The sequence below is a fragment of the Cervus elaphus genome, chromosome 9 (genome assembly GCF_910594005.1).
Source record: "Cervus elaphus chromosome 9, mCerEla1.1, whole genome shotgun sequence".
Lineage (NCBI taxonomy): Eukaryota > Metazoa > Chordata > Mammalia > Artiodactyla > Cervidae > Cervus > Cervus elaphus.
Genome location: NC_057823.1, coordinates 108,022,388 through 108,599,103, shown reverse-complemented (window position 1 = coordinate 108,599,103; position 576,716 = coordinate 108,022,388). Strand labels below are relative to the sequence as shown.

Genomic DNA, 576,716 nt, shown 5'->3' with positions numbered 1-576,716 from the left:
ACCCACCAGACGGGAACCTTCTGGAACTCTCTCCTGAGAGAACCGTGTCGAAGATGTGGAACAGTGGATATGAAAGCTATAGCACCTCCTCTTTCGGAGGAGCCAGCAGCTACACACAGTCTCCTGGGGGCTTTGGATCGCCGACAGCTTCACAGGCCGAAAAGAAATCCAGAGCTCGAGCTCAGCACATTGTACCCTGTACCATATCTCAACTGCTTTCTGCTACTCTGGTTGATGAAGTATTCAGAATTGGAAATGTTGAAATTTCACAGGTCACTATTGTGGGGATAATCAGAAATGCAGAGAAGGCTGCAACCAACATTGTTTATAAGATAGATGACATGACAGCTGCACCCATGGATGTTCGCCAGTGGGTTGACACAGATGATGCCAGCAGTGAAAACACTGTGGTCCCTCCAGAAACATATGTGAAAGTGGCTGGTCATCTGAGATCATTCCAGAACAAGAAAAGCCTGGTAGCCTTTAAGATCATGCCCCTGGAGGATATGAATGAGTTCACCACACATATTCTGGAAGTAGTCAATGCACACATGATGCTGAGCAAGCCGAGCAGCCAGCCCTCAGCAGGGAGAGCACCTATCAGCAATCCAGGAATGAGTGAAGCTGGGAACTTCAGTGGGAATAACTTCATACCAGCAAATGGCCTCACTGTGGCCCAGAACCAGGGGCTGAATTTGATCAAGGCTTGCCCAAGACCTGAAGGATTGAACTTTCAGGATCTCAAGAACCAACTCCAACACATGTCCGTAGCCTCAATCAAGCTAGCTGTGGATTTTCTAAGCAACGAAGGACACATCTATTCCACCGTGGATGATGATCATTTTAAATCCACAGACGCAGAATAACTGGATCTAACTGGGTACCTGAGATATTTTCCAGTTGGACCATTTTTTTGCAGCCTCTTGTCACCAGCTGTGCATATAATTGGCGGGTTGACTTCTAGGAAGTAGATTTCATCTGTAAAAGATCTCAACTGACATCCTTTTGAAACTTACTACTACTCTTCTGTGTTTTTGAAGCTCAAAGGGATATGGGCCTCTGAAAAGGATATAAACCAGGGCAGAATTTCTTAAAGAAGTAACAGATTAGTTAGTTACAACATCAAGCTAAATGGAATTGAAAGAGAGATGCTACCAAGAGAGTTGGGCAGTACTGCTTAAATAATGCTCAAGAGTTTCTATTCTTAAATTGTTTCCTCTTGAGAGAAGATGAGCAGCACTGGGCCCACTCACCTCTGCCTTTTTTGGTTCCCCACTTTGGTTATGTGGTGTTACTTTCAGAATTGCACTTTTTTCACCTTGTCATAGTAGCTGCCTAAAGTGTGTTTTTATAAACCTGGGTTCTAGAGTGCTGGCTTCCTGGGGCAGAGGAGAGAAAAAAATGCGTGTTGTACAAAGTAAGTACGTTCATATGTTTAATAAAATAGTTATATTATTGAAAAAAAAAAAAAAAAAGACAACCAGACCTAGCATACTTGATGGATTGTATGGTTCAGCTCCCTATTTCTCCTTTATTGCTTGTGGAAGCACATTTGAAACTTCAACAGGCTTTTCTGTCTTCTTAGAGTGAGAGATCCACTTAGAGGCACCTAAGAATTTGGGGTCACTGACTTTTACACTTTTATTATAGGTTGTAAGATGGGAATAGTGAGGCATTATAGGGGACTGGAAATGCAGAAGTAGGAAGTCAAGAAATACCTAGAGTAACAGGCAAATTTGGCCTTGGAGTACGGAATGAAGCAGGGCAAAGGCTAACAGAGTTTTGCCAAGAGAACGCACTTGTCATAGCAAACACCCTCTTCCAACAACATAAGAGAAGACTCTACACATGGAAATCACCAGATGGTCAACACCGAAATCAGATTGATTATATTCTTTGCAGCCAAAGATGGAGAAGCTCTATACAGTCAGCAAAAACAAGAATGGGAGCTGACTGTGGCTCAGATCATGAACTCCTTAAGGCAAAATTAAGACTTAAGTTGAAGAAAGTAGGGAAAACCACTAGACCATTCAGGTATGACCTAAATCAAATCCCTTATGATTATACAGTGGAAGTGAGAAATAGATTTAAGGGACTAGATCTAATAGACAGAGAACCTGATGAACTATGGACAGAGGTTCATGACATTGTACAGGAGACGGGGATCAAGACCATCCCCATGGAAAAGAAATTCAAAAAAAGCAAAATGGCTGTCTGAGGAGGCCTTACAAATAGCTGTGAAAAGAAGAGCAGTGAAAAGCAAAGGAGAAAAGGAAAGATATTCCCATTTGAATGCAGAGTTCCAAAGAATAGCAAGGAGAGATAAGAAAGCCTTCATCAGCGATCAGTGCAAAGAAACAACAGAATGGGAAAGACCAGAGATCGCTTCAAGAAAATTAGAGAAACCGAGGGAACATTTCATGCAAAATGGGCTCAATAAAGGACAGAAATGGTATGGACTTAATAGAAGCAGAAGATATTAAGAAGAGGTGGCAAGAATACACAGAAGAATTGTACAAAAAAGATCTTCACAACCCAGATAATCACGATGGTGTGATCACTCACCTAGAGCCAGACATCCTGGAATGTGAAGTCAAGTGGGCCTTAGAAAGCATCACTATGAACAAAGCTAGTGGAAGTGATGGAATTCCAGTTGAGTTATTTCACATCCTGAAAGATGATACTATGAAAGTGCTACACTCAATATGCCAGCAAATTTGGAAAACTCAGCAGTGGCCACAGGACTGGAAAAGGTCAGTTTTCATTCCAATCCCAAAGAAAGGCAATGCCAAAGAATGCTCAAGCTACCACACAATTGCACTCATCTCACATGCTAGTAAAGTAATGCTCAAAATTCTCCAAGCCAGGCTTCAGCAATACATGAACTGTGAAATTCCAGATGCTCAAGCTGGTTTTAGAAAAGGCAAATGAACCAGAGATCAAATTGCCAACATCTGCTGGATTATCGAGAAAGCAAGAGAGTCCCAGAAAAACATCTCTTTCTGCTTTATTGACTATGCCAAAGCCTTTGACTGTGTGGATCACAATAAACTGTGGAAAATTCTGAAAGAGATGAGAATACCAGACTACCTGACCTGCCTCTTGAGAAATCTTTATGCAGTTCAGGAAGCAACAGTTGGAACTGGACATGGAACAACAGACTGGTTCCAAATCAGGAAAGGAGTACGTCAAGGCTGTATATTGTCACCCTGCTTATTTAATTTATATGCAGAGTACATCATGAGAAATGCTGGGCTGGATGAAGCACAAGCTGGAATCAAGATTGGCGGGAGAAATATCAATAACCTCAGATATGCAGATGACACCACCCTTATGGCAGAAAGTGAAGAGGAACTAAAAAGCCTCTTGATGAAAGTGAAAGAGGAGAGTGAAAAAGTAGGCTTAAAACTCTACATTCAGAAAACTAAGATAATGGCATCTGGTCCAATCACTTCATGGCAAATAGATGGGCAAACAGTGGCTGATATTATTTTGGGGGGCTCCAAAATCACTGCAGATGGTGATTGCTGCCATGAAATTAAAAGATGCTTACTCCTTGGAAGGAAAGTTATGACCAGCCCAGATAGCATATTAAAAAGCAGAGACATCACTTTGCCAACAAAGGTCTGTCTAGACAAGGCTATGGTTTTTCTCAGTAGTCACGTATGGATGTGAGAGCTGGACTGTAAAGAAAGCTGAGCGCCAAAGAACTTATGCTTTTGAACTGTGGTGTTGGAGAAGACTCTTGAGAGTCCCTTGGACTGCAAGGAGATCCAACCAGTCCATCCTAATGGAGATCAGTCCTGGGTGTTCATTGGAAGGACTGATGCTGAGGCTGAAACTCCAATACTTTGACCACCTCATGGGAAGAGTTGACTCATTGGAAAAGACCCTGATGCTGGGAGGGGTTGGGGGAAGGAGGAAAAGGGGATGACAGAGGATGAGATGGCTGGATGTCCATTGAGTCAGACATGAGTTTGGGTAAACTCCAGGAGTTGGTGACAGACAGGGAGGCCTGGTGTGCTGCGATTCATGGGGTTGCAGAGTCGGACACAACTGAGCGAATGAACTGAACTGAACTATGTGGTCCTCAAGGATTGGTATCAATACCACAGAAAGTTTGACGTTATTCTACTTAAGCCATGTAATGCAACATCTGGAATCTGGGTTCATAGCTCTTTGGGGGGGCCAAACTGCATAGCTATGTAACTCTCACATAGTAGTGATTATAAACTATATTCTTTTGTGTTTTATTTCTTACTGAGCCTTTCTTGCTGATTCCAGTAGTCAGCCTGGCCGGAGCCTGCCGCAGCCCACTTGATTGAGGACACAGGCTGCCAGTCCTTGTTGCTAACTGACTTCTTACAACTCTCCATGGTGCACATGGACGCGGTTGCCTCTGCAAACTGGCCATGGTACATACACTGAGGCATGTATGTAGAATCTAGAAAAAGCTGCTGCTGAACTTATTTTCAGGGCAGGAATAGGATGCAAAATAGAGAACAGACTTTGGACACCGCGGAGGGGGAGGAGAGGGTGGGATGACCAACAGTGTAACTCTGAAACACACACGTTGCCTAAGTGATACAGTCAGGGGTGGGCTGCTGGGTACCCCAGGGGGCCCGACTGGAGGTCAGGGACCGCCGAGGGGGATGGGGCGGGCTGGGGGAGGTTTGGGGCAGAGGATATATATACGCTTATGGCTGATTCACGTTGCTGTGAGGCAGAAACCAACACAACATTGTAAAGCAACTATCCTCCAGTGAAAATAAGTAAATGAAAGGGGTGAGGAAGAGAGGACAGTGATTTTCATTCCTATCCGACAGGGCTGACTAGAGTGGAGTCATTATGCCTGTCAAAATAAAAGCTACACATTTATGAACAAACCAACAGAAGTCCTAGTGCTACTTTAAAATCTCTGAAAGTAATTTTATTTTCAAACTTTGAAATAAATTATAATGTAGATCATTGCAGCCAGATAATATTATCTCTGAGCAAGGTTGAGACAGTATTACTTTGTTGTTGTTAAAAAAAAAACAACCTGTCATTCGTTTTCAGACAAGTTAGCAAATTTCACCTACTTTTATTTCTGATTTTGTATTTGTAATTTCTTTTTAATAAAAGTTCTATAAGCTTCAGATCTCATGACACTTAAAACCCATCCCTAAACATTTAACAGTATTCTATTGCTTTGCCTATTTCCAAATATCTCAGTCTGTTTGTTATTTTAATTTTTACTATTTTGCATTTAATTGTTGATATCCAACAAGGATAAAATTATCATTATTATCAGTAGCTAATACTTTTAACTAAGTGCTAGTCCTTGTTCTACATGCATCACTTCAACTTAATCCTACAATGACCCTATGAAGATACTCTTAAAATCTGTTTTACAAATGAGAAAACAAAGATGACAAGGCTTGGTCTAAAAGTTACACAGTAAGAGGTAGAACTGGGTGTGAACGAAGGCTCTCTGGCTCTAGAGACCAGGCACTTAAACTCCACTGTATGCATATATGGAAGCTTTCAAAGAAATATGGCAGATAAAAAGATAAAATGTTAGAAAGCACAAATAAGCATGTTTTGATAAAATGGAACCAAAACTAAAGTTATTACTCAAAATGGATACCATAAAATATAGTATGTCAGGGGGAAGTATAGTGCTAAATTTAGCTCTTTCTTCGAAATCAAGGAAATGTGATCAGATTTATCACCCACAGGACTTGTGGGAAAACTATAGCTTTCCTTAAACAAATTGAGGTAAATGTGTACATTTAGGGCCCTGAATCCTATTCCACATAACACTGTAAATTGAGACCATATGTCACCGTAAGGCACCTAAAGACACTTAGCTTTAAAACATTGCTGCTTACAAATGTATGTTCTGTAATAATCTAGTTCTGAAATACCAAGTATGCCAAAGAGATTGCATGACATCCATGAGATAATTGTCCATAACTCAGTTACTGCAAAGCTTAGCCAGTAATTTAGTCAAACAGAATACAACTTTCATCTCTTTCCAAATTCTTAAACTTTACTGAAAGGAGTATAAGTCTCTTGACACTAAAGATAAATGCTGACAGTCTCATGAACCCTGCTGACTTTTTTAAATTTATTTTTTATTGAAGGATGATTGCTTTACAGAATTTTGCTGTTTTCTGTCAAACGTCAACGTGAATCAGCCATAGGTATACATATAACTCCTCCCTTTTGAGCCTCCGTCCCATCTCCCCCCATCCCACAGCTGGAGGTTGATACAGAGCCCTTGTTTGAGTTTCCTGAGCCACACAGCAAATTCCCGTTGCAAATAGATATGCAAAATATCTATTTTACATATGGTAGTGTAAGTTTCCATGTCGTTCTTTTCATACATCTCACCCTCTCCTCCCCTATCCCCATTTACAGGGCAACAGTGAAGAAACAGACGTTAAGAATAGACTTGTGCTGATTTTAGAGTAATAGATAGTCACTTTAATCACAAACAGTAGTTCCAGTCATTAATTGGAGTTTCCAGGTGTGTGTAATTTTGCGATTTTGAAGTTGATGTTTTAGCAAATCATCTCTCTTTTCACGCTTCGGGTCATTGAGTTTTCCTGTTTTGTTTCTGCCACATTCTCTGGTCTAGAAGCCAGAGCTTCCTCCATGAAATGCTTTCATGGTTGTTTCATAATCCACTGCTAAGCCCATCCCAGAGTCCTTAACTGAGACAGACAAATCTCTGCTCTGGGCGGGCGTTCTCAACCTCTTTCATAGCCCTGAGTTGTCTGGTGTCATCTCTCACTTCCTGATGGTCTACCAGCATCTCTAGAAAGGTCCCTGGACAGGACTCAGCTCTGGGCATAACTCACACCCTGATCTTTTTGCACCGTGCCGCAGCTCTCTTCCGGGAGCCCTCCAAATTACCTACCGGAGACCGTCCTTTGCCACCACTCTGGTTACCTACTGCTGCATAACTAGTTCCCCCAGATCTAATGGCTTAAAGCAGCAACTGTTTCATTGTAACTTACTTTTTCTTTTCTTGCAGGAGGGCTTTAGGAGTGGCGCTTTGGGTACTTCTTCTGTTCTATGTGGCATTGGTGGAAGTCACTCATTACAACTGGAGGATGGGCAGGGTGTCTAAGCCTTAAATGTTGGGTGCTTTGACTGGGAAGTTGGCTTTCATCCAGAGTGTTTGCCCAGGGCTTCTATAGGCTGGTGGTCTCAGGGTGGACAATTTATTATAGGCAGGGTTTCCAAGGAATGTTCTAGAAGAGATAAAATGGACCAGAAATCGACACTGAGTCATTCCTGCTGTATCCCAGAACAGTCGCAGAGCTTACCTGAATGCAAAGAGAAGGCATATACCTATCTCTATCTCTCCATGGGAGGACTGTAAAAAAAATAAAAAATTGTAATCATCTTTGGCCACCATAGCCATTTGCAAGCTCTGTGAGTACAGGTCAAACTCCTGAACTATTTCTGTTTTGTTGCTGGAGCACTTTTTAGTTTTCTCTTCCAAAAGTCAAGCTCTTGTATGCTGCATCACTCCACTCAGTTCAGTTCAGTTCAGTTGCTCAGTCATGTCCGACTCTGTGACCCCTACGTAGAACATATTTCAAAACTCTCCATGTGACCCCATGGAAGTCCGCATCACAAAGCTCCAGGTGGGAGTGGGGTAGGGGGTCGGGACTCAGCAGGAAGGCAGCTATCTCTAAAGATATCTCCTGGCCCACCTTCCCCTCTCCCCACGCTCAAGCCTGCTGATATCCTCAATCTGGCCGAGGGCTCCTGGAGTTATGCAATGGTTCTGACACATTTCCTTTGTAAGCTTCGCATGTGGGGATTTGTCTCACCCTGCACTTGATCCATGACATACAATGTATTGGCACCTATGTGAATTGGCACCTTGAAACTAGGACAGAAAGAGTTTCATTGTAACTTGAGTAGAGTTCATATTTTGGATGATCGTCAAGGCAAAAATGGACGTGGGCCCAATTTGCTTCAAGTGTTCCAAGGAAAAAGAAACCCTACCATCCCCATGATATGGGGAGAGGAATTTGAATCTCTCCTCTCTTGATTCAGTGGTGGCCTAAAAATAGGGGTGTCACAGGGCATGGCGGCAACGGGGGCTTGATCACACCCTCCAGCTGTGACGTGGACCTGGGGCTGGAAAGGTGACGGTTTTGTGGGGTGTAAGTGCAGAGGTGGGGTGTCTGGGGTGTCTGGGGTGTGGGGCTTCCAGGAAGGAGTCAGGCTTCACTTGGGTCCCGTGGCCAGGTGACTTGAGGAGTCCATCTCCAAGGGAAGATGGTTTACATTTATTTACTAATTGTGACAAATGTACCATACTAATGTTAGATGTGTTGGAGAAGACTCTTGAGAGTCCCTTGGACAGCAAGGAGATCCAACAGGTCCATACTGAAGGAGATAAGTCCTGGGTGTTCATTGGAAGGACTGATGCTGAAGCATCCAATACTTTGGCCACCTCATGCGAAGAGTTGACTCATTGGAAAAGACCCTGATGCTGGGAGGGATTGGGGGCAGGAGGAGCAGGGGACGACAGAGGGTGAGATGGCTGGATGGCATCGCTGACTCGATGGGCATGAGTTTGAGTAAACTCCGGGAGTTTGTGATGGACAGGGAGGCCTGGCGTGCTGCGATTCACAGGGTCGCAAAGAGTCAGACACGACTGAGTGACTGAACTGAACTGAGCTGAATGTTAGATGTTAGTAGGGGAAACTGAGGCAGGCTATATGTGATCTCTCTGTACCATATTCGAAATAGTAATTTTTCTGTAATTCTAAGTGTTCTAAAAAATAATCTATTAAAATGTGATGTGTGTGTGTACCACTTGTAAATAGAAATACTAAACAGTTCATTCAGTTCAGTTCAGTTCAGTTCGAACTCTCACATCCATACATGACCACTGGAAAAACCATAGCCTTTTGACTAGATGGACCTTTGTTGGCCAACTAACGCCTCTACTTTTTTTACATGCTGTCTAGGTTGGCCATAGCTTTTCTTCCAAGGAGCAAGCAAAAGAGATCCAAATCATTAGCCTGCCTGTACTTACTTATGCAAATGTCCCATAACAGTCCTTTCCCCTGTCCCTTCACTTTCTACCCTCACACGGGCCCTGAGTATTTTCCCTGAACTTCTGCCACCTCCTGATTAGTCCTGGTGCCTCAGCTTCTTCTTCCTGACCCTGCACCCAACAGCCACTTCACAATTCAGTTTCTTTCTGGTAGTTCATTTTCTGGTTTAATAATCCCCTGGAGACCTCACCATTGCTCTCTGTGTAAAAGGCATTCTTAAAGGCATTTAATACCTTCCGGGATCTGGCCCCAAAGTTCTGAGTGCTTTTGTATTATTCCTTATATGGCACCACTGACTCAATGGACATGAGTTTGAGTAAACTCCGGGAGTTGGTGATGGACAGGGAAGCCTGGCAGGCTGCAGTCCATGGGGTCGCAGAGAGTCGGACACAACCGAGCAACACTTTCACTTTTCACTTTCATGGCTTAGACAGACCTATGGAGAAACGTATCTTGAGGATTACTACACTGATTTCCCCACCTCTTCACCCCATGCTCTTAACACAAACAAGTCTAGTCCAGTGCTGGGGACGTCATAGGTATTCAGCTTCTGTCTGTTGGTTTATTGAATGCTTGAGAATTATTTGGGAACAGAGCATTTTCTTTTAAAGCCAGAGCTGACTGTGCGGTTAGCCTGCAGGGTCAGCAGCTTCACCCAGAGCTGCAGCAACCTACCCTTGGATTGCATGGATGCTGAATGCTCCCTGGCTTTCCGAGTCAGATCCCAGGCTGCCAGCTTGGCTCTACAACTCAGCGCTCTTATCTGTACAGATTTTTTCACACCGTGTGACCTGGCCTGGCTTTTCCCTTGAGCGCTGTTCCTGATAATGACTTACACACATTTACTCCCAATAGAAGCGTTGGAGAGGAGACCAGTGTGTGACTGATCCCAGATGCTGCCGTCATTTCTGGATGGCCCTGGGTGCAGCCACAGAGACCAGGGCAGCGGGGTGATGGCTTGAGGGTAAGGAAAAGTAAGATACTATTTTTGGTTTGAGTGCTTACCTTTAAAATCATATGAAGGTCGTAGCCTGAATTTCCAAAGTCATTCACCTGCTTTTCCTGCGACAACTTGAAAAGCAGAATGCACCGTCACACACACACACATGGAAATAAATGAATTGAAAATGCTCACTTCTTGATTTAAAATTATAAATACATCCATTGTAGAAGATTCAAATAAAGATTAGAATAGTGTCCAAAATATACTGAACACAATGGAGACTTTGCCCTCTCATGTCCAGCTTCTTTCCTAACTGGTAACTACACTTCTAAGTTTGCTGGTCATCTCTCCAGTCCATTTTACACACACATCTACATCTTCCTTTGTAATTTTATTCTAATATATATTATACATTTTATATGTATACACAGACACACACACATATATATATATATTTAAAATCAGGATTTAATTTGAGCTATAAGTTCAAAAATAAATCAACCACTTAAGCATTTGCTTTCATCAAATAGTAAAAAGTCCAAGACTGCCAGGAAATCTACAGTGCCGTGAGGGACCCAGGCTCTTTCTGTCTTTCTAATTCTATCCTTATTTGTAGCTTTTGCCCACATATTTTTTACCTCAAGACTTCAGGATAGCTGCTACATAGTGTTTTCCCACATTCCATATGGAAGGAGGGAAAAGGGCAGAGAGCGATGACTTTCTTTGGGCGTGTCCCCTCGGAAACCACCGTGTGAGTGGGAACCCCACGGAGCTCATGAACCACAGTTCGCGTCATCTCTTAGCACCTGAGAGGTGGGCCGATCTTACCCCAGTGGAAGCACAAGTCCCATCAGCAGGTAACAGCCAGAATGTAATAGTCAGCTCCTTGTCTCTACTTTTACATTAGTTGATATCAATAGTTTGTTTCCCAATTCTTGTTCTTTCTGATCCAGCTTCTTTCCTTTTTGAGGTAGCAGAATTTATTTTACTCTTTTATTTTGAAATAATTATAGGTTCAAAGGTGTTTCTAATATACCCTTGACCCAGTCCTCCCCAATGGTTCCATCTTTCATAATTACAATAGCAAAACCAGCCATTTGGCATTGGCATGATGTATGTGTACAGAGGTAGCAGATTTTTGTTTTCCTTACTGTCTTCTTCTGAAATGTTTCTTCTAAGAGTCACAGTTTCTTGTTGTGATTAATGCCCAGCTCTGGCTGACCTTGTGTAGCAGCCACAGGAGTTCCAAGCGTGTTCTGTGCCAATCTTTCTTGGGCACAAACTTTCCAAGATAAACATGGCTGCAACATCAGGAATCCTTCCTATGTATACATTGGTGAGACAGTTACACAGGTACAGTGCATATAGAAAATGTGGTTTGCTTAGGAAAATCTCAAAATATTTGGTAACCTTGAATGTATTTTTCCCTTATTTAATTTTTATTTTATATTGGTGTGTAGTTAATTAACAATGCTGTATTAGTTTTGGATGTACAACAAACGAATTCAGTTATACGTATACATGTATCTATTCTTTTCAAATTATTTTCCCATTTAGGTTATTGCAGAATATTGAGCAGAATTCCCTGTGCTATATGGTAGATCATTGTTGGCTATCTATTTTAAATATAGCAATGTGCACATCAGTTCCAAACTCCCAGTCTGTCTCTTCCCCCACTTCCGCTCTGGTCATCATTAAGTTCTTTCTCTCGGTCTGTGAGTCTGTTTCAAATAAGTTCATTTGTACCATCTTTTAAGATTCCGGATATAAGCAATATCATATGATGTTGGCTTTTCTCTGTCTGACTTACTTCACTTAGTATGATAATCTCCATACAGAATATAATAATGTTACCTTATTAACTTTACTGTGTTTACAAAGTATTGTGAAATGCTTTGCAGTTAACAAGGTACCTTTATATCCATTTTCTCATTTTATTTTCGTAATTATGTTGAAAAGGAAATACTGTTTATCCTCCTTAACAAATGTAAAACCAGGGTGGCTTCAGTTCAGTTCAGTTCAGTCGCTCAGTCGTGTCCGACTCTCTGCGACCCATGGACTGCAGCATGCCAGGCCTCCCTGTCCATCACCAACTCCTGGTGTTTACTCATGGAGGCTTAGAGACAGTAAACAAAATGAGTGGAATGGAGGAGAACATGTTTAGTTCTATGATAAGTTTGCCCTATCCCCAAATTTACCAATTTGCCAATTCTACTTTTATCTGAATATAAACAATCTGGTTAAGAATTGGGGTGTGGTTAAGTGTGAGTCACTAGGCAAAGGTGAACACGAAGGTGCCCGTCTGCACACCAAGAAGGGGGCCCTGGCCAGAGTTCTGACTGCAGCCCGGCCGTGCGGACGGCCTGCACGCAGACCTCCAGCCCCTGGACTATGTCCTTGATTAAACTACCCATTCTATGATACTTTGTTATCACAGTCCAACCTAATTAAAACAACCTCTGAGGTTTGGGGATAGTTGCCTCCAAATTACTATAAAGCCCAGTGACAAACTCATGGACTCACCTACTTTCTGATATCTGTGATAGCCACAATTCTAAGTATTCTTATTTCTTGGTTCAGGGGCCACAGAAGAGAAGAGAGACAGGCATCATGAGAGCAGAGGCCCTGACTGATACCGTGACCCTACTTGAAAAGACCTAACCCTGCGTTTTTCAGGTATAGTTGATTCACAGTACTGTGTCGGGCGCTTCTGCGTTACACACACACATGTTTAACACCGCGTGTTTAGTGGGTGACTAGTGATAACGTCCTCTGCAGCCCAGGGAACGCTGCCAGCGCCCTGTGGGGACCTGACGGGGAGGAAGTCCGACACGGCGGAGACGTGTGATGTGAACAGCTGATCATTTCTGCTCTACAGTGGAAACTAACAAATTGGGAAGCAACTATACTCCAATAAAAATTAATTTTAAAACATTTCTGCTGATTAGTTCTGTGTATATATATATTCTACTCCATATTTCCTACTGTGGTTTATTACAGGACATTGAATATAGTTCCCTGTGCTATACAGCAGGGAACTATCCGTTCTGTATATAATAGCTCGCATCTGCTAATTCCAAACTCCCAACCCATCCCCTGCCCGCTTGGCAACCACAGATCTGTTCTATATGTCTGTCAACACATTTTTAATATCCCATTCCATTGGACAAGGAGATATACTCAGGATTTTAGGGAAACAAAAACTGAAGGAAATGACTATGCCACTAAATTTTTGGCCTTATGCCTTGACCTTTTTTTTTTTTTTTAAATGCCCTAATCATTTCACATTTAAGTTCCTTCATTTGTGAAATATAGATAATAACAGTATCTATCCCATGGAATCTTCATGAGGACTGTTATTTACACAGTAAGACATGTAGAACAATACCTAGTACTTAATTTTATGTATTAACTGTTATTAAAAATAATCATTATATCCTCTTTGGATAATGTGACGTATCAACAGTTAAAATATCAAATAAATCAACTCAGAAATTTAGAAAGCAGTAGAAATAAGGATATTGTCAAATATTTAAGAATAAATTCTAGGCATTGTGAGGCTTGAAACTTACACAAGCCTCAGAAAGAGGCGCCCTTCATAAGAAAATAAATACAAGCTTACAAATATAAAATTAGGAATGAAGGATGCTTACATTAGCAGTGCTCAGAAAGTTAAAACATAGATATGTGCCTCAGTAGGTGAGTTGTTCAAAAACAATAGTGGGGCATTCATACAATAGAATACCAAAAAGTCATTTATAATAATGAGATATACACTAACATGGGAAGGGCTGCATACTAAGTGAGAAAAGCAAAATTCATTTTGGCAGATATGCTAGGTGGTCTAGCCAACATTCATTGTTTCAGTTTTCCTTACTAAGGGATCTTGGTATTCCTTAGTTGGGAGGCAATGTGCAATTTTTCTTTAAGGAAAGTTAGACAAATACCACAGATGGGCCAAGCAAAATAACAGGTAGACGTTTGGGTGGAAAACTGATGTAAACACCTTTCTTTCTAAAAAGGGCAAAGAAAGTTGATTCACTTGAGTTGTGCGTGTTTCCACATGTTTTGTCTTTCTGTGATCATGCTGAGGTCAGTGAACAGGACAAGTGGGGTCAAGTAAACTAGACGGACGGGAGGACACCTCACAGCTCATTCCTAAGGATTCAGAAAGGGTGCGTTCATACTAAGGGAAGGACACCTCACAGCTCGTTATCGTGGGTTCAGGAGGGGCAAGTTCATGCTAGCAGAGTTCTGTGTCACAGACTGGAAGTAAGACCTTTCTACTCCTATTGTACGAAAATTTTCTTCCATCTGTGACCTAAGGAATATTTTGTCATCTATTCTTCTTACTCTCTCTTCTCTCCTTATGGAAACTGTAGAAAGAAAGAAAGTGAAGTCACTCAGTCGTGTCTGACTGTTGGCGACCCCATGGATTGGAGCCTACCAGGTTCCTCCATCCAAGGGATTTTCCAGGCAAGAATACTGGAGTGGGTTGCCATTTCCTTCTCCAGTAGATCTTCCCAACCGAGGGATTGAACCTGGGTCTCCCGCATTGTAGGCAGACGCTTAACTGTCTGTGCCACCAGGGAAGTCTGTGGAAACTGTAAGCAAATTTCAAAAAAATTTTTTTTCAAGATGAGTGCTTTAATTTTTCCAGTTAGCATCATTTGTATCAGTAACTACAATATTTTTAGATCTCACATTAACTAGTCAGTAAAGATTTATTTTTTTGAGGGTATGAGTAGGAACGGGAAGACGGGAAATACAGAATGTCAGACTTCACACTTGGATCAAAAAGTCAAATTGTTTTCTTCTTTGCAGCAAAACTATACTACAGAATTGTGTGTTTTAGCTGTAATGCCATGACTCATCATGGATTGGATTGGGAGTTTGTGAAAAAGAAAATCTTGCTACAGTCAGAGTGCTTATGCACTGATAGTTCTTTTCTGTATCATCAGATGCAAACACATTTCCTCTTGTAATGTCACTGAAGCCAGGAAGACATGTGCCCAAGGTTTGTTCTCCCAGCTGGGCAGAGCAGCCTGCTGAGCTTCTGGAAGTGCTTTCACTGGAGGCTGTGCTGTGTGGTCTTCTGAGCATCACAAAAGGAAATACCTCTGCCAAGGTTCCCACACTGACCAGCACACCAGATTCAATGGACACGTTCATCAGTAGTGACGGACCATCACAGTGGACAACAAGTCAGACACTTTCAGTATCCAGTCCTTTGGCAGATGCTGTAGTAGCTGCAAGAACTGGGCATTTTCCGCAAAGAAAATCCCCAAGAGTTTGCTCTCTGTTCCAGATCACAGTGAATATGCATGGTTGCTGCTTTTTCCTGGCGAAGAAGTTACATTAAAATCTGCTTTCTTCTCAGTCTCAACAAAAGCCATAGTTGTTATTATTATTATTTTTTTAATCACCTATGCTTTACAGAATTTCTACAGGTTTTTCTCATTTTGAGTACTAGCCAGCTGGGAGAATGGTCTTCTGCTCTACTTGCTTATCTAACAGGCACAAACAAATAGTTTAACTTCTAAAACCCCTCAGCTAAGCTTTGAATTTCCTCTGGGAAAACTGCACTAAACATAAGGGTTTGATGTTCATTCGATTGCTGAGCAGGAAATTAGCTTTTTTATTTCTGGTCCAGAATTCATATCCAGCATGCAGTCAGCTTCATCTAAAATTAAATATTTAAGTTCTCTGAGACCAATGATTTTTTTTTTTTTATCTATGATATCTGTTAGTCTTCTAGAAGTAACACATAATAATCATAGACTTGTAATGTCTGAGAAAGACAGGGGCCACCATTCATGATTCAGGCACTCTGTTAGGCAACTGACAGACTTCTTTGCTTTTATTACACATAAATAGAGATAGGGATTACTTTTTCACTTTACATACAATGAAACATAGGCCTGGAGAGGTTCAATAACTTATCTTCTAAGTAGCAGAAGCAGGAACCATTTGGGACTTTATGGATAATGCTAATCTGAGAAGTAGAAATGCTGACAGGAATCTTTATAAAATTGGTCTGCATTTTGAAGCATTCAAGAGAGGCTGCCCCAACCTTCCTATGAAGTGAGAAGAGAAACACTGTGCTTCCCTGTTTCTATAGTTAGGACGGCTTTAGTTAAAGTGAAGGGCAGGCAAAGTGAGTCTCAGGGCCTTCTCCATCTCTGCACTTGGTGGCCCCTGCTTAGCACCATCCATGTGGTCACCCGGGACCTGAGTCTGGGCCAGCTTCCCTTAGTCTTTGCTGTTAGTCATGGAGGGAAGGTAATCGCAGAAGAGCATTGTCATGAGGAAGTTTAGTTCATAGAATTTGGAAACAAACAGACTGGGTTCAAAAAACAGGTCCTCCACTTATTAGTTCTGTCACTTTGGATAATGCAAGTACTCATTCCAAAAATTTGGAATATGGAAAGTTTGTCACATGGTTGTATAAGCATTAGAGATGATGTAGATGAGTGATGAGGCCCACAGTAGGTGCCATTAAGATATAGCTGCTACTCACAGTTGATAGCAGAATTTGGGGTAGATAGGAAACCAAGGAAAGAAGAGAAGGGAAAAGCAAGGGAGAAAGGGAAAGGAACACCAAATGGAAGGCAGAGATCCAGAGAACAGCAAAGAGAGGCAAGAAGGTCTTCCTCTAAGAACAGTGAAAAGAAATAGAGGAAAACAACAGAGACCTCTTCAAGAAAAATGGAAATATCAAAGGAACATTTTGTCCAAAGATGGCACAATAAAGGGCAGAAATTGTAAAGACCTAACAGAAGCAAAAGAGATTAAGAAGAGATGGAAAGAATACACAGAAGAACTGGATGAAAAAGATCTTAATGACCTGGATAACTAAGATGGTGTAGTCTCTCCCTCAGAGCCAGACATCCTGGAGTGTGAAGTCAAGTGGGTCTTAGGAAGCGCTGCCCCCAGTAAAGCTAGTGCAGGTGATGGAATTCCAGCAAAGCTATTTAAAATCCTAAAATATGATGCTACTGAAGTGCTGCACTCAATTTTTCAGCAAATTTGGAAAACTCAGCAGTAGCCATAGGACTGGAAAAGGTCAATCCTCAACCCAGTTCCCAAGAAAGGTGGTACTAAAGAATGTTCAAACCACCAGACAATTGCACTCATCTCCCATGCTAGTGAGGTTATGCTCAAAATTCTCCAAGCTAGGTTTCAGCATTATGTGAACCAAGAACTTCCAGATGTTCAAGCTGGGTTTATAAAAGGCAGAGGAACCAGAGATCAAATTGCCAACATTTGTTGGATCATAAAGAAAGCAAGGGAATTCCAGCAAAACACCTACCTCTGTTTAATTGACTATGCTAAAGCCTTTGACTGTGTGGATCACAACAAACTGTGGGAAACTCTTAAAGAGATGGGAATACTAGCCCATCTTACCTATATCCTGAGAAAGCTGTATACAGGTCCCGAAATAACAGTTAGAACTCTGTATGGAACAACTGACTGGTTCAGGATTGAGAAAGAAGTATGACAAGCCTGTTAATTATCATACCGTTTATTTAATTTATAGGCAGACCATATCATGCAAAATGCTGGGCTGGGTGAGTTACAAGCTGGAATCAAGATTGCTGGGAGAAATATTAACAACCTCAGATAGGCGGATGATACCACTGTAATGGCAGAAAGAGAAGAGGAACTAAAGAGCCTCTTGATGAGGGTGAAGGAGGAGAGTGAAAAAGTCGGCTTAAAACTCAATATTTAAAAAAATACAATCATGGGATCCTGTCCCATCAGTTCATGGCAAATAGAAGGGGAAAATGTGGAAGCAGTGACAGATTTCCTCTCCTTGGGCTCTAAAATCACTGCAGGTGGTGACTGCAGCCATGGAGTTAAAAGATGATTGCTTCTTGGCAGGAAAGCTATGACAAACCTAGACAGTGTGTTAAAAATCCAAGAAATCACTGCAGACAAAGGTCCATATAGTCAAAGCTATGGACTTTCCAGTAGTCATGTACAAATATGAGAGCTGGCCCATAAAGAAGGGAGAGTGCTGAAGAACTGATGCTTTCAAACTGTGGTGCTGGAGAAGACTCTTGAGAGTTCCTTGGAAAGCAAGATCAAACCAGTCAATCTTAAAGGACATCAATCCTAAATACTCTCTGGAAGGACTGATGCTGAAGCTGAAGCTCCAATACTTTGGCCACCTGACTTGGAAAGCTGACTCATTGGAAAAGACCCTGATGCTGGGAAAGACTGAAGGCAGAAGGAGAAGGGGATGACAGAGGATGAGATGGTTGGATGGCATCACTGATGCAATGGACATGAACTTGGGCAAACTCCGGGAGCTGGTGAGGGACAGGGAAGCCTGGTGTGCTGCAATCCATGGGGTTTCAAAGAGTTAGACATGACTTGGTGACTGAACAACAACAAAATGAAGCCAATACTTTTCCAACAAAAAAATAAAAGGAAAAAATTTAGGGATTTATTATGTTACTAGAGTCAAAAGCATACCCTTAGATAATTTATAGTCATCCCAGTTTAAAATGAAAAATATGTACATTTGGAACTATATCTCAGCTTGGGCTTACATTGCCTACTGTGTATTGTCACCTTCATTTGCTCTTCTTTGGAGATTTTCTATCATGAAAATGAGACTGGATCAGCCTCCCTTTGGCAGATGTCCCTTTTTTTTTTTTTTTCATTTATTTTTATTAGTTGGAGGCTAATTACTTTATAATATTGTAGTGGTTTTTGTCATACATTGACATGAATCAGCCAGGGATTTACATGTATTCCCCATCCCGATCCCCGCTCCCACCTCCCTCTCCACCCGATTCCTCTGGGTCTTCCCAGTGCACCAGGCCCGAGCACTTGTCTCATGCATCCAGCTCAGGGTCCCTTTTATTGGCACTGAGATTCTACTGAGAATGGGACACTGTCCAATGTCTTTCCTTCTCCCTCAACTTGGAAACAGAGGGAAAAAAAAACTCCCATGAAAATGTCGGGAGACAGTTCCCCATGGATCTCTTGGGTTTCTGCAGAATTCACAGGCAGAACTAACTGCCCTTTCATTCTCATTTGTCTTCTCCCAGACTGTATATAGGGGAAGCCTTGGAAGACAGTGTTGGCGTCTCCACACGGAGCAAAGCATGGGCTTGCTTATTGTCCAGTGTAATAAAGATAACGCTTCCCTCGGGGGCTGAAGTTGACGGGTTTGCTCTGAGGCCATCATTAGATTCAAATTCTCTATACTTGGGATTCCACTGTCTGCTCTGTACCCGTTTGGGCTCTCTGCTCCACACAACGGGACTGAGGAGCAAGAGAACCAATCTGAATGTAAATCTTGTGCTGCTTGCTGTGCTGTGATTAATGAAGCCCGTTGTCTCTAATCCACGATTCTCTTGTCTTCTGCCATCATGAAGCTGACAGACCAACTTGTGAGCTTGAGAGGAGATAAAAATTCACTTTCTTCACAGTTCTTGACACAGAGCTTGTGAAAACTCTGAAATGTACTGTTGCCAGCTCAGAGGACTCAGGAATTTCTTCTGATTACTAAGTACGGGTGGCTTAGGGAAACTCACAGGAGAGGTAACACCTGAACTACATCTTGAAAGATGAGAAGTTGGCCAAGTGGGATGAATACCAGGAAGAAGAAATGAGACACAGGTATGCACATGTTTGTGAGAAGCTGGAATGTTCGAGTTCAGATTCAAGGGAGTGGGCATGGCAGGAAGTAACCTAAAAAGCAGTCTGGGACTACTCTTCAGTAAAGAAAGAAGAAAGCCTGATCTCTGGATTTTCTGCCCTACTAAATAGTCTCATGTGAACAGTCTCACTTTATTAGTACAGGAGTTTTTTTAGGTGTTACTAGCCTATTGGAGAAGGAAATGGCAACCCACTCCAGTGTTCTTGCCTGGAGAATCCCAGCGATGGGGGACCCTGGTGGGCTACCGTCTATGGGGTCACACAGGGTCGGACATGACTGAAACGACTTAGCAGCAGCAGCAGCAGCAGCCTATTTGAAGAAATTCAGTCTCAGAAACTTTAACTTCTCTAAGAATAATCAGTTAATAAATACTAGAATGATGATATAAAACCAATGCTCTTTCTTTCAGCCACTCTGAGGAGCTTTTGATTCTTATTCTGTAGGTAGCATTAGGAACCATCTGTTTTTCGCTGCTGTTGTTTGTTCATTTTCCTTTTTCTTTCAGGTCAGGGTATCCTAATTAAGAACATCATAGTTGGACAATTTAGAAGCAGCATGAGGTTTTTGAATAGGGGTAATCTGGCAAGAGTGAGTAGTTACAAGATAATTTTAAGGATGCACTTGAGCATTTTTTGATGATTCAGCGGATGTTGGCAATTTGATCTCTGGTTCCTCTGCCTTTTCTAAAACCAGCTTGAACATTCTGGAAGAGATGGGAATACCAGACCACCTGACCTGCCTCTTGAGAAACCTATATGCAGGTCAGGAAGCAACAGTTGGAACTGGACATGGAACAACAGACTGATTTCAAATAGGAAAAGGAGTATGTTAAGGCTGTATATTGTCACCCTGCTTATTTAATTTATATGCAGAGTACATCATGAGAAATGCTGGGCTGGAAGAAGCACAAGCTGGAATCAAGATTTCAGGGAGAAATATCAAAAACCTCAGATATGCAGATGATACCACCCTTATGGCAGAAAGTGAAGAGAAAAAAAGCCTCTTGGTGAAAGTGAAAGAGGAGAGTGAAAAAGTTGACTTAAAGCTCAACATTCAGAAAACTAAGATCATGGCATCTGGTCCCATCACCTCATGGGAAATAGGTGGGGAGACAGTGGAAACAGTGTCAGACTTTATTTTTGGGGGCTCCAAAATCACTGCAGATGGTGATTGCAGCCATGAAATTAAAAGCTTACTCCTTGGAAGGAAAGTTGTGACCAACCTAGACAGCATGTTAAAAAACAGAGACATCACTTTGCCAACAAAGGTCCGTCTAGTCAAGGCTATGGTTTTTCCAGTGGTCATGAATGGATGTGAGAGTTGGACTATAAAGAAAGCTGAGCACCGAAGAAGTGATACTTTTGAAGTGTGGTGTTGGAGAAGACTCTTGAGAGTCCCTTGGACTGCAAGGAGATCCAACCAGTCCATGCTAAAGGAGATCAGTCCTGGGTGTTCATTGGAAGGACTGATGCTGAGACTGAAACTCCAATACTTTAACCACCTCATGCGAAGAGCTTACTTATTGGAAAAGACCCTGATGCTGGGAGGGATTGGGGGCAGGAGGAGAAGGGGACGACAGAGGATGAGATGGCTGGATGGCATCACCGACTCGATGAACATGGGTTTGAGTAAACTCCAGGAGTTGGTGATGGACAGGGAGGCCTGGCGTGCTGCGATTCATGGGGTCGCAAAGAGTCAGACACGACTGAGCGACTGAACTGAACTGAACTGAACTGAACATTTTTAAGGGGCCTGGAACTGGGTATGTGGAGAAGAGACTAATTAATGGACTTTGGAAATGTAGTATATAATGAAGATGAAATGATTTTAAAAAGGCACAGAGTTTATAGCTGGAATGACTCTATAATTTCAGTTAACTGAAATAGATGATTCTAGTTAAGGAATCTTGAGGGACAACATTATTAAGTTCATGAAACAAGTGAGATGACAAACAGTACATTTCTTTTTTAATTTTTTAATTAATTTATTTTAATTGGAGGCAAATTGCTTTACAATATTGTGGTGGTTTTTGCCATACACTGACACGAATCAGCCACGGGTGCACCCCCTCCCACCTCCCTCCCCACCCCATCCCTCTGGGTCATCACAGGGCACTACCTTTGCATGCCCTGCTTCATGCACTGAACTTGGACTGGTCATCTATTTCACATATGGTCATATACATGTTTCAGTGCTATTCTCTCAAGTCATCCCACTCTCGCCTTCTCACACAGACTTCAAAAGTTTGTTGTTTATCTCTGTGTCTCTTTTTCTGTCTTGCATATAGGGTCATTGTTACTATCTTTCTAAGTTCCATATATATGTGTTAGTATACTGTATTGGTGTTTATCTTTCTGACTTACTTCACTTTGTATAATGGGCTCCAGTTTCATCCATCTCATTAAAACTGATTCAAATGTATTCCTTTTAATGGCTGAGTAATATTCCGTGGTGTATATGTACCACAGCTTCCTTATCCATTCGTCTGCCGATGGGCATCTAGGTTCCTTCCATGCCCTGGCTATTATAAGCAATGCTGCAATGAACACTGGGGTACACGTGTCTCTTTCAGATCTGGTTTCCTCAGTGTGTATGCCCAGAAGTGGGATTGCTGGGTCATATGGCAGTTCTATTTCCAGTTTTTTAAGAAATCTCCACACTGTTTTCCATAGCGGCTGTGCTAGTTTTCATTCCCACCAACAGTGTAAGAGTGTTCCCTTTTCTCCACACCCTCTCCAGCATTTATTGCTTGTAGACTTTTGAATGGCAGCCATTCTGACTGGCGTGAGATGGTACCTCATTTTGATTTTGATTTGCATTTCTCTAATAATGAGTGATGTTGAGCATCTTTTCATGTGTTTGTTAGCCATCTGTGTGTCTTCTTTGGAGAAATGTCAAACAGTATAAGTTTTGGAATAAGAAACGTTCAGTTTTTCATTGAGTAGGCAAATTATTGTTTTCATTGGTAACTACAGTCTAATAATTAAAATTATAAAATCTTGCAGAGACAGCATTTAACAAAGGTGTTTACCTCCCAGCAAGAAACAAAAACACATGCGAAATGTTACTGAGTTGGTGGCCTGGACCTGTGCTGGGGACCTAACCAGGGCTTGAGACCCCTTGTTCCAGCCTTGGAGGTTCTTCTTCTGCTCACACAGCCAGTAACGAAATGAATGCTGAGACTGAAACAGCACAAGTTTTATTCATTGTTGAAAGAACGCTGAAGCAGAAACTTAGTTTGCAAATTAACTTCTCAATTCAGTTGGGATAGAGGCACCACATGAGTATGAGGGTCACAATAACGGAGAGGGAACTGGAAAGAGTGGGAGGAGCATTCGTGACCTATCTGAGAACAAAAGTGTGGTTTGGACCACACTTTCATGGAGCTGATGCAGCACTGTTCTTCCAGCTTTGTGTGAGCTCCTCCCATCGTCATGGATTTAATTGCCAACCATCATGGCACTGGTGGATGCCTCATTCAGCATGCTGACATTATTATGACAAGTGTATAATGAGGATGCAATCTAATGGATATCAGATCTTCTGCAAATTTGGGCCTAGTTGGTTCTAATTTGTTGTTGTGCAGTTGCTCATTCATGTCTGACTCTTTGTGACCCCATGGATTATAGCATGCCAGGCTTTCCTGTCCTTCACTATCTCCCAGAACTTGTTCAAATTCATCTCCATTGAGTTAATGATGCCATCAAACATCTCATTCTCTGTTTCCCCCTCCTCCGGCCTTCAATCTTTCCTAGCATCAGGGTCTTTTCCAGTGAGTTGGCTCTTCGCATCAGGTGGCCAAAGTATTGGAGTTTCAGCTTCAGTATCAGTCCTTCCAATGAATATTTAGGACTGATTACCTTTAGGATGGACTGGTTGGATCTCTTTGCAGTCCAAGGGACTCTCAAGAGTCTTCTCCAGCATCACAGTTCAAAAGCATCAACTCTTTGACACTCAGTCTTCTTTATGGTCCAACTCTCACATCTGTACATGTCTACTAGAAAAACCATAGCTTTAACCATATGGAGCTTTGTCAGCAAAGCAATGTCTCTGATTTTTAATATGCTGTCTAGGTTCGTCATAGCTTTTCTTCCAAGGAACAAGTGTCTTTTAATTTCATGATTCTAACTAATTCTTGTTTTCCTTTTTGCAGCTTCTTCCAACTTAGAAACTTAGATAAAAGCAACTGGTTTCCATTTGAGGGAGGTGTATGATTGCAAAGCAACAGAGTTGGTAACAAATAGACTTTGTAAGAAGGATTAGAATGCTAATTTATCCACTCCACCTTTTACTGTATTTCATTAAATATAACTAGTAATATTATTACGTGGCTTGTGGCTCAGGTGGTAAAGAATCTACCAGTAATGCAGAGAGACAGGTTTGATCCCTGGGTCGGGAAGATCCCCTGAATGAGGAAATGGCAACCCACTCCAATATTCTTGCCTGGAGAATCCCATATTATTTCAGTTTTTCACTTAAATAATGGTATCTCTCCCCAACTAAACAATTATGATTCAAGACAATGGAGGGATTTTCTTCTTTTTAACACCCTCTCATCATTTCTCTTTGGAGAAGGCAATGGCAATCCACTTCAGTACTCTTGCCTGGAAAATCCCATGGACTGAGGAGCCTGGTAGGCTGTAGTCCATGGGGTCGCTAAGAGTTGGACACGACTGAGCCATTTCACTTTCATTTTTCACTTTCACGCATTGGAGAAGGAAATGGCAACTCACCCCAGTGTTCTTGCCTGGAGAATTGCAGGGACGGGGGAGCCTGGTGGGCTGCGGTCTCTGGGGTCACACAGAGTCGGACACGACTGAAGCAACTTAGCAGCAGCAGCACCAGCAGCATTTCTCTCTGAAACTCGCTCCAAAAGTTGAGTTCTGGAAAACATCTGAAGCAAGGATTGCTTGCGAGGAGGAAAAAGACAAACATTTCTGTAACTTGGGTAATTGACTTGACTTATTTCTTAAATAAAGCTCGAATGATTTATACCACCTGTGGATTTAACTGTATTTCTCCTATAATTAAAAAAAAATGTAGCTTTTCTTGAAAATGAAAATGAAAAGTTTTCTTTACAAAACTTTTTTCTCAAGTCTAAAGATTTTGTATATGCACACAGCAAGTTTTAGATCACTGTTTAATCAGAGCTCTGGTTAACTGACTGATTCACTATCACCACTAATGCCAGGATAACATTTCTCACTTTTTAATAGAGACGACTGGCTGAATGTAAACCAAAGTTTGTTCATTCTGATACATTGTTAATAACCAACTCATTCTCAAGTTTTTTTTTTTTTTTTCCTGTGTGTGTGCAAACCACAAGGAAATACAAGAAAGAGAGAGAGAAAGAGAACTGTTACATGGTGTGTGTGTGTTAGTCACTTCAGTTCAGTTCAGTTCAGTTCAGTTCAGTCGCTCAGTCGTGTCCGACTCTTTGTGACCCCATGGACCGCGGCACGCCAGGCCTCCCTGTCCATCAGCAACTCCCGGTGTTTACTCAAACTCATGTCCATCGAGTCGGTGATGCAATCCAGCCATCTCATCCTCTGTCGTCCCCTTCTCCTCCCGCCCTCAATCTTTCCCAGCATCAGGGTCTTTTCAAAGGAGTCAGCTCTTCACATCAGGTGGCCAAAGTATTGGAGTTTCAGCTTCAACATCAGTCCTTCCAGTGAACACCCAGGACTCCTGTCCTTTAGGATGGGTGCCCTAAGGAGCTCTGGGGAGGCAATGTCTGGTCCCAAGGTCATCTTTTGTGTTTTCCGCCTGGGCCTTGGGCAGCCTGTGTGGGGAAGCAGTCAATAATCCAAATCAACCTGCTTTATGGGCACGGCTCTCAGTCAGTTGTGGAAGGTGGTGAGATCTTCTTGAGGTCCTTGGTCTATAGTGGCCAGCTGCCTATAATTAACAGGTTTTAGTTTACATTTACATTGTTTACATTTAGTTTACATTGTTTTATGCCCTCAACCAGGCAGAAGAGAAAGTGGTCCATCCAGGTTAACTTCAAGCAGCAGATAGACCCAAGGCTAGGCATTTACAACTAGTCTCCTGTTTGCATTTCTTGGGGCAAGAAAAAGATGGAGTTTAGCCTGGACACTTAAAGCTAGACTCCTGTTTGCATTTCCTAAAACAGGAGTTAGATGGGCCCCAGGTTAGATATTTACAGCCAGCCTCCTGTTTGCTCTCCAAAATAGAAGTAACAATGAAAGCAGAGTAAATAGCCAGGTTTTGTCTCCTGTAGAAACCTTAAGATAACAGCTATGCCAGGTGTGAAGAAGGGCTAAACCTCGTTTGAGTAAAGGATCAAGAGGTCATATGTTTCCCGTGCTAGGGGTGAGGGAGACATGTGGGTTGCCAAGGAGTCCAATACAACTGAGTGACTAAACAGCAAGAAAGGCTCCTTGGGGAGGGGAAGAAGGGGTTGCTGCTCAGGCCCTAAGTCGTGCCCGACTCCTTGTGACCCTGTGGGCCGCAGCACACTGGACTTCCCTGTCCTTCTCTGTTTCTCGGAGTTAGCTCAAACTCATGTCCATTGAGTTGGTGATGTCATCCAACCATCTCATCCTCTGTCACCCCCTTCTCCTCCTGCATTCAAACTTTCCCAGCATCAGGGTCTCTTCCCCTGAGTCAGCTCTTTGCATCAGGTGGCCAAAGTACTGGAGCTTCAGCATCAGGCCTTCCAATAAATATTCAGAGTTAATTTCCTTTAGGATTGACTGGTGGGATCTCCTTGCAGTCCAAGGGACCCCCAAGAGTTTTCTCTAGCACCACAGTTTGAAAGCATCAATTCTTTGGCTCTCAGCCTTCTTTATGGTCCAACTCTCATATCTGTACATAACTACTGGAAAAACCATAGCTTTGAGTATATGGATCTTTGTTGGCAAAGTGATGTCTCTGCTTTTTAACACGCTGTCTAGGTTTGTCACAGTTTTTCTTCCAAGGAGCAGGCATCTTTTAATTTTGTGGCTGCAGTCACCATCCACAGTGATGTTGGAGACAGAGAAAATAAAATCTGTCACTGTTTCTATTTTTTCCCCATCTATTTGTCATGAAGTGATGGGACCAGATGCCATGACCTTAGTTGTGTTTTTTTTTTTAATATTGAGTTTTAAGCCAGCTTTTTCACTCTCCTCCTTCACCCTTCTCATGAGGCTCTTTAGTTCTTCCTCACTTTCTGCCATAAGGGTGGTTTCATTTGCATATCTGAGGTTATTGATATTTTTCCTGCAATACTGATTCTAGCTTGTAAGTCATCTAGCCCAGGGTGTTGCATGATGTGCTCTGCATAGAAGTTAAATAAGCAGGGTGACAATATACAGCCTTGACATACTCACTTCCCGATTTTGAACCAGTCCATTGTTCCATGTCTGCTTCTAACGGTTGCTTCTGTCTTGCATACAGGCTTCTCAGGAGACAGGACAGGGCACACCTCATAATATGTGATGCTAATTCATGATCCCATAGGCCTTTGGGCTGGAATCCATCTTGGAAAAAAAAGTTGAGCTCAAATGTCAGGAAGGGTCCTAAGATCAAAGGTCATGTTTAGATGCCTAAATTTGTCTAGCAATGTAAGACAAAAGTCATAAAAATTATAATCATATTTAGCATTCATTTAATCCCATGTAGTTAATTTTTGTTCTCTTTGAGTCCAGTTTTTCCATTAGTTTTGTTGACCTTGTCTGATGATTGAGGATGACAGAGACGGTGATGATTTCAAGATGTTTGTGAGGTTTTTGTTAAGGTTTATGTAATTTGCCCAGTGAAGTGGTTACCTTGATCACTGGAGATTGTAGAAAGTATACCCCAAGTGGAAAACACATTTTCTAGCCATTTCTTTTTCTTTGTGAGGGCATTGATAGTTTCCAGTGAATGGTGTCAGATTCGTGATCTCTGAAAGAGAAGAAGTACCTTCGGGACCAGGGGCCAGGCTTGATCACTCAAGAGCTTTTGTGTGGCAGAATTTTATTAAAGTAAGAAAATGGACAGAGGAAGTTTCTGACATAGGCATCAGAAGGGGGACAGAGAGTGCCCCCCTGCTAGTCATATCAAGGCCTTATATACTTTTACCAGATCCGCTCCCACCACATGCATCTTAAATTAACAAGATTGGAACTAGCAATAGGAAGGTCTCACCAGAAGGCTGTTGTTAAGGAGAAACATGTCCTGAACAAGACACCTTTTGGGGACTTCCCTGGTGGTCCAGTGGCTAAGACTCTGAGAGGGAGCTCAGGTTTGATCCCTGGCCAGGGAATTAGATCCCACATGCTGCAACTAAGACAGAAATGAATAATAAATATTATTTTTAAAAAGATACATTGTTATATTGACTAAGACAAAGCAATGTAGAAAAAAAGCTTGTCCCTTTCTCCTCCTTGAGAGTTCGGGACCCCTTTCTCCTCCTCAGGGACCCCAGACTTCTTATCAACTTGCCTAGGAATTGACTCTCTCGTTATCAGCCCTACAGGCAAGGAAGGCTTTAACTCATCAAATAAATAAATGAAGTTTGCCAGGGAGCTGGGACAAGCCAAGTGGCCATCTTGATTTCCCATGCCCCTGACTATTTGATTTACAGTTCTTGTTTACGCATTTAAATTCTCTGATTTAGGAGTAGACTGTTGCCAGGCTACAAGGACATCAGGATAGCAAAAGTCTGACAATGAGGGGTTAATCTTTTCATAGAAATGGTCGAGAAAAACTGCCTTCTCTTAACAGAGAGAGAAAGAAGTCGAATTCCAGCACTGTATTACCTCATTATTAATAACAAAATTCAATTACCTAATTAAATTCAATCTAGTCTTAATCCTGACAATGTACAGATTTTTTTCTCAAAGTTCCTTTTTCACAAAGCTTCTTTACTTTCTGGATCCTTATTAATTTGTCCTATCTTTTCCCCATGCATAGGGTTTCCCAATAGCTGACAGCTCAATGGTAAAGAATCCTCCAGCAATGAAGGAGACTCAGCAGATGCAGGTTGGACCCCTGGGTCAGGAAGATCCCCTGGAGGAGGCAGCCAGCTGTATGACAAAATTCTCCTTTTTACCTCAACAAAGGAATCTCTAGTCTACATACCTTCTCTTAAGGACAACATATCCTACTTGTTTGAAACACTGAAATGCTTCCCTTATCATTTAGCAGCTTTAATTATGTGTTATAATTTTTTAAACTTTAAAAGACCTTAACAAGACTGAGAAACAAGTAACTGAACTATTATAGTAGCATTTTCTGATTAGCAAATTTAAGAAAAGATACTTGAAATTTGTATTTGTCTTTGACAACTCAAGTGTTAAATTACCTACCCCCCTTTTTCTGAAGAATTGATGCTTTTGAACTGTGGTGTTGGAGAAGATTCTTGAGGGTCCGTTGGACTGCAAGGAGATCCAACCAGTCCATCGTAAAGGAAGTCAGTCCTGAATATTCATTGGAAGGACTGATGCTGAAGCTGAAACTTCAATACTTTGGCCACCTGATGTGAAGAGCTGACTCATTTGAAAAGACCCTGATGCTGGGAAAGATTGAGGGCAGGAGGAGAAGGGGATGACAGAGGATGAGATGGTTGGATGGCATCACCGACTCAGTGGACATGGGTTTGAGTAAACTCCCGGAGCTGGTAATGGACACTGGCGTGCTGCAGTCCATGGGGTCGCAAACAGCCGGACACGACTGAGCAACTGAACTGAACTGAACTGAATTGAACTCCCTTTTCAAAATTTCCATTTTAAAAAGATGGGGTGGTAAGGTTTCTGGATGACTAGGTAGAACATTTGCATCTCAAAACCATAGGAGGAGAAAGGCAACTTCCCTGTAGAAAGGTGTCTTTGTTTCCACAAAGCCAGAAAAATTGTTTGTTTGTTTGTTTGTTTTTTGCAATACTTACAAACCTCTTAGATAAGTAGGAGAGGTTTCAGGAGTGGTAAAAGTGTCTTGCCTGGAGAATCCCATGGACGGGGAGGATCCTGTCAGGCTACAGTCCATGGGGTCGCAAAGAGTCGGACATGACTGAGCGACTTCACTTCTTCACTTCAAAAGTGTTGGTGAGCTTTGATTAGTCAAGGAAAGAAATAGGAGCCAGTGGGAGAAAAAGCTTCCTGAGCCCCAGGGCCTAAATTCTTCAGAGAGGGAGGGAGGGGACCTAGGCACTAAGCCAAGGAAACAGATTACCGTTGTCTTGGGAACAAAAAGAAGAAAAACAAACAGAGCTGAAGAGGTAGGGCGGGAGTGCCCCAAGACAATGGTAAGCAGGGCAAAGCTTGCCTCAGGATATGGTTTTTGAGACATTGAGAAGGGCTGCCTCTTCGAAGAAGTAAAAGAGGCAACCCCTGACCTGCTGCAGGGTTGTCAAGGAGGCTCATGATCCATCGATGGTCCGAGAGGTTAGACGAGCAGGCAGACACGGGGGAAATCCAGGACAGCAGGGAGGTGTGCCGTGCCAGGACGCTTCCTGGGCCATAGGTCTGCAAGCCTGCTGAGTCTGACCGCTGAGGACTGGAGGGTAAACCTGGGGGAGGGTGCATGGAGTCCCCCAGGTTGGGCCCTCAGTGCAGTTCCAGCATCCTGGAACAAGACTGGAAGTAAGAGTGAGTAGTGAAAATTTGATCAAATCTAGGAGAACAAGTTTTGGGTGCAACAGAAATGAATAGGTTTAATTGCTTTCAAAGGGGAGATACAGTGCCCCCTGGGAGAACTTGGTGGGAGCTTTACAGCAATGAAAAGACCCTGATGCTGGCAAAGATTGAAGGTGGGAGGAGGAGGGGATGACAGAGGATGAGACGGTTGGATGGCATCACCCACTCAGTGGACATGAGTTTGGGTGGATTCCAGGAGTTGGTGATGGACAGGGAGGCCTGGCATGCTGGAGTCCATGGGGATGCAAAGAGTCAGACACGATTGAGTGACTGAACTACACAGCAGTGATTCAAGAGTGGGGTTGCTGTTGAGGATCTCCACTGCTTTAATCTGGTCTTAGGTAGTCTCCTAATAAAAGGGCTTCCCAGGTGGCTCAGTAGTAAAGAATTCACCGGCTAATGCAGGAGATGTGGGCTTAATCCCTGGGTCGGGAAGATCCCCTAGAGAAGGAAATGGCTGCCCACTCCAGTGTTCTTGCTTGGGAAATCCCATGGACAGAGGAGCCTGGCCGGCTACAGCCCATGGGGTCGCAGAAGAGTCAAACAGGACTTAGGGACCAAAACAGTCTCCTATTGAGCTTTTCTGTTCCTTTAATCTGGCCTCAGGTGGACTTCTCTGAAATGAAAAACACATCTTCCATCTGTTGGGTTCTGTGAAGATACTGTTTTGTGTACCCTTAGGTGGAACTAGGACCTTGCCCCAAGGCTGCACTATTTCTTGCTGATCCTCCCTTGTCTCTGCATTCCTTCCCTTTTCTGATTAGCAAACTGTTTGAAAAGCTTCTGCACCCAGGAGCCCCACAGGGTCCTGCTCAATTTCAGTGGGAAGAGAGGGCTGGGCTTTGGGAGCCACAGAGGGGAAGTCACCTGAGAGAGTTGCCAGTTACTTGCAGTGTGGCCTTAATTTGGGTGTCAGAGGTCGTCTCAGTGGGTCGTCTCAAGTCCAGAGAAAGTGAAGTCGCTCAGCCGTATCCTACTCTCTGCGACCCCATGGGCTGTAGCCCGCCAGGCTCCTCCGTCCATGGGATTTTCCAGGCAGGGATACTGGAGTGGGTTACCATTTCCTTCTCCAGGGGATTTTCCCGACTCAGGGATTGAACCCGGGTCTCCCGCACTGCAGGCAGACTCTTTACCGTCTGAGCCACCAGGGAAACCCAAGTCCAAAGAGACAGGAATGAAGGAAAATGAGAAAGATCAAGGGAAGAAAAGCCTTGGCTTCAGTGGGCTCCTTCATGGTTGGAAATCGCATTTCCACCTAGTCCCAAGGGCAGAGTCATGGGATATGCACATCCAACTTTAATACCTATAACCTATTAATTCTCCAAAGGACTGAAACCAATTTACATTTCCATCATCAGGATATGAGATTGTTTTTCTGTACATTCTTACTGATACTTGTTATTCAGTGTATTAATTTTTTAAAATTCTGATTAATGTGAATAGAATTTCAATGTGGTTGCTATTTTTATCACTGAGTTTGAATACCAAAAATAAAACTTCATTAGCCATTTGGCTTCTTATTATGAATTATATTTTTATATACTTAGACTATTTTCTTTAGATTGCTTGCTTTTTATTTTATTTTTTCAAAAATTTACTTTGATACTAATTCTTTGAAAGCTACACATTTCCAAATCTTATTTAGACAATGGCTTGATTTTTCATTTTGTTCTTGGTATTGTTTGCCTCATAGAAACTTTAAATTTTCTTGTAGACAGATTTATTGATCTTTTCATGATTTGGAATATTTGAGTCTTATTTTTTAATTGGGATATACTTGACATACAATATTATGTAAGTTTAAGGCACATAACGTGTTGATTTGACACATTTTTATATTTCAATATGATTACCGCTGTAGTGTCAGCTAACACCTCCACTATCTCACACATTATTGTGTGTGTGTTTGTGTGGTGAGAGCATTTAAGATCTAGTCTCTTAGCAACTTTGAAGCATATAATACAGCATTGATAACTATAATAGCAAAGTTGTGCATTAGCACTTCAGAGCTTATCATCTTTTAACTGTAAGTTTGACCAGCGTCTCCCTAATACCCCCATTTTCCAGCCTCTGGTAACCACCATTCAAGTCTCTGTTTCTGTGAGTTCAAACTTTTTAAGTTCTACATGTGAGATTATACAGTATTTGCCTTTCTCTGTCTGACTTCTATCACTTAGCATAATGCCCTAAAAGTCTATTCATGTTGCAAATGGAAGGATTACTTTCTTTCTCGTGGCAGTATAATATTGCATTATACACACACACACACACACACACACACGCACACACACATAGACACATCGCGTTTGTGTTATCTTTTCATCCATTGGTGGACAGCTGTTTCAGTAGCTTGGCTATTGTGAATAACGCTGCTATAAACATGGGGCTGCACGGACCTTTTTGATCTCCTGTCCTTGTTTCCTTTGGGTGTATTCCTAGAAGTGGAACTACTGAATAACATGGTCATTCTATTTTTCATTTTGTGAGTAACCTCCATATTGATTTCCATAGTGGCTGGACCAATTTACAGTCCCCAAATTCAACAGCACATTAAAAGGATCATATACCATGACCGAGTGGGGTTTATTTCTAGGGTGCAAGAATGCTTTAACATACACACATCAGTAAATGCAATATGCTTTCTTAACATAAAGAAAAATGAAAATTGTATAACATTTCAATAGATGCAGAAAAAACATTAGACAATATATGACACTCTTTCATGATAAAAACCATGAACAAATTGGGTATAAAAGGATATTTCCCTGGCAGTGCAGTGGTTAAGACTTCATACTTTCACTGTAGAGGGCAAGGGTTTGATCCCTGGTCAGGGAGAACTAAGATCCCACATGCTGCAGGAGGCATGGCAAATAAATAAATAAAAAGCCAAAGTGCGTATAAAATGAAGGTACCTCAATGTAATAAAAGCCTCGTATGACAAACCCATAGTTAGCATCTACTCAATGGTGAAAAGTTGAAAGCTTTTCCTCTAAGATAGTATCAGCAATTTTATTCAGCAGTGCTGTAAGTCCTCACTGGAGCAATCAGGTAAGACAAGTGGGAAAAAGGGCATCCAGGTAGGAAAGAAAGAAGTAAAATTGTCTTTGTTTGCAGATGGTGTGATCTATAGGAATTTCCTATGTTTCTATAGGAAATCCTAGAGACTCAACCAAAAAAATGTTGAAACTAGTCAATAAATTCAATAAATTTCAAGTTTTATTTTTAAAATTCCTACTGTTAATTCCTAAAAATATCACTTTTTCTTTTCTTTTGTTAGTTTTTAATGTTCTATTCTTTCAAATTAAATGAATCCATTCCTGTGAATCAAGTGGGAATCTGAACCTTTTCCATAAAAATATTTTCGTATTATATCTTGTTGAATTGCAGTGCTATTTCACTTAACAAATTCTTATATAGAGAGGGAGATCTTCCTTTCAGCTATTTGTTTTCATCTTATTTGTCTACTGTGCATTGATACTCGCTGTTTAAATTAATATAAGTTTATATTGTACCTTGGTATTCAATGGGACAGGTTATTTTCTTATACTCTTCTTCCTCAGAATTACCTTAACTATTCACGATGCTTGTTGTTCAGTTGCTTATAGTGTCAGAGGAAACCTTTGAAATATACACATTCATTATTTAAAACTCTTTGTAAATGAGGATTTAATCTGATAAATATTATGTAGTATTCAAAGCAAAAAAACTGTTGTTGCTGTGCTTAGTCCTGTCTGACTCTGCAACCCCGGGGACTGCAGCACGCCAGGCCTCCCTGTCCATCACCAACTCCTGGAGTTTACTCAAACTCATGTCCATTAAGTCAGTGATGCCATCCAACCAACTCATCCTATGTCGTCCCCTTCTCCTCCTGCCTTCAGTCTTTCCCAGCATCAGGGTCTTTTCTAATGAGTCAGCTCTTCTCATCAGGTGGCCAAAGTACTGGAGCTTCAGCTTCAGCATCAGTCCTTCCAACAAATATTCAGGGTTGATTTCCTTTTGGATTAACTGGTTTGATCTCCTTGCAGTCCAAAGAACTCTCAAGAGTCTTCTCCAACACCACAGTTCAAAAGCATCAATTCTTTGATGCTCAGCCTTATTTAGGGTCCAACACTCACATCCATACATGACTACTTGAGAAACCATAGCTTTGACTAGACGGACCTTTGTTGGCAAAGTGATGTCTCTGCTTTTTAATACACTGTCTAGATTTGTCATAGCTTTTCTTCCAATGAGCAAATGTCTTTTAATTTCATGGCTGCAGTCACAGTCTGCAGTGATTTTGGAGCCTAAGAAAATAAAATCTGTCACTGTTTACACTTTTTCCATATTTGCCATAAAGTGATGGGACTGGATGCCATGATCTTAGTGTTCTTAATGTTGAGTTTTAATCCACCTTTTTCACTCTCCTCTTTCACCCTCAATAAAGAGACTCTTTAGTTCCTCTTCACTTTCTGACAAATTAGAGTGGTATCATCTGCGTATCTGAGGCTGTTGATATTTCTCCTGGCAATCTTGATTCCAGCTTGTGATTCGTCCAGCCAGCATTTCACATGATGTACTTTGCATAGAAGTTAAGTAAGCAGTGTGACAATATATAGCCTTGATGTACTCCTTTCCCAATTGTGAACTAGTCTGTTGTTCCATGTCTGGTTCTGGCTCTTGCTTTTTAACCTACATTACAGATTTCTCAGGAGGCAGGTCAAGTGGTCTGGTATTCTCATCTGTTTAAGAATTTTCCACAGTTTGTTGTGATCCACACAGTCAAAGGCTTTATTTAGCATTGTCAATGAAGCAGAAGTACATGTTTTCCTGGAATTCCCTTACTTTTTCTTGATCCAATGGATGTTGGCAATTTGATCTCTGGTTCTTCTGTCCTTTCTAAATCCAGCTTGTACATCTAGAAGATCTCAGGTCACATGCTGTTGAAGCCTGGCTTGAAGGATTTTGAGCATGACCTTGCTAGCCTGTGAGATAAGCACCATTGTAGGAGAGTCTGAACATTCTTTGGCCATGCCTTTCTTTGGGCACTTGTTTGTTAGTTTGTTTCTTCTTTCTCTCTTTGGGAATTCTTTCTTAGTGGTAGTAAAATCTTATATGTTAAGTTCTTCATAAGAAATTTTGCTTTTATTCCCCAAATTATTAGCCAGATAACTGCACTTTTTAATCCTCCACCTTTTCACACTGAAAGTCTACTTTTTGCAAAGATGGCATCCCTGTATACGTTTTCAGTTTCTGCCATTTGGCTGGATGGCATCACCAAACGTGATGAATGTGGGCAAACTCTGGGAGATGGTAAGGGACAGGGAGACCTGGCATACTGCAGTCAAAGAGTCAGACACGGCTGAGAGACTGAACAACAAGACCACTCAACAGTCTTTCTACCTTCCCAGATCTTGACTTCTCAAATAAGGGATCATTGGTTCAGTCCCTCAGAATGTACAACTTATTTCCAGAGGTGTCTGTAGCCTGCTCAAGACCTGTGGAGGTATTGGGTTGGCCAAAAAGTTTGTTATGATTTTTCTGTAACATTTTATGGAAAACTTGAACAAGCTTTTTGGCCCAACTGAATAAAATTTTCATTGTTTATTTTTCTCCCATTTTCACTGTATTAGCAATTCTTCTGCATAGCTTTGATACTGACAATTTCTTAGCATTAAGTTATAATCTTATTTTCTAATTTTTGTTCTATTTTTATTTATTAGTATTTAGTGAGGATTTGAGGGGCTGTTTCATTAATAAATAATTTTTAACTGAATGTCAAGAACGTTTTTTCTAAGAAATTATTTTGCAATTATGGTCTTAATATTGTATATAGGCCTTATATAAGTTGCTATACCTTCTTTTATAATATTAATTAAATTCTAAAATTTGCTTTGTTTTCCATAGGTAGTGAAGTCCTTATTTTGATAGTGAGGTTTTGAGCAGTTAAATGTAACTATGTGGTCATTTCTCATGTATACAAATGTATAATAGTCTTGCCCCCACACAAAATGTTCAGCTTACCTTTTATCATACTTGAAATATTAAGACATTTAGGGATAATATGTTCATCTAGTAAAGAGAAAAAAAATTCCTCTGACTGGAGAGTTGTAATCATTTTCAGAAATTTCTGTCTGCTGAGAATTTCTGTGACCAGAGGTATTTGCTCTTTGCTGACACTATTTAAAGGCCTTTAAAAGATTCAAACTTTTATGAATGCAATTTCATGCCTAGCTTAAGCAAATAATCTATTTTAATGCCTTTTATAGGACTTAAACTTTAGTTCCTTTTTAAAATTTATGATTAAAATCATTAGCCTACAGGCATCTTGACCCTTGGGCAGATGGGAATTCATCTACACTTAGCTAGTCAAGAATGATAGATGAGTCCTTATTACAACTTGCTTCATGGTGTGGACAAACTTTGATAGTGCTTTTATTATCCCTATAGTATCCCTATGTCTGTATAAAGCCTTCTATATTCATACATAGGAGGGCCACCGTGAGATGACATATTGTTTAATAATCTGTGTAGCTACTCTACTTATGATCATTTATAAGAGTTTTTCCAATCCCAGGAAAAATAAATAGTTATTAACAAGCCTAGAGCTGGTTATATGTCCTTATTTCGCTCTCTCTCTCTTATGGATGCATACAACCTAACTCCACCCTCACCTCTACCCATGGGTTTTAATACACAGTCTTGCTTCATTGTCATTTCCCTCTACTAGCCCAAGTCTTGAGATGTTTTTGTACTGTATTGTTTTCCATCCTTCCTGTGAAAACGTTCTTGATTTTACCCACTTGCTCTCTTTTTCAGAATTTCTACTATATCCTGCTCTCCTCTACTTCTGCTTTAGTAGAAGTCCAAGGATTATGCAGCCATGAATAAAATTGCTGGGTTGGGGAAAAAATTCAGGTAGTGGTATCAGATGGTACTAGGTCCTGCTGGCACAGTGGGCCTCATTCTTAGGTATTCAAGGGCTTCTTAACACTCTTCCCCTCGCAACTCCTTGTGCTACATAGTCTCCTTTGCCTGTGTGAAATTCACTTTTTCCTCTCACACAAGCTCGATTCACATTTCTCCTCATGCAAGCGTATCCTCACATGGAAGCCGGCTCCAGCAGGACGTCGTGGTAGATTACAGCGACTGAGGTACTGCCTAGGTGTCAAGAACTCTTGCTGAGTGCTTTAAGTGCATTCTTTCACTGCATGCATGGTAAGTCGCTTCAGTCATGTCTGACTCATTGCAACCCTGTGGACTGGAGCCCACCAGGCTCCTCTGTCCATGGGATTCTCCAGGAACGAATACTGGAATGGGCTGTCATTTCCTCCTCCAAGGGATCTTCCCAACCCAGGGATCAAACACACGTCTCTTTACATCTCCTACATTGGCAGGCAGGTTCTTTACGATGAGTGCCACCGGGGAAGCCCATTCTTTCTTTAGGGGAACACAACGAAATCTGTAACCTAGTTGAATGTTTTATTTTCATTTTACCAGTGAATAAGATATGGCTAAAAGAAGTGAAATAAAATGGAGAGTAAACAATAGATTTTAAAATATCTAATCCATTTCAGTCAGTTTAGGAAGTTTAACACTTAACCACCATACAACTTTGCTTCAATATGAGAAGGAAACGCTAAAGCCAAGGTGGGGAAGAAACATCTCCTCAGTACTCAAGGAAACATACCGCATTCATGTTGTTGATCATTAAGGTGAAGTATCCAGTCTAATGATTTAAAAGAACACGTTTTCTTAGGTCACTACCATGTATTTGAATATGTCTGTTTCGTTGCGCACTGTACTTGATATGACATAAGTCACTAACTCCTGCTGTTAGACGGCAGCAGCAGACGGTCAATGATTCAGACAGCCTGTGCTTGTCGGGAAACGAGGGCGCACACAGCATAAACCATCCCAGATATTGTAATCATGAGTAAAATTTTAATATTTTCCTGATGACTTGATTACTGCTAAACACGTGCCAAATTGGTATCACTGTACACTGAGTAAGATAAAATTGCTGTTTCCAGTTATTTCTTCCTTTTTAGTACTTTTTGACCTTTATATTTTTACTTTTCTTCCTACTCATATTTTTAGTAACACAACATTTTCAGATCTCAAGTCACTTCTTCCGTTTTGTTATTTCTGAGGTTTGTTTTGTTTTGTTCACATATTTATGTGTATGAGTAAGCTGACACTGCCATTTAAGCTAATTTTTTTTGTCCTTTTTGCCTGCTTTACTTTTTAATTAACATTCACAGAAATTCAGAGGAAACTAATGATATTTTGGAAGACATTGTGAAACATGGAAATGTGTAGAATTATGTATCTTCACCTTACATCTTTCTAAAATAGATTTAAGTTGACTTTCAGAAATACATGCAGAAGATGAAGAACAACAGTTGGTCAGAGGAAACTATGGAAGATGCAATCATGAGAGGAAAAAAATAGGAGATGGAGAGTGCAAAATGTAGACCATAAAATATAAAGATCTAATATATATTCAAAATATTCAAATATATATTTGAAACGACCCTGATGCTGGGAAAGATTGAAGGCAGAAGGAGAAGGGGACGACAGAGGCTGAGATGGTTGGATGGCATCACCGACTCAATGGACATGAGTTTGAGTAAACTCCGGGAGTTGGTGATGGACAGGGAGGCCTGGTGTGCTGCAGTCCATGCGGTCGCAAAGAGTCGGACACGACTGAGTGACTGAACTGAACTGACTGAATATATATTCATTGAACTTTAAGGAGTGCAGGAGAAAGGATATGGAGAAGAGGCAATATTTAAGGAAATAATGCCTGATAATTTCTTAGAATTGGTGGAAGATGCCAATATGCAAACACAGAGGCAAAAACATCTAAAGCAAAGCAAATAAAAATAAATCCACATCTTTTCATTATCATAAAATTTTCATTATCAGCCAGAGAAATAAGATGAAGTAGCTTCGGAAAACTTAAGGGTAACATTAAAAGATGATTTATCAACAAGTACAGTGAAAGTCAGAAGCTAATGTAATTTCAGTATAATAACTGAAATTGCCAACAGAAGATCCACCCTATAGGAAATTATAAAATATGGAAAATAAATGCTTCGAGCAGAAGGAAAATAATTTCAGATTATATTAGAAATGAGGAAATAATGAAAATCAAACCCTGTGGTACAGATATAATAAAATATAAATAGTGCTGGTAGTATAAAATTATAGTTGTAGTATAGCATTTTGCTTAAAATGCCATGATACAGAGAGAATTACTGTTAGCATATAAGGGAATGAGTGGGACAAATGAAGTTAAGAATTCTTAGGTCATTGTACTGTCCAGAAGGAAGGTAAAGTAACTGATTAAAACAGACAGTAAAACATTACATGTAAATATGTTTTTGTAGAGGAATCTCTGAAAGAAAGTCAAATGCATAATTTACAATAATAACAATAAATGCAAGAGAAGAAAGTGAAAGAGAGCAAAGAGAAAAGATGGAATATATAGAAAACAAAAATAAAATGATAAATTCATACCCAAATATATCAGGTATTATACTTAGTGTACATGAGTGAAATATTTGAGTTATGAGACAAGCATGTCATTCTGGATTAAAAAACAAAATATATATATACTACTTTCCTGAGATACATACAACTCATAAAAATACAGCTATCCTAAAAGTATGAAAAAAGACTAATCATGACAAAAGAAAACTATATAGCTGTCTTAATAGTTCATAAAGATTTTAAGAGAAAAATCAGTATTAGAGTTAAAAAATCCTTTGTAATACTAAAAGATTCAACTTATAGAGAGAGAAAGCGAAAATGAAAAGAGAAAGTCGCTCAGTCATGTCTGACTCTTTGCAACCCCACTGACTGTAGCCCACCAGGCTTCTCTGTCCCTGGAATTTTCCAGGCAAGAATACTGGAGTGGGTAGCCCTTCCCTTCCCCAGGAGATAAAGCTATATTAAATATATATGCAGTCAGTGACATAACCTCAAAATATGTAAAACCAAGATTGAGAGTTGGACAAGGAGACTCAGAAAGAAATACTGAAATCCACAGTCTTTATGGGAGATTTTGACACAATTCTCTTGGTACATAGGAGGGGAAAAAAGGAAAACAGACAAAAAAAAAAATCAGTAAAGTTAAGGAGTGTTTAAATAGCATGTTTAACACACTTCCTTCAGTGAATACACGTTAGAAAACTCATCCAACAGTTGCACAATACACATTCTGTTAAAACACAAAAGACAAGTGATGCGGGGAAACCTGGTCAACCACTTGTAAAAGAGTGAAACTAGAACACTTTCTAACACCATACACAAAAATAAACTCAAAATGGATTAAAGATCTAAATGTAAGAGCAGAAACTATAAAACTCCTAGAGGAGGACATAGGCAAAACACTCTTGACATAAATCACAGCAGGATCCTCTATGATCCACCTCCCAGAATATTGGAAACAAAAACAAAAATAAACAAATGGGACCTAATGAAACTTCCTAATTAAACAAAGGAAACTATAAGCAAGGTGAAAAGACAGCCCTCAGATTGGGAGAAAATAATAGCAAATGAAGAAACAGACAAAGGATTAATCTCAAAAATATACAAGCAACTCCTGCAGCTCAATTCCAGAAAAATAAATGACCCAATCAAAAAATGGGCCAAAGAACTAAACAGACACTTCTCCAAAGAAGACATACAGATGGCTAACAAACACATGAAAAGATGCTCAACATCACTCATTATCAGAGAAATGCAAATCAAAACCACAATGAGGTACCATCACACGCCAGTCAGAATGGCTGCTATCCAAAAGTCTACAAGCAATAAATGCTGGAGAGGGTGTGGAGAAAAGGAAACCCTCCTACACTGTTGGTGGGAATGCAAACTAGTACAGCCACTATGGAGAACAGTGTGGAGATTTCTTAAAAAACTGGAAATAGAACTGCCATATGACCCAGCAATCCCACTTCTGGGCATACACACTGAGGAAACCAGATCTGAAAGAGACATGTGCACCCCAATGTTCATCACAGCACTGTTTATAATAGCCAGGACATGGAAGCAACCTAGATGCCCATCAGCAGACGAATGGATAAGGAAGCTGTGGTACATATACACCATGGAATATTACTCAGCCATTAAAAAGAATTCATTTGAATCAGTTCTAATGAGATGGGTGAAACTGGAGCCCCTTATACAGAGTGAAGTAAGCCAGAAAGATAAAGACCATTACAGCATACTAACACATATATATGGAATTTAGAAAGATGGTAATGATAACCCTATATGCAAGACAGAAAAAGAGACACAGATGTACAGAACAGACTTTTGGACTCTGTGGGAGAAGGCGAGGGTGTGATGTTTTGAGAGAACAGCATCAAAACATGTATATTATCAAGGGTGAAACAGATCACCAGCCCAGGTGGGATGCATGAGACAAGTGCTTGGGGCTGGTGCACTGGGAAGACCCAGAGGAATCGGGTGGAGAGGGAGGGGGGAGGGGGGATCGGGATGGGGAATACATGTAAATCCATGGCTGATTCATGTCAATGTATGACAAAAACCACTACAATATTGTAAAGTAATTAGCCTCCAACTAAAAAAAAAAAAAAAAAAAAGACTGAAGGAAACCAGAGAGAAACTTGAGAGCTATGAAAAACAAGAGAGCTATTAAATATGCCAGAATACTGGAATGGGTAGCTGCTCCCTTCTCCAGGGGATCTTCCCGTCCCAGGAATTGAACCCAGGTCTCCTGCATTGCAGGCAGATTCTTTACCGTTGGAGCCACCAGGGAAACCCATTAAATATGTGGAGAAATATAAATTATATATTGTTCTTAATCTGTTTAAAAGATAGGACTCTTTAAAATGTTGTATATTAGGGATGGTATATGTAATATATATCACAAATACAGCATATTATGTTAGCTACTAAAGGAATAGGAGAGAGGAAAAAGAAAAAAATTAATATATAGGCAATTATATTCATCCTCACATAAGAAATATTTCTAACTTCTAAAGCCCTCAATAGTGTAATCTTGATTGGTCACAGTTTATTGCCTTGTGAGAGGTGACCCAAGCTTTCATTTCTGAAGGGTTGTTCCATTAGCGTCATTCCCGTAATGGGTGTTTGAATTTTCCCTTAATTTGTATCACAGAATATGGAGGTATTAAGAGTTGATCCAGGCCTTCCCTGGTAGCTCAGTGGTAAAGAATCCGCCTGCCAATGCAGGAGACATGGGTTCAATTCCTGGTCCGGGAGGATCCCTCGGGCTGTGTGGAAACTAAGCCAGCATGCCGCACTTCTGACCCCGCAGCCCCAGAGACTGCCCTCTGCAGCAAGAGGGGACACGGCCACGCGGCGTCCACTCAGCCCAACTAGAGAGCAGCGCCCGCTCTCTGCAACTAGGATGCAGCGCAGTCACAAATAAAATAAAAGCTTTTTTTTTTTTTTTTTAAGAAAAGAGTTGATCCAGTGAGCTTCTGGATTCCAGACACAGTTTCTCCTGCCCTTGTTGTGTAATAGCACCCTATCACTATTTCTGTAGTCAGGATCAATTACCCTCGTGTTTTGCCAAAAGTTTTCACTTTTGTCAAAGGTTCAATTGTTTTGTTAACAAAATTAGCCACTTGCATATACAAATGGGCTTCCCTGGTGGCTCAGCTGGTAAAGAAACTGCCTGCAATGCGGAGACCCCGGTTCAATTCCTAGGTCAGGAAGATCCTCTGGAGAAGGGAAAGGCTACCCACTCCAGTATTCTGGTCTGGAGAATTCAGGACTATACAGTCCATGGGGTTGCAAAGAGTTGGACATGAGCAACTTTCACTTTTTATATGCAAATAAATACCAATATTTGTTAGAGAATTATCTACTGTATTTTCAATATACTAACATTAAAAGAAAACAGAAATAGAAAGAGCAGAGAATACCTCCCCAAATTGGGTTTTGACCTACATCCAGATTCAAACAGGGCTGAGAAGTCCCATGTCAGGGCACATCTGGAGTCCCAGTGGGGGCAACATCCCAGGCAGCACATCAGCTCTGTGGGTAAGACTTCAAAGATTGCAGTTTGGGGTTCCCCCTTTTAATACCAGGACACAAACTCATATCATCACAAATCTGTGACCAAGTTGTTGGTTAGTTGCTCAGTCATGTCTGATTGTTTGCGACCCCATGGACCGCAGCACGCCAGGCCTCCCTGTCCATCACCAACTCCCGGAGTTTACTCAAGCACATGCTCATCGAGTCAGTGATGCCATCCAACCATCTCATCCTCTGTCGTCCCCTTCTCCTCCTGCCCCCAATCCCTCCCAGCATCAGGGTCTTTTCAAATGAGTCAGTTCTTCGCATCAGGTGGCCAAAGTATTGGAGCTTCAGCTTCAGCATCAGTCCTTCCAATGAACACCCAGGACTGATCTCCTTCAGGATGGACTGGTTGGATCTCCTTGCAGTCCAAGGGACTCTCAAGAGTCTTCTCCAACACCACAGTTCAAAAGCATCAATTTTTCAGCACTCAGATTTCTTTATCGTCCAACTCTCACATCCATACATGACCACTGGAAAAACCATAGCTTTGACTAGATGGACCTTTGTTGGCTAAGTAATATCTCTGCTTTTTAATATGTTGTCTAGGTTGGTCATAACTTTCTTCTAAGGAGCAAGCGTCTTTTAATTTCACGGTTGCAGTCACCATCTGCAGTGATTTTGGAGCCCAAAAAAATAGTCTGTCACTGTTTCCACTGTTTCCCCATCTATTTGCCATGAAGTGATGGGACCAGATGCCATGATCTTAGTTTTCTGAATGTTGAGTTTTAAGCCAGATTTTTCACTCTCCCCTTTCACTTTCATCAAGAGGCTCTTTAGTTCTTTTTCACTTTCTGCCATAAGGGTGGTGTTGATTTAGGGAAACGCATCATAATTTCTGTCTGACTTCACTGCTTTTTCACTTCTTTAAAAACGTTTCTGTATCATACCAATTCTCCTTCCACTGTTTGCTTTAGTCTCAGTGCCCATGTCAGAGAAGGGTCCACGTTGTGAAAGAAGCCAAAAGCAGTCTTGAACCCTTCTACCAGATATTCTAGTGTCAATTTTTTTGATCAACCTGTTACTTCTTCCTCCTTGTCTGGTCCTGGTTTGGAAGCCCCAAACCATCAAGTTTTGTCCTGAACCCTTCCTCTCCTCCACTCCCCCCCCCCCACCGCCATATCTATAATGTCTTTCATAATTCCCTTGATAGCTCTGTTGTAAATTGTGTGAAATTATGCACAACATGTGGACACAGTTTTCTCCAGTATAATTTTATTGTTGGGAGTTTGCTGGCTTTCACAGCCTTTTTGGTAACAAATATGACCTCTTCAGTGGTATAATCCTTCTGGACTTTCACAATGTTCTATCAGAGTTCTCTTCCATACATTAACAGTCTTTCCATAGAGGACCATGAGTGCCAAGCCTTAAAGCTCTTTATGACCCCTCGATCTAGAGGCCGGAATTAGAGATATTGTGTTTGGGGGCAAGAAGACCACTTCAGGGTCTTCAGTGTTGAACTCATAGGGTTCTGGATGACCAGTGGCATTGTCCAAAAAAAAAAAAACTTCAAAAGGCAGTCCCCTGACTGGCAAAGTACTTCCTGACTTCAGGGACAAAGCGCTGATGGGACCAATTCAGAAAATGGGTTCCCAATGTCCAGGCCTCCTTATTGTACAACCAAAAAATGGCAGCTGGTGCTTTTCTTTTCTCTTCAAGACTTGGGGATTCACAACCATATAGATCAGGGAAGTCCTGATCAGACACCCAACCGCAGTTGCACAAAACACAGACTTTATCTGTCTGCCCTAAATCCTGGTGCTCTCTCCTTATTAACAAATGTCTTTTGTGACCTTTCTCCCCACTCTCTCCCCCAAATAGGGCATATTCATCTTCCTTAAAAACCTATTCAGGCAGATATCCTTTTTCCTCAATGCCTTTTTTAATGACATCTGGGAACTGTTCTCCTGTTACCTTGACATTTTTTAAGCCAAACTTCTTTCTAAAACTATAAAACCATCCTTTGCTGGTATTAAATTCTCCAGCTTTAGACCCTTCACCTTCCTTTTGCTTTAAGTTGTCTTATGACTTCACCTTTCCTTGAATCATATTTTAGTCTATAAGTATGCCATTCTGTTAGTAATCCTGCACTCACATAAAAGCTACATTTTCAATATAGATTAAAAAAGATATTTCACAGTTGCAGACCTCAATCTACCGTACACATCAAGCAGTTCAACCTTTTCTTGTAATGTCATGACTTTTTCTGCTTCTTAGGGGCACTTCCATCATCACTAGTGTCATTTCATATGGATCCCACAGTGTTATTTAAGGTTTATGGTGTTGCACTAAATACTATGAAAAATATGTGAAAACTGTGAGAAATTACTTTTTAATGCCACACGCAATTTACTGGAGATGAACTTCTCACTTTGTTGATTAGCATCACATGGTGGTTTAAGCAGATACTTATAACACGAGCTCATAGCAATAGCAACAGGAGGTGGCTATGAAATTATTATAGTAGTACAGTATATATTACAGTTAATTTTATGAAGTTATCATTTAATATCACACATTTACATTTGTTTACATGTATCTACTGGGAAAAACTTCATATACAGTGTGTAAATGTTTGTGTGCATAAGTTTTGATAAATTTTAAGTTTTGTAAGAGATTTGTGTATATTTCATGGTAATAAATGATAGACTAGTGTCGACATATAGTTTATGTTTTCATGGCATACATAACTTTTTATTAATTTTTTTATGTTTCTAGGCTATGTGGTTTGTGAGTTTTTTCAAATTATTGGAAATCTCAAAAATTTTACCAATATGTATTATTGAGAAAAATTCATGTGTAAGTGGACCCATTCAGTTCAAACCCATGTCGTTCAAGATGGGTTTCTCTCGCTACATCACACACACACACATATATACATATACTGTATATATACATATACACACACATATATACTGTATATATACATATACACATATACATATAATTGTATATATATGTATACTGTATATACATGTACAGTTGTGTATGTATATGTGTGTGTGTGATGTATAGAGAGAAACAACCACAAACTTTACAGAAGAGGAAATAGAAAAAAAAATTTCTTTTCCTGAATTCTTTCAAAATAAGTTGCAGATCTCATGGGTCTTGATACTTCATGATGCTGACCGAGAATGTTGGTCGTTAAAAGAGACTCCATGCTGGCAGAGTAATTGACGCTGAAATGTTGACCCTAAAGTAGGGCTGCTTTTACACAATGGGAGCAAGGAAGAATATGCACTGTGGCCGCATAATCCACAAAATTATCAGCAGACTTATTCTTCATACCACCCTGTCCAGTTATGGTGGTAAATGGACAAGTTCAGTAGCCACAGCCTGAGAAGGGCATCACAACTGGAAGCTTAGACATCTCAGATGATAAGGGGATAAAGTGAACAGAAAGTTCCAGACTCAAAGAAACAGCATTTGAAACTGAAGTGAGGTAAATCTAACTAATGAAAGTAACGGCTATTTTTCTCAAGTAATAAGCAAATGAAAATAATTGATCCAAGAATGAGTATAAACTAAACTATTTGCATCAACTAAAATGTTTTGCTAAATTTACAAATGGAGGAGCCAGCCTTTTAAAAGAATCAGAGATACACCTCATTAAAAGCTGTCATCAGGAAGAGCACCCATGCGCTGGAGCTTAGCATTGGCCAGATATTGTCTGATCCGAATGTACATGGGTCTAAATCACATTCTAATTTGTATATTCTTAAGCACTTACATAAGGTCAGATTAAATTGTTCTAATTAGACAGTTTTAAAGCAGTGGCTTAATGACTTTGTCCTTAAAACTTTAGTTCCAAATATATCAGGATAAGTCATCAATTCCTTCCTGGAGAAGGAATTCCTTTGCCTGGGAAATACCTTGGACAGAGGAGCCTGGTGGGCTTCAGTCTGTGGGGTTGCAAAGAGTGGGACACAACTGAGCATGCACACACACATCAATTCCTTAATGTTAATAATGGAAAAGATTTGTTAAGTTTTCTTTTACTTTTTTCATGTGGCATTTTACTCTTTGCATCACTGTGAGATTTATGTCTACTTAACCAAACAATTTATGATATATGTTGTCTAGACATGAAATTATTGGAAAGTTTTCCTAACATACAGGGACAAGTTTTAGATTCTCATTTACATTTTTGTATGACAATAATTTATATTCTTTAGCATTATTAAGCTAATTGCAGTGCAGCCAAAAAAGAAAATAAATCAAAGGACTTGTGTACTACAAGTTTAGACTACTAGTAATATATAGCATCAGCATGCTGGCAAGAGGACAGGTTGCTTCTTCTTAAGAGAACTTTACATAGAGTTCTACTACTGTATCGAGTCTGACAATCTGCTACCACCGTAATCTCTTCACAGTCCAATTTCTATCTTATCTGATTTTTGTTGAGACATAATTATTAAAAGCCATGTCCTAAGGAGTATTACAAGAAAACAATCTGGAATCCAAACACCGTCATTGCAACAGTTCTTTGTCTAGACAGTTGGGACATGTCATAACTATGTGGGCTTCCCTGCTGGCTCAGAGGTTCCTGCAATGCGGAAGACCTGGGTTTGATCCCTGGGTTGGGAAGATCCCCTGGAGAAGGGAACAGCTACCCATGCCAGTATTCTTGCCAGGAGAATTTCATGGACTGAGAAACTTGGCAGGTCGCAAAGAGTCAGACACGACTGAGCGACTTTCACATAAATTATTGAGTGAACTGTTTGGCAAATTTATAATTGTTTATGTGAGACAGTTAAATCCAGCACTTAACTGGTTACTCTTTCATGGTCAAAAGTGAAGTCGTTAGAATGCAACCTTAGAATCTTGAATGTAGGTGTAAATTGTGATGTCCCTGGAAATTATCTCATGTGAAGAGTATGGAAGAAGCTCCATCTGATAAGATATGGAATTAAATGCTTGATTCCTTTGTGGTATACTGGTTTACAAGCTACTCAGTTTTTATGCAAAATGAAATTTATTTAAATGATGCAAATTATGTTATACACATAATGACAGAATGTCACAATTCAAAGAAAAATCTTCAAATCAGCTTTTTTTTATCTCCTTTTTAAAAATTTTTTTTCCATTTATTTTTATTAGTTGGAGGCTAATTACTTTACCAAATCAGCTTTTAAAAATAAATATTATCTAAGTACTTCTTATACTTGTAGCTTTAAGCTGTTAATACATGCTGAGCAGGATAAGAAAAAAAATCTTTTGTCTTCGGCACATCCATATTTCAACAAGACAATATCACCTAAAATTTATTTAATTTAAAATGGAGCTCACATCTTCCTAAATGGTACCACTTCTGTCAGGGACAGCCCTGCTCAAATCTCAGCAGTTCCTTCAGTAGTTAGTTAACTAACACATTTCTTTATTTCCTCCTGCAACCTCTTTATCCTTCCCTTTGTAGCCCACACAAAGACTTTAAGGCTTTCATCCTTTTTATAGGATTCTCATTCTTGGACTTCTTATTCCTGGTTTCTTGCTTACTCAGTTAACTAAATGAAATATCTTAAATGTTTTATTTCATCTTTCTAATCCCTTGAGTGGCTCTGACTTGCCTGTAGCATCAGATCCAGAATCTCAGTGTCTACACATCACCTCACTTAGACACCATACCAAACTGTCCCTAGGCATCTCACTGTTCCTTGTCATCAGTTACTCAGATCTTTTACTTATTCTGGTCTCAAGATCTCACATTTCATCTCCGGGTCTCTACAGGGTAAACTATCTCTACAACTACCTACCCATCCTCTAAAGCATAGCTCAAGCTTCATACCTCTTCTCTCTGGCCTTGGCAATCCTTGATTTCACCCTTCTCTGACTATATCATTTAGATTACCTTTCTATGCCTAAAAAACCATGGAAGCAAAATTCAGTTCAGTTTCGTTCTATTTAGTTGTTCAGTCATGTCCGACTCTTTCCAAGCCCATGGACTGCAGCACGCCAGGCCTCAGTATCCATTACTAATTCCTGGAGCTTACTCAAACTCATGTCCATTAAGTCGGTGATGCCATTCAATCATCCTATCCTCTGTCATCCCCTTATCCTCCTGCCCTCAATCATTCCCAGCATCAGGGTAGTTTCAAATGGGTCAGCTCTTCGCATCAGGTGGCCAAAGTATTAGAGTTTCAGCTTCAACATCACTCCTTCCAAAGAAGAACACCAAGGACTGATTTCCTTTAGGATGGACTGGTTGGATCTCCTTGCAATCCAAGGGACTTTCAAGAGTCTTCTCCATCACCACAGATCAAAAGCATCATTACCTCGGCACTCAGCTTTCTTTACAGTCCAAATCTCACATCCATACATGACTACTTGAAAAACCATAGCCTTGACTGGACGGGCCTTTGTTGGCAAAGTAATGTCTCTGCTTTTAAAAATGCTATCTAGATTGGTTATAACTTTCCTTCCAAGAAGCAATCGTCCTTTAATTTCATGGCTGCAGCCACAATCTGCAGTGATTTTGGAGCCCAAAAAAGTAAAGTCAGCCACTGTTTCCACTGTTTGCCCATCTGTGTGCCATGAAGTGATTGGACCAGATGCCATGATCTTAGTTTTCTGAATGTTGAGTTTTAAGCCAACTTTTTCACTCTCCTCTTTCATTTTCATCAAGAGGCTCTTTAGTTCTTCACTTTCTGCCATAAGGGTGGTGTCATCTGCATATCTGAGATTATTGGTATTTCTCCCAGCATCTTGAGTCCAGCTTGTGCTTTATCCAGCCTGGCATTCCACATGATGTACTGTGTATATAAGTTAAATAAGTGGGGCGACAATATACAGCCTTGACGTACTCCTATTCCTATTTGGAACCAGTCTGTTGTTCCATGTCCAGTTCTAACTGTTGCTTCCTGAACTGCATAAAGATTTCTCAAGAGGCAGGTCAGGTAGTCTGGTATTCCCATCTCTTTCAGAATTTTCCACAGTTTATTGTGATCCACACAATCAAAGGCTTTGGCATAGTCAATAAAGCAGAAATAGATGTTTTTCTGGAACTCTCTTGCTTCTCGATGATCCAGCAGATGTTGGCAATTTGATCTCTGGTTCCTCTGTCTTTTCTAAAGCCACCTTGAACATCTGGAAGTTCACGGTTCATGTATTGCTGAAGCCTGGCTTGGAGAATTTTGAGCACTACTTTGTAAGTGTGTGAGATGAGTGCAAATGTGTGGTAGTTTGAGCATTCTTTGGCATTGCCTTTCTTAGGGATAGGAATGAAAACTGACCTTTTCCAGTCCTGTGGCCACTGCTGAGTTTTCCAAATTTGCTGGCATATTGGGTTCAGCACTTTCACAGCATCATCTTTTAGGATTTGAAATAGCTCAGCTGGAATTCCATCACCTCCACTAGCTTTGTTTGTAGTGATGCTTCCTAAGGCCCGCTTGACTTCACATTCCAGGATGTCTGGCTCTAGGTGAGTGATCACACCATCATGATTACCTGGGTTGTGAAGATTTTTTTTTTGTACAGTTCTTCTGTGTATTCTTGCCACCTCTTCTTAATATCTTCTGCTTCTGTTAGGTCCATACCATTTCTGTCCTTTATTGAGGCATCTTTGCATGAAATGTTCCCCTGGTATTTCTTTTTCTTGAAGAGTTCTCTAGTCTTTCCCATTCTATCATTTTCCTCTATTTCTTTGCACTGATCACTGAGGAAGGCTTTCTTATCTCTCCTTGACATTCTTTGGAACTCTGCATTCAAATGGGAATATCTTTCCTTTTCTCCTTTGCTTTTCAGTTCTCTTCTTTTCACAGCTGTTTGTAAGCCTCCTCAGACAGCCATTTTGCTTTTTTGCATTTCTTTTTCTTGGGGATGGTCTTGATCCCTGTCTCCTATACAATGTCATGAACCTCCATCCATAGTTCATCAGGCACTCTGTCTATCAGATATAGTCCCTAAATCTATGTCTCACTTCCACTGTGTAGTCATAAGGGATTTGATTGAGGTCATACCTGAATGGTCTAGTGGCTTTCCCCACTTTCTTCAATTTAAGTCTGAATTTGGCAAGAAGGAGTTTGTGATCTGAGCCACAGTCAGCTCCTGGTCTTGTTTTTGCTGACTGTATAGAGCTTCTCCATCTCTGGCTGCAAAGAATATAATCAATCTGATTTTGGTGTCGACCATCTGGTGATGCCCATGTGTAGAGTTTTCACTTGTGTTGTTGGAAGAGGGTGTTTGCTATGACCAGTGCGTTCTCTTGGCGGAACTCTGTTAGCCTTTCACCTGCTTCATTCTGTACTCCAAGGCCAAATTTGCCTGTTACTCCAGGTGTTTCTTGACTTCTTATTTTTGCATTCTAGCCCCCAATAATGAAAAGGACATCTGTTTTGGGTGTTAGTTCCAGAAGGTCTTCTAGGTCTTCATAGAACCGTTCAACTTCAGCTTATTCAGCATTACTGGTTGGGGCATAGACTTGGATTACCATGATATTGAATGGTTTGCCTTGGAAACAAATAGAGATCATTCTGTCATTTTTGAGATTGCATCCAAGTACTGCATTTCGGACTCTTTTGTTGACTATGATGGCTACTCCATTTCTTCTGAGGGATTCCTGCCCACAGTAGTAGATGTAGTGGTCATCTGAGTTAAATTCACCCATTCCAGTCCATTTTAGTTCGCTGAGTCCTAGAATGTCGAGGTTCACTCTTGCCATCTCCTGTTTGACCACTTCCAATTTGCCTTGATTCATGGACTTAACATTCCAGGTTCCTATGCAATATTGCTCTTTACAGGATCAGACCTTGCTTCTATCACCAGTCACATCCACAACTGGGTATTGTTTTTGCTTTGGCTCCATCCCTTCATTCTTTGTGGAGTTATTTCTCCACTGATCTCCAGTAGCATATTGGGCACCTACCTACCTGGGGAGTTCATCTTTCAGTATCCTATCATTTTGCCTTTTCATACTGTTCATGGGGTTCTCAAGGCAAGAATCCTGAAGTGGGTTGCCATTCCCTTCTCCAGTGGACCACGTTTTGTCTGAACTCTCCACCATGACCCGTCCATCTTGGGTGGCCCTTCATGGCATGGCTCATAGTTTCATTGAGTTAGACAAGGCAGTGGTCCATGTGATCAGATTGGCTAGTTGTCTGTGATTGTGGTTTCAGTCTGTCTGCCTTCTGATGTCCTCTCTCAGCACCTACTGTCTTACTGGGGTTTCTCTTACCTTGGACGTGGGGTATCCCTTCACGGCTGACCCAGCACAGCGCAGCTGCCGCTCCTGACCTTGCACTGGGGGCGGCTCCTCTCCCCGCTTCTCGCTCCGGCACTGCGCAGCCGCTGCTCGCTGATCCAGTGCCGCAAACCAAGCACTTAATACTCATTAAATGAGTAATACCCAGTACCGAAACACAAGTATTTTATAATCTGTAAGTTTTAAAGCATCAGCTTTTCATCATTCCCAGAAATAGATTGGATTTAAATTTATGGCCACTTCTAGAAAGATAACTTTCTAAGCAATCACTGTATTTCTAAGACTACTAATACTCAGAGTGGGATCAGTATAATTCACAGCCTCAACTTATTTATATGAAAAGAGATATTGAGGTTTGAACTTAAATAGTCCAGAAAACCCACCTTATCTTCAAGTTTGCTTTTACACAGTATATTCTTTTCAGAAGTTTTTCTCATTCTCCCCAAATTAAAATGGCAGCCAAATGGCCAAAGAAAATGAGGTATTTTGAATCAATTTAAAAAACTAGTATTTCCCAGCCTGGGATGTGATCAGCGTAACGAAAGGTCAGTGGTTGCCTACATAATACCCATAGTCCACATCTGAATTCATGGGTACTCGTGTCATGATCAACTTTATTTTCAACTCTTCAATATCAGGCCCCCAAAACATATCTAAATCTTTAAGATTCTATTAATATTCTCAACACTTAAAACTGTAAAATTTCATAACATTTAAATTTAAAAATTTAATAACGTCTTCATCACTATAGCGTCATGATAATCAGCTAATATTTACTGTGCACTCCTCACCATTCCAGGCCTTATTTTAACTGCTTCCTTTATTAGCTCATGCAGTCATCACAATAGCCCTAGGACTTAGGTATTTTTATTATATTATCCCCATTTAAAAGATGAGGGTACTGAGGCAGGAAAACGTTAAGAACTTTGCCTAAGGACACACAACTAGTAATGGCAAAGTTGAGGTTCAGAACCAGGCAGTTTAGTCTATGGATTCAGGCAGAATTCACAACAAATATGCTTATTTCTTTAGTAAAAATTATCATTTGTTTTTAATTCTATTATATTAATTATTATTTATCATAGTCTTTGTCTTTTAATAGCAGTTTTGATCTTTGTCTTACTTGAGAAAAGTTAAAGCCAGACACTTTTTTTACATGGTAAATTGGGTTGCTCAAGTTGCTTAAAGATATCATATTTTTGTTGGGGGATAAAGCTGTATTTAATGTCTAAAATTGACTTGATTAAAGCAGAAGGAAAGTAATAATCATTTTTAGAACTTTTAAGTTATAATGGACAAATAAGTGTTAAAATTTCTAAGACTATAGTAATATGAAAAAAAAAAAGTGGCAAATAAAAGGTGGAAGCAGCGATAGATTTTATTTTCTTAGACTCCAAAATCACTGTGGATGGAGAGCGCAGTTATGAAGTGAAGACACTTACTCCTTGAAAGGAAAGCTATGATGAACCGAGACAGTGTATTAAAAAGCAAAGATATCGCTTTGCCAACAAAGGCCTGTATAGTCAAAGCTATGGTTTTTTTCAGTAGTCATGTATGGATGTGAGAGTTGGTCCATAAAAAAGGCTGAGCACCAAAGGCTAAGCACCAAAGAACTGATACTTTCAAATTGTGCTGCTGGAGAAGACGCTTGAGAGTCCCTTGGACTGAAGGGAGATCAAACCAGTCAATCTGTAAGGAAATCAACCCTGATTTTCATTGGAAGGACTGATGCTGAAGGTTTGGCCACTTGATGCGAAGAGCTGACTCACTGGAAAAAACCTGCATGCTGGGAAAGATTGAAAGCAAAAGGAGAAGGGGGCAACAGAGGATGAGATGGTTGGATAGCACCACTGACTCAATGGACATGAATTTGAGGAAATTTTAGGAGGTAGTGGAGGACAGAGGAGCCTGGCATGCTGCAGTCCATGGAGTTGCAGAGAGTCAGACATGACTCAGCAACTGAACAACAGCAATAGTGATGTGGGCTGAATTTCCTAACCTACATCAAAGTTTATCTATTTAAATTACTTCATTCCTGTATTATTCTTATAGATCAATTATGGGTATCTGATAGCACTTTGAAAGGGTTCAAATAACTGGAAGATTAGCTGATAGTTTCAGTAAGCTCAAATAAATCTGATATTCAATAAAAAAAATTCCAAATGACTTCTCTACCATAATCAGGTAAAGGAATGCATTTTATACTGTTTCCTGTTAAGCATTCATACATTCAAATTTGGCTCCATTCTACATTCCTGTAAGGAACTGAATGGAATGTTACCTATTTAATGTGAGTTATTTGGTAGTTTCATTTTCTGATTTGGACTTCTTTGCCCAAATTGCACTGGAATCTAGTAAAAAATTAGAATGTCATAACATTTTGATGTGACCTTCAACTAAAAATACAAAAATCAAGAACATAGAGCTACTCATGCTATTTTTTACTTGTAAAGAAAAGAGCAGAACCTAAAAATGATGAACCAGGTTAGATGTCTTTTATGATCCTACTTGCCTTACTATCATAATATAGTATCATGTGATATTGATTTTTAGAATTTAAGTAGCACTTCAAAGTTTTCCTAATAGACCACTTTAAATAACAAATGATAAAATAAGGAACCCTAAGCAAATGCTTTCCTGAAACAGTTAAGTGTCTATGTCCTTGAAAAGACATTTCTTTGGATTCTAGTTCTTCACGACGCATGGAGCACACACTTTTATTGATCCTCCCCACCAAATCTCACTGCAAGAGGCATGAAAATGCACTGGAGGAAAAAAGCCACAGTAGAATTAACAGGAAGTGTAGACATCAGTAGACCAGAGAGTTTGGAGGCATAAAGCAAATGAAGAAGCCATTCCTTATATGAGCAGAAATGAAAAACTGCATCTGAGAGGGACCACGAAGAATCAGCAGATGTGAAGATTAGGATTGCGTTGCGGGACAATGATAACTATATACTACACTGCAGTGTCCTGCATGTAGTCCACCGGTCCCATTCTTGTCAATACAAAAAGATGGCAGCTGGGACAATAAGTAGAGTGGAAATAGCAGACATACAGTTTGAAAAGAGCCCCAAACTGTCCAGGCTATCAGGTTATTATTTTTATGGCCAATCATGATCTCTTATCTTTTAATTCAGCACTTTCCCCATGATGTTTGTACTCTATTACTAGTGGCAGTAGTTATGATTTTAGTGTGGTTTTGCCTGAAAGATAAATGGCACTGTGGCATCATAATTGAAACCACAAAAACGGATGATACTTCCCAGGAAGAATGTATGACACACAAAAGGAAGGCAGGCTTGAGTGATGCTTCTCAGGAAGACCAATATTTAAAGGGAAGGCAGACAGCATAGAAATGGAGAAGAAATGGCCAAATAAATAGGAAGCAAACACTAGAGACATGAGTGCAATGTCACAGAAGACAAAGGATGGAAATATTTCATTGAAAAATATAAAGTGGTCTAAAGGATCCAATTATGTTAAGAGAAAATGTTCGTTGGATTTAGGAATAAAGAAGTCATGGGTGTTTCGACAAAACAAATTTCAGTAGGGTAGCAGGAGCAGAAGTAGACTGTATGATTGAGGGGCAGGTGGTTTGGAGAATCATTGTTGATAATAATTTTGTCTGAGAAGAAAGGAGAATGATGGGGAAGTCGCTAGAGGAGAGTGCAGAGTCATGGAGAGATTTGGTTTTGTGTTTTGTTTTAAGATGATAGAAACTTAACCAAACCAATAAAGAGGAAAAGGTTGAAGACACAGGAAAGAGACGCAACAGTCGGTAGATGAGGTGTCTGAGTGAGAGGGCTTCAGAATATAGTTGTCAGAGGACGCCTTATATAGAAGAGGGAGACCATTTCCATAAGCAGGAGGAAAAGAAGAATGGGTGGTATGCATGGGAGTAATTGCATAGATCCAGTAGGGAAAGAAGTTTGCATAAGATGACTTTTATTAATTTTGAGAAGTAATGGAGGTATCAAGGAATTTGAGAGCTTGTTTGGAGATTCTAGCAGGGGAGGCAGCTACTCCTTATACCCTTGACTGAAGACCGGTCCTCCTCCTCTATCAGGGATGGTCGTCCTCTTCGATCGAGCGCGCAGCTTCGGGAGGGACACACATGGAGCGGTGAGGGAGGGAAGTGACACCCGCCTAGCCAGCCAGATCAGCCGAATCAACCCTCGCCATCAGTGGGGTGACAGGTGTCGCAACCAGACCGCCCTCACATCCGGTATCAAGGAATTTGACGGAGACCACCGAAAATGGAAGCAACAACTTACTTGGGAAACCGGGAAGGATTCTAAAGTAGCATCAAGAATCGAGCTAGAGCTGGAGAATAAGAATTTACAGAGCCATTAAGCTTCATTGCAAATGCGTAGTTGGTTGTTCACTAAGTCGTGTCCGACTCTGTGACCCCATGGACTGCAGCATGCCGTGCTTTCCTGTCCTTCATTATCTCCCTGGGTTTGTTCAAATTCATGTTCATTGAGTCAGTGGTGCTATCCAACCATCTCATCCCCTGCCGCCTATTTTTCCTTTGGCTTCACTCTTTCCCAGCACCAGAGTCTGAGTAGCTGGCATAAGATCATAATCTTAAAAAAAGTACAAACTGACTACCTACTGACATGTGTAAATGCACGTCAAATTCAGGTAAATTGGAAGGCTTTCAAAAATGTCTCTGTAGCTCCTGATAATCAAATTTCACCCGAGTATCTAAGAAGCATGTTTACTCATGTCAGTAATTCATTCATATAACCATTCTGAAAAACTAAACTGGAAACTTAAGTCTAATCTATGATTACTAGAATTATATGGAAACCTATGAAAAGAACATTTTTCTTGTCTTCATAATATGTTCTGGATTTTCTAAGTGCCCAAATAAGTTCCAGCAACAGAGTTTGCTTTGTGAGGAGGCAAATTGCTGAGACCATGGGCCACACGGATTGGTTCCCCTACTTAAATGTTTTAGATTTTTCAGATTCTTTTCTCATACTAGAACTTAAAACAATTTTTTTTTTACCTAAAACCAACATAAAAGTGGTTTTTGAAATTTGACACAGCATTGAATAACATTGTTAAGATTTAACATGCTTGACCACTCCCTTTTTATACCTCATCCTGCACTTGGCTTCCAAGATAATCACTTCTCCTGAATTTGCACTTTTCCTGACTGCTACCTTGTGTTTCCTCCCTGTTTGACTTCTCTATATTTCTGTCCTCTAAATTCTGAGACTCTACATTTACTCCTAAATGCACTCACCCAACTCAGGTGTAAAAAAGTAATCTTTTGTAGATTATTTCCCAATTTATGTCACTAGCCTAGATTTCTCTTTTGAACTCCAGACTCATCCACTTGACATCCCTATGCATATATATAACAGGCATCACAGATTTATCTCATCCAAAAGCTAGCTCTTGATTCCTCCCTTCTACCACCACAGATTTCAAATGAGGTCTAACCACAGATTTCCACATCTCAGTAAATAGCAACTCCATTCTCCCAAGTGTGTTCGGTCAAAGATGCTTGAGATCTGGGATTCCTCCACCTTTATCTCATCAGTCATCACATCCTGTTAAATGTGATCATTAAAATAGATGAATTGATTTTTAATTCATCCTCCACTGACTTGTCCTCCTCTGATATCACCAAAACTCAAAGCTAGGATGTTCTTTCCAATTTGGCTCTTAGAAATGAAGCTATACTCAAACATTCTTATGCAAGTCTCTGTCGACATATGCTGGTATTTCTGTAGTGTAGGTAGCTAGGAGGGTAGACACATTGTGCTTGGTCATAAGGTATGGGTGTTTTGATTTCTAATAGATAAGGCGTGATTGCCCTTCAGAAAGTTTGTACCAATTTGCATATTCTCCAGGGGAACGTGAGAAGGTACTGTCTAATCTGATTCATTCTCCCCCTAAAAGGTAAGCTAGTCTGAGTCATCTTGGTATTCAACACAGATCTGATATTGACTCCTTCCCAGAGATAGTGCAGTAATGCTACAGCGAGGCATTCAGATAACCTGGAGTTTCATGCTGTCCTTTATCTAACTAACCAGTCATTATAAAGCCAGTATTTTCATTGCTTCACACCTCATATTCTTTCCACTTGTAAGATAAAGAGGTTAGACTAGATGATCTAAAATTTTTCATCCATCTCCACATTCTGAGATATAAATCCTGCATAAGAAGTGTTTTTGGACTGATTTGGGCTTCACCATGTGTTAGCTGACCATTATTTATCTGCATCCATCTGTGACCATCCTTTCCTCTCTTCTTTCAATTTTAATAGAAAAATGCTAATTGAAAGCAAGAAGAAAGACATAATTTTAATAAGTATGGGTCATAAAACATATTTCCTTAGAATAAAGAAAAGCTGAGACTGAGGAAGATAGAGAAAATCTTATCTAAAGTCTTCATGCCACTAATATGGAAACTGTGAGCCAAAGGAGGCATGTGAAGTGTCAGAGATCACACCACTGAGGTTCCAGAGCCCCGGAGAACACAGCAGATTCACTCTATCAATCCACTGCTTATTTCATTATATTTTGTGTAATATGTTTGTAGGCGGCAGAATTTCTAAAGGATTTTGGAAGCTAAGAGTGGCCCATATGGAGTCGATATTCCTTTTGCTTTATCACATTGACTGCTCTTGCTAATTGTTTATTTCCCTCATATTGTTTCTTGCTAGTTCTCTGGTGTACTCTTGGTTAGCTCAGCAGCAGCCTGGATGCCTACAATTTGGCTGCCAGGAGAGGATCTGTAGCAACCTGTTTGAAGAGAGTCTAGTTCCTTCTTCTCTAAAATCAGAAAGGAACATGACTTCCTGACAGGGAATTAACTCAAATGTGGGCTGCAAGATGTAGCATGGTATGCCCTGGGCCCATTTGAAGCTCGACATCTTGGAGGAGAAGAAGCTTCAATACAGGGTTGGGGAGTGCTCAGGATCTAATTTTTCATGTTGCTCTCCACTTCTTTCTCAACTACAGGCACATTTGGTCATGAAAGCTTGGAGGGTCTGTTGAAAACATTTTTCAGCTTAAAAGAAGAGTAATATTAATAGCTGCCATTCACTTTGCACTTACAGGGTAGCAGGCAACTCTAAGCATTTTACATTTATTATTTCTTCTAATCAGCACGAATCTTATCAGTGCACTACTTCTATACCCCCATAGTAGTGGAAAGTTGAAAGAAATCTAGTTGTCTTCATTTTAAGCCTAAATAATTTTATAGTTAAATAATATGTGGTAGACACATTCCATAGGAGAAAAAAATTAACTGGATGCTCACAAAACACCGTACAGAGATCTTAAAAACAAGATATGAGAAAAAACAAAAACAAAAAAGAGAATAGGATTTATAGAGTACCACCTATGTCTTGTTGGACTTTTGTGACCCATGGACTGTAGCTCAACAGGCCCTTCTGTGCATGGAATTCTCCAGGCAAGAATACTGGAGTGGGTAGCCATTCCCTTCTCCAGGGGATCTTCCTGACCCGGGGCTCAAACCCAGTTCTCCTGCATTGCAGGCACATTCTTTACCACCTGAGCCAGCTAGCAAGGTAATGCTCAAAATCTTTCAAGCTAGACTTCAATAGTATTTGAACGAAGAACTTCTAGATGTACAAGCTGGATTTAGAAAAGGCAGAGGAACCAGAGATCAAATTGCCAACATCCATTGGATCATAGAAAAAGCAAAAGAACTCCAGAAAAAACAACTACTCCTGTTTCATTGCCTGCACTAAAACCTTTGACTGTGTGGATCACACAGCAAACTGGAAAATGCTTACAGAGGTGGGAATACCAGACCACCTGACCTGCCTCCTGAGAAACCTGTATGCAGGGCAAGAAGCAACAGTCAGAACTGAACATGGAACAACAGACTGGTTGCAAATCAGGAAAGGAGTACATCAAGGCTGTATACTGTCATGCTGCTTATTTAACTTCTATGCCAAGTACATCATGTGAAATGCTGGGCTGGATAAAAACACAAGTTGGAGTCAAGATTGCTGGGAGAAATATCAACAAACTCAGATATGCAGATGACACCATCCTAATGGCAGAAAGCAAAGAGGAACTAAGGAACCTGTTGATGAAGGTGAAAGAGGAGAGTGAACAATTTGGCTTAAAGCTCAACATTCAGAAAACTAAGATTATGGCATCTGGTCCCATCACTTCATGGAAAATAGATGGAGAAACAATGGGAACAGTGAGACTTTCTTGGGCTCCTAAATCACTGCAGATAGTGACTGCAGGCAGGAAATTAAAAGACAATTGCTCCTTAGAAGAAAAGCTATGACAAACCTAGACAGCATATTGGAAAGCACCAGATGTGAAGAGCCAACTCACTGGAAAAGACCCTGATGCGGGGAAAATTGAGGGCAAGAGGAGAAGGAGGCAACAGAGGATGGGATGGTTGGGTGGCACCATTGACTCAATGGACACGAATTTGAACAAACTCCAGGAGATAGTAAAGGACAGGGAAATCTGGCTTGCTACAGTCCTTGGAGTCACCAAGAGACATGACAGAGTGACAACCACCTATGTAAAATAAAAACTATAATTACAAACACTATATCCAAAGATATATCCATATTGAAAGACAAATATCAACATTTGTCTTTCTACAATTTGTCATCTAATCAAACATTAGAGTGGATGCCTTAAGGGAGAAGTGGCTGGAGTGAGGAGTAGAGTTGAAAACCGCAAAATAATAATAAAGAGAAAAGCCTTATACAGAATGATTTTGATAATTTAAGTGAACTCTCTGCAAGTGCAAAAACGTTTTAAAATGTCTTGGGTCATAGTTAAGATAATACATATGAAGAAGTGTGAAGTGCAGCTATAGCTGTATATAGAAGAACATTTATAGCTTTAAATTTCATGGTAGAAAAGAACTCTTAAAATTAGTAGTATTCAACTCAAGAAGTTAAAAAGTGAAAAACAAAGTAAAACAGAAATTTTTCAAAGGAATAAGAATAATCAGCATAAATTAATGAGAGTAAAAAGATAAGCTAAAGAATGTCAAGCCAGTCATGTGCTTTTTGATTGGGACTAATAAAATTGACAGATTTCCTACTCCATGAACCAAGAAAAGTTTAAAAAGAAAAAGAGCACAAATCATAATGGAAATGAAAATGGAATATAACTACAGATTCAGAAGATTTCTAAAAACAACTGGGGGCAAGATGAAAATATTCTCTAAGAGCCTTTCCTCCATGCCAGGCCCATGGCCCTTTTTCCTTTGCTCTGGGTGGTGTAGGATTGCGATTTTCAGTAAACCATAAGCACAGAAGCTTTGCTGAGGGCTCCAATGTTTATAAAAATTACACTAAAGCAAAGAGCAACATGGAATCTTAGAGGGATATACAAGTTGATCCAACTGTCTATTTGTTTGAATATTTAGTTTAAATATTTAGTGTAAAGAACAAAATATTTCAAATTAACAGGGCTAGGTGATGAGTACACAGGTGTTTTATATTATTTTACTTACTTAAAAGACTTTAAAAAGTGCCTAGGTATAATTTTTTTTTAAAGCAAGCTTTCTCTACTAGGAATTTTTTAAAAACCGATTATGTTTTCAAACTGTTACCTCCCATGTGGGTATGGCCCCTGAAGCTTCCTTTTTCTATATAAAGACAATTAAATTCTCTTAGATCTCACATGCTTTTTGTTCTGAATAGAGCCTGCTTTACTCCTGACAGAGACTTCTCTTTGCTGACCTTGCGTTTGGAGATGAGTGCCTTGAGGAAACAGCATGCAGTACCGCTCTGCTGGGCTACCCAGAGCCCCTTCCCAGGGAAGGACTTCTTGCCCAGCCTCCTTGTAATGTTGCTGAATGACAGTCAGCCTTCAGCACTCTTTGGAAGTTGCCTCTCTGAAGAGAGTTGCCTTGCCCAAGTTCAAGTCCCCTTCTCAGGGCAGACCATTTTCATTGACTTATTGACACATGAGTAAGAGGCTGAACCCTCTTACTACAACCCAGACAAGTCTAATGGGCCATTCCAACATCACCTGATGTTTCAAGGTCATCTGAGGCATTACTGTGACTTCATTCCAACCCCGCTTCTCCCCTCTTCCCTGTTTTGCTTCATTCTTCACAAATGGTGACTCCAAGAGCATTCCTTAATAAGCTTCTTCCATGCTGATTTACATTATGCCATCTACCTCCCATGAAAGCCACTATAACCAGGGGCAGTGTAGCTTGTTGGAAAGGGAACAGATATTAAAATCAGATATGCTTATTTTAATCCTAGCTCAGCTCTGATTTCGCAACTTGGACAGCCAGAGTCTTAATATCTTCATATATAAAAAGAGGATAAGATTGTCCCCATAGAATTTTTTGAGAATGTATTTAAGTTCTTGACAACTATAACAATGTTGATGTTGCTATTATTAAAATCAGATCATATCACAGAGTTTTCCAAGAGCAATAATTCTCTCAATCAACCTCCCTCCCTCCCTTCCTCTTTCCTGCCCTCCCTGTCTTCCTTCTTTAACTGAAATCATATGTAGGACCCTAAAACTTAACCTCTAAAGTACATCTGCAGAGCTCTAGGATTCCTCAGAACTCAATAGTAAAACCATCAATCCTGAAGCTCTCTAAGGTACTAGATCTGATATTTCCAAAAGAAGAAGCTAATTATGACACAGCGGTATGTCACAAGCCAGACATTAGTGGCATTAAGCCTCTGATGTATTTCTCCACAACCACTTCCCTGAGAAAGTAAGCACATACCTTTATCAGAATAATTTGAACCTGTTGAAACTTCTGTATGCATTTCAATATATTCCTTACCTCATCGTTGTTAAAATTCCTTTTAGAGAGGAAGATATGAATCACTTCTTAGATGTGAATCATCACTTTCACTATTTTGGTTAATTAAATGTTTCTTTGGGCTCCACTATGAACAGATGGGCTTACAAGTTAGCTTTACTTCATAACTTAAATTTTTTTTAAAATACTCAAAGATTACAGTTCTTTGTTTTCTGTATTAGATTTAAGGTTTATTTATCGAGTACCTCTCCAACAGGTCTTAGTCGTGGTGATACGCACGTCACAACTAAGACCTGTTGGCAGCATATTAAAAAGCAGAGACATTACTTTGCCAACAAAGGTCCGTCTGGTCAAGGCTATGGTTTTTCCAGTGGTCATGTATGGATGTGAGCGTTGGACTATAAAGAAATCTGAGTGCCGAAGAGTTGATGCTTTTGATCTGTGGTGTTGGAGAAGACTCTTGAGAGTCCCTTGGAGTGCAAGGAGATCCAACCAGTCCATCCTAAAGGAGATCAGTCCTGGGTGTTCATTGAAAGGACTGATGCTGAAGCTGAAACTCCAATACTTTGGCCACCTGATGCGAAGAACTGACTCATTTGAAAAGACCCTGATTCTGGGAAAGATTGAGGGCAGGAGGAGAAGGGGATGACAGAGGATGAGATGGTGGATGGCATCACTGACTCGATGGACATGAGTTGAGTGGACTCTGGGAGTTGGTGATGGACAGGGAGGCCTGGCGTGCTGTGGTCCATGGGGTCGCAAAGAGTCAGTTGTGACTGAGTGACTGAACTGAACTGATTGAGTACCTATCAACTTCTCTACCGGTGATACTTATTTGTCCTCAAAACAATCCTTTTAGGTTTACTACCCCATTTCAGAAATGCAAAAATTATAACTCAGTAAGGTCAAGGAACTTTTGCAAGGTCATAAAGTTAAAGAAGAAAGGTATAAATTCATAGGATTTGAACTCATATATATTGACACCAAGATTTACACCACCTTGACTGTGCCTCTCTCCTTCATAAATTAAATATTTACTACTATCCACATGAGATAAGAAAAAATGATTTAAATTCTAAAACAAAATCTAAAGTCTTAAAATATAAAATCTTAATAACACTGGATTACTATAGCTGAATTATGGTTGTAGATAGTTGTGACTGCTATTTTTTATAATATAAGGACTGTGAAAGTTGCCTAAAATTGAAAAATTGTGTGGTATTATATATATTTTTTTCTATGTATCAGTTCAGTTCAGTTCAGTTCAGTTGCTCAGTCGTGTCTGACTCTTTGTGACCCCATGAATCGCAGCACGCCAGGCCTCCCTGTCCATCACCAACTCACGGAGTTTACTCAAACCCATGTCCATCGAGTCGGTGATGCCATCCACCATCTCATCCTCTGTCATCCCTTTCTCCTCCTGCCCCCAATACCTTCCAGCATCAGGGTCTTTTCAAATGAGTCAACTCTTCTCCTCAGGTGGCCAAAGTATTGGAGTTTCAGCTTCAGTATCAGTCCTTCCAATGAATACCCAGGACTGATCTCCTTTAGGATGGACTGGTTGGATCTTCTTGCTGTCCAAGGGACTCTCAAGAGTCTTCTCCAACACCACAGTTCAAAAGCATCAACTCTTCGGCACTCAGATTTCTTCACAGTCCAACTCTCACGTCCATACATGACCACTGGAAAAAACATAGCCTTGACCAGACGGACCTTTGTTGGCAAAGTAATGTCTCTGCTTTTTAATATGCTGTCTAGGTTGGTCATAACTTTCCTTCCAAGGAGTAAGTGTCTTTTAATTTCATGGCTGCAATCACTATCTGCAGTGATTTTGGAGCCCCCCAAAAAACCAAAGTCTGACACCACTTCCACTGTTTTCTATGTATAGTATTGTATAAATTAGTTTGTAAAGTTTGTGTGTGTGTATGTGTATGTTTCTGTGTGTGCCAGTGAGAACTGCCAAGTAATTCTGACATATTGCTCAACCTCCCAGGTGTGATGATGAACTGCCAGGTATAGTAAGAACGTTTACACCATGTCTTACATTTTACATGATATGACCTTTAAACAGAAAATTCCTAAGAAGTCACCGTTTCTTAATATGTTGGAATAGCTGCTGTTGAACTTAACCCTCCCACCATATATAACTCTAAAACTGGTTGAAGTTTATGTGGTAACTGTTTTTAGACCATGCAGAAGTGTGATCTTTAAGAAAGGTGTAACACAGAAGGTGAGCCCCACATTCCTTCAGCTTTTTGCCTGAAGGTACTTCCCAGACCAGAATTTGAGGAGGTCAGTAGAAGTCAAACTGGAAGATGATGGTGCCACTGAGATGAGGTAGAGAAGGCTGGAGTTGAGTCCAGCTGAAGCAGTGTGGTATCTCCAAAAAGGGAACTCTGAAGAGACAAGCTCCAAAAGTCTTTGTGGATATTTTTCTTTCAGACTTTTTGTCATGAACTGAGCTATGTATGCACTTAAGACCCCATAAAGTATAGCAGAAAGTGGTTGATGATGGGCAGAGAGCTGAATGCGAATACCACTAGTCACACAAAGCTGGTAAAAGTTGGATATTTCAATCAGTCGGAGCAGAGAGACCTCACTGAGTTTATTAAGCATTCCATTAAGACCTATATTGGAGAAGGAAATGGCAACCCACTCCAGTATTCTTGCCTGGGAAATCTCATGAACAGAGGAGCCTGGTGGGCTACAGTCTGTGGGGTCGCAAAGAGTCAGACACAACTGAAGTGACTAAGCGTAAGACCTATATTAGTCTGCTTGGGTTACCATAATAAAACACTACATGTGGGTGGTTTAAACAACACAGATTTGCTTTCTCACAGTTTTGGAGGCTGGAAGTCCAAGCTCAATATACCTGCAGGATTGGTTTCTGGTGAAACCCTCTTTCCAACTTATGGATGGCTGACTTGTGTCTTCACAAAGTCATTCCTCTGTATGCACACAAGCCTTGTCTCATTTCTTATAACCACACTAGTACTATTAGATGACAACCTCACCTTTATGACCTCATTTAATCTTATTTGCATCTTAAAAGTCTCTATCCCCAAACACAGTCACGCTAGAGATTGGGCTTCAACATATACATTTGGGAAGGGCACTATTCAAAACATAACGTGACCCTCAAATAATTGTACTATAAGGCAAAAGACCACATGCCCAAAGCCAATCTTCATGGAAGCAGACTGACCAGCCATTAATTTAACCACTTTTCAGATCTAAACCAATATTGTCTATCGAGGAAATCAATCCAGATTCCCTACCTACCTCACATTATCTGTAATAATATATAAGATTACTATACATGCAAAATATCAGGAAAATGGGTCCCATGACCAAGATTAAAAGCAGTAAATGTAGGTGCAGTTAAGATTACCTTAATGTTGGAATTAGCATACAGAAATTTCAAACAGGTATATTAACCTTTTCAAGAATTTAAAAGATGGTATAGAAAAAATGCATTAAATTGTAGAGTTCTAATACAGAAATTCAAACAATAAAAAGAACTGAATAAAAATTACAGAAATAAAAAATAAATGTAAAATAAATGTCAGGGTATGTTTGACGGGAGGATGCCTACATGCTGTCTCTCATGAGTCCTTTGTCCCTCTTCAAGCGGAACAGCACGCTGCTCCCAGGGACTGAGGTCACTGTGTGAGGCAGGCTTGGGTCTCCTTTTGTAAACATTCTCTTTAGGACAAAACTGCTTAGTCTCGTTCCCCTTTCTTGAGATATGGATTTCCTCCTGACCTTGTGACTAACATTACCCCTTGTTCCCTTGGTAACAGTTGCTGTACGTTTGGTTTTCTGATCTCTATCATTCCCGAAAGAAGTTTCTTGTACCACAGCCTATATATACTCATAGGAATATCATTAAAGCACCTTTGCTCCATCAGAGCTTAGGTCCCCGGGTCTTTTCTCTCTCTCTCTCTCTCTCTCTCTCTCTTTCTCTCTTTTACTTTCTTATCGTCGACTCCGTACCACAAGGTTCCGGTCCATTAAAGGACCCCAACAAATGTCGCCAAGGAACAGGGACCCTGGTATACGTGGCATATCGGGCGGAGTGACTCAGGGACCTATTGAGGTCGGTAAGTACTAAGGCATGGGTTAAACGGCTGGCCAGCCCCATTATTTTTCTACTTTACTTCACCGTTTGTTTAAATTTCAGGGACTTCTGGTTTCACACCAATGAATAGAGGCTTGCCTTCAAACAGTAGTTGAACACAATCCTTAGTTTCCTGATAAATGCAGTTTTGATTTAGAAATTTGGCTCCAGGTCAAAGAAAATGTTAAATGAGCAGCCAAACAAGGAAAAAATATTCCAATTGATCTCTAGCCCCTATGGGCTCTTATTAAAGCTGTAATTCTGCCATTTAAAGGTACATTCTAGCCCTTCCAATATTCAGCAACAGACAAAACACTTATTACATAAATATAAATTAAATGATTAAAGTTTACAAAAGGCCCAATTAAAACAATACAAAATATCTAAAAATTTTCTTACTAGCCCTGCCCCAGCTGCTCCAAATGCTTCTCCTCTGCCAACAGTTGCAACTCCAAAAGTCTCTCCTTTGTTGGAACCTAATGAAAAGTTATGCTAATTTTTAAACTAGATTAGAAGCTGCTATTTCCCGTACTGTAATCAGAGAAGAAACCAAAAAACAGCTAGAGAAATTACCTGCTTATGAGAATACAAATCAGAAATGTCAAAGAGCAATAGCTGCAGTTTGTGAGACTAGGATTATTATTGATTATTTGAAGGCTTGTCACAATCTAGGATCAAAAACTTAAAAGATGCAAATACTAGTTGAAACAATGGCTACTACCTTTTAAAAAGGGAAATGAAAGATGCTTTACATGTGGAGATAAAAATCGTTTAAAAAGGGACTGCCCTAAGAAGGCTAATAAAAAAAACCTCCAAAAATTTGCCCTTGCTGCCATAGAGGAATGCATTGGGCCAAAAACAGTAAATTTAAATTTGATATTGAAGGAAAACCTATTCCAGAAAACTCCAAACAGGGGATCTCCCAGGTCCCCTACAACAAAAACCAGGGGCAAATTCCATCTTTTCCCTCAAACCCTCAACGTCCAGCAGTGCTGCCATTAATATACCAGCCCTAAATGATTTTTTCCTTTACCCTTAAGCAGTCCCTTCTAGAATACCTACTGGACTTTTTGGACCTCTGCCCCCACAAACCTTCAGTCTTTTACTTGGCTGATCTAATTTGGCTTCTAAAAGAATTACTGTTCACCCTGGAATAATTGATTCAAATTGTAAAGGAGAAATTCAAATTATGATGTCAGCTCAGATTCTATGGTAATCCAAAGGGGGAGGCAAAATTGTTCAATTACTTCTTTTGCCTTACATTTCTATTAACTCTTCTAATAATGTACGGACAGGCAGATTTGGCAATACAGATCAAAAACAATCCTTATGGACATCAGCGGTATTTATATATGTCCAACCAAATATAAATATCAAAATTAATGGTAAAAGATTTTCTGGTCTCCTCGGCACTGGATCTAATATTATTATTATTTCCAAACACTTGTGGCCCAAATCCTGACCTTACAAAAAGTCTCTTGCCAAATTGCAGAAATTTCTCAAACCAAAGTACAAGAAATTTATCAAAATATTCAAATCTACCCATATGATAGACCAAAAGGCCAACCTACAACATTAAGACCTTATGTGATAGATGCACCCCTTAATCTAATAGGAAGGGACTTACTTATGCAATGGCAAACTCAGATATACATTCCACATTTTTCCTAGGGGCCACTGCTCATTTAACAAACAAAACAATTATTAAAATAACTGAGAAAAATTATGAGCCTATTTGGACAAAGCAATGGCCCCTTATGAAAGAAAAATTACAAGCTACTAAAGAACTTATAAACACACAATTAAAATTGAAACATATTGAGAAATCTTGCTCTTTTTAGAACTCTCCTATTTTTGTTATAAAAAGGAAACATAACAAATGGTGTCTCTTAACAGAGTTTAGAAGAGTTAATTCTTTTATGAAACCTATGGGTGCATTGCAGCCAGAGATCCCATCACCTATTACTATTCCTCAAAATTGGCACATACCTTTACACCCTTTAGACTGGGAGAGATTCACTTTCTCTCTCCCTTATCCTAATCATTTCGGGACTCATAAAAGATTTCAGTAGACTATGTTACCTCAAGGTATGCTTAAAAGTCCTGCTACTGCTGCTGCTAAGTCACTTCAGTCGTGTCCTACTCCCTGAGACCCCATGGATGTCAGCCCACCAGGCTCCCCCGTCCCTAGGATTCTCCAGACAAGAGTATTAAAATAGGATGCCATTGCCGTCTCCATAACAGTCCTAGTGTTTGTCAAAATTTTGTAGCCAAGGCTTTACTTCCTATGTGACAGCAATTCCCTCATGAATATATCATTAATAATATACTATAGCTACAAAAAGGAGAAATGATATTTTTGACACTGAATGGCTATGATATTCTTTAGACTCCGGAGAAAACTGATTAAAATAAAATCTTTTTTGAAATTGCAAAACCGGTTCTTCTTGCACGTGCAGTTAGGAAAAGGTTAACTTGTTAAAATATTTTTTTGGAGCTCCAGTTCTGCCTGGGAAACAAAAATAGGCCTAAAAAAAAAACCTTAAGTTAACTCTTATCATGTCCTTGGGATACACAGCCCACTCTATCTAGGACTCCAGCCATTAACAATTGGTGGAGCTCAAAATAAATAAATAAAACAAAAAGATATTTAAAATTTCAAACGGAGAACTATGCCTATGTATCTAAAATTATCTATGTCTCAATGTATGTCTTTGTTTTTAGATAGTGTGGAGTTAATGAGCTCTATTTGGATTCAGTGTTACATAAACTGAAGGGTGTTCAATGTTGGGTATAATGTTTATTTAAATGTGAATGCGATTTAAATATAATTATTTGTTAATCTAGTTGGGACATGTCTTGAGTCATCAACATTATATAATACTTTTGTTATGCCTTGGTTTGGGGTGAGCTAAGTTTGTCAACAAAAAGGTAACTCTTTATATATATATACAAATATATAGATGAGATGAAAACTTTTAGATAAGCTCTATTAGAAATAATTGTATTTTTGATAGAATGATCTATTATCTATAATCTGGAGCGGTCTCTTGGGATTAGAGTGACTTAGGTTTCTAGAGTTGTGCTAAACTAAGTAGTGAAAGTTTGTTGAATGGCTGGGTCATTTCCAAATGAAGTAGAATTTTAAAGCGTTAATTACTGAACATTGGCTTACTCTTTCAAGGGGTTTTTCTTGCAGAAGAGCTAAAGAGATTTTGAGCTGTTAATAAATATAAATATATTTGTATAAAAATGGATATATATATAATATGATTTGATAAATATGTTCAATGGTCTATAAAATGCTAACATACAAGACATTTCATGGTTGCTATAGAAAAGTAAAATATATGCTTTTAATAGAAAGATATAAGAAATGGCAAATAAAATGATGAATACAAAAATATTTTTTTTAATTGTTGAAACATTTATTATAGGATAAAATAGTATTTACATAGGCTTTGCTAGGCTAGACTTTCATTATTGCTCTAGCTACAGCAAATGTTCTTTCTCCAAATTAGGCCAAATTAAAAACAAAAGAAAAATTCTGAGAAAACAACATTTAACAGAATTAACTTTGCTCAGCAGATACATTCAGACTACAAATATATTGGAAAATGCAGTTGAAATGCTTGGGTGGATCACAATAAAAACCACAAAGTATGATGTGTTTATTTGAAATAAACATTGCATTTATTGTGCTATCATATTTTGTTTTGGCCTTTTAATTTTTAGGGATGTTTAGTGCTGGAATTTTAGAAGAGCTTATGACAAATGAAAAAAAATTTTACGGCAAATAGATGTAACTCATTGTCCTGAACTTTCTTCCTCTTCCTTCTTACATGTCTCGATCAATACAAATTCTTCTTTTCTTGGGGCAACACCTCTCTAAGGTAAGACTACACAACATGTTATAACCCACCTATCAACTTACTTCACGGTAATGAGAACACCTAATTCTATAAAAACAGACAATGACTCTGCCTATATTTCTAAGCAGTTCAAACAATTTTTACATTCATTCTCTATTAAACAGATTGCAGACATTCCTTATAGTCCACAAACACAAGACATGATTGGACAAACACATTACACACTGTAACGGCAAATAAAAAATTAAATAAGAGAAAATACACAGGAACACTTTTGTCTTCCTTGTCCAGAGCAAACTTTACTAGATTCTGGTGTAAAGTAGTTTTTAAGCCTATAACTATTATTGGTGTGACTTTATTTCTGTTTCCAATCTGTAAGATTCTTAAAGCAGGGCGAAAATGGCATTAAAAAAAAAAAAAAAGACACCATTTCCTGAATGGATTATTTGTTCCTAAGAATATCAGAAATGTGGAATATTCGCCTTCTTTTCAGGTCTGTCTTGAAAGTGTAGTCATCTTCTTTAACAAACTGAACAGTGAGATTCTACAGTTGCTAAGCTGCATTTCTTTCTCAAGGACAAGGTCAAATATATTTGGATGTGAGCAACATTTCATTTGTCAAGTTGTTCTGCATCACCTTTTCAATAATTTCACTTAGGAAAAAAATATTTGAATGGTTACTCCTAATCTTTTGCCCCAAATAACATAAACCACAGCCCAGTCCCAAACAGATTTCTGAATGATTTTTTTCTTTTGGACTAAAATATTTCCTAAGAATGTTTTCATCATTATTGCTTTCCTCTCTTTTTATAACTATTGTTAATATAGCCTTATTTGTTTTAAAGTTTTTAAACCTACCACAAAGAGATGTTTTGACAAAAGCAAAAAACAAAAAAACAAACAAAAAAAGAAGTTTTGAAACATATAGGACACCTCCTTTCCTTTGCCCATTTGATATCAAGACGGGTTAACTAATCAATGGAAATCTAAGAAACTAATCTTACAGGGAAAGGATATGCTTCTATTTCTCCAGATGGATCCAACGAGCTCACATGACTTCCTCTTCAGAAGATTCAACTTAAGGGGGCCCCCAGCATTCAGACTAGAGATGAAACAGCAAAAAACCCAGGAAGAAAGAATTCCATTATAAGCCATGGCGACATTAAAAATTTCCAAAAAATGCCACACTCGACATCATCGATCTTATGATCTCCCTACTTGGGGACAGATAAAAACCCTTACTAATTAAACTGAAAATCTGATTTCTCAACAGGGAATGCCTCGGAATCCTAAAAATATTTTTCTTCACTATGCTTGCTTTGCTTGCTTTTGCTTCCCCTGCTCAGGCTGACTTGATTGATCACACTTGCTGGGCTTATATACCTAACCCCCCTTTTTTATTGTAGGTTGTAAAATGGACAGAAATAAGACCAATCATATCCACTAATGAGTCAACACATTTGTCTCCTCCTTAGAACTTGGAGGGGCCCTCTCATCGTGAAGAAAAGGAAAAACTAATTAATATCTTTCTAGGTTATGAAATCCTTCCTTTGTGTATGGGCACAACAGAATTATGCATAAACGTTAGCCAACAAACTTAGGCCTTCCCCTGCCTCCAAAAGAGGGCTTTCTGATGCTTCTTGGATTACTTACTGCCCTTTCTTTGTCCATGAATCATGTTTATACTACTAAAACTTTAGGGAAAGAATTAGGGAAAGAACAAAGAACAACATGCCAAGCGTTTACTAATAAGAACTTTAAATATATTCCTGTTCATTGGGACAAATGTCAGGCCAAATCAGGAAAATTAATGTTTATAGCTAATCATACAATTGTCAATAGGGGACCCCATAGTATGTGGTTATTGAACTACTCAGATGATATTAACAATACTATGTATGATTATATTACTCAAGTAACATGGAAGGTTACTAATACTACAATGGAACATTACCATGACAGAGGACTTCTTGGCTAGCTTGACGATGGAATGGCCCCCACCTCGTCCTCGAATCATCCTTGATAAACAGAATGGGCCTAAACAATGGGACATCTGAAAACTTGCTGCAAACACCGAAGAACTTGGGACTTGGACCAGACATTTCACAGGGACCAATCATAGCCATAGCAATTATTTCTTTCACTATAATCAATCATATTTTATACAAGCCTATGTTCCACTTCCTTTTGTTGTAGCTATAAGAAATTTACAATTCAATAAGACTTTACATTCTGTAACTTGCATAAATTGTAAATTATATACTTGTCTTAACTCCTCTATTTCCTTAAAAAATGACTCTCTTTTGATTCTTCGATCTCAACATAATCTATGGTTACCAATAAATCTCCAGTGGCCCTGGGAAGAAGGTCCCAAGGCTAGACTTGCTTCCCAGTTATTTACTAAATTGTTCCAGTGATCTAAACGATTCATTGGATGGCTGATTTTTGGCATTATAGGGTTAATAACTATTTGCACCATTGCTGTCATCACTAGCGTTACTTTACAAACCTCAATTCAAACACATAATTTTATCCAAAATTGGACTAAAGATGCTCATACTATGTGGGCCACTCAGGCTCAAATAGATAAGGATATTCAAAAAGAAATACAGGAACTGAGAACAGCCATCAAATAGGTTGGAGATCAATGAACAAATGTCCAAAAACAGATGATGCTAAAATGTGATTGAAATTCTACTCAATTTCCTGTTACTCCTGTTCATTTCTATAATAGTGGCTACAACTGGAAACAAATTAAGTTTCATTTTTAAAACATATATGATAATGCCTTTCTGAATGTACAGTTATTACAAAAAAGAAATATGTAAAACCTTTTCTAATAATCTGCCCTCTTCCACTAGTATGGGAACTTTAGCTATACAGTTGGCTGATCAATTATCTTGGCTAGACCCACATAGATGGTTTCAAAGCCTTACTCATAGCATTGGGTCTAGAACTATAATTTTGGTGATTATCTTAACAATTATTTTTGTTGTCTACTGTTGCCTTCATGCAAAGATTGTCAAAACTGAACAAACTCTGATGGTCAGAACCCTTCTTGCAAATATTATAAATAAATAAGGCGGAATTGTCAGGGAATGTTTGATGGGAGGATTCCTACGTGCTGCCTCTCATGAGTCCTTTGTCCCTCTTCAAGCGGAACAGCACGCTGCTCCCAGGGACTGAGGTCACTGTGTGAGGCAGGCTTGGGTCTCCTTTAGTAAACATTCTCTTTAGGGCAAAACTGCTTAGTCTCGTTCCCCTTTCTTGAGATATGGATTGTGTCCTGACCTTGTGACTAACATTACCCCTTGTTCCCTTGGTAACGGTTGCTGTACGTTTGGTTTTCTGATCTCTATCATTCCCAAAAGAAGTTTCTTGAACCACAGCCTATATACACTCATAGAAAAATCATTAAAGCACCTTTGCTCCATCAGAGCTTAGGTCTCCGGGTCTTTTTCTCTCTCTCTTTCTCTCTTTTACTTTCTTATCATCAACTCCGTACCACAAGGTTCCGGTCCATTAAAGGACCCCAACAAATAAAAAATTCACTGGATGCACTTAAAGAAAGATTATGTGCTACAGAAGTAAAGATCAGTGAACCTATGGTAGGTCAATAGAAATTAACCCAAAGAGAAAAGAGAAAGAAATTAACAGAGCGCTAGTGAATTGTGAGACAATATCAAGCAATTTATAGAGGTGTAATTTTAGTTCCATAAGAAGAAGATACAGAAAATAAGGCCAAAAATACTGTCAAAATAATGGGCCCAAAGTTCTCAAATGTTAGCCTCTTAGTCATGTTCGCTCTTTGCTACCACAGGACTGTAGTCTGCCAGGATTCTCTAGTCCATGGAATTCTCCAGGCAAGAATACTGGAGTGCGTTGCCTACCTTTCTCCAGGGATTTTCCTGATCCAGGGATCGAACTCAGGTCTCCTGCATTGCCAGCAGATTCTGTACTGTCTGAGCTATCAGGGAAGCCCAAAGTTCTCAAATAGGTTGATCAATACCAACTTAAAAATCCAAAGAGCTCAGAAAATCTTAATATGAAAAAATGCATAGAAAATCACACGTGTGGTCATCGTAGACAAACTACTGAAAATCAAAGATAAAGAGAAAAATCTTAAAATAAGCCAGAGAACAAAGAAATATTTTATGTAGAGCAGTCATAGAAGAAATTTTTTAAAATGTTTAAATACCATTTAAAAGTACCATTTAGAGAGGTTTCTATCTCTCTAAACTCTTGCCTTAAAAGGGTCCTTAGACGGAAAACTAGAGCAAACACGAAGCTAGATTGTGTGCTTCTCCTCTCAAGGATCACAGCCCTGTACTATCTGAAAACTTAAAATACTTAGGGATGAATTGAACAATGACAACAAAATCCAACTCCACTAAACTGAAAATTATAAAACATTATAGAGATAAATGAAAGTGGTTCTAAGTAAGTGGAAAGATATATCATGTTCATAGAAAAGAAGTCTCAAATTTATTAAGATGTCAGTTCTTCAAAATTCAGCAATCAACTGAACACAATCCCAATTGAAATCTCATTAATCACGCTTTTTTTTGTAAGTTGGCAAGCTAGTTTTTAAATGTAAAGCATATGCATAAGAACTAGACCAGTCAAATTGATCTTGCAAAGGAATAAGAAATTTTAAGGACTCACAATATCTAAAATCATGAGTTACTGTGAAGTTTCAGTAATCAAGATAGTGTATAGGAAACGAAATCAATGGAATAGAGTTCAGAATCTCAATATACAGAGTTAATTGACTTTTGGCAGAGATGCCAATGCAGTTCAGTGCAGAAAGGATATCTTTTTAGAATTGAATTAGCCAGAAAAGGATATCTGAAAAAACTGGTCAAATTTGTTAAAATTATTTTTAAAATTAATCTTGACCTCTACCTTATACCATATATGAAAATCTATTTTTGTAGCACCATAGGCTTAATGTGAAAACCAAAGTGTAGAAGTTCTAGGAAAAATAAAAAATGTTTTCACAATTTTGGAGTGGTCAAAAAACAGTAAAGATAAAAGATAAATGGATAAAATTGGACTTCTTCAATTGAGAAACTATTCCATATCAAAAGACACTCTTAAGGATATGAAAAATCCCAGCAGAAAGGATTCATAATACATATATTTGATGAAGGTCTTATATCCTAACTATATAAACATTTCTTGCAACTTAAAAATAATCAGCAGCTCTGCTTGAAAATGGGCAGAGGTTTTGAGCAGACACGTCATAAAATATAATATTTGAAAAACCAATAAATACTTTAAAGGGTCCTCAGTAGTCACTGGGGATATGAAAATTAGAACCACGAGATGTCACTGCACATTGACAGGAATGGCTTTAATTTAAAAAAAAAAAAAACGGAAAATTTGACTAAACCAAATGTTGTTAAGGATATGGATCCCTGGAATTTTTGTATTACTGGAACCAAGCAGTTTTTGCTAGGTATCTAATATGTTGTTGTTGTTGTTCAGTCATTAAGTCCTGTCCAGCTCTTTGCAACCCCATGAATTGCAGCACACCAGACTTCCCTGTCCTTCACTGTCTCCCGGAGTTTGCTACAACTCACGTCCATTGAATCAGTGAGGCCATCCAGCCATCTCATCCTCTGTCGCCCCCTTCACTCCCTCTGCTCAATCTTTCACAGTACCAGGCTCTTTTCCAATGAGTCAACTCTTTGCATCAGGTGCTCAAAGTATTGGAACTTCAACTTCACCACCTGTCCTTCCAATGAATATTCACAGTTGATTTCCTTTAGGATGGACTGGTTGGATCTCCTTGCAGTCCAAGGGACTCTCAAGAGTCTTCTCCAACACCACAGTTCAAAAGCATCATTGCTCAGCCTTCTTTATAGTCCAACTCTCATATTCATACATGACTATTGGAAAAACCATAGCTTTGACTATACAGAAACTTGTCAGCAAAGTGATGTCTCACTGTGTAGATTAGTCATAGCTATTCTTCCAAGGAGCAAGTGTCTTTTAGTTTTGTGACTGCAGTCACCATCTGCATTGATTTTGGAGCTCAAGAAAATGAAATCTGACACTATTTCCACTTTTGCCCCATCTATTTGCCATGAAGTGATAGGACTGGATGCCATGATCTTTGTTTTTTGAATGTTGAGTTTTAAGCAAACTTTTTCACTTTCCTCTTTCACCTACATCAAGAGGCTCTTTAGTTCCTCTTCACTTTCTGCCATTAAAGTGCTATCATCTGCGTATCTGAAACTGTTGATATTTCTGCCAGCAGTCTTGACTCCAGCTTGTGCTTCATCCAGTCCAGCATTTCTCATGATGTACTCTGCATATAAGTTAAATAAGCAGGGTGTCAAATACACAGCCTTGATTCACTCCTTTCCCAATTTTGAACCAGTCTTTTGTTCTAAGTTCTAACTGTTGCTTCCTGTCCTGCATAAAGGTTTCTCAGGAAGAGAGTAATGTGGACTGGTATTCCCATCTCATTAAGAATATTTCACTGTTTGTTGTGATCCACACCATCAAAGGCTATAAATAAAATATGTATATTTATATATATTATTTTTATAAAAATATCATAGCAACTTTATTCAGATAGCCCTTGCTTGGAGAATGAATAAGCTAATTGTAGAATACTGGTTGTAATGAAATATTCTTCAGCAATAAAAGGAATTGAACTACTCATACACACAATATGAATGACAAAAATGCTATGCTGAGGGAAATAAGTAGACACAAAAGTGGACAAATTGAGTGGTTCATTTACATAATGCTAGTGGACAAGCCCTCTGGTGGTAGAATAGTACATTGATTGCTATTATAGTGTCGTAAGTTGAGGAACTTGACTAGAAGAGGGCATCACAGAAATGTCCAGAGTGCAGAAAATGTTCCATACCTTGTCTGTGATGTTCAGTCCTTAGGGGAATATATTTGTTAAAACTCACTGAACTGTATGATTATCATCTGTGCATTTCACTCTATATACATATTTCTCAACTGAAATATAATCATAGGGGCCATTGCCCAATTTAAGCATTTGAGAGTATGTATACACAGAAACACTTCTTAATCTTACTGACATCATCAGTCTTGGAGGAATAATGTCATAAGGTAGCTGGCTTCTCCAGTTATTCTTTTCTAGGTACCAGACCATGTATTTCACGGCTTCTACTCAGTTCAGTCAAATCATGAATTATTCTCAATGATTTATATGTTTTCTCTACCTCCAAATTCCTCATGATACATAGCTTGATGGAGATAATGCAACCATTATTATATGGATTATATCGGATCTCAACTTGTACATATGCACATGCTAAGAACATTTTTTCTAGTCAGGACATATAGATTAATCCCATTGTTTTTATTGTATGTGGAGTATGTCACAGCTTAGATATATCAAATGTTATTTAATTCTTTCATTTAGCTTGTTGAACTTGTTAGCATGTTTTATTTTTTGATACTAAAGCTAATTTTGCAATGAACATTATATTTGGTTTTGTGGATTTAACTTTTGTTTCTATAATTTCCACACTTACTATAATTTTTACTTACTTTCCATATTTTTAGCAATACTTTAAACTCCTTGAAGGCTGACACATATCTATAGTAAACTGTTGAATCCCTAATTATTAGCCCAGGACTTGGTGAATAGTTGGGGTGCTAAATAAATGTTTGCTGAAAGAATAATAGATGAGTGATATGTATTCATATACCTATTTGTTTACAAGTCTTTAATAGCCATATGAATAATAGATGAGTGATATGTATTCATATACCTATTTGTTTACAAGTCTTAAATAGCCATTGACTAGCTAGGTAGTCCAGTACATTTAATTTCAACACTCTGAAATGAAAATCCTTTGAGGAAAGACAAGCCAGGTGTATAAAAAAATTATTGCAAGGAAAGCCTCAACTCAATATGACCAATTTATTTGCATAATAAAAAGTAAAAGGATGAAATAACAACCACAGATTAAGCAGAGAAACCTGAGGAAAAGCTACTAAACCTAAATAAAAGCTAAACTTCAACTTCATTGATAGATGGTTTAAGTGAGTTCCAATCACATTAATGTGAGAAAGTATTTATTTCAGCTCAATTCAGTTTTAAAGGGAAGTATTTGGAATCCTTGAATAACAGGGTAGCTTGGGTAAACAAGGACATTTCTTTGTTTTGTGTAGTTCAGCCAGAAATGACAAGGAAAACGGTGACTTCTGAAATGTGACAAAGGGACAAACAGGTGATGTCTTTAACCCAGGTGCCTTCAGTAGGAATCTCTACATACTTGTAAATGTATTTGATTTTGTCTGGGGCTTTGCAATCCTGAGGTGTGTGGTGTGTGTGGGTGTACTTATGTGTGTGCATCCATGCCTGCTTCTACGCCATCAAAGCATTAGCGAAGTAGTGAAGATAATTAACGTTTGTTGAATTAAACGATCATGTGATCACTTACCTACAGCCAGACAACCTGAAGTGTGAAGTCAAATGTGCTTAGGAAGCAAAACTATGACAAAAGTTAGTGGAGATGATGGAATTCCAGCTGAGCTATTTCAAATCCTAAAAGCTGATACTCTTAAAGTGCTGCATTCAATATGCCAGCAAATTTGGAAAATGCAGCATTGGCCACAGGACTGGAAAAGGTCAGTTTTCATTCCAATCCCAAAGAAGGGCAATGTCAAAGAATGCTCAAGCTGCTACACAGTTGCACTCATTTCACACAGTAGCAAGGTCACGCTCAAAATCTTCGAAACTAGGCTTCAATAGTATGAGAACCGAGAACTTCCAGGTGTACAAGCTGGATTTAGAAAAGGCAGAGGAACCAGAGATCAAATTGTCAACATCTGTTGGATCATAGAAGAAGCAAGAGAATTCTAGAAAAGCATTTAGTTCTGCTTCATTGACTATGCTAAACCTTTGACTGAGTGGATCCAAACAAACTGTGTAAAATTCTTCAAGAGATGAAAGTACCAGGCCACCTTACCTGCCTCCTGAGAAACCTGTATGCTGGTCAATAAGCAGCAGTTAGAACTGGGTATGGAAAAACAGACTGGTTCCAAAGTGGGAAAGGAGTACATCAAGGTTGTGTACTGTCACCCTGTTTATTTAAATTCTGTGCAGAATACATCATTGGAAATATTGGGCTGGATGAAACACAAGCTGGAATTAAGATTACCCAGAGAAATAACATCATCAGATATGCAGATATCACCACCCTTATGGCAGAAAGCAAAGAGGACCCTTATGGCAGAAAGCAAAGAGGAACTAAAGAACCTCTTAATGAAAGTGAAAAAGGAGAGTGAAAAAGCTGGCTTAAAACTCAACATTCAAAAAATGAAGATCATGGCATCTGGTCCCATCACTTCATGGCAAATAGATGGAGAAACAATAGAAACAATGAAAGACTTTATTTTCTTGAACGCCAAAATCACTCCAGATAGTGACTGTAGCCATGAAATTAAAAGACGCTCGCTCCATGGAAGAAAAGCTGTGACAAACCTAGACTATATTAAAAAGAAGAGATATTACTTTGCTGACAAAGATCCAAGTAGTCAAAGCTATGGTTTTTCCACTAGTCATGTATGGATGTGAGAGGTGGACCATAAAGAAGACTGAGCACTGAATAATTGATGCTTTTGAACTGTGGTGTCTGAGAAGACTCTTGAGAGTCCCTTGGACTGCAAGGAGATCCAACCAGTCAATCTTAAAGGAAATCAACTCTGAATAATCACTGGAAGGACTGATGCTGAAGCTGAAGCTCCAATACTTTGGACACCTGATAGGAAGAGTTGACTCACTAGAAAGGACCCTGATGCTGGAAAAGATAGAAAGCAGGAGGAGAAGGGGATAACAGAAGTTGCATGGCATTACTGTCTCAGCGGACATGAGTTTGAGCAAGCTCCAGGAGATGGTAAAGGAAAAGTAAACCTGGCAAGCTGCAGTCCACTGTGTCCCAGAGAGCTGGACATGACAGCCCTGAACAACAACAACAAAAGCTGTAACTGGAATTCAGTTCAGTTGCTCAGTCGTGTCCGACTCTTTGCGACCCCATGGACCACGGCACACCAGGCTTCCCTGTCCATCGCCAACTCTGGAGCTTGCTCAAACTCATGTCCATCAAGTTGGTGATGTCATCCAGCCATCTCATACTCTGTCATCCCCTTCTCCTCCCACCTTCAATCTTTCACAGCATCAGGGTCTTTTCAAATGAGTCAGTTCTTTGCATCAGGTGGCCAAAGTATTGGAGTTTCAGCTTCAGCATCAGTCCTTCCAATGAACACTCAGGACTGATTTCCTTTAGGAAGGACTGGTTAGATCTCTTTGCAGTCCAAGGGACTCTCAAGAGTCTTCTCCAACACCACAGCTCAAAAGCATCATTCCTTCAGCACTCAGTTTTCTTTGTATGTGTGTGTCCAACTTTATATGCAAGAGATGTGTCCAATTCTCACATCCATACATGACTACTGGAAAAACTGTAGCTTTGACTAGATGGACTTTGTTGGCAAAATAATGACTCTGGTTTTTAGCATGTTGTCTAGGTTGGTCATAGCTTTTCTTCCAAGGAACAAGCATCTTTTAATTACATGGCTGCAATCACCATCTGCAGTGATTTTGGAGCCCAAACAAATAAAGTCTGTCACTGTTTCCATTGTTTCCTCATCTATTTGCCATGAAATGATGGGACTAGATGCCATCATCTTAGTTTTCTGAATGTTGAATTATAAGCCAGCTTTTTTGTTCTCTTCTTTCACTTTCATCAAGAAGCTCTTTAGTTCTTCTTCCCTTTTTTCCATAAGGGTGGTGTCATCTGCGTATCTGAGGTTATTGATATTTCCCCTGGCAATCTTGATCCCAGCTTCTGTTTCATCCAGCCTGGCATTTCTCATGATGTACTCTGAATATAAGTTAAATAAGCAGGGTGACAATATACAGCCTTGACATACTCCTTTCCCAATTTGGAACCAGTCCATTGTTTCATGTTCAATTCTAACTTGCTTCTTGACCTACATACAGGTTTCTCAGGTGGCAGGTCAGGTGGTCTGGTATTCCCATCTCTTGAAGGATTTTCCACAGTTTGTTGTGATCCACACAGTCAAAGGCTTTGGCATAGTCAATAAAGCAGAAATAGATGTTTTTCTGGAATTCTCTTGCTTTTGTGATGATCCAGCAGATGTTGGCAATCTGGTCTCTGGTTCCTCTGCCTTTTCTATATCCAGCTTGAACATCTGGAAGTTCTTGGTACATGGATGGCTGAAGCCTGGCTTGGAGAATTTTCAGCATTACTTTGCTAATGTGTGAAATGAGTGCAATTGTGTGACAGTTTGAACATTCTTTGGCATTGCCTTTCTTTGGGATTGGAATGAAAACTGACCTTTTCCAGTCTTGTGGCCACTGGAGACGGGAATCTAAAAGTGCTGACATAGAAGCTACTAGGAAGAGAGAGCAGCAGAGACTCTATGTTGATCTCTACTAAGGGAATCTTAGTAGCAGCTGTTGTTGTTCAGTTGAATCTCTGTGACCCCAAGGACTGCAGCACACCAGGCTCCTCTGCCTTCCACTCTCTCTTGGAGTTTGCACAAATTCATGTCCATTGAGCTGGTGATGCAGTGTTCTTGCAGTGAGAACCCTGTGAACAGTGAGAAAGGGCAACAAGGGAATCTTGAACAACTAAGATGAATAATGAAGCTGATGCTGAAGCTGAAACTCCAATACTTTGGCCTCCTGATTGGAAGAACTGACTCATTTGCAAAGACCCTGATGCTGGGAAAGATTGAAGATGGGAGAAGGAGTTGACAGAGGATGAGATGGTTGGATGGCATCACTGACTTGATGGATATGAGTTTGAGCAAGCTCTGGGAGTTGGTGATGGACAGGGAGGCCTGGCGTGCTGCAGTCCACGACTGAGTGACTGAACTGAACTGAAGTGAAAATGAATAAACAGGGACAGCCAGCCTTTGGGTGAAGATTTAAGATTCAGCATCCAAATCTGTTGAATGCCAGTCAAGGATATGTGCTTTTAAATGTTAAATGATTAAGCATTATGAATTAGAATTGCAAGTTTGAATCACAGGCCATACACCAGCATATACCATTGTGTTCAATACAGTTTAAAAGAATAAAGGGTAAAAGGGACTCAATTCTGTGAGCTAAGTCTAGGGAGATGGCTATTGATTTGTTTTCTGTTCCCTCATCTTCCTTAGGAAAAAGAAACGATTGCTTGCACTCTAGTACGTGACCTTGCCCTAGGAGCTTGACTGATGCTCTTACTTCACTGGAGTGTTGCTGATCTTATACTTACTTGGCTTAATATTTTTCTTCTGAATTTTGAGGCCACTTTTTATTTAAAATCTTCTTCTCCTCAGATTTAATGTAGCACAGTCTCTCTTCACACCAACACCAGTATATTAGCTTGCTAGGTTTGCCACATTGAAGTATCACAAACTGGATCGTTGAAACAGTCATTTTTTTTTCTCACAATTCTGGGGTCTAGAAATCTGAGGTCAAGTTGTGAGCGAGGTTAGTTTCTTCTAAGGCATCTCTCCTTGGCTTACTTAATTACCTCTTTCAGGACCCTATATCCAAATACAAGCACATTCTGAGGTATTGAGGACCTGGGCATATGAATTTTGGGGGAAAGCCGTTTAGCCCATAACAACCAGTACTTCAGACCACACCGGCACTGTTACGTGCTGGTTCTTACTACGGCCTGGGCGAGGACTGACTCCCTGTGAGCCATGCTGATGGTCCTCAGGGTGTAAGCACAGAAACGCTGGCCAAGCCCAGCCTCCGACTGGATATTTCTCTTGCTCCTTGCACTGTGGTTTGGGGTGGCAAGCGGCGTGGGGGAGATAATGACAAGTTGGAGTCAGTTAATGAGTATCTCAGCCCATGCTTTTGCTGTATGACACAACTTCCTCGTATATTTGATCTTGTGATTCTTTGGTGCTGAGATGCCTGAGATTGGGGGCTCATTGGCAATAAATCCAGATTTACTTGTCCTCATGACATATTTACCAAATAGACCTCTTACTTGCTCATCTTTCTATATTTTGCCCACCTTAATAGCTCCCTGGATGCATGAAGGAATATATCTGTGACTTGAGTAATTTCACTGATAAGAACAATTCTTTAAAGTTAATTTTTGATAGCTAATTTTTGTCTTCTCTTCTTGTAATCATCAAAAGAGCGATGCAAACCATTCCTTTGTAAACAGATTTCCCTCTTGTCTGAAGCTGTCTTGTTTAGTAAGCCGAACTCTGCCATACTATCCCTAAAGATAATGTTGATTTTTAGTAGAAAAGTGAATGGAATTTTTCTTAGTAACTAAGGAGATAGTTCTGAAAGATCATGTAAGAGCTATAATACAGTGCCTATAAGTGCGTCAGAACATTTTGAAGGGGAGAGATTAACAGTGAATATCAATATAAGGCAAAATTTTGGAGAGGGTGTTTTATTTAAATATATAATATTTTTTATTAAATACCTCAGAAGATTTTTGCAAAGATGTGGGTAAATTGAGAATGGAAGGGGAAGAAACTATAAAAATCTGGTTGCAAGAAAAGAATGAGATATGCATATATTATTTCTCTTGAGTTGATTTTAGTTTTTCAAGTTAAGGTCTGAAGTTTCTCATTTTATATTTTGGGTACAACACCCATTTCAGAGTGTAGTCTCTGGAGCCCACTTCCTAGTTCTAATCCTACATCTGGCACTGTAAAGTAGAACTGATAGTAACCAGTGTCGTTGTTGCAAAAATTAAATGAGTCAATGTATATTAAGTGTTTAGACTATTGGCTGGCCATGTAATAATAAACATTATTATTATTTTAACTCAGAAGAATTAGTTTTTTCTCATCCTATTTGCATAATCTAAATCTAATGGGACAAAAAAAGCATATGATTAGGTTGTTTCCCTTCACTTTGCATTTTCTGTCTTACTATGATAGGGTTAACTTTTGTTCACCTTGTCCTGAAAACTAGTAACTCCTAAAGCAGCCTTCTGCCGATTATAATATATGCCTTACTGCACTGACTGAGACGTACTTATTCTCAGAATTGGGCTGATCCATTCAGACCTGTGTTAATTTTGCTAGAGATTATTTCTGAATTTCTAAGGACTGTTGTGTTGTGTGTGGTGTGCATGCACATACAGGCCTCTGGGAATGTGTATATGCTTGTTTCATGTCTGAATAGGATACAATCATCTGTTTACCACTAATAATTTCTTACCTTAGCTATACAAAAGAGATTTAGAAGAAAATAAAATAATTGGCTCTCCTTGACCTTTGTTTTAAATCATATGCTTAACGATTTTTAATAACTATTTGACATGATTAATTGGTACTACCTGTGGATACTTGAAGCCTCAAAACTTAACATATATCAACAAACATGTAATGCTTTTAGGAAGTGACTTTTCATGTTACTGTTAACATAGTAACACATCATTTCCCACTTAATTTTGGAATGAAAGTGTTCAAGACCTCTGTACAGAAAATTACAAATCATTGCTGAGAAAGTCATTTAAGATGAGTTAAATAAATGGAGAACTCTGTCATGATCATGAATTAGATTATTAATATTAAGATGTCAGTTTTCCCCCAAATAACCTACAAATGCAATCCAGCCCCAGTTTTTTAAAAATCTCAGGAGTTTTTTATTCTTGGTGGAAACTGACAGGCTGATTCTAAATTCAGTATGGAAATGCAAAGGACTTAAAATCCAAAAATATCTGAAAAAACAAGAACAAACCTGAGGATTTACACTAACAGATTTTAAGTCTTAATGTAAATTCATAGCAATTGACATATTGATGAAGAAATAAACATAATACCAAAGGAAATAAAGGGTAAAAAAGAGGATTTATACATATACAGTGACCTGATTTATAACAAAGATGCCACTCCAACTCAGTGGAGGAGTTTTTTCAGCAATTGAATACAATATAGGAAAATAATTTAACCTAATATTTAGTTTATAACACTCATGAAAATTAGTGGTTGGCTTTGTCACCTCAGGCTGCCATAATGAAAAACCACAGACTGGGTGGTTTAAATAACAGAAATTTATTTTCTCACAGTGCTGGCAGCTAGGAAGTCCAGAATCAAGGTTTTAGCATATATGTAAGTCTGGTGAGCATGGGCTCATAACTGCGCTCCTTTTGCTCTAAAGTGAGTTCCTTGACCAGAAACAATGCTATATAAAAATCCTGTTATGGTGGGTGAAGCATTTTGTAGGTTCATGGAAGGTAGTTTGGACAGAAACACTGCATGCAGGGAAGGCAAATCCATATCCAGGTGGGAGTGGTCTGATGTAACTACCCTGCCACCAGAGAGCTGGCTGATCACCTGGAGGAAGGGCGCTGTATCAGCGTCGGCCTCTGCGGCTGCCAGGTTGGGCATTCAGAGGTGCCATAGCATGTCAGCCTTGGAGAATGGGTTGCTGAGCCCGTGCAAAGCCTCCATCCCTGCGACCATGGCCATTTTGTTCATCAGCGCATCGAGAGATGACAGAGGTTGCTGCGGAGAGAGACTGGCTGATGTTCGTAGAATGGGTCATCCTGTCCACTTGGTTATTAGTATATTCCTCTGCAGAGGTCACTCTTTGGTGAGAATTCATGGACAACACAAATTTCTTCACACATTTTGCACATTCAGAGAGGTCTGTACTGTGCTTAGTTGCTCAGTCGTGTCTGACTCTTGTGACACCATGGACGGTAGCCCGCCAGGTTCCTCTGTCCATGGGGATTCCCCTGGCAAGAATACTGGAGTGGGTTACATTCCTCCAGGGGATCTTTCCGACCTGGGGATCAAACCCAGGTCTCCCCCATTTCAGGCAGATTCTTTACCACCTGAGCCATCAGGGAAACCCAAGAATACTGGAGTGGGTAGCCTATCCCTTCTCCAGTGGATCTTCCTGACCCAGGAATCAAACCGGGGTCTCCTGCATTGCAGGAGGATTCTTTACCATCTGAGTTCTCTGGAGAGCCCATATGGAGAAAAGACATACCATGATAACACTAATAAAAAGAAAGCTGGAGTAGCTATATTAATTTCAGAGGAGAGTTCAGAGTAAGGAAAATTGTCAGTGATTAAGAGAGGTGTTACATAAGGATATAGGAGTCAAGTTTCCAATAAAATTTAAAGTTGAAAGGTTGTTGCTGAACCATGAAAGATGCTGGGATTCTTGGCCTCCAGAGAATAATTCAATCTGGGGCCAGAGACGAGGCGTGATCGCTCAGAGCTTTTGTGTGATAAAGTTTTATTAAAGTATAAAAGAGAAAAAGAAAGCTTCTGACATAGACATCAGAAGGGGGCAGGAAGAGTGCCCCCTGCTAGTCTTTAGCCGGATGTTATACAGCTACTAGCAGGCTGCTAATTAAAGAAAGGAAATGTCTCCAAACTCAGAGAATGGCACCAGGCCCCTCACCCACAATATGTGCTGAGATAACATTGGCAACAGGTGAGTCGTCCTGGGCCATAAAACGATTGACGTGAAGCTTGAAGAAAGGCAGATGTCCATGCAAATATATGGCTTCCTTAACATAGATTAGGAGAATAAGGTATGAGTATAACATACTGGCTTGTCAAGTCGGATTTGAGTCTTAGGCGGAACCGACTTGGAGACAGAGTCTAGGGTAAATGCATAGTATATTAACATAGCTTAAGACAAATGTTTCCATAAGAAAAATGCACTGGTTAGCTCAAGGTTAGAGAAAAATTAAGTTCAGGTGGAACCAGGTGTTATTATGGCAGCACAGAATTTTAAGAGAAACCTCTTTTTAAATTTGTGTCGAGAAGAGGAAAAAAGATAACACTAGTTTGTTTCCTCCTGCAGCTTGAGAGAGAGAGATAAAGAATGTCTGCCACTTGCAGCCTATTTCCTCTAGTTAGGTAATTAGACTAGGAAACAGGAGTCCAGCATGGCAGTGGCTTAAAGACAAGGATGGGAAAAGCCCGTGACAAGAGAACAAAGGAAGGTCCGAGGACCGGAGTGGGGACCTCAGGTAGAACAAACAGCACTCCTGGCTAGCCCACTTTACAAAGGCCAGGACCAGGGCAGGTGGGGTGGGGAATATACAAAAAGAGGAGCCAAAGGGCCGCGGGTCTCTCCTTCTCCTGCCCGCAGGCTCATTTTCTCTCTCTCTCTCTTTCTTCTCTTCACGTCTTTTGACGTGAAGGCTTGACCTCATGCCTCAAAGATGTATTTTCCTTTATTTTCTAAAACTGATCTGTCCAAGAACTGTAACACGGCCTGTCCAAGAGCTGTGACGCGCAGAGGGCTTTAACGTCCATCACTTCAAATCTTTGTTGTGACAAGACAGAACCGAGGAGCATACACTTGCCTGACATCTATGGTGCCTGACTTGGGTTTAACCTGGCTGAAACAACCCGGGCGCAGCCCCACAAGGAGGAGGCCAAGCTCAGCAGGAGCCCAACTCGCGGTATCTCCCATGGTAGAAGCGGAACGCAAGGAAAACCCAGTGCAGGGGAAGTGACAAGAAGCCCATCGTGCTGGAGACTGGGACAGTGAAAAACGAACTCAGCAGAAAGCTCACGCAGCTCAGTCTCAGATTCCAGAAGACCTCCGGTTAAGGTAGGAGGTCCTCGCTCCTGTGGCTGGAGGGACATATGCCTAACGAAATCTTAATTCCTTTACAATCTCTCATTTCTTGTTTCCTTGAACCCGTGGTGAACAGGTGAGTGCCAGTGGGCACCACTGAGGGACTCTGGACAGGCTGCTCCTCGATATGTCCCAAAGGCACTCTCTGCTGAGCCCCAGAAGCTGTTGCCCAAGATGGTGGGGGTTCTTCTGTCCTTAATCTTTTTTGTGCCAAGGACCAGGCCAATGAAAACTGTGAGCACAGGTCAGGTATTTAGTAGATTTTCTGGCAGGCTATGAAGGGGGTTCCTTGGCACGTTTTTCCCACTGCTTTTTCCTCCTTTCCTTCACTTCTCTCTCCCAAGGCTTGAGCCCGGTCAAAACCCATGATGCCTGGCTTCAGGACCTAATGAAGCTCAGGTTCTGATGTCTCTGCAAAAATTCAGTGAGAGAAAAAGTGATACGTCAGAGGTGGATTTGTCAAGATTCAGAGAGGAGCACACTCTGCAGGGTGTGGGCCACTGCAGAGGGCAAGGGTTTAGCCATGAATAAGGTCTGGCTAGGTGTTGCTAGCTGAGTGAATTCATATGCTAATGAGTGGGAAGATCATCCCAACCATTGGGGAACCACCCAGTCCTCTGTCTTCTGACAGAGGAGTGCCTTGGAGCTGTCCTGCCAGGTCTGGGTGTGTCATTTAGCTTACAGATTAAGGTTTACTTGAATATGACTTGTCATCTTGGACACAAGTGATTTTAATCAGTTTATGTTATGCCCTTGTGCTATGTCATTCTTTCAAAAGTTGTGCCCTGCCCCCTTCCCTCCTGTTTCATGCTTTTTTCCTGAGCCCTGTCCAGGCCCACAATGTTGCCTCCACAGTCTTCTGGAGGGACAACCAGAAAATAGCTGGCCCTTGGGAGGGAAATACTGTATAATATCCAACCCCTCTAGATATTCAGGCCTTCATCTTCCGTGTTTCCTACAACACGTGCAACACCAGCATCTCCCAGTGAACCCGCTCGGGCGGGCAACAGGCACACAGTGCCTGCTAGAAGTCCCTCTGTCGGCATCCCTTCAAGGGCAAGTGGGCTTCCAGGGATAATGTTTGCCACTTTGGAAGTTAGCCCCGCAGGCCGTTTGAGCCCAAACCCTTACCACCCATCTCCTAAAGTTACAAACATACCCCTGGATCACATCTCCACTCCGCTTTTATGGAACATCTGTTCTGTTGTCTCTTACCAATTTGTTCTTAAGCCACTTGCTAACTCTTACAATCAGGACTCTGTCCGCTTGTGGGTGACATTGCTCCACCCAGCCTATTATTAAAACACTTTAATGCCCTAACAGGGCCAGATAACCCATTCCTTTGTCATTACTTCTGTTATTACCTAAAGTGGGTCTATGAAAATGAAATGTTTATCATTGGAGACACCCTAACCTGCTCTTATGGAGGACTAGGGGAGGAAATCAGTGACTTATAATCCCTTAGAGTAGTAAGAGGATAAGGCTTATGACTGTTTCACCAGGTTTCCAGTCTCAGGGCACAAGTGGATTGCTTTACATCAGGGTATATATTCTCATCTGCGGTGAACAAACGCAATGAGTTAAGGTTATAGCCCCTTAATCCTACCCAGCACAGGTCACTCTGGAGACCTTGGGGATGCCCTATTACAGTCCAGAGGTCCCAGTAGGTCAACCTGCCTTGACCTGCCTCGGGATCTGGTCTTCGAAGTGTTGTCATACCTCAACCTGCTCGGGTTGAGGGGTCCTGCCAGTCGAGGGGCCCCAGGAGGTCGTCAGGCCTCGACCTACCCAGGGACCCAATTCTTGGGAGGCCATCATGCCTCGACTTGCCCAGGGATTTGATCTCCAGGAGGCTGTCATGCCCCAGCCTGCCTGGGGATCTGCACCCTGACCTGGGGAGGCCTGGCTCTCAGGTTGCAACAGTACTGGGCAGGATGAGCTTCAGAAAGACTCACCCCTAAGGAAGTCCACCCATGGAAATAGAAGGAAGCCTATCACTTGTGGGGCTGTGCCCAGTGTCTCCTGAGCCCAATGAGAACCCCATTGCTTTTCTGGAAAGGCTAAAAGAGGAACTCCAAAAGTTTACCAATCTGGACTTAGACTCTTATGAGGGACAGGTGATTTTAAAGGACAAATTCCTGTCCCAATGTGCATCAGATATCAGGATAAAGTTACAACAGCTACAGAAGCAAGACCCTGTTGCCTCTTTAGATGAGATGGTCCAGACAGCCACCAATACCTTTTATAACAGAGAACAGGAGAAGGAGGCCAGGGCCCAGCAGAGGGAGAGAAGAAAAGAGACAAGGCAAGCCCAGATGCTGGCCGCCCTCCAGGGAAGACCTATGGCACACTCCGATTCCTTGAAGGACAAGGCACAAGGCAAATGCCTAATCTGTAGACAGGCGGGGCATTGGGCCAAAGAGTGTCCAAACCGTGACAAGTTTCCTAGAACGGCTTGCCACAAATGCCATCAACTGAGACATTGGGCGGCACTCTGCCCTCAGACCCAAGAGCCTCAAGGTCAAGCACCAAACCTTCCTTCACGATGGTTCAACAGGACTTAAGCGGCCCACTCCAGCCAGCCCGCCTGTCACAAATAACCATCCCAGGGCTGGAGCCAAGGGTACACGTGGATGTGGCAGGTAGGTCCAAGAATTTCTTGGTTGACACGGGGGCTACCTACTCTGTCCTGACCTCTTACTCCAGAGCCTTCTCCTCGCAAACCTGTACCATTTTGGGTGCTATAGGAAAAACAACTACTAAAGGATTCACTGGAGAACTTCCTCGTTGCTGGGATGGACAAATATTTTCCACCAGTTTCTGGTGGTCCCTCAGTCTCCTACTCCCTTATTGGGAAGAGATATACTCACTAAACTGGGGACCACCCTTGCAATGAGAAGCTTTTCAGCCCCTAGAGCCCTACAGCTTCTGGTTACTACTGAAGAACCCATTACACCTTCTCCAATAGAGAGGGACAAAAAACTATGGGAAGACAAAATTAACCCCCAGGTGTGGGACCAGGGAATTCCTGGACGAGCCCACCAAGCTGAACCGGTCATCATTGTCCTCCAAGATCCCACTTGGTTTCCTAACTGGAAACAATATCCCCTCAGAAGAGAGGCTCAGGAGGGACTGCAGTCTTTAATAAATAAATTCCTTGCTTGTGGGCTATTGGTCCCCACCAATTTGCCATGTAACACCTCAATCTTCTCGGTAAAGAAAATCGGCGGAACCTGGTGAATAGTTCAAGATCTCTGGATCATAATTAAAGCTGTAATCCCCCTCCATCCAAGAGTACCCAATCCCTATGTAATCTTGGGAGAAATCCCACCCAGTGCCAAGAGGTTTACAGTCTTGGTTCTCAAAGATGCTTTTTTTTTTTTTTTTTTTTTTTGCATACCACTGGCTAAAGAATTCCAATATCTTTTTGCCTTTGAGTGGGAGGCCCCAGGAGAAAAACACCAACAGATGACTTGGACAGTATTACCTCAAGGGTTTAGAGATAGCCCCCACCTGTTTGGACAGGCCCTTAGCTGGGATCTCCTAGATTTGGACCTGGGACCTAATGGGAAAATATTATAATACATAGATGACCTACTAATCTGGTCTCCAGATGAGAAAGATGCCCAACAACATGCAATTCAGGTTCTAAACTTTTGGGCAGAAAGAGGATATAAAGTCTCCCGTGCTAAGGCACAGATGGTCGAGACAAAGGTCACCTGTTCAGATTACACACGGGTCCAGGAGGCTGTCCTCTGATCAGGTACAAGGAATCCTCCAGTTGCCCTCCCCCACGACTCAAAAACAACTGCGAGCTTTCCTGAGGCTAACTGGGTACTGTAGAGTCTGGATCGCCAACTATGGTCTAATTGCCCAAACCTTATATGAAAGCTTAAAGGGACAGGATGATTCAATTCCACTGATGCGGGGAACACCTCAAAAGTAGGCAGAGGCTACACTAAAACGGGTCTTAACTCAGGCACCTGCCTTGAGGTTGCCAGACCCAGGAAAAGCATTCCAACTTTATGTCCACGAAACAGAGGGAATAGCTTTAGGAGTGTTAGCTCAAAGGTTGGGATCTGAGCCCCAGCCTGTAGCTTACTTATCCAAGAGGCTCATCCCAACCGTCTGAGGCTAGCCTCCCTGCCTTCGAAATCTTGCAGCTATTGCAATCCTGATAGGTGATGCTTTAAAACTCTCTTTTGGGGGCAATCTAACTATTTTTACCAGCCACCAAGTGAAACATCTCCTAAATGGGAGAGGCCATTTATGGATGTCTGATCAAAGAATCCTCAGATAGCAAGTAGTGCTGATGGAAAATCCAGGCCTCATTATATCCCCTTGTGAGGTTCTTAACCCAGCCACCCTCCTGCCTACCCCGGAGGCCTCTCTCCCCTTTCACTCTTGTCTAGAAACCTTGGACCACTGGACAACACCCCGAGAGGGATTGTCAGAAGATCCTCTGACCAACCCTGAAGAAATCTGGTACACTGACGGAAGCAGCTTTGTCTTGGAAGGAAAAAGAAGAGCTGGATGTGCAGTAGTCTCCAATTTCGAGACCATAGAGGCTAAGCCTCTGTCACCAGGTACTTCAGCCCGATTAGCTGAGCTCATAGCCCTGACTCGAGCTTTAGAGCTAGGAAAAGGAAAAAGAATAGCCATTTACACTGACTCCAAGTATGCCTTTCTGGTGCTACATGCACATGCAGCTATTTGGAAAGAAAGGGGCCATCTGACCACCTGAGGGTCCTCAGTCAAATATGGTGATCAAATCCTTAGGCTCTTGGAGGCAGTCCCTCTGCCCACTGAGGTTTCATTCTCCCATTGAAAAGGACACCAAAAAGGGAGCACGGAAGTGGCACGAGGGAAACAGGTAGCTGATCAGGCAGCTAAGAGAGCAGCGTTATAGAACAATGACCTAATAGGGGTGACCACTCTAGTTCCTGCAGAAAATTCTGAAAGAGATGGGAACACCAGGCCACCTGATCTGCCTCGTGAGAAACCTATATGCAGATCAGGAAGCATCAGTTAGAACTGGACATGGAACAGCAGACTGGTTCCAAATAGGAAAAGGAGTACGTCAAGGCTGTATATTGTCACCCTGCTTATTTAACTTACATGTAGAATGCATCATGAGAAACGCTGGGCTGGAAGAAGCACAAGCTAGAATCAAGATTCCCAGGAGCAATATCAATAACCTCAGATATGCAGATGACACCACGCTTATGGCAGAAAGTGAAGAACTAAAGAGCCTCTTGATGAAAGTGAAAGAGGAGAGTGAAAAAGTTGGCTTAAAACTCAACATTCAGAAAAATAATATCATGGCATCCAGTCCTGTCACTTCATGGCAAATAGATGGGGAAACAGTGGCTGACTTTATTCTGGGGGGGCTCCAAATCACTGCAGATGGTGATTGCAGCCATGAAATTAAAAGACGCTTACTCCTTGGAAGGAAAGTTATGACCAACCCAGACAGCATATTAAAAAGCAGTAACATTACTTTACCAACAAAGGTCCGTCTAGTCAAGGCTATGGTTTTTTCCAGTGGTCATGTATGGATGTGAGAGTTGGACTATAAAGAAAGCTGAGCACCGAAGAATTGATGCTTTTGAACTGTGTTGTTGGAGAGGACTCTTGAGAGTCCCTGGACTGCAAGGACGTCCAACCAGTCCATCCTAAAGGAGATCAGTCCTGGGTGTTCATTGGAAGGACTGATGCTGAGGCTGAAACTCCAATACTTTGGCCATCTCATGCGAAGAGCTGACTCATTTGTAAAGTCTCTGATGCTGGGAGGGATTGAGGGCAGGAGGAGAAGGGGACGACAGAGGATGAGATGGTTGGATGGCATCACTGACTCAATGGACATGAGTTTGGGTAAACTCCAGGAGTTGGTGATGGACAGGGAGGCCTGGCATGCTGCAAGGGGTTGCAAAGAGCCAGACACGACTGAGTAAGTGAACTGAACTAAACCGAACCTTAGTTCCACAGACTAATTTGCCAGAAACTCCTTCATATACTGAAGGTGAGACTCTTAAAGCTAAGAGTGAAGGCTTTCAAGAAGATCAGATGGGGTGGTTCTGAAAGGAGGGACTCCTTTTTCTCCCTGGCAACCACCAGTGGAATTTAGTTAACTCCTTACATGCCACCACTCATTTAGGGGAGAAGGCCCTCCAAATATTACTAGAAAGGTCCTTCAGAGGACCAGGCCTCAAGCAACTATAAGGCAAGTGGTCTCCTCTTGTCCCACTTGCCAATTAAACAACCCCCAAGGAGCTCTAAGACCCCAGCTGGCCCAACCCATCCAACAACGTGGGGCCTACCCAGGAGAGGACTGGCAGATGGACTTCATCCAGATGCCAGTTTCTCAAGGGTATAAATACCTATTAGTCATGATAGATACATTCACAGGATGGATTGAAGGCTTTCTCACCCGCACTGAGAAGGCTGAGGAGGTGGTTAAAAAAAAAAAAAAAAAAAACTGCTCCATGAAATCATGCTGAGATTTGGTCTGCACAGGTCATTACAAAGTGACAATGGGACATCATTTACTTCTAAGGTCACCCAAGGGGTCTCTAAAGCATTGGGCATTACTTGTTATCTCCATTGTGCCTGGAGGCCTCAGTCTTCAGGAAAAGTATAAAGAACCAACCAATTCCTAAAATCAGTGGTAAAAAAGATAACCCAGAGACCTCCCTGGGATGGAAAGAGGCTTTACCACTAGCTCTCCTCCACACCTGTATTGCCCCTAAGGAACAGGTTGGTCTTAGTCCTTGTGAGATTCTATATGGGAGACCTTTTGTTTATGTCAATGACCTCTTCCTAGATCCAGAGGTTCAGACCCTCCAATCTTATACTATGGCCATTGGGCAATTCCAACAGGATATATGCTTGTGTGGTGTGAACCAGGACCCAAATGATTCTAAGGAGACCCAGGGACTCAAGTCCCAATTGAAGTCTGGAAAGATGGGTCCCCAAAGGCTCAACTCCAGCCCACATGGAAGGGCCCCTACCCTGTAATACTTTCTACTCCCACAGCGGTCAAGATACCAGGACATGACTCCTGGATTCACTATTCATGAGTCAAGCCATGGAAGAAAACAGAAGAGGACACTCAATACACCTGTGAGCCCCTGGGAGATCTCAGATACCTGTTCAGAACTACAAATGAGTGCCATTCTAATGAACACCCCCAAAATCTAGTTTCTGGGGATAAGATTTCTCAGGACAGCTCTAAAGAGTGAACACAGCTTGGCAGGGGTTGTACTCCAAAACAGACAGGAGATAGATCTTCTGATCCCTGAACAAGGAGGGGCTTGAGCCATCCCCAAGATTGGAATTTGGAGTTGGCTGGAAATAGATGGGGAGACAGTGGAAACAGTGTCAAACTTTATTTTTGGGGGCTCCAAAATCACTGCAGATGGTGATTGCAGCCATGAAATTTAAAAATGCTTACTCCTTGGAAGGAAAGTTATGACCAACCTAGACCACATATTAAAAAGCAGAGACATTACTTTGCCAACAAAGGTCTGTCTGGTCAAGGCTATGGTTTTTCCAGTGGTCATGTATGGATGTGAGAGTTGGACTATAAAGAAAGCTGAGTGCCAAAAAATTGATGCTTTTTAATTGTGGTATTGGAGAAGACTCTTGAGAGTCCCTTGGACAGCAAGGAGATCCAACCAGTCCATCCTAAAGGAGATCAGTCCTGGATGTTCATTGGAAGGACTGATGCTGAAGCTGAAACTCCGATACTTTGGCCAACTCATGCAAAGAGTTGTCTCATTGGAAAAAACCCTGATGCTAGGAGGGACTGGGGGCAGGAGGAGAAGGGGACGACAGAGGATGAGATGGCTGGATGGCATCACCGACTCGATGGGCATGAGTTTGAGTGGACTCCGGGAGTTGGTGATGGATAGGGAGGCCTGGCGTGCCACGATTCATGGGGTTGCAAAGAGTCGGACACGACTGAGCAACTGAACTGAACTGAACTGAATGCCCCTACTAGTCCTTGTTATGCCATATGGATGCTGCTTATAATTGCTCCATGTATCATCACTTGTCTCACCCATTTTGTCTCTGCCCAGGTCAACAAGCTACAACATGCTGTGCCAGTTCAATAAGGATGTATAAAACTACAGCTGACCATGGAAAATATCACTGACCCTTAGATGGAGACTGCTATAAGGACTCTAAGGCCTTAGACTAGCAAGAGGGGGAGGCCCAATACCCCCCGCCATCCCAGCTCAGCAGAAAGTAGCCAGAGAAACCTCAATGCCCCTATTCCCAAAGAATTGGGCCTCCCATTTCTTGAGGGGGGAATGTTAGGTACTTAGAATAGGAAACAGGAGTCCAGAATGGCGAGGGCTAAAAGACAAGGAAGGGAAAACTTGAGGACCTCAGGTGGACAAACAGCACTGGCTAGCCCAGTTTACATAGGGCAGGCCCAGGAGGAGAAAAACCATATAAAAAGAGGAGCCAAAGGGCTGGGGGTCCCTCTCTCGGGAGCTCTCTTCCTGTCTCTCTTTCTCCCTCTCTCTTCTCTTCACGTCTTTTGGGTTGGCATGCCCTCACGCCTCAAGGATGTAGTTTCCTTTATTTTCTAAATAAAATTGATCTGAGAGCTATAACACGGACTGTCCGAGAGCCATGACGCACCGAGGGTTTTAACGTCTGTCACTTCAAATCTTTATTGTGGTGAGACAGAATCGAGGAGATTATGCTCCCCGGACACTCCTTTGGGAAACCCCTGGCCATCCTGCCTGTTACCCTCTCAATGTGTATATGCCTAATAATAGAGCATCAAAATAGGTGAAGAAATAGATGAATCTGTTAGTATGGCTAGAAACTTTTAACTATAAGGGAGGCATCCTTTTATTAATAATTTCCGGTCCCGTAGGCAGAAAATCAGTAAGAACATTGTTGAACTGAGCAGCACCATCAGTCAGCTGGATCTAATTGACATTTATAGAGCACTTCATAGAACAACAGCAGAATATACTTTTTTCTCAAACTCACAGAGAAAGAACATTCACTGAAATAGATCATATTCTGGGTTATAAAACACCTTCACAAATTAAAAGAGTAAAGATCATACAAAAAGAAGCATTTATTGAGAACTTCCTGGAAATCCAGTGGTTAGGTAGGACTCTACATTTTCACTTCTGTAGTCTGGGTTCAAATTCCTGGTCAGGGAAATAAAATCCCATAAGCATTGAGTCATGGTCAAAATAATAATAATGTGATTGGTTCTATAATAAGGTGAATATTGGCACAAAGGAGAGACATTTAACTTCCTGAAGACAGTGATATTTAATATCAAAGTGTAGGTATGAGCTTACTAAGGTAAAACTGAGAAGAGATGACCAACAAAATCTAGACAAAGACATCCACAATAGTTAGGGGACAGATGGTATGTTCAAAAAACTAAGAAGTTCTTTATACAGTTGGAGTGAATAATTGAATGTTGATCAGAGATTAAAATGAAAGTAAGCTAGAAATGAATCATAGAGCGTTTTATAAACTGATAAGAAAATTAAAGTTTTTCCTAAGGACAGTGAGAGGCCATTGAAGTATTCGAGGAAGAAAGACACATGATTATATTAATATTTCTATTCCAGGGAAGACATGCTGGCTGGAATATGAAGGATGGACTAGATAATGTAAGACCATAAGCAGGGAGGACATCAGTTTTTGTGTTTTGGAAAATATTTAATAAGAAATGATGATGGTCTAACCAAGGGAATTGAAAAAGGTTTAAAAGGGGACATATTATGGACAGGAGTCTCTGAATGTATTACTTCTAAGTTAGTGAAGGCAATTTCTTGTTTTCTAGCATGAGCAAGTGACTGAATTTATATGACCCTGGAAGAGGAGAAGTTTTCATAAGATGATAAAGACTTGTTTTTCTTAATTTATTTTTATTGAAATACAGTTGATGTACAATACTGTATAATTTAAAGATACACACTATTATGATTCACAGTTCTTAAAGGTTGTATTTCATGTACAGTTATTATAAAATATTGGCTATATTACTTGTGTTGCACAATATGTCCTTGTAGCTTATTTTACACATAATAATTTGTACCTCTTAATCCCCTATCCCTATATTGCCCCTCGTCTCTTCCTTTTTCCCCACTGGTAACCACTAGTTTTTCTCCATATATGTGACTCTGTTTCTTTTTGTTGCATTCACTAGTTTGTTGTATTATTTTAGATTCCACATATGAATGATATAATATTTGTCTTTCTCTATCTGACTTATTTCACTCAAGATAATGCTCTCCAGGTCCATCCATGCTGTTGCAAATGGCAAAATTTCATTCTTTTTTTATGGCTGAGTAGTATTCTCTTGTGTATATATTCCATAGCTTCTTTATCCATTCATCTATTGATGGACACTTAAATTGCTTCCATATCTTAGCAATTGTAAATAGTGTTTCTGTGAACATTGGGTTACTTGCATCTTTTTGAATTAGTGTTTTGATTTTCTTTGGATCTATACCCAGGAGTAGAACTGCCGAATCATGTAGCAGCTCTATTTTTAGCTTTTTGAGAAGCTTCCATACTGCTTCCCACAGCGGTTGTACCGACTGACATCCCCGTCGACAGGGTGTGAGGGCTCCCTTTGCTCCACAGACTCACTAACATCTGTTGTTTGTGTTGTTTTTGATGGGAGCCATTCAGACAGATATGAGGTGATGTCTCATTGTGCTCTTGATCTGCATTTCACTGATGATTAACAATGGGCCTGTTGCCGATCTGCATGTCTGCTTTGGAAAAATGTCTATTCTGGTCTTCTGCCCATTCTAAAATTGTTTTTGTTCTTGTTGAGTCGTATGATCCATTTATAAATGTTCAATAGTAACTTCTTGTTGGTCAAATCATTTGCCAATATTTTCTCCCATTTAGTAGGTTGTCTTTTTGTTTTGTTGGTGGCTTTCTTTGTGGTGTAAAAGCTCTTACATTTGATTAGGTCCCATTTGTTTACTTTTGCTTTTATTTCCTTTGCTTTAGGATCTGTATCCAAAAAAACATTGCTATGATTTATGGCAAAGAGTATTTATCTGCTCCCTTCTAGGAATTTTATGGTTTCCAGTCTTACATTTAGGTATTTAACCCATTTTAAGTTTGTTTTTGTATATAGTGTCAGAGAATGTTCTAATTTCATTCTTTTACATACAGCTGTTCTAGTTTTCCCAGCGCCACTTATTGAAGAGGCTTTTTTTTTTTTTTTTTTTTTTTAGTATTTATTTACTTATTTTGCTGTGCTGGGTCTTTGTTGCGGCACGCAAGATCTTTAGTTGCAGAATGTTGGATCTAGGTTCCTGGCTAGGGATCAAACCCCAGCACCCTGCACTGGGAATATGGAGTCTTGGCCACTGGCCCACAGGAGAAAGCCCCTGAAGGGTCTGTCTTCTCCGCACTGTGTATCCCTTCGTTGTAGGCTAATTGGCCGTAAGTGTGTGGGCTCCTTTCTGGGTTTTCTATCCTCTTCCGCTGATCTGTGTGTCTGTTTCTGTGCTGCACCATACCGCTTTCATTACTGTAGCTTTGCAGTGTACAGTTCAGTTCAGTCCAGTCGCTCGGTCGTGTCCGACTCTCTGCGACCCCATGGACCGCAGCACGCCAGGCCTCCCTGTCCATCACCAACTCCCAGAGTTTACTCAGACTCACGTCCATTGATTCAATGATGCCATCCAACCATCTCATCCTCTGTTGTCCCCTTCTCCTCCCGCCTTCAATCTTTCCCAGCATCAGGGTCTGAAGTGAAGTCAGTGAACATGATTCCCTTACCACTGTTCTTGTTTCTCAAGACTGTTTTGGTAATTTGGAATCCTTTGGTTCCATATATAAAATTATTTTTTTCTAATTTTGTGAAATATTCCCTTGCTATTTTGATAGGAACTGCATTGACTGTAGATAGCCTTGGGTAGTATGGCCATTTTAGCAATTCTTCCTAAGAACATGGTACATCTTTCCATCAGTTCGTGTCATATTCAGTGTCTTTCATCAGGGTCTTATAGTTTAGGCAAGCTTATTCTTAAGTATTGTATTCCTTTTGATGCAATGGTAAATAAAATTGTTTCCTTAACTTCTATTTCTGGTAGTTTGTTGTTAGTGTACAGAAATGCAGCAGATTTCTGTATATTAATTTTGTGTCCTGAAATTTTACTGAATTCATTGATGAACTCTAGTAATTTCCTGGTAGCACCTTCAGGATTTTCTACATAATATCATCATGTCATCTACAAAAAGTGACCGTCTTACTTCTTCCTTTCTAATTTGAATTCCTTTTGTTTCCTTTTCTTGCCTGCTGTGGTTAGGACTTCCAATACTGTGTTGAATAAAAATGGCAGAAGTGGACTTCCTGGTCTTGCTGCTGATCTTAGAGGAAATGCTTGCAATTTTCATCACTGGGTGTGACGTTAGCTGTGGTTTTTCTTATATGGTTTTCATTTTGTTGACGTATGTTCCTTATGTGCCTACTTTCTAGAGAGCTTTTTTTTTTCAATCATAAATGGATGTTAAATTTTGTCAAAAGCTTTTTCTACAGCTATTATTCAATTTGTTGTTGTGGTGTATCACATTGATTGATTTGTGGATATTGAAAAATGCTTGCATTCCTGAGCAAATCCCACTTGATCAAGGTATATGATCCTTTTAAATGTATTGTTGGAATCAGTTTCCTAGTATTTTGTTGAGGATTTTTGCATCTATGTTTATCAGTGATATTGACCTGTAATTTTCTCTTATGTGATATCCTTGTCTGGTTTTGGTATCATGGTGATGGTGGCCTCATAGAATGAGTTTGGAAGTGTTCCTTCCTCAGCAGTGTTTTGTAATAGTTTCAGAAGAATAGGTGTTAACTCTTACCTAAATGTTTGGTAGAATTCCCTTATGAATCCTTCTGGTCCTGGACTTCAGTGTATTGGGAATTTTTAAATTACTGATTCAATTTTAGTACTGGTAATTCATCTGTTCATATCTCCTACTTCTTGGTTCAGTCTTGGGAGATTTTACCTTTCTCAGAATTTTTCCATTGTCTCTAAGTTGTCCATTTTATTGACATGTAGTTGCTCATAGTAGTCTCTTATGATCCTTTGTATTTCTGTGGTGTCAGCTGTAACTTCTCTTTTTTAATTTATAATGTTATTGATTTGGGTTGTCTCTCTTTTTCTCTTGATGAGTCTAGCTAAAGATTTTTTAATATTGTTTACCCTTCCAAAAAACCAGCTTTTAGTTTCATTGATTATTGCTGTTGTCCTTTTAGTCTCTATTTCATTTATTTCTCCTCTGATCTTTGCTAATTATTTCCATCTACCCCCAGGTCTTGGGGTTAATGCCAGACTACCAGTTGCAGGGCCCAGGGGTCCCAGAGCTGGGGTCAGGCCACTGGTGGTGGTGGGGAGGAAGCAATTGCAGACACAGTTAGGTGTGACGTCTGCGGCGTCACGTTAGGTGTGACGTCTGTGGTGAGCTGAAGCTTCTGTTAGCCCACTGGTGTGGAGGGCAAGGGTCCAACTGGTCTTAGATCAGGGGCTGCCGTGCTGTGGGCAGACTGGATTGTGATTTTCTTACCTCTGATGTCTGCCCTCTGATATGAGGCTGGTCCAGAGGCTGCAGCTAGCTTACTGGGCAGTAGGGCCGAGGCCCAGGGAATTCTGGGGCTGTGCCTGTCCGCTGGTTGGTGCTGCGTCCTGGGTCCTCTGGTGGGCAGAACCCTGTCTCCAGGTGGCTCTGGGCTCAAGAGTTCTGTAGGCAGTCCATTTACTTGCTTGGCCCGAGGCCTCTCAGCACTGGTGCTTTCAGGCTTCTGGGTGGGGCCAGGTCTTGGCTTTAAAGAGCTAGAGGGAGGATTTCACAATGGTACCTGCCGACACCAAGGGCTGTGGTAGAAGGAACTCCCAAGAATGGCTGCTGCCATGTCTATGTCCCCAGGGTGAGTTCCAGTTTACTCCTGTGTCTCCTGGAGAGGCTCCAAGACCAGCTCCAAGATGTCTGACTCAGGCGCCTGTGAAATCACTGCTTTTGCCCTGAGTCTCAGAGCATGTCGGATTTTGTGTGCATTCTTTAGCAGTGACACCTCTATTTCCCCCAGTTCTTAGGACTCCCCAAAGTGAGACCTGCTGGCTTTTGAAGCCAAATGCTCTAGCTGTATCTCTTCCCAATGCAAGACCCCTGGGCTGGGGACCCGGATGTGCAGTTCAAAGCTCTGCTTTAGGAGGAGCTGTGGACTATATCCTCCAGTTTGTGGGTCACCCCACTAGGAGTATGGGACTTCACTATATCATGAGCCCATGCCTCCTACTCATCTTGTTGTGGTTCCTTCATTATACCTTTAATTGCAGAAGATCTTTTCTGATAGGTTCCAATCTTTTTAATCTGTGGTTGTCCTACAAGTAGTTATGATTTTGCTGATTTCATGTACTTGTAGTAAACCCAGAGATATTGAATGGGCCATTGAATTAAACTGCTTACTCATGAATGAAGCTCAGGAAACATAAGTGAAAGGGAGATAAACTAGCTTAAATTCATCAGCTTATATGGTGGGACTGAAGATACAGGAATGTAGGAGATTATTAAATACAAGTGTGTAGAGGAAGAAGAGAAGAGTGCCCAGGATAGAACACTTAGGAACAGACATTTTACAGAATATCAGAATAAGAGAAGACTTCAAGATAGAATTGAATAGAACATGCCAGAATGGTAGCTAGAAACTAGAAGAGATTAGTATCTTCAGAGACAAGAGAAGAGTCTTCAAATTTGTAACAAAATATCAAATGTGAAAAAGGACCATGTTGAAAATCTCTCTAATATCAAGTTAGTTTTTCTGAGCATAGCAAAAGCAGTTTTGGGTGCAATTGTGGGGTTAAAGCCAGATTTTGCTGCATTTTGAAATGAACTATAGGATAAAGGGCTTCCCTGGTGGCTTAGGGGTAAAGAATCTGCCTGCCAATGTAGGAGATGTGTTCTGTCTTTGAGTCGAGAAGATCCCCTGGAGGAGGAAATGGCAACCCACTCCAGTATTCTTGCCTGGGAAATCCCATGGACAGAGGAGCCTGGGACTGCAAAGAGTCAGACACAGCTCAGCAATTAAGCAACAAGAAAAGGAAGAAAGTACACATGAGGACCACTGGAAGTTTGCTTCTCAAGGAGTAAATGGGTGGAGAGAGATAGGCTGGCAGCTGGAATCTAGGGAAGTTTTCTTTTTTATACTTTTAAAATGGACACCGAAATATATTTAAATCCTCTTTGGAAGGTGCCTGTAGAGAGAAACAGTGAATTTTAAGAGTGAGAAGTGATCTCTGAGTAAATGAAGAGCATGCCATTCAAAAATAAGATAAGGGAATTAGTTTCAAGCAAGCTTAAATAATTCTGCCCCATTTTAACTGTTTTAAATGGTGATGAAAATATTTTTCAGGCTACATAACATAAATTGTTTTATATATATATATATATATATATATATATATATATATATATATATATATATATGTATGTATTTTAATTTCTAACATAATTTAAATAGAAGAGTTCACTGGCCTGGACCTGTGGGAGGGGGAACGTCAAAGATTGAGGAAGATAGAGATTTTCAATAGTTACTGTGAAGAATGGGAGGAAAAAAATGAATAGGTAAAAATCAAAGAATTTTTGTTTATGGTAGGGTGTGGGGAAAGTCTGAGTGTATTGCATGAATTTATAGTTTTACCTAACTGTATGGTCATGTGTAATGGACTAAATATCTGTTTTCCACTCAAAATTCATGTGTTGAAGCCTTAATCTATCATGTGACTATATAGCAGCTAGGACCTTAGAAGACGTGATTACGGTTAAATGATATTCTTACAAAAGAGGAAGAGATCTTTCTCTCTCTACCATGTGAGAATGGAATGAGAAGGTGGCTGCCTCCAAGTCAGCAAGAGAGCTTTCATCAGAAGCCAGACCTTGAACTGGGCTTTACTTCTAGCTTCCAGAGCTATGAGAAAATAGACTTCTGCTGCTTGAGCTACCCAGCCTGTAATGCAGTTGACCCTTGAACAACGTGAAGGTTAGGTGTGCTGACCCCTGGGCTCACAGATGCATGGATAGCTTTACAGTCAGCTCTTTGTGTCCTTGGTCCTACACCCCACCGATTGAGTCAACCGAAGATCATGAAGAACTGTAGTGTGTATTCATTGGGGAAAAAAATAGCTATAAATGGACCTGTGCAGTTCAATGCCATATAACCATTACACAAAATTCAATCACTTAGGTGTAGGAATGAGCAGATTCATGGCTTGATCCAGAGCTGTGATATTGCCACATTGGTACAACAGAAAGATACTGTATAGGTATTTGAGATTGTTGGCAAAAATTTACATGCTGTGGAAATATATACGGATTCTTCATCCTCTGAAATGGCATGAAGATTATCTTAAGTTGAAAAGTCTGAACAAATCCCCATCTAAATTTCTTTTGCTGACACTGAAAGTTCCTCCTCAGGAATATAGGTGCCATACATCCCCTCTCTGGGGGATACACCAGCAAGAAAAGAAGCTAATCATTAGCACCAGGATGAGAGGATACATAAGCAAACATTGTCACAAAGTGTCATAACTTCCATTTGTTTCCCTAAAAGGCCATTTGTTTACTGTCCCCTAGTGAGTTCAAAGAATGTTCAAATTAATGCACAGTTGCACTCATTTTGAGCAGGCGACATAATGCTCAAAATCCAAAAGCATTTGAGCTACATTTCAGCAGTACATGGACAGAGAAATTCAAGATGTACAAGATAGATTAGAAAAAGCAGAGGAACCAGAAATCAAATTGCCAACATCCATTGAATCATAGGGAAAAATAAGGGAATTCCAGAAAAACCTCTACTTCTGCTTCATTGACTACGTGAAAGTCTTTGAATGTGTGGATCACAGCAAACTGGGAAATTCTTAAAGACATGGGCATACCACTCCACCTTACCTCTCTCCTGAGAAACCTGTATGGGGTCAAGAAGCAACAGTTAGAGCCAGACATGGAACAATGGACTGGTTCAAAATTAGGAAAGGAGCACATCAAGGCTATATATTGTCACCTTGCTTATTTAACCTATATGCAGAGTACATCATGTGAAATTCTGGGCTGGATGAATCACAACCTGGAATCAAGACTGCTGGGAGAAATATCAACAACCTCAGATATGCAGATGATACCACTCTTAAGGGAAAAAAGTGAAGAGGAACTAAAGAGCCTCTTGATATGGGTGAAAGAGGAGAGTGAAAAAGATGGCTTAAAACTCAACATTAAAGAAACTAAGGTCATGGCATCTGCTCCCATCACTTCATGGCAAATAGATGGAGAAACAGTGGAAACAGTGACAGACTTCATTTACTTGGGCTCCAAAATCACTGCAGATGGTGACTGCAGCCATGAAATTAAGAGATGTTTGCTCCTTGGAAGGAAAGCTATGACAAACCCAGAGAGCATATTAAAAAGCAGAGACATCACTTTGCCAACAGAGGTCCATATAGTCAAAGCTATGGTTTTTCCAGTAGTCATATATGGGTGTGAGTTGGACCATAAAGAAGGCTGAGTGTCAAAGAATTGATGCTTTCAAATTGTGGTGCTGGAGAAGATTCTTAAGAGTCCCTTGGACAGCAAGGAGATCAAAACAGTCAAATTTTCCTAAAGGAAATCAACCCTGAATATCCATTGGAAGGACTGATCCTGGAGCTGAAGTTCTAATACTTTGGCCACCTGATGGGATGAGCCGGCTCATTGGCAAAGACTCTGATGCTGGGAAAGATTGAGGGCAGGAGGAGAGGGGGACTACAGGGGATGAAATGGTTGGATGGCATCACTGACTCAATAGACATGAGTTTGAGCAAACTCTGGGAGATAGTGAAGGATGGGGAAGGCTGGTGTGCTGCAGTCCATGGGGTCACAAAGAGTCAGACTTCACTTAGCAACTGAACAACAATCTCTAGGTGTTCAGAAAGCCGCTGCTTATGTGCTCTTCTGTATGCACATGACTGAACTTTGTGTTTTTTCCTGTTATTCTCTCTTGTTTGTTAATTTGCAGTCACCCAATTGTTCTGACCTAAAACAGTAGAAGAAAAACATTTTCTCCCAATAGAGACGGGAAAGTGTTGAAAGGGGAATGAGGGAAACATGAATAAGGCATTATGGCCTTCTTCCTATTCATGAAAGATCTACTTTTTCCCCACACAGTTCCCCATGAAGAAGAGACTCTTACTGCTCTGACAAGGCTTACATGCTTCTTTTATTGTCACAGCAATTGGTATCAAGCAGCTGTGGGGAGCTAAACACAGACCACTCAGACTGCAAAGTGGAGCTACTTGCAAATGACATTGGGAAGTTAAATAGGCAACCAGAATTTTCAGAAGTTTGTTTTAAAGTAGCGTTGCCTGTAAATCAGTTGATAAACATTATGTTTAAAGGGTTATTGGACAATTGCTTTAGCAGAGGTTGAGAATAATCTGCAACTAGTTTAAAAACAAATGATTCAAGGAAGCAAGTAATTATGCTCATAGGTTAAAGTGCGGTAGGAGATTTCAAAGGAGATTCAGAGTCCAGTAGAAAACTGAACCAGTAAGAGATTGGCCAGAATGCCATGCATTTTTATGGTTTTATCAGGGTATTCTGAAAAATGGTTAATTATATATGATAAATATTTATTTTTCTATTTCCATAAGATCTAAGATAAATAAGTGCTGTCAAGCATGTGAAGTGAATGTAGTATCTCTGACCATTATGCTTTTTTGGGTGTCTCTGAGACAAAACCAAATGAGTAGCTTCTCACAGGATTTTGTCTTACCAGATCTTTTTTCTGCCTGCATGAGCTCCATTCTTTGCAGAACATCCCTGAACAACACAAATCACAAATGTCTTCACTTGCTGGCTGAAAACTTAAATTCCTTAAATCTTCCATATCATTATCAGAGGAAAAGATTAATTAATATGTAAATCCTGTCTGAGGGAACATGTTGACGCAAATGTCTTCATATTAAATTGCAACTTGTCAAAACTCATCACATGTAAATGGCTCATTTTACTATAATTTCCTGTTTGGCCATGAAGAAAATTTTCAGGAGGAGGGCTTTGAGCAACTGAAAAAATGTAGTAGAAGTACTGATGTTATGTTGTGAGAAGCTGGAAACATTAATAAAAGCATACCCAAGTTGCAGTGGTGCATTTCCATCTTTCAATAGCAGGGTGTGATACAGGAGTTAGAAGGGTGCTGGGTGCTTAAAGCAGGAAGAGGAACGCTGCCCCCGTGGAGCAGCAAGGAGAAGTACAGAGCGGGAAGCTCTTGGTGCAGAAGATATACTTTGGAGACTTTCCAGCTTTATACAGAGCTGCACTAGCAAGGGGGATGTGTAAAAGCTGTTCTGAGGGACTTTTCTCCAAAATAATTGCGCAACTCAGTCTAGTGTAAGCATTACCACTGATTAACACTGCCTGTTAAAAACACCAAAATTTTGCAAGCATAGCCGCATCTAACACAGGAAGTTCTTTTCTTAAAGTATCTATTCCTTCAGTTGCATCTTAGCATGGGTTATCACTTTAGCATAAATGCATCTTAGCATGGGTTATCACTTTAGCATAAATGCGTATGAAATCAGTGTGTCCCCGACATACATTCATTGTCCTTTTTCTATTAACTGTAAGCATAATGCAAAGCTCCAGCTGTGTTAATGTCTTTCATGTTTACATGTCTCTTGTCACCTTAAAAACATTCTTATTTAGATGAGTGCTTTATTGATTACTAGAAAAACTACTCACTACAAACAGTGGAAGTCCTTTTGTATTCCAAATAATTATTTACTCATATTTACTGAGGGCTTAAGACACATTTTTGGCTTCCCTTGTGGCTCAGATGATAAAGAATCTGCCTGCAATGCGGGAGACCTGGGTTGGATCTCTGGGTTGGGAAGATCCCCTGGAGAAGCAAAAGGCTACCTATTCCAGTATTCTGGCCTGGAGAATTCCATGGGCTGTATAGTCCATATAGTCCATGGGGTCGCAAAGAGTCGGACACGACTGAGCGACTTTCACTTTCACTATGACACATTTAGCACTGTGGTGTATGTTAGAAGCAGTTAGGAGAAGTATAAGACATCATTCCAAACTGCATGACATATGCTACCTCAGGAGATGATACAAACTTGAAAATGAACAATAATGTAACTCAGCTAATAAAACATTCACAAGTGCTGTATAAATGAGAGAAAATCCCCATCCCCACATAACAGCTTATACTCTGCATACACACACATGAATTCTTGCTCCATTAAAAACAGATATAGTTCCCAGAATGTCAAACTGCATACATGCCCATATGTTTGGATACAGCAGACTTCTTGCCTCAAGTGCCTCCCTCACTGTCATCATCTTAATCATATTTATCCTTCAAACCCAACCACATCACTTATTCCTGAAGGCCTTCTGGGGGTGATAGGATGGTTCAGGCACTTCCAGTTTTTCTCTGCAGATACTGTTGGGCCCATGTTATGTGTCCTTAGGCAGTAGTCTTCATTTCCCTCTGAAATAAGAAAGAAGGAAAAAGAAATGTGTATGTCAGTAAGAATATTTGTGAAGTTTGTGACAAGGTAATGAAGTTAAAAATAAGTAGCTTTGGTTTCCTCTGAGTAGGAGCTAGTCCATTTGTTTAAGGAAAAAGGCATAGTACTTTTTAATGTACAAGGAACTCTCCTGGAAGCTTTATGTCTATTATTACATTTAATTATTATAATAATCCTGTGATTAATACTATTATGCCTATAACTATATTATTAAGAACTTATCATCATCCTGATTTTATAGATGAGGGATTTTAAACACAGTAGGCTTATACACCATGTTCAAGATTAATCTGGGTTGCAGATTGTAAACCTGGGCAACAGACTTCCTCAAAAGTGTACCTGTAAAGCATGATAAAGACTTAGAATTTCTGTTGTGGAATTCTAAGAGGAAAGTGATGAAAGCCTCAGAATATTGAAGAGCCAACTCATTAGAAAAGACCTTGATGCTGGGAAAGATTAAAGGCAAAAGGAGACGGGGATGACAGAGAATGAGATAGTTAGATGGCATCACTGACTCAATGGACATGAATCTGAGCAAACTCCAGGAGACAGAGGAAGACAGAGGATCCTGGCGTGGTGCAGTCCAGGAGGTGGCCGTGAGTCGGACACGACCTGGCGATGGAACAGCAACAACAAATGATGTGGCTGAGGCCAGAAGCAAGCAGTAACAGATCTCCTTAGACTTTCTGAACTTTTTGATGCCCTGTGTATAGCATCAAAGGATGCGCCTGGAGGTGAATAAACAGTTAGGGATTAGTATGTGGGCTGGGAAAAATGAGACTGAAGGAGACGGCATGAGGTGGTTAGGCAAGGGAGTGAGCAAGGCTGAGTAAGCGTGCAAAGAGACTGACTGTAGATAGGAAGTTTAACACGGTGGACGGAACACACTTGTTTATCTCTACTCCCAAGAGCCGCTAAAAGAAATAAAATATGACCTTACAAAGATCAAAAGGAGAAGATACAGCAGAGAAAGAGATGTCAAGACTTTGGGAAGATGAAAAATGAGTGTAGAATTGAGTTAGTAGAACCAGCCAAAGCCAAACTTAAATCCCAAGAAGGAGGTCAGAGTGAACCAGAGGTAAACCCAGTCTCACTACCAGCTTCCCTCATCGAGAAGACGGAGGGGTTGCTGAGGAATTCTGACATAGTTTTGGATGATAGGATTATGAGCATTTTCAAAGTTTCTGTGATGATCAATCATTACTTTCCTTAAAGGATAAAGAAAATTTCCAGAACAAGATTTCAAAGGTGGGATGGTTTTAGACGGTGGCAAAATTCAGGCAGTAATAATGAGAGCAGGCTGTGGAATGGGGACAGGGTGCCTTCAGTTCAGTTCAGTTCAGTCGCTCAGTCGTGTCCGGCTCTTTGCGACCCTGTGAATCTCAGCACGCCAGGCCTCCCTGTCCATCACCAACTCCTGGAGTCCACCCAAACCCATGTACATTGAGTCGGTGATGCCATCCAGCCATCTCATCCTCTGTCGTCCCCTTCTCCTCCCGCCTTCAATCTTTCCCAGCATCAGGGTCATTTCCCATGAGTCAGCTCTTCACATCAAGTGGCCAAAGTATTGGAGCTTCAGCTTCAGCATCAGTCCTTCCAATGAACACTCAGGACTGATCTCCTTTAGGATGGACTGGTTGGATCTCCTTGCTGCCCAAGGGACTCTCAAGAGTCTTCTCTAGCACCACAGTTCAAAAGCATCAATTCTTTGGTGCTCAGCTTTCTTTATAGTCCAACTCTCACATGCATACATGACCACTGGAAAAACCATAGCCTAGACTAGACAGACCCTTGTTGGCAAAGTAATGTCTCTGCATTTTAATCACCATCTGCAGTGATTTGGGAGCCCCCAAAAAATAAAGTCTGCCACTGTTTGCATCGTTTTCCCATCTATTTGCCATGAAGTGATGGGACCAGATGCCATGATCTTAGCTTTGTGAATACTGAGCTTTAAGCCAACTTTTTCACTCTCCTCTTTCACTCTCATCAAGAGGCTCTTTAGTTCTTCTTCCCTTTCTGCCATAAGGGTGGTGTCGTCTGCATATCTGAGATTATTGATATTTCTTCCAGCAATCTTGATTCCAGCTTGTGCTTCATCCAGCCCAGCGTTTCTCATGATGTACTCTGCATATAAGTTAAATAAGCACGGTGACAATATACAGCCTTGACATACTCCTTTTCCTATTGGGAACCAGTCTGTTGTTCCATGTCCAGTTCTAACTGTTGCTTCCTGACCTGCATACAGATTTCTTAAGAGGCAGGTCAGGTGTGCCTTAAACTTGAATAATTCAGGGAATGTAGCACATTATCAACATGTACATTAAAACTGATCAAGACAATGGTAGAACAGAAAGCTTGTGAGAAAATAAGTCTGGGAGATGGAGAGTGGGAAGGCGACTGATAGCTGATGGGGAAAGCACAGACCCGCAAACCATCACTTTTGTTATTTCTGAAGTTATCCCTGTTTTGGATAATGAAACATTTACTATTTAACAAAAGGAGCAAATGCCGTTCCTAAACAATGTAAAGACCTGGGCTGCAAAGCTGTCTCCTTGGTACTTTTTGGCAAGTCCTAAGGAGGTCTCCCCACACAAACTCCAAACCAGCTCCTATGTATTTTTAAGCGTTCACATACGTGAAGAGACTGAAAAGCAGTATCTGGCTTCCCATGTGCACCTGAGGCTTGCTCCAGCACTTGCCTTTCCAAGGAAGGCATTCTAGTATTACAGTTTCATCCCTGTGTTTCATCACATTGGATTATCCTCATCAAGAAACATGAAAGTGGACAGGGACATGAAACAATACATTCCTGAGTATACCAAGTGAACCAACACTTTTATACAAGAAGAAACACTAAAAGGAAACATGTCTTCACTTGACAATGCATCTGTAAACTTGCATAATCTCTGGATAATTCAAGAAGAAACACACACCTCTTAAACCCGAGTTTCAAGGACACCATTAGCTCGCTTCACTCATAACTTACTCAGCTTTTCATGTTCTCACTCTTTCTACAAATACTTTCACAACTTCCACTTTCACCAAAGGGTACCTCCTTACCAGACCTCTCATAGCTTACTCCTCTTTTCACTTAAGGGCTTGTAGCACAAGCCATCTTCTGTATGTATAACCGATGTTTTAGTCTAGTTTAGTTAACAAGAATGCATTGCAATATAGTTTTCAGGGCCATGCTATACACCGAGAGGCTTATCAGAATTTTATTAATGCAGACAACGGTAAACAAGGGGATGGAGAAGCAAAGTGAAATAGAAGTATTTAGAAGTAAAATGAATATCGTCCTGCTTTTATTAGGGAATAACTGACTAATTATTGATTAGTAAGTTGGCTGTTTATGAAACTACTAAATAAGGCGTATGTGTGCTAAGTCACTTTAGTCATGTCCAGTTCTTTGGGACCCCATGGACTGCAGCCTGCCAGGCCTCTCTGTCCACGTGATTCTCCAGGCAACAATGCTGTAGTAGGTTGCCATTTCCTTCTCCAGGGAATCTTCCCGACCCAGGGATTGAAGCCTCGTTTCACATGTCTCCTGCATTAACAAGCGAGTTCTTTACCACTAGCACCACCTGGGAAGCTGAAAACAAGTGACACTAACTCCATGCACTTTAGCAAATACCTGTAGTTTCTTTAATCTGACCTATTTCCTTTCATACATCTATATCTACTTTGACCTCAGAATGTGCCTTTATTTAGGTTATGAAATATATGTGTGTTTAGATGCTTCTAATTGAATTAGTGGTGGACTCCAGCTTTGAAGTGGCTTTCCCCAAGTTAGTGTGATGACTTATGTAATGTTGGTATCCACTTCATCTATTGACCATGAATATGATGAGGACTCAAATCAAACTTTTAGAGTCAGTATTGAAATTTCAATAACATGGGTGATGCTGAATGTCATTTTTCTAAAATGCATTTAATGCCTTGTTAAAAGATGCTATGAGGATGTTTGCAAACTTTACAACTATGTAAAATTACTAAAACTGTTGACTATTTTTTTTAGCAGTTGTTTGTCTTTAAGCTAGGTGGGACAGACCTATAACCTGTGTCTTATGATCAATGAGCATTACAGTATCTATAAAACAGCAGAATATTCCATGGATTTAATCAGATTGTGTGTGCCTTCCCTCTGCTACCTTCTAGCTTTTTAAAAGATATCTTTGTCTCATTTCTCTCAGTGTATAACTTCAAGACATCTCAAGAGCTGCTGTTGCTAAGTCGCTTCAGTAGTGACCGACTCTGCGAGACCCCATAGATGGCAGCCCACCAGGCTCCGCCGTCCCTGGGATTCTCCAAGCAAGAACACTGGAGTGGGTTCCTTCTCCAATGCAGGAAAGTGAAAAGTGAAAGTGAAGTCAGCCGCTCAGTCGTGTCGGACTCTTAACCATCCCGTGGACTGCAGACTACCAGGCTCCTCCGTCCATGGGATTTTCCAGGCAAGAGTACTGGAGTGGGGTTACCATTTCCTTCTCCATCTCAAGAGTTAGAATCTTATTAACAAAATACTTGATAGATAACTCTTATTTTAATGCTGAGACTGTGTTTAAAAAAAAAAAAAAGAATAAAGCAAAACCCTGGAAGAGATAATAAGGAAAACTAAAGCAAATGTGTATACTATGAGAAAGTAGAGAGACAATTCCATTTAAGGAGGTATTAAGGGAATGAGTTAGTGGAAGCAGGAACAACAGGACCGCACTGAGGAGGATCTGGAAATGAATCGTGAAAGTTCAGTTTCTATTGTTGGCTCAAGCAATGAGGCGACGTCAGTCAAGGGGCACTTGGAAAGCAGGATGGTCAGCTTTTCCTGGGAACTGAATTTTTCTCTTTGGTTATCCAGCTAAGTCAGGAATGCACACATAAACTTGTGACAAGTGTTCAAAGTTGTATTACTCAGCTGCTTCCCAACATTAGGAAAAAGTCTTGTTCAATCCAGACAGTTGGGGGACTAGTAACCCCTTGCAGTCTTCAGAGATTATGCCATTATTTTTCTGCCACTGTGATTCACACACATCAGAGGCTCAAAATAGTTCATAAGAGTTTTATACAGACAGATTAGGAAGACCTGTGAGAAACAGAGTAATCATATCTTGGTAGAAGGCAAGAAGGCACTGTCTTCTTGATTATTCATTGAGGTTACTCTTTAGCTAGTTCTAGTTTTAGAATCAAAAATTGGAACAATACTACTTCCTGCCTTTGATCCATTTGTCTATTTATACTATCTATTTCTTTATGCTTTAAGTACCCTGTAGGTTCATCATTTCCCCCTTTTTTACCATGATCTTTCAGCACAGAAAATGGGTCTGCATTCTTTTACATAGGGAGACTGGTATATTTTTGAGCTTTTTACTTGGAAATAATTTAAGGCTCAATAGGAGCTGTAAAAATAGTATAGAGTCTTATGCACCTTTCACCCAGCTTTCCCACATGGTGACATCTTATACAACAGAATTTAGTACAATATCAAAAGAAAGAAATTAATATTGGTACATTCCTGTTAAACCAGATTACAGACTTTATTCCGTTTTTACTGCTTTTTAAAATTTTGATTTTTATGTGCCTGTGGGTATAGTTATGTGCAATTTTATTGCATGTATAACACATGTAACCACCCAGACAATCAAGATATATAGCTGCTCTAGCACTACAAAGAGCTCCTTCATAGTAGCTCTTTGTATTCTCACCTACCTCCACCCACTCCAAGTTCCTGTCTCTGAGCAACCACTAAGGTGTTCTCCATCTCTGTGATGTGGACTAGTATGTTAAGCATTTTTTATGTGTCTATTTACCATCCATATTATCCCTGTGATGAAATATCCATTCATGTATTTTACCTATTTTACAACAGAATTGTTTAGGGTTGTTGTCTTCATTCTACTCTTGAGTTTGGAGAGTTACTTATCTAGTCTAGTATATAAAAATACACTGAATATGGGGTTTGCAAATATTTCCTCCCAGCTGTGCAGTTTATCTTTTCATCCTCCTAAGAAGCTAGAGCAAAAGTTTTTTATTTTGAGTAGGTCCAACTTATGATTATTTTCTTATATGGATCATGCATTTGATTTCATGTTTAAGAAATCTTTGCCCTCAGTCCAAGAGATGTTCTTCTGCTTTTTTTTTAAATCTAAAAGTTTCATAGTTTTGCTTTACATTTAAATCCATAACACGCTTGGGATTGATGTTGATACATAATATGAAGTATAAGTCAAATTTCATATTTTTTGTCTATGATATTCAGTTGTTTCAGTACTATTTACTGGATGACTATCTCTTCACTGAATTGCTTTTGAACCTTCATCAAATAAATTTATTCTTTCATTGAAAACCCTTTTTTATATTTCCAGTTTGACCCTCTGTTTTTAGTTCTATACTTATTTAGAGTTTCTGTGTCTTTGTAAGAAATTTCACATTTGTCATGATTCTTTTTTTTTTTTTTTCTATCTCTGGTAATTCTTTATGTTTAGAAGTCTTCTTCGCCTGATAGTGATAACACCATATCAACTGACTTAATCTTCTGTTTATGTGATATATCTTTTTTATCCTTTTGCTTTTCATGTTTATGTCATTATATTAAAGTATATGGATTGTAGAAAGCATAAACCTGGCTATTAACATTCTTATATACAGTCTGTCAATCTCTGTCTTTTTAGTGGTGCGATTAACCCATTTAAACTTAACATATGTATTGTTGTTTTTGGATTTACCATATTGTTATTTATTTTCTGTTATTTCATCTTCTTTTTGTTCTCTTTTTCCTACTTACAAACCATTTTATTTTTTCTAGTGATATTAGCTATATTTGTTTGTACAATTTTTTAAAATAATTGTTCTATGAATTCCAGTATCCATTACTATCTTATCACAGTCTGCTTAGACTTGATATGATACTAAAAAAAAAAAAAAAACCCTTATCATAGAAAAAAGTGCATTAATCTCCCCCATTATGTATTCTCTTTTCATTTATTTTATCTTTATGTATGTAAATCCCACAATATAATATTATATTTTATTTAAATAATCGCTTGTATTTCAAAAACAGCCACCTGTTGCTCCTGAGGTTAAGTCTGTGGTGAGTGCAGTTGAGAGATTAGAGTGCCTTTCCCCAAGCCTTGATTTGTAGGATGGTACTCTATCGTGGACAAAGAAGCCTGAGAATATTGGGATCTGATTATCCTTTCAACTCATGCAGTGGTGGTTACATACCAGAAGAGACAAGCCAAAATGATGGGCCACTTCCCCCACCAACACCAAGTATTTAGCTTCTAGATGAGTGTGTCACTCAGAGAGAAGCTCACCATTGTGCCCACTCTCCCAGCTCCAGATCCAGGGCTCGGAAATTTTCCTGAATGGAGAAGCATGTCATAAAACAGGTAACTCCTAGTATCTTCCCTGCAAAACTGACTTCATTTACAACAGAGCATGCAGAGGTTTAAGCTAAAAGGAAGAACAGTGAAGGTCATGATGAAAGGCAACGGGAAAGAGATTCAAAACACAGAATAAACTGCAGGTTGGCTAGTTTTCAGGAGACAACCAGGGAATAAGACATCTCCTTATACTACCCTGTTTAACTTTTATCACAATTATATCTTTATGCATAGTATGTTTTCTAACATAGTCTTGTAATTACAATTTTATGATTTGTCTTTTAAATCATGTAGAAAATTTTAAAAAGTGTTGCAAACCAGATGGCTTTTATTTATTTATTTTTTTTAATATTAGTGCATTTTATTTTTATTATTTTTTTTTAATTTTTTTATTTGTTGGAGGCTAATTACTTCACAACATTTCAGTGGGTTTTGTCATACATTGATATGAATCAGCCATAGATTTACACGTATTCCCCATCCCGATCCCCCCTCCCACCTCCCTCTCCACCCGATTCCTCTGGGTCTTCCCAGTGTACCAGGCCCGAGCACTTGTCTCATGCATCCCACCTGGGCTGGTGATCTGTTTCACCATAGATAGTATACATGCTGTTCTTTTGAAACATCCCACCCTCACCTTCTCCCACAGAGTTCAAAAGTCTGTTCTGTATTTCTGTGTCTCTTTTTCTGTTTTGCATATAGGGTTATCGTTACCATCTTTCTAAATTCCATATATATCTGTTAGTATGCTGTAATGTTCTTTATCTTTCTGGCTTACTTCACTCTGTGTAAGGGGCTCCAGTTTCATCCATCTCATTAGGACTGGTTCAAATGAATTCTTTTTGATGGCTGAGTAATATTCCATGGTGTATATGTACCACAGCTTCCTTATCCATTCATCTGCTGATGGGCATCTAGGTTGCTTCCATGTCCTGGCTATTATAAACAGTGCTGCGATGAACATTGGGGTGCACGTGTCTCTTTCAGATCTGGTTTCCTCAGTGTGTATGCCCAGAAGTGGTATTGCTGGGTCATATGGCAGTTCTATTTCCAGTTTTTTAAGGAATCTCCACACTGTTTTCCATAGCGACTGTACTAGTTTGCATTCCCACCAACAGTGTAAGAGGGTTCCCTTTTCTCCACACCCTCTCCAGCATTTATTGCTTGTAGACTTTTGGATAGCAGCCATCCTGACTGGTGTGTAATGGTACCTCATTGTGGTTTTGATTTGCATTTCTCTAATAATGAGTGATGTTGAGCACCTTTTCATGTGTTTGTTAGCCATCTGTATGTCTTCTTTGGAGAAATGTCTGTTTAGTTCTCTGGCCCATTTTTTGATTGGGTCATTTATTTTTCTGGAATTGAGCTGCAGGAGTTGCTTGTATATTTTTGAGATTAATCCTTTGTCTGTTTCTTCATTTGCTATTATTTTCTCCCAATCTGAGGGCTGTCTTTTCACCTTACTTATAGTTTCCTTTGTAGTGCAAAAGCTTTTAAGTTTCATTAGGTCCCATTTGTTTAGTTTTGCTTTTATTTCCAATATTCTGGGAGGTGGGTCATAGAGGATCTTGCTGTGATTTATGTCGGAGAGTGTTTTGCCTATGTTCTCCTCTAGGAGTTTTATAGTTTCTGGTCTGACATTTAGATCTTTAATCCATTTTGAGTTTATTTTTGTGTATGGTGTTAGAAAGTGTTCTAGTTTCATTCTTTTACAAGTGGTTGACCAGTTTTCCCAGCACCACTTGTTAAAGAGGTTGTCTTTTTTCCATTGTATATCCTTGCCTCCTTTGTCAAAGATAAGGTGTCCATAGGCTCGTGGATTTATCTCTGGGCTTTCTATTCTGTTCCATTGGTCTATATTTCTGTCTTTGTGCCAGTACCACACTGTCTTGATGACTGTGGCTTTGTAGTAGAGTCTGAAGTCAGGCAGGTTGATTCCTCCAGTTCCATTCTTCTTTCTCAAGATTACTTTGGCTATTCGAGGTTTTTTGTATTTCCATACAAATTGTGAAATTCTTTGGTCTAGTTCTGTGAAAAATACCGTTGGTAGCTTGATAGGGATTGCATTGAATCTATAGATTGCTTTGGGTAGAATAGCCATTTTGACAATATTGATTCTTCCAATCCATGAACACGGTATGTTTCTCCATCTGTTTGTGTCCTCTTTGATTTCTTTCATCAGTGTTTTATAGTTTTCTATGTATAGGTCCTTTGTTTCTTTAGGTAGATATACTCCTAAGTATTTTATTCTTTTTGTTGCAATGGTGAATGGTATTGTTTCCTTAATTTCTCTTTCTGTTTTTTCATTGTTAGTATATAGGAATGCAAGGGATTTCTGTGTGTTAATTTTATATCCTGCAACTTTACTATATTCATTGATTAGTTCTAGTAATTTTCTGGTAGAGTCTTTAGGGTTTTCTATGTAGAGGATCATGTCATCTGCAAACAGTGAGAGTTTCACTTCTTCTTTTCCTATCTGGATTCCTTTTACTTCTTTTTCTGCTCTGATTGCTGTGGCCAAAACTTCCAACACTATGTTGAACAGTAGTGGTGAGAGTGGGCACCCTTGTCTTGTTCCTGATTTCAGGGGAAATGCTTTCAATTTTTCACCATTGAGGGTGATGCTTGCTGTGGGTTTGTCATATATAGCTTTTATTATGTTGAGGTATGTTCCTATGGCTTTTAATTTTATCTACATCCTTACCTTTACCAATGTTCTTTATTTCCTCATGTGACTTTGAGCTGTTGTCTAGTGTTCTTTCATCAAGACATAAAGCTTCCTTTAGCATTTCTTGTAAAGTCTGGTCTAAAAGCAAAGAACTCTCAACTTAAAACATCTGGGGATGTCTTAATTTCTTTGCCATTTTTGAAGGATAGTTTTGCCAAATATGGAATTCTTGCTTGACAACTTTTTATAAAAACAATTTTAAACATGTCATTTCACTGCCTGTTAGCCTCCATGGTTTCTGATGAGAAGTTGGGCATTAATTTCATTGAAAATTGCTTATACATGATTAGTTACTTCTCTCTGCTTTCAACATGTTCTGTTTGCCTTTCATTTGATTTAAATGTCTTAGTGTTGATCTCTGCATTTATCCTACTTGGAGTTTGTTGAGATTTTTTTTTAATGTGTAGATTCATATGTTTCCTCAAATATGGGATATTTTCAGCCAGTGTTTCTTCCAGTGCTAAGTCACTGCAGTCATGTCCAACTCTTGCCCCATGAACTGCCCACCAGGTTCCTCTGTCCTTGAATACTGGAGAGGGTTGGCATACCCTCCTCTAGGGGATCTTCCTGATCCAGGAATTGAATCCATGTCTCTTATGTCTCCTGCATTAGCAGGCAGGTTCTTTACCACTGAGCCACAAGGGAAGTCTTATTTCTTCATATATATATATATTTCTTCACACACACACACACACACACACACACACATATATATATATATTCCTCCACTTTTATCTCTCTTCATCTAGTACTTCCACAAAGCATATGCTGATTTGCTTAATGGTGTCCTGCAAGTCCCTCAGATCCTGTTCACTTTTCTTCATTCTTTTTCTTTCTGGTCCTAAGACTGGATAATTTTAGTTGTCTTATTTTCAAGTTCACAGAGCCTTTGTACCTGCTCAAACCTATTATTGAATCCCTTGGAAATTTTTAAATTTTATTTTAGTTACTGTATGTTTATCTCGAGTTTTATTTGGTCCCTTTGTAAGATTTCTATCTATTGATATTCTCCTTTTGCTCACATACCACTTTTAAGATTTCTTTTAGTTCTTTGTCTGTGGTTTTCTCCATCACTTTTAGTATATTTAATGCAGTTGATTTAACTCTTTATCTAGTAAGTCGAATGTTGGGTTTCCTCAGGGCCGGATCTATCAACTTATCATTTTCCTCTGAATGGGTCATACTTTATGTTTCTTTGTATGTCTTGTGAGTTTCTTTTTTTCTTTAAAATTAGGCATTTTGAATATTAACATGTGAAAATGTTGGAAATCAAATTCTTTCTCTATCCCAGTGTTCTCTGTTGTTAATTACTGAATGCTGCAGGCATCCAATTGTTTGGTGACATTTCCAAACTACTTTTGCACAGACTGTATTTGGTGTCGTGTTTGGACACTAGAGTTTGCTCATTATTTCAGCTGTCAGTCAGTAACCTGGCAGATTTCTTTGTTGGAACCAGGATGATGATGACAAATACTACTGTCTCATTCTTGGCAGCTCTGAGCTTGGTTACTGCCTCCCCTCTGCCCGAGCCTCTTCTGCGAGCAGAGAACAGAGCCCAGAGCACACAGGTCTGTCAGCGCAGTGAGCCTGTTCTGATCGTGTGTCTGGCTCTGGGTCCTGCTCCTGCCTCAGGAAATGAGCTGGCTCTTCTGAATATTTGCCTTTCCTTCTGCCCAGAATTCTTTCCCAAAATAATCATAAAGCTCACCTTCTTACTTCCTCCTGATCTCTGCTCATTCGTCTCTTCAGAGACAACTTCCTTATTACAGAAATCCCCATCTGGTCAGCCTTCATTACTTCGCCTTGCTTTGCATTTCATGATAGCTCTTATCACTTTTTAACATATAACCATTCTTTATTGCTTTCTTCATCCACTTTAATGTAAACCCTATAACAGCAATACTTTTGCTTTTCACGGCTGTATCACCAGTGTCTAGAATAGTTTCCAACATGTGAGGATCCCTCAATAATTACTTTAAATGAAAAAATTAATAGAAAAAGCATCATTCATTAATGGATAATATTAATTTCTCTCAGCTATCCATATCACTTATTTATTCTTGCTGAGACATGGTAGAAAAAAGAGAACTAAGAATTTTTAAGAAAATGAAATTCTTGAAAAATTGAACTTGTATATTAGAAAATTTGAAAAATAAATAACTTGATGCATATTTTCTGTTTTACATTTTCATGCACTTTTCTTATTTTTAAAATAATTAATTGTTCAAAGTAAAACAAAATTACTTCATGTTTAAATTTTTGTAAGAATTTTTCCTGAAACATAATATATGTGTGCACTTATTTGATCACATTATATGTCATGAAGAGAATTGTTACATTCAAATTTGGTCATAACCACATATCTGTCATATGTAGTGTATTTAGTTTTCTTTAACCCTACCTTAAACCAACTCTCTCTGTGATTTTTAACTTATCCTTGTTCTAAGTACCAATACTTCTGAAATCACAACTTTGATTGTTAGCTGTAGCTTTTAAATATACAACAGGCCAAGTGTGTGACTGTGAAACAGAAGCCTGTCTGTGTCTGCCCAAACCCTGCCGCGTGCCCTCAGCGCAGCGGCGTTCGGCACGAGTGATGGAGAATGGTGATGGGTTACAGCATCAGATGAGCACCAGGGCCTCAGCAACGCTCCCTGAGGCTCAGATTGTTTGTTTACAAAATTAGAGGACAAAACAGGTGCTCTCCAAGTGCTTATCCTTCTCACAGCCTTCCTTCTAGGAGTGATGGCTGGATCTAGAGAAACTTCTCAGGAAAGCGAACCTTGTTTCCTGGTACCCCAACTCACTCATGGGTAAGTAAATGACTCTACAGGACCTTTTCTCAACCCTACATCCTAGACACTGAGAAAACAGGGGCTTTGTTATGGAATTCCAACCATATCACATAAGTATTAAGTACATCTGCATTTACCATATGACACAACAATTCAAAGCAATTAGCTACTCTTCCTATAATATACCTCATTTCTCTGGAAATTTTCTTATACTTTTTTTGAGGGAGTTGAATTATCTGAATGAATAGCTTTCATTTTTCCTTCCATGTAGGGACCAGATTTTAGTAAAGTGTTCTCAACTAGAACTTTCCTGAGGACCACACCCAGAACAAGAAGCCCACAAAGAGCATTTCACATGCATCAGAAAATTTGCTAAATACTGTCTGGACGAGGACGCTGTTTCCAAGGCTTATGCATGTTAGGGGAGACATGATCAAACACAAGCACGTCACAGGCAGTGTGAAGTTTTCATAGAAAAACTAGCATCATGAATCACCACCAAATGTACAGTCAGCAAGTGGTACCTGCAGCTGGTTTCCACTTCACGCCAGGAAATCCCAGACCCACTGTCTCCTTCCACACGGATGGCCTGCTGCCCTGGACGTCTGTCTTTAGCCACCGCGGCAGCTGCAATGGCAGACTGCGAGCTGATTCCCCTCGCTCCAGAAGCACCGGCATCAGACCTGTGGCGAGGAAGGTGGCCTGGAGGCACAGGCCTCCAGTATCCAGTGTTTGCTGCTCCGCCCACCACAGAACGGCCTCTGGGTAGTCCTCCGTGAATGTGGTAGGGTACTGTATAATAATTCATAGGCGGGGGTTTAGGGGGGAAGCTAATTCCTTGGATAAAGCTTCATTTCTCTTCATTTTTTCTCTCAGAACTTTCCACCACTTGCTCTCAGGAGCTTACCGCCACGGTGTTTTATCAAATTAATTCTAAAAGCTGTTTAGTGACAGCTAAACCACACATTCGTACACCCTTCCTATTTTATATGCTATGTAAACTGTTACACTATTATTTGATGTACACACCTTTCTATTTTTGCAAATGTGAACTAATCTTCACAATATTTCTTTGTGGAGAGCAGCTATCATCAACTCCTTTTATAATATAAAGTTTATAAAAGAATACTACAAGGGCCAAGCTAACTGTGGGGAACCTTGGTTTTCATTGGTGTCCTTTTGCCCCATGAGCATAATTACCATTTATTTCTGGAAAAAAAATGATAAAGTGTGAAATGTAAAAATATATTCATAGGGAAAACAGGAGCACACATTTGAAGGAAAACTGTCCTAGGAGTTCTGGTTACCCAATTCTGTGGCTGCGACCTAGGGAAAGATGAGCAAGTGGGATGTGGACCTTTCATCAGTCCCTTAGTTTTCTAATCAGTTAGTTGAGCCATTTTTAGTTATGTTTTAGAAACTTAATTCAAATTGCCTTAATTCAAACATGTTTTAGAAACTTAATTCAGACTTAATTTAATGCAAATGATAAAGAAGTAATTTATTGAACTGCATTAAAGAAACATGAGCAGTTTCAGGTCAGTCAGGGTAGATTCAGGAATCCAGATATCATTTTCAGGAGGCTCTCTCTCTTTATGTCTCTGTCCATCTCTGTCTCCTTTCACACGTATACACTTTTCCCATGTACCCCGAATCCCCGCAGTTGCCAACAGCAACTAAAGGTTACATAATCCTGCATCTTTCACAAGGCCGTCGGAAAAGCAATTTATCTTTTTTCATACATAGATTCTTACATAGATAACATTCCTGGACTTTTGTTGTTTGGCTCAGCATAGAATCTCGGCAACATAGAACATGGTGCGTAACCAACCCACCCCTTGAATGAAGGAGATAGTGGATATTATCCATCTTCACCTCAACCACACACACTGAAACTAGGGAAGGGAAACATCCTCCAAAAACCACCAGAAGAAGAGGGAGACGTGAGCACCTGGCTTGTGTCCACCAGCCCCTGAGGGTCAGTGTGGTGTCCTCAAGAAGCTGCGACTCCAGAGGGGGAATGCCAAACCTCACAGGGTGCTGGGTGGACTGTGGAGAATTACAGAGAGCAGAGCACTGCGGTCTGTAATTCAGGATTTTTACCTTCACACTTTTGAACTTGTCCCTCAAAATGCGCAGCCTCATTCTGAAACTGTCCCGAGCACTCTGGATGGTGCTGTGAGCGCCCCAGAGATGGTGCTGAGCGGGGACCACGTTCCGAGACGGACGGGGGTGGTGGTCCCCCTCGGGGCGGCCGAGGGCAGGACCGCCTGCCAGGGGCCCGGTCAGAGACGGGCCTGCAGGCGGGGGCAGCGGTGGGAGCCCGAGGCGGGCGCTCCTGCCCGGATGATCACCAGGGCTGCTGCTCGGAAGCCACTTTGGGAGCAGAAGGAAGAAACCTTTGTCCCCTTCCTCCCTACCCCCCGTCTAAACTGGGGTTTAGTTTTAAATCCTTTACTCAGGGGGCAAAACCCACCACCACAACAGAGCATTTCTTGGCAGCTAGAAAGTCCGGTTCACAGGTGACCTACAGGCGGCCCGTGGTGTGCTCCTGGGGAATTAATACCTGCTTTTGGATAATAAGATACGAGATACTAGCAACTGATCTCAGAACTGCTGAACATTCTTTTGCAGAGTTGAGTTTCTTAAAGTTCTTCATCTTTTATTTAGCCTTATTATACCATGATGGGGCTTCCCCGGTGGCTCAGTGGTAAAGATTTGCCTGCAATGCAGGAGCCCCAGGAGATGCAGGTTCTATCCCTGGGTCAGGAAGATCCCCTGGAGGGAGGCATGGCAACCCACTCCAGTATTCTTGCCAGGAGAATCCTGCGGACAGAGGATCCTGGCGGGCCGTAGTCACAAAGACTTGGACACGACTGAGGCAACTGAGCATGCATGCCAGCTGGCATTATACCATGATAAGTAAACGCAAAGGCCTGGCAAAGGCTGATACCATGGTTATTTTTAAATACTATGCATTTTATTGATATCTAATTGATATATAGATACAGAGCTCAAAGACTATTTCTATGTATTGCACTCCACAAGAATCAAATTCATTCCATTAATCGCTCACTCAGTTAGTATTTCTGTATCCTCTCTCAGCAAAAGATAAAATAAAAAGAAAAATTTTAACTTATATTTCTGATCTGATTGCCATCTAGTGGAGAAAAGAAGTATGTAAATAAATGTTTAGAAAGCAATTATAGCAGGAATAGTTGCAAAACATTATCTGGAGAAGTCCAAGGGAAAAAGCTGCCTTTGCCAGAAGGATTTGAGTAAAGCTTTACTGAAGATTTTATTTGATCTAAATGAAAAGAAAATGTGAAAGTTACTCAGTCGTGTCCAACTCATTGTGACCTCATGGACCGCAGCACACCAGGCCTCCCTGTCCATGACCAACTCCTGGAGTTTACTCAAATTCTTGTCCATTGAGTTGGTGATGCCATCCAACCATCTCATCCTCTGTCATCCCCTTTTCAGATGAGTCAGCTCTTCTCAACAAGCGGCCAAAGTATTGGAGTTTCAGTTTCAGCACCAGTCCTTGCAATGAATATTCACGACTGATTTCCTTTAGGATGGACTGGTTGGATCTCCTTGCACTCCAAGGGACTCTCGAGTCTTCTCCAACACCACACTTCAAAAGCATGAATTTTTTGGCACTCAGCTTTCTTTATAGTTCAACTCTCACATCCATACATGGCCACTGGAAAAACCATAGCCTTGACTAGATGGACCTCTGTTGGCAAAGTAATGTCTCTGCTTTTTAATATGCTGTCTAGGCTGGTCATAACTTTTCTTCCCAGGAGTAAGCGTCTTTTAATTTCATGACTGCAATCACCATCTGCCATGATTTTGGAGCCCCAAACAATAAAGTCTGTCACTGTTTTCATTATTTCCCCATCTATTTGCCATGAAGTAATGGGACCAGATGCCATGATCTTAGTTTTCTGAATGTTGAGCTTTAAGCCAACTTTTTCACTCCCCTCTTTCACTTTCATCAAGAGGTTCTTTAGTTCTTCTTCACTTTCTGCCATAAGGATGGTGTCATCTGCATATCTGAGGTTACTGATATTTCTCCTGGCAAACTTGATTCCAGCTTGTGCTTCAATCAGCCAGGTACTTCTCATGATGTACTCTGCATATAAGTTAAATAAGCAGGGTGACAATATATATAGCCTTGACGTATGCCTTTCCCAATTTGGAACCAGTCTGTTGTTCCATGTCCGGTTTTAACTGTTGCTTCCTGACCTGCATACAGGTTTCTCAAGAGGCAGATCAGGTGGTCTGGTATTCCCATCTCTTGAAGAATTTTCCAGCTTATTGTGGTCCACACAGTCAAAGGCTTTGGCATAGTCAATAAAGCAGAAGTAGATATCTTTCTGGAACTCTCTTGCTTTTTCCATGATCCAGCGGATGTTGGCAATTTGATCTCTGGCTCCTCTGCCTTTTCTAATTCCAGCTTTAACATCTGGAAGTTCACAGTTCACGTACTGTTGAAGCCTGGTTTGGAGAATTTTGAGCATTACTTTGCTAGCGTGTGAGATGAGTGTAATTGTGTGGTAGTTTGAGCATTATTTGGCATTGCCTTTCTTTGAGATTGGAATGAAAACTGACCTTTTCCAGGCCTGTGGCTACTGCTGAGTTTTCTAAATTTGCTGGCATATTGAGTGCAACACTTTCACAGCATCATCTTTTAGGATTTAAAATAGCTCAACTGGAATTCCATCACCTCCACTAGCTTTGTTTGTAGTGATGCTTCCTAAGGTCCACTTGACTGTATTCCAGGATGTCTGGCTCTAGGTGAGTGATCACATCATCATGATTATCTGGGTCGTGAAGATCTTTTTTGTATAGTTCTTCTGTGTATGGTAATCATGTTTCAAAGTGAAATATGAAATCAAATTTCAAAGCACCAGCTAGGAAATTATGATTGTGTATTTTACAAAGTAAATGAAGAAATAAGGTTACCAGGTCTTAAAAATGTGCAGGTTAAATGACAGATGAACATTTTTGAAAATACATTTAATGGATTAAAAGAATATTTTAAATGCTTGATATGTACTTCATAAATACGTAGTTTTCTCCCAAAGTTTGATACGATCTTTTCCTAGATAATGTGAATTAAAATCAGATTATAACTTAGTTTATGCTTACTTTTGTAGCCTCTGTTCCTTCTCAGTCACCATTATTTTCCTTGCTTTATTCTCCAGAGCTTTGTGGCAAGCAGAGAAGCAAGGTTCCATTGCCTAATTGTTATCATTTAAGAAATTGTTACTAAGTAAATAACGTTTTCACCTCATTTGCTGCAAGTTGTTATGTCATAGGCATTATGCTATGTAATGTACAGATATTAAATTATTAATTCTCTTTAAATGCCTCCCCGGTGGTGCGGTGGTAAGGAATCCGCTTGTGAATGCAGGAGATGCATGAAACGCAAGTTCAATGCCTGAGTCAGGAAGATCCCCTGAGCAGGAAATGGCACCCACTCCAGTGTTCTCGCCTGGGAAATCCCGTGGACAAAGAAGCCCGGTGGCCTGTAGTGAAATGAGTCAGACAGGACGTAGAGAGTAAACAGCAGCAACGACAGAAGTGCTGTGAGTAAGGTAGCATTCACGGCCTATTTTTTAGTAAAGAGACCAGAGTTCATCGACTTTAACGAAGGACCGCATAGCTGGGGGGGGGGGGGGGGGTGGCGTCATCGCCCTAGTGAGGCTCTCTAACTTCGGGTGGTTTAAACACTAGGAGTCAAGGAATCGGAAGCTGCGGAGCAAACGCTCTGAGAGGATTTTGCCTTTCTGTGCTTCTGCTCGCGGCGAGCCCCCAGACTGGCCCTCAGCACGCTCGGGGCCCGCGCGGTCACAGGAGTGCAGTCCCGGCCCCTCGCACCTCCGGGGGCCCGGCCGAGGCTGACGCGGTGACCGGCAGCCTCAGGGCCGGCTTGCTGTGCCGTCTGCGGGGCCGTCCCCAGGACGGCTGAGCCGGACGACTCCGTTCTCAGACCGGCCGAGGCATCCTCTCCAAAGGATCCGAAGGCCTCCTCTCAAAGAACTTCTGGCTGGAGAGGGTCACAGACGTGGACTATTCGTCGTGAATAAACTGAAAACCCCAAAACGAATCAAAACAGAACAGAACATTTGTTTTGACATGACTGTTTTAAATCTTTCTTAACTTAAGAAGAATAAGTGTGTTCTCCCAAATGTTTTTCCCAGTTCATAAGATGCTTCAGTTTCATAATAAGTTTTCATGCTTATTTTCCCCAAACATCTAAAGACATGACTAAAACTAATATCATGCAAAAATATTTTTGGTGAATCACAAATCAACATAGATCCCAGATAACCAAATACTAACCTACCCTTCCATAGATTGAGTGTATTCCTGAATATGGAAGCCAGGGCATCTTGGTTGTTTATAAGCCTTTTCAATAGCTTATTCATTTCTTCTAAATGATCTGTATATATGAGCCCCAAATGATCCTTCTAAAACACTAAAGAAATTGAGAAAACATAAGTTCACCTCATTCCTAAGAACCTTTATTAACATGCAGTAAGATTAAACACCCTATGAACTTGCTTATATGTGGCATCTTTAAAAAGCCCCAAACTCTTGAAAGATCAGATTTGTGGTTACCAGTGAGAAGTGGACTATTTCCTGCTGCATCAGTAAACAGAGGATATCACAGTCATGTGAGTTGGTGAGCCCCGAGGAAACTCAGGATGTGAAAACACAGGATCCCAGCCTCAGATAGGTGACGCACATCTCAAAGGAATGGTTTCAGTGAGCCAGAGTCCTGCGTGTTCCCACACAAAGAAAAGTGCTAAATTCCTTAATGTGGGATATCTGAATTTCTTTAATTAACAATAATCTTTTGATGTTCAGACTACCTGTCCTTTGTCGCAAAACTTCCATGTGATCTGTCTCCTCCCCTCGCCCCCTCAGAGCAGTTCTCTCGGGTTACCCGGGATGCTGCCCCCAGGCTTTAAGTCCTAAAAATTCCCACTGAATAAAACATAACTCTCAGCTTTTAGGTTGTGAATATTTTTTAAGTCTGCACCAGAGATGGGGAGTGGAGGGAGGGAGCACTGCATGAAAGTAAAATGCACAACCTTCTCCTTTACAAGCACCAGAGATGGAATGCAGAACACGGTGACCTGAAAGTTCAGAGAGTAGATGCTGAGAGTTTTTATCACAAGGAAAAAACATTTTCTTCCTTTTTATATCTATAAGAAATGATGGAAGCTAACTAAACATATTCCGGTAATTATTTCACAATATATGTAAGTACAGTCATTGTGTTATACACTTTAAACTTAAAAGTGCTGTATATAAATTATATCTTAAGAGCAGTGGAAAAAAATTAAACACAGTTTTTATCAAGTCTCTGATACATAAAGAGTTGATGGCAGATCTGCCAATTAGGTACTGGGTTATACACAATACGACGGTTTACCTGGTTTAATAAGATACATGATAAAAATAATAATAGCACCAGTGAGGTAACAGCTGGTAGCTCTCATTACACCTCCCACTCTTATGCTGGGTGTTGCAACCTGAAGCTAAACTCTTGAATGTTCCCCCGCTTCCTTATTTAGTTGAGCACCCACCAAGTGTTGGATAGGAATGGTAAACAGTCAGCGGAGTCTGATGGCAAGAGCTCTGGGAGGACAGCTATGAGAAGTGGAGGTCCAGGTCAGGTCTGGCGGACTTGCTCTACGACATTGGGCAGACAGCAGGCCTCACTGTACCTCAGTTCAGTTCAGTTCAGTTGCTCAGTCGTGTCCGACTCTTTGTGACCCCGTGGACTGCAGCATGCCAGGCCTCCCTGTCCATCACCTACTCCCAGAGCTTGCTCAAACTCATGTCCATCCAGTCGGTGATGCCATCCAACCATTTCATCCTCCATCGTCCCCTTCTCCCACCTTCAATCTTTCCTAGCATCAGGGTATTTTCCAATGAGTCATCTCTTCCCATCAGGTGGTGAAAGTATTGGAGTTTCAGCTTCAGCATCAGTCCTCCCAGTGAATATTCAGGACTGATCTCCTTTAGGATGGACTGGTTGGATCTCCTTGCAGTCCAAGAGACTCTCAAGAGTCTTCTCCAACACCACACTTCAAAAGCATCAATTCTTTGGTGTTCAGCTTTCTTTATAGTCCAACTCTCACATCCATACATGACCACTGGAAAAACCACAGCCTTGACTAGATGGACCTACCAGGTTCTAAATCTGGTGGAGGCCAAATCTAAAGGAGGCCTGGTGACCCTGCCATCTCTGCCTCTAACAAGGGTGAGCTTGAAGCTTGGTGCTTAATGTGAAAAGACACTGCAGTTGTAAGATACTAGCTTTTTTCTTTTTTTGATTAGCCATAAATAACTTCATTTTATCCTTCTTTCTTGATCAGGGCAGATTCTCCATCAAGGTAGTGCAAAATCACCAACTAAAGGTATGAGTTACCTATTGCTATGTAACAAACCATCACAAAGCTTAGCAGTTGGACACAACCACCCCCGTTATTATCTCACATAGTTTCTGAGGGTCGGGCACTGGGGGCCGGGTTACCTGGCGGTTCTGGCTCGGGATGTCTCGGGAAGCCACAGGCTGACTCTCAGACAGGGCTGCGTGCATGACAGTGTTTGGCCAGAGTTAAAGGATCTGGTTCTAGATTCTCTCACATGGCTGTTAGTAGGCCCTGGATCCTCAGCAGCTGCTGACCGGATAACACAGTTTCTCAGCATAAGGCCCTTTCCCCTCCATGGCCTTATGGTACGGCAGCTGGCTTCCCCCAGCTGGAGTGGGAGAGACTTATTTCATTAGCGTAAGATCCTCCAAGGCAATTCATGTTGCAAATGGCAAACTTTCATTCTTTTTCTGTGGCTCAGTAGTATTTCACTGTGTATATCTTCTAAAGATTCTTTATCCACTCATCTGTTGATGGCCACTTAGGTTGCTTCTGTATCTTGGCAATTGTCAATAATGCTGCTGTCAACATTGATGTGCATGTATATTTTTGAATTATTGTTTTCATTTTCTTCAGATATATACCCAGGAGTAAAATTTCTGAGTTCTGTTTTCAGATTTTTGAAAAACTGCTCTATGATTTTCTACAGTGGCTGCCTCGATGGGCATTCCCACCAACAGTGTACAAAGTTTTTCCTATGTCCTCCGCAACATTTGTTATTCGTATTCTTTTTGATAACAGCCATTCTGACAGGTGTGAGGTGATATTTCACTGGGGTTTTAATTTTCGTTTCTCTGATGATTAGTCATGTTGAGCATTTTTTCATGTACCTGTTGGCCTCTGTATGTCTTCTTTGAAAAAAAAGTATATTCAATTCTTCTGTCCATTTTCAATTGGGCTATTTGTGTTTTTGATGCTGAGTTATACTAGCTGTATGTATATTTTGGATATTAACACTGTATCGATTAGATCATTAGCAAATATCTTCTCCTATTCAGGGTTGTGCTTCGTTGGTGGTTTCTTTGGCTGTGCAAAAGCTTTTAAAGTGTAATTAGGTCTGAATGTGATTCTGATATATTTCCTTACCAAAAACATCTGATTATTCTTAGTCTGTTCCAACAGCTTAAACCCTGACAATGAAACTAATGTTATCTTTGGGAGAAACATTTTAATAAAAGTATCTATCCACTGGCATAGTATTTTTTTGTCATCTCTCATTAGGGCATATTTATGACCGACTCCATGGACATGAGTTTGGGTAAACTCCGGGAGTTGGTGATGAACAGGGAGGCCTGGCGTGCTGCGATTCATGGGGTCACAAAGAGTCGGACACGACTGAGAGACTGAACTGATGGATTGGCTGATGACGTCATAGATTTGTAACAGAACGTATCTCCGATTAAATACTTTCCTTCTCATTTCTCTGAAAATTGAATAACCCATACAGAACCTTATTTTATTTATACGTTTATATACATTGTTTATTACTTCCAAGCTCTGTTGGACCTTATCTCGTGTTCTAAATATCAGGGCAACCAAGAGGAAATTGAAATTTCTATTTGATACACGTTTGTATGTTCTGTATTTATATGAAACAAAACAAAGTTTTTATTTTAAGAGTTGACAGCAGCTTGGGGAAAGAACTATCTTTGGGAAAAATATCCTCATAAGTCACTTGTACATCAAAGAAGATTACTGTATAGATAGATATAGGGTATAGATATCATTGATATATATAGATATAGGAATATTGGTATGTAATTTATATGACATGTTGAATTCAGGAATTCTCTGTTGTAATTCTCTTTTTTTTAAATTGAAGTGTTGTTGATTTACAATGAGTAAGTTTCTGGTGCACACCAAAGTGATTAATTATAGGTTAATTCAAGATATTGAACATAGTTCCCTGTGCTATGTAGTAGGATCCTGCTGCTTGTTTCATACATAGGAGTTTGTATCTGCTAATCCCGAATGCCTGATTTACCCCTCGCCACCCCTTCTCCATTGGTAACCCTGTTTGTTTTCTATGTCTGTGATTCTGCTTCTATTTTGTAAAGAAGTTCATTTGTATCATATTTTAGATTCCATATGATATCATATGACATTTGTCTTTCTCTGTCTGACTTATTTCACTTAGCAGTATAATCTCTAGTTCTACCCGTGTTGCTGTAAATGGCATTATTTCATTCTCTTCTCTGGCTGAGTAATATTCTATAGTATATATGTACCATAACTTCTTTATCCGTTCATGTGCCGATGGCCATTTAGGTTGCTTTCATATCTTGACTATTGTTAGTAGTGCTGCAATGAAATTGGGTTGTATGTGTTTTTTTGAATTATTGTTTTCTCCAGATATATGCCCAAGAGTGGAATTGAAGGATCATATTGTAGGTAACTCTTTTATTTTTAGCTTTTTAAGTAACCTCCATACTACACTCCACAGTGGCTGTTCCAATTTACATTTGCACTAACAGTGTAAGGGGGCTTCCTGGGTAGCTCAGCGGGTAAAGAACCCGCCTGCAACGCAGTAGACCCTGGTTCAATTCCTGGGTCAGGAAGATGCTCTGGAGAAGAGATAAGCTACCCACTCCAGTATTCTTGGGCTTCCCTGGTGTCTCCATTGGTAAAGAATCTGCCTGCAATGCAGGAGACCTGGGTTTGATCCCTACGTTGGGAAGATCCCCTGGAGGAGGTCATGGCAACCCACTCCAGTATTCTTGCCTGGAGAATCCCATGGACAGGGGAGCCCGTGGGCTACAGTCCAGGGGGTCAAAAAGAGTTGGACACGACTGAGTGACTAAGCCCACAACAGTGTAAGAGGGCTCCCTTCTGTTGGACTCCTTTATAAAACACTTTAGAGATTATTCTTGAGAAAGTGAAAAGATATTTCTTTCTGCAGAAGCTGACTATAGATAAAGTGACAAAGATTGAGTTGCTTATTTCCTTCCCTCTAATCATTAATGACAACCAGTTAATGCCCTTCAATTTCTTACTTTCCAGGGAGATGCTTGAGAAGCAGTGAAAAGATCAAGACTGTTCCCATGTGAGCCTCCCTGGAGGAGGCAGGATAAGACATTGGCTCAGTACCTAGAGGCACCCGCAGCCAGCCTGGAGACACAGAGCAAGTAGAGCTTGAGCTCTTTGTGAAACAGCTGAAGAGGCATATCTCAAATCATCGTAACAGCAAGCAGTTTCTCTTTTTCTACTTCTGCATGCTCATTCTCCTTTCCTTTCACAACTGAGCAGTTATAATGATATATGTGAAAATCGCAGCAGATGGAGAACTTTATCATTCTTTTTTTACAGCTGTATAGAGGTCATAAAGACATGCCATTATTTACTCAAGCACATTCCTTGGTAGAAGCATTTGGTGGCTTTTAATATAATTATCAACAAGCAATCATGAATATATGTATTTTCATTTTGTGACAGAAGCATCTTTGCAGGAAATTACTAGATATGGGATTGCTGAGCTACATAGTAAGCACATATTTAGTTTTTTGTTAGGTATTGCCAAGTTCTTCTCCAAAAGAGTTGCAACAGTTTTGTTTCCACCAGAAATGCATGAGAGTGTCTGTTTCTGCAGTATTTAGCCAAAAGATGTTGTCACCCTTTTTAATATTGCTGTTCCTCATTTTGGGAAATGTATCTTAGTGTGATTTTTCAAAAACCTTTTTTGGAGGTTCTTAGTAGTAAGAGTTTATTTATTTGTTTATTTATTTATTAGAATATAATTGCTTTACAATGTTGTTCGAGTCTCTGTTGAACAGCAATGTGAATCAGCCGTATGTATACATACATATATATGGTAGTTCTGTGTTTCATTTTTTAAGGAACTTCTGTTCTCCACAGTAGCTGTACCAACTTACATTCCCACCAACAGTTTAAGAGGGTTCCCTTTTCTCTACACCCTTTCCAGCATTTATGGTTTATAGATTCTTTTTTAAAATATTTATTTAAGTGTTTAGTTAAAATATTTATTTTATTTATTTGTCTTAGTTGCAGCATGCAGGATCTTTTGTTTTGGCATGTGAACTCTTAGTTGCAGAAAGTAGACTCTAGTTCTATTACCAGGGATTGAACCTGGGCCCCTTGCTTTAGGAGTGCAGAGTCTTAGCCACTGAACCACCAGGGAAATCTGGTGATCCCTGTTTGTAGATTTTTAAAAGATGGCCATTCTGGCTTGTGTGAAGTTAGTTCAGTCTCTCAATTGTGTCCGACTCTTTATGACCCCATGGACTGCAGCACACCAGGCTTCCCTGTCCATCACCATCTCCTGGAGCTTGTTCAAACTCATGTCCATTGAGTCGGTGATGCCATCCAACCATCTCATCCTCTCTCACCCCTTTCTCCTCCTGCCTTCAATCTTTCCCAGCATCAGGGTCTTTTCCAATGAGTCAGTTCTTTGCATCAGGTGGCCAAAGTATTGGAGTTTCAACATCAGTCCTTCCAATGAGTATGCAGGGCTGATTTTCTTTAGGATGGACTGGTTGGATCTCCTTGCAGTCCAAGGGATTCTCAAGAGTCTTCTCCAACACCACATTCCAAAGGATCAACTCTTCAGCGCTCAGCTTTCTTTATAGTCCAACTCTCACATCCATGCATGACTACTGGAAAAACCATAGCTTTGGCTATTTGGAACTTTGTCAGCAAAGTAATGTGTCTTTTTAATATGCTGTTTAGGTTGGTCAAAGCTTTTCTCCAAGGATCAAGCATCTTTTCATTTCATGGCTGCAGTCACCATCTGCAGTGATTTTGGAGCCCAAGAAAATAAAATCTGTCACAGTTTCCATTGTTTCCTCATCTATTTGCCACGAAGTGATGGGGCCAGATGACATGATCTTAGTTTTTTAATGTTGAGTTTTAAGGTAGCTTCTTCACTCTCCTCTTTCAGTTGCATCAGGCTCTTTAGTTCCTGTTCACTTTTTGCCATAAGGGTGGTGTCTGTGAAGTAGTAGTGTGTGTGAAGTAGCATGAGGTAGTACCTTGTTGCACTTTCGATTTGCATTTCTCTGATAATTACTGATGTTGAGCATCTTTTCATGTGCTTCTTGCCCATTTGCATTTCTTCTTTGGAGAAATGTCTGCTTAGGTCTTTTGCTCATTTTTTGATTGGATTGTTTGTTTTTCTGATATTAAGCTTCATGAGCTGTTTGTATATTTTGGAGATTAATCCTTTATCTGTTGCTGCATTTGCCAATATTTTCTCTCATTTTGAGGGTTGTCTTTTCATCTTGTTTATGGTTTCCTTTACTGTGAAAAAGCTTTTAACTTTAATTTGGATCCACTTGTTTATTTTTGTTTTTATTTTCATTATTCTAGGATGTGGGTCAAAGAAGATCTTGCTGTGGTTTATCTCAACGACTGATTTTTCTGCATTTTCTTCCAAGAGTTTGATAGTATCTGGTGTTACATTTAGGTCTTTAATCCATTTTGACTTGATTTTTGTGTGTGGTGTTAGAAGTGTTCTAATTTCATTCTTTTACATTCAGCTGTCCACATGCAGGGCAATGGTGCTGTCCATTTCCTAGGACCACTTACTGAGCAGGCTTTCTTTTCTCCACTGTATATTCTGGCCTCCTTTGTCATAGATTAGGTGACCACAGGGGCATGGGCTTATCTCTGACCCTTCTATTTTATCCCATTCATCTATATTTCTGTTTTTGTGCCAGTTCAGTCTGTCAGTCAGTTCAGTCACTCAATCATGTCCAACTCTTTGTGACCCCATGGACTGCAGCCCACCAGGCCTCCCTGTCCATCACCAACTCCCAGAGTTCACTCAAACTCATGTCCATCGAGTCGTGATTCCATCCAACCATCTCATCTTCTGTCGTCCCCTTCTCCTGCCACCTTCAATCTTTCCCAGCATCAGGGTCTCTTCAAATGACTCAGCTCTTGGCATCAGGTGGCCAAAGTATTGGAGCTTCAGCTTCAGCATCAGTCCTTCCAATGAATATTCAGGACTGATTTCCTTTAGGATGGACTTGTTGGATCTCCCTGTGGTCCAAGGGACTCTCAAGAGTCTTCTCCAATACCACAGTTCAAAAGCATCAATTCTTCAGTGCTCAGCTTTCTTTATAGACCAACTCTCATATCCATACATGACCACTGGAAAAAACACACGTTAGATGGACATTTGTTGGCAAAGTAATGTCTCTGCTTTTTAGTATGCTGTCTATGTTGGTCATAGCTTTTCTTCTAAGGGGCAAGGGTCTTTTAATTTCATGGCTGCAGTTACCATATGCAGTGATCTTGGAGCCCAAAATAATAAAGTCTGTCACTGTTTTCCCATCTATTTGCCATGAAGTTATGGGACTGGATGCCATGATCTTAGTTTTCTCAATGCTGAGTTTTAAGCCAACTTTTCCACTCTCCTCTTTCACTTTCATTAAGAGGCTCTTTAGTTCTTCCTCACTTTCTGTCATAAGGGTGGTGTCATCTGCATATCTGAGGTTATTGATAATTCTCCCAGCAATCTTGATTCCAGCTCATGCTTCATCCAGCCCAGCATTTCTCATGATGTACTCTGCATATAAGTTAAATAAGCAGGGTGACAATGTACAGCCTTGGTGTTCTCCTGCAAAAGTAGGAAGTCAGGAAATACCTGGAGTAGCAGGCAAATTTGGCCTTGGAGTACAGAATGAAGCAGGGCAAAGGCTAACAATGTTTTGCAAGAGAACACACTGGTCATAGCAAACACCCTTTTCCAACAACACAAGAGAAGACTCTACACATGGACATCACCAGATGGTCAATACCAAAATCAGATTGATTATATTCTTTGCATCCAAAGATAGAGAAGCTCTATACAGTCAGCAAAAACAAGGCCAGGAGCTGACTGTAGCTTAGATCATAAATTGCTCATTGCCCAATTCAGACTTAAGAAGAAAGTCTGAATAAGTGGCTGAACTGGAGCCCATTATACAGAGTGAAGTAAGCCAGAAAGATAAAGACGAATACAGTATACTAACACATATATATGGAATTTAGAAAGATGGTAACAATAACCCTATATGCAAAACAGAAAAAGAGACACAGATGTACAGAACAGACTTTTGGACTCTGTGGGAGAAGGCGAGGGTGGGATGTTTCGAGAGAACAGCATCGAAACATGTATATTATCTAGGGTGAAACAGATCACTAGCCCAGGTTGGATGCATGAGACAAGTGCTCAGGGCTGGTGCACTGGGAAGACTCAGAGGAATCGGGTGGAGAGGTAGGTGGGAGGGGGGATCGGGATGGGGAATACATGTAAATCCATGGCTGATTCATGCCGATGTATGGCAAAAAGCACTACAATATTGTAAAGTAACTAGCCTCCAACTAATAAAAATAAATGGAAAAAAATAAAATAAAATAACGTGGCCAAAAAAAAAAAAAAGAGGTGGCAAGAATACACAAAAAAACTGCACAGAAAAGATCTTCATGGCCCAGATAATCATGATGGTGTGATCACTCACCTAGAGCCAGTCTTTGTGCCAATACCATACTATTTTGATTATTGCAGCTTTGTAGTATAGCTTGAAATCAGGGTGCCTGATTCCTTCAGCTTTGTTTTCCTTTCTCAATATTACTTTGGCTATTGAGGATCTTTTCCACACAAATTGTAAATTTATGTTCTAATTTTGTGAAAAAGTCATTGGTACTTTGATAAGAATTGCAATGAATCTATAGATTGCCTTGATAGTATGATCATTTTTACTATGTTGATTCTGAGATGTCTGGGTGTCTCCAGATCTCTTGCCCACTTTTTAATTTGGTTGTGTATTTTCTCATTATTGACTTTCAACAGTTCTCTGTATATTTCAAATATAAGTTCTTGATTTGATACATATTTGTAGACATTTCCTCCCAGTCTCTAGTTTGTCTTTTATCTTTTGAAGGTATATATTTCAGTAAAAAAGCAGAAATCAGCAGCATTATCAAAATTTGCCCTCTTTGGCCATACTATCTACATAGACATAGACATATGTCCCTGTAAACATTCCAGTATTAATTAGGATTAGATATTTTACAGAGACATCATGAATGGAGTCTTTTTGTTGTCTTTGGAAAGAATATAATTTGGCTTGAATCTCATTCAAGAAAATGCTACATCCAAAGTTACCTAACAGAAACTTTTGTACTTACCTTCTATAATATTGTGATTTATAATAAATATGTGTTTGGTCCTTATCACTGTTTCTAGCATGCTGCTGCTGCTGCTGCTAAGTCACTTCAGTCGTGTCCGACTCAGTGTGACCCCATAGATGGCAGCCCACCAGGCTCCCCCATCCTTGGGATTCTCCAGGCAAGAACAATGGAGTGGGTTGCCATTTTCTAGCATAGAGTTCCTAAAACCCCTGGAATTTCCTAAGGGATGAGAGCCTTTAAGTTGTCTTGTGCTGTTAATGAGGTGACTTTTGCAGCCCGCCTAAGAATGGGATCTGGTTCCCATGAGCCCCTGCCATGTAACGGGGGGGATTGGAACTTGCAGTCCTGTCCCCTCACCTCTGGGAAGAGGAGATGAGCTAAGAGTTGAATCAGTTACCAATGGCCAATGATTTAATCAGTCAGGACTCATTTGATATAAAGCCTCCATAAAACTCAAAAGGACAGGATTCAGAGAGTGTCCAGGCTGGTGAACACGGAGGTGCTGGGAGAACAGGGTCCTCAGAGAAAGCACAGATGCTCTGTGCCCCTTCCACACACCTTGCCCTCGGCACCTTCTCCATCTGCCTGCTCCTGAGCTACATCCTTTTATGGTAAACCAGTGATCCAGTAAGTAAACTAGCTCTCTGTGCTCTTTGAGCTGCTCCAGTAAATTAACCCAACCCAAGGAGAAGGTCACGGGCATCCCCAACATGTAGAGGATGGGTGAGAAATACAGGTAACATCCTCGGCTTTCAGACTGACGTCTACAGTGTAGGTGTGTATGGTGGGGAGGGCAGGCTTGTGGGGCTGCAGCCTTAACCTGTGGCATCTGATGCTATTTCCAGGTGAATAGCATCAGAATCGAGTTGAATTCTCCGATGCTCTGCTGGTATGCAAGAGTTATTTGTTTGGTGTGGTGACCCATGGTGGAATTGGGCCCAGGGAACTGAAAAGGTCTTCCTCTTGATTTACAGAAGGTTGGGAATGATGTCAGTGTTGTGGGTTTTTCAGTAGCTATTTTGGCAGATGTTGTAACAGAGAATGGGCCTCCTTTTTTATTCAAGGCTTGGTCCTGCCAAGTTTATCTTTCCCAGGCCACAGATCTTTCTTTTCTGCTTGGCTCAGAAGTACTTCAGCCAGTCCAAAGAAGTATCTGCTCAGTAGCTGCGGCAGATCATAGTCTTTTTAAAGAAATAAAATGTACTTGGGCCCTCTGCTTCCATTGTTGGAGGCAGGAATCTTATGACTAAGTCAGTAATCAAAGAAGTTGCTATTTCAAACACATATTTTCCCTGAGCACTGGTGTCAAAGGGGGTCATGGAAAGTTTTCCTCTCTCAAAAGGTTAGATCAGGCGAATAAGATTTTACAACAGCCAGAAATGGGCTTCGTTTAGCACACATTATACTTCTGTTTAAAAATAGTTTCAATAGATCCCAGGAGAGTCCATCTGGGGGTACAGAGATTCCCCAAGTAGTCTTAAAAGTCTATGTCTGTTCTGAGGCTGTGAGCCATTCATCAAGGCAGACCTGGGGATGCACCTTAGCCCCAGGGCTGGGTTTCAGCGCAGTTGCAGGAATTCTGAACTCACTTTCTGGATTTGAGAATTTGATAATCAAAAGGCCTCTTCTACCCTGTAAAATTGTGATCTTAACAAGCTACGTGCTTGTAGTAAATACAGTTTGTATTTTTGAATAGTTCTATGTACTGAGACGTGCTTGGTGCTGGAGTGGGATGGAGCAGTGAATCTATTTCTCACTTGAGATGTTTGAGAGGTAAAGAGAGTAAGGGGTCTGTAATTAGCCAGAGCTTCTGCCGTCTCAAGTGCTTGACCAATGTGTGACTCTGGTCAAGTTATGAGTATTTTTAAGTTTCAGTTTTCTCCTACTGAAAGTGATATAATAATATATAGTATATTAATATATTATGAATATTTATATTGATATAATTGTTATTATATGAAATTATATTACCATAATAATTATTTAATAATATAGAAAATAAAATGAGGAGGATAACCCTCATGGGGTCTCAGGAAAGACTAGATGAGATAATGCTTGTAAAATTTATAAGTAAGATTTGTAAAGCATTTAATACAGTGTTTGGCATACATCCAACCCTCAGTAAAAATTAGCCATTATTGCAATGGAGATTCCAGTCTTGTCAAAACCGCAATAAACAAAGTCATTAAATAAGAAACCCATGATACCTGCCAGAGGTGGTCATGTCTGTGAGGCTGGGAAGGATTGAAGCAAAGGGGGGAAGGGGCGGCAGAAGATGGCATGGTGACGGCGTCCCTGCCTCAATGGACATGAATCTGAACAAACTCTGGGAGACCGTGGGGGACAGAGGGGCCTGGAGCGCTACAGTCCATGGGTTTGCAAAGAACTAAGCGACTCAACAACATTTCTGTGAGACTTCAGGAAGGGCAGGATCAGCCTGAGAGAGCCTGGCTGAAAGTCCCTTGTGCGGGACGGCGTCTCATCCTCGCCCCGCTCCTGGGTCAGAGCCGCTAACCGGAAAAAACGTGCTCGGAGGACTTGGGCCCTTGAATCACCGGGAATCTGAGCGGCAGGATACACTCTCAGTGGAGCCGAGAGTGAGCAAGCCGGAAAGAAAAGAGCGGAGCGGTGAGGGAGCTGAGGCAAGCGGGGTGAACCGGATCTGTCTGCTCAGGCTGCGGGGCGTGGTGTCGGGGGAGCCACGGAGAGACAGCAAGCCTTTGGGAAGGCAGGAGCGTCTGGATGCGGAGGAGGGACTTGGTTTTATGGGCCTTGGGTGGGTAACGGAAGCAGCGGAGCAGGGAAGCAACAGTAACAGAACCATAGGAAGGGTAACTTCTCGTCGTCGTCTGCTGCTGCTGCTGCTGCTGCTGCTGAGTCGCTTCAGTCGTGTCGACTCTGTGCGACCCCATAGACGGCAGCCCACCAGGCTCCGCCGTCCCTGGGATTCTCCAGGCAAGAACACTGGAGTGGGCTGCCATTTCCTTCTCCAATGCATGAAAGTGGGAGGTGAAAGTGAAGTCGCTCAGTCGTGTCCGACTCTGAGCGACCCCACGTACCGCAGCCCACCAGGCTCCTCCGTCCCTGGGATTCTCCAGGCAAGAGGACTGGAGTGGGGTGCCCTTGCCTTCTCCGCTCGTCCTCTGTAGAATTCTTAAAACGGGAGGCTGTAAGGAAATCCTGCTACACACATGTGAGACAGGGAAGAAAACTCCAGGGGTAGAAAGGAGATTGGAGATGGGAATCCTTGCAGTATTTCAGGTTATTTACAGACACGGTTTCATTTAGTCTTCAGGGAGGTACGTCTCTCCTCGTTTCACACGCAAGGAAACCGAGGCTCAGAGCGTGCATTGATATGCCATGGCACCATAGTTCAAAGCCAGGCTTGGAGCCAGTTTTTCAGGCTCCAAGGCTTATTCTTTTTGATAGGCTTTAATAATTGATTGACTATGAAATATCTAGGAAGAAATGAAAGGTTTCAGATTGATTCCATATGACTGGGAAAATGTTAACATTCTTGAAAACAGAGAGCCAGTTTTGCAAAAATACTGAATTTAGCTTTCAGTTTATTCCATTTGCAGAAACAGTAGGAAATGCAAGTGCCAATACCTATGAAATAGAGATGTGGGTCTGGAATTCAGAGAACAGACGAGGGCCGCATAGAAACACGGGGAAGTCGGTGGAAACAGTGCTGGCGGATTATGTGTCCTAGGCACAAAAAGAGAAAGCCTCGGCTTCCCGGTCCCTGCAGCGGTTAGGACTCCTTGCTGCCACCACAGGGGCCCAGGTTTGATCCCTGGTTGGGGAGCTAAGATCTCCAGGCCAAAAAAGAAGTGATGAAAATAATAAAGCTGTAGAAAAAGGTCAGGAAAATCCTAAGGACAAGATTAGAAATTGGAATCAGTGAAGAAGACAAAAGTTGGAGCAAAAACAGTTAACAATTGAAATAAGGAATGTATAAGTAAAAAGAAGTAGGGTCTACCAAGTGCTGTGGAGACCCAGGAGGTCAGGTGCTTGTTTGCACAGACACAGCAGAGAAGGAGCAAGTCAGCGCCGGGTGAAGGTAATCGGAGAAGCTGAGGAGCCTGGGAGAGGGCGATGCGGGCTGCAGCGCCTGGCTCTGTTTTCCTGTGACCTAAGGAAAATCACCAAACAGCTCCAGGACTCGGCTTGTAAATTTGTGAAATGAGAGCTTTAGTTGAGACGATTTCCAAAGGTCACGGTCAGTGTTGACATTCTAGGCGAAAAGAGAGTAAGTTTCAAAATATATAGACAAGGTTAGGTACACAAGTTTACAACATTCATGAATGCATGCAATGTCTATTATGCCTATGTAATTTATTATGTCTATATATAGTGGGGCTGGGGAGAAAGTATGATCTCTAGCATAAAATTAGAGAATTTAAGACATGTTCACAGATAACTATAATCTAGAAAGTTCATACAGTATAAGAAAGAATTAAGAGGGTGGTTATGAAAGCTCATACAAAAGGAAGAAAGTTATTTTCATCCTGGAGAAGGGAGGGAAATGGTGAGGATGGTAGAAGACCCAGCAAAGAGCTCTCAGCAGCCTTCCAGTGTAGACTCCAGTGCAGATTAAACTGAGAATTACTCAAAAGCAAGGCAAACTTTGGCCTGGTGACCAGCCTAGGACTGAGTGAGGTGTAAATCACATCTGAGCTATGCTACTTACTAACCTAATGGTCTGTTGTTCACTTTCTCAGTCATGTCCAACTCTTTTGACCCGATGGACTGCAGCATGCCAGGCCTTCCTGTCCATCACCAACTCCTGGAGTTTGCTCAAACTCATGTCCATCGAGTCAGTGATGCCATCCAACCATCTCATCCTCTGTCGTCCCCTTCTCCTGCTGTCTTCAATCTTTCCCAGCATCAGGGTCTTTTCAAATGAATCAGCTCCTTGCATTAGGAGGCTAAAGTATTGGAGTTTCAGCTCCAACATCAGTCCTTCCAATGAATACCCAGGATTGATCTCCTTTAGGATGGTCTGGTTGGATCTTTTTGCAGTCCAAGGGACTCTCAGGAGTCTTCTCCAACACCACAGTTCAAAAGCATCAATCCTTCAGCACTCAGCTTTCTTTATAGTCCAACTCTCACAACCATACATGACTACTGGAAAAACCATAGCTTTGACTAGATGGACCTTTGTTGGCAAAGTAATGTCTCTGCTTTTTAATATGCTGTCTAGGTTAGTCATAGATTTTCTTCCAAGGAGCAAGCATCTTTTAATTTCATGGATTCAGTCACTGTCCCCAGTGATTTTGGAGCCCAAGAAAATAAAGTTTGTCACTGTTTCCACTGTTTCCCCATCTATTTGCCATGAAGTGATGGGGCCAGATGCCATGATCTTAGTTTTTTGAATGTTGAGCTTTAAAGCCAACTTTTTCACTCTCCTCTTTCACGTTCATTAAGAGGCTCTTTAGTTCTTTGTTTTCTGCCATAAGGGTGGTATCATCTGCATATCTGAGGTTATTGATATTTCTCCCGGCAATCTTGATTCCAGCTTGTGCTTCATCCAGTCCAGTGTTTTGCATGATGTATTCTGTATATAAGTTAAATAAGCAGAGTGACAATATATAGCCTTGACGTACTCTTTTCCCAATTTGGAACCAGTCTGTTGTTCCATGTCCAGTTCCAACTGTTGCTTCTTGACCTGCATACAGTTTTCTCAGGAGGCAGGTAAGTGAAGTGAAGTGAAGTCACTCGGTCGTGTCCAACTCTGTAGGACCCCATGGACTGTAGCCCACCAGGCTCCTCTGTCCATGGGGTTTTCCAGGCAAGAATACTGGAGTGGGTTGCCATCTCCTTCTCTAGGGGATCTTCCCAGCCCAGGGATTGAACCCAGGTCTCCTACATTGTAGGCAGACACTTTACCATCTGAGCCACCAGGAAAGTCCATAGAAGCAGGTAAGGGGGTCTGGTATTACCATCTCTTTAATAATTTTCCACAGTGTGTTGTGATCCACACAGTCAAAGACTTTGGCATAGTCAATAAAGCAGACGTAGATGTTTTTCTGGAACTCTCTTGCTTTTACTTTGATGCAGTGGATGTTGGCAATTTGATCTCGGGTTCCACTGCCTTTTCTAAATCCAGTTTGTACATCCAGAAGTTCTCAGTTTATGTACTGTTGAAGCCTGGCTCAGAGAATTTTGAATATTACTTTGCTAGTGTGTGAGATGAGTGCAATTGTGCAGTAGTTTGAGCATTCTTTGGCATTTCCCTTCTTAGGGAATGAAAACGGAACTTTTCCAGTCCTGTGGCCACTGCTGACTTTTCCAAATTTGCTGGCATATTGGGTTCAGCACTTTCACAGCATCATCTTTTAAGATTTGAAATAGCTCAACTGGAATTCCATCACCTCCACTAGCTTTGTTTGTAGTGATGTCTCCTAAGGCCCACTTGACTTCACATTCCAGGATGTCTGGCTCTAGATGAGTGATCACACCATCGTAATTTTCTCGGTTGTGAAGATCTTTTTTGTATAGTTCTTCTGTGTATTCTTGCTACCTCTTCTTAATATCTTCTGCTTCTGTTAGGTCCATTCCATTTCTATCCTTTATTGAGCCCATCCTTGCATGAAATGTTCCCTTGGTATCTCCAATTTTCTTGAAGAGATCTCTAGTCTTTCCCATTCTGTTGTTTTCCTCTATTTATCTGCATTGATCTCTCAGGAAGGCTTTCTATCTTTCTTTGCTATTCTTTGGAACTCTGCAGATGGACATATCTTTTTCTCCTTTGCCTTTTGCTTCTCTTCTTTTCTTAGCTATTTGTAAGGCCTCCTCAGACAGCCATTTTGCCTTTTTGCATTTCTTTTTCTTGGGGATGGTCTTGATCCCTGCCTTCTGTACAATGTCACAAACCTCCATCAATATTTCATCAGGCACTCTCTATCAGATCTAATCCCTTGAATCTATTTGTCACTTCCACTGTATAGTCATAAGGGATTTGATTTAGGTCATACCTGAATGGCCTAGTGGTTTTCCCCACTTTCTTCAATTTAAGTCTGAATTTTGCAGTAAGGAAATGATCTTGGGCAAAGCTTAAAACTGCCAGCTTCAGTTCCTTGTTGATAAAGTGCAGATACTATCCGTAACTACTTCACTCTTAAGGTTGCTATAGGGAATATATAGGATAAGACATTTGAGTTAATGGTCAGGCTGTGATACTCAGTGCTCAGTGTTAGTCATTACTCTTTTACTAAAGGGCAGATATTATTAGACCATCTCCTCCTGCCTTACTCTGAGAGGGCCTGTTATGGCAGGCCACTGAACTAGACCATCAGACCCAGGTCTGATTTCTGGCTTTGTATTTAGTTTGTTTCTTAATATGGTGGGCTGGCTCTGTATTGAGGTAACCCTTTAATCCTTCGTCTAGGCTCTTTACAGTTTTGCCTCAGCTTTCACTTCCTGCTTGTACTGAGTTTTTAGATCATCCAGGAATGAAAACTCAGGGTCTTCTCAGTGTTTTTCCGAGCCCATGTCCTTTCCTGGGCACGTAAGTGGCTTTCTAAATTCCCTTGTGTACATAACCACTTTCAAATGCCCAAACTTTGCAAAGAAACCATCTCCCTGACTGTTCCTCCGTGTCTTAGGGGAGTTTCTTACATGTTTCAGTGAATTCTTAGCTCTTGGTAGCTGCTGGTTTTTCTGATTATTTTAGTATTTTCAAGCAATGCCCACCACCTGTATCTATTTTCTCCCTAAACAGCACTATTCAGAAAATTGCCTGAGGACAGCTATAAGGATCAAATATGGGTCTCTGTAATAAACAAAGACAATACATAGGCAATTTTATGTAAGGAATATGATACTTGTTTTGCACACATCACAGACATCAGAATGATTTTTTAAGTAATGGGCAAAAATGTTTAACTTTACACAGATACTTTCCTTGATCTTCCTTTGTACCTACAAAAGTGTAACTTTTCTTTTACCACTGTCTGTAGGTGTAGGACAACCTTCCCTTCTAGGTCTTTGGCTGGTCTCATAACTCGATTGACATGAGACAGATTAACAGGAGAAAAGTTTTCATATGTGCAGGAGCCGCCATGCAATAAGCCTTAAAGGAGGGAACTGGCTTTTAAAATTTTTAGATGAAAAAACAACTTATGAATAATTGACAGGCAGAGGAGTTTGTGGTGGGGGTGGAGAATGGTGAAGAAGTAACAGGTTTATTCACACAGCTCCCTCAGCCCTACATGCCCTCTTCCCATACAGGCGGGGCAACTTTCACACGAGCAATTTGCTTTCAGTGGAACAAAGAAGGGTCTGAGTGTCCTCTTGCACTAGCTGTCTCTCAAGTACCTTTAATTCAAAGTCATATGCCAACATCACATATTTGGGGGGGACATATTCTGAACCTCCTCACCACCAGATTTAGTAGTTTTCTAGCATGAGTAAGAGAAAATTAGTATTTTATTTCAATGTTTTATTTAACCTTTTCATATTACACAATTTGCTGAAAACATTTAAAATACCAGTGAGACAAAAACAATTTTAAAAAAGAAAAAACACACAGACCAAATACCTCTTCTAGCTGAGGTATACTGCATAAGATTCATTGTCAAATCACAAGTTTTTGTTACTCAGTTATACAACTTGGAAGCATTTCAATGATACTCAGTCACTCAAAAGGAAGACATCATATATCCAGTTTATATGAGAGAGAGAGAAAAGGAGAGAAATGTACAACTACCTGAAAGAGAAGAGAAACCAGAAATGCCAAAGTTAAGTATTACTTAAATTCTAGTGCAATGTGAGTTGTTACCAACGGGATTTTATTTCCATATATATTACTGAAAATAACTAATTCAAACCTATCTTTTCAAGAGCTGGCAGATTGTTCATTTTTCCCCCATAAGATCTGGGAAGCAAACTGAGGGCAAACGTCCTGCACAAAGTCAGCTGAAAAACCAAATATCCAAGCAGTGTGTTTTGTTTCCTGGGCAGATGTATGAATACACGGGAAGACTGAAGTACTTGCACCCAGTCAGTTAAGCAAATGCTGTGCGCGGTTTTAACAAGCCCAGTGCTGAAAAGACAGCTGTGGACAGGCAAGCGTAACTTGCAAAAATGAGCAAGACCTCTAGTCTCTCAGTTTTATTTCTGAAAACACTATCAAACCCCACAGTCCACAATTATTTTGAAATTAGTTTGTTTTGACTCATAACATCTAGTGCTGGAGTTTAAAGACTTATATTATTTACACTTAGAGATTATTTTGCAAGAAACCATAAACAGTCCCTCAAAGGAAAGAGATTTATAAACAGATTTGGTAAGCCAGTTCATAAACTCACTTAACACAGTTAAGTAATATTAACCAGATGTTTCCGTTTTTAATTCCATTGCTTTCAGACTATAGGACTTAAGAAACCCAACAATGTAAGGCAAGCGTATCACACTTCAGCTCCATGGCCAAACCTAGCTTATATAAGTGGACCATTGGGACTGTGAAATATTTTAATAGAATATTATTCATGATACTATTAATCAAACTGAATTAAAAATGTTATTCTAAGGTATTATCATATTAAGAACTATAGCCTATGGGTATTTGACTTTGGCACCTAAAGAAACAAAGCAATTTTTAAAAGGGAAAGAGCATGTCTAATGTTTATTTTGCTTATTCCTTTCTAAATTCAGTTAAACATAATTGGCCAACATTTAAGTGCTTCAATTTTAAAGATTTCTTTTTATATTTCAACTAATTTGGAATGGTAATAAAAAATTAGTATTTTACTTGCCGCATTTCAACTTTAAAGTTGTACTCTTTCTCCAAAGAGAAAAGGTAAAACCAACCTACTTGTGTGTGGTTCAGCCTATCAGTCTTATAATGATTCCATAATGAGACAGTACTATGTAACTGAATCTTCATGATAACATCCATAAAATAATCTTGAAATATCTAGTTTTTAACTAGATAAAGGATCCTAGATTTTCACTAGTAGATACTTGATTCCATTCAGATTCTGTTCTATAAATTTTCTAAAACTTGTAATTTTCAGTTTACTCTTTTCTGAAACCATCTTCTTTGATTATAATAAAAATGAAAGGTTTTTAGGAAGTTGGGCATATTATAAACATCTAAAAATTTACTTAGAAATTCAAAGGCAATGAAAACAACGTATATGCTGCAAATCAGACAAATCATTACCTGAAAGTGTGTAACTTATGTTTAATTTTACTTTCCCCCCTTGGTGGAATGGGAAAATGGAAAACCTGTGTGCTTTAGTCATCAAAAAAAAACCACATTCACAAGATAATTGAGAGAGTTGCCACATATATATTGTTTGATACTTTTTGGATATCATCTTTTGGTTTCAACATTATTAATCACAAAAAGTAACCATTTCACTGACATTCAGTTAAGTAAAATACACCTCAGTTTGTATGCATTCTAGGTTGGACAACATCAGTGCAGTCACCATATTCCAGCTTGCTAAATGGATCAATCAAATGCATATTTTACTACACAAAGAGCCTCACCCACCAAATTCAATTTAGGGACAGAATTTTTATTAAACTGATTACCAACATTTTTGTTTATTATTTGTTGAAATTCTTTTCTTCACCCATAAAAAGCAAGGATAAACTTCCTTTGAAGTTTCTATTTTTCATCAGTATTCATCCAAACAAATTTCAATAAAGGGTGATAAACCTGCATTTCCCTTTATGTATATCTAGTTTGGAGAATACAACTATGAACAAAAACAAGAAAAAAATAAAAATTAAAGCCTTTAATGATGACTCTATGAAAGGCATGAGGCACAAATTCCCAGGTAAATTTTAATCGTGTCTTCTCTAAGACAGGTCATTCAGAAATGAAAGGCAAGTGACATTCCCTTTAGTACACAATTTGTAAATGTGGAAATAGGAATCGTTGTCATGATTATTTTCTGTCTCTGTTAATGAGTGGCTCTAAAAACAGTCTAATGATTCATAAAACCAGGTAAGCAACTCAAACTTTATAAATGTATGACAGATTATAAGCTGCTGGCACTGAAGTGGGGGGTTTGATATGGACAAGCACGCCGTTTGCCTTTATCTTTTGGGCACCTTGGCTTTTAATGCTTTGTTCTGATATTCACGCAGAAAGTACGTAACTTCATTTTAGACAGTAAGCTGATCTAAGAGTGGAAAATATGTAGGGATGAAGGAAATTCCAAGTTATATGTATGCATATAAATGGCTTTATAATAATAAATGTACAGCCATTAAAGTTCTACAGGGACAGTACAATTTAAAACTCTCAGCTTCTGCTTACAGACTGCCAAACCTAATCCTTCTTGTCTTTATTACTGACAACATAATTTGCTTAAAGGTAAACTATGCCCTCCTGCTACTATATGCTGTATTAAGAATGACATACCAGTATCAATGCAGAAGGTGAAATAAACGTGTAATAAATATTAAAGTCAGATGAAATAAATTCAGCTCTGTGAAATTTGGTTTTCAGTTTGCTGACAAATATTTGCTTCTTCCCAAGATTCTTTTTAGTTTGGCATTAGTACTATACTAGCTAGAATTTAATTCATACGAGTGTTTTTACTATGTTTTCAAATTTGGAATACTCTGAATCCAAAATATATATCTATGCCTTTTTCAAGAGGTGGAGAGTCAATATAATCATCATGGGCTGTTCCTGCCAGTTTCCGCTCGTATCCATTTTGAACCCGTTTTTCACTTTTGTCCTTCATAATTTCATAACAAAGTATCCAGAGGATGTCTTCCAGACTAAGCAGGGCTCTGAATCTCAAACGCTGTTTTGAAGAAGCGTGGAGTAAATGACTTTGGTAATCTGCAGAACCGCCGCGTGCAGCGCGTACTGGATGACCACGGCACCAAAGCCCTTGTAGAAGCCGAGCAGGCCCTCCTCCTGCCTCACGGTGCGGACGCAGTCTCTCATGCCCTCGTACTGCGTGTTAATCGGGAGCACCTCGTACCCCAGGTCTGTGTTGTCGATGATCGTGCGGGTGCCCTGCACGTGCAGGCGGTGCAGAACCGTCTCCAGCGGGTACAGCGTGACGTCAGAGCAGAGGCTGGCCACGAAGTTGGCGATGAGCTCCGGAAAGTAGGCGTCCAGCATGCTCTGCACCGGGCTGGCGCTCTCGCCGAGGTGGCCGTCGTAAGCCTTTCTCTTCAGGATGAGCAGGACGACCTTCTGGACGACCGAGCTGATGACGTAATGGAGAACCCCGTGCAGCACCGTGGGGAAGACCAAGGACAGGAGCGGAAGCAGGCGCTTGCTGTGAGGCACGCCCAAGCCGATCACTCTTCCAATCCCCTCCCTGACACACTCCAGAATCCCGGTGCCATCTCGGATTATCTCACTCTGCGATGAAAAGGAGGAAACAGTAAAAGTCATCAGCTGTTGCTTCTGTCACAGAGGATTCTTTTCAGGTCCGTTTAAGTCCCTTTTAAATTAATGTACTGACTAAAGGGGAGAAACATCAATGGTTTGCAAATGACAAATGTTATCTAGGCATTAGATCCTTTTTTCAAATAAAATTTCACAAAACAGCAGCGAAACTGGGAGCTATTGCAATTGGGGAAGGGAGACAGGGGAAGAGACGTGGCAGGGGACACACCAGGTGTCCCTACCTCAAGAAGCTCCCTGGGACTCATCCTGAAAAGCAATAACTACTGTACATAAGGAGGCACAGTGCTTGGGTGGAAGGCATGGCCTTACCCCTGGCTCCAGTAGGACTTGCTGGCTCTGTGATCATGGGCACGTGACTTTACTTCTCCTAAGAGAATTACTCTTCTACAAAAGTGGGATTAGGCCGACCTACCTTTATGCACAGAGCTGCTGGGAGCATTAAATGCAAGAAGGCCTGGTGCACAGAAAGCCTCAGGAGATGTTAAGTCACTATCATCTGCAATGTCTCTACTTTTTATAATTATGGGATGTGTATAAGAAGTTGTGATACTGGTTACAGAGGCGCAGACAGGCAGAAAAGCAATTCCCTGGTGGCTCAGTGGTAAAGAACCCACCTGCCAACGCAGGAGACAAGAGGTTCGATCGTTCCATCAGGAAGATTCTCTGGAGAAGGGAATGGCAGCCTACTCCAGTATTCTTGCCTGGAGAATCCCATGGACAGAGGAGCCTGGCGGGCTATAGTCCACGGGGTTGCAGAAGAGTTGGACACTTAGCGACTAAACAACAACAACAACAAAGAGGCCAATTTGGCCGCAACAGTGACTGAAGAGAAGAGGAAAAAGTGAAGTTAAAAAGGTATTCTGGGGCCACAGCATGCCACCGTGCAGACTTTGGTCTTTAGTCAGATGGGAAATGACTAGCTGGTCTGAAGCATAAGATGGATAAGATGGAATTTGTGTTATACTGGCTGTCGTGCAGAGGAGCATGAGAACGGAGGCTGAGAAACCAGTTAAAGATGTGATGGTGGATTGGAACAGCAGGTAGCAAAGGAAATAAAATGCTTCAACTGTGCTTTTTATCATAAAATTACAGCCAACAGGAATTCCTGGTGGACAGGATGTGGGTTATGGGAAAGAGAAGACAAGGATGAGCTTCAGAGCCACCGGCCAGAGGCGCTGGAGGGATAACAGTCCTCTCGCTGAGCTGGGCTGCACTGCCAGGCAGCAACCAGGTGGGTGGGGGGGGAGATCCAGAGTTCAGAAATGTGGAGTCTAGGGTGTGAGCTCCAAGAGCAGTTTACAGTCTAGACTAAAAGGAAAAGGTCGGAGCCGGACACATAAATGTGCAAGTTTGCAGTAAAGCTAAACCATGAGACCAAGACGAGCCCACCTAACCTCGGTCACTTCCCTGCCTCTGTCTCCCTTCCCACTCCAGCCTGTTGTAATGCAGCAGCCAAAGAGATCCCATTCAGGACCTAAGTCAGATCATGTCATCCTCCTGCTCAGACCCACCACCGACTCCCGTCTCCCTCAAAGCAAAGCCAAGCTATCACAGTGTCTTCAGGGTCCTGCGTGCACTCTCCGCCCTTTTCCACCTCAGACCGCATCTCCTCCTGTTCTCCTGTCCTGAGTCAGCTTCAGCTGTACCGGCCTTCTCTTTGCTTCGCAAACACAAGTAGGATGCAAGCCTCTCGCAGGGTCTTTGCACCCGCGTTCCCTCTGCTTAGAACGCTCTGCTCCCAAATACCTGTGTAGTTCTTATGTTCACACCTTTACTCAAAGGACTTTTGCTTCTGAGAGAGAACTTTCTGGATCTTGAAAAAATAGTAATCACTTCTCTCTACCCATTACACCTCTTAATCTCCTTGTCTTATTTTTATCCTCTTTGGTACTTAGCACCATGAAGTATCCTTTTATTTATCTTGTTTACTCCGCTGAGAAGTCTGAAATTCATCTCAGAGATGAGATGGATCCTTACTCAGCAAAGGGATATGAGCGTTGCAGCTTAGGAACACTAACCCTGCATGAGTATGTAGAATGGCCTTTAAGTCCAGGAAATAGAACAAGGCGTCTTAGTAAAAGACAAGTCACTAGGAAGTTTACATGTAAGAGCTTCAGGAAGTGTCCTTTAGGAGATCTATGCATAAATGTGTGATTTTCAAGGCAAAGCCTGTTCTCAAAGAGATCTGAGCTCCCCAGACAGGCAATCCTGCCCCCGCCCCGCCCCCCCCAGACTATGAAGTAGGAAGAAAGCAGCTATGTGACGTGAAGGGCTGGGAAGGGGGGCCTATCGGTGGGCGCCGTCTCAGATACTCCCTGAAGTCAGAACTGACAGGATGACTGACTAGTTACAAAGGATGAAGGAGATAGGAAAATCAAGACTTCTCTACTTTTTAAACTCATAGAGATGGGAGAGTTAAAAGGAGTCACGGGAGTACTGAGCTCTCCCGGCCGTGACTGTGTGATACGGAGCAGAGGGCCGCTGACTGCGCCCTGGACTGCACCCCGGACTGCACCCCGGACTGCGCCGCTGACTGCGCCCCGGACTGCGCCGCTGACTGCACCCTGGACTGCGCTCCGGACTGCGCCCCCGACTGCGCCCCGGAGCACAAGAGAAGACGTGGGAAAGGTGGCATGAAAAGCGGGGAGGGCGCTCAAGAGAGAACCGGGAAATCAGGCGGCAGGAAGGAAGCAGCAGGTGGGAGCCCGAGCAGGAAACACATCGGAGATTCGGGGTTAAAAAAATCAGAATGAACAGCTAGTGAGCTAGGAACTCTACACAAATAATTCATTTAATCTTTGTAATTCAGTTAATAAAATACTGTTCCCATTTTATGGATGAGAAAAATAAGATTTAGAAAGGTTAAGACATCATCTCTAAGTTACAGACCTAATTTAAGCAGAGAAATGACTGTGATACGGGGCTGTCTGAAGCTAACACTCGCTTTCCCCAAGATGTCACCCTGTTTGTTTTTCCTTCATTATCTTCCTGTTGTTGCTTTCCTTATCTTTGAAATGATGTCATCTTATATTGACAACTCTTTAAGCTGCAGCCCCATACAAGGGTTATATCATTTTCACACTGTCAAGTGCAAGGGGATAGGAAATACCTGGGTAGCAAGACATTAACGTCAAACAATAATTCTACAAAATACATAAATAAATCGATGTGGCCAGAAAAGCACCTGAGTGGAAAAAGAGTAATTTGAAGAGGTAACGCTGATCCAGTGAGGCTTTTACAGAGAAAACTCATACACGCCAAAGACAGAAATACTCTAGAGCATCTGCCACTGGAGACAGAAGACAGGGGGCAGACAGCTGGACTGTGTGAAGAGGGTAGAGGCGGCTCGCTCAGTTTTAAGGGTAGGAATGGTACGTGAGAAAGGACCCCAATTCAGTGTACCTGAAGCGCCACCACGTGGTTAGAAACAGTGAAACAATGTAGAATGTGAGCAGGAGATTGCTTTAGCTTCTGTAGTACACAGCATCAAATGCTCCCTAAAAGGAGTATGGAAAAAGAATGCTACCTACTGGTAAACTAGCTATGGGAACTACTCTTCTAATTGTTTCATGTTCAAGCAGTTTATTATCTGATAGGCCATAACCATTTGAGTTATACATAAGCATCTTAAAAAGTTGGGGGGGCACTCTATAGATTTTTTTCTTTTTAGAGCAAGTCATAGGCTGGGTTCTGAGACATCTGAATCGAGAGTACATCTGCCTATCATAAGGGATAACAAGAATTAACACTAGAGGCGTAAATTAAATTTGCAAAGAAAACTGACACACTGGCAATGTACCTAGCATATAATCTCCGATATATGTATGGTATCTGTGAAACATTTTGTTTAGGATATTGTCTTAAATTTTTATTACACTATCAGACATACACAATATACTGAATATTCCAAAAGACATTTTTAATGAAAAAAGTGACAATAAAAAATAGCTCACCTGTACTGTTTCAATTAGACTTGCTGAATAAAAAGGCATTGCCACTATGTAAGTTAGGCTGTAGAAATTAAAACAAACTTATCAGTACACTGAAACAGGAAGCTTACACTAGAGTTTTTAATACCTATTTTAATATATCAACATAATCTATATCAAGCTTGAATAACAACTTCAAGGTTTTCAACTATTAATACTTATAGCCTAAAGATACTTCAGAGACCTATAACGTAAGATGCTTTACTCAACAATTAGAGATGAAAATCTATGTATTAAAATAACACAGAGACAGCCTGCAAGAAAATAACTTATTTTGGACCAGTAAAACGTAGGCTTGTTTATGATTCACTATTGGAACATCTACCTGCACACAGCTAATGTAGCCTATGAATCAGATACTTCAAATTTAGGATGAGGAATCCATTCCATTGCTTGCCTTTTTAGTGACACCTGAACAAGGCTACTGTTCTGCTATTGTCCTATCTATTATCATTATTAATTCCCAGATTTCCCACCCAGCAGAGCTAAGCCAGTCTTCCATGGTGAGTGAAGTCCCCTTTCATTATTAAAAAACAATATTGTACAGCTTTGCAAAGTTGCTTCCTATTGCAACTGCTGAGACATACAACTTTGCAAGCCTGCAAAATATAGTCACTTAAAATGATGTCAAGGTGGGACTTACCTAACCCCATGGGCCAGGTCCTGGCAAGTAGTGGTTTTCAAGGTGAATGGAACATCACTAAGTAATAATGTGCTGGAATGTCCCACAGAGGGAGCCAGCAAGCTGGGGGGTTTCCAATTCACAATCTTCAAGAAAAATTAAAAAGTGAAGAGTAAAATTCTAATCTATAAAAATGGTCAGTGGTGTAATGTCACTAAGTGCCTTTAGGACTACATTTTAATGACACTAAGGTTTTGAGTTTGCTCATCACCATACAAATAAATTTGTATGTCTGCTTACCAATAAAATAATGATAATAATTATAAGAATAATAATTTTCCTGGCAATTCAGGTTTAACAAGTTGACAATCCTTGCTAACTTCCTAAGAACACAAAGAAAAATTAAGTTGTGATTTCAGCCTTCCAAATTAGAAAGATTTGAAAGATAACATACATTTCAGGATTTTATTCCTAAACTTTGTTAATTTTCTTATTAAGTTTTAGTCCCATAAATATTTCTTTTGCTCTTATTTTCTTTAACTTTTATTTAATAAGCTTTTTTAAGTTCTAACACTATGAAAACTGGTTAAATTTCAATACAAATGCTGCTTTTGATACTTACGATTTCAATAGAAGGTGTTCTCCTATTTGTTTAGGATTCCATTTATGTGAAATCTCCCTAAAAAAATAAACAAAAGCCATGCTATTTAAAACATCCTGAATTAACCCAAGTTTCAAAACGTTAATCAATTTTTAATTTTTTTTTTTAATCTGTAGCAGAAATATATTCTAATGGTGAACAATTTTCTTTCTGGGACCTGTCAAACAATTACAGTGGGTTGAAAAGAGAAAAAACATAGGCGGTCTTTCTGTATGCGCTGACAAAGGAGGAAGCGTTATAAGTGATGACAGAAATGGACACGGGGGAGCTCCCTGGTAGTCCAGTGGTTAGGACTCTGTGCTTCCACTACCGAGGGCCTGGGTTCAATCCCTGAAGCCATGCAGCGTGGCCACAAAAAAAATGGCAGACAGGAAAACAATGGATGGGGAAGGGAAAGGCAGACAAGAAAACAGAATAAAGGAAGAAAAGCTTAATTAACTGTAGCGCTGAATGACACATTTGTGTAGCACCTAATTTTCAAAGTGCCTCTACTTATTAAGATGGCATTACTTTTGTGATTTTTATTATATTCTATTATCTTTTTAAGCTCCTGCTGTATGCCAGACATTGTGCAAAGCACTTCGCATAAATTATTTCTAACCCTCACAATGAACCTATAACCCTCATTTCATAGATGAGGAAACAGGCTGAGATGGTTCGTAACTTACCCAAAGCCATGCAACAAGTTAGTGGTGGAACTGGGTCTAAACCCTGGTCCATATGACTTGAAGTCTATACTATCTGCCTGTACTGCCTCTCATCTCACTTGATACAAGAAGGAATCCTGTGAGATAAACAGATATTGCCTTGTATATCTTACTGCCTTGTAACACCTATAGTAAGGTATTGCCTTTTACTTATGAGAAAAAGAAAGGTCAAAAAGATCACAGGGATATGTTCCAAGGAGAGGGACAGAATGCCATGTCTTGGACCAAGGTCTAGGACTGTGTGCATCCTGCGATTTAGGTTACTTTGGGAACCTGAAAAGAGGAGAGAGGCAAGCTAAATGCAGAAGAAAAAGGGAGAAAGTTATATCAAGAGTAAAGTAAAAAATGAGAAAACATGGAGAATAAAGGGGAAATCAAAAAAGGAGGCAGAAGAAGTGAAAAGGCAGACAGAGAGGATGGAAGGGAGGGGAGTGAGGAAGGTGGCGTAACAGAGAAAAGGAAAACGTAAAACCAAGTGGAGACTGGCTGCCACCAGCTTGCCCGGTTACACTGGCGCACACACAATACCCTACAGTCAGAGCAGGAGCCCGAGAAAAACATTTTCTGCTTGAAATGAATAAATATGACATAAGGAGACAAAGGAATACATTTTATATTGAAAAGGCGAAGGAAACCACTAATAATATGAGTGTTCTAAAAACAAACTCAGTACACTTACGGCACGCGTGATGCATGAATATTTCTACATTTTCCTAGAGACTGAAAGGTCCGCAGAGAAACTTTGAGAAAACAAAACAACCATCTCTGATTTATAAGACCTTAGAGAGTGTTCTGGGTCACATTCTGATGAAATTATTACCAGGATACAATACTAGCTCTGAACAATTGTAGAAAAATAGCTGGAATGACATTTAATGATTACGACAAAAATTCTAAAAAAGACTAGGCTACTTATCTTACTGACTTTATGATTATAAAATAAAATATGCTAAAAGGTTTGTAAATCTATTACTCTTGCCTGTGTGCCAAGCTGCTTCAGTCCTGTCCGACTCTTTGCAACACTGTGGACTGTAGCCCACCATGCTCCTGTCCATGGGATTCTCCAGACAAGAATGCTGGAGCGGGTTGCCATGCCTTCCTCCAGGGGATCTTCCGGACTCGGGGGTCGAGCCCACAACTCCTATATCTCTTGCACTGGCAGGTGGATTCTTTACCACTAACGGCACCTGGGAAGCTCTCCATTCTCTTACATGGCCTCGGCACCTGGGAAGCCCTCCATGCTCTCACATGGCCTCGGCACCTGGGAAGCCCTCCATTCTCTCACATGGCCTCGGCACCTGGGAAGCCCTCCATTCTCTTACATGGCCTCGGCACCTAGGAAGCCCTCCATTCTCTTATATGGCCTCAAACAGGGTTACCACAGGTTATTATGATGTTAATTTTGAGCATTTCATTAACATTATGGATACGTGGGTCTGTAACCTGCCTTTCTGTAAGGACTGGGACACGTTTGCCTTTAACACTAATTACTGTTCAGTCACTGAGTCTTGTCTGACTCTCTGTAACCCATGGGCTGCAGCATGCCAGGCTTCCCTGTCCTTCACCATCTCTTGGAGTTTGCTCAGGCTCACTGAATACTAATTACTGCTGCCAATTCTTAAGATCATTAGGATTAAGGTAAAAACAGCAAAAAGAGAAATTTAAAACCAAGTATAAAAAAAAAATGAGACACTCTTCCTGGTATCTATTCTTTTATAAAATGTGTAAAACTTACTGCCACAGCTTTAGAAATTTAAACTAGCACATTTAAATGCTTCATGAAGAGGGTAGTGTAAAAATATACTTCTGATTAAACCTTTTTATAGTCCATCACCAAGTACCAGGATATGTAGCTATTTTTAATTCACTATCTTCACAAGCAAACACTGCCCTTGAAATGAGCAACAAAATTAAAGAGAAGTGACTTGCTTTTTATCAGACTTTTTATTTGATATACACACACTCCCATGCACAATCAATATACAAAAGCAACAGAATTTTGAAATAACACTGTATTTGTGCAGCCTTTACTTTTTAAAAAAAAATAATTTATTTACTTATTTAATGGCTGTGCCGAGTCTTGGCTGCTGTGCTGGTTTTTCTCCAGTTGTGGTGCACAGGCTTCTGATCGCGGCGACTTCTCTCGTGGTAGCGCACAGGCTCTAGAGCAGGTGAGCTCGGCAGCTGCAGTTCTCTGGCTCTAGGGCACGGGCTCGGCAGTTGCGGTTCGCCGGCTCTAGGGCACGGGCTCGGCAGTTGCGGTTCGCCGGCTCTAGGGCACGGGCTCGGCAGTTATGGTTCGCCGGCTCTAGGGCACGTGGGCTCAGCAGTTGTGGTTTGCTGGCTCTAGAGCACTGGCTCGGCAGTTGCGGCTCATGGGCTTTAGAACACCAGCTTGGCAGTTGTGGTTTGCCAGCTCCAAAACATCGGCTCAGCAGTTTTGGCTCCCCAGCTCTAGAACACTGGCCCAGCAGTTGTGGTTTGCTGGCTTTAGAACACCAACTCAGCAGTTGTGGCTCGCTAGCTCTAGAGCACTGACTTGGGAGTTGTGGTTTGCTGGCTCTAGAACACCAGCCCAGCAGTTGCAGCTCGCTGGCTCTAGAACACTGGCCCAGCAGTTGTGGTTCTCCGGCTTTGGAACACCAACTCAGCAGCTGTGGTTGGCCAACTCTAGGGCACGTGGGCTTGGCAGTTGCGGCTCGCCAGCTTTAGAACACTGGCTCGGCAGTCACGGTTTGCCGGCTCTAGAGCACCGGCCCAGCAGTTGCAGCTCGCCAGCTCTAGAACACCGGCTCAGTAGTTGTGGCGCACAGGCTCAGCTGCTCCATGGCATGTGGGATCTTCCCAGGTCAGGAACTGAACCTGCGTCTCTTGCACTGGCAGCAGATTCTTTACCACTGAGCCACCAGGGAAGCCCCCAGCCTTCACTTTCAATTGCTTCTTACTTTCCCATGGTCAAAGAGTTACCCTCTTTAAGAAAAAACATCTAACCCAAGCCCCTCATCTTCCAGCTCCTTCTTTTCTTCTCTCCTCTTCCCAGCTGACTGTCTAAACTTGCTATTTCCATGCCCTAACTTTGTACTCATCACTGAACCCACTCCAAGCTGGCTTTCATCCTATTATTCTACAGCTCCTGCCAAGGTCTCTGTGACCTCCATCCACATCACTAAAATCAAACGGGCATTTTCAAGGTTGTGCCTTATTTGACCTTTCAGCAGCCATCATGCACTTGTGTTCCCTGCTGCTTCTGGAAGCCCTCCCTCCCCCAGACTCTTCTGGTTTTTCTCCTCTCTTCTCGTCTCTACTTTTGACTCCTGTGCAGGGGCATTTTTCTTAACTCAGTGATTTACGCTCGAGTTCTCAGCCCTTCTTTTCTTCCTTTATATGTTATACTCCTTCCCTAGGCAACCTCATCCAACAGGACGCTTCAGGACCTCCCAAATCTGCTGTCTTCGGTTTAGACTTCTCTCTGTGTCAGAATGAACTTGTCCAAAATCAAACTTATGATTTTTCTTTCTTAGACTCTTTCAGTGTTCCCTAAGTGAGAACTGTTAATCAAAGGAAATCTACCGAACTGGAGAAAGATTTCATTGTATTTAAAATGGAATGTGTTCAAGGTCAGTGAACTCAGAGGAGTCATTAGGAGAAACAGACAACAGGAGAAGGAAACAGTAACATGTGCAGCCACACATGTGAGGAGTCAGCCGAACGGATTCTGCGAGAGACTCAACTACACAGGTAGCCTTGGGTGGGGTGCTCCTTATGTTAGTGATCTGAGAAATGCCACAGGAAAGGAACGGCCACTTCAGGGTAGAGCAACACCAAGTCTGACTGACTCTGCCTCAGGGAAGGTTTGGGGAAGGCCTGGGATGGATCTGGGCAGTAGACAAAGAAAGATCACAGATGATGACCCAGGGTTATAGTCATTTTTTTTTTTTTTTAGAAGCAATAAATACTGAGAAACTATAAGCTTGGTGACTTAATAAACATTACAGATTTATTCTTTTTCTCAGATGTGATCATCATCAGTATAAAAAGACTAAATATTGGTGAATCAGTACTGTCTCACCTAGGGATCACCATGCAATTCAAGAACCTCAGTCTCGAAGACCCTAGAGCCCATCCTGAAATGCTAACTTCTGTGAAATGCTTTGGCTTACTACTTCTTACTGCTTTGATACTTTGTCTGCTATGACTTTGTTTTCCCCCAAGAAAAGTCAACCTTGCCCAAGGCAGTCAGGATTTAAAAAAAAAGAAAAAAGGTTTATACTCTAAGAATGGCTTTATTTGACATCTAATTGTTGTTGTTCAGTCGCTAAGTTGTGTCCAACTCTTTTGCAACCCATGGACTGTTGCCCACCAGGCTCCTCTGTCCATGCAATTTCCCAGGTAAGAAGACTGGAGTTGGTTGCCTTTCATTCTCCAGGGATCTTTCTGACCCAGGGATCGAACCCGCATCTCCAGCACTGGCAGGCAGATTCTTTACCACTGAGCCACCAGAGAAGCCTAACATCCAGTTACATAACCCAAAATTCTAGAAGTCACCCTTGACACCTTCTTGTCTATCACTGACCAACTTTAATCCATCACCAAGTTCAATCAATTTTACCTAAATATATCTTAAAGTCATCCATTTACACCCATTTCAAAGATACCATCCTGGTCCTAGTTACTGTATTTCTTTCCTAGGCTGTGATAGCCTACGAACACGTATCCTTATATCTATTTTGGTCCTCCTGTGGTCTTTTCATCTCCACTTACAATGACCCTTTAAAAACATACATCTGATTATGTCACTGACGCCTACTTAAAACTCTCCAGTATTCTTAAAGTGGTCTACAAGTTCAAGCACAGACCGGCTCTTGCTCTCCATCCTGCTCTGAGTTCAAACTCTATGAGCGTTTCCCTCAATTACCAGGGCTGCCCAGGTGGCTCGAGTGGTAAAGAATCTGCCTGCAATGCAGGAGATTTGCATTCAATCCCTGGGTCGGGAAGATCTCCTGGAGAAGGGCATGGCGACCCACTCCAGTATTCTTGCCTGGAGAATCCCATGGCTAGAGGAGCCTGGCAGGAAACAGTCCACGGGGTCACAAAGAGTCGGACAGGACTGAATGACTAACTAACACACATTCCCTCAGTTACATGAATTCTTCGCATTCCCCCCGCCACACTCTGCACAAATTAGTCTGTGTCTCCTGATTGCCATTCGGATCTCAGTTTAAGTGTCACTTTCTTAGCAACATTGTTCCTAACCCTCTAACACTCTCATGGAACCATATTCTTTTCATTTAGAGAACAAATCTCAATTTGTCATTGTTCATTCATTAGGGGGATTATTTTACATAACATATGTCTCTTACACTAGATCCCAAGCGTCATGGTCAAAGGTACTTTTTGATTCTTCTCCTCACTGTATATATAACTTTCTAGTAAGTATCTAGCACATAGTAGGGACTCAGGAAATATGAGCTAAATAAATAAATGAAATAATGAGTGCGACTTACCACCAAAACTTAACCCAAGTAGAATATCTCAAAGATAACCTTTTGTGTCTTATTTAATAAGACTCAAAATGACCAGGAGAAATATATACCCACACAACTGATGTGTCTGCATACCTACAGAATGAGAAAGTTAGATAACAAAATTGTCTTCTCATTCTCATTTTTCTTTTCCCTTCCCTTAACCTGAAGTTAAAGTTACTACTTCATCTCTGTTTTAGAGAAATGCTGTTACATCCCTAAGGTTCCAGAACTAAAAAGTAGTATGAGTGTGTGCATGTGCATGCTAAGTCGCTTGATTCAGTCGTGTCTGACTCCTTGCAAACCACAGACTGTAGCCCAACCCTCTGTCTGTGGGATTCTCTGGGAAAGAATTCTGGAGTGGGTAGCCATTCCCTACTCCAGGGACTTCCCGCCCCACAGACCAAACCCATGGTCCCTGTGGCTCCTGCACTGCAGGCGGATTCTTCACCACTGAGCCACTGGGGAAGCCCAAAAGCAGCACAGCCAGGAGCAACAGTGTTCTGACTGCAAATACAGAATTCTTTATACTTTATAATACAGAAATCACTGAATTTTGTTAAATTTTTATTTACCTCGTGTTTCCTGAATTCCTACTATGTGCTCAAAATCAGGTATACAGTAAGGGGAAGAAACAAAGGGAATCCGTGACCCTAAAGGCTGGGACCTAGTGTGAGGGACATATGTTAAAATAAAATAATCCCACTAATGAATGAATAATGACAAGCTGAATTTTGTGTTTGTAGGACAATGTCAAGGACATTTGATGACAAGTACTACATTTTGTGAACTTCCAGATGTTCAAGCTGGTTTTAGAAAAGGCAGAGGAACCAGAGTCAAACTGCCAACATCCGCTGGATCATGGAAAAAGCAAGAGAGTTCCAGAAAAACATCTATTTCTGCTTTATTGACTATGCCCAAGCCTTTGACTGTGTGGATTACAACAAACTGTGGAAAATTCTGAAAGAGATGGGAATACCAGACCACCTGACCTGCCTCTTGAGAAACCTGTATGCAGGTTGGAAGCAACAGTTAGAACTGGACATGGAACAACAGACTGGCTCCAAATAGGAAAAGGAGTATGTCAAGGCTGTATATTGTCACCCTGCTTATTTAACTTACATGCAGAGTACATCATGAGAAACACTGGGCTGGAAGAAGCACAAGCTGGAATCAAGATTGGCGGGAGAAATATCAATAACCTCAGATATGCAGATGACACCACCCTTATGGCAGAAAGTGAAGAGAAAAAAAGCCTCTTGATGAAAGTGAAAGAGGAGAGACAAAAAGTTGGCTTAAAGCTTAACATTCAGAAAACTAAGATCATGGCATCTGGTCCCATCACTTCATGGGAAACAGATGGGGAGACAGTGGAAACAGTGTCAGACTTTAATTTTTTGGGCTCCAAAATCACTGCAGATGGTGATTGCAGCCATGAAATTAAAAGATGCTTATCCCTTGGAAGGAAAGTTATGACCAACCTAGACAGCATATTAAAAAGCAGAGACATGACTTTGCCAACAAAGGTCTCTCTGATCAAGGCTATGGTTTTTCCAGTGGTCGTGTGTGGATGTGAGAGTTGGACTGTGAAGAAAGCTGAGCACTAAAAAATTGATGCTTTTGAACTGTGGTGTTGGAGAAGACTCTTGAGAGTCCCTTGGACTACAAGGAGATCCGACCAGTCCAACCTAAAGGAGATCAGTCCTGGGTGTTCATTGGAAGGACTGATGCTGAAGCTGAAACTCCAGTACTTTGGCCACCTCATGCGAAGAGTTGACTCATTAGAAAAGACCCTGATGCTGGGAGGGATTGGGGGCAGGAGGAGAAGGGGATGACAGAGAATGAGATGGCTGGATGGCATCACTGACTCGATGGACATGAGTTTGAGTAAACTCCGGGAGTTGGTGATGGACAGGGAGGCCTGGCATGCTGCAATTCATGGGGTCGCAAAGAGTCGGACACGACTGAGCAACTGAACTGACTGACTGACTACATTTTGACATTATGTGTGATATAAAAAGCAATGGGGTAAAATTAAAGGTCAGAAATTCACATTTTTTTAAAGTGTGAGAGGAGCAACTTTTAGCTGATGAAATGTTTTTGTCTGAAACATTTAGCAAAGCTATGTTAAAGGAACTTCAAGGCTATGCAGTCCTTCAAAAGCACTCACAGTGGCAAAAAGCCTGGTATCAGTCTCCTGTCTTTATTTCCTTCCCTGTAAAGACTGAATCTCAAGTCTGAGATGCTGGTGGCTGCACCTTCAACTCCCTCAGTTCCTGTCAATCCAAAAAATTAACCCTGCCAGGGGCCAATTCTGGATTAACAAACCATTTGGCCTTTAACTCCACCCCTGGGGTTTACTGTTGATAAAGAAAATCAGAGTCCTGCTAAACAACACCTAAACAAATTTATGGGATCTCCAATATTATCCCTTAACGTTATTTCCATAGATCCCTTGCAAAGTTCCCCTTCTGTCGCTCAGAGCTGTGACTCCCAAACATCTGTCACTGGTCTTACGCTCTTTTACTTTGACCCCCGTGCTCATCCTTCTTCCACCTCATCCTGTTTCAGAGAGAAGAGAGACCCATAAGCAAACATTCCGCCTCCCTCCAGAAGAATCCACTGTTCTGATTCCCCTCTTGGCTTCCAGGCCACCACTGTCCTCGAGCTTACTGCTACTGCCACATTTGTTCTGTGAGCATCTCTTTCTACACATCCACCCACCCACCCACCCCCATACAGAGCCCAGGATTCTGTCCTTGGTTCACTCTGTCATTTAATCTACACTTTCTCCTTAGGGAACTTCACCCATCCTCAAGCTTCAACTGAACATTCAAAGCCACGCCTCCAGGTTCAAATTTTCCCTGAACTCTGACCCATAGTTCCAGCCTCTTCCAGGCGTGTCCCGTGGATGTCTCAGACTTCATTTATTGAGAGTTGCTTTCCTCATCTTTCCCACTACAGCTTACTCTTCTTTATGATTCTCCAACTCAGTTCCAATCGAGAAATCTGTCACTGCTGCTAAATCACTCTCCTACAACCCCATTCCCAATATTATCAATTATACTTCAGAAATGTCTGTCCAGCTTCTGTTCTGTTCCATAGTTGAGACCCTTCTCAATCTGGCCTATATTACCATAACAGTTTTCCATGTCTCTGTCTGCATCAATCTTTTTTCTAAACATTGCCACTTGAATATATCCTTGACCGAATAACCTGTATATTAAAAAAAAGCAAACAATCCCCCACCTTAGATTTCCAACTCCATAGACAATAAAATCTAAGTCACTTATCAAAGGCAGAACCACGCTTTAGTCTAGTACCTCGGCTTTTCACCTTATCCTACTCCACACATGCTCAATATTTAAGCACAAGACACTTCTCACCACTCAGACCTTCCAATTTCCATAAAATTGTGGACGCTGTCACCTCGAATTGCTCTCCTACTCTGCCAAGTTATTTCCTACTCATAATTCCAGATCTAGCTCAGACTTCAGGTTTTAAAAAGAATTTTTGCCGATAAATCCATGTAAACTGTCCCATGGACTCCAAAAGGGGTTTGTTTAATCATAGCATGAATCATGATGTGGGCTTCCCTTGTAGCTCAGTTGGTAAAGAATGTGCCTGCAATGTAGGAGACCCGGGTTCTATCCTTGGGTCGGGAGGAGCCACTGGAGAAGGAAATGGCAACCCACTCTAGTATCCTTGCCTGGAAAATCCCACAGACAGAGGAGCCTGGCAGGTTACAGTCCATGGGGTCGCAAAGAGTCAGACACGACTGAGTGACTGAACTGAACTGAATACATAGCAGTAGGAGCTGAAAGACATATCTCAATAGATACTAGACCAGGAAGGGTTTTCTCCATCGCATACCAATTCCGTAAGCCATAATTATTTATTCTGTTTCTTCTCTTAGCTACTTTAAGCAAGTTTTCAAATTCAAGGTATTTTTAGCAACTATCATTTTTTCATATTTTTAATATGAAGCTAATAATGAAAAATGCCAAAAAAGGTACCTTGGTAAAGGTGTGAATTCACTGATTATTCCCTCTGCTCCAAGTGTGATTCCCTGCACGATAAATGTACTTCCCATTCCTTTCCAAAGGGCCCTTGGTCCCTAAAATGACCAAAATTTATTATTATTTCTGTTAATGCCTAAAAAGGAAATACAAAAGTTCTTAATAAAACTTGACATTAAATGTTTTCTGCTATTTCCCAGTAAGACATTACTCTAAGAACATTTTAGTAAAGAATGACAAGTAAATTACCTCCTTTCTTTAGTATTTGTTGTGTGAGCTACATTTAGGCCAAGATAAACACTCCAAATTAATTATCTCTAATATGGATTAAATACCTTTAATATTTAATTAATTTTGGCAAAAGTGTGACGTTACTGATTATTCAGTGATATCAAAAGGTATCATTACCCAGTTAAGTTACTTTTAGTATAAGAGTTATAATATCTTCAGTAACTAAATTAAAAGATTATTTCTCACCTGGGTTTTGTTGAAGCTGTACATAATATTGATGACTGTAAATGGGGTGAGATGATAGTGCCGAGCATGGTAGTTAACCTGTAAAAAAGATATTTTATGATTATTTTCTGTTATTGTTTTGTCAAGAAATAAGAGCATGAAAGATACACAGTGGAGTCATAGCATAAATAAAAGTTCAATTGTAAAGTCAGCATGAATTATACAGAAGCAAAATTACTTTAGAAAATGCTTTAAATAACTTAAAAGCAAAGAACATGCGCTTATACACACACAACCCTGAAAAACCAATGTATAATATATCCAGGCTTCCCTTATAGCTCAGTTGGTAAAGAATCTGCCTGCAATAAAATATATAATAAAGAAGGCTTTGTTGTTTGATATTTATGTTTCCTTAAACATCAGCATGAAATTCACTGTGGCAAAATGCTCATGCCATTTAACACATAGGAACCATAAAGAACTCTGGGAATAGATTTCTGTCTTCCACGGCAAGCAGTAACAAGCTATAAACAATTGGTAAATTATGAAATCAGTATGGGGGATCAGAACTAATACTTAATAAGTGACATAATAAAAAAGTATCAGAATGCATTATACACTCTGAAAGTATTACTTTATAAAACATTTTTAAACATCACTCATATATGTATACACTGGATCACAATGCAATATTGTCACAATGTAAAAAATGTGTCTAAAATTCGCTATTCTAGGGCATATACACTGTTCATGCTACTTAAATACTGAATTCTCTCTATATGCTTACATTTTGGTGCTAAGCATAAAAAAATTATTATTTTGAAAAACTGGTTTATCTTTTCTAACTCAATTTTCAAAGAGGATGTTATACTATAGGTGCTTTTGCCAGTGTGGCCCATTAGCCCTCAAAAGCCTTATTATCCTTTCAGGGGATAGACATGTTCAAAATTATTTTCTTGATACTAAGGCATCATTTTCCTTTGTTATTGTGTTGACATTTTCAATAATAGTGCCAAAGCAATAGTGGGTAAAATTGCTAACTCTGGCATAACTGAAGGCAGTGGCAGCAAACTGTATTTTTGTACTTATTGTATTCTTCATCTGACTCACGTGTGAAGATGCAAAAGCCACTTTCCCTAAAAGATGCCCTTGGTGAAGCAGTAAGATATACTAATTTTATAGAATCTTGACTCCTGAGTACACATCATCTTTCTAATTTAATATTTTGTGTATTGCATAATGAATATACTGTTATAAGAAAAAGAACTTGTCTGATGGAGCTGTGAGTCTGAAAATAGTCACTTTTTTCCATGGAATACCATTTTTTTTCTGGAAAAACTAACAAGACTATAGTTACTTGGGACAAACATATTTTTAAAACTAAACAAAGTGGCTCACTGATTAGAAAACAAGACTATTAGCTGCCAAAGATAAATTTGAGCCTATGAGCAAAAATTAGAAATCTGGAAACCCTATATCCACTACCATGAACATACCAAAACTCAAACACTTTTCTGGTGAGATTTATAGTGATTGTAATGGTGGTGGTTTTTTAATACAGTAAAAGCAAATGTCATAACATTTAGAAGATCTATATAATCAGTAAATCAATATTTTTCAATTAATCAATGCATGATGTAATAGAATCACACATGGGTAAAAAGAAACCCATTCAACATGAAGGACAGATCAACAGGTTTTAATGTAAAAGAGTACAAAAACATTTAACCTGTGTGGTTTAAGGTTTCACAATGCAAATAACTTTATCTGCCAATTATCTAAAAAAATATAAAACTCCCATTTTTAAGTACATATGTATATAAGGCTAGGCTTTCTTGTTTCTTTCAAAAACATGTGCTGCAACAGACTGACTGCAGAAACAGATGTGACAATCTGGCTGCCTTCTATTATGCCAGACATTAAAGATATTTTCAAAAAAGTTCTATAAAAATGTTATTTATGCTAATACCTCATCAATTTATTGTTATTTTAATGAATTAAACATATATATATGTATATAAATTTTCCCAGTTTGGGATTCTGAAATGGCAAATATTGGTAGATACAATCCATATAAACAATCATTCTTTAGGGATCTCAATAAATTTTAAGACTTAGCTTTCAAAGAGCAAAAAGTTTGAGAACTGATATATTATACATTTTGGTATACATCACGTGGAATAATGGTTACATGGTCTCAGCCATTTATCTGAGGCCTATATGTCAAATCAGGGTTAGGATCACTGTTTAGAAAACTACATAAAGTACATTTACCTGACACTGGCGGCGCAGAACGATGCAGGGATGGGCCAGTACGTTTTCTGTAAAAAGACTATAAAAGGACAATTCATATTTACAACACATGTAAAACTGAATTTATTCTTAAGGAATCATGTATTACTTAAGTGATACATTATTCTTAAAAGTAAAAAAAATAGAGTTTTCAATGTTTCAGTTTGTTTATAAATCATTGTACCAATAATAAGATTCAATATGAAAAAAAACTAAAATCAGATTTGCAAACTGGTAAGCAAAGAAACAACATATAATATGTACAGTATAAAGATGAAATTATCGATACACTTGTAGGCCTGATATGGAAAACTTACTTCCTAGACAATTTAAATGCCCCTTCCCCTTTCTTTCAGACGATATGCTGTGAACAAAGTTCTTATCAAAAGAGCCCTCCACCCTGTAAATTTTGGCGTGGATGTACTTTGCACTTAAGTTACAGGGATTTTAATGAACATATTAGGGGAGACCTAGATGCTATGCTCTTTTTTCCTAACAACAACACTAGTTGAATCAGATATCACAAAATAAACACTAAAGGCGTCTCAAAAACTATATTTACACAATATTTTACAGTATATGGAAATGCTGATTCTACAGATGCTATGCGGCTAAATATCTTGTCATAATTCTGATGTTTAGGAAAAAGGTTCAATGCAAAATTACTTGTTTTGGGGAGGGAGATAAGATTACATTTTATTTTTTGGACAGACACATGAAAAGTTCTTACAATGTTCCTTTAAATTATTTTGTGTTTATAAAATTGAACGAATTTTCACTATCCTTATGGGGGAAAATTATAGGTTTTAAATAATTTTTCTGCACAGAACTTTTTAATATTTAACTACTGCTCCAAAAATCAATCTAAAGGAAGTAATACTAATTATTTAACATTATAAAGAAAAAACTTTAAATAAAACTTGAATTAAAAATCTTTAGACAAAACATTACCTTGCAAGTCCAATACCAAATCCAGCAAATCTATTCAACTGCTCTAAAATAGAAAGAATACGATTACTTATAACCATTATTTAGGTTTACCATAAAAAAGAACAAAAAATATCTTTTTACTAACATGATATTCATTTAAACTCCATGTCCCCAAATCGAATTTTGACAGGGGCCAGGAAGGTCATTTGAACGAGTGAAGAGCTCCATTGGAGCTTGTGGCAAGTTGCAAGGGGTAGACGCCTAACTACTTTTCAACTCCAAATCATTGTTGCCACATGGAACTCTTGAGTCCAGGGTTTCAAAGCTGTGATTTTCCTAAACAGATATTCTCATTTTTATATAGTATCTTCCAGTTTTAAAATATTGGCAACTATTTTTAAAAGGATTAGTTAATTTCATGTAGGCCAAATCAAACATGTTTTGCAGGTAAATGCTAAGGGCTACTAGTTTTCAACTTCCGACTAATCTTTTTTTTTCTAGTGAAGACTCTGACTGATAACTTTCATCAACCACACCTCCCGTGTTGTAATCAGTCATTCACTGTGACTGGTGGAAAGTATTTGTGTTAAACCAACAGTTGCAAGCAAAACATCTCATGAACTTAATTAAGTTGAAAGAGCACTTAGGGTAGCTAAAATGGGAAAAAGAGGCTCTCTTCTCTCTCTTCCCAAGTTTTAAAGACTCTGATGTGTTGTTATTTAGTTGCTCAGTTGTGTCCAACTCTTTTGTGACCCCAGTGACTGTAGCCCACCAGGCTCCTCTGTCCATGGGATTTCCCAGGCAATATTGGAGTGGGTTTCCATTTTTCTCCAGAATAGTTTGATAGTAGCTGCTTAATTCCTGGAGAAGGATATGGCAACCTACTCCAGTACTCTCGCCTGAAAAGTCCCAGGAACAGAGGCCACCTGACACCCTACAGTCCATGGGTTGCTAAGATTCGGACATGACTGAATGACTGAACACGCAGCCTAACCAGGTCTCTGTGATATACTACTGTGTACGTACGTGCTGCTGCTCATGGCACAACTATAGTCTGATCAGGAGGGTTTACAGCTGGAAAATTCCTACCCATGTGTCAAAAGAGAAAACAAATTTTTTTTTCTAACTGAAAAACTTAAAATCATAAAGATGAAATATCAAACCCCGAGAGACATTAAATTTCAGCTATAATATTCACAAGGGATTTTTCTCCCATTCTCTTCTTGCTCCCCTCTTCTCCAATCCCTCCCTCTCATCTCTGCTCTTTTGAATGAAGTAATGCCCTCACTATTCCCTGAGAGCCAAAACATGACCATGTAAACAATCTCTGGGGAAACCACCATTGCCTTGAAAAATATACAAGAGCAAAGGCTTCTTTTGCCCAATTAAGATACTTTCCTCCTTTCATCTTTTCCCTTTGTGTTTGTATAGGTCCTTCAATAAACTAACAAAAAATACCACTGACATTCTCTGGAAGGGGTCAGGAAGGTTTACTAGTATTAACGAAGTCTCCCAGGCGTCTATCCTCTTTGCAGAGTTTTTCACCAGCCTCTTAACTGCTGCAAAACACCCCCCACAAAACCCTGGATATTAAAGATCTCATTTTAACCATCAATGCATAAATTATGAAAAGGTAAAACGTCAGCTCTACTGCCTGAGAAGGTAACTGTGAGGCAATCACATATGCATTCTGAATAATTTATAACTTTCCAGTACTCCTTCTGGGACCTATGGGAAAAAAAACAGCGCTAGAGTGAAAATCTAACTGTATATATAACACTGAGTAAGTCACCGATCCTCCATCTATCCTCACTGGATGATAGTACAGTCTGTTCCTCCCCGTAACCCAAACCAAATAAATGTTACTGTACTTCCTAGTCAAAGAAATGAGACTAAAATTTATGTCTAGAATGTACATAATATTTAAGGGTATGATCTATTATTCTAACACTTTTAGGAGAACGGGAACATGCAGCAGCCATTATCTCCATTTTATGAATCCCGACGATGTTGAAAATATCTAGATCACATAGAGTTGCAATTAAAACATCTTTGTCTTCTGACAAGGAGGCCTGGCGTGCTGCAGTCTATGGGGTTGCAGACTCCGACACGACTGAGCAACTGAACTGAACCGATCTTCTGACACTGCAAAGAATAATTATGTCTTGATTCCAAATTCTTATCTTGAAAACGTCTTAAGTGTTTTTCATTCTTTAGTGGAATTTTTAAGTAAAAAAAAGAAAGGAGGAGGTGGGAAAATACAGAAGTAGTTTGGGATCTAGAACACGAACACAACTCCTATGATTACATGGAAAAAAGAAAGGTTGACTTTTAGCCTACTGTGTGGTCCACACTGTATCAGGCATTACTGACACCTCATTTTGTTTGTAGGTCTTTTTTTTTTTTTTTCCCACAAAACCCTTAATTATTCTTCTATACACTTTAAAGATGAGGACAGCAAGAGAGCACAGAGGTTAAGAGAGTCTCAGCTTTCAATAGTGGTAGAGAAAGCTCTGAGCCGAAGGCTGCCTATGGTCTCGGAGAAAGTTATTTGTACAACGCAAAGCCACCACTGATCAATGGAATCAAGGTGATACAGCGGCCGGTCAATCAGCTATTTCTCACGTAAGTCCCGATAAACAGCAAGCCAATCTCCTTTGTGGATTCTGGGCATGGGAGGTAGCATGCCGAAAACCTTCCGTGATCGCTGCCACGCAAGGCTAAGGCAAGCCTCTCCAGAAAACCCTGGGGCAGGGAGAGGGCGGAGGCCCGCTCCGGGGGCAGAGGGCGAAAGGAGCGCCGAGAGGCGGCGCGGCGGGTCCGGTGGGCGCGACCCCGCGCGGGGCCCCGGCCGCCGACTACTACCCCCGCCCCTCCTACTCCCGGGGTCCCTCCCCGCCGCTCCGTGCGGACCACCCCCCCGAACCCCACCCTTGTCCGCCCCTCCAGCCCCCCGAGATCCCCAGGCTCTCACAGTCGCCTCCCACCCCGCCCCTCAGGCGCCCGCCCCCCAGGCCCTCACCGCCTTCCCTCAGGCGCTCGCCCCCTTCATGCCCCCCAGGCCCTCACCGCCGCTGCGCCCCGCGCCGCCGGGGCAGGGCCCCTCCGCCGGGCCCTCGGGCGGCGTGCACGGGGCGGGCGCGCCGCGGGGCGGGCTCTCCTCGGCCCAGTGCAGGTTGCGGCTCCCCGGGATGTCTGGGGGAGAGGTCACCCAGCGGCTCAGGTCCGACGCGGAGCTGAAGGACCTCGCCGGAAAGGCGCCGCCAAAGCCCGGCTCGTCTCGGGCCCCAGCCCGGTAGCCCAAGCCGTCGAACCCGTCCGGGCGCCGCGGATGCATCGCGCACGGGGGCAGGATGAGGCCAGCCCGCCCCGGAGCCCGCCGCCACCCGGGCCACACAGCCTCTCCTCAGCGGCCGCGGCGCCCCGGCAGCCTGACACCCGGAAGTCACGCCGGCAGCCCGGACGTGCAGGGAGCACGTGACCCTACCACTTCCTGCAGCCGCTAGAGGCGCGGTTGCTAAGGAAACGCGGCAGCACACAGAGCGGCGGCCCGCGGGGAGGATGCCGGGAGATGGGAGGATGCCAGGAAATGGGAGGTGCTAGGGGTTTGGAGAGAGACCTGTGACCCGGCAAGAGGAGCCTGCAGCGAGACGACGCGCGGTGGGCGTCTCAGCCGGAAGTGCCTCGCCCCTCACAGGGGCCCGAGATCTATTTTGCCCTGGCTAATGCCCCGCCAGCCACGAAGGAGCTCTTGGAAGTTCCAGTTGCCGGTGCCCACAAGGTCACACCTGGCTTTCCCTCCCCTACTTGGCATTCTGAGTGAAATCTACTCAGATGCCTGGTTCGGCCCAGTGAACCCGGAAGTGTGTGGACGGCTGGAGCAAGCCTTAGAATAGAAGGTCGCGGGAGAAAGCCCTCCTAGTTCCTGCCCTCCTGGCTCCACCCCAAGAATACAAACTGTTCTCCAGGATTTAGGAATTAAGCATCTTCCTTTGCTAAGACCACAAAACGACTACGAATAGTTTTCTGTAGTTTTCTTTTTTTCTCCTTGTGCATCTGAATCAGTCAGGGGCGTATTTCAATCCCGAGCAATACTGTTCAAAATGGAGACCTACTTGAACAATTAAGAGGACTTCGAAAGAGTCATCTACTACCTGTTTTTATTAGCTCCATGGGCTCTTTTGGCAGCATGTGTCTCCCTAGATCTCAACGAGCCCAGCATGGGTTCTTCCTCGGTCCTTCTTCCCCCTGGCCGCCCAGGATTCTGAGGGCTTTCAGAGGAGAACTCTGACGCGCTATTCTCAGGCTTCCACAAGCGAACCTTTTTTTCAAAGTGATCATCCGCTTCGTCTTGAGTGGACTGACATTCTTTAGTTGTAATGTGGCTGGGAAAATGTATTCCTTAGTAAGTGTATTCAGTATTACACCAACACTAGTACCTAATTACTGGAAATCTACTATCCAGTTAGTTACTGGACGTAATAAAAATATATCTGTGTTGCTTAAGAATGGTGGCTCAAGATTGGGATTGGCTCAGGTCCAAAACTTATTTATTAAAAGGAGGAAAAAAAGGCCTCTCTGTGTGTGCATATATATATACACTTCTAAAATAAAAGCAAGGGCATCTCACAATTTCACATCTATGTCACCGGAGAAAGGATGCCTTATTAAAAGGAGGGTAAATGGGTAGCCACTTGAGAGGAAGAAACAACAGCCTCACCTCACGACCTACTATTAAATGAATTCCAGCTGTAATATATTGCTTTTTTTTTAGTTTTTGAAGGTTGAATATTGGAAGAAAATACTTGGTGAATATTTTTCAGATAGTGAAGTGGAAAACTTTGTGAAGGTGACAGCAAAGTCAAAAGCAGTGTAGAGAAAGAGTAATCAATTTGACCATACAACATTTAAATTTCTACATGAGGTAAAAAAGTAAAAACACAATAATCAAAATTTAAAGACAAACCACAAACTGGGGAAATGACACTTTAACATGGTTTGGACAGTGGGTTACTTTATTGTAAAAACGAACTCTTTATCAGTAAGGGAAAAGCAGTAGAAATACAAGCAAAGGACATGAAGAGGCAATCTATTTTTAAAGAAATACAAATGGGTAATACTTAGATGAACAAGTATCTGTGTAACAGGAGAAAGGCAAATTTGAGTTATAACCATTTTTCCTCTATAAAAATAACAATGCTTAAAAGAGCAATCCACAATATTGTACAAAGTGAGAAAAAAAAAAGTAGCTCTTATTCATTTCTGGAGTGGTATAAAATATAACAACTTTATGTGTATGTGTGATTGTGCGTGTATGTGCACACGCTCAGTTGTCCAGTCGTGTCGAACTCTTGTGACCCCATGGACTGTACTCACCAGGCTCCTCTGTCCATAGAATTTTCCAGGCAAGAAAACAACTTATGTATTTCTTTAATTTATTTGGCTGTTCTAAGTCTTACTTGCAGGGTGTAGGATCTTTGATCTTTGTTGAGGCATGCAGGATTTTTAGTTGGGGTATGTAGGAGCTAGTTTCCTGACCTGAGGTCAAACCTGGGCCCCTTGCATCAGGAGCTTGGAGTCTTAGCCCTTGGACCACCAGGGAAGTCCTAAAATATAACAACTTTTCCATAGAGGGCAGTTTGGCAGTATGTATCAAAAAAACATAAAAAGTCATAGCTTTTGACTCCTAAATCTTAGGAAATAAACATAGGGTGTAAATATTTACTTACGGACATATTCATGATATAATTGCTCACAATAGAAAAAATTGTTAGGATTTCAAATAGCAAGTAATTATCACTAATAATTAAAATGGTGCATCCCCATGGTTCTTTAATCAAAATATATTTATTGAGCACCTAACTGTACCAGGTACTATTCTAAGCAATGTGGATAGAGTAATGAATAAACAAGATGAAGTCCCTACATTGTTGAACTGACATTCTTATTGGGAAGCAAATAACAGATAAATTTATCATGTGAAATAATGAAACAAACATTTACATTGTCAGGTAATGACATGTGCATTATAATTTAAAACTTAAATGATAGAGGCAGAATTTTTAGATTGGCTGGTCAAGGAAGCCAATAATCTTTGAAATAATCTTTAAACATACATAAATGAAGTGAAAGAATAAGCCATGTGTGACTATCTTGGAAAAAATTTTTCAAAGCAGAGCTAAGTATAAGGTCTGATGACAAACGAGGTAGCCAGTGAGCAAGGATTCACTGAGAGCTGAAAGGATCGCAGGGGCCAAGTTGGACAGGGCCTTGTTGGTGATAGACAAGAATTTAGGTTTTTTAAGAGTAGGGGGGGCGGTGACCTTAATGATGTTCTAGAAGAAAGAAACCTGGCTTCCTTTTGGGGCAAAGGTGAAAGTCTCTTCTACTTGGTAGGAAGTTGTAAGCTGCTGAGGTAAGCTAGAGTGATAGTGGTGAAGGAGCTGAGAAGGGCTTGAGGCATCGTATTGAATAATTATATCAGAGGTAGATAGTAAATGACAAGTGAATGTGTTCATATTAGATTAAAACTATTGTGCATGATATGATTTCACTTTTGTAAAAATAACAACAAAGAGACACACACAATAAAAGGATATATGTTATATCTGGGTGTAGGTTTTATTTTTTTACTCTCCACTTTCTAATTGTTCTAAGGTAGCATTTTATGGTTTTTGTTTTTGCTAAGAAGAAAAATTATTTTAGAAAAAAATAAATACACTAGATTTAGTTATGGGACACGGCAGTAAAGTTTTTTTTAGATTATTAAATCCGTTCATAGCAGTTTACAGTCTCTAGAGCACTACCGGGCTTCCCAGGTGACTCAGTGGTAAAGAACCCACCTGCCAATGCAGAAGATGCAGGAGACTCGGGTTCTATCCCTGGGTTGGGAAGATCCCCTGAGGAGGAAATGGAAACCCACTCCCAATATTTTAGCCTGGAGCCGTGGACAGAGGAGCCTGGTGGGTGGGCTGCAGTCCGTAGGGTCAAAAGAGTCAGACGTGACTGGTGATTCAGGATTCATGCAAAGCACTAATAAAGCCCTTCCATCATATATTTCTTCAAAACCTTTCTAAAATAACAATGTTGAAAAGGTACATATTGCAAGGCTTCAAACTAGTTTAAGAAAGACGTCACTCAGAAATTAATGTACTTAATTCTCTGTAGCATTTAAAAAGAATGGCCAACATATCTTTTATGAGAATATCAGTGTAATATTTGTATTGGTTCTATGTTTTGTTAAAACAAATTACCCCCAAACGAAGCAGCTTAAAACATTTATTGTCTTGTAGTTTCTGTAGTTTGGGAGTCTGAAAGTGGCTTAGATTAGTGGTTATGGCTCAGGGTCTCTCGTGAAGTTGAAGTCAAGACTTCAACTTGGGGTCCAGTCATTTTAGACTTGACTGGGCTTGATCAGAACAGGAGGATCCATTTCTAAGGTATCTTGCTCGGCTAATTGTGGAATTCTTGCTGGTTTGATATCAGAAGGGCTCCGAATACCTTGCCACATGCATCTCTCCATAGAACTTCTTGAGTGTCTTCATAACAAGACCTCCTAACTCCTCCTCAGAGCAAGTGATCCGAGACAACGGAGACGAAGCCACAGTCTTTTATGACCTTATCCCACCTCATCACTCCTGCCATGTTCTGTTATCCAGAAGTGAATCCCTAAATCCAATGCAAGGGGAAGGGGTTTGGCTTCCTCTTTAGAATGGAGGGTTATCAAACAATTCATGTTCATATTTTGAAGTCACTACATTTAAACCATCATATAACAATTAATGGATAGAAGATACTGTAAGCACTAAACATTAATAATTAGGAACATTTCACACAAACATTAATAGAATCGTATAGATTAAAATTTTTACCTTGTTCCTTAGTAAATAGATGTGAAGGATTTGTTTTTTGGAAAAGAATCATGATAGAAATATTTATAACCATGAAATAGTTTAATAAATATTTTGAGTCCACTTATCATTCCCCTGGAGCTTCTCTGGTGGCTCAGAGAGTAAGGGATCTCCTGGCAGTGCGGGAGACCTGGGTTTGGTCGCTAGGTCAGGAAGATCCCCTGGAAAAAGGAATGGCTACTCAGTCCTGTATTCTTGCCTGGAGAATTCCATGGATAGAGGACACTGGTGGGCTAGAGTTCATGGGGTCACAAAGAGTCGGACACGACTGAGCAACTAATTTTTTTTTTTTATTATTATTCACTTAGATGTGAGTCAAAATGCAAGTGAAGCTTAGCAGACTATTTTGACAGCTTTCAAGAGCTGGCAAAATATTCTGCTAAACAGAAGTATACAACAAGCAGGTCATTCATTTCTATTAATATTTTCACTCAGGAATTCTGACACTCAATAAATTTGGCTCACAGGATGAAATGAAAATCATCTACATTTCTATTCAGGAATTCACCCAACACTATTTATTAAGCATGTACTATGTTTGAGTCACTGAATTAGGTACTGTGATGCAGCTACCATTTTTGAGGATGGAATTTGAAGATGTTTAGAATATTTTATTTCTAATGTATTATGTGGACTAATGAATAATTCTCACAGTAAGTTTTAATATGCACTAAGCCAAGCCCGCCAGTGCTTGCTTCCTTTTTGTAATCTTTTTGGCTCACTTGCCATTTAATTTTCCAAATGAACTTTAAAATCACTTCATTTTTCACTCTCTCCTAAAAAAAACACACACACACATTCACACATTTTGAGCTTTGAAGTGTACTTGCATAAAATTTATTTGATAACCCTAAGAGGTTTTTTTATTTCATGAAATATTTCTTTCTTTACACCATTAAGTGTTCTCTTCCAAAAACATGTTTTTATTTGTTGAGATCCATTATTTCATGTATAGTTGAGGATCTAACTGGATTCCCCAAGCTCACAAGAGTGGAACATCTTTATTTTACTTTCCTTTTTGAGTGATTTCTTCTTCTTCTTTTTTTTTTTTTACTGTTTATTTATTTATTTACTTTACAATATTGTATTGTTTTTGCCATACATTGACTTGAATCCACCACGGGTGTACATGTGTTCCCCATCCTGAACCCCCCTCCCACCTCCCTCCCCATCCCATCCCTCTGGGTCATCCCAGTGCACCAGCCCTGGGCACCCTGTCTCATGCATCGAACCTGGACTGGTGATCTGCTTCACATATGATAATTTACATGTTTCAATGCCATTCTCCCAAATCATCCTGCCCTTGCCCTCGCCCACAGAGTCCAAAAGACTCTTCAATACATCTGTGTCTCTTTTGCTATCTCGCATACAGGGTTATTGATACCATCTTTCTAAATTCCATATATATGCGTTAGTATACTGTATTGGTGTTTTTCTTTCTGGATTACTTCACTCTGTATAATAGGCTCCAGTTTCATCCACCTCATTAGAACTGATTCAAATGTATTCTTTTTAATGGCTGAATAATATTCCATGGTGTATATGTACCACAGCTTTCCTATCCATTCATCTGCTGATGGACATCTACGTTGCTTCCATGTCCCAGCTATTATAAACAGTGCTGCAATGAACATTGGGGTACACGTGTCTCTTTCAGTTCTGGTTTCCTCGGTGTTTCTAGGAGTGGGATTGCTGGGTCATATGGCAGTTCTATTTCCAGTTTTTAAGGAATCTCCACACTGTTCTCCATAGCGGCTGTACTAGTTTGCATTCCCACCAACAGTGTAAAAGTGTTCCCTTTTCTCCACACCCTCTGCAGCATTTATTGCTTGTAGACTTTTGGATAGCAGCCATTCTGACTGGCGTGAAATGGTACCTCATTGTGGTTTTGATTTGCATTTCTCTGATAATGACTAATGTTGATCATCTTTTCATGTGTTTGTTAGCCATCTGTATGTCTTCTTTGGAGAAATGTCTGTTTAGTTCTTTGGCCCACTTTTTGATTGGGGTTTTATTTTTCTGGAATTGAGCTTCAGGAGTTGCTTGTATATTTTTGAGATTAATCCTTTGTCTGTTTCTTCATTTGCTATTATTTTCTCCCATTCTGAAGGCTGTCTTTTCACCTTGCTTATAGTTTCCTTTGTTGTGCAGAAGCTTTTAATTTTAATTAGGTCCCATTTGTTTATCTAAACATAAGACCAGAAACTATTAAAATCCTAGAGGAAAACATAGCAAAACACTCTCCGACATAAACCACAGCAGGATCCTCTATGACCTGCCACCCAGAATATTGGAAATAAAAGTGCTTTCCTTTTTGAAAACTGAGAAATGGCCCTACTACTTTCTCACACTTCTTTATTTTAACTTGAATTATAAAAACTATAAACATATCATCTAGTTTAAAATGTTTTTGGCCATTTCATTTTGTGGCCAAGGAAAAATTAAGTTATTTAGGCACACCTTGTTTTAGGGCTCAATATCAATTCTTTCTGGGCTGCACTTGTGGCTTGGCTGGTAAAGAATCTGTCTGCAATGCGTGAGACCTGGGTTTGACCCCTATGGCTGGGAAGATGCCCTTGAGAAAAGAATGGCTACCCGCTCCAGTATTCTGGCCTGGAGAATTTCACGGACTGTATAATCCATGGGTTTGCAAAGAGTCGGACACAACTGACAGACTTTCACGCACTCACTCACTCATCAATTTTTTCCATCTTCTACCTTTTTAGTTCTTAATTTTGATTAATGTCTAAGTGAGCTATCCTTTGGTTAATTTTGAATGGTTTAATCTTAAAGAGTAAAAGTAGGGAGATTGTGAATACTTTCCTATACAGTCATGTTCATTAGTTATCTTTCCTGTAGAATTTTGTGGATAGTGGCTTTTTTTGTAAATGATTTGTAGAATCAACTGACTTTTATATTAAAGAATGTTTTAACTAACCTGCTTTTTATTTCTTTGAAAGTAACCCATTTAACGCTTTGTATTTTTTATACTTTTAACATTTTTCCTGGATCTCTTGAAATAAAATTTTAAAAAACTCACCAAACTATTTTTAAGTGCAACAGTCTTTACATATTCATCTTATTTGAAATATGGTAGGCACTCTTGATTTGCTATTTCAAGTTTTTTTGTTTTCTTTTGTTTTGAATAAGTTTCCCCCATACTAATTTTTTAATATTTTTATATTTTCTCTCTTTTGGAAACATGTACTATGTACTATGTGAGTTAGCACTCTAGGGTCTGCTAAGAAATACCCTTTACAGTCTCTCTCAATTTCACTTTTGTTCTTATCCTCAACTAACTGCTTTATTAGGAGGATGTGTTTCCGAGAAGCCTGGGATCAGAACTGCTTTTTAAGTTATTATTTTCAAACGCTTTATTTTTGCAGTCTGTATTATTACCATTTTTGAGTATTTCTAGGTTCACAGCAAAATTAAGAGGAGGGTAGAGTGATTTCTTATATACACTCACCATTTCCACTAATGGATAGTCACCCCCACCATGAATGCCTTAATCAGACTGGTAATTTGTTACAAGTGATGAACCTATATTGACACATCATAATCACAATCACCCAAAGTTGATAGTTTATATTAGAGTTCACTCTTGAGGCATTCTATGGATTTGGACCAATAATTTTTGTTTCAAATATCAAAATGTAGTTTAAAATATTAAAAGACTTATTTGGTGCTTATTATGAACAGAAACAATTCAGGACGGATGCATTTCATCAGGATTAGTTAAATTTTCTTTTGAAGTTCTTAATTTTTTAAGGTGATTTATTGCACCAGGACAATCCCTGTTCCTTAGCTTTAAATTGAATCAGAATTGCTCTTAGTAAAAGCTTTGCAAACTTTACTAGAATATTTGAAAGTGTTCACCTGTTACTAGACACAGAGATTTTTGTAAACATATATTTCTTTTTTGGGGAGATACTCACCACTCCAGTATTCTTGCCTGGAAAATCCCATGGAAGGAGGAACCTGGTAGGCTACAGTCCATGGGGTTGCAAAGAGTCAGACACGACTGAGCGACTTCAATATCACTTTCACTACCTTTAAAACTGAGCATTTGTATGTGTTTAAATTTGCCCCCTTATAGTTGGCATGTATGGAACCACCTGCCTTTCTTTAAAATCCATGATCCTAATCGAGAGGGATCCTTATATGCAGAGTACATCATGCAAAATGCTGGGCTGGATGAAGCACACACTGGAATCAAGATTGCCAGGAGAAATATCAATAACCTCTGATATGCAGATGACACCACGCTTATGGCAGAAAGTGAAGAAGAACTAAAGAGCCTTTTGATGAAAGTGAAAGAGGAGCGTGAAAAAGTTGGTTTAAAACTCAAAAACCACTACAATATTGTAAAGTAATTAGCCTCCAACTAATAAAAATAAATGGAAACAAACAAACAAACAAAAACAAAAAACTCAGCATTCAGAAAACTAAGATCATGGCATCCGGTCCCATCACTTCATGGCAAAGAGATGGGGAAAGAGTGGTAGATTTTATTATTTTGGACTCCAAAATGACTGCAGATGGTGACTGCAGCCATGAAATTAAAAGACGCTTACTCCTTGGAAGAAAAATTATGACCAACCTAGGCAGCATATTAAAAAGCAGAGACATTACTTTGCCAACAAAGGTACCTCTCATGAAAGCTATGGTTTTTCCAGTAGTCATGTATGGAAGTGAGAGATGGCCTATAAAGAAAGCTGAGCATCGAAGAATTGATGCTTTTGAACTGTGGTGTTGGAGAAGACTCTTGAGAGTCCCTTGGACTGCAAGGAGATCCAACCAGTCCATCCTAAAGGAGAACAGTCTTGGGTGTTCATTGGAAGGACTGATGCTGAAGCTGAAACTCCAATACTTTGGTCACCTGATGCAAAGAACTGACTCATTGGAAAAAACCCTGATGCTGGGAAAGATTGAAGGCAGCAGGAGAAGGGGACAATAGAGGATGAGATGGTTGGATGGCATCATCAACTCAATGGACATGAATTTGAATAAGCTCCGAGAGATGGTGATGGACAGGGAAGCCTGGTGTGCTACAGTCCATGGGGTCCCAAAGAGTCAGACACAACTTAGTGACGTAACTGAACTGACTTGAGAAGGACTTGGGTGAATTTCAAGTTCCATGTAAAACTCAGGAGCAGCATTTGACCAGAAGACACAGCCACATCTGCATAGTGTGCACACTGATTTTATTTATTTTTGCCACAGAGGAGAGGCGAGGCTTTGGAGGAGGCATTAAAGCATTGGCAAGGCATTTCTTGCTGCAGTTGCTGGCTAGATATCCAACTTACATGCACAGTATTTAAAATAATTCATTACCACTGTTTTGTGATTTGCTTTACAGTTAATAAAGGGCTCACACATGCTTGCAGCTATTCACTAGGAAATGAACGCTTGCAATGGTGACGGTGGGTTGCAGAAGGCAGAACTGCACTGGCGGGCCCTGATTGGCTAGGCATGGTCAGCTGACTCTAAAGAGGCCAGCCTTCCCTTCAGTAATGCTGAAGAACCTGAAGTTGAATGGTTCTATGAAGACCTACAAGACTTTCCAGAACTAACACCAAAAAAGATGTCATCTTCATTATAGGGGACTGGAATGCAAAAGTAGGAAGTCCAGAAACACCTGGAGTGACAGGCAAATTTGACTTTGCAGCACAGAATGAAGCAGGGCAAAGGCTAATAGAGTTTTGCCAAGAGAACGCACTGGTCATAGCAAACCCCCTCTTCCAACACCACAAGAGAAGACTCTACATGTGGACATCACCAGATGGTCAATACTGAAATCAGATTGATTATATTCTTTGCAGCCAAAGATGGAGAAGCTCTATACAGTCAGCCAAAACAAGACCAGGAGTTGACAGTGGATCAAATCAAACTCCTTCTTGCCAATTCAGACTTAAATTGAAGAAAGTAGGGAAAACCACTAGACCATTCAGGTATGACCTAAATCAAATCCCTTGATTATACAGTGGAAGTGATAAACAGATTCAAGGGATTAGATCTGAGAGAGTCCCTGATGAACTATTGATGGATGTTCATGATATTGTACAGGAGACAGGGACCAAGACCATCCCCAAGAAAAAGAAATGCAAAAAAGCAAAATGCCTCTCTGAGGTGGCCTTACAAATAGTTGTGAAAAGAAGAGTAGTGAAAAGCAAAGGAGAAAAGGAAATATATTCCCATTTGAATGCAGAGTTCCAAAGAATAGCAAGGAGAGATAAGAAAGCCTTCCTCAGTGATCAGTGCAAAGAAATAGAGGAAAAGAGTAGAATGGGAAAGACTAGAGATCTCTTCAAGAAAATTAGAGATTCCAAGGGAATATTTCATGCAAAGATGGGTACAATAAAGGACAGAAATGGTATGGACCTAACAGAAGCAGAAGATATTAAGAAGAGGTGGCAAGAATACACAGAAGAACTGTACAAAAAAGATCTTCATGACCCAGATAATCACGATGGTATGATCACTCACCTAGAGCCAGACATGCAGAAATGTGAAGTCAAGTGGGCCCCAGGAAGCATGACTACGAACAAAGTTAGTGGAGGTGATGAAATTCCAGTTGAGCTATTTCAAATCCTGAAAGATGATGCTGTGAAAGTGCTGCACTCAATATTCCAGCAAATTTGGAAAAGTCAGCAGTGGCCACAGGAATGGTAAAGGTCAGTTTTCTTTTTTTCTTCCATTTATTTTTATTAGTTGGAGGCTAATTACCTTACAGTATTGTAGTGGTTTTTGCCATACATTGACATGAATCAGTCATGGATTTACATGTGTTCCCCATCCCGATCCCCCCTCCCCCCTCCCTCTCCACCCCATCCCTCTGGGTCTTCCCAGTGCACCAGCCCCAAGCACTTGTCTCATGCATCCAACCTGGGCTGGTGATCTGTTTCACCCTTGATAATATACATGTTTCGATGCTGTTCTCTCAAAAGATCCCACCCTCGCCTTCTCCCACAGAGTCCCAAAGTCTGTTCTGTACATCTGTGTCTCTTTTTCTGTTTTGCATATAGGGTTATCGTTACCATCTTTCTAAATTCCATATATAAAGGTTAGTTTTCATTCCAATCACAAAGAAAGGCAATGCCAAAGAATGCTCAAGCTACTGCACAATTGCACTCATCTCACATGCTAGTAAAGTAATGCTCAAAAATTCTCCAAGCCAGGCTTCAACAGTATGTGAACTGTGAACTTCCAGATGTTCAAGCTGGATATAGAAAAGGCAGAGGAACCAGATATCAAATTGCCAACATCTGTAAGATCATGGAAAAAGCAAGAGAGTTCCAGGAAAACATCTACTTCTGCTTCATTGACTATGCCAAAGCCTTTAACTGTGTGGATCACAACAAACTGTGGACAATTCTGAAAGAGATGGGAATACCAGACCACCTTACCTGCCTCTTGAGAAACCTGTGTGCAGGTCAGGAAGCAACAGTTAGAACTGGACATGGACCAACAGACTGGTTCCAGATTGGGAAAGGAGTACGTCAAGGCTGTATATTGTCACTGTGCTTATTTAAGTCATATGCAGAGTACATCATGCAAAATGCTGGGCTGGATGAAGCACAAGCTGGAATGAAGATTGCTGGGAGGAATATCAATAACCTCAGATATGCTGATGACCACACTTATAGCAGAAACCGAAGGAGAACTAAAGAGCCTCTTGATGAAAGTGAAAGAGGAGAGTGAAAAAGTTGGCTTAAAACTCAACATTCAGAAAACTAAGATCATGGCATCCAGTCCCATTACTTCATGGCAAATAGATGGGGAAACAGTGGAAACAGGGACAGACTTTAATTTTTGGGCTTCAAAATCACTGCAGATGGTGACTGCAGCCATGAAATTAAAAGACGCTTGCTCCTTGGAAGAAAAGTTATGACCAACCTAGACAGCATATTAAAAAGCAGAGATATTACTTTGCCAACAAAAGTCCATCTAGTCAAAGCTATGGCTTTTCCAGTGGTCATGTACGGATGTGAGAGTTGGACTATAAAGAAAGCTGAGCACCGAAGAATTGATGCTTTTGAACTGTGGTGTTGGAGAAGACTCTTGAGAGTCCCTTGGGCTGCAAGAAAATCCAACCAATTCATTCTAGAGGAGATCAGTCCTGGGTGTTCATTGGAAGGACTGATGTTGAAGCTGAAATTCTAATACTTTGGCCACCTGATGCGAAGAACTGACTCATTTGAAAAGACCCTGATGCTGGGAAAGATTGAAGGTTGGAGGAGAAGGGGAAGCCAGAGGATGAGATGGTTGGATGGCATCACAGAGGCAATGGGCATGAGTTTGAGTAAACTCCGGGAGTTGGTGATGGACAGGGAGCCCTGACGTGGTGCAGTCCCTGGGGTCGCAGAGATTCTGACAAGAGGGAGCGTCTGAATTGAGCCGAACTTCCTTGCCGGGTTCTGATTGGCTAGCCTTGGTCAGCTGACCCTAAAGCGGCTGGCCTTCCCCGGCGGGCCCTGATTGGCTAGCCGTGTTCAGCTAACCCTAGAGAAGCTGGCTTTCCCTCTCTGAGCACCTCCCACCGCGTCCTTAGCAACCTGCTGGTCCGGAGCGCGCGAGCCCTGGGTGAGTTGCTTCTGGTCACTCGGGAGCTGAGGTTACAGTCACGTCCCCACCCCGGGCCCGCCCGGAGGTCCACAGATGGGGGCACCGAGCCTTCCGCCTCGGGTTCCTTGGCCCTGGCTGTCTGGAGGCGCTCGCTGCCGCGCTCCCCGCCCAGGCTCACCATAAGGCCCCCGGGCACCCAGGGGATCCCTGCAGCAGGGAGTGCGGAGGGGCCGGGGATGGGGACGTGGCTTTATGCTGAGCAGCTTTCCCGTTGCTGTCAATCAATCGGGGAATTCTTTTAGTTTACTCTGCACTCGGACTTCCTTGTCCTGCGGGAATCCTTAGCTCTGAATCCTGCCTCCCGCGCTGGGCAGTTTCCAAGTCCTTACAGACTTGGCGAGATGCGCCCCCCGCCCCTCTCGCAGACTCTTTGAGATTTCTAAAAATTTCAAAAGTTTGGCAAGTAAGGGGGCCAGGAGAGAATCCTTGAGAATGTGAAATGCAAGGATTTTTTAAAAAGCAATTAATCTTGAGAAAAGGGCACAAGTTATCTCTTAGGAAAAATTTCTAGGAAGAGGTAAGGTGATGGTTGGAGAAGAAGATGGCAACCCACTCCAGTATTCTTGCCTAGAGAACCCCATGGACAGAGGAGCCTGGTGGGCTAGAGTCCATGGGGTTGCAAAGAGTTGGACAGGACTGAGCGACTAACACACAAGGTGATAGGATCTCCCCTTTCCCCCACTTTTTAATCTTATCTCCACAATGTATCTGAATGGATTCTATCTTTAGGTTATCTTTGGTCAATTAACCACTGTTTCTTTCTTAAGGTTAAAGTCTAAATCTTGTATTTTCTAGTGCACATTACCAAGCCAAAGGCTTAGTATAATTTTGTATACTTCTTGGAAATTGTTTTTTAAAATATACCTTTCCAAGTTTGTTTCAACTGGAGCTTAAAAAGTACACTAGGGATTAATGTTAAAAATTTAAATTCTGAGTCTATGCTAGATAGGTATGAAACATATCTAATTCATACTTAAGTCTGACTATTCTCTAGATCCTGCTACTGAAAGCTCAACCTCTCTTGTACATGGGTGAGGAATCAAATCTGAGACAAGAGTTTTGAGTGAAGTAGAAAGGCTAGTTTTATTACTTTGCCAGGCAAAGGGTGAGCACAGCCGGCTCTTGCCTTGAAAAACTGTTTTTCAACCCAGGAGGATTTGATGAAGGGTTTTATAATGATGGTTCAAAGATGGGGTCTCTAACAAGATTAGGGTTTGAGTAGGGCTTTGTTGTTCAGTCACTAAGTCATGCCCAACTCTTTGTGACCCCATGGACTGCACCATGCCATGCTTCCCTGTCCTCACTATCTCCTGGAGTTTGTTCAGACTCATGTCCATTGAGTTGGTGATGCCATCCAACCATCTCATCCTGTGCCACCCTCTTCTCTTTTTGTCTTCAATCTTTCCCAGCATCAGGGTCTTTTCCAGTGAGTCAGCTCTTCACATCAGGTGGCAAAGGTTTGACGCTTCAACAGGGCTTGCAGGCCCTTGGTCTCATCTTAGGAGGTCAGGTCTCCTAATCTTGATGAACCTCTGTGGTCCCTTTAATGGTGCTTCAGGTGGTTTCTTGGCTGGTCCTCCCTTGATTAGCAACTGTTGAATCTCACCTTTGAAACTCAGGGAAGGTCCTGAAGGCTGGAGTCTTGCCTACAAGAAATGGGGGCCAAAAGGGCTTTGGTGCCTGGGGTCTCAAGGCCCTGCTCATCTTTAGTCCAGTGTCAATGACTATAACTGGCACACAGCAAAAATCCAATACAATAATTCAGGGACAGTTATATCCATTTTTGCCATTCTTCCACCAACCATTCATCATGTGAGTAGTTTGCATCAAAGCCAAATGGCTTTCTATATTGGGTATCATCCTAAATAAAGAGGGAAACTGAGGCAAGCTGGAATTACCAGCAATTGAGTTTATTTGGGAATAGCAGAGGAATTGTAATTCGGAAAATGCCAACCATAGCAAGCTACAGGTGAGTCTACTGAGGGTTAGGCATGGGCTGTATTTTTTGTGGAAAGAGTCCAAAGAGGGGGAAGTCCAGCCAGAGTTCGATCAGTACATTCATGGATTGAAAATGGGGGAAAGATTCTTTGTGGATACTCATTGCTCAGGAGACAAGTTCTGATTTTTTGTTAGCTGGGCATTGATGGGAAAACAGTCTCTTAGTTCTTAAGTTTTATTTTCCTGAAGGTACATGTGTGAGATTCTCTGGTTCCATTTTTAGAACGAAATCCTTTCAGTGATTAAATGAGATTTAAGATATTTAACCAAGTCAGAACAAGACTGTCATTTAAATGTCAGCTCATTGCAGGTTTCCTGAATAAATGACTGAAGAGAAGTGAATGAGAATAGTTCATGTTCAGACCTTAATGGTACCTTTCACTTCATTTTCCTCATCGCCCAAGGCTTTCTAAATTATATGTGAATACTTTAACCACTTCAGTTTTCAGTGTTTTGAATATTACTATTTCATGTTAACTACGGATTATATTTATTTGTTATTTCTGGGAAAATGTCAAGTACTTTATTTACTGGTACAAAGATAAAAAGACATGAAGTAGTTATGAATCATAGTTGAGGGACTTATGTGTGCGGGAAATATTCCTGTACTTGAATTGATTGTATACCCTCCAAACCTCTGTTCTGATTGGATATTCAGTCTTAGTTTCTGTTAAGCCTGTCTCTACCCTGGGGTTATACAAAAGTCCTGGGTGCTTATGTATCGGCAAAGCACTGGAGGGCACCACGGAACATCTGGCCAAATGTTGCATCCAGAGCGTCTCCTCTGTTTTGTCGTCTCTTCTGGACCACAGTGAGGCCAGCAGAAGATTTTCCTACCCCTTCTGTGCTATGGGGTCCGGTCCATCCACACTTAGTGCCCAGACATTGCTTCTGTGCTGCTTCTGTGTTCCTGGGGGTGCTGCTACAATAAAGGAGTTTGCTCCAAATCACCTGTAACCTCCATTCCAGTCTCAGGAAACATCTCTCTGTTACCAGCCCTCTTGGATCAGGTAGACTCCAATTAGGGTCTTTCCTTCAGTTCAGTTCATTCGCTCAGTTGTGTCCGACTCTCTGCGACCCCATGAACCGCAGCATGCCAGGCCTCCCTGTCCATCACCAACTCCTGGAGTTTACCCAAACTCATGTCCATTGAGTCGGTGATGCCATCCAACCATCTCATCCTCTGTCATCCCCTTCTTCTCCTGCCCTCAATCTTTCTCAGCATCAAGGTCTTTTCCAATGAGTCAGCTCTTCGCATCACGTGGCCAGAGCATTGAAGCTTCAGCTTTCAAGGGTCTTCCCTTGCCTGGTGTCACTCGGGCCTATTGAAGGAGCCCATGTTTGGCAAAGCAGAGCAGAAAATTTGTTCATAGATCAAGGAATGGGGATGGGAGAGATCATGCCCTAAAGACGTCTTCTCTCCCACGGAGGAAGCTGGAAGCTTTCTGAGAGGTGAGAGATGTGTGTGTCGAGTGCTAAGCCGCTTCAGCTCTGTCTGACTCTGAGACCCCGTGAAGCGCAGTCCGCCAGGCTCCTCTGTCCGTGGGATTCTCCAGGCAGGAACACTGGAGTGGGTGGCCATGCCCTCCTCCAGGGGATCTTCCTGACCCAGGGATCGAACCCACGCCTCTTACATCTCCCAAATTGGCAGGCAGGTTCTCTACCACTAACAAACCTGCCTGGGAAGAGGTGGGTAGTCATCATAATTCAGGGAAAGGGGCGGTGAGTTTAAGAAACAGCCGGAGCGTGCGCCGGCCCTTGAGCTCCTTCAAAGCTGTGGTAACAGAGCCCAGCATCGCAGGGGCCCCTCTGGGCAGAGATCTGAACACAGTCATGAGGCAGAGGCCACGCGCCCACCCTTTGGCACTCATCTGGGCGGGCTCTGCCCTCATGGTCCCGCTGGAAAACCTTTGGGTCAGTGTATTGTTGCTGCCTTGGGCTTTTCTGGCCCAGGCTAGCCCTGTGGTTTATGCAGCCGTCTCCTTTAGTTTCTGTTAAGGAAGCATGTCGGTGAGCATTGATGAACCCACTGTGATATAGAAAAAGAAAGAAGTGTAGCCTCTGTGTCCATGTAGGTCTCTTCTCTGTGACGTTGCCACAGTCCCCACGATCTCTAGGAGCCTTCTTCCTCCTACAGGGCACCCCGTGCAAGCTCTTCAGGAAACTAATTTTGCGTGTGTGTGTGTATTTTTAAGTAAGGAAAAAGTCAGTGCCTTCAGGCAGTTTCACCTTTCTGCCTTGGAGAAATTCGGATAAGAAAGAAAGGGAAAAACATTACTTATTTCCTCAGAATAGAGAAGTACCAACTAGATGGGAGAGGGGTTCTTAAAAAATACATGGCTGATTCATGTTAATGTATGGCAAAAACCACTACAATATTGTAAAGTAATTAGTCTCCAACTAATAAAAATAAATGGGAAAAAAAAATACATAGAGGTTTCACATTTACGAGGCATGAAGGATGACCCGACCACCCATAATTCTCTGTTACATGTTAAACGTCTTTAATCTCTTAACTAGTCTCAAAGGGACATGATTTTACATGTGTTCCCTTTGCCCTCATGCTAAAACCAGACACGATGCTATGGGACCCTCCTGGGTACAAAGCCCATCTGTGTCCCCCATTCCTTGTTTGCAGGAGAAAGGCTTCTAGCGTCCTTGACCTTCTCTGCCTTCTGAGGCACAGACCGAGGGAAGTGCTCATTAGGGGAGTGCGGGCTTTTCCAGCATGAAGGCTTGTTCCCCGTGCCTGAGCCTGTGATCAGCCTTTCTCTGCTCCAAAATCAAGCTTCTCAGTTTGGCCTCACTGTGTGCAGGGCACACACACTTGGGTTTGACAGCAGTGGGGGTGGAAGAAGCGAAACACAATCAGGAAATTTATGTTTGGAATAGTTACTCTGGCAGTCACGTAAAAGGTGAGCCCAGAGGAAGAGAGATCCGAAGGAGACCGGAAGGTAAGCAGTCGCTGTGTTCATTTAAGACAAAGACAGTGGCGTCCTGATTTAGGGGAAGAGGAGGAGGGGTGCAAAGGAGCCTGGATCAGCGGAGCTCCCCTGAAGAAAGGGGTAGAGGGTGACTGTTGGCGCCTCCCAGTGACCTGATGCGTGAACTCCCCTGGTGTCTCAGCCTGTGAAGAATCCGCCTGCAGTGCGGGTATCTGGGCTCGATCCCTGGGTCGGGAAGATCCCCTGGAGAAGGGAAAGGCTGCCCACCCCAGTATCCTTGCCAGGGAAATCCCCTGGGCAGAGGAGCCTGAGCGGCTACAATCCATGGGGTCACAGAGTCGGACGCGGCTGGGTGACTGACACGTGCGTGAACTGGAGAACAAGCTGAAGCGACGTAGGCCTGACGGTCGCCATGACTTGGTTTCTCAGGGCTGTGAGGCTGACAGACGGACCCTAAACTGTGTAACTTTAGACTTAATTTTTTTTTTTTTTTTTTAACATTGAGGAGCAATACCTCTATCTTGTCTGAGGTGTTGTCATTTTTCTCCTGTTAAACGTCACTAAACCTAACTCTAATGTATTCTCTTTCCATCGGTCATTGAGGTAAAAGTTGCAGATAGTGAAATGCATTAATGCTCATCGTGCAAGTCAGCGAGTTGCACTGGGTACCCGTTGCTGCCACCATCACCGGCACTCAGGGGCGGACATTTTTACCGAGTTTCGGTCCTGGAGTCGGTTGTTCGCAGCTGGGTGAGTCTTCCGTGGGCTGTCGCCTGTGATTTCACCTACCTGTCAGCTGAGGCCTCGGTCTTCTGAGGCCTTGACCAGCACGGACGGCTCGCTGCCTTGCCTGCGGTTCCTGCGTGCGGTCAGCGGCGGGCCCGCGGGGCGCTCCGGGAGAGCTGTCGGCCGGGGGGCTCGGGCGTGCTCTCCACGGGCTGCTGGGCTCTGAGCGCGCAGCCAGGGGACCGAGGAGGACGCTGCAAGGACCGCTTTGTGGTCGGGTATCCCAGAGTATTATTCTGCTCTACTGTGTCAGTCAAGTCCCTGACTTCAGAGGCGCGGGGAGAGTGGATTCCATTCCATCTCTTTTGGGACAGTGACCAGCCCCGTTACACGCAGGACAGTGTTCAGAATGGGAGGTGGTGTACCGTTATGAAAACTGCATTCTGCTTTGATACGAACGTACACCCATGTTACGCCCAGTGTTTTACATGTCTGTTCAGTCCCTAGTCTAGCCCCATTCTCACGCGCTCTTGGATCAAAACCGTGAAATAGTTGTGCCTGTTGTTGAACTTTGTTTATGGCATCATGCACTATGTACACTTCTGTATTTGGCTTCTTTCACTCAACGTAATCTATTTCTGTTGCCTGTTGCAATAGTTTTTTTTTTTTTTTTTTTTTTTTTTTTTATTCCTGGGGAGGAATCCTATCACATAAACAGATCACAAGCTGATCCATTCTCCTACTGATGCACGTTTGAATTGTTTCCAGTTTGAGGCTATTGTGAATAATAATCCTGTAAACATCCTTGTACATATCTTTTTGAAACATTTCTTTTGGAGTGAACTTTCTGTGTCAAGGGACAGGTGTATGATTACCTTTCTAAGATGGAAATAGATTTCCAAGGTGTTTACAGCTTATTTTCACTCCTGTGGCAATGTATTGAGAGTTCCATAGTTCTACACATCACAAAACCTAATATTGTCAATTTTTAAAAAATGTTAGCCATTTATTTGAACAGAAAATATAATTGTGGGTCTAATTTGAACATTCTTGAAGATGAATGATTTTGAGCATACTTGTTGATTTTTTTTCCCTCTCAGATTTTGTTTTGTATATCATTAATTTTTGTTCTGAATTCTGTTCCACTTTGGGGGAGTATATCTTCTTATTTTTCTTATATCTTATGTGAGCTAATTTTTTAGCTTTTCTTTGTTTGAGGTAAGTGCTACCTTTGTTGCATTTCACAAGTTTTTATATGTGATATTTTTATTATCATTTAGTTTTAAGTGTTCTTGAAATTCCATTATTTTTGTTCCACAGGTGACTTAGAATTGCAGCCTCCACAACATAGAGTTTTAATTAATTTTTTTGTTTACTTTTAATTTGATTGTGTTTTGATGTTAGGATTATCTACTCATATAAATTACCTATTCTTGGTAATTTTGACTTGCTTTAGGCTAGAGTTTTTAGAAAATTGTACTTGTGCTTGGGAAAGATAATATTCTCTGATTAAATGCAGAATCCTCTGTGTCCATCATATATTGTTTACATCTTCTGTACCTTTGCTGGTTTTCTTTTTGTTTCCTATTGGACTTGTAAACAGTTAAAGCATAGCTTACACAATGTTTTGCTTATTTATTTTCTCAGAGCCACGCTGGCTAACTACTTCTTTGTCTACCCATATACAACTAATTCCTAGTAATTCATTTCCCCCTGTAGATTAGCTCACGGTGTTTTCCCTTATTTCTTAGATTTCAAGTTTCGTTCTTAGTCCTACAAAGTTGCTTTAAAAGACAGAATCCAAAGTCTATGTTAAGTAGTCATCTTTTATGAAACTGAAACCCATATCAGTAATTTTTCTATATTGTTTATTGATACATCTTTTAAAATTGAATGTAATCTATATTTTGTATGTGTATTCTTGAGATTTTTATGTAGTTCTTTTTCAAATATACTGTCCTCTTTCCCCATGTCATGCCTCTTTTTTCCTTTTCTTATATTTTTGTTGGCTGTGTATCAGTCACTCAGTTGTGCCAGACTCTTTTGCGACCCCATGTACTGTAGCCCACCAGACTCCCCTCTCCATGGGATTCTCCAGGCAAGAATACTGGAGCGGGTTGCCACTTCCTTCTCCATTTGTTGGTTAGGACTACCTATAAAATTTTGAAGAGTGACAATATTATGGATATCCTAGTATGGTTCTTGGCTTTTTAGATAAAGATTCTAAATTTTTCTTGTTACTTATCATGTTTCTCTCAGATTTTCCTAGGCACCTTTAATTAAATTGAGTAGAACTATTAACTTGTAGAGTTTTAATTTTATAACTATGAGTGAAAACTGTGTTTAATTGAACTATTCTTTGCCATATATAAAAATATTTTCTAAAAAAAAAAAAATTTTCTTTTTTTGCCTTAAATCCATCAATGTTATGGCTTATAACAATAGATTTATACTATTACATTATCTTTGCTCTTTTGAGGTTGACCTTTCTCAATTATAAAGAACCTTTCTTTTTATTGGTGTTGTTGGATTTGGTTTCCTTGTAGTTTCATCTAGGATTCTTACAGATGAGATTTCCCTATGAATTTATTTTCCCATACAGACCCAGATCTTCTACCTTGGATAATCTTAAAATGTATTTATATAGGGATCTGATAAGACTGTTGAAATTTAAAAAATTTTAAAAGGCGTAAAGCAGTAACTTTATAAAAACACCTTATAAAGGTTTTCTGGAGAGAAAGAATAAGCATAAGGATAAAAGAAAATGATAAACTAAATGATTGTATTAGCCTTTTTAAAATAGTTTTTGTTCAAGTGTTAGGGTTATTCTTTTGGTATTGAAATAGTTAGATATTATGTCTATTTTGGTTTATTAACATTTAAAGAAATAGATATATACTGTATCTATGTAAATATAGTTGCTTTGTAATTTTTAATTAACTTTTGTGAAAAAATGATTAAATCTATGTGATTGTCAATCAGTACTTATAAAAATTTTATTGTAGGAAATTCCTTGGTGGTCCAGTGGTTAGCACGTGGCACTTTTACTGCCTCAGGCCACGGTTCAATCCCTGGTAGGGGAACTAAGATCCTGCAAAACACTTGCTATGACCAAAATATATATATACATGTGTGTATATGTGTGTGTGTGTGTGTGTGTGTGTGTGTGTGTGTGTGTATGACAGGCTTTCCTGGTGGCTCAGATGCTAAAGAATCCACCTGCAATGTGGGAGACCTGGGTTTGATCCCTCAGTTGGGAAGATCCCCTGGAGAAGGGCATGGCAACCCACTCCAATATTCTGGCCTGGAGAATCCCATGGACAGAGAAGCCTGGTGGGCTATAGTCTGTTAGGTCGAAAAGAGTTGGACATAACTGAGTGACTAAGCACAGCACAGCACATATATGATTATAAAATCTTTAATCACGCAGAGGAATTGAGAGCATAGTAGATGAATCTTCACTTCCTTATAACCCCAGATTTAATTAATGATTATCAATTCTATCCATGCCATGTGGTGTATTAATTATATAAATTTTTATGTCTAAGGTGTTTATTGTATTTATGTGATTGGTTAGAGTATTACACAAAGAGCAAACACTAATGAGTTGTACTCTTCACTTGACAATGAGTCACTAACAGAAGATACTTTATATATGAGGAAACTGAGGCATCTGCAAGTTAAGCAATTTGCACGGTAACAGATGCAGTCTGTGGCACTGGAGACAGAATTTAAAGTAAGTTGATTCCTGCACTTACACATCTATCCACTACCCCTGACAAGCATCTGAGGAGGGGACGTCACAGAGGCAGGGAGACAAGGCAAGGGAGAAATGTGATGAATGAGAAAGACTTATTTCCAGAAGGAATGGTGGAATCAGTAACTACAGAGCAGGGATCAGGGAGACCAGTATGGAGAAACTGACAGTGGAATTGTCCACCTGGAGATCATTGTCAGCCTTGGAAAGATTGTCTCAGGGTGGCAATAACAGAAACTAGATTGCAGATGTGTTTTGTGAACTAAAATAAATTTAAGGGTAGATATCATTTAATATAAAAATCATGTCTGAAGTAGAAAGTAAAAACAAGCTATTTACTTGCCCACTTCAGATAAATATGCAAGATAAATTTTCAGAGTCTATTTAAATTATTGAAAATCATCTCTGGAATGTGGTAGAGAAGACGGGCCTTGTTGCAGACCATACTATGTAGTGGGTGCTGGATACATACACCAAGAGATTGTATCAAGAGCAGAGGCAGGAGTAGGTTTTTGAAATAGTTGATGTCAGTAATGATTGTTTTTTAACCGTTCATTTCAGAATTGATAGACTTTATTTTAAAAGATCAATTTCAAAGTCTTTTGATCTAGCCTTTAAGCTCAGTTTTATTCACCTAAGATTTTGTTTCCATTTTAGTCCACAAATTCAGTCAGTACTCTGCATTTTGGGGTACCATAGAGAATAAAAGGATATTTAAATCTTAAAGATCTATTTACCTTATTTTTTTTTTAAAGTTCATTTTTACACTTATATCAGAGTTTTCTGATTCAGGAAAAATGATGGCTATTCCTTGAGAATGATCTAAATGTGGAATGATCCAATTTAACAGTCCGTTTGAATCTCTACATTTAATTGTTGCGATTTCCCAGCAGAGTCAACCAAGTGAGTTTTTGTATTTGATAGCAGAACACTGGAAAGTATGTGTCCTCGTTTTCACTTTCTCTTCCTCTCTTAAGGTGGTCTGGGTGTTGCTGCGGAGAAGGCAATGGCACCCCACTCCAGTACTCTAGCCCGGAAAATCCCATGGACGGAGGAGCCTGGTGGGCTGCAGTCCATGGGGTCGCGAAGAGTCGGACATGACTGAGCGACTTCACTTTCACTTTTCACTTTCATGCGTTGGAGAAGGAAATGGCAGCCCACTCCAGTGTTCCTGCCTGGAGAATCCCAGGGACGGGGTCGCACAGAGTCGGACACTACTGAAGCGACTTAGCAGCAGCAGCAGGGTGTTGCTGACTCTAGTCCTTGGACGCTCTAATTGGTAGAAATAGGTAAGAGGCCGGACGGGGAACTCAGGTAGCAGGAGGAAACCGAAGTAGAATCGGGCGCCCTTGCTCACCCCCGCGGAGGGCGGGCTGGTCCCCTCCGAGCGGTGACCGAGAAGGCAGACAAGTGTAGCAGGCTGCAGGGCGGCTTGGGGCCCGCTCACCCCTGAGGCTGTCCTGGGGGCAGGGCTCAGGCGCGGTATGCTTTTCCCGCGGCCCCTCAGATGATGGTTGATTTGTGGCCTTTTTGTATCTAACGGTTCGTAATTTGCCCCAGCTGTGTGTCACGCAGTTATTTTTAGCCCGTTATAGTTTCTTTGTATTCTGCTGCGAAGGGCATGTTTGTCCAGGTGCAAGCTCTCCAGGAAGGGTATCCAGGTTACTGAAGACCGTGAGAGAAGCCACTGTTTCTTTCTTTCTATACAGTTCAGAGTCACCAGCACTGCATGTAGCTGTCTTGGGGAGGCATAAAAGGCACAGCTCTCCCATGGGAGTTTTAATAAATGGTTCAAAAATCCTTTTTATCAAAGAGCATATTAGATGTTGACTGTTTTGGCTTGACTAATGGTTAATATGTGTGACTCTGGTTGTAGAAATACAGTGGAAAAAGTCTTGTTGCACATATAATAATAATAATAATAGCAACAATTCCTTGTTGATGACTTCAGGTTTTAGGAGGTACTGAGAATTTGAGGAATATTCTTAGGAAAATTTGGTGAAAGTTGATGACATTTTTATATTCTTTTTTTTTTTTTTAAGTTTTTTGTGGGGTCCAGAAGGGAAGTCATTTTAAATCTTATTTTCTTTGTTTATTTACCTGCCTGAGGGTGTAATTCCACCATCTCTATGGCAGACATTTCTGAAGACATTCCTCTTTTCTTTTTGGAGCTTTGAGGTTATTTGGTTACTGTTTCTTTTTTTGGCCAAAAGCAAGAGTAACAATAAAATAGAGAGTCTTATCTCTCTCGTATATCACAGTCCTATTCAAATAGTGGCTCATAAACTAGTGTTGGTTAAGGACTTTCACTGCCAAGGTATGCTCTTCTAAGAGTAAGTATGTCTTTTACAGCAATTTGGTGTTTTCTACCCATCCAGTCTGGGGAGGTCTCATCAACAGGGTGTTATGGAACTTGTGTGCTGAGTAGATGGCGCGGATACCCACCACTTTTACCCACAGATGTGAGGACTCTTTGGACAATAGGTTCAGCCATCAAGGGAGACTTTCTAAAATAATTCTAAAAGTCTCTAAATTTTGCAGTTTCAAAAATTATGACTAATACTAGTTGGTCCTGTGAAATGTATCAGGAAACAGCTAAAAGCTCTAGGTCAATATGCCATTGGAAGGACTGATGCTGAAGCTCCAAAACTTTGGCCACCTGATGCCAAGAGCCGACTCATTGGAAAGACCCTGATGCTGGGAAAGACTGAAGGCAAAAGGAGAAAAGGGCAGCAGAGGATGAGACAGTTAGCTAGTATCATCACTGACTCAGTGGACATCAGTTGGAGCAAACTCGGGGACAGTAGAGGACAGGGGAGCCTGGTGAGCTGAGCGCATGGGGTCGCAGAGTCAGACACGCCTTGGTGACTAGAGAGCAGTATGCCCAACACAAGCAGATTAAGGTCCATTTGTCTTCAGTTCACTTTCTCTTAAATTATTGTTTTTTCTTTAAGTGCCTTTTAAGGTGGAAATATTCAATGAGATGTTAACTGTTTAAAAAAAATTCCTGAATATATCAATCCTACTTGGAAGTAACTTACATTTTTATATTAAAGTTAGGCCAATTCTGAATGCCATCCCTGTAATAGCTCAGGATAGTTGCTGACTTAAAAATACATCTGCTCTATGTTCTAATGGACATGAATTAATTAGAAGCAGTAATAGACAATGATATTTTCTGTTTATGATGCACTCAATATGCCAGCAAATTTGGAAAACCCAGAAGTGGCCACAGGACTGGTAAAGGTCAGTTTTCATTCGAATCCCAAATAAAGGCAATGCCAAAGAATGCTCAAACTACTGCACAATTGCACTCATCTCACACGCTAGTAAAGTGATGCTCAAAATTCTCCAAGCCAGGCTTCAACAATATGTGAACTGTGAACTGCCAGATGTTCAAGCTGGATTTAGAAAAGGCAGAGGAACCAGAGATCAAATTGCCAACATCCACTGGATCAGAGAAAAAGCAAGAGAGTTCCAGAAAAACATCTATTTCTGCTTTATTGACTATGCCAAAGCCTTTGACTGTGTGGATCACAATAACCTGTGGAAAATTCTGAAAGAGATTGGAATACCAGACCACCTGACCTGCCTCTTGAGAAACCTATATGCAGGTCAGGAAGCAACAGTTAGAATTGGACATGGAACAACAGACTGGTTCCAAATTGGGAAAGGAGTACGTCAAGGCTATATATTGTCACCCTGCTTATTTAACTTATATGCAGAGTACATCATGAGAAACACTGGGCTGGAGGAAGCACAAGCTGGAATCAAGATTGCTGGGAGAAATATCAATAACCTCAGATATGCAGATGACACCACCCTTATGGAAGAAAGTGAAGAACTAAAGAGCCTCTTGATGAAAGTGAAAGAGGAGAGTGCAAAAGTTGGCTTAAAGCTCAACATTCAGAAAACTAAGATCATGGCATCTGGTCCCATCGCTTTGTGGCAAATAGATGGGGAAACAGTGGCAACAGTGTCAGACTTTATTTTTGGGGGCTCCAAAATCACTGCAGATGGTGACTGCAGCCATGAAATTAAAAGATGCTTACTCCTGGGAAGGAAAGTTGTGACCAACCTAGACAGCATATTAAAAAGCAGAGACATTACTTTGCCAGCAAGGGCCCAGCTAGCCAAGGCTATGGTTTTTCCAGTAGTCATGTACGGATGTGAGAATTGGACTATAAAGAAAGCTGAGCATCGAAGAATTGATGCTTTTGAACTGTGGTGTTGGAGAAGACTCTTGAGAGTCCCTTGGACTGCAAGGAGATCCAACCAATCTATCCTAAAGGAGATCAGTCCTGGGTGTTCATTGGAAGGACTGGTGTTGAAGCTGAAACTCCAATACTTTGGCCACCTGATGCGAAGAGCTGACTCATCTGAAAAGACCCTGATGCTGGGAGGGATTGGGGGCAGGAGAAGGGGACAACAGAGGATGAGATGGTAGGATGGCATCACCAACTCAATGGACATGGGTTTGGGTAGACTCCAGGAGTTGGTGATGGACAGGGAGGCCTGGCTTGCTGCAGTCCATGGGGTCGGAAAGAGTCGGACATGGCTGAGTGACTGAACTGAACTGATGCCTATTTATTGCTATGTATTTCCCCATTACCCCTCCATTACCCTTTCTCCACTTTGCCCTGAGCCTTCCAGCATCTACTTTGGTTTAGCAGATGGAAGCACGGGTAGATGCTTGGAGTGCAGTGCTGGGGGCTCCCTCTTGGCAGGCTCAGGTCAGATGCATCTCTCCATCAAAGGCCAAAGATGTTCCTTGAGCACTGTCCTCTTACAGCTATTCATCCTGGGTCCTTCTGCCCATCAGTCCTGAGAGTAGTAATGGTTCCCTCTCTTCTTGCCAGCCCCTGAGAATGGCACATCTTGGACTTTTCTAAACTTTATTTTTTACTTGAATAACTCTGCTCACACATTTGGAAATATCTCTTTATTTAGTTACCCCCATTTAAGGGTGCTGTCCACTTCGTTCTAGAACCTTGACTAATGACCCAGTTTAAAAAATTAGCTATCTTAAAAAATGAAATGCAAAATAATTCAATATAAGTCTATCCATTTCATTACTTCATTATGTGTCTGACTATGCCAGTAAACACAAAATAGTATGACCTAGTTTTGGTCATAGACTAATAAAATGTGCTCAGAAATATTTCACAAGGGTAATAAATGTAGATGTGAGAGTCAGCAGAGAAAGCATAATCTAAATGGCAGAAAAACAGACATAAAAAGAACTTTACAAGTGATTTAAAAAAAAAAAAAACAGAAAGCATAGTAATCTAATGATTATCACAAGCACTTAGATAAAGCTTATTGTATGCCAGGCTCTTTTCTAACCAATCTAAGTATTTTGAGTTGTTTATTTCTTCCAGAAACTCTATAAGGAGGTACTATTCCCATTGTACAAGTGAGAAGACAGATATAATTCAGTAAATCAGTCTGGTTGTATTCTCTTTACTATGCTGCACTGCTCTTTAAATGGTTTTGCCGATTAAACTGCTAAAGTATAACAAAGACTGAGCATTATATGAAAGGGTCAGTTTATAATGGTGACACAATATAAATAACATGGACTTCAAAGCTGAGTTTGACTCCTAGGTCTGAATTTTAAATTTAAGTTCTTCCTTAATATAGTTTTACTCTTAAGCCTGATTTTTCTCCTTGCCACTCTTTTCCCATTAAATCATGAATTTGCATGAAATGTATTACTGGGTTCTGTGAGTGCATTTGTATTCTAATATAAAATTTAATATTTCTCTTTAGGTTTATGATCTGTCAACATGCCTAACAAATCACCTGTGATTGGTAAATCTGGAGTAGTATCTCCCTCTTATGAAAAATCAAAGTAAGTTTAAAAGAAAGTTTCATATTATTAAAGTAGTAGACCCATATATATTGTAGGATTTAGAAAGTTACAGAAAACTGTGAACAGTAAAATATAATTACTCATAATTCACTGTTGTTGTTTAGTCCTTAAGTTGTGTCCAACTGTTTTGTGACCCCTTGGACTGTAGCCCACCAGACTCCTCTGTCCATTGTATTTCCCAGGCAAGAATACTGGAGTGGGTTGACATTACCTTCTGCAGGGTATATTCCTGACCTAGTAATCAAACCTGCATCAGCAGACAGATTCTTTACCACTGAGCCACCAGGGAATCCCTCATAGTTAAGTAACAAAGAATATAAATGCCAAGGTTTACTATTCTATAAATTAATAACTTTGTAATGATTTTCTGTAAGATCATATATTTCAAAAATTTTGAATTCTATATTTCTTAAACTAAGCCTTGTTCTATAATCATAGTCTTTTAAGTTGCGGTACCATGAAATGCATAAGAGAAAGTATTCAATAACTACTGAATGATGAAGCATCTTAGTTATTTCTAAGCCCTTTGCTGTTTCAAAGTAAGCCACAGAAGAATATTTTCCACAAATCAAAGTACTTCTTTGGGATAGATTTCTGAAGTGAAGTAAGTTGCTAGACCAAAGTTTGTTAATTTAAAAATGATTTGGGATTCTGAGAAATTTAAGAGCTTCCTTAGTTATGCCGGGTCCTCGTTGCCGAGCTCAGGCTTTCTCCGGTTGCGGCGGGCGGGCCCCTCCTCACTGCAGTGAGTGTGGTTGTGGTGGGGGGGCACTCCTCACTGCAGTGAGTGTGGTTGTGGTGGGCGGCCCCTCTTCACTGCAGTGAGTGTGGTTGTGGTGGGCGGCCCCTCTTCACTGCAGTGAGTGTGGTTGTGGTGGGCGGGCCCCTCCTCACTGCAGTGAGTGTGGTTGTGGTGGGCGGCCCCTCTTCACTGCAGTGAGTGTGGTTGTGGTGGGCGGGCCCCTCTTCACTGTAGTGAGTGTGATTGCCGTGGGCGGGGCCTTTTCACTGCAGTGAGTGTGGTTGTGGTGGGCGGGCCCCTCTTCACTGCAGTGAGTGAGGTTGTGGTGGGCGGGCCCCTCTTCAGTGCAGTGAGTGTGGTTGCCGTGGGCGGGGCCTCTTCACTGCAGTGAGTGTGGTTGTGGCCGGCGGGCCCCTCTTCACTGCAGTGAGTGTGGTTGTGGTGGGCGGGGCCTCTTCACTGCAGTGAGTGTGGTTGTGGTGGGCGGGCCCCTCTTCACTGCAGTGAGTGTGGTTGTGGTGGGCAGGCCCCTCCTCACTGCAGTGAGTGTGGTTGTGGTGGGCGGGCCCCTCTTCACTGCAGTGAGTGTGGTTGTGGTGGGCGGGCCCCTCTTCACTGCAGTGAGTGTGGTTGCCGTGGGCGGGCCCCTCTTCACTGCAGTGAGTGTGGTTGTGGTGGGCGGGTCCTCCTCACTGCAGTGAGTGTGGTTGTGGTGGGCGGGGCCTCGTCACCTCAGTGAGTGTGGTTGCTGTGGGCAGGCCCCTCTTCACTGCAGTGAGTGTGGTTGTGGTGGGCGGCCCCTCTTCACTGCAGTGAGTGTGGTTGCCGTGGGCGGGCCCCTCTTCACTGCAGTGAGTGTGGTTGTGGTGGGCGGCCCCTCTTCACTGCAGTGAGTGTGGTTGCCGTGGGCGGGCCCCTCCTCACTGCAGTGAGTGTGGTTGTGGTGGGCGGGCCCCTCTTCACTGCAGTGAGTGTGGTTGTGGTGGGCGGCCCCTCTTCACTGCAGTGAGTGTGGTTGTGGTGGGCGGGGCCTCCTCACTGCAGTGAGTGTGGTTGTGGTGGGCGGGCCCCTCTTCAGTGCAGTGAGTGCGGTTGTGGTGGGCAGGCCCCTCCTCACTGCAGTGAGTGTGGTTGTGGTGGGCGGGCCCCTCTTCACTGCAGTGAGTGTGGTTGTGGTGGGCGGGCCCCTCTTCAGTGCAGTGAGTGCGGTTGTGGTGGGCAGGCCCCTCCTCACTGCAGTGAGTGTGGTTGTGGTGGGCGGGCCCCTCTTCACTGCAGTGAGTGTGGTTGTGGTGGGCGGGCCCCTCTTCACTGCAGTGAGTGTGGTTGTGGTGGGCGGGCCCCTCTTCAGTGCAGTGAGTGCGGTTGTGGTGGGCAGGCCCCTCCTCACTGCAGTGAGTGTGGTTGTGGTGGGCGGCCCCTCCTCACTGCAGTGAGTGTGGTTGCCGTGGGCGGGCCCCTCCTCACTGCAGTGAGTGTGGTTGTGGTGGGCGGCCCCTCTTCACTGCAGTGAGTGTGGTTGTGGTGGGCGGGGCCTCCTCACTGCAGTGAGTGTGGTTGTGGTGGGCGAGGCCTCGTCACCTCAGTGAGTGTGGTTGTGGTGGGCGGGCCCCTCTTCACTGCAGTGAGTGTGGTTGTGGTGGGCGGGGCCTCTTCACTGCAGTGAGTGTGGTTGTGGTGGGCGGGCCCCTCTTCACTGCAATGAGTGTGGTTGCCGTGGGCGGCCCCTCTTCACTGCAGTGAGTGTGGTTGTGGTGGGCGGGGCCTCTTCACTGCAGTGAGTGTGGTTGTGGTGGGCGGGCCCCTCTTCACTGCAGTGAGTGTGGTTGTGGTGGGCGGGGCCTCCTCACTGCAGTGAGTGTGGTTGCCGTGGGCGGGCCCCTCTTCACTGCAGTGAGTGTGGTTGTGGTGGGCGGCCCCTCTTCACTGCAGTGAGTGTGGTTGCCGTGGGCGGGCCCCTCTTCACTGCAGTGAGTGTGGTTGCCGTGGGCGGCCCCTCTTCACTGCAGTGAGTGTGGTTGTGGTGGGCGGGGCCTCTTCACTGCAGTGAGTGTGGTTGTGGTGGGCGGCCCCTCCTCACTGCAGTGAGTGTGGTTGTGGTGGGCGGGCCCCTCCTCACTGCAGTGAGTGTGGTTGTGGTGGGCGGCCCCTCTTCACTGCAGTGAGTGTGGTTGTGGTGGGCGGGCCCCTCCTCACTGCAGTGAGTGTGGTTGTGGTGGGCGGGGCCTCCTCTCTGCAGTGAGTGTGGTTGCCGTGGGCGGGCCACTCTTCACTGCAGTGAGTGTGGTTGTGGTGGGCGGGCCCCTCCTCACTGCAGTGAGTGTGGTTGTGGTGGGCGGGCCCCTCCTCACTGCAGTGAGTGTGGTTGCCGTGGGCGGGGCCTCTTCAATGCAGTGAGTGTGGTTGCGGTGGGCGGGCCCCTCTTCACTGCAGTGAGTGTGGTTGCCATGAGCGGGCCCCTCTTCACTGCAGTGAGTGTGGTTGTGGTGGGCGGGCCCCTCCTCAGTGCAGTGAGTGTGGTTATGGTGGGCGGGCCCCTCTTCACTGCAGTGAGTGTGGTTGTGGTGGGCGGGCCCCTCTTCACTGCAGTGAGTGTGGTTGTGGTGGGCGGGGCCTCTTCACTGCAGTGAGTCTGGTTGCCGTGGGCGGGCCCCTCCTCACTGCAGTGAGTGTGGTTGTGGTGGGCGGGGCCTCGTCACCTCAGTGAGTGTGGTTGCCGTGGGCAGGCCCCTCTTCACTGCAGTGAGTGTGGTTGTGGTGGGCGGCCCCTCTTCACTGCAGTGAGTGTGGTTGCCGTGGGCGGGCCCCTCTTCACTGCAGTGAGTGTGGTTGTGGTGGGCGGCCCCTCCTCACTGCAGTGAGTGTGGTTGTGGTGGGCGGGCCCCTCCTCACTGCAGTGAGTGTGGTTGTGGTGGGCGGCCCCTCTTCACTGCAGTGAGTGTGGTTGTGGTGGGCGGGCCCCTCCTCACTGCAGTGAGTGTGGTTGTGGTGGGCGGGGCCTCCTCTCTGCAGTGAGTGTGGTTGCCGTGGGCGGGCCACTCTTCACTGCAGTGAGTGTGGTTGTGGTGGGCGGGCCCCTCCTCACTGCAGTGAGTGTGGTTGTGGTGGGCGGGCCCCTCCTCACTGCAGTGAGTGTGGTTGCCGTGGGCGGGGCCTCTTCAATGCAGTGAGTGTGGTTGCGGTGGGCGGGCCCCTCCTCAGTGCAGTGAGTGTGGTTGCCATGAGCGGGCCCCTCTTCACTGCAGTGAGTGTGGTTGTGGTGGGCGGGCCCCTCCTCAGTGCAGTGAGTGTGGTTATGGTGGGCGGGCCCCTCTTCACTGCAGTGAGTGTGGTTGTGGTGGGCGGGCCCCTCTTCACTGCAGTGAGTGTGGTTGTGGTGGGCGGGGCCTCTTCACTGCAGTGAGTCTGGTTGCCGTGGGCGGGCCCCTCCTCACTGCAGTGAGTGTGGTTGTGGTGGGCGGGGCCTCTTCACTGCAGTGAGTGTGGTTGTGGTGGGCGGGGCCTCTTCACTGCAGTGAGTGTGGTTGTGGTGGGCGGGGCCTCTTCACTGCAGTGAGTGTGGTTGTGGTGGGCGGGGCCTCTTCACTGCCGTTAGTGTGGTTGCCGTGGGCGGGGCTTCTTCACTGCAGTGAGTGTGGTTGTGGTGGGCAGGCCCCTCTTCACTGCAGTGAGTGTGGTTGTGGTGGGCGGGCCCCTCCTCAGTGCAGTGAGTGTGGTTGTGGTGGGCGGGCCCCTCTTCACTGTAGTGAGTGTGGTTGTGGTGGGCGGGCCCCTCCTCACTGCAGTGAGTGTGGTTGTGGTGGGCGGGCCCCTCTTCACTGCAGTGAGTGTGGTTGTGGTGGGCGGGCCCCTCTTCACTGCAGTGAGTGTGGTTGTGGTGGGCGGGCCCCTCCTCACTGCAGTGAGTGTGGTTGTGATGGGCGGGGCCTCTTCACTGCAGTGAGTATGGTTGTGGTGGGCGGGCCCCTCCTCACTGCAGTGAGTGTGGTTGTGGTGGGCGGGCCCCTCCTCACTGCAGTGAGTGTGGTTGTGGTGGGCGGGCCCCTCTTCACTGCAGTGAGTGTGGTTGTGGTGGGCGGCCCCTCTTCACTGCAGTGAGTGTGGTTGCCGTGGGCGGGGCCTCTTCAATGCAGTGAGTGTGGTTGTGGTGGGCGGGGCCTCTTCACTGCAGTGAGTGTGGTTGTGGTGGGCGGGCCCCTCTTCACTGCAGTGAGTGTGGTTGTGGTGGGCGGGCCCCTCTTCACTGCAGTGAGTGTGGTTGTGGTGGGCGGGCCCCTCTTCAGTGCAGTGAGTGTGGTTGCCGTGGGCGGGGCCTCTTCACTGCAGTGAGTGTGGTTGTGGTGGGCGGCCCCTCTTCACTGCAGTGAGTGTGGTTGTGGTGGGCGGGCCCCTCCTCACTGCAGTGAGTGAGGTTGTGGTGGGCGGGGCCTCTTCACTGCAGTGAGTGTGGTTGTGGTGGGCGGGCCCTCCTCACTGCAGTGAGTGTGGTTGTGGTGGGCGGGGCCTCTTCACTGCAGTGAGTGTGGTTGCGGCGGGCGGGCCCCTCCTCACTGCAGTGAGTGTGGTTGTGGTGGGCGGGCCCCTCCTCACTGCAGTGAGTGTGGTTGTGGTGGGCGGCCCCTCCTCACTGCAGTGAGTGTGGTTGCCGTGGGCGGGCCCCTCTTCACTGCAGTGAGTGTGGTTGTGGTGGGCGGGCCCCTCTTCACTGCAGTGAGTGTGGTTGTGGTGGGCGGGCACTCCTCACTGCAGTGAGTGTGGTTGTGGTGGGCGGGCCCCTCTTCACTGCAGTGAGTGTGGTTGTGGTGGGCGGGCCCCTCCTCACTGCAGTGAGTGTGGTTGTGGTGGGCGGGACCCTCTTCACTGCAGTGAGTGTGGTTGTGGTGGGCGGGCCCCTCTTCACTGCAGTGAGTGTGGTTGCCGTGGGCGGGCCCCTCTTCACTGCAGTGAGTGTGGTTGCGGTGGGCGGGGCCTCCTCACTGCAGTGAGTGTGGTTGCCGTGGGCGGGCCCCTCCTCACTGCAGTGAGTGTGGTTGCCATGGGCAGGCCCCTCTTCACTGCAGTGAGTGTGGTTGCCGTGGGCGGGCCCCTCCTCACTGTAGTGAGTGTGGTTGTGGTGGGCGGGCCCCTCTTCACTGCAGTGAGTGTGGTTGTGGTGGGCGGGCCCCTCCTCACTGCAGTGAGTGTGGTTGTGGTGGGCGGGCCCCTCTTCACTGCAGTGAGTGTGGTTGTGGTGGGCGGGCCCCTCTTCAGTGCAGTGAGTGTGGTTGTGGTGGGCGGGCCCCTCCTCACTGCAGTGAGTGTGGTTGTGGCGGGCGGGCCCCTCCTCACTGCAGTGAGTGTGGTTGTGGTGGGCGGGACCCTCTTCACTGCAGTGAGTGTGGTTGTGGTGGGCGGGCCCCTCTTCAGTGCAGTGAGTGTGGTTGTGGTGGGCGGGCCCCTCCTCACTGCAGTGAGTGTGGTTGTGGTGGGCGGGCCCCTCCTCACTGCAGTGAGTGTGGTTGTGGTGGGCGGGACCCTCTTCACTGCAGTGAGTGTGGTTGTGGTGGGCGGGCCCCTCTTCAGTGCAGTGAGTGTGGTTGTGGTGGGCGGGCCCCTCCTCACTGCAGTGAGTGTGGTTGTGGCGGGCGGGCCCCTCTTCACTGCAGTGAGTGTGGTTGTGGTGGGCAGGCCCCTCCTCACTGCAGTGAGTGTGGTTGTGGTGGGCGGGCCCCTCTTCAGTGCAGTGAGTGTGGTTGTGGTGGGCGGGGCCTCTTCACTGCAGTGAGTGTGGTTGCCGTGGGCGGGGCCTCTTCACTGCAGTGAGTGTGGTTGTGGTGGGCGGGCCCCTCTTCACTGCAGTGAGTGAGGTTGTGGTGGGCGGGCCCCTCTTCACTGCAGTGAGTGTGGTTGTGTTGGGCGGGCCCCTCTTCACTGCATTGAGTGTGGTTGTGGTGGGCGGGCCCCTCTTCACTGCAGTGAGTGTGGTTGCGGTGGGCGGGCCCCTCCTCACTGCAGTGAGTGTGGTTGTGGTGGGCGGGCACCTCTTCACTGCAGTGAGTGTGGTTGTCGTGGGCGGGCCCCTCCTCACTGCAGTGAGTGTGGTTGTGATGGGCGGGCCCCTCCTCACTGCAGTGAGTGTGGTTGTGGTGGGCAGGCCCCTCTTCACTGCAGTGAGTGTGGTTGTCGTGGGCGGGCCCCTCCTCACTGCAGTGAGTGTGGTTGTGGTGGGCAGGCCCCTCTTCACTGCAGTGAGTGTGGTTGCCGTGGGCGGGCCCCTCTTCACTGCAGTGAGTGTGGTTGTGGTGGGCCGGCCCCTCTTCACTGCAGTGAGTGTGGTTGCCGTGGGCGGGCCCCTCTTCACTGCAGTGAGTGTGGTTGTGGTGGGCAGGCCCCTCCCACTGCAGTGAGTGCGGTTGTGGTGGGCAGGCCCCTCTTCACTGCAGTGAGTGTGGTTGCGGTGGGCGGGCCCCTCTTTACTGCAGTGAGTGTGGTTGTGGTGGGCGGCCCCTCTTCACTGCAGTGAGTGTGGTTGCCGTGGGCGGGGCCTCTTCACTGCAGTGAGTGTGGTTGTGGTGGGCGGGCCCTCCTCACTGCAGTGAGTGTGGTTGTGGTGGGCGGGCCCCTCTTCACTGCAGTGAGTGTGGTTGCCGTGGGCGGGGCCTCTTCACTGCAGTGAGTGTGGTTGTGGTGGGCGGGCCCCTCTTCACTGCAGTGAGTGTGGTTGCCGTGGGCGGGGCCTCCTCACTGCAGTGAGTGTGGTTGTGGCGGGCGGGCCCCTCTTCACTGCAGTGAGTGTGGTTGTGGTGGGCGGGCCCCTCTTCACTGTAGTGAGTGTGATTGCCGTGGGCGGGGCCTCTTCACTGCAGTGAGTGTGGTTGTGGTGGGCGGGCCCCTCTTCACTGCAGTGAGTGAGGTTGTGGTGGGCGGGCCCCTCTTCACTGCAGTGAGTGTGGTTGTGGTGGGCAGGCCCCTCTTCACTGCAGTGAGTGTGGTTGCTGTGGGCGGGCCCCTCTTCACTGCAGTGAGTGTGGTTGTGGTGGGCGGGTGTTCCTCACTGCAGTGAGTGTGGTTGTGGTGGGCGGGGCCTCGTCACCTCAGTGAGTGTGGTTGCCGTGGGCGGGCCCCTCTTCACTGCAGTGAGTGTGGTTGTGGTGGGCGGCCCCTCTTCACTGCAGTGAGTGTGGTTGCCGTGGGCGGGCCCCTCTTCACTGCAGTGAGTGTGGTTGTGGTGGGCGGCCCCTCTTCACTGCAGTGAGTGTGGTTGCCGTGGGCGGGCCCCTCCTCACTGCAGTGAGTGTGGTTGTGGTGGGCGGGCCCCTCTTCACTGCAGTGAGTGTGGTTGTGGTGGGCGGCCCCTCTTCACTGCAGTGAGTGTGGTTGTGGTGGGCGGGGCCTCCTCACTGCAGTGAGTGTGGTTGTGGTGGGCGGGCCCCTCTTCAGTGCAGTGAGTGCGGTTGTGGTGGGCAGGCCCCCTCCTCACTGCAGTGAGTGTGGTTGTGGTGGGCGGGCCCCTCTTCACTGCAGTGAGTGTGGTTGTGGTGGGCGGGCCCCTCTTCAGTGCAGTGAGTGCGGTTGTGGTGGGCAGGCCCCTCCTCACTGCAGTGAGTGTGGTTGTGGTGGGCGGGCCCCTCTTCACTGCAGTGAGTGTGGTTGTGGTGGGCGGGCCCCTCTTCACTGCAGTGAGTGTGGTTGTGGTGGGCGGGCCCCTCTTCAGTGCAGTGAGTGCGGTTGTGGTGGGCAGGCCCCTCCTCACTGCAGTGAGTGTGGTTGTGGTGGGCGGCCCCTCCTCACTGCAGTGAGTGTGGTTGTGGTGGGCGGGCCCCTCCTCACTGCAGTGAGTGTGGTTGTGGTGGGCGGCCCCTCTTCACTGCAGTGAGTGTGGTTGTGGTGGGCGGGCCCCTCTTCACTGCAGTGAGTGTGGTTGCCGTGGGCGGGCCCCTCTTCACTGCAGTGAGTGTGGTTGCGGTGGGCGGGCCCCTCTTCACTGCAGTGAGTGTGGTTGTGGCGGGCGGGCCCCTCTTCACTGCAGTGAGTGTGGTTGTGGTGGGCAGGCCCCTCCTCACTGCAGTGAGTGTGGTTGTGGTGGGCGGGCCCCTCTTCACTGCAGTGAGTGTGGTTGTGGTGGGCGGGCCCCTCTTCACTGCAGTGAGTGTGGTTGCGGTGGGCGGGCCCCTCTTCACTGCAGTGAGTGTGGTTGTGGTGGGCGGGGGCCTCCTCACTGCAGTGAGTGTGGTTGTGGTGGGCGAGGCCTCGTCACCTCAGTGAGTGTGGTTGTGGTGGGCGGGGCCCCTCTTCACTGCAGTGAGTGTGGTTGTGGTGGGCGGGGCCTCTTCACTGCAGTGAGTGTGGTTGTGGTGGGCGGGCCCCTCTTCACTGCAGTGAGTGTGGTTGCCGTGGGCGGCCCCTCTTCACTGCAGTGAGTGTGGTTGTGGTGGGCGGGGCCTCTTCACTGCAGTGAGTGTGGTTGTGGTGGGCGGGCCCCTCTTCACTGCAGTGAGTGTGGTTGTGGTGGGCGGGGCCTCCTCACTGCAGTGAGTGTGGTTGCCGTGGGCGGGCCCCTCTTCACTGCAGTGAGTGTGGTTGTGGTGGGCGGCCCCTCTTCACTGCAGTGAGTGTGGTTGCCGTGGGCGGGCCCCTCTTCACTGCAGTGAGTGTGGTTGCCGTGGGCGGCCCCTCTTCACTGCAGTGAGTGTGGTTGTGGTGGGCGGGGCCTCTTCACTGCAGTGAGTGCGGTTGTGGTGGGCGGCCCCTCCTCACTGCAGTGAGTGTGGTTGTGGTGGGCGGGCCCCTCCTCACTGCAGTGAGTGTGGTTGTGGTGGGCGGCCCCTCTTCACTGCAGTGAGTGTGGTTGTGGTGGGCGGGCCCCTCCTCACTGCAGTGAGTGTGGTTGTGGTGGGCGGGGCCTCCTCTCTGCAGTGAGTGTGGTTGCCGTGGGCGGGCCACTCTTCACTGCAGTGAGTGTGGTTGTGGTGGGCGGGCCCCTCCTCACTGCAGTGAGTGTGGTTGTGGTGGGCGGGCCCCTCCTCACTGCAGTGAGTGTGGTTGCCGTGGGCGGGGCCTCTTCAATGCAGTGAGTGTGGTTGCGGTGGGCGGGCCCCTCTTCACTGCAGTGAGTGTGGTTGCCATGAGCGGGCCCCTCTTCACTGCAGTGAGTGTGGTTGTGGTGGGCGGGCCCCTCCTCAGTGCAGTGAGTGTGGTTGTGGTGGGCGGGCCCCTCTTCACTGCAGTGAGTGTGGTTGTGGTGGGCGGGGCCTCTTCACTGCAGTGAGTCTGGTTGCCGTGGGCGGGCCCCTCCTCACTGCAGTGAGTGTGGTTGTTTTGGGCGGGGCCTCTTCACTGCAGTGAGTGTGGTTGTGGTGGGCGGGGCCTCTTCACTGCAGTGAGTGTGGTTGTGGTGGGCGGGGCCTCTTCACTGCAGTGAGTGTGGTTGTGGTGGGCGGGGCCTCTTCACTGCCGTTAGTGTCGTTGCCGTGGGCGGGGCTTCTTCACTGCAGTGAGTGTGGTTGTGGTGGGCGGGCCCCTCTTCACTGCAGTGAGTGTGGTTGTGGTGGGCGGGCCCCTCCTCAGTGCAGTGAGTGTGGTTGTGGTGGGCGGGCCCCTCTTCACTGTAGTGAGTGTGGTTGTGGTGGGCGGGCCCATCCTCACTGCAGTGAGTGTGGTTGTGGTGGGCGGGCCCCTCTTCACTGCAGTGAGTGTGGTTGTGGTGGGCGGGCCCCTCCTCACTGCAGTGAGTGTGGTTGTGATGGGCGGGGCCTCTTCACTGCAGTGAGTATGGTTGTGGTGGGCGGGCCCCTCCTCACTGCAGTGAGTGTGGTTGTGGTGGGCGGGCCCCTCCTCACTGCAGTGAGTGTGGTTGTGGTGGGCGGGCCCCTCTTCACTGCAGTGAGTGTGGTTGTGGTGGGCGGCCCCTCTTCACTGCAGTGAGTGTGGTTGCCGTGGGCGGGGCCTCTTCAATGCAGTGAGTGTGGTTGTGGTGGGCGGGGCCTCTTCACTGCAGTGAGTGTGGTTGTGGTGGGCGGGCCCCTCTTCACTGCAGTGAGTGTGGTTGTGGTGGGCGGGCCCCTCTTCACTGCAGTGAGTGTGGTTGTGGTGGGCGGGCCCCTCTTCAGTGCAGTGAGTGTGGTTGCCGTGGGCGGGGCCTCTTCACTGCAGTGAGTGTGGTTGTGGTGGGCGGCCCCTCTTCACTGCAGTGAGTGTGGTTGTGGTGGGCGGGCCCCTCCTCACTGCAGTGAGTGAGGTTGTGGTGGGCGGGGCCTCTTCACTGCAGTGAGTGTGGTTGTGGTGGGCGGGCCCTCCTCACTGCAGTGAGTGTGGTTGTGGTGGGCGGGGCCTCTTCACTGCAGTGAGTGTGGTTGCGGCGGGCGGGCCCCTCCTCACTGCAGTGAGTGTGGTTGTGGTGGGCGGGCCCCTCTTCACTGCAGTGAGTGTGGTTGTGGTGGGCGGCCCCTCCTCACTGCAGTGAGTGTGGTTGTGGTGGGCGGGGCCTCTTCACTGCAGTGAGTGTGGTTGTGGTGGGCGGGCCCCTCTTCACTGCAGTGAGTGTGGTTGTGGTGGGCGGCCCCTCTTCACTGCAGTGAGTGTGGTTGCGGTGGGCGGGCCCCTCTTCACTGCAGTGAGTGTGGTTGTGGTGGGCGGGGCCTCTTCACTGCAGTGAGTGTGGTTGCCGTGGGCGGGCCCCTCTTCACTGCAGTGAGTGTGGTTGTGGTGGGCGGGCCCCTCTTCACTGCAGTGAGTGTGGTTGTGGTGGGCGGGCACTCCTCACTGCAGTGAGTGTGGTTGTGGTGGGCGGGCCCCTCTTCACTGCAGTGAGTGTGGTTGTGGTGGGCGGGCCCCTCCTCACTGCAGTGAGTGTGGTTGTGGTGGGCGGGACCCTCTTTACTGCAGTGAGTGTGGTTGTGGTGGGCGGGCCCCTCTTCACTGCAGTGAGTGTGGTTGCCGTGGGCGGGCCCCTCTTCACTGCAGTGAGTGTGGTTGTGGTGGGCGGGGCCTCCTCACTGCAGTGAGTGTGGTTGCCGTGGGCGGGCCCCTCCTCACTGCAGTGAGTGTGGTTGCCATGGGCGGGCCCCTCTTCACTGCAGTGAGTGTGGTTGCCGTGGGCGGACCCCTCCTCACTGTAGTGAGTGTGGTTGTGGTGGGCGGGCCCCTCTTCACTGCAGTGAGTGTGGTTGTGGTGGGCGGGCCCCTCCTCACTGCAGTGAGTGTGGTTGTGGTGGGCGGGACCCTCTTCACTGCAGTGCGTGTGGTTGTGGTGGGCGGCCCCTCTTCACTGCAGTGAGTGTGGTTGTGGTGGGCGGGCCCCTCTTCAGTGCAGTGAGTGTGGTTGTGGTGGGCGGGCCCCTCCTCACTGCAGTGAGTGTGGTTGTGGCGGGCGGGCCCCTCCTCACTGCAGTGAGTGTGGTTGTGGTGGGCGGGACCCTCTTCACTGCAGTGAGTGTGGTTGTGGTGGGCGGGCCCCTCTTCAGTGCAGTGAGTGTGGTTGTGGTGGGCGGGCCCCTCCTCACTGCAGTGAGTGTGGTTGTGGTGGGCGGGCCCCTCCTCACTGCAGTGAGTGTGGTTGTGGCGGGCGGGCCCCTCTTCACTGCAGTGAGTGTGGTTGTGGTGGGCGGGGCCTCTTCACTGCAGTGAGTGTGGTTGTGGTGGGCGGGCCCCTCTTCACTGCAGTGAGTGTGGTTGTGGTGGGCGGGGCCTCTTCACTGCAGTGAGTGTGGTTGCCGTGGGCGGGGCCTCTTCACTGCAGTGAGTGTGGTTGTGGTGGGCGGGCCCCTCTTCACTGCAGTGAGTGAGGTTGTGGTGGGCGGCCCCTCTTCACTGCAGTGAGTGTGGTTGTGTTGGGCGGGCCCCTCTTCACTGCATTGAGTGTGGTTGTGGTGGGCGGGCCCCTCTTCACTGCAGTGAGTGTGGTTGCGGTGGGCGGGCCCCTCCTCACTGCAGTGAGTGTGGTTGTGGTGGGCGGGCACCTCTTCACTGCAGTGAGTGTGGTTGTCGTGGGCGGGCCCCTCCTCACTGCAGTGAGTGTGGTTGTGATGGGCGGGCCCCTCCTCACTGCAGTGAGTGTGGTTGTGGTGGGCAGGCCCCTCTTCACTGCAGTGAGTGTGGTTGTCGTGGGCGGGCCCCTCCTCACTGCAGTGAGTGTGGTTGTGGTGGGCAGGCCCCTCTTCACTGCAGTGAGTGTGGTTGCCGTGGGCGGGCCCCTCTTCACTGCAGTGAGTGTGGTTGTGGTGGGCCGGCCCCTCTTCACTGCAGTGAGTGTGGTTGCCGTGGGCGGGCCCCTCTTCACTGCAGTGAGTGTGGTTGTGGTGGGCAGGCCCCTCCTCACTGCAGTGAGTGCGGTTGTGGTGGGCAGGCCCCTCTTCACTGCAGTGAGTGTGGTTGCGGTGGGCGGGCCCCTCTTTACTGCAGTGAGTGTGGTTGTGGTGGGCGGCCCCTCTTCACTGCAGTGAGTGTGGTTGCCGTGGGCGGGGCCTCTTCACTGCAGTGAGTGTGGTTGTGGTGGGCGGGCCCTCCTCACTGCAGTGAGTGTGGTTGTGGTGGGCGGGCCCCTCTTCACTGCAGTGAGTGTGGTTGCCGTGGGCGGGGCCTCTTCACTGCAGTGAGAGTGGTTGTGGTGGGCGGGCCCCTCTTCACTGCAGTGAGTGTGGTTGCCGTGGGCGGGGCCTCCTCACTGCAGTGAGTGTGGTTGTGGCGGGCGGGCCCCTCTTCACTGCAGTGAGTGTGGTTGCGGTGGGCGGGCCCCTCCTCACTGCAGTGAGTGTGGTTGTGGTGGGCGGGCCCCTCTTCACTGCAGTGAGTGTGGTTGTGGTGGGCAGGCCCCTCCTCACTGCAGTGAGTGTGGTTGCCGTGGGCGGGCCCCTCCTCACTGCAGTGAGTGTGGTTGTGGTGGGCGGGCCCCTCCTCACTGCAGTGAGTGTGGTTGTGGTGGGCGGGCCCCTCCTCACTGCAGTGAGTGTGGTTGTGGTGGGCGGGCCCCTCTTCACTGCAGTGAGTGTGGTTGTGGTGGGCGGGCCCCTCCTCACTGCAGTGAGTGTGGTTGTGGTGGGCAGGCCCCTCTTCACTGCAGTGAGTGTGGTTGTGGTGGGCGGCCCCTCTTCACTGTAGTGAGTGTGATTGCCGTGGGCGGGCCCTTCTTCACTGCAGTGAGTGTGGTTGTGGTGGGCGGGGACTCTTCACTGCAGTGAGTGTGGTTGTGGTGGGCGGCCCCTCTTCACTGCAGTGAGTGTGATTGCGGTTGGCGGGCCCCTCTTCACTGCAGTGAGTGTGGTTGCCGTGGGCAGGCCCCTCCTCACTGCAGTGAGTGTGGTTGTGGTGGGCGGGCCCTTCCTCACTGCAGTGAGTGTGGTTGCCATGGGCGGGCCCCTCTTCACTGCAGTGAGTGTGGTTGCGGCGGGCGGGGCCTCTTCACTGCAGTGCGTGGCTTCTTTCTGCCGGAGGGGTTTCTGTCGATGTGGAGCAGAAGCCCTGGAGTGCGTGGGCTTCAGTCACTGTGGCCTGTGGACTCAGTCCTTCCAGCTCCTGGACTTGGAGCAGGGGCTCAGTAGCTGTGGCACGTGGGCTCAGTCGGTCTGCAGCTTGTGGAGTCCTCCTGGACCGGGGATTGAACCTCTGTCGCCTGCGCTGGCAGGGGGACGCCTGGCCACTGTAGCACCAAGGAAGTTCAAGAAGTTTATAAAAACTTAAGGAGCACAATAGAGTTTATAATAAAACTTATGTGTTGACATATTTCTGTTTGTTTCAAATATTTTTCTTTAATAAAGAATGCGTGCATGTGTGCTAACTCACGTTAGTCGTGTCCAACTCTATGTGACACTATGGACCCCCCAGGCTCTTCTGTCCATCGGATTCTCCAGGCAGGAATACTGGAGTGGGCTGCCAGTTCCTTCTCCAGGGGATCTTCCTGACCCGGGGATGGAACCCATATCTCTTACATGTCCTGTGTTGGCAGGTGGGTGGGTTCTTTACCACTTGTGGCACCTGGGAAGCCCCAATTAATTAATAAAGAATAGATAGCAGATAAACCGCTTAGACCACATGTCCTTACAATTATAATTGTGGCATATATTATTTCCATTCACTTTTTCACTTTAATATATAAGAAGATATGTAAAATTATATTTTCCATTCCATTTCCTAAAGTACATACCTAGGAATGGAATTATTGACTATATCAAACAGAACATGTTAATTCTGTCTTTTTTCTTTCTTTTTTTTTTTTTAATGCCAAAACCATTTTGTACTGGGGTAAAGTTGAAAGTAGGAAAACGACTAGACCATTCAGGTATGACCTAAATCAAATCCCTTATGATTATACAGTGGAAGTGAAAGTGAAGTTGCTCAGTCATGTCCAACTCTTTGCGACCCCATGGATTGTAGCCTACCAAGATTCTCCATCCATGGGATTTTCCAGGCAAGAGTACTGGAGTGGGTTGCCATTTCCTTCTCCATATGATTATACAGTGGAAGTGACAAATAGATTCAAGGGATTAGATCTGATAGAGTGCCTGAAGAACTATGGCCGGAAGTTCGTGACATTGTACAGGAGGCACTGATCAAGTGATCTCTCTCTCTCGTCGTTAAGTCATGTCTGACTCTTGCGACTCCATGGACTGTAGCCCTCTAGGCTCCTCTGTCCATGGGATTCTCCAAGCAAGAACACTGGAGTGCGTTGCCATTTCCTACTCCAGGGGATCTTCCCAACTCAAGAACTGAACCTGGGTCTCCTGCATTGCAGGCAGATTCTTTACCAACTGAGCTATGAGGGGAGCCCCATGATCAAGACAATCCCCAAGAAAAAGAAATTCAAAAAGGCAAAACTGATTGTCTGAGGAGGCCTTACAAATAACTGAGAAAAGAAGAGAGGCTAAAGGCAAAGGAGAAAAGGAAAGATATACCCATTTGAATACAGAGTTCCAAAGAATAGCAAGGAGAGATAAGAAAGCCTTCCTCAGTGATCAATGCAAAGAAATAGAGGAAACAATAGAAGGGGAAAGACTAGAGATCTCTTCAAGAAAATTAGATATCAAGGGAACATTTCATGCAAAGATGGGCTCAATAAAGTACAGAAATGGTAGGGACCTAACAGAAGCAGAAGATATTAAGAAGAGGTTGCAAGAATACACAGAAGAACTATACAAAAATGATCTTCACAACCCAGATAATCACGATGGTGTGATCACTCCCCTAGAGCCAGACATCCTGGAATGTGAAGTCAAGTTGGCCTTAGGAAGCATGACTACGAACAAAGTTAGTGGAGGTGTTGGAATTCCAGTTGAGCTATTTCAAATCCTGAAAGATGATGCTGTGAAAGTGCTGCACTCAATATGTCAGCAAATTTGGAAAATGCAGCAGTGGTCACAGGACTGGTAAAGGTCAGTTTTCATTCCAATCCCAAAGAAAGGCAATGCCAAAGAATGCTCAAACTACCACACAATTGCACTCATCTCACACACTAGTAAAGTAATGCTCAAAATTCTCCAAGCCAGGCTTCAACAGTACATGAACCGTGAACTTCCAGATGTTCAAGCTGGATTTAGAAAAGGCAGAGGAACCAGAGATCAAAATGCCAATATCCATTGGATCATTGTGAGAGCAGGAGAGCTCCAGAAAAACATCTGCTTTATTGACTATGCCAAAGCCTTTGACTGTGTGGATCACAACAAACTGTGGAAAATTCTGAAAGAGACGGGAATACCAGACCACCTGACCTGCCTCCTGAGAAATCTGTGTGCAAGTTAAGAAGCAACAGTTAGAACTGGACATGGACCAACAGACTGGTTCCAAATTGGGAAAGGAGTACATCAAGGCTGTATATTGTCATGCTGCTTATTTAAGTTATATGCAGAGTACATCATGAGATACACTGGGCTGGAGGAAGCACAAGCTGGAATCAAGATTGCCGGGAGAAATATCAATAACCACAGATATGCAGATGACACCACCCTTATGGCAGAAAGTGAAGAAGAACTAACGAGCCTCTTGATGAAAGTGAAAGAGGAGAGTGAAAAAGTTGGTTTAAAACTCAACATTCAGAAAACTAAGATCATGGCACCCGGTCCCATCACTTCATGGCAAATATATGGGGAAATAACGAAAACAGTGAGAGACTTTGTTTGTTGGGCTCCAAAATCACTGACGATGGTGCCTGCAGCCATGAAATTAAAAGTTGCTTGCTCCTTGGAAGGAAAGTTATGACCAACCTAGACAGCATATTAAAAAGCAGAGACATTACTTTGCCAACAAATGTCTGTCTGGTCAAAGCTATGGTTTTTCCAGTGGTCATGTATGGATGCAAGAGTTGGACTATAAGGAAAGCTGAACACAGAAGAATTGATGCTTTTGAACTGTGGTGTTGGAGAAAACTCTTGAGAGTCCCTTGGACTGCAAGGAGATCCAACCAGTCCATCCTAAAGGAAATCAGTCCTGGGTGTTCATTGGAAGGTCTGATGCTGAAGCTGAAACTCCAGTAGTTTGGCCCCTGATGAGAAGACCCTGAGGTTGGGAAAGATTGAAGGCAGGAGGAGAAGGGGAGGACAGAGGATGAGATGGTTGGATGGCATCACCGACTCAAGGGACATGAGTTTGATGAGTAAACTCCGGGAGTTGGTGATGGACAGGGAGGCCTGGCTTGCTGCAGTCCATGGGGTTGCAGAGAGTTGGACACGATTGAGCTGAATAGTCAGTTAACAATGGAGTGATAGTTTCAGATGAACAGTGAAGGGTGTCGGCCACACATATACATGTATCCATTCTCCAAGCCCCCTCTCATCTAGGCTGGCACGTCACATTGAGGGTTTCCCGTGCCGTACAATACATTTCTGTTGGTTATCCATTTTAAATATAGCAACGTGCACATGACCTTCCCAAAGTCCTTAGCTATCGCATCCCCTTGGCAACCAAGAGTTTGTTTTCTAAGTCTGTGAGTCTCTTTCTGTTTTGTAAGTAAGTTCATTTGTATCATTAATTCTGTCTTTAATGATTAGTCATTTTTGTAATTTGGTTAAAAATATCTGTCTATACCACAAGATCAGGTGGATATTGTTATAAATTATTTTTTTTAAATCTTATTGTTTTTTCTTTTAACATATGTGGAAATGACTTTTGTTAATGCTGTTAAGTGAAGGTCCAATTCCTCATTTTTGTGTGCATGCCAACTTTATTAGTACCATGTGTCAAAAAGAATATCTTTCTTCACTATTTTTCTAGCACAACTGTTACATAAATCGAGTCCACATATAGTGGGTATGTTTCTGGGCTCTCTTTTCTATTTCACTGGTCTATTTGTCCCTTATTATTATTATTTTGGCCACACTGTGCAGTTTGTGGATTCTTAGTTCCCTGGACAGGGATTGAACCTGGGACCTTTTAGTGACAGCACCAAGTCCAAACCACTGGCCTGTTGGGGACTTCCCTGTCCCTTTTTGTATTAATACCAAACTGCTTTAACCACTGTCATTTAGTGATAATATTTAATAGTCAATATGAAACATTTTCCAAGTTTCTTCTTCAGTAATAATCCTGCATGTTATTTCTACTTAAAATTTTTATTTTATCAAGGTGTAGTTAAAAATAATAGTTGCTGGCATAGAATATAGTGATTTAAAATTTTTGGAAACTGTACTGCATTTAAAGTTATTATAATATTGGCTGTATTCCCTGTGATGTACAATATATCTTTGTAGCTTATTTATTTTATACATAGTAGTGTGTACCTCTTAATACCCTACCTCGACCTTGTCCCCACCTCCTTCCCTCTCCCCTGTGGTAATTGCTAGTTTATTCTCTCTACCTGTGAGTCTCTTTCTGTTTTGTTACATTTATATTTTTTGCTCTATTTTTTGTACTCAAAATATAAGTGGTAACATAAAATATTTGTCTTTCTCTATCTGATTTATTTCAGTAAGCCTAATAACCTCCAGGTCCATGTTGCAAATAGGAAAGTTTCATTCACTTTTATGGCTGAGTATTATTCCATTTAATGTTTATATCACATTTTTTATCCATTCATCTGTTGATGAACACTTAGATTGCTTTCATATCTTGGTTGTTGTAAATGCTGCCGATGAACGTTGAGGTGCTTAATCTTTTCAAATTAGTGTTTTCATTTTCTTCAGATGTGTACCTAGAAGTGCAATTGCTGGATCATATGGTAATTCTTTTCCAGTTTTTGAGGAACTTCCACATTGTTTTGCACCATGGCTGCACCAGTTTCACTCCCAGCAACATTGTACAAGAATTCCCTTTTCTCCACATCCTCATCAACATTGTACAAGAATTCCCTTTTCCCCACATCCTCATCAACATTGTACAAGAATTCCCTTTTCCCCACATCCTCATCAACACTGTACAAGAATTCCCTTTTCCCCACATCCTCATAAACATTGTATAAGAATTCCCGTTTCTCCACATCTTCATCAACATTGTATAAGAATTCTGTTTTCCCCACATCCTCATCAGCATTGTACAAGAATTCCCTTTTCCCCACATCCTCATCAATGTTGTACAAGAATTCCCTTTTCCCCACATCCTCATCAGCATTGTACAAGAATTCCCTTTTCCCCACATCCTCATCAACATTGTACAAGAATTCCCTTTTCCCCACATCCTCATCAACGTTGTACAAGAATTCCCTTTTCTCCACCTCCTCATCAACATTGTACAAGAATTCCCTTTTCCCTACGTCCTCATCAATGTTGTACAAGAATTCCCTTTTCCCCACATCCTCATCAGTGTTCATTATTTGTGGTCTTTTTGATGACAGACGTTCTGACAGGTGTGAGGTGACATTTCATTGTGGTTTTGATTTGCATTTCTCTGATGAGAGGTGTTAAGCATCTTTTCATGTGCCTGTTGGCCTGTATATCTTTTTTTGGAATAGTGTCTACTCAGGTCTTCAGCCTGTTTTTTAATCAAGATGTTTGTTTATTTTTGGTATTGAGTTATATGCGCTATTTGTGAATTTGGGTTATTAATCCTTTATCAGCCATGTCAGTTGCAAATCGTTTCTCCTGTTCAGAAGATTATTTTTCACTTGGTTGGTGGTTTCCTTTCTTCAGTGAAGCTTTTACATTTAATTAGGTTCCATTTGTTTATTTTCACTTCTGTTTCCTTTGCCTTAGGAGACATATCCAACAGACATTTGCAGTAATTTACATTGAAGAGTTTTCTATGATTCCTTCTAGGAGGTTTTTTTAAAAATTTTTATTTATTTATTTACTTTTGTCTGTGCTGGGTCTTCTTCGCTGTGCACGGGCTTTCTCTAGTGATGCGAGCAGGGCTGCCCTTCACTGCATTGCGTGGGCTTCACATATCAGTGGCTTATCTCGTTGTGACTCCTCTTGCAGTAGCTCTAGATCATGGGCTTTAGAACACGGGCTTCAGTAGCTGAGGCACATGGGCTTAGTTGGCCCAAGGTGTGTGAAATCTTCCTGGACCAGGGATCGAACCTGTGTGCCCTGCATTGGCAGGTGAATTCATATCCACTGTACCACCAGAGAAGTGCTCTTCTAGGAGTTTTATTTATTTATTTCCAGTATGACATTTAGGTCTTTAATCCATTTTGAGTTAATTTTGTTTATAGCGTGAGAAAACATCTAATTTTAATTCTTTGTGGCTGTCGAGTTTTCCTAGCACCATTTACTGAAAAGACTGCCTTTTCGCCTTGTATATTCTTGTCTCCTTAGTCATAGATTAGTTGGCCATAAGTATAGGGTTATTTCTGGGCTTTCTCTTCTTTTCCGTTGTTCTGTGTGTCTGTTTTTGTGCCAACACCATGCAGTTTTGATTACTGTAGCTTTGTGGCTTTTATCTAAATCAGATCATGTGGCAGTTCCAGCTCTATTCCTTCTCAAGATGTGTTTGGCCATTCAAGGTCTCTTGTGTCTGCATGCAAATTATAAAATCATTTGTTCTAATATTGTGAAAATTGCCACTGGTATTTTGATATGGGTTGCATTGAATCTGTAGATTGTTTTGGGTACTGTGGTCATTTTCACAATATTAATTCTTCTAATCTATAAACACAGTATGTGTTTATGTTTGTGTTGTCTTTAATTTATTCCATCAGTGTCTTATATATTCCCAATACAGGTGTTTTACATTCTTAGTTAGATGTTATTTTTTATAGAAGTACTGTCTGTCTATTCTTAGATTTATTCCTTTGTATTTGGTATTTTTGATCCCGTTATAAGTTTTATGCACATTTTAAAATACATATCTAGCTATTGCCATTAGAAGGATAATTGATTTTTGTATATTGATTTTACATAGAGATACTGCTAAATTCTCTCATTAATTCTAAGCATATTTATCACAGTCTTGATTTAAAAGGAATGCTATAAACATTTTGCGATTAAGCATGATTTGTTTCAAACTTTAACACTTAAGTTGTATTTTGTGTGTGTGTGTGTTTTTAAAATCTCACTAGGCTTCATTACTATTTTAAACAGTTAATTTCCCTTTATATTTTATTTATGGTTCATTACTTTCCTTTTCATTATTTGTTACTTCTCAGACTGGTTTTTCTTTTGCCAGATGTATAACTTTTTGAGTTTTCCTTAGTGAGATTTTTTTTGTTGTTGTTAGTCTGAATGTATCTTTATTTTATTCTTGAAAGAAATGTTATTTTTGAAAGAAATTTAAAACTGAGTATGGAATTATCCTTGGTCTGTTATCACTTTCGTTGTTTTATCCCCCAGCACATTGATATCATTCCATTACCAGCTTCCATTTGTGCTATTGGGAAGTTAGTTGAAATTTTGATGCTATTTCTTTAAAGGCTAATCTGTTTCCCCCAACTTTGGGTGCCTTAAAAAATTTCTTTTTCCCTTGTATTCTGCAGTTCTACTCTGATGTGATAAATTATTTAAAAAATTATTTTACTGGATTTCTTATACCCTTTGTATCTGTGGACTGTGTCTCCTTCATCATTCCTGAAACATATTAGATATCGTTCTTTCAGATATTACCTTTCTCTTTTTGTGAGACACTTGATGGAGTGCATATTAGACCATCTCATTTTATATTTCATGTCTTTTACTCCTGTCCTCATTTTCCATCCTTTTGGTTTCTTCTACTGTATTTTGAATAAATTATTCTGATACATGCTCTGTTTTCCACATGACTAATTATCTCTTGTTACCAGTTTACCCACTCAGTTTTCAAAAATGTATCTTAAACTTCTAGCCATTCTTTTATCTTTATTCAAATCTTCTATGTAGATTTATAGTTTCAGGGTTCCAGCACATATTTTTGAGCATATTGTGGAGGTAAGTATGGTGGTTTTATAATTTGTTGATAAGTCTAAAGACTGAGGTATAAATCTATGTTGAGATTGATCATATATATATATACTTTTTTCTTTTTCTTTTCTTTTCTTTCTCTTTCCTTCTCTGCTGAGCAGCAAGGTGGCTTTCTCTACGGCCCCCTGAGGTTGGAAGAAGAGATTGCTCTTACCTCAGATATTTAGTCAGACAATGTGTAGAGAGTCTCCTGTAACTTTTCAGCACCTTGAAAATCCTGGATTTTTTTTTTTTTTTAACCATACAGTCATTTAGAAAACACAGTTTGTCCTGTATCAGCTGCCTCTTGCATCAAAGTAAACCAGAGTCTCCCCCTGGGATCACCTCTTTGAGATGAGGTGGAGACCTATGTTGCGTGAAGGGATGTTACCTTTTTTTTTTAAATATGTTGCACGAATTGTCAGACCTCATACTGGATTTGCTTCACTTATTTTTCCTAGAAACAAGAGCTTGGCAGGCTTAGTGTGGCATCTGTTAAAAAATGCATGTAGGGCTCCATGTAAATTCTTTAAGTGAGGTGCTGAAGTCCACACATTTCTGGACCAGAGAGAAGCATCAATCTTGCAGTGGATTATTTGTTCAGAACATACTGTTTTGTTACTGTTTTCTTTTATAACTAAGAAATGTTTTATCAAGGTGGACTATGGTCTTTTGCGTTTTCTCCTTCATTTTAGAGATGGAAAAGACCAAAAGATTTTGAAGACTTGTATCAACTATACACATTTATTAGCTGACCAGAAAAAATTAAAAAGAATATAAATCTTACATTAGGAAGATTTAGTCAAATTATTAGATTATTTTACATCTGTCTCACAGAAGCTGCTTGACTTCTTTTTTCTATACCTGGGAGTTATATTCCTATAGTCTTCAAAGCTTTCTGAAATGTTAATAAGCCTGAAAATTTTCTCTTCTAGTAATGTTTTTGATACTCTAAATATTTAAAAATTTTATATATTTATAGTATATATTTATAATGATTTTGATATCAAATACTGTTATATATATAAATCAATACAAATATATAAATACTATTTAATAATATATACCAATATACTATTGTAAAATTAATACAATATACCTCTGTAGTGTGGGCTCTAATTTTGTGCTGTCAGCAGTAGGAAGAAACTTTTCTATACTCATCTTTATATACTGGTCACTGTTTATTTGATCTATAGTCCTTATTTTTCACTTGTCTGAATTGCTGTAATCCTTTAAGTGAAATTCTAATGGTTAAGACCTTTCAATTAGGTCTATTACTTTTAACCTAAAACATCTATGCTTGTAGCATTTGGGTTGGCTGCAAATGATTTAGGCAGAAATATGAATCTGCCTGCAATGCAGGAGACCCAGGTTCTATCGCTGGATGGGGAAGGTCCCCTGGAGGAGGGCATGGCAACCCACTCCAGTATTCCTGCCTGGAGAATCCCATGGACAGAGGAGCCTGGTGGGCTATAGTCCATGGGGTCACAGAGAGTCAACTATGACTTGGTGACTAAGCCACCACCATGGTAATTTAAGAGCTGGTTGTCCATAAAGAGTGTGGACACGTTCAATATAATTTCCTTTAGGCTGTGTTGCCCCAAAAGAGATCAGCAGGTACTTATGAGATTATCTGCATGAAGTATATAGGGTCTTGCAAGAGCTTAGAGACAACAATCCTCTTATACTTGGGTGTACATCATTTCTTGGTTCAAATCTCTAGACAGCATGATAAAAGAAGAGGATTCAGATCTTAATATTGATATGAAGCATACAAGTTCAATTCAGTGACGTTGGAGAAAAAAAGGAAAATGAGACAAGAAATCTTGATATATCACCAACCACTCCGATCATTCAATCACAACTTTCCTTAAAGAGAGACAGCAAAGAACCTTGTCTATACTTGACATTTGGGATTAATCAAGAGAGATTTTAAGGAAAAAACACATCTCAAAATAGACCGTAATGTGGATACTCAGGAGGGGAATTCATCTCTTCCGTCCACTCCTGTCCAGCATTTCGCTTGGTGAAGATTTACCCAGAGATGCTGACTCATTCCTACTTCCCAGTTGTGCTGCCCAGCCTTCCTACTCCACGTGTGAGAGGGGAGGGCAGGCTCAGCGTCTGGGGGTGTGAGGTCAGGCAGGCATCAAGTGATCCGAGATTCTGCATGATGTCTGTGTCCAGTGCAGGCACTAATCACGAAGACCTTCGTTTTGGGAAATGTTTTCAGACATTGGATTTTTCCTAGCCCTCAACTCAACTGTCAATCATTCATAGCTTAATATAGAGGAAAAAGTGAAGCCATTCCCAGGTATCCTGTGGTGGTTATTCGGTCTTGAGTCTTCCAAAGTCCTGGGAAGCAAGTTTTTCTAGAGTTATCCCTTTGTTTTAAATCTCCCTACATTTGGGCAGGCTCTTGAGACTTTTTCTCACGATACTGTTCCCTCAACACAGTCACCAAAGTAGCAAATTTTTCTTTCACCGTGGAAGGAAGCACATCGCATCCCAAATGCTGTCCTTTACCCCCTTTAGGCTCACAGAAAGCTGTTGAGCTGTTGTCAAGAATCACAAAAAAGTGATGGGCTAATGAAATATGAGTCTCTCTTCCACAACCTGGCATTTGCTTCAGAAAGGATATCATTGAAATTTAGTAGGGTAGCAGCAATGAAAATGGTCCAAGGAACTGCCAGTCAGTACTTCAGTGGGTGGCAGCCTGCGCTAGTATTTGTCTCTTTATGATAAACTATGATCTCCAATGCAAGGGCTGCTGATAGTTCCTCCTCCCATTCCCGTTTTCTTCTGCAGTGATAGAACTTGTAGCTGGAGGCATGAGCCATCCTTGAAGACAGTTCTCAGCTTCTCCTCTTGCTGCTGGGTGTGGTCACGGGGGTAATCCTGGCCAGTGATGTCTCAGCAGAAGTGATATGTACCACTGGCATCTGGTGCCTTTTTAACGTGTTTATTTTGGAAAAAGTCACATAATATAAAGCTTACTATTTTCACCGTGTTTCACCGCACAGTTCAGTGGCTCTATGCACATTCGCATTGTTGTGCAACTCCTCCGTCATCCACCTCCTGAACTTTTTGCTTTCCTAAACTGAAACTCTACCCATTAAACACTCCCCCTCATTACTTACCCCCACCCTCAGCCCTTGGCATCTCCCCATGTATTCTCTGACTCTGTAATTTGGCTGCCTGAGGTATCTTGTATAAATAGTGGAATCAAACAATATTTGTCTGCATCTAATGCCTTGGACTGCAAGGAGATCCAACCAGTCCATCCTAAAGGAGATTAGTCCTGAGTGTTCATTGGAAGGACTGATGCTGAAGCTGAAACTCCAATACTTTGGCCATGCAAAGTCAACTCTCATGCAAAGAGTTGACTCATTGGAGAAGACACTAATGCTGGGAAAGATTGAGGGCAGGAGGAGAAGGGGACCACAGAGGATGAGATGGCTGGATGGCATCACCGACTCAATGGATATGAGTTTGAGTAAACTCCGGGAGCTGGTGATGGACAGGGAGGCCTGGTGTGCTGTGATTCATGGGGTTGCAAAGAGTCAGACATGACTGAGCGACCGAACTGAACTGAACTGAATGCATGTTGGAATGCATTTTTAAGGTTAACTTAATATATGTCTTACAAATAGATTGTTCCTTCTTTATTTTTTATCTCCTGTACTGTACAGTAGGTTTTTAATAGTTATCTGTTTTATATAAAGTAGTATATATATGTCAATCCCCATCTTCCGATTGACCCCTCCACTGCCACAACCCCTGGCAAGCATAAATTTGTTCTCTACATCTGTAACTTTGTTTCTGTTTTATAGGTAAGTTCTTTTGTATCATTTTTTAAGATTCTACATATGATATTTGTCTTTCTCTGCCACTTAACCCAGTATAATTTCTAGGTCTATCCATGTTGCTACAGATGCATTATTTCTTTTTATGACTGAGTAATATTTCATTTGTGTATGTGTGTGTGTGTATACGTATATAAAAATACACCATATCTTCTTTATCCACTCCTCTGTTGGTGGCTGTTTAGGTTCCTTCCATATGCTGGCTATTGTAAATAGTGCTGTAACAAACATTGGAAGGCAGGTATCTCTTTGGATTATGGTTTTATTCGGGTATATACACAGGAGTGGGATTGCTGGGTCACATGGTATTTCTATTTTTAGTTTTTAAAGAAACCTCCATACTGTTTACCATGTGGCTGTATTAATTTATATTCTCACCAACAGTGTAAGAGGGTTCCCTTTTCTCTACACCCTCTCCAGCATTTATTGTTTGTAGCGATTTTTTATGGTGGCCATTCTGACTGGTGTGAGATGCTACCTCATTATGGTTTTGATTTGCACTTCTCTAATAGTTAATGATGTTGAGCATCTTTTCGTGTGCCTCTTGGATATCTTTGGAGAAATGTCTATTTAGGTTTTCTGCCCATTAAAAAAATTTATTTATTTTTTGGCTCCACTGGGTCTTCCTTGCTTTTTGCACAGGTTTTCTTGAGTCACAGTGAGCGGGGACTCCTATGTGTTACAGTGGGCAGGCTTCTCGTTGCTGTGGCTTCTCTTGCTGTGGAGCATGGGCTCTAGGCACTCAGCCTTAGTAACTGTGGCCCACAGGCCCTAAGCGTGAGTTGGCTTCCGTAGTTGTGACACATGGCCTTTGGAGTGTGAGCTCAGTATCTCTGGCTCAGGGGCCTAGTTGCTCCATGGCGTGTGGAATCTTCCCAGACCAGGGATTGAACCCATGTCTCCTGCATTAGCAGGCAGATTCTTAGCCAGTGCACCACCAGGGAAGTCCTTCTGACCATTTTTTATTGGGGTGTTTGTTCTTTTTATATTGAGCTGCATGAGCTGTTTTGTATTTTGGAGATTAAGCCCTTCCTCTCTGCCCAGCTCCTCTGTCCATGGGATTTTCCAGGCAAGAGTACTGAAGTGGGTTGCCATTTCCTTCTCCAGGGATCTTCCTGACCCAGGCATCACACCTAGGTCTCCTGCATTGCAGGCAGATTCTTTACCAACTGAGCCACTGGGGAAGCCTGTCAGTTGCTTAGTTTGCAAATATTTTGTCCCACTCTTGGGATTGTCTTTTCATCTTGTTTATAAGGTTTCCTTTGCTATGCAAAACCTTGAGTTTAATTAGCTATCATTTGTTTATTTTCATTACTGTAGAAGTTGGGTCAAAAAAGGATTTGCTGTGATTTATGTCAAAAAGTGTTCTGCCTATGTTTTCCTCTTAAGAGTTTTATATCATCCAGACTTACATTTAGGTCTTTAATCCATTTTGAGTTTATTTTTGTGTATGGTGTTAGAAGTGTTTTAATTTCATTCTTTTACATGTATCTGTCTGGTTTTCCCAGCACCACTTATTGAAGAGGCTGTCCTTTCTCCATTGTATATGCTTGCCTCCTTTGCCATAGATTAGGTGACCATAAGTGCGTGGACTTATCTCTGAGCCCTTTAATCCAGCACTATTGGTATATATTTATGTTTTGTGCCAGTGCTGTACTGTCTTGATTACCGTAGCTTTGTACTATAGTCTGAAGTCAGGGACCAGATTCCTCTAAATCCACTTTTCCTTCTCAAGATTGCTTTGGCTATTCAGGGTCTTATGTGCCTTTCTCAAAAGAGTAGTATATTTTCCTGTTCCTCACCATGTCTGCCTTTATTTTTTTAGTTGGAACGAGGATGTGATTGTAGCAGTTGGAACAGACATCTTAGGCCATGTAATAAAAGGTGTATGTTGAGAACAGCAGAGTAGCCAGGGGTAAAAAGTCAGAACTTCTGATTCCTTGGAGCTGCCATATCAAGCCTGGATTCCTTATCGTACTCTGCCACATGAAAGAGAAATGAGGTTCTATCTTGATAAATTTAGCATTATTTTGCACTTCTCTAACAGTTAAACTGGTTTCCTTACCCTTGAAATAAATATTTTTAGGTGTTTTCTCAGTTGAATTTTCTAGAACAAAGCCCCCAAGCAGTGCTCCGTAGCTTTGGCTACCATGTCAGCTTTTTTCTATTGCCAGATGACTCATTTATTGTGCAACTCAACAAGAATTAATTTGTTTTTAGGCCTTGATTCAGTTAGATAAGTACAGAAGAGTTGGCTATAATGCCAGCATCCTGGGAGATCATTGTAAAACATAGTGAATCATTTCATTGCTCATGTACAGTACTGAAATATTGTCATTAATATTCCTTCACTGACCCCCACTCTGTTCACTCAGACTTGCTGATCCCAGGCCCTAGCATCTCTGTCTCCACTTGAATCATCTGGTTCTTAGGGTTCTCTGGCAGACATGCATCCAAGTTATAGAAGATGAACAAGTGTTACCATGGTTCTACTCCATTTCCTTCTTGGAAATTCTTTTACCCTTACAATTTTGGTGAGATCTTCCTGAAGGAGTGTCCTTGATTTCATTAAACCATTATTTGTGGCATCAGAGGAAGATTAACCCATTTTCAAAGGAAAAGTCAGATTCATCTTAAACCATGCATATATCAGTCATTGATTTTTGCTTTTCTTTGGCTAATGGGAGAAAAGACAGAGATAAAGTTTGAAGTTCTCTTCCAAGCAAAGGAATGTAGGCAGAATTTGTCTATCTGTAGTAGTTAAATATGTCAACTTGAGTACTGTTACCTGTGTGAATCTGTGTGTGCGTGCTCAGTCGTGTCTGACTCTTTGTGACCCTTATGGACTGTAGCCCGCCAGGCTCCTCTGTCCATGGGATTCTCCAGGCAAGAACACTGGAGTGGGTTGCCATTTCCTCCTCCAGCAGATCTTCCCAACCCAGGGATCGAACCAGTATCTCCTGGGTCTCCAAAGCCAGCTAATTAATCCTTTTTGGTATCAATAATTACATTTAAAGAGAGATGACATTAAACTTTAGAAATCTAGATGTTTCTTACAGACAACCTTGAAAGGACCATTGAGTGTTAGCAAATGCAGAATAGAATGGTTATAAATAGAGGACCATTATTTAGGGAAGGAACTCGGTTTTTATTCTTGTGAATATTTTTCAGCCTTCAGTTTCTCCTAAAAGGCTTTCTGCTCAGCGCTCAGTCTGTGTTAACAGCCTCCTTGCCCCTCATGTGTTTGGCATTTTCTTTATTAGTAATTACTAAGGAGGAAGGTTTGCATTTTCAAGGCTTAGACAGTATTCCATTTGCTGAGACTGAATCAAACTTTAAGACATAAAGAAAAACAAGGACTTAACACAAACATGTCAAACCATAGATATTTTTAGAACTGAATCTGAGGCCTATATTTCCGGCCTCATACCATAAAGCCTCTTGTATATCCATACTGTGAAGGTGCTGCAACCAATTACACAGGCATCAGAAATGACCAAGTGTATTTTCAGTGTCTCATTTCAAAAGTCCAGATTCAAGATCAGTGCATCAGGGCTGATAAATTTGCAGAAGATATTTATAGAATAAATCTAAATATATGCGCATATCACCAACTCTCTATTTATGCCCCTCAGGTTACTAAATATGTCCCTGAATTCCTTATACATTTAGTTATATCATATACATACCTGAAAGGGCCAGACAATTCTTTAATTATGCTGGTACTTATGGGTTTTAGGAAGCATCAGCCAGGTTAATTATTATTTAAAATTTCAGTTCCATTTTCTTCACCTTCCCAAAATACCAAACTTACCAAAAGTATAGCCAGATTGTTTGTTGATTTTATTAGCACTATGTTTAAAGCATGTCGTGTTTATTAGTTCTAGATTCTGTGCTTTTTTTTAAATTTATTTTTACTTATTTATCTATTTGGCTGTGCTGGGTCTGAATTGCATCATGTGGGATCTTTGGCTGCAGCACGTGCACTCTTAGCTGTGGCATGTGGGGTCTAGTTACAAGGGCAGGAGTCATTCCCACACCCCCTGCACTCGAAGTGTGAAGTCTTAACCATTGGGCCACTGGGGAAGTTCCAGCATACTGTTTCAGCTAGTCAAACTACTGTTTTACAAAATCTCCACTGACTTCGTGAACATTATCTCTAGTGACATTTTCATTCGCCCTTAGTCTTCATCTCTGCAAGATGTACATTTTTGACCATGCTTTTCATCTTCAGTCTATTCTTCTTTGGTATCTCAGTCTAATATTGTTTGTTTGCAAGGAACAGGCACATGTTCAACTTAAGCAAAAGAAAAATGCAGTGAAAGAATGTCGGGCTGTTTTGTGGAACGTGAGAGTGGAAGCCATAGCCAGACCTCATTTATTCATTCACTAATTAGTATGTTTCTCCAGGAGACATTGGAGATAAAATGGCCAGCAGATACAGTCTCTGTCTATACTAGGCTATAAACTCAGGCTGTATAGGAGCAAATAATCCAACAAACATGGATCAGGTTTACAATGGCAAACAAGTAGCTCTGTGCTTTGCGGTATTTTGTTGTCTTGAATGACAAGAAAGCTACCTCATGGCTGTACATAAACTTTCAGCTCTGACATCACCTAATTAAGGTATTATCTAATTACTGATAATTACTAATTGTCAAATCCCTGGAGAGAGGGTTTAATTGGCCTGTGCTGTGCTTAGTCGCTCAGTCGTGTCCGACTCTTTGCGACCCCATGAACTGTAGCCCACCAGGCTCCTCTGTCCATGGGCTTCTCCAGGCAAGAACACTGGAGTGGGTTCCCATGCCCTCCTCCAGGGGATCTTCCCAGCCCAAAGATGGAACCCAGGTCTCCATACTGTGGGCAGATTCTTTACTGACTGAGCCACCAGGGAAGCCCAAGAATACTGGAGTGGGTAGCCTATCCCTTCTCCAGGGAACTTCCTGACCCAGGAATCGAACTGGGGTCTCCTGCATCGCAGGCAGATTCTTTACCAGCTGAGCTATTAGGGAAGCCCTTCGGTTGGCCTAGTGAGAGTCAAATATCGATTGTGACTCTGTGAGCTAAGGCCAGGGCAGGGGAGGATGGAGCCATGGTGCTGATACAGAAGTTGGACCCACTGGCTGAGCAGGGACTGTGAGTCATGAACAATTCTCATAGACTTTACACCCCAAGTTGTATACGTGTTTGAATTCCACTGTACTGTTTCCCTGAATCTCCTATCATATTTACCATTCTTCCCCTCTTGCCTCCCACCTGTGGGATTTGTCCAAAGATCTCCCTTGATTCTTTTTTTTCCCCAGTACTCTTCCTCTTGGAATGTCATGGCTTTGAATACATAGGTTAATCCAAAGTCTTTGTTTCCAGATCTTGTCCACTTCCTAAGCCTGCCTCACAAGTTCATTTGTACTATAGACCTCTCCACTTGGTGTCCCACAGGGGAGAGAATATATGTCCAGAATGGCACAGGTTATTTGCCCAGATGTTTCCATCTAATTGCCTTGATGCCAACTCTCTACTACTAATCGTGTTGACTCAGAGCCTTAAGATTATCTCTGTGTCCACCCTCAAAATTTCTTTTTTCACGTCTCATTATTCATTGAGCCCTTTTCATTTAGCTTCCAATTCATATCTCACATTCATTTATTTTTCCTCATTATTGTTTCCCAGGCTGAAGTTGAGACCTTTATTACTTCTTATTTAAATTGTTGAAATAATTGCCCAATTGTCTACTAGTAGCCACTCCTCACTCCAGACCATACAAGGTTCAACTTTCAGTTTAGTCATCCTAAAGCATTGCTGTAATCTCGTCACTCTTCTGCTGGATATTTTCCTTATTTATCAGATAAAACTCAGAAGTCTCTGTAAAATATAGAATTGGTACCCACTGCAACTAAGAGAATCTAAAATAACAATGACAGAAGTTTATTTGTCTGAATGTTGTCAGTCTAGAGCTGGTATGGTGATCTAGAAATGAGATTCCTTGTAACCAGCTGGTCTGATGCATATGACTTACTCTTAGGGGCCTTTCATGTTCTATCATGGCTGCTGAGACTCCGGTGATCACAGCTGTGCTTCATGTGGCCAGAATAGATGAAAGGCAGAAGAAAGGTTTGCATGCATTTTCAAGAGGCTTCCCAGAACTGATTTTTACTGGCTGAAACCTAGACATATGTGTATGTCAAACTGCATGAAAGAGAACAGACATTGATGTAGGTAGCTATAAGTCTACCACAGACTCCCATTCAATGTCATTTATATTTGTCTCAACCTAACGGAGAGTGAAAAAGTTGGCTTAAAGCTCAACATTCAGAAAACTAAGATCATGGCATCTGGTCCCATCACTTCATGGGAAATAGATGGGGAGACAGTGGAAACGGTGTCAGACTTTATTTTTTGGGGCTCCAAAATCACTGCAAATGGTGATTGCAGCCATAAAATTAAAAGACGCTTACTCCTTGGAAGGAAAGTTATGACCAATCTAGATAGCATATTAAAAAGCAGAGACATTACTTTGCCAACAAAGGTCCATCTGGTCAAGGCTATGGTTTTTCCAGTGGTCATGTATGGATGTGAGAGTTGGACTGTGAAGAAAGCTGAGCACCGAAGAACTGATGCTTTTGAAGTGTGGTGTTGGAGAAGACTCTTGAGAGTCCCTTGGACAGCAAGGAGATCCAACCAGTCCATCCTGAAGGAGATCAGTCCTGGGTGTTCATTGGAAGGACTGATGCTGAAGCTGAAACTCCAATACTTTGGCCACGTCATGAGAAGAGTTGACTCATTGGAAAAGACCCTGATAATGGGAGGGATTGGGGGCAGGAGGAGAAGGGGACAACAGAGGATGAGATGGTTGGATGGTATCACCGACTCGATGAGCATGAGTTTGAGTAAACTCCGGGAGTTCATGATGGACAGGGAGGCCTGGCGTGCTGCAATTCATGGGGTTGCAAAGAGTCAGACACGACTGAGTGACTGAACTGAACTGAACATTTCCATCTTCATTACCTATCTTGATTTTAAGCATTCTGTCTCTCTATGCTAGGTTCAAATAATTTTTTTTTTTTTCTACTTGTGTTAGGGTAAATTTGAAGTAACTATAAGAAGAAGTCTCTGGTTTCAGAGGCTCAAGTCTGATAGAAGTGTATTTATCTGACATATGAACCAATGGGTCTAGGCTGACTGGATAACTCTGCTTTTAGGGTCAATGAGAAACTCGGGACCCTCATTATCTTATAGTTGTATTCATCTTCCTAATCAAAGCCAGTCAGCACCATTTTTGTCTTCTAGTCCACTGGAAGGGGGAAATGGTTAATTCTAGGGAAGGTGGCCTGTCTTTAAGTTAGAGGTGACCTGAAATTTGCATATGTTGTATCTGCTCACCACCTACTGGTTTGGTCCTGTGGCCATACCCAGCTTCCAGAAAGACTGGGAATATAGGTGTTGGCTGGATGGTCATCTGACCAGGAGGAAGCATAGACAGATTTTGAAAAGACAGCTTCCATTCTGTCACATTCCAGTACCTGTCTGCACGTCAAGGTAGCTCAAGTGAATTTCTGCAAAGAAGCTTATTCTGAACATTTAACCCAAAACCATGATTCTTATAACTAATAGTTATCCAGAGCTGATTCTATGCCAGGAACAAGACAATGTGTTCCACTTGAACACTTTTCAAAATTCTACCAGTTTTGTCCTCATTTTCACAGATGGAAAATTATAGCTCACACAGATTAAATGATTAAGCAAAGATTATGTCAACAAGGGGTATTGGAATCATGATCTGTACTTCTGAGCTCCACTCAGAACTGTATCTCCTGAGTGGAGTCCTGAGCATCTCCTTCATGGTGCATCACTTGTGATTTGTCTCAATTCCTTCCTGGACTGTGAGCTCTTGAGGCCAGGCCTGATTCTTCTCTTAGCCCTCATTGTGTCTAGCAAAATATCTTGTATGTGAGAGGCTTTCATTAAATGTTTACTGAACAAATGAATTGTCAGCTTAAAAAAAGTTCTAAATTTACAGATAATGTAAATGAAGAATCGTTTGGATTGGATATGATGCAGTGTGAAGACATCAGTATGTTTCTTTTATGTGAAAATTGGCATGATGACCTTACTCACAACCTGTTCCACAGGACTGTGTCTACACAGTTACAGTCAGTTACATTTGTCTTTGTGAAATCTTTTGATGTTTTGAAGAAATTGGAATGTATGAAACTAAGATCTATTTTCTTTTAAAATGCCCCTATTTATTTTATCAAGTTTTCTTTTGCTTCTTATCATGGGTTGTTCTTATCATTAAATAAACATTCATTTGTTTAACAACCTCTATTTGTAATGGGAAAAGAAATAGTTAAAACAGTTGTATTTATTTCCCATTAAATATTTATTGATATGAGCTGCTGGAGACCAATTAAAGTACTCAGTATCTGTATAGAAAGCTGGGAAGCATTAGCTTTCCATATTTTTAATGATTCATTACAGGCCACAGCCATATTGAAAAATAATTGATAAAACTAAAATTATTTAAAAGTATAATCTAAGCATAGAAATTGAATTGGATATTTTCATCCTGAGGCTTTACTCTGCTTTAGAAATAAAATTACAAAAATGCATTTTCCTCAGAACCTATATATAAGGTGAGATAAATATCTAATTTCAAAAAATATGTCTTTAACTTGTATTTGAAACCCTAGGATGCTGTCCATGTGTGTGTGTGTGTGGTTCTATGGTTGTTGGTAGGGAAATCTGCTCAAATGAAATGGTTTAATTTGAGTTTCCCTATTTTATGATGTTAACCGTGGTTTCACATAGTTATGGATTTCTTCTCTTGTCAGTTACCTGTTTAAGACTTCTGTTTCTATTGCTTGGGAGTTCCTTTTGTATTCTGGTTATATTATGGATATGAGCCCTTTGTCAGTTACATGTCTTGAAACTATGTTCTACCATTTGAAGTTTTGCCTTTTAATTCTCTTATGATGTCTATATAGATATGCTTACAAGTAGAGGTGGTAATCAAATATTTAACTATTGAAAATAGTGTGGAGATTGATAACTCAGAATAGTATGCTGCTACTAAATACCAGGTTTATGTACAAGAATTTTAAGAAATTACAGCATCAGTTATCATGGAAGGAATGGGAATTTGTCAAAAACATTGTTATTTGTTGTGTACATCCATACTACTGCATATTAGGATCAGCTGAACTTGAGTAATGTCTGAAAAATTTAATGAAGAAAGCATGCTACAGTGCTGCTTACATGGTTCTATTTGTTAAAAAGAGTTCACGTAGCTTGGTTGGTTTGTGAGCATTGATCTTGGCTGTTTCTGATGGGTAGAGTTGGAGACAGTATTGTTAGGAGGCCCCCGTGAATGTTCGGTTTGTTACAAATAACATTGTTGCATCAATACTTTAAAAAAAATCTAATTTCTAATGAAATTTAGAAAAATTTAAATGGATAAAGGGACTATCTTATTTTTATTCCCATACCCCTCTGTATAAAGGGGAAGATTAAATCTATTTTGGACTCTTTGTGCAGAGTAGGTACATGTTGATCAAAGACATGTCATCCCAGATGACTGTTGAGAGTTTTCAGCTAACCTGTACCATATCCATCTAAGCACATATTTCCAAGAGCAGGAGAACAGGAGGTCAAGAATGAAGTTATTCATTTCAAATGCCCAATTCCAGCAGACTGTGATTTCTAACGCCTCAGCTCGTCCACTATTTTATTATATGCTCCTTCAGGGCAAGGTTGTTTGTTAGTTTCATCATGTACCCTAGTTCCAAGGTTAGTGCCTGAAACTAGGCACTAGAGATAGTAAATGCTTACTGATTGATGCATACTTTAGGGTGGTAGTTAAAGAGTTTTTCATTTCTTTAATTGTTCTTCAGTGGGTTATCTATTTGGTTCTAGTTTATAGAGCACCATGCTTTTATCTCTGCTTATCCTGTGATTGTGCAACACTGTGATTACTTTTACATGCACCTATCTTCCCAATAGGACTGTGAGTCACTCAGGGGCAAAATCTGATTTTTATTCATGTTCTTTTCTATATCCCACGGAGCAATTAATTCAGTAAAATTATAAATACAATAAGTTGTTGAAAAATGTGTTTTATTCTCTCAAATCAGTGCTTTTAATAGTATGACTCCAACAATTATTTTATCACACAAGCAACTCATTGACTCTACTATCAATTTTGTATTCCTCTGATATCACTTTGATCCCATGCTGTTTTAAACTCTGTGATATGTCATTATAATTACTTTATTCATTCTCTTGCATACAGCCTCAACTTTTCTCACTTCTCTTTGAAATACTTGTCTACTCTCTCTACACTTTACCCGTGGGATGCTTCCCATTCAAAAGATTTTAAATACCTTATGTGTGCTAATGACTCAAAATTCATATATTTAGCCTGAACCTTTCCTCCAAGTTCAGACTCCTACATCTAACTGCTTACTCTGCATCTTTGTTTGTGGTCATCTCAAAACATGTTCATATGACCCAGCAATCCCACACCTGGGCATACACACTGAGGAAACCAGATCTGAAAGAGACACGTGCACCCCAATGTTCATCGCAGCACTGTTTATAATAGCCAGGACATGGAAGCAACCTAGATGCCCATCAGCAGACGAATGGATAAGGAAGCTGTGGTACATATACACCATGGAATATTACTCAGCCATTAAAAAGAATTCATTTGAATTAGTTCTAAAGAGATGGATGAAGCTGGAGCCCATTATACAGAGTGAAGTAAGCCAGAAAGATAAAGACCATTACAGTATACTAACACATATATATGGAATTTAGAAAGATGGTAATGATAACCCTATATGCAAAACAGAAAAAGAGACACAGATGTACAGAACAGACTTTTGGACTCTGTGGGAGAAGGCGAGGGTGGGATGTTTCGAGAGATCAGCATCGAAACATGTATATTACCTAGGGTGAAACAGATCACCAGCCCAGGTTGGATGCATGAGACAAGTGCCTGGGCATGGTGCACTGGGAAGACCCAGAGGAATCAGGTGGAGAGGGAGGTGGGAGAGGGGATCCGGATGGGGAATACATGTAAATCCATGGCTGATTCATGTCAATGTATGACAAAAACCACTACAATATTGTAAAGTAATTAGCCTCCAACTAATAAAAATAAATGGAAAAAAAAGAAAAAAAACATGTTCAGTGCTGAACTTATTCTCTACCCTTGCCCAAATCTGTTCCTCTAGCAACCTTTCCCATCTTGGTAAATAGCAGTTCCATCCTTTCAGTTATTCAATTCAGTCATGACTCCTTTTGCTTTTCCTCTTATGTCTATTTCTCATTGGGCAGTCTGGTTGGAGTTAATGTCAAAACACACCTATTATCTGGACTCTTCCCTTTAATTATTTTCTATAATTCTGATCCAAGCCAAATTGCCTTTCACCTAAGTTTGTGTGTGCTCTTACCCTTGCTACCTGCCCAAACGCCAGCTCTCAGCACAGCATCAGGATGAGCCAGTTAAGATATATGTTGGGTTACGCCACTCCTCTTGTCAAAACCCTACTGTAGCTTCCTGTCTCATCCAGAGTTAATTTGGCTCATTGTCACCTCTCTGACCTTACTACATGCATCTTTTCTCTCCTGCCTACATTTCTTCAGCCATAGTTAGTCTGATTCCACTTTCTTGGAGGAAATAATGTTTTAGCTTAAATTGAACCAGCACTGAAATACGTGAGGAGATAAATCAATTTTCAGCATAATGAAGTGATGCTGGATTTTACCTATAAAGAAGACATATACCAATATGACTCCTGCCAACTATGACACAGGTTTTTCTTTTTCAAGGGGCTAAAATTTCTTTGATATCATGAGAATTATGTTTCTCAACCAAGAGTATGATAAGATTAATCTAGGAGGCGTGGAGGTACATATATATACATGTATATATATGTATATATATGTATATATATAATATGTTACATATATCTACATATATATATTATTTTACTGATTTTTGTATGTGTGAAACTTTCTCATTAAGGTAATTTTTAAGGAAATAGATAACACTTAGTACTGGAAGTTTGATTAATTGAAATTTGGAAGTCATAGCTGTAATTACTGTTTTTTTTCTTTTTTTGGCTTAGGTCACCATTTTCAATCACAAAAGAATTCATCTTGAGATTCAATCAAACAAAAAATCCAAAAGAGGAGGAAAAACTATTGGACATAGCTAGAAAAAACATTATCAAATGTAAGGTAATGACTGTTTGATTACTTAGTATGTGAACTTTCTCTTCCAGTTGGTGGATGATTATATGTTCTAAAATATTGAAAGAAAAAATAAGGATACATATTTCTTTAGTTATAAGTAGACATAGTTAAAAATACTAAATGCAAATTAAAGTTAAAGTTTATGACCAAATTATTCAATGTCAAATGGCTTTGGATGAAAATTACTCATAAAATTTTTGGGGAATACAGCTGTTGACACTAGTCCAAGAGTCCACATCAAAATATCAAAGGCTGATAAGTAAATATTTATTTATGAAAATTCTACATTTTACTGAAAAAATGTTAACAAACACATCTTGTTTTTTTTTTTAAAGGACAGAAAGGCCTTCTAAACATTCGCTATACATGCACAAAGTATTCTGTTCTTTCTCTGTAACAAACCATTCACCTAACCTGTTAAATACATTCTTTAAGGATATATCATTAATTCACAAATTTTCAAACAATATAAAATAAATCTTTGTTTTACCTTTTCTTAATTAGACACCATTTAAGTCTTGACAGAGAAATAATATGCACATGATTTTGCTATAATACTAAATGACTGGTGAAATAAAAACTGCACAAAACAAATGGATAAATCAAGCCATTCTTTTCTGTGGCAGTTATTTCCCAGTATTTTACTCATGGTTGACCATATATTTAAATTTAAAAAAAAATCCATGATAAATGTTGATTAGAAAAAAGAATTCAACATCCATTCATGATTAAAACTCTTACCAAAGTGGGTATGGAGGGAGCATATCTTAACATATTAAAACGCCATTTATGATAATCCACTGGTGGCACAGACAGTAAAGAGTCTCCCTGCAATGTGGGAGACCTGGGTTTGATCCCTGGGTTGGGAAGATTCCCCTGGAGACAGGAACAGCTACCCACTTCAGTGTTCTGGCCTGGAGAATCCCCATGAACAGAGGAGCCTGGCAGGCTACAGTCCATGTGGTTGCAAAGAGTCAGACAGGACTGAGCGACTTTTACTTTTCACTTTCACAGTCAGTGTAATACTCAGTGGTGAAAAACTGAAAGCCTTACTGCTAAATCCTGGAACACAACAAGGCTGTCCACTCTCACCTCTCCTATGTAGCATAGTGTTGGAAGTTCTAGCCATTGCAGTCAGACAAGAAAAGGAAATAAAAGGTATCCAAACTGGAAGAGAAGAGATAATATTGTCATTGTGTGCAGATTACCTGATACTCTATACAGAAAACCTTAAAGCTGCCACACAAAAACTATTAGAATGGATAAATGAATTCAGCAAGGTAGTAGGATACAAGATTAATATATAGAAATCTGTTCCCTTTCTTTACACTAACAAGGAGATATCAGAAAGAGAAAGCAATGGAAAAAAAGCAAAGCCATTTAAAATTGTGTTTAAAAAAAATACCCTAGAAATAAACATGACCTAGGTGATGAAAGACTTGCATGCTGAAAACTATAAAACATTGGTAAAGGAAATTGAAGATGATTCAAAGAAATGGAAAAGTATCCAATGCTTTGGATTAGAAGAATTAGTATTGGTAAACTAGCCATACTACCCAAAGCAATATACAGATACAATGCTGCTGCTGCTGCTGCTAAGTCGCTTCAGTTGTGTCTGACTCTGTGCGACCCCATAGACAGCAGCCCACCAGGCTCCCCCGTCCCTGGGACTCTCCAGGCAAGAACACTGGAGTGGGTTGCCATTTCCTTCTCCAATGCATAAAAGTGAAAGTGAAGTCACTCAGTCGTGTCCGACTCTTAGCGACCCCATGGACTGCAGCATACCAGGCTCCTCCATCCATGGGATTTTCCGGCAAGAGTACTGGAGTGGGGTGCCATTGCCTTCTCCGAGATACAATGCAATCCCTATCAAATTACTCATGATATTTTTCACAGAGTTAGAACTAAATCCTGAACCACAAAAGACCCAGAATTGCCAAAGTAATCCTGAGGAAAAAGAACAAAGCTAGAGGTATAACCCTTGCAGACTTTAGACAATACTACAAAGCTACAGAAATCAAAACAGTGTGTTATTTGCAAAATAGACATATAGATCAGTGGAACAGAAGAGAGAACCCAGAAGTAAATACACATACCTATAGTTAATCTTCGGCAAAGGAGGCAATGATATACAATGGATGGTCTTTTCAGCAAGTGTGTTGGAAATACTGAGCAGCCACATGTTAATTAACAAAGTTAGAACATACCTTCACACCATAAACAAAAGTAAACTCAAAATGACTTAAAGACTTAAATATAAGCCATGAAAGACTTAACTATAAGACATGACACCACAAAACCCGTAGGAGAGAACACAGACAAAACATTCTCTGAAATAAATTGTACCAGTGTTTTCTTAGGTTAGTCTCCCAAGACAATAGACAGAAAAACAAAGATAAGCAAATGAGACCTAATCAAACCTAAAAACTTTTGCACAGCAAAGGCAACCATTCATAAAGTGAAAAGATAACTTACAGACTGGGAGAAAATATTTGCAAGTGATGTAACTGACAAAGGATTAATTTCCAAAATATACGAACAGCTCATGAAGCTCAATATTAAAAAATGAACAAACAAACAAACAAAAAAAAAACCCCAAACAACCCAATAAAAAAATGGGCAGGGATTGAACTAGGCTTTTCTTCAAAGAAGACATACAAATGACCAACAGGCACATGACAAGATGCTCAACATCACTAATTATTAGAGAAATGCAAATCCATACTGTGATGAGGTATCACTTCATGCTGGATGATCTTCATCAAAAAGTCTACAAATGCAGGAAAGAGAGCAGAAGAAAATGAACCCTCCTACACTGTTGGTAGGAATGTAAATTGGTGCAGCCACTGTGAAAAATGGTTTGGAGTTTCCTTAAAAACTTAAAATAGAGTAACCATATGACCCAGCAATTCCACTCCTGGGCATGTATCTGGAAAAGATGAAAAGTCTAATTCAAAAAGATATATGCACCGCAGTGTTCATAGCAGCTCTGTTTACAATAGCCAAAACATGGAAGCAACCGAAGTGTCCATTGACAGATGAATGGATAAAGAAGATGTGATATATTTGTGTGTATATATATGTGTGTGTGTGTGTGTGTGTGTGTATTTATATGCATATACATATACATATATATATTGCTAAGTTGCTTCAGTCATGTCCAACTCTTTGTGACACTGTAGACTGTTGCCCGCCAGGCTCCTCCGTCTAAGGGATTCTCCAGGCAATAAAACTGGAGAGGGTTGCCATGCCCTCCTCCAGGGGATCTTCCATACCCAGGCATTAAACCTCTCTCTTACATCTCCTACATTGGCAGGCAGATTCTTTACCACTAGTGCTATCTGGGAAGCCCCAAACTGTGGTACATCCATACAGTGGAATATCACCAGTGATTTAAAAAAGAGCTAGCAAGCTATCTTCCTCCATGAAGAGTCATGGAGGAAATTTAGACACATATTGCTAGGTGATAGAAGCCAGGCTGAAAGGTTCAATGCTGCCTAATTCCACCAAACAGTGCTTTAGAAAAGGCTCGTGGGGAAAGGCTCATGGTTTTTATGGAAACAGTAAAAGATCATAGGTTGCCAATGCTTGCATCAGAAGAGAGACCTAATGTAAAGTTAATGATAAGGTATCAATATTGGCCCATCAAGTATAGCACATGCACCTTACTAAAACAAGCTCTTAGTAATATGGGAAACTGTCGTTGTGCTGGAATGAGGGGATACATGAGAACTCTGTACTTTCTGTTCAGGTATCTCTGTAAGCATTAAAACTACCCTGCTAATTCCAAAAAATAAACTCACAAACAACAGGTGCTCAACACATTTAGGGGCATTTTGAGTTTGTTTCTTATTTTGATTAAAACTACTTCACCTACTTTCCCCTGCCCACTCCTTTTTTGTCCTGCTTTTCTGTTAATGTTTACCAAAAAGATAAACTATATAAAGAGGAGTAATCCAAGGTGCCTTCCAGAGTAATTCCTTTTTGCATATGAAGGTAAAGTATTCTTCATAGAAAGTGGGAAAATACTTCCTTCACTTATTAATCCAATTAAAAATAATGAGTGCTAAACTAAAATTACCAACCAAAATACCAAAGATGAGCAAGACAAACATCCCCAACTTTTTCCATGAGAAGAAATCCTCTCTGCTCATTCTAAGAGAAAAAGAGTCCTGGGAACACAAAAATCAAACACACTGATGTACTGGAACCAACAATACCAAATGTGTTCCTAATGTCAGGAACATATATTGCAAGTAAAACAGTGATAATATTGAGAACCAGGGTGATTGAAGAATTGTGAATCCTTGAGAATGGAAGATTGGGGAAAAACATCGTTAAAGCTTTCCTTGCAGGGAAGTGGATTAGAGGGACCATCAAAAGCACAGGAAATAGTATGTATAACTTCACGGTCATAAGGACAACATCATGTTGCAAATATTTACTGTAACCTTGTAGTAATTCTGATGCTACATTGTCATAAAAAGTGAGGTACCCAAAGAGTGCAGGTATAAAGTAAGTGAGAAAACTTAAAGGAATCGCTGTACTGGTTACATCCTGCATCCGTTTCTTAGAAGGGCTTTGAAATCCACTGTCATTTTTTACAATTAATTTATTTATTTTAATTGGAGGCTAACTACTTTACAATATTGTGGTGGTTTTTGCCATACATTGACATGAATCCACCATGGATTTACATGTGTTTCCCATCTTGACCCTCCCTCCCACCTCCCTCCCTATCCCATCCCTCTGGGTCATCCCAGTGCACCAGCCCTGAGTGCCCTGTCTCATGCATTGAACCTGGACTGGCGATTTGTTTCACATATGATAATATACATGTTTCAATGCCATTCTCCCAAATCATCCTACCCTCGCCCTCTCCCACAGAGTCCAAAAGACTGTTGTATACATCTCTGTCTCTTTTGCTGTCTTGCATACAGGGTTATCGTTACCATCTTTCTAAAATCCATACATATGTGTTAATATACTGTATTGGTGTTTTTCTTCCTGACTTACTTCACTCAGTATAATAGGCTCTGGTTTCATCCACATCATTAGAACTGATTCAAATGCATTCTTTTTAATAGCTGAGTAATATTCCATTGCATATATGTACCACACTTTTCTTATCCATTTGTCTGCCGATGGGCATCTAGGTTGCTTCCATGTCCAAGCTATTGTAAACAGTGCTGCAATGAACATTGGGGTACACTTCTCTTTCAATTCTGATTTCCTTGGTGTGTATGCCCAGCAGTGGGATTGCTGGGTCATATGGCGGTTCTATTTCCAGTTTTTTAAGGAATCTCCACTCTGTTCTCCATAGTGGCTGTACTAGTCTGCATTCCCACTAACAATGTAAGAGGGTTCCCTTTTCTCCACACCCTTTCCAGAATTCATTGTTTGTAATAACAAACTATATAACAAACGTATAAAAGTATAACAAAAGTAATAACTTTTTGATAGCAGCCATTCTGACCAGCATGAGATGGTACCTTATTGTGGTTTTGATTTGCATTTCTCTGATAATGAATGATGTTGAGCATCTTTTCATGTGTTTGTTAGCCATCTGTATATCTTCTTTGGAGAAATGTCTGTTAGTACTTTGGCCAATTTTTTGATTGGGTCATTTATTTTTATGGAATTGAGCTACAGGAGCCACTTGTATATTTTTGAGATTAATTCTTTGTCAGTTACTTCATTTGCTATTATTTTCTCCCATTCTGGAGGCTGCCTTTTCACCTTGCTTATAGTTTCCTTCATTGTGCAAAAGCTTTTAAGTTTAATTAGGTCCTATTTGTTTATTTTTTCTTTTATTTCCATTACTCTGGGAGGTGGGTCATAGAAGATCCTGCTGTGATTTATGTCAGAGAGTGTTTTGCCTATGTTCTCCTCTAGGAGTTTGATAGTTTCTGGTCTTACATTTAGATCTTTAATCCATTTTGAGTTTATTTTTGTGTATGGTGTTAGAAAGTGTTCTAGTTTCATTCTTTTACAAGTGGTTGACCAGTTTTCCCAGCACCACTGGTTAAAGATGTTGTTTTTTGTCCATTGTATATTCTTGCCTCCTTTGTCGATGATAAGGTGTCCATAGGTTCGTGGATTTATCTCTGGGCTTTCTATTCTGTTCCATTGATCTATATTTCTGTCTTTGTGCCAGTAGTATACTGTCTTGATGACTGTGGCTTTGTAGTAGAGCATGAAGTCAGGCAGGTTGATTCCTCTAGTTCCATTCTTCTTTCTCAATGTTGCTTTGGCTATTCGAGGTTTTTGTATTTCCATACAAATTGTGAAATTCTTTGGTCTAGTTCTGTGAAAAATACCGTTGGTAGCTTGATAGGGATTGCATTGAATTTATAGATTGCTTTGAGTAGTATACTCATTTTTGCTATATTGATTCTTCCTATCCATGAACATGGTATATTTCTCCATCTATTTGTGTTAACTTTGATTTCTTTCATCAGTGTTTTATAATTTTCTATATATATAGGTCTTTTGTTTCTTTAGGTAGATTTATTCCTAAGTATTTTATTCTTTTCATTGCAATGGTGAATGGAATTATTTCCTTAATTTCATTTTCTGTTTTCTCATTGTTAGTGTATAGTAACACAAGGGATTTCTGTGTGTTAATTTTATATCATGCAACTTTACTATATTCATTGATTAACTCTAGTAATTTTCTGGTACAGTCTTTAGGGTTTTCTATGTAGAGGATCATGTCATCTACAAACAGTGAGAGTTTTATTTCTTTTTCTTTTTTTCCTATCTTGATTCCTTTTATTTCTTTTTCTTCTCTGATTGCTGTGGCTAAAACTTCCAAAACTATGTTGAATAGTAGCTGTGAGAGTGGGCACCCTTGTCTTGTTCCTGACTTTAGGGGAAATGCTTTCAATTTTTCACCATTGAGGATAATGTTTGGGTTTATCATATATGGCTTTTTCTTATGTTGAGGTATGTTCTTTCTATGTCTGCTTTCTGGAGTTTGTTTTTTTTTTTTTTTTTTTTTTTTTAATCATAAATGGATTTGAATTTTGTCAAAGGCTTTCTCTGCATCTAGTGAAATAACCATATGGTTTTTATCTTTCAATTTGTTAATGTGGTATATTACATTGATTGATTTGCAAATATTGAAGAATCCTTGCATCCCTGGGATAAAGCCCACTTGGTCATGATGTATGATCTTTTTAATAAGTTGTTGGATTCTGTTTGCTAGAATTTTGTTAAGGATTTTTACATCTATGTTCATCAGCGATATTGGCCTGTAGTTTTCTTTTTTGGTGGCATTGAAGTTCACAGTTTATGGGCAGGATTGACGTGTGCAGAGGAATGAAAAAGTTGTGGTTGGTATGGCATAAGCATTCTCTTTGGAGAAATGAAAGTGCTTTGGTTTACAATCATCTATAGTATTTGAAATCTGGACGTACTGTTCTGTATAATTCAATGTTAAGGGACATGAGGTGGAGCATTTTTTATTACCACAAGAGCAAAGGTCAACATAAAGAAAAACGACAAACTCCTTGTGCAGCCAAGAAGGCCTGTTTTAGGAGGAAGTGCAAGAGGGAACACCATGCCAACACAAATGATCATCGGTGTGTCTCCATGAAGATACCAAGACCCACCATAGTCTCCAGATAAAAATTCTGAAATAGCACCAGGAAGCTGTTTTAATGATTAAAAGAGAAGATGACATAGCTCCAAAATGTTCTGAATTACTGTGGTGCTTGCCACCACCACCTTTTCAGGTAGTCCAAATGCAAAGAGTCCAGGATCTTTGTAAGATGTCACCATGGTCTGAATACACAAACTAATCAGGAGATGAACTGAGTGAGAAGCCGGGAGAGTGACTGTCAGCAGCAAGAAACTAAATGCAAGGATACCAGAGTGAGCCAGAACAAGAGCCAAGCCAGGGGCGCCACTTCCCGTGATGGCATGGTCACATTAAACACTGAGAGGCCATATGGAGCACCAGGGGACCTCTGCGTGTGAACTCCATTGCTTTGATTATGAGTATTTCTCAGCCATAAAAAGGAATGAAGTAATACCATTTTCAGCAGTATAGGAGGACCTGGAGATTATCACCTAAGTCATGCAGAGAAAGACAAATATCTTACAATAACATTTATGTGTGGAATCTTAAAAAATATATACAAATTAACTCTGTTACAAAACAGAGTCAGACACACAGACATAGAAAACAAATTTGAGATTATCAAAGGGAAAAGTGGTGTGGAGAGATAAAGAGTATGGGATTCGCAGATACATGTTACCATACATAAAATAGATGAGCAACAAGGACTTACTGAAGAGTGAAGGAAACTTTACTCAACATCCTATTATAACCTGTAATAGAAAAGAGTCTGAAAAAATATAGAGAGATGTATATATGTGTAACTGAGCCATTTGGCTGCATATCTGAAAGTAAAACAATATTGTAAGTCATCTATACAAAAAAAATAAATGATAGAGGATGAATAAATTAGTAAATGTAGACAATGAAAATAAACCTATACTAAAATTTAAAAGCCGTGCATTTTTGTTTGCTTCTTTTATCTTCCCAATAACAGAGAAAACTGGGTCTCAGGACCTTAGGGATGGGGAGGCATGTGCACCTTCCTGCTGCATGGACCGAAGTGGTGTACCTGGCTCAGTGCAGAGGAGAAATCCAGGATGGTATGTCCGCTGACCTAGCTCTTCTCAGTCACTCTAAGTGGTATGGATTAGCAGTGAAGGTATAATTTGGTAGCTGTAATATTTAGAAACTGTGCAGGAACCAAGGAAGATTTGCTTTTCTTGTATTGAAATATCTGACAGTGTTTCATTATGAAAGTTCCTTTTGTAATTTTGAATTTATGAATTTGGCTGCTCAACTTTTTAATTATGAAATTGTTTTAAAAACTCTTGCTCAGCAGAGTGGTTATTGCTTTTTTTCTAAAATTAGTAACTAATTAAAAAGTAATATAAAATGTCATTTAGTGATTTTCAATTACAACAGGCATTATACTTTAGAGAAACTTGTTTTGGCATTTTACAACTCTTACTCATAAAACATTAACCAAATGGCCATTTCTTTCGTCACTTGTTTTAAACAGCCATTTTATTCATTACCTTTTCATTTATCACTTCTTATTTCCGTGTCGCCTTTTAAACCCCCCTCCAACCAATCTAAAAGAGAAATTAAGAAACATTATTTTTCAGGAAATAAAGTTCCTTCTATCATTAACCTAAATTTTATGTGTATGCCTTTTAAAGTGAGTTTAGAATGGTATCCAGATGAGGTCAGGGAATATTTCCCCATGTGAATTGGGGTTTGTATCTGGGAGCTTTCAAGCAGCAGGGAGAATAAGAATGATTCTGTGTCTAACTTGCCTGTATGGCCCTTCATCACAGTGCTGTCCACAGCCTGGCCCTGTTAAATATTTTAAATGATCCTGAGGTCAGCAGTGTTGGCTCACCAGCAACCACTGGCTCTTCCTCGTCACTTAACCTTGGCTTTGTCCGTAACAGTTGCTCAAAACCTTTGCACGGGGACATTCTTGGAGAGATTGTGAGTTTGGTTCAAGATCCCCATAATAAAGAAAATATTTCAATGAAGCGAGTCACATGAAGCTCTTTGTTTCATGGTGCTTGTAAGAGCTATATTTATACTGTATTACAGTCTATCAGCTGTGCAATAGCTTGTCTGAAAAATGCACATACCTTAATTAAAAAATAATGCTTTTGGAAAAGTGGCACTTGCTAGATGTTGGATTACTAAAAACCTTCAAATTTTTTTTAAAAATGAAAAAACCCTGCAATATCTGCAAAGCACAATAAATAAAATGAAGTATGCCTGTAATGATGTGAAGTGCAGTTTTCTGTAGGGCCTTAACTTTACATTCTTCATCTTTCAGCTCCATTGGCCTTATTCCCTCTGCTTTTCTGTTTATAGTACTTCTGTTGACACTTCTTTTGTCATCCAGTTCTGTCCGATTTCCCCACTATTATATAATGATGCTGGCGGTAAAGAACCTGCCTGCCAACGCAGGAGAGGTAGGAGATGCGAGTTTGATCCCTGGATCAAGAAGATCCCCTGGAGGAGGACATGGCAGCCCACTCCAGTGTTCTGGCCTGGAAAGTCCCGTGGGCAGAGGAGCCTGGTGGGCAGCGGTCCATGGGGTTGCAAACAACGGACAGGGCTAACTGACTGAACACAGCACACACACGCATATGTGCCCTGATCTATTTTTGTTGGCTGGAAGAGCTGGAACACCTTCCTAGGGCGTTTCTCTCTCTTTCCTCATCTCTCTCCCACCCTCCCCCTCCTCTGTAGTCTCAAGGGGGCGACCTGATTGCCTTTTCTGATCTAGCCTTGAAAGTCACACAGCGTCATTGAATGTCCCTTAGTATTGGTTGAAGCAGTCACAAGGCCTGCTCAGGTTCAAAGAGAAGGGGCATAGACCTCACCTCTTGATGGGAGGGATGTCCAAGACAGTGAATATTTTAAAGCCACAGTGTGGTTTTGGTGACTTAATTGTAGCATGTAGAAAAACAGCAAGATTTATAAATTATGTTTCTACTTGTTAATATTTCAGAAGCTTTAAATATGCTCTATGCTTCCCTGGACCATGCTTCCTTTGATTGCGATCATCTGCCTGCCTTATTTTTTGTTGCGGAATCAGTTTTGTACAGACTCTGCTGTGATGCATTCCGAAAGGCATACTTATACTCAATTGAAATCCAGCTGGCAAAGGTACGTTTTAAGGTGATTCTAATGTGTTTTAATTGCTACATGCACTATGTCTGGTCACATGATACCTGCTTCAGGATCTAAACAGGCCATTTGGTTTTATTACAGAATATTCTCTTGTTTGGTAGTTTATTTTAATCTCTAAATGTGGATACTACATTATTACTTGATATGCAAATGGAGATAGTTGGAGAAAATACAGTTTTGCCAACTATGTAAGAAAATTACATTTAATTAAGAATCAAGTTTGTACTTATTTCTGAGTGTATATAGCTTTCTCCTATCTATTTTAAGGATTGCTGAATGCCAGTTTTCCATTTAAAAATGCTGACTGATATACTCTTAAATTGTTGCCCGATTTGAGAAGATGGATCGTTATCTCAGTATTCTATGTCATTTTAGAACCATAAGATGGAAACTATATTCATGTAGCTCATGTTTCATAAGGTCCTGGAGGACAGAACATTCTACTTCCTGTGATGATCACGTTGCCTGCTGAAAGATTTATTATTAGTCAAAGAAATTTAGCTTAACTGTTGGTTTTATTGCAAGGAAAAATCAGAACAATAATTTCTTTACGAATAAAGAAAATATATCTGTATGTATATATTTTAGTTGACATATATGTATATACATATAATTTGAAATTAAGCACGGTATTATTTGCAAAAAATATATTTTCCCTTCTTTAATTTTGATTATGAAATTTTGATTATGTTAGAAAGTGGGCATGAAGATATTCATGAGTCATCCAGGGCATTTTGGAAGACACTGTATTTCAGACCTTATAAATTAAGTCTAGATCCTCTGTGATATGTTTGGGGGTAAAAGATTTATGGACATCAGACAAGAAACAGAACACATAATAGAAATTGAACATGCAAAGAACTGAGGCCTTGCATAGAACAGCTGGGGGCAAATAGAAAAGTAAAATTACAAAGTCCTTTTCTTCTTTCTTTATTTCCCAAACTCTTCATTATAAGGATATTTAGGAGCTTCTATTTACATGATTATTTTGGGATTTCAAAATATAATGTATGTGTTACTTGTATAAAAAGGGTTAGCACTCAGGCTAGTTCATGACGGAAAGAGAGTGGAGTGGAAAAACATAGATCGTGTGTCACTTTTTTCTCCTTTCCTTCTCATCCTCTTTGGTGACCTTTTCCCATTTCTTGCCTTTTATATTTCTGCTAGCAATAAAAATGGCTATAAAATAAAGTTTTAGTCATTGTGTATATTGCTTATAACTTACATATACCATGGATTCATATAATTTTAAAAGATTCCTATATCCTCTCATCTGAGTGGTTAGATTATTTGCATTGCACAATAATTGGTGCTTTAGATGTATTAGACAAAGTAACTTGTTTAATCTTCACAATAATCCTAAAAGGTAGGTGCTATTATTGTCCACCATTCCACAGACTAGGCAAAGAGACTCTAAATTGATTACCCAAGATCTCAGCAGAGAAGATTTTGAAACCCAGGATCCCATGGACTCTCAGCCATGATTCTACTCATTTACTTTGGCTCCCAGATTTACTAGGGCTTCCCTGGTGGCTCAGCTGGTAAAGAATCTGCCTGCAATGTGGGAGACCTGTGTTCTACCCCTGGCTTGGGAAGATCCCCTGGAGAAGGGAATGGCAACCCACCTCAGTATTCCTGCCTGGAGAATTCCATGGACAGAGGAACCTGGCGGGCTACAGTCCATGGGGTCCCAAAGAGTCAGACATGACTGAGCAACTAAAGCTACCTACCTATCACATTTACTGATTTGAATGCTTACTTTTTATTGTTCTGGATAGTATGGATTAGCTAGTAGAAATCAGCATACTTTATAAGTGCCTTTTATTTCAGGCAAGAAGCCATTTCAGTTATCCACCTTTTATTTGCAGGAATTTCATTATATATCTACTAGTCAGTTGGATGCTTCCTTTTTTATTTTTTTCTTGTTGACAGAACTGTATATTTATGAGTATTGCCATGGAGGCATTGCTCACCTTCATACATAGCATTTTGTTTCGCTTCTGACAAAGAAATATATAGCTCAGGCTTGGGAAAAGACAGAAATACCTGATTTCTAATGTTACTTATTTTCACATTTTGTGCATATTCTTCCCTCATCTGAGTGTAGAATCTTAACTACTAAAGTCTACTTATTAAAGTACCTTTAGTTTAATATATATGCAAGCTATATACGAGTATATAAGCCATATATAAACTATAGTTTAATGTACTTTTTTAAAGATAATTGTTATTTATCTATCTATTTTTGGGTACGTTGGTTCTGGACTTCTTTGTGGCTCAGACGGTAAAGAGTCTGCCTGCCAATTCAGGAGACACAGGTTCAATCCCTGGGTTGGGAAGATCCTCTGGAGTAGGGAATGGAAGCCAGCTCTAGTGTTCTTGTCTGGAGAATCCATGAACAGAGGAGGCTGGCAGGGGCTACAGCCCATGGAGTTGCAAGGAGTCGACACAGCTGAGCAACTAACCCTTCCGCCTTGGCGCTGGGTCTTCAGCGCTGCGCGGACTTTCTCTAGCTGTGCCGAGTGGAGGCTGCTGTCTAGCTGGGGTGTGCGGGCTTCTCATCGTGGTGGCTGCTCTCGTTGCAGAGCGTGAGCTCTCAGGCGCGTTGGCCTCAGTACTTGTGGCATGCGGGCTCAGTAGTTGCAGTACCTGGGCTGAGTTGCCCCCGTAGCACACAGAATCTTCTCAGGCCAGGGATTGAATCCATGTCTCCTGCACTGGCAAGTGGGTTCTTAACCACTGGCCACCAGGAACGTCCAGTTTAAATGTTTCAGATAGGAACATGAACAGAGTTCTTCAAGCTTCTATAAAGAACATGAAACACATAACCAAGTATTAAAATGTAATTCATAATAAATATTATTCACCATTTCTCTTTCACAATAAGCTAACAGTCAGAGAAATGAAGATAAGGGATGAAAAGAGAAGGAAAGGGGGTTAAAGAGTAAAGGAAGAAGAGATGGGCAGACAGAAAGAGAAATTGACAGGTGGAAATTTACTCTAGGAGGCAAAGCTTAAGTTGTCAAGCTGCAGAGAGAGTGTGTACACCAATGAAACATGAGGACAAATGTACAGAGAGTTCAGAATTCTTCAGAGATAAAGAAACGGCAGGTTTTTCAATAAAAGCCTAGCTTTTCAGAATATTGCAGGTGAAAGCTTTTAAAAACCATTTTCCAAGTATAGTTATATAAAGTTTTGCTTTGAGATCAGGGGAAACTCATGATCAAATTGCTATATAATACAGCAGTTATGCAAACTCATATGTTTGTTAATCACATATTTTTCTCTTTTGACCCATGTTAAATTTTTAAAGTATTGTTTTCAGTATCCTTCTCTGGTCCCTTCAAAATCTCAGATTATTCTTCTTCTGGTGAATTTATTATTTCTGACTTTAATATTCTCACCTAGACTATTGCAGTATTCTTTTGAATGGCCTGTTGATTTCCACTTCCTTCGTATCTAACTTCAGTCTTTTGGAGAAGCTTAGTACTATATCAGAGTGGTTTATATGAAGAGATCCCTTGGCATGACATAAATATTTTATTTATTTATGAACATGTACAGTAAATCGTGCATGTTTATAAGTTATGGATATATTTATAAACATTCATGGTGCATTCTCAAAATTTATTTTAATGATTGAAATTTTTGATAAAAATATTTGGAAATCACTGCTGTCAAAAATCCCATGGATGATGGAGCCTGGTATGCTGCAGTCCATGGGGTCGCTGAGACTCGGACAGGACTGAGCGATTTCCCTTTCACTTTTCACTTTCACTCATTGGAGAAGGAAATGGCAACCCACTCCAGTGTTGTTGCCTGGAGAATCCCAGGGACAGGGGAGCCTGGTGGGCTGCCGTCTGTGGGGTCGCACAGAGTCGGACATGACTGAAGTGACTTAGCAGCAGCAGCTGTAATTGAAAGTTTATGTGTTTTGATGCAATACACACAGTCCTGGGTTCAAAACCCAATGATGCTACTCATTTGCTTAATAATCTTGTGTGAAGCACTGAGACTTGTTAGAATCATCTTTTGAGTTTAATTTTATTTTTTTACATATAAATCTAACAATGCCCTGGATCATTACAAAGAAGATTTTGATATCGGACCTTGATAGTGATATAGGGGTAGTTATTGTTATTATTTGGTCCTTTCCTGTAATCTTATGATTTAACAATTTAGGCATTTATATTCCATTTATTACCATAGTCTGTGTTTTTTTTCTTACTTTTCATGAAATCTTACTTTTTTTGTAGATATTTTAGTTCTGTTGTCTATGTAAAACAGTTTTAGCTATACATGTATTTTAAACTTCTCAGAAGTAAGATACTAAATTGTTCATTTAGTAGTGACATTGTGTGTGTGTGTATGTTTGTGTGTAATTTTATGAGGGAATCACACTATGCACAGGCAGAATATTTCTCAAAACTGTTACAGTCCAGCAGACACATAATACACATTCATATATAAACTGAAACAAGGCACTGTGCGGTGTACTATGGTATTTTCTCTTTTATTTTAAAATCCCCTTTCATTGATTTCATGACTCACTTAAGGGGCATGCCTTACAATGTGAAAGATACTGTTCTAAAGGATATAGAACAAAATAGCATTCAGTATTGGTCATTATATATAATGGAGAAATGATTTATAAACTTTTTAAAAATTTTTTGCTGAGCCAGTATTTCAACCTTGATATAAATGTTTTAAAGTTATTTCAAAAGCACATAATCTTAAGTGAATTTGAAACTGTTTCATCAAAAACAATGGTAATAGTAAAATGGTTTATTTTCCTTATGGTTTTTAAACATTTATTGATGCAACACAAAAATCATTTTTCTTTCTCTTTGACAGATTGGCTATTTGGTCTTCTTACGACTTTTTATACATTTCCTTCATGGTCACCTGGAAAATTTTAAACAACATTTACTTAGGCTTCAACCATATTTATACGGTAGGCTGTCTTTTATTTTCTATACTTATAAATGTTTTATGTTATATTTTGAGAAGCTCAGACTGTCACTCTAAAGAGTATAAGCTGTATTTTATTTTTTATGAAAGATGACAGGTGCAGTTTTGAGAGCACAGCTTCTGGGCAAGACTGCATGGGTTTTATGTTTAAATTTCCTACTTAACTAGGCATCTGACCTTGTCTGTGACTCATTTTTTTCATCTGTAATAGTATGTCGCTTACTGGATTTCAAAAGTTAAATTTGTATTTTAGTCAGGTAACGATAGTGGTGATGTAGATGCTGGACTGGGAAAGGAGAGGGTGGACGCAGGGGTCTGTTAGCTACGATGTTAGAACAGGCAAGAAATTAAAGCTATGAACTTCTACAATGGGGATGGATAGAGTAAAATAATTTTGAAAAGTATTTAGAAGATAAAGAAAAATTGGACTTGGCAATCACTTGGATCTAAGCTGTATAAGGGAAAGTGAGCAATTTAGCATGAATCTCGAGTTTTACATATTGACTAGTAAGGTCAAGATAATGGTACTCTGAACTTAAAAGATTCTCCCAACTGGGTATATACACCTGAGTGACCTCCAAATTCAATATGTCCAGTGTTTCTCCGGAATCATTTCAGTTCAGAGTACCATTATCTTGACCTTAGTAGTCAATATGTAAAACTTGAAATAAGTCTAGCCTGGGAATCACTTATTTCAGAGGTATTAACATGGATCAATTAACAGTCATCACTGTTAATATGGATGAGATAAACCAGGAATGGGAGGTGGTGGTGGGGAGACATTTATTCTAGGAATAAAATCTTGGGGAATGTAAACGTTAATGGATCATTGGAGTAACAGATACCAACTAGGAGAGGAGAATTAAGAGAAACAGGAGGGAGTGACATAGAAATTAAAACAGGAGAGATTCAAGGCCACCATTATCGAGAGCTACAAAAGTATTAATAGGAGGTCTGAAAGTGGTGATGCATTTCTACAGTCAGAAAGTCATTGTTCTCGGGAGCTGTCCCCAGTGGAAGCACAGTTCAGACTGAAGGGAAAGTTCAAGTGTAATGACAAAACGGTGAGCTGTTTTGAAAAGCTGAGCTGTGAAAGAAGAAGAAATGTGTCAGTAGTTCGAATGAAAAACAAGGTCAATAGAGGAGATTAATGTATTATAGGATAAGAAGTCAAGAGACTCAGGATACAAGAAAGGGAGAACAGTTTGATGGGAAAGGCCGTGGAGGGGGGAGTAGGAAGTAACAGGGGAGTGTTTGGATACAGACACCGCAGCTGAAGGCTGGCGGTGCAGTGATCTGTCCATCGCATCCCTTGCTTTCTTTTCTTCTTTACACTATAAATCCCTCAACTCCTCACAGTGGTCAGCGTAGTGATTCACCAGCTATTCAGATATTTGTGGCAAATACATTTTGAAAAGTTATTTACATGAAACCTCAAGTTCTGACATTAGCCTGTTACTGTTGACCTACCTCAAGAACACTACCATCTTTGCTTCATGTGAGGCTAGAACCCCCATCCGCCCTCTTATCACGTGCTGTTTGGTAGAGACCTGCTTAGCCTACGTGTTCATCAGCAGCAGCAGGTGGGTTCCTGCTGCGGCTGTGAGTCACTGCTCTCTGCCCATGTCGCCATCCAACGGAAGAGTGGTTATTACTAATTTTTCCACTGTATTGATGGACTGAAACTTAGAGGTCGTTTAAAAGTTCGTAAAAAGAATGACACAAAGATATTTCTGTTAAATGCCACATTGTATTATGTGAAATGGCATAATCATTGCTGTCATTAAACTATGTACTTGAAAAATCAGTAACAACAACATCTTGAAAAGAATTAACCTGGAATATTGGTTTAAAAGCAATGACATCGATTGCAATTTCAAAATACCCATTATGAAGAGTATATATTCTGATTTGATTCATTTTCAGCTGGAAGTTTCCAGGCATTGTTGTATAGTAACTATACTTAATTGGGCATTCAACCATTATGTAGTTGATGTTTTGAATTATATGAACGCTTATGTATGAATTATTTACTTTGTAGTTTTCTATTATACCACTAGGGGTCATACATAACATTGTTAATCTTCAGTAGTTGGGGAGATAAACAGCAGTTTCAGCCTCTCAGTACTGAATTTAATTATATTTTAATAGCTAAAAGACAAATGAAATGCAGTGCGAGATGTTAATGAAATATTTCTCACAAATTATTTTTCTTACGCTAGCACTTTCTTGCTCCAAAGAATTATATTGCAAGTATCCAAACATCTCTTTGAATGTGCAGTGCATTCTGAAAATCATGGAAATTATATGTAACAGAGAACTCCCTTCTGAATCAATTTTTAGCCCTGTGAAAGGCAAGATTACAGATTCTGGAATGGTGAGTACATCCCGTGCGTGCTAACTGCTAAGTAGCTTCAGCCGTGCCCAACTTTCTGCAACCCTACGGGCCGTGTAGCCCACCAGGCGCCTCTGTGCGCGGGATTCCCCAGGCAAGGAGCCTGGACTGGGCTGCCGTGCCCGCCTCCGGGCGATCTTCCCAAACCGGGGATCGGACCCAGGTTGCCTGCGTCTCCCGCGCTGGCAGGCGGGTTCCCTACCACTGGCGCTACCTGGGAAGCCCAAGTTTATCCCAGTGCATGGCAAATCAGGTCACATAGCTGTGATTAAAAATCCCTGCTTCACAGTTCAGTAACACGGCTGAAGATGCGCTTAGCTGGGGAGAGGGATGAACAGTGCTGACGCTGAGGCCGTGCAACCCGAGGCGTGCTTCCTAGACAGCTCTTAGGACAGCGGGGGAACGTCAGTGTCCACCGCTGCTGCCTTAGACGGAGCAGTGCCCTCCTACCTTCTTCCTTATAGAGGCCATCTCAGCGGATTAATTAAAAAGTGCAACTTAATTTAGATTGACTTTTAAATGAACGTTTTATGATATTACATTTTTATTAAAGGGACAGTGTGTAAAGTGCAGGCTATTAATGAAAGCAAGTGTAACACTTTTATGCTCCATAATTCATGTGTAATAACATTTAATATGCTATTAAAACCAACTGAAATTTTTTAAATGGTTCAAAATTGAGGAATTAAAATAATCCTTGGTATATGACAAAACTTTTACTTTCCAACTCAGAAATTAGTGATCAACATTAGGAAAAACTATCCGTCGCAATTGTATATAATTTCTTGGTATGTGACAAGTTATGTATTATGCAAACGGAACTCCAGTGTTCTTGTCCCTGTATAGACTAATGTACTTCAAAAGACAAACTTCAGTCTTTGTGACCTTCAATGCCTCTATTTCCCTTTCTCGCATGTATTCCGAAAGAAAGCAGCGGACACTTCAGACCTTGATTCTTTAATCATTATTTTTTCTGCCATATATACCTACTATTTTATAATTTATAAGTAGAAATTCTGTTTCTCTAATTCTTAAAAAGGAGGAAAATACATTTAACATAATGCTAGTTGGAACAACAAAGGAAATTTTAAAAAAAAAAATGTTTTTAAATAGTTTTGCTTGTGAGTTGCCTCATGGTTTCCCCATGCCTCCTTTGGTTCGTTTATAAAACTACCTAAAATTTAAGTGTATAAGGAAGAACATTCAACCACATCTATGTGTGATTTTTCTAGGAGTTAGTGTTTTCTCCTTGGCTCGTAACTTGGTGAAGGACCATTTATATAAACAGTGACATACACTAAGCCCTTTGAACCATTTGGTTATTCTTACTAATGAACACAGTTTGCTTCATGCATAAAAGGAGCTTGTTGTACAGTTTAAAATATATTTTAATAATTTAAATATATAACCTAAGATATTGAGCAACAGAGAAAGTACTGACTATGAAAAGGAAGGGCCTACTCACCAATTGACTGTGTGGTCCAGAGTAGGTCCATTCAGGTCAGTTCAGTCACTCAGTCGTGTCCGACTCTTTGCGACCCCATGAACTGCAGCATGCCAGGCCTCCCTGTCCATCACCAACTCCCGGAGTTTACTCAAACCCATGTCCACTGAGTCAGTGACGCCATCCAACCATCTCACCCTCTGTCGTCCCCTTCTCCTCCTGCCCTCCATCTTTCCCAGCATCAGGGTCTTTTCAGATGAGTCAGCTCTTTGCATCAGGTGGCCAAAGTATTGGAGTTTCAGCTTCAGCATCAGTCCTTCCAATGAACACCCAGGACTGATCTCCTTTAGGATGGACTGGTTGGATCTCCTTGCAGTCCAGGGAACTCTCAAGAGTCTCCTCCAACACCACAGTTCAAAAGCATCAATTCTTCGGTGCTCAGCTTTCTTTATAGTCCAACTCTCACATCCATACATGACTACTGGAAAAACCATAGCCTTGACCAGACGGACTTTTGTTGGCAAAGTAATGTCTCTGCTTTTTAATATGCTGTCTAGGTTGGTCATAACTTTTCTTCCAAGGAGTAAGCGTCTTTTAATTTCATGGCCGCAATCACCATCTGCAGTGATTTTGAAGCCCCCAAAATAAAGTCAGCCACTGTTTCCACTGTTTCCCCATCTACTTGCCATAAATAGATCATGGGACCGGATCATGGGACCAGATGCCATAATCTTAGTTTTCTGAATGTTGAGCTTTAAGCCAACTTTTTCACTCTCTTCCTTCACTTTCATTAAGAGACTCTTTAGCTCTTCTTGACTTTCTGCCATAAGGGTGGTGTCATCTGCATATCTGAGGTTATTGGTATTTCTCCCAGCAATCCTGATTCCAGTTTGTGCTTCCTCCAGCCCGGCATTTCTCATGATGTACTGTGCATAGAAGTTAAATAAGCAGGGTGACAATATACAGCCTTGATGTACTCCTTTTCCTATTTGGAACCAGTCTTTTGTTCCATTAAACTCTCTAAATCCCTGTCTGCTTACCTTTTAAAGAGATACTATCTTCATCATCATATTTGCCCTAACTAATCTACAGTGCTGTTGTGAAGACTGCAAAAAAGCATGTGCTCATAAATTAGTAAGAGACATGCAAATGTAAAGACTAGTTATTGAAAAATATACTTAGTAACTCACTTAGGCAGTTAAATATAATAATTCTCATCTAAGGATATGATTATGCTGACAATAATTGTGCTTAATTATGTAGTTAATAGTGCTTAACTTAATGTGGTGGTGATTTGAGTGTTTTTCCTTTAATCAAATAAGAGACTGAAACCTTGACAGCCTGCATGTTACAGCCGTGAGGTGCATGACTTTCAGGGTCGATGCTGCTTTTCCTTAAACAAGGCTGTTTTTGTCGGTCTCGGCAGGCACACACAACAGGGAAATGGAGGCGTACTGTTTTCAGACAGTCAGATCCAGCTTTAGGTGAACTGAAAGGGGCAAGAATGTCAGCGCATGAAAAGAATGTATCTGCTTACGATGGGACAAGCCTCTAAACCTCTGCGCTCTTCCACCTTTTAGAACAGAGGGCGTAGTTTCAGTCTTTTTAAATACTATTTCAGCTCCATGCATGAGATTCTATGGAGAGAGTATAACAGATTTTAGCCTATCAGACTTATTGCCCTCCTTTTCCTGCTCCCATTTCCTCCTAATATAAAGAATATAGAAGCTAGTGTAGCCACAGCGCTGCTGAGAGTTGCTGGTTCAGCGGATTCGGTGGTTGATGGTAAACTTCAACGTTTTGCCCAGTTTCAGCCCAATTGCTCTAGTGTAAGTTTAACCCAGCCTCCCCACTTCAGCTGAGTATTTACCCATTCGATACCCACCTATCTCAACTTCTGGGGAACAAAAGTGGGGAAGAAGGGAGAAAACTAGGAATATAAAAGGTAACATCTGTATTCATCCTGTCTCTCTTCTTTATCATTCATATGCTATAGAAGAGGATTTGTGGAGTTATTTCTACAGCTCTTAACCTCTAATAATGCTACAGGGCCCATGAGAGCATATTTTGGCCACTCTAAAATACTCTAATTTTAATGTTTGTAAGCATTGGAGTCGACACTGTTTTCAAAGTGCTATTATAAAACCACTTAAAAAAGGAATTCTGCGGGATACAAGCATTAGGATACACACGATATAGGTGCTGGTTCTTTATAAAAATAGGAAATTTCCTTTCCCCTGCTGCTGGGACCTGTTTCTCCTTTTAATGTTCTTTCAGGCTGGCCCAGACACAGGGTTTCCACTGACTTTGACAAACGGTGCACTTTAACTGGCCCTGGGATTGCGGAGCCAGAACACGGGGTTGAGTTTCCCACTCTGTCCTTTGCTCGCCAGCAAAGCTGGATCTGTTAAGCACAGTTGTCACACAATAGTGATAACATGGTTCTTTGGAGAAGGTAGATTCAGATTCAACTAAAGTGCAGTAGACCATTTATTAGCTAGGTGCATCCACCCTAAAGCACAAATAGTTTTCTGAAACCTTGGAAACATACAGGATTTACGTTCAGATGTATTAGCAGTCTCATCCTCCAGTGCTCTAAGTACCCAGTAAGCCAAAAGCATTATCTCAATCTGGAACATTCTGTGTGGTACTGTAATTATAAACGGTTACTAGGAATTGGGTTAGACTGAAACACAGGATCTTTAAAATTAGGAGCATTACCCTGTGATTCACGTCCTGTTGTTCGGGTAACACATTTGTTTCGAGAGGTCCTTTCATGGCAATGACAACCGTCTCCCAAATGCCTGAACACAGTGATGAAATTCCAAACGCTGTCTTTGAGCAGTCACGGTAGAGCCCGTGCCTCAGAGTTCATTTTTGTTATCAAAGAGTCTGGTCAGACCCTCAGAGCTTCTCACATTTGCACAAAATTCAAGCTGATGTGGTTATGTGAATTCTCAGCCAACAGCATGGTGGCAGCACTTTGGTAGGTGGGCTTTACATCTGTGTGAGCTGGGTCCGCGTTGTGGCGTGTGAGAGCTTTCCCTGCAGGACGCAGACTCTGGCCGTGGCAGGAGCTCTGGGGTGAACAGGCTGGCGAGCTAGCGCACAGGGTCTTCTAGCTGCGGGATGCGAACTCAGTATTTGCAGCGCGTGACTTCGTCACTCCAAGGCATGTGGGATCTTAGTTCCCCGCCCAGGGGTCGAACCTGCCTTCCCTGCATTGCTGGGTGGATTCTTAACCCCCAGGGAAGTCCTCACCTAAGGTTCTGGAGGGCAGGTTTGGAGATCTACGCAGCCTCCTAAGGGAAGCCTTATATATGAGCTTTCCTACTTATTACAACTGCCACCGGCCCACCTGGAGGGGCCGGCCTCCCTCTCAAGTATTCCTCCCCTTGTCCTTGGGTGTGGGGGCGAGTTTGCAAACCAGAGTAGCCCAAAGCTGGGCAGCAGGGCAGGGGGAAATGAAAGAACTACAGGAAGTGGTTGTAAAGCCACGCTGACCCCGAAAGAGAATACGTTCCAGTTCTCTGGGAGTCATTTAATGCAGTGCTCCGTGCTTGATACTTTTTAAAACTACAATAATATGAATTACAAAAACTAAAAAGAAACAAATGTATAGGCATTGATTTTTTGGACTGAAAATAAAATTAACAGCCAAATTTTATGTTTTAAAATACATATTTTAATTTGTGTACTCTAGTTAGCAGTTTGTTTGCAGATGGAAGTTATCTGCCAATTGCACCTTGGGTGGGACTGATTTGGTGTAAAAGCGAAGAGCTCTACACCACCTACGGCTCTCAGAGTATTGCTCCCTCTTCATCTACTACGTTGTTGATATACATGATGATGGTGTTAAATCACATCATCATCATTATTATATTAATTCATTCTAGTTTGGCAAATACATTTTTTCTTTTGCAGAAAGTAAAAAGCAGGGAAGAAATCTTAGCGAGATTTCCATGTAAATGCTTGAATTGTAGAAGGATATAACACATAAGGATGAGAGATAAGCCTCACTTATCTGGAAAATTCCCAGGGATGGCAGGTTGGGGGAGGCACAAGAAACGGGAGTTCCCTTTAGATTTGATGCTGCCAGAAACAGGGGCAGTTCTGGTTGGGTTTTTTGTAGGGGGCACAGTGACTTTCTGTGTGTGCTTAGAAAAAATAATCAAGTGGCTTTGTTTATTTATCAGAGTAATGTTGTCTGAGGTTGATACTCTGAGTTTATATCCAGCAGAATAAAATGACCTGCCTGTGAGCCACAGACCAGTCTGCAGTCATATTGATGTCAGCTCAGTTCCAGGAGGCAGAGGCTGCTTTTTTTTGTTTTTAGTGATAAGTAAAAACGGTGTCATACAAAATTGAAAATCAAGCTGAAATCTTCTTCAGGATCTAAATCCTGATCATTTCTTTACCAAAAGCTTTTGCAAATGTCCTCTGGTGATGGTATATAAGTTTGTTAAAGAGAATTTTTTACCTAACTGAATAGTCTGTGTAGCCACACAATGTACATGATTTGAAAAAAAACAAAAAACAAAAAGTATTGATTGTTTTTATTCCTCAAACCATCCACAAGTTTCAAAATGTATCTGCCCACACACGTATTCAGGGTGTTTGCCATGTGAGGGTTGTCGGGCGTCCAGGCTGAGACTTCTAGAGCGATTTGAGAAAAGAATTTCAGTTATGTGGGCTCCACGTGTGGGGGGAGACTCTACCACAAAGCAGAACATCGAGTTATTTGGATGAAATACGTATATTAACTGAAGTCCACACATCTTAGTCTGATGCCTCACGTTATTTTAGAACAGGCTTTTTGGGGAGCATTCTAACACTCTAAACCCTGACTGGTCTCCATTTGCTCTTGTGGATGATGGTTCCCTGAGTCAGTAACCATGTGCAGAGACCTGAACCTACCCCTGCCTCTACTGCCAGCACCTGAGTCCAGGCATAATGTAGATTAATGCACATCTGTGAGACTTAACTAAACAGTTGACTAGACTAAAACGTCTTCGTTTAAAATTTATGTATGAACGTCTGGCCTTTTCTATTATGAGTGCACAATATGAAGTTGTAGTCTTGATGTTATTTCAAAGAGTAAATGAGAATTATAAAACTGTTTGGAATCTCTTTAAGTATTTTTTTTTTTTTGGTGCATAAAAGAATAAAATACTGGCTAAATTAGTGATTTGAGTACATATTACAGGACGTGTATTTGAATCTTTACTGTTGACAAAAATTCAATAGGAGTGCTACGTCTAATAACTGTTTCTTTTCATGTGTGAAACGAATCACCAGTCCAGGCTCAATGCATGAGACAGGGTGCTCAGGGCTGGTGCACTGGGATGACCCAGAGGGGTGGGATGGGGAGGAAGGTGGGAGGGGGGTTCAGGATGGGGAACACATGCACACCCATGGAGGATTCATGTCAATGTATGGCAAAACCAATACAATATTGTAAAGTAATTAGCCTCCAATTAAAATAAATAAATTTATATTTTAAACAATAAATAAAAATAAATGGACAAAAAATAAAAACTGTTTCTTTGTACCAATTACTTTAGTAGAATCAATTAAATCTTTGAAACTGTTAGGAAGCATTTTAAGAAAAAAACAGTTCATTCAAGTTCTGATTTTGTAGGCTTTTAAAATAGTTTCTTAGCAGACATTGACCATGTCCAGTTAGGCAATATTTTGGTCCTTAGAGTGAAAATAAACATTAAAAAATATTTATTTATATGTTTCTTTGGCTGAATCTGGTCTTAGTTGTGGCCCTCGTGATCTTCCTTCTGTTGGGGCACATAGACTCTCCAATTGTGGCACACCTTTTTAATTGAAGGGTAATTGCTTTACAGAATTTTGTGGTTTACTCTCATACATCAACAAGAATCAGCCTTAAGTACACCCAAGTCCCCTCCCTCCCGGACCTCCCTCCCATCCCTCCCCATCCCACCCTTCAACCTGTCACAGAGCACTTATTTAACTTATATGCAGAATACATCATGTGAAATGTGGGGCTGGATGAGGCACAAGCTGGAATCAAGAGTGCCGGGAGAAATATCAATAACCTCAGATATGCAGATGACACCACCCTTATGGCAGAAAGCACCCTTATAGCATGAGGCAGAAAGAGCCTCATGATGAAAGTGAAAGAGGAGAGTTAAAGAGCTGGCTTAAAACTCAACATTCACCAAGCTAAGATCATGGCATCTGGTCCCATCACTTCATAGCAAATAGATGGGGCAACAATGGAGACAGTGACAGACTTTATTTTCTTGGACTCCAAAATCACTGCTGATGGTGACTGCAGCCATGAAATTAAAAGACACTTGCTCCTTGGAAGAAAAGCTATGACCAAACTAAACAGCATATTAAAAAGCAGAGACATTACTTTGCTGACAGAGGTCTGTCCACTCAAAGCTATGGTTTTTCCAGTGGTCATGTATGGATTCTCACATCCATAGTTGGACTATAAAGAAAGTTGAGCACTGAAGAATTGATGCTTTTGAACTATGGTGTTGGAGAAGACTCTTGAGAGTCACTTCGACTGCAAGGAGATCCAATCAGTCAGTAAGGAGATCAGTCCTGAATATTCATTGGAAGGACTGATGTTGAAGCTGAAACTCCAGTACTTTGGCTGCCTGATGTGAAGAGCTGACTCATTGAAAAAGACCCTGATGTTGGGAAAGACTGAAGGCAGGAGGAGAAGGGGACAATAGAGGATGAGATGGTTGGATGGCATCACTGACTTGATGGACATGAGTTTCAGCAAGCTCCGGGAGATGGTGAAGGACAGGGAGGCCTGGCGTGCTGCAGTCCATGGGGTCACAGTCGGATATGACTGAGCGATTGAACAACATTGTACGCAAGGAATCCATGTGAAAATAAACATATAAAGCTCAGATCAACTGTATATTCTTATAAAAATGTGTTTGAGTAAATTGTTCCACTTGGTGTAACATGATGTAGAAAAAAGCATTTAAAGTTTATTTCCATGTTTATTCAAGTCAAAGAACTCTTTCTCAGACATACTTTAATATTTCACTTCCAGGAAGATTTGCAACTTAATCAGAAAAGATATGAAATTAGCCACCTGCTCTGGCACTGTGTTTCTGCCTGGACTTGTGTTCAGAAGAACAGTCCCCAGTTAAATAAGGTGCTTGAACATCTCATCTCTCATAAAACACAGTTTCAAAAGAAATCCTGGTAAGTGGGATCCTATAAATCCAGAGTAACTCATGGAGAAACCTTTGTGTTTAAATGTTAAATAACCTTTGTACTTAAATGTTAATCACACCTTAGTCGACTATGAAAAAAATTTATAATCTCAGTTCCAAAGACAAGGGCAATTTCTATATTTTGTATTAGTTCGTTTCATCAATAAATTGTTCTCACCTTTTTTTGGCTAGATGAGCATTCTCGTATTGCCTTTTGTCTTTATTAAGGGAAATTTGTTATTGATAACTCCATTCCCACATTTTTAAGCATCTTTTACTTTTCAAGTTATTTAACAACAGTGAAGTACAGATTATTATCCGTGGAGGAATGTACTATGATTCTGTTTGTTACCTTATGCCTTATTTGTAAAGTGTAACAGAAATGACTGTTAAGTGTTAATTTCCTCCTATACATATGGTCATTTGAAAAGGGGAAAAAAAAGTTAAATTACTATGAAAGAGGGCATGAGTTCAACTGAGGAAAGAAGAATTTTAAAGGAGTATTTCTGAGGAAATTGGTCAGAGGATATCGCTTTCAGTAGGTGAGGATGATCAGAGAATTTGAATTATTTTTCCACTGCTAATAATTAATATGTCACGCTATAGCAAGTTGCAAATTCATATATTTTTCTTAAAATTAATTACAGTTTTTAAGCCTCTGGCAAGCCCACTCTGCATCAACCAATTTGTACAAATTTTGTCCATTTCTTATGGACAAAAACTATTTTCCCAGTTTCATTTGGATGTTTTTGGCAATTCTAGATCAAGTAAAGATTTCTGGAGAATAGCTTAGAGCTTGTCTAATTTCCTTGAAATAGCCTATTTTAGAGTCTTGGAAGACTCTAACTTGATATAAAAATAAATTATATTTCAATATAAAAGTAAATATTGCCTAATGTTGTCAAGTTTATTTTCAAAATATTGTAATAACTACCAAATAAACATGTTTAGATAAGTGCAGTGGCTGATTAAGAATCTAATTTTCAAAGTCAAGAAATTATTTCTTTTACCAATTTTCATTTTCACTATATTATATCAATATTGATTAATTTAATTTTTCAGTGATTTCTCTGTGAAAGTGAAAGTAGCTTAGCTGTGTCCAACTCTTTGTGACCACATGGACTAAACAGTCCATGGAATTCTCTAGGCCAGAATACTGGAGTGGGTAGCCTTTCCCTTCTCCAGGGGGATCTTCCCAACCCAGGGATCTAAGCCAGGTCTCCCACATTGCACGCAGATTCTTTACCAGCTGAGCCACAAGGGAAGCCCAAGAATGCTGCAGTGGGTAGCCTATCCCTTCTCCAGGGGGATCTTCCCAACCCAGGGATCTAAGCCAGGTCTCCTGCATTGCAGGCAGATTCTTTACCATCTGAGCCACAAGGGAAGCCCAAGAATGCTGCAGTGGGCAGCCTATCCCTTCTCCGGCAGATCTTTCTGACCCAGGAACAGAACCAGGGTCTACTGCGTTGCAGTTGGATTCTTTACTAACTGAGCTATCAGGGAAACCCTCAGGGATTTTCTCTTTAAGATTTTTTTTAAACTTAGAATTTTATAAATTTAGGGGCTTGGGGGATTATACACGATTATTCTTACTTTACAGATGAAGAAACCAAGGCCAAGTTCATAGGCTTCGTGGTGACTGGAACCAGATTTCAGGGCCCAGCATAGCATTCTTTTTGGTGTATCATCCTGCTTTCATTCTGGCTGCCTTGGGAGACTGTTTTGAGGCATCATGTCACTGAATCCTGACTTTTCTTTTTCTGGGAGGACATTGTGGAAATCAAGTGTGGGAGGGAAAGGCAACCATCAGACAGTGCTGAATGAGCAGAAGAGTACATTGAAAAAAATAGTGAGGCACAGTGACTGTAATGGAAGGGAAAAGGTAGTTGTTTAAAAGAGCACTGCCAAATAGTTTTGTGTTTTTCAAATTTACCATTTTTAAAAAATTAATTTACTTGTTAATTTTATTTTTGGTTGCACTGGGCCTTCGTTGAGATGGGGGCTTTTCTCTAGTTGCAGGATGGGGACCACTCTCCAGCCGTGCTGGTGCTTCTCACCGTGATGGCCACTGCTTCTCTTGTGGCCCCTGGGCTCTGAGCCACAAGCTTCAGTCAGTTCAGCCCTCAGTTGTGTCCAGCTCTTCGCGACCCCATGAACCACAGCACGCCAGGCCTCCCTGTCCATTACCAACTCCTGGAGTTTACCCAAACTCATGTCCATTGAGTCTGTGATGCCATCCAGCCATCTCATCCTCTGTCGTCCCCTTCTCCTGCCCTCAATCTTTCCCAGCATCAGGGTCTTTTCAAGTGAGTCAGCTCTTTGCATCAGGTTGCCAAACTACTGGAGCTTCAACTTCAGCATCAGTGCTTCCAATGAATATTCAGGTTTGATTTCCTTTAGGATGGACTGGTTGGATCTCCTTGCAGTCCAAGGGACTGTCAAGAGTCTTCTCCAGCACCACAGTTCAAAAGCATCAATTCTTTGGTGCTCAGCTTTCTTTAGGGTCCAACTCTCACATCCATACACGACTACTGGAAAAACCATAGCTTTAACTAGATGGAGCTTTGACAGCAGAGTTATGTTTCAGCTTTTTAATATGCTTTCTAGGTTCCAAGGAGCAAATGTCTTTTAAGTTCATGGCTGCAGTCACCATCTGCAGTGATTTTGGAGCCCAGAAAAATAAAGTCTCACTTTTTCCATTGTTTCTCCATCTATTTGCAATGAAGTGATGGGACTGGATGCCATGATTTTAGTTTTTTGAATGTTGAGTTTTAAGTCAGCTTTTTTCACTCTCCTCTTTCACTTTCATCAAGAGACTCTTCAGTTTCTCTTTGCTTTCTGCTATAAGGGTGGTGTCATCTGCATATCTGAGGTTATTGATATTTCTCCCGCCAATCTTGATTCCAGCTTGTGCTTCATCCAGCCCGGCATTTCATGTGATGTACTCTGCATATAAGTTAAATAAGCAGGGTGACAATATGCAACCTTGACATACTCCTTTCCCAATTTGGAACCAGTCTGTTGTTCCATGTACAGTTCTAACTGTTTCTTCTTGACCTGCATACAGATTTCTTAGGAGGCAGGTCAGGTGGTCTAGTATTCCCATCTCTTGGTGAATTTTCCACAGTTTGCTGTGATCCACATAGTCAAAGGCTTTGACATAGTCGATAAAGCAGAAGAAATGTTTTTCTGGAACTCTCTTGCTTTTTCTATGATCCAGTGGATGTTGGCAACTTGATCTCTGGTTCCTCTGCCTTGTCTAAATCCAGCCTGAACATCTTTAAGTTCTTGGTGCGCTTGTGGTTGGAGCCTGGCCTGGAGGATTCTGAGGCTCTAGCAGCTGCGGCAAGTGGACGCAGTAGTTGTGGTACCCACGCTCAGTCACTCTGTGGCCTGTGTTATCCTCCCAGACCAGGGACCTGACCTGTGCTCCCTGTGTGGGCAGGTAGGTTCTTATCTACTGCGCAACAAGGAAAGCCCTATGTACTGTTTTTTTAAGAAAAAAATTTAATCTTTCTTTTTAAATCATGTCTCTAGTAAACAAAAATAACCCATTGACATTTAGCAATTTGACTATTAGACAAGTTTTCTGTTAATTATAATGATAACATTATACTACATATTAAAAAAAAAAACTTTTCTTTTTAAAAGTATTTAAGTTATTTATGGGACCACCTATGTAGTTTTCAAGAAGTTGTAATTCCAGAAAACCAAACAAACTGTGATCTAATCACCAAAATCAAGCCAGAAATGCTTTTGCATTTCTGGAGAAACTTTATTAATTTTGTGTACTCCAAAGTTTAGGTATATGTGAAAAATTTTGAATATGGACTGAACATCTTTAGGATTATGCAAGATACTGAGGCTTCAGACCCTGATAGTAAATTAAGACTCTGTTAGGAAGGGGACGACAGAGGATGAGATGGTTGGATGACATCACTGACTCGATGGACATGAGTTTGAGTAAACTCTGGGAGTTGGTGATGGACAGGGAGGCCTGGCGTGCTGTGGTCCATGGGTCACAAAGAGTCGGACGTGACTGAGTTGAACTGAGGATTTGCTTGACCTTAGAACTGTGACACTTGGTAGAGGAAATCTTTGGTCAGGGCCTGAAATTCAAAGGCAAGTGACTATTAAAAGGAGTAACACAAGCGATTTCATTTTCCATGCATGTCTGTACAGTATCACACAATAGAAAAATGATCAGAGATTTAACATGCAGAGGGAGACCATTTAACTGATGGATCAAAAGAAATTTCTTAATAGTGGCAAAAGTGCTCGGGCCAATACGGGTGAGTGGTTCTCATCTGCCGATTTCTGATGCTGTCCGTCAAGAGATAATTCATCACATATGTTCCCACCTGACTTCTTATAACCCCCTTTATAAAGATCATACCACACAAAAGGAAAGAAACAGAAATGAGTGGTTTCAGCAGAGGCTGGAAAAGGGCAGTCCCAAGATGCGTGAAAAGGCCCCAGGAGAGACCCACAGCATTAGAGCAACCTCTGATCAGTGGCGGACAGGGAAAAACTGAGGAAAGGAAATGCCCGAAGAACAGTCAGTTATAAAGCAGGGTGAAGAAGTGGAGAAAACAGGAATGCGTGAGCCCCTCCCGTGTCCCACACCAGCCTTCTCGCTGGAATTTTGGCTGCCCTGTGCTGCAGATCAGCTGCTGTAAGGCAGCGTTCCACGTAATATGGTTAAACTTCACGTGACGCTTCTTGCTCTGAACGCTCCACCCCGTGGTCTGGCCTTTTACAAACTGCACCACTTGCTCTGGGGAGATAGCTCAAGCCGGCACAAAAGGCTTTCTCATCCAACACGAAAATAATGAATTGTGTTTATAATTGCATTATTAGCCAATAAGGACTGCTGAGAATGCAGCATGGCATTTCAAAAGAGCGACGTAACCTATAAAATTATATCTCCCAAAGCAAAATAGCCGATCTAATTGCACCGTGAACGTATTCCGAAAATGCTTGACAATTTAAAATTACACCGACATGGCAAGCATTTTCCAGACGCGGAGTATTCGTGTTTGTATCGAAATAAATTGAGCGAAGAAAGCCCTGCCCAGCAAGGCCTTTCCTTCTGGCCTCGGTGCTGACCTCCACAATGTCTGTCTCCCTGAACCCTGGTAATTATGATGTCATGTGACCGTCCAACCAAAGCCATCCAGACGCAAGTTTTCACCACTAATCCTCTTCATTCTTCATGAGCTGAGATGTCAGGGTAGGTCCTCAGTCTTCTGATTCATTTCCTGGGTTTCTTATCGATTCTTTAATCCTCTGAGCTAAATATAAACATTTATCTGTATCAAAGATAAATATACAATTTATGCTTTGCTCCCTAATGGCACAGTGAGAGAAACATTCAGCTTCAAATCGTAAGGCCTGAGTTTTAATCTCTGGCTACCTATCTAATATGGATTGGCTCACATAACCCGCATGAACAGTGTCTGTTCATGTTAAACAGAGGTAATAACCATCACAAAGGTAAGTAACGTGAAAACACTTTTTTATACCAAGTTTCCCCATAATACTTCATTTCTTGCTGGTTCAGATCTGAATTAATTTTTTCCCAGACGCCTGCCTACTGAATTGCTGTCTCCAGGCCTGACACGTGTCCTCTCCTCAAGTTAACCAAATTGGACACCCGGACCCCTTTCAGGGCCGTTTCCCGCGCTCTGCCCCCCCCCGCTGTCAAACCAGGCTTCAGGCCCTTGCTGTCATGACCCTGCTCGCTGATTAACTGGTCTCTTTGCCTGTGTTTCCTGTTCATTAATCTATCATGCTCTGCTGCTAGGGTTACAGCATAAATATGATTATACCATTCTCCAGCCTCAAATTATTTAATAAGGACTGTTTTTACATGGCACAGGGGTTGCAGCTCCAAACAGGGTCTCTTAATTTGCAATGATTAATAAAAAAAAGGAAACGAAAGAAAACAAGAGCAAGCGCAAAGACTATAAGAAAGATCTTGCTACTGGGATTAATTACCCCCGGCCAGCCACACAGGCAGACCACGTGTCTGACTGACTGGATGGAAGCAGGCAATTAGGGAGCACCTAGGTGCTCAGATGAAACAGCCGTCGTGGTCTGTCGACATCCCGTCCCTTCATTCCCCCTGACTTCCTTCCCCGGCGTGCCAGGACTGAAGCTCTGTGCCCAGAAGAAAGAACCCTTTTAGCAGACAGGCTAAAGACCAGATCTTTCTGTAGCTCATCTCTTCTGAGTATCTTGTTCTTTAAACAAGTTTTCCTAAGTGGTCAAAATCAGGAGGGAAATTCTTACTGCTCTCTTTTCCCTGAGTGGTGAAGATGAGACTGGTTTGTTTATGCTAATGTTCACTGTCTTAGCCCGTAAATGTGGTCTTTAGTGTCCAACAACATTATGGTTAAATCATTACTTAAAATGTTTGTTTTTCTCAAAGAATGGTGTATGTATTTAATTTTTAGATCCTATTTATAAAATAATGTTGACTTACTAAAACGTGTCCTTCCCACTCACTGTCAGTCATTTAACACTAGGATTTTCCATTCTTAAGCTGTTAAATGCTATTCCTTTCTTGGCTGGCTTGAGTAAAGTTCTAAGTGTGGATATAGGTGACCTATTTCATTAGGAGAGCCCCTGATTACATGCAGCCCTTGGCTGAGTATAACGTTTGCCACTATTTTTCCCCCTAAGAAGTGTAAGTACATTTTGTATGGAAATAGATTACTATGCTCATAGTTTTGTTGTTTTTTTTTTTAATTCCCCTCTTGAAATGTCTAAATGTTGCTATGTTGTTTCCTATCTTATCGTTGTTATGAGAAGGTCAAAGCCAGTCTGCCTCCCTTTGTTTCGTCTGTTTTATTTTCAATCCAGAACCTTTTTGGAATATCTTTGTGGTTTGCAGCAAGGAGGTGGATGCCTCCTCTGACGTCTCATTGAGCGCCTTAGGAAGCTGTTGGGGCGCATTCTCTGCTTTCCTTGGAGAGACGCCCCCGCTGTGTGAGGCTGTGGCTACTGGTCTGCATTTCAGGAGGGTTTCCACTGATTACTCATCTTCACATGTGTTCCTAACGCCTGCCTCTCTCTGCCTAAGGTTTTTCTTTCACACATATATGCCTACTGTTACATTTTAAATCAGTTTTTGGGCCTCTTGGCACTGGAAACATTTTCCTTCATTTGGGTCACATTTTCTTTATAGCTTTAAAATCCTTAAAGTTTCTCTTTTTTGTGTGATACTACAGATTTTTGTTTCTTTATGTCTGGTCGTTTCAATAGGAATTCAATATTAATGGATCTCAATTTGCCAGGGGTTGTCTTCCTCTAAATTATTGAATAATTTTTCAAGTTTGCTCCCTTTTAAGTGCTTTTTTTTTTTTTTGGTGCTTAACAGCCTTCACTAAGAATTTGAGTTATATTTTTATAAATTTAATTTTTGGCACTCTCTTTTTTTTTTTTTTTTGTGGTTTTTTTTTTATTTATTTATTTTTTTTTTCCAGTGGGTTTTGTCATACATTGATATGAATCAGCCATGGATTTACATGTATTCCCAATCCCGATCCCCCCTCCCACCTCCCTCTCCACCCGATTCCTCCGGGTCTTCCCAGTGCACCAGGCCGGAGCACTTGTCTCATGCATCCCACCTGGGCTGGTGATCTGTTTCACCATAGACAGTATACATGCTGTTCTTTTGAAATATCCCACCCTCACATTCTCCCACAAAGTTCAAAAGTCTGTTCTGTATTTCTGCGTCTCTTTTTCTGTTTTGCACATAGGGTCATCGTTATCACCTTTCTAAATTCCATATATATGTGTTAGTATGCTGTAATGTTCTTTATCTTTCTGGCTTACTTCACTCTGTATAATGGGCTCCAGCTTCATCCATCTCATTAGGACTGGTTCAAATGAATTCTTTTTAATGGCTGAGTAATATTCCATGGTGTATATGTACCACAGCTTCCTTATCCATTCATCTGCTGATGGGCATCTAGGTTGCTTCCATGTCCTGGCTATTATAAACAGTGCTGCTATGAACATTGGGGTGCACGTGTCTCTTTCAGATCTGGTTTCCTCAGTGTGTATGCCCAGAAGTGGGATTGCTGGGTCATATGGCAGTTCTATTTCCAGTTTTTTAAGGAATCTCCACACTGTTTTCCATAGCGGCTGTACTAGTTTGCATTCCCACCAACAGTGTAAGAGGGTTCCCTTTTCTCCACACCCTCTCCAGCATTTATTGCTTGTAGACTTTTGGATAGCAGCCATCCTGACTTGCGTGTAATGGTACCTCATTGTGGTTTTGATTTGCATTTCTCTAATAATGAGTGATGTTGAGCATCTTTTCATGTGTTTGTTAGCCATCTGTATGTCTTCTTTGGAGAAATGTCTGTTTAGTTCTTTGGCCCATTTTTTGATTGGGTCATTTATTTTTCTGGAATTGAGCTGCAGGAGTTGCTTGTATATTTTTGAGATTAATCCTTTGTCTGTTGCTTCATTTGCTATTATTTTCTCCCAATCTGAGGGCTGTCTTTTCACCTTGCTTATAGTTTCCTTTGTAGTGCAAAAGCTTTTAAGTTTCATTAGGTCCCATTTGTTTAGTTTTGCTTTTATTTCCAATATTCTGGGAGGTGGGTCATAGAGGATCTTGCTGTGATTTATGTCGGAGAGTGTTTTGCCTATGTTCTCCTCTAGGAGTTTTTTTTTTTTTTTTTTTTAGGAGACTTGTTTTACTTAGAGTGGAAAATTATGCCAGGGACAAAGTCAACACAAAGAAACAAACAACAAAAAGTAGCAAGAAAGAGAAATGGGTAAGTGCAGCTCCAGGAGCCTGGCAGCTCTTTCCGTCAGGGTTACAAGTGGCCCGCGGGTGTCCGTCTGTATGTCCGTCCTACACATGGAAATGGAGGAGGATTAAATTCATCAGGTAACTGCTCTAACATGGGAAATTTGCAGATGTCAAGTAGCTCCATCTGACTTAAACAGGACAGACAAAAGTAAATCATTCCATAGGCTGAAAACAAACAACAAAAACAAACAAAACTACATTGTTTCTTCTCCCCAAATGAAATCCTCTAGGAGTTTTATAGTTTCTGGTCTTACATTTAGATCTTTAATCCATTTTGAGTTTATTTTTGTGTATGGTGTTAGAAAGTGTTCTAGTTTCATTCTTTTACAAGTGGTTGACCAGTTTTCCCAGCACCACTTGTTAAAGAGGTTGTCTTTTTTCCATTGTATATCCTTGCCTCCTTTGTCAAAGATAAGGTGTCCATAGGTTCGTGGATTTATCTCTGGGCTTTCTATTCTGTTCCATTGATCTATATTTCTGTCTTTGTGCCAGTACCATACTGTCTTGATGACTGTGGCTTTGTAGTAGAGTCTGAAGTCAGGCAGGTTGATTCCTCTAGTTCCATTCTTCTTTCTCAAGATTATTTTGGCTATTCGAGGTTTTTTGTATTTCCATACAAATTGTGAAATTCTTTGGTCTAGTTCTGTGAAAAATACCGTTGGTAGCTTGATAGGGATTGCATTGAATCTATAGACTGCTTTGGGTAGAATAGCCATTTTGACAATATTGATTCTTCCAATCCATGAACACGGTATGTTTCTCCATCTGTTTGTGTCCTCTTTGATTTCTTTCATCAGTGTTTTATAGTTTTCTATGTATAGGTCCTTTGTTTCTTTAGGTAGATACACTCCTAAGTATTTTATTCTTTTTGTTGCAATGGTGAATGGTATTGTTTCCTTAATTTCTCTTTCTGTTTTTTCATTGTTAGTATATAGGAATGCAAGGGATTTCTGTGTGTTAATTTTATATCCTGCAACTTTACTATATTCGTTGATTAGCTCTAGTAATTTTCTGGTAGAGTCTTTAGGGTTTTCTATATAGAGGATCATGTCATCTGCAAACAGTGAGAGTTTTACTTCTTCTTTTCCTATCTGGATTCCTTTTACTTCTTTTTCTGCTCTGATTGCTGTGGCCAGAACTTCCAACACTATGTTGAATAGTAGTGGTGACTATTTCATCTTTCACCTCAGCATCAAGGCTTTTCATTGTTGTGTCTTCCTAGGCTTTATTAAAGATGCCCAAAGAGTCTTGTAAAAGCGTCTTCTGGCTTCTGTAAGAAATCGTCTTCAGAAGCGTGATCATCCCTTAGTATCCAGACTGATCTTCTCTTTAGCTCTTGCTGTAATGCTTTGTTTTGTTTTTTCCGTTGGTCTCAGGTAGGGCCTCCTCTTCCATTTTCTGTTTTACTTGTCTCAGAACTAGGACAAAATCATACACATGTGTTACTTTTAAAATGAGAGGTTTGTGTTCACAATACACGTTACAGAGGTTAAAGGCAAACATCGCCAGGGCCCCCTGCATTCCCCTACTCCCTCTACTCAGCCTTTGAGGAGGACGCGCGCTCACAGCACGCTCCGTCCCCCCGTCCTACACACGTTTTCCCCGGGCACGGTTTTCTATACTTTTTGTCTTCCGAAGGTTGCTATCTCTGCATAAATATGGAGAGATGAGGATAAAGAAGCATAGAAATATCGACTCCTTTAAAATTCAGTATCTCCAACTATAGGATTGGCTGCGCTTTTCCTATTTCCATGAAAAACATGATCGACAGTAGAGATAATGTTTTTCCTTAATTTTTTTTCTTTTAACTCACTTTTGGGAATCAGGACTGCCGAGTTTCGTGAAGTAGTGTGTGGCTCCACCTTCTTGCTCTCCTTATTCCAGTTCCATCAGTGTTACGGTTTTTTTATCTTGCAGGAAGTTCCCTGTAAAATAGTGACATCTTCTTCATTCTCCATTTCAGAGGTGTGGGTTGTTGGGGTCGTCAGTGCTTTTTGAAATGTCTATTGAAAGTTTCAAGTAACTCTTTGTAAGGGCTGCAACAGGGAGACAATTTACTTCTTTCCTTTAAAATAATAATTTGGTCATAGGAGAATAAGGAGAACCTAGGCAAAAATTCGAATGCTGATGTTTCTAACCTTTCTATAAGCTGGTATTCAGACGGGTATCTTTTTATGAAGTCTCTGGGTTTTTTTGTTAGTTGGTTTATATTAGTCTAGAAGGAGACCTGGACTGGGGTCAGAGTTGCTGAAGTCCAGCCCCAGTCTGGTCACGTTTAACTCCGTGTAGTGATTCACGTGAATTTTAAAAGCTAGCACAACATTGTAAATCAACTACATTCCAATAAAAAATTTAAAAAGAGAAGAAAAAAAGCTGAAGAAGAAAAGCTAGAAAGTAAATTGAATCAAGTGACTATGCTATTTTAGACAAGCCAGTAAGCTTCTGCCTTCATTTCTTTATTTACATGTTTAGATGGACATTTATAATATTCATAGATTACTTTATACATGTTTACTTTCTTGGCATGTGGAAGTAAGTCAGTGTATTGGTTATTGAGACTTGGTGTGCTGCAATGAGTTCACAAAAAGCTAGTGCTGTATTTAAATGTCTAACCTAGATCAATTTCGAAATTTTCAATGTGCATCAATTTTCAGTTTTGATTTTTTAACAAACTTCAATTTATAAGTTTTGCTGCTTTTATTCTATTTTTGTCAAAGGCATTTTCCCATATTGAAAATTTTGTGATCAACAACATTGATTGAAAATAGTGTGTTTCTGGTAAAGCATTTTTTTAAACCATAGGTGGCTGACACTGATGAATCTTTTTTCAATTTGTATTTTAATGAAACCGCCCAAGGTTAGTTACAGTTTTCCAGACTTAAAAGGGAACAGGAGAAACAAAACATTTGACTCTGAGGTGTATTCAGGGGTAAAGTTTTGTGAAGTCTGAGGCTATCCCCTCCTTCATTTGACCTTATTTTGAAGCAGGGGCCATGAGTACTCTGGGGAAGGACTCAGTCTTTGTTCATCTTGGAGAGCATCTAGACCTTTTCCTTCAGTCATCATAAATAAAAAAATGTTACTGAACTCATATCTATTGACTTTGAAATAACAGTATTGCAGTAATTCAGTTCAGCTCAGGCTTTTGAATCCAGACATTTTATGTAGAGTATTTCCTTTAAATTTCATAATAGTCTCTGAAAAGTAGGTTTTGCTACATTTACTTTATAGATGAGTAGATTAAGGTTTAGCTGAGATATGACTATTGCCCTATGCCATATATCTAGTTAGTGATAGAGCTAAGATTATATCTCTAATTTTTCTACTCTAAATTTCATGCTTATAAATATTGTTTAAATGTATCAGTTAGGCTTTAGTCCTCCTATATGTAATAGTAACCTGACTACAATTGCATTACCAGATAGGGCTTTATTGATTACACATAACAAGTAAAGTGCTACTGAGACAAATACTTCAAGGAATCCCCAGGAGCCACGCCTCTCCTAGCTTCCTTTTATTCCATCCTTAGTGAATGACTTTTATCCTCATTGTTGCAAGACGGCTGCTCTGCCTTCTGGTGTCAGGTGTGAATGCCCAGGAAAAGGATGAGCAAGGGAGGAAAGAGCATCTGTTATCTGAATTTAAAATCAGTATTAGATTTTATGGAAGGCTTTCATAATATGCTTCCTCTTATATCTCACTGACCAAACCCATACTTAACACCATTCCAAAGGAGTCTGGGGAGTCACTTGTTAAAAATTAGATGTATTTGGTATAATTCATATATAACAAAATTAAAACAATTTGTGTATACTGATCTATGACTTTTGACAGATGGATACACCTGTGTAATCACTACCCCAGTCAAGATGTAAAAGGTTTCCATCTTGTGGAAGCAATAATTCATTGATCACTTTGCCATTTTGAACAAAATTGACATTTACTTCTGAAAGGAAGAAGGAGACAAGTGAAACTAGGTGTGCAATAGGCAGCATTGTAATGCTAAAGTTAAATATTAATGTATTTAAATAATGGCTTAGAAAAGCAAAATTGAAAAAAATAGGAAAAACACATAGGTGGGAGAAGACTTAAATTATTAGTTAACCTAGCTTAAAACATGAACTGGGACAGGTTTCCCAGATCTGTTTGACTCAATTTTTAAAATATTTTTAAAGTATTTTAAAAAGGTCTTCAATGTGTCAAAAATTGTGGTTCGGATTAAGGAGGTAAATTGTGAAAAACTTCGAGATCTGTAAAGCATCATTGAAATGCAAAGAATTATCTTTTTTCCATAGTTAGAGGCGTTTCCTTTTGAAAATCATGATGAACTTGACTTGCTGACCTAAAGTATCACAGTTGTGAAATTCAAATATAATTTTAAAATATATTGACTTTTTAAACTGATTTATTGTTGTTGTTCAGTTTCTAAGTTGTGTCTGACTCTGCAACCCCATGAACTTGCAGAACTCCAGGCTTCCCTGTCCTTCACTATTTCCCAGAGTTTGTTCAAACTCGTGTCCATTGAGTCGGTGATGCCATCCAACCATCTCATCCTCTGTCGTCCCCTTCTCCTACTGCCTTCAGCCTTTCCCAGCATCAAGGTCTTTTCCAGTGAGTCAGCTTTTCACATCAGGTGGCCAAAGCATTGGAGTTTCAACTTTAGCATCAGTCCTTCCAATGAATATTCAGAGTTAATTTCCTTTAGGATTGACTGGTTGGATCTCCTTGCTGTCCAAAGGACTCTCAAGGTTCTTCTCCAACACCACAGTTCAAAAGCATCAATTTTTATTCCCCCAGCCTTCTTTACAGTCTAGTTCTCACATCTGTATATGACAACTGGAAAAACCGTAGCTTTAACTCTATGGATCTTTGTCAGCAAAGTGATGTCTTTGCTTTTTAATACACTGTCTTGTTTTGTTATAACTTTTCTTCCAGGAGCAAGCATCTTTTAATTTCATGGCTGCAGTCACCATCTGCAGTGATTTTGGGGCCCAAGAAAATAAAGTCTGTCACTCTTTCCCCTTCTATATGCCATTAAGTGATGGGACTGGATGCCATGGTCTTAATTTTTTGAATGGTGAGTTTTAAGCCAGCTTTTTCACTCTCCTCTTTCACCCTCATCAAGAGGCTCTTTATGTCCTCTTTGCTTTCTGCCATTAGAGTGGTGTCATCTGCATACCTGAGGTTATTGATAGTTCTCCCAGAAATCTTGATTCCAGCTTGTGAGTTATCCAGCCCAGCACTTCGCATGACGTAATGTCCATAGAAGTTAAACAAGCAAGGTGACAACTTATAGCCTTGACGTACTCCTTTCTCAATCTTGAACCAGACCATTGTTCCATGTCCAGTTCTAACTGTTGCTTCTTGTCCTGCATACACATTTCTCAGAAGACAGGTGAGGTGGTCTGGTATTCCCATCACTTTAAGCATTTTCCATAGTTTTTTGTGATCCACACAGTCAGACTCTTTCAGTTCAGTTCAGTTCAGTCACTCAGTAGTGTCTGACTCTTTGTGACCCCAAGGACCACAGCATGCCAGGCCTCCCTGTCCATCACCAACACCCGGAGTTTACTCAAACTCATGTCCAGCGAGTCGGTGATGCCATCCAGCCATCTCATCCTCTGTCGTCCCCTTCTCCTCCTGCCCCCAATCCTTCCCAGCATCAGGGTCTTTTCCAATGAGTCAACTCTTCGTATGAGGTAGCCACAGTATTGGAGTTTGAGCTTTAGCATCAGTCCTTCCAATGAACTCTTTAGTGTATTCAATAAAGCAGAAGTAGTTTTTTTTTTTTTTTAATTCCCTTACCATTTCTATGATCTCATGAATGTTGACAATTTGATCTCTGGTTCCTCTGCCTTTTCTAAATCCAGCTTGTACATCTGGAAGTTCTTGGTTCTTGTACTGTTGAATCCTGGCTTGAAGGATTTTGAGCATTACCCTGCTAGCATGTGAAATGAGTGCAAGTGTTTGATAGTTTGAGCATTCTTTGGCATTGCCTGTCTTTGGGATTGGAATGAAAACTGACCTTTTCCAGTCCTGTGGCCACTGCTGAGTTTTCCTAATTTGCTGGCATATTGAGTGCAGCACTTTCACAGCATCATCTTTTAGGATCTGAAATAGCTCAACTGGAATTCCATCACCTCCACTAACTTTGTTCGTAGTGATGTTTTCTAAGGCCCACTTGACTTCACACTCCAGGATGTTTGGCTCTAACTGAGTGACCGCATTCATTGTAGTTATCCAGGTCATTAAGACATTTTTTTGTATAGTTCTTCTGTGTATTCTCTGGAGAAGGAAATGGCAAAGCACTCCAGTATCCTTGCCTGGAAAATCCCATGGACAGAGGAGCCTGGTGGGCTAAGGTCCATGTGGTCACAAAGAGTTGGGCATGACTGAGGGATTAACACTTTAACACTTTTCTGTGTATTCTTGCCACCTCTTCTTAATCTCCTCAGCTTCTGTTAGGTCTTTGCCATTTTCGTCCTTTATTGTGTTCATCTTTGCATAAAGTGTTCCCTTGATATCTACAATTTTCCTGAAGAGATCTCTAGTCTTTCCCATTCTATTGTTTCCCTCTTTTCCCTTGCATTGTTTACATAAGACTTTATGTCTCCTTGCTGTTCTTTGAAACGCAGCATTCAGTTGGGTATATCATTCACTTTTACTTCTCTCCTTTTCTCAGCTATTTATGCCTCCTCAGACACCCACTTTGCCTTCTTTCGTGTCTTTCTCTTTGGGATGGTTTGGTCACCATCTCCCATGCAGTGTTACCAACCTCCGTCCATAGTTCTTCAGACACTGTCTACCAGATCTAATCCCTTGAATCTATTTGTCACCTCTGCAGTGTAAGAAAAAGGGATTTGATTTAGGTCAGACCACTACGTCTAGTGGTTTTCCCTATTTTCTTCAATTTAAGCCTGCATTTTGCAATAAGGAGTTTATGATCTGAGCTGCAATCAGCTCCTGGTCTGGTTTTTGCTGACTGTGTAGAGCTTCTCCATCTTTGGCTGCAAATAATATAATCAATCTGATTTTGGTATTGACCGTCTCGTGATGTCCATGTGTAGAGTCCACTCTTGTGTTGTTGGAAGAGGATGTTTGCTATGTTCTCTTGGCAAAACTCTGTTAGCCTTTGCCCTGTTTCATTTTGTACTCCAAGGCCAAATTTGCCTGTTACTCCAGGTATTTATTGACTTCCTACTTTACATTCAATCCCCTGTGATAAAAAGGACCTTTTTATGGTGTTGGTTCTAGAAGGTCTTCATAAAACCAGTCAGTCTCAGCTTCTTTGGCAGTAGCGGTTGGGTCATAGACTTGGATCACTGTAGGGGCTTCCCTGGTGGCCCAAATGGTAAAGAATATGCCTGCAATGCAGGAGACCTGGGCTCAGCCCCTGGGTCAGAAAGACCCCCTGGAGAAGGACAAACTGAGATCATTCTATTGTTTTTGAGACTGCACCGAAGCAGTGCATTTTGGACTCTTTTGTTGACTGTGTGGGCTGATTTAACTGATTAATGGCCTATGAATCAAGGCAGTATGTAGCCCTAGGCAGAGATAATTTTACATTTACACTATTATCAGCTCTTTGAAATTTGAATAACAATAACATTAAATGTATAATTTCCTGAAACTGTTAGAATATATGTACACTTATGGTTAATAATATGCCAGCAAATTTGGAAAACTCAGCAGTGGCCACAGGACTGGAAAAGGTCAGTTTTCATTCCAATGTCAAAGAAAGGCAATGCCAAAGAATGCTCAAACTACCAGACAATTGCACTCATCTCACATGCTAGGAAAGTAATGCTTAAAATTCTCCAAGCCAGGCTTCAGCAATACGTGAACCATGAACTTCCAGATGTTCAAGCTGGTTTTAGAAAAGGCAGAGGAGCCAGAGAGAAAATTGCCAACATCTGATGGATCATTGAAAAAGCAAGAGAGTTCCAGAAAAACATCTACTTCTGCTTTATTGACTATGCCAAAGCCTTTGACTGTGTGGACCACAATAAACTGTGGAAAATTCTGAAAGAGATGGGAGTACAAGACCACCTGAGCTGCCTCTGGAGAAACCTGTATGCAGGTCAGGAAGCAACAGTTAGAACTGGACATGGAACAGCAGACTGCTTCCAAATAGGAAAAGGAATACGTCAAGGCTGTATATCGTCACCCTGCTTATTTAACTTATATGCAGAGTACATCATGTGAAATGCTGGGCTGGATGAAGCACAAGCTGGAATCAAGATTGCGGGAGAATTATCAATAACCTCAGATATGCAGATGACACCACCCTTATGGCAGAAAGTGAAGAGGAACTAAAGAGCCTCTTGATGAATGTGAAAGAGAGTGCAAAAGTTGGCTTAAAGCTCAACATTCAGAAAACTAAGATCATGGCATCTGGTCCCATCACTTCATGGGAAACAGATGGGGAAACAGTGGAAACAGTGTCAGACTTTATTTTTTGGGGCTCCAAAATCACTGCAGATGGTGACTGCAGTCATGAAATTAAAAGATGCTTACTCCCTGGAAGGAAAGTTATGACCATCCGAGACAGCATATTAAAAAGGAGAGACATTACTTTATCAACAAAGGTCCGTCTGGTCAAGGCTATGGTTTTTCCAGTAGTCATGTATGGATGTGAGAGTTGGACTATAAAGAAAGCTGAGCACCGAAGAATTGATGCTTTTGAACTGTGGTGTTGGAGAAGACTCTTGAGAGTCCCTTGGACTGCAAGGAGATCCAACCAGTCCATCCTAAAGGAGATCAGCCCTGGGTGTTCATTGGAAGGACTGATGCTGAAGCTGAAACTCCAGTACTTTGGCCACCTGATGGGAAGAGCTGACTCTTGGGAAAGACCCTGATGCTGGGAAAGATTGAGGGCAGGAGGAGAAGGGGACGACAGAGGATGAGATTGTTGGATGGCATCACCAACTTGATGGACATGGGTTTGGGTGGACTCTGGGAGTTGGTAATGGTCAGGGAGGCCTGGCGTGCTGCGGTTCATGGGGTCACAAAGAGTCAGACACGACTGAACGACTGAACTGAACTGAACAGTTAGTAAATTCTTATATGATTTCCCAGTTGTATGTATATGTGTGTGTGTGTGTGTGTGCGCACACACGCATGCTTAGTTACTCAGTCATGTCCGACTCTTTGTGATACCATGAACCATAGACCGCCAGGCTCCTTTGTCCATGGGATTCTCCAGGCAAAAATACCAGAGTGGGTGCTTCAGGGGATCTTCCCAACCCAGGGATCAAATCCAGGTCTCCTGCATTGCAGGTGGATTCTTTACCATCTGAGTCACCAGGGAAGCCCTCCTAGTTGTATAATTATTTCAAATCTTGGCAGTCTTCCATTTAATGTGAAATACAAATTTATTTGGATAAATTGCACTTTTTATAAAAATACTGAGCTTTCAGAGTATTTCAAAAGACCATTTTTTAACTCTCTTTTGAGAAGAAAGCTCTCTTTTGAAATTCACCTGTTGGAATCAGTTGCAAAAGGTTAAAAATCAAAACTTATTGTGAGATCTTGGGGACACTCTGAGACCAGTGCCTTAGATTGCTCACAAGGCAGGATCTATAAAGAGAAGTGATCATTGGTAACATTTTTTGCTCTCAGTTTTGTCAGTGCACTATTGTGAACTCAGCATCTGTCCCAAGGTGGCCCTTTTCTGTAAGCATTTGCCAATGACAAACAGCACTAGTCTTTATTGAAAATAAATGTATCTAGTCATCCACAGTAGTCATTTCTTCTGGCCTATTACCTTTTTCATTAAAAGATTATTATTTAGTATTATTTTAATCTGAAGTCTTTATTGTTTTCTTCATGAAATTTCCAGGTTGGATTTAGCCTTGGCTTTGTTGGTCCTTGGGGAGGCTGCCAGATTAAACATAGATTGTTTGAAAGCTTTCATGGACCTAATGAGAGATTTTCTGTTAAGCATTACGCCTGTTCAAAATCGGGTAAGAGTATATTGTTAATGAAGGTGCACAAAAAGACCTACATTGAAACAAATTTTACTTCTGACCCTATTTTAATTGTACATTATATTAGGATTTATAATGATCATGAAAGAAAGTGAAAGTGTTAGTCGCTCAGCCCTGTTTGACCTTTTGGGACCCAAAGACTGTGGCCCGCCGACTCCTCTGTCCATGGGATTCTCCAGGCAAGAACACTGGAGTAGGTAGCCACTCCTTTCTCCAGGGGTCTCTCCAACCCGGGATCAGACACAGGTCTCCTGCACTGCAGGCAGATATTTTACTGTCTGAGGCACCAGGGGAGCCCCTCTAATGAGCCTGACTTTGTAATAATAATTTTAGTTAAAGGTGGAAGTAAAGCATGTTTACTATACATCCCGGCATAAATAGATAGAGATACAGAAATAGTATATTGTACTCACACACATGCATGAACACAAAAGGAATTTTAAATGTTATTAGCAAACATGGCATCAGATAGTCATGGTTTAGTTTCCTATTTAAAAAAAATTTTGTCATTACATATTATTAAGATTTATTAACACATTTTAGTGAGGATGAGGTAACTGTTTCTCTGTTGTTGAACTTTGAGCTTATTTCTAATTCAGTTAATTGCATTATTCACAGTTTAGTTCAATTCAGTCACTTAGTTGTGTCCAACTCTTTGCGACCCCATGGACTGCAGCATGCCAGGCTTTCCTGTCCATCACCAACATCAATTCACAGTTAATTACAAATAATATTGAACTGATACTCTCATACAAAAAAATCTTTACCTGCATTTATGAATATTTCTTTAGAATAGATTTATTACCAAATGATAGACTATATACTTTATTTTAATACTCTTAAAACAGCTGTTCAAATTCCTCTCCAGAATATATAACTTTCTTGCTTTCCTATGAAAAAATATATAAAAGTGTACATACAAATTGAGCTATATACAAAACAAATTCTTTTACAATATGAAATGGAGAATAGTATCTCATTGGATTAATTGACAATCCATTGATTACTAAAGAAATTGAAATGTTGTACTTTATATACTTTTTAGTAATTTTTTATTTTTTGAGCCTTGTCTCATGCAATCTACCCATGGAAAACGTGCTTTTAATGAGTGCATTTTAGAAATATTAGTTGATTATGGTCTTTCAACAACTCTATACAAACTGAAGATATTTCTTATAAGTATGGTATGTAGTTCTCATTATGACAGAACACACTTTGATTCTCTAATAGCTATTTTCTCATTTTAGGATAAAAGCTGCGAGGTAGATGACTTTTCCTGGGCCCAGAATGTAGTCTCCATATACATAAAAATTCTTGCAGAAATCTGCTTATATGCAACCAATTCTGTTTTGAGAAAGACTGCTTTAATTGGTTTCTGTGACTGTAAAAGCTCACAGAAAGATATTTTACTTGTGGACAAATCACAAGAAGAGCCAGAATTGAGGGAAACGAGTATTTCGGGTCTTTTGGAATATTTCTCTTCAGAAACATCAGATTGTTGTAAGTAAATTGTTTTCCAACTTGAGAAATATTTTTAAGATATCTCTCTATATATAATAATAAGCTTTTTATGTACAAAATGTTAACATTTTGAAGTGGGATGTTAATTTCAAATTCACTAGAACTGTCTACAAATTTAGGAAGTCTATTTTATAAGATGGAAATTTTTGATCAGTAATTTTAAAACAGCTGAAATGTACCCTAGAGTTTGCTGATTTATGATTCAAGTTACATTCCTTGGAAACAGGAGATGACCTTAGGAAAACTTATAAAATGTGTGTAAAGTTTGTTTTACTCTTGTTCCATTAGGCCGTCTCATCCATCTTCTCCATTTTCATTTACTGTTTCTCTTGTTCTTCCCAGACCCCAGAGCCTTTCTCTTTAATCACTCAGATATTATAGTACATTCTTCACATCTCGCATTTTATGCTCAAAATGTGCCTGAGTTGTGTCTCAGTACTAAAGTTTATTTTTCTACTGTTGCCTATGCATATTATTAGAATAAGATACTTCTGTTTTTAAAAGGGCACGCCAGGGACAATATAATTCAAAAGCGTCCTTTCAGGTTAGCTAGAACTCTTCTTTATGGATATCATGTAGTCTGTAATCTATATGTTACTATAATCTCTTAGGTATATGTCTCTCGCTTCCACTAAGTTTTAAGATAATTGAGATTGGAGATTCGTGTCTGAATTATATTTGTATTAACCCAGTGTTCACCATGGTGTTTAGAACATAGTAGGTGGGCAATAATGATAGTGAGTTTATTGTGTAATTAAGTAAATCACTGAATTTCAAAGATAATTGCAAGATAAGGAGGCAAATTCATTGATTTTGAACATGTGTGAATATAATTTTAAACAGTAAGACCTTAGTCACAGATAGTTTCTTTCTCAAGAACTTGCTTGCTATTTTAAAAGTACTTTCAATATAGTTCTGGTTTAAACAGTAGATTGAAACTTACTTTGAAGTGTAATTTACTTGACTTTTGCCCACTTTTTAAGAAGATGATGCTAATTTTCTACTAGTGCCAATTTTAAATAGATTTTTAGTTAACAGATAAATTATACTTCTCCCTTGTTTATAGTATTGATCAAGTGAACAGGTATTCACTTCTCTCGCGGTTCACATTTTTTTTTTAAATGTATTTAGAATGGTCAGAAATCTTCCTATATAGCAGCAGCTCAACAAATGCTTTTTAACTTGCCCCTGCACAGATTCATGTGAAACTTTGGGGCCTTCAGTTTTTTCCCAGCTGTGTAGAATTAGTTCTTTCTGCTCTTTTCCTGCTCTGTTCAGTGATGGGTACAGAAGATCCTGTGTGTGTAGGATCTGTATTCCTGGAAGCTTCTTGGCCTCCCTCTGACCATGAACCTTGAGCTCTGGTAAAACCTCACAACAGTAGGATTGCATGTTTCTGTGGATCCTACAATTTTTCTTCTTTTTAGCAATCTGATTTTTTTTTTCAGCAGATGATTTCAGTGCATTTATTTGTTCATTGTTGATCTTTCTTTGATGCTTCTCATCGTCTCCCGATGACTTTGATAGCATAGGAATAGAACATGGGTGACTTCTTGGAAGAGATTTTTGCTTTTCCATTTATTATTTACAGCTTCATATTCCTCATCCCCCTGAGCAATACACCCCAAATCTTCCTAGTTCAAATATTGGCCATGTCCCCTATAATTGTTTCTCTACCGAGAGCAGACCTATTGAGAACTTTTTTTGGCAGTTATTTGTGCTTTTTCTCTTCTGAGCAGTGCCTATAGAGAACGATCTGTGAGCTTGGGCTTGCTGAGGTCCAGTCATCCTTGGTCATTGCTTTCTCTTCTTTATAAATCTGAATAAGCACACTTGTTTCTGGTTGGTATGAACTCAAACCAGTGGAAAAGTATGAGATCCAAGAAACAGCAGGTTCTGATGTGTGTCCCTAGGTGACATCACTGCCTAGATACTTGTCCTGTGACTGAGACTCTCATGAAGGTATATACTTTAATTGCGTCCTGAATAACTCTTGTAGGAATTTGTAAATTTCACTGTTGGTATAATGTACAATGTGGTTCTATCCATCTATAGTGTTATGGATCAAGGAGCCTTCTCTACAGATCACATGGTGTCAGCATTTTATTCTTAAATGGCAATAAAATAGAGAGAGAGAAGGCAGTTTCTAACAGACTGCGGTCTGAAGGTGGTACCCTGAGGCTGTGGTTGACTCTTTTGCTTTCGTTGATGTTTTTCTTATGCTTATACTTGAACTTAGCGTTGAAATCATTAAACAACATTTTATCAATATTTTCTCAACCCAAGTGGGAAAACAGATGTTTCAAGCTGTGGAATACCTTTAAAGATTCTATCTGCAGTAAAGAGGAGAGACATACCAAAGTTGCTTCCTCTGCAGTCAAAAGTCAATACATTTTCTTAGGCCTCAAAGTTGTACAAGCCATAAATAATACTAGTGGTGTTTGCCTCATTAACGATTCTGAGTATTTTGAAATCATGAATACTTAAAGCATCTTTGTGGTTTCTTGTGGGGAGTGTTTAAATAAGTTGATGATGATTGTTTTGCTAAAGATGTCTGAAGAGTGTCAGAAAATTCTGCGATTTTTTCCGTCTCTATCAGAATCAGAGAATGCACTTCTACTGGACATAAGGTTTAGGTCTCTTCCTTGTGCTGGTACTGAATATATGGTCTTCCTGCATCAGTCAGCATGGTGAAAAGTCATTGCTTTACATGACTGTTCACATGCATGGTCAAATATATCACCAAAGGAGAGGGCTTACTATTTTTGTTGATGTGTTTCATTATGACTTGATTCTTTGCAGTGTCGCTGATTGATTTTCCCACAGAGGGAAAATGATTCTGTCTGGTTTGTCCTGTGTGCGTGATCATTGATAATGATCACCACTTTATCAAACCACTGAAAGTAGGTGCCTCCGAAAGTAATGTCATCTGTGCAGACCTTGTCAACATGATTACTGGAGAGGATAAGACTGTCTTTTTGGAAAGTGACACAGAGAGCAAGGAGCGCTTCTTTATTTAATTGAAAATAACCTTTTTTTTCCCTCATAATTTTCCCTTCAAGTAAGTATATTTTTTGTTTAGAGGTAAAGAATCAATTCTGGAGTCATGCATATTTGTATTTTAATTCTGTCATTTGTATCTCAAAATTCCAGGTCAACTTATCTAATCTTTTGATTGGATTTCTTTGCTCCATAATTAAGATAAAAATACTATTGTTATCATGAGACTTTTTGTAAGGAAAAAACTATGGAAACATATACCTAGTTGGCATGGTAACTCATGGATAGTAAAGGTCCAATGGATATTAATAAGTTTTTTAGTTGCTAATGTAGTTAATGATATTATCACAAGATAGAAGTCAGTGAGGAAGGGTTTTTTCCTAATACTTCCTCCTTTGTACACTTTCTATCTGGGAATTCTATTTTATTTACTTAAAAGATATAAATGACACTGGAAAACATTTAAGAATACTATGAACATTAAGAATATTATGCCTTTTTATGAATGAATCAGGCAATATTTTTATGGGCCATTTTTGTGTAAAGCCCTTAATATAAAGAAACTCTTCAGATCATGGTTTTGTGAAGACGATATTATAGGAAACAACTTCCATTAAGTTAATTTCCTGTCGATCTTACCTGGAGCAGGTGCAGAACCTGAAAAATGTGGAGGAATGGATGGCTACTTAGCATGTACGTTTTTTATTCTAAGGTTTTATGTCAGACACCCTTATCATAGAGTCAGATATCTATTAATTCTAGACTGAGGTCTCTGGCCAGTGACAGAAGTGCTGAGCTTTCACGATTTGGGTTGAATAGAAATTTCTATGTATGGTTATAAATAGCACCTCTGAATTTAACATCTGGTTGAAACTCCAAGTGTCTGACTTGTAGGATTCCCTTCATGGAGGACCATCCTCTACACCTTCTTCTATGGACTGAACTGTGCTCCTCAAGCCTCACAATTCATATGCTGAAATCATAACCCGCAACGTGACTGTATTTGGAGATAGAGCCTACAAGGGGTAACTAAATAAGGTCATGGTGGTGCGGCCCTTATGTGATAGAACCAGTGTCCTTATAGGGAAGACACCGGAGTGCTCACTCTCCACTGGGTCAGACACAGTGAGAAAGCAAACCGTCCCCCAGCCAGGAAGAAGGCCCTCACCGTAAACACAGCCAGACGGCACCTTGATCTCAGACATCTCAGCCTTCAAAACCATGAGAAAATGAGCTTCTATTGTTTAAGACCTCTGGTCTATGGCACTTTGTTATGGCAGCCCAAGCAGACTAGTACACTTCCCAGTGGTGTTCAGCTGCTGGCAAATTTGAAGGTCACTATTGGGAAAATGGTTTTGCAGCATATACCTAGAAAAGACAGTTTTTAACTAGAAAGCTATGAGGGAAGTTAAAAAATGTTAATTTATTTAAACACACAGAATTTTGCCTATTGACTTTATGACTTTGAAAAACACTTTGTCCTAATGGGTAACAGAGTAATAATCATAATGGATATTTGCAAAACTCTTACTATGTGTCAGGCATTGTTCTAGGCATGTAGCATGCATCACCTAACATATTAACCATTATAACAAGACTGGATTATAGATATTCGTTGTATCCCCTTCTGGTGGATTAGAAAACTGAGGCACTAAGTGTTTATTTTTCCAAGGAAATTTAGTCAGTAAACGGTACATATGAGGCTTAATCTAGGCAGTCTGTCTTCAGAACCTGCGCTAATAACTACCTCACTATGCTATGCTAACTATGCTATTTGACCTTTTGAATGACGTAGAAAAAAAAAATCCATTTTCATGTTGAACAATATGAAAAAGATGACTGAGAACTTCTGTCTGACAGTCCTTGTCCTACAGCAATGCTTATAAAAGCATTTTCAGACTTTCTATTGTGTGAGTCCTTATTGCCAAGATAAATTCCTGGACCTTGTTTCAGAAATTTGGATTGAAAATACTAAAAGCAGAATCCAGGAATAATCTGTATTATTAAACCACTTCTGACACTGTATTTTGAGAAAACATAGCCTATGTATTTTGCTCTAAGTTCAGTTCAGTTCAGTCGCTCAATCGTGTCTGACTCTTTGCGACCCCATGAACTGCAGCACGCCAGGCCTCCCTGTCCGTCACCAATTCCTGGAGTTTACTCAGACTCATGTCCATTGAGCTGGTGATGCCATCCAACCATCTCATCCTCTGTCATCCCCTTCTCCTCCCAACTTCAATCTTTACCAGCATCAGGGTCTTTTCAGATGAGTCAGCTCTTTCCATCGGGTGGCCAAAGTATTGGAGTTTCAGCTTCAACACCAGTCCTTCCAATGAACACCCAGGACTGATCTCCTTTAGAATAGACTGGTTGGATCTCCTTGCAGTCCAAGGGACTCTCAAGAATCTTCTCCAACACCACAGTTCAAAAGCATCAATTCTTTGATGCTCAGCTTTCTTTATAGTCCAACTCTCACATCCATACATGACCACTGGAAAAACCATAGCCTTGACTAAACAGATCTTTGTTGGCAAAGTAATGTCTCTGCTTTTTAATATGCTGTCTAGGTTGGTCATAACTTTCCTTCCAAGGAGTAAGCGTCTTTTAATTTCAAGGACGTAATCACCATCTGCAGTGATTTTGGAGTCCAAAAAATAAAGTCTGACACTGTTTCCACTGTTTCCCCATCTATTTGCCATGAAGTGATGGGACCAGATGCCATGATCTTAGTGTTCTGAATGTTGAACTTTAAGCCAACTTTTTCACTCTCCTCTTTCACTTTCATTAAGAGGCTCTTTAGTTCTTCACTTTCTGCCATAAGGGTGGTGTCATCTGCATGTCTGAGATTATTGATATTTCTCCCGGCAATCTTGATTCCAGCTTGTGCTTCATCCAGCCCAGCATTTCTCATGATGTACTCTGCATATAAGTTAAATAAGCAGGGTGACAATATACAGCTTTGATGTACTCCTTTCCCTATTTGGAACTAGTCTGTTGGTCCTTGACAAGGGGGTAAAATGTCCTCATCAGAGAAAAATACTTTTCCTGCTTGTTACAGACCTTTATGCATCCAGCCCGTGTGTCCTTATAGCTGATGCTTTATATATGACATACACAGAGGGAAGCCCAGCTCTGTGTTATACACTGTGTTTGAATATGGTGTCTAGCGTTTACACTACATACGCCATCTTCTATGTCCCTACTTTGGTTTTTAGAGTGATAAAAGAATCCTGCAGCCTACCAGGCTCCTCCGTCCATGGGATTTTCCAGGCAAGAGTACTGGAGTGGGGTGCCATTGCCTTCTCCGGATAAAAGAATAGCTTTTAATAAGCCTTGATTATCTGAAATCTGTTCTGTGAAAGTAAAACTTGAAAATGATCTAGCTGGTGGGAAACAGGCAGCAGACCCGGGTTTGGTGTGTCTCATAGAAGAAACAGACAGTGAGTAATAGAATCAAAAGTGTCACAGAGGAGTAGAAGCCTCATCAGTCCTCATCTAGGGCACATCCAGACCATTTGCAAACAGTGTATGGCCAACTTCTGCTCAGAAGTCAGCTGAGGTTTGAATCCCCTGTCTCCCAAAATGGGTCATTCCACTTTTGAACCCTGTGAAGGATTCTTCCTTATATTATAGTGAAATCTACCTTTCCATGTTTTCCAAACTTTTGCTTAAATTTTGCTTTCCAGAGGCAACCAAAAATAGTCTACCTCATTTCTCACATTCAAGTCCTTCAGATATTTGAAGATAATTGCTTTGGTTCTCTTTCTCCATCTCCACTCTCTCATCAAATCCTATGTCTTTGCTTACTGCCAAGTTCCTATGGTAACTTTTTGTAATGAATGAAAAGCATATTTTAAATATGGTTTATAATTAACATACATTTGCTGGAAGGTGGTAGTGTTGTTAATTTTGTCTGAATTTGTAGTAATTTATCCTAGTTTAAAGTATGAGGTGAAGAAAGGTAGGTCCCAAGTATTTTTCCATTCTATGTTGTCTCAGAACAGAGAAAAGTAAATATGACATTTTTGCCTTTCATTCCTTTGTTGAGAACTATTTTCTTAAGCTGGTTTTACAGTGATGATAGTGAATGAAATACATGTCACAGTTGTAAAATAACCTTGTATGCTTCATTTTAACTTAGGGAAAAACATTAGCACAGAGTAATATTTCCTTTTTAAAAAGTAAATGAAAGTTAATTGGAATCTTAGAACCAATTGAAACTTTTAATGATACTCTATTAAATCTTCAATATACCTCTTACCTTGGTGAAGGTTATCCACAAAAATACTCAGTAGTACGGTTGTGTTTTTATACATGGAAAGTATTTAACTCCTTTAATAACCCAAATACAGGTTAGCCATCAAATTCAGACAAATATAAAATTATAATTATAGTACTGGTTATATTAATATACATGTAAGGCAGTTAGACAAATGTATCCATTTGTATTTTTAATTTTTAATTTTATTTTATTGTGGGAAAAGCACTTAACATGATACCTACCTTCTTAGAATTTTACATATACAATGTGTCATTGTTGATTATAGGTAGAGTGTGGTAAACCAGTTCTCTAGAGCTTATTCACTTTGTTTGACTGAAACTTTATGTCTCTTGGTTAGTAATTCCTCGTTTTTACTTTCACTTGTCTCCTGGAAACCACAATTTCACTCTTTGATTTTATGAATATGACTATTTTATATTCCTCCTATAAATGAAATCATGCAGTATTTTGTCTTTCTGTGAATGACCTACTTTGTTTCACATAATGTCCCCAAGATTCATATGTGTTGTTACATATGGCAAAACTTCCTTCATTTTTAAAGCTGGATAGTATTCCACTGCAGAAATGCACCACACTTTCCTTGTCCACTCATTTCCTGATGGACATTAAAGTTGTTCCTATCTCTTGGTTATTGTGAGCAGTGCTTTACTAAAGATAAGAGTGAATATCTCTGTACTAAATATAAGAACTATATATATCCTTTCCTTTGGATATATAGCTGGAAGTGGGATTGCTGGATCACATGGTAATTCTATCTTTATCTTTTTGAGGAACATTCAAACTTTTACATAGCACCTGTTACAATGTTTCTTCAAGAAAGTTAGAGGTAGCAAGGGGATATTTCATGAAAAGATGGGCACAATAAAGGAAAGAAACGGTATGGACCTAACAGAAGCAGAAGATATTAAGGACAGGTGGCAAGAATACACAGAAGAACCATACAAAAAAGATCCTCATGACCAGATAACTACTGATGTGATCACTCACCTAGAACCATACATCCTTGAATGGGAAATCAAGTGGGCCTTAGGAAGCATCACTACGAACAAAGTTAGTGGTGGTGATGGAATTCCAGTTGAGCTATTTTAGATCCTAAAAGACGATGCTGTGAAAGTGCTGCACTCAGTATGCCAGCAAATTAGGAAAACTCAGCAGTGGCCACAGGACTGGAAAAGGTCAGTTTTCATTCTAATTCTAAATAAAGGCAATGCCAAAGAATGTTCAAACTACTGCACAATTGCACTCATCTCACACGCTGATAAAGTAATGCTCAAAATTCTCCAAGCCAGGCTTCAACAGTACATGAACCAAGAAATTCCAGATTCTCAAGCTGGATTTAGAAAAGGCAGAGGAACCAGAGATCAAATTGCCAACATCTGCTGGATCATCAAAAAAGCAAGAGAGTTCCAGAAAAACATCTACTTCTGCTTTATTGACTATGCCAAAGCCTTTGACTGTGTGGATCACAACAAACTGTATAAAATTCTTCAAGAGATGGGAATACCAGACCACCTGAGCTGCCTCTGGAGAAATCTATATACAGGTCAAGAAGCAACAATTAGAACTGGACATGGAATAACAGACTGGTTCCAAATAGGGAAAGGAGTACATCAAGGCTGTATATTGTCACCCTGCTTATTTAACTTATATGCAGAGTACATCATGAGAAATGCTGAGCTGGATGAAGCACAAGCTGGAATCAAGATTGCCGGGAGAAATATCAATAACATCAGATATGCAGATGACACCACCCTTATGGCAGAAAGGGAAGAAGAACTAAAGAGCCTCTTGATGAGAGTGAAAGAGGAGAGTGAAAAAGTTGGCTTAAAGCTCAACATTCAGAAAACTAAGATCATGACATCCAGTCCCATCACTTTATGGCAAATCACTGCAGATGGTGACTGCTGCCGCCGCTAAGTCACTTCAGTTGTGTCTGACTGTGTGATCTATGGACAGCAGCCCACCAGGCTCCTCCATCCACAGGATTCTCTAGGCAAGAATACTGGAGTGGGTTGCCATGAAATTAAAAGATGCTTGCTCCTTGGAAGAAAAGCAATGACCAACCTTGCAGCATATTAAAAAGCAGAGACATTACTTTGTCAACAATGGTCCGTCTAGTCAAGGCTATGGTTTTTCCAGTAGTCATGTATGGATGTGAGAGTTGGACTATAAAGAAGCTGAGCACCAAAGAATTGATGGTTTTGAACTGTGGTGTTGGAGAAGACTCTTGAGAGTCCCTTGGACTGCAAGGAGATCCAACCAGTCCATCCTAAAGGAGATCAGTCCTGGGTGTTCATTGGAAGGACTGATGCTGAAGCTGAAACTCCAATACTTTGGCCACCCCATGTGAAGAGCTGACTCATTTGAAAAGATCCTGATGCTGGGAAAGATTGGGGGCTGGAGGAGAAGGGGACGACAGAGAATGAGATGGCTGGATGGCATCACCAACTCGATGGACATGAGTTTGGGTAAACTCCGGGAGTTGGTGATGGACAGGGAGGCCTGGCATGCTGCAGTCCATGGGGTCCCAAAGAGTCAGACAGAACTGAGCAACTGAACTGAACTGAACAGTTACCATGTTGCATTCCCACCAGCAATAATTTTTTTTTCCCATTTGAGTGAACACATGTTGTATTTGCTTTTTGTGGATAATGGCCATCCTGACAGGTGTGTGGTAGTATCTCACTGTGGTTTTAATTTGCATTTCCCTGATGACTCCTAATATTGAGCTTTTGTTTTTTTGTTTGTTTACCTATTGACCATTTGTATATCTGTTGAAGTCCTTTGTTCATGGTGATCCACCTTTATGAAAGTTATTTTCAGTCTATGTCAGGTAAATCATACAGTGCTGTCTCACTGAGATTTGTTCCTGGAGATTTTTCTTTTCTTTTTTTTGGAATTCTTTGCTCAGTTGTTCAGTGAAGAGATATATTACCAGATCAGGGTTTTCCTGCGACTGTGACTTCAGCTTTGACTGTTTTTGTGTATTTTCGGCAGCACTGGGTACTACTTGTGGGGCACGGGGCTCTTCATGGAGGCACGTGGCTTCTCTAGCTGTGGCCTGTTTAGGTGCCGTGATCATAGCTCTTTGACTGTCACTCTCCTCTCTCACCCTCATCAAGACGCTCTTTAGTTCCTCTCCACCTTTGCAATAAGACAGTCATCTGAATAGCTGTCATCTGAATAGCTGAAACTGTTGCTATTTCTCCCAGCGATCTTGATTCCAGCTTGAGATTAATCCCGTTCGGCATTCTGCATGATGCACTTTGCATATAAGTTAAATAAGCAGGGTGATAATATGCAGCTGTGGCGTACTCCTTTCCAAAATTGAACCAGCCCATTGTTCCATGTCCCGTTCTAACACTTGGTTCCTGAGGTTTCTTGCATCCAGGTTTCTCAGGAGACAGATAAGAATTTTTCCACCTCTTTAAGAATTTTCTAGTCTGTTGTGATCCTCAAAGTCAAAGACTTTCATGTAGTCAATGAAGCAGAAATAGAAGTTTTTCCAGAATTCCCTTGCTTTCTCCATGATCCAACAAATATTGGCTATTTGATCTCTGGTTCCTCTGCCCCTTGCTAAATCCAGCTTGTATATCTGGAAGTTCTTGGTTCACATACTGCTGAATCATATAGTTTGAAGGGTTTTGAGCTTATCCTTGGTAGCATGTGAAATGAGGATATTTGTATGGTAGTTGGAACATTCTTTGGCATTGCCCTTCTTTGGGATTGGAATGAAAACTGACCTTTTCCAGTCCTATATTTTCCAAATTTGCTGACTATTAAGTGCAGCATTTTAGCAACACTTTAATCTTTTAGGATTTGAAATAGCTCAGCTGGAATTCTATAATTTCCACTAGCTTTTTTTTTTTTTTTTTTTTTTAGTACTAAAGCTTCCTAAGGCCCACATGACTTCACACTCCAGAATGTCCAACTCTAGGTGAGTGACCACACCATTGTGATTACCCGTCATTAAGACCTTTTTTTGTACAGCTCTTCTGTGTATTCTTGCCACCTTTTCTTCATCTCTTCTGCTTCTGTCAGGTCCTCACCATTTCTGTCCTTTATCATGCCTGTCCTTGCATGAAATGTTCCCTTGATAGCTCCAGTTTTCTTGAAGAGATCTCTAGTCTTTCCAAGCCTATTATTTTCCTCTGTTTCTTTGCATTGTTCATTTAAGAAGGCCTTTTTATCTCTCCTTGCTGTTCTCTGGAACTCTGCATTCAGTTAAGTATATCTTTCCCTTTCTCCTTCTCTCAGCTATTTGTAAGGCCTCCTCAGCCAACCACTTTGCCTCCTCTAATCTCATTTCCTTTGGGATGGTTTTGGTCACCGCCTCCCATACAATGTTACAAACCTCCGTCCATAGTTCTTCAGGCACTCTCTCTACCAGATCTGATGTCTTGAATCTATTTGTCACTTCCACTGTGTAATCATAAGCGGTTTGATTTACATCATACCTGAATGGCCTAGTGGTTTTCCCTACAATCTCCATTTCTAACCCTGAATTTGGCAATAAGGCGTTCATGATCTGAACCACAGTCAGCTCCAGGCTTGTTTTTGCTGACTGTATAGAGCTTCTACATCTTTGGCTGCAAAGAACATAACCTATCTGATTTGGGTACTGACCATCTGGTGATGTCCATGTGTGGAGTTGTCATTTGTGTGGTTGGAAAAGGGTGTTCTGTATAAGCAGCATGTTTTCTTGACAAAACTCTGTTAGCCTTTGCCCTGTTTCATTTTGTACTCCAAGGCCAAACTTGCTTGTTTTTCTGGTTATCTATCTCTCTCTCTCTCTCTTTTTTTTTTTTCTTTTGGATTCTAATCCCCTATGATGAAAAGGACACCTTTTTTTATGTTAGTTCTAGAAGGTGTTGTATTAATAGGTCTTCATATAACGGGTCAGCCTCAGCTTCTTCAGCATCAGTGGGTGGGGCAGAGACTTGGATTATGTGATATTGAATGGTTTGCCTTAGAAATCAAGTGAGATCATTCTGTCTTTTTTGCGATTGTACCCAAGTACTTTATTTCAGACTCTTGTTGACCGTGATGGCTACTCCATTTCTTCTAAGGGACTCTGGCCCACAGTAGTAGATATAATGGTCATCTTAATCGGATTTGCCCATTCCTGTGTGTTTTAGTTCACTGATTCCTAAGATTTTGGTGTTTACTCTTGCCATCTCCTTCTTGACTACATCCAATTTACTTTGATTCATGGACTTATCATCCCAGGTTCCTATGCTGTATTGTTCTTTGCAGCATCGGACTTTGCTTTCACCACCAGACACGTTCATAACGAAGTGTCATTTCCCCTGTGGCCCAGCCACTTCGTTGTTTGTGGAGTTATGTTAATAATTGCTCTCTGCTCTTCCCTAGTAGCATGTTGGACACCTTCCAAAATGGGGGGCTCTTCTTCCGGGTGTCCTATCTTTCTGCCTTTTCACACTGTCCATGGGGGTCTCCAGGCTTGGGTACTGGAGTGGGTTGCCATTCCCTCCTCCAGTGGACGGATCACGGTTTGTCAGCACTCTTCACTATGACCCGTCCATCCTGGGTGGCCCTGAATGACATAGCTCAAAGCTTCATTGAGTTACAAAAGCCCCTTCACCATGATAAGGCTGTGATCCATAAAGAGGCCTGTTACTATTAAGGGCATCTCCAATTCCATTTAAGAATAATTCTGTTTAAAAAAAAACACAGTTTTGTTTTACTCCCCTCTGTGACATTTAACACACTCTAATTTTAGTAGCATTGTAGGTATCTTCCTTTATCAGTTCAGTTCAGTTCAGTTCAGTTGCTCAGTCATGTCTGACTCTCTGTGACCCCATGAACCACAGCACATCAGGCCTCCCTGTCCATCACCAACTCCCAGAGTTTACTCAAACCCATGTCCATCGAGTTGGTGATGCCATCCAACCATCTCATCCTCTGTCGTTCCCTTCTCCTCCTGCCCTCAATCTTTCTCAGCATCAGGGTATTTTCCAATGAGTCAGCTCTTCACATCAGGTGGCCAAAGTATTGGAGTTTCAGCTTCAGCATCAGTCCTTCCAATGAACACCCAGGACTGATCTCCTTTAGAATGGACTGGTTGGATCTCCTTGCAGTCCAAGGGACTCTCAAGAATCTTCTCCAACACCACAGTTCAAAAGCATCAATTCTTTGGCGCTCGGCTTTCTTTATGGTCCAACTCTCACAGCATTTATTTGTCTCACTCATCTCTTCTTTAAATGCATTATTGATCGACACATCTAAGGGTAGAAATTTGCTGGTTAGTTTGGTGAGTAGTAATTCTCTTCTCAACAATTTCTAGTTTGAAGCCAGGTTTCTTTAATAGCCCAATAGTTGGGCACTACTTGTACAACTGTAATTTCATTCCTTTCTCATTCATTCAATGTTTGCATTAGACTGGGGTAAACAGATATCACTTATCAAGATGCAAACTATTAGAAATTCCCTGGTGGTCTAGTGTTTAAGATTTTGCACTTTCACTGCGGGCCACACAGGTTTGATTCCTGGTCAGGGAACTTAAGATCCCATATGGTGCTGCAAAAAAAAAAAAAAAAAGTAAAAATTTTATGGATTTATTATCTTAATTAAGGAAAGGGAAGCTTTTATTGCTCAAAGATGTCATCAAGATTCTGTCTCTTGACATCTTTGTATTCTGACAGGTCAGGATGTTGGATTTTCATTCCTATGCTTGTTACCTCATTATTAAAAGGTGACATTTGGGCTGTAGACATCACAGATCCACAGAGGATTGCAAAGCAAAAGGAAAGAAATGGAATGATGCTGACTCTCTTCTAGAGTTCATCTATCTTATTATAAAATGAAAGATTTCCAGAAGGTCATCAAAAGACTATCCCGTATGTGAAATTGTCAGGCCTGGGTACCCTTGTCACCACTAGCTACAAGGAAGGTTGGAAAAGTAAATGTCTGGTAGGGAGAGAGACATTTATAATGGCTCATGAGAATTCATTCCCAAATCTGGGTACAAAATAGGATTCTGTTTTTAAGGAAGTGTTGCCAGGTATAGCACGTATGGAGGCAGGCAACTATCTAATGACTTTCTTAGGAAGTAGAAAAGATGGCAAGTTTGTGCAGTCAGCACAACATACCAACACAACTTATTATTTTATCATCTGTAAGTTTTAATAGTCATAGTGTTAGCAATTTGAATAGTCATCGTATCTACTATTTTGAGTTTACTGTCTTGTTTGGTTACATATCCAATGTCAGAAGGGCTTTATATTTGTTTGATATTTATAAAAGTTGAAAATTAGTTTGTGTCACATTAGTAAAAAACTTGTAAAGTATATTGCTTTTACATTTGCTTGTATATTTTGTGCTATTTTTGTTTTGACCTAAATATGTTGTATATATATTCTTAATAAATATGAAACTCCTTTCTTTATGTTGATCCTATAAATTAATTGAAAATTTCTGTCCTTATTATTGAAAATTCATGAGTTGTCCTTTTTTTGGAATACTGAACAACGTCAGTTATATTTGTCTAATACTATATTTTCAATTTCTCTTTTTATGATAACTTTACAATTTTACCAATGAAATTGTTTTGCTTTTTCATTTGCTCCAAGTTCATATTTTCTTGGTTGGTTTTTAGAAAAGAAGTATCACTCAGAAGCTCAATAACTGTGTTCTTTGGGGAATGTTATAATGTTAGACTTGATCCCAATGCTTCTGAGCCTTGGGCAATAGTAGTGATAAATCTAAATATAAACGTTTATGAGGAGTAACACGAATTCTACCTCTGCTTATGTGGCTTAAGTTCTTATTATTTTTGTTAAATCTGCGAATAGGATGTGAGAGTCTGGGCCGCTGTGTGTTGCTGCGCCCCGTCTTTAGATGAAATCGTCACTAAACATCTCTGGCTTTCGGCTCCCATGTCTGATTCATGTCAAGGATGTTTCTGATGTAAAAAGAAGCACTTGTTATGCATTTGTATAAGTGTGTGTTTACATGTGTGTGTGTGTGTTTGTATAAGTACAGTGACTAGGTGACATGTGGTAAGGTGGGTTAGGAATGAACTATCAACAAATTATGTTTTGATAAATACTTACACACTTCACTTCTTAAAAGTTTAAGTACTGCATACCATAATCTCACATCATAAGCTCAAAAAGTGATTTCCACATGAATTAAAACCTTTAGAATAACTGGAGGAAAATACGGTGTAGTAGTGTTGTAACTTTCAAGCAGGAATGCATTTTGTGAACAACATGGAAGTCATAAATCATAAAAGTCATGATAGGAAGATAACTACATAAAATATATAATATTTATATAATAAATATAATCTATAATACTTATATAATATAATGTGCATATATATATATGATATTTGTACAGCCCACCAGCCTCCTCTGTCCATGGGATTCTCCAGGCAAGAATACTGGAGTGGGTTGCCATTCCCTTTTGCAGGGGATCTTCCCAACCCAGGGATCAAACCCAGGTCTCCTGCATTGCAGGCGGATTCTTTACCACTAAGCCATCAGGGAAGCCCATATGAGATAGAGATAATAATAAAAAGAAATATCATTTGTCATCGCTATTGCCAAGTTCAGTTTTCAGTGGTCTCAGAACTTGTTAGATGGCCGCAACTGGACCAAGACTAAGTCTGAACTTGTATTTCTTTCCCTTCCCTGGCTGCCTTCCCTTGTGATTATCACGTAAATCCATAGTTTGGAACTTCAAACACAGTCTCCTAAAGCTACAAATGTTCTCAGAGGCAATGTCTGCACATCCAGTGTGAAACCAGAGCTGTCGCGTGCAGCGGGATGTTTTCCGTTTTCTCACGTTAGCGCTTCCAGGCTGGGATGAGCAGACTGCAGGTGGACCTGTTCCCGGACCTGGCGCTGAGCTGGAGCCCCAGATCCGCCCTGAGCGGCGAGAAGCGCGGGGCCGTCCCGCCTCCTCCGTCTGCTGCCTCCCGCCAAGCCGCTGCAGGGGAGCGGGTGGCTTCTGTTTGGAACGTGGGAGAAGTAGAAATTTCAGGTCTGAGGTACAAGACGAAGGGTCCCTGCAATCCAGTATTCTGAGACTTGTACTTCTACTTGTGTTTCCATTTTGCAAACTTCAGATATGAGCTACTGAAGTCGCTAAGTCGTGTCCGACTGTGTGATCCCATGGACTGTAGCCCAACAGGCTCCTCCGTCCATGGGATTTTCCAGGCAAGAGTACTGGAGTGGGTTGCCATTTCCTTCTCCAGAGGATCTTCCCAACCCAGGGATCGAACCCGGGTCTCCTGCATTGTAGGCAGACGCTTTACCGTCTGAGCCACGGGGAAGTCCTTGTAATTTAAGATAATACCCAATAAAAATGGAGAAAGCTAACCATTTTCTTCCTTGTCAACACTGCTTCTAGCAATCAAGGCTTAGTCTGTAGGGACTGTAGAAAATAATTCATTGTGGAAGAGAGACCTCCTCCTCTAAATTTGCATGAGGATCTTCATAAAGTCCTAAATATAATAAAGCATTATTGTAATTTTTGAAAGTGTTATTGCTCTTCTCAGGAAGTTTTGCTCTCATTTCTACAAATGTATCTTCATTTAGTTCTGTATATGTAACTAAAAGATTCCTACTGTCTCATTCTCTTTATTCTCTAGTACATTTGCTACTGTTTCTTTTGGTTGTGACAGGCTAAAACATGAGCTGGAGTTTTTAGTCGAAAACCTTGCCCATGTAAAAATCGTTAGCTATCCAAATAAAGGTGCTGAGACTCTCATGGAAACATCTCCCAGATTTTTAAATCATAAATACAAAGACGGTCCATTTGATCCAGTGGTTTAAGATCCATCTGTAGCTGAACATAGCAGCAAAAGGCCCGTGAACTAGAAATCATGCAATATTTTCAAAAATGTTCATGGTGCTAAAATATACTCTAATGTACCATCTTAAAAATCAATTTTGTAATAATATATCTTAGCAGAAGACAAAAAAATAAGATATATTTTGGCTCCCCATCCAAATTTAATTAGGAAGCAATGTGTATACATTAATGAAAATTTAAAAAAAGAAAAAACCACTAGGTACTTATAACTTCCATGGGTGTAGCAGTTAGAATTCTATTAAGCTCTTCCAGAGTGCTTCAGACCATTTTTTTCTATCATCTAATCTTGTCCAGAAATACTAATACTCTAGAGTCACTGTCTTCTTCACCCAGCTCTCCCATCTATCAAGAATAGCCTGGTGGTATGTTCAAGGATACAGAAATCGCTGATTTAATCTAGCACATTAATTCTGTATGAGGTCCAGGTATTTCTTAAAGGTTTTGAGTGGGTAGTTATTTCATTCAAGATATCTCAAGTAGCTGCCTATTGGAAAGAATTATAAAAGGTCCCCATGTGGAGAGAAGTGTGAGAGATTTAGAAGATGAGAGAAAACAGCATGAAAACTGTTCAGCTGCAGTGAATAAAAGTTCACTGGTCTGGACTTGGTGTCAGATATTTGGGTGTCAGCTCAGCTGTCAAGTTCTAGATGACATTAGGTACCTTGATTTATTTCTCAGAATCTTAGTTTCCTTAAGATTACAGATTTTAAGAATGTTTGCATGTAATATACTCATAAACATTGTCATTAATTTTTTTTTTAATTTCCAAAAAAGATCTTTGCTGTTTCATTCTTTTATTGTTGTTGCCTTTCAGATACAAAAACCTATGAGGATTAATTCCTTCTATTGAGATAGTCCATTTAATTGAATGCAATTGAAAATGAATCCAAGAATGAGAAGTCTGATATTTCTTTAATTATATGAATCATGAATGTTCTTGACAAACAAATGAACTACTTTCTTCTTTGGTTCCCAACTGTAACTCCAGAAGATAGTTATTTTTAATGAAAAATTTCTATAATTGACTATGGGAAGAGATCATGAAATTTAAGGAAGACAGATTCTAATCAGTTCCTTAAATATTTGTCAACATTTTGGCATCCTACTTGTCATTACATTTCAATTAACTATCATAAGCTAATAAAAGCAAAAACTAACTTTTGCTTTGTGCTTTTTATCATACTTACAACAAAAGAGGGCATATTATTTACATATTATTATCCAATAAAAATTTGTGAAATGTAAAAAAAAAAAAAAGAGGGCATGTTAGTAATACTTTGCTTCTCTTTGGTTTATTCTGTCGGATACTTGCTTAAAAAGTGTAATGATATAAAATAACTCTTTGATCTAAATTTATTTGGGCTTCCCTGGGAAAGACTACAGATCTCTTCAAGAAAATTAGAGATATCAAGGGAACATTTCACGCAAAGATGGGTTCGATAAAGGACAGAAATGGTATGGACCTAACAGAAGCAGAAGATATTAAGAAGAGGTGGCAAGAATACACAGAAGAACTGTACAAAAGAGATCTTCACGACCCAGATAATCACGATGGTGTGATCACTCACCTAGAGCCAGACATCCTGGAATGTGAAGTCAAGTGGGCCTTAGAAAGCATCACTATGAACAAAGCTAGTGGATATGATGGAATTCCAGTTTAGCTATTTAAAATCCTGAAAGATGATGCTGTGAAAGTGCTACACTCAATATGCTAGCAAATTTGGAAACCTCAGCAGTGGTCACAGGATTGGAAAAGGTCAGTTTTCATTCCAATCCCTAAGAAAGGCAATCCCAAAGAATGCTCAAACTGCCGCACAATTGCACTCATCTCACATGCTAGTAAAGTAATGCTCAAAATTCTCCAAGCCAGGCTTTAGCAATACTTGAACCGTGAACTTCCAGATGTTCAAGCTGGTTTTAGAAAAGGCAGAGGAACCAGAGATCAATTGCCAGTAACCGCTGGATCATCAAAAAAGCAAGAGAGTTCCAAAAAAACATCTATTTCTGCTTTATTGACTATGTGAAAGCCTTCGACTGTGTGGATCTCAATAAACTGTGGAAAATTCTGAAAGAGATGGGAATACCAGACCACCTGACCTACCTCTTGAGAAACCTGTATGCAGGTCAGGAAGCAACAGTTAGAACTGGACATGAAAGAACAGACTGGTTCCAAATAGGAAAAGGAGTATGTCAAGGCTGTATATTGTCACCCTGCTTATTTAACTTATGTGTAGAGTACATCATGAGAAATGCTGGGCTGGAAGAAGCACAAGCTGGAATCAAGATTGCTGGGAGAAATATCAATAACCTCAGATACGCAAATGACACCACCCTTATGGTAGAAAGTGAAGAGGAACTAAAGAGCCTCTTGATGAAAGTGAAAGAGGAGAGTGAAAAAGTTGGCTTAAAGCTTAACATTCAGAAACTAAGATCATGGCATCTGATCCCATCACCTCATGGGAAATAAATGGGGAGACAGTGGGAACAGTGTCAGACTTTATATTTTTGGGCTCCAAAATCACTGTGGATGGTGACTGCAGCCATGAAATTAAAAGACACTTACTCCTTGGAAGAAAAGTTATGACCAACCTAGACAGCATGTTAAAAAGCAGAGACATTACTTTATCAACAAAGGTCCATCTAGTCAAGGCTATGGTTTTTCCAGTGGTCGTGTATGGATGTGAGAATTGGACTGTGAAGAAAGCTGAGTGCCAAAGAATTGATGCTTCTGCACTGTGGTGTTGGAGAAGACTCTTGAGAGTTCCTTGGACTACAAGGAGGTCCAACTAGTCCATCCTAAAGGAAATCAGTCCTGAATGTTCATTGGAAGGACTGATGCTGAAGCTGAAACTCTAGTAGAGAATCAACATGTGAAGAGTTGATTCATTGGACAAGACCCTGATGCTGGGAGGGATTGGGGGCAGGAGGAGAAGGGGACGACAGAGGATGAGATGGCTGGATGGCATCACCAACTCGATGGGCATGAGTTTGAGTAAACTCCGGGAGTTGGTGATGGACAGGGAGGCCTGGCGTGCTGCAATTCATGGGGTTGCAAAGATTCAGACACGACTGAGCGACTGAACTGAACTGAACTGGTGGCTCAGCAGTAAAGAATCTGCTTGCAATGCAGGAGATGTGGGTTTGATCCCTGGGTTGGGAAGGTCTCCTGCAGAATGAAGTGGCGACCCACTCCAGTATTCTTGTCTGGGAAATCCCATGGACAGAGGAGCCTGGGGGTCTACAGTCCACGGGGACACAAGAGTCAGACACGACTTAGCAGCTAAACCACCTCCACCACCAGTATTTACTTTATTTATAAACTGGTATTGCCATTTGTTGAGGGATGAGATGTTTGGATGGCGTCACCGACACAATGGACATGAGTTTGGGTGTACTCCAGGAGTTGGTGATGGACAGGGAGGCCTGGCGTGCTGCGGTTCATGGGGTCGCAGAGAGTTGGACACGACTGAGCGACTGAACTGAACTGATCGCCATTTGTTTCTTGAGGGACTTGTGGAAGATGTGCTGAAGGACTTGCATAGTCAAATATATTCTAAGTTTCTATTATTATATTTTGTATTACCCTCTATGCTTATAGGTCACATACGTTTTTAAAAAATATTTTATTTTGGAGTGTAGTTGATTAAAAATGTTGTGTTAGTTTAAGGTGTAGCACAAAGTGATTCAGTTATACATATATTTATTCTTTTTCAAGTTCTTTTCCTATGTAGATTATTACCATATGTTGAGTAGAGTTCCCTGTGCTACATAGTAGGTCCTTATTGGCTATTGATTTTAAATGTAGCAGTGGGTGTGTGTCTATCCTAAATTCCCAATCTGTCCCTCTCCCCTCTGGTGACAATAAGTGCATTCTCTAAGTCTGTTTCTCTTTTGTAAATAAGTTTATTTGTATCATTTTTTTAGATTACACATACAAGCGGTATCATATATTTGTCTGTCTGAATTACTTCACTTAGTAATCTCTAGATCCATTCATATTACTGAAAATGGCATTATTTCATTTCTTTTAATGGCTTAGTGATATCCTATTGTATATATATACATTCAAATGTTGATGGGTGTTTAGATTGTTTCCATATCTTGGCTATTGTGAACTTAGGGGTGCATGTATTTTTTTTTTTAATTATAGTTTTGTCTGGGTTTATGCCCAGGAGTAGATCGCATGGTAATTCTATTGTATTTTTTTTAAAGAACTTCCATACTGTTCTCCATAGAGACTGTACTAATTTATATTCCTATCAATAGTGTAGGAGGATTCCTTTTTCTCCACAACCTCTCCAGCATTTATTGTTTATAGCCTTTTTTAATGATGGCCATTCTGACTGGTATGAGGTGATATCTCTTTGTAGTTTTGATTTGCATTTCTCTATTAACAGTGTTGAGTATCTTTTCACGTGCCTTTTGGTAATCTGTATATCTCTTTGGAGAAGTGTCTACATAGGTCTTTTGCCAATTTTTGGATTAGGTTGTTTTTGTTGTTGTTGAGTCACATGAGCTGTTTCTATATTTTGGAGAATAATCCCTTGTTGCTTGCATCATTTGCAGATATTTTCTCCCATTCTGTGGATTGTTTTCTCATTAAGTTTATGGTTTCCTTTGTGCAAAAGTTTTTGAGTTTAATTGCCATTTTTTTTTTTTTTGGTTTTTATTTCTATTACTGTAGGAGATGAATCAAAAAAGATCTTGCTATCATTTATGTCAGAGTGTTCTGCCTATATTTTCCTCTAAGAGTTTTATAGTATCTAGTCTTACATTTAGATCTTTAATCCATTTTGAGTTTATTTTTGTGTATGATATTAAAGAATGTTTAAATTTTATTCTTTCACATGTACCTGCCCAGTTTTCCCAGCACCATTTATTGAAGAGACTGTCTTTTCTCCACCGTATAGTCTTGCCTCCTTTGCTATAGATTGATTGACCATAGGTATATGGGTTTATTTCTGAGCTTTGTGTCCTGTTCCGCTGATCTAATTATTTCTGCTTTTGTGCAAGTAACATACTGTTTTGATGACTATAGCTTTGCTGTACAGTGTGAAGTCAAGGAGCCTGATTTTTCAGCTCCATTTTTCTTTCTCAAGATTGCTTTGGCTCTTTGGGATCTTTTGTATCTCCATACAAATTAAAAAAAATTTTTGTTCCAGTTCTATGAAAATTTCCATTGGTATTTGGATAGGGATTGTATTGAATCTGTAGATTGTCTTGGGTCGTATAGTCATTTGGAGAATATTGATTCTTCTAATGCAAGAATGTGATATATCTTTCTATCTGTGTCATCTTTTCATTTCTTTTATCAACTCTTACAGTTTTTGAAGTACAAGTCTTCTGCCTATTTAGACAGGTTTATTCCTAGGTATTTTATTCTTTTTGATGCAGTGTTAAGTTGGATTATTTCTTGAATTTTTCTTTCTGATTTGTCATTGTTAGAGTATAGGAATGCAAGAAATTTCTGTGTATTAATTTTGTATCATGTAATTTTACCAAGTTCATGGATGAGCTCTAGTAGATTTCTGGGAGCATTTTTAGGATTTTCTATGTACAGTATCATGTCATCTGCAAACAGTGACAGTTTGACCTCTTGGATTAAAAGTTGGATTCTTTTTATTTCTTTTTCTTCTCTAGTTGCCATGACTAGGACTTCCAAAGCTATGTTGAATTAATGTAAAAAGAGGGGACATGCCTGTCTTGTTCCTTATCTTAGAGGAAACGCTTTCAGCTTTTTCCCATTGACTGTGATGTCGGTTTGTCATATATGGCCCTTATTATATTGAGGTAGGTTCCTTCTATGCCCACTTTCTGGAGAGGTGTTTTGTTTTTTTTTAATCATAAATGGGTTTGAATTTTGTCAGAAGCTTTTTCTGCATCTATTGAGATGATCATATGGTTTTTATTATTCAGTTTGTTGATGTTGTGTATCACATTGATTGATTTGTGAATATTGAAAAAATCCTTGCATTCCTGGGATATATCCTGCTTGAGCATGATGTGCGATCCTTTTAATGTTTTAATGTATTGTTGGATTCAGTTCTTCCCTTGTGGCTCAGATGGTAAAGAATCTGTCTGCAGTGCAGGAGACCTGGGTTTGATCCCTTGGTTGGGAAGATTCCCTAGAGAAGGGAAAGGCTACCCACTGCAGTGTTCTTTCCTGGAGAATTCCAAGTATAGAGGAGTCTATTGGGCTACAGTCCATGAGTTCACAAAGAGTCGGACACAACTGAATGACTCTCACTTTCATTTTGGATTCAGTTTGTTTGTATTTTGTTGAGAATTTTTGTGTCTTATGTTCATCTGTGATATTGATCAGTAATTTTGTTTTTTGTGGTATCTTTGTCTGACTTTGATATCAGGTTAATGGTGGCCTCATAGAATGAGTTTCAGATTGTTCCTTCCTCTGCAATTTTTTGGAATAGTTTCAGAAGAATCAGGGTTAACTCTTCTCTAAATGTTTGATAAAATTTGCCTTTAAAGCCACCTGGTCCTGGACTTTTATTTTTTGTTGGGAGATGTGGGTTTTTTTTTTTTCTTCTTCTTTTTTCTATTTTTGAACTTTTAGTCAGAGTTTCCATTTCAGTGCTCATGACTGGTCTGTTCAAGTTTTCTGTTTCTTCCTGATTCAGAGTGTTCTTTTCTAAGAATTTATTTATTTCTTCTAGGTTGTCTATTTTATTGGCGTATAGTTGCTTGTAGTCTTTCATGATCCTTTGTATTTCTGCAGTGTTCATTCTGATTTTTTCATTGCTAATTTTATTGATTTGAGTCCTCTCCTTTTCTTGATGAGTCTGGCTAAATGTTTATCAATTTTGTCTCTTTTTAAAAAATCAGCTTTTAGTTCATTTGCTTCTTCTATTGTTTTCTTCATCTCTATTTCTGCTCTGAACTTTATGATTTCTTTCCTTCTACTAACTGGATTTTATTTGTTGTTCTTTCTCTAGTTGCTTTGTGTGTAAGTTTAGGTTGTTCATTTGAGCTTTTTCTTATTTCCTGAGGTAAGATTGTATTTTCTAAACTTCCCTATTAGAAATGCTTATGCTGCATTCATCGATTTTGCATTATCACACTTTTTGTTTTCCCTTGTTTCTAGGTGCTTTTGTTCCCTCTTTGATTTCTTCACTGACCCATTGGTTTTTTCATACCGTAGTGTTTAGCCTTCTTATGTCTGTGGTTTTTACAGGTTTTTTTCTTGTAGTTGATTTCTCCTGCATTGCAGGCAGATTCTTTTACCACTGAGCCACCAAGGAAGCCCTTGTAGTTGATTTTAATGTTACAGTGTTGTGGTTGAAAAAGATTTAGATTTTCTTAAATTTACTGAGGCTTGCTTTGTGGCCAAGCACGTGATCAACCCTGGAGAAGGTTTCATATGTGCTTGAAGAATGTGTCTTCTCCTTTTTGAAATTCTCTACACATATCAATTACATCCATCTGGTCTGAGGTGTCCTTTAAAGCCTGTGTTTATTATTGATTTTCTGTCTGGAAGATCTGTCCATTGTTGAAAGTGGAATGTTAAAGTCCCTCACCATTATTGTGTTGCTGTGTATTTCTCCTTCTATGACTGTTAACATTTACCTTATGTATTGAGGTGCTCCTATGTTGGGTACATATATAGTTACAATTGTTACATCTTCTTCTTGGATTGATCCATTAATCATTACATAGTGTCCTCTTTGGTTCTTGTAACAATCTTTATTTGAAAGTCTATTTTGTCTGATATGAGTATGCTACTCCAGCTTTCTTTTGATTTACATTTGTAAAGCATACCTTTTTTTAATCCCCTCACTTTCAATTTGTATGTGTCCCTAGATGTGAAGTGGGTCTCTTGTAGTCATCATGTATATGGGTCCTGTTTTTGTCTCCATTCAGCCAGTCTGTGTCTTTTGGTTGGAGAATTTAATCCATTTACATTTAAGGTAATTATCACTATGTATACTCTCATTGCCATTTTGCTAATTGTTCTGGATTTGCTTTTGAAGGCCTTTTTTCTTCCCTTACTCTGTTTTCTTTTTATTTGATGACTTAACTTTAGTGCTTATATTCCTTTTTCTTTTCTGTTTGTGTATTGTCTATTGAAGATTTTCAGTTTTTAGTTCTCATGGGGTTTTGATATAGCAGTCTGTATATAAACAAAATTGCTTAAAGTTGCTGATCTCTTAATTTCCATTGCATTTCCAATATGCTGCATTTATACTCTCTTCTCCCATTCCTGGGTTTGATGATGTATTTGTGTGTGGATGATTTCCTACCTTTGCTCTGTGTTTGCCTCTACCAGTGAGCTTTTCCATTCATAATTTGCTTGTTTCAGGTTGAGGCCTTTCTTTTCTACCTAGAAAGATTCCTTTGTTGCAGAGTTGGTGGCATTCCTTTGGTGGCATTTGTTGTAAAATTGATCTGGTGGTGCTGAATTTTCTCAGCTTTTGCTTGTTCATAAAGCTTATGACTTCTCCACTGAATCTGAATGAGAGCCTTGCTAAGTAAATTGTCTTGGTTGTAACTTTTTTTCTTTCATCACTTTAAATATATCATGCCACTCCCTTCTAACCTGCAAAGTTTCTGTTGAGAAATCTGATGATAACCTTATTGGAATTCACTAGTATGTAATTTGTTGCCTTTCTCTTGTTGCTTTTAATATTTTTCTTTGTCTTTAATTTTTATCAGTTTGATTACTGAGGCTCGGTGTATTCCTCCTTTAGTTTTACCCTGCCTGGGGCTCTGTGCTTCCTGGAGTTTGGCGACCATTTCCTACTTCCCTGGTAGCTCAGACAGTAAAGCGTCTGCCTACAATGCAGGAGACCCGGGTTCAATCCCTGGGTTGGGAAGATCCTCTGGAGAAGTAAATGGCAACCCACTCCAGTACTCTTGCCTGGAAAATCCCATGGATGGAAGAGCATGGTAGGCTATAGTCTATGGGGTTGCAAAGAGTTGGGCATGACTGAGCAACTTCACTCACTCACTCATTCACTTCTTTCCCACAGTAGGGAAGTTTTTGACTAGTATCTCTTAAAATATTTTCTCCAGTCATTTTTCTCTTTATTCTCCTTCTGGGACCCTTATTATGCAAATGTTGGTTCATTTAATGTTCCAGTGGTCTCTTAGGCTGTCCTCATATCTTTTACTTTTTTTCCTTCTGTTCTGCAACAGTGGTTTCCACCATTCTGTCTTCAGCTCACATATCCATGTTTCTGTCTCAATTATTCTGCTATTGATTCCTTCTAGTGTATTTTCCATTTCAGTTATTGTATTGTTCATCTCTGTTTGTTTGCTGTTTACTTCCTCTAGATCTTTGTTGTGCATTTCTTGCATGTTTTTGATCCTTGCCTCTGTTTTTTTCCCAAGATCCTGGATCATCTTCACTATCATTACTCTGATTTCTTTTTCAAGTAGATTGTCTATCTCACTTAGTTGTTCTGCCGGCATTATATCTTGTTCATTCATCTGGGACATATTTTTTGCTGCCTCTTTTTGTCTGATTTTCTTTGATTGTGATTTCCATTCTGCAGGCTATAAGATTGTAGTTTTTCTTGCTTTTGCTGTCTACTCCCTGGTGGATGAAGCTGTCTAAGAGGCTTGTACCCACTTAGGAGGGACTGGTTCCTGCCTACTGGTGAGTGGAGTTGGTCCTTGTCCCTCTGATGGGCAGGGCCATGTCAAATGTTGTGTTTACTGGGCAGCTGTGTGCTCAGGAAGATTTTAACCAGCCTGTTTGCTGATGAGTAGGGCTGTGTTCCTGTCCTGTCAGTTGTCTGGCCGGAGGTATCCCAGCACTGGAGCCTACAGTTATTGGGTGGGGCCAGGTCTTGATGAGAAAATGTGGCCTCTAGAAGGACTCACTGTCATGTGTACTCCCAAAAACTTCTGCTACCAGTGTCTTCATCCTCACGGAGAGCCACAGATGCCCTGCCTCCTCGGGAAGCCCTCCGTTGTTAGCTGCTAGGTCTATCCCAGGCTGTTAGGTCACTGCTTTTTTCCCTGCATCTAGATGCTTGTGAGACCTTTGTATGCCCTCCAAGTGTGGATTTTCTGTTTCCTCCAATCCTGTGGAATTCCTGCGATTAAACCCTGCTGGCCTTCAAAGCCAGATTTCTGGAATCTCCTTCTCCTCCCATGCCAGACCCCCAGGGGCTCAGAACTTTCACTTCTGTGGGAGAATTCTCCTGGTATAAATATTTTCCAGTTTGTGGGTTGTCCACCTGGCATGTATGGGATTTGGTTATATTGCAGTTGTGCAATAAAACCATCTCATGGTTTCTTTGTCTTTGGATCTGGGATATCTTTTTTGGTAGGTTCCAGCTATTCCAGCTTTTGTTGTTGCTGTTGATGGATGTTCAGCATTTAGTTGTGATTTTGGTGTTTTTGTAAGAAGAGATGAGTTCACATCCTTCTGCTGCAACGTCTTATCTCTGTCCTCACTTATGATCACACATACAAGCATATTTAATGTGCGTGTGTGTTTAAAGTGAGACACATCATTGTCATTATTATTATAGTAAAGCATCCTGAAAAGAAAGAGTTAACCTATAATTTCTATTTATTCTACCACACATCCAAAATATATCTTAAATTTTCTCCTCATCGCTATCTCTATTTTTAACTCCTTTGAAGTTCAGGAGTTGCCAAGACTACCCTCACTTCTGAAACTACCAGAGAGTTGGGAGGTCCCCAAGACAACCCTCAGGTTTCATGATTTGTGGAAGAACTCACCGAACTCAGCACAGCCATTTTACTTATGTTATGGTTTAAAATAGCGAAAGGATTAAAATCAGCTAGGGAAGTGATGTGCAGGGCAGAGCTCAGGAGAGTTCCAAGCACAGAGCTAGCCATTGTCCTTTCCCAGGGGAGTTGTGTGGATAGCACTTACTTCTCCTAGAAACAGTGTATGACCATGTGCATAGAGTATTGTCACCCGTGGAAGGTCACCAAGCTTTGGTTTCCACAATTTTTATTGAAACTCAGTTACATGCACCTGGCCATTCTCAGTCTCTGACCCTTCCAAAGGCCAAGTTGATAACAATGGCCTAAAGCTCCCAGGTTAACGTTCTTATCTGACAGGACATTCCAAGGTATTAGAGGTGACCTCCCAGAAGCCAAGGGGAGAGATCATTGTACAACTTTACAAATCTCAAGTCTGTGCAGTTGTCACTTTGCTTATAGATTAACTTTGTTGTTGTTTAGTCTCTGAGTCACGTCCGATTCACTTGTGACCCCATGGACTATAACGTGCCAGGCTTCTCTCTCTGTGGGATTTGCCAGGCAGTAATACTGGAATGAGTTGCTATTTCCTTCTCCAGAGGATCATCCCTACCCAGGGATCGAACCTGGGTCTCTTGCATTTCAGACAAATTCTTTACTACTGAGCCATGAGGGAAGCCCATAGATTAACTGCAAAAAGGTAAAAATCTTCCTGTCTTCCTTATACTCCTTCTTTTCACCAAGAAGTCAAAAAGATTTTTTAAAACATAAAGTGGGTCAGTTCCCTTTTTGCCCTTAAATTCTTTATTAGCTTTTTATTACACTAAGAATTAAGTGCAAGCTCCTTTCCATGGCTTACAAATTGTCCGTGATCATTGAGAGTGTGCCTCTGCAAAGGCACGCTGACCTGGTGTTGTCTGATGGAACCTCTGGTATTTCGTCCTCCTCCATTTTGTCCTTTCTCCTGTTTCTCTAAACTTCCATGCTGTTCTAAGTCTGTAGCTTTTGCACTTTCCGTCTCTTTGCTGGGAACACTTTCCCCCAGCTGCTTGGATGGATGGCTCTTCTTTATTTATTCCATCACATTTTAGCTTGAACATTGTGTCCTCGTGGAGGTCTTTCTCTCACTCTGACAGCAGTAGTTCTCTCTTCCTAGTCATTGTTGGTCTCATTAGCATCTGTTATTTTTACAATAATATTGTTCTGTTTATTTTCCTAGTATCTGTCTTTCTCCACTAGAATTAAGTGTCCCTAAAGCAGTAATATTCTCTTTATCTTTGGTACAGAGAGCAGTGTTAACACATAGCACTGACTCAGTAAATACATATTAAACAAATGGCTGGCTTACTCACTGGTTTTTCCATTGTTCCTTGGCATTGATCTAGCTCCTTCCACGCTACGTGGCATTTTATAAAGACAATGTTTTAAACTACATCTTGCATTCAGTTTACCCTACAGTGATACATTTGATTCTGTGGTGCCAAGTTATATTTGTCAAAACTTCAAAGGCTGTATCCTTTTATAGTCATTCATATGAGTAGAAATATTCATATTTCATATTCATCAAATATGTGACATATAAATATCTAGACTACAGTTAAAGGCTTCCAAAGAGTTCAAACACTGAAATAAAGCATTGCTACAAAGAAAGGTTCAGAAAATATTGGTTTTCAAATGGTATAATTTCTCAATTTTTCAAGGTTTATTAAGAATTTTGTTTTGCTTCAGTTTGGTTTCCAAGCATACTGTCTGCTTAGCTGCAGACAGAGACACATTTTCTCTCAGTACATTTAAGATAACATCTTTGATAGCTGCCACAGGGTCACTCAAAGCAGAACAGAAAAGCGCTTTGTGCTGCAGTCTTGTCCTTGGATGAGAAGTTTCAGAGCAGGCGTGCTTCTCAGCCAGTGTCTAAACGTACGTGTGAGAGTGCATTCTGCTTTTCATAACACTGTAGCACATCCCATCTGTCTTGATAAGAACTTTTCTTCATTAACTGTCAGTTGGATGTCACAGATTCTCCCGACAAATATAAGCAAAACTTCACTGTTGTTTAAATCTACAGGTGAACAGCTTACTTTTAAAGTCATCACTGGCATTTGAAAATTGAGTTTTGAGAACACAGTTATCAGAATGTATTTCATGGTTTGTCACTGTTGAAACACACCATATTCAGTTCAGTGATTTTAAGGTTCTAAAACATTGTTTCTCAAAAAATAATAATTTAAAATGTATGAAGGAAGGTAATCTGCATGTGTTTCTGTTGATCATTGTGCTTAATGTAAAGAATCTAGGAGTTTAGAAATAAATTTATAAATGGGTTAAAATCTACAGTATACTTTATCATCTTGCTAAAAAAACTGCTTTTTTATTTCTGAGGTTTACACTTCTAGAATTATTCATTAAAAGCTCATAATTGTTTCTCTACTTATATTGAGTTCAGGCCTTATTTTTATGCTAATGACTCACAAATCCATAATTTCAGTTCTGTTCTTTTACTTGAATTATAGCTCTGTTTTTACACCAAGCTACAGAACACTGAATATCAGATTCCCCTCACCCATCATCGTGCCACATTTATTTATCTCCTTTCTCTACAAACTGGCTTTTCTCTATAATCTAATTTCTGCAAGTAGTTTCATGATCGTTTGCTTCCTGAGTGTGAACATGTACATGTCCTTCTCCTCCATAGCATAGAAGTCTGATGAGATCTATTCCATGATGTCTTAGCTCTGCCCTTTACTCTCCAGTCTCCTACTGCTCGTGACAGCAAAGCCCTAGATGACCTCATTAAACTCCCATATTGGTTTCCCAGTTTTTTGCTTGAATAGACATAACATTTCTTAACAGTGTGAGAAGTTCTTTGGTATAATAAATAAAGGACCGAAACGGTATGGACCTAACAGAAGCAGAAGATATTAAGAAGAGGTGGCAAGAATACACGGAAGAACTATACAAAAAAGAACTTCATGACCCAGATAACCATGATGGTGTGATCATTCACCTAGAGTCAGATGTCCTGGAATGCAAAGTCAAGGGGGCCTTAAGAAGCATTACTATAAACAAAGCTAGTGGAGGTGATGGAATTCCAGATGAGCTATTTCAAATCTTAAAAGATGATGCTGTGAAAGTGTTGCACTCAATATGCCAGAAAACTTGGGAAACTCAGCAGTGGCCACAGGACTGGAAAAGGTCAGTTTTCATTCCAATCCCAAAGAAAGGCAACACCAAAGAATGTTCAAACTACTGCATAATTATACCCATCTCACACGCTAGTAAAGTAATGCTCAAAATTCACCATGCTAGGCTTCAACAGTAGGTGAACCATGAACTTCCAAATGTTCAAGCTGGTTTTGGAAAAGGCAGAGGAACCAGAGATAAAATTGCCAACATCCATTGGATCATTGAAAGAGCAAGAGATTTCCAGGAAAACATCTACTTCTGCTTTATTGTCTACGCCAAAGCCTTTGACTGTGTGGATCACAACAAACTGGAAAATTCTTCAAGAGATGGTAATACCAGACCACCTGACCTGCCTCCTGAGAAATCTATGTGCAGGTCAAGAAGCAACAGTTAGAACTAGAGATAGAACAACAGACTGGTTCCAAATTGAGAAAGGAGTACATCAAGGCTGAATATTGTCACCCTGCTTATTTAACTTATATGCAGAGTATATCATGAGAAATGCTGGACTGGATGAAGCACAAGCTGGAGTCAAGATTACTGGGAGAAATATCAATAACCTCAGATATGCAGATGACACCGCTCTTATGATAGAACCTGAAGAGGAACTAAGGAGCCTCCTGATGAAAGTGAAAGAGGAGAGTGAAAAAGATTGGATGGTTGGATGGCACCATCAACTCAATGGACATGAATTTGCACAAACTGGGAGACAGTGAAGGTCAGGGAAGCCTAGGCATGCTGCAGTCCATGGGGTTGCAAAGAGTCAGAAGTGACTTAAACTGAACAACAGCATCGCACTGCTGATGAGAGTCAGGTGAAGACTGGAATAATCTTATTCCATAAAGCATGGCCTCTCCAATTCAGGAAAGTACTTTTCTTTACAATCTCACCTTCTATTCCATTCACAGGAAAGGAAGGTGCAGTAGAAGGTAAGAGAACACAGAAAAGAAATGAGTTTAGAAATGAGAGGAGGAAGGCTTCTATCTAAAATTGATATTTGAGAACAGAAATTGTAAGTTGCAATTAAGAGGCTAAGTTAAGCAGCAAATTCTTCTGAAAATACATTTTTCCCCTCATAAGAATTTTGCCAGTTAAAAATCAGTGTACTGCGATAGTTGAAATTATATATGGGAAGTTATGTCTGTAAGATGGTGGAACAGGAGTCCTTTGGCCTTCATCCTCCCACAGACAAAAATAACTTGGGCAAACATCCGTGAACAAAAGCTCCTTTGGGAGGACCTTGAAACCCAAGTAATAGGTTGTAAAACACAAATGCAACCCAAGACTCAGGAGAGCCTCTTTAAGAAGGCAGGCTGGACTTAGGTGGCCGGCCTGTCAACACTGGTCTAACTGTGGACCTAGAATCTCGGCTGTCTTCCTGTGAACTCAGCTCCTCCCTGCTTGTCTGCAGTCCTGCCGCTAGCCCCACCCACCAGAGGGCTTGGGAGGACCCATGCTTGCCGTGCCCTGAGTCCCGAGCCCACGGACTGAGGCCTGCCTGTGAATCCTGAAGCATCTCTGAGACCTGGTTCTAGCCTCACTCTACCATGGTCCGGAAGCAGTTCCGTGCACTCAGAAAGCCACCCAGGGACCTAGCAGGAGCATGCACACAGACCTAGATGAGCTAAATCCATCCCTACTCCGGATAACAGGCCTGAGACCTGTGGACCCAGCTATGGTCCCATGACCAGCTCCAGCTCTATTCCACGCGATCCTGGAGATGCTCCCACCCATTCAGAGACCCGCAGGAACCAGGCCCAGTCAGGTCCCCCAGTAACAGGTCAGCTGACCCCAAGCTGAGAGGCAGCTATAGAAAGAGAGGAGGACAGAGAGGATCTTAAATGGAGCTACCATAGAGAGTTCATAAGAGAAGTGGGTAAGGTAAGATAACGAAAGATAAATGAGGTCAGATTAAACGGTAGACATTTGCACAAAAGACTAATGTTGTATCTGCTCAATGAGGTGTTATGTTTCAGTTCAGTCACTCAGTCGTGTCCAACTCTTTGCGACCCCATGGACTGCAGCATGCCAGGCCTCCCTGTCTATCACCAGCCCCCAGAGCTTGCTCAAACTCATGTCCATTGAGTCGGTGATGCCATCCAGCCATCTCATCTGCTGTTGTCCCCTTCTCCTCCTGCCTTCAATCTTTCCCAGCATCAGGGTCTTTTCCAGAGTCAGTTCTTCGCATCAGGTGGCCAAAGTATTGGAGTTTCAGCTTCAGCTCAGTCCTTCCAATGAATATTAACACTGATTTCCCTTAGAATGGACTGGTTGGATCTCCTTGCAGTCCAAGGGACTCTCAAGGGTCTTCTCCAACACCACAGTTCAAAAGCATCAATTCTTCAGCGTCCAGCTTTCTTTATAGTCCATCTCTCACATCCATACATGACCACTGGAAAAACCATAGCTTTGACTAGATGGACCTTTGTTGGCAAAGTGATGTCTCTGCCTTTTAATATGTTGTCTAGGTTGGTCATAGCTTTTCTTCAAGGAGCAAGCATCTTTTAATTTCATGACTGTAGTCACCATCTGCAGTGATTTTGGAGCCCCCAAAAGTAAAGTCTCTCACTGTTTCCATTGTTTCCCTATCTATTTGCCATGAGATGATGGGACCAGATGCCATATCTTAGTTTTCTGAATGTTGAGTTTTAAGTTTTTTCTCTCTCCTCTTTCACTTTCATCAAAAGGCTCCTTAGTGCCTCTTCACTTTCTGCCATAAGGGTGGTGTTATCTGCATATCTGAGGTTATTGATATTTCTCCCATCAGTCTTGATTCCAACTTGTGATTCATCCAGCCCAGTATTTCATATGATGTACTCTGTATAAGTTAAGTCAGCAGGGTGACAATATACACCCTGTGTGTGATGCTAGAGGAATTTTTATCCAAGTTAAGGCTCATATGTTATGTTCCCTTCTATTATTCTAAGTATGATATAGTCTTCATAGCAGAATTGTAATGAGTAACTAGAATATGGACACATATTCCCAGGTATTCTATTTATCATAACAATAATAATTATTATTAACCTGGCTATGAAATCCAGATTAAATTAGGAAAAGTTGAAGATCATGACTTTTCAGAGTGTGTTTATCTCTTTATTCAAGAAGGGCATCGATGATTTTCAGAGTCAGACTAGCTCTCACCAGAATACCTTCCATCTCTCTTTCTGAACCTTTTCTTCCTCTTAGTCCTCTTTCTTGCTTCACGTATAGTCAATATCCTCATGGTGCTCTTTGGCTAAGTTAAGCTCATATACCATTTGAGACATGCATTATTCTCTAAATTTATTTATCCCATCCCTGTCTAAATTAGAGTTCTCTTTTCTTGAATAGTATTGCATAGCAATATATCATCTAGGTAAGATATAATTAAGATAAAGAGAAACTTTGTCCTCTTTTCTGTAAGAGAAATGAATATTTTAAAAGTAGAACTTGGTAACTTATTTAAATTGCTAATTGGTATATAATTTTTAGAAGGAGAAGTGTATTAGACTTTTAAAAATCCTCTTCTGAATTAATTACTCCCTTCCCCTATTTCATTTGATTTATGTATCTATTATTTAAAAAAATCTCCCAGCTTATAATTATATCAGTAGTTTTTGTGTGCTTTTCACATTATTTTTAAAGCTTTTTTTCTTGGTTCAGATGCCATATTTCATAGAGTTTGATCATTTTTATACCAGGCAGGATTTTTCTCCTATTTCTCTGATTTATTATGAAAATTCACCATGGTGGTCTGTGTTTATACTGCCTTAAACAAATTCCTCTTTATTTGAATTTCAAAAGTGTGTTTACAGTACATAGCTAAGAGTTTATCTTTTAACTTTTTAATTTATGAGTTATAATATCAGTTAGGTGTCAGTAACTTTTCACATGGTTAGAAGTTTTTAAATCATCTGTGAGATGTTTTAAAATTAAAGGAGTAAAAGTAATCATGGGTAAAAAAAAAAATCCAAAGCTCAGAATTTAAAACTTTAAAATATTAATAAAGTCAAGTGTCTTCTCTTTTCACAATAACATACATTAGTAAGATGAATAAAATGCCTTCCCCCCAAAATATTTCTTTTTAAACAGATGATCAGGTGAAATGGACTGGACGCTATGGCCTAGTGTACAACCTGGTGAAAATGTCGTGGGAACTCCGGGGAGATAAAGAGCAGGATGGTCTTAGGAACAAAATATGGCAAATGTTACAGAAAACCAAGGACCATGAGAAAGATACACGAATCTGTAATGCAGTTAATATTGCTCAGGTAAGATAATACGCTGGGTAATCAATAGGAAATTTTATCACCAGGAAGCATTTGTCCTTTATCTCTGAATATCCATAATCAGCGTGTATCAGTGATTCACAATTGAGAACACAATTTTTAACATATAACACTGACCTAATTTTAGTTAAAGAAGAGAGTTGGCAGTCTTCTGATTAAGCAGCTTCAAGAAAGGAGTTAATTTTGGGGAAAAGTAATTGTTCTGCTTTGGGCTTGTGACTTCACGACACATCTCTAACTAGGCTGCCTGCACATTCTAATTTGTCAAGGTTAGCCTGGGTCTATGCCTAATTTTCCAGCTTTCTTATTAGTAGTGGACTAATTCATTCTTAAAAGTGTTTCAATTTGGGTAATAAATTATTTAGTTATCTTAATTTACAAGTTTACCTTTCCAGCATCAGACAATATAAGTCACAAACTTGGACTCACTACATCTAATGTCTTTTTCTTTAAAGTTAAAAATATATTTTACAAATTCTTGGTTTTTCCATTCTGTTTGAATATATATGTAAAATCATTTTGAAACTAGCTATCCATTCTTCATAAAATACAAATATGATTTTCCATTGATTTTTTTAATCCCTGTGATACCTATGATATTTCAAAACGCCACCATTTCTCTGCCCCCTTCATGTCTTATTTTGAAACAGGTTAATTTGTTATCCTAAAGTATACTGTTTTTCTGTCCCTGAAAGTTTCTGGTTCTTTCTAGCTTTCACAGATGCAATTATCCTAACACTGTTAATATCCCGCTTTCTAATAATTGAGGGTGTGAGTTGATGTTAACAAGAAGAGCAAATAATGATTCACTCTGCTGAATTGATTGTCCAAGTATATGGGTAGGCCATTATTGCTATACGGAATACCTACACTGCAGATCCTTAGTGGAAAACAGAACCTTAAACTCTTTGTTTTTGAATTACACATCTAATTTGGAGTAATGATCTTTATGGAGGAAAATATGAAAACACATAGTCAATTCTTTTCCCTAGATTTCTAATATTTTTTTTTTCATAGAAAAAGACAATCAAATTGCTGCCCTTTTAAACTACATTGTTTTGGATTTCATGGACTTGCTTTTATGCAGTTTGCTTCAGCTTTTCCTTGGTTTTTGGAGTGAGGAACACAGAAAAAAGAGAAGAACAAAGAAAATTATTGTGCCTATTATAGTGATGACCACTATATCACCCAGTATTCTCTTTACTGGGTTATAGAAAATAAATCCTCCATGTGCTTTCTGAACCTTATTATTGATTTTGTATAAGCTACTTGCTGAAGCTTAAAAAAATAGTCAAATTTTTAGCCATTTTCTGAGAGAAATAGAGGATGATTAATTCATCTTATTCAGTCTTATTATATTCTTTTTTTCCTGCTTCTATGATTCTTTCAATTATTTATGTTATTATCTGGTTTTGTACCTATTTTCATATGCCACTTAATATCTCAAGTGGTTTATATTGTAACTACATAAATAAGCTAACTCAAATTTGTCATTTCAGGAATTAGAATTCTATTTATATGCCTGTTTTCAAAGCCAATCACTTGGTGTAAGATAGCTTCTTTCTTCAAAATTTTACTAAATTTCTATAGATAATTACATTTGAAATTCATAAGTCAGATAATCAGACATGGCAAATATTTTTTAGATGCTAGATCCAAGTGAAGACCTTATTACTCAAGCAGTCAGTTCTGAGAATGAAGGAATAAACAAAAGCTTAACCACTAGATGTGCTAATTAGTTTTTGGTGCTTAGTGAGACTTCCAAGGGATGCTTTCATTCATTTTAAATAGTCAGTGTGTGAGGAAGGCAAGTTTTCCTTACAGAAAAATCTAAATTAGAAATTTGTAAAAGCAGTTATATCAATTTATGTGTAATAAATATTTAATATAAAGCAAACTTAATTTGTATTAGGTAGACTAACAAAAGGTATAATTTACTATAGGTCTGTTTCATATGTAGGTTAACTAGAGAGAGCTAGACATATTTGAATTACTAAGCAATATAAATAATGATATAAATGATAAATTAGAAAATATCTAGTTGATTAAATATCACTTAGTTTAGTTTGATTCTCTTACTTAATATTGAGATATATGAGTATATAAAGTGAGAAATTATATAAAAGTTCTTACCAAGAACAGTAAAAAATATGAAGCAAATATGAGTACTTACTAAATTCATTTTATCATACTCAGTTCTATGGAAGAAGCAAGGATGTCCAATAAATAACCTTTACACAGTACATTTTACTGTTTCATCCAGAAGACCTATTTTTTAGAAAGATAAGGATTAGTACGAAAAGAATATTCTATATGTGACTGGCTTCATTAAAGTTCATGGCATAAATGGAAGTTCACATAAATGTTTGGTCTCTTTTTTCCTCATTAATATAAGAAAAAAGAGACCAAACATTTTTCCAGTAGTCATGTATGGATGTGAGAGTTGGACTGTGAAGAAAGCTGAGCACCGAAGAATTGATGCTTCTGAACTGTGGTGTTGGAGAAGACTCTTGAGAGTCCCTTGGACTGCAAGGAGATCCAACCAGTCCATCCTAAAGGAGATCAGTCCTGGGTGTTCATTGGAAGGACTGATGCTGAAGCTGAAACTCCAATACTTTGCCCACCTCATGCAAAGAGTTGACTAATTGGAAAAGACCCTGATGCTGGGAAAGATTGAAGGCAGGAGGAGAAGGGGACGACAGAGGGTGAGATGGCTGGATGGCATCACTGACTCGATGGGCATGAGTCTGAGTAAACTCCGGGAGTTTGTGATGGACAGGGAGGCCTGGTGTGCTGCAATTCATGGGGTTGCAAAGAGTCGGACACGACTGAGTGACTGAACTGACTGAACTGAATTATTGTTTTAGCAGTATTTGAGCTGGAAACATAAATGATGAGTTACATGAAATGATCGAAAGGGGGAGGGTCAAAGAACATCTTTAAGATAAGGAAATGGTAGGAGCCAAGAATAAATAAGGAATTTTAAAGAGAAAGTCATTGGTTTGCTTTCTCTAGTTGAGGAAGAAAGTTTGGATTGGGCAATACTAGGCATTAAATTTGAAAGGTATGTTTGGGTTACCAAGGTAAGGTCTTAGGGACTAAAGGATGATTTTATAAAACTGGAGATCTTAAGAAAACAGTTTGAGGAGAAAATAGGTTGTTCTTACTGGATTTTAATGGTTTGGTAATTTTGCTTTGGAACTTGTGGTACACTGTTAGGTAATTGTCCCCAATTTATTCAAGGGTCCCTATATCATATCTTTCTTTCTACACTCAAATTCTTGGCTTGACCAGGTGACCTAACTTAAACAATACTAATAAGTAGAGATTTGAAAATGCGTATATATTGGTGCTTGCCCTTTCTTGTTCTCTGGGACCCTGTAACTGATCTGTAAATAATCAGAGTTAACCAGGTGGATGAGAGACAACGTGGCAGAGACGAGCCATCCTAGTTTTTCAACGTCCCCATCTCAAAACTGGCTGGTCCCTGGCCAGCTGATTTTTCCAGTGGTCATGTATGGATGTGAGAGTTGGACCATAAAGAAGGCTGAGCACCAAAGTATTGATGCTTTCAAACTATCGTGTTGGAGAAGACTCTTAAGAGTCACCTGGACTGCAAGGAGATCAAACCAATGAATCCTAAAGGAAATCAGTCCTGAGTATTCAGTGGAAAGACTGATGCTAAAGCTGAAGCTCCAATCCTTTGGGCCACCTGATGTGAAGAACTGACTCATTGGAAAAGACCCTGATGCTGGGAAAGACCAAAGGTGGGAGGAGAAGGGGATGACAGAGGATGAGATGGTTGGATGGCATCATAGACTCAATGGACATGAGTTTGAGCAAACTCTGGGAGACGGTGAACGAGGAGAAACCTGACGTGCTGCTGTCCATGGGGTTGCAAAGAGTTGGACACGACTGAGCAACTGAATAACAACCTGATCTAACAGTGGATCACAGACACATAAATGAGAGCAGAAGACACATTCTGCCATGCCCAGCTCTAATTGTTGACCTTGGCACCATGGAGCTAAGCAAATGTTTGCGTTAAGCCTTTAAGTTTTGGAGTTTCTTTCTTTTTTTCTTTTTTTAGTGTTGTAGGAGTTTTCTAGTTGAGCACTAAATAAATGAGATTTTAATCTTCCACAATGTTCAGTGAAAATGTTATTTCTTTCATACTTGTTTTTTAGTTTTTAATTGTTTTATTTAGCTGCACTGGGTCTTAGAGGGGCATGAGGGATCTAATTGTTAAGTGGCTCTTTCACCACAGCACACGGACTCTCCGGCTGTGGCACGCAGGTTCAGTCATTGCAGCGTCCAGACTCTCTAGTTGTTTTGCTTGGGCTCCAGGACTTGTGAGCTCAGTAGTTGTGGCATGGAGGCTTGGTTGTTCCACAGTACACGGAATCTTATTTCCCTGACCCGGGATGGAATCTGCTTCCCCAGGATTGCCATACAAATTCTTGATATTGGACCCCCAGGGAATTCTTCTTTCATAATTATTTTTTAAAACACACTAGTAGTAATGACTAAGATTTGTTGGGCATTTACTGTGTGCCATGTCCTAAACACTTTACATGCATTCATTATTTAATCCTCAAAAAAGCCTCATATGATGTATAAGTTGTTATAGTATTGATTTTCTTGGGGATGCTTCTGATAGACACCTGCATTACAAAGTTGCAAACCTCCGTCCATAGTTCACCAGGCACTCTGTCTATCAGATCTAATCACTTGAATCAGATCTAATTAGATCTATCTAATCTAATCTAATTACTACTTGTCACTTCCACTGTATATCATAAGGGATTTGATTTAGGTCACACCTGAGTGGTCTAGAATCTGGCAATAAGGAGTTCATGATCTGAGCCACAGTCAGCTCCCAGTCTTCTTTTTGCTGACTATATAGAGCTTCTCTATCTTTAGCTGCAAAGAATTTAATCAATCTGATTTTGGTGTTGACCATTTGGTGATATCCATGTGTAGTCTTCTCTTGTGTTGTTGGAAGAGGGTGTTTGCTATGACCAGTGCGTTCTCTTGGCAAAACTCTATTAGCCTTTGCCCTGCTTCATTCTGTACTCCAAGGCCAAATTTCCCTGTTACTCCAGGTATTTCTTGACTTCCTACTTTTGCATTCCAGTCCCCTATAATGAAAAGGGTATCTTTTTTTGGTGTTAATTCTAGACGATCTTGTAGGTCATCATAGAACCGTTCAACTTCAAGTTCTTCAGCATTACTGGTTGGGGCATAGGCTTGTATTACTGTGATATTGAATGGTTTACCTTGGAAACAAACAGAGATTATTCTATCATTTTTGAGATTGCACCCAAGTACTGCAATTCAGACTCTTTTGTTGACTATTAAGGCTACTCCATTTCTTCTAAGGAATTCTATGGTCATCTGAGTTCAGTTCACCCTTTCCAGTCCATTTTAGTTCACTGATTCCTAAAATATTGACATTCACTCTTGCCATCTCCTGTTTGACCTCTTCCAATTTACCCTGATTCATGGACCTAACGTTCCAGGTTGCTATGCAATATTGTTCCCTTTACAGCATCAGACTTTACTTCCATCACCAGTCACATCCACAACTGGGTGTTGTTTTCACTTTGACTCAGCCTCTTCATTCTTTCTGGAGCTATTTCTCCACTCTTCTCCAGTAGCATATTGGGCACCTACCAACCTGGGGAATTCATGATAAAAGAAGTTCATGAGAAAAGGTAGTTCATGAGAAAAGAGGAGATTTGAAAATAATGAGAAAAGAAGAGAAGTGGGGGGGAAAGGGGGTTTATGAGAAAAAAAGAGACATGGGGAGCTCATTAGAAAAAAAGAGAAGTGAAAGGCAAAGGAGAAAAGGAAAGATATACCCATCTGAATGCAGAGTTCCAAAGAATAGCAAGGAGAGATAAGAAAGCCTTCTTCAGTGATCAATGCAAACAAATAGAGGAAAACAAAAGAATGGGAAAGACTAGAGATCTCTTCAAGAAAATTAGAGATACCAAGGGAACATTTCATGCAAAGATGGGCATGATAAAGGACAGAAATGGTATGGACCTAACAGAAACAGAAGATATTAAGAAGAGGTGGCAAGAATACACAGAAGAACTGTACAAAAAAGATCTTCATGACCCAGATAATCACAATGGGGTGATCACTCCCCTAGAGCCAGACATCCTGGAATGTGAAGTCAAGTGGGCCTTAGGAAGCATCACTACAGACAAAGCTAGTGGAGGTGATGGAATTCCAGTTGAGCTATTTCAAATCCTGAAAAATGATGTTGTGAAAGTGCTGCACTCAACATGCCAGAAAACTTGGAAAACTCAGCAGTGGCCACAGGACTGGAAAAGGTCGGTTTTCATTCCAATCCCAAAGGCACTGCCAAAGATTGTTCAAACTGCCACACAATTGCACTCATCTCACACGCTAGCAAAGTAATGCTCAAAGTTATCCAAGTCAGGTTTCAACAGTACATGAAATGAGAACTTCCAGATGCTCCAACTGGATTTAAAAAAGGCAGAGGAACCAGAGGGAAAATTGCCAACATCTGATGGATCATCGAAAAAGCAAGAGAGTTCCAGAAAAATATCAACTTCTTCTTTATTGACAATACCAAAGCCTTTGACTGTGTGGATCACAATAAACTGGAAAACTCTTCAAGAGATGGGAATACCAGACCACCTGACCTGCCTCCTGAGAAGTTTGTATGCAGGTGAAGAAGCAACAGTTAGAACCAGACATGGAACAACAGACTGGTACCAAATCAGGAAAGGAGTACATCAAGGTTGTGTATTGTCACCCTGCTTATTTAACTTATATGCAGAGCACATCATGGGAAAGACTGAGCTGGATGAGGCACAAGCTGGAATCAAGATAGCTGGGAGAAATATCAATAACCTCAGATATGCAGATGACACCATGCTTATGGCAGAAAGTGAAGAAGAACTGAAGAGCCTCCTGATGAAAGTGAAAGAGGAGAGTGAAAAAGCTGGCTTAAAACTCAACATTCAAAAAATAAAGATTATGGTATCTGGTCTCATCACTTTATGGTAAGGAGATGGGGAACCAGTGGAAACAGTGGCTGACTTTATTTTTCTGGGCTCCAAAATCACTGCAGATGGTGATTGCAGCCATGAAATTAAAAGACACTTACTCCTTGGAAGGAAAGTTATGACCAACCTAGATAGCATACTAAAAAGCAGAGACATTACTTTGCCAACAAAGGTCCATCTAGTCAAGGCTATGGTTTTTCCAGTGCTCATGTATGGATGTAAGAGTTAGACCATACAGAAAGCCTTCACTGAAGAATTGATGGTTTTGAACTGTGGTGTTGGAGAAGACTCTTGAGAGTCCCTTGGACTGCAAGGAGATCCAACCAGTCCATCCTAAAGGAGATCATTCCGGGGTGTTCATTGGAAGGACTGATGCTGAAGTTGAAAGTCCAGTATTAGGCCACCTGATGTGAAGAACTGACTCTGAAAAAGACTCTGATGCTGGGAAAGACTGAAGGTGGGAGGAGACAACAGAGGATGAGATGGTTGGATGGCATCATTGACTCAATAGACATGAGTTTGAGCAAATTCTGGGAGACAGTGATGGACAGGGAAGTCTGGTGCGCTGCAGTCCATGGGGTTGCAAAGAGTTGGACATGTCTGAGTGACTGAACTGAGATAAATCTTGATTTACTGATGAGGAAATTGTTATATTAAATAAGGACAGTTGAGGTTCCTAAAAGGTAAAGTAATTTGACTGTGGATATTGGTGCAGATTACATTGTTTGATTTTCTCATGTTGAATAGTCACTGCATCCCTGTATGAAAAACATTTGTTAATGCTGTAGTAATGTTTTAATATGGCTGCATCTGCTTTGATATTATTTTGCTCAAGATATTGCACCCATAATGTTTCTCTTATAATGTTTTCTTATAAGATTTTATATCAAAGTTGTGCTGAAGTAATACAATGTATTTGGAAGTGGTTATCCTTTTTATTTTTTTCTGTTCTTCGGAAGAATTTTGTCTTATTGTCATGATTTCTTCCTTAATAATTTTGTAGAATTTCCAAGTGAGGACATTTGATCATGAATACTTATAGAAAAGGTTTTAATTTGTAGAATTAACTTTCAGTTGTATGCCTTCCTAGACTTTATTTTTCTTTGCTTCAGCTTTGGTTGTTGTTTTCCTCCCTAAGAATTAATCTATGCCATCTCCATTGTAAAGATACATTATGATATCCCTCACGATATCCTTCTGTGATGTTTAGCATATTTAGAACCTGTCACGATGTTGTCTCTGCTGTTCTCCTTTTAGTCTATTATGCCAAGAGTTTATGAAAAACAAGTTTTGATTCTCTTGATACTGATACTTATTACTTTTGTTTTGAACCATTGGTTATTGAAGATTTTGTAATGACTACATATGTGGAGATTTGTTGTTATGTTTATGATTTTTGATTTCTAGTTTAATTATGTGCTCAGGGACAATAGTCTCATCATAATGAAATGTTATTCTTTATAAAAACTGTATATTTTCTATTATGAATATAACCACTGTACCTTTCTTTCTTTTTTTTTTTTTTTTAAGACTAGTCAAGTGCAGTAGTGAGAAGTGTACCTTTCTTTTATTAGGGTCCTTCTGGTTAGTATTTGCATGGAGTACCTATTTCCTTTTTTTTTAATTTCAAGCTCTTTGAATCCTTATATGTATATATCTTTAGAGAAGCAGTATTTTTTAACCTGAAAATTATTGACCTTGCATTTTAACCCTTATTCTATTTGCACTTAATGCCATTAGAATGTATTTGTGTTTATTGCTACATCTTGTTATTTACTATTCTATTTTTACTTCCTCTTCCTGGCTCTCCTTTTTCCCCCCTTTTCAATTCAATTCTTTTTTATTGAAGTTTATTTGATTTATAGTGCTATATTAACTTCAGGTATGCAGCGTAGAGATCGATAGTTTTATAAATTATATTCCATTAAAGTTATTTTGAAATATTGGTCATATTCTTCGTGCTTTGCATTTTATCCTTGTGTCTTATTTTATCCCTGGTAGTTTGTACCTCTTATGCAGCTTCCCCTCCCTTGCCTCTGCCCCACTCTCCCGCTTACTAGTAATCACTAATTTATCCTCTATGGGTCTGTTTGCTTTCTCATATGCATTCATTTGTTTTAATTTTTAGATTTCATATGTAAGTGAAAATATACAGCATTCGTTTTTCTCTGACTTACTTCACTAAGCATAATACCCTTCAGGTCCATCTATGTTGTGGCAAATGGCAAAATTTCATTCTTTTCTATAACTAAGTAACACATATATACATATATATGTATTATATAATATATATATATATATATATTTAATTGAGTTGTTTTCTTGATACTGAGTTGTGTGAACTCTTTGTATATTTTGGACATTAACTCCTATCAGGCACATCATTTGCCGATATCTTCTCCCATTCAGTAGGCTGTCTTTTTGCTTTGTTGTTGTCTTTCTTCACTCTGAAAAATATATATAATATATATACAATCTTTATCCATTCATCTGTTGATGGACACTTAGGTTGCTTCCAGTTTTTATCTATTGTAAATAATGTTGCCATGAACACTGGAATACTTGTATCTTTTTGAATGAGTGTTTTTGTTTTCTTGGGATATATACCTAAGAGCGGAATTGTTTGACTCTAGGTAGTGGTTCTTTTAATATTTTGAAGAACCTTCATACTGTTTTCCACAGTGCCTATCAATTTAAATTCCTATCAACTATGTACTGGGTTCCCTTTTTTCCACAACTTCACCAATGTTCATAATGTGTTGCATTTTTGAAGATAGGCATTCTGACCTGTGTGAGGTATACCTCATTGTGGTCTTGGTTTGCATTTTCCTAGTGATTAGTGATGTTTAACATCTTTTCGTGTGCCTACTGGCCATCTCTTTCTCTCTGTATACACACACACACACACACACATATATATATATATATATTTTTTTTTTTGGATAAATGTCTTATGAGATCTATTGCCCTTTTTTTTCATTTATTTTTATTAGTTGGAGGCTAATTACTTTATAATATTGCAGTGGTTTTTGCCATACATTGACATGAATCAACCATGGATTTACATGTGTTCCCCAACCCGCCTCCCACCTCCCTCCCCATCCCATCCCTCTGGGTCTTCCCAGTGCACCAGCCCCGAGCACTTGTCTCATGCATCCAACCTGGGCTGGCAATCTGCTTCACCCTTGATAGTATACTTGTTTCAATGCTGCTCTCTCAGAACACCCCATTTTTACCTGAGTTGTTTTCTGACACTGAGTGGCGTGAACCCTTCGCATATTTTGGACATTAACTCCTATCAGACACATCACTTACTGATGTCTTCTCCCATTCAGTAGGTTGTCTTTTTGTTTTGTTGTTGTCTTTCTTCACTCTGCAAAGGATGTAAGTGTAATTTGGTCAGTTTGTTTATTTCACTTTTGTTTCTCTTGTTTGAAGAGACAGATCCAAAGTAATATTGCCAAGATTTACATCAAAGAGTGTACTGCTTATATTTTTTATAGGAGATTTATGGTTTCTAGTCTTTACATTTTAGGTCTAGAGTTCATTTTGAGTTTATTTTGAATAAGGTATAAGAAACTGTTTGAATTTCATTCATTTAATGCACCTGTCCAGTTTTTCCAACACCACTTCTTTCAGAGATTGCCTTTTCTCCATTGCATGTTTTTGCTTGCTTTGTTATCAATTAATTGCCTATCTGTGTGTAGGTTTCCTTCTGGACTCTCTATTCTTGGCTATTGATCAGTATGTCTGTTTTTGTTTTTTTTTTTTCCATTACCATATTGTTTTGATTACTGACCCCAGTTCAATCCCTGTGTTAGGAAGATCTCCTGGAGAAAGGCATGGCAACCCACTCCAGTATTCTTGCCTGGGAAATCCCATGGACAGAGGAGCCTGGCGGGCTACAGTCCATGGGGCCGCAGAACCTGACATGACTGAGCGACTAACATTTTTGTAGTATAGTTTGAAGTCAGGAATCATGATACCTCCAGGTTTGTCCCTTTTTCTTAAGATTGCTGTGGCTATTTGGGGTCTTCCATGGTTCTATCCAAATTTTGGAATTATTTGTTCTAATTCTATGAAAAATATCACTGATATTTTGATAGGTATTGGATTAAATTTGTAGATTGCTTTGAGTAGGTAGGATGGAAATTTTCACAGTATTCTTCCAATCCATTAGCACAGGCTATCTTTCCATGTATTCATATCAAATTTAAGTTCCTTCACCAGTGTCTTATAGTTTTTAGAGTATAGTTCTTTCACCTCTTTGGTTAAGTTTATTCATGTATATTTCATTCTTTTTGATGTAGTTTTCAGTGGGATTATTTTTTTATATCTCTTTCACATAGTACATTATTAGTCTATAGAAAAGCAACAGATTTGTGCATATTAATCTTGTAGCCTGCAACTTTACTGAATTTAATTATTAGTTTTAATTGTGTGTGTGTACTTTTCAGTTCAGTTCAGCTCAGTTGCTCCGTCGTGTCCGACTCATTGCGACCCCATGAACCACTGCACACCAGGCCTCCCTGTCCATCACCAATTCCTGGAATTTACCCAAACTCATGTCCATCGAGTTGGTGATACCATCCAACCATCTCATCCTCTGTCGTCCCCTTCTCCTCCTGCCCTCAGTCTTTCCCAGCATCAGAGTCTTTGGAATGTGTACTTTTAGGTTTTTCTATATAAAGTATTGTATCACCTGCAAATGAGTCAGACACAACTAAGCAACTAAACAACACCTGAAAATAATGAGAGTTTCACTTCTTCCCTTCCAATGTGGATGCCTTTTATTTATTTTGTCTGATTGCTATGGCTAAGACGTCCAGTACTATGTTAAATAGAAATGGTGAGAGTGGGCATCCTTGATACTGATATTAGAGGAAAGGCTTTCTTTTTTTAGCCATTGAGTATGATCTTACTCCTTGGAAGGAAAGTTATGACCAACATAGACAACATGTTAAAAAGCAGAGACATTACTTTGCCAACAAAGGTCCGTCTAGTCAAGGCTATGGTTTTTCCCGTGGTCATGTATGGATGTGAGAATTGGACTATAAAGAAAGCTGAGCACCAAAGAATTGATGCTTTTGAACTGTGGTGTTGGAGAAGACTCTTGAGAGTCCCTTGGACTGCAAGGAGATCTAACCTGTCCATCCTAAAGGAGATCAGTCCTGGGTGTTCATTGGAAGGACTGATGCTGAAGCTGAAACCCCAATACTTTGGCCACCTGATGCAAAGGGTTGACTCATTGGAAAAGACCCTGGTGCTGGGATGGATTGGGGGCAGGAGGAGAAGGGGATGACAGAGGATGAGATGGCTGGATGGCATCACCGACTCAATGGACATGGCTTTGGATAAACTCCAGGAGTTGGTGATGGACAGGGAGGCCTGGCATGCTGCAGTCCATGGGGTTGCAGAGCCGGATACGACTTAGTGACTGAACTGAACTGAACTGATGATGTTAGTTATGGGTTTTCATAAATGGCCATTATTTTATTGAGATATTTTCCCTCTATACAAACTTTGTTGAGAATGTTTATCATGGATGAGTATTGAATTGTGTCAGATGCTTTCCCTGTGTCTACTGAGATGATCACGTGATTTTTATCCTTTATCTTGTGACTGTGGGGTATCACGTTGATTTGAGTTTCTTAAGTTGAACTATACTTGCTTTCCTGGAATAAAATCTCACTTGTTCACGGTGTATGGTCTTTTTTATGTTTGTTGAATTAAGTCTGCCAATATTTTGTTGTGGATTCTTACATCCATATTCATCAAAGACAGTGACTTGTACTTTTGTTTTTTGTAGTGTCTGGTTTTGATATGAGGTAATGGTGGCCTTGTTGAATGAATTTGGGAGTGTTCCTTCCTCTTTAGTTTTTTGGAATAGTTTGAGGATAGGTATTAACTCTCCTTTTTATATTTGGTAGAATTCTCCTGTGAATACATCTGTTCCTGGAATTTTTTGGAAGATTTTTGATTCTTGATTGAATTTAATTTATAGTAATCAATCTGTTCAGATTGTCTATTTCCTCCTGATTTAATCTTGATAGATTATAGGGTGTATGTTTCTAAAGGTTTATCCCTTTGTTCTTGGTTATGCAATTTGTTGACATTTAACTATTTATACTATTCTCCTATGATTTTTTCTCATATTATTTGTAATTTCTCCTCTTTCATTTCTTATTTATTTGTATCCTGTCTTTTTTATTTTTAATGAGCCTAGCTACAGGCTTATCAAATTTGTTTATTTTTCAAAAGAAAATCAACTCTTGGTTTCATTGATCTTTCCTATTGTTTTATTGGTCTATATTTTATTTATTTTCTTATTACCTTTATTATTTTATTTCTTCTGCTTCCTTTGGGCTTTGTTCCTTTTCTAATTTTGCTTAGATGCTCATTTAGATTATTTGAGGTTTGTGTTGCTTCATGAAGTAGGCCTTATTGCTAAAAATTTCTCTCAGAAGTGCTTTTGCTATGTCCTATAGATGTAGGAAAGTTCTGTCTTGATTTTCATTTGTCTGAAGGTGTAGTCCGACTGTCTCTGATTTCTTGCTGAGTTCCTGTTTTGTGTGAGCGTTTAGAATGCGGCCCACTCTCCATGTGTTTGTGCTTTTCCCGTTTTTCTTCTTATAATTGTTTTCTAGTTTCATATTGTTATGATCAACAGTGATACTTGATGTAACTTTTGTCCCCTAAAATTTGTTGAGACTTGTTTTTATTTTATTTATTTATTTTTTTTCCAAGTTCACAGTCCCAGCTTTATTGCCACTTGGTCACACGCGATTTAAAAAAACACACACGATTGTAAAATACGCACACATCAGGAATTAGGAGGCCATGAAACAAGGGGCTTACAGGTGCCAAAAATATCCTAGGATTCAGAATAAACAAAACCAACTGAAAAACTTCTTGGTTCAAAACACAAAGATATCCTAGCACATGATCTGTCTGGGAGAACTTTCCATATGCACTTGAATCCAGTATGTATTTGACTCTTTTGGATGAAATGTCCTGAAATATCTATATTAAGATCAACAGGTCTAATATGTCACTTAGGACCAGTGTTTTCTTACTGATTTTCTCTCTGGATCTCTGTCCATTGATGTAAGTGGGATGTCAAGGTTTCTTACTACTACTTTATTGTTAATTTCTCCCTTTATGTCTGTAAACATTTGCTTTATATATTTAGGAGCCCCTGTATTAGGTGCATGCATGGTTATGAATGTTATCCTCTTGTATTGATCCCTTTGTCATTATATAATGTCCTTTTTAGTCTTTTATTATAGAGTTTGACTTTAAAGTTTACTTTTCTGATATGATTATTGCTATCCTAGCTTTCTCTTCACATCTGTTTGCATGGACCATATTTTTCTATCCCCACTTTCAGTCTGCATTTGTCTTTAGCTGTAGCGTCTCTTGTAGGCAACATGTAGATAGGACTTGTTTTTTTTTTAATCCAATCAGCTATTTAATCAACAGACATTTAAAGTGATTATTGATAGCTATGTACTTGTTCCCATTTTGTTACTTATTTTCTGGTTGTCCTCTAATCCTTTTTTAAAATTAGTTTTGTGCCCTTTCAGGAAGATTTTTCATTATACCATTTCATCTTAGCTTTTCTGCTTGTTTATTATGTAGTCATGCAGTCTTTTATTTGTTACTCCAATGTTTCAAAATGAATCCTTCATTATTTCATTCTAATGTAGGGGAATTTATGTTTTCCTGGGCCATAAAATGGTCTTAAACTATTTTAACAACTTTTATTTCTTTTATACACTTTTCCTGTTGAGCATTTAAATTGTGTTTCTCTGGATGTGTTTCTATATGTGTATGCTATGTGCACCTGTGTGTGTTTACAGATACCAACATATTAATGTTGTTTTATACACTCAATATACTTTTGCTTTACTGATATATTTACTTGTTTCTTTCCTTACTTTTTCTTCTTGAATTGCTGGCCTTCTATACGGGATTATTTTTCTTTTGCTCAAAGAAAATCCTTTCGTATTCTTTTCACGAGCATTGGCTGGTGGCTAATTCTGTCAGTTTTTGCTGACAGAAGGGTTTTATTCAATTTGATTCTAAAGGGTAGGTTTGTTGGCCAAGAATTCTATTTTGGTATGGATAGGAGAAAGTGTCTAATCAATTGCTGTTTATTCTTTTCCTATATAATGTTTTTCCTTGCATCATTTTTATGACTTTAGTCATCAAATTTTTTCCAGCTTATTTTTAGCTAGTACATAAATTTTAAAAATATTTATTTGTTTGGCTATGACGCATGTGGGATCTTCAGTCTTCATTGTGGCATGTGAGTTTTTTGTTTTTTGTTTTTTTTTTTTTTTAGTTGCAGGAAATGGCAACCCACTCCAGTGTTCTTGCCTGGAGAATCCCAGGGACTGGGGAGCCTGGTGGGCTGCTGTCTATGGGGTCGCACAGGGTCGGACACGACTGAAGTGACTTAACAGCAGCAGCAGCATGCGGACTCTTTAGTTGCAGCATGTGGTATCTGGTTCCCTGACCAGGGATTGTACCCAGGCCCCCTGCAATAGAAGTGTGGAGTCTTAACCACTGAACCACTAGGGAAGTCTCAAGGTAATATAATTTTAATGTCAAGTTACATATTAACATGTCTATACTAGGTTCAGTACTAACAATGTCTAAACTAACTCCTTTAAATTCTACAAAGCTAATTATTCAAAAGGTCAAAGTGCTGTTCAGTTCAGTTGCTCAGTCATGTCTGACTCTTTGTGACCCCATGGACTGTAGCAACCCACGTTTCCCCATCCTTCACCATCTCCCAGGGTTTGCTCAAACTCATGTCCATCAAGTCAGTGATGCCATCCGACCATCTCATCCTCTGCCATCCCCTTCAATCTTCAATCTTCAAGACCCAGCATCAGGGTCTTTCCAACGAGTCAGCTCTTCGCATCAGGTACCCAAAGTATTAGAGCTTCAGTTTCAGCATCAGTCCTTCCAGTGAATATTCAGGGTTGATTTCCTTTAGGATGGACTGGTTGGATCTCCTTGCAGTCCAAGGGACTCTCAAGAGTCTTCTCCAACACCACAGTTCAAAAGTATCAGTTCTTCAGTGCTCAGCCTTTTTTATTGTCCAACTCTCACATCCTTACATGACTACTAGAAAAGCCACAGCTTTGAATAGACGGACCTTTCCAGGCAAAGTAATGTCTCTGCTCTTTAATACACTGTCTAGGTCATTGCTTTTCTTCCAAGAAGCAGGCGTCTTTTAATTCCATGGCTGCAGTCACCGCCTGTAGTGATTTTGGAGCCCAAAGTGATCAGTATCTATGCAGTTTTCAGGTTTTCTCTCTGCCATCCGTGGGCAACGCTTTGTTCTTACATTATTCCCGTGTGATCTTCTGACTTCCTTAAATTCTACAGCGGAAGCTCCCTTTCATGCTTAATTTTCCTGGGGAAAATGATACTCATTTATCTTATATTTTAAAAGTCTGCCTATTCTTAAGCGAATTAATAATGGTACTGTGGAATAACTTAAACAACTAAATCACATATATGAATAAAACAAAGCAAGATGATTTCAAAAGAATGAGCACATTTGGTCTATAGGTGTAATATGTTAGAGCAAATATTTTGAATTTATTAAAACTGTACTGTCTTGTCTGAATACTTTCTATACAATTTATCTTTATAGGTTTAATTTTACAGTAGAACATAAGCATGATATAATCAAGGTTTTCTTTCCTTTTCTTTGGCCCTATAATGGCAACACATTTACAGTAATAAAATAAAAAGGTTACTTATTCCTAAATATCCTTAGTTTTAAGAAATTAGCCACTAATTCCCACATCCCACTGAACCACTTACACTACTGTCTGGTGCTTCCCTGGTAGCTCATATGGTTAAGTGTCTGCCTGCAGTGTAGACCTCCGTTTGATCCCTGGGAAAGGGATGGCTACACACTCCAGTATTCTTGGGGCCTCCCTGGTGAATGAGACAGTGAAGAATCTGCCTGTAATGAGGGAGACCCTGGTTTGATTTCTGGGTCGTGATGATCCCCCGGAGAATGGAGTGGCTACTCACTCCCTTATCCTTGCCTGGAGACTCCCGTGGACAGAGGAGCCTGGCGGGCTACTGTCCACGAGGTCCCAAAGAGTGGACAGTCCACAGGTCACAAAGTGCTGGACACGACTGGGTGACTAACACTATCACCTGCACTTCACCTTCACATCTCTTTGGGGAAACAAATGCTGTAGCATAAAATAGAAACTTATACAAGTGGTAAAACCTCTGTTAGTCTTCAGATCTTTCCTCACTGTTCAATGTGAACAGAGAGCATATTAAAAAAAAAAAAAAAAACTATACAGTGAAGGCTTGTGCCTCAGATACTTTGATCTACAATATTTATTCTACTCTTATTTCAGTTAATGCAAATAAGTGTGATTATAGAAAACCTTTGTTTATTCTTTCCTTCCCAATACCTTGCTCCCAGATACTTGCTTCATGTAAGGTAATCATCATATTACCTACACAGGGTGAATCACAGCATTAATTATAGGCCACATTAGAGTGGGAAGGATTTATTTCAGAAGGATTGATGATACTTGTATATTTATGGAATTAAGAGAGATTTTCTCTTTTTATACTTTAAAAATATATATGCAATTCACATGATAATCTACTGAATTTAATAATTTAAGGTTTACATTTAATACCTGAGTTTATCTACATCACTAGTAAATCCTTTACTGTGTTGTGTACTTTTATGTCTTGTATTTTTTTTAAATCCATAATAACATTCCATCGTCTATAATTCTTTTTATATCTGTTCACAAAATTTGATGCTTAATGGAGGTTAGATGAGAAGTGAGATATTTAATAGCATATTTGAAGTGAAAAACATTTCTAAATAGATCCCTAAACATGAGCCCTTTATCTGACAAATTCAATATAAACCCAACTGTTGCCTGAGTTTTTGGGAAAGAAATCAAAAACTGTCATATACTCACAGCGGCATAATAAACAAGTGTTAATTGATGTGCTTTGTTTGAAATACTTCCAGGGAGACTTGCAATGAGCAAGGCTCCGCTGTATAGGCAATTCGGCAGCATATGTTGGCACGTCTAGGAAAAGTCATCATGTATAAATGCTCTCTGCCATCTGTTACATGACCTAAAATATCAAACGTAAATATGTACAGCTAAAATGAATATGCGACTTTATTCAGAATACCTTTGACTCAGTAGGTAAGCACTTGGTGGTTAACATTTCATGGTGAGGTCTTTAAAATAAAATCTGTTTTTATTCTTAATGACATTTCCATACTCCTAATGCACTCTGTAAAGCAGCAAAACAGAACCAAGAGCAGTATTTGTCTCTATTCTCTCAGTATCTCTCTCCCTTCCCCCACGTATGGTTCTTCTTCAGGCATAAATGGAAACTCTTGAGTGGGGAAAGGGAGATGCATTTTTGGAAGTGTACAGTTTCTTTACATACTTATCGATAGAATTTCAGTATAACAGACACATTGTCTTAAGAAAACAAAAATATTTGTAGCGTTTTTACAATGCGCCAACTGCTGTACTAAGTACATTACCTAAGGTAACTCATCCAAACTCATAATTCCACCACCATCACCACTCACACAGGTGACAGTCTGAGTCCAAACAAGGTTAAAATAAGTGAGTAGTGTGGATGCACCTATGAGTGAGCTGAACCCAAGGGTTCTGCCGTTTCCGTGTCATCCTGCCTCCAAAATTAAATACAAACAAGGAACTAGTATTTATCGAAGAACTTTTGTGTGTCAGACACTGTGCTAGAAAACATATTCAGTTCTTGTGTTTAACTTTTATAGGCGCCTAGGAAGGGGAGTAGTATTATCATTCCATTTTAGGAACGAAGAAACATGCTCAGAGAGGTGAAGTAACTTGCGCAGGGTCACTCAATCTCTAAAGTGGGAAAGTGGATATTCCCATCTAGTCCTTTTCTTAATCTACTGTAATGGTGGTTTTTAAACTTTAATACATTTAGGAGTATGGCCTGAAATTCTCTATTTATAACATGCCCCTAGGCGATGACAATAATAATGGTCTGAGGACCACAATTTTAGTAACTGCTGTCCTCCTTTGTGAGATTTTATAACTCCCGGAGGGAATAATCTTTTGAGACCACCAGTGAGTCACTTTCATTTACATTTTGAACTTTGAAGAAAAATTATATATATTTTCACAAATAAATTAAATGTTCTCAGCTCTGAGTCTACTTAAGGCCAAGTGGAGACCAAAAACAGAGACACAGGGATGGAGACAATATTTGACGCAGACTATGCTGCAGTGCCTAACACCCTATTTCTTTCTTTTTTATTCTCTCATGTCAAGGGCAGTGTGAATTAGCTTCAGTTTTAGTGTGTTTACTACAGTTTCCTAAACACTGATGGAAAATGCAGAACTCTGGACAGGATTTTGTTTTCTTTTGTGTTGCTACTACATCACAATTCTTTGGGTAATTTCACCTACTCTGAGTTATCCATCTTCTTGCCAGCCTAAATGAATCATGATTTTTACCATCATTATGCCCAAAATAAAGACAGAAGGATGAAAATCTGACCTTGCATGTGGCTACAATCTGTGTGTGAGAGAAATACTCTTCAGGAGTACCACTTTCCCAATTTTAATACTAAATCAATAAAATTAGCATAGGTAATCAAAAATTGTCATGTTTCTTAATAAAAAGTATCAACTTTCGACAATGTAATAAGAAGAATCCTGAATTTTAAAGCCTACATGGCGTTGTTAAAAAATAGGGACACATGATAAGAATATTAATGTATAAAGATGGAATTTGGGATAATACTCATTGGTAGACTAAATAGTAATTTCATGATTTTGGAGTCTACTTAAAAAGTGGTCATTAATATTTTGGGTAAATTTACTTCTAAGATGTATCCCTGGTGGCTCAGAGGTTAAAGTGTCTGCCTGCAGTGCAGGAGACCTGGGTTCAATCCCTGGGTCGCGAAGATCCCCTGGAGAAGGAAGAGGCAACCCATTCCAGTATTCTTGCCTGGAGAATCCCATAGACGGAGGAGCCTGGTGGGCTACAGTCCACAGGGTCGCAAAGAGTCGGACACAACTGAGCTACTTTAACTTCTAAGATGTATAGATTCATACTTATGCATCACTGGCATAAATAAATTCATAGTCTCTGAGTTTTAAAATGAGAATAATAGGTCTTCCCTGGTGGCCCTGTGGTTAAGACTCTGTGCTTCCAATGCTAGGGTTATGTATTCGATTCCTGGTCTGGGAACTAAGATCCCACATGCCTTGCATTGTGGTAAAAAAAAAAACAAACAAAACAAAACAAAAAAAAAAAAAAACAGGATAATAGCTCAAGAAAAAAGAAGATTCTTTAGAATAGAGATTACTCTGGAAGTATAATTATAATCCTATTTGATAAATTTGCTAATATGAAAGTGACTATGTAACAAACTTGTCTTTGGCTGAAAAGGGTGGATCAGGCTTCTCGAGGTCAGTGGTGGGAGCACCTCATAAAAGCAGAGCATCAGCGTCCATCTTGGGGTACTCCTGAAAGCAACTGATGCCTGTTGAGCGTCTCACTGTTGGCTAGACAGATCACCCTTTGTTATCTAAGTGAACCCTCACAAAACTCTAAGGAGTGGTTATTATTATCTCTACGTCACAAATGAAAAACACGGTGGAACCAAACTGAACCCAAAACATAGACTTGGAGAGATTAACTAAATTCTGCAAGTTGCATCCTTAATTAGTAAGTGGAATAGCTAGACCTGATTTCAGATCTTTCTAACGGCAAAGTCCATCTTCTTTTCTGGCTTCTTCCTGCAGGAAAGCAAACAAAACCTTTTATAGATAAGGCCGATATGCATTTGACCAGTATTTGAAACTACATTTCCATAAGTTGAATGCCTTGGAAATCACTGAGGGAGGAAAACTAACCTGAGATTTCAAGTAGGGAACCATGGTGGAGGCTGTGGCAGTCTTCACGCTGCTCTGGGAGAGAGCTGGCCTCTGGGTCTATAGCCGTCCAGGAGGGCAGAAGGCAACGCGCAGCCAAGTGAGACGGAGTGAGAAGGGCGTGAAGATTCTGTGATACTCAGCAGTGCTGTCCTGGAAACGATGTAGTTACCCGAAATTATGTGATGAGAAGACACTATTTTTGTTGGTTTATTCATTTACTCAGACACTTATTCATTCGTATTCTCTTAGCAATGGAAGAGCTCTTAGTAACATATTTGTACTATATGGTGTTATTGATTTTGAACTACCTTTTCTTATGAAAAAGTTAATACACAGAAATGGAGCAGAATAAATAGCCCAGGTATTGTGATAACTATTTTATCGATGGGACATGCAGACTTTGAGACCTTAAATAATGTCCTAAAAATCACCACAGCTACTGAGTGTCCTAGGCACATTTAATTTCTTGTTTCAAATTGAATGCTCTTTCCATGATCTTGACCTGGTTAATAAGCAAGATACACACTGGGAATAGTATAAACAGAATTGTATACTGATTTCAATATCCAGAGATAATGGAAATCAAAGATATTTAAGAGTAGGTATATATCAAAAAAGGCTGGTGATAATGTTCTTTTTCTGAAATAGTGAAAATATAGCCCTCTTTTTTAAAGGTCAGTATTAATTTTCTAGCACTTAGAGGCTACTTTGAGTCTTCATTTCATTATTTTGATGCTTACCTACTTGCATGATTTTCACCACATCCTTTTTACATATGTTTTGCCTGTTATTCTTTCTTATCCTTTCAGTCTTCTGCATTATTTACTCTGCCTTTTTCTGTTTTCCTTATTGCTTTAAACCTTTACTTGTTCAGTTTTAATCTTAAGATTGTTTTCATTTTTTCCACTGTAATTTTGTCTAGATAATGAAATCATTCAGTCAGTCATGTCTGACTCTTTGCAACCCTTTGGACTGTAACCCACCCGGCTTCTCTGTCCATGGGATTATTCAGGCAAGAAATACTGGAGTGGGTTGTTATTTCCTCCTCCAGGGGATCTTCCTGACCCAGGGACTGAACTTGTGTCTCCTGTGTCTCCTGCATTGCAGGCAGATTCTTTACCTGCTGAGCCATCAAGGAAGCTGAGATAATGCAATAGTTAGTCTTTAAATAGTAATTTTACTGTGCTAGCCCTAATCCTGGAATCCTAAAGAGGTTAGGTAGATGTTCATATGAAGAAAACATTTTTCATTCTTCATTTTCTACTGTAGGATCTACAGATATTTAAAATGAATCCTGAGTGACTAGTAATGAGCTGCTTGAAGATGGATAATATTAAATAAAACTGTAAAAACAAATAAAAGGAGGCAGTACCTAACTTAGTTATGAGAAAGAATTTTTAATATTAACATATTGTGAACCCTAAAAAACATAATAAATGACATTGTGAAACTTACATCTTCATTTATTTTTACTGATTCCAGCTGAAGAAAATGTACCTTTAGCTGTTTCAGAAGAAGGTATAATTAAAAATCAGTCATGGATATTATTGGACACAAATAAGAAAATTCAGAAAATTGCTCTTACATGAATAAAAATTGCTTAGATATTGTGAAGGTTTTTTTTTTTGTGTGTGTGTGTGTGTGTTTCTGTATTAGGACATAATTCAATATAAATCTAAATCCTGTAACATTTCCAATACAAGCTAACTATAAAGCCCTTTTTGTTTTTTACTTAACTCAGATTTCATGCTATAGAAATTTTCTGTTGACTTCAGGGAAAGTTTAGATTACACAGACAGAAATGAAATTCTGACCTAATAAAACATTTATATTATCAATGCTTCAACTGATTGCTTACTTTCTTACTAAGTTAGTATTATAAATGCTTATGAAATTCTTGTATGGGACGTATACAGATTTAAAATAGAAATTATATCATTACATTTAAAAAATTTCAAGACTAATTTCCTTCATGCTTAATAGTTTTTTGTTGTTGTTGAAAATTCTTGCTATGATTTTTAAAATCTTTTGAGAAAATGCATCTTTCTCCTTTAAAGCTTATTTTTATTTAATAGGAAGAATATTTCTTTCCTAGTCAAAAAAAATAAATATATATTTTACCTTTTATTTAATAATGCATTATTTTTCTCTCATTTAATTCTATGTTTTTACTTTTTTTTTTTTCTTTAAACAGGCGGAGATAAATGACCCAACTGATCCTTTCACAGGTTATCGTACAAAAGTGTCATCAAATACAGGGGATGAAAGTTTCTCCAAATATATAGGCTGGAGAATTGCCAGCGTGCTTTCCAAACTGTTCTTCCCTTCCGTGGATGCCTGTCTTCTTCCTCTGAAAAAACCACTGAAACGGTATCAAAGGAAAGATATGAACAAAACGCAGGATTCCATGAAGAAGACAGTCCTACGTTTTACTGTAAGGTAAGGTGATGCACTATTCAAAATATTTCTGTTATTCTAACATAACATTTTGGAATCCTGTGAATTACCCATAATCATGTAACTCACTTTTCCTTTCACAATTACCCACTTTATGTAACTCAGTTTTCCTTTTTTGATTCAAATCTTGGCTTCATCACCTTCTAGATATTTTATCTAGATATTTTATCATGAGCAAGTATTCCTTTCTCAGAAAGTGTTTCCTCGTGCTTAAAATAGGTATTATTGTGTAATATAAATCACTGTTTTATTAAAGTGAAAGCTTCTCTTCCATAGTGACCTACATTTGCCTAGTTCACCCCTATTTCTCCCTATTATTAATCACTGTGTGTCCTTCCAAGGTCTATAAAATATTAATATAAGAAATGATGAGTACATTTTAAATTTTCTCTCCATTTTTGATTGTGGTTTATGGATTTCTTAAGTCTGTTTAGGAAAATTCTTTTCATTTTGAGATTAAAATATTGTCACATTTCTCCTAGTGTTTATTTTTCCTTTTTAAAAATTGCCTTACCGAGGTACGACTGATGCGCAAAACTGTACATATTTAATGCTTACAAACTGATAAGTATGCAGTTGGGAAACCATTATAGCACTTATGCCATAAGCCTATTCATCGCCTCAAAAATTTTCTTCTATTCTTTTTGTTATTATTCTTAAAAATAATTATTTTCAAGGTGCATTTGAATTTTAGTTAGAAATTTTTGTTTTAAGAAAACCTTTTTCTAACATTTCAAGTGATGTTCCTTGTTGTCACCATGTCCTAATCATGGTTTCAACTGCAGGTGAGCTTGTGTAAACAATGCAGGAGGCCCTGCCTTATTTTGATAAATCGGTATCTGAGTAAAAATGGACTGGGTGATGTTGGCACTTTGTGTGACACTGGAGTTCCTAGTGTTATCATTTTAAGAAAATTGATGTCTTGATATTAATTCCAGTTAAGCTACACTTACAAATGGCGTTTGAGAGTGCTCTGACATTTAAACATGGATTATGGTTTGTACTCCCTCATTTAGGCTCTCACATTTTTATTAACAGCTTTAGTTTCCTTCCACTGGTCTATATTTTCTATATTTTCAGACATGTTTTAATGATGCAAAGGTGAGTCAAAGTGGCGGTGTTGTAGCAGAGATGATATTAAAAAAGCATATCTTTTCAATACTTTAATAGAAATTGAACTCATGGAGTTTCTTCCTCTCAATTTTAGGAGTGGGGTATGGAATCTTCTAGTACTTTTAAGAATTTATTTTGGACGCTTTAACCGTGTGGATTTTTTTTTTTTGGTATGTGATGTGAAGTGTTGTTCTGTGTGATTATTCAATGTTCCAACAATGTTTATTGAGTAATCTATCTGCTGTCAACATTTTTCCTGATGTTAAATGTCTATCAAATACGAAACGCCCATTTATTTTCTTTTTCTATGTTCTAAAGTAATTTTAAAATTACTTTAAAGGATAGTCAAGAACAGTGAGGGGAAAGGTAAAGAGTGAAAAGGAGGATGGAGATGCGCCCGCTGGGACCATAAGGAAGGGGCTAGAGAGAGACAGGGGCACAGGTCGGGAATGCTTTAAAGGGCAGAACAGAGAAGTGAAAATAGGAGCAGGAAGGAAGGTGAAAGAGGTGGAAAGGAGGGGGAGAAGAGGCAAGCAGGGGCGAGCTGCGCTGAGGGTGGAAAGCACAGCGGGGTGAGACGCCGAGGCCTGGGACCGGGAGGAGGCTCCGCCGGGTCGGAGAGAGGCGAGAGCCCGGGCCGGGCCGGGACCACAGAGCCCGCGGCGCCGCAGGCTTGGGGCGGTGTCTTCTCAGGGCCCACGCTTCGTTACATAAGGGAGACTCATTCGTCACCGATCTGTGAAAAAACGATCTCCTTTACGCATTTTTACTTTTCCACAGCTCATTACAGCCTCTAAAAATCAGTCTCTGAGTCGAACGAGAGCCGAGCTGCCCTCCAGCAGAGGCCCGTCAGCGTGGCACAGGGCGCCTCTCACATCGCAGCCTTCTTGCCGTAGAGCAGGGCACAGCGCCCCCTGGAGTTGTGCACATTGCCGGCTCCAGTTAGGGGTGAGCTCACCCCGGGGTGCAGCGGATGTGAGCGGAACAGGACTGCAGCTCAGGGCCTTCAAGACTCGGTCAGGCCTGGCTGAACAGTCTTTACTGTCTATTAGGGGTTCATGGTTTTGCTTCTGTACATTAAATTGGGGGGGGGGGGTGTTGCTTTTCATGGTACATGCTGTTGGATGCACGGTTGTTTTCCCCTCAGCATTTTTTAAAAAATGAGAAAATCATTATGTTTCTTTACTATGAAACAGCAGCCCTAAACCGAGACATAGAATGCTTTCACTTCAAAACATAGTTGTTGTTTTTTCCTTTTCCCTCTTTGTCAGTAAAACTATCTTCAATCTACCTTAAGGCTGAGAATTCAGAACTCTGAAGATCAAATTTTCAAAAACCAGTCTCTACATTTATACTTTTTGGCTTCTGAGGTTTATTGGAGGTGTGTTTTCTAAGCTTATGCCTTGAATCCCTGAAAATTCACAAACGTAGTTATTTGCACTCATGTAAAGACTAGGAGAATATTAACTTAGAACTTTATCTCTGATTAGGCTTAGTTTGCTCACCAATTTTGTATCACAAGACTTCATTCATAAGACCGGCATCTGGAAGAGAGCCCAGATGAAACTCACAAGAATGGGCCAAGAACATCCATAGGTGTACAGACAGGACCTTTGACATAGCTGACTTCCTGAACAGAGCAGTCCTTCCAAAGGCTACTGCATTTCCTATGCAGCCTCCTTTATAAAAGGAGCCAGTTCCAAGGTAGGGGAACTCAGAGCAGCTAACATTTACTGAATGGAGACAAGGTGGGAAAAGAAGGTTACTGCAATGTCGCATTGGGAAGGCTTTACTGGAGAGACCAGTAAAGAGTCTTGAGAGTCCCTTGGACTGCAAGGAGATCCCACCAGTCCATCCTAAAGGAGATCAGTCCTGGGTGTTCATTGGAAGGACTGATGTTGAAGCTGAAACTCCAATACTTTGGCCACCTGATGGAAAGAACTGACTCATTTGAAAAGACCCTGATGCTGGGAAAGATTGAAGGCGGGAGGAGAAGGGGATGACAGAGTATGAGATGGTTGGATGGCACCACCGACTCAATGGACATGAGTTTGAGTAAACTCCGGGAGTTTGTGATGGGCAGGGAGGCCTGGCGTGCTGTGGTTCATGGAGTCGCAAAGAGTCAGAGCAACTGGACTGGCCTGAACTGGAGAGACCAGCGGTGAAGGGGCACCTGGTCCCCACCTCTCACTGTCCCCGGGAGGGATGCCAAGTCTGGGGAAGCAACTGGACGTTCCACTGGATTTTCATTTTGAGGGGAGAGACACTGCCTGAATGCTACTCTACCTTTTAATATGAGTGAAAATTGCCTTCTCAAGGAAGAGATTAATATTTGGGTTCGGTTACCAAGTCATCTGAGGTGGGCATGCATGCTAAGTCGCTTCAGTTGTGTTTGAATCTGTGCGACCCCATGGACTGTAGCCCCCCAGGCTCCTCTCTCCATGGGATTCTCCAGGCAAGAATACTGGAGTGGATTACCATGCCCTCCTCCAGGGGATCTTCCCGACTCAGGGATTGAACCCGTGTCTCTTATATCACCTGACTGGCAGGCAGAGTCTTTACCACTAGCATCGCCTGGGAAGCCCCTGAGGTGGGCATCAGCTGGAAATGTCAGATGCTCAGGACTTGGGCCCTTGGGGAGTGCTCTTAGTGGTTGTGATAGGAGGCCATTTGGCTCCTCAGGAGTTGGATGTACAAGGTGGGAGACTCTTAGAATCCTAGTTCTAGTAGACAAGTTGCCGGACTATTCAAGATGAATCTCCAGTGTGAAAGTTAGGCAGTTCTGTTTGCCTCCCTACCTGAGTGCATTTTATAAACAAGGCGCCATGCTAAGCACTACCCTTAGATGTAGACATGATTATTTTATCCATTTTATGTATCGTTAAAATCTCCATTTTGGAGACATGAATACTGAGAGATTAAGGAATTTGCCCACACACGTGTAACTGTTAAGTGCTCAAGTCTGAACTTAAACGAATGCATTCGGATTTCTGAGTCGACTGTGCGGATTTCTTCCCCTCCTGTGGACGTCATATGATGGCAAACGCTTGAGCTGGTGTTAAAACAGCAACAGAAACAAACAAAACACTTATCTTGTCATAAGAAAAGACTTGTAAGTCATAAGAAAAGTCATAAGTCATAAGAAAAGACTTCTTATAAATATGTTTTGCAATTTCTGTACTTGGTTTTCAGCACTTGATTTTGATTGAGGAGCGTTTTAAAATTACCATCTTCTTAGCTGTGTGGGGTCACTGCTGCACTGGGCCGTCCTCAGCGGTGGCGGGCGGGGCGCGCTCCTCTCTGGGTGCGGGCTCCTCTCTGGGTGCGCGCGCCTCTCTGGGTGCGGGCTCCTCTCTGGGTGCGCGCTCCTCTCTGGGTGCGCGCGCCTCCTGGGTGCGCGCGCCTCTCTGCGGGGGCTTCTCCCGCTGCAGAGCCGGCTCGCGGCCGCGGGCTTCTGCAGCTGCGGCTGGCGGCTCCAGAGTGCTGGCTCAGTAGCTGTGCTGAGCTTCGCTGCCCTGCCACTTGTGGAGCTTTGCAAGATGAGGGATCACACCGGTGTGCCCTGCATGGCAAGGCAGATTCTTAACCACTGGGCCGCCGGGGAGGCCCTAAGGAACATTTGCTTTTTCCTGTGCCCTGCATCTCTCTATGGAGAAGGCGATGGCACACCACTCCAGTGCTCTTGCCCGGAGAATCCCAGGGACGGGGCAGTCTGGTGGGCTGCAGTCCATGGGGTCCCTAAGAGTCAGACACGACTGAGCGACCTCACTTTCTTTCACTTTTCACTTTCCCGCTTTGGAAAAGGAAATGGCAACCCACTCCAGTGTTCTTGCCTGGAGAATCCCAGGGACGGGGGAGCCTGGCGGGCTGCCGTCTACGGGGTCGCACAGAGTCGGACACGACTGAAGCGGCTTAGCAGCAGCAGCAGCATCTCTCTAGGTTAATATTAGGAAATCTGTGTCAGAGAGGAGGCGTTTTCTATTAAGCAGTACGATTTTTGGCTAAAGCTGATGGAGAAAAAATATATATATAAATATATTATAAAATATAGTTAAATATATTATCAATATAGTTATATATTAATTTATTTTATTAAATAAATATATGTTAATTTATTTTATATATTAATTTATTTTATGGATTTATATGTTTATATATTATATAAATATAATTAAATATATTATTATATAAATAAATATATAATATATATATATATTTGAAGAGAGGGAGATATTTTAGAAAGGATAGCTCCAAAGGATTCTTAAATGACATGCCTTAAACACATCTGTCTAGTTCTGTTTCATGCAGGGGAAAAATGCCTGTGCCTCCTTTATAGAATACCAAGTATGTTTGTCTTATAGCCTTTTCTCCCCCTGATTGATTTAGAGTAAGTCACTTAACTTCTTAGAGCCTGAGGCTGCTAATCTTTAAAAATGTAAAAGCTGTGCTTTCTTCTCAGGCTTGTCCTTAGGAGAGAAGGAGGGAATGTGCGTAAGGAGCCTGGACAGGCGCTTTCTGACCACCTGTCAGAGCAAATGTTCCTCCCAACTAGCCCAGTTTTCCCTAGGCTGTCTCTAGGTATGCATTTAAATGCTTGGGAGAATACAGAACTCCTAACACAGGTGGTATATTCCTTCAGTAAGCATTAAGTGGTCATCTCTGTGTGCAGGCACTGTTAGGCCCTAGGAAGACAGAGACAAACTCTGCTTAAAAGTGTAATTGACGGTTCCTGTTCAGAATGACGACTATATTTCCAGCATATTGGATTTCCACCATAAAGACATAAAGACTGTGGAACTTTGCGCCCACAGTTTTCTATTTTCTGTATCTTCAGTTATTCAGTACAATTCAGTATACCTGACTTATGTTAGACTTTAATAAATAATTATTGACTGACCAATGCCAGCAGAAGGGCACAGCATGTGCCGAGCCTCCATGGGTGAAACAGATCGCGGAGCGTTTGAGGAACTTGAACAGTGGTGCGGCTGGGTCACTGAGACCGAGGGGGATGAAGCTGGAGAGCTGCTCAGTGTTTTCAGCTTTGGCTTAGGAGGCACAAGAAGGCACCGGATGTGTGTTATGTGGCAGAGTAGGGAGTGAGGGGTGGAGTTTGTGCGTGCATGTATTTGAGGTTGTGACATGATCACAGGTGTGATGTGCCCTGGGCAAGTTGCTTGACTTCTCTGAATCTGAGTGTCTTTGTCTAGAAAATGAGGGTAATTATAGCACCTTTCTTGTTGGTGCTGATGAGAAATGAATGAGGTAGTCAACTGAAAGTGTTTCCTATAGTTCTTGACCACAAAATGTTCATTATTAGTTTATTAATTAATATATAGTGGCATAATTATAAATATACTAAATATGCTGATATATTGATCAATATATTAATTTTTCAAAAATATTTATTTTGCCTGTGCTGAGTCTTAGCTGTAGCTCATGGGATCTTCACAGTAGCAGGAGGGCTTCTTATTAATAGTCGTGGCATGCATGCTGGATCTAGTTTCCTGACCAGGGGTTTAACCTGGGCCCCTTGCATTGTGAGCACGCACTTACCCACGGGGCCACCAGGGAAGCCCCTAAGTGTATTAATTTGATCATGTATTGTAACCATTTTCACTGTTTCCATTGTTGGCTCTGTTACATTGGAAAAGTGCACAGGTCACTTTTGCAATATAGCACACACTAGGTCTTCCCTGGTGGCAGAGGTTAAAGCGTCTGCCTGCAATGCGGGAGACCTGGGTTCAGTCCCTGGGTCGGGAAGATCCCCTGGAGAAGGAAATGGCAACCCACTCCAGTATTCTTGCCTGGAGAATCCCATGGACGGAGAAGCCTGGTGGGCTACAGGCCATGGGGTCACAAAGTTGGACACGGCTGAGTGACTTAACTAACTTAACACACTAAGTTGGTGGCAATTAAATGGAAAGGAGGAAAATGGATTGCATGGGATTTGGTACAAAAAGCATTAGAATTTGATGATGATTAGAAAGAAGAGTGGCAGGAGGTGTGGGGAGGAAAATGTCTTTTCCAGCCTGAACACCAAGTCTGCTAGCGGTGTGGTTCAAGAAGTGAGAAGCGATGGGTAAGGTAAAGTTGTGCTTGGGGGTAAGGGAAGATACTGAACTAGAAGCCATGCTTTTGACTTCTTTAAGTGGAGAAGTCACACAGGCTGTGAGTCTCACAGTTCTGTGTGTGATTCAGGGACGAAGCCTGGGCTGAGTCATTGAGTGAAGGTGAAGACTAAGGTCACGGGCACAAGCGACCACCGTGGTAAAGTGCATCATGAAGGGAGGGGAGGACCTGGGGTGGAATTTTGAGGAATGCCACCAGTTAACATCTGAAAGGAAGAGGGTTGATAGCAAAATGCAGAGCAAACCGAACCTTAGGTATAGCCAGAAAGGGTGGGTGATTTATAACAACTTGAGAAAAATTTATGGAAGGTTCTGATAACTAACTAGTATATGTGTGCGTGCACAGTCACTTAGTCATGTCCAGTTCTTTGCGACCCTTGGACTGTAGCCCACCAGGCTCCTCTGCCCTTGGGATTATTCTGGCAAGAATACTGGAGTGGGTGGCCATTTCCTCCTCCGGGGATCTTCCCGACCTAGGGACAGAATCCACGTCTCCTGTGGCTGCTGCATTGGCAGACGGATTCTTTACCATTAAGCCACCTGGGAAACCCAATTAGTATGTAATAATGCTTTAATAATTTAAGTGTATGGAGATGTTGATTTCAAAGATAGAGGAGAATTTTCAAAATAATCTACCTTGACAGTGATAGAATCTCTCTCTGAGTATTCCTGAGCATCGCTTTCTGCTCACTACACAAAAAATATAAATGCAGGTCGATGACAAAAGAATTGCAAATAGCTGATGACTCATATTTCCAAAGACCTTGCAGTATCCACCTAATGAGGAAAAGAGTTAAGTGCCAAACCAACGCATGAAACTTTTGAAGTTAGTAGACAAGATCTGTTGGTCAGGGAGGGCAGTAATACCATCAATTGTATATATGTATATCTTTGACAGAAATGGATTTCTAACCTCTAAAGAAATATTTGCATGTATCAAAATTCCAAGAAATAACAAAGTTAGATTATCACTTAGAAACAAATCTTAATGGTCTTTCTAGTTATTTCATGGGCTTATAAGGCCTTTTAAAAGTTTTCCCACTCTTTCCATTTAAAACAAGAATTAGATTCGTTAATGCTATATTTATATCATGAGCAATGGTGCAGTGTGTCTCTTCTATCGGTTTATCCAACAACCAAAGACCAAGAGATATATTTAAGAGATTAATTTCTCCTTATCATGCTTTTAGGTCCAGGACTTCAGGTTCTCCATTTTCAATTGGGGAAGTAAAACTCAGACCAGACGAGTTAAACAGACTAGGTGAAGTTCATGCCAAGGACTGCAGGGAAATCAGAGGTCTCAGAGCAGATTCAGAAGGTCATCCAGACAGGCCCTGGACGTTCTGTAGCATGGAACCCAGTGGGGAGAGCAGGGACCAGGAGGAGGGCCTGATGGAAGGTACCAGTCAGGAGAGTGAGGGACAGTGCTGCGGATGCATGAAAAGTGTGTAACACACCTGTTTCGTGTGTGTCTTCATTATCCCGAAACTACAGCACTGCCACATTTCTAGCTTCTCTGCATTTGTTCATACATTTGGTGTATGCTGCATGTGTTTTTCTTACCAAAACTTAATTTTCACATTGTGAATTCCTCTTTATTTATTTTTTCTTTCATCTTCTGCCTCCTTCTTAAAAGAGTGCATCTATATCCAATACTAATCATGCTTTATGTCTTTAATAAATTGTCATATCCATTTATCATTCTGAACAGCTTCCAACTTCAACGCCAGCTCTGTCACTGCAATCTAAGATCAGTAATTGCTGAGCATCTATCATATCTGAAGTGATATGTCACTAAATTCTTGGCTATTCACAATAGTTCACTAGCCCGAGTCTTGTCAAGTTAGAACTAATGGCGATTGGTCCCCTTTCTGTTTTATCTTTTCCTGCATCAAGCTATTCAGAGGAAAATGCCTATCTTTAATTATAATTTTACTAAACCATTTATACAAGCAAACCAACACTGCCACACAGGGGTCTAAGCACAGCTGGCTGACAAATCAATCACCGATTAGCATAATGATATCTAGCAGGGAAACCTTGTGATAAGTGAATTATAGCAAAAAAAAAAAAAAGAAAGCCACATGTAATGCTTTCTGTAGTGTCTTTTCTTGCTGGGCTATAAATAGCATATGTTACAGCTAGTAGGATTGTTCAGGAGTCCCTGTCTAAAGGACAAGCATTAAATTAAAAAAAAAAAATGACATACTCATCCTCACAAATTCCCAAAAACCTATGGGTTTTATTCCTGTAATGTTCACCTTATGTCCATGGATAAAATATAGGAAGAAGGACAACGAACAGTGAATTCCACCTGGCACTCAGACAACTTCCCCGACAGAACCGTGTCTGGTTGGGAGAGGAGCCTGGGGAGTGACCCGGCCCATGGCCTTGGGCAGGTCATTAGCTGGGGGTCTGGGCAGCTCCTGTCTGTTAACATCTGCCTGTTGACTTCTGAAGCATTTTAGTCAAGATGTTACCGTTGCTCAGTCGCTCAGTCGTGTCCGGCTCTTTGCAACCCCATGAACCGCAGCACGCCAGGCCTCCCTGTCCCTCACCAACACCCGGAGTCCACCCAAACCCATGTCCATTGAGTTGGTGATGCCATCCAATCACTCATCCTCTGTCGTCCCCTTCTCATCCTGCCCTCAATCTTTCCCAGGATCAGGGTCTTTCCCAAGAGTCAGCTCTTCCCATCAGGTGGCCAAAGTATTGGAGCTTCAGCTGCAGCATCAGTCCTTCCAATGAACACCCAGGACTGATCTCCTTTAGGATGGCCTGGTTGGATCTCCTTGCAGTCCAAGGGCGTCTCTAGCGTCTCCCTTGGCATGTCAGCATGTCACAGCAGTGGTGGGGGAGGAGCCAAGGGGCCAGCAGAAGTGGCGGCACAAGCAGCATAAAACCAAAACCAACTGGACAGGCCCAGGCTTCTTAAATCAGCAAGACCCTCTGCTTCGTTCAGAAAAGCTGCCAACGTTCCTGTGTTCATCTGGCTGTCCTCAGTCATCATCGAGCACTTTGCTGTCGCACAGAGTTCTAAACACAGCTGGCCAAGAATCGCGCACACGGTGAGCATCCTGATGTCAGAGACAGGGGAGGTGACAAGTGCGTGCATGTAACAGGAGATGTCAGGTAAAACAATTCACAAGTTTCCTTTGCCCCTTCTTTTGTTCCAGTCTATGTACGACTCTATTAGTGGTCCCAGTGTATGAAAATCTCTAAATTCTTGATGTTAGAAAGTCCATCGATTTTATACATGGTCCCAGATACAACTGGCAAATAAGTACTACTACTATAAATTCTTTTCACTCCTGGCTCAAGAAGCAGTCACTTTAGCCTTGTATTTCAGAGTTGTGTTGCCACGAGGTCAGATACATTCAGATACGTTCAGGAGTATGATAAAGTGATAAGCCCCAAGTCATGGTGATTTGGCTAGAAGATATGAAAAAGAAGCATATAATCGTTTGTGGGGATAATCTACAGACAGGACAGTCTGGGAAAGAAGATACTGAAGCAGAAACTCTAAGAGAGTTCTCAAGAAGGCGTTTTCTTTCTTCCCTTTGCATAGGCAGGGATGCGTCTATCTAACCATGACTCAGTGGGATTTCCAGTCATCAGAAGCGGAGATTATTCCCATTCATATGCTGTGTTGCTGAGCAAGCCTCGCTGTCAGAAAGCCGTTCCACTTCAATTGTGGCTCTATCATACCGCGTGAATGGGAATTGGACAGTTCATTTGATTGATGTAGACATTCAAAGGTGGCAGTTCAGACCCTTGAAATTCCCTTTAGGACCTGAATGATCCTATGGGGCTGTCTCAGTGACTCACAGCAACGGGATCGTAGGTTCTTTTCCCTCCAGTGTGTGGGCAGCCACCTCCAATCCTTTTCTCAGCCCAGTTGCATTTAGATTCTGTGGGGACTAAAATGATGAGAGGTAAAATTGAGGATAAAACATATCACTATTTTCAAGTTCAAGTAGATTTTCAAAATAACTAGACAACAATCTCAGGAAAAGCAAGCAGGCACCAAACAGAAAACAAAAGATCTTCATCACCACCACAGTAACAAGGTAAGGTTGGTAGAGAAAGCAGGTCAGTTTAACAGGAACTGGAGCCTGTAGGAGTGAGAGAAGGTGCGCTTCTCATTTTGTGTAGCTGGGACCACAAAAGATGACTGTGGTTGGCACTGCCTTGGTAGAAAACAAGTTATGTTAGTTACAGTCATTGAGGGTGAAACTAGCCCAGAAAAATGAATGTTTTCTATGTTTTAATGATCAAGAAATTCAATCTGATTTGGTCACACAAGTAGGTAGCAACGTCGTACCAACCAGATCCCTCCGCCTCTCGTATTTCCTTTAGTCTTCACCATTCCCGTCCCCCTGCTTAAATTCTGGTAGGCATTTGAACAGAATAACAAAAGGAGAATGGTTTTATTTTCTGTAATTATGTGAATCTCAGAATACCTGTTTGAGAACCTCTGGGGGTATTGCAGGCCTCTTGTTTCATCCATACGTGAAAAACTCCCATAGTTTTCATAGAGAGGTAATTGTGTCGTTGTTATGCACTTAAGTTGTGTACAACTCTTTTGCGACCCCCTGGACTGTAGTCCACCAGGCACCTTTGTCCATGGGATTTCCCAGGCAAGAATACTGGAGTGGGTTTCCATTTCCTTCCCCAGGGAACTTTCCCGACCCAGGGAAGGAACCCGCGTCTCCTGCTTGGCAGGCGGGTTCTTTTACCATTGAGCCACTAGGGAAAAGTCCTTCATGTTGAGGTGGCAACACTCTAATAGTTGAAATAGACTCTTTTAAGGGTACATGAACAGGATTTGACTAAAATTTGTTAAATTCCCGGAACTAAAATCTTTAGGAATTCTTGAATGAAAATAAATGCCTCATCAGATTTATGTGGCAATTTTTCAATGATCTGTGATGGTACAGCTAGGCTTTCCCCTACCCCAGTACCAGCATCTCTCGTTGAAAGTCCAGCATTTTAAGTTTAGAAGTAACTGCTTACCTCTGCTCAAGAAGCAGTATTAAAATGTGTCCTCTGTACTTATTTTTTCTGATTGGTCTTCTATAGCTTTGCATCCCAAAGGAGAATTTTAATAGAGGATAGTAAAATGTTCCATGTGGCACAGTGGTGAACAACCCACCTCCCAGTGTAGGAGATGCAAGAGATGCAGGTTCGATCCCTGGGTCGGGAGGATCCCCTGGAGGAGGGCATGGCATCGCACGCTAGTGTCCTTTCCTGGAGAATCCCACGGACAGAGGAGCCTGGGGGGCTACGGCCCGTCGGTTCGCAAAGAGTTGGACAGGACTGAGCATGCACAGCACAGACAGTAAAATGTCCACATTATGAGATGAAAACTAGTGCAAAATCTACACTACATAATTGAAATGGTACTATCTAAAATAACCATTATATCTAAAGATAGATAAATAGCTATTTTCATTTATAGCTGAATACGTGCACCCTGTTTCATGCTTACAAATTGCTTGATTGATTTAAGCTTATAAACTGCCAAGATAGTCTAAGGAATGCAGTGTATGACTTGGAAATAAGAAATAGGGAGAAGGAAGGAGAAAATAGACACACATAAAGGACTGATTATCCCACGTTCTTATACAAGAGTATAAGAACATGACTCTTATTTAAGAGTCGATCCCTTGCATACTTGAATCCTTAAATCTTAGTATCATTTTCCTCTTTAAAAAGTGGCATGGCTCCATTTAATACTCAATACTTAATTTGACAGCTACAAAGATTAGTATTTTTAAAGCAGAAGATAAGGTGAAAGAGAAACATTTGCTGTGCATTCAGCAGGAAAGATTGGGTCCTGCTGTGTAGTTTCGAATTGCAGGGCTAAAATAATGGGCTTATGGAAAAGAACAAATATCTTGACTGAATTTATCCTGTAGATTTTCAACCTAGGCAAACTGGAGCAATTTAGGCATATAGCTGGAGCAGCTGGGTGAAAAGTGAAATAACTCATACAATTAATTTGTTAGTGAGGTTCGTAACTTATAGCCATTTTTATGTTGGTCTCTTGGTCCCTTGATACTTTTGAACTGTGATGTTAGAGAAGACTCTTGAGAGTCTCTTGGACTGCAAGGAGATCCAACCAGTCCATCCTAAAGGAAATCAGTCCTGAGTGTTGATTGGAGGGACTGATGTTGAAGCTGAAACTCCAATACTTTGGCCACCTGATGAGAAGAACTGACTCATTTGAAAAGACCCTAATGCTGGGAAAGATTGAGGGTGGGAGGAGAAGGGGATAACAGAGGATGAGATGGCTGGATGGCATCACCCACTCAATGGACATGAGTTTGGGTAAACTCCAGGAGTTGGTGATGGACATGGAGGCCTCGTGTGCTGCAGTTCATGGGGTTGCAGAGTCAGACAAGACTGAGCGACTGAACTGACTGACTTGGTTCCTTTGTTGTTCAGTCGCTCAGTCGTGTCCAGCTCTGTGACCCCATGAACTGCAGCACACGAGGCCTCCCTGTCCCTCACCAACTCCTGGAGTTTACCCAAACTCATGTCCATTGAGTCGGTGATGCCATCCAACCATTTCATCCTCTGTCGTCCCCTTCTCCTCCCACCTTCAACCTTTCCCAGCATCAGGGTCTTTTCAAATGAGTCAGCTCTTCACATCAGGTGGACAAAAGATTGGAGTTTCAGCTTCAGTGACAGTCCTTCCAATGAATACTCAGTGCTAAGTCGCTTCAGTCATGACTGACTCTTTGAGACCCCATGGGCTGTAGCCCGCCAGGCTCCTCTGTCCATGGGATTCTTCAGGCAAGAATACTGGAGTGGGTTGCCATTTCCTTCTCCAGAATGAATATTCAGGGTTGATGTCTTTTAGGACTGACTGGTTTGATCTCCTTGCATTACACGGGACTCTCAAGAGTCTTCTCTAACACCACAGTTCAAAGGCATAAATTCTTTGGCACTCAGTCTTTTTTATTGTCCTGCTCTCACATCCATACATGACTACTGGAAAAACCATAGCTTTGACTATACTGGCAAAGTAATGCCTCTGCTTTTTAATACACTGTCTAGGTTTGTCATTGCTTTTCTTCCAAGGAGCAACGTCTTTTAATTTCATGGCTGCAGTCAATGTCCACAGTGATTTTGGAGCCCAAGAAAATAAAGTCTGTCACTGTTTCTATTGTTTCCCCATCTATTTGCCATAAAGTGATGGGACCAGATGCCATGATCTTAGTTTTTTGAGTGTTGAGTTTTAGGCCAGCTTTTTTGAGTCTCCTGTTTCACCTTCATCAAGAGGCTCTTTAATTCCTCTTCACTTTCTTCCATAAGTGTGGTGTCATCTTCGTATCTGAGATTATTGATATTTCTCACGGCAATCTTGATTCCAGCTTGTGCTTCATCCAGTCCACATTTCACATGATGTACTCTGCATAGAAGTTAAATAAGCAGGATGGCAATATACAGTCTTGGCCTACTCCTTTCCCAATTTGGAACCAATCCATTGTTCCATGTCCCTTGGCCCCTTTGGAGCCTGATTTTTCCCTTGAATTCTGTACTCAAGTAAACAACTACCCCCATTGTGTTTTCATTTAGATGGTCTCAAAATCACCTCAAATTTAGCATATCCAAAATTGAACTAATCTATCTCTGACCTCAAACTACCCTTTCCATTATTTTCTCAGTAAATAGAAAATTCATCCTTCCATTGAATCAGACCTTGAAATCATCTTTGTCTCTATTTCACTCACATTCCATGCTTAGTCTATAAGACAAGATCATCTTTACCTTCAAAATATTTCCAAAATCTTTCACTGCTGTTTCCACCTGATTCAAAAGAGAAGAAAACAAATTGGCTTTAGGGGCAAGGCCAGTCTAGCTGTGGAAGCAGCTTTTGTAAAGCTCTGTAATAATGGTGAAAACAGTAGGAAGCTAGACAGGTGAAATCTCTCTGTAGGCCAAGCTCTCTGCTAAATCCTGGCGACTTAGTAGGGAACCAGATAAATATGCTGCCCACCTTCATAGACGGTATCATCCAAAATAGAGAACAGATAAATCCAAAATAGAGAATAGATAAGTCAGGAACGAAGGAGGTAATTGCAGATTGCTTTTAATCCCCTGAGTGAAATTAACTGGGTGATAAAACGGAAAGGAATTGGAGGGTTCCACTTTAGATAGGCAGGAAGGATCCCTTTGAGGGAGTGACTTTGGGTGGAGACCTGCTGGGGAAGAAGCCTGCCTGGAGAGAGCGTGTGTGGGGGCCACAGGGAGACAAACCAGGGGAAGGACGGACTCGGTGCGGTGACTCAGGGTGGTCCGTGTGGCTGCGCTGTTAGGGCACAGGGAGAGGAGGTGAAGCTGTCTCTTAGGCCAGCCTTCACTGGGCTGAATGTCCAGATCCGGGATTCCGGTTTTATTCTATCAGAAAAGGAAGTCATCAGGAGGTTTTAACCAGAGGGATAATAAAGCCAATTTACTTTTTAAAGAGAACAAATTATGATCTGAAGGTGAAAACTGAATTGAACTGACATTTCTCCTACTCCTTGTATCTCCTTTTCGAGATTTAAAACTGGTCTTGAAAATAATAGGTAGGTAGGTTTATACCCAATGCCTGTTGAAAATTTCATTGTTGGGACTGACCCTTCCCAATCACTTACTGGAATTTGAGTTTGCATCTGCAACGGTATTCTTTGGTCATAGTTCAGTCCGTGGCAATTGTAGAAATTCACTGGTAAACCGTTTCTGGCCTGATGAGGGCAACATTTGAACAATTCATTCAGCGGGACTGGCATAACAGTAAGAATAGAATAGTATTTATGCAACAATTTGATATTTTTGAATTATTATGATCCTAAAAGGTCAGACTCTTTAAATTGGTCTTAATTTTAGGTATATTGCTTTAATGTAGATATTTGCAGGTATTTAATTTGTTTAAAAATCACACATGTACACACTCCATAGGGAGTTTATAGCATAAACAAAATAAAAGACACATACACACACAAAATACAGGAAATAATTTACATCCTGGCACTCATATATGTTTATAACTATGATGGTTGCCATCCCAACAATGATGATAGCATTGTGCATTTGTATGGTACTCATATCTTTTCTATTACAACAAAGTTTCAAGCAATAAGCAAGGAAAATTCCCATTTCGATAATGATTTCTGTGCTAGCTTTCACTTTATATTACATATATATATGTAATATATATGTATATATATGTAATATAACAAGTATATTACATACACTTGTTACACTTCAGGCTCTCAAATTCTTCTACTGGCTGTAGAATAATTCAGTACAGCTTTTTTTGCTGCTGTTGTTTACTTTTCTTTGTTTGGTTTTTTAACTTTTAATTTTGTGTTAGGGTGTACCCAGTTAGCTGTGTTGTGATCATTTCAGGTGAATAGCAAAGGGACTCAGTCACGCGTATACCTGTATCCGTTCTCCCCAAAGCCCCCTCCCGTCCAGGCTGCCACGTAACACTGAGCGGAGTTCCGTGTGCTGGGTGGTAGGCCCGTGTTGGTTATGCATTTTATTTTTTTTGGTTATGCATTTTAAATACATCAGCGTGTACAGGCAACCACAAGTTTTTTCTCTAAGTCTCAGCCGAGCTCCTTTAGAAACAAAAGAGAGAACTTCCCTGCGGCAGTCTCCGTGCGTGTTAGACCTCTGCAAATCGGTCATGCCCTTCTCCACTTCCAATGGTGCTCATTTTTCACAACTACCTCTTGTATACTTGGCTGGTTCCAACCAGCGATTTTTGAGGTGTTAGTTTACAATGTCTTATGGGGTTTTCTTCCAAGAGTTGCTGAAAATTTCATGGAGGTCCCTTTAGGCCCCAAAGCTATTGACCCTACAGAATGAATTTTTAATGGGGGAAATTCCACGAACATAGCCAAGTCATGTGGGTCTACTTGGGATCTGGAAGGTCTTTCTTTCCTTAAATTACACCCACCATGAGAACTCTTATGCTGCATCCATCCTAAGGCTACACCTGCCTGAAATAAATTTCTCTCATGAAAAGTTATCCTATAACTTTGTAATGTAGGCACTCAGAAGTTTTTATCCTTGATATCCTTCAAATGTCATCATAATTCCCTCTTAAGGGTTATGTAACATTATCACAAGGATAAAGCAGTATGATGATTAATTATAAGACAAATTGGTATTTACATTCCACTTTTGTCTCACAATGCCTTTACAAACAGAAGCTAATTAATAGATTAGATGTCAATATTTTGTCTTCAAAGAGTTTAATGCTTTAGATTGTGATTTATTTTTAGCTCTAGTGCTTCCTTAGCATTTTAATTTGAGACAGCAGAGTACAACATAAGGCAGATATTTTTCTCTTCTGTTCCACAGTAACCAAGTAAAAGGTGTTTGGAATCACTTATTACACCAATTTGTGCATAATAAGTAGATTTATTTCAGAAATAAAATGCATATTCCTATAAAACAGGTGAGGAAGATTTGTAAATAAACGACACCACTCCATATCTTGTGTTTTGACCAGTTCATGAGGATTTAGTAAAGTGTTCAAAAGTTATTTGCACAGTGGAAGAACTACTTTTATGTCTAGAAATCCTTGCATTTTTACAACACCATTTATCTGGAGGTTTCCGCTCCCCAAGTGGCCTTTTCAGCACCAGGATGGGGCAGTGAAACTGCTATGCTCAAATTAAATATAGATTCTACTCTAGCCTGTCCTTTATCTTTCAAAGTACTTACTATGATGATTTGGTGTCATAATCCTTTTACTGTTGGGTTTTTTGGTTTGTTTTTCTTAGATTATTGTCTGTTTTATTTTTTCTCTCTGTATTTACTTTGTCTCCTTTTTTAAAAGCTTTTTTTAGGTGGAAACTTCAATCATTGATTTTAAAACTCTTCTTCTTTTCCAAGATATGTCTTAAAAACTACAAATTTCCTTTATACAGTGCATTGAGATGACAAGTTGTGTTTTTATTACAACTCAATACAGAATATTTTCTTCTTGTTTTTGTAATCTCTTCTTTGAATCATGGTTAGGTAGAACTATGATTTTAATTTCCAAATATGTGGGAGAATTTATAACTATCATTTTATTCATATAGAATTTAACTCTATTAACAGAGGTCATACTTTGTAAAATTTGATTTTTTTCAAAATTTTTTCAATTATATTTTTAGCTAGAGGATAATTGCTTTACAGTGCTGTTCTGGTTTCTGCCACACACCAGCATGAACCAGCCATGGGCATACATATGCCCGCCTCCCCGGTCTTGAACCTCCCTCCCGTCTCCCACCACATCTTGCCCCTGTAGGTTGTCACAGAGCACCGGGTTTGACCTCCCTGTGTCCCACGGCAAGTTCTCACTGACTGTCTGTTTTACAGAAGGTAATTTAAATTTTGAATTTTTAAAAATTACTAAGACTTGATTGAGGACTTGGTCTATATCATTAAACACTCCAGGGCACTTGCAAATAGTATGAATTCTGGAGTTGTAATGTTGTGTTCTGTAAATGAAGAATTAGCTCAACGTGGTTGATATAATTAAAATCTTTTTCATCCTTACAAATTTTTTTCACTGTTTTTTTTTTTTTCTACCCATAGTGAGAGAGGGGTGTAAAAGTCTCCAAGTATACTTGTAGGTGTGACTGTATCACCTTTCCATTGCCAAATTTTGCTTTATTTTGATAGACTTTCTCCCATTAAGCACACATACATTTATCATTTTAAAGTTTTCCTGAGGAATTGACCCTTTTAATATTATGAAACATTCCTCTTTACTTCTGGTTAATCATCCTTGTCTGGAAAATTTTAATTGTCTAATATGCTTTTTCATATATATATTTCTGTATTTTTCCTACTCTTTTCATCTTCCTGTTCTTTCATTTAAATATATCTTTTGCATATAGCACATAGTTAGATCATTTAAAAACTTCTAGTTCAGCATTCTTTGTCTTTTAATTGAAATCTTTCATCCACTTTAATTTAATGTAAAAATTTTATTGTTGCATTTAGACCTACTAATTTTCTATTTGTTTTTTTTTCCCACATGTTGCATACTGCTCTCCCCCTGTTTGCCCTTTCCTGTCTTATTTTGGGTTAGCGAAATGTGTTTTATTATTGCATTTTATATGATCTATTGGCCATTTTGGGGGTCACAGTTTTATTTTATATGATTTGGTGGTTGTTTAAGGTACTTTAATATGCCTTTTCAATATATCAAAATCTCCTTAGTATTGTTTCACTTAGTGTAAAATGGAAGAGCATTCTGGAAACTTGCTGCAAAGAGTTTTTATTTTTGTTATTGTTAGCAATTTAGTTGTTGCCTGATCACCTTGAACTTGAGAAGGTTTGGTTTTACTACTAGGAGGGACTGTTTCATTTTGACCTTGGTCTTAAGAAAAATTCTTTAGTCCTGGGACGTATTCTTCACTTCTAAAGTGTGATTTTTGGAGTTTAATGGCGTTTAGCATTTTGCGCCAAGTTCCCCAGCTTTAGCAGGATGTAAACCCCAGACTCTCTTTCCTGCAGTGCTCACCAGCGTGCCTTTCTGCTTAGCTCTCCAGCTGCTGCTTCTCGTTCTGTTTGTTCTACAGAATCTCTTCCACGTGCATACAGGTCATCCAAAGTGAAAGTGGAAGTCGTTCAGTCGTGTCCGACTCTCTGCAACCCCATGGATTATACAGTCCATGGAATTCTCCAGGCCAGAATACTGAAGTGGGTAGTCGTTCCCTCCTCCAGGGATCAATCCCTCCCAACCCGGGGATCAAACCCAGGTCTCCTGCATTGCAGGCGGATTCTTTACCAGTTGAGCCAGGGAAGCCCAAGGAGTGCAGGGAGGTCTGTGCACAGATTTTTCTGGCTTTGTCCTTCATGGCCCCCTGCTTCCTGAGATTTCCTCTGTTACCTTCCAGCCACTCTGGAGCCTCAGACACCATCCTCTGACACCCACAGCAATGCTAGTAAAGGTTTCTGCTTGAGGGTTAGTCATTCTGACTCTGGGAAAACTGGAATGTGCCCTCAAGAGAAGTCTTATAGTGTTTCTATCATCCAGTTTTATTCCCTTTCCTTTGAAAGTTGAACTCCTTCAGTTGCCTACTTTTGATTGGTCTCTAGGGCTTTAGATAGGATTTTAAATTTTATCCAGAATTTATTATGATTGTCGTCTTGGGAGAGGAATTCAGATTAAACTACTCCATTATTCCCAGAACTGGAATTGGAAAAGTGATTCTTTTTTGGCTTCCTTATAAAAACAGTCCAGGTAGATTCTGAGCCACACATAGTTTGGCAAGTCATATGATTTAGGTATACACAAATTCTGTGCAGTGAGATGATCAGCCTGTCTTTTTAAATTACTTCCACCTTAGCTTCCTTATTCTTATGTTGAATCAAATGAGGTGGCTATAGAGACATAGCTTATTGGGTAAAGCAGACATGATTGTTTTCTTCTTGCTTTAATATGAAATCTATTTTATAAGATTAGGGAATTTAAAAGCTTCCAGATTTGGGGATATCTTATTTTATATCTACTCTACATAATTTCCCATGCTCATTTCAAGAGTCTTTAACTTAGGTTTCATAAAATAGTTACATTTAAATTGTTATTAAACACCAAAAGTACCCACTCTTCACTTATTTCCTGATTATCCTTTGTTCTTTTTCCCTCCATGGTGGCTTATAGGACTCTATATCCAGGAGTTGCATTGTCAACAAATTAATGCCTGAAGGCCTAGAAAAATAAAATAGATGTGTAAATTAGGCCAACATGGGGAAGCATTAGGGAATTCTAGAGAATGAGGCAAATTGGAGAAGGTATGCATTATCTTTAAGGTCAGGATTACCAGCTTTTGTGATGTAGGAAGTCTATGGAGCAGCATTGCCAGAACTTCCACTTTTAAGAGAAACTGTAAATATGAATTTCTGTGTGAAACTTTCTGATTACTAATATACCTGTCAGGTCAAATCAAACACGTTTGATTGGTGTCTTAGTTTGGACTGCTCTAATAGTGCCATAGAGACTGAGTGGCTGAAAAAACAAACACTTATTTCTTGTAATTCTGGAAGCTAAGATGTCCAGGATCAAGATGCCAGCAAATTCAGAGTCGAGGGAGGGCCTGCTTCCTGGTTCATAGCCAGCGAGGTCCTCGTTGTGTCTTTACGTGGCAGAAAGGACAAGGTTCCCTGCGTGGTGTCTTGTAAGAGGACAGATCCAACTCACAGGGGCTCTGGCCTTATGACCTAACCGCCCCCACAGGTGCCCTCCCCGAATGGTACCCCCGGGATGCCCCGTGTGGATTGGGGGGCGCAGACATCCCGCCCACAGCGGTGCGGGCCCAGAGCCCGTGTCTCCCACCTGCTCCTTTGATGCCACTGCTGGTCCTGCTTGTGTTGGCACGTTCCCCCTCACGCCCTCGGAATGCTGCCCCAGGCACACCTGCCCAGATCCGTCTGTCTATGCTCACTTCACGTTTCCTCTCCTCGTAAAGCTGCTGAGAGTCTTCTAGGCTTCTTGTTCATCTTCCCCTAATGAGAAATCTATGTATTTATAGTCTTAGAAAACATTTTATGACTTAATTTTGCTGTCTTTGTACCCTAGGAGTTGTGCTTCAATTCCCAATGTCTTTTATTTCTCCCATAGTGTTTCAATTTAATTTTATAATTTATGGTTGGTATTGATGTGTAAACTTTTCTCTTCTCTTTTTTTTATTTGTACACTTTTTAAAGGTTACCTTCCATTTATAGGCATTACAAAACATTGGCTCTATTCACTGTTGGTACAGTACATCCTGAACCTATCTTAAACCCAACAGCTTGTATCTCCCACTCCCCAAGCCCTAAATTGCCCCCTCCACACAGGTAACCACAAGTTTGTTCTCTGTATCTGTGGGTCTGCTTCTTTTTTGTTATATTCACAAATTTGTTGTATTTTTTAGACTTCATATACAAGCAATATCATACATTAATTTTCTTTATCTGACTTATTTCACTTAGCATAATATCCTCCAAGTCCATCCATGTTGCTGAAAATGGCAAAATGTTGTTATTTTTATGGCTGAGTAGTATTCCATTATTTATACACTATACAACCACATCTTTATCCATTCATCTGTTGATGGACATATAGGTTATTTCCATATCTTGGTGATGATCTTAGACATTTTTTAACTTTTCATTTTATATTGGAGTATAGTTTATTGGGGCTGCTTCCCTGGTAGCTCAGACGGTAAAGCGTCTGCCTACAATGTGGGAGACCGGGGCTTGATCCCTGGGTGGGGAAGATCCCCTGGAGAAGGAAACGGCAACCCACTCCGGTGTTCATGCCTGGAAAATCCCATGGACTGAGGAGCCTGGTCGGCTACAGTCCATGGGGTCGCAAAGAGTCGGACACGACTGAGTGACTTCACTTCATAGTTTATTGGGCTTCCCTGATGCCAGTTTACCAGGGCTTCCCTGGTAGCTCAGCTGGTAAAGAATCTGCCTTCAATGCAGGAGACCCTGGTTCTATTCCTCTGTTGGGAAGATCCCCTGGAGAAGGGATAGGCTACCAACTCCAGTATTCATGGGCTTCCCTGGCAGCTCAGACAGTAAAGAATCTGCCTGCAATTCGGGAGACCTGGGTTTGATCCCTGGATTGGGTAGATCCTCCGGAGGAAGGCAGAGCCACCCACTCCAGTATTCTTGCCTGGAGAATCCCCATGGACAGAGGAGCCTGGCAGGCTATAGTCCACGGGGTTGCAAAGAGTTGGACACAACTGAGTGACTAAGCATAGCACATAGCATAGCATAGTTGATTGGTGTCTCAGATGGTAAAGAATCTGCTTCCAATACAGGAGACCTGGATTTGATCCCTGGGTCAGGAAGATCCCCTGGAGAAGGGAATGGCAACCCACTCCAGTATTCTTGCCTGGAGAATCCCATGGACAGAGGAGCCTGGCGGGCTACAGTCCATGGGGTCACAAAGAGTCAGACACGACTGAGTAACTAACACTTTCACTTTCATAGTTGATTAACAGTGATCCATAAGATTTTTTGAAGTGTGAGGACGGGACTTCCCCGTTTGTCCAGTGGTTGGGACTCTGTGCTTCCGGAATGGGAGCGGGTTGTGGGTTTGATCCCTGGTTGAGGACTAAGACCCCACATGCCCTGTGGCCAAATAAATAAATTCATTTAAAAAACCTGTGGGGGAAGGTGAAACTTAGGAGGATATTGATTTGGAGGAGATCATAGATATATTCAATCTAAGCCCTTTAGTTGACAGATGAGGAAACAAAAGCTTAGTTAGTTAAAAGTGATCAAGTGTGTAAGCTCATGGACAAGTCTCAGGAGTCTAAGCCACCTGTATATTTCTCTTTCCGCCAAAGACACTACATTCAATAGATTTTGGAAAAGGTACTTTCGCATTCACTCTCAAAGATGGATTTTCTTTTTTCTTTTTTTTTCTGTTTCTTCCTCTATGTTCTTCTTGTTAGGCTGGCAGTGTGACATAGAATCAGATTCTTTAACTCCAAAAGAGGTAAAAATATCTTTCCCCTGAGATTGGGAGAATCTGATAGCCTCATCCAATTACTTAAATTTGGAAAAGAGGAATATTATTAGTCAGCTTAACTCTGTTGTTTACAAGGCTTCGATTTTATAAGGATTTGATTTCCCCTTATGAGCCTGAAAGACAAGGAAGTATCCTGGTTGTGGAAGAACAGAATTTTCCTATAATCTGAGCTATCTGTTCTGTCTTAAATTCTTAAGCAGAATTGAATTTTATTAAGAAACCTGTAGCAATGCTATAATAGATAAATATTGCACTCTAGTATGCGGTTGCCTTTTGAACATAGTCATTATACCACAGGATGGCATCCTAAATCAATTTCTGTGACTCTATGCTGAAGTAAAAGCATAAGGCTTTGCATATATAAAACCTAAGCTTGTCTAATCCAAAGACCTAGATGAATTACATTATGATAAGCTTCAATTCATGAAAATTATTTGTACCTTCTTTCTTCAGTACCTGTTATGAAAAAGGTAGCAATTGTTTTTATGAAGTAAAACTATACTCACCGTCAATTTAAATGGTCAGAGACCTTAAGTATTTACACTGCAAGTAAATGAAATGTATTCACCTAATTTTTAGCACATTAAAAATGAAAATCTTGGAGAATTCCCTGGTTGTCCAGCGGTTAGGACTCTGCCCTCTCATTGCTGGGGCCTGGATTTGACCCTTGGTGGGGGACCTGAGACCCCCACAAGCCACATGTCACAGCCAAAAAAAAGAAAAGAGTGAAAATGAACTACAAAACAAAATTATGATTAAATTTTTTTTTTTAAAAAAAACCTCTTAAGTTTCCAATAGCAATTGGTAAATAAAAGTATTTTGTTGTATCTTTGTGTTTTCAATGCAGTATTATTAAGAAATCACAGAATTAAATTGCAAATAATTATATCTAACTTCAAAAATAATGCCAAAAGGATAGCTCCCTCTGTGCTTGAAATGTTTAATTCCCTCATATCTCTGTTGGCATTATAATTCGCTGTTTCTTTACTAGCAAAGAGAACATATGTTTGTCCTTTTAAAAAATCGACAAAATATTTATTTCGTTCAATTTATACTCACTAATAGAGTCATCACTCTTTCAAAAAGACCAGCCCACTTTTATTTTGGTGCTAATAAATATCATGGGCTTCCTCATGGCTCGGATTGTAAAGAATCTGCCTGCAATTCAGGAGACGCGGGTTTGATCCCTGGGTCGGGAAGGTCCCCTGGAGAAGGAAATGGCAACCCACTGTAATATTTCTTGCTTGGGAAATCCCATAGACAGAGGAGCCCGGGGAGCTACAGTTCATGGGGTCATGAAAGAGTCGGACGTGACTGAGCGACTGAACAACCACAAAGTAAATGTAATGGTTGCAAATCTGGCAGTAAATGGATGATGTTCATGTTGTTTATTCCCAGAGTAGCTCAGCAGTGTCTGTACTGATTTCCTGGAGCTCACAGAAGTATATTTCATGGAATGATAGAATATGACTGTGTATTTTTCAGTGCCTCTCAACAGACATTCAGGATTCCTTCTTTTTATTTTTCTTATTGCAAACAAAGCTGCTGTGAACATTTTTGTGTTGTCTCCCTGAGCGCACATGGGCCTGTTTTTCTCGGATGTGCCTAGGAGTAGGTCATGGGACAATGTGCATGTCTAATTTTAAAGATAATGCTGTTTCCCTCCCTGCTCCCCAATGGTGGTGTCGATTTGTACTCAGTTGTAAGACTCCCCACTGCTTTGCATCCTCCCCAGCACTTACTACTCTCAGACTTCTTTGTTTTGGGCCGTCTACTAGATGAACTTCCCTGGCGACTCAGTAGGTAAAGAATCCTCCGGCAATGCAGGAGACCTGGGTTCAGTCTCTGGATCTGGAAGAGCCCCTGGAGAAAGAAACGGCAACCCACTCCATTATTCTTGCCTGGGAAGTCCTGTGGACAGAGGAGCCTGATGGGCTGCAGTCCACGAGTTGAACACGACTTAGCAACTAAACTAGCACCACCATTGATAGATGAACACAACTCACTATAGTCATTTTTAATGGGTCTAATTTTAACTCATTTTTGTGTATTTATCTATTGGGTAACTTCTGAAATGGCTGTTCTTATCATTTGCCCATTTTTCTTTTGGTGTATACATTTTGTTGGCTGAATTGTAGTTTGCTATTTCATGCTTGTTATGTTATTTAGTGATTAACATAATTTCTTATTTTAATGAGTTTGAATTTATTCCTTATAATAAAGCATCCTTCCCCATACCTATATCATAAAAATTATGCTGCTGTATTTCTACCAAAGGTTTAAAAAGTCTTGTATTTAAGTAATTAAAGAATTTGTGGTTATGGTGTGGGATAGGAATCTAGAGATTATTTTCCCATTTGGAGAGCCAATATTCACACACCATTTATAAAAAACTCTGTTCTGTTCACACAATCAGCTCTGCTGTATGTTAAACAGATATCAATTTTCCATGTAGACAATACATTTATGTGGGCCTTTTGATCTATTCTATTTGTGAATTTATTCCTTTGTTAATGTGTCATTTTAGTTATTTACTACAAACTCAGTCAGTGTTTACATTTTTTGAGCCAATTCCTCCTACTTTCTTCTTCAGCAGTGTTTTTGCTTTTTTGTAGTCTTCTGTGTAAATTTTAGAATTAGGTTGGTGTGTTTCTTGGAAAAGTTTCTAGGGATTTTGCTTTAAACTGTACTGTCTATCAATCAGTTTGGGGAATTTTACTCCTTTATGATACTAAGTATACCCTTTATGAATATAGTATAGATTTTCATTTAATCAGGGATTTCAAAATAATTTTCAAAAAGTTTTGAAGTTGTTATCATAAATATTACTTCATCTTTTTCTGGATTTAATTCTATAATTATTGTTTTTTAATATTATGGGTGTTCTTTTACAAACTTTCATTATGAAAAATTTAAAACATATAGAAAAGTAGAGAGAAAAGCATAATTAATCCCCTTTTATACAACCTCTAGCCTCAATAGCTGTTAATTATGGTAATTTTGTTTTATGTATCCTACTTCCCCTTCTCTCCCAGCAACCCCAGACTATTTTGAGGCAAAATCCTAACATTGTATTATTTCATTTATAATTAATTAGTAATGACTTTAAAGTATTTTAAGGAAAAGTATATCTCATGGTCATAAATGTATCGGAGTAAATATGTTTTACAGTAATTATCTTATACATAGCCAATTTTCTAAAATCTCTCAATAAAACTCTGGAGTGTTTTCTATGAAATTTGTGAATAATGAGGTTTTTTAATTTTCCTTTCAGATTCTTAAAGCTTTAATTTGTTTCTCTTGACTCACTGCACTTTTTGGTGTTACATTAAATTTTGAATAGAAGCAGTATTAGCATTTTGTTTCCAAGTTGCATGGAATTGTTTTGAAACTTTCACCATTAGAATGATATTTACTGCAGGTTTTGTTAAACATGATTTATCAGAGTACAAAGAAATCTTTAATTCATAGTTAACTATGACTTATCATGAATAATTATTTAATTTTATCAAGCTGTATTCTCCAGTATTGAGAAGTCATCTTTTTTCTCTTTTCATTTGTTATATAATATCAAATGGTGTTGATAGTAACATTACTGAGATAACTCCAAACTTGTCATTATGCTTTATTTTCCTAATGCATCCATACTCAATTTACGTGTGTTTTGCTGAATTTGGTCTGCTTGGGGTTTTCTTGTCTGTGTTATCTGGAGGTATTGTTCTGTCATGTTCTTCTCTTATAATTTCTTTGTCTGGTTTTGGCATCATGATAATATCAACCTCATAGAATAGTGTCCTCTTCTATTTTTTGGAAGAGTTTATGAAATACTAATGCTAAATCTTCTTTAAAGACTTCATAGAATGCAGTAAAACCATCTAATGTCAGACTTCTGTTTGTAAGACTTTGGTGTTGCTTTTACTAATTCAGCCTCTACTTTTTATCTTGTTATACAGGTCTATTCAGGTTTTTTTTTCTTCTTGAGACATTTTCAGAAGTTTGTAGTTTCTAGGTACATTTCAACCAGGTTATCTGTTTCATCAGCAAGCAGTTGTTCAAAGCATTCCCTTGTAAATTTTTTGATTTCTGTAAGGTCATAGCAATGTCTCCTCTTTCATCTTGATTTTGGAACTTTGCATCTTCTTTTTGCTCAGTCAGTATAGCTAAAGTTTTTCATTTTTGTTGATCTTTCAAAGAATCAACTTTTGGATCTCCTAACTTTCCCTATTGTTTTTCTACTAAATATTTCGTTTATTTCTGTTCTGATTTTGCTTCCTTCTTTCTGCTGGCTTTAGGTTTAGTTTGTGCTAGTTTTTTAGTTTCATATAAGGTGGAGGTTAGATTATTGATTTGAGACTTTTCTTCTTTAAAAAACTTTTTGCATGTTGTATTTTATTTTTAATCAATTGCAAAATATTTCCCCATTTCCTTTGTTATTTGTTCATGTCTCAGTTGCTTATTTATGAATGTATTGTTTAATTCTACATACATGTGAATTTTCCAGATTTTCTCCTTTCTGATTTCTCATTTCATTCCATTGTATATGAAAAAATTGTGTATAATTTCAGTCCTTTTTAGTGTGTTGAGACCTGTTTTATGTCCAGGCATGTGATTTATCTTGAAGAACATTCCATGTACACATGTAGTCTTGACATTATTATGCCTATATGGTTTATAGTATTATCAAAGTCTTCTATTCCTGTCTAGCTGTTTTATATGTTATGGAAAGTGGGATATTGAAGTCTCCTCTTTTATTGTTGAATCATCTATTATTCCCTTCAATTTTATCAGTTTTTGCTTCATCTATTTTAGGGTCTCATATTTGGTGTACACATATTTGTAATTATTTCTTGATGGATTGACCTTTTTATGATTATTAAATGTCCTTTTGTCCTCTAGTAGCATTTTTGAAAATACCTTTGAAATCTATTAGTTTCATATTAGTATATTTTGACTACTGTATGCATATATACATATGCATATATATTTTTTTCATCTTTTTACTTTAAATGTTTATAACACTTTGCATCTAAATTGTGTTTCTTATGGAGAGCAGATAAATGTTTTTAAAAGTATTCATCCAATCTCTGCTTTGGCTGGAATATTTGATGATCCATTTATATTTAGTACAATTAATGATAAGGCAGGACTTTAATCTGCCATTTTTAAACTTTTTATATATGTCTTGTTTTTTATTCTTCATTTCATCTATTACTATCTTCTTTTGTGTTAAGTAGATATTTTTCTATTGTACTTTTTAATTCACTTTGAATTTCTTTTAGTTTTTTGTTAAAATTATTTTCTCCAAGGTTGCCATGAGGGTTATAATTAATATCATAACTTACAAAACTGCAGTTCACATTTAGTTCGCAGCTTGTTTTCAATAGTAAACAAAACCGCTCTTCTGTAGCTCCATTCTCCCTCCATTTTGTGCTGCTTGTCACGTTCCTGAGTAAAGAAGAGGAAGGTGGTATTCAGAGGATCGCTCCTCAGCTCACTCTTCACAGGCAGTAGCGCCAGGTGCCACTTCCATCTTCTGAAGAAAGTTCACTCCAGTAACGCAGGCCTTTGGCTGGCTTTCTCCTTCAGTCTGTTAATGTCTCCTTTTCACAGTTCACAGACTGATCAAAATGCATCCCGTTTTGTTTTCAGAATCTTAAAATTACATATTGATTGTCTGCATGTGTGTGTAGTGGGGGGGTATTACATATTTTCATGGATTTGGCAAGAAAGAGGGAGGAGAAAGACTATACCTTATCTTATCACCATAAGCCAGTGGTCAATGTCTTCATTATAAACATAAAATCTATAGCTGAAAGAAGAGTTTTTTATATAAGAATATTTAGCTTTTTGGTAAAAGGTCTAAGAATGGAAATTTGATTTTTCTGACTTCTGTGTTCTGTGCTGTGATCAGTCTTATCTGCCTCTTTGCGACCCTGTGGACTGTAGCTGGCCAGGCTCCTCTATCCATGGAATTCTCCAGGCGAGAATGCTGGAGTGGGTTGCCATTTCCTCCTCCAGGGGATCTTCCCGGCCCAGGGATTGAATCTGTGTCTCCTGAGTCACCTGCATTGCAGGGGATTCTTTCTTGACTTCTGCTGCTTTCCCACAGGTATATATTGGTCTTTCCAATGAAACAATAATCTGGAAAGGTTTTTTTTTCCATTCATATATAAAACGATGAAATTTAACATATAAGCAAAATAGGAAGTTCTAATGAATTTCTAAAAACACTTTAAATCCACAGTTGAAATCACATGAAGGATATAATTTTGCATACAAATACAAGGTCTAAGATTCACTATTAATTAAGTCCCATGTGCCAACTTAGAACAGATGTATGTATTCACCAAATAATTATGAGTTATTTATTAGTAATTAAAAGATAACAGCTATCAAATACATATTAATTAGTTACATAAGACAAAATGACATATAGTAACCTTTCAATTTCAAGTATAAAACAAGTATAAATCAAAGTAGCAGGTATTTGAATGAAAAATAAGCTGTTAATTAACTTGCCATACTGACCAATCTTCAGTGCTAGAGAAAAGACACTTCTTAGTGTATATGCTGGGCTTCCCAGGTGGTGCTAGTGGTAAAGAACCTGCCTGCCAGTGCTGGAGACCTAAGAGACCTGGGTTTGATCCTGCTCAGAAAAAGATCCCCTGGAGGAAGGCATGGTAACCACTCCAGTGTTCTTGTCTGCAGAATTCCCTGGCGAGAGGAGCTTGGCGGGCTGCAGCCCACAGGCTTGCACAGAGTCAGACAGGACTGAAGGGACCTTGCCGCAAGTACAGAGGCTTCCATGGTGGCTCAGATGGTGAAAAGTCCACTTGCAACGGGGAGACGGGGTTCAATCCCTGGGTTGGGAAGATCTGCTGCAGAAGTGAAAGGCTACCCTCTCCAGTATTCTTGCCTGGAGAGTTCCATGGACAGAGGAGCCTGGTGGACTACGGTTCAGGGCATCTCAAAGAATAGGACATGACTGAGTGACTTTCTCTTCACTCACCGTGTATATGCTACTGTGAAATAGGTTGATTTTTTTTTTTTTTCCATGTCACACCATACTCCAGAGAACCAGTTAAAGGTGAGTTCATAAATACCAAACAAAATGAGTGAGAGACAACTCCCATTGCAGTAAAAGCATTTTACTCCTTAGGAAAATGTGGGAACTGGGAGAAGCGCTTCCCATGTACTCTCTTAAAAAACAAGTGAACAAAACATAGCTCAAATCTTCTACTTAGGTGTGGTCAGTAGCTTAATATGAATTCTGTAACTTTTCATTTTCATTATCTCACTCTACTTTCTTTGGAGCAGAAATATCTCTAAATTATTCACACTAGTAGGGTGAGTTGCTCAGAGGCTTGCATTTGGATCTAAATAAAGGATGACAAAATATACTGGTAGACTATTTCAATAAGAACTGAATATAAAAAATCCAAAATACTCATTGCTAGTATATCAAACAAGTAAGCTGTAGTATAGTCATTAATAATCAAATGTTATATAATGAAAAAATGAAAGGAATATTATTGCATGCAAAATAATGTTGAACTAAAGAAAATGACAATTTTTAATTAAAAATAAATCAGTTAAATTAATACCTTAAGCTTTAAAGAAATTGCTATGACTCATGAATTCTTGTATATTTTAGGGGAAAAGGGAAGTTACAGAGCCATGCAGATTGGCCATGGTGTATTACAGTCAGTTAATGTTTTTCAGAATTTCTAGTTCTAGCACAGCTTTATAGACCTAATCATAGACTTACTGGCAGTTATAGTCTGAACTAAGGATATCATCTATGACTTTTTACTATCTTATTCTTAAACTGTGAAGAGAAAACAAAATCAATGTCTTCATCTTCTCTTAATCAAAACACTTCTATGTCTATAAAATACATGGACAAAACAGGGTTTAGAATATCATTAGCTAGATGAAATATAGTTACAGGAGTGGTCTAACACAAACAAGGCAAATTTGGCACCCTTAAAGCTCAATAAATTCAAAACATTGTCTTGTGATATTTACATCTTGAAAATTGTGTTAACTTGCTGTGTTCTGCATACAGGCTTTCAACACTGAGGCCCCCAAATGAATTTTCAACAGGTCTTATCTGTCTTGCACTTTGCATTTAATGCTCTGAATTTTATTACTGAATCTGCTTCCATATTTACACTTGCAAAACATGGTAGAGAATTGAAGTCATTTTTCTGCATAATCCAAACCAAATTAGTGGCCTCAGTTCCTAAATAATTCAGATAAAGTTGTATTTCTCTTAGTTTGAGTTTTAGGGTAATTATTACAGTTCTGTATTTGATGTGCATAGGCAAATCCTTAGAATTTAGAGTGTGGAAAAGTGCTGAGGGCAGTGATTTCAAAATGAAAGGAAGGAATCTATTTTAAAGTACAGTAAGAATTTGAATTTATGGTTATAATTTTGGCTTTAGGTTAGAAAACTTCCTCTTTTTAATATTTCATTAACATTTTAGTGATCTAGAGATCTAAAAATCTCTTCAAGAAAATTAGTGATACCAAGGGAACGTTTCATTTAAATTCAGTTCAGTTCAGTTGCTCAGTCGTGTCCAACTCTTGCTGATCCCACGAACTACAGTACGCCAGGCCTACCTGTCCTTCACAACTCCCAGAGTCCACCCAAACTCATGTCCATTGAGTTGGTGATGCCATCCAACCATCTCATCCTCTGTCGTCCCCTTCTCCTCCCACCTTCAATCTTTCCCAGCATCAGGGTCTTTTCAAATGAGTCAGCTTTTTGCATCAGGTGGCCAAAGTATTGGAGTTTCAGCTTCAGCATTTGTCCTTCCAGTGAACATTCAGGACTGATGTCCTTTAGGATGGACTGGTTGGATCTCCTTGCAGTCCAAGGGACTCTCAAGAGTCTTCTCCAACACTGCAGTTCAAAAGCATCAATTCTTCGGCCCTCAGCTTTCTTTATAGTCCAACCCTCACATCCATACATGAATACTGGAAAAACCATAGCCTTGACTAGATGGATCTTGTTGGCAAAGTAATGTCTCTGCTTTTTAATATGCTGTCTAGGTTGATCATAACTTTCCTTCCAAGGAGTAACTGTCTTTTAATTTCATGGCTGCAATCACCATCTACAGTGATTTTGGAGCCCCAAAAAATAAAGTCAGCCACTGTTTCCCCATCTATTTGCCATGAAGTGATGGGACTGGATGTCATGATCTTAGTTTTCTGAATGTTGAGCTTTAAGCCAACTTTTTCACTCTTCTCTTTCACTTTCATCAAGAGGCTCTTTAGTCCTTCTTCACTTTCTGCCATAAGGGTGGTGTCATCTGCATATGTGAGGTTATTGATATATCTCCCAGTAATCTCGATTCCAGCTTGTGCTTCATCCAGCCCAGTGTTTCTCATGATGTACTCTGCATATAAGTTAAATAAGTAGGGTGACAATATACAGCTATGACGTACTCTTTTTCCTATTTGGAACCCAAGACAGAACCCAAGACGGACGGCTCATGGTGGAGAGTTCTGACAAAACGTGGTCCACTGGAGAAGGAAATGGCAAACCACTTCAGTACTCTTGCCTTGAGAACCCCATGAACAGTATGAAAAGGCAAAAAGATAGGACAGTGAAATATGAACTCCCCAGATCAGTAGGTGCCCAATATGCTACTGGAGATCAGTGGAGAAATAACTCCAGAAAGAATGAAGAGACGAAGCCAAAACAACACCCAGTTGTGGATGTGACTGGGGATGGAAGCAAGGTCCAATGCTGTAAGGAGCAATACTGCATAGGAACCTGGAATGTTAGGTCCATGAATCAAGGCAAATTGGAAGTGTTCAGACAGGAGATGGCAAGAGTCAAGGTTGACATTTTACGAATCAGCAAACTGAAATGGACTGGAATGGGTGAATTTAACTCAGATTTTTTTCATCTAAAGATGGGCACAATAAAGCAAAGAAATGGTACGGACCTAACAGAAGCAGAAGATATTAAGAAGAGGTGGCAAGAATACACAGAACTATACAAAAACGATCTTCATGACCCAGATAATCATGATGGTATGATCACTCACCTAGAGCCAGACATCCTGGAACGTGAAGTCAAGTGGGCCTTAGGAAGCATCACTACGAACAAAGATAGTGGAGGTGATGGAATTCCAGTTGAGCTATTTCAAATCTTAAAAGATGATGCTGTGAAAGTGCTGCACTCAATATGCCAGCAAATTTGGAAAACTCAGCAGTTGTCACAGGACTGGAAAAGGTCAGTTTTCATTCCAAGCCCAGGGAAAGGCAATCCGAAAGAATGCTCAAACTACCGCACAATTGCACTCATCTCACACGCTAGTAAAGTAATGCTCAAAATTCTCCAAGCCAGGCTTCAGCAATACATGAACCATGAACTTCCAGATGTCCAAGCTTGTTTTAGAAAAGGCAAGGGAACCAGAGACCAAATTGCCAACATCTATTGGATCATTGAAAAAGCAAGAGAGTTCCAGAGAAATATTTACTTCTGCTTTACTGACTATGCCAAAGCCTTTGACTGTGTAGATCACAACAAACTGGAAAATTCTTCTAGAGATGGGAATACCAGACCACCTTAGCTGCTTCCTGATAAATCTGTATGCAGGTCAAGAAGCAGCAGTTAGAACTGAACAGGGAACAACAGACTGGTTACAAACCAGGAAAGGAGTACATTGAGGCTGTATATTGTCACCTTGCTTATTTAACTTATTTGCAGAGTATATCATGCAAAATTCCAGGCTAGATGAAGCACAAGCTGGAATCTAGATTGCTGGGAGAAATATCAATAACCTCAGATATGCAGTTGACACCACCCTTATGGCAGAAAGTGAAGAAGAACTAAAGAGCCTCTTGATGAAAGTGAAAGAGGAGAATGAAAAAGTTGGCTTAAAACTCAGTATTCAGAAAACTAAGATCATGGCATCTGGTCCCATCACTTCATGGCAAATAGATGAGGAAACAATGGAAACAGTGACAGACTTTATTTTGGGGGTGCTCCAGAATCACTGCAGATGGTGACTGCAGCCATGAAATTAAAAGACGCTTACTCCTTGGAAGGAACGTTATGACCAACCTAGATAGCATATTAAAAAGCAGAGACATTACTTTGCCAACAAAGGTCCGTTGTCAAGGCTATGGTTTACCCAGAAGTCATATATGGATGTGAGAGTTGGACTATAAAGAAAGCTGAGCGCTGAAGAATTGATGCTTTTGAACTGTGGTTGGAGAAGACTCTTGAGAGTGATGCTTTTGAACTGTGGTTGGAGAAGACTCTTGAGAGTTCCTTGGACTTCAAGGAGTCCAACCAGTCCACTCTAAAGGAAATCAGTCCTGAGTGTTCATTGGAAGGACTGATGTTGAGGCTGAAACTCCAATTCTTTGGCCACCTGATGGGCAGAGCTGACTCATTGGAAAAGACCCTGATGCTGGGAAAGATTGAAGGTGGGAGCAGAAGGGGATGACAGAGGATGAGGTGGTTGAATGGCATCACCAATTCAATGGACATGAATTTGAGTAAACTCTGGTAGTTGGTGATGTACAGGGAGGCCTGGCGTGCTGCAGTCCATGGGGTCACAAGGAGTTGAACGTGAGTGAGCTACTGAACTTAACATTTTAGTAATCAGATTGATTTCCATAATGTGAGTACCATATAGCAGCAAAGGTGGGTCAATACTGATGATTAACATAGGAAAAATTCATAGCATGGAATACAGTCAGCTTTGCTTTGAATACGTAAGGATAAAAGTTGCAATGCTTGCAAGAGATTCTTATGGCTGAGACTTGTCACCATTCTGAATGGTAATACTATTCAGAATATAATAATGAATGCCTTTCCAGTATAATAATACCTAGTCTAATCCTCTCATTTTAAACTGAACATAAATATAAAGGATATTAAGAATATATTTGAGATGTCAATGAAATAAAATGTTGTCACAGGATAATGGTTTCCTGCTGCTTCATAAAATACCAAGCCAAAGGCAAGACTTACATTTTCGGAGTAGAAGACATTAATCCCATGACAGTGTTTTATTGCAGTGATTGTATTTTTATTATATAAAATGAGCATGTAGATTTAATCAATTCACTTGATGTATGTTGATGTAGTAAATTGACAGTGGTTTATCATCATCATGAAATTGTTATATTCTTGAAGGCAATTTATCAAAGAAAATATAAATGTTTTAGGAGACAACTTTCAGGTTGAGGGGTAATAGAAATTTCTGACTAGCTGGAGATTGGTTTTCCTTAAGAAAGTAATAGTTAATATAACAAAAGAGGGACAGTATGATTGACATACTCAAAAAAGATTTGTGTAATAGTCATGTTAATAGTATAGTTCCACATTTCAATTTGCTGACAAGTAAAACATAGTAATTAAATATAATTATTTGAGAAAAAAAATCACAATGACACATCGAAAGTTGAATTTCTTCCCAGAATGCTTTACTAAGTCATTTACAAAACTAGTTTTGTTACTTTGAATAATGATTACTGCAAAACAGCTGACATCTTTAGATAATAGCACCATTCCATATTTCTAAGTACTGCTATATAATACAACCAAGGTCCATTGTGCAGGATAAGTTAAAGGTTCTTATGGAAGCTTAACCATCTAAGCCAAACCAAGCATTATTCCCAATGGAAAATGAAAACTAATTTCTTGTTTTCTTCTCTTTGAAAATACATAATGACAAAATAGTTGGATATATTCCATTGACTGTGTTTAGAATATTATATTCCATATAGAAATACTTGTTCCTTATATCTGAAAGAGGCCTCAAGTTTGCTTTGAGAACCTTTTCCAATTTTTTATTTTTGTTTATGAGGATTTTATTTATTTATTTATTTATTTTCCCCTTTATTTTTATTAGTTGGAGGCTAATTACTTTACAATATTGTAGTGGTTTTTGCCATACATTGACATGAAGCAGCCATGGATTTACATGTGTTCCCCATCCTGAACCCCCCTCCCACTTCCCTCCGCATCCCATCCCAATCACTGCAGTTAATTTACTATTCTCAAAGGTAGATCTGATTTCTTTTACTTATCTTTTACTGTTTATTGCCTATCTTGAAATAAGTCCATTTTGCATTTCTAAGGCCATCTATGGGACTTCCCTGGTGGTTCAGTGGTAAAGACTCTGCCTGCCATGCAGGAGACCCAGGTTCAGTCCCTGGGCCAGGAAGAGCCCGTGGAGGAAGGCATAGCAACCCACTCTAGTCTTTCTGGCTGGAGAATGGACAGAGGAGCCTGGCAAGACTGCAGTCCTTAGGGTAGAACAGAGTTGGACAGGACTGTGGCAAAAAGATGGGAAACATTGTGACAGACTTTAGTTTTTTAGGCTCCAAAATCACTGCAGATGATGACTGCAGCCATGAAATTAAAAGACGCTTACTCCTTGGAAGAAAAGACCTAGACAGCATATTACAAAGCAGAGACATTACCTTGCCAACAAAGGCCCATTTAGTCAAGGCTATGGTTTTTCCAGTGGTCATGTATGGATGTGAGAGTTGGACTACAAAGAAAGCTGAGCACTGAAGAATTGATGCTTGTGAACTGTGGTGTTGGAGAAGACTCTTGAGAGTCCCTTGGACTGCAAGGAGATCCAACCAGTCCATCCTAAAGGAGATCAGTCCTGGGTGTTCATTGGAAGGACTGATGCTGAAGCTGAAACTCCAATACTTTGGCCACCTGATGCAAAGAACCGACTCATTTGAAAAGACCCTGATGCTGGGAAAGATTGAAGGTGGGAGGAGAAGGGGACAACAGAGGATGAGATGGTTAGATGGCATCACCGACTCAATGGACATGGGTTTGAGTAAACTCCGGGAGTTGGTGATGGACAAGGAGGCTTGGCGTGCTATGGTCCATGGGGTTGCAAAGAGTCGGACATGACTGAGCGACTGAACTGAGACTGTACTGAAGGCCATCTGTGTTACCATTGTCTGTCTCTTGGTGCTATAAGGCCCACAAAGCTGAAAATTAAGAGCTTCATCTTCGAAATACAGCAAGCAAGGTAACTTAAAAAGCTAAAAGCTATTCTTTGTCATAAAAATGCAAATCATCTAGCCCATAGAAGGAAAGGCCATTACGGAAAAATATCAACATGGCCAAAGTGCAGTAAGAGTGACATCTGGAAAATGCTCGTGGAGTTGAGATAGCCTCTTTTTTTTAGCATTTCAAAAGTTTATGCATTTATTTACTTATTTACATTTGGTTGCCCCAGATCTTCAGTTTTGTGGGCGGCTTTCTCCAGCTGCAGTGAGCAGGGCTCCTCTCTAGCTGGTGCTCACGACTCTCACATTGCGGCTTCTCTTTTGCAGAGCGCGGGTTCCAGCCATGGGGGCTTCAGTAGCTGAGCTCCTGGGCACTGGAGCCCGGCTCAGCAGTTGTGCGCACAGGCTTAGCTGCTCTGCGGCCTGAGGGATCTTCCCAGATCGGGGATCGAACCTGTGTCTCCTGCATCGGCAGGCGGATTCTTTCCCCACTGAGCCCCCAGGGAAGCCCAAGATACTCTTTCATGACCCTTGTCATACTCTCGTCTTGAGGCCGTTCACTGCATCACAGGCCACCCACCGTCAGTTCTTTGTATGAAAAGATCTGGAATCATCACAACCGTATTTCTCCTATGTTAATCACAAGTCCGTTTTTTATGGTCGTTTTATTATGAAGTCTGTTTTTCATGATCACATGCTGCACAGGGCTGCTATCACAGAAGACCACAGGCCGGGGGCAGCTCCAGAGGCTGCAGGCCCACGATGAAGAGGTCAGCAAGGCACATCCTCTCCGCGGCTTGCAGGCACTGCCTTCTCACCATGACTGCACATGGGCTTCTGTGTCTGATGTCTCTCAGTGTGTTGGAAGTTTTTCAGATTGGATTAGGGCTCACCCATGTGACCTCTGGGCTTTCCTGGTAGCTCAGCTGATAAAGAATCCACCTGGAATGCAGGAGACCCTGCTCTGATTCCTGGGTCGGGCAGATCCACTGGAGAAGGGATAGGCTACCCACTCCAGTATTTTTGTGCTTCCCTTGTGGCTCAGCTGGTAAAGAATCTGTCTACAATGCAGAAGACCTGGGTTTGAGCCCTGGGTTGGGAAGATTCCCTAGAGAAGGGAAAAGCTACCCACTCCAGTATTCTGGCCTGGAGAATTCCATGGGCTGTATAGTCCGTGGGGTCGCAGAGTCGGACATGACTGAGTGGTTTTCACTTTATGTGACCTCATTTTCATCTTATTTACCTCTTCAAGGCTCTATCTCCAAATATAGTCACATTGTGAGTTGCTGTGGCTTAGGGCTGCAGTATATGAATGTGGGGGATACAATTTGGTTCATAACACATACTAATAAGATTTCTTTTGAATTTTAGTATTACACATAAAAAGAAAACTGAAGCTAGAAAAGCTGTAATAATATATTATCTTTTAAAAAGCATAGGAAAAAAAAAACAAGATTTTGTTTTGAAAGGACTCTGTCATTTTTATTCTTCTAAAGCTTTGTCCAAAACCCCAAGTGTATCATTGTGGTATAATATTACATTGATAAAGTATTTCTGTGTGTATTAAATGCCTTCTATGCTAGTTCTTATCTTTCCTACGAGGAATAAGTTTCTTGAGAAAAGATGCCATGTTTCATATAAGTATGTATTATACCTCAAACCTACCACAGGGCCTAGGCACTCGATAATTATTAAGGAAATGATAGTTGGGTGGATGGACGGATGAAATAATTTGCAATTCACTTGTACATTTAGAGCTGTGATTTAGATATTTTATACCTGAGATTATTGCTAATGAGAAATACTCTCGATTATGACAAGAGACACCTTAGGAATATTATTCTTTAGTGTACATAAAACTAGATCTTAAAATATGACTGCCAAACAGATTTAAGAAAGATTTTATTACATGGCTACCAGCCAAAACCATTGAGCAGAAAATAGAAAGGAAATAAAATTATACCGTCTTGAAATCCAGGTGGAGTTTTGTACATTCTTTCTCATTAAACATCTATCTTGTTTCCTATCTGAGTTTCAGAGGCAAACGAAGAGCTATGATCATTTGACGTATACTTAGTTCCAAATAGACTGTAAATACTCAGTAGTTTGGGTGTGCAAGCTAGGAGGTGTGTTTATATTATTCACTTTCTGCACCATAGTTCTCTGAACATAAATCTGTCCTCAGTCTTTACAATTGTTTTACCCATCACCAAGAAATACCTATATCTTCAGCTTAACAAGAAAAATTTAAAATATCCAAGCAACAGTCATAATTTTGCTTCCTGGTGAAAACTGCCAACATTTGTAAAATAAGCCTCCTAACATGTAGGTATATTTAAATATGTGTGTATATTAAATCCATATAAATGTGGATGTAAGTGAGAGTTGGACTATAAAGAAAGCTGAGCGCTGAAGAATTGATACTTCTGAACTCTTGAGAGTCCTTTGGCCTGCAAGGAGATCCGACCAGTCCATCCTAAAGGAAATCAGTCCTGGGTGTTCATTGGAAGGGCTAATGTTGAAGTTGAAACTCCAATACTTTGGCCACCTGATGCGAAGAGCTGACTCATTTGAAAAGACCCTGATGCTGGGGAAGATTGAGGGCAGGAGGAGAAGGGGACGACAGAGGATGAGATGGTTGGATGGCATCGCCAACTCAATGGACATGGGTTTGGGCCAACTCCAGGAGTTGGTGATGGACAGGGAGGCCTGGCGTGCTGCGGTTCATAGGATCGCAAAGAGTTGGGCACGACTGAGCGACTGAACTGACTGAAGTCTATCTCAGATTCAGCAAGGCTCCACAAGGATGTCCATGCTGAAATGAACCACTCTGCAGGACTTCTTGAGAAGCAGCTAAAGGGAAGGTCTGATTACTCCTGGGCAACAGCTGCACTTCCCTGGTGGCTCAGCTGGTCAAGAATCTGCCTGCAGTGCAGGAGACCCTGGTTCAGCTCCTGGGTCTGCAAGATCCCCTGGGGGAGGGCATGGCAACGCACTCCAGTATTTTTGCCTGGAGAATCCCCATGGACAGAGCAGCCTGGTGGGCTACAGTCCCGGGGGTCACAAAGAGTTGGACAGGCTCCCAGGGCAGCTGTGCCGCGTCAGGGTAGTGAGGAGCAGCAGCAATCATTCTGACCTTCCCCTCATCCCCCCACTTCAGCTACTTCCTTCCTGCCCACCCTGGAGAGAGCCAGGGTCAGCAAGCGAAGGGCTTCTGGAGAGAAAAGAAGTCATTTGTGTCCACCATCCTTAGCACTGTTTCCAAGCTAAGCAACAGTAATCTAACAAAGTTTGCCCATTACATTTGACTATTTAAATAATTGAAGCTGAAACTAAAGTGACTGAAGAAATGTTTCATAAGAAATGTTTCATAAAGTGACTGAAGAAAAGTGATCATAATGAAGTAGATCTGGCCTGACCGAGATTTCATCTAAGATATTGGAAAGATCTAGAGCCAACTAAAAACCAGTTGGAAAGGAGAGCCTGGAGGGAATTAAAGTGCTATCTTTTTTATACACTGTGCAGAATTCTGTTCTTTCAACATTATGTATACAAATACCCACGCACAAACCAAATATAACACACTATTAAATATACACAATGAATTACACTCACCATAAGTCTGTGCATATGTAAAATGGGGCTGTGTTTGACACATGTTTCAGAGTTTTACCGCTTGCCTTCTTGGTCGTGCAGTGGTAAAGACTCAGCCTGTCAGTGCAGGAGATGCAAGAGATGCAGGTTCAACCCCTGAGTGGGGAAGATCCCCTGGAGTAGGAAGTGGCAACCTATTCCAGTATTCTTGCCTGGAAAATACCATGGGCAGAGGAGCCTGGTGGGCTACATACAGTCCATGGGGTCACAGAGTCAGACATGACTGAGCAGGTATATATGCATTTTTCACTTATCAAAATATCATACTCAAGTACTTTTTTCTGCAGCATTATTTGTAATTGCTTCAAAAAACCCTTGATTGGTTACTCATTTCATTTAACTATTTCCCTGTTGCTGGCCATTTATATTTTGTTAAATTCATACATGTTTAAATTAGTGTTTGCTGAAGGTAATATCCTTATAATGAATAAGTAGCGAACATCTTTCCTTATTAGAACAAGAGTGTAATAAGCATGTGGTCAGAGAGATGCACAGTTAAGAAGAATTTAATGAAGTACAGTTGACTTACAGTGTTTCAGGTTTATTGCAAAGTGAGTACATTTCATATATATTCTTTTTCAGATTCTTTCCCATCACAGGTTATTACAAGATACTGCATATAGAGTTCTGTGCTGTAGAGTCAGATTCTTGTTGTTTATCAGTGGTGTGCATCTGTTCATGTCAAGCTCCCAATTCTCCCTCCTCCCTCCTTTCTCCTTTGGTAACCATAATCTTGTTTTCTCTGCCTGTGAGTCTTTCTCTTTCTTGTAAATAAGTTCATTTGTATCATATTTTAGATTCCACATATAGATTATATGATATTTGTCTCTCTTTCTCTGACTTCCTTCACTTAGTATGACAGTCTCTAGGCCCATCCATGTTGCTGCAAATGGCATTATTTCCTTCCACCTTATGTCTGGGTAACATATGCATATTGTATGATTGTATATATATGCCGAATCTTTTTATCCATTCATCCATCGATGGACATTTAGGTTGCTTTCATGTCTCAGCTATTGCAGACGGTGCTGCTATGAACACTGGGGTGTATGTATCTTTTCAAACTAGAGTTTTTGTCTTTTTCCAATATATGCCCGGGAGTGGGATTGCTGGATTATATGGTAACTCTATTTTTATTTTTTTAAGGAACCTCCATAGTGGTTGCATCAGTGTACATTCCCGCCAACAGTGTAGGAGGGTTCCCAGAGAGGCATGTATTTTAATAGTTGTTAAGTACTTCCAAACCACCATTCAGAAATCTTTAACCAGTTTGTCCTTCCCACCAGTAAATCATATGCCATTCCCCACACTCTCTGCATTATTAACTTTTAATGCACAGCATTATTAACTTATTTTCCAAAATGAAAGTACAAAGTATGGCATAATGATTGTTAAAATTTGTGTATTTCTGATTACTATGGAGCTGCAAGTTTTTGCTAATTGATTTGCATGATGATATTTTCTTTTTCTAATTTTACTGGCCACGGCCTCCTCTCTTTTGGTCATTTTTTAAAAAGATAGTCTATTTATGTATCTTTTTCTAATTGATTCACAATTCTTTTGATATGTTAAAAATTTTACACTGTCCCATATGTTGATACTATATTCCTCTGATTATCATTTACATCTGGCCCTTGAACAATGAGGTGGGTAGGAACACTGACCTTCCTTGAAGTCAAAAATTCTGTGTAGCTTATAGTCAGCCTTCCCTGTATGTGGTTTCTCCATAAGCTTGGTTCCACATTCAAGGATTCAACTAACTGTGCCACCATGTAGTATTATAGTATTTACTATTGAAAAAAATCTATGTACAAGTGAATGCATGCAGTTCAAACCTGGGTTGTTCAAGGATCAACTGTATATTTAAATGACTTTCTTGTTGTATTAGCCATACAGACATTTAATTTTCAATTTTTCTCTAGTCAAACGAGTCATCATTATCTTGTGTTTTTTTCTGTCTTTGGTATCAAAATTAGAAGGCTCTTTTAACCTTTATACGATTATATTTATTAATATATTTAAATCTTAAATCTAAATGTAATTAAAGTATTGCAACAAGGCCCTACTGTATAGCACAGGGAACTATAGTCAATATCCTGAGATAAACCAGAATGGAAAAGAATATTAAAAAGTATTTATATGTATAACTGAATCATTTTGCTGTATAGCAGAAATTGACATTATAAACCAACTTCAATTTAAAAGAAGAAAAGTAAAATTGATTTAATGAAATAAACTAGCCTATTGAAAGAGTAAAAAATATATTATGTATAAAAAATTGCCAACATGAACTAAGTATCAAAGATACTAAAACAGGCACATGAGTGTAAACAGCTTGAAGACAAGTGAGATCTTTCTGCATTTTGTTCCCTGTTCATATTATTTCTTTCTCTGTCTCTTTTTTTTAACAACAAAAAATTTATAGTTGCAAGTACATTCTCCATCTATTTACCTTCCTTCTTTCTTCAGAACTAATCATTATTCTATTTCAGGGCATTATTCATGTCCAAGTGTCTATTACTTATTCTAGATATCAATAAGCAATCTACTTCCTTTCTGTAGGGTTTTAAATTTTTATTTAAATTTTTCTAATATGTCTATGTATTTTCAATATGCTTTTTTACTCAATATTGTGTTTTTGAAATTCAATAACATGGGAAATTTTCCCCCTAATGTTATAAACTTTAGAACTACCTATGTTGTTGTTCACAGATCTAGTTCATTCATTTTAATTGCTGTCTAGTATACAAATGTGTGACTAAACCTTAGATCATCTCATCTGTTAAAAATGAATATTTAGGTAATTCCAACTTTTTTAATTTTTCAATTCCAACTAATGTTAGGATGAATTTTCTAGCTCATGCTTTCTTGGGAACATGAGTCAGAGCGTCCCTGAGTAAGAGCATAGGTAGAAAAGGAATTGTTGAGTCATACAAGTGTGCATTTTTCTGCCGTGTCTGACTCTTTGTGGCCCCGTGGACTAGAGCCCACCAGCCTCCTTCGTCCTCTGCCCACCAGGGTCAGGAAGCTTCCCTGGTGGCTCAGAGGGTAAAGAATCCGCCTGCAATGCAAGGGACCGGGGTTCGATCGCTGGGTTGGGATGGTCCCCTGGAGAAGGGAATGGCTGCCCACTCCCATATTCATGCCTGGAGAATTCCATGGACACGGTAGCCTGGTGGGCTACAGCCCATGGGGTCGCAAAGAGTTGGGCATGACCAAGCGACCAACACTTTCACAAGTGTGCTCTATTAGGCTTTACCAGCTATTGCCCAAGTATTCTCCAAAGTGATTGTATAATTTACAGAATGGTGTGTAAGAATTCATGCTAATCCAAATTTTTGCCAAAACTTAAGTAAAAGAGACTTAAATTTCTTTACCAGTGTGGTAAATGGTGCCCAGTGTTGCTCTGCTTTGCATTCTCCCGCTATGCCTTCATAGTTTGATTAGCTACTTTGAATCCTCAGTGAAAAACATGACCATAGCCTGTGTCATTTTCTCCTGTTGTTTTAATTTTTTTCATTAATGCAATTTTTAAATTTAAATTTAAATGTTGCTCGGATATTTCATAAGAATATGCGTTTTTTTAATGTTTTTAGAATATCTTTTCAAGTATTAAATTTTCTAAGTTTAGTGTATTCAGTTTATAATTTATAATTCAATTCAATTTATAATTCTGCATTTTTGTATCTTATTCAAAAAATCCCTATCTTGATATCCTAAGAATATTCTCCCATATCTTCTTGAGAAATTTTCACAGTTTTCTTTTTCACATTTTGGTCTTTAACCCATCTGGAATATTTTATTTTTGTGCACAGTATAAGGGATCTATTTTCATCATTTTTCCTTATGGAATGCAAATCGTCTTGGCATCGTTTTATTGAATAGTCTATTCTTTTGCAACAGATTTGTGTCTGTCATATACCATACACATATAGTTTGTTTATCCATTTAGTGCTTTGTTTTTCTGTTTCTTTCCAAAATACTCACTGCTTTAATGATCATGTTAATAGTTTAGTAATGAGTCTTTGAGTATATAGGACAAATCCTCTTCTCTAGGTTTTCTTGTAGAACATTTTATCTTTTCTTGATTCTTCACTTCTTTTGTGGATCTTAGGATCAATTTGTCCAGACCTACAAGTAGTCTATGTTTAAATGGGAGGATGACTGCTTTACAATATTGTGTTGGTCTCTGCTGCACAAAAGCACGAATCGGCCGTAAGTGTGCATACATCCCCTCCCTCCTGGGCCTCCCTCCCAGCCCCTCCCCACCCCCCTCCTGTCAGCACGGAGCGTCAGGCTGGGCTCCCTGTGCTATTGAGAAGCCTCCCACTAGCTACTGCTTTATACATGGCAGTGTACGCATGTCGACGCCACTCTCTCCATTCCTCCTACCTTCTCCTCCCCACTGTGTCTACAGGTCCGTGCTCTGTACTTCCATCTCTATTTCTGCCCTGCAAATACATTCATCAGCAGCACTTTGCTAGATTCCATATATATGTGTTAATATGCAATATTTATTTTTCTCTTTCTGACTTACTTCACTCTGTATCACAGGCTCTAGTTCACCCACCTCAGTTCAACTCACTCAAATTTGTTCCTTTTTATGGCTGAGTGATATCCCATTGCATACACACATGCCATCTTCTTTATCCATTCATCTGTTGATGGACATTCAGGTTGCTTCCATGTCCTGGCTATTGTAAACAGTGCTGCAATGAACAATGAGGTACATGTGTCTTTTTGAATTATGGCTTTCTTAGGGTATATGTCTGGTAGTAGGATTGCTGGGTCATATGGTAGTTTTATTCCTAGTTTTTTAAGGAAACTCCATATTGTTCTCCATAGTGGCTGTGTTAATTTACGTTTCCACCAATAGTATAAGAGGGTTCCCTTTTCTCCACATCCTCTCCAGCATTTATTATTTGTGAACTTTTTGACGATGGCCATTCTGACCAGTGTGAGATGATACCTCATTGTTGTTTTGATTTGCATTTCTCTAATATTGAGTGATGTTGAGCATCTTTTTATGTGTTTGTTGGGTATCTGTATGACTTCTTCGGAGAAATATCTGTTTAGGTTACAAATAGTCCTGTTGGAAATTTTATTTGACTTGTAATGGGTTTGTCAATCAATTAAGAATATTTTTGATCTCCATGATAAGTCTCCATTTTATTTAGATCTTTCATTCTTCAATGAAATTATATAAATTTCTTAAAGCACCTATTGCTAGATACTGCATTGAACTATTGATCCCTCTGTATTAATATTGTTTCCCAAAAAATATTTAAATTCTCTTAATAATCTTGATAGATTGTGGATTCTCTTGTTATGTCTAGGTATACATCATATAACCTATAAATAACAATGTTATATATATACTTATTTCTTTACCTATGTCTAGGCTAGGATGTCTAGGTTATCTTGGAAAAAAGTTAGGATAATGAGATCTTACCTTTTTCTCAAAAGCAGAAGGAGATTTCTTTTAAAGTCTCACTATTATGTTAATTTTTTTGATGCCATTTTGGACCGATAGTTTCCTGAGTTAAAGAACAAGTGCTGTATTAGTCTATATAAAATAATAGTTTTAATTTCTGGCCCTTTAATTTCAAATGCATCTCCAATATCCTGCATTTGTGCTTTCCTCACAATTGCTGGTTTTGATATCATATTTGTATGCAGGTGATTTCCTACCTTTCCTTTATGTTTGTCTTTATAGGTAAGGTTTTCCACTCATAATCTTCTTTTTTTCCTAGTAGTGGTCTTTTCTGCCTAGAGACGTTCCTTTAGCATTTGTTGTAAAGCTGGTCTGGTGGGTGCTGAATTCTGTTAGCTTTTGATTTTCTGTTGAGCTTTTGATTTGTGTCAAATTTGATTCTGTCAAATTTGATTTGATTTCTGTCAAATTTCACTGCGAATCTTGCTGGATAGAACATTGCTGGCTATAGGTTCTTCCCTTTCATCCCTTGAAGTATATTGTGCCACTCCCTTCTGGCCTGCAGAATTTATGCTGAAAAAATCAACTGATAACCTTATGGGGGTTCCCTTGTATATTATTTGTTTCTTTTCCCTTGTTGCTTTTAATATTGTTCTTTGTCTTTAATTTCTGTCAGTTTGATTCCTGTGTATTTGGATGTGTTCCTCGCTGGCCTTAGATATATCCAGCACTTGCAGGAGCTGAGTGACCGTGTCCTTTTTCATGTTAGGGGAGTTTCTAGCCATTACCTTTAGAAGCATTTTTTCAGGTCCTTCTCTCTCTCTTCCGGGACTCCTGTTATTGGAATGTTGGCATACTTAATGTTGTCCCAGAAGTCTCTGAGACTGTCTTCATTTCTTTTTATTCTTTATTCTGTTCGACAGCAGTGATTTTCACTGTTCTGTCTTCCAGTTCACTTATCTGTTTTTCTGCCTCAGTTAGTATGCTACTGATTCCTTCTAATGTATTTTTCATTTCAGTTATTATATTTTTCATCTCTGTTCTTTATTTCTTCCAGTCCTTTGTTAACATTTCTTGCCTCTTCTTGTTCCTTGCCTCTATTTTCCAAGACTCAGGATCACCCTTGCTATCATTACTCTGAATTCGTTTCCAGTAGATTGCCAGTCTCCACTTCTCTTAGTTTTTCTTCTGGGGTTTAATCTTGTTCCTTTATCTCAGACATACTCCTCTGCCATCTTCTTTTGTCTTAACTTCCTGAAAGCATGTTTTCTATTCTACAGGCTGCCGAATTGTAGTCCTTCTTGCTTCCGCTCTCTGCCGTCTGGTGGATGAGGCTATCTAAGAGGCCTGTGCAGGCTTCCTGGTGGGCGTTTCTGCCCACCGGTGGGTCTTGTCCCTCGTGGGCAGGGTCATGCTCAGGAGGACTTGACGTAGTCTGCCTGCTGATGGCGGGCACTGTGTTCCTGCCCTGTGGGATGTTTGGTCTGAGGTGTCCTAGCATGGAGCCTACAGGCTGTGGGACGGGCCTAGGTCTTGGTGAGGAAAGACTGATCTCCAGCAGGGCTCACACCAATGACTAGTCGCCAGAACTGCTGCCGCCAGAGTCTGTTCCTGCAGTGAGCCCGGCTGCGCGTTGCCTCCACAGGAGACCCTCTGATGCCGCCCGAGGCTCCTGTGAGGTCCCTGCTTTTTCCCTGGGCTCTGGTGTGCACAGACCTTGTGTGCACCCTCCAGGGGTAGAGCTTCAGTCTCCCCCAGTCCTGCGGAATTCCCGCAGTCACGCCCTGCTGGTCTCTAAAGCCACATTCTCTGGGGGCTCCTCCTCCGTTTCCCAACCCCGATCTGGGAAGCCTGATGTGGGGCTCAAGACTGGGAGGACTTCTGTGTTGTAATTGTTTTCCAGTCTGTGCATTGCCCACCTGGCATGTACGGGATTTGATCTTACCATGATTATGCCCTTCTGACTGCCTTACTTGGCTTCTTCTTTGTCTTTGGATGTCGGGTATCTTTCGGGTGGGGTCCAGCATGGTTTGTTGCTACTTCTGCTCTTGATAGTTGTTTAGCAGTAAGTAGTGTTTTTGGAGGACTTCCCTGATAGCTCAGTTGGTAAAGAATCCTCCTGCAATGCAGGAGACCCCAATTCAATTCCTGGGTCGGGAAGATCCACTGGAGAAGGGATAGGCTACCCATGCCAGTATTCTTGGGCTTCCCTGGTGGCTCAGCTGGGAAAGAATCCACCTGCAATGCAGGAGACTTGGGTTCAATCCCTGGGTTGGGCAGATCCTCTGGAGAAGGGAAAGGCTGCCCACTCCAGTGTTCTGGCCTGGAGAATTCCATGGACTGTCCATGGGGTTGCAAAGAGTCGGACACGACTGAGAGACTTTCACTTTCAGTTTTGTGTTTTTGGTGTTTTTGTAAGAAGAGGTGAGCTCACATCCTCCTACTGCATCATCTTGCCAGGTAAATTCAGGAAATTTTTAAATTATCACCTTGGTTGGGCCTTCAGCCTGAAGAGAATAGGACATAACCTCAGGTGATCCCATTTCCAAAGTTAGTAGTTTAATTGTCGCTTCAGAATTTAAAGGAAATCCAAACAGGTTACTAGAATGAGCACCCAAATGAAGGAGGACAGAGTAGAGCAATAGGAGATACATTAGTCTTGTGTTGTTGTATTAGGTACATTTCATATTTTTAATTTTTCATAAGCTTTCCTGACATATTCTTCAATGAAGCTGTTTTGGAATTTAAAACTGCCTGGGGCTTCTGTCTACCAGTTAAAGTGGTTACAACTGTTTAAGATGAGAGTTCTCTCAAAATTTGCCTCAATAAGTTAGAAGTTTTTCCACTTCAAAGGATCCATCATCTGGGTATTGACAACTAAGACCTTAATAGCACTCTAATGAATAAGATGCCAAAGGCATCCCTGCAAGAGAGGGCAAAGGATGTAGCCCTCACAAGATCCAGAAAGTTCACTCCCAGTGAGTCTGAGAAAGAAAGGCCGTCACTGAATGGGCAGAAGCAATGAAGACTGAGAGAAAAAAGTCCCTGTGAGGATTTATTCCCTTATGACAAAATACCCTGAGTCTGGGCCCCTCTCAGCTGAGTGAAGACCTCAGAGGGTTGTGCTGTGGGCTTGAAGCTTGTGTGTTGCTTTATAGAGTACCTCACTGCATGGACATTCTGAGGTTGGTGAGTGACCTAGGATGATCCAACATGTTCTGTGACCACTCTGTCCTTTCATGGGTCCCTTTTTAAGGTGGCAAGTGCTCCAGTGACTGTTAAATCCTTCATCTGTGCCCACCAATTGTGCAACTGTGGCTTCCAACATATCCCTCAGGAACAACTTGTTACCTCATGCTATGTTAACCACAGCAAACTGGTATGCTGACCCCCACAAACTCACCAGTCTGGGGGGTTGGCACAGACAACAGGCTTTTAAACCTGTGCCTGCATCTTACCCTGTGGAATTTCCTTCTGTGACAAACGACACAATCAGTTCAGTTCAGTTCAGTTGCTCAGTCATGTCTGACTCTTTGCGACCCCATGAATCGCAGCACGCCAGGCCTCCCTGTCCATCACCAACTCCCGGAGTCCACCCAAATCCATGTCCATCGAGTGGGTGATGCCATCCAGCCATCTCATGCTCTGTCGTCCCCTTCTCCTCCTGCCCCCAATCCCTCCCAGCATTAGGGCCTTTTCAAATGAGTCAGCTCTTCACATCAGGTGGCCAAAGTATTGGAGTTTCAGCTTCAGCATCAGTCCTTCCAATGAACACCCAGGACTGAAATGATACAATAGGCAGAGACAAAGAAAAATAAGAACCATTTCTGAGAAGTAAAAGAGCAACAGACCAAGACTGCGCCACCAAATTTCCCAAGAGTTGCTTACTCTAGGAGCTAGCCCTACAAATCTTTTCTCTTGCCAACCTAAACTGAGAAAAGGGAAAAAGAACTCTTACCATCTTGTTTCCAATATAGCCTGCAGGCAGACATCCTGGAGATGGATTTGACACGAATTCTCACCTTCTGCTTTTGTCAAATGTCCCAGGATCTTTTAATAGCAGCAGGCTTGGGGCCGGGTAGTGTCCAACCAGTAAACTTGATCCCATCCTCATCACCAAGTTGGAGAAAGAAAGAAATTTTCCTCTTCCTTTCCAGCTTCTTCTGTCTGACTGAAGAATTAAATGACATGAGACAGATTAATAGGAGAAAATAACACAAAAAATATAATAATATTTACACATGAGAGAGACAGAAAAACTTAGTAACCAGCATATTTTTTCTTCTTTAGGAGAATTAAATATGATCTTTTTCTTATTATTTTCTTAATTTTTAAAGCCAAATTGTTTAAGTGATTTTTTAGTTTTATTGTATTTAAAACCTTTTTCTTTAATTTTTTGAAGAACATTTAAAACATGTTACTACTTAAGAAGTTTAAGTATTTAAAATAGTTCCTGCCATATAATAAATGCTCAAGAAATGATAGCTGTTTTAAATACTTATTACCTATCCTATTTGTAACTTAATATAATTTAAAAATTAAATTATTTTAATTTTTTTCCTCTCCAAACACTCCTTCCATATTTTTGTTAGGAGTAAACTGATTGTTTAGATTCTGGGTCATGCTATTAATTTTTTTCATAATACATTTTTAGAGAAGTTTCAGATTCACAGCAAACTTTATCAGAGATTGTATAATTTTCACATAATTTTAGTTTTTCTAAATAATTATTTTAGAATAACCTCAGATATGCAGATGACACCACACTTATGGCAGAAAGCGAAGAAGAACTAAAGAGACTCTTGCTGAAAGTGAAACACTTGGAGAGTGAAAAAGTTGGCTTAAAACTCAACATTGAGAAAACTAAGATCATGTCATCCAGTTCTATCATTTCATGACAAATAGATAGGGAAACAATGGAAACGACGACAGACTTTTTTTCTTGGGCTTCAAAATCACTGCAGATGGTGACAGCAGTCATGAAATTAAAAGATGCTTGCTGCTTGGAAGAAAGGCTATGACCAACTTAGACAGCATATTACAAAGCAGAGACATTACTTGGCCAACAAAGGTCCGTCTAGACAAAGCTATGGTTTTTCCAGTAGTCATGTATGGATATGAGAGTTGAACTATTAAGAAAGCTGGACACCTAATAACTGATGTTTTTGGACTGTGGTGTTGGAGAAGACTCTTGAGAGTCCCTTGGACCACAAGGAGATACAACCAGTTTATCCTAAAAGAAATCAGTCCTGAATATTCATTGGAAGGACAGATGTTGAAGCTAAAACTCCAATACTTTGGCCACCTGATGCAAAGAGCTGATTCATTTGAAACTACCCTGATGCTGGGAAAGATTGAGGGCAAGAGGAGAAGGGGGCCACAGAGGATGAGATGATTGGATGGCATCACTGACTCAATGGACATGAGTTTGAGTAAACTCCAGGAGTTGGTGATGGATGGGGAGGCCTGTGTGCTGCAGTCCATGGGGTCACAAAGAGTCGGACACAACTGAGTGACTGAACTGAGCTGAACTAATTACTTTAACGTTTCTATATTGATTTTTATAAGTACCTTGGTGGTGGTTTAGTCGCTAAGTGGTGTCCAACTCTTGCGACCCCATGAACTGTAGCCTGCCAGGCTCCTCTGTCCAGGGGATTTTCCAGGCAAGAATACTAGAGTGGATTGCCATTTCCTTCTCCAATAAGTACTTTAAAATTATTTAAAATTAACTTTGTTTTTATGAATTTGATGTATTGCTGATCCTAAGTCTTTCCTCCTTTTTTATTCTCCTCTTTTTGGGTGTATTCCAAATCCTGACTTTGGTATTCTGTAGCTTCCTTAACTATGGGATATTTAAAACTTTGTCTCTGGTCCAAACTGCTACTAATTAACAGTCTTCTTTACTTATAAATCAAATGGAAGGGTAAAAATGAAGAAATATACAAAGGAAGGTCTTTGCTATTTGAAGCTATGAATCTTGAATTACTCAAATGAACAATACAGCTAAATAATATATATTGATTTTCCTCTTCCAGTTTTCTCCTTAGCAGTATACTCAATTCAGTAGCAGACTTCTGTACAAAGTACACTCGTGTACACCCATATATGTCATCCCTACTCTTATTCCCAAGTCCAAGTCATCATCATCTTTCATCTTGGTAATCAAACCAGACTGTGCTTTACTGTTAAACTAACATTTTACCTCACTGAATGAGTGATTTACCAGCGAGGAGACCCTTTCTTCCTGAGTAGAGAAGTAGAGGGGATCTTGACATATTATGAATCTTAACAATGATAATAAGAATATCTCTATCCAAGGGTTAAAAAAACCCTAATTTATCTGTCACCCGGGTAATGTCCATTTCAGTAGCAATTCCTGGAGTTCATGATGGTTGCTGGATATCCTAGCCCCCATAACTTTCCCAACTCAGAAACCTCATAACACTTACTTTTAACTATAGTTCTACAGGTTTGTTGTTATTGTTCAGTTGCTATGTCATCTCCGACTCTGTGATCCCGTGGACTGCAGCATGCCAGCCTCCTCTGGCCTCCATGATCTCCAGGAGTTTGCTCAAATTCATGTCCGTTCATGTTCTATAGTTTAGACATAGAATGTTTTAATATGGCTTGTATGCTGATAATTTTATTACCTTTTATTTATTATTACTCCTTATTGTTCAAAGTTAATTTTTCTTTATTATTGCCTTACCCATTTAAGCCAATATTTCCCCTTGTGTTATATCCAACTTTAGATTGTCAGTCTGTTGAGACCTAGGATAATATATTTTATTCCTATGTTTTATGCATTACTCTGGAAATAAATGTTCAACAAGCATTCTAATTGATTTATTAATAGGGCTAAATTGGGACTCCTGGGAAAAATGATTCCTTTAAGGATACAAGAAATTATAACTTGAAGTACTTTATATTATTTTGAAAAAGTAGGAGACATATCATACTGGAGCAAATTTGTTTGAAAGAGTGAGCCATTGAATCATGATTTCAGTCTTTACAAGAATGAAAAATGTTTTCTCCAGTGCTTTTGATTAAATTTAATGGATGGCAACTCAATTAGGTTAACATGTCTGGAAAACTGAAATAGTTTGATAGTTGAATAGAGACCCTGATTCTGACATTAAAATCAATACCGAATAAGCCAACATTTTTCTCTGTTATTCCCCTTTAAATTTAAGGGATTATAATTTTTAAAATGATTTTCATATAAGGGTCAATTATTCAGGTTAAATTCATTAACAATATATGTCATGGAGTAGCTGCAATATAGCATTAATGATACTTTAATTATTATTGAACAACTTTAGTTCCAGTTTTAGTTCAACCACTTATTAGCTATGTATGTTTAAGCAGCGGATCTGTTACCTCAGAGCCTCAGTTTCTTAATATGGAATCGGAATAATCCTGTCTGCCTTATGTGTTCCACATAAGAGTTTAATGAAATAGTGCCTATCATTAAGGCATTTATACACTCAATAGCATTTCTAGAGAAAAATAATTCTTTATCTCAAGAGCCAATTTCATTTTAATAATTTCAAACTCTTATTTGAAAATAAAAGGTCAAGTCCTGAAATGTATTTTCTAAATAAAAGCACCTTTCTCCTAACTAAGAAACTTGCTTTCAAGCATCCTTTGATGTGCTAACTAGGCCTTCTGACAATCATCAAGATAAAGGAATTAATTACAACAAAAACTGTAAGGATAGCCTCTTTCTCTGCTCCCAGGTAAGCTTGTTGAAAGAATGCTTGCCTGCATGCACGCGCAGTAGCTTCAGTTGTCTTCAACTGTCTGCAGCCCCAGGGACTGTAGCCCGCCAGGCTCCTCTGTTCTCCCGGCAAGAATACTGGAGTGGGTTGCCATGTCCTCCTCCAGGGGATCTTACTGACCCAGGGATGGAACCCAGGTCTCCTGAGGGTCCTGCATTGGCAGGCAGGCTCTTTACCTGAAAGAGTGCAGGTTATAGTTTATAGACAGGTACTAACCTGGTAAAATGTCAGCGTCTTGTTATATTTGGATCATCGTTTGACATAGAGTGGGTTGGGTGCGGCCAGACTAGATGCTACTGTGGAGACGGTGGCCTCTTGAACCTCGGATCTGAGCATCCTGCCCCATCAGTGGTGAAGACTCTTTCTGCACAATAGCCGAAATATAATGTAGGTTATAACAAAAGATGAAAACACGATCACTGCTTGCTGCAGTTCCAACCATGAAGGCGGAGTAATGAAAAGGAGGAGAGGAAGAACGTGGGTGATGCGCTCACACCTGGCGCCCTGCTCACACCGACCTTTGGCTAGACGTTGGGATTCCTTACGATCCTGGTGCCGGCCACAAGCTGGTGCTTTCTCCCCCGAGAACAGCCAGATTTTGCATTTGCCCATGCTGCTGCAGGTTCTGGTGCTCTAAATTCCTTTGTGAAATCCAGGGTTCTGTCTGGCATCCTTTTCTTTTTACCTGAAGAACTTCTTTTTATATTTCTTGTGTTGCAAATTAGGCAAGCCTGCTGGTGATGAATTCTTTAAAGTTTAAGTTTGGAAAAGTATTTATTTTGCCTTAAACTTTGAAAGATATTTTCTGTGGGTAGAGAAGTCTCTGCTGATAGGGCTTTGTTTTGTTTTGGTTTTTTGTTTCAGGACTTTAAAAATGTTGTTCCACTGACTTCCGTCTTCCATTATTTTCTGTTTTGCTAGTGCTCTGTAACTATAGATAAAACCCGCTGTCGTCATTATCTTTGTTTCTCTGTACATACTGTATGCTTTTTTCTTTGCTTTTCATATCTTTCTCTTTATCACTGCTTCTCAGTAATTTTGTTACGCCTTGGTGACTTGCAAGGCGTATGGCAAGGTGCGTTACGTTTTTGCGTGTTGTGCGTATTGTATTTGCAAGGTGATTTGCAAAGGTGTGACGTCTTGGCATAATTTTGTTATGCCTTGGTGAATTTTATATTTCTTTGCTTAGGATTTCTTGAGATTATTGGATTTCTGGATTAGTAGTTTTCAACAATTTGGGAAAAAATCTGGCCCTTCTTTATTTATTTTTATTTCCCCTCTATTTCTCCTTTTCTCCATGTTCAGCCATTTGAAAATTTTCCACAGTGTACTGAAATGAAGCTATTTTGTCTTTTTTCCCCTTTGTGTTTCTGTGTTGTTTCTATTGATAAATCTTTAAATTTACTAAATCTTCTCTTTTGGAGTGTTTATTATCCCATTAATCCCAGAAAATGGCTTTTCAAATCACTTGACTTTTTATTTCTAGAAGCTTGATTTCGGTCTTTTTTTATTTTCCAGGTTTCTTTGTAGTATGTCCATTCTTTCCTACAGCAGCTTGAATATATAGAATGTAGTTACAATAACGTTTAATGTCCTTGTCTACTAATTCATTAACCTATGTCATTATTGGATCAGTTTTGATTGATTTTTCTCCTTATAAAGGGATATATTTTCCTGCTTGTTTACATGCCTCATAATCTTTTTTTATTTGATGCCTGAAATTGTAAATTTTGTTTTATTGTTCAGTTTTATTCTGGTACATAGTTAAGTTACTGGAGTTTGATCCTTTGGGGTCTCAGTCTGTTTTCTTTTCTCACTTACTTCATTTCTCTGGGGCTGGGCCTTTGGGCACAGACTCCTCTCCAGGCGCGGCGGTGGAGGCTGTCTTTGCTCTGGTGCACGCACTTCTCGCTGGGGCGGCTCCCTTGTCGCGGGCCGGCCGGGGAGTGCGGCCTCCGGGGTCGGGGCTCCGGCGCTAGGGCGCGGGCTCAGCTGTGACGCGGTCTCGGCTCTTCCGCGGCGCGTGCGGCCTCCCACGACCAGGCAGAGAACTCGGGCCTCCTGCACTGGCAGGCGGGGTCTTCACCACTGAGCCCCCCGGAAGCCCTTGTGTCTCAGTTTAAGCTTTGTCAGGGAAGACGTGTAACCTGCTTTTAAACTGGGGCTAATTTTTTCCCACTACTGAGGGAAAAGGACTTGATGTGAAGCTCATGAAATACGAGTTTTTGTCTATTTCGGATCCAGTGTGAGCACCAAGGGTTGCTTTCTCTAATTCTTTTCCAGTCCCTGATGGTGGCCTCAGATGCATGTGCTGACCATCACTCGCCTGGGGGTCCTCGGGAGGGCTCCAGGGTTCTGACTGTTAGCTCTCTCCTCTCTGCTGTCTCGCCCTGCGACCTCGAACAGGTTTGGTCTTCCCGGACACCCTGCTCCATCGCCTCAATTCAGCAAACCGCCGAGTCCCGTCTGGATTCTCCTTTCCCACACCACGGTTTGCTGACTTTCGCTGGGCAGTAAGTTAGATCACTTGGCCTCATCTGCTTCCCGTCTTTGGGTATGACTCGCCAGCATCGCTTGATGTTCATGTTTTAAAAATATCTATCTACCTATAGCTGTAGGTATACTTTTCTCCTGCTTTAAAAAACTAATTTTTAGATAAGAGTATAAAGGCCTATTACTTCATCTTGCCTGGAAGCTGTCATTCTTATCAAAAACTACAGTCTATAAGGAGAGAAATTTTGTGAATGGTGTCATAAGTATCAAAACTTTTCTTTGTATGTGAATGAATCCAACCAGTTATTGAAAAAAGGAGAAAGACGATAAGCCTTTCCTCATTGCCCTGTGCGGTCACTTTTGTCCTAAATCAAATAATTGTGGATAGGTGGGCATCTTCTATGCTGTATTTCATTCCATTGGCCTACCTCAATATCTTTAACTAATATCTTTTTAATTTCTGTAACTGTATAATACATCTTGATTAAAAGATTTATTCTTCTACTTCAGGATTGCCTGAACGCTCTTCAGCCCCTTTTAATTTCCGCACAAGTCTTAGCATCAGTTTATGAATGCTGAATATAGGAATTAACTAGAGAATGAGCATAGTATGTTCCTGAATTTATTGAGATGTTCCCTAATTTCTGATAATATTCAGTATAGATGTCTGAAATATTTTTTGTTAGCATTATGTCTAGACATTTGATTTTTTTATATCTGTAAATGTTATCTTTTCAAAATTTTATTTGCTATTTATTTGTTATTATAAATAAATGACAATGCTTTTTGTACATGGGCTGTGTATACAGCTGGCTAGTTAAATATAGATATTAAGTCTAAACTTATCTGTGGATATCTTTATCTTCCATGTATAAAAGTCACCGAGAGGGAGTTCCCTGGTGGTCCAGTGGTTATGAAAGGTTGTTGCTGAATCACTCAAAGACGCCAGGGTTCTTGGCCTCTGGAGGAGAAGAATTCAATCCGGGGCCAGAGACGAGGCTGGATCACTCAGAGCTTTTGTGTAATAAAGTTTTATTAAAGTATAAAGGAGATAGAGAAAGCTTCTGACACAGACATCAGAAGGGGGTAGAAAGAGTACCCCCTTGCTAGTGTTAGCACTGGAATTATATACTCTCAAATTATTTATTACAGTAAATCAAAAGAATATCTAGAAACCTCACCAGACCTACTCCCATGATTTACATTTTGAGATAACAGAATTAGCCAGAAGGTTTTTTCAGAGACTGTCCTCAAGCAGGATACATTATTGTTATATAATCCTAAGGAATGTAGAGGGGGAGAAAAAGTTTGTCCTTTCTTCCTCCTTGAGAATTCCAAACCCCTCTCTCCATGGGGACCCCTAGACTCCTTATCTACCTGCCTAGGAATTGACTCTCTCAGTTAGACTTGGCACTTGCATTGCTGTGGGCCTGGGTTCAATCCCTGGTCAGACAACTAAGCAAGTCATGAGGTGCGGCCAAAAAAAATGTTACCTAGCTCTTATGGTTTTTATGCACTGTCTCTTCTCATTACATTGGCTAGAACCTCCAATTTATAGTTGAATAGAAGTGATGATAGTATGCATTCCCTGAATCTTTCTCAGTTCCATGGATAAAGGTTTCAGTAAATCACCATTAAGTATAGGACTCGCTGCAGGTTTTAGAAAATCATCTTTATCAAGTTAAGAAGCAACTCTTATTCCTAATTTCTTTTTTTATTATGGCTTCTTTTTTTATTATGAAAAGATCTTGGGCTTTCTCAAACATGTAATGCGTGTATCAAAAGAATCATAGTTTTGTCTTTTCTATTAAATTATGTTAAATTGACTTTTGACTTGTGATCAATCAAACTTGTGTATTTCTGATATTATACCCATATGACCATGATATATTTTGGTTCTTACATATCACTCAAATAGATTTCCTAATGTTTCACTAGCATTATTATATCCTTGTTCATCAGGAATATTGTTATTATTAGTCTCTGTTTGCTACATTAATGTTTAAAGATATACATTTATTTAAGGCATCATTTGTTATGCGTTCACTTGTGTGTGAGTGCTAAGTCACTGAGATTGTGGCCAACTCTTTGTGATCCTGTGGACTATAGCCCACTAGACTCCTCTGTCCATGGGATTCTCCAGGCAAGGATACTGAAATGGGTTGCTGTGTCCTCTTCCGGGAAGTCTTCCCAATCTAGGGATTGAACCCAAGTCTCTCATGCGTCTATGGTTCCTGCATTGGCAGATGGATTCTTTACCACTTGTACCAGCTGTGAAGTACAAGCGTACTTCTTTCTCCCCCAAATTAATACGTAAAGCCCTATCCCTTGGTCCTCAGAATGTGGGTACTAAGTATTTTATTTAAAAATGGGGATGTTGCAGACAGAATTAGTTAGGATAAGTTCATACTGAAGTAGAGTGGGCTTGTAATCCAGTATAGCTAATGGTTTTATAAGAAGGGATAATTTGGACACATACATGCACACAGGGAAGATGCCACATGAGGATAAAGGCAGCTATCATGTGATGCAGACAAATCCAAGGAAGGCCGAAGATGGCCAGAACACCACTAGAAGCTTGGAAAGAATCAGGGAACTCATGTCCCCCTCATGGCTCTCAGAAGTAAACAGTCCCCCTGACAACTTGATTTGTCTTCAACCTCCCAAACCGTGCAACGATAAACTTAGATTGTTCAAGCCACTTAGAGGCAGTGATGTTTTTATAGCAACCCCAGCAAATGAATGCAGATCTTATTTGAAGATTTTTATCTTTTGTTTTTACCAGTTTTAACATGATATGCCTGTGTATTATTTCTTTGTATTTACCTTACTTTTTGTTTGCAAGCTTTTTGAAATATTTCATGAGGTGTAGAACTGAGGGCTTTCACAATTTTGAAACCAGGCTGCAAATGCTGCTCCAACTTTCTGGGCTTTCTGCTAGTGTATGAGCTTCGCCTGCTGCATAGCTCGGGGATTTAGCAATACCTCTAGAGAAAAACTGGCTGGATTTCGAAGCCCATCAGTTACTCCATTTTCTCTCTCCAGTCTTAGAAGACCACCAAAAGTTCTCCTTGTTTTTCTGCCCCTGCCTACCCCTTCCCCCCAACCAGTAGGCTTCTACCCAGGCAAAACCTAGATTTTTAGTCTCTACATCTGTGCTCAGAATTGACAAATTACCTGGAAAAATAGTATATACATAGTGTAAGCCCACCTCCCTATAGTCCTATTCTTTCTTATCCAGTCTTCATTGTTTTAGCAGCACTAGGTGAACGATTTAAGCTTGTTTTCCCCAACTTCATGCTGAGAATATTGTTCTGTCACCCTAGTTATAAACATAATATATATTTTTCATAGAAATTGGGAAAAAGAAGCATGCCCTCAATTACTGCTTTTCCTGTCAACCTTCAGTTCAGTCACTCAGTCATGTCTGACTCTTTGTGACCCTATGAACCGCATCATGCCAGGCCTCCCTGTCCATCACCAACTCCCGGAGTTTACCCAAACTCATGTCTATTGAGTCGGTGATGCCATCTAACCATCTCATCCTCTGTTGCCCCCTTCTCCTCCTGCCCTCAATCTTTCCCAGCATCAGGGTCTTTTCAAATGAGTCAGCTCTATGCATCAGGTGGCCAAAATATTGGAGTTTCAGCTTCAACATCAGTCCTTCCAATGAACACCTAGGACTGATTTCCTTTAGGATGGACTGGATGGATCTCCTTGCAGTCCAAGGGACTCTCAAGAGTCTTCTCCAACACTACAGTTCAAAAGCGTCAATCATTATCACTGCTTTAGTATGTTCCCTTCAGACCTACTTTTTTGGCAGGGTAGTTTATCCAGTAGAGACACATACACCATACCTTAACCAACACTAAGATGTCACCATTGTCCTGCAAGCTTCAAAGTCTAGAAATAAGTATACATTAATGAATACAGAGAGACATTAAACATACCAAAAGATCCTCATTCAATCAAGTTATCTAATTCTGATTGAATAAACTCATCCAAAGAAAAAATGTGTACCTCTTAATCCCCTATCCCTAACTGAGAGGTACAAACTATTAGGTATAAAATAAGCTACAAGGATATATTATACAACATGGGATTACAGCCCATATTTTACAGCTATAAATGGAGTATAACATTTAAAAATTGTGAATCACTATATTGTACACTTGTTTACATCAACTATACTTCAACTAAAAAAAAGATATAAATTTAGGAGGCCAATCATCAGTGGAAGTAGATAAAAATTAGCACTAAAAAAATCAACTGTCTTCTATTTTCCTTTGCTCTGATCTTTTGCTGATGTACACACTTAAAAAAACTGATTTTATGTGTGGATTTGCCAGAAAAGAGAGATTATGTTGCTAAATTAGTTTTCTTTTTAAATCAATATCTTGGCACTCTGTTCTGTACATCTATTTTTTAAAAATTTGGCTTGTATGAGTTTATATGAGAGAGTGAACAACTTTCCTGCATAGATGTGACCTGCTGTGTCTCAGACATACTGAAAGTGAAAGAAAGTGAAAGTGAAAGTTGCTCAGTTGTGTCAGACTCTTTGCGACCCCATGGACTCTACAGTCCATGGAATTCTCCAGACCAGAATACTGGAGTGGATAGCCTTTCCCTTCTTCAGGGGACCTACCCAACCCAGGGATCGAACCCAGGTCTCCTGCATTGCAGGCGGATTCTTTACCAGCAGAGCAATCAGGGAAGCCCCAGAATACTGGAGTGGGTAGCCTATCCCTTCTCCAGTGGATCTTCCTGATCCAGGAATCAAACGGGGGTCTCCTGCATTGCAGGCAGATTCTTTACCAACAGAGCTATGAGGGAAGCCTTGAGGTAACAAAATTGTGGCGATCTGTCAGGGACTGTTGTCTTGTCTCAGGGAACACCCAATCTCTCCACAAATGCTTTCTATTCAAATAGCAGTATTCACTTACTAAGTAGATTTTTATTCTACATAACTGAGATTATTTTGTATATATATTTTGTGATCTGCTCTTTTCAGTTATTTATATAATGTAAAGTTTTTTCCCAACTTATCAAACCCTTCTAGAATGAAAACATCATGAGAGCAGGGATTTTTCTTTCTGTTCTTTGGCTTATTGTGCTACTAGAGCAAAAGCTGATGCAGTAAATATTGGGTAAATATGTCAGTAAGTGAACTACTCTTTTTGTAATAAATAAATGTATTGAGTATCATATGGCATATAGGAATCATGGCTCATTTAATCAATTCTCTATCATTGGTCATTTAGTTAATTTCCAAATGTTTTACTTTCATTAATAGTGCAATAATGAATGAATTTGTAGATACATGATTGGGCACATTTTGTTTTTTTATTTAGTTCAAGTTATTAAATTAATGGTTGTGTATATGTGTTAAATTTTTGGAATTGTCAGACTGCTGAAGCAGAAGTTTATTTATGTGTTTATTTATATGCCAGAATACTGAGATGCTAGTCAATAATAAATGAATAATATGGAAGTCTTCATTAAATTCTTGCCTGGAAAATCCCATGGACAGAGGAGCCTGGCAGGCTACAGTCCATGGGGTCACAAGAGTCGGACGCAACTTAGCGACCAAATCACAACCATCACCTCTAATTCATTAAATAAACAATGTACTAGGGAGGATTAGAACATGATATTCTGGTACATTCTGGTACATTTAGATGAAGCTGGACCCATCTAAAATGCGTGGCAGGCTGACTTCAGGGCTGGTAAAGGGACTGGGCCCCAGACTGCCCTTTCATGGACTCTGCTTCGTCATATGACACTAACCACCCATCACAGGCGACACTAACCACCCATCACAGGCGACACTGACCGAGTGGTTTAAGAAGCTGAATGGGACAGCTCTCAGGTGGAGGTCCCAGTGACAAACAGAAAGCTGGACAAGACCACGGCTCCAAGGAACTCCCAGTTTGATGCCTCACTGATATAGCCTTTTATAAAGAGAGCTTCCCAGGCAGGCCAGTCTTCTTGACCTGGATTTCCCCGTCTTTGTCTATTACCGTATTCATTTGACAGTGTGCTAATGCAGTCACAGAAAAAAAAGACAGCTTTTCACTGTGCATCTACATTGGTACTGCTTTCCTTGGTGTGATCTGTTAGATGGCCTCGCTCTTCTTCAGGACAGCTCTCTGTTTGTAAGGATGTACTTACTTGGGTCAGCCAGTCCCAGGCTTTTGCTGGCTTCCTGCGTGAGCATTACCCGGACAGGCACCAGCGGGCTCCACTTTTCCTATATCATCCCAAGATCCTTGGCAAACACTTGCAGTTTAGTTATCTTGGAAGCAAGGGATTTTAGAGTAGGTTCATGGTATATAATATTCGGTTATTTCCTGGCATACACAGGCTCAACTCCCAGGTGTTTTGAAATGCTATGGTGATTCATATGATCTGTTAATTCTTTTGTTCAATTATTTTCATATGAAATGATTTCTCTTGTATAAAGATGATGTCTCTAAATGTGAGAACTGTATATCCTGACTAATGCTTGAGGTGCCCCTGCATACACTGAGCTTAAGGGTCATCCCGGCTGTTGGGAGGGCTGGACCCCCAGGCATCCATTTAAAGTCATTTGCGGCAGGCTTTTGTTTGCAGCCGCCAATCGGTGAAGGGCACTGGGAGCAAACCGGAAGGGGAAGTCCGGACCCCAGCCTCAGTCTGCTCGCTTGACGGCTCGCCCGGCCTTGTGGGTTTTCCCTTGCACTCCTCTCCCGGGCTCTTTCCCAGTTAAGTCAGCATCAACGTCGTCACACACACTGAGTGGTAAGATAGCACTGTTTAGTAGAAACATTGCAAGACTGTATTTCTGGTGTAGTTTTTGTTCATTTGTCACTTGTTTAATAAATTCTTACTGAGCATATACAGTTCAGCAGGCACTGTACTCTGCTGAGAAGGATTAAAGAGGTGAGTGTCTCCTCTGTGGCTCTTTTAACGGGGGGATAAAAGTATCTATATTATCATATGTCAATGTGTAGTTGGTTCCAAATAGGAAAAGGAGTACGTCAAGGCTGTATATTGTCACCCTTCTTATTTAACTTAATGCAGAGTACATCATGAGAAACGCTGGGCTGGAAGAAGCACAAACTGGAATCAAGATTGCGGGGAGAAATATCAATAACCTCAGATATGCAGATGACACCACCCTTATGGCAGAAAGTGAAGAAGAAGTAAAAAGCCTCTTGATGAAATAGGAGGGTGAAAAAGTTGGCTTAAAGCTCAACATTCAGAAAACTAAGATCATGGCATCTGGTCTCATCACTTCATGGCAAATAGATGGGGAAACAGTGGAAACAGTGAGAGACTTTATATTTTGGGGCTCCAAAATCACTGCAGATGGTGATTGCAGCCATGAAATTAAAAGATGCTTACTCCTTGGAAGAAAAGTTATGATCAACCTAGACAGCATATTACAAAGCAGAGACATTACTTTGCCAGCAAAGGTCCATCTAGTCAAGGCTATGGTTTTTCCAGTGGTCATGTATGGATGTGAGAGTTGGACTATAAAGAAAGCTGAGGGCCGAAGAATTGATGCTTGTGAACTGTGGTGTTGGAGAAGACTCTTGAGAGTCCCTTGGACAGCAAGGAGATTCAACCAGTCCATCCTAAAGGAGATCGGTCCTGGGTGTTCATTGGAAAGGCTGATGCTGAAGCTGAAACTTCAATACTTTGACCACCTCACGCGAAGAGCTGACTCATTGGAAAAGACCCTGATGCTGGGAGGGATTGGGGGCAGGAGGAGAAGGGGCCGACAGAGGATGAGATGGTTGGATGGCATCACCAACTCGATGGACATGAGTTTGACAAAACTCCGGGACTTGGTGATGGACAGGGAGGCCTGGCGTGCTGCGGTTCATGGGGTCGCAAAGAGTCAGACACGACTGAGCGACTGAACTGAACTGAGTTAACTTCCATGAGTGAATGAGTGAAGTCGCTCAGTCGTGTCTGACTCTTTGCGACCCCATGGGCTATAGGAGCCTACTAGGCTCCTTCTGTCCATGGGATTTTTCCAGGCAAGAGTACTGGGGTGGGTTGCCGTTTCCTTCTCCAGAGGATCTTCCCAACCCAGGGATTGAACCCGGGTCTCCCACATTGCAAACAGACTCTTTAACCGTCTGAGCCACCAGGGAAGTCCTAAGTTCCATGAAGAGAGTTCAAATACTGCCCTGGAAAATCGATCAGACTGGGGCTTCCCTCCTTGTGTAGCGTGGTCAGGAGAGGTAACAAGTGGAGCTAAGGCCTGGAGGAAGCCTGCTTCAGAGTGCAAGCGCCCAGGCCCTGAGTAGGGCCTGGGCGGCCTGGCCCGTGTGAGGAAGGCTAGGTGACTGGAGAACTCGAGGCAAGAGGAGATGCGGGCAAGGCGGGCGGGGGGAAGGAACCGCGGGGCTGGTGGAGAGCGACAGAGGCCGGGAGGAAACAGGAGTCGGGAGGAACCAGCGGAGCGTGTTCTGAAGGCAGGACTGACAGTGTCCACCCATGAATCGGCGACCCAGAATAGGAGGAGGAAAGAGGTCTTAGGAATGAGTCCCACGTGTCTGATCTCGGCAACAGGAAGAATTCTGTTATTTAACCAAAATAAGAGTGGTTTGGATGGAGATCAGGGAAAAGATGGGGCTAAATGGGCAAAAATAATATGCTTGGGACATACAAAATTTAAGGTATCTACTGAACATTCAGTTATGATATGCAGAGTAGCATTTGTGTGTGCATAAGAAATGGCAAAAATAACCTTAAAGATAAAATTTTAAAATATTTAAAAAATGATTAGAGAAATAGTAATGATTTTTTTGGTAATATTTTGGAATAAATGTTTATCCTCCGAATGCAGGTACTTTGGAGGTTAACTTTTTGTTTTGATACAATTTAAAATATAAGAAAATTTTCAAGGGTAGTACAAAGTATATATCCTTTTTCTAGATCACAGATCATTCAGTCCCTACTATTATCTATCCATTCATCCATCCATCCATCCATCCATCTACTCACACAATGAACACTCATATGATGTATGTATGTTACCCAAACATATATATTTTTACTAAACCATTTGAGAGACCACTTCAGACATCATGCACCTTTATCTATAAACACTTCAGTGTATTTCCCCAAATAAGAACATTCTCTTATATAAACATAGAACAATGATCAAAATCAGGAAGTTGAAAGTTATACAATACTATTTTATAATTCCCAATTCATAGTCAAATTTCTCCAGTTGTCCTGATAATTTCTTTTATAGCTATTTTCCCCCTAGATCCAAGATCCAGTCCAGGTTCACACATTCCATTTGACTGTCAAAATAGTGAGACTCTTCTGTCTCACTTAGTCTGGAACCATTCTTTGTTTCTTTATCTTAACATTTTTACAGACTCCAGGAAAATACATTGTGGAAAAACCAAGCTCAACTTGAGTTCACTTTTTCCTCATGATTAGCTTCAGGCTGTTTATTCTTTAGCAAGAATAGCATAGACATGATGTGTGCTACTCAATCTGTCACGTTAAGGATGATATTAGTTTATTCCATTATTGGTGATTTTAATTTTCTTCTCCTGGTGAAGGGAGTGTCTAATGGATTTCTCCACCATAGAGTAACTCTACATTCTGTTAGCAATTCTTTAAGTTATGGGAAAACATTTTGATACTATCCAAATGTCTTGTTCCCTTTTAAACCTTTACCCACTAGTTTAAGTATCCATTGATATTATTTGCCTAGCTACTTGGCTGCAAAATTGTGATTTTCTACCTCTATCATTTCTACCATATTTATGAGTCAGCATTCTTCCAAAAAAAAGTCTTCCCTCCCTTGTTTACTGATTTACTTATTCATATATTTGTATCACTATGGTTTCATTGATTCTAATTTCTCTTCAGGTTTTTTTTTTTTTCAGTTTTAATCTATTAATAATATCCTCACTAATAATGTATGTAACTAGTAATTAGTAACTAGTAACCCAGTCCCATGTATTGCCAATAGGAGCTCCTTCAGTTAGGCTTCTATGTCATTTTTATACATCCCAATTCTTAAAAAGTGTTTCCATACTTTCTGGAACAAAATACTCTCATCTTACATCTTTCCAGCCCCATTTCTGAAGTTAACTATTTATTCAAGGAACCCTGTCTTCTTTTAGTGGAAAATTGTCTTTAGAAACCATTAAAAAATCAAGGACTCATGGGGTCTTACCAAGACAAGTACTTTGAAAGACGTTTGGGAGTCCTCCTTCATAACTACTTATTTTTAGTATCAGTGGCTAGGAGGCATGAGCTGGTAATATTTTAAATTACTAATATTAGATAAAAAGCAGGACTTATTCCTAAGATTTAAAAATACTTTGATTTTATATTTTTAAGATCAAATTCAGTGCTATGTATTTCAAAGCTTTTTGCACCTTTCGACCTTAAAAGATATCAACCTTCTAAAGGATCAGAGAATAAAAGCTTTATTTAGTGCAAATAAGAGTTGGCTCATGTAGTCTAAAGAGAGTTTTACCTTGCCTAGCAGCAGGAGGCAAGAAATGCAACTGATCCAGTTGAGAACAGGAGAAAGTTGATATTTACAAGCCCATGGCATAAATTGTGGTCTTTAATATCTGTATGTAATATTACATACAGGGACGTATGTAAACAAAATAACAAGACTAGAAAAGAAATGTGCCGAGATCAATTTCCACAAATGCCATGAAATTTTGTCTACTCAAAGATGCCTGAAGATCCTGCCTCTAAATTATTACTCTCACAGAGAGATGCATTTTGATTCGATGCAAAACATAAAGCTGAAAGTAAGTGGGGAAAAAAGAACTCAGTAGAATAACTATAGTGTTTCACATCAGATGTGACTTTATGCAAGTCAGTCTAGCAAATGTTTATTTAGAGTTCTTTATATACAAGACTTCTAACCAAGCCTGTACAGTAAGGTCATGTTTTAAGATCCAGAACATGTCATCTCTTCTAACTGCTCCAAACACATAGGAAGGATATAAAAATAGTTTTTAAAATAAAAAATTTATACTCATACCAAAAAAAAAAAAACAAGAAAAGCATGCTCATAAACCAAAACCACAAAAGAAATGAATAGAAGTGAGTGGAGCTCAACATGGCAGAGACTCCCATGGGTTTAGTTACACTGGGGATATCAAGGAATAAAAGCAGCCTACATAAGCTGGGGCGTCGTATCCAGGCTCACTGCTGTAGCATTGTAATATAAATGGGGAAGTGATAATTTCATGAAGAATTTCTGTAGCACTGGCACTATTTCTTCCTTAAAGGTTGGGGAGAATTAATTGATGAATTCATTGGGTGTTTCCTTTCTTGGAAGAAATTTAACTATGAAATTCCATTCCTTTGCATTTATTTGAATAGTCATATTATACTCATTTCTTCTTGGATGAACTTTGATATTTATGGTTTTTGACTTCAAGAAATTTGCTTTTTGCATCTAAGCTGTTGAATTTATAAGCTTTAATTTTTTTTAATACTTTATTGTTACCTTTTTATTGCTGTAGAATCTGTGATGTTTCCATTTTCATTCTGATATTACCAATTTGTATCTTCCATTTTTTGTTTTAATTTTTGTTGAGTGAGTCTGGCTAGAGGTTCATCATTTTTATTGATCTTTGCAAAGAACACAAGACATTTGGTTTCCATTTACTCTTATGTTATTTCCACTTTCAATTTCATTGATTATTGTGCATATACTTATACTATCTTTTACCTGATAGGGTTTAATTTTTCCTTTGTTTTATCTGTTTCTTAAAGTGGAAGCTTAGCTCATCAATTTGAGACATTTTGCTTTCTGTTATAAGCACTTAATGTTACACATTTCCCTCTAAGCACTGCTTTAACTGCATTCTACACATTTTATTTGTTTTCAGCTGAAATTACCCATGTGACTGCCTCTTTTGACTTACGGGTTCTTTAGAAGTATATAGTTTAATTCTAAGTATTTGGAGATTTTTCAGATATCCTTGCTGCTGCTTTCTAATTTAAGGGTTACTTTGGTAGTCTTAGATGGAGGATCCTGGTAGGCTACAACCCATGGGGATGTAAAGAGTCAGAGACGACTGAGCAATGTAACTTAAAATAAGCTTTTTATGATTTTTATGATCTTCTTGTTCAGTCACTGTCGTGTCTGACTCTTTGCAGTTCCATGGATTGCAGTGCTCCAGGCCTCCCTGCCCTTCACCATCTCCGGAAGTTTACTCAAACTCACGTGCATTGAGTTGGTGATGCCATCCAACCATCTCATCCTCAGTCACCCCCTTGTCCTCCTGCCTTCAATCTTTCCCAGCATCAGGGTCTTTTCAAATGAGTCAGTTCTTTGCATCACTTGGTCAAAGTATTGAGCTTTAGCATCAGTCCTTCCAATGAATGTTCATGGCTGATTTTCTTTAGGATTGACTGGCTTGATCCCCTTGCAGCCCAAGGGACTCTCAAGAGTCTTCTCCAACACCACAGTTCAAAAGCATCAATTCTTCGGCGCTCAGCCTTTTTTATGAACTAGCTCTCACATCCATACATGGCTACTGGAAAAACTATAGCTTTGACTATACAGACCTTTCTTGGCAAAGTGATGTCTCTGCTTTTTAATACGCTGTCTAGGTTGGTCATAGCTTTTCTTCCAAAGAGCAAGTGTCTTTTAATTTCATGGTTACAGTCACCGTCTGCAATGATTTTGGAGCCCAAGAAAATAAAATCTGTCACTGTTTCCACTTTTTCACCATCTGTTTGTCATGAAGTGATGGAATAGGATGCCATGATTTTAGTGTTTTGAATGTTGAGTTTTAAGCCAACTTTTTCTGTCTTCTCTTTCACCTTTATCAAGAGGCTCTTTAATTCCTGTTTGCTTTCCATTAGAGTGGTATCATCTGCAAATAATGTGTTAATTATATAAAGTTGGTTGATAGTGCTATTTCAGGCTCTGATATCCTTATTGATTTTCTGTCTATTTGTTATAATAATTACTGAAAAAGAATTGCTGAAATGCCTAGGTATTATGGATACTTCAAATCCAAATTATGGATTTATCTTTCTTCTCTTTTCAGTTCCATTATTTTTTGCTTCATGTATTCTCAAGTACAGCTTTTAGGTCCATGGACATTTAGGATTGTTTTTTATTCTTTGTGAATTGATTTTTTCCATTATTTTGTAATGTTATTTTTAGCCCTGGTAATATTCCTTGTTCTGAAGTCTATGTCACATTGCCTGAGGTATTTGTGTTTTATAACATTGGCCTTTATTTCTTGGCTTGTGGAATTAAAACTGAGCTTTGGTTGTTATGAAGTGAAACAGTGAAAGAACTGAGCAGGCTGACTATGATGAATAATTCAGGTAAGGAAACCAGGGCTTCGTGAGTTCAGACAAGGAAACAGAGGCTCAAAAGCGAGGCTGAGATGAGGAAACTGAGGCCCGAGAGGCCGTATGACACCCAGCTGGTCAGTGGCAGAGCCAGGCTAGTTCCACGCAAACTGAAAAGCAGTCTGCCAATGGACCTGCCCTCAATGAGCTCCTTACAATCTAATGGTCCTAAAGTTACACAGTAGAATTATAAAGTCAGGTCGCTTATTCCTGAGGCCCTCAGAATGGGGAATTCATTTTTGTTTGGTAAGAGAAATTATAGGGAACAGCTCAGTGCTGCAGGGAAATGGATCAAAAGAAGTTGTAAAGTCATTGTCCACATTCCCTTTCTAAGATGAAATTGTTGGCAAGGCACAGGGATTTCTTATGACATCAGTGAAGCAGTCACTTTGCAGGAGGAGTGGGGCCCTCAAAGTCAGCTCCAGGCTTTGGCACACTGGCTTCATGGATTTGCTGTTACTTTTTGGTTTTCCGGGTTTGACTCACAAGCTGTCTATTAAGCATGTCACACCTCGAAAAGAGCATATGCATGAATTCAAGTACAGTGCTTTCCATTCTTTTTGGAAATGAACATTGTCCTTTATCACTTTTGCAGGAGAAATTATGATTGTCAAATGCAGTTGTCATGAAGTCATTAGTACATTGCTTTTTAAATTTGCTCTTCCAATGTTGTTTTTCCTCCGAAACAGATCAATACAGAAAATGAAGACACTAGGCTACATATTGGGAAATCTGTTGTTGAAATGTTTTTTTATCCCCTACCCTTTCTTTCATTTCCTCTTATTCAAAATGCTACATGAATCTTGAGATTTTTATAGCTGTCCCTTTTAAGATACATTTTCAGAATCTTCTCAGAGAAGATTTGATGGAATCTATTTTCTGTCTCAGTAGGAGAATCCTAATTTACATCTCCTCATGGGTTGTCATGGCCTAAATTGATCTACACTGACCTGGTTTGTTTTAAATCAATTCAAGACTTTTTTCTGTGTGCACACAGAACTGACTACTACCTGTGCCTCAGATTCTGCAAAATCAATCCCAAGGAAATTTAAGCATCCTGGATAGATTCTTCAAACAAAAGTGTACCCTGGATTGTACTGTTCAAAATTGTAGGGAGCACTGAGGTGAAACTAAGAAGCTGGAAGAGCTCAACCCACCAACTAGTCAAAAGTTGCATCGGTTGTCTGAGATGCAAGATGCATTTTGCCCCACCTAATGTCTAATTATTACTTTTTACCATCTGCAGTGATTGCCAAAAAATCAAATCAAGTAACATTGTATTTCTTTCAAGTATATGTTGTCTTTCTGTGGCAAGAGGGACAGTTGTTATTCTACTAGAGTTGTAAAGTTTGTATCAGATGATTTCTTAGAGCCAAAATTCTGTAGCCAGATTTACTTTAGAAGTAAGAGGTGAAAAAATAAATCTAAATTGAATAGGGGTTTATAGTAGTTTACTTTGCTAGAACATGCTGTGCTATTTAGCCAGATTCAACAAAAATAGCAGTTGGAACTTCTCTCAGTATTTCAGCACTTGCTTGTAAACAAACTTTCCCTTAAGTAAATTGCTGAACTATAAAAAGGTATATTTCTCATTGTATCTAGAAAAAGATCTCATACTTGGAAGTATATTATGTTATTGAGTTTTTAAAATACCAAATGTGTAGTAAATGCTGTTCATAAATGCTTATAATATTAAGTATTAATATAGTAATACTGTCAGCAAGGTAAAGGGATATGAGTTCCTAGAAGGGAAAAAAAAATTCATGCTGGAAGAAATTAGGAAGTGTTTAATTGATAGTAAGTCACTTAACTTAGGGCTTAAGGAGGAAATGGATTTTGAACATGGGAAAAAAATTATATGCGAAAAGAGCATTATAAACAAATTCACTGAAGCAAAGGATTACAGGAATTTTTGAAAACAGTACTAGAAAATTTAGGCACTCACTGCATGAGGAAAAAATGAAAGATGACGTAGAACAGGAATGCTATGGTCAGATAATGGTGACCCTTGCAGATTACCTCCCCCCCAAACTTTGCTTTTTAAGCTATGAGGAGCCTTTGTTTTAGGGCTATTGAAACACAAAATAATAGGACTTAGTCATAAAAGTGTTATCTAAAAGGCATATTTTCAGGGTGTCCTTAGCTTCAGGAAAATATGCTATGTTCTGGAGATAAAGGGGAGTATCTTTGCTTTCAAGGGATTTTGAGTTTAAAGGAAGAGACAGAAAGAAAAGAAAGTGAAGTCACTCAGTCGTGTCCAACTCTTTGCAACCTGGTGGACCGTAGCCTACCAGGCTCCTCCTCCATGGGATTCTCCAGGCAAGAGCCCTGGAGTGGCGTGCCCTTCGATGTGCAAATACAAAGCCTATGAAGGTTGACAGAGCAGGGTAGGAAGGAAGCAGAGGAGAAAATGATGTCAGAGGACACTTTTAGCTCCAGAAACAAGAAGGTCTAGAATTATCAGTGGCCCTTCTCTCCTGTTCCATCAGAGCCAGCTGTGGTGTGAACCCGCGCGTGCACTCTGCCCCAGGCCCTGCAGCTCACTGTCCTGGTGCGGTGGTCCCGGGAGGCAGGGTCTCCGGACTCGGCTCCCACACCGCGTAGTCAGATGAGACCATGGGCTGTCGAGACCATGGGTCGTCTGTCCGAGACCACGCAGAGAGCTCTGCTGGACACAGCGGAGCCTCTGCGGGAGAACCAGTCTGGCTCGGGGCGGGGGTGCGGAACCCCGGGAAGGCGGGAGAGCCCTGGTATAGTCGAGTTGCGTTGTGCGTCTCATCAGTTAGAACCTGTCTGACTCCTGTTCTCATTGGCTAGGGCTCGTGTTAAATTGTTGTTAAATCTTTTGATTAGTTTCCATCTGAACTTGTGAGGGTAAACCGTGAGGGTGAATCCAGGATATCTACTTTAGCGAGATTGAACAAGCGACAGGTTATAAGATGGACCAAAAGTTCAGAGGTTTGGCGGTAATAAAAAGTACAGGTGAGTGTGTGAAACGTGATTAGAGCGTAGACAGTAGAGACGAAAATCAAGCAAAAAACTGGAAACGCAGCTTCAGAAAGCTATTTGGACGTGAAGAGCGAGAGACGGAGTAAAGTAACTAGAGCAAGCCAGGGATGTTGAGTCTAGATGGTTCAGACGTTGATGGCGCTTTTATGAAAATAGGGAACAAGGAAAAGGGATACATTTTAGAAGGCTCATTAGCCTTTCGAAAGCAAGAATCTGCTTTGTAGTTCCAGAATCTGATACAGAGCTGAGTACCTGGTAAGTGCTCCAGAAATATTCATTTAATTAATGACAAATTTTAAAAATTACTTCAGTTTTAGATATACTGAGCTTTTGGTGTCACTAAAATATGCAAGTAAAGATGTCCACCTATTAGTTGCAAATCCTCTTAGGAAGAAGTGTCATTAAATCTCCGTGATTACAGTGAACAGAGTGACAGCAAGCAGAGAAAACTCGGGAACAATCCCTATAGTTAGAGGGAAAGAAAATTCAGAGAAAGCATCAACACAGATGGAAGAAGGAGAATGGAAAGGAAAAAAAAAAGTCTCAGAACAGAGAAAAAAAAGTCTCCAAATAAAGAATTTTTAAAAGGGGCTAGTTAGGCACATTCTGTGACATGGACTTGTTAAGAACAAAAAATAATCATTTCACTTCACAATTGGAGATTAAAAACTGGTTGTATTTTTAACAATTTTGTAAATGGTTTTCTTTTACATTTTTTCTTTATGAAATTTTAGGGACATGAAAATACAACAGTATATATCATGAAAGTACAAATTGTCTATGATCATATATCCTTGAAATAAATGCTGCTAAGTTTGGCATATTTCCTTAAGGTTACTTTAAATATATGGAACTAGTCGATGGAAAATGCATCAGTTGTCAAATGCACTGTTTGGCAATATAAAATTACCTTTGTTAAGCTGTGTAATGATTTTTGCCTTAAATTCCACTTTGTCTGAAAATAGGACTGAAACTCTTGATATTTTAATGTTTGGGTTTTCCTAAAATCATTCTTATTCCTTTTAATTTTAATATTTTGTTTCAATAGTCTCTTGTGAGCTACATTTAATTTTTTCTTTGGCTTCTATAGAACTAGTGACCTTTACTTTTATTGTTACAGTTTGGGTGTCTTGTCTTCTTTTTGTTTTATATACTATTTAGTGTTTGTTATTTCTCTTTTGATTTGCCTCAATTATTAGGAAGGCATGTATTCTGGCTTTAATTATTCTCATGAGTACATTCACAGTTCTCAAGAAATGCTACATGTCAAAGGTTACCAAAGGCAATAATAAAATATATGTTTTGCATCATATCTCCCTTTTGATCATTTCCCCACTCTATATGAAAGGGAGAATGTAACACACTTTTACTTCTTTTTACCCAGCTTTCTCACATTTTAAAACCATAATGTGTATTTTGAGATCCATATGGTACTTCCCTGGTGGCTCAGCTGGTAAAGAATCCACCTGCAATGCAGGAGATCTGGATTCGATCCCTGGGTTCGGAAGATCCCCTGGAGAAGAGAACAGCTACCCACTCCAGTATTCTGGAGGATTCCATGGACCATATAGTCCATGGGGTCACAAAGAGCAACTTTCACTTTCATAATACTATTTAAATTTACTAAATATTTTCTCTTTAAGCAGCATTCTAATTTTCTCCAACTTTTAAAACTAATTAGCATTCATTTATTTAGCTGCAGCGGGCCTTGCTGTGGTACACGGGATCTGCGTTGTGTCACGTGGGGTCTCTCACCTCAGCACGTAGATGCTGATGGTGGTGGCGGGCTCAGCTGCTACTCAGCACACAGGATCCTGGATTCCCAGCTAGGGACTGAACCTGTGTTCCCTGCATTGCCAGGCAGATCTTTAACCTCTGGACCACCAGAGACGTCCCTATTTAACTTTAAGAAAAAATTTATATGCGTATAGTTGACTTACAGTGTTGTGCCAGTTTTTGAAGTCAGAGAGTGAGATTCTTCCAGCTCTGCTTTTCATTATCAGGATTGCTTTAGCTCTTTGGGGTCATTTGTGTTTCCATACAAATTAAAAAAATTTTTTGTTCTAGTTCTGTTAAAAAATGCTATTGGTAAAAAAAAAAAAAAAAATGCTATTGGTAATCTGATAGGGATTGCATTGAATGTGTAGATTGCCTTGGGAAGTATAGTCATTTTGACAGTATTGATTCTTTTGATTCAAGATCATGCTGTGTCTCTCCATCTGTTTGAGGCATCTTTGATTTCTTTCATCAGTGTCTTATAGTTTTCAAAGTACAGGTCTTCTGCCTCCTTAGGTAGGTTTATTCCTAGGTATTTTATTCTGTTTGTTGCAATGGTGAATGGAATTGTTTCTCTAATTTCTCTTTCTGATTTTTCATCATTCGTGTATAGGAATGCAAGAGATTTTTGTGTATAAATTTCATACCCTATAATTTTACCATATTCATGGATTAGCTCTAGTGGTTTTCTGGTAGCTTCTTTACAATCGTCTATGTATAGGATCAAAAAAAAGTTATATCACTCAGTCGTGTCCAACTCTTTGCAACCCCATGGACTGTAGGAGCCCCAGGATCCCCAGGGTCCCCCGTCTATGGGATTTTCCAGGCAAGAGTACTGGAGTGGGTTGCCATTTTCTTCTCCAGGAGATCCTCCCGACCCAGGAATCAAACCCGGGTTTCCTGCATTGTAGGCAGACGCTTCACTGTCTGAGCCACCAAGAAAGTATAGTATCATGTCATCTGCCAACAGTGACAGTTTGACTTCTTTTCCAGTTTGAATTCCTTTTATTTCCTTTTCTTCTCTGATTGCCATGGCTGGGACTTCCAAAACTATGTTGCATAAAAGTGACAAGAGTGGACATCATTGTCTGTTCCTGATCTTAGAGGGAAAGCTTTCAGCTTTTCACCATTGAGAATGATGCTATCTGTGGGTTTGTCATATATGAGCTTTATTTTGTTATGTTCCCTCTAAATCTACTTTCTGGAGAGTTTATTTTATAATATGGCTCTTGAATTTTATCAAAAGCATTTTATGGATCTGTTCAGATGATCATATTTTTTTTATCCTTTAGTTTGCTAATGCTTCCAATCACACTGATTGATTTGTGGATATCGAAGAATAATTGCATCCCTGAGATAAATCCCACTTGATCATATGATTTTTAATGTATTATTGGATTTGGTTTGTAGTATTTTATTGAGTATTTTTTTGCATCTATGTTCATCAGTGATCAGTCAGTTCAGTCACTCAGTCATGTCTGACTCTTTATGACTCCATGGACTGCAGCACAACAGGCCTCCCTGTCCATCACCAACTCCCGGAGTTTACTCAAACTCTTGTCCATTGAGTCAGTGATGCTATCCAACCATCTCATCCTCTCTCGTCCCCTTATCCTCCCACCTTCAATCTTTCCTAGCATCAGGGTCTTTTCAAATGAGTCAGTTCTTTGCATCGGGTGGCCAAAATATTGAAGTTTCAGCTTGAGCATCAGTCCTTCCAATGAATATTCAGGACTGATTTCCTTTACAATGGACTGGTTGGATCTCCTTGCAATCCAAGGGACTCTCAAGAGTCTTCTCTAACACCATAGTTCAAAAGCATCAATTCTTTGGCACTCAGCTTTCTTTATAGTGCAGCTCTCACATCCATACATGACCACTGGAAAACCCATAGCTTTGACTAGATGGACCATTGTTGGCAAAGTAATGTCTCTGCTTTTTAATATGCTGTCTAGGTTGGTCATAACTTTTCTTCCAAGGAGTAAGCATCTTTTAATTTCACAGCTGCAGTCATCATCTGCAGTGATTTTGGAGCCTAAAATAATAAAGTTTGTCACTGTTTCCATTGTTTCCCCATCTATTTGCCATGAAGTGATGGGACCAGATGCCATGATCTTAGTTTTCTGATTGTTGTTTTAAGTCAGCTTTTTCACTCTCCTCTTTCACTTTCATCAACAAGCTCTTTAGTTCTTCTTCACTTTCTGCCATAAGGGTGGTGTTATTGATATTTCTCCCGGTAATCTTGATTCCAGCTTGTGGTTCATCCAGCCCAGCGTTTCTCATGATGTACTCTGCATATAAGTTAAATAAGCAGGGTGATGATATACAGCCTTGATGGACTCCATCATCAGTGATATTTGCCTGTAATTTTCTTTTTTTGTGATATCTTTGTCTGGTTTTGGTATCAGGGTGATGGTAGCCTGGTAGAATGAGTTTGGGAGGGTTCCTTCCTCTGCAGGTGCTTGGAAGAGTTCAAAAGTTTGGTGCTAACTCATTCTAAATATTTGATAGAACTCACCTGTGAAGCCATCTGGTCCTGCTCTTTCATCTGTTGGAAGTTTTAAAACCTGTTTCAGTACTTGTGATTTATCTATTCATATTTTTTATTTCTTCCTAATTCAGTCTTGAAAGGTTGTACCTATCTAAGGATTTGTTCATTTCTTCTATATTGTCCATTTTATTGACATATAGTTGCTTGTAATGGTATCTTGAGATTTTTTGTGTGTTTCTGTAGTGTCCATTGTAACTTGTCCTTAGTATAGAAAGTATAAAGGAGGAATTTATTCTTAAAAATCTAAAAATTCTTGAAAGCAAAATTAACTCTTTTATCATTTTTATATTGTAGGGGAGAAATCTAAGACTAGCTTTACTTATGTTTACTTGTTTTTCTGTCTCAGCATTTGTAGAATTCTGCTTTTATCCTTGTAGTTTATTTTTTTTCTTGAGTCTCCATTTTCTTTTTTTTTTTTTAATATTTTATAAAGTTATTTCAGTACATATACTTAATTCATTTATCAGCTTTATAATAGTTTTCTGTGTTTTTTTTAAGTTAATAATTCTTGGGTTGAATGACATTTTATTTATTCCTTTTTAATTATCTCTTCTCTCTTTATTTTCACTTTATCTTTTCCTTTTAGCTTTGGAAATCTTCTTGAGTTGATAATGACCAATTAACTGATTGGGCTTCCTGGATAGCTCAGCTGGTCAAGAATCTGCCTGCAATGCAGGAGAGCCCCATTCCATTCCTGGGTTGGGAAGTTCCCCTGAAGAAGGGATAGGCTACCTTCTCCAGTATTCTTGGACTTCCCTGATGGCTCAGCTCATAAAGGATCCACCCACAATGTGGGAGACCTGGGTTCGGTCCCTGGGTCAGAATGATCTAAGAGACCTGGGTTTGATCCCTGGGTCAGAAAGATCCTCTGGAGTAGGGCATGGCAATACACTCCAGTGTTCTTTGTAGAATCCTCATGGACAGAGGAGCTACAGTCCACAGGGTCCCAAAGAGTGGGACATGACTGAGCGACTAGGGACAGCACAGCACAATTAATATTAATCACATAACACTTATTTTTTTTAATAACATGTTCCATTTTTTAAACTGCTTTTACTATGTATTGATCTTTTACAATGGTTTACAATGGTTACCAATCTTTTACATCTTTGTTTTCATACCACTCTTCCTCATTCACATTTTTTTCTAACCTCCTTTATGACTTTCAACTCCTATTTTATAGATGTGTGTGCATGCTAAGTCACTTCAGTCATGCCCAACTCTTTGCAACCCCATGGACTGTAGTCTGCAAGGCTCCTCTGTCCATGGGATTCTCCAGGCAAGAATACTTGAAGGGTTGCCATGCCTGCCTCCATGGGATCTTCTTGACCCAGGAATCAAACCTGTGTCTCTTATATCTCCTGCGTTGACAGGTGGTTTCTTTACCACTAGCACGATCTTATATCCCATTGAGTGTCATGCAGTTTTCTGTATCTTCTTTCAGATTCCTGCAGTAAATAATTTTTGTTTCTTCTGCATATATGGGATAATGTATCATTCTTCTTTCCTCCTAATAGTTTAGAGATTCTTTTGGAAGTTCTCTTCCACTTGCCATGTATTAAAGAGAGTTCTATACACGACTGGTGTTTCCCAACAGACCGGATTTACAGATGATCCTGGTGTCCCTCTTTATACATCTGCATGCTAGTGGAAGCCCTGACTGAGATCTACAGCTTGGCAGCACACTAATAGCCAGAGTGCCAGCATGGTTTCCAGTCTCCAAGAGGCTTTTTTCTAACGTGGCTGTATTGCAATGTGAGGAGTTTATTTTCCTATCCATTCCAGCTGGATCTCAGATCTCTAAACTCTAAACAGTGCCGTTGTCTGTTATGCCCGATATCCGAATCCCCGAGCAGGAAGAAAAAAGGCTTCCAAGACAATGCAACTCACAAAAAGGGAAGTTTATTGCTGACTCGAGTCAGGGCTCCTGCCACATCCAACGCAGTGGTGCAGGTCAGAGAGCCCCGAGCCCAAGCTGTTACACAAATTTATAGGGTGAGCACACGCCGTTGGTAGTTGGTTTAAGCGGATTGGTTACAAGTTTGCAAAGCAATTTCATTGGTCAAAACTTTCATATCCATGGGACTTTCCTGGGGGTTTCCGCCCTGTTCCTAATTTCCTAATTGGCAAACAGTGGTCAGTGTTTAAGCGAAAGCTGATTGGTTGTATCCAGGTGGCCTGATAATCTTACCACCCAGAAGTAGGAAGGCCTGCTCCTAATCTAAGCTGCCTGCCATGGCATTACTTCTGCTTGCCTCACATTCCCCCCTGTCTGTTGTTCAAGTAGAGGAATCTTCCTCTTTTCCATCTTGGGCCACTGGCTGATTAAGTGGACCCAGGAGGGTGGAAATTAAGGTAGTCAGTCAGGGGAAGTGTTGAAACCAAGACTCAAACCATCTCTGCTGGGCTTCCCGTTCTCTCTTTCGTTGCGCCAGTCCCTCTCTCACTTTTGCCATAGATTCTCTTACCACTCTTGTATGGTCTGCATAGGAATAACATTCTTTTCCCAGAGCCGCGCAGACCCCACCCTGTTGGAGAAAAATCAAGTCTAATCCTCTCTTATTCTGCAAGACCACCTCAGACAAGGAAGTCAAAGACTTCTCTAAGTGACTGATTGAGAACAACATAAGGGCCTTTCCATCTAGGTTCTAATACTTCAGATTGGTGCCGTTTTACCCAAACCCAATCACCTGGGCCAATATATGGCCCCCTTATTTTGACCCTCGTGTATCTCTCGAATCAATTTCCAAACATAGTTATGCACCTTACTTAATGCCATCAGAGTTTGTTGGAATTGTCCCAAAGTCCTGCTCCTGCCAGCCCAAGACTGAACAAGGTTGCTATGGTGATTGCACTGATTGGTTCTCTCTTTTGTCTTAGCATTTCCTGGTCCCAAAGTGAGTACATAACCTCTTCAGAGTGGTATAAGATTTTTGGCATTACAGCAACCAAGACACAGAGGGGGTGGCAGGCATTTTCCTTCGAAAATAGGACACACAGGAGGGGGTCTTCCATACAGAATCTCAAAAGGGATAAGATTCAGCTTATAAGGGGTGTTATGCACCCAAAAGAGTGCAAAGGGAAGGAGGGTCACCCAGTCCCAGCCAGTCTCTATTGCCAACTTTGTCAAAGTTTCTTTTAGGGTCCGATTCATTCTCTCAACCTGTCCTGAGCTCTGGGGATTATATTCATAATGTAATTTCCATTTCATCCCCAGAGCTTGGGCCAGCCCTTGTACAATCTGGCTCACAAAGGCAGGTCTGTTATCAGAGCCCATAGTCACTGGCAGCCCATACCTAGGCACTATCTCCTCTAAGATCTTTTTAGCAACCACTATTGCTGTCTCTCCCTTAGCGGGGAAGGCTTCCACCCACCCTGAGAAGGTATCTACCAGAACCAACAGATAGCGATACCTGTACTTGCCTGGCCTTACCTCAGTGAAATCTATCTCCCAGTGTTGCCCTGGCTCTTCCCCTCAGTACCTCGTTCCCGTGTGCTGCTTTTTCCCTGTCCTCATCAGCTGGCATGCTTTGCAAGCCTGGATTATCTCTTGTACAGTTGCATTTTGTTGAGGGAACCTCAGGCAGGCCGTCGGGAGAAGTGTTAAGGTCTTTTTCTCTCCCAAGTGTGTAGTTGTGTGCAGGTGTTCACATAGGTGACAACCCAGGATGGCAGGCAATATCAGGTTGTTGTTTTGATCTCGGTACCAGCCATCTTTGTCATCCTTCTGGAGGGTGGTATCCTGGTTGATCCAGGCGAGATCAGGGAGGGAATATTCAGGAACTGGTGGCAAGGTCCCCATACCAGGAGGTGGAAGTCCCACGGCTAATATGGGGGTGGCGTAGTCCCGGCTAGCTGCTTCTCGAGTGGCCGCATCAGCGGCACGATTGCCCCACGCCTTAGGGTCTTCTCCTTTCTGGTGACCGGGGACATGTACTATTGCTACTGCCCGGGGCAGTCGGACAGCTTCCAGGAGCCTGCAAATCTTGGGCAAATTTTTGATTGGCTGTCAGTAAAAATGGTAACCCTCTTCCCTTTGGCTAGCTCCAGAGCCCGTATTAGGGCAATCAGTTCTGCTTTTTGCACAGAAGTGTTTGGGGGAAGTGTCCAGCACATATCATCTGTCCTGAATCATCAACTATGGCGGCTCCCGCTTTCCTTTGCGCATCTTTTACATAGCTGCTCCCATTGGTGAACCATACTAGCTCACTGTTGTCTAGGGGTACATCAGTTAAGTCTTTTCGTGCCACCAGGGCCTCAGCCAGTATCTCGCTGCAATCATGGAGAGGGCGATCTTTCTCTGGGTTGGGTAGGAGCGTGGCTGGATTCAGGAAGCAAGGGGTCTGAAAACACACCCGTGGGGCATCAAGCAGCAAGGCCTGATAATGTGTCAAGTGGGCATTGGAGATCCACTTACCTGGTGGCTGCTTCAAAACCCCTTCAATGGCGTGGGGGGTGTAAACCAAGAGTTGCTGTCCATATGTCAACTTGTCGGACGAGGAGGGCAGTGGCTGCGATGATGCAAAGGCAAGGGGGCCACCCAGCAGCCAATGGGTCTAATCGCTTCGAAAGGTATGCCTCCGGCCGCTTCCACAGTCCCCATTGTTGTGTCAAGACCCCCTTTCCTATTCCTTGCTTTTCATCTACAAACAGCTGGAATGGCTTATTTGGGTTAGGCAGGGCAAGGGCTGGGGCTTCTAGTAGGGCCCGTCTGAGTGTCTGGAAAGCCTGTTTCATTGGCTCAGTCCACGTCCAGTTTGGGGTCTCTTTATTTCCCTCATACAAGGGCCGGGCCTTCTCAGCAAACCCCATGATCCACAGTCTGCAATATCCAACAGTTCCCAGAAACTCTCTCACCTGGCGGGGGGTCTTGGGCTCTGGTATCTGCAGTATTGTTTCCTTCATGGCCTGGGTTAGCCACCTTTGCCCCTGCCTGATCTTATACCCCAAATAGGTGACCTCTTGCCGGGCTATTTGCGCCTTCTTTGCACTAGCGTGATACCCCAAGGTGCCTAGGGTCTGTAAGAGGTCACCGGTGGCACGGCTGCATGCCTCCTCTGTGGTTCCAGCCAACATAAGGTCATCCACATGTTGTAGCAGAATGACCTCTGGGTGGCAAGTCCGATATTCATAGAGGTCCTCACTCAGAGCCTCATTACAACAAGTCTCTTCCAAGTAGAGGGGCTGGGCATTCTGGTATCACCAAAAAACGAATGGGACACCTAGTGGGTCCCCAGATCTACTTTTCGTTCTGTGGTCCAATAATATCTTTTTGTCCCCGTGGCTCCTTGCACCAAGCTGGTTTTCTTAGACATTGGTCCCAGTTTATGATTTAAAACAGAGTGTTGGGCACCAGTATCTACCATGAAGCCAACAGGTTTCCCCTCCACATGTATGGTTACCCAGGACTCAGGGAGGGGTGCTGAGTCTTGACTCGCCTAGTCACTGTCTTCTCCCGCATATAGAACTCGAGTTCTAGGGGAGATTTTCTCTCTCTGGGTCGTTCCTCTCCTCGGGTCCCTCTTAGGGTACTCATTTTTCCAGTGCCCCTGTTCTTTGCAGTAGGTGCACTGATCTTTCTTTAGGGCCTGCCTTTTTGGTTTCTCTTTTTCTCTCGTCCGGGGGTCTTGAGGTTCCCTCAATTCTGTTCTGGCCTTTATCCCTGCAAAAAGAATCTGGGCTAGCTCCCTCTGGTTCTTCTGGTTTTCCCTCGCTCTGGTTCTCTATCTTCCTTCCTGATCCTCTCAGCTAATTCCCTTTCCTCCCATCAAATTCGTTCTTCCCTTTCTTCTGGGGTCTCCCTATTATTAAATACCTTTTCAGCTGCTTTCAGTAAATCCTGTATCGTCTGTTCTCCCAATCCCTCTATCTTTTGTAATTTCTTCCTAAATATCTGGGGCTGCCTGATTTACAAATGCTAACAGAACTGCAGTGCGTGACTCCTCAGCCTGGGGGTCCATAGGTGTATATTGCCTGAAAGCTTCCATCAGCCTCTCTAGGAAGGCTGCCAGGCTCTCAGTGGGCTCTTGCCTTACTAAATTTACCTTTGCCAAATTTGTCAGCTTTCTTGCTGTGGCCTGCAGGCCTGCCATCAGAGTCTGGCGGTACACTTGAAGACGTTCCCTACCTTCCGCTCGCTCAAAATCCCAGTTAGGTCGCAACAGAGGAAACCCCTCGTCCACGAGATGAGGCTGGGTGGTTGGCCTCCCATCAGCCCCTGGGACCCGTTTCCGTGCTTCTGCCAGAATTCGCTCCCGTTCTTCTGTGGTGAAGAGCACCTGCAACAGCTGCTGACAATCGTCCCAGGTGGGGTTGTGAGTGAAAGGAGAGTTTCACCTGGTCGGGCTCTAGTTACTGAGGCTCACTTATCGTAGGGCCTTCAGAGTCCGCCAGAGTGTAGCCCTGGCTGGGACTCATCAATTGCCCCCACAACCGTTCGCCTGTTCACTGAAACTCCTGAAGAGAGTAGGAGTTGAGGGCAGATCAGAGAAGAAGGGGAGAAGGAGAATAAGTCAGAACGAGACCAGAGAGAATGCCGGCACACACACAAACACAGAGAGCCGAAGACAAACACACGGACAGACAAACGTCGGCCAACAACACAGCGCTGGGTTTTCGGGCCCCCTGAGTTTTCTCACCAGACTCGGGATCAGGAGAGGAACTCTCCTTCCCGCAGAGCCAGCTGCCTTCCAGCGCGCTCGCTGGCCTCGGCCTTATGCCAGCTGGAACGTTTAATCCGTTCCCCCCTTTATAGAAAGCTTTCTCCTGTGCCAGATACCTTCCTGCTTCACAGCAGGGCCTTGGATTTACACTGGACTTTCCTGTCCTGCCTGAGACAATGCCGGCACACACACAAACACGGAGAGCCAAAGACAAACACACGGGACAGACAAACGTCGGCCAACAACACAGCTCTGGGTTTTCAGGCCCCCTGAGTTTTCCTGAGCACCGGTGCTATTATCTATCCTTCCCCTCTGTCCTGGAAGTGTTCTCTTCCCCCAGTCAAGGGATCCCGGACGAGCCCCCAAATGTTATGCCCGACGTCCGAATCCCCGAGCGGGAAGAGAGAAGGCTTCCAAGACAATGCAACTCACAAAAAGGGAAGTTTATTGCTGACTCGAGTCAGGGCTCCTGCCACATCCAACGCAGTGGTGCAGGTCAGAGAGCCCCGAGCCCAAGCTGTTACACAAATTTATAGGGTGAGCACACGCCGTTGGTAGTTGGTTTAAGCGGATTGGTTACAAGTTTGCAAAGCAATTTCATTGGTTAAAACTTTAATGTGTGTGGGACTTCCCTGGGGGTTTCTGCCCCGTTCCTAATTTCCTAATTGGCAAACAGTGGTCAGTGTTTAAGCGAAAGCTGATTGGTTGTATCCAAGTGGCCTGATAATCTTACCACCCAGAAGTAGGAAGGCCTGCTCCTAATCTAAGCTGCCTGCCATGGCATTACTTCTGCTTGCCTCACATTATCCTCAGTCTGTTTGGGAAGCAGGGTCCTTCCCAAATCTGCAAGATTCTTCTCCCCTTGCCCCCACTAGAATTTCATTTGTGGTAAGTAACCTTTGTAGGATATGATATAATCCTGCCGATAAATTTTTAAATTATTTTTTTGTGATCTCCAGGAGCTAACTGTATGTATGGGAGAGATGATAATGGGAGAGGGAAAGTGCCTTTCTCTAAGTGCTGCATAAATCAGTACTTGTATTGATGGCTGGTAAAGACCTTGGCAGCAAATCGTTATAGAATGAGGACTGTCTACTTCCATGTGAGCATTTCCCTCTGTTTCCATTTGAACAGTACTGGTGGGTCCTCATTTCCATTTTGAAATCCAGTTCCTATGACTCGTATGTCACCAAAGCTTGCCTCATAGTAAGATAGATTCTGGGTTATGCTCCACTTTTCTGTATCCTCCCCAATCATATCCCAATCAAAAATATATTATAATAGATTAGAGTTTGACTGTTGCTATTCAGTCACTCAGTTGTGTCCAACTCTGTGACCCCATGATTGCAGCACACCAGGCTTCCCTGTCCTTCACTATCACCTGAAGTTTGCTCAAACTAACATCCATTGAGTCGGTGATGCCTTCCAACCATCTCATTCTCTGTCCTCCCCTTGTCTTCCTGCTTTCAACCTTTCCCAGCATCAGGGTCTTTTCCAATGAGCTGGCTCTTTGCATCAGATGACCAAAGTAATTGGAGCTTTAGCATCAGTCCTTCCAATGAAAGTTTAGGGCTGATTTCTCGACTGGCTTGGTCTCCTTGCAGTCTAAGGTATTGTCAAGAATCTTCTCCAGCATCACAATTTGAAAGCATCAATTCTTTGGTGCTTAGGGATTCTGCAAGCCTAGCATTAGTGTATTTTAAAGATGTGAATCATTTCCAGAATTTGGTCCTTTTAGCTACCATTAATAACAAATTCCAAAGAAAGGCAATGCCAAAGAATGCTCAGACTACCACACAATTGCACTCATCTCACACACTAGTAAAGTAATGCTCAAAATTTTCCAAGCCAGGCTTCAACAATACATGAACTGTGAACTTCCAGATGTTTAAGCTGGTTTTAGAAAAGGCAGAGGAACCAGAGATCAAATTGCCAACATCCATTGGAAAAAGCAAGAGAGTTCCAGAAAAATATCTATTTCTGCTTTAATGACCATGCCAAAGCCTTTGACTGTGTGGATCACAATATACTGTACAAAATTCTGAAAGAGATAGGAATACCAGACCATCTTACCTGCCTCTTGAGAAATCTGTGTGCAGGTCAGGAAGCTACAGTTAGAACTGGACATGGAACAACAGATGGGTTCCAAATATGAAAAGGAGAACATCAAGGCTATATATTGTCACCCTGCTTATTTAACTTGTATGCAGAGTACATCATGAGACACGCTGGGCTGGATGAAGCACAAGCTGGAATCAAGATTGCCAGGAGAAATATCAACAACCTCAGATATGCAGATGACACCACCCTTATGGCAGAAAGTAAAGAAGACTTAAAGAGCCTCTTGATGAAAGTGAAAGAGGAGAGTGAAAAAGTTGGCTTAAAGCTCAACATTCAGAAAACTAAGATCATGGCATCCGGTCCCCTCTCTTCATTGCAAATAGAGGGGGAACCGGTTGCTGACTTTATTTTCTGGGCTCCAAAATCACTGCAGATGGTGATTGCAGCCATGAAATTAAAAGACACTTACTTCTTGGAAGAAATGTTATGACCAACCTAGACAGCATATTAAAAAGCAGAGATATTTCTTTGCCAACAAGGGCCCATCTAGTCAAGGCTATAGTTTTTCCAGTAGTCATTTATGGATGTGAGAGTTGGACTATAAAGAAAGCTGAATGCCAAATAATTAATGCTTTTGAACTGTGGTGTTGGAGAATTGAGAGTCCCTTGAACAGCAAGGAGACCCAACCAGTCCATCCTAAAGGAAATCAGTCCTGAATATTCATTGGAAGGAGTGATGTTGAAGCTGAAACACCAATGCTTTGGCCACCTGATTCGAAGAGCTGACTCACTTGAAAATACCCTGATGCTGGGAAAGATTGAAGGTGGGAGGAGAAGGGGACGAGAGAGGATGAGATGGTTGGATGGCATCACAGACTCAATGAACATGAGTTTGAGTAAACTCCAGGAGTTGATGATGGACAAGGAGGCATGGCATGCTGTGGTCCATGGGGTTGCAAAGAGTTGGACATGACTGAGCAACTGAACTGACTGAAGAACAAATTATTTGTAATATACCTCACAATTATGTAAACATGCCAGCCTGTTAAGAAACCATAGTTGAGAACTTCTAGAATAAAACAAGATTCCCTGGTGGCTCAGAGGGTAAAGCATCTGCCTGCAATGCAGGAGACCCTTGTTTGATCCCTGGGTCAGGAAGATCCGCTGGAGAAGGAAGTGACAACCTACTCCAGTATTCTTGCCTGGAAAATCCCATGGACAAATGAGCCTGGTGGGCTACAGTCCATAGGGTCACAAAATGTCAGACACAACTGAGTGACTTCACTTTCACTTTTTCTAGAATAAAACACTGGTGGAATCTTGATATTTAGGAATTCTCAGTAGTTTAGCATCAAGCCTAAAGTCCTATCCTATTATCTTTTCTAACCAGCAGTGGTTGAGTCATTCAGAGGCAGAAAAGAGAGGGAAAAAATATGTTATCTTATATTTCCCCATTAGCCCATCCCCACATTTGTATGTTGCTATGGAAATCAATTGCTCCTCTGGTAAGACACCTCTTCCAGTCTTTCTATTCTCTGAGTATTCTGTTTCAATACCTATTGAAATAGTCCCACATCATTAAGTATTTCTTGTTCAGTCTGCACAATTGTCAGAGTAATACCTTTGAAACAGAATTTTGATCATACTATTTCACTGCTTAAAAGCCTTCAAAGACTGCAAGGATGTTGTAATGAATGAAGGTAATGTCTTCACACAGAACAGGGAAATTCAGAGCCCTTATTTCCCATCTGTTATTTCCTTCCTCTCTCTAGGATCCAGAATGACACCTCAGGTAGGAGTTTGGGCTATGTCCCTGTCTGATATTAAGGAAAAGGCCTATAGATATCTGGGGGTTCCCCAAGGAAATTACTTTACTCTTGTGCTAGACAGAGCCTAAGAAAAGCCTCCAGTGGTCCCTGCTTCTTGATATTTATGCCCTTGTATACTCCCTTTTTTAACTGTTTTTTTTTTAATTTAATTTTTATGTTGCAGTTGATTTACACTGTTGTGTTAGTTTTCTGTGTACAGCAAAGTGATTCAGTTATGCATATATACATATCCATTCTTTTTCAGATTCTTTTCCCATTTATGTTATTACAGAGTATTATGTAGAGTTCCCTGAGCTATACAGTAGATCTTTGTTGATTATCTCCTTTATATAGTAATGTGTATATGTTAAACCCAACCTCCTAATTTTTCCCTCTCCACCAACTTTCCCCTTTTGTGACCATAAGGTTGCTTTTGAAACCTGTGAGTCTGTTTCTATTTTGTAAATAAGTTCATGTCATTTTTTTAATTCCACATATAAGTAATATCATGTATTTGTCCTTCTCTGTCTTACTTCACATATGCTAAATATGATATCATATTTGTTTTGAATGATTTCCTAACTTTACTTTCTGTTTATCACTCTTAATTTTCTTGTTTCTAGTTGTGGCCTTTTCTTTTCCACCTAGAGAAGTTCCTTTAGGGTTTCTTGTAGAGCTGGTTGGGTGCTGCTGAATTTTCTTAGCTTTTCCTTGTCTGTAAAGCTTTTGATTTCTCCATCAAATATGAATGAGAACCTTGCTGAGGAGGTGTATTCATGGTTATAGGTTTTCCCCTTTCATCACCTGAAATATATATTGTGCCACTCCCTTCTGGCCTGCAGAGTTCCTGTTGAAAATCAGTTGATAACCTTATGGAGATTCCCTTTAAGTTACTTAATGCTTTGTCTTTGTTTTTAATTTTTGTCAATTTGATAACATGTGTCTGTTTGATTAACAGGTGTGTTGGGTTTATCCAGTATGGAACTCTCATGCATCCTAGACTTGCATGTGTTTCCTTTCCCATGTTAGGAAGCTTTTCCTTTGCTGCTGCTGCTAAGTCACTTCAGTCATGTCCGACTCTGTGCGACCTCATAGACGGCAACCGACCAGGCTCCCCTGTATCTGGGATTCTCCAGGCAAGAACACTGGAGTGGATTGCCATTTCCTTCTCCAATGCAGGAACGTGAAAAGTGAAGGTGAAGTCGCTCAGTCATGTCTGACTCTTCATGACCCCATGGACTGCAGCCTACCAGGCTCCTTCGTCCATGGGATTTTCCAGGCAAGAGTACTGGAGTGGGTTGCCATTGCCTTCTCCAGCTTTTCCTCTAGTAGCTCTTCAAATATTTTCTTAGGTTCTCTCTTTCTCTTGCCTCTTTCTGGGACCCTTATAATGCAGATGTTGGTGAGTTTAATGTTGTCCCAGAGGTCTCTTAGACTGTCCTCATTGCTTTTCATTCTTCATTCTGTCCTGCAGCAGTGATTTCCACCAATCTATTTTCAGCTCACTTATTCGTTCTTCTGCTTCATTTATTCTGCTATTGATTTCTTCTAGTGTATTTTTCATTTCAGTTATTGTTTATCTGTTTGTTCTTTAAAGCTTTGGTGTGTGTTAGTCACTCAGTCGTGTCCAACTCTTTGTGACTCCACAGACTATAGCCCTCCAGGCTCCTCCATGCATGATACTGCCTAGTCAAGAATACTGGAGTGGGTAGCCATTCCCTTCTCCAGGGAATCTTCCCAACCCAGGGATGGAACCCAGGTCTCCTGCATTGCAGGTAGGTTCTTTACTATCTGAGCCACCAGGGATGGTCAAACATAGCTGCTGAAACCTGGGCTTGAACCAGAGACTTTGACATTTCTTATATCCTCTTAGTCTGTTCCTTTATTATTTTTCCAAGATCTTGGGTCATCTTCAGTATCATTACTCTGAATTCTTCTTCAGGTAGATTGTCCATCTCCACTTCGCTTAGCTGTTCTTTGGGGGTTTTATCTTCACTCTTCATCTGGAACATATTTTTCTGCCATCCTTTTGTCTAACTTTGTTTGTTTGTGGTCTCCGCTCCACAGGCTGCAGAACTGCAGTTCTTGTTTTCAGTGTCTGCCCCGCTGGTGTGTGAAGCTGGTCCAGAGGCTGGTGCAGGCTTCCTTGGCAGGAGGGACTAGTGTCTGTCCACTGGCTGATGGACGTGCAGAAGCACGAGAGCATTCCTTTGTTGGCAGGGTCATGTCAAGCTGTGTGTTTATAGACGGCTATGGGATCAGGACAGCTTCATGCCTCCTAATAGATGGGGCTGTGGTTTCACCCTGTTCGTTGTTCAGCCTGAGGTATCCCAGCACTGGAGCTTGCAGGCTTTGGATGGGGCCCAAGTGGTGACCTCAGGAGAGCTCATGAAGATGAATGTTCTGGGGGCCTCCGTCACTGTCTTCCTTGCCTCCACAGTCAGCCACCGCGGACGTCTGCCTACCCTGGAGAAACCCCCAAGCCCTGCGGTCGGTTCAGCCGTGGCTCCTGAGGAGTCCCAGTGCTTTGCCCTGCGTCCGTCTCGGCGTATGTGACATCTATGTGCTCCCCTAGAGTGGCGTCTGTCCCCCGGTCCCTGGAGCTCCCACTGGAGCCCCGAGGCCTTCAAAGCCAGATGCTCTGGGGGCTCCTCCTCCTTCTGACGTCAGATGGCAGGCTGAGGGGCCTGATGTGGGGCTGAGAACGCACCTCTGATTCATCGGGGCTCCTTGGGCGCAGAATGCCTTTTTAGGTAGTTCTGAGTCTTTGTCAGTGGTTCCTCAGAAGTTAGTCGTGAGGTTGGCATTTTCCTGAGAGGAGGTTCACTCGAGTCCTTCTATGCCTCTTGTGTCCTGCCTCCTAATATTTTCCCTCATGATAATTTAATCCAGGGTCACCTAGCACGCCAGGCAGAACAGCAGCCCTCCAGAGGCTTCCGGTTCACGTGCCCGGAAGTCGCAAACTGACCTTCGGCTTCTGGCCCGGCCGCGGGGCGGACGCGTACGGCGCAGTCCCACGCAGCCGCAGTGGCGGCCAGACCCCGCTCACAGACGCAGCGGCTGCCGTCAGAGCACGGGAGTGTGCCTGCTTCTTTTTTCTAGAGTGTGGGCTGGACTTGGTGATTCACTTGCAATGAACAGAGTACGGCAGAAGTAAGGAGATGTCATGTCCAAGATTAGGTTACAAAAGACAGGGGCTTCTGTCTTAGAGACTCTCTCTCTCACGCTGTCTAAACCTGAGGGGAATGAACTACCACGTCGTCCCAGCGAGCTTCTTAAGTGTCAAGAAGCCAGCAGCATTGAGGACTGAGGCTCACCAGCCCTCAGGAATCTGCTTGGAGGCGGACCCTCCCCCTGCAGGAGCTTTCTGCAGCCTCTGCCAGCATCTTGATCAGCGGCCTGTTGAGAGACCCTGAGCCAAAGGCCAGGCCCAAATCCCTGACCTAGAAAAACGGAAATGATGGGTGTTTGTTGCTTTAAGCTGCTTATTTAGGGGTAATTTGTTATTCAGTAAAAGATCATTAATATAATCACTTCCCAATCCCTGCATGATGAGGTCCATTAATTAATAAGCCTCAACAACCCATCCATAGCTTCCCCTTGCCTTTTTACTATTTTGCCTTTTGTCATAAATAATTGAGAGAAGGGGCATGAGGAATATTTGGGGAATGATGGTTAATTTTCTCAAAAATAGTGATGGTTCCATGGGCATAATATATATATATCATAGTGTATCAAATTATTTTGGAGAAGGAAATGGCAACCCACCCCAGTATTCTTTCCTGGAGAATTACTGTGGACAGAGGAGCCTGGCGGGCTAGAGTCCATGGGGTTGCAAAAGGTCAGACACAACTGAAATGACTTAGAACACACACAGCACACACACCTTATTATTTGCTATTTTTACCTCAGTAAAGCTGTTAAAATATGATAGATACATAAGATAAACCAAATATTTGAAAAACAAACTCCAGTATAATAGACAGGGACTGAAATAAATAAAATGTAAAGTCACTCAAAGAATACTGAAACAGTGCAAAATGATAGAAGGAAAATTTTTTTAGAAATCTATAATAATTATCTTCTGAGAAATAAATGAAAATGTTTTCATCCATGAAAAAGGGAGGCTATAGAAAAAGAGCAGTATGAGAAAGAAACTATTCTCAGAAATTAAAAATGTAATAATGGAAGCTAAAATTCAACAGAAGGTTTGGAAGATAAAGTTTATGGAATCTCTAGAAAGTATAATAAAGACAAAGAGGAAAAATGGGAACAAAAAGATAAAATTAAAAACACAATTCTGGAGGTCTAACATTTGAATAAAGGGAGTCCTGAGCATGGAGGAGATATAAAGAAGACACAGGAGACTTATTTATCAATGAAATTTGAAAAATTAAACCCACATTTATACATTTAAGTGGCCCAAATAGTGCTCAAAAAATAAATTTGGAAAGGCTTACCATAAGGCATTTTGTATTAGTTATCATTGTTTGCATGCTAAGTCGCTTCAGTCATGTCCAACTCTTTGCAGCCCTGTGCAGTGTAGCCCACCAGGCTCCTCCATCCATGGGATTCTCCAGGCAAGAACAGTGGTGTGGATTGTCATGTCCTCCCAGGGGATCCTCCCGACCCAGGGATAGAACCTGCTCCTCTTATGTGTCCTGCATTGGCAGGTGGGTTCTTTACCGCTAGTGCCAGCTGGGAAGCCCATATTAGTTATCATTGGTGCTCAGATGCTCAGTCGTGTCTGACTCTGTGACCCCATGGACTGTAGCCCGCCAGGCTTCTGTTCATGGAGTTTCCCAGCAAGAATACCTGAGTGGGTTGCTATTTCCTCCTCCAAGGGATCTTCCTGACCCAGGGATCATACCAGTGTCTCTTACGTCCCCTGCATTGGCAGGCAGATTCCTTACCACTAGTGCCACCTGGGAAGCCCGTTAGTTATTGCTCTATAATAAATGACTATGCAGAAAACAAAACAAAACTACATTATCTCACAGTTTCATTGGGTCAGGAATCCAGACGTATTAATAACTTAGCTGGGTTTACTGTTTCAGAATCTCTCACAAGGCTGCCATCAGAGTGCTGGTCAAGACTAGGGTTTCATCTGCAGGCAAAGCAGGGAAGACTCAACTTCCAAGATTACTCACAAATTAGGCAGGATTTAGTTCCTTGTGGGTTACTAGATTAGCATCTCAACAACTTGCAGCCTTCTGGACACAGACCATCCTTAGCTCTTGTCTTGTAGACCTCTCCAATATGGCAACATCATTTGCCAAAGCATAAATGCCAAGAAGGCAAAGGAGAATTTTCCAGTAAGACAAAAATCACATCTAATCACAGGAGTGATATCTCATTAACTTTGTCATATTCTGTTGGTTAGAAACAAGTCATTGTGTCAGTGGCATACTCAAGAGAGATACACACGGGGCATGAGTACTAGGAGGCGGGGACTACTGGGGACCTTCTTTGAAATCTGTCACACTCTTCTTTGTGAAAATTGAAAAACTAAGGAAAAAAGAAGCTTAAAACTTCCTGTGATAAGAGAGAACCATTAGCAATCATAAAACATTTCATGTGTTTCTTTATTTTTCCCAGAAGACTTTCTTGCAGTTAGATGAGTAGTGATTCTTAACCAGGAGTGATTTTGCCTCCCAGGAGACCCTGGCAGTGTTAACACTCAACTTGTCACAAGTCGAGAGTGTCAGTGCTATCTAGTGGACAAAGCCAGATGTGTTGCTAAATATCCTACAATGTATAGGACAGCCCCCCCCCCCCCCCGAGCTGCTCCCCCCCCCCAGCCCAGCAAAATAATGTATCTAGTCCGAATGTCAGTATGGTCAAAATTTAGAAACCCTGGGTTTGAATCACTTGTTTTTTGCCAAGTACCATGAGCAGAAGTGACACAATTCAATTTAATTGCCAAAGCAATTAAAAACTAGCCTCTTTCCTCTCAAGTCTTTCTCTTATCAAAGTGAACTTGAAAGCTATATATTGAGATGGTGGCATTACACGATGAAAAGACCCTGAGTTCCCGGGTCACCAGATGGAGAACTCCTAATGAATTATATCAGAGTTTACAGAAGCAAGAAGTAAACATTTGTTTTGTTAATTGTGATTTCAGCATTTGTCTATTAAGAAAATTAGCAATAAATAAATCATACAGTTTCAGAAAGAATAAACAGGCTACACAAATGCTTGGGAATCTGGATGGCCTCAGATGCCATAAAAGCCAGCCTCAGAGCCTAGAAGGCAGTGGATCAGCTCCCCAGTGCACTGAGGGACAGAATACCTCCTCTGGGATAAGAAGTATCTGTTGATGTTTAAATATATTTGGTTTATAATGTTTGGAAATAGATAAGATTTCATGTAAAACTTTATCAAACTGTATGCTATTAGTTAGTTTGGGTAGAGTTCAAATAACAAATGACATATGAATTTATCCCTGCCACAATGTATTAAATATTTAGGCTTCCCTGGTGGCTCAGACGGTAAAGAGTCTGCCTGCAATGTGGGAGACCTGGGTTCAATCCCTGGGTTGGGAAGATCCCCTGGAGGAGGGAAAGGCTACCCACTCCAGTATTCTGGCAAGAATTTCCTGGACAGAGGAGCCTAGCAGGCTACAGTCCATGAAGTTACGTTATTAAATATAAGGGTAGAATAAATGCATTTTCATATTAGTTACCTTCTATTCATCACCTTCTTAAGAGTCTCCTCCCAAATGAAGGGATCAATCAGGGGTAAGAAACAGAGAACATTGAGTTCAGAAAACACTGGCCCTGACAGAGGACAGTGGTCAGGAGTATTCCCAGGATGACTGTGATGGGAGCCCAGCAGGTTCCAGCTGGTGTAAGAAGACACTTAAATGTAACATGTTCAGAACTGAAGTAATCACCTATTCTCCATCCAACCTATGTCCCTGAAAGGGCTCTTTGAGACTCAGTTAAGTTTTAGGAAACTTTATTCTAAATCACACTACACTAACTCATACTCATCCTTCCAGATTGGTTTTAAAGGTTTTCTGGAATCTCTCTCTGCCTTGGGGCATGCTGTGTTTTCCCCTGCTTTGTGAAATCATCTCCATAAGTTTCTATAAGCTGTCCTTAAAGATTTTTGATCTTGTTTTGCTGTCTTTTGGAAACTTTCAGTCAATCACATCACAGTTCTGTTGTGATAATCACACAGATTAAGTGTCCAAAATTAGATTAGTGGCAAGACTCCAGACTCTAGTGACTAAATTGATTTAGGAGATTGTGGACAAGTTGAAATAGAAGATGATTCCACAATGCTGGGGTGGCAGAGGGCCATCCATGGCTCACTATCCTGCAAAATATTTTATTTGGAAATGCAGGAAGAATTGTTTAAGTTAACATGTCCATTTTAACTCAATGAACTGAGAAGAAATTAAAAATCCATGGCTTTGAGTTCCTTAGTTGCACTGTAAGCTCTATTCAATGTGAAAGTGACACCTAAAACTTTCCAGCATGCAGTGTGTATGGGAACTACTAGATCGATAGTCTGGCTGACAAGGGAAAATGAGACTGAAACGGTAGAATCTGATGTCTGAGACAGACGACATCATTAGGAATGGCAGAAGCCTAAGGACCCTGGAGCCTTCCTTGACTGGCAGTTCTTCATGCCTGGAAGAAACGGGATCACTACCCAGGATGAAGGTGTTGGATGGGTGAGAGCAGAACAATTTTTTTAACTCTCACTTAGCAGACAATATCCACAGGGTATTTAAAAATGCAGGAACTACAAAGCAATAGCAATTCAATAGGTTCCACATATTTTTAACATGGGCCCAAGTGATGGTTATAGTCAAGTTGAGAACAAACTCTTTCTTTAGTAACCTACTTTTTAAAAGTAGCCAAGGAGATTTATTTGATGTTAGTTGTTTTGTTTTTCTTTTAATTTTGGAAACTTTCTTGTAAATATCTGTGCTTTAAATCCTGTCCCTATAGGAAGCTGTGATCTTGAGGCTCTGTTATTTGGGCAAGCTAATTATGGTGAAAGAAAATAAATATAATGGTCCAAGCACACTTAGATGCAATTTGCTACTTGAAGCAATCACTCTTCCAATATGAAAAATTAACATTAAGTTAAAAAAATTTTCATTCATGTGCCCAGAAAATTACTTTTAAACCTCCTGCTTTAAAGATGTGTGACAGATTTAATATGATTAAGTTGGGTTGTGAGTATGAAAATTATGTTTAAAAAAAATAAAAAATTTTAAAAAAAGAAAATTATGTTTAAGTGTGTCTCTGAGGACATGATACATTCATGTTTCCTAAAAAATGATTTATGCTTCCTAAGAATGGGTTAAAATGGAATTGGGAAAAATGCTCCTGGAGTATTAATGGACAGTTCTATTTAAGAGCCAATTTTTGTAAGCAACTGAGATAAGGTTATCAACCTATATTATTATAATAATGATATACTTTATACAAGTCCCATGGTAACCACAAAACAAAAACCTACAGTAGATACACAAAAGATAAGCCCTAGCCACAGTAATCAGAAGTAAAAAAGATATAAAAGGAATCCACATTGGAAAGCAAAACCATCATTGTTTGCAGATGACATGATGCTATACATAGAAAATCCTAAAGTCACCACAGCTCATCAATGAATTCAATAAACATTGCAGAATACAAAATTAATACACAGAAATGTGATGCATTGCTATACACTAACAGTGAACTATCAGAAAAATTAAGGAAACCATCCCATTTACTATCACATCAGAGTAATAAAATACCAAGACAGAAACCTACATAAGGAGGTTAAAAGACCTATAGCCAGAAAAGTGTTTAAGGCAATGATGATAGAAATTGAAGACAGCATAAAAAGATGGGAAGATAAACCATGTTCTTGGATTGTAAGAATTAATTTTGTTACAATGGCCAAATTACCCAAGGCAGTCCACAGATTCAGGGCAATCCCTATCAAAATACTAGGGGCATTTTTCACATAACTAGAACGAATAATTTCAAAATGTATGCAGAAACATGAAAGACCCCAAAAAGGTAAAACAATCTTGAGAAAAGAAGAAGTTTTGCCTCATAAGCAAACCAGTATGTTACTGGCCCAAAAACAGACACATGGATGAATGGAACAGAAGAGAGTCCAGAAATGTTCACACACTTATAGGAGATTAATCTATGACAAACAGTTATGGATATACAATGGAGGATAAAGTATCTTTAAAAAGTAGTGCTGGGATAGATGGATAGCTACATGTAAAAGAATGAAAGTAGGACATTCTCTAACACTATATACAAAAATAAACTCAAAATGGATTAAACACCTAAGTGTAAAAATTGAAGTTCTAAATGTAGGACCAAAAATTCTTAGAGCAATACATAGGCTGACCCGTTTTGACATTTTGGGAGGATCTTTCTGCTATAGCAAAATAAATAAACAACTGTGACCTATTTAATAGTTTTTGCACAAAAAAAGGCAACCATCAACAAAACAAAACAAAAAAACCCTGCTAAATGGGGAAATATATATATAAATGGCATGACCAATAACGGGTTAACACCCAGAATCTATAAACAGCTCATACAACTCAACATCAAAAACAATAAACAGCTCTGTTTCTAAAAAGGGCAGAAGATCTGAATAGATGTTGTTTTTGTTGTTGTTGTTTTTTTCCCAAAGAGGACACACAGATGGCCAACAGGCACATGAGAAGATGCTCAACATCACTAATCATATGGAAAATGCAGATTGAAATCACAATGAGATATCACCTCACCCTTGCCAGAATGGCTTTCTCCAAAAAGAACACAGATACCAAATGTTAACAGGGATGTGGAGAAAGGGGGCCCCTCAGACGCTGTTTTCACCTTTATTGAGAATGTGCACTGGTGTGGCCACTGTGGAAAACAGTATGGGTATTTCTCAAAAAACTAAAAAGGGAACTGCCATGTGCCCTAGCAGTTCCACCCATAGGTCCATATCCAAACGGGGAAAAGCACTAATAAAAAGCATCACCCCAATGTTCACTGCAGCGTTATTGACGATTGCCAAGATATGGAAGCGACCTAAACATCCATCAACAGGGGAAGGGATGAAGGAAGTGTGGTATAGATGCACAGTGGAACACTACTCAGCCATAAAAGAATGAAGCTTTTCCATGTGCAACATGGACTGACTTGGAGGAGCTTATCCTAAGTGAAACAAGTCAGACGGAGGAGGACAAATACTTTATGATATCACTTATATGTGGAATCTAAAAAATACAATAAACTAGTGTATATAACAAAACAGAAAGAGACTTACAGATATAGAGGATGAACTAGTGGTTACCAATAGGAAGAGGGAAGGGGGCGGGACAGGATAGGAATAGGGGATAAGGAGGTATAAACTAATTTGTATAAAATAAGCAACAAGGATATATTATCTAATAAAGGAAATATCAGTATTTATAAATGGAGTATAACCTTTAAAATTATAAATCTATTATAACCTATTATATAATATTGTGCATCAAATATATCAATGATTTTTTTAATTTAAAAATAAATACAAATTTTCCAAAAAATGGACACTTTAGAAGGCTCATAAACCATGATCATGTGGGATTTACCCCTTGAATGCAAGAGTGATTCAAAACACAGAAATCAATAAATGTGGTACACCACATTAATAGAATGAAAGATTAAAACCATATGATTATTTCAGTAAATGTGATTATATTACATCTTCATGATTAGAAACTCTCAACAAATTAGGTATGGAAGGGACATGCTTCAACATAACGAAGGACATAAACAATATTCCCACAGCTAAGATTTTACTCAGTGGTGAGAAGCTGAAAGTTTTCCCTTTGATATTAGAAATAAGAGAAAGACGCCCCCCTCACTGTTTATACTTAAAAACAGTACTGAAATTCCCAGTGATAGCAGTTAGGTAGTAGAAAGAATTTAATAGTTTTGCAAGTGATGTGATTTTACATAGAGAGAACCCAAAAGAGCCCACCGAGTTAAAACTGTTAAATGAATTCAGTACAGTTGTAGGATTAAAAAAAAAAAATGAACATACAAAAATCAGCTGCTTTTCTAGACACTGACAATGATCTAACTTAAAAGAAATAAAGAAAGCAATCTTTCAATAATGCTGTCAAACAGAATGAAATGCTCAGGAATAAATTTGACTACGGAGATGACAGTTCTGGGCTGGCATCACTTGAATTCAGTGATGAAGGAAATTGAAGACACAAACTGAAAGATACCCTATGCTCATAAATCAGAAGATTTTAATATTGTTAAAATGTTCCTACAAGCTGAAGTGATCTATACCTTCAGTGTGATCTCTATCAAAATTTCAATAACATTTTTCACAGAAATAGAAAAAACAATTCCAAAATTTGTATGAAACCCCAAAAGACCTCAATTAGTTCAAGCAGTCCCAAGAAAGAATGAAACTGGAGGCCTCACACTTCCCGATATCAAAATGTATAATAAAGCTGTAGTAATCAAGCTTCCCTGGTAGCTCACATAGTAAAGAATCTGCCTATAATGTAGGAGACCTGGGTTCAATCCCTGGGTTGGGAAGTTCCCCTGGAGAAGGAAATGACAACCCACTCAAGTATTCTCACTTGGATAATTCCATGGATAGAAGAGCCTTGTGGGCTACAGTCAACTGGGTTGGAAAGAGTCAGACATGACTGAGCAACTAACACACAGTAATCAAAGTAATCAAAACTGTATGGTGCTGGCGTAAACAGACCCAGAGACAGATGGAACAGAAGGAAGAGCCCAGAGATAAATTCACTGGTATATGGGTAACTAATGTTTGACAAGGGGGCCAGGAATACTCACTGGGGAAAAGAGTGTCTTCAATAACTGGTGCTAGGAAAACTGAATATTCACTTGTAAAAAAATGCAATCTGTCCCCTATCTCATACCACTCACAAAAGCTAATCTGAAATGGACTTAAGTCATAGATGTAAGAACTGAAACTGTAAAATTCCTAGTGGAAAGCATAGGGGAAAATATCTTGACATTGGTCTTAGCAATGATTTTATGAAGTTGACACTAAAATCAACAAGCAGGAGTACAAGAAACTAAAAAGCTTCTACACAGCAAAAGAAACAAACATGAAAAGGCAACCTATGGAATGGGCTTAAATATTGCCAAACCATCTATGTGCATATATTTTCCCTGCTCACCTGTCACATGAGTTGTTTTCCTATGAATCCCTGTTATTAGCTCTACCCTGATGACTTACCTCCTGAGACTGCCGTCTTCTCACTGTACTGGGCACCGCTCTGCTGACATAGAGCGTTGTGTGGTAGACTTATCTTTATGGCCTGGGTTGGGCACTGTGGAGACAGTGACTAGCAAACAACAGTGTCCACAATCACGCAGCTCATATTTAGTCAAGAAAATAAAACTCATACAGGCACACAGATAAATGTGAAGTTACAACTGAGATAAGTTTGATGAAGGAAAGGCCATGATGGGTTGATAGCTGTGGCGACTGGGCTTGAACTGAGAAGAGGAAGGATAAGTGAGCATTAACTAGCACTGCAGCTAGTTAATGCACTCATCTCACACGCTAGCAAAGTAAGGCTCAAAATTCTCCAAGCCAGGCTTCAGCAATATGTCAACCGTGAACTTCCAGGCGTTTAAGCTGGTTTTAGAAAAGGCAGAGGATCCAGAGATCAAATTGCCAACATCCGCTGAATCATTGAAAAAGCAAGAGAGTTCCAGAAAAACATCTATTTCTGCTTTATTGACTATGCCAAAGCCTTTGACTATGTGGATCACAATATACTGTGGAAAATTCTGAAAGAGATGGTAATACCAGATCACCTGACCTGCCTCCTAAGAAATCTGTATGCAGGTCAGGAAGCAACAGTTAGAAATGGACATGGAACAACAGACTGGTTCCAAATAAGAAAAGGAGAACATCAAGGCTGTATATTGTCACCCTGCTTATTTAACTTATATGCAGAGTACATCATGAGAAATGCTGGGCTGGATGAAGCACAAGCTGGAATCAAGATTGCTGGAAGAAATATCAACAACCTCAGATATGCAGATGACACCACCCTTATGGAAGAAAGTGAAGAAGAACTAAAGAGCCTCTTGATGAAAGTGAAAGAGGAGAGTGAAAAAGTTGGCTTAAAGCTCAACATTCAGAAAACTAAGATCATGGCATCTGGTCCCATCACTTCATGGTAAATAGATGGGGAAACAGTGGAAAGAGTGGCTGACTTTATTTTCTTGGGCTCCAAAATCACTGCAGATAGTGACTGCAGCCATGAAATTAAAAGACGCTCATTCATCGGAAGGAAAATTATGGCCAACCTGGACAGCATATTAAAAAGCAGAGACATTACTTTGCCAACAAAGGTCCGTCTAGTCAAGGCATTTGTTTTTTCAGTCGTCATGTATGGATGTGAGAGTTGGACTATAAAGAAAGCTGAGTGTTGAAGACTTGATGCTTTTGAACTGTGGTGTTGGAAAAGACTCTTGAAAGTCTCTTGGACTGCAAGGAGATCCAACTAGTCCATCCTAAAGGAAATCAGTCCTGAGTGTTCACTGGGAGGACTGATGCTGAAGCTGAAACTCCAATACTTTGGCCACCTGATGTGAAGAGCTGATTCATTGGAAAAGATCCTGATGCTGGGAAAAATTGAAGGTGAGAGGAGAAGGGGACGACAGAGGATGAGATGGTTGGATGGCATCACCGACTCAATGGACATGAGTTTGGGTAGACTCTGGGAGTTGGTGATGGCTGGGGAGGCCTGATGTGCTGCAGTCCATGGGGTCACAAAGAGTCAGACACGACTGAGCGACTGAACTGAACTGAGCACTGCAGCAGAGAGGAAGAGGAGGGAAAGGACGTTGCAGAAAGGGGCGACAGCATGCACAAATAAACAATAGTAGGTAGCGTGGAGCAGAACACATCACAGCGACTGCAAGAAAGCCCGTGTGTTACGAATGCATGGGCCTCGGCCAATAAGGGAGAGAAGTAAGTCTGGAGAAGCCATGCAACAAATGCACAGTTTATTTCAGCCTTCTTCAACAAGAAATACAATCTTTAAAAAAATATATAACTAGTTTTATTTATTTGGCTGTGCCAGGTCTTAGTTGCAGCATGCAGGATCTTATTTTTCGTTGCAGCATGTGGGATCTAGTTCCCCAGCCAGGGATTGAACCCAGGTCCCCTGCATTGGGAGCATGGAGTCTTAGCCACTGGGCCACCAGGAAGTCCCAAGAGATGTAATCTTCATTCTAAAGCTACTGGGGATTTACTGAAGAGTTTGAAGCCAGGGATTGACGTGATCCATTTTGTATTTTGAAAAAAAAATTCTGGCTACTCTATCGAGACAAGAATAAAAAGAGTAAGGCATGATGGATGCAGAGATTATAAACAAGGAGGCCTTAGTCCAGGTAAGAGATAATTGTTTAGATAAGGAAAATAATAGTGGAGATGAAGATAAGTGGAAGGATTTGAGAAACGTCTAGTGCGGCATCAAGCAACCCAGTGATAGGAGAGAAGGATGCCACAAAGGTTAGAGGCAGCAACTTGAAAAAGTGCTTACTAGACATTATAGTCTTAAAAACTGATCAGGCTTTCTGAATATGGAAATTTTCACCAGCTATATCTCTTCATAGACCCTTTCCCAAGAGCTTCTCCTTTAAACCTACTTTCTCTCCTTCAAAACCATATTCTCACCACCATTTTGTTGCATAACATATTTCTGCACTCACAATAGTCTCTTGATAATAAATTCAATAATATAATTATGATGTGGAATGTTTAATGCTAAATCTCCACCAGTCAAGGGCCCAGCTTTGTACTGCCTGCACTTCCACTGAACTGTTTCTAAAGTCTCCTACAGTTCCACCCTTAGTCATACAAAGGCTTGAAAGAAATATTGACGTTATAGCATTTTTTTTGGTAGATCTAAGATCAAATTCTTAGGCTTAGAATTCCACCAGAGCTTTCAGGGTCATGGGGCTGTGTACGGAGATGGGCATGTTCATCTCCCCAGTGGGCACAGTCTATTTCAGACTTCCTGAAGCCTTTCATAGCATCTCATTCACTACCGACCAGCTAAAGTATTTATATCTCCTAGGAGAGGTTGCCTTTTTATTATCTTCTTGTACTCATTCTGTATGCCATACCTTACCCTCAAAATTGTCAGTTTGAATAACCCAAATGGTTTATAGAAACTAAAAACTAATGTTTCATTTTCTTTCTTTTTTTTTTTTTTTAATTTTTTTATTAGTTGGAGGCTAATTACTTCACAACATTTCAGTGGGTTTTGTCATACATTGATATGAATCAGCCATAGATTTACACTTATTCCCCATCCCGATCCCCCCTCCCATCTCCCTCTCCACCCGATTCCTCTGGGTCTTCCCAGTGCACCAGGCCCGAGCACTTGTCTCATGCATCCCACCTGGGCTGGTGATCTGTTTCACCATAGATAGTATACATGCTGTTCTTTTGAAACATCCCACCCTCACCTTCTCCCACAGAGTTCAAAAGTCTGTTCTGTATTTCTGTGTCTCTTTTTCTGTTTTGCATATAGGGTTATCATTACCATCTTTCTAAATTCCATATATATGTGTTAGTATGCTGTAATGTTCTTTATCTTTCTGGCTTACTTCACTCTGTATAAGGGGCTCCAGTTTCATCCATCTCATTAGGACTGGTTCAAATGAATTCTTTTTGACGGCTGAGTAAAATTCCATGGTGTATATGTACCACAGCTTCCTTATCCATTCATCTGCTGATGGGCATCTAGGTTGCTTCCATGTCCTGGCTATTATAAACAGTGCTGCGATGAACATTGGAGTGCACGTGTCTCTTTCAGATCTGGTTTCCTCAGTGTGTATGCCCAGAAGTGGTATTGCTGGGTCATATGGCAGTTCTATTTCCAGTTTTTTAAGGAATCTCCACACTGTTTTCCATAGTGGCTGTACTAGTTTGCATTCCCACCAACAGTGTAAGAGGGTTCCCTTTTCTCCACAGCCTCTCCAGCATTTATTGCTTGTAGACTTTTGGATAGCAGCCATCCTGACTGGTGTGTAATGGTACCTCATTGTGGTTTTGATTTGCATTTCTCTAATAATGAGTGATGTTGAGCACCTTTTCATGTGTTTGTTAGCCATCTGTATGTCTTCTTTGGAGAAATGTCTGTTTAGTTCTCTGGCCCATTTTTTGATTGGGTCATTTATTTTTCTGGAATTGAGCTGCAGGAGTTGCTTGTATATTTTTGAGATTAATCCTTTGTCTGTTTCTTCATTTGCTATTATTTTCTCCCAATCTGACGGCTGTCTTTTCACCTTACTTATAGTTTCTTTTGTAGTGCAAAAGCTTTTAAGTTTCATTAGATCCCATTTGTTTAGTTTTGCTTTTATTTCCAATATTCTGGGAGGTGGGTCATAGAGGATCTTGCTGTGATTTATGTCGGAGAGAGTTTTGCCTATGTTCTCCTCTAGGAGTTTTATAGTTTCTGGTCTTACATTTAGATCTTTAATCCATTTTGAGTTTATTTTTTTGTATGGTGTTAGAAAGTGTTCTAGTTTCATTCTTTTGCAAGTGGTTGACCAGTTTTCCCAGCATCACTTGTTAAAGAGGTTGTCTTTTTTCCATTGTATATCCTTGCCTCCTTTGTCAAAGATAAGGTGTCCATAGGTCCGTGGATTTATCTCTGGGCTTTCTATTCTGTTCCATTGGTCTATATTTCTGTCTTTGTGCCAGTACCACACTGTCTTGATGACTGTGGCTTTGTAGTAGAGTCTGAAGTCAGGCAGGTTGATTCCTCCAGTTCCATTCTTCTTTTTCAAGATTACTTTGGCTATTCGAGGTTTTTTGTATTTCCATACAAATTGTGAAATTCTTTGGTCTAGTTCTGTGAAAAATACCGTTGGTAGCTTGATAGGGATTGCATTGAATCTATAGATTGCTTTGGGTAGAATAGCCATTTTGACAATATTGATTCTTCCAATCCATGAACACGGTATGTTTCTCCATCTGTTTGTGTCCTCTTTGATTTCTTTCATCAGTGTTTTATAGTTTTCTATGTATAGGTCCTTTGTTTCTTTAGGTAGATATACTCCTAAGTATTTTATTCTTTTTGTTGCAATGGTGAATGGTATTGTTTCCTTAATTTCTCTTTCTGTTTTTTCATTGTTAGTATATAGGAATGCAAGGGATTTCTGTGTGTTAATTTTATATCCTGCAACTTTACTATATTCATTGATTAGTTCTAGTAATTTTCTGGTAGAGTCTTTAGGGTTTTCTATATAGAGGATCATGTCATCTGCAAACAGTGAGAGTTTCACTTCTTCTTTTCCTATCTGGATTCCTTTTACTTCTTTTTCTGCTCTGATTGCTGTGGCCAAAACTTCCAACACTATGTTGAATAGTAGTGGTGAGAGTGGGCACCCTTGTCTTGTTCCTGATTTCAGGGGAAATGCTTTCAATTTTTCACCATTGAGGGTGATGCTTGCTGTGGGTTTGTCATATATAGCTTTTATTATGTTGAGGTATGTTCCTTCTATTCCTGCTTTTTGGAGAGTTTTAATCATAAATGAGTGTTGAATTTTGTCAAAGGCTTTCTCTGCATCTATTGAGATAATCATATGGTTTTTATCTTTCAATTTGTTAATGTGGTGTATTACATTGATTGATTTGCGGATATTGAAGAATCCTTGCATTCCTGGGATAAAGCCCACTTGGTCGTGGTGTATGATTTTTTTAATATGTTGTTGGATTCTGTTTGCTAGAATTTTGTTAAGGATTTTTGCATCTATGTTCATCAGTGATATTGGCCTGTAGTTTTCTTTTTTTGTGGCATCTTTGTCAGGTTTTGGAATTAGGGTGATGGTGGCCTCATAGAATGAGTTTGGAAGTTTACCTTCTTCTGCAATTTTCTGGAAGAGTTTGAGTAAGGTAGGTGTTAGCTCTTCTCTAAATTTTTGGTAGAATTCAGCTGTGAAGCCATCTGGTCCTGGGCTTTTGTTTGCTGGAAGATTTTTGATTACAGTTTCGATTTCCTTGCCTGTGATGGGTCTGTTAAGATCTTCTATTTCTTCCTGGTTCAGTTTTGGAAAGTTATACTTTTCTAAGAATTTGTCCATTTCATCCAAGTTGTCCATTTTATTGGCATAGAGCTGCTGGTAGTAGTCTCTTATGATCCTTTGTATTTCAGTGTTGTCTGTTGTGATCTCTCCATTTTCATTTCTAATTTTGTTAATTTGGTTCTTCTCTCTTTGTTTCTTAATGAGTCTTGCTAATGGTTTGTCAATTTTGTTTATTTTTTCAAAAAACCAGCTTTTAGCTTTGTTGATTTTTGCTATGGTCTCTTTAGTTTCTATTGCATTTATTTCTGCCTTAATTTTTAAGATTTCTTTCCTTCTGCTAACCCTGGGGTTCTTCATTTCTTCCTTCTCTAATTGCTTTAGGTGTAGAGTTAGGTTATTTATTTGGCTTTTTTCTTGTTTCTTGATGTAAGCCTGTAATGCTATGAACCTTCCCCTTAGCACTGCTTTTACAGTGTCCCATAGGTTTTGGGTTGTTGTGTTTTCATTTTCATTCATTTCTATACATATTTTGATTTCTTTTTTGATTTCTTCTATGATTTGTTGGTTATTCAGAAGCATGTTATTTAGCCTCCATGTGTTTGAATTTTTAACAATTTTTTTCCTGTAATTGAGATCTAATCTTACTGCACTGTGGTCAGAAAAGATGACTGGAATGATTTCAATTTTTTTGAATTTTCCAAGACTAGATTTATGGCCCAGGATGTGATCTATTCTGGAGAAGGTTCCGTGTGCACTTGAGAAAAAGGTGAAGTTGATTGTTTCGGGGTGAAATGTCCTATAGATATCAATTAGGTCTAGCTGGTCCATTGTGTCATTTAAAGTTTGTGTTTCCTTGTTAATTTTCTGTTTAGTTGATCTATCCATAGTTGTGAGTGGGGTATTAAAGTCTCCCACTATTATTGTGTTACTATTAATTTCCTCTTTCATACTCGTTAGTGTTTGCCGTACATATTGCGGTGCTCCTATGTTGGGTGCATATATATTTATAATTGTTATATCTTCTTCTTGGATTGATCCTTTGATCATTATGTAGTGTCCTTCTTTGTCTCTTTTCACAGCTTTTATTTGAAAGTCTATTTTATCTGATATGAGTATTGCGACTCCTGCTTTCTTTTGGTCTCCATTTGCATGAAATATTTTTTTCCAGCCCTTCACTTTTAGTCTGTATGTGTCTCTTGTTTTGAGGTGGGTCTCTTGTAGACAGCATATATGGGGGTCTTGTTTCTGTATCCATTCAGCCAATCTTTGTCTTTTGGTTGGGGCATTCAACCCATTTACATTTAAGGTAATTATTGATAGGTGTGGTCCCGTTGCCATTTACTTTGTTGTTTTGGGTTCACGTTTATACAACCTTTCTGCATTTCCTGTCTAGAGAAGATCCTTTAGCATTTGTTGAAGAGCTGGTTTGGTGGTGCTGAATTCTCTCAGCTTTTGCTTATCTGTAAAGCTTTTGAGTTCTCCTTCATATCTGAATGAGATCCTTGCTGGATACAGTAATCTAGGTTGTAGGTTATTCTCTTTCATTACTTTCAGGACGTCCTGCCATTCCCTTCTGGCCTGGAGGGTTTCTATTGATAGATCATCTGTTATCCTTATGGGAATCCCTTTGTGTGTTATTTGTTGTTTTTCCCTTGCTGCTTTTAATATTTGTTCTTTGTGTTTGATCTTTGTTAGTTTGATTAATATGTGTCTTGGGGTGTTTCGCCTTGGGTTTATCCTGTTTGGGACTCTCTGGGTTTCTTGGACTTGAGTGGCTATTTCCTTCCCCATTTTAGGGAAGTTTTCAGCTATTATCTCCTCGAGTATTTTCTCATGGCCTTTCTTTTTGTCTTCTTCTTCTGGGACTCCTATGATTCGAATGTTGGGGCGTTTCACAGTGTCCCAGAGGTCCCTGAGGTTGTCCTCATTTCTTTTGATCCTTTTTTCTTTTTTCCCTCTCTGCTTCATTTATTTCCACCATTTTATCTTCTACCTCACTTATCCTATCTTCTGCCTCCGTTATTCTACTCTTGGTTCCCTCCAAAGTGTTTTTGATCTCATTCATTGCATTGTTCATTTTTAATTGACTCTTTTTTATTTCTTCTAGGTCTTTATTAAACAATTCTTGTATCTTTTCAATCTTTGTCTCCAGGCTATTTATCTGTAACTCCATTTTGTTTTCAAGATTTTGGATCATTTTTATTATCATTATTCTAAATTCTTTTTCAGGTAGATTCCCTATCTCCTCTTTTGTTTGACTTGGTGGGCATTTTTCATGTTCCTTTACCTGTTGGGTATTTCTTTGCCTTTTCATCTTGTTTAGATTGCTGTGTCTGGAGTGGACTTTCTGTATTCTGGAGGTCTGTGGTTCCTTTTTATTGTGGAGGATTTACCCAGTGGGTGGGGTTAGACGATTGGCTTGTCAAGGTTTCCCGGTTAGGGAAGCTTGCGTCAGTGTACTGGTGCGTGGAACTTGATTTCTTCTTTTTGGAGAGCAATGGAGTGCCCAGTAATGAGTTTTGAGATGGGTCTATGTGTTAGGTGTCACCTTGGGCAGCCTGTATGTTGACATTCGGGGCTATGTTCCTGTGTTGCTGGAGAATTTGCGTGGTATGTCTTGCTCTAAAACTTACTGGCTCTTGGGTGGTGGTTGGTTTCAGTGTAGGTATGGAGGCTTTTGGACGGTCACTTATTGCTTAAAGTTCCATGTAGTCAGGAGTTTTTTGGTGTTCTCAGGTTTGGGGCTTAAGTTTCCTGCCTCTGGATTTCAGTTTTATTCTTCCTGTAGTCTCAGGACTTCTCCAACTATACAGCACTGATAATAAAACTTCTAGGTTAATGGCGAAAAGATTCTCCCCTGTTAGGGACACCCAGAGAGGTTCACAGAGTTACATGAACAGGAGAAAAGGGAGGAGGGAGATAGAGATGAGCAGGAGGAGAAAAAGGGGGACTCAAGAGGAGAGAGACAGATCTACGCAGCTGTCTGTTCCCAGAGTGTTCTCCGTATCTCAGACACCTACAAGGATTCACAGAATTGGATTGGGAAGAGAAGGGGAAAGGAGGAAATAGAGGTGTTCTGAGGTAGAAAACAGAGAGTCAAGATTGGGAGAGAATAATCTTCGGTTTAAAGATAGGGCTTCTTTTTTTTTTTTTTTGGTAAGGTTATAGTGTAGTGAAAGTGAAAATGAAGAGTAGTAGAGGAGTACTAGAGGACTTTAAAAGAAATAAGAGAAAAAGAAAAATAGGAAATAAAAGAGAAAACGGAAAGGAAAAAAAAGAAAAAAAAAAAAAAAAAAGAAAAAAAAACAAAAAACAAAAAAAAAAAAGAAAGAAAGAAAAAAAAAATTTTTTTTTCCCCCCTAATTAAAAAAATCGTAAAAATCTATGTAAATGAAAGTTAAGGAGTAATGGGGGAGTAATAGGGAATTTTAAAGGAAAATAAAAGAGAAAAAATAAAAAAGAAAAAATATAAAAAGAAAAAAAAATTTTTTTTTTTTTTCCTTACTTAGAAAAAAAAAAAGTAAAAATATATCTAGGAGTTTCTCTGGAGCTGCTGCGGTCAGTGTGGGTTCGGCTCAGTTTCAGATAGCTCCTCGTTCCAGCTTACACTTCTCGATATCTACAGGGCCCTTCCGGTGTAGTCGGTGTTTTCTAGAGGGATTTTAATCTGTTGCACCAGTCCCTTCTGAAGCGGTTCCCTTTGTTTATTTGGCTTCTGTTTGCCGGTCTCTTCAGAGCCTCATTTCCGCCCTGACACAGGCGGGCGGAGGTGGACTCTTATTCAGGTAGCTAGTTCCGTTGCGCTGCTGGGAGGGGCTGACGCTGCGGGGCGGGGCTGACGCTGCGGGGATGGGCTGGCGCTGCCGGGAGGGGCTGGCGCTGCTGGGAGGGGCTGACGCTGCGGGGAGGGGCTGGCCCTGCGGGGACGGGCTGGCGCTGCCGGGAGGGGCTGACGCCGCTTTCTCCGTCTGCGCTGCTCAGGCTCCCGGCTGTTTAATATTTAATTTTCTATACAGAGTAAGTCTCCCATGTTAGCAATAGAGAATCAAAATGCTTAACAATGGTGATTTGCAAATCTGTGTATCCTGGGGAGGAGTATCTGTACCTGATACTGGATCTGTTCTTTGCTCTTTTGAAGGGAATATTCTTCTGCGGCAGAGGCTCCTTTGTTTCCATATCCAGATTTCTTCACCAGGGCGGACAGAGAGTTGGCAAGAATCATCGACCATCACGTAAGTTTGATTGTCTTAAACTAGCAGCAAAAGCCTTGCTCTGTAAGGGCATTTTTAATCAGAAAGTGTAGTTCTGAGATGGAAACAGTAATCATGGAACTCAAAAGTAGATTGAGTTTTCATTGAGATTTGCCAAATTGAATTATATCTCACTGTACTATCTATATACCTCAGTGCCTTCATTGGGTTACAGAAATTTTGGCTTTTCTTTCATTTATAAAATACTAGCCTTATTCTGTTTCCTGAATTAGTACCAATTTTTGTGAGTGTGTGATAGGAATCTAATGTCGGACACTGAACACTGATTTCTTCTGTATTTTTAATAAAAGAACAAAAATATTCTGACTCAGTTTTTCAGTGACCACTCTTTGCCCCTGAAGTATTAGAACGACTTTAATATTCTGTTTTTGGTGTCAGTTAAACAAGCAGTAACAAGGCCACTGAACAGGTTTTAATCCGCTGAGCTCCATATAATCAGTGATTTCTTCCCAAATCATTTATGACTGCTTCTTTTTAGGAGTAGAGTTACTTACATACTTATAAGTTACTTATATAGAGTTACTTATATAAGTAGAATAATTATATTTTGTTTTTTCTTTTAATATAATAGGGATTCAATACTATGTAGAATGTGTTTAAATTAATTTTATCACCAGTTGTGTATTATTTCTCAGATTGTGTTTATATTCCCATGGTTGATTTTTTTACATTCCTTTTATTAGTGATATTTTGAGAAAGAATAAGTGATTATTTCATTTACTGATCCCACTAAATAGTTATTTATTCACACAGCCAGTACTTAAGCCACTGTAGCAATAGCCACAAGTATTGTGGTTTGAAAACTTAATGATATCCTAGAACTACAAAATGAGAGCTATAGTATTGCTATTTTATTCACTAACAACATTTATGCTAAACCAATATATCATATGTACAAGGCATTATCAAAAAGTTGCAGCAACTATAATTTTACCACTCACTTCAACTAAATTATCTGGACTATACTATAGAAGATAGCAAGTTGCCAATGTGTATATATACACACATACATAGTGTCATTTTAGTAACAGAATAAAAATCTTTTGCCTTATCATTCTGTACCCTTGAAAGAGTCAAAAGACTTTAATCACTCTGTGATTAAACACATTGGCCTGAAGAGGCAGAGGACACTGCTTTGAGTGATAGAGAGGAGGCTAGGAAATGCCTCCTAAGGGCCATCATCTTTTCTCCCTTCCAAGGGTATAAGCAGCGACTTAGCAGCAGCAGCAAGCATTCACTACCATCAGTCTTTCTATAGACAGGCAAAGCCATCCTTTCTGGAAAATATGTTTGAGAACAGATAGGGTCCAAACTGTTTGATCTATGGCTGGCCTAATCAAAGAGTAGTCTGGTAGTATTAACTTGTAGAGGTTTATCGAAGCTTCTCTGAATATCATATTTTTAAAAAGTATTCATCTATATACATTTCCTTTGAAATAACTATAACTATAGTGCTTTGTACTAATATCGCACACTTTACAAATGCTCTTACAGTGGTTAATTTAATCCTTACAACAAGTCTGTAAAACATTTACCAATAAGAAGAATGTAGCTTTATGATTCAGTTAATTGTTCAAGGTTTTAAAGATAGTAAATGACTGAGTCTACATACAAATCCAGATCTCTGGACTGTAAGTCTACTTTTCTGGTCGATCTTTCATAATTGCTCAATTTCTGGGCTTAAAATTACAAACCTGAATGGGGGAGGGAAGGTGGAGTCTGTAGAATTGACAATAAAGCCAAACACACAGCTGCCGGGTTAACTGCCCTGCCAAGCCGGCTGAGTTTTATCACGTGTCCCTGACGTGCGAGGATCAGGGCAGACACCCCGCCAAGGTGCCTTGCACACCACTGCTGCTCCGCAGTGTGATGACTGAAGCCCTGAGTGAACCGATAGGCTTTTTTCGTGGTACATCACATGTAAACGATACCTTCTCTCTGTAACAGTGGCAGGAAGAGCAAAAGATGCGGCAGAAGGAAGACGCGATATGTGAGGCTGAAGAACGGAAAGATAAGGAGTTACAGGAGCAAAATCGCTTCAGAGAAATAATGAAGAGAAGAGAAGAGAAGCTACACAAGCAAACCAAACCTTATGAGCTTCCCCCTAGGGCTGAAGAAGTTTCCTTAGAAAAGAAAATGACCCCTACAACTGAGGTCCATATGCCAGAAATTCGTTACATGAAAGAGGCCAGGAAAGCTACAGGTCAGGAAAAAATTCGTAATTAAATGTAATTTCTTAGAAAGGAGTTTATCTTGGTGCAGGTTCTTTAATAGTCATAGCTTAGTCCTAAAAGAACAGTTAGCACTTAATCACATTTGTGTGACCTGTACTACTAGTTAAATGTTTTCAAGAATGCGGCTAGAGCTAAGTGACTCTTATCTCGTGATCATACACATAATGATTCTCAGAGTGTTGAAATTCACTGAAGAGTTACATAGACACGATTATTGCATATAATGATTATGCAAATTATTAATGAGTCACAAATAAGAACTATTTCTTAAAATGGGATGGACATCAATCAGTACTCCTATCATAACTGTTACACTAATAAAACATGTAAGTCCCCTGCTTGGGTTTGTGTTTCATAGTCAGTCTATGCCAAGTCAAACCGCATGTCAGAAGCTTGCATATGTGCATATTAAGTCGCTTCAGTTGTGTCAGACTCTGCAACCCTATGGACCATAGCCCGCCAGCCCCCTCTGTCCATGGGATTCTCCAGACAAGAATACTGGAGTGGGTTGCCAGGCCCTCCTCTAGGGGATCTTCCCGACCCAGGGATCGAACCCACGTCTCTCATGTCTCCTGCGTTGGCAGGCAGGTTCTTTACCACCAGCGCCACCTGGGAAGCTTGAATGCAATCAACTGCTGTATACAGACAAACCTGGCCGGGACAGTCCTCTCAGGATGACGCAATCTCTAAGAGATACCATGGGAGCCTTCTGTGTGATGGTGATTTTACTTTGCCAGGTGAGGTTATGAGAATGGACTTGCATGGTCTTAGAAGCCCTAACTGGAGGGATTCATCCCATCAGGAGACATTTTTAAATGTTGTTTCACTTCTTCTGACACTCCCAGTCTATGGGTAGAGTAACAGAGTGGGGCTCTTGTGATACTTTACACTACTTTTCTAAAAATGATAAATAACCCCACCACAGTTTTGCACAAGTGACTTAGTCATGCTCAAAAGACAGATGTTTTCAGGATGTCAAACTCAAATGGCTTCTGGGTCAGAAAGGTCACGTATTTAGTGATCGACTATAGAGGATCTACTCCATCTAAGAAACTTGCCACCATCTCACTCCACTCTGCAACATGTTGTAGGATCATCTAGTCTTTAAAAAAGATGCCCTCAGTCTTTTTTAAAATACGTTACTGAATTTCAAAATGTTGGCAGCCAATTAAAAAAAAATCACATCCTTTTGGGGTAAATTTGACATGTGGGCCATAAGTCTGTGACCTGCACTACGTGAATTTATAAAATCATTCTTTAAGGTAACAATAATGTGCAGTAGAAATGGATGCAGGGAAGGGTGTTCTTCTTTTGATTTCCTTCAAAGTTGATTCAAACTTATGTTGCTCCTCATCCTTCTCTCCTCACACAGAGAATATGTAAGTTCTCAGAAATAATATCTCCCAAGGCACCTTTCCAAATACTTCCATCAAGCTTTGCTTTTCTCACGTGTGAGGAAGAAATCTCTTCAGTCCCTTCCCTGAAGGCCAGCCAGACCTCTTCTCAGAATCCTGTCCCATCGAAACTCTCCCTCCACCAATTGTTTACTCTCTCCCCAGAAGTCTCTCAGGCTTCCCAGGTGGCACTGGAAATAAGCAGTCTGCCTGCCAGTACCTGAGACACGTTCAGTCCCCGGATCGGGAAGATCCCCTGAAGGAGATGGCAGCCCACTCCAGCATTCTTGCCTGGAGAATCCCATGGACAGAGGAGCCTGGCGGGCTTCAGTCCCCGGGGTCGCAAAGACTTGGACACGACTGAGCGGCTAAGCATGCACACTCAGTGAAGTCTCGCACTGCTATGGATGAAGGTCTCAGATTTCCACCGTCCTCTCTCCACACTATGCTCAGCATCACCAAACCCTCAGTGCCGTTTAAAGTAGTAATCTTCTTCTGGGTTGTAGAGACGGAATCACTGGGCTGGAAGTTGTGGGGAAAGGATTCTGGAGATCTGATGGCTACTTGTAAGAATTGTATGAGATCCTGCCGTATCACAATCACCTTTGAGAAGCCCAATGCCAGCAATTTCTGAGCCATTCTTCGCTCTGAGGCCAGGGCTAACCTGCCTTCAGGCTTCTGATCTGCAGGCCTGGGTGTTTCTTTCCTGTTCTGCTTCATCTCTTCCCCCTGGTTCTGCTGCTTTCTGACGTCCACGGTTGTCTTAGTGTTCCAGCGTGCTTTTTACCTGGACTCATATCTTTTAAGGAAATCCTTTTTCTATCACGGTGGTGGAAATTTGGAAAGAAACTTAAAAATAATATACATATATACTCGCATAAATAAATGAAGAATATATACATTTAAGAATATATATATATATAAATAAAGGTATAAGGATAGTGATTAATCACCTAGCTAGATGGGTAAATACCTCTATTCTTAAATTATTCTCTAAGTTTTTTATGCTTGTTATTCTTTAAAATTCAGCAGCACACACCTCTCATGGGTTTCCTCCTGCTCCTGGAATGTGAGGAGAGTCCCGGCGTGTCGCTCTGGCTCCACCTTCGGGCTGCGCCTCCTGGCAGCAGTGGAACACTGACCACATGACTGACCCTAGTTGAGCTTCAGTTATTCATAAAAAAGATTAATCTACAACTTAATTCATGCAGAAGCTAATGAGGAAAACAGAGACCTGTTAGTCATTTTTAACAGAGAGAATTTAACGTAAGGAGTTGTTTTGAAAGGTGTTATAGAACTAAGAAAGTGAAAAGGCAACATAAACATGATAACGAAATAGGAGACTTCTACCAGCTCTAGGGCCAGAGGATCAGGGAGACGGCTGGATGACCGGCTCTGGAAGCGTGAGTGGGGCCCGCACGGCGGGGCTCAGCCCTCGGAGGAGAGCCCGGCCCGCTCTTGCCGCTCCCTCTGAGGGCACAGGAAAGCAGTCCCGGGACCCACGGGGGTGAAAAGGCCGCTGGGCTGACTGCTGGCCGCTGACCCGGGCCGCCGGGAGGAGCAGGGCGGGAGTGAGCCCCTCGTCCGCTCCCTGGAGCTCAGCCCGAGCGCGGTCTCCAGCATCACAGAGCGGGGGAAGGGCGAGGCGGGGCCGGACACTGGAGACACGGCGGGGAGAACGCGTGTACCCAATGCCGAGAGCCGGCTGGGCCCACAGTGAAATTATTCCTGCTTTTCTTATGCGTGTTAGGTCCTCTTTTCAATTTTTTTTTTCTCTTCTAGCTTTCCCTTTTAAGTTAATGTAAGTTACTTAAAAAGAAACTTTTGCTACATTTATTCTTGACCAGATTGCTGATGCTGTGTGCTTCATCGCCCAGTTGTGTCCGACTCTTTGCGACCCCATGGACTGTAGACAACCAGGCTCCGCTGTCCATGGGGATTCTCCAGGCAGGAATACTGGAGGGGGTTGCCATTTCTTTCTTCAAAGATTGCTAGGGGAAATATCAAAAACCTTAGATATGCAAATGATACCACTCTAACAGAAAGTGAAGAGGAATAAAAAGCCTCTAGATGAGGATGAAAGAGGAGAGTAAAACAGCTGACTTAAAACTCAACATGGCATCCAGTCCCATCACTTCACGGCAAATAGATGGGGGAGAACTGGAAACAGTGACAGATTTTATTTTCTTGGGCTCCTAAATCAATGCGGATGGTGACAATAGCCATGACATTAAAAGATGCTTGCTCTTTGGAAGAGAATCTATGACAAACCTAAGTTCATTTCAGTCACTCAGTCGTGTCTGACTCTTTGTGACCCCATGGACTGCAGCACGCCAGGCCTCCCTGTCCATCAGCCACTCCCGGAGTTTACTCAAACCCATGTTCATCGAGTTGGTGATGCCATCCAACCATCTCATCCTGTTGTACCCTTCTCCTCCCGCCTTCAATCTTTCCCAGTGTCAGGGTCTTTTCAAATGAGTCAGCTCTTCGCATCAGGTGGCCAAAGTATTGGAGTTTCAGCTTCAGCATCAGTCTTCCAGTGAACACCCAGGACTGATCTCCTTTAGGATGGACTGGTTGGATCTCTTTGCAGTCCAAGGGACTCTCAAGAGTCTTCTCCAACACCACAGTTCAAAAGCATCAATTCTTCAGCGCTCAGCTTTCTTTACAGTCCAACTCTCACATCCATACATGACAACTGGAAAAGCCATAGCTTTGACTAGACGGACCTTTGTTGGCAAAGTAATGTCTCTGCTTTTTAATATGCTATCTAGGTTTGTCATCAAGATTGCTGGGAGAAATATCAATAACCTCAGATATGCAGATGGTTTTTCCAGTAGTCATGTATGGATGTGAGAGTTGGACCATAAAGAAGGTTGAGCACTGAAGAATTGATGCTTTTGAATGCTGGTGTTGGAGAAGACTCTTGAGAGTCCCGTGGACTGCAAGGAGATCCAACCAGTCCATCCTAAAGGAGATCAACCCTGAACACTCATTGGAAGGACTGATGCTGAAGCTGAAGCTCCAATACTTTGGCCGCCTCATGCAAAGAGACAACTCATTACAAAAGACCCTGGTGCTGGGAAAGATTGAGGGCAGAAGGAGAAGGGGGCGACAGAGGATGCGATGGTTGGATGGCATCACTGACACAATGGACATGGGTTTGAGCAGGCTCTGGGAGGTAGTGAAGGACAGGGAAGCCTGGCATCCTGCAGCTCATGGTTTGGCAAAGAATCAGACATGACTTAGTGACTGAACAATATCATCTTCATTATAAACCCTTAGTTCTTTCAATAAGTACTTCATTTAAGCAAATTTAACTGGTTCTTTGTAGTTTGCTCCATATTAACTCTGCCTCAGCATTCACAACGGGCTCTGTGAGTTTCAGGATGGGCTGTACACCAGGTGGATTATTCCGGCTCATCTTGTGTTGTTTGGTCTTAGTGGTTCATTTTCCCAGTCTTCCCACTTGGAGAAAGAGGAGGAGAAAAGAAAGGTACTCCATGACTACTTCCCTTTACATCTCTTACAACTCTCATTTATCTTTGTGTCCACTATCTGGAAGTGTTAACCTATCTTAGCTCAGCGTTTCCATCTTAGCCGCTTTTCTATGCTACTCTATACTCTTTGCAGACTTTAATTTTGAAAGAACAAACTTAAGTCTTCCTGCATTCATTTATTATAAATTCTCTAAAGGATTTCTGTTAGCAACTACCAAAGCAACTTCTTTATCACACAAACTACCTCATAGGCCTTTTACCTTATAGAGAATGAAATATTTATAGGAATGTTAGCTAGTTTCACCAGGGTGTTTGAAATTAAAAGACATATATTGGGGAGGAGAGATAAAAGAGGAATAGTAAATTCTCAGTAACAGAAACATAAAAATAAGCACTTCTTTTAGTGCATTTTAAAAAGGAAAATAATAAGATTTACAAGGCTTGTAGGGCATGACAAAAAGTTTAAGGAAGAAAATATGCAGAACAAATATTTAATTTCACTAATGCCATTAATTTCACTAATGTCACTAATTTTGACATTAGTGAGTGGTTGTTTGGGAGAGAGTGGTATATAGAGGTAATTTATTATTATTTTTTTTATAGAGGTAATTTAATAATAATGTAAAGGAAATTCACAGCAACAATTTGGGGAACTCTGTAGTATGTTTACAATTGCAATTCAAGTAATTGATTCTTCTGCTTTTACCAGAAAAAATCCTCTCTGGGACGTATGACTGCAATTGCCCACTAGTTGATTTTGAATGACCTTCCTAATTGAAATAGTTATCATATCAAAAAATTCAAAGGGGACAGAGTCCAGAAGGACGACGGACTTGGAGGATGTGGGGCTCACCTCCCCCCACAAGCGCGTCAAAGATGCACCTGCAGGTGGAAGCGTTCTCACAGAACACTGTCCAGAAACTGACAGAAGATCTCCTCCTATACAACCAAAATGCAAGATGGGTCTCCACGAATCCAGGTAGAACAGAAAATGAAAAATCAAAAAGGGTCAGGATGGGACTGGTGTCCTCTGGGAAGGATCCATAAGGGAGAGAGGGTCCACGTGGGCAGACCCTCGACCTGGGAAGTACCCTATCCTGCTGGGCCATCCCCTGGGCAGATGGAGGGGCTGGGGACGCCTAGACTCTCTTCTTAGGAGTGTGCCCTCGCAGGGCAGAGGGAGACTGGCGCCTTGACACATATCCCAGATCCCAAGAGGCGAAACCTTTGGACTGGGAAATGCAGCCCCGCCTGCTCCACATTGCAGCTTGGCACGGAATCAGGTCAGAGAAACTGCCTACTTGCAGACAGACCAGAGCCCCTGAGTACGATCCTGGCCAGACCTGGAGACCGTAGTCAGCTCACACAGGGGAGTGACTGAGTGACCGGGGCGGGCTTGTCAGCCTGCACACTAGTGGCGTCAAAAGGACACGCAGCAGCTAAGCTCTGCGTCTCGGGCAGGTAGACCCGGGAAGAGGACCCAATCTAGGAGCGAGAGGCCAGCCCAGAGGGCGTGGGGCGTGGTCCTCGGGGAGGCGTGGAGACCACTGCAGCGTACACACAGCAGCAGGCGTGGGGGCGGGGACGGGCAGCTGTAGCGGACAATGTCAGCACCCGGGGCGCCACAGAAACAACCTCTCCGCCGGACCCGCCCTGGGCAGGAGGGTGCAGCATTTCACTCCCGGGTCGAGCCCTGGAGCTCCGCGCGCTGCGCGCTGATCGGGATGGACCGGTGCTGGGGAAGGTCCGCCCCAGCGCAATCCAGCTCCCGACAGCTGCACAGCCCCTGCGGTTCCCGTGGCCACAGCCCAGCGCGAGGTCCGGAACGAGCACGCCGGAGAAGATGCAGCCTCGGGCTGTCTGCTGGGACCCCACGCGGGCGGCACGGATATTCGCTGAGCACGGGGCCTCGCGGGCTTCACTGGTCACCTCCTGTGGGGCAGGGCGTGCTCTCGCGGGCAACAGAGCCTGAGCAAACCCCACCCTCAGCTTCTGCTTCAGCAGCTGGGGAGCAGACCCACCCGCACCAGAGCAGTAACAGCCGCGGGGTAGAAGCCGTACCCCGCTTCTGGTGTCAGATCTAGACACCCAGCCACATTCCCTAGCAAGGAGATAATGGCCAGGGCGCTCTGAGGAAAGGTGTTGCTGGTATCCATACAAAAACTGGCCGTTGATTAGGTAGAGAGGGAGGTGGGAGGGGGGATCGGGATGGGGAATATCTGTAACTCCATGGCTGATTCATGTCTGTGTGACAAAACCCACTACAATATTGTAAAGTAATTAGCCTCCAACTAATAAAAGTAAATGAAAAAAACAAACAAACAAAAAAAAAAACTGGCCCTTGAGCCAAAAATACTGGGCTCACACAATCGCCACAGGTATGTTCCCATATAAACCATCCATTCAAGACCACAGTAGATAAATGCTGCTCCTAATTGATAGAGGCAGAGGAACTGAAGTAAAATTAAAAAGCAGAGGAACTACGCCAGATGAAAAGAATAAGAGAAATCCCCTGAAAGAACAAATAATGAAACTGACCTCATCAGTCTATTAGATCCCTAGTTCAAAATGAAGGTACTAAAAATACATAATGAATAAAGGAAGATTATTGATAGAAATGCAGATAACTATAACAGAAGCAGAACTGTGAAGGAACCAATCAAAATGAGGTAGTTCAGTTGTTGAGATAAAAACCAATTCCGAAGCAATGGATAGCAGAATAAATGACACAGAAGGATAAGTGATCCGGAAGCAGAGTAATGGAAATTACCCAATCAGAACAGACAAATGAAAAGGAAAATAGCATAAGAGTTCTATGGGGTAACACAAAGCGTGCCAACCTACACAGAACAGCATTTTCAGAACGAGAAGAGAGAGACAAAGGAGAACTGAAAATATATTTAAAGAAATTATGGCTAAAAGTATCAAAAACATAAAGATGGAAGCAGATATCTAGGTACAGGAAGCACAGAGGGTCCCAAATAAGGTGAACCCAAACCAAGACATACCATAATTAAAGTGAAAAAGTTAAAAGGGGGATAAAAATGCAGCAAGAAAAAAAAGACTTATAAGCAAACCTCCATAAAGCTATCATCTGATTTCTCTAAAGAAAATTTGCAGGCCAGAAGGGAGTGGTAAAATATGTTAAAAGTCTTGAAGGAGAAAAACTTGCAACCTAAGATACTCTACCCAGAAAGATTACCATTTAGAATAGAATGAGGGATAAATAATTAATTAGAAAAAGCCCAAAATACTGGACTCGCACTGTCTACACAGGGATGTTTCCACCAAAAATCAAAGTAATTCAGCAATACTAATCCCACCCTAAAAGAAATAAAGTTCTTCTCTATACAGAAAAGAAACAAGAATCTATAGAAAAGGAAAAATCAGAATAGGAAAGGCAAACATATAAAAGGATTGAAGATCACTTAAAAAAACAATAAAATTCTTTAAAAACCATCAAAAATTGTAAAAGCAGTTATAAGTACAATTAATAGATACAATAAAAGAATAAGCATGAAGAACTACAATAAAATATATATATATACACCTATAATCAGATATATGTATAAGCACTTTGCTATACACCTGAAATTAACACAACATTGTAAATCAACTATAGTTCAAGTAAAAATAAGTGCTTAATATGAATTGAAAAAGAAAAAGAAAAATCTCAAATTAACAATCTAACCTATCACCTAAAAGAATGAGAAGAACAACCAAAACTCAGATTCAGCAGAAAGAAGAAAATAATAAGGATTAGAAAGAAAATAAAATAGAGATAGAAAGCAATAAGAAAGATCAATAAAACCAAGAGCTGATTTTTATAAGTATAAACAAAATTTATACTTTATTTATAAAATAAAGAAATTAAATTTAATATAAATAATATGTATATAATAATAAATGGTATATTGTTATTATTTATAAAGTAAATATTTCTATTTATTAATTATAAATATATTTATTAATTTATAATATAAATTATAACATAAATATAAATATATTATAATATAGATAGATTTATAATATAAATAAATGTATTTATTAATTAATTATTAAATATAAGCATTTATTTTATAAATAAATTTATATAGAATAATTATACAGAACACTATCCAGGTTCACCAAGAAGGAAAGAGAGAATCCAAATAAACAAAATAAGAAATGAAAGAGCAGAAATAACAACTAACACCAGAGAAAATTTTAAATCCTAAGAGAATACTATGAACAGTTACAACCAACATATTGGAAAAACTAAAATTAATGGACAAGTTTCAAGAAACATACTGACTGCCAAAATTGAAGAAAAAAATAGATAATTTGAACAGACTGATCACGAGAATTGAAATAGAATCTGTAAAAAATCTTTTTTTTTTTGCAAACAAAATCCAGTACTGAATGGCTTTGCCAGAGAATTCTACCAAACATACAAAGAAGAATTTATGCCTCATCTTCTCAACTATTCCAAAAGACTGAAGAAAAAGGAACACTCTCAAAGGCATTCTTTGAAGCCACCATCACCCTGATACCAAAGCCAGACATACTACAAAGAAGAAAACTACAGGCCAATATCTTTGATGAATATAAGATGCAAAATTCTTAATAAACATAAGCAAACTGAATCCAACAATTCATAAAAAAGCATCATTAACCATGATCAAGTTAAATTCATTCCAAGGTCACAAGGATGGTTCTGTGTACACAAATCAATCCACGCGATACATTAACAAAAGAAAAGACCAAAACCACATAGTCATCTTAAGATGAAGAAAAAGCATTTGACAAAATTCAGTATCTATTCATGATAAAAACTCTCAACAAAATGGGAATAGAAGGAACACATCTCAACATAACAAAAACCATTTACGACAAACTCACAGCCAACATGGTAACTCAAAGGTGAAAAGCTGAAAACCTTCCTGCTAAGTCAGGAACCATGCAAAGGATGCCCACTCTCACCACGTCTATTCAACATAGCATTGGAAGTCCCAGCCACAGCAACCAGACAAAAAAGGAAGAAAACATCCAAATTAAAAGGAATGAGGTAAACTTATCCTATTTGCAGATGACCTGATACTGTATAGAGAGAACCCTGAAGTCTCCACACAGATGTTATTAGAACTAATAGATCATGTCAGTAAGGCATCAAGAGACATGATCAATATACAGAAATCTGTTGTATTTATTTATATTAGCAATGAAATGTCAGAAAGATAAATTTTTAAAAAAAACTCCCATTAAAAATCACATTTAAAAAATACCTAGGAATAAACTTAACCAAGGAGGTAAAAAACTTATAGGCTGAAATGAAGCATCACTATGAAGAAAGCTAGTGGAGGTGATGGAATTCCAGTTGAGCTATTTCACATCCTAAAAGATGATGCTGTGAAAGTGCTGCACCCAATATGCCAGCAAATTTGGAAAACTCAACAGTGGCCACAGGACTGGAAAAGATCAGATTTCATTCTAATCCCAAAGAAAGGAAATGCCAAAGAATGCTCAAACTACCGCACAATTGCACTCATATTGTATGCTAGCAAAGTAATGCTCAAAATTCTCCAAGCCAGGATTCAACAGTATGTGAACTGAGAACTTCCAGATGTTCAAGCTGAATTTAGAAAAGGCAGAGGAACCAAAGATCAAATTGCCAACATCTGTTGGATCATAGAAAAAGCAAGAGAATTCCAGAAAAAAACATCTATGTCTGCTTTATTGCCAAAGCCTTTGACTGTGTGGATCACAACAAACTGTGGAAAATTCTTCAAGAGATGGGAATACCAGACCACCTGACCTGCCTCCTGAGAAATCTGTATGCAGATCAAGAAGCAGCAGTTAGAACTGTACATGGAACAATGGACTGGCTCCAAACAGTGAAAGAAGTATGTCAAGGCTGTATATCGCCACCCAGCCGATTCTCCAGGCAAGAATACTGGAGTGGATTGCCATGCCCTGGTCCAGGGGTTCTTCCCAGGCCCGGGATGGAACCCTGTCTCTTGTGTCGCCTGCACTGGTGGCCAGGTTCTTTACCACGAGCACCACCAAGGGATAAGGACCTACTGTATGGAACAGGGAACGTTACTCAATACTCTGTACTGACCTATTTGGGAAAGGAGTCTTAAAAAAGAGCACATGTATGTATGTGTGTAACTGATTCACTTCACTGTATACTTGAAACTAACCCAGCATTGCAAATGAACTATACTTAAAAAAATACAAATGTGCCTATATACAAAACAGAAATAGACTCACAGACATAGAAAAGAAACTTATGGTCACCAAAAGGGAAAGGGACGGGGGAGGGATATATTAGGAATATGGGTGCAGCAGACAGAAACTACTATATATAAAATACATAAGCAACAAGGATTTACTGTTTAGCACAGGGAACTGTGGTCAGTATCTTAAAGTAATAATCTATAATGAAAAATAATTAAATATATATACAAATACGCACACATATACACATATATATACATGTAATTGAAACACTTGGATGTGAACCTGAAATTAACACAATATTGTAAATCAATTATACTTCAAAAAAGTCCAAAGAAAGTAACAGTGTATCATCTATAAATTCTTGAATTGCTCAAACTCCTTAATTAGTAAATACAGTCCCTTCTTCCCATATACCATGGTCTCCATCTCACTGAGTTCACATCACAAGGGTCTACAGCAGAGTTCCTACCACAGTCAGACTTTTAATACTGGGGGCTGGAGAACTATTTAATATGGGGGCATTTTGTGTGTTTGAAACCTGTTTGGTAGCACCCCTGGTCTGCAAGCTCTAGATACCAACAGCAGCCCCATCCCTCATCCACTGTGAGTCTTGACAACCAAGAGTGCCTCAAGGGGCAACATTGCTTTGGTTGAGACTGAAGGCTCTGTCCTTTCATTAAGCTTGACTTCCCTATTTCCAGCTTAATTTCTTAGTGACTTTTTCCAGGTTGCTTCCAGATTTCATCCCACTCCTCACACATTGAGCCCTCGCTTTTGGTCAGCCGGTGACTCTCAGAATCACCATGGGTCTCATGAAGCCTCTTTATCCCTCCTTACTTCTCCATTTGCTGAAGTGGCAACATGGAAAAGAGCATCCCTGTTTGTCTTCTATGTGATTAATCAACGATATCTACCATCTTCCCCGTGAGCTAAGTATAAACAATGACAGGAAGTTATGAAAACCTGCTCTGCCAGTGCCTGTGTAGAAAAGACATGTCTAGTAATAAATTCAACCCACACTGTATTTTCAGCCTTAGGCTGGCCACTTGAGACTTAAAGTGTTTGTAAGGCTCCTTACACTAATTCTAGCCATTTTCTCTGACATGCAGTATGTATTTGGAAACTTAAAGTAAAACTCATTTTGAATTATCATCTTCTATAACATAAATCCATATACTTACACAGTTTTGTGAATTTTGTTGATGATTTGGTTACTTTTGAGCTACATGCATTTTTCATAGTGACACAGATTTCAAGGATAATTTGGCTTAATGTTACTCAATCTCACTTTTTTCTCCAATCATTCTAGCTAAGGGAGCTGTTTACATAATACCTAGTGCCTTGTTATTTGTTTTTTATTCCTGCTTCATTGCAAAGGCAAAAATAAACAAAAAGAAATGAATTTCCAAAGCATTTTTTAGTTGGAAGATCATTGTGGTATCCACCTTTCCAGTGAATTTTCCCAAGTTGACTCTGTTTTGGAAAAGGCAGACTCTCTTTTATGAATTAATAAACAAGATAGATGCTAAACATTTTAGAATCACAAATGCAACTTTTAAAATACACAGTCATCCTATTAGAAATCCAGTGATGCTTCGACTATCTACTTTCAAGTTTCTTTTTCAGGATATTCATAAATTTATTTCATTGGAAAACTGAATTTGAATAAATGCTAAGTTCTCAGGAAGACTGACCATAGATAGCTCCTGGTAGACTCACGTCAGTCAAAAGTCAAAGAAAGAAGAATACAGCTCTCAGAAATAGTCTTTCAATTAAGTTAAACAACTATCAATCATTCCCCTGAACTGGTTGTGGGAGGAGGGTGAAAAGAAAACTAAAACCTAATTTTTCTTAATTACCGAATAATAAATGTTTGAAGTCCCTTGAAGAAGAGCTTGAAAGCCAATCATTTAATACAACCCCTGGGGAGCCCTTTCTTATGAGAAAAGGGAGATGACAAGAGGAAAAAAATAGCTCCTTAGATGTCAATCCTAGAAGAGTTCTTAGAATTAATCATCTGATGCTTTCATTTTACAGATGAGAAAATTGAGCACTTCCAATTCACCAAGCTAAACATGAAATATTCATTAGTTTATTCAGTACAGCTAAACTGTAACTTAGGCATAGTTATTTCTGCTGAATCATGAGGAAACAGAGACTTCTAGAAGTTAAGTAAACTAGGGCTTCCCAGGTGGTGCAGCGGTAAAGAATCCGCCTGCCAATGCAGGAGACATGGATTCAATCCCTGGGTTGACCAGATCCCCTGGAGTAGGAAATGGCAACCCATTGCATTATTCTTGCCTGGAAAATCCCATGGGCAGAGGAGACTGATGGGCTGCAGTCCATGGGGTCGGGGTCACAAAGAGTAGGACGTGATCAAGCAACTGAGCATGCACAATGTGTTAAAATGTCACTTAAGGAAATGATGCCGGTCTGTGGTCTCAAGCACCACACTACAGTCCCTCAGAGATTTGGCAAAATAGTAGCAATCAAGAATGGTACTCAGGGCCCTGGCTTGGCATTCTGCTAACAATACCATGATGCCACTCTGAGGCGCTCTCTGTCCAAACACGTAATGCCATTTGTGAACATACACTATGAACACAGGGGGCTTCCCTGGTGGCTCAGCTGGTAAAGAATCTGCCTGCACTCCAGGAGACCTGGGTTCAATCCCGTGGTTGGGAAGATCCCCTGGAGAAGGGGACAGCTACCCACTCCAGTACTCTGGCCTGGAGAATTCCATGGACAGTCCATGGGGTCGCAAAGAGTCAGACACAACTGAGCGACTTAACATTTTCACTTTCAACAATACAGAAGTAAAAATGGCAGTATATAAAGTTGAATTGATAGTGCAGTTTTAGATGAGCACTCAAAAGAATTGAAAAGTTCTTAACAAGTCTGACAATTCATGAAATGTGAAATCATGATTGATTGTACTGATCATTCGGGAGTGCATAATAAGATGTTCCTCTCTGTTCATTCCACTGCCCAGCTAGGATTCTGATAGCTTGGCAAGAGTAAATTATGCCTGGGAAGCAGAGGTGTAGCCAGGGAGAAAAGTTTTGGTTGTGCCATTTCTGTGTCTTGCAGGGTCATCCAGTTCAGGCAAATGGGGGCTATTCCCCTGTTCCTTGAGTCTGTGTCATTGACACATTGTATTTGTCAACTAGACAGCATTTGAACCTTGGAGAAAATCAGTTTTTAAAAAGGGTTTTGGTAACAGTTGCAGTTAGATATGAGGCCCCCCAGATTTAAAAGGCAAGCCTAGGATTTCAACTCATCTTTCCAAACTCTTACTCTCATGTCTGTAACCATTCTACATGAATATAACTCATAATTTTTAACACCACCTTACCTCTCTTGTGGCTCAGCTAGTAAAGAATCCTCCTGCAATGCGGGAGACCTGGGTTTGATCACTGGGTTGGTAAGATCCCCTGGAGAAGAGAACAGCTACCCACTCCAGTATTCTGACCTGGAGTATTCCATGGGCTCTACAGATGAGCCAGTGCTTAGAGAGGCCAATGAACTCGTTAAAGTTAAACAGCGCGTAAGTAGGCCTTTTTGAAGCTCCCTTATCTAACTCCCAGTCATGCCTTCCTAAGCACTGTACTACAGTGATATGCAATGATATCAGCAGGTTAGTTAAGATTGAAAATGCTAACAGTCATAAGGATGATGAACAGAATAAACTTCCTAAGAGCAAAGAATTTGTGTTACTCAATTATGTATTGCTCAGAATTTAAAACAGTGTCCAGTCCATAGCAAGTTCTCAGTATTATGTTTCTGAAATAATGGAATGGACGGATGAATGAATGACCTTAGAAAGTACTTAAGATATTTGTATAAAAATAGAAAGCTCAGTTTTAAAGGAGCATGTTCCTTTTGTTGTGCTGTGGTTGTAATGATGAGCCTACTCTCATGGGGATTACCATCTGCTCACTGCTTTAATAGCTGTTACAGGTTCAAAAGACTTGACATCATGCATAACATATGCAAAATAAAGGTACTTTAGCCTCATTGTAACTGGCATAAAAGCCAGTATTTATAATACTGGAGTCAGGGCAGGGGTGGGGAAAATGTTATGAGAAAGAAGAATTATCTGGGTTATCTAGAAAACATAACGCAATTTACAGGTTACCTGATTTCAGCTTCATTAACAGAGTCTGCTATGCTTTTTCTTTACATGTAAATTACTTTGTGAGCATACTAAAACCTTTAGAAAATGAATTTTTATAGGGATTATAAGTAATAGCATATTTTGGGCATTATATAGATATACTGAATCCCATCCATCTCTAGTTCTCATTTGTCATTTGACTTTCCAACCAAAAGCTTCCTAATCAAAAGCAAAGTCTAGAAGACACATATATTAATCACACACTCCAACATGACCCCTTGGTCTTGAGACTTACATCCCTAGAGAAGAGGAAAGGAGGGTCTCGAGAAAGAGAAGGCCCAGCCCTATTTCAGGCAGAGACTGTTTGGCTCCTAAGAGAGTGAAAAGGGGCAAAGTTAAGGGTGCTTGATACACTCACTCCTATACCGAGGGGTGTGGCTTTACATAGGTCATACCTCCCTATCCTCCACATCAAATAGCATCTTGGAAAAGAGAATTGGAGATGGGAGAGACTGCAATTCAGAGCAATTATCCAAAAGAAACCAATTAACATTTAATACTCTTTTGATTTCCAAGATTTGGAGAATTTTAAAATTAAGTTAAAATAAAGTAGGAAGTCAAGAAATACCTGGGATTAGAGGCAAGTGTGTCCTTGGAGTACAAAAGGAAGCATGGCAAAGGCTAACAGAGTTTTGCCAAGAAAACTCGCTGGTCATAGCAAACACCAACAACACAAAAGATGACTACACATGGACATCACCAGATGGTCAATAGTGAAATCAGATTCATTATATTCTCCTCCTGCCTTCAATCTTTCCCAGCATCAGGGTCTTTTTCAATAAGGCAGGATCATGGTGAAGCTGAAGATGCAAACTTTGGCCCCCTGATGCAAAGAGCTGACCCTGGAAAAGGCCCTGTTGCTGGGAAAGATTGAAGGCAGGAGCAGAAGGGGACAATGGAGGATGAGATGGCTGGATGGCATCACCGACTCAATGGACATGAGTTTGAGTAAACTCCGGGAGTTGGTGATGGACAGGGAGGCCTGGCGTGCTGCAGTCCATGGGGTTGCAAAGAGTCAGACACTACTGAGCGACTGAACTGAACTGAGAAATCTCTTCAAAGAAAATTAGAGGTGCCAAGGGAACATTTCGTGCAAAGATGGGTTCAATAAAGGACCGAAATGGTATGGACCTAACAGAAGCAGAAGAGATTAAGAAGAGGTGGCAGGAATACACTGAAGAACTGTACAAAAAAGGTCTTAATGACCTGGATAATGATGATGGTGTGGTCACTCACCTAGAGCCAGACATCCTAGAGTATGAAGTCAAGTGGGCCTTAGGAAGCATCGCTACAAACAAAGCTAGTGGAGGTGATGGAATTCCAGTTGAGCTATTTCAAATTCTGAAAGATGATGCTGTGAAAGTGCTGCACTCAATATGCCAGCAAATTAGGAAAACTCAGCAGTGGCCACAGGACTGGAAAATGTCAGTTTTCATTCCAATCCCAAAGAAAGGCAGTGCCAGAGAATGCTCAAACTACCATACAATTGCTAGCTCATTACATTCTAGCAAGGTAATGCTCAAAGTCCTTTAAGATAGGCTTCAATAGTACGGGAACTGAGAATTTCCAGATGTTCAAGCTGGATTTAGAAAAGGTGGTAAAACCAGAGATCAAATTGCCAACATTCCTTGGATCATAGAAAAAGCAAAATAATTCCAGAAAAACATCTAATTCTGCATCATTGGCTATGCTAAAGCCTTTGACTGTTTGAATCACAACAAACTGGAAAATTCTTAGATGGGAATACCAGATCACCTTACCTGCCTCCTGAGAAACCTGTATGCAGGTCAAGAAGCAACAGTTAGAATTAGACATGAAACAACAGACTGGTTCAAAACTGGGTAAGGAGTATATCAAGGATGTACATTGTCACCCTGCTTATTTACCTTCTATGCAGAGTACATCATGTGAAGTGCTGACCTGAATGACTCACAAGCTTTAATCAAGATTGCTGGGAGAAATATCAACAACCTCAGATATGCAAATAATACCACTCCATCTGTCATGTATGGATGTGAGAATTGGACCATAAAGAAGGCTGAGCACCGAAGAACTGATGCTTTTGAACTAGACTTCCCTGTAGCTCAAACTGTAAAGAATCTGCCTGCAAGGCAGGAGACCAGGGTTCAATCCGTGGGTTGGAAAGTTCCTCTGGAGAAGGGAATGGCAATCCACTCTAACGTTCTTGCCTGGAGAATTCTATGAACAGAGAAGCCTGGCGGGCTACAGTCCATGGGGTCACACAGAGTCGGACATGACTGAGAGACTAACACACAATTGTGGTGTTGGAGGAGACTCTTGAGAGTCCCTTGGACTTCAAGGAGATCCAACCAGTCCATCCTAAAGGAGATCAATCCTGGGTGTTCATTGGAAGGACTGATGCTAAAGCTGAAGCTCCAATACTTTGGCCACCTCATGCGAACAGCTGACTCATTAGAAAAGACCCTGATGCTGGGAAAGACTGAAGGTAGAAGGAGAAGGGGACAGCAGAGGATGAGACTGTTGGATGGTGTCATTGACTCAATGGACATGAGTTTGGGTAAGCTTTAGGAGTTGGTGATGGACAGGGAGGCCTGACGGACTCCAGTCCATGGGGTCGCAAAGAGTTGGACACGACTGAGCAACTGAACAACAATGAGCTTTTCCTTTGCCCTGTCCCAAGATAAGCAGTATAGGAGGCTTCATGAAGAAGATCCAAGTGAATTTATACAGCCTCAAAAACTAACCTTTTAAATTAAAATGTTGTATAAAACAAAATTTATATCCTGCAGCACTAATATGAAACAGACACTTCAACACACATATTGATGGAGAGATAGTCTAAATAGCTCTTCATCATTCTGATATATGCCTTCATTTATTCCCTCATTGAACTAACATTTATTGACTTCCTGCTGAGTTCCAGATACTCTATTAGGCACTGGGGATATATCAATGAAACAATGAACATGACAGAAAATATAGCATCCTACACATAAAAATAATAATAATATGTGTGTCTGTGTGCATAAAATCAGTAACAAAATATAATTTCAGATAGGGGTGAGTGAAGGATAAAAATAAAGCAAGAGTAAGGAGAAAAGGACTGTTTTAGGAAGAGTTAATAGGGATGATCCTTCTAGGGATTTCAGCAAAATTGGAATGAAGTACAAACAAGGATGAACAATACAATAATTGAAATGAAACATACACTGGAAAACGTCGATAATAGAATAACTGAGGCGGAAGGACGAATAAGTGAGCTGGAAGACAGAATGGCGGAGGTCACTGCCATGGAACAGAATAAAGAAAAAAGGATGAAAAGAAATAAGGACAGTTTCAGAGACCTCTGGGGAAACATTCAATGAACCAACATCTATATTATAGGAGTTCTCGAAGGAAAAGTCTTCCCTCATGGCTCAGACCACAGAGAATCTGCCTGCAATGCAGGAGACCTGGGTTTGATCCCTGGGATGGGGAGAGCCCCTGGAAAAGGGAATGGCAACCTGCTCCAGTATTCTGGCCTGGAGAATTCCATGGGCAGAGGAGCCGAGCAGGCTACAGTCCATGGGGTTGCAGAGAGTCAGACACAACAAAGCGACTAAGCACAGGCAAAACAAGAAAATTATGAATGGAAAAACTCACCAGTAAAGGTAGACGTGCAGAAATGAGAGGAAACCATCCACATACAAATATGATATCAAAACCAGCAAATATAAGAAGTTCAGTTCAGTCCAGTTGCTCGCTCAGTCGTGTCCGACTCTTTGCGACCCCATGGACCACTGCACGCCAGGCCTGCCTGTCCATCACCAACTCCCAGAGCTTACCCAAACCCATGTCCATCGAGTCAGTGATGCCATCCAGCCATCTCATCCTCTGTCGTCCCCTTCTCCTCCCGCCTTCAATCTTCCTCAGCATCAGGGTCTTCTCCAAAAAGAGATGAGGACAAATGCAAGATATTGGAAATGCATTTGAAATTAAAAGACCAGCAACTTAAAACAATCTTGTTTATATGCAGATGACTATTTCAAAACATCATGGGAACCACAAGCTGAAAATCTACAATAGATATACACACAAAGAGAAAAAGGAATCCAAACACAACACTCAATTTAGTCATCAAACCACAAGAGAACAAAAGAAAAAGGGAAGATAAAAATGCCTACAAAACAAATTCAAAACAATTAAGAAGATGTCAATAAGAACATACATATCAATAATTATGTTAAATATAAATGGACTAAATGCTCCAACCAAAAGATATAAACTGACTGAATGGATACAGAAACAAAAGACCCGTATACATGCTGTCTGCAAGAGATCACCTTTAGATCCAGGGACACATACACTCTTAAAGTGAATGGATGGAAAAAGTGTCTCATGCAAATGGAAATCACAAGAAAGCTGGGGTAGCAATACTGCTAGAGGAAACAGACTTTAAAGGAAAGACTGTTACACAAGACACAGGAGGATGCCATACAATGACCAAGGGGTCAATCCAAGAAGATGTAACATTTGTAAGTGTTTATGGACCCAACATAGGAGCACCTCAGTCTATAAGAAAATACATATAATACAGAGAGAGACAAGTATAATGTGAAATCACTTATAAGAGGAATCTAAACAAATTATACAAATGAACTTATTTACAAAAAGAATGGCTTACGTGCTTAGAAAACAAAATCATGGTTGCCAGAAGGGAAAGGTAGAGTGACGGATAAATTGGGAGTTTGGGATTGACCTGCATATACTACTATAATTAAAGTAAATAGCCAAATTAAAGCAACTTTTTTTTTCATTTATTTTTATTAGTTGGAGGCTAATTACTTTACAATATTGTAGTGGTTTTTGTCATACATTGACATGAATCAGCCATGGATTTACATGTATTCCCCATCCCGATCCCCCTCCCACCTCCCTCTCCACCTGATTCCTCTGGGTCTTCCCAGTGCACCAGGCCAGAGCACTTGTCTCATGCATCCAACCTGGGCTGGTGATCTGTTTCACTATAGATAATATACATGTTTCAATGCTGTTCTCTCGAAACATCCCACCCTCGCCTTATCAACTATACTTGAATAATTTTTTTTTAGTAGCTAACCAGCAGGGACCTACTGTATAGAAAAGGGAACTCTGCTCAATATGCTAAAAACCTAAATGGGAAAAGAATTTGAAATAGAATAAATGAATACAACAATTTAATCAACGATACCTCAATATAAAATAGAAATTTGAAGAAAAGATGCTAATCATCAGCGGCCAAATGAGGGATCCTTTAAATTGTAAAGAACCAAACTGGCAAATTTTAGAGAACTCCCTTTATAAACAGCTATTTTACTGGTCCCTATGGGAAGACCAAATCAAAAGGTAGCTATAAAGAAAAGTCCAACCTTAAGAACGCCCTTAGCCTAAAACAAATAAACAAAAAGAAAAAATTATCGAGTCCTCTGTCTCCCTTGCTCTCAATAAAAATGTCTCCCATTTTCTCAATAAAAATGATGGAACCAAGACGACAAAGCCTTTAGGTTTTGAGAATTTGAGACTTGGAGTTATTCATCACTACAGAATAACAGCATGTCCTGGTGTGAGAGAAGTGAGTTCAGTCATCCATGGGGCTGGAAAAGAGTGGATCCCAGAGGGATAAGAAGGAGATAAAATTAGGTGAATGGGGACCAGATCAGGGAGAAGTCTGCGACCTAAGTTTCCAGATTTGGACTTTTTATGGGAGTGATGGAAAACCAGGGGATGATGAAAGAAGCAGACACTCTTAGCCTAATCTGTGATGCTTTGAAACTTATGTTAAAAATATGACAATGTCTTTCTTTTGAATTGATACTCTTTGTACCAGAAGTTTAATATGCTTTGATTAGAACTTAACAAATTATAGAACTGAGATTGAGGAGCTGAAAGGATTTCAGCTTTATACCTTGAATACTTTATAACATAAAACGAGAATGGATCTAAGTATCTTTCCATTGGAAACATTCAGGAATACATGAAAGTATGAAACTAACTTCTTAAAAGTAAAATAAAAAAATAAAAACATTAAAATGTACTCAGCTGTGTTAAAATTTTGTTAGAAAAGGGTGTGCATTATAAATAAAAATATGCATAGCTTTCTGTTACAGAAAGATGCTCTTTTTGTTCTGTTCACAAAAAAGTTTGGCCACTTTATTTTTATTTTGAATCTGATACAGCAGTCTTGATTTTTTTTTTCTTCTCAATAAAAAAGCATCGACATGTCAATGGCCATGATTGCTTCCACCCGAGCAGAGATGTAGAAATTGAAATAAGGGCCCAGTGGAGCCTTTACAGAGTGTCCACGTAGGTGTTGCCAGGGTTTCCATTCATTTGTAGCTGCCGTATCAGTGGCAAGGAAAATAGGTTTGATTAGATTTGGCAGCAGTTTTCCTCTTATAATATTTTCAAGAGATGGGATTGTTCAGGGTTGAATTCCCAATTATTTCCCACTGTAAAAAAAAGTATAAAACAATGTCTCCAGGATCAAATGCAATTAGTTCTTCTATTGACTTGTGTTTTTAATGTTAAAATTATATTCCTCTGTGGGAGGAATTGACAGATACCATTCTTCCTCATGTATGCATGAATATCCTTGAAAACTGAGTGTATGTTTTTGACAACTTCTTTCTGTGTCTCTGAGATCAAAGCTCTGAAGAGCTCTGAGATCAAAGCACTAAGGAGGTGGGACACAAGATGTAACAAGAATAGTATTTTGAACGTTTTCAACTAATAGAGATTGTGGATTTTATTCTCCCCTACATACCATGCTCCTTTGTCATCATTTAAGTAGTGTGGCGCTCAAAGAGAAGAGGGAACGCTCTCGCTTATACCAGCGTTATTCACAACGGCCGAAAGGTGAAAGCAGCCCAGCTGTCTATTGATGATGAATGAATAACTGAGGCTGATGCATATGATGGAAGAGCATTCAGGATTGAAAAGGAAAGGAATTCTGTCAGATGCTACAGCATGGCTGAACCTTGAAGATGCTATGCTGAGTGAATAAGTCAGACCCAGAAGACAAATGCTGCAGGACCTCACATATATGAGACAAAAAAATGCAGTTAGAGTCACAGAAACAGCAGAATGGTGTTTGCCGAGGCCGGAGGGGAGGGAAAGATAGGGAGTTGTTTCATGTCTACAGAGATTTCATTTTGTAAGATGAAAAAAATCCCTGAGATTTGTTGAACAACAGTGTGGATATACTTAACATTCCTGTACTGTTTGCTTAAAATGATGAAGACAGTAAATTCTGGGCTATATGTATAAATGACTGCAGCCCACCAGGCTCCTCTGTCCATGGGATTCTCCAGGCAAGAATACTGGAGTGGGTTGCCATCTCCTTCTCCAGGGGATCTTCCCGACCCAGGGATTAAACCCAGGTCTCCTGCATTGCAGGCAGATTCTTTACTCTTTTAGCCACCCAGGAAGTACCTCTGGACTCCAAATTTCTACCACTATATGCAACGTGCTGAATAGCAAATCAAGAAGGAGAAAAAAAGGGGATGCCTCTTATTGATAGAAAAAGGAAGAAAGTAGACATTACATCACCGACCCCTGGATAAGTTGGAAAAGAAGGAGAAGCATTGATATGAAAAGAGGTCAGTCCAGGTGTCCTTGTTTCTTCTGTGGGGTTGTGTCCTGACATGAACGTGTAGGAGGGGAATGGAAAGCACCCTGAGCACCAGGGCGAGTTGCCCTGGGGTGGACAGGAAGGATGCAGGCCCTCAGGAAGATGCCTCATCCTCTTTCTCCAGCATGGCCCAGGGATGCCATTGCAACTTCTGCAAGGAAGGGGCTGGGTGGACACCTCCTTCCTCTTTCCTGTGTGGGGCTGGCGAGGGGTGGAAGGGTTCCCATAGGCTGAGAGGCTTTCAGAGAGGATGCTAGCATGGTGTCCCAGGAAACCGTATCAGCAGATGTCACCTGAGAAGCAGAACAGAACCATGATAAAGAAAGACTGAATTCTGAAGTCAGGCTACCTTGGTTTTTACTTTTGGTTTCTCTACTTTCTAGCTATGGAAATCTGAACAAGTTAATTAACTGCTCTGTTCTTAAGCTGTAACAATAATAATGCCCACCTCACACAGAGGATTACATGGTTTTGAACTCATGAAAATCCTAACACTGCACTTGACACACAGTCCTCAAACTTGTCAGTGATTATTACTATTGAAAAGGGATCGGGAAGAGAGGGCTCAAACATGTATTTGTCAAAACTGCCTAAAGAAACTAAGTCACTCACCTTCACATGGAAATTCTAAAGCTTCCATCTTTTGCCACCTAAGTGAATATAGGCTAGGGAAAACAAGATTAGTTATAAAAAAAATAAGAGGTTAATTTTTTTTGTACATTGAGTGTAGTGTGAATAAATTTTTGATTCCGTCATTTTTAGAGGCCTCGAGTATTCCTTGTCTGAGTCCTGCATCTAATATTTGTGGGATTTGAAAGAAAGATACAACCAGAGGCCCATATGCCACCTGCATACATATCTAAATGATGCAAGTAAAGCTAATAACTTAAAGATTTTTTAATATTTATTATACCTTTGGTTTGAAACCTACACAATGAATAGGTTCATTGAACCTTTACAATGAACTGGAAGGACAGGCTCGACTTTAGAATTAGCAGAAAGTCCTGTGCTAGAGCCTGGGGTGGGGGGGGGGCAGGGCAGGGAAAGCTGTGCTCCCTGCTCTCACCACCCTCTTCCTCCCCATCTGTCTGTGACCTGCACCCAGTTCAGTTCAGTTCAGTAGCTCAGTCGTGTCTGACTCTTTGCGACCCCATGAACCGCAGCAACACCAGGCCTCCCTGTCCATCACCAACTCCCGGAATCCACCCAAACTCATGCCCATCGAGTCGGTGAGGCCATCCAACCATCTCATCCTCTGTCGCCCCCTTCTCCTCCTGCCCCCAACCCCTCCCAGCATCAGGGTCTTTTCCAATGAGTCAGTTTTTTGCATCAGGTGGCCACAGTATTGGAGTTTCAGCATCAACATCAGTCCTTCCAGTGAACACCCAGGACTGATTTCCTTTAGGATGGACTGGTTGGGTCTCCTTGCAGTCCAAGGGACTCTCAAGAGTCTTCTCCAACACCACAGTTCAAAAGCATCATTCTTTGGCACTCAGCTTTCTTTATAGTCCAGCTCTCACATCCATACATGACTACTGGAAAAACCATAGCCTTGACTAGATGGACCTTTCTTGGCAAAGTAATATTAATTTAATATGCTGTCTAGGTTGGTCATAACTTTCCTTCCAAGGAGTAAGTGTCTTTTAATTTCATGGCTTCAGTCACCATCTGCAATGATTTTGGAGCCCAACAAAATAAGTCTGTCACTGTTTCCACTGTCTCCCCATCTATTTGCCATGAAGTGATGGGACCAGATGCCATGATCTTAGTTTTCTGAATGTTGAGCTTTAAGCCAACTTTTTCAGTCTTCTCTTTCATTTTCATCAAGAGGCTCATTAGTTCTTCACTTTCTGCCATAAGGGTGGTGTCATCTGAGGTTATGGATATTTCTCCCGGTAATCTTGATTCTAGCTTGTGCTTCATCCAGCCCAGCGTTTCTCATGATGTACTCTGCATATAAGTTAAATAAGCAGGGTGACAATATACAGCCTTGACGTATTCCTTTTCTTATTTGGAACCAGTCTGTTGTTCCATGGACAGTTCTAACTGTTGCTTCCTGACCTGCATACAGGTTTCTGAATAGGCAGGTCAGGTGGTCTGGTATTCCCATCACTTTAAGAATTTTCCAGAGTTTGTGGTGGTCCACACAGTCAAAGCCTTTGGCACGGTCAATAGAGCAGAAGCAGATATTTTTCTGGAACTCTCTTGCTTTTTTGGTTTGCACTTGCACTGACTTGCGCTGCCAGAAGCCTAATGCACATACATTTTGTCATTCACATCATCAAGCTCCATGTGTATGCACCCTTGCAAACTGACCCCCCTTGGTTACCGCTCAGGCCAACAGTTGCAGACACGGGCCACCCACCCCAGGCTTGAAGCATGATATAATTGGGGAAGGGGTCTGGGCTCCAGGGGGCCACAGCCCTTTAGTCCAATCAGCTCCTTGCCCCGTAGAGAAGACCTTGGCCTGAGGACCACAGCAGCATTTGCTCATGCAGCCTAGAGTGTGGGGACTTCTCGCCTCATTTATAAATGGCAGCGCGCAGCAGAAATTGATTCCAAATCCTTCGGTTACAACCAGAGAGCAAAAGCCTGAAAGAGAAAGTGTACAGTGCTGGCCGAAAGATATTCAACAGACAGAGGAATGAGAAGTGACAGAGAAGATTATCTCTCAAACCTTTCTTAAAATCAGGCACTTTGAGAAGAATAGACCTCTTCCAGAAGAAGAAACCTCACTCCGGCATCAGCACCTCAGACTGTGAATGTGGTGGCTGGAGAGGTGTCATCTGCCAGTGATCCTAAGGAGCACACCTTCCGTTCTAGCATCCTGAAATCAGACTGTCTCCTCTCACCAACGGCACGTCACAGGGGCCACCAGCCAAGCAGCAGCTGTGGCCCGGCCGTCCACACCTGTGCACACACACGTGTCATAGCTGCTCACACCGACTGTTCACTGTGTGCGCTGTCGGCTCTGTGTAAACTGGCGTTCAGTGCTAGCTAAAAATCTCTTCAAAAAGATCCCACTATGACTGGGCACTGGAACAAGTTAGCACTGTATGCAGGAAGACACAGAAACAGAACAGCAGGCCGTAAATTGGATGTTAGGGAAATAAATGCTCATTATTGGAGGAATCTCTACAACTTTGTGTTTGTTTGCAAAGTGACAACAAAGTGAATTATAGATCTTAACAGGAAGATGTGCATGAGTAGAAGCAAGGGTAACATTTTGTTAGTGAGTTTATTGGTTAGCTGCTGCAACAATAAGGTTGCATGACATCGTCTCAAAACTCAGTGGTTTAAAACAACTCATTTGTCATGTGCTGGCAGCCGAAGGTCATCTAGGGTTCAGCTGGCCTGGGGGGACTTACTTAGATGTCTCAGTTTCTCAAGTTTCTGCTCTACTTGTTATGAGATTATAACAAGAGTTTATTTATCCATTCCCCTATTGATCATTGCTTCTAGTTTTGGCAATAGACATTATCATACAAGATATTTCATGGACAAATATTTTCATTTCTCCAGCTAGGTAACTAGTAGTATATTGTCTTTGTGCTCAGCCGCTTCAGTTGCATCCAGCTCTGTGTAACCCATGGACTGTAGCCCGCCAGCCTCCTCTGTGGGATTCTCCAGGCAAGAACCCTGGAGTGGGTTGCCATGTCCTCCTCCAGGGGGTCTTCCCGACCCAGGAATCGAACCCCTATCACTGGCGTCTCCTGCAATAGAGGCGGGTTCTTTACCCACAGAGCCACCGGGGAAGCCCTAGGGTATTGTCTAGGTCATAGATAAATAGAAGTTGAACTATGTATGAGAAACTTGAAGTTTTTCACAGTTGGTGTGTCGTTTCACACCGACCCCAGTAGTGTATAAAGGCTCCATTTGCTACATATCCTCACCGATGTTTGGATGAATCAACCACCGTTGTTTGCCCTGCAGCGTTTTTGATGAGCAGGCAGCCTTCGTTTTTACGGTTACTCCTTGGTATAGACTGCGTCTTTCTCCCCTTGATTTAAGATTGTCTCTTTCTTTTAGGCTTTCAGCAACTTGACTCTGATATGCCTAGGTATCACTTTCTTTATTCTACTTGGAGCCTGTTACTTGGCATTTGTTAAACTTTGTGATCTGTGGATGGATATTTTTTGTTAATTTTTTTGAATTTTTGGCCATAAAACATGTTTTCTGCCTCATACTTTCATTTGTCTCGATTCCTCACTTCCAAAGCAGGGGCTGTAGGTTTGATCTCTGGTTCGGGAACTAACACCCCATGGAAGACAGACATAAGGTGAATCCTTGAGGCCCTGCGTAAAGGTCCATTCTGATCACACACTCCCTCCCCCAACCTACCCCTCACTCCCTGCTCCACACACCACTGAGAATCAGTTTAGAGATCCTGTCAGCTCCCCTTGACAGGCCCAAGCTGCACTTGGAATATTTCCAGTTTACTGTTTTCAAAGGCTTTTGGATTATATTAAGAAATAGAGGTTCCTAGAATATACAAAATTCAGCTCGGTTTTGAATTCATTAGCTCAAATCCCTATGTGTTCCTATTGTAATTCTTCCCTCCGGCATAAATAATTCCTCTGCTTTTAACAAGTCTTTAGAGCAAGTCTGCAGCTCACAAGCTTTAGATATCCTCTGATATCAGTTTTAAATCTCCTGAGCTGTGAATGGTCCCTGGCAGCTCTCTGCCAAGCAATCGTTTTAGCTTCTGACAATCTGTGGATAGCTGAAGCTACCGATCAAAACAAGAATATGGGGCATCCTAGTTATCCCAGAAAATCCTGTGGGGAAAATGAGTGTTCTGTCCCAAGGCCACCATAGATTAGTAGGTTTTATCTAGCTGAGGGTAATGGTAAAGAGGGCCATTCATATTGAGGCAAAACTGTCAAAAATATTTTAACGCTTAGATTTATTTCTATACCTTACAGTAGTTTAAGTAGGCTTTCTAATTCTGCTCACAATCTAAGAGATTTATTACTTACAATGTTCTCCGGTACTGAAATACCGAGACAGGTCCTTTTCTATTCACACGGGGGGTCTCAGAACCTATGTAAGAAGTCAGGCTGTCAGTACATGTCTTTATATCCACAAAGGCAATCTGTGGAGACGGTGTCAAAAGCAAAAGGTGAGTCATCTTATGTTTCTTTATCAAAAGGTTGCAGAATTTAAAGACAGTGGATGTCATCTGCTAGAGTGCAATGAACAGATCCTCTGGTGGGTGGGAAATACTCCACGAGCAGCTTGGAGGAGCTGAAGAGATCTCTAAACAGACTTTCATTGTGTGTGTGGCAGGGTGGTGGTGAAGGAAAGAAGTGTGAGCAGTGGGGAGTGTGTTGATCGGGGCCAGGGCTATTCCTTTAAGCAAGTCCTCTGCCTGGGAGCTAGGAGGGCAAGGAAGATTCAGTTACAAGAGGGAACAGTGAGTGGGCTGCGGGCTGGGGGCTGGGGAGAGCGCTTCTCAATCCAGTCTCCATCTGGCTTTGCACCTTCACCCCAGCCTCACCTTCCTCTCTCCAGGCCTCTCTCCGGCACTCCCTGAGGGCTGCCTCCCTCCCCACCCCTCTGCCACCTTGCCATCTTTAAATTTCTAGCAAGGAACACAGCGAACTGTAATAGATGACTTTAATTTCAACATCTACATCTGCTAGAGGCTTAACTTACACCTCGCAATTGTTTCTCTTTCTCTACTATCCTCCCCAGATCTTCACCCCCAACACACTTCTTCCTTGCTTTCTGACTCTGCTCTGCTTTTTATATGATCTCTCCCCCTTCTCGCTGTTTCTTTTTCTTGAGTGAAAAAGGGGGAATGGAAGAGAGCAGAGAAGGTGAGTGATGAGTAAGAAAACATGTCTGATACAGATTCCAAGTAGGATTGACCTTGTGTCTGTCTAAATGATTCCTTCATCTAAAAGAATTGCCCTCTGAAGTGTTTTAATTCTTTCAAGAGGGATCTAGGGATGTGAGCCATAAAGCTTATTCAATTGGGGAGATTTTTATGAAGAAGAATATAAGACTGGAAATACAAATCAAGTACAGAACGTGTCAAAGCCTAAAGTGAGTCATCTAATTTTTTTCTTTACAGCAAAACATTGCAAATTTTAAAGACATTCCAAGTTACCTGCTAGCTTACAGTGAACAGAGCCTACAGTGTATTTCCCCATATTTGGGAAACCATTCTCTTTTTCTTCTGCTCACGGGCATTTGGATTTTCTTTTGCAAAATTATCTTTGCTCTACTGTTAGTGACTGTGGTGCAGCTGTCAATCAAGGTTCCCTAACCTCCCTCAGGCACACGTTTCATTCACTTCAGGCCATCTGGCCATCTGAACTTTGAGTCTTGAGTTAATGGATAGAAGAATAAAAATCACAGCCTTTTAGAGATGTTTCTTGTCATCAGCAGCAAGTTGATAAAACTGTCACTCAGTCCTGCCATCCAACTCCCCTGAGCTGTAAAACTGTTCCCACACTGCCAGACCCGGTTCTCTTCAGTCCTCTTAATAATTACAGTCCCATCGCATACCCTTCTAATAAGCTCACTTTGTTTTTATGGTTTGCAACCAAAGAAAACCAACTCACACAAGCTAGTGAGGTGGTAGGTGACTTTAAGGGAAGCTAGCTGTCCCAAATATTCCTCCATTTTCCCAAGAGTACAAACATTATTTTATTATATTAATCTCTGAAAGAGCTGTTTAAGTAGAAGCTGATTCTTTGTAACACTGCAACAAGATCTAAAAGACTTAGGAAGCAATTTCAAGCACCTTTAACAGATGTGGAGAAAGTGATGGATCACTAATGCAAGTCCAGTGTTCTTAAATCCAGAAGGGTTTAGATGAGGGATTACCAGTTGAAACACCTATAGAGAATGAGCAATGATGCAAATGAGTCATCTTATATCCACTCACTTCCGGGAACACACAATCTCGCCCGTGTTACTTTGGCTTCTCCTGTCTTTCCGGTTTCCACCTCGAATACAGACGTGTGTCCAGAGACGTGCTGCTGCATTCTAAAGAAAACACCAATGCCAGTGTAGTGACAAATGGCAACTGAAGCTCGCTTTCCTTCTCAGAGGAATAATAGGGTCATAAAGACTCAGGAAGTGGTGAACATACGCCCTTCACATGGGGCAACATTCCTGGATTTTTTAAGTAGGGAGAATTATCAGTATTTTTCTTTAATGTACAATCACCTGCTATTATATATTGGTAACTAACTTGATTTTTTAAAAAAAATTGAGTCAGGCCAGGAAAACAAGTCTGCATTCTATTCCTGGCTACACTGCTGCTGCTGCTGCTAAGGCGCTTCAGTCGTGTCCGACTGTGCGACCCCATAGACGGCAGCCCACCAGGCTCCGCCGCCCCTGGGGTTCTCCATGCAAGAACACTGCAGTGGGTTGCCAGTTCCTTCTCCGCTGGGCTATACTAGGGCTGCGGTAATCCATATAGATTTAAGGCAAGTAAAACATCAATTGGGGCTTCCCAGGTGGCTCAGTGGTAAAGAATCCACCTGCCAATGCAGGAGACCTGGGTTCTATCCCCGAGTTGGGGGCAGATCCTCTGAGGAAGGACATGGCTACTACACCAGTATCTTAGCCTGGGGATTCCTACAGACGGAGGAACCTGGTGGACTGCAGTCCACGGGGTCGCAAAGAGCTGGACATGTCTTAGTGACTAAACAACAACAGCAAAACACTTACTGAACACAATACTTAAGTGAACAAAATATTTTGAGAAATTAAGTTCATAAACTAGAGCAAGCCGCCTCAGTCATGGAATACATCCTTGTGGGTGTCCTGAAGGATCCTGTGGGCCCAGCAAGTGATGGCGAATAAGATGAGAGGAAATTTTTCTGCTGGCAGCTCTGGGGGCGCATTTTGATGCTTTTCTAGAGGCCAGGCTGGTGAGCCATATCTGAATCAGTATGTAGTTTGATCATCTCATTATATATCCTAGAAATAACTCCAAAAAAATATATTGACACTCTAAATTTATGAAGTTACTCATCCCAAATCTTGGAATTTCCAAAAGTTAAAAAAGGATGTTGTGTCCATGTCAAGTTGCTTTTAGATGACTGCATTTTACTACATGGGTTGCCTAGAAAAATGAACCACAGTTTTGCCAGTGAGATTCTTCAAAGGAGCGAATAAGATTGACATCACTGTTCAGATGTTAGTTAAACTACAGTGGCTTTGGACGGGTAGTTTCCAGAATACATCAGCCTCATTTACACCCAACAGCAGCAAGAGACAGCAGATATTTTTCTACTGTGACGTGGGGCTCCCAGATGCTAAGACAGTAAATGGTTTTTGACATACACTGGTTTGAGGGAAAGGATTGTAAGTGGGAAGTGAAATGACAGAGTGGATTTCGGTATCCTGATGATTATAAAGGACAGAGAAGCAATCCAATTTTACTTAGCCCCTAGATTAAAATAACTGAGAAAACAAAATAATACAGCAGGAAATCAACCAGTATGATACATAGTGACCTTCTCAAAAGATATATCACATAGGTTTAAGTATGTCTACAAAAATAGATTCTGCTAATTCTTGGAAATTTTTATTCTGATAAATACCACTGCAGTATTTACTGGTTTTAAGTGGTTCATTTCTTGTACCCCAGGCATCCTGCATGCCTACATTTAAAATAAACCTAATTGATTTGGATTTCAGAAATATGCAAACTGAAAGTGGAAGAATTTCCTAATTTGACTTTTCTGCTCACTGATGCACTGGGCAGTATGTGTATTGTCTGTTTCTCATCATGATTGACCCTGAGTTCTCAGGCTTCTACTGTTAGTTATTCACCCAGCTCTGGCTGACTCTTTTGACTCCATAGACTTGGATTTTCCAGGCAAGAGTACTGAGGTAGGTTGCCATTTTCTTATTCCAGGGGATCTTCCTGACTGAGGGATCAAACCTGTGTCTCCTGCATCTCCTGCATTGCAGGTGGAGTCCTTCAGTTCAGTTCAGTTGCCCAGCAGTGTCTGACTGTGACCCCATGAACCGCAGCACGCCAGGCCTCCCTGTCCATCACCAACTCCCAGAATTCACCCAAACCCACATCCATCGAGTCGGTGATACCATCCAACCATCTCATCTTCTGTCATCCCCTTCTCCTCCTGCCCTCAATCTTTCCCAGCATCAGGGTCTTTTCCAATGAGTCCGTTCTTTGCATCAGTTGGCCAAAGTATTGGAGTTTCAGCTTCAACATCAATCCTTCCAGTGAACACTCAGGACTGATATCCTTTAGGATGAACTGGTTGGATCTCCTTGCAGTCCAAGGGACTCTCAAGAGTCTTCTCCAACACCACAGTTCAAAAGCATCAACTCTTCAATGCTCAGCTTTCTTTATAGTCCAACTCTCACATCCATACATGACCACTGGAAAAGCCATAGCCTTGACTAGATGGACCTTTGTTGATAAAGTAATGTCTCTGCTTCTTAATATGCTGTCTGGGTTGGTCATAACTTTCCTTCCAAGGAGTAAGCATCTTTTAATTTCATGGCTGCCATCACCATCTGCAGTGATTTTAGGGATTCTTTACTGCTAGGTAAATAGGTGACCAGAGAAGGCTTTTATTACTTAGGTAAAATATACCAGCTCTAGGAGAATAGATCTGATTTCTTATTAATACAGAAAAATAATGTTGTATATGTGAGCATATAATGGTAATATGGCAAGTAATATGCTCACTGTCTCATTTAAATTTTAATTCTCACATCAAAATGTCAGCTAAATCATGGTATGTTACTTCTATTTTTACATTTGAGAAATTAAATTATTGGCTCAATATTGCACATTTTGTAAGTAGAACAGTCTAGACTTGATCTTAAGTCTGCCCGATTCCAAATTGTATATCTGACCTGAAGCAGAATGACAGAGATGACAGATGAGAGGAGAAAAGTTCTAAACAGGTAGTCAGTATTTAAACATAGATCACAGCAGAGGGTTAAGGAAGGCAGGTCACAGGCACATAAAGCAATTCCCCTTTGTAGAGCTGCATGCCAGGGACCGGAGGTCAGGGCTAGTGTGTGAGTGTGTGTGTGTGTTCCTGCTTCCACTCCCACCAGTTCACAACTTAGTGGTTTTTACAAAAGGTTGTCTGGTAAATATGCAGCAATTAAACATCAGTGTCGCTGAATGTGGGAGTGTGGGAAGAAGAGGCTGACACTTGGTTGGGAGTGCACACATAATTCGTCAGTGGCTTTAGAGTATCTAGAGAGACAGGTCCGGGGTAGCCCTCTGGTCAGAGAGAGGAATCTGTTTCGAACCTGCACTTGCTTGGAAAGAACGCGGTTGACACATTGACCTGGACCGACGCAGGGGCTGCTGGGAATCAGGAAGGGCGCACGTGTCCCGAGCCCATCATCCCTCCCTACTGACCGAGAAGGAAGAGCGATGGGAGAAGCACAGGGCGTGAGGGGCAGGGTGGACACGGCGGCGTGCAGACGGCTTTCGGATAAGCGGGAGGGCGTGCAGGCTGATGCTGGGAGAGGGGCAAGTGCGCACTGTGAGGGAGACGCCAGGCATGGCGGGGTCTGGGCGGACCACTGCTATTACCTTTGGGGACGGGGTGAAGGAGGAAGCAGAGGAAGCCGTGGTTGGTGGGCAGTGAGGGTCACACCGCTGGAACTGGCCTGGGTTACTGAGTCTGACAAGGACTCGCACAGAGATGGATGGCGGCCCTGCACAGCACAGAGATCTGAGAGGTGCGGGGGTCAAGACGCAGCTAAAGGGAGTTTTGGCAAAGCATATATCGGTCCTGAGTGGGTAAAGCAGTACCTGTGGGAAATGTGTGGTCCTACTTTTTCAAAGATATTCCCATTTGAATGCAGAGTTCCAAAGAATAGCAAGGAGAGATAGGAAAGCCTTCCTCAGTGATCAGTGCAAAGAAATAGAGGAAAACAATAGAATGGGAAAGACTAGAGATCTCTTCAAGAAAATCAGAGATACCAAGGGAACATTTCATGCAAAGATGGGCTCAATAAAGGACAAAAATGGTATGGACCTAAAAGAAGCAGAGCATTTTAAGAAGAGGTGGCAAGAATACACAGAAGAACTGTACAAAAAAGATCTTCAGGACCCAGATAACCACGATGGTGTTGTCACTCACCTAGAGCCAGACATCCTGGAATGTGAAGTCAAGTGGGCCTTAGGAAGCATCACTACAAACAAAGCTAGTAGGAGGTGATGGAATTCCAGATGAGCTATTTCAAATCCTAAAAGATGATGCTATGAAAGTGCTGCACTCAATATGCCAGCAAATTAGGAAAACTCAGCAGTGGCCACAGGACTGGAAAAGGTCAGTTTTCATTCCAGTCCCAAAGAAAGGCAATGCCAAAGAGTGTTCAAACTACCACACAATTGCACTCATTTCACATGCTAGCAAAGAAATGCTTAAAATTCTCCAAGCCAGGCTTTAACAGTAACTGAACTGTGAACTTCCAGATGTTCAACCTGGATTTACAAAAGGCAGAGGAACCAGAGATCAAATTGCCCACATCTGCTGGATCATCGGAAAGACAAGAGAATTCCAGAAAAACATCTACTTTTGCTTTATTGGCTGTGTCAAAGCATTTGATTGTGTAGATCACAACAAACTGTGGAAAATTCTTAAAGAGATGAAAATACCAGACCACCTGATCTGCCTCCTAAGAAATCTGTATGCAAGTCAGGAAGTAATAGTCAGAACCAACCATGGAAAAACAGACTGGTTCCAACTTGGGAAAGGAGTAAGTCAAGGCTGAATATTGTCACCCTGCTTATTTAACTTCTATGCAGAGTACATCATGCAAAATGCCAGGCTGGATGAAGCACAAGCTGGAATCAAGATAGCTGGGAGAAATATCAATAATCTCAGATATACAGATGACACCACCCTTATGGCAGAAAGCAAAGAAGAATTAAAGAGCTTCTTGATGAAAGTGAAAGAGGAGAGTAAAAAAGCTAGCTTAAAACTCAACACTCTAAAAACCAATATCATGGCATCCAGTCCCATCACTTCATGGCAAATAGATGGGGAAACAATGGAAACAATGAGAGACTTTATTTTGTGGGACTCCGAAATCACTGCAGATGGTGACTTCACCTATGAAATTAAAAGACACTTACTCTTTGGAAGAAAAGCTAGACCAACTTAGACAGCATATTAAAAAGCAGAGACATTACTTTGCCAACAAAGGTCCATCTAGTCAAGGCTATGGTTTTTCCAGTGGTCATGTATGGATGTGAGAGTTGCACTATAAAGAAAGCTGAGCGCCGAAGAATTGATGCTTTTGAACTGTGGTGTTGGAGAAGACTCTTGAGAGTCCCTTGGACTGCAAGGAGATCAAAGCAGTCCATCCTAAAGGAAATCAGTCCTGAATATTCATTGGAAGGACTGATGCTGTGGCTAAAACTCCAATACTTTGGCCACCTGACGAGAAGAACTTAACTCATTTGAAAAGACCCAGATGCTGGGAAAGATTGAGGGCAGGAGGAGAAGGGGATGACAGAGGATGAGATGGTTGGCTGGCCTCACCGACTCCATGGACATGAGTTTGGGTGGACTCCAGGAGCTGGTGATGGACAGGGAGGCCTGGCGTGCTGGGGTCTATGGGGTCACAAAGACCCGGACACTACTGAGTGACTGAACTACTAGTATTGTTGTCAATGGGATTGAGACAGAAAGAACTTAACCTTTTGTCTTCTTTATGCCCCATTATTTTCTTAAGAAAATTTATCCTAACCATCCCCCTCCAAAACAGTGTTTAAATCAATCAGTACAAATATTTTGGATTTTCTGTGAACTCATTATCTCCCCCAAAAGATTAAGGATGTTTTCTGTAACTCAAAAACAAACAAACAAAAAAGCTTATTTTACTGAAGTTTTGAAGCAAGTTTGGAGCAAAGTTAACAAACAGGAGGTGAGGTGCTCCGAAGGGTTATTCTCATTTGCATGTCGCCATTGCTCAGTTTACAAGGATTCAGCTCCACACCTTCCTCAGGAAGTATCTTTATTCCTGCTGACAGTAGAATTAATGGCTGTGCTCAGAAGAAAATCAACTGTCAAAAAAGTTTAATTCTTATAGTAATTGTCTTCCCTTTCTTTGTGCTGTGTAAGCTTTTTTTTTCTTTTCTGGATTAAATGATGTATTATTCAGGGTTCTTCATGGCAGACCACAGAAGCTGCTAGATTAAGCAGAATGGGATTGATTAAAGGATGTAGGTAGCTCACAGAATTTTTGGAGGGCTGAAGAAACAGTCTTTCGTCTGAGTCTGCAGAAATACACCCCATGTTGACTTTGCCGTATGACTGAGGGAACTCAAACTGGGGCCCGGTCCCAACCTAGACGGGTGGGGTAGGGAGGGAGGCGGGAGGGAGGTTCCAGTCGGGGGAGACATGGACACACCTATGGCTGAGTCATGCTGGTGTTTGTAGAAACCAAGACAGCACTATTAAGCAATTAGCCTTCAATTAAAAAGAAATTAGTTAATTTTAAAAAATACAGTTAATTAAAAAGAAGGTCTTTTCCAATGAGTCATTTCTTCGTATCAGGTGGTCAAAGGATTGGAGTTTCAGCTTCAGCATCGGTCCTTCCAATGAATATTCAGGACTGAATTCCTTTAAGGTTGACAGTCCAAGGGACTCTGAAGAGCCTTCCCAACACTCCAGTTCAAAAGCATCAATTCTACGGAGCTCAGCTTTCTTTATGGTCCAAACTGCATGGTGGACACAGAGATGCTGCTTCTGCTATACCAAAGCCACCACTGTGACCGCCAACACCTGAATCACGCAGCTTCTGTTGCTGTTTTTTATCATTTGTTTGCACACTTATTTATTCATGGGCCACAGAGCCACGTGGGTACATAGATATGGCCTTTTCATTATGTGGACACATTCTGAGACTATCATGTCTTATATTTTTTACAACCTCAGTAAGCATGCAGCTCACAACCAAACTTAACCACGGTAACTGGTGTGTGCCATCGGGGCTCAGGGATGTGAAGTGACCCGTCCCATCTTGTCTGGAGCGAGAAGCGGGGAGGCCGTGGACTCCGTGGCAGCAGCCGCAGCTTCCACTCCCAGTCTCCAGCCTCAGCTTCCCCGGGCACCCACGGGACCTGCAGGCAACCTTTCCCGACCTTCTGGAGTCCGTGACTCATGGTCAGAAGTCACCGTGTTAGAAGGTGGCATGCCAGCTTTATGTCACAATAACATTGAAATAAGGATTAGGGAGAACAATACGCAGCCATTCCTTTTCAAGGGAGAATAAGACCTATTTTTAGAATACATTATTGTTTACTACAGTAAAATCCATTTCCTGAGGGATAAAAGTCAAAACAATTAACATAAATCCAGAAGAAAAACAGTGTCATGAAACTTAACCCAGAAGGTGTCTCTTGTTTCAGCCACTTAACCTCCATGTCATTAGGCTAAATGAACAATTAATGACCTATCCCAAACGAATCACAGTTATAACTTTGGTTCGAATGAAACAGTGTCTATTTTTAACTGATTATACATTTATAGAGTACTTCTTAAGAACATATGGTCTGTATCTTTAAGGAACTTTATCTCTTTGGAGAGAAATAAGACTAACAAAAAAGAAAATATTAGCAAAGAAGAAGTGATTGTCGTTCAATTACTGTGAGAGCTGGAGTGATAAGCAACAGGCAAAACTTGACATTATTTAGGTTGGAAATCAGATTGCAATGTACTGCATTCAGTTTCTCAAAGACTAGCATTTTATCTCTTAGGAAAGCATGGTCATAAAGCACAGTCATTCAGAGAAGACTTGTCGAATATTTAAGCATTACACTCATGATACAAATAAATTTCCAAGGTTGAAAAAAAGGGGAGTAGAAGGAAAGAGAGACCACTCATTTGTTACCCTCACTATGCCTGCCACCTTCATAATGACATCAGCAACTCCCAGAAACCTCAGCAAATATGTTCTTCAAATAGGGACTTTGATCCCAAGTATCATTTATAAGTGAGAAGTCTCTACCTGATGTACTGACATCATAGGAATGTTTTGTATCTCTAAAGAAAGATACATGGTCCTTGTTCAAAGACATAAAACAGCAATGCAGGTATAAATATGGTTGCTTTTGCAGATGGGCATTCTTTTGTGTTATATGCGTGTTGCAAATTTTGTCTAGTAAAGAACATGAATTATACTAAAGAAAAACTGACATGACCTCTTGATTATGCAAAGTCTTTTGCATTTTCAAATAACTTTCCACTGATTTAAGTGTCTTTTTATTTCTATTTTTGTCAATTTTCTTAAAGAGACGTCTCTCTGTTCTATAAGGAAATTTTCATAAGTGCTCATTCTGGTTCCACAGATACTCTAGTGTCTTACTGCTACTATAACCAATTACACAAATGTAGTGGTTTGAAACAACACAAATCTATTATGCTACACTTCTGGAAGTCAGAGGACCAAAATCAGTCTCAAGGGGCTAGAATCACTGAATTAGAATATAGATATCTTAAGGGGGGGGGTGGTATTCAGCCTACCACAATGGGAACCACCAATCATTTATGAACTGGGTCTTTTTCTTACAGAAGTTTGTTACATACCTTAGTAACAATTTTAATGTTCATTTTTTAGTGTCGGCCTAAGTTGTTTAGTTGCTAAGTCGTGTCCAACTCTTTGCAACCCCATGGACTGTAGCCTGCCAGGCTTCTCTGTCCATGGAGTCTTCCAGGCAAGAACACTGGGGCAGTATTGATATTTCCCACTCCAGGGGATCATCCCAAAGCGGGGATCAAACCTGCATCTCTTACGTCTGCTGCACTGTACACAGATTCTTTACCACGAGCGCCACCTGCGAAGCCCCTATTCTAGCAGTAGTCATGGGGAGGAAAAAAGGGAAAGGTGAAACAAAAGCAAATGAAGAAATGGGGTCTAATTAAACTTTAAAGCTTTCCACAGCAAAGGAAACTGTCAAGAAAACAAAAAGATAAACTACAGAATGGTAGAAAATATTTGCAAATGATGTAACTGACAAGTGGTTAATGTCCAAAACTCACAAATGGTTCATACAGCTCGATATTAAAAACAACAAGTTATTCAATCAAAAATCAGGCACAAAAGTTGAACTTTTTTCCACACAAGACAGATTGGCCAACAGGCTCAAGAAAGATGCTCAACATTGCTAATTACTAGAGAATGTGAATCAAAACCACAATGAGGTATCACTTCATACCTATATCAGAATGTCAAAAAGTCTACAAATAGTAAATGCTGGGGAGGATCTGGGGAGAGGGGACCCCTCCTGCATTGCTGGTGGGAATGTAAATCTATGCAGTCACTGCAGAAATCACTGTGGAGTTTTCTTACTAAACTAAAAAGAATCACCATATTATCCCGCAGTTCTACTTCTAGGTATATATCCAGAAGATACAAAAACACTAATTCAAAAAGATACACACACCCCAATGCTTATGGTGGCATTATTTATAATAACTAAAATGTGGAAACCATCCAGCTGCCGGTCGACAGACAACTGGCTTAAGAAGGTGTGGTGTGGGTGTGGTGTGCGCACGTATGTATTCACACATGTACATGTATATATAGATACAGTGTATATATATAGTTGTAGTATATATATGTATATGTGTAGTATATGTGTACATATATGTAGGCGTGGTGTGTGTATATGCAGGTGTAGGTGTAGTATATATACATGTACATGTAGATGTGTACATATATGTACCTGTGTATGTATATATGTATATGTAGTATATATAGAGATGTAGTATATATATATGTACCTGTGTGCATATATATGTATATGTAGTATATATAGAGATGTAGTATATGCATATGTACCTGTGTGTATATATATGTATATGTAGATGTGGTGTGTGTATGTGTATATATACACATATACAAAAATATGGATGTAGTATATATATGTACACATATAGATATGGCTGTATATATAGATATGATTGTGTGTGTATATATATACACACAATGGAATATTATCTAGCCATTTTCAGCAATGTGGATGGACCTAGAGAGTAGCATGGTTAGTGAAATAAGTCAGAGAAAGACAAATACTGTAAGATCTGACATACAGAATCTTAAAAATAATACACATGAACCTAACACAAAGAGAAACTGACTCACAGAGATAGAACCTAAACGTGTGGCTACCAAAGGGTGAGGGAGGGGAGGCAGGCCACATTAAGGGTTTGGGAAAAACAGAAATAACTATCTATGGTTGGATCTATACCATACATAAACAGATAAGCAACAAGGATTTATTGTGTAGCACAGGAATTACACCCAGTATCTTATCCTATAATGGAATATAATCTGAAAAAAAACTGAATCACTATGTTATATACCTGAAACTAAAACCACATTGTATATCAACTACACTTAAAAAAAAAAATACAGGAATAGGTACTGATGTCAGCTGAAGCTTGGGAGTAAGGTAACTTGAAAATGGTTTTAATAAGATGCTTGGAGATAATTTGTGAATTTCATTTACTAGACTGCACCTGTTCCCTTTTCTGTAAAAAATTGACAGTCTGTGGAAATCCCCAGCCTCTCCTACAGTGAACTATGTTTACCTGAGGTGGCAAGTTACTGAGAAGAGAAGAGACTATCAATAATAGTTTTACATTTTTAAAACAATAATTTCCTCTTAGTTCAGACAGAAGCAACATGCTGTGCAAAATTATATATCATGTGGAAACAGCTGAGAAGTCAACATATATCACTATCAATGCTGCTTCTATAAAAGCAAAAAAATCACCATATCCAACAATAATTTTTACTTTAATAGAGAGAAAAGGGGACACAAAAGGAAAACCAACTTATTCTTATAAATGGTTGGTTTAACACATAGTGAACAAACTGATGTATAAATTGGCTTTGATGAATGCCTGTGTTAAATGTGGTTATTTATTATGAGTTCCATTACATAGATTGGTTTCAAAATTATAACAAATGTTCTTTATTAATCTTACCTTCTCTGTGGCTAGAGAATGACTCAAGGCAATTATCTTTCATGGACTTCAGCGTCATTAGTGCCGATGTACTGAGGAGGGCAGACAAATTCTAATAATGCACAGACAAGAGAAACATGTCTTGTCTTTGCTTCTTACACGAGAGGCATTTTTCTCAGTGCAGTTTTCTTCGGCTCTAGTGAAATCCCTCAAGTAGTTAGCTTCTGGTATTTTTGCAGTAACAGCAGCTAAGCTGTAAGACATATCGTACATATTCTGTTCTTTATGGTGTGGCATTTGAGATTTCAGCAGATGGCGTAGATTCTGGTCTTAAGGAACTTAGAGCTCCTCCACGACGGCGCCAGTGCTCTCAGGCCACATTTGGTTACATGGGAGAGCTCGGAGCATTTGCTCTGTGGTCCAGTGACAGACGCAGAGCTGTCTTACTGCTTTCCTCTTCAGCCTGGGATATATAAATAACTGGGAGATAGTAACCTTCTCAGAAAGAAAAGAAGCTATTTCTTCCAAGATCTCTTTTATGGCCCAACATGCAACAAAAACAGGAGCAAAGAGTTAAAGAGTTACCCCAGCAATGACCTGGAGCCACATTTTCAATGTCAGAGGCCGTCTTTTTCAGTTATGAGCTTTTTCAGTTCCCTGATTATCTTTTTCCTCTCCCCTGTAGACATGTTCTTGCCTTTTCAGCCCTTCTCACATTCCTAAGAGAGGAAAAACCAGAAGGAAAGAAAAATAATTCATTCTGCTAACTACGTTTCTCTGACTGAAGATTGAAGGTGGGGTTCAGTGGTGCAAATAAAGAGGTGCTTATAAGGCATGATTATATAAAAAGGTACAACAAAAACAGGCAGGCAGATTCATAGTCTGGAGAAGTCACAGTCAGTTGGTATGCCTGCATTTTTCATTTTTGGATTTATGGTGAGTGCCATATTGAATACACATGAGAGCCGCCAAGCTGGGTGCTAAAGGCTGAGGGAGCGAGAGGGGAAAGTCTACGGCAGCAGACACAGTAATCGGCGGGCTGGCACCCGAAACTCGCCGCATCGTGACGCCACTCATTCAAAATTGATGTGAATGCTTGTAAAATTTGCAAGTTAGCACTAGTCTCAGCAGTGAGAGAGGATATCCCGCAAAGTAAACACATCTGAAGTTATCTTGTTTGATTGTTTCTCTCTCGGGCACACGTCTGTATGGGCTGCCGTGTGTGTGTGAGGTCTCTCCTGTATTGCTTCACTACCAGGTGTGTGGCCTCTTCTCCTAAATTCACTTCATGGTGCAAGGTGGTTGCATCAGCTGCAGATTTCATGCCTGTATCTGAGTCAGCAGAACAAGGAACAGGATGCAGAAGGGCGGGCCTCCTCGCACTTTAGAAATATTTGCTGGAAGCGTTAGCCGTAGGAGAGGCCAGGAAATGGAGCTTTGATTCCAACTGCCGACATGCCCAGCTAACAACTGTGGGTTCTGGTACTGCTCAGGATGTAGCAGTAGAATGTCATAAACAGCATCACTCCTGAACTTAATAGCAGCAGCAATAGCAGAAATGCCAAACAATCCAAAAACCCATAACTTTCCTTGAGCCCAGCAGAGAACTGATCATTACCCATTAGCCTGCTGCTGCTAAGTCACTTCAGTCGTGTCTGACCCCATGTGACCCCATAGACGGCAGCCCACCAGGATCCCCTGTCCCTGGGATTCTCTAGGCAAGAACACTGGAGTGGGTTGCCAGTTCCTTCTCCAATGTGTGAAAGTGAAAAGTGAAAGTGAAGTCACTCAGTCATGTCTGACTCGTAGCGACCCCATGGACTGCAGCCTACCAGGCTCCTCCATCCATGGGATTCTCCAGCAAGAGGACTGGAGTGGGATGCCATTGCCTTCTCCATACCCATTAGCCTAGAACCTGACAAAAGCACATTTAAGAGGAGTTAGGACATGAGAACTTGCTTTCCTGGGAGAGATGCTATCACAGGTAAGAATTCAACTTAATATTTTAATAAACCACTGAAGACCAGCTTTGGGCTGACAAAAGCATGTGAACCCTGGGACACAAGAACAGGAGAACTTGCAGCCATCTCAGGTTCATCTGCAAAGAAGCAGGTACTGACACAAATCAGCAACAATCTTAAAAATGCCTTCCTTGTGTTGCAGGCCTGGAGTAGCAGCGGCACCGGAGGGGAGCGTAGACCATTCTCCCCTCGTCTTCTGTGAAAGAGAAGATTTAAATCCTTGGAGCGAGGGAAGCAAAACTTGATGCCCTGAAAGTGAAAGTGTTAGTCACTCAGTCCTATCTGATTCTCTGCGACCCCATGGACTGTAGCCCGCCAGGCTCCTCTGTCCATGAGATTCTCCAGGCCAGAATACTGCAGTGGGTTGCAATTCCCTTCTCCAGGGGATCTTCCTGACTCGGGGATCAAACTCAGGTCTCCCACATTGCAGGCAAATTCTTCACCTTCTGAGCCAGCAAGGAAGACTTTGATGCCCTTAGGACACTGATAAAAACTCACTGATTCTGAGAGAAAGGAACAAAACCTTTTCCATCAAAATAAGGAATGGAAATACTGAGTCCAGATCTACAGCTGGGAGTGGGGTAGAATCAACAAGAAAAACCTATGCCCGTGAATCACCAAGAAACCCCTATGCCCGTGACTCAGGAACACAGTGACCAAGACGGAGACACACAGAGGACAACAGAAAACGTCACCCCTTCTCCCAGGCTAATTAGCAGCGAGTAACAAGCAACAGCGCTTGACTGCTTGCGAGGGGCCAGAACCTGCAGAGAGATCCTTCATGAGACGGAGCACAGAGGGAAGACAAGGTTGAAGATGGAGCTGACGTGGAAGAAAAGCCTTCTGGTAAACCAGGCCACAAGCTAAACAGTAACACTAGATGATTTCAAGTCTATCTTACACCGAGTGATCATAGCAACCACTCCAAAACCCAGTTAAATTCCCAACAATAAGGACCCTACCACTCCTTTCACACAGACATAGACACACACCACACGAAGCTTAGCAGAAGAGATATGTCTGTTTCCAGCCCTAAACGTTTCTATTTCTTTAACCTCGGACTCTACTGTCGTCCACAAGAAGACAAAGGTTGCCTTGTCTTATTTTTTAATTGCTCATAACAGAGAAATGACTGTCTAAAGCAAAAATAATAACAATGCATTGTGTGTTTATAGCATATGTAAAAGTAAAATATGTGACAATAACAGCACAGAAAATGAAAGGAAGGGGTTGACAATACACTGTTATAAAAGCTCTTTAATATTGTGGAGTGGTGATAAATTATTTGATGTATATTGCAAATTCTAGGGCAACCACCAGAATATTAAAAAGGTGTATAAAAATTAGCTAACTATGGTGATAAAATAGGAAAATTTTAAAAATTTAAAGCAAGGCAGAAAAGGAAGGAAAAAGAACAAAGAATAGATGTAACAAAAAACAGCTAAATGGATAGTAGTTTTTAATCCAAACATATCACTAATTACATTAAATGTAAACTGTCTAAAAACACCAATTAAAAGTTAAAAAATTATTACAACAGATTAAAAAAGCAAGTTATAATTATATGCTATCAATGGTAAATAAATTTTAGTTATAAAAACATAGGTTAAAAATAAAAGCAAAAATGGAGAAAAGATATTGCCATGTAATTAATCAAAAGAAAGCTAGAGTAGCTATATTAATAGCAGCAGAAGCACCTGGTCTTATGTCTCTGGAGATGCCCTGGTGTCTCTTATAGTCTATGGGAACTTGAATGGAATTTGTATCCTACTGTTGTGTGAAAATTGTATAAATCTTAATCATGTCCAATTGGTTCATAATGCTTTTCAGATCTACTATATTCTTCCACTTCTCTGTACACTCATTCTATTAATTTCTGAGAGTTTGATATTGAAACTCCAACTAAAAATTTTAATTTATCTACTTAAAACAAACAATTGCCATATATAGTGGAACTATATGTAACTTTGTTCTGTATTTTCCAAGTCTCCTTGGAAGAGACTTGGAAAAATTATAACATTTTCATAATTTAAAAATAAAGAATATTTTAAAAATTATGATTTTTCATAATTTAAAAATAAAGAATATTTTTAAAATTTTAAAAACAGCTGAAAAAGAACTATTACCCAGAACAAAGAGATACATAATATAATGACAAAGAGATTCTTCAAGAAGAACTGAATATTTATATGCCTAATAACAAAGCTACAAAATATATGAGGCAAAATCTGATGAAGTTGAAAGGAGAAAAAGACAAATCCAAGGCTACAGCTGAATACTTCAGCACTTTTCTTTTTGCAGTTGCTAGAACAAGTAGACAGGAAGTCAGTAAGGATATAGGAGATCTGAAGAACACTACTAACCAACTTCACCTAACTGATATTTCTAGAGCATTCTACCCAATTATAGCAGAATACACATTTTTTTGCAAGCACACATGGAACATTCCTCAAAATAGACCATGTTCTGCACTGCAAACAAATTTTAAAAAGTGAAATTAGTCAAAGTATGTTCTTAACTTCAAAACAGAATTAACTAGAAATCAACGAGAAAACTATCCAGAAAATCACAAGATATGTGGAAACTTAACAACTCACCTTTGAATATTATATATCCCACTGTCATTGAAAGAGAGAAAATGTGATATCAGGGGCAACAAACAAGCTTTTCTAGATAGTCATAGAAACGCAGTAATTGACAGAGTGACTCCATGTTAGATCACTGAAATAAAAGTATTTAATGCAATTGTTATGGACTGAATTTGTGTCTCACAAATTCATATGTTGAAGTCACCTAATTTGGAAATGGGGTCTTTGGGAGGCAACTGGGTTTGGATGAGGTCATGAGTGTGGGGCCCAAAGTCTGGGCTTAAAAAAGAGGGAGAAAGACCTGAGCTCTCTCCCCATTGTATGAGGTCACCGATAAAAGGCAGTTGGAATCCAGCAAGTCAGGAAGCAGGTTCTCACTGAGAACTGAGCCTGCTGGCGCTTTAATCTTGGATTTCCCAGCCTCCAGAACTAGGAGAAATAAATGTCTGTTGTTTAAGCCCCCAGGTCTACGGTACTTTGTTAAAGCAGCCTGCATTAACCAAGATGGAAGTTCATATGACTGAGATGGAGAGAAAGCCCCTTCAGTTTTATTCAGCCCATCTCATCATGTACATGTATTCTTTTGAAAAGGTTCTGGACTTCTGAACTTTGTCTTGCTCTCCCTGCTCATTGGCTCCCTTATCAAGAATGTGGCTCCTTAATGTGTGCACCACCATAAGCAAATGGAAAGACAAGCCACAGAATGGGAGAAAATATTTGCAAATAAAATGATCAAAAAGGTATTAATCTCCAAAATATACAAACAGCTCTTGCAGTTCTATGTTAAAAAAAAACCCCAAACTACTCAGTCAAAAAATGGGCAGAAGATGTAAACAGACATTTCTCCAAATACAGGCCAAAAGGCACATAGAGAGACGCTCAACATCACTACTTACCAGATAAATGCAAATCAAAACAATGAGAGATCACTTCTCACTGGTCAGAAAGGCCATCATCAAAAGGTCTACAAGTAATAATTGCTTGAGAGGATGTGGAGAAAAGGGAACCCTCCTACACTATTTGTGGGAATATAAATGGGTACAGCCACAGTGGAGAATGGTATGGAGGTTCCTTTAAAAACTAAAAATAGAACTATCATATGATCCAGCAATCCCACTTTGGGGCATATTATCTGGAGACAATGATAACTTGAAAAGGTACATGCACCCCAATGTTCACTGCAGCACTGTTTACAACAGCAAGACACGGAGGCAACCTAAGTGCCCATCAACACGTGAGTGTTAAGCATGCCAGCTCCTCGTGTTTCTTTCCTCCATCCACCAACCCTTCAACATTTGATTTCTTACTCTGCCCCTGCCCAGGTTCCTGCAAAGTCCACCTCAATAATTCCCATGCTTTTGTGATAAGTGCAGTATCATTTGCACACTTTTACTTTGACTTAATGTTTAAATGTCTTGATCAAGACATGTTCTTCCTCAGAAAAAAACAACTCCTTCTAATTCCACCAAGTCAATAGATTCTACTTTTACCAGGAAAATACAATACGTACAATATTCTTAAATATGCTTGAGCACATAGTTTTAATTTTTTTCCAAAACCTCTAACCAAAAGCATTTCATTATTATTATTTAGCCTAAGATCTGAACATTCTCCAGTACACCACATCTCTTTTCCAACTGATGCTATCACTTATTTGTTACTGAGTAATATCTTTTATTCCAGTTGGATGATAAGCTCTATAAAGGCATGGATAGTCACATTTTTTCCTGCTTATTTTATTCCCAGTATCTCAATATACTCAATTATTCCCAGTATAATTCCCAGTATTCCCACATTGGTGCTGTAAATATTGGTTTCATGAATGATTGAATGCAGGATCCATCCCACGGATGTTTCTCTTCACACACACACACACACACACACACACACACACACACACACACTCTTAATCATATGGGAATCTCAGACTTCTTTGCTAACAGACATGCCCCAGGCTTTCTCTAGCAGGATTTGATGCAGTTATCATGGTTATCTCATCATATTCATCAGATATGCCCATGCAGCTTTTGAACTGTGGTGTTGGAGAAGACTCTTGAGAGTCCCTTGGACATCCAGGAGTTCAAACCAGTGAATCCTAAAGGAAATCAACCCTGAATATTCATTGGAAGGACTGAAGCTGAAGCTCTAATACTTTGGTCACCTGATTTGAACGGACTCATTTGAAAAGACCCTGATGTTGGAAAGATTGAAGGCAGGAGGAGAAGGGGACAACAGAGGACAGGTAGTTGGATGACATCACCGACTCGATGGACGTGAGTCTGAGCAAACTCCAGGACATGGTGAAAGACAGGGAGCCTGGCGTGCTGCAGTCCATGAGGCTGCAAAGTCAGACATGACAGAGTGACTGAGCAACAATAACATACTTACAAGCAATGCAGCAAGGAGAAGAAAAAAAAAAAAAAAGCCATTCCTGCCATGATAGTTCATGTCAAAACAGAGGGATAAAAAAAAAAGAAGCATCTAGTGCTACATATACTCAAGCTAATAAACAAACCAGAGTCTAAAGTACCGTGCATCACTGTGACAGCAGTCTCCTGAAGATACTCCACCGGCTGTAACTCACGTCAGAGGCAGTGAATGCCCACGGTGTGCGTTGCAGTGACAGAGCTGGGCAGAACTGTGGCCAGTTCTTTAAAACTGTTACCATGCAAATAACTGCTGAACCTTCCCGAAGGTGAGCATGGCCAGTATTCAAATCTCTGCTCTAGTCAAGGTCATGGCCTGTGTGCTATCACATTATTATCACCAAAGAACATTATTCCTAAAATATGGCATGATCAAAACATTGGACTTTAAGAGGAATTCAGGGTCCAGCAGATTAGACGGAAGTTTGCTCATAACCAGCTTTTTGGCTGCCCCATGGCGTAGGGGCGAGGCACTCACAGGGAAGGTCTCAATTCTTCCTGGGCCACTTATTACCAATTATTTGGTCTTGTCCACTTCAACATTTTCCTTAGAGGCCAAAAAAACAAAACAAAACAAAACAAAAAAAACCAAACCAAAGACATGCTGGGGTATAAAAAGAATGCAAGAGAGATAACATCTGACATGCTGGATTCAGCTCAGGATCTCTGTGCAAGATACCTGATCTGGGGCAGGACTGCAACACTAAGTCAAGACTGACCCATCCCCAGAGAGCAGGAATGAAGGGTCACTCTGCAAAGCGTACGAGGTGGCAGGCTATGATGTCCTCCAAACCTTCTCAAGCGCAGGGCTCAGAGAAAACACTTTTAGCCAAAAAACTGACCATTTCTTCTATTAGGCAGTCCTCTCCTGCAGAAATAGCAATCCACTCCAGTACTCTTGCCTGAAGAATTCCATGGACAGAGGAGCCTGGTGGGCTGCAGTCCATGGCATCGCAAAGATTTGAACACGACTGGAGAAGGAAATGGCAACCCACTCCAGTGTTCTTTTCTGGAGAATCCCAGGGACGGGGGAGCCTGGTGGGCTGCCGTCTATGGGGTCACACAGAGTCAGACACCACTGAAGCGACTTAGCAGCAGCAGCAGCAGAGCAACTTTCACTTTCAGTTTCTCCTGGAGAAGGATGACATCATTTAAACCCTACACTTTCCATTCTTACCTACTAATGTTTAACAGAGATATAATGGTCGTGAAATGTGGGAAGTAGCCAGGAAAGTAAGGAAGAGACTAAGCAGTTTAAGACATAAAAAGCTCAATTGTCTATGGGAACAGTCAGGGAAGAACAATCATCTTTTATTTCTTAATGTTTCCCCAAGGACAGCAGATGACATTCTGCACATCAGTGCTTCTCTCTCACAGGATGAATCTCTCTCTGAGAGAGATACAAATGTACCAGAGTTGTCAGTGGTTTTGGGGGTAGGATCATCTTAGCAGACACTTATTCCATACTGATTTGGACAGGTCTGACCTGCTCTTTATCCTATTGGCATTTTATTATGAATTTCACTGTGGCAATGGAAAGGATGAAGCTGAACTTTTCAGCAATGGCAGCCAATGGCCCATTTATTCCTAGTGTCACTCTTCCTGACCTCCAGGAGAAACAGGGTAATCTTGATCCCTGACAGATATTAGCATTTCGAAAAGAGCCTGATTCTTGCCCAATTTATAGTACATCCAGTCCTTTGAAAGACTTATTTTAATGCAAGGTCATGCAGTATGTTTGTGTGCAATTGATGTTGAATTTTTTATGGCAGCTGAGCTTCATATCTGAATCCACTGCCATTGTTAAAACAAACTTCACTTTTATTTCAGCACAAACTTTGCATCCAGAGTTATCAAATGCCTTGAGTTTGTTTCCAAAGAGAGTGTTTTCAAATTCATTATCCTGCGACCAGGGACTCTAAGAGTTCTTTGCTCAGTCATATATTGGTCTGGTCTTTGTTGGTATTAAGAAAAACACATGACTAATCAAACTGGATCTCAACCTCCTGCATGTCTTGAAAATCCTTTTTTTTTTTTTTTAATGTTTTTGATGTTAAACACTCTTCTGCTTTGAGATTTTTTTCCCATCATCTCCTTTACAGTTCTCTCCATCAAAATTAAGCTCACACTACACTTTGTCTCATTCAGTCCGACCACAGCCACCCCAAATCACTGCCATCGTTAAATCCCTTGCTCATCTTCACTGCATAGGCCATCCTCTGCTTTTGCCTGCCCCATCCATACTCTCCACGCACTACTTCGACTACTACTGCCTGGAAGTCCTGGCTCTTGTTTTTATTTTCTCTTAACAAAACTATGGTGTACATGGTCTTCCCCCACTTTGTGTATGGTCCTCCCTCTATGGAAGTAAAAGCCAAGTAGGGAAGTGAAGAAGGCTTCCTGGATTTGCAGCTCGTGATCGAAAGATGTAGTGACGCTTGCCCATGTGTTTAGTGCGCGGAGCCAGAAGACAATTGTCAAAGCCCATCTCAGGGTTCCAAAAGTTAAATTTGTGATGGGCGGGGCAAAAGTCCTTCAGAGCAAGGGAATCTGACCTATAGGTCCAAGAAGATGCTGAGCAGTCAGAGTATAAAAGGGATAAGCTGAAAATCTGATACAATAAATGGGAAGCCAAGGAGAATGAGCAGAGGGGCTGGGCCACAGGGTGCGGCGGGTTTTCATAAGCATATAGAAGGATGACTGCCTAATTCTTATGGATATTTTCCTTGATTGATGAAGACCATCTGTAAAATGCGGGGTGGTGGTGTTTAACCTACCCTTTCCACTTTAATAGAATGTGAGATACGTGAAATCACTTTGGACTGGTGAGTTTAATCAGGATCTGTAAGTATTTAAGGAGGAGGAGGATGAAGAAAAAGAGCATGGCTTTCCCTGCCTTGCCCCCCACGCCCACCCCCAGGCTTAGGAGGAATCCTACAGGCATGTGGAACAAGAAGCATAGTTAAAGGAACATTGCTCTAAGCTATCCAGTCTCTCAGGATTCTTTTCTGTCTCTCTCTTTGTTTTGAACACGATTGTTCATTGATTTGCTGGTGACATCTCTATTCCACTGGCATGGGGATCTAGGAGAAAAGGAGAAGGTATGAGACAGCTGAGAGAAAAGAGAAAATGAAGCAGAAAGAGGAAACTACTGAAGAATTCTGAGACACCTGAAATCTTGCAACCGAATGGCTCTTTGCAAGACTTCCCTTTTGAGCATCCTTACTCACCCTCCAAAGGCAGAGCAGGGCAGCCTTATAACTTCTGATGGTGTACATGGGCTACCTTCCGATCTCTGAATAGACTGAGTATCTTTTCAGCAGGACCTTTTCAGGACATCCTGAGGATACGTCTAATGATTCCTCAGATGCTTTGCTGCATTCCAAACCACTCTGGTTTGGGGGCAGGGAGGCATATATCTCATTCTCTGAAAAGCAGAACCAGATTGGTTTGTCCTCTGGCAGCTGTTGACACCTGTATGGTAACCCACCAGGTGATGCTGGAAGAGGCTCCCTCCCACCTGCTCCATCCCAGGGAAGTGCTGGGATCACAGAAGGCCTCCAGCCGGCTGTGTGCTTGATCTGCAGCCCTAAAGAGGCATTAAGCCGATGATGCCCTTTCCTTCTGTTTGCCAGTCACCTTAATCTAAAAGTGAAAAAAAAGAAGCAGCAGTCATTTTCATATGCAATATTCCACATCTACTTTAATTAAAATGGATATCTATCTAAATTATTTAAAGAAGGTAGCTCTTTGATCATGAGTGCTTATTTCCAAAGACTGAAGACAGCAGAACTCAGCTTCCCCAAGTCCTAATTAAAGGTGATAGCTTGCATTAGCATGTAACTACTTGCTATGTTTGTCGCATCACTAGTAAAAGTAGTTTCATTGCTCTTATTTTTCTTGCTTAAAGAGATTGCTCCCACACAAGCAAACCCATCTCTCCCTTCCCAGAAAAGGCTAGTGGATCTTGTTGCAGTCTGGAGGATTCCTGAGGCATACAAATGGTGATAATTATTTAGAAACAATATAGAAACCACTTCAGAATTTCCCAAGCATTTTAAAACTCTTTCTCATTCTAGTCTTTGCTAAAGACTGATTATTTGAAATTTGATGTCACCCACTAATTTCTAAAACAGCTGTATGCCTCTTGCTAGTTTTATTATTGTTGTTCAGTTGCTAAGTCACGTCCAACCCTTTGTGACCCCATGGACTGCAACACTCCAGGCTTCCCTCTCCTTCACTAACTCCCTGAGTTTGCTCGAACTTGTATCCATTGAGTCCGTGATGCCATCCAACCATCTCATCCTCTCCACCCCCTTCTCATCCTGCCCTCAATCTTTCCCATTACCAAGTTCTTTTCAAATGAATTGGATCTTCACATCAGGTGGCTAAAGTATTCCAGCTTCAGCATCAGTCCTTCCAATGAATATTCAGGTTTGATTTCCTTTCGGGTGGACTGATTTGATCTCCTTGCAGTCCAAGGGACTCTCAAGAGTCTTCACCAGCACCACAATTTGAAAGCATCAATTCTTCAACACTCAGCCTTCTTTATGATTCAACTCTTACATCCATACATGAGTAGTAGAAAAACTATAGCTTTGACTATACAGATCTTTGTTGGCAAAGTGATGTCTCTGTTTTGAATATGCTATCTAGTTTTGCCATAGCTTTCATTCTAAGGAGCAAGTGTCTTTAATTTTGTGACTGCAGTCACCATCTGCAGTGATTTTGGAGCCCAAGAAAAGAAAATCTGCCAGTGTTTTTACTTTTTCCCCTTTTATTTGCCATGAAGTGATGGGATAGCATGCCATGATCTTAGCTTTTTGAATGTTGAGTTTTAAGCCAGCTTTTTCACTCTCCTCTATCACCCTCATCAGGAGGCTGTTTAATTCCTCTTTGCTTTCTGCCATTAGTGTGGTATCATCTGCTTATCTGATGTTGTTGATATTTTCCCCTGCAATCTTGATTCCAGCTTGTGCTTCCTCCAGCCCAGTGTTTCTCATGATGTACTCTGCATATGAGTTAAATAAGCAGGGTGACAACAAACAGCCTTGATGTACTCCTTTCCCAATTTTGAACCAATCTGTTGTTCCATGTCCAGTTCTAACTGTTGTTTCTTGATCTGCATACAGGTCTCTCAGGAGACAGATAAGGTGGTCTGGTATTCCCATCTCAAAGAATTTTCCAGTTTTTTGTGATTCATGCAGTCAAAGGCTTTCACATAGTTAATGAAGCAGAAGTAGCTGTTTTTCTGGAATTTCCTTGTTTTATCTATGGTCCAACGGATATCGGCAACTTGGTCTCTGGCTCCTCTGCCTTTTTTAAATCCAGCTGGTACATCTGGAAGTTCTAGGTTCACACACTGTTGAAGGCTAGCTTGAAGGATTTTGAGCAAGAACTTGTTAGCTTGTGAAATTAGCACAATTGTACGGAAGTGCTGGGAAAGATTGAAGGCAGGAGGTAAAGGGCAGGACAGAGGATGAGAGGTTTGATGGTATCACCAACTCAATGGCCATGAGTTTGAGAAAGCTCTGGGAGTTGGTGATGGACAGGGAAGCCTGAAGTGCTACAGTCCATGGGGTTGCAGAGAGTCAGATATAACTGAGCGACTGAACTGAATTTGAGCTTTCTTTGGTATTGCCCTTCTTTGGGATTGGAATGAAATTGACCTTTTCCAGTCCTGTGGCCACTGTTGAATCTTCCAAATTTGCTGGCATATTGAATGAAGCACTTTAACAGGATCATCTTTTCAGGTTTTAAATAGCTCATCTGGAATCCCATCACCTCCACTAGCTTTGTTCATATTAATGCTTTCCAAGGCCCATTTGACTTCCCACTCCAGGACGTCTGGCTCTAGGTGAGTGCCCACACCATCATGGTTATCAGGTCATTAATACCTTTTCTATATAGTTCTTCTGTGTATTCTTGCCACCTCTTCTTAATCTCCCCTGGAAAAGGGAATGGCAGATCACTCCAGTGAATCCCAATGAACAGTATGAAGCAGAAGTAGATATCTTTTTTTTCCTAGAATTCCCTTGCTTTCTCTATGATCCAAAAAATGTTGGCAATTTGATCTCTGGTTCCTTTCTTGCTATCTAGACACCACTGAAATTTGTAACTTCTTTCTGAAACAGCAGTTAAGTGGGCGGGGCACAACTTTTGAAAGAATGACATACCTCAAAGACACAACATAAGCCAATTAGAATCAAATGGGTCCAAGATGGCAGACAAGTCAATTTCACTAGACCTTGATCCTCAGTCAGCAAGCTAAATGAAACACTCAGAGGTGCCATGACAGTTCTGAGGCACTGTCAAAAGACCAAAAAGTAGGCAGTGGCCCAATTCCTGGAAATCTGCACCCCTTCCCCAAAATAGTTGGAATAACTCTTCCACTCATTAGCCAATGAAATTACCCAACCCATAAAAACTTCAAAAGATTGAAGGCAGGAGGGAAAGGAGACAACAGAGGACGAGGTGGTTGGATGGCAGCACTGACTCAATGGACATGAGTTTGAGCAAGTTCTGGGAGTTGGTGAAGAACAGGGAAGCCTGGCGTGCTGCAGTCCATGGGGTTGCAGAGTCGGACACAATTGAGTAACTGATGAACAGCAACAACATTCATGGCAATGTATGGCAAAAACCACTACAATATTGTAAAGTAATTAGCCTCCAATTAAAATAAATAAATTATTTAAAAACATATTTAAAAAATAAAAGGCAACAAACAGCAAAAAAAAAAAAAAAAAATGCTAACCACGCCACATTTCACAGCCCCACTTATCCTCTGCAATGGCCCACACTCTGTCTGTGGAGGGTGCTTCTCTCTGAATCTGAATAAACCCTCTTCTTACCTTTCAATTTGTCTCTCACTGAATTCTTTCTGTGATTAAGACATCAAGAAGCTGAGTTTCATTAGGTCCGTAAACCAGGTACTGTGGGTTTTGGCTGGGTTCGCGTCCCAGCTATGTTAGAGTCCCAAACTAGATTTTGCAAGGGTTTGAATCCTGGGACATGGGTTCAAGTCCAAATCTGAGGTAAATCCTAATGAATCATTATTTGAGGATTTAAAAAGAAAAAAAATAGTTAAGACTGATTCAGATTTTTTTTATGACTCCCTTACAATTACAAACAAGGAGATCAGCTATCCCACAGCATGATGTAACCTCATGGGGACTGTGATTTGATAGGGTATATCCAAGGGAAGATGACAGTTGTGAGAAGCAGGGGTTTCTCTAGAAGCTTTTGAAATAGAATCCCATGGTGAGTCAAAGTTCCTGAGATATTACTGAATTATGCAAGGGACTCAGAGAACAAGAAGTTTTTGTCTCCCTTGTATGCTTTTGTTTGGGCTTGACCTTCCACACACACACACACACCACACCCACCTCTGAACCTAGAGATCAATAGTTCTTTCAGTTCAGTCACTCAGTCAGTCCGACTCTTTGTGACCCCATGGACTGCAGCACACCAGGCCTCCCTGTCCATCACCAACTCCCAGAGCTTGCTGAAACTCATGTCCATCGAGTTGGTGATGCCATCCAACCGTCTCATCCTCTGTCGTCCCCTTCTCCTCCTGCCCTCAATCTTGCCCAGCATCAGGGTCTTTTCAAATGAGTCAGTTCTTCAAATCAGGTGGCCAAAGTATTGGAGTTTCAGCTTCAGCATCAGTACTTCCAATGAATATTCAGGACTGATTTCATTTAGGATTGACTAGTTTGATCTCCTTGCAGTCCAAGGGACTCTCAAGAGTCTTCTTCAACACCACATTTCACAAGCATTAATTCTTTGGCACTCAGCTTCTTTTGTTGTTGCTTGTTTCTTTTATTTTATTTTTAAGTTTATTTATTTTTTTATTGAAGAATAATTATTTTACAGAATTTTGTTGTTTTCTGTAAACTTCAACATAAATCAGCCATAGGTATACCTATAACCCCTCCCTTTTCTCCCTCTCATCTCCCTCCCCACCCTGGAGGTTGATACAGAGCCCCTGTTTGAGTTTCCTGAGCCATATAGCAAATTCCCCTTGGCTATCTATTTTACATATGGTAATATAAGTTTCCATGCTACTCTTTCCATACATCTCACCCTCTCCTCCCTTCTCCCCATGTCCATAAGTCTATTTTCTATGTCTGTTTCTCCACTGCTGCCCTGTAAGTAAATTCTTCAGTACCATTTTTCCAGATTCTGTATATATGCATTAGTATACGATATTTATCTTTCTCTTTCTGACTTACTTCACTCTGTATAATAGGTTCTAGGTTCATCCACCTCATCAGAACTATCTCAAAGGTGTTCCTTTTTATGGCTGATTAGTATTCCATTGTGTATATGTACCACAACTTCTTTATTCATTCATCTGTCAATGGACATGTAGGTTGCTTCCATGTTCTAGCTATTGTAAATAGTGCTGCAATGAACAATGGGATATATGTGCCTTTTTCAATTTTGGTTTCCTCAGGGTATATGCTTAGGAGTGGGATTGCTGGGTCATATGGTGGTTTTATTCCTAGTTTTTAAAGGAATCTCCATACCATCTTCCATAGTGGCTGTATCAATTTACATTCCCACCAACAGTGCAGGAACTTTCCCATTTCTCCATACCCTCTCCAGCAGTTATTGTTTGTAGACTTTTTGATGATGGCCATTCTGGCAGGTGTGAGGTGATCTCATTATGGTTTTGATTTGCATTTCTCTAATAATGAGTGATGTTGAGCATCTTTTCCTGTGGTTATTAGCCATCTGTATGTCTTCTTTGGAGAAATGTCTGTTTAGGTCTTTTTCCCACTTTTTGATTGGGTTGTTTGTTTTTCTGATATTGAGTTATGTAAGCTGCTTGCATATTTTGGAAATCAATCCTTTGTCAGTTGTTTCATTTGCTATTATTTTCTCCCATTCTGAGGGTCATCTTTTCACTTTGCTTATAGTTTCCTTTGCTGTGCAAAAGCTTTGAAATTTAAACAGGTCCCACTTGTTTACTTTTTGTTTTTATTTCCCTTACTCTAGGAGGTAGGAAATAGAGGATCTTGTTTTGATTTATGTCATTGAGTGTTCTGCCTATTGTCCTCTAAGAATTTCATAGTTTCTGGTCTTACATTTAGGTCTTTAATCCATTTTGAGTTTATCTTTGTGTATGGTGTTAGAAAGTGTTCTAATTTCATTCTTTTACATGTAGCTGTCCAGTTTTCCCAGCACCATTTATTGAGGAGTCTGTCTTTGCCCCATTGCATATTCTTTCCTCCTTTGTCAAAAATAAGGTACCCATATGTGCATGGGTTTATTTCTGGGCTTTCTATCTTGTTCCATTGGTATATATTTCTCTTTTTGTGCCAGTATCGTACTGTCTTGATGACTGTAGCTTTGTAGTATAACCTGAAGTCAGGAAGGTTGATTCCTCCAGCTCCATTCTTCTTTCTCAAGATTGCTTTTGCTATTCAGGGCCTTTTGTGCTTCCAAATGAATTGTGAAATTTTTTGTTCTGGTTCTGTGAAAAATGCCATTGGTAATTTGATAGGGCTCACATTGAATCTGTAGATTGCCTTTGGTAGTGTAGTCATTTTCACAATATTGATTCTTCCTACTCATGAACATGGAATATTGCTCCATCTGTTTATGTCGTCTTTGATTTCTTTCATTAGTGTCTTATAATTTTCATGTACAGTTCTTTTGTCTCCTTAGGTAAGTTTATTCCTAGATATTTTATTCTTTTTGTTGCAGTGGTGAATGGCATTGATTTCTTAATTGCTCTTTCTGATTTTTCATTGTTAGTATATAGAAACACAAACAATTTCTTTGTATTGATTTTGTATCCTGCAACTTTGCTAAATTCACTGATTAGCTCTAGTAATTTTCTGATACTATCTTTAGGGTTTTCTATGTACAGTATCATGTCATCTGCAAGCAGTGAGAGCTTTACTTCTTCTTTTCTGATCTGGATTCCTTTTACTTCTTTTTCTTTTCTGATTGCAGTAGCTAGGACTTCCAGAATGATGTTGAATAATAGTAGGGAAAGTGGACACCTTTGTCTTATTCCTGATCTTAGGGGGAATGCTTTCAGTTTTTCACCACTGAGAATAATGTTTGCTGTAGGCTTATCATATATGGCCTTTATTGTGTTGAGGTACATTCCTTCTATGCTCATTCTTTGAAGAGTTTTAATCATAAATGGGTGCTGAATTTTGTCAAAGGCTTTGTTGAATCTATTGAGATTATCATATGGTTTTTATCTTTCAATTTGTTAATATGGTGTATCACATTGGTTTGCATATATTGAAGAATCCTTGCACCCCTGGAATAAACCCAACTTGATCATGCTGTATGACCTTTTTGATACGTTGCTTAATTCTGTTTGCTAAAATTTTGTTAAGGAATTTTGCATCTATGTTCATCAGTGATATTGGCCTGTAGTTTTCCTTTTTTGTGTTGTCTCTGCCTGGTTTTGGCATCAGGGTGATGGTGGCCTCATAGAATGAGTTTGAAAGGGTTCTTTCCTCTGAAGTTTTTAAAAAGAGTTTTAGAAGAATAGGCATTAGCTCTTCTCTAAATATTTGATAGAATTCTCCTGTGAAGCTATGTGATCCAGGACCTTTTTTGGGGGGGGGAGGGCGGGATTTTTTATTACAGCTTCAATTTCAGTGCTTGTACTTGGGTTGTTCGTGATTTCTATTTCTTCCTGATTCAGTCATGGGAGATTGAACTTGTCTAAGAATCTGTCAATTTCTTCCAGGCTGTCCATTTTCAGTTCTGTTCAGTTCAGTCACTCAGTCGTGTCTGACTCTTTGCAACCCCATGAACTGCAGCATGCCAGGCCTCCCTGTGCATCACCAACTCCCGGAGTTTACTCAAACTCACGTCCAAACTCCATGCCATCAGTGATGCCATCCAACCATCTCATCCTCTGTCGTCCTCTTCTCCTCCCAACTCCAATCCTTCCCAGCATCAGGGTCTTTTCCAATGAGTCAGCTCTTTGCATCAGGTGGCCAAAGTATTGGAGTTTCAGCTTCAGCATCACTCTTTCCAATGAACACCCAGGACTGATTTCCTTTAGGATGGACTGGTTGGATCTCCTTGCAGTCCAAGGGACTCTCGAGAGTCTTCTCCAACACCACAGTTCAAAAGCATCAATTCTTCAGCGCTCAGCTTTCTTTAGAGTCCAACTCTCACATCCATACATGACCACTGGCAAAACTATAGCCTTGACCAGATGGACCTTTGTTGGCAAAGTATTGTCTCTGCTTTTTAATATGCTATCTAGATTGGTCATAACTTTCCTTCAAAGGAGTAAGCGTCTTTTAATTTCATGGCCTCAATCACCATTTGCAGTGATTTTGGAGCCCCAAAAAATAAAGTCAGCTACTGTTTCCACTGTTTGCCCATCTATTTGCCATGAAGTGATGGGACCATGATCTTAGTTTTCTCAATGTTGAGCTTTAAGCCAACTTTTTCAGTCTCCTCTTTCACTTGCATCAAGAGGCTTTTCAGTTCCTCTTCACTTTCTGCCATAAGGGTGGTGTCATCTGCATATCTGAGGTTATTGATATTTCTCCCGGCAATCTTGATTCCAGCTTGTGCTTCCTCCAGCCCAACGTTTCTCATTATGTACTCTGCATATACGTTAAATAAGCAGGGTGACAATACACAGCCTTGATGTTCTGTTTTTCCTATATGGAACCAGTCTGTTGTTCCATGTCCAGTTCTAACTGTTGCTTCCTGACCTGCATACAGGTTTCTCAAGAGGCAGCTTAGGTGGTCTGGTATTCCCATCTCTTTCAGAATTTCCCACAGTTTATTGTGATCCACACAGTCAAAGGGTTAGGGTTAGGGTTTTATTGCCATATAATTGTTTATAATAGTCTCTTATTATCCTCTGCATTTCTGCATTGTCTGTTGTAACGTCTTCTATTTCATTTTTAATTCTGTTGTCTTGATTCTTCTCTCTTTTTTTCTTGGTGAGTCTGGCTAAAGGCTTGTCAATTTTGTTTATCTTCTCAAAGAACCAGCTTTTAGTTTTTTAATCTTTACTATTGTTCCTTTCATTTCTTTTTTACTTATTTCTTCTCTGATCTTTATGACTTCTTTCCTTCTACCAATTTTGGTTTTGTTGTTCTTGTTCCTTTTCCAGTTGTTTTAGGTATAAAGTTAGGTTGTCAATTTGATGGTTTTCTTGTTTCTTGAGGTAGGATTATATTGCTATAAACTTCCCTCTTAGAACTGCTTTTGCTGCATCCCATAGGCTTTGAGTTATGTTTTCATTGTCACTTGTTTCTAGAAATTTTTTGATTTCCCTTTTGATTTCTTCAGTAACCTGTAAGTTATTTAGAAACATATTGTCTAACCTCCATTATTTGTGTTTCTTACAGTTTTTCTCTTGTAACTGATACCTAGTCTCATAGTGTTGCGGTCAGAGAAGATGCTTGATATGATTTCAATTTTTTTAAATTTACTGAGGCTTGATGTGTGATCCAAGATGTGGTCTATCCTGGAGAATGTTCGTGTGCACTTGAAATGAAGGTATATTCCATCTGCATTTAGATGGAATGTCCTAAAGATTTCAATGAGATCCATCTCATCTAATATATCATTTAAGACTTGTGTTTCCTTATTAATTTTCTGTTTTGATGATCTGTGCATTAGTGTGAGTGGGGTGTTAAAGTCTCCTACTATTACTGTGTTACTGTCAATTTCTCCTTTTAAGTCTGTTAGTGTTTGTCTTATGTATTGAGGTGCTCCTATGTTGGGTGCATCGATATTTATAATTGTTATGTCTTCCTCTTGGATTGATCCCTTGATCATTATAAGGTGTCCTTCCTTATCTCTTGCAATCTTCTTTATTTTAAGGTCTCTTTCATCTGACACGAGGATTGCTACTCCAGCTTTCTTTTGCTTCCCACTTGCATGGAATATATTTTTCCATCCTCTCACTTTCAGTCTATAAGTGTCTTTAGGTCTGAAGTGGGTTTCTTGTAGACAGTATATTATATGGGTCTTGTTTTTGGATACATTCAACCAGTCTGTGTATTTTGGTTGGAGCATTTAATCGATTTACATTTAAAGTCATCATTGATATATATGCTCCAATTGCCATTTTCTTAATTTTTGGGGGTTGATTTTGTAAATCTTTTTTCTTCTCTTGCATTTCTTGATGATATAAGTCCCTTTAATGATTGTGTAAAGCTGGTTTGGTGGTACTGAATTCTCTTAACTATTGCTTGTATGAAAAGCTTTTTATTTCTCCATCAATTTTGAATGAGATCCTTGCCAGGTACAGTAAAATTGGTTGTATAATTTTCCCTTTCAGTACCTTAAATATATCCTGCCATTCCCTTCTGACCTGCAGAGTTTCAATGAAAGATCAGCTGTTAAGTGAGTGGGGTTGCCCTTGTATGTTACTTGTTGCTTCTCCCTTGCTGCTTTTTTCTTTGTGTTCAGTCTTTGTTAGCTTGATTAGTATGTGTCTTGCTGTGTTTCTCCTTGGGTTTATCCTGTATGCAACTGTTTGTGCCTCTTGGATTTGATTGACAATTTCCTTTTCCATGTTGGAGAAATTTTCAACTATAATCTCTTCACAAATTTTCTCATACCCTTTCTTTTTCTCTTCTTCTTCTGGGACCCATATAATTCAAATGTTGGTGTGTTTGATAGTCTCTGAGACTATCCTCAGTTCTTTTCACTCTTTAATTTATCCTGCTCTTGAGAAGTTATTTCCACCATTTTATCTTCCAGCTCACTGATTTGTTCTTCTGCTTCAGATATTCTGCTATTGATTCCTTCCAGATTATTTTTTTTCCAGAGTATTTTTAAATTCAGTAATTGTGTTGTTTGTCTCTGTGTGTTTATTCTTTAATTCTTCTAGGTCTTTGTTAATTGATTCTTGCATTTTATCCATTTTGTTTTCAAGGTTTTTTAATCATCTTTACTATCATTATGGATGTGAGAGTTGGACTATAAAGAAAGCTGAGTGCTGAAGAATTGATGCTTTTGAACTGTGGTGTTGGAGAAGACTCTTGAGAGTCTCTTGGGCTGCAAGGAGATCCAACCAATCCATCCTAAAGGAAAACAGTCCTGGATGTTCATTGGAAGGACTGATGTTGAAACTGAAACTCCAATACTTCGGCCACCTGATGCGAAGAGCTGACTCATTGGCAAAGACCCTGATGCTGGGGAAGATTGAGGGCAGGAGGAGAAGGGGATGACAGAAGATGAGATGGCTGGATGGCATCACTGAGTCAATGGACATGGGTTTGGGTGAACTCTGGGAGTTGGTGATGGACAGGGAGGCCTGGCATGCTGCGGTTCATGGGGTCACAAAGAGTCAGACAGGACTGAGTGACTGAACTGAACTGAACTATCATTATTCTGAATTCTTTTTCAGGTAGTTTGCCTATTTCCTCTTCATTTATTTGGTCTTCTGTGTTTCTAATTTGTTCCTTCATTTGTGTAGTATTTCTCTGCTTTTTCATTATTTTTTTTAACTTATTGTGTTTGAGGTCTCCTTTTCCCAGCCTTCAAGATTGAATTCTTTCTTCCTTTTGATTTCTGCCCTCCTAAGGTAGATCCAGTGGTTTGTGTAAGCTTCATATAGGGTGAGATTTGTGCTGAGTTTTTGTTTGTTTGTTTATTTTTCCTCTGATGGGCAAGACTGAGTGAGGTGGTTTGTTTGTGCTAGTGATTGGGTGATGCTGGGTCTTCAAGTGGTTTCCTTTGTGTGAGTTCTCACAATCTGATACTCCCTAGTGTTAATTCTCTGGTAGTCTAGGGTCTTGGAGTCAGTGCTCCTACTCCAAAGGCTCAGGGCTTGATCTCCCTGTCTCCTCGGGTCTCCTGTGTGGAATCTTAAGGCCAACAGACTCTGTGACTGAGCCCTGAGCTCACCTGCTGCAAGGAGCGCTCAGCTTTCTCTGTGGCCCAACTCTCATAACCATGCATGACTGCAGAGGAAACCACAGGTGTGACTATACAGACTTCTGTCGGCAAAGTAATGTCTCTGCATTCTAATATGATGTCTAGGTTGGTCATAACTTTCCTTCCAAGAAGCAAGCGTCTTTTAATTTCATGGTTGCAGTCACTGTCTGCAGTGATTTTGGAGCCCCCAAAAATAAAGTCTGTCACTGTTTCCACTGTTTCCTCATCTATTTTCCATAAACTGATGGGACTGGATGACATGATCTTAGTTTTCTGAATGTTGAGTTTATGCAAACTTTTTCACTCCTCTTTCATGTTCATCAAGAAGCTCTTTAGTTCCTCTTCACTTTCTGCCATTAATGTGGTATCATCTGCATATCTGAGGTTATTGATATTTCTCCCAGCAATCTTGATTCCAGCTTGTGCTTCATCCAGCCCAGCGTTTCTCATGATGTACTCTGCATGTAAGTTAACTAAGCAGGGTAACAATATACAGCCTTGGTGTACTCCTTTTCCTATTTGGAACCAGTCTGTTGTTCCATGTCCAGTTCTAACTGTTGCTTCTTAACCTGCATATGGATTTCACAGGAAGCAGGTTAGGTGGTTTGGTATTCCCATCTCTTTAAGAATTTTCCACAGTTTGCTGTGATCAACACAGTCAAAGGCTTTGACATAGTCAGTAAAACAGAAGTAGATGTTTTTCTGGAACTCTCTTGCTTTTTAATGACCCAATGGATATTGGCAATTTGATCTCTGGTTCCTCTCCTTTTTGTAAATCCAGCTTGAACATCTGGAATTTCACAGTTCACATACTGTTGAAGCCTGGCTTGGAGGATTTTGAGCATTACTTTACTAGCGTGTGAGATGAGTGCAATTGTACAGTAGTTTGAGCGTTCTTTGGCATTGCCTTTCTTTGGGAATGGAGTGAAAATGACCTTTTCCAGCCCCATGGACACTGCTGAGTTTTCCAAATTTGCTGGCATATTGAGTGCAGCACTTGCACAACATTGTCCTTTAGGATTTGAACTAGCTCAACTGGAATTCCATCATCTCCAATACCTTTATTTATAGTGATGTTTCTGAGGCCCACTTGACTTTACATTGCAGGATGTCCAGCTCTAATCAAGTGATCACACAATCTGTGGTTATCTGGGAGATGAAAATCTTTTTTTGTATAGTTCTTCTGTGTTCTTGCCACCTCTTCTTAATATCTTCTACTTCTGTTAGGTCCATACCATTTCTGTCCTTTATTATGCCCATTTTTGCATGAAATATTTCCTTGGTATCTCTAATTTTCTTGAAGAGATCTCTAGTTTTTCCCATTCTATTGTTTTCCTCTATTTCTTTGCATTGATCACTGTGGAAGGCTTTCTAATCTCTCCTTGATATTCTTTGGCACTCTGCATTTCCTTTTCTCCTTCGCCTTTAGCTTTTCTTCTTTTCTCAGCTATTTGTAAGGCCCTCAGACAACCATTTTGCCTTTTTGCATTTCTTTTTCTTAGGGATTTTCTTGAACACTGCCTCCTGTACAGTGTCACAAACCTCCATCCATAGTTATTCAGGCATTCTGTCTATCAGATCTAACCCTTTGAATCTATTTGTCACTTCCACTATATAATTGTAAGAGATTTGATTTATGTCATACCTGAATTATCTAGTGGTTTTCCCTACTTTCTTCAATTTCAGTCTGAGTTTGGCAATAAGGAATTCATGATCTGATCCACAGTCAATTCCCAGTCTTGTTTTTGCTGACCGTATAGAGCTTCTCCAACTTTAGCTCCAAAGAATATAATCAATCTGATTTCAGGATTGACTGTCTGGTGATATCTATATATAGAATCATCTATTGTGCTATTGGAAGAGGGTGTTTTTTATGACCAGTGCTTTCTCATGGCAAAACTCTGTTAGCCTTTGCCCTGCTTCATTCTGTACTCCAAGGTCACATTTGCCTGTTACTCCAAGTGTCTTTTGACTTCCTACTTTTGCATTCCAGTCTCCTATGATGAAAGTGAAATCGCTCAGTCATGTCTGACTCTTTGTGACCCCATGGAATGTAGCCTACCAGGCTCCTCCCTCCGTGGGATTCTTCAGGCAAGAATACTAGAGTGGAGGACATCTTTTTTGTGTGTTAGTTCTAGAAGATTTTGTAGGTCTTCATAGAACCACTCAACTTCAGCTTCTTCAGCATTAGTGGTTGGAGCATAGACTTGTATTACTGTGACATTGAATGGCTTGCCTTGGAAACAAACAGAGATCTTTCTATCATTTTTGAGATTGCATCGAAGTACTGCATTTCAGACTCTTTTGTTGACTATGATGGCTATTCCATTTCTTCTAAGGGATTCTTGCCCACAGTAGTAGATATAATGTGCATCTGAGTTAAATTCACCCTTTCCAGTCCATTTTAGTTCACTGATTTCTAAAATGTTGATGTTCACTCTTGCCATCTCCTGTTTGGCCACTTCCAATTTGCCTTGATTCATGGACCCAACATTCCAGGTTCCTATGCAATATTGCTCTTTACAGTATCAGACTTTCCTTCCATCACCAGTCACATCCACAACTGGGTGTTGTTTTTGCTTTAGCACCATCTCTTCATTCTTTCTGGAGTTATTTCTCCACTCTTCTCAAGTAGCATATTAGGAATCTACAGACCTGGGGAGTTCTTCTTTCTGTGTCATATCTTTTTGCCTTTTTATGCTGTTCATGGGTTCTCAAGGCAAGAATACTGAGTGGTTTGTCATTCCTTTCTCCAGTGGACCACGTTTTGTCAGAACTCTCCACCATGACCCATCTTGGGTGGCCCTATATGGCATGGCTCATAGTTTCATTGAGTTAGACAAAGCTGTGGCCCATGTGATCGATTTGATTAGTTTTCAGTGATTGTGGTTTTCATTCTGTCTGCCCTCTGAAGGATAAGAATAAAATGGAAGCACCCTGATGGGAAAGATTGACTGTGGGGGAAACTGTGAGGGAAACTGTGGGGGAAATGGTTCTCTACTTATTCCCATCAATGTGCTAAGTTGTGTTCAACTCTTTGTGACCCTATGGACTGTAGCCCGCCAGGCTCTCTGTCCCTGGGATTCTCCAGGCAAGAATACTGGAGTGGGCTGCTATTTTCTCCTCTGGGCGATTTTCCCATCCAGGGATTGAACCTGCGTCTCTTGTCTCCTGCATTGGCAAGTGGGTTCTTTACCACTAGCACCACCTGACAAGTCCCCTTTCCCATCATTACTCCTTTTCATATAATAACAGCCTCTACCCTCTGGAAATAGGGAGTGACCATGAACCAGGTCAGAGCAACATCCTTCAGGACAGAATGGTCAACACAGGATATGTTATCAAAGTAAGCCAAATTGTGGTGCTCCCTGGGAATGTTTTAAATTGCAGTTGCCAGAGAAGTGCTCATTTCTTTCCAAATGTGCAGTTAAAAGAAAGTGAGCCAAGAATAGCAGAAAACTATGTTCCTTCTGCTTAGATGAGCTGAAGATTAAAAAAGCCACAAAGTAGAGAAAAAAATCATAATTGTAACTGAGGTCCCAATTTCAGTTGTTTCAAAGGTCAGCTGCCCCCTCCTCTTTCCACAGTCCAGTTCTATGAGTCAGTACAGTTCTCCTTTGTTAAGAAGTTAGTTTTTGCCACTTGTAACCAAAGTTCAGTTCAGTTCAGTCACTCAGTCATGTCTGACTTTTTGTGACTCCAAAGACTGCAGCAAGCCAGGTTTCCCTGTCCATCACCAACTCCTGGAGCTTGCTTAAGCTCATGTCCATTGAGTTGGTGATGCCATTCAGCCATCTCGTCCTCTGTCATCCCCCTCTCCTACCTTCAATCTTTCCCAGCATCAGGGTCTTTTCTAATGACTCAGCTCTTCGCAAAAGGTGACCAAAGTATTGGAGTTTCAGCTTCATCAGTCCTTCCAGTGAACATTCAGGATTAATTTCCTTTAGGATGGACTGGTTGGATCTCCTTGCTGTCCAAGGGACTTCAAGAGTCTTCTCCAACACCACAGTTCAAAAGCATCAATTCTTTGGCACTCAGCATTCTTTATAGTCCAAGTCTCACATCTATACATGACTACTAGAAAAACCATAGCTTTGACTAGACAGACCCTTGTTGGCAAAGTAATGTCTCTGCTTTGTAATATGCTGTCTGGGTTGGTCATAGCTTTTCTTCCAAGGAGCAAGCATCTTTTAATTTCATGGCTGCAGTCACTATCTGCAGTGATTTTAGAGACAAAGAATATAAAAACTGTCATGGTTTCCATTGTTTCCCTATCTATTTGCCATGAAGTGATGGGACCAGATGCCATGATCTTAGTTTTCTGAATGTTGAGTTTATGCAAACTTTTTCACTCTCCTCTTTCACTTTCATCAAGAGGCTCTTTAGTTCCTCTTCACTTTCTGCTGTAAGGGTGGTGTCATCTGCATATCTGAGGTTATTGATATTTATCCCAGCAATCTTGATTCCAGCTTGTGCTTCACCCAGCCCAGAATTTTGCATGATGTACTCTGCATATAAGTTAAATAAGCAGGGTGACAATATATAACCCTGACATAGTCCTTTCCCAGTTTGTAACCAGTCTGTTGTTACATGTCCAGTTCTAACTGTTCCTTCTTGACCTGCACACAGATTTCTCAGGAGGCATCTCAGGTGGTCTGGTAATCCCATCTCTCTAAGAATTTTCTAGTTTATTGTGATCTACACAGTCATAGGCTTTGGCGTAGTCAATAAAGCAGAAGTAAATGTTTTTCTGGAACTCTCGTGCTTTTTCGATGGTCCAGAGTATGTTCGCAATTTGGTTCCTCTGTCTTTTCTAAATCCAGATGAACATGTGAAGGTTCACAATTCATGTGCTGTTGAAAGCTTGCTTGGAGAATTTTGAGCATTATTTTGCTAGTGTGTGAGATGAGTGCTATTGTGCAGTAGTTTATTTTTTTGGCATTTGGAATTGGAATGAAAACTGACCTTTTCCAGTCCTGTGGCCACTGCTGAGTTTTCCAAATTTGCTGGCATATTGAGTGCAGCACTTTCACAGCATCATCTTTTTGGATTTGAAACACCTGACCCTTACTGTCTTCTTTTCTTTCTGTTCCACTGTATGTCTCTGTTCCACTCTTAACCAGTGTTTCCTACAATTCCTAAATAAGCAACGCACACTTGGGTTCTGATCTTAGAATTTACTTCTAGGAGAATACGACCTAAAACAAGACTTGAATACCAGAGATAAATAATTTCTGTCCAGAAAATGTGTTTTGAATTTCTTAAGATAGACACACTTGAACTTATACTCCGTAATCAAGGTATTTTCAGATAAAGGGACAAGAAATTGTTTTATATCAGAAGTAAGCCCTTATTCCTACGGTCAAATGATTTTTGACAAAGAATATCAAGACAATTTGGTTAAAATAATGATCTAATAAGTGATACTCAATCTACTAGGTACCTATATGAGGAAGGATAGAAGAAAAGAAAATAAATTGTCTTCCTACCACATACAGAAATTTATTCAACATAGGTCATAGATGTGTGTGGGAGAATGAAAACTATAAAAACTTTTAGGAGGGAACAAAATTGTAAATCTTTGCGATTTCAGGCTAAGAATTGGTTTCTTAAATATAACACTAACATCATAAACAATAAAATTAAAAATAGATAAATTAGACTTAATCAAAATTTTTAAAAAAGAAACTTTTGTGCTTTAAAGAACAGCTTCAAAAAAGTAAAAAGACAGTCTACAGAATGGGAGAAAATATTTGCACATTTTATATCTGACAAACTTTTATTCAGAGTTTATAAATAATTTTTCAACCCCCAATAATAAGATAAATAAACTCTGCTTAAAAATGAGCAAAATATTTCATAGCTATTTCTCCAAAACTATGTATAAATGTCCAATAAGCACATGAAAAGATGCTCAAAATTGCAACCAATGTTCAAGCCAGCACTATTAACAATTGTCAAGATATGGAAACAATCTAACTGTCCATCAATAGTTGAGTGGATAAAGAAGATGTGATACACACACACACAGAGGAATACCACTCAACCATAAAAAATAATGAAATTTTGCCATTTGCAATAAAGATATTATGCTAAGTGAAATGAGTCAGACAGAGAAAGACAAATACTGTATGATACCACTTATATGTGGAATCTAAAACTAAAACAAACCAGTGAATACAACAACAAAAAAAGGCACCCATAGATACAAAGAACTAAATAGTGGTTATTAGTGGGGAGTGGGAAAGCAGGACAGGAAAGATAGCGGTAGAGGATTAAGATGTATAAACTACTGTATAAAATAAATAAGCTATAAGGATATACAGTATAACACAAGGAATATAGCCAACATTTTATAACTATAAATGGAGTATAACTTAAAAATTATGAATCACTATGTACATCTGAAACATAATACTGTATACCAACTGTATCTCAATAAAATATCCCCCAAATCATTAGTCACTAGGTAATTGCAAATTGAAACAATGAGACACCTCTTCAAACTCAGTAGTATGACTAAAATTAAGAAGATGAACAATAGGTATGTTGGTGAGGAGTGGAGAAATTAAACCCCTATTCATTGTTTGTAGAAATGTAAAATGGCTTGTCATTTTCCACCAAATTGAAACAGAGTTATATGACCCAAGAATTCCATTTTTAGGTATCTACCTAAGAAAATTGTAAATGTATGTCCATGCAAAAGCCTGCACACAAGTGTACACAAATGGTAAATAGAACCATTATCCATAATATTAGAAAAATGAAAACCTACATGTCTATCAACTGATAAGTAGGTAAAGAAAATGTGATATAGGGAATATTATTTGGTTATATGAAAGGAATAAAGTACTGATATCTGCCATGATATGGATAAACTTTGAAACACAGTACATGAAAGAATTTGGACACAAAATATACATATTTTATGACTTGACTTATATGAAATGTGCAGAATTGAGTCAGAAAGCACATTAGTAGTTGTCAGGGACCAAGGGTAAGGCAAATGGGAGAGACTGCTAATGGGATTTCTTTGGGGGGAGAAGAAGATGTTTTGGAATTAGATAGTGGTATGGCTGCACTCTGCATAGAGTCTGTGAATAGACTCAAAACCACTGAACTGTACAGTTTTAAAGGGGAGACTTCATTGTGTGTGACTCATATATCAACAAAGTTATTATTTAAAAAAATTTATTTATTATAAAAAATAAATAAAAAAGATATATATTAAAAAATATATCAACAAAGTTATTATTAAAAAATAAAAAACAAAAGACGTAGCTTGGGCAAAATTTAAGATTGAGTTTTTTCTGTTATTTTTTTTTAAATTCATTGGTTTATTTTTTAACATGGCAAGTTCATAAGAGGAAAAATATTGTTGAGATAGAGCTCTGAGAATTTGGAAAGAAATTGTCTAGATAAATAATTAGCAGCTGATCAATTTTTTTTTTAATGAGAGAAGCTATATGAGTAGATTAAATTTCCTGCAGAGACTTCAAAGTGAGTCCAAAGGGAAAGAGGATCCTAGCCCTGGAGTCATCCTACACGGCTAGAACTAAGCTAAGCGTGGGAGCGGGCATGCGCAGTTGTGTCAAGCTAAGCAAACGTGGCTTCAAGTCCTACAACCGCCATTTAGTCCTTACAGACGCAACAGAGCTGCTGTCCAACAACCTGACTGCCCTCAAGGCGCGCACCGGGCAGTGTGATGTGGGTGTGACGTCCTGTCCGCCTTAGCCACCAGGATGACCAGCAGACAAATGGCCGCCTCCTCCCTTTCCACTCCATGCAAATTCCTCGCAGCGTGTAGACTCCGCCAAAAGAGGGAAAGCTTCCTGGAAGAGAAACACGCAGGAACTGCTCTGGCCTCCCTACCTGCAGCTCTGTTAATGGATGTGCCTCGTGCCATGTGGCGCAAAATGTGTACTTTCTCTTTTTCGATTAGAATCGATCAGCGTGACTTGTACTAAAGGGCCTGGCGCTTTCAATCCACTGAGGTTGAGCATCTGGGTCACGTGGGAGATGGAAACGCTATCAAAGAATCTCCCAGGCAGGAGTGACCTAGGTACTACAGGCAAAGCCCCAGGAAATGGGATCGCAGATAAGAGTCCAGTCCACTTCTGAATCCGTCGGTGTTTCTTGCTGCTACTCGTGGTGATAGGAGCTCTCACCTGGAGGACCAGTTATCCTCGGTGACTCTCAGCTTGGCCTGCTATCAATCCAAAAGGAAGCGCAGTCACTACTGCACCTACTATAATGGGTCAGGCCTAGGGGAGAGGACAGTGGCGCGTGCTGACAAATAGAACATGGAAAGCTCCCTTTTATTTTCTTATGTCCAGCATACGAGGAGGAATTTTGCCTTTCTAGCTCCTAGTCATCCCTCTCCAAGGGAAGACTGATTTACTCATTTTTTTTGCTTTTGCTGAGGTTGTGAGTCAGGAGTGAGAGCTACTATTCTGACTTTGTCATCTCTTTTTATTTAATGTTCCACCAACTGTCAGACAACAGAAACAAATCTACGTATTATTGTGTGTGTCAGGAAAGTGGAGATTATGAATCCGGGAGGAGGTGATGAGGAAGAAGATGATTTAGTTTAATCTATAACTGCACAAAGAAGCACACGGTTTGGAAACTGTGGCTTGGAAAATCCTAACTCCTTTAAAGAATGAATCTGAAAAAGAAAAAAAAAAAAAAAGAATGAATCTGAAATGAACTTCCCATGCTGTGTACTGAATGTAGGACCAAGACTAGCTAATTATGACTACTTGATGAGATTGTATCTTAATCATATTTATTTATCAACACCCAAAAATGTACATATGACCAAAGTTTCTGAGAAATATACTCCTACAGTGTTTGGCTTTGTGTGAATCTGTGTTTCATCATAGCATGGCAGTGTTAATTGTATAGGCTGAATTTCTAATATGATTTGAAGTGAAATTGTGGTCATATTTCATCATGCTGTTAGCCGTATGATAGTTGCTGGTAGGGAGGATTTGGTGACAGGACTGTTTTCAAGTGACGGGCTTCGGTAAATGAAGGTAGAGACAGTCTTCCTTTGTGTTTTCCAAGTCAGTTTTAGCCTCCCTTTCTCTAGAAGCCCTCTGCAATCACGAATGATTAATGAGCCCAGTTCTTCCTTGACTGAGCATAGTCCACGGCATGGCCCGCCAGCCCAGAGAGGTAAGTCAGCTCTGGGCTCTACTCAAGCTATTAGAAGCATCTCATCTGATCTTCTGCCATATCCTCAAAGTGACCTTTCTTGTGACTTATATTTGAAACAACTTATGAAAACTGTTCCATATGTCAAACTTCATTTCACTCAATTTTCTCCTAGTTGAAAATTGACACTTAAAGATGTTTTGTCTTTCAGAGCATTTTCCTTTGTGATGATGTATAATCCTTACTGAAGGTTTTATGGCAGGGCTTCACAAAGCAAACATTTTTCCCCCTTATTTTATATCACCCTGACAAACAGAAATGCTGAGCCATTTAATTACAGAGCCTGCCTGACACATCCAGAGAGTCAGATGCTCTGGCGGCGTCTAGCTGAAGGGGAAAAATGCGTTGAATTCCCAGAGCTTCTTGTCAAGACAATGACACCGCAGACACCAGTGAACGATCTGGCCCAGCGGTGAGCGCTGCCCTGCACCAGAGTGGGCCCCGCGGCGCTGAGTCCGCACCACGAACTCTGCAGCATCTCATCCCACGAAGGTTAGGCTGAGCAGACAGGAGATGACAGGGCAAGAGGGGAAAAACGAAGGTCCAGCCACAGGCCCGTACGCCACGAGCTGGTCTGAGCATCACAGAAACTTCCAGATGGAGAGCTTGCACTCTTAATTCTCTACCTCACAAAAAGAATCTGCACAGAGGCAATTGAAGAGCCCTCCCTCAAACTCCAAGGTGTAACACACAGTCCCAGGCCCATGCATGAGTGCACAAAATTACTATATCCTGTACTGTTTCAAAGCTCCAACACATAATCACAATGTGTCAGCTTACTTTTGCTTAATGCCCTTTCTTCCCTTTGGAATAGTTAATCCCTGTGATAATTTCCAGTCCATTTTACAGCAATAACTAATGTATGAAGGTCACTCTCTTTAATAGTTTTTGTTTGCATGCTTTTAATTTTTCTCTTTTTCTTCTGTCAATCACACAGCAAAAAGAAAAAGAAATACACCTAACATGAGTTAGGCACTGGGATTGAGCGGTGGAAAACATAGACAAGGCCACTGCCTTGAAGGAAATTACACTCAAATTGAGAGCTGGGCAACAGTATAAATAAGTAGAAAGAGAAGATTGTTTTGGGGTTGTAAGTGTTCTGAATAAAATAGTTTACAGAATATATCTATACAGATATAGAGTAGTTATAGTGATGACAGACTTTCCCAGGATGGCCAGGGAAGTTTACTTTGAAGTGATGGTTTTTGATTTGAGATGTGAAGGATGAAAATGGTGGAAGGAGGCAGCCACGAAATATTTGGGTGACAAGTGTTGCAGGAAAAAGAGATAACATGTGCAAATGTCCTAAGACAGAACTGAGAGGAGAGGAGCTTTACAGAAAGAACTGTCAGTAACTTAGGAAGAGATGAATGAAGAGCAGAGTAGACAGAGATGACAGCGGGGAATTTTCAGAGGTCAGATCATACAATGCATTGTAGGCATATATTTAGAAAGGGAAGAAGTAAAACTGTCTTTACTTACAAACTGTGTGATTCTGTATGCATAATACTCTAAAGCATTCACCCTAAACCCACTAGAGTCCATAACCAAACTCAAGAAGATATCAGAGTACAAAATGAGCAGATATTACATTTCTGTATACTAGAAAAAAACCCAAATGTTCAATTAAGAAAACTATGTTCAAAATCACATCAAAAGGATTTAAGTGCTTCTGAAAATTTTTAACAAAAAAATGTAAAACCTGTGCATCGAAAGCTATAAAATATTTCTGAAGGAAAATTTTGAAGATTTCTAGAAATTGAGAGGCATAGCCTGTTAGAGAATAGGAAGACCAAATATTTTAAGATTACGTATACCTGTTAAAGGCCAATCTATAGATGCAGATTGTCCTGGGTTTTGGCAGACAAGCACCTTTTGGCTGCCCTGGTCGCTCAGTAGGTAAAGAATCTGCCGCAGTGTGGGAGACCTGGGTTTGATCCCTGGGTTGGGAAGATCCCCTCCAGGAGGGCATGGCAACCCACTCCAGTATTCTTGCCTGGAGAATCCCATGGACAGAGGAGCCTGGGGAGGCTACAGTCTAAGAAGTCGCAAAGAGTCAGACATGACTGAGCAACTTTCACAGTACAGTATAGATATAGAAAGTTGACTAGCGATTGTCTGGGGCTGAAGGTGTGAGCATAAATTGACTAAAAACATGCATGAGGGAAATTCTGAGGTGAGAAAAATGTTTTAAAACAGGATTACGTGCATAATTATACTGCTATGTAAATTTACTCAAATTTGTCTAAGTGTACATTCATAATGGGCAAATTCTGTGACATGCCAATTTTACCTCTATGAAGCTGTTTAAAAAAATCACAATGGTTTTATTGCCTGAAGTTATAATTATAACATAAATGTTCAGTATTAATTAAATTATTTTCATCAATTTTAGTTGCATTTTCCAAGATTAAATCCCAATTAGACATTTTGTCCTTATTCACTGTGATGTTGATGCCCATGCTATATATGGTTTCACATCAAGTGGCCTTTTTCACACCAATTATCCTCAAACAATGAAGAAGTTTTATATGCACTTATTACTTCATAGTGTGCTGTACCCGTTAGGAATAGTTTAAAATACAAGTAACATAAAACCCAATTTTCAGCACTGTAAGATGAAATGGGCCTTTTTTGTTGGTTTGTTTCATACAACAGGAAGTCTGGAGGAGGGTGGCTAGCAGGTTCAGGGGCTCAGCATGAAAACAGATGAGGCTCTTGTCTCAGCTCCCAGCCCACCACGCGAATGTTTAAAAGAGAAATACAAGGGGGGACAGAAGCACAGAAGGAAAGGAAAACTTCCCCAGCTTACTCCACTAAACTTTCCATTACGTTTCATTAACCAGATTTGGGTGACTTAGCCACCTCTGGCTACAGAGGAGGCTGAGGACGAGGATGTGGTTTCCCAGGCTATGATGAAGATGGAAACAGAGCAGAAGATTCAGAATGTGTCAGCCCAGGCAATAGACACGGACTAGCACCTCTGTCACTTGGAGACTGTCAGAATAGGTGCTAACTGGACGAGGACCAGCTCCCAGGGTATAGGATGCTATTGGTAATTCAGGTAAGAAATGAAATAGGAAGACCCTCCTTTTGTATCACATCTGTCTTCAGAAACATGATTACATTGGAAACCAATGCCCCAGTATTAGCATAACACTTTAATTTTGTATATGAGGCATGTGCAGTCCAGAGAGGGACATGATTTACCAGAAGTGAAAGTGATATGTTCATGGCTCAGTCGTGTCTGACTCTTTGCAGCCCCGTGGACTACAGCCCGCCAGGCCCCTCTCTCCATGGGGATTCTCCAGGAAAGAACACTGGGGTGGGGAGCACCCACAAAGCCTAGCACTGCCCGGAGACCCACCCAGGTGTCTGGAATCCCAGTCTGAGGGTCTCACTCCCACAGTACAGTCACTGTTCCTCGTTAATCTCTGACTGTTTTCGTCCTGGTTTTCACTCCTAAATAAGGGAATGACTTTTTCTACCTTTTGTAGACTGCCCTAGTTGTAGCCACAGTTTTGAGCACAAATACCCTTAGCAAGGATTTAGCTGAGTCATCGTATTATAAAGATAGCAAGGACCCTCAATGAGTTCATGAAATGTTTGAAAGGTATAATAGCTATTTTCAGTTTTTATATGAAAAGTTGCCATGATCTACTGGATGGCGTTCACTGAGAAAATTCAAGTCCGCGGGATATTAGGTATTGTTCAGAGCCCTAGAACTCTCCTGATAATCACAGTTGGAGAGATCCATTTGCAGAGCATGTTCTGTTTCTGAACTAACTTGCTGTTCTTATTCAGGGCAGCCTCAACTTCAGAGCAAAGAAGCCACTCTGCTTTGGGAAAGAATGGATGTGAGTGAATCACTCAGGCAAGCCAGCCTCCGTAAAATAACATGCCTTCATCTTTACGGTCCCTGTGGAGTTGGTAGAGCCACACAACACGGCACCTGGAACTGAAGAGTGTTTCTGTCAAGTGACAGAGAACCGGGCTTGGAGTTTTTTGAAAAGAAAGAACGAGCAATGCAAGCCAAGGCCCAGGAGCCTGGCTTTGCAGGGAAGACGCGCTGGGAGAACGGCCTACATTCGCAGATGAAACTTGTCCCAGCTCGCACGTCTAGTGCAGCGGTTTAGTGAGAGAGGAATCTGGTGGGTCAAGGATAGCTAAAGAGTCAACACTTCGGCACCAAGCCAGCACATTTGAAACCCTGGAATTCAAGTCATCTTCCTATTTTTGATTCAGAATTCAAACACCCGCATTACCTTTCACTGAAATACTCCCTAATAACAGTAATGATTTCATATGTTTCATGAGATAATTACTCAGATCTCATAAGTGTTGGAAACAATGTAACTGGTTTAAGTTCAGAAACACCTGAGAGATACCAATATCCCATACCAATCATGCAATTTCTTTGTTGCTGTAAAGCGCCCCTGATCTGTAATTGTATGATATCATTAATATCAACATTAAAAATGTCATCTCACACTAAAGACAAAAACACAAAGAAAGATCAGGCTTATAGAAGCAGAAGACAAATCAGTACCTCAGGCTAGCAATTCATACTTCCATCTGCATACTAACTCAGTCACTATAATCATCAACTGTACAGAGAAGACGAAACATTTCATATATCATCATGAACTGAGCACATTCTTGAAGGAGCTTCAGACTTAAAAACAGTAAAAAAAAAAAAAAAAAATGGCGTAGACAGACATGACACACAGAATCCCTCTGAATGTTAGGGCTAGGGCTAGCTTCTGTTGGGGGGTAATGAAATAGTTCTTGAACTTATTAATTTCCATGCTATGTAAATGCTATTTATGCCAAAGCCTTTGACTGTGTGGATCATAATAAGCTGGAAAATTCTCAAAGAGATGGGAATACCAGACCACCTGACCTGCCTCTTGAGAAACCTATATGCAGGTCAGGAAGCAACAGTTAGAACTGGACATGGAACAACAGATTGGTTCCAAATAGGAAAAGGAGTACGTCAAGGCTGTATATTGTCACCCTGCTTATTTAACTTATATGCAGAATACATCATGAGAAACGCTGGGCTGGAAGAAGCACAAGCTGGAATCAAGATTGCCGGGAGAAATATCAATAACCTCAGATATGCAGATGACACCACCTTTATGGCAGAAAGTGAAGAGGAACTAAAGAGACTCTTGATGAAAGTGAAAGAGAAGAGTGAGAAAGTTGGCTGAAAATTCAACATTCAGAAAACTAAGATCATGGCATCTGGTCCCATTACTTCATGGCAAATAGATGGGGAAACAATGGAAAGAGTGGCAGACTTTATTTTGGGGGGCTCCAACATCACTGCAATTGGTGACACAATTAAATGAAATTAAAAGACACTTACTCCTTGGAAGAAAAGCTATGACCAACCTAGACAGCATGTTAAAAAGCAGAGGCATCACTTTGCCAACAAAGGTCCGTCTAGTCAAGGCTATGGTTTTTCCAGTGGTCATGTATGGATGTGAAAGTTGGACTATAAAGAAAGCTGAGCATTGAAGAATTGATGCTTCTGAACTGTGGTGTTGGAGAAGACTCTTGAGAGTCCCTTGGACTGCAAGAAGATCCAACCGGTCCATCCTAAAGGAAATCAGTCCTGAGTGTTCATTGGAAGGACTGATGTTGAAGCTGAAGCTCCAATTCTTTGACCACCTGATGCAGAGAACTGACTCATTTGAAAAGACCCTGATGCTGAGAAAGATTGAAGGTGGGAGGAGAAGGGGACGACAGAGGATGAGATGGTTGGATGGCATCACCGGCTCAGTGGACATGAGTTTGAGTAAACTCCGGGAGTTGGTGATGGACAGGGAGGTCTGGCGTGCTGCGGCTCATGGGGTCGCGAAGAGTCGGACACGACTGAGCGACTGAACTGAACTGAATGAAATGTAAATAATCCACTGATAGAATCTTATAATCATAACTAAAAGTCATCAGTTAAGTGTTAAAGCATGAATTCCCAGCAGGCACTCTCAAGCTTTCAGGACATACTAAAAAGCCACTGTCTTGGTTAACCCCTTGGCTCAGAAAATTATTCAGAGAATTATTCCCGGGAACATTTATTACAGCCTACTTAGCACTTCTGGGTGATCACGCGGGGTCCTTACTTCAGTCTTTCAACTTGAGAACCACCCTTCCCCTTCTTATGTTAGATTTTACAGACAGAGAAAGCCAGGTTTATATTGTCAGTTTTGTGGATCACTCATGAACTTTATTGGATATTGCTACTACTCTCTCCCTCAAACTCCTTAGACTCGAGGAAATACTGTAACATCAAGTGTTCTGCTTGTCTAGATCCCTTCTCTCTCTTACACTGGTAATAACCCTTTGAAGCTTTAGGGAACTTTCTCTCCCCTGTTTTCTGTGGCCATGATGGAAATTCCCATGATTATGTCTCTCCTCTCTTGGTAAAGAATATCACAGGACGATGACTGGCATGTGATAGAATTATCTCCTGATGTTTTATATATGCTATTAGAAAGGAGATGTTTGATTTGTCTTTTCCACTGGATCATGAACTGTAAATATGTGTTACCAGAGCTGGGGCGGCCTGACTACACTGGTTTTTGGCCACATCGAGTGTTTGGGATGACATGGAGCAGCTGGACCTTTTATGCATGGCTGATGATAAATGGTAAAACTTTTTTGGAAAATATTTTTGTTTCTTAAAAAATGAAACATATCCCTACAGTGTGACACTGACATTTCATTCCTGGGTATTTATTCAAGAGAAATAAAAGCACGTGTGCACATAAAAACTTGTACACAAATATTCATAATATCTTTACTGGTAATAGCCTAAAACTAGAAACAATCCAAATGCCCACAAAATGGTGAATGGATGAATTGTGGTACATAGACACACAGAAACACACTGAATTACTTACTACTCAGCCATCGAAAGACCTATTAATACACAAATGGATGAATCTGAAGTATTTATGCTCAGTAAAAGAAGTTAGATATAAAACAGTCATTGTATGACATTTCCACCAATTCTAGAAAATTCCAGTTGTACATTCTATGCTAATAAACAGCCAAACTGCCCGTGATGAAAGTCAAACTAGGCTGGAGAAGCAGGTCCGTAGATAGTTCTGCCAGTGACAGATAAGGGAGGCCAGTAACAGGAGGGCTGCACCATCCATCTCCATGAGATGAGGAGGGACTGGATCTCTCAACCCTTCCTGGAGAACGGCAGGAATACCCGATATCTCAAAAGCATTGTAGCAGAGACCAAGGTGCTGCAAGGTTGTATTAGGATTAAAGTTTCTTCTGAGCAAGTTAGTCCCTGCAAATTGACAAATGCAATCTCTAGCACTCTAAAGGAAGGTAGGAAGCAGGGAGCCCACACACTTGGGGCCAGTCAAGCAGGGGGGATGTCACAAGTTTTGAGACGTCTTTGTTTCACTTTGCTTTCACTTTGGCTTAAAAATCTAGCTTCCTTCATGCTCCTTCACTAACAAGTGAGTGTCTTAATGGACATTCGATCCCTTGCTATGAACTTGAAGTAATTTCTTGTAGAAGAACAACAACAATCATACTAACACCTCCAAGAGAGCAAGCATGGACATTTATTTTGGTGCTGCCCATTGATTTGGTCTCTCAGTATGTGAGCTGCATGGGAGAAACTTCTTTCCAAGACAAATGCTCAGAAAAGCTGTACTGATTCATTCAGGCTTCCAGAACACCAAGCAGAATAGTTATAGATGAAGGAAAATACTTGTGGAAATAGTGGACTTGGGACCTTAAAGAAGTTTTCAGATATGGGGCAAATGTCACACTAGATAAGACGATTAGCAGTTTTGAAAGCTGATCTTTTCACCTCCACCGTGGCTCAGATGGTAAAGTGTCTGCCTACAATGCGGGAGACCTAGGTTCAATCCCTGGGTCAGGACGATCTCCTGGAGAAGGAAGTGGCAACCCACTCCAGTACTCTTGCCTGGGAAATCCAAGGGACAGAGAAACCTGGTAGGCTACAGTCCATGGAGTCGCAAAGAGTCGGACACGACTGAGCAACTTCAGTCTGCTACATATCTCAGATCTATCCATTCTCTTTACCTTCCAACCCCCTTCAGCTTTTAGCTGGATTAGTGGCAACTAATTCAACTGATTCTGCTTTTGTCCACTAGCATCCATTTGTCACAAAGAAACCAGAAAGCGCTTCCCTGCTGACAGCATTCAAATGGCTTCTCAATACATTTGCAATGAAATCTAAACTTCTAATCAGGACTTCTGATGCCCCAAACCATCAGACCTGACATTACTCTCCATCTCAGCCCTTATCATTCTTCTCTGAGCTAACTCTACCCCAACCACACTGGGCTTCTATCTGTTCCTTGATTACAACAAGTTCCTACATGAGGGCCCGCTGTCCCCAAGAAACAATTTTCCTCATATCCTCAAGTAGCTGATTCCTACGTTATGAATCAGCCTTCAGCTCAAGTATTTGCTCTTGCAGAAGCCTTTGCTGAAAACGCACTGTCTAGTACGCATGGTCACATGACTGTGTAACTGTCTTCACAGCGCCCATCACGATCTGAGACTGACCTTTATTTGTTACTTATTTTTTGCCTGTTGCCCTTACCAGAATTAAACTGTTTGAGAGCAGGAATCTTGTCTACTTCAATTATCACTGCATCTCCAGCATCTACAACAGTGTCTCTAATTCACTATCAGTTCAGTTGTCGCTCATTCGTGTCCAACTCTTTGCGACCCCACGGACTGCAGCACGCCAGGCCTCCCTGTCCATCACCAACTCCTGGAGTTGACTCAAACTCATGTCCATTGAGTCGGTGATGCCATCCAACCATCTCATCCTCTGTCGTCCCCTTCTCCTTCTGCCTTCAATCTTTCCCAGCATTAGGGTCTTTTCAAATGAGTCAGTTCTTCACATCGGGTGGCCAAAGTATTGGAGTTTCATCTTCAACATCTGTCCTTCCAATGAACACTCAGGACTGATCTCCTTTAGGATAGATGAACTACAGAATTCATAAATAAATGAAGAGCACAAAGAAGACTGAATCCCAGCTGCATTAATCATTAGCTGGAAGTCCACTTGATATAGGAATAGCATTTACTTCTTTGCAGCCTCCTACGCAGAATGATTGCTCCTGACATCCAGTGTCAAACCACTAATGACACTTAATAGATTATCCAAAATCAAATATTTCAGTGCATGCCCTTAGGCTGATCTAACATGTGCTAAGTCACTTCAGTCATGTTCAACTCTTTGAGACCCCATGGACTGTAGCCCACTAGACTCCTCTGTCCATGGGATTCTCCAGGTAAGAATACAGGAATGGGTAGTCATCCCTTTCTCCAGGAGATCTTCCCAACCCAGAGATTGAACCTGGGTTTCCTACATTGCAGGTGGATTCCTTACAGTCTTAACCACTAGGGAAGCCCAGGCTGACCCACTACTTTTCATCAAGTACAAATACTGGCCTATTGTAATTAAATATCAGAGCTGAAAGATATCTTTTGTTTGTTGTTTGTTTTAGTTGCTAATCATGTCGTCATGTCTTTTGCGACACAAGGACTATAACCCACCAGGCTCCTCTGTCCTTAGGATTTCCCAGGCAAGAATACAGGAGTTGTTTGCCATTTCCTTCTGCAGAGGATCTTCCCAACCCAGGGATCGAGCCCACATCTTCTGCTTGGAAGGTGGACTCTTTACCACTGAGCTACTTGAGAAAGAGATCTTAGGTATACATACTTGAAATGTGACGTTAACAACAACGAAAATAACAGTAGGTAACATTTACTGGGTGTACACCATGATCCAGTCACTGCACTAAGTGCTTTATATGGATCATCATATTTAATTCTCACGTCAACTTTGCAAAGTAGATATTGTTATACTCATTTACAGATGAGAAAATCAATTTAGTAATTTGTCCATGGCCACATACCTAGTAAGAACACAACCGGTGTATGCACAACCCTCAATTTGCAAACTCATCCTTCCATCCAGACAACAGACATCATATTCATTTTCTGAGCCAAAGTGTGGCCTCCCAAGTTTTAAAAGTACCGTGCTCCAGGCAGGACCTGCCAACGGAGCAGTATTGGTACCAAGAGAAATCCTCAGCCTTTCTACTCTTAGAGATGATCTGTTCCAAGCTGCACAGATAAAGAAATAAATGTCCAACCAAGTTAAGTAATTTTCCTGAGGTCACATAGTGTCAGGACAGAGCCCAGTGAGTCATTCTCCTCTTTACAAAGCTCCACAAGAAGTCATCTGGGAATGGTAAACATTAGAGAGAGAGTATTGATTTGGGTTAGAAAGAGTCACACTTACTGTGAAAAGGTGACTCTGACCTGGTACGGTGTGCTGCTCCCCTAAAGATGCCTAGAATCCCACTAGCCACTCCTGCAGATCTCTCTGACTCAAGCGACTTTGTCTTGTTTTGATTGGTACCCAGGAAAATAGCACCACTGAGTAAAGTATATAAATATTTACTGAGCCCTACATGCCCAGCGCCCTACTAGGTGGTGGTATGAGCTCGAATGAAAGCAGGTGAGATGAAAATTGGTCCCTGATCTCCTGCAAGGCAAAGCAGAATGGTTTTTTCCTGCCAAGCAGAGAAGATAAATGCAGCGAATAGGAAGTGGGGATATTATCCTTCCAGGAACTGGTAATGGCCTTCAGACACACAGGCAGCTGTGCATAAGCTTTCCAGATGAATCGTTTAAAAACTACTTAGGGTGTATCTTCTTTTCTTCTTTTGTTCCTCTATTTTCTGTTCTCCGGTTACCTTTTGGAAATCATTAAGAGAAAGGAGCAAATCACAGTGGGCAGGCTCTATTTGAGTTCAGCTTCCCAGTCAGCAAGATGAGCAGGAGTGCATTTAGGGTGGGGCTTGTGAGGTATAGCAGGCGACCTCTGCTTTTTCTCCCCAGGAAGCTTCGAGGCGGCCCACGCCTACCTGCCAGGGCCTGAAGACAAGACCCCTGAGGGCTTCTAGGAGCTAATCTGCAACAGCTGCTGACTCTACAGTGGCAAAGGAGAATTAAATATCTATCTGCTAAAGCTCCAAAGACCAGGATGCCTCTTCTGCTTACTTCATGCTTTATCTCCAGAACTAACTGTAAAGAAAAATCTTGGCTTCATTTACTGGATCCTTAACAATTATTTACTGGATGAATGTGTAGATCATTTGTGCCTTCATAGGAGCCACCATTAAACCAAAAAGTCCATGAAGTGCGTCTAAATTCTACAGAGGTTCTTTTTTTTTTTTTGTAAACAATTTCCTCTGCAGCAAATGGCCACACTGCTGTAGAGCACCAGCTTAAAATAAATCCCCATCGAAGCTGATTTCCCTATTCTCTTATAACAGAGGGGAGTAAGATGAAGCCTGAAAAAAACGTTGTAACTCCCTGACTCCAGTGAAGAGAAGAGGAAGCCCAGATTACCTCTTTTTTTATTTTATTTTTTTATTTTTTTTAAACTGAATAGACCTGTTTTTCAAATTTATAGCAAGTTGCCAAGTTTGACAGAATGGCTTCTTGCCTTATCCCTGCCAAGGTTTCTAACCCACAGCAGTGTGAGTTACAAGGCAGACAGGAAGAGGACAAAACTGATTATCATTCCTTTGTAACTTGGAAAACTGAAACTCAAAGATAGAATAATGATTTTTAAACTGGGAGTTTTGTGTGGGCTGTCATGACTACCATTGTCTTCTTAAGCCTGAGACCTTTTCTTCTTTCACTCAACAAGCATTTTCTGAACAGCTACCATGGGCCAGGCATTGCATTAGGCTCTCAAGGATGCAGAAATGAATACATCATGGCATTTGGCCTTGAGGAGTTCAAAATTTGGTAAAGAGAAGGACCTAAAAACAACTAATTACAACACATTGTGATGAACACACTGAAGAAATATACTTCCCAACACGGGATACTTTTGGAACATAGATTAAAAAGCTGCAAATTCTGCAAGCTGAGCATATCTGTTTTTTAATATGGTAGAGGGATTTGGAAACTTTCATAAGAAAAACACTTCTGTATCAAAATTGTTAATATAATTAGGAGTTATTACTAATAATTAGGAATAATATGGAGCCCTCAGTAGTTGTCAGGTTATTATTATTGACTTGCATTGGTGACCAAATACCTTGCTCATGGTTAAGTTCTCCATTTTGCCCAAGAGGAAGTTGAGGCTGAGAATTTAATAAGGCCTTATAAATAAATTGTCTTTACATTAAATTTCTTCAGGGGAACTCAAGACATTCAAACTTTAAAAATGTACAAAGGGATTAATTTCTGAAACGGTCATGAAAAAGGAGAGCTAAGACAAGCCAGAGAGGATCAGAGAGGGCTGCCGCCCACCCAGAGAGCGTGAGAACAGTCTGAAGTCAGGGTCAGGAGCCACCATCGGCCCTACGGCCAGCTGCTCTGCCAGGCCCAGTCTGAAGAGGAGAAGGCAGAAATGGAAAATGAAGGGGAAGGAGCAGCCAGATTCCATAGCTGCCATAACCTGGTTTCTTAAAGATTTGTGAGAGGGCATCTTTGTTCCACCTCAGCTCAACCAGTCATGTCAAAGGGTGACCACTTACTACACAGGTTCCACAGTATGTGGACCAGCGGTGGTTAAATGAGCAAAGATAGCTTGGTTGGTCATCTCAAGGCCCATTGAGTCAGTGAGATAAGTGAGGTGCATTCAAGGAATTTCCTCAGTCTTGTCCATTTTCTCTTGAGAATCTCTTGGGTTCTTTTGGAAGCATATTACCCAGTGACCTGGGTATTTCATTTTTTTGTTGTTGCCATTATGATATTGCAATGTTTTTTTCTATGATTTAGAATAAGCATTAGAGTCTACATTTTCAGTCACATGTTAAAGAAATCATTTTAAAATTCCCAAAGAGATAATAGTATCAACACCAATTGTTTGAAGGAGCTGTATGTAAGTGGGATTCAGAATGGGCCTGGGAGTCAGAAGCCTGTTCTGCCATTATCCAGCTGAGCCACCTTGACAGTTGTTTTCACCCTTTTGTCTCTTAATTCCCTTAACTATGAAATGTGGGGTTTGGACCAGCTCAATGTTCTCCAAATACAAATTCATGAAACAGTTGCACATGGGTAATTTAAGAAATTCCCAAGCTATACTGGGTGCTTGGGGGTGAGTTCCAAGATGCTGTTTTTTTCCCTAACTCCCTACAAAAGGTAGGATGTACAGCTGGTTTGGAAAACCCTGAAGTTTCTTTCACCTTTGTCAAGCAATGTTTCAATGAGGTAGACAAGCATGAAAAAGGACCTAGGAAGAAGGCATTTTTCAAAGTGTTAAGTCTGCGTTCACGCATAAAAAGCAGCAAACAACTTACACAGAATGTCATAGATATTTCTCTACTAAGTTGTAGGCATGAGAGTTAGTTAGATTTTAGAAGGTTTTTTTTGTTGTTGTTGTTTTTTCATTTTAAATGAGGTATTAATAGCTAAAATAATACCTTTTTTGCTCACAGACAAAACAAAAGGCAAACCCAGCAATGGAGAACAAGGCAATTAAGTGGGGGCTTATGATGAAGAAAGAGTTTTATAAAGCCAAAGGCATCCCCAACCAATGAAGCCGGTGCCTTGATCAGCAAGCATAGTTAAGAAAGAAAATTGAATTCTTTGAAAACAATCTGGAAAGGAACTTGGAAGCCATATCCAAACAATGCTCTGGGGCTGACATTTCAAAAATGTATTTGCTCTTTATTCTAATCACTGTGATCACTGTGGTACTTTCATGAAAGCGAAGGCATGACATATGGAACAGAAGATATGCAGTGAGATGAAGGAGTAGTCAGATGCAAGTGGTTGGAAAAGACCCAGAGATTACAATCTGGTTCACCTTACACATCCAATCTCAGCTCCCTGAAGACTCGGAAGAGCTGTCGTTTATGGAGAGCCTCTGGTAGAACAGGCTGCCTGGCTTTCCACAATCCTCAAAGGAACACGGGGGAGACTGATGCCCAGAAAGATTACCTGTTTCACACAAGGTCTCAAACTGGCTAAGATATGGAACTGGGATTCGAACTCAGTCTGAACTTCCTCCTGCTTCTGAATTCAATTCCCCACTGACACCATTCAAATACTATTTCTGTCCTGTTGAAGTCAGAGAGGCAAGTGGCAGAATGTTGAGTGTCTCCTTAGTACGTTTCAGATATTTACAGATGGAATTTCTCTGGAACAGTTTAGCATCAATAAGGACTGTTGTTGAAGGACTGCTCTCTCCTTCTGTCTTTATTATTGTGGCTATTGCTTGTTTTCTCTGATACCCACTATAGCTCCCATTATTTCTGATTGCCTATTCTTTATGAGATGAACACCACGCTGGGAAATAAAAGACAGTATTTTCTTAAAACCGGTTCTTTTCTTCAGGCTGTCATTGTTTGGTTGCTCAGTCACGTCTGACTCTTTGCAGCCCCATGGACTGCAGCATGCTAGGTTTCCCTGTCCTTCACCATCTCCCAGAGTTTGCTCAAACTCATGTCCATCGAGTCGGTGATGCCATCCAACCATCTCATCCTCTGTCGTCCCCTTTTCCTCCCGCCTTCAGTCTTTCCCAGCATCAGGGTCTTTACTAATGAGTTGGCTCTTCACATAAGGTGGCCAAACTATTGGGGTTTCAGCCTCAACATCAGTCCTTGAATGGATATTCAAGGTTGATTTCCTCTAGGATTGACTGGTTTGATCTCCTTGCAGTCCAAGGGACACTCAAGAGTCTTCTCCAACACCACAGTTCAAAAGCATCAATTCTTTCATGCTCAGCTTTCTTTATGGTCCAATTCTCACATCTATACTTAAAGTCAAGTGGGCCTTAGAAAGCATCACTACGAACAAAGCTAGTGGAGGTGATGGAATTAGTTGAGATATTTCAGATCCTAAAAGATGATGTGTGAAAGGGCTGCATTCCATATGCCAGCAAATTTGGAAAACTCAGCAGTGGCCACAGGATTGGAGAAGTCAGTTTTCATTTCAGTCCCAAAGAAAGGCAATGCCAAAGAATGCTCAAACTACTGCCCAATTGTACTCATCTCACACGCTAGTAAAGTAATGCTCAAAATTCTCCAAGCCAGGCTTCAGCAATACATGAACCATGAACTTCAAGATGTTCAAGCTACTTTTAGAAAAGGCAGAGGAAGCAGAGATCAAATTGCCAATATCTTCTGGATCATCAAAAAAGCAAGAGAGTTCCAGAAAAGCATCTCTTTCTGCTTTATTGACTATGCCAAAGCCTTCGACTCTGTGGATCACAACAAATTCTGGAAATTTCTGAAAGAGATGGGAATACCAGACCACCTGACATGCCTCTTGAGAAACCTGTATGCAGGTCAGGAAGCAAGAGTTAGAACTGGACATGGAACAACAGACTGGTTCCAAATAAGAAAATGAGTACGTCAAGGCTGTATATTGTCACCCTGCTTATTTAACTTATATGCAGAGTACATCATGAGAAACGCTGGGCTGGAAGAAGCACAAGCTGGAATCAAGATTGCCGGGAGAAATATCAATAACCTCAGCTATGCAGACATCACAACCCTTATGGCAGAAAGTAAAGAACTAATGGGTCTCTTGATGAAAGTAAAAGAAGAGAGTGAAAAAGTTGGCTTAAAGCTCAACATTCAGAAAACTAAGATCATGGCATCTGGTCCCATTACTTCATGGCAAATAGATGAGGAAACAATGGAAACAGTGGATGACTTAATTTTTCTGGGCTCCAACATCACTGCAGATAGTGACTGCAGCCATGAAATTAAAAGACGCTTACTCCTTGGAAGGAAAGTTATGGCCAACCTAGACAGCATATTAAAAAGCAGAGACATTACTTTGCCAACAAAGGTCTGTCTAGTCAAGGCAATGGTTTTTACAGTAGTCATGTATGGATGTTAAAGTTGGATTGTGAAGAAAGCTGAGCGCTGAAAAATTGATGCTTTTGAACTGTGGTGTTGGAGAAGACTCTTGAGAGTCCCTTGGACTGCAAGGAGATCCAACCAGTCCATCCTAAAGGAAGTCAGTCCTGAGTGTTCATTGGAAGGATTGATGTTGTGACTGAAACTCCAATACTTTGGCCACCTCATGCTAAGAGTTGACTCATTTGAAAAGACCCTGATACTGGAAAAGATTAAAGATGGGGTGAAGGGGACAACAGAGGATGAGATGGTTGGATGGCATCACCAACTCTATGGACATGAGTTTGAGTCAACTCTGGGAGTTGGTGATCGACAGGGAGGCCTGGCATGCTGTAGTCCTTGGGGTTGCAGGGAGTCGGACACGACTGAGCTGAACTGAACTGATACTTGACCACTGGAAAAACCATAGCCTAGACTAGAAGGACCTTTGTCGGCAAAGTAATGTGTCTACTTTTTAATATGCTGTCTAGGTTGGTCATAGATTTTCTTCCAAAGAATAAGCATCTTTTAATTTCATGGCTGCAATCACCATCTGTAGTGATTTTGGCGCCCAAGAAAATAAAGTCTGTCACTGTTTCCACTGTTTCCCCATCGATTTGACATGAAGTGATCGGACCGGATGCCATGATCTTCATTTTTTGAATGTTGAGTGTTAAGCCACTTTTTATTTATTTATTTATTTATTTTTAATTTATTTTTATTAGTTGGAGCTAATTACTTTACAATATTGTAGTGGTTTTTGTCATACATTGACATGAATCATCCATGGATTTACATGTGTTCCCCATCCCAATCCCCCTCCCGCCACCCTCCCCATCCCATCCCTCTGGGTCTTCCCAGTGCACCAGCCCTGAGCACTTGTCTCATGCATCCAACCTGGGCTGGTGGTCTGTTTCACCCTTGATAGTATACTTGTTTTAATGCTATTATCTCAGAACATCCCACCCTCGCCTTCTCCCACAGAGTCCAAAAATCTGTTCTGTACATCTGTGTCTCTTTTTCTGTTTTACATATTGGGTTATTGTTACCATCTTTTTAAATCCCGTATATATGCGTTAGTATACTGTATTGGTGTTTATCTTTCTGGCTTACTTCACTCTGTATAATGGGCTCCAGTTTCATCCATCTCATTAGAACTGATTCAAATGAATTCTTTTTAATGGCTGAGTAATATTCCATTGTGTATATGTACCACAGCTTCCTTATCCATTCGTCTGCTGATGGGCATCTAGGTTGCTTCCATGTCCTGGCAATTATAAACAGTGCTGTGATGAACATTGGGGTACACGTGTCTCTTTCAGATCTGGTTTCCTCGGTGTGTATGCCCAGGAGTGGGATTTCACCTTTTTCTCAAGTGCACATGGAACCTTCTCCAGAATAGATCACATCCTGGGCCATAAATCTAGCCTTGGGAAATTCAAAAAAATTGAAATCATTCCAGTCATCTTTTCTGACCACAGTGCAGTAAGATTAGATCTCAATTACAGGAAAAAAAAGTATTAAAAATTCAAACATATGGAGGCTAAATAACACGCTTCTGAATAACCAACAAATCATAGAAGAAACCAAAAAAGAAATCAAAATATGCATAGAAACAAATGAAAATGAAAACACAACAACCCAAAACCTATGGGACACTGTAAAAGCAGTGCTAAGGGGAAGGCTCATAGCATTACAGGCTCACATCAAGAAACAAGAAAAAAGCCAAATAAATAACCTAACTCTACACCTAAAGCAATTAGAGAAGGAAGAAATGAAGAACCCCAGGGTTAGCAGAAGGAAAGAAATCTTAAAAATCAGGGCAGAAATAAATGCAAAAGAAACTAAAGAGACCATAGCAAAAATCAACAAAGCTAAAAGCTGGTTTTTTGAAAAGGTAAATAAAATTGACAAGCCGTTAGCCAGACTCATCAAGAAACAAAGGGAGAAGAACCAAATCAACAAAATTAGAAATGATAATAGAGAGATCACAACAGACAACTCTGAAATACAAAGGATCATAAGAGACTACTACCAGCAGCCCTATGCCAATAAAATGGACAACTTGGAAGAAATGGACAAATTCTTAGAAATATATAACTTTCCAAAACTGAACCAGGAAGAAATAGAAGATCTTAACAGACCCATCACAAGCACAGAAATCAAAACTGTAATCAGAAATCTTCCAGCAAACAAAAGCCCAGGACCAGATGGCTTCACAGCTGAATTCTACCAAAAATATAGAGAAGAGCTAACACCTATCTTACTCAAACTCTTCCAGAAAATTGCAGAAGGCAAACTTCCAAACTCATTCTATGAGGCCACCATCATCCTAATACCAAAACCAGACAAGGATGCCACAAAAAAAGAAAACTACAGGCCAATATCACTGATGAACATAGATGCAAAAATCCTTAACAAAATTTTAAGCCACTTTTTAAATTCTTCTCTTTCATCAAGAGGCTCTTTAGTTCCTCTTCACTTTCTGCCATAAGGGTGGTGTCATCTGCATATCTGAGGTTATTGATATTTCTCCTGGCAATCGTGATTCCAGCTTGTTTTTGAGGCTGTATTATGTGTTAAAATCTATTGTATTTACACACATAGTCAACCAATCAAAACTGTCAGCAATAAGCAACTTGTGCCTGAAGTGGTCTTAATTCAGTGAAATCACAAATATCTGACAGAGTTATTTTCCATCGAAAGCAAACTCATCGTGTGTTGATGAACGGCATAGACTAGAACATACAATGGCTCAAAGCAGAAAGCTGGTGGGAGGAGATGAACTCAAGACATTACTTTTGTCTCTATGTCAACAGCTCCTTTTTCAGGAGGGGAAACGGACCCCTTTAAATGGATTATTGATTCTATACTATATGCATCAAAATCAGAACTATCATAGTGAAAAAAAATGCACAATATCCCTCAATTGAGAATGAATCTGGAATTAGTCACTGATGCTTGGGCCTCACCGGCAGAGCACTGGAACCTACCGTGTCTTTCTTATCCCTAGCAGATGAATTCTGGATCTCCTGCACCGCATCCTTTATCCTACAGGAGTTAAGATTGGCCCTGGGCAGAGGATGAGGTGGTTGGATGGCATCACTGACTCAACGCACGTGCGTTTGGGGACACTCCGGAAGAGGTGAAGACAGGGACGTCTGCGTGCTGCAGTGCCTGGGGCTGCGAGGCATTGCGCACATTGAGCGACTGAGCGAGGAGGCAGCCCCGAGAGGCTCCGAGGAGCGCGGGCCGGCCGCGGCCGTCTCTTCTCCGGAGCCCCGGGGCTCGGCTTTGCCTGCCTCTGAGACCCAAAACAGCGCCTTTCCCGAAGGCCTGTCTCTGGTGCCAAGCGTGATCCTTGGTGCCACCAGGGCTGCGGGAGCATGTTGCTGCCCTCTCCCCACCCCGCCCGCCCCCCGCACGTCCCCGCCAAGGCCGTGGGACCCGTGCTCTGGAGAAGCCCGCACCCCGCCAGTCTCCGATGCCCGTTCCTTTTATTTCCGTGAAGCTGCTTAATGAACTTCTTCATGCATAAAATTAATTTTTGCCCGCTCCTCTCAGCTTTTACCACTAAAGGATTTACTTACAATTTTGTCAGATTTTATTTATAGGTGCAATAAAGGGGACCCAAACCATAATGAAGGCTTTTATGGATAATGATGGGAGATACAGAGGGGAGCGGAGAGCGGGCAGCCGGCCAGGCCCCCTTTGGAGGCCAGGATGCTTTATGCAGGAGGCACCCCCTGCTGAAACACGCAAGGCCCCGCCTGCCCAGGGCGATACCTCAAGTCAGATCCCAATTTTTTGCTGGGGGTGGGGGGGCGGGAGGAGGAGGAGAAGGGCTATGAATAAACAGTGCAAATAATTAGGCTTCCAGGGAATTTGGCTGTTTTCACACACACTGGATTTTTCTCCAACCCTCACACACGTGTCCCGAGCCGCTGCTTGGAAGCCTGTGGGCTGCTGCCTCAATCGCCCCGGGGGGAAGCTCTCTGGAGCTGGAAGGGGAGCAGAGCTGGACAGCCTGCCCCTTGATGATGGCAGGCCCTGTTCGCTGAGCGTCGGCCCCGAGCCGGCTCCACGTCAGGCACTGTTTGACATGATGTCACCTCACCTTCCAAACAGTCGGTAGGGTGGCTGTTATCATCCGTACTTGAAAGATAAGAAAACCAAGGTCCAGAGAGACTCCATAGCTGCCTAAGGTCAGATGTTGGTGTTTGTGGAATTCTCCCTGTCTCCACCTCCATTTGGGTAGTGGGGAAGCTTGCTCTTTTCCTTCCCACTCCATGCTCAGCCATGAATACTCCTCCCGGCTAGAACGTTCAGCCCAGGATGTTCAGATCAAGCACTAGATGGGGGTCAGGAGACCTGGCCTCTTGTTTTGCTCCCGTTTTTACTACTAAATGTTGTGTGTCCTTCGGTAATCACTGCCCTTTGCTGGCTGTTACCTTCTTCCTTTGAAAAACACAACGATGCTCTCAGGGAGCCCGTAGAGAGCTGGTGTTCCTATTCTGGGAACAAAGCCGGCAAGAGAGTGTGTGCAAAGCGCCTGCTTGACTCAGACAGGGACGGAGCTCAGTTTTTAGACTAAAACACTTGGAGCTAGGCCACGGCACAGACAGAGCTGGGATGGTCTCCGGATTCCCCGAGCTGGGAGTGACTGCCAAGCTGCCGTGGAACATGAGAGACTTTTCTCTTACCCACTCTTCTCCTGCCAAGACTAGGAGAATCAGAAAGGCGACCGAAATGAAAGTTGCATCAGACGGCTCAGGGCTGACCATCGGCATGAAGAACAGGGCACAGTTCAGCCCTTTCCAGGATGAGGACCTTACTCTGGAGCGCCGAGGCTGGGCAGGGACTTCGTTTTCAGGAAAACTTGTTCCTATTGGCAGCTCGTATGTCCAGTAAGGAAGAGATGTAACTGGGTAACTGGGAACATGAATCACAGTGAGGAATTTTTGTGAGACAGTGTGGCCTTCTCCCCTGTCGTGGGTTCTGTCTTTGACACTTCAACAGAGTGATCAGAGCCAGAAAACTTTATCCATCCAGCCCACACTTGCTGATTCTACTGCTGTAAACAGCTAGGTGCTCCAAGCTCATGCTAGATATCAAGGATAAGAAGACAAGGAAGACACAACACTTTTCCTGAATGTGCTCACATTGTAGTGAGGACTGTGACAAAGAAGGTGTTGTACGTGTTTGGAGCTAAAGAGGAGTGGGCCACAGAGAAAAGTAGTTACTGGAGTTAAGGCAGGAAAAAGTAATTCTCAAGAAGATAGGTGTTTGAACTGGATCTTGAAGGATGGGTAGAGTCCAGCCAGGTAGCTGTACAAGGGGAAGGTGTTCCAGCAGAGAGAAGGCTGGATGCCTCTTCACTGATCACGCCACATCTCATAGGGGAAAAGGCAGTGATTAAACAGAGTCAGGACAGTTTTCTCTCAGTGGGGTTTCCAGAAGCTGCAGTGTGGAATATCTGAGTCTCTAATGCATATAACTTTTCCCTGTCTTAACGGGCAGCTGTTGTCCATATCCTTCCTAGGAGACTGACTGTGAAATCTCTTTCCAGCAATCTCACTGTGAATGTTCTTCAATGAGAAAGGATGTCGCAAGGTTCTCTTTCCAAAAGTGAAGAGGAAGAAAGGATGGGAGAAGAATTAGGTCTGGTGAAGCCCCAGCCACACCCAGATGCTCTATATAGTGGGGGACCAGGTCCAGTAAAGCCAAGGATCAATTCCCAAAGGGAGATTCAAGGGTGGAGAAGGCAAACAAGTTGCTTACTAGGCCAGCAACACTCCCCAAGCAACTCATAGCCCAGATGTTGAGTCAGCAGTGGAAACAGAAAAGGTAAGGAGGAGAGAAAAGGCATCTTTGGTATCTTCTAAACTGTTAAGAAATAAACATAAGAGACAGGAAACTGGTGGCCATGAGCTAATGGCTAGGCCAGGTCGAACTTGCTATGGTAGCTCAAGCAGCGTTTCCGATGTACTTTGGTGATGGGAGGAAGAAACAGCATCACTGACACCCAGTCTAGAGACGACGGTGGGGGCAGGGAGGACGTGGGAAGGTACCTGGCTCTCCTCTTTCAGCTCAGGCCCAGCCACAAAATGTTAATTGAGCAGATGGGGGAGGGTAAACAGTGCATTAGAGTGTCTAGAGTAGCAATCAAGGCCACAAAGTTGGAAGACGTATTTCGTACTTCTTCACTGACAAATAGCATCTTTCTTTGTCCCTCCATGAACTATCTTATTTTAAGAGTAAGCAGAGGTGATGGATGAGGTGAGGCCATGGAGAAGAGATGTGATGAAATAAGACAACAAAGCACTGAGCCATTTCTGGTGACTCACACGCAGAGAGAGAATGTTTTCGTGGAAGAAAGCCAGAGACGGCCTCACGGGAAGCATTGTGAGCTTTTCTTTTGCAATCCCATTATGACTTTAATAGCCTTTTCTGATTACTACAGTGATGGAGGTTCTTTGTATAATATTTAGAAAGTACACAAGAGCACACAAAACCAAATAAAAATCATTCACTACCTTAAAGGAAAGCACCATTAACATTTTAACTCTTAAAGATCAAATAATTTTTTTAGAGAAAAACAAGAAAGAGGTGGCGAAAAGCTGTGAGAACTTGGAGGGAATTCCCTGGTGGTCCAGGAGGGAGGATTCTTCATTTCCAATGCCAGAGCCCAGGTTTGGTCCCTGGTCGGAGAACTATGATCCTGCAACTTGCATGGTGCAGCAAAAAAGTAAAAATCAAAAGCTATGAGAACTTTGAACTCTAAATAGATAGCAAATAATTTAGTGACATAAAGTGTGATCTCTACTAATAATGCATTGAAGCACATAAATTCTTATTAGGAACTTTATGGCTAAAGATAAAAAGAACTGAGATGAGGGTGTTTTGACATGGTGGTCATTTACATCACAACATTGATCCGGCTTTACAATCGACTGCTGCAGAAAGTGGAGGTCCCTGCCATCGCAGCCCTGCGTCTCGGTCTCGCTCCTTTGTTGTGTCCATCACTCTTTCCCTGTGGGATAGTCCAGCGGTGAGGTGAATGACCCTGACTTGGCAAGGCCCAGCGGTAGAGTGAGTATCAGGAAAGGATGAGGATGAGCGCCAAGAATGACTTTCAGGCAGATTAAAACTTAAAGCAATTACTCTTCTCGGCACCCTTCTTATACATGCAGAGATGAGCAGAACCAGAAAGCCTCTCTTGAGTCTTAACAGGACAGATTCTCTTTTGGTGACTTCCATGCTCCCCTCTGACACTCAAGTTGAGGATGCTTTTGCCTATTGATAAGATGGGCTCCCTCCTCCCCTACCATCATGATCGGCACCTGATAGCACAGATTTTTCCACTGGCCCTCGTCCAGGCGGCACCTCACCTGCCCACTCACATGTTGACAACTGGATTAAGCTGCGCCCAGATCTGGGCCTTGGGTTGTCTACAGAAAGTTCAGAGAGAAGGATTGCCATTGCGTCCCCTCACTGACGGCCACAAGTTCTAACCGGCTATCCCCTCATCAGACTTCATGTCCTAGGGGTTTCTGGGTAGCAATGTTACTATAATCCAGGGAAGGACTGGGAAACCACAGTGATGCCAGAGCTCCTGGAGAGTGCTAAGTGCAATCAAGCTTAGGAGAGAGTCCTGCCGTCCACAACTGTATCACCCGGAGACTGTTGTCCATAATACGGGTTCATTGGTAGGAAGCTTGTAAGCAAGACCCAACAAAGTAATGTAAGAAGGTTATCAAGAAGTTCAAGATTTTCTCCTTTATGAGGGCATCAATTTTTACAGATTTCTAGCCTATGGCTAGGGAAATCAGATACCATCTTTTCAATTTCCAGCCAAGTTTGGGACAAAAATTTCTTAACTATTCAGGATTCACACTGTGCTAGAGTGCTGACCCCATGACATCTGCTCATTTGTTCATTATTTATTCATATATACCCATTTATTCATTCATTTAGAAGTATTTATTGATCGTATGATACGGTCAATATCCTGCTGGGGCTTCCCAGGTGGCTCAGTGGGAAAGAATCTGCCTGCCGACGCAGAAGATGCAAGAGGTGCAGGTTTGATCCCTGGGTGAGGAAGATCCCCTGGAGGAGGAAATGGCAACCTACTCCAGTATTCTTGCCTGGGCAGTCCCATGGACAGAGGAGCCTGGTGGGCTACAGTCCATGGGGTCCCAAAGAGTCAGACACGACTGAGCACACATGCATGATGAAGACCCAGCAAGTTACCAAAATTAATGAGGAAAATTATTTTTTCAAACTAAAGTCAAAGGTTAATGGAGAAAAGGCTTATGTATCAGTAATAGCAATGATAATAACTAACATTCATTGAACACTTACTATATGTAAAGCATTACTGCAGTGTTTTGTGTGATTTAACTCATCCTTTCCTTATAACAAACCCATAAGGTATGTAACATTATTGGGTTGACCAAAAAATTAGTCAGGTTTTTCCATAACTATTATGGAAAAACTCACATGAAGGTTTTGGCCAACCCAGTATTATCACCCTTTTAAGATCAGAAAGTGGAGGCCTATAAACATTAACTTGCCCAAGATCACCCAGATAAAACAGGGAGATCTCAAGAGCCTATGTTCTTGTTAGTATGCAGTATGAAGTAAGTTCTGTGGGCACACAGGAAAGAATCATTCCTTTATAACTCAATGTCCAGGCTTTGTCTCAAAGATTGAGATGAGAATCCTGTGCAGCAGATCCAAACCCCTAATCACCGTAGAATTTAACTCCCACTGGCCACGTTGAGGGTACATTCAGGCCTGCGTGTGGGAGGCAAGAAGGCATGATTCCATGCTTGATATTGGGAACAGATGTGTCCCTAAACGACTCTGACTCAGAATTCTGCTTGCCAAGAGAATGAGTCTGTATTGTTTGTCCAACCAACAGATGATATGCTTAAGAAGAAAGCAAGGTTATTCAAGAAGAAGCTTTTCTCCAAGTCATTGCTGGGGATCTGAAATCTTTGGCAGACTGCTTCCATGAATGAACCAGCCCAAAAGCACGTTAGATGGTGCACCCAATCCGAACAGGACAGTATCTTACCTATTGCTTTGAAGTCATGGTGAGCCTTAAGGAATTAAAGGAATTTTTAAAAAGTTTTTGTGATATCGAATTTTCTAATCCAGAAACCCAGCTCAAAAATTTCAAACAAAATCCACAAAATTCGTGTTGGGCACTGGGGTTATCAGATAAAATTGGTATTTTCTACAAAGAAGGCAGTGTATTTGGGGCTGTCTTCTGCTCTCCCTTTCTCTTTAATAGAACACTTCCTTTTGTAGCTTAAGTCTTGATTTATTTGTTTTTTCTTTTCAGCTCAGTTCAGTTCAGTTCAGTTGCTCAGTCGTGTCTGACTCTTTGCGACCCCAAGAATCGCAGCACACCTGGCCTCCCTGTCCATCACCAACTCCCAGAGTTTACTCAAACTCACGCCCATCACGTCGGTGATGACATCCAGCCATCTCATCCTCTGCCGTCCCCTTCTCCTCCTGCCCCCAATCCCTCCCAGCATCAGGGTCTTTTCCAACGTGTAAACTCTTCACATCAGGTGGCCAAAGGATTGGAGTTTCAGCTTCAGCATCAGTCCTTCCAATGAACACCCAGGACTGATCTCCGTTAGGATGGACTGGTTGGATCTCCTTGAAGTCCCTGTTTTACTTTCAGCAAAATGCAAATAATGTATATATATATATTTAGAATAACTAAGTAAATAATTTATAACCTGAACAGCAAATTATTTATTTACTCCAGGAATACATACTTAGAATATGAACATGAATATTTTATAGTCTGTGCCACCACTAACAAAAAATTGAATCAGCCTGCTCGCAGCTCCGCCTTGCACTCCACCTTCTCAACAGCATCGAGGACTGCACACAACCTCACCCCGTCCGCGCTCCATCACTCACTGCGCCTACAGGGCTTCCCGAAACAGTCTTTGAGGTCTGCTTCAGCTGCCTCCTTCATACGCCGCCTTCTGGCTCTCACCCACGCCTTCCCCTTCCTTGGTCTTTCTCTCATCTGGTAAGCTTCTGATCAGCAAATATTTATTGAGCACTGACCATATTTAACGCTTGCTAAGAATTGTGGAGGAATACGAGGGAAGTTAACTATGGGCCTTCCTAAGAGCTGATATTCTGGCTAAGTTAAATCCATACTCTGCAAGCAAGCAAGCAAACACAAAAAATAACAGAACACTTTAAGTGATTGCTATGGATACTTTTGAAAAGTGATAGCATTTGAGCAAACTACCTGGACAGGATTTGGCAACTGTGGGAATTCGTAAAAACTGAAAATATACTTGGGGAAAAATTGATGATCTCTGAATAAAACAGCTTCTTCTGAATTTTAGAACTACTTGAAAACCTTGGTGCACTTATTATCCAGCAGCAACTGGCCTTATTATGCTCAGAAAATAGAATACAACTGTGGAAAGTCCAGAATGGGAAAATGATGATGATTGAAGCACCAGAAACAGAAACTTTTGGACTTAAGTATTTGATGTTAAATGTTGGACTGTAAAGCATAGGAGAGAAGCAGAAAAAAAAAACCATGAAAATGGTATAAAACCTTAAAAAGTAGGGACAAATTGAATATAAGGTCATTTTACAAATCATCGATACATCAGGACAGCTTTAGGAAAGGTCTTCTCTTTGAAACTTGGGTGAAGGCGGCACTAGCATAATGCACAGACACTATTTCCTCAGCAGTTGCCTGACATGCATTGCTTAAAGCAATCCTCCCAATAGTCTTACAAGGTAACTGCGACTAGTATCATTCTAGAGGTGAGGAAATGGAGATTCAGAGTTTAAAAGCAAACCCAAGGTGCAGAAAGCCAGGAAATGGCAGAGCTAATTTGTACACTTATACCTGTTTTTGAAAAAAGTGAGCCATCTGTATTGGTTGGGTGGAAATGTCCTTAAGTGTTTATTATTTCCAGCTTATTTGCTATATTTTTTTAAAATTTTCTATTTTCTTACATATTTATTTTGTCTGCTTGATTTTTCAGTTTCTGTGAGGGGTATGTTAAAAATCTCTCTCAGTTAAAGAGTAGACTTGAATATTTCTCCTGAATATTTTCTCTTAAAATTCTGTCATGTTGGGGTTTAAAAATATGAAATGGCATTAATAAGTTAATAAAAAATTTAAATTGTTATATATTGCTGGTGAACTAACTCTTTTATCATTATGAAGTGACTCTCTTTATCTCTATCAATGAGTTTATTACAGGCTATTTTTTTCTAAAATTAACGTGACTCTCTAAAATATCTTTTATTAGTGTTTTTATAATATATTCAGCACTTTTAGACATTTTTAATGGGAAATGTATTCCCATTATTCCCACCATGTTGCAAATTCAGAATGCCATGGTTAATTTTTATTATAAGATGATCACTTGGATTACTTTTTCTTAGTAGTTTTCTGATATTTTCTTTCCAATCTTCTTCAGTTCAGTTCAGTCACTGAGTCGTGTCTGACTCTTTGCAACCCCTGGATGAGATCCAGCCATCTCATCCTCTGTCGTCCCCTCCTCCTCCTGCCCCCAATCCCTCCCAGCATTAGGGTCTTTTCCAATGAGTCAGCTCTTCGCATGAGGTGGCCAAAGTATTGGAGTTTCAGCTTCAGCATCAGTCCTTCCAGTGAACACCCAGGACTGATCTCCTTTAGGATGGACTGGTTGGATCTCCTTGCTGCCCAAGGGACTCTCAAGAGTCTTCTCCAACACCACAGTTCAAAAGCATCAATTTTTTGGCACTCAGCTTTCATCACAGTCCAACTCTCACATCCATACATGACCACTGGAAAAACCATAGCCTTGACTAGACAGACCTTTGTTGGCAAAGTAATGTATTCCTACTATCCCAATAAAGATGTAGAATATTTTCTAGTTTGGGTGATTATCAGCCGTAACCTATGACTCTGTGGTCAGCACGGCAAGACAAGTTCACAGTGACTATAGATACACACAGAAAGGCACAATCTGTTTTCCCTTTCTGGTGGCTGAAGAACGCTTCTTGTCCATATTTTATTTATGGAGATTTCTAGTGTTTTCTCTGTACTAAACTTAAAACATCTTAAACTATACTGTTAAATTTAGAATCATCTCAAGATCCCTAAGAAGTCAGTGATGCCAAAATAAAAACAAATTTTGAGCCAAGCAAGCAGAGCCAGCCAAAAAAAAAGAATCAAAGAAGTAAACTGAATGGCCCAGAGAAGAGCTTACCCATGCTTGAATTTCAGGTTTTGCCCTCCTGTGCCGGCACAACTAAGACAGGTCCTTGCCAAGTAGGTCTCCATTTCACCCAGAATTAGAACTCAACCTGGCACTGCTAAGACTCTCCAGCACGGAGATCTTCAGCCATCATTTCCCACCTCCCTTTTCTTTAACATAATTGCACCCCTTCACCATTCCATATTTAGTTTGTTTCCTATATGAGATGGAAAACAACAGCAGCCTCACCAGGATGTTGAAGGAACTGTGAAAAAAAAATTACACAGTTTCTGTAAATAGCAGAGAACAAATTACTAGCTTACAAACTGACTCAGAATCAAATTTCAGCTCTCAGTATCACTCCTGATTCCCCTTCTAGGGGTTAGATCACGGAGCCCCCAAATCCTCAGGACTCATTTTGCAAATACCTAGTATGCTTTCTAGTTGATCTTTCAACTTAGATGAGTTCTTGCCAGGTTTACAACCATGTACAAATATGTAGACATATATATATATATATTTATTCAAGGGCATGCACACCCACATATAGTCCACCAGCTACAGTAAACATTGTAGTGGGGATATAACTGTGCTATCATTTGATCATTCAGAACAGAGTCTATGCCCCAACCACTAATTCCAAAGAAGCTGAAGTTGAATGGTTCTATAATGACTAACAAGACCTCCTAGAACTAACACCAAAAAAAGATGAATGTTTCAACACAGGGGGTTGGAATGCAAAAGTAAGAATTCAAGAGATAGCTGGAATAACAGGCAAGTTTGGCCTTGGAGTACAAAATGAAGCAGGGCAAAGGCTAACAGAGTTTTACCAAAGGTCAACAGAGTTTTACCACTGGTCATAGCAAATACCCTCTTCCAACAACCTAAGAGATGACTCTACACATGGACATCACCAGATGGTTAACACCGAAATCAGATTTATTATATTCTTTGCAGCTGAAGATAGAGAAGCTCTATATAGTCAGCAAAAACAGACCAGGAGCTGACTGTAGCTCAGATCATGAACTCCTTACTGTAAGATTCAGACTTCAGTTAAAGAAAGTGGGGAAAACCACTGGACCATTCAGTTCAGTTCAGTCGATCAGTTGTGTCTGACTCTTTGTGACTCTTGCTTAAACTCATGTCCATTGAGTCAGTGATGCCATCCAACCATCTCATCCTCTGTCGTCCCCTTCTCTTCCTGTCTGAAATCTTTCCCAGCATCAGGGTCTTTTCAAATGAGTCAGCTCTTCACATCAGGTGGCCAAAGTATTGGAGTTTCAGTTTTAGCATCAGTCCTTCCAATGAATATCCAGGACTGATTTCCATCCTTGATAGCTCAGATTTAGGTATGACCTAAATCAAATCCCTTACAATTATACAGTAGAAGTGACAAATAGATCCAAGGGATTAGATCTGATAGAGTGCCTGAAGAACTATGGACAGAGGTTCATAACATTGTACAGGCAGCCATGATCAAAACCATTCCCAGGAAAAAGAATGCAACATGGTTGTCTGAGGAGACCTTACAAATAGCTGAGAAAAGAAGAGAAGTGAAAGGCAAAGGAGAAAAGGAAAGATACATCCATCTGAATGCAGAGTTCCAAAGAGTAGCAAGGAGAGATGAGAAAGCCTTCCTCAGTGATCAGTGCAAAGAGAAAGAGGAAAACAATAGAATGGGAAAGACTATAGAGCTCTTCAATAAAATTAGAGATACCAAGAGAACATTTCATGCAAAGATGGGCACAATAAAGGACAGAAATGGCATGGACCTAACAGAAGCAGAGGATATTAAGAAGAGGTGGCAAGAATACACAGAAGAACTATACACAAAAGATCTTCACGACCCAGATAACCATGATGGTTGTGATCACTCACCTAGAGCCAGACATCCTGGAATGTGAAGTCAAGTGGGCCTTAGAAAGCATCACTACAAACAAAGCTAGTGGAGGTGATGGAATTCCAGTTGAGCTATTTCAAATCCTGAAAGATGATGCTGTGAAAGTGCTGCTCTCAATATGCCAACAAATTGGGAAAACTCAGCAGTGACACAGGACTGGAAAAAGTCAGTTTTCATTCCAATCCCAAAGAAAGGCAATCCCAAAGAATGCTCAAACTACCGTACGATTGCACTCATCTCACACACTAGCAAAGTAATGCACCAAATTCTCTAAGCTAGGCACCAATAGTATGTGAACCAAGAACTTCCAGATGTTCAAGCTGGATTTAGAAAAGGCAGACGAATCAGAGCTCAAATTGCCAACAACCCCTGGATCAATGAAAAAGCAAGAGAGTTCCAGAAATACATCTACTTCTGCTTCATTGACTACGCTAAAGCCTTTGACTATGTAGATCACAACAAACTGTGGAAAATTCTTCAAGAGATGGGAATAGCAGGCCACCTGACCTGCCTCTTAAAAAATCTGTATGCAGGTCAAGAAGCAAAAGTTAGAACCAGACACGGAAAGACAGACTGGTTTTAAATTGGGAAAGGAGTATATCAAGGCTGTATATTGTCACCCTGCTTATTTAACTTACATGCAGAGTACATCATGTGAAATGCCGGGCTGGATAAAGCACAGGCTAGAATAAAGACTGCCGAGAGAAATATCAATAACCTCAGATATGAAGATGATACCACCCTTATGGCAGAAAGTGAAGAGGAACTCAAGAGTCCCTTAATGAAAGTGAAAGAGGAGAGTGAAAAAGCTGGTTTAAAATTCAACATTCAGAAAACTAAGATCATGGCATCTGGTCCCATCACTTCATGGCAAATACATGGGGAGACAATGGAACAGGAAGAGACTATTTTCTTGGGCTCCAAAATCACTGCAGATGGCGAATGCAGGCATAAAATTAAAAGATGCTTGCTCCTTGGAAGAAAAGCTATGATCAATCCAGACAGCATATTAAAAAGCAGAGATATTACATTGCTTACAAAAGTCCATCTAGTCAAAGCTATGATTTTTCCAGTAGTCATGTATGGGTGTGAGATTTAGACTATAAAGAAAGCTGAGTACCACTTTTGAACTGTGATATTGGAGAGGACTCTTAAGAGTCCCTTGGACAGCAAGGAGATCCAACCAGTACATCCAGAGGAGATCAGTCCTGAATATTCTTTGGAAGGACTGATGCTGAAGCTGAAGCTCTAATACTTTGGCCACCTGATGCAAAGAGCTGACTCGTTGGAAAAGACCCTGATGCTGGGAAAGATTGAAGGCAAGAGGAGAAGGGGACGAAAGAGGATGAGATGGTTGGATGGCATCACCAACTCAACGGACATGAATTTGAGTAAACTCCAGGAGCTGATGATGGACAGGGAGGCCTGGCGTGCCTCAGCCTATGGGGTCACAAAGAGTTGGACACAACTGAGCGACTGAACTGAATTGATACAGTGTATCTAAAAAGGATGAAGTCTTCTGATATACATATAAACCAAACTCATAGGAACACTCAGGAGTCAGTTTTCTCAAATTTAATTCATGTTTAATTGTATATATTGTGTATGATGTGACGTTCTTATCTTCATTCCTCAGAGGTTTTTTTATTGCCTCTTATCAGAAACCATCAGAGTCCTTCATCAGGATCAATGAAGGAATCTAGGATGAGGGATTTTCATAGTCAACTTAAAAAATGGACGGCTGCACTGAGCTGTTTAGGTGCTGTTCCAGGATTGACGGTTCCATTTGCATTCTGACTTTTCTTCCTCATGGTTCACTTACATGTAGCAAATATAAGCATTGGGGATAAAGTTACTGGTCCTTCTATTGCTTTGGAAACAAACGCATTTTCATGCTTTCCTCAGTTGATATTTTATCATTATTAACAGGAATGATTCATATTTCAATGAAAGACAAAAACCTTTCTTTAAGTATATGACTCATTGTTTCACCCTAATTGTTTTATTTGAAGAAAAGTCACAATCAAAAGATCCACTCATGCAGACAAATCATATTTGTTTGCTTTTTCCTTTTCTCCTCTGGGTCTTAAACTAAAAGGCTGCAAAATGCACTGGAGCTCTGTTACATTTTTTAGTCATTTTAACAGGATCTGTTACTGTGAAGAAATGGCATTTTTTCCCCATAAAAAACATGTGCAAATTATATAGTCATATTATAAAGTGCTATTATTTTAAATGACCATTCTCTAGGAGAGAGAACATCATGCATAAATAAAAACATTGTTCTAACTCACGAGAAGCTATAGTTCAACCTGCATGATTGCTTCATGTAACAGTTAGGCCAGAACCTTCATATTTCTTACCCTAGTTTCCTCATCTTTGAAGTGAGAAATGGAACCAGGTGATGCCTAGGTCCCCTCTGGTTCTAGAATGCTGTGATTCTGGTCTCCTTTATTTAGATAAAGTTTCCATAAAACCTTATGTGGGGTTGCTCTCGGAGCAGCAGGCTCCCTTTTGAAAATCCCACATTTTCCCCCTTTTACACCTTCTGCCCCGAGGCTGCTGCTGGTGGGCTTCCTTCTCCGTGGCTTGAAGCAGCCCCCTCTCACCCCGTTGGCCACGAGCAGGGTGCATGACAGGAAGCATTGAGCCGGGGTGCTGGCCACTGGGCAACGCGGCAGGGGCGCTGGTTTCCTGCTGCGCTCTGCTGTCTCCGAGTCTAAGTGCTGGGAGGTTGGGACTGTGCAGAATCCAAAGAGCGTTGGATCCACATCGAAAGGCTGGAGGTTCAAACACTGGCTCTGCTACCAGCCTGTATGGGCTGGAGGACATGCATTTAGCCCTCATGAACCACAGTTTTCTCCTTTGTAAAATGAGGGCTGTTGTAAAAATTGATGAGATAAGGTGCATGTTCCTAGCACAGGGCCTGTTACACCGTGGGTGCCCACCAAGCATTGCTTGAATCTGGATCTGATATTGGCACTGTTGATTGAACACCTGAACCGTGAGCAATCCTTTTAGGCCAGGACTTTGTACATTTGTTAAACTCCTACACTGAAGTGGCTTCCCATGACTGATGTTCCCTGGGACTTGCAACAGGAGTCCCAGAAAACAGTAATCTATTTCCCAGAGAGACTCACACACAGCCTGGTCTCCTCTTGGGATCTGTTGACAGAGAGGATGCAATAGACATTGGCCAAGACCTTGTTTAAGATCATCTGCCATACCCAGGTCTTCTGCCTGCACCGAAAAACGTGTAAAGATTTTTCAGTTTAGAATCTGTGAAGGAGAAGGGCTTCTGAAATAGGTTAACAAGTTGTGTTAACAGACCGTTTCCTCCTTTGGAGAATATATGCTGATTGGCATCTATGAAAGGAAGCAGAGGGCAGGACAAGAGCCAAAAGTAGTGGGGGTGCGGCCAAGGGATGGCATTTGTCGGAACCACTTGATCTGCTGGTCAGACATCGAGGAGCTTAAATTCCAAATGGAGCTCTGAGCTTAGAGCTGACTGTCCCCTTCCTCCGAATTTCTTTTTATTTTGTGTCTCAAGGGGTAAACCATAAAGCAGAAGGCACAGCAGCATGGACAGCTGGCTAAGCACTTGCTGCTGGAAGGGGAAAAGAGTTATTTTCCTAGACAAAGAGAGCTTAAGTGTGGATAGGCAGAGCTTGGTCCTTGGAAGCTGAAAAGTGTTGCGCTGGCTTCCTATGGCTGCTATAATAAATCACTACAAACTTGATGGCTTAAACCAACACGGATTTATTATCTTACAGCTCTCAACATTAGGATCCCAGCGTGGATCTCACCGGGCTTAGATCACGGGGTTGGCTGGGCTGGTCCTCTCTAGAGACTCTCACGGAGAATCCACCTTCTTGCTCTTTCCAGCTCTTAGAGCCTGCCCGCATTCCTTGGCTCTGGGCCCTCGTCTGTCTTCAAAGCCGGTGATGGCCGCCTGAGTCTCTCTTCCTTCCTTCCATGCTAACACTAACTCTTCTGTCTCCTCCTTCCACATCTGAAGGAACTTTGTCATAATCAGGCTCACCAGAATAATACAGGATAACCTCTTGATTTTAAAGTCAGCTGATTAGCAAACAATTCCGTCTATAACCTTAACTCCTGCTTATCAAGCAACATCATGTATTTACAAATTTTGGGGATTAGGACATGGACATCCTGGTGGAGGGGTGTCGTTCTGCCTACAAACAATGCATGGTGGGCACATGATAGCCCATGGTGGGCACAAAAATGGGGAGGGTCTGTGCGTAGTGCCTTTTAAAATGTGCAATAGTTTCTGGGAAGTCACAGGTTTAAACTGAATCCTGAATGTGGGGACTAAATAACAGAGAGGGATACAAACATCCAGCTAGTATTTAAGGCTGTTACGCCATGAAGAGAAAACAATACTTCATTTCTAATAGTTCACATCCTTCAATGTGATGATTTCACTCCAGAAATCCAGTCTGGCTGTGACGGCAGTAAAGACGTGTGATGAAGAACTCAGCAGAGTGCTACGGGAAACAGACGAGACACCCAACAATAGCAGATTATTTATATACACCACGGCACATCAGATCGCTAGCATCTGCTGGCTCACAGAGAAAGCCAGAGAGCTCCAGAAAAGCATCTACTTTGTTGATGGTGCTAAAATCTTTGACTGTGTGGATCACAACAAACTGGAAAATTCTTCAAGAAATGGGAATACCAGACCACCTTACCTGCCTCTTGAGAAATCTGTGTGTAGGTCAAGAAGCAACAGTTAGAACTGGACATGGAACAACAGACTGGTTCCAAATAGGGAAAGGAGTATGTCAAGACTGTATACTGTCGCCTTGCTTATTTAATTTATATGCAGAGTACATCATGTGGAATGCCGGGCTGGATGAACGAACCACAAGCAGAAATCAAGATTGCTGGGAGAAATATCGCTAACATCAGATATGCAGATGAAAATGAAAGTGAAAGTGAAGTCGCTCAGTCATGCCTGACTCTTTGTGACCTATGGACTGTAGCCTGTCAGCTTCCTCTGTCCATGAGATTTTCCAGGCAAGAACACTGGAGTGGATTGCCATTTCCTTCTCCAGGGGATCATCCTAAACCAAGAATAGAATCTGCCTCTCCCGCATTGCAGGCACACTCTTTACCATCTGAACCATGTGGGAAGCCCAGTCAGATATGCAGATAACACCACCCTTATGGGAGAAAGCAAAAAGGAACTAAAACAACTCTTGACGAAAGTGAAAGAGGAGAGTGAAAAGACTGACCTAAAACTCAATATTCAAAAAACGAAGATTATGGCATCTGGTCCCATCACTTCATGGCAAACAGATGGGGAAACAATGGAAGCAGTGACAGACTTTATTTTCTTGGGCTCCAGAATTACTGCAGATGGTAACTACAGCCATGAAATTAAAAGACGCTTGCTCCTTGGAAGAAAAGCTATGATAAATTTAGACAGCATATTAAAAAGCAGAGACATTACTTTGCTGACAAAGGTCCATCTAGTTAAAGCTATGGTTTTTCCAGTAGTCATGTATGGATGTGAGAGTTGGACTATAAAGAAAGCTGAGCACTGAAGAATTGATGCTTTTGAATTGTGATGTTGGAGAAGACTCTTCAGAGTCCCTTAGACTGCAAGGAAATCAAACCAGTCCATTCTAAAGGAAATCAGTCCTGAGTGTTCATTGGAAGGACTGATGCTGAAGCGGAAGCTCCAGTATTTTGACCACCTGAAGCGAACAGCTTACTGACTGGAAATGACCCTGATGCTGGGAGGGATTGGGGGCAGGAGGAGAAGGGGACGACAGAGCATGAGATGGCTGGATGGCATCACCCACTCAATGGACATGAGTTTGAGCAAATTCCAGGAGATAGTGAAGGACAGGGAAGCCTGGCATGCTGCAGTCCATGGGGTCACAAAGAGTCAGACACAACTGAATGACTGAACAACAATCATGGCACCGTTCATAAGACTGCATATTATACATCCATAAGGGGTCATTTTTTTTGAGAAAGAAATTTTGTCTGGTTTGAGAGAATCCATTTTAACTCCCCCATGTTTCTTTATGATTCTCTTGCCTTGATCCAATGCTCTTGAGTTTAATTACTAAATGCTAGTCTCTGTGTTACATGATAGAATACATTACTATACATTCCAGATCAAGTTTTTAATGGAGCTTAAACAGAGAAATTAGACACTACTCAGATAACCATAAGTATGATGAATATTTTGAAAGAGGTAGTGGGAGATACTTGTGGATAAAACAGAATGGGAATCTGTCTACTTGGCAGCCTCCTAAAGTATAAAAACCTTATCTGCTGGCTAAACCCTACTACCCTATCCTTATGAGGGCTGGAATCATCACTGCTTGCAAGAGGCACATTAGCTGAATCTGGTGCTTTAGAATAAACAACTATCTCATAGGCATCATTTTTCTCTACTTTTCTTTCTTCCTACCTTATGATCCCTGACCCTTTTTTTTTGGAAATTTGTCACCTGCTTTCAATAAATGTTATCTCATTATATTTTACATAGCTTATAGTCTGCCTCAAAATCTGTCTAGAACAAGATGGGAGAAGCCAATTAATATGTGAAAATAAAAAGGGCCATACCCACCAAGTTACTGAGTCATCAGCAAATGGGCTGAAGGCCATCAGTATCTGACTCAGCAATTTGTCCTTTGTTCCTCACCCTTTGCTTCTCCTTCCATCTGTTTCTGAAGCAGGCAGGCACCCATTCCCGGAAATTCTCCCTAGCTCCTTGAGTTCTCCATGAATTTTTCTGTTCAGAGGAATGCCTGAATATGGACCTCTTTTCCTCTTCTGCAGAATGACTGAGATTAGATTTGCTTGACTTTTCTTGTGTACTTCAGGTCATCTCTAAACATAATAGTTTTTGGCATAGCACATGTGCCCAGTGAAGGTCAGCTTATTTTTGTTCACTTTGTTGAGGCATGCAGGGGAGACACTTCCCCAGGACCAGTGGGTGAAATGTTTACCATGAATCCCTGCAGCAGCAGCAGCAACAGAGGAATCCTGAGGTTTGTTTTAACAAGATCTACAGACCATTATCATTTAGTCTTTCGTCTTTCGTATGGGGGAACCCCTTGGACCATACCACCTCCAAGGTCTATCCTACTCTCTTCTCCTACACCTGGAAAATCTTCTAATGACACAGAAATATGTTTACCATATAATGTTTAGCTTAAAAAGGATAAATATCCACCACATGGAACCTAATTTTCGGCAGTGGCATCTCTGCCCAAAATTTCCCTATAATTAATTCATAGGAACATTTTCTTGCATTTTTCCATGCTATATACAGTGATGACTGAGACCAGAATCTTGAAATTTCTTTCAATTCCCCCCAAAGCATTCATCTACACAAGAAAATATTGGATAATTAGGAAGAAGGCACACTCTGCAAATAATTTTTGGTCAAATTCAGAATAGTCTGGTCAAATTCAAATTTTTCATTAGAGCAATTAAAAATCACTGAATTATTTTATGCAAAGTATCTGATATGTATTTTGGAAATATAACTCTGGTTGCATGAGAAGACATGCTTTTGAGAACCAGAATGAGACAACATAGGAGGCTAATGACATAGTCTATGTAGACTATGACAATGGCTTAGATAGGGGCAGTAGGAATAGAAAAGGAAAGAAATAGATTTAATGTCTTAAGACAATATCATTGGTAGAGGTTAATGATGGATAGAGGATGAGGAATGAGGGAGAAAGAGATATCTAGGGTGCCTGCCAAGTTTCTGGCTTGGTAACTACATAGACTGTGTGTGAGTACCTTCACAAATACTTTGAGGGGGACAGGAAAACAAAGCCCTTACAATTAATTGGATCCACCATTCCCACAGCAGAGTAAGTGTTCTAACTAGGTGTTTTGTCTTTGCGAGTGCTAAGTCACTTCAGTCAAGTCCAGCTCTTTGTGACCCTATGGACTGTAGCCCGCCAGACTCCTCTGTCCATGGGATTCTCCAGGCAAGAATACAGGAATGGGTTGACATGCTCTCCTCCAGGGGATCTTCCACACCCAGGAATCAAACCCACATCTCTTATGTCTCTTGCATTGGCGGGAGGGTTCTTTACCACAGGCACCACCTGGGGATCCCAATGTAAATAATAAAATTCCAATTATTCTGTATGTGTATTTATGTTCAGGTACGTATGTATATATATACACACAGGTACACATATGAACAGAATACAAATGTATATGGCAATTGTAACTGCCATATTACAAATGTACATATTACATATTACAAGTATACATTTGATGTAATGTACAAATGTATATTACAAATGTAAATGACAATACAAATGTATATGTATGTATATGTACATATATATATACACACACCTGGAAAGAGTTTAAGTAAGATTATAACAATATGATAGTAGTAACAAAGAATGTTGAGGTTTTAAGTCATTACATTTTCTTCTTTTATTTATACTGTTACTTAGTTTCCAGAATTTCTGTACTGAATAGAAGTTATTTCTAGAATCAGGAAAACAACACATATACAGATTTATTTTTTAAAGTTTTATTTTTCTTTTAAAGAAAATGGCTACTCTAGGGCCACCTGCCCATGTTTTTGTACTTCACATCTTGGTGACTATAGCACATTTGTATGTCCAGGATTTTCAGTTATAGTAAAATTTATCAAAGACGTATCTACATTAGTTCTTATTACCACGGTAACAAACTGGCAGGAATGTAGCAGCTTAAACAGTACATATTTATAATCTACAGTTCTAGAGGTGAGGAACCCAATAAGCTCTCACTGGGTAGGGGCAAAGGTGTGTTCCTTTCTGGGAAGTCTAGGGGAGAATCCATTTACTTCCCTTTTTCAGATTTTAGAAGCCACCTGCATTCCTTGGCTCTAGCCTTTTTCTTTCATCTTCAAAACTAGCACAGTAACACTCTCTCTGACCTTTCATCTATTGCCACAACTCTCTCTGTTCTAGCTGGAAAGGTTTCCACATTAAAGACTCATGATTAGACTGGATTCTCCTGGATAATCAAGAATAATCTCCCCGTCTCAAAGTCCTCAACCTTTATTGTATCTGCAATGTCCCTTCTGCCGTGTACGGTAGTATATCCACAGATTCTGGAGATGAGGAGGTAGACATCCTTCGACAACTATTGCTATCCCTACCCCAAACTACAGAAGACTAGACTATTTCTATGCTTCTTAATTGCCTCTCCAGTCTCTCTGTAATTGTTTAAAGTAGGATTTGTAAAACGTATATGAAACAAATAGCACTGCACACAATGAAGACAGTTTCTTCTAATCCTAACTTCCCAGTTCCCAGTGTTTAGGTGCCATCTATATTCCCTCCTCCCAATGTATTCATTGATTGAGGTCTTTATTCTCTGAGACGGCACTTTTCCACTAACCATTTTGGATAACTTAAGGCTCCAAGTTTGCCTGCTTTGGGTAATTTCTTTTCCATCTTGAATTTTCCTAAATTATAAAGTATCATGATATGATGCCAGAAACCACCAAATGCAAGAGAATTCAAAGTGTAAAATACATTTGAGACTCAAATCTCTAGTACCCCAGAAAAGAGAGCTTCAGTAAACAAGCAAATAAAATTAGCATATCCTCAACAGAAATTGGAAATGCCTCAGCTCAGTTGGTAAAGAATCCACCAGCAATGCGGGAGACCTGGGTTCAATCCCTGGGTCGGGAAGCTCCCCTGGAGAAGGGAAATGCTATCCACCCAGTATTCTGGCCTGGAGAATTCCATGGACTGTATAGTCCAAGGGGTCGCAAAGAGTCAGACACGGCTGAGAGATTTTCAACATTTGTCTGGGGGATGTTGGAAGGGCTTCCAGCCTCTTTTCTTGTGTAGTCCTTCACAAATGGGCTAAAATAAGCCTTTCAGAGGTGAGAAGTGTGGCGTAAAGTGTGCCTGGCTTCTTTGCGTCATGCCCAACTCTTTGCGACCCTGTGGACTGCAGCCCACCAGGCTCCTCTGTCCATGGGATTTTCCAGGCAAGGATACTGGAGTGGGTAGAGGTGGAGAACTAGACCATTAAAATCTACTTCTGCCCATAGGATCTTATTTTCAATCCAATTGTCATCATGTTATCAGCATGCCAATGAACATAGGTGCTGTCTAAGTCAATTTCTTGCCTATATTTTTCTATGCCACAGGACAGATTTCCCTGTAACTGATCCCAAACTGACCAGCAACCCTCTTTTACAGCTTTGGCATTTTTCAATATGAATTTAGAAAAATAAAAAACTTCTTCTTACTCCCTCATTTCCCCATTTATGAAATGGTGCGACCATTTCCTGCTTTCTGACATAATCTGCTCTGTCTAAAAGCCAGGCTCTTAATGAGGCAGCTGGCTCAGTCTCCCCTGTAATCAGTGAGGGGAAAGCTTGCTGACAAACTAGCATTTCAATCTGATGGTTAATTCTTTCAAGGAAGCCGTAGCGGTGCAGTAAGGAGAACTAGCTACCCTATTAATGAGTCAGGAAGAGAAGGTCAGATTTTCTAGCCCCTGAATAATATTAGAGCCATTTCCAGTGGGGTATGCTCTTCAGAGATGTGTCTTACCTGATTTCCTTGAAAATCCATGATGTATAATGGCAATGGTGCTACCTTCTCCCTCCATCTCCTTCTTAAAATGATTCCCCCATGCAGATGTTAAATCCTGAAAGGCAGCTGCTTCCAGCCGCCCAAGAAACAGAGCCATATGGAATATTGAGAAACACGAAGAACTGGAAGAGTGCCAAGCATCTTGACTTCTTCCTTTATCTCATGTTTTACCACCACAGATGTTGGTTTGATTCAGAGTCAGACCTTGGTAAGTAAGCTCCAATTAGAGACAGATGATTATTTTCCTAATATGCCAGGCTAACCAGACAGACCAAAAAATAAGCGGCTGAAATGTAGCAGGGTTATATGCAAAGTCTTAGCTTCCAGCAAAAAAATAAATTCCAGCTCTACAAGTTTCCATGCTTTTCCAATTTCCTCTTCCACCAAGCCTGCTACTCTTGCAGATTCCAGTGTGGTGGTGAACAGGCACATCTTAATCTCATTGTTATAGCCAAAAATCTAGTGGTCATCATCATTTCTCTCTTTTTCTCATTCCCTACTCAAAATTCACCAGCAGATTCTTTTGGTACTCCTAAAAATAAATCCTAAATCCAGCCTGTTTACGAAAATAATAAGAAATGGAAGTTGTTGATAAATTCAGCTGTCCCTGTTTCCTATGCTTCAGAGCTGATGATACAAAAATCTGTTATTTCCTAATAGTAAGTGGGATAAAGGGATTTCAACACAAGAGAAGTCAGATGATGATGACATTCATTCATCATAAGCAAGGTGGACACAATTATTTAAATAAAGGGCATGTTCAGAGTGGCATCCGGGTACCCTAACCCAGAGGAGTATGGAATGTGAAATTGCTAGGAGCAAAACTGACGGTAGCCAACAAGTCTATGGTTTAATTTATACATTCAAAATAAAAGTGGAAGATTCGGAAGCCAAAGGGAGTCACCTCAAGGAAAACTCATGATCCCTTGGCCAAATTCTGAATGTAAGACCAAGTTTAGATAGTTGAAGGAGAGAATCAGTCCCCAGGAAGAAGGACTCTGCAACACCACAGAAATGACTGTGATTTACCAAACTCTTCCCCAAAGGAATCAAGGGCCGTTTACTTTGCTTATCCACGCGTGTTACAGAATGATTGTTGCTGTCCCCACCAAATTTATATACCAACACACTATCCCGCAGTGTGATGGTATTAGGAGGTAGGAAGGTAATTAGAATTAGATGACACCATAAAAGCGGGGCCCTCATGAATGGTATTAGTGTCTTACAGGGGTCACCAGGGAACTTGCTCCTTCTCTCTGCCCTCTACCAGGTGAAGAGATGACGGAAAGGCAGCCACCTATAACCTGTATTTTGCTATAGCAGCCCGAACTAAGATAATATGTTAATGAAATAAAGTGTTCAATACAAGCTTAGCAAGTACCAAGCTGACAGTTATACTCGGGGGCTCAAAGTGTCATTATAGCCCTCCCGCTGGGGTGGGTCTTACCAGGTAAGGAAATGAATGGAGTGTTGGGTGGGGTCAGCTCACAGTAGGTGCAGTGGGTCCATAGCCCCTGCAGTGGTCACTCCTCAAGTCCCTGAGTGTCACGGCCCACTTGGTGGTTGACAGTTTGCTTTCTTTCTCCCCTGGCCTGTAGGGTAAAAGCTAGCATGAAGGAAGGCTAATGGGAAGCCTCCGAAACTACTCCCCACCCCCTCCCCCGCCAAGACAGTTAAGTTGAGAACAGCAGGGCATATAGGCAGAATTGAAGAAATTAATGCCACTCTTAATGGCCTGTAGACAGGCCAGGTGGTGGCCACATCACATATCCATTGCTTCCCCAGCGTGACCTACGTAAGCGACGCCCTGGAGGATAACAGCAGACCACGTCTAACTCACCCAAGGCGTCACCTCCGCTGCCGCTGCCGCTTATCGGTTGTGGCATCTTTAGCAGAGCAAACCAGCGGGGCTCCAGACGACCACTGATAAGACAGGAGAGCTATCTTCCATCCCAGTCAGGACAAAGGACCCAAAGAGGTCTGCATTCATGGGAGAGTCACAAAAGTACACGCTTACAGTCTTACCCTGGCCTATGTTGGTCCTCTTGCCCTCTGCACAATGTAACTCTTCGCAACCCCATGGACTGTATAGTCCATGGAATTCTCCAGGACAGAATACCGGAGTGGGTAGCCTTTCCCTTCTCTCAGGGATCTACTCTATTTGGACACCCAGCAGCAAATTCCATTGGTCCTCATGTCTATGACACTGCATTAATCAAACTGGATGAGTAAGAAGTGGCAAAATGCTCACGGTGTCAGTAAGAGACGTGCTCCAGATGGCAGGGGATAAACCTGGCAAAGTTTCAGGCTTATCACATCAGTTAACTTTTTTAGAGGCTCATTAGTGAGGGGCATACCATCCACCGTACAAAGCAGAAGACCCATTTTTGCGTTTAAAGACACTCTTTACTGGGTGGCCTCTTTAGGTTCTGGAACCAGTGTCTTGGACTCTTAGGAATACTGCTCTGCTCACGTTTGGGAGGAGCAGGCGGCCGCCGACCTTCGGGCCCAGCCAGGGGTGACCTCTGACGGGGGCCCGGCCTGTGTGGCCCACAGCCCTGCCTCTCTGCTTGTGCAGCTGGGTCGGTCCAGCGGCAGCGGAGGCGCCCATGGTAGGACACACCCTTCGACATCATGGCAAGCCCCAGTAGCAGAATCACAGCCCAAAACCTTGGGGTCTGGAGAAAGGCTACACCAGCGCCTATTTAATCCATAGCTTTCAGCATGTTACCCAGTTCTAGGAGCAGCAGAGCAGCATCTTGAGACATAAGTGGCCACGGAGACAGACTGGCCATCGTGAGCCGCTTTCTCTCCGACCCACCAAGTCACATATTTGCGGGTGCCTAACAGTGATTCATCACAAGATGGGAAAAGCATCTTTGAAAACTGGTGTGAACAAGGCCAGAGGGTGGAGGGCGGCAGCATACGCTGGTGTTACAGATCCCACGACGTCCACCACGGGAGCACTGCCCTACTCCTCTCCCCAGTGCCTGCAGAGGAGTCCTCGCGGCCAGATTAGAAAGGGGCTGGGCTGGGGAGTTCAGATAAGATTGATTGATTGATTCATGGATAGGTTGGCGGCATATGTTGGTACAAGCCAAAAATGAACTGTGACTGCACAATTACCCTAGTGTGAGGAAATTCTCCCAACGGGGCAAGGCTTTAAATAGTGAGCTTTGTCATCTGTTTTCCATATAAGTAGAAAAGTAGACTGACGTAATGAAAGTGAAAGTGAAAGGTGCTCAGTCGTGTCTGACTCTTTGAGACCCCATGGACTATACAGTCCATATAATTCTCCAGGCCAGAATACTGGAGTGGGTAGCCTTTCCCTCCTCCAGGGGATCTTCCCAACCCAGGATCAAACCCAGGTCTCCCGCATTGCAGGTGGATTCTTTACCCGCTAAGCCACCAGGGAAGCCCAAGAATACTGGAGTGGGTAGCCTATCCCTTCTCCAGCGGATCTTCCTGACTCAGAAATCGAAAGGGGGTCTCCTGCATTGCAGGCAGATTCTTCACTGACCGAGCTATCAGGGAAGCCAGCCTGACGTAATAATACATATTAATTTACTGACAGAGGTGAATGGCTTTGTTTATTAATTTGGGGGTGGGATGGAAAAGATGATTGTTAACAAGGAAAGTCGAAAAGAGGCATCCTACAGCAACCGGCACAAAGGTGAAAACCTTGCTGTCAGTTGTGAAAGTCCACCAGAGCTTATCCACTGTGGGGCAGACTGAACAACGTCGCCAGTGGATTTTCTCCTGTATTCATTACCAGCTTCTTCCCTGCCTGTAACAGATTTTGTTAACACAGTCACTCTAGTGACAGGAATGTCGGCTAGGCATGTAACTCGCGCTCTCGAAGGCCAATCTAGCTTCTGTCACTGCCGAACGTCCGACCTGCCAGAAACAAAGACTCATGCTGTCTCCCTGATATGGTTGTACACTAGTGCTGTGTCCCTGTCTCTCAAGAAGCCAGTCACCAGTGGCAAGTTCATTGCATCGAACCTCTTTCATTCTGATGGAATCACTTGAAGAGTCAGCATTTCATCTTGACTATAATTGACACATATTCCGGGTACAGGGCTGCCTTTTATGTTCTCTGCATCTCAGCTAGCTGGCTTATCCGAGGATTTACAGAGTTTTGATTCACTGAAGCAGGATCTTGTTTAACATGGCATCTGTCTAAAGACCCTGCTTTATAGCAAAAGAAGTTTGTCAGTGGGCAGATAACTCTGATAGCCACTAATCCTAACATGTGTTATATATCAGCCCTCAGAAACCATCAGGATGATTGAGAAATCAAATGGTCTTTTGAAGACACAACTGAAGTGCCATGTTGGTTATGATACCTTGTGATGCCCATCCATCTGAACAGAATCCATGCCTTGAATCAACCACCATTATAAAGCACTGTGATTATAAGGTTATCAAGTTCACTCAATATGTCAAAGTCAGAGGTCCTGGAACCGAAAGACAGAAATAATGAAACTGCTTAGCATTACTCCAGTGACCTACCTAGAAATGTTTGGTATTTTTCCCCACTCATCTAAGCTCTGTGCCTTGGGTCTTAGTTCCCAAGAGGAAATACGTTTGCAAGGAAACACAGAAAGCATGAAGTTAAACTTTGAGCTATGTCTGCCACCC

At 40.8% G+C, this 576,716-nt stretch overlaps 3 protein-coding genes and 2 pseudogenes across 6 annotated transcripts in view; 2 read left to right on the top strand and 3 right to left on the bottom strand.

The window, feature by feature from the left end:
* LOC122700686 (replication protein A 32 kDa subunit-like) overlaps positions 1–1,466 on the top strand; it is a 1,506-nt gene extending 40 nt beyond the window's left edge. Inside the window, exon 1 of the mRNA XM_043913770.1 lies at positions 1–1,466. This exon is cut by the window's left edge and continues 40 nt beyond it. Coding sequence (XP_043769705.1) covers positions 54–866 — 813 coding nt within the window. The 5' untranslated portion in view covers positions 1–53 and the 3' untranslated portion in view covers positions 867–1,466.
* A 13,402-nt stretch (positions 1,467–14,868) lies between these two features.
* On the bottom strand, positions 14,869–15,785 carry LOC122700838 (annotated as a pseudogene).
* A 131,662-nt stretch (positions 15,786–147,447) lies between these two features.
* Positions 147,448–174,067, bottom strand: SLC25A46 (solute carrier family 25 member 46). Its single transcript, XM_043913769.1, has 8 exons — positions 173,681–174,067; positions 170,633–170,675; positions 169,664–169,721; positions 167,411–167,488; positions 166,931–167,031; positions 156,647–156,703; positions 155,367–155,424; positions 147,448–151,365 (listed from the first exon to the last, which is right to left on the bottom strand). The coding sequence occupies exons 1-8, from the start codon at positions 173,946–173,948 to the stop codon at positions 150,787–150,789; spliced, it is 1,242 nt and encodes a 413-aa protein (XP_043769704.1). The 5' UTR covers positions 173,949–174,067; the 3' UTR covers positions 147,448–150,786.
* A 12,961-nt stretch (positions 174,068–187,028) lies between these two features.
* TMEM232 (transmembrane protein 232) lies at positions 187,029–459,716 on the top strand. Of its 4 annotated transcripts, none has more exons than XM_043913765.1 (14): positions 187,029–187,107; positions 202,348–202,429; positions 240,438–240,549; positions 249,126–249,231; positions 251,133–251,290; positions 256,169–256,268; positions 258,508–258,662; positions 267,176–267,330; positions 286,016–286,139; positions 287,411–287,663; positions 322,765–322,943; positions 346,172–346,416; positions 457,014–457,107; positions 459,094–459,716. In XM_043913765.1, exons 2-14 carry the CDS (start codon positions 202,365–202,367, stop codon positions 459,370–459,372), a joined length of 2,025 nt encoding a protein of 674 aa, XP_043769700.1. In that variant the 5' UTR covers positions 187,029–187,107; positions 202,348–202,364; the 3' UTR covers positions 459,373–459,716. The 4 variants fall into 4 exon arrangements, with proteins under 4 accessions (XP_043769700.1, XP_043769702.1, XP_043769703.1 ...); XM_043913766.1 differs by lacking the exon at positions 187,029–187,107 and adding an exon at positions 197,762–197,864; XM_043913767.1 differs by lacking the exon at positions 202,348–202,429 and having other exon boundaries at positions 187,034–187,107.
* LOC122699179 lies at positions 244,599–248,606 on the bottom strand (annotated as a pseudogene).
* Positions 459,717–576,716: the final 117,000 nt, after the last annotated feature.

What these genes read in the sequence shown, in the direction of transcription:
- TMEM232 (XM_043913765.1), top strand. Translation starts at nt 202,365, where the DNA reads ATGCCTAACAAATCACCTGTGATTGGTAAATCTGGAGTAGTATCTCCC. An exon ending in GCTTCAACCATATTTATACG is followed by an intron (nt 256,269 to 258,507) that starts GTAGGCTGTCTT and finishes TTCTTACGCTAG; the next exon opens with CACTTTCTTGCTCCAAAGAA. An exon ending in GTCCTACGTTTTACTGTAAG is followed by an intron (nt 346,417 to 457,013) that starts GTAAGGTGATGC and finishes GCTCTTTTGAAG; the next exon opens with GGAATATTCTTCTGCGGCAG.
- SLC25A46 (XM_043913769.1), bottom strand. Translation starts at nt 173,948, where the DNA reads ATGCATCCGCGGCGCCCGGACGGGTTCGACGGCTTGGGCTACCGGGCT. An exon ending in TTTGGTATTGGACTTGCAAG is followed by an intron (nt 169,722 to 170,632) that starts GTAATGTTTTGT and finishes GTCCTTTTATAG; the next exon opens with TCTTTTTACAGAAAACGTAC. An exon ending in TTCTGCGCCGCCAGTGTCAG is followed by an intron (nt 167,489 to 169,663) that starts GTAAATGTACTT and finishes TCTTTTTTACAG; the next exon opens with GTTAACTACCATGCTCGGCA.